Source organism: Synchiropus splendidus, chromosome 14 (assembly GCF_027744825.2).
Source record: "Synchiropus splendidus isolate RoL2022-P1 chromosome 14, RoL_Sspl_1.0, whole genome shotgun sequence".
In the NCBI taxonomy this organism is placed as follows: domain Eukaryota; kingdom Metazoa; phylum Chordata; class Actinopteri; order Syngnathiformes; family Callionymidae; genus Synchiropus; species Synchiropus splendidus.
The window spans coordinates 2,378,746-2,919,936 of NC_071347.1; the positions used below are offsets into that span (position 1 = coordinate 2,378,746).

The 541,191-nt window shown below is 41.7% G+C and overlaps 21 protein-coding genes, 1 long non-coding RNA gene, 1 other non-coding gene and 1 pseudogene across 35 annotated transcripts; 14 read left to right on the forward strand and 10 right to left on the reverse strand.

The window, feature by feature from the left end:
- Positions 1–121,149: 121,149 nt before the first annotated feature.
- LOC128771438 (U2 spliceosomal RNA) lies at positions 121,150–121,290 on the reverse strand (annotated as a pseudogene).
- A 1,720-nt stretch (positions 121,291–123,010) lies between these two features.
- cspg4 (chondroitin sulfate proteoglycan 4) lies at positions 123,011–189,364 on the forward strand. Its single transcript, XM_053886619.1, has 11 exons — positions 123,011–123,110; positions 160,189–160,352; positions 160,644–164,192; positions 166,011–166,199; positions 166,264–166,539; positions 170,423–170,599; positions 180,743–180,941; positions 181,574–181,705; positions 181,763–181,923; positions 183,496–183,679; positions 184,350–189,364. Exons 1-11 carry the CDS (start codon positions 123,038–123,040, stop codon positions 186,206–186,208), a joined length of 6,963 nt encoding a protein of 2,320 aa, XP_053742594.1. The 5' UTR covers positions 123,011–123,037; the 3' UTR covers positions 186,209–189,364.
- A 13,885-nt stretch (positions 189,365–203,249) lies between these two features.
- On the reverse strand, positions 203,250–219,024 carry snx33 (sorting nexin 33). The gene is made up of 2 exons (XM_053885959.1): positions 216,850–219,024; positions 203,250–206,019 (listed from the first exon to the last, which is right to left on the reverse strand). Exons 1-2 carry the CDS (start codon positions 218,279–218,281, stop codon positions 205,766–205,768), a joined length of 1,686 nt encoding a protein of 561 aa, XP_053741934.1. The 5' UTR covers positions 218,282–219,024; the 3' UTR covers positions 203,250–205,765.
- Positions 219,025–221,434: 2,410 nt separating this feature from the next.
- snupn (snurportin 1) lies at positions 221,435–230,066 on the forward strand. The gene is made up of 9 exons (XM_053885852.1): positions 221,435–221,540; positions 222,188–222,352; positions 223,099–223,270; positions 224,343–224,447; positions 224,743–224,839; positions 226,705–226,802; positions 226,889–226,966; positions 227,826–227,906; positions 229,558–230,066. Exons 2-9 carry the CDS (start codon positions 222,195–222,197, stop codon positions 229,879–229,881), a joined length of 1,113 nt encoding a protein of 370 aa, XP_053741827.1. The 5' UTR covers positions 221,435–221,540; positions 222,188–222,194; the 3' UTR covers positions 229,882–230,066.
- Positions 230,067–232,268: 2,202 nt separating this feature from the next.
- Positions 232,269–248,809, forward strand: ptpn9a (protein tyrosine phosphatase non-receptor type 9a). Of its 2 annotated transcripts, none has more exons than XM_053886154.1 (13): positions 232,269–232,755; positions 236,969–237,112; positions 239,128–239,217; positions 239,817–239,941; positions 241,191–241,296; positions 242,586–242,696; positions 242,763–243,079; positions 244,017–244,104; positions 244,522–244,591; positions 244,821–244,899; positions 244,972–245,122; positions 245,846–246,053; positions 246,445–248,809. In XM_053886154.1, exons 1-13 carry the CDS (start codon positions 232,723–232,725, stop codon positions 246,633–246,635), a joined length of 1,713 nt encoding a protein of 570 aa, XP_053742129.1. In that variant the 5' UTR covers positions 232,269–232,722; the 3' UTR covers positions 246,636–248,809. The 2 variants fall into 2 exon arrangements, with proteins under 2 accessions (XP_053742129.1, XP_053742130.1); XM_053886155.1 differs by lacking the exon at positions 232,269–232,755 and adding an exon at positions 232,809–234,905.
- A 1,376-nt stretch (positions 248,810–250,185) lies between these two features.
- Positions 250,186–272,744, forward strand: sin3aa (SIN3 transcription regulator family member Aa). Of its 3 annotated transcripts, none has more exons than XM_053886201.1 (21): positions 250,186–250,234; positions 254,303–254,511; positions 255,029–255,208; positions 256,176–256,282; positions 256,717–257,011; positions 257,078–257,317; positions 258,356–258,508; positions 259,382–259,537; positions 259,629–259,718; positions 260,197–260,315; positions 260,393–260,603; positions 261,848–261,964; positions 262,103–262,341; positions 262,664–262,847; positions 264,004–264,580; positions 265,456–265,625; positions 266,397–266,570; positions 267,026–267,118; positions 268,603–268,697; positions 269,642–269,834; positions 270,789–272,743. In XM_053886201.1, exons 2-21 carry the CDS (start codon positions 254,332–254,334, stop codon positions 271,017–271,019), a joined length of 3,804 nt encoding a protein of 1,267 aa, XP_053742176.1. In that variant the 5' UTR covers positions 250,186–250,234; positions 254,303–254,331; the 3' UTR covers positions 271,020–272,743. The 3 variants fall into 3 exon arrangements, with proteins under 3 accessions (XP_053742176.1, XP_053742175.1, XP_053742174.1); XM_053886200.1 differs by lacking the exon at positions 250,186–250,234 and adding an exon at positions 252,667–252,829 and having other exon boundaries at positions 259,632–259,718; positions 270,789–272,744; XM_053886199.1 differs by lacking the exon at positions 250,186–250,234 and adding an exon at positions 252,667–252,829.
- An 8,793-nt stretch (positions 272,745–281,537) lies between these two features.
- Positions 281,538–292,922, reverse strand: crabp1a (cellular retinoic acid binding protein 1a). The gene is made up of 4 exons (XM_053885753.1): positions 292,667–292,922; positions 287,610–287,788; positions 283,869–283,982; positions 281,538–281,805 (listed from the first exon to the last, which is right to left on the reverse strand). Exons 1-4 carry the CDS (start codon positions 292,734–292,736, stop codon positions 281,755–281,757), a joined length of 414 nt encoding a protein of 137 aa, XP_053741728.1. The 5' UTR covers positions 292,737–292,922; the 3' UTR covers positions 281,538–281,754.
- Positions 292,923–296,655: 3,733 nt separating this feature from the next.
- Positions 296,656–305,026, forward strand: skic8 (SKI8 subunit of superkiller complex). 2 transcript variants are annotated; one of them, XM_053885443.1, is made up of 11 exons: positions 296,656–296,718; positions 296,976–297,011; positions 297,182–297,209; positions 297,551–297,656; positions 298,351–298,523; positions 301,976–302,124; positions 302,201–302,294; positions 302,413–302,506; positions 302,585–302,677; positions 304,363–304,441; positions 304,510–305,026. In XM_053885443.1, exons 2-11 carry the CDS (start codon positions 297,000–297,002, stop codon positions 304,597–304,599), a joined length of 918 nt encoding a protein of 305 aa, XP_053741418.1. In that variant the 5' UTR covers positions 296,656–296,718; positions 296,976–296,999; the 3' UTR covers positions 304,600–305,026. The 2 variants fall into 2 exon arrangements, with proteins under 2 accessions (XP_053741418.1, XP_053741417.1); XM_053885442.1 differs by having other exon boundaries at positions 296,681–296,765; positions 304,510–305,019.
- On the reverse strand, positions 304,588–316,420 carry rerglb (RERG/RAS-like b). Its single transcript, XM_053885444.1, has 5 exons — positions 316,133–316,420; positions 309,990–310,046; positions 308,497–308,570; positions 307,192–307,340; positions 304,588–305,666 (listed from the first exon to the last, which is right to left on the reverse strand). The coding sequence occupies exons 1-5, from the start codon at positions 316,182–316,184 to the stop codon at positions 305,381–305,383; spliced, it is 618 nt and encodes a 205-aa protein (XP_053741419.1). The 5' UTR covers positions 316,185–316,420; the 3' UTR covers positions 304,588–305,380.
- Positions 316,421–330,153: 13,733 nt separating this feature from the next.
- On the forward strand, positions 330,154–333,055 carry LOC128770887 (60S ribosomal protein L27a-like). Of its 2 annotated transcripts, XM_053885851.1 has the most exons (4): positions 330,154–330,167; positions 330,658–330,733; positions 331,664–331,838; positions 332,895–333,055. In XM_053885851.1, exons 2-4 carry the CDS (start codon positions 330,702–330,704, stop codon positions 333,021–333,023), a joined length of 336 nt encoding a protein of 111 aa, XP_053741826.1. In that variant the 5' UTR covers positions 330,154–330,167; positions 330,658–330,701; the 3' UTR covers positions 333,024–333,055. The 2 variants fall into 2 exon arrangements, with proteins under 2 accessions (XP_053741826.1, XP_053741825.1); XM_053885850.1 differs by lacking the exon at positions 330,154–330,167 and having other exon boundaries at positions 330,514–330,733.
- Positions 331,414–331,543, forward strand: LOC128771463 (small nucleolar RNA SNORA3/SNORA45 family). Its single transcript, XR_008416643.1, has one exon. It is a non-coding gene; the product is annotated as a small nucleolar RNA SNORA3/SNORA45 family (small nucleolar RNA).
- Positions 333,056–334,607: 1,552 nt separating the features above from the next.
- On the forward strand, positions 334,608–336,988 carry akip1 (A kinase (PRKA) interacting protein 1). 4 transcript variants are annotated; one of them, XM_053886052.1, is made up of 5 exons: positions 334,608–334,683; positions 335,503–335,688; positions 335,762–335,836; positions 335,895–336,014; positions 336,669–336,988. In XM_053886052.1, the coding sequence occupies exons 2-5, from the start codon at positions 335,530–335,532 to the stop codon at positions 336,816–336,818; spliced, it is 504 nt and encodes a 167-aa protein (XP_053742027.1). In that variant the 5' UTR covers positions 334,608–334,683; positions 335,503–335,529; the 3' UTR covers positions 336,819–336,988. The 4 variants fall into 4 exon arrangements, with proteins under 4 accessions (XP_053742027.1, XP_053742028.1, XP_053742026.1 ...); XM_053886053.1 differs by having other exon boundaries at positions 334,620–334,666; XM_053886051.1 differs by lacking the exon at positions 334,608–334,683 and adding an exon at positions 334,695–334,994.
- Positions 336,989–339,086: 2,098 nt separating this feature from the next.
- On the reverse strand, positions 339,087–344,458 carry LOC128771008 (nuclear receptor-interacting protein 3-like). The gene is made up of 7 exons (XM_053886076.1): positions 342,704–344,458; positions 342,016–342,183; positions 341,702–341,784; positions 341,484–341,623; positions 341,362–341,414; positions 341,211–341,296; positions 339,087–340,979 (listed from the first exon to the last, which is right to left on the reverse strand). The coding sequence occupies exons 1-7, from the start codon at positions 342,869–342,871 to the stop codon at positions 340,970–340,972; spliced, it is 708 nt and encodes a 235-aa protein (XP_053742051.1). The 5' UTR covers positions 342,872–344,458; the 3' UTR covers positions 339,087–340,969.
- Positions 344,459–345,262: 804 nt separating this feature from the next.
- Positions 345,263–357,935, forward strand: znf143b (zinc finger protein 143b). 3 transcript variants are annotated; one of them, XM_053886074.1, is made up of 15 exons: positions 345,263–345,396; positions 347,384–347,499; positions 347,810–347,995; positions 351,159–351,239; positions 351,320–351,516; positions 351,735–351,803; positions 352,186–352,302; positions 352,368–352,443; positions 352,728–352,853; positions 353,349–353,528; positions 353,789–354,016; positions 354,410–354,555; positions 355,438–355,590; positions 356,299–356,430; positions 357,371–357,934. In XM_053886074.1, the coding sequence occupies exons 2-15, from the start codon at positions 347,394–347,396 to the stop codon at positions 357,452–357,454; spliced, it is 1,881 nt and encodes a 626-aa protein (XP_053742049.1). In that variant the 5' UTR covers positions 345,263–345,396; positions 347,384–347,393; the 3' UTR covers positions 357,455–357,934. The 3 variants fall into 3 exon arrangements, with proteins under 3 accessions (XP_053742049.1, XP_053742048.1, XP_053742050.1); XM_053886075.1 differs by lacking the exon at positions 345,263–345,396 and having other exon boundaries at positions 347,428–347,499; positions 347,810–347,835; positions 347,912–347,995; XM_053886073.1 differs by lacking the exon at positions 345,263–345,396 and having other exon boundaries at positions 357,371–357,935.
- A 384-nt stretch (positions 357,936–358,319) lies between these two features.
- Positions 358,320–363,192, forward strand: wee1 (WEE1 G2 checkpoint kinase). Its single transcript, XM_053885553.1, has 11 exons — positions 358,320–358,463; positions 358,626–359,181; positions 359,693–359,910; positions 360,659–360,719; positions 360,960–361,132; positions 361,221–361,489; positions 361,558–361,647; positions 361,797–361,882; positions 361,983–362,153; positions 362,322–362,467; positions 362,543–363,192. The coding sequence occupies exons 2-11, from the start codon at positions 358,699–358,701 to the stop codon at positions 362,697–362,699; spliced, it is 1,854 nt and encodes a 617-aa protein (XP_053741528.1). The 5' UTR covers positions 358,320–358,463; positions 358,626–358,698; the 3' UTR covers positions 362,700–363,192.
- Positions 363,193–365,990: 2,798 nt separating this feature from the next.
- On the forward strand, positions 365,991–381,912 carry swap70b (switching B cell complex subunit SWAP70b). Its single transcript, XM_053886591.1, has 12 exons — positions 365,991–366,193; positions 366,701–366,841; positions 372,032–372,205; positions 374,395–374,622; positions 375,556–375,702; positions 376,478–376,586; positions 376,680–376,861; positions 379,086–379,193; positions 379,555–379,721; positions 380,648–380,846; positions 381,108–381,204; positions 381,287–381,912. The coding sequence occupies exons 1-12, from the start codon at positions 366,098–366,100 to the stop codon at positions 381,403–381,405; spliced, it is 1,767 nt and encodes a 588-aa protein (XP_053742566.1). The 5' UTR covers positions 365,991–366,097; the 3' UTR covers positions 381,406–381,912.
- Positions 381,913–388,547: 6,635 nt separating this feature from the next.
- admb (adrenomedullin b) lies at positions 388,548–397,102 on the forward strand. The gene is made up of 6 exons (XM_053886244.1): positions 388,548–388,640; positions 388,741–388,864; positions 395,483–395,619; positions 395,728–395,839; positions 396,094–396,216; positions 396,425–397,102. Exons 4-6 carry the CDS (start codon positions 395,736–395,738, stop codon positions 396,648–396,650), a joined length of 453 nt encoding a protein of 150 aa, XP_053742219.1. The 5' UTR covers positions 388,548–388,640; positions 388,741–388,864; positions 395,483–395,619; positions 395,728–395,735; the 3' UTR covers positions 396,651–397,102.
- A 3,238-nt stretch (positions 397,103–400,340) lies between these two features.
- Positions 400,341–413,036, forward strand: ampd3b (adenosine monophosphate deaminase 3b). Of its 2 annotated transcripts, XM_053886524.1 has the most exons (16): positions 400,341–400,480; positions 403,652–403,715; positions 406,048–406,270; positions 406,334–406,508; positions 407,852–408,017; positions 408,207–408,426; positions 408,610–408,739; positions 409,439–409,633; positions 409,740–409,871; positions 410,020–410,183; positions 410,447–410,573; positions 411,408–411,571; positions 411,774–411,894; positions 412,222–412,395; positions 412,486–412,596; positions 412,661–413,036. In XM_053886524.1, the coding sequence occupies exons 2-16, from the start codon at positions 403,658–403,660 to the stop codon at positions 412,832–412,834; spliced, it is 2,334 nt and encodes a 777-aa protein (XP_053742499.1). In that variant the 5' UTR covers positions 400,341–400,480; positions 403,652–403,657; the 3' UTR covers positions 412,835–413,036. The 2 variants fall into 2 exon arrangements, with proteins under 2 accessions (XP_053742499.1, XP_053742500.1); XM_053886525.1 differs by lacking the exons at positions 400,341–400,480; positions 403,652–403,715 and adding an exon at positions 404,005–404,219.
- A 3,565-nt stretch (positions 413,037–416,601) lies between these two features.
- Positions 416,602–421,233, reverse strand: rnf141 (ring finger protein 141). The gene is made up of 6 exons (XM_053885539.1): positions 421,138–421,233; positions 420,519–420,696; positions 420,320–420,428; positions 419,232–419,413; positions 418,916–419,023; positions 416,602–418,067 (listed from the first exon to the last, which is right to left on the reverse strand). Exons 2-6 carry the CDS (start codon positions 420,650–420,652, stop codon positions 417,917–417,919), a joined length of 684 nt encoding a protein of 227 aa, XP_053741514.1. The 5' UTR covers positions 420,653–420,696; positions 421,138–421,233; the 3' UTR covers positions 416,602–417,916.
- Positions 421,234–425,552: 4,319 nt separating this feature from the next.
- On the reverse strand, positions 425,553–473,489 carry LOC128771185 (alpha-1,3-mannosyl-glycoprotein 4-beta-N-acetylglucosaminyltransferase C-like). Its single transcript, XM_053886417.1, has 5 exons — positions 473,322–473,489; positions 465,999–466,073; positions 429,169–429,311; positions 428,340–428,481; positions 425,553–427,157 (listed from the first exon to the last, which is right to left on the reverse strand). Exons 3-5 carry the CDS (start codon positions 429,301–429,303, stop codon positions 425,992–425,994), a joined length of 1,443 nt encoding a protein of 480 aa, XP_053742392.1. The 5' UTR covers positions 429,304–429,311; positions 465,999–466,073; positions 473,322–473,489; the 3' UTR covers positions 425,553–425,991.
- Positions 473,490–498,547: 25,058 nt separating this feature from the next.
- borcs5 (BLOC-1 related complex subunit 5) lies at positions 498,548–506,643 on the reverse strand. Its single transcript, XM_053885556.1, has 4 exons — positions 506,281–506,643; positions 505,638–505,781; positions 501,925–502,082; positions 498,548–499,992 (listed from the first exon to the last, which is right to left on the reverse strand). The coding sequence occupies exons 1-4, from the start codon at positions 506,336–506,338 to the stop codon at positions 499,762–499,764; spliced, it is 591 nt and encodes a 196-aa protein (XP_053741531.1). The 5' UTR covers positions 506,339–506,643; the 3' UTR covers positions 498,548–499,761.
- A 2,187-nt stretch (positions 506,644–508,830) lies between these two features.
- On the reverse strand, positions 508,831–522,794 carry smc1b (structural maintenance of chromosomes 1B). 2 transcript variants are annotated; one of them, XM_053886060.1, is made up of 25 exons: positions 522,559–522,794; positions 521,828–522,016; positions 520,889–520,998; positions 520,521–520,724; positions 520,037–520,275; positions 519,703–519,961; positions 519,140–519,280; positions 518,969–519,051; positions 518,664–518,871; positions 517,805–517,990; positions 517,537–517,725; positions 516,007–516,153; positions 515,786–515,923; positions 515,595–515,711; positions 515,380–515,486; positions 514,579–514,720; positions 514,347–514,492; positions 512,971–513,124; positions 512,732–512,830; positions 512,504–512,657; positions 512,245–512,399; positions 511,851–512,002; positions 510,929–510,998; positions 509,581–509,691; positions 508,831–509,496 (listed from the first exon to the last, which is right to left on the reverse strand). In XM_053886060.1, the coding sequence occupies exons 1-25, from the start codon at positions 522,665–522,667 to the stop codon at positions 509,362–509,364; spliced, it is 3,744 nt and encodes a 1,247-aa protein (XP_053742035.1). In that variant the 5' UTR covers positions 522,668–522,794; the 3' UTR covers positions 508,831–509,361. The 2 variants fall into 2 exon arrangements, with proteins under 2 accessions (XP_053742035.1, XP_053742034.1); XM_053886059.1 differs by having other exon boundaries at positions 520,889–521,001; positions 522,559–522,793.
- Positions 522,497–524,263, forward strand: LOC128770998 (uncharacterized). The gene is made up of 3 exons (XR_008416574.1): positions 522,497–522,658; positions 523,255–523,357; positions 523,871–524,263. It is a non-coding gene; the product is annotated as an uncharacterized LOC128770998 (long non-coding RNA).
- LOC128770997 (carboxypeptidase A2-like) lies at positions 523,155–527,560 on the reverse strand. The gene is made up of 11 exons (XM_053886062.1): positions 527,405–527,560; positions 527,145–527,226; positions 526,844–526,978; positions 526,671–526,769; positions 525,968–526,069; positions 525,757–525,858; positions 525,484–525,594; positions 524,727–524,817; positions 524,184–524,383; positions 523,911–523,995; positions 523,155–523,459 (listed from the first exon to the last, which is right to left on the reverse strand). Exons 1-11 carry the CDS (start codon positions 527,467–527,469, stop codon positions 523,272–523,274), a joined length of 1,260 nt encoding a protein of 419 aa, XP_053742037.1. The 5' UTR covers positions 527,470–527,560; the 3' UTR covers positions 523,155–523,271.
- Between the last annotated feature and the right edge of the window lie 13,631 nt (positions 527,561–541,191).

Genomic DNA, 541,191 nt, shown 5'->3' on the forward strand with positions numbered 1-541,191 from the left:
CTCAAGTGCTAATAATGACCACACAAGCTTCACATGCCATATTCTTAATTTGCACTACAGTTGTGGTGGTTCAATCATATTCAGTGCATTTGTGTTGATGCCAGACATGCCTTTGTAGTTTTTTGAAACCGGCACAGAAAACAGTAGAATAATGCTATGTTGTGCAGACCAGCAAGTCTTTTATTTTATTTTATTTTATTTTTCTTATCTCCTTTTAGGGGTTCCATTGTTGCTCCCTGCTCAAGTAGAGTTGTATCCAGGCCTGTGCTGAGCTTCTGACCCCATAACCTTCCAGCTGTGAGATCAGTATGTCGTGGTCGATTGTGTGGAATGCTCTTCCTCTTTTCAGGTCAATCACAAGCATTTTTTGGTTGTCTGCTGCCAATATGTCATCTAAAAGACTGATCACTGCCATGGCAAACTGTTAAGCATGCAGTAAATTACTCACGCATCAAGTATGCATGTAGTATTTTGAGAATCGTGGTAATAGGGATACTGGTCTGTAATTACTGAAGTTTTACTTGTCACTTTCTTTGTGTCACCTTCTTCTTTATCTGTCTGAGAGACTCAAATCTTAGATGAAGATGAGAAGCAGACATTAATTGAACCAGACCGAGGAGGATGTCTCGGATGTGGACAAGAACATTGATTCTGTTCGAGACTTCGAGGAGACTGACCAGGCAACGCAGGTGGAGAGGAGGGGGTCTGAAGTACAGGCACCTGAGGAAGACATACCAGTGAAGAGTTGAGGCTTGTCATTATCTCACCCAACATTGAGCGGTGAACACCATGAAGATGCCGCCAGAGCAAAGACAGTGTGCCACACCCCGTGAGGAACATTATAAAGCTGTATTTGAAAATGCAGCATCAGCATGATGGAGCACTTACTGTATCATGAAGAGGACTTTTGAAACATGAATGTCTCTAGTTGGATTTTGAGAAGAATTGCTGCTTATATCAACAATCCAGATTCAAAGGTTGATCAGGCATCTTAATTCATTTGACACTGCCCCCACAGTGTCTTGGTTGTCTTCGACGACCCGCCCTACTCTTCCTCTGAGAGGCTCTCACCTGAAGAAGGTAAAGGGATAGTGTGACCAAAGATAAAGCAAGTGACCTCTCTTCAATGCCATTGCCAAAACTCAATTCAAGTGCACAGAAGGGACACGATGTAGCCACAAGCACACAGACTATCAAAATCTGACTAAATTGAGAAGGTAGCGCGCAGAAAGTGACTGTGATTGGCAGCTACCATGTCGCGAGTATCTGGATAGTGGTCTTTTTGATATAGTATTTTTACCTGCTCTGTATTTGGCACTGAATAAATGCCACAGCCCTTGTCTGGCTCTACATATCCTGCAATCTTGAGAACAAACCCTCTCACTCAAGACGCCATATGTTTGAAGCCCTTCCCATCTGCTGTTTCCGACAGCTCTTGATCTTATGAACGCCAACCATTGACACCGACTCTTGGACAGTGTTAACTGCATCTTAATGTGCATGTTCTCTTTATGTCCCTTTATGTCACTTTTTCTTTTTTTGCATCAAGGTTGCATCAAATATAATGTGGTAGTTATTTTATTGGGGCAGAAAAACAAATAGTTTTGGGTTTAACACAGTACATCAAACAAAGTGTCGCTGCAGAATATTGTGCTCTGCACGCAGCATGAGTCAGCAATCAGTGCAGTGTTTACCTGGCTGGAAGGATTTTATCTTGCTTTCTTCGTCCACTGTCTTGCACAGCTGGAAATGTCAGCTGTCTTGTTTGGTCAGTGCTTTTTGCGCATGCAGTGGATATTTGTAGACAGGCTTTTCTTGATAACGCCAGGAAAGAGCGCGTTTGCAGTTAAATGACAGAAGGGTCACGTAGTCTCTAGTAGTAGTTTCTTTTCAAAGTGTGTACGTCAGATGTCATTATTTCCACAACTAAATCAATTTCCATTTAAGTTCCTCATGGAGGAGTTTGTTTGGTTCGTCATAGTTTGCCAAAATATTCATAATAGGGTTGCATTGCTCTGAAGTCTTTATGTATCAAAGGCACCAGATGGGACGCAAAAAGACAGAGCCACAGAGTGAAAAGGGTGTAATGAGACAAAAGCGTACACGTGTCACAACCGTTTTCAAGAACTGTGGTACTAGTGTCTGCTGGCAAGTGAGGAAAAGTAGATCTGAGAGTTGTCGTAACTGTACTTCAGAAGCTAAGGAAATCAACCACTGCCTCCGGACTACCATCTGACACAGACAGAAATAACACATATTAGCCTCACATAAGAAACCAACACATTATCGTTGTTATCGCCCTCAACGACAATGGAGAAAAAGGACAAATTCATGCAAATTGCATCAAAATTAGCACTAAAGATGGCGGAATTGTTAAGTCAAAAGAAGAAATAGATCAGCTGAAAAAGTCAGAGAAGAAACAAAGGGAGGAAACTGTCAAAATGAAGGCATAACCCAAATAAACATACCATGGAGAGATCGTCTTTGAATGATAAAACTGAAGATCTAAAAAGGGAGAGCGCAATATTAAATGAGCCTGTTGATGAAAAATAGCTCATCGAACACACTAATGCGAAAACACTGAAGCAAAAGTAAGACAGCACAACACCGTAGAGGGTCCGAGACCACGCCCCATTCTTGTGCAATTTCAGCAGGAAGTCGTGAAATTCAAGGTTCTTAAGGCAGACTGACTGGCCAGAAACGTCACTGTGAACGATCAGAGCAGGATAACATTCAACCACGATTATCCAGATGAGGTTTATAACACGAAGAAGCAAGTGGCAATAAGAAAGAGGTTCCTGGAATTGAAGACTGAGGGGCGCATTCTCTTCCCTGCGAAGCTGTGGGTTAAGTTTGGAGAGGGTCATGTGGTAATCAACAATACCCTAGGGGAGGCATTCCATGCCCACTGCCGCAAACTGTGGGCAAACTGTGGTATCTGACTCCACCTACTGCCATCGCTGTGCGTTCGCGGTGCAGCGTCACTGCAGCTGTCAGTTGCAGAGTAGTTTGAGCAGCGACAGACTGGAAAGTGTCTAAAAGTGTGGCTTTGTTTGCGTCTTTAGATGACCGAACCCCATCAGCATCATGGTATAATGATGAAAGAGTTCTGTGTTTTTGACTTTGTTAAATATGGCGATGCGCTCTGACCAATATGCCACAGCACTAGCACACTGTTGTAGCTGTAGAGTTTTCATAAGGTGATAAATAAAAGTTGGCCAAATATTTTGCTACACCAGACACATAAAAGTTGATTATATCTGAGACTCAACTGCATGCTGTGTCTGTGTTATACAGTGTGGTCGAATTTTCTGGCATGCCCAAATAATAATAGCAATAATTCCGCAATGGGTGCCCTTCTTTCAGGCTTGAGCACCAGCCCTGCTAAATGTCTCTGCACTTGCCTGGCGGTTACCTTTACATCCATCATGCATAATGAATGATGCTCAAATAGAGAATGAGTGAGCTGTTAAAGCATAATAGAGTTCAATGACATTGCTCATAAACATTCATAAAGTTTATTCCATTTTCATTCAACTGCTGAAAGCACCCTTTAATAATAAGTGTCTGAGAAGGTTACGCACCAATTCACATCCACAAATAATGACATAGGTGTTTTATGCCTATGCTTAACAGTTATTCTTCTGTGAGCATCAAGAGTTTATTCATAATGTCATGTGTGAAAATCAATTTTCTTTATTTATTTATGCTTTAATGTATTGAATCAACGGTGACTACCTTCTTGTTGAATTTTATTAAGTCAGTATGAGCGCCATGAATAACGTTTCAAAGCATTATGAACAGCCAGTTCTGTGATGCTGTTTATTTTTATGGTCAGTCATTGAAGAAAATGAAATTGAAAACGGACCAACTTTTATGAAGCACGAACTCAATATTATGCTCATACTGTACCAGCATTGCAAGCTCCTACCATTAAAACCATACTCAGCATGAATAATGGACCCGCTGAAATAATTGAACCACAGTGTGATGAAGTACAGATATGTTAGTATGAGGGCCTTGTCATGAAGAAATGTGATGCGTGTGGGAAGGAACACACAGGGGGGTGTTGAGTCGACCATCCAGCTGTTTTCACGGCAACATCTGTTCATTTCATTTTACTATAATGCACTAGCGATGGGAAACCATGGATAACCATTTGTGTTGCACATTTTACATTGTCCAAGCCTTCAGGGTTTATTGATACTAGCCATTCATTAATTCATAGACATCCACAAAGATAAGAATTTCCGTGAGAAGATGAATAAATAAAATGCAGAAAACATTTCTTCCACTTGGAAAGCAAAGTTAATTCAAGAAATAATAAAAAATATTTGACCTGATTCAAACCTTTGCTCTTTTTTCTCACCAGTCAATTATCACGTCAGCCTTCTGTCTTGCACGTTGACACATTTGACTTTCAATTGAAGCACATGTTTAGGTCAGGTTTAGGTGTAGCGTAGATGTATCCAGCCAAATGGGTTAGCAAATGGGTTAGCTCTGACAATAGCTGCTAGCGGCTAATGTAGCATCTGCTAGCATCTATCTGGTGTGAACAAGTGTAAGTGAACTGAAAACTGCTTGAGCTGAGTCCTCTGTTCTGAAGATCTGGACCAAGCTACTGAGAGATGCGACAACCATCAACATTTCAATATCCCTGGCAATCGTTCTAGAACGAAGAAGACTAGTTTCCAATACTGACATCTGTCTCCACAGTCAACTCGAAATAAAAGTTTAAACAGATGTTGTGTTGTGTTGCTCACGCTCTGATCTCTGTATGCTTCCTATTGAAACATGATGAGTCATGATGTAATAAAGCTAGACAGAAAAGAAAATAATAGTTACTGAACGTAACTTCAGGTCTATCTTTGTCATAATTATTCTATGCTCATGTTCTTTTGTTTGTGAAGCAACTTGTGAACAGTGTTCTCAAATGTAGTAGGAAAAAAATTGTGTGATATGGGTCAGACAGTATGTCAGCTGCTTCTGCCTCTCGATGGATTTTGGCTCTCCTCACTGGCTGAATAATGGAGTTTGATTGATGATGTTGAATGATAGATGCTTCTTCCCCTTGCAAGTGTATGCTTGACTCTGCTGTGTATATTGTATTATATTGCGATTCCATTTTTCCCCATGTCCTTCCTCAATCAAACAAAACAATGGACTGGAAAGTAGTGATGGCCCAGTGAGGCTTCATGAAACAGTGTCCTTCTTTTTAGGGCTCAGTAGGTGGCACTGTTTGTTTGAAAATGAGGGATGTTTCATTGAGATGGCTGTTCAAATCCAAAGACTTTGAGCAGATAGTGCCATCTAGTGGGCTCTGAAAATAAGGACACTGTTTCATGAAGCCTCAGCAGGCCATCACAATTGGAAAGCTTTACGACAGGTTGCAATTACGCTCTTTTACCAGCTGTACCACCAAAATCAAATATTCTTTGACTATCCATTTTGGTACAACTACAGCATGTCAAGAGAGTCACTCTTAGCCATCGTGCCATCAAGATCGTCTCCTGTCCGGTGGCTTATTTTTCACACATTCACATGATCAGAGCACAGATGAGACTATTCTAATGTCTGAAGTCATTGTGTTCTTCATTGTAGACATTATCAGCAACTGTTGAAATATTGAATGAAACAGGTCACCGCTATGTCCCTGACCCAGAGGGAAAGGCAGCTGTTCCAACTCAGTTTCATGTGTACCAACCCATACTACTCAGTAGGCAATATGTACCAAGTGTGGCATGTGTGACAACTAAGTTAGGACACAAAATAAACCCAGGCTAGAACTGGTGCCCGTTTCATGATGTGGATTAACCAAAACCATTGGGAAAATGATGTGCTTGTTGTTCAACTGTGAGCTGCGAAACTCATATGTTTTCGGTTTCAGAAGGGTTGTTAAGGGTTTGTTCAATCAAACTTGAGTCAAAGTTGATCTTTACTTTAGATCCTGCATGAAGGAAAAACATCATGAATTGAACTCAGAGTACTCAGAGTATGCTCTCTCACTCCCTCCAGCTTCATGGCAGCACAGCTGGTCCTCATACCACTGATCGCCTCTGTAGAGATTTCTACGCTGGAGAACCAGCATGTGCTGCCAGATGATCGTTTTGTGTTCTCATGGTACGTTCCCTCTCGATTGCTCCGTTCGCTTCTGACCCTGTTTATATCTCTGTTTTGTTCTGTGTTCATCTCCTCGTTCTGTCACCTTTATCTCTCTCTCTCATTCTTCCCTCTACTCCATTTTTGACTGTGTTTGAGTGTTTGTTTACTAGCTGTTTTAGTTCTACCATTGTGGTATTTATTTCCTCGGTTTTGTGTGTGTGTGTGTGTGTGTGTTAAACCACTACCGGGTATCCTTAGTTTTGTATTAGCCTCGTGAGAGTTATATCCGAGTTTTTCTTAGTTGTCCCCATTTTCAGGCTTGTATTTCTTACACCTGCTTTCTGTTTCAGGTTTATCCCCTCCTTATTGTTCGTGTATTATTTGTGTTATTTGTATTAAACTTGAGTTACTGTTAACCTCGCTTGTCCGAGTCATCTATGAGTTTGAAGTCATCTGCTCTTGGGTCAACTGAGTTCCAGCAAACATGACACCGATCACATCAAATCATATTAATGATAATCACAGTACATTCTGGTTAGCCCCACACAGCCCTCAAAACTTGCCCCTCAACGTTCAGTGTACTTATATAGATAGAATTTTATTTATACCTTTGGATAGTTTAGCAGCGTACAAGGTATCAAAAATGTGCACTGGAGATTGAGACTGTGGGTTAAGACAGGAATTGGAATTTACTCGCTGCATGAACAAGACAAACAGGTGCAAACCAAGTTTGTTTTCACTAGGGTTTTCCATGTTCGTTTACTTTCAGTTCAGTAATCATAACTATATTGTGTGACACATTCAGGATGTTAGTGATCCATGGTCGATGAGATAATGGAGACAATAGCTGCCCAATTATTGCCGCTGGATCCTTACAGTGCATGAGCAATGTGTTTTACTTGGGTTTATAAGGATAGTTAACAATCAAAGTTTTGATCGTGAACAAGAGTTGAGTAGGTTGAATAAATAAACAGTGAAATTTAGTGGATAAACAACATAGACTTTCCATGAGGCAGCACTTTCTAAGAAGTCCAGAGGACTCATGAGAAGAAATAGGACTAATCTGATTCTCTCGGATGAATATGTATCATCAAACAAGGTTTATTAAACACCTATTTTTAAATAATGTCACAGTGCGATTGCTCATGAAACATATGTACAGAGCTGCGCATTCAGGTAAACCCTTCAGTACTGAATATGTTTTTTATACATAGTCTCTTGGTATATTGATCTTGAGTTCCACTCAATCTCACAAAGAGTTTTTGTCTGATTGGGACACACACAAAAAAGACAATAATCATATGCCAAGACAGACATAAATTGGCATCACGCCAAATGGAAATGATGAAATCACCTATTGTAACACTATATTGTATTGTGTGACTGATGGACATCCGCTCCTGCTTCATGATAAAGCAGTACATCAGTAACTAAATGGAGCCGTTAACAAACAAAGCATTACATTAAGCCAGCAGTCAGTGGGAGCAGCTCTGTTGGGCTTGATACACTGACATATACTCGATCGTAGATTCAGTTTGGGTAATGAGGCCAGAGAAGAAAATGGCCTTCAACATTTTCAGTATTTTATTTATTTATTTGTATTGCTATTGGCACAGTCATGTTAACACGGCTCTCTGGGTGCAAATAAGTTTTGTAATTCATGCAGTTGAATGCTATTGAGGTTGTCTCCTTTCACGTAATTCTAATGAAGTGACTGCAGACACTTCAGTTCAGCAGCTCCTCATGGTAATTCTTGTATCCAACATAAGTACAGCAAATTAGGGATCTTTGCCACTCAAAAACAAATCTGTCTTAGAGTGTAAGCAGGAGAACATAGCTGAAGCCAAAGATATTTCACTGGGAGAACGGCTCCTGCTGAATCATGTAGCGTGACGGGTGGAGCCTCTAACCAGTGAAGTGTGCAGAATGATTGTATGAATGCCAAATAGTGCAGTAGAAGCATGTCAGTTCATAAATGAGGCATCTGCTTCCTGTGTTGATAAACAAACCTGGAATAAAGGTTGGACAGAGACAAAAAAGTTAAAAAAAAAACTTTTTTTAAGTATTTATTTTAAACTCATGCATTGTGGTTGACTCAGCTCTGCATTACTGGGGACATTGTGACAGCCAAACACGCATTGATGTATTGGTAATTTGTAATATAATTTCATGATGTAATGTGATGAGCTGATGGAGTTTTATGTCACTGTGCAATTCTTTTCTGAGCTCAGGCGGGTTTAAAAATTCAGAGGGGTTTCTTTGAACTTGATTAGATTATGTTAAAACAACAATACGTGACATTTAGACATAAATATATTATTTTCATACTTCCTGAGATGACAGGCTTCAGTTTGAACAATAAAAAATTCCGTCAGCCAGCTCTCTGTTAAGGCGATTTCACACTACGGGTTCTGTCTCTGATGTCTCCAATTCGCCACCTGTTGTGCAGCCTCGCACCTCTGTGGCTCAGGCAATGTCCCGTTTTTTCTCCTCAACTGGTCTCGCTTTGTGCAAAATAGCTGGTTTGTAACCCACGACAAAGCACGTCTCAAGGAATTCGTCATCAGCTGCGAGACAACTAATTTAGCACCATCGGCTTGACCTCCTTATTTCAATGTCAATTCGTAGCACTTAGCACTTAGAGTCGTCACCTCAGATATTAACTGAAGACGGAGCTCCAACATGGCTGTAAAAGGCGTTTCACAGCCAAAACTAAACATGAAAGAGTGTTGTCGTGTTTATTTTGGAAGGAAATGGCAGAAACAAACTGCGCAATACAGAGCGTCTTGATTGATCCACGCCACTCTCACAACACGTTTAACAAAGAGAGAGAGATTACTGATGATCAAAAAGATTTTAATCATTGAAGTACAGATCCAGCCGAGTCACCTGAGGCGAGAAGCTCACACTGCATGGAGAGTTTCAAGAGAGAGTCTGATTTATGAGCCAAATGCACTTTGTCTCAAGACAGAGTGCTCAGTGTGAAACTGCCCTTAAATGGTCCCTTGGACGATGTAACTTTCTCTGGCCAAGCCGCCCAGGCGTGTGTTCTGAGAGTGGCATCACAGCCCCAACTCCACCACTACTGCGACACTTTAAGTCAGAATGGCAGAGGAACAAAGTTCCTTTGTTTACATCATGGCCGATGAATGGAATGACAGAGCAAGATCCCGGACAAGAGTCAATTTAGGAGATGACTTTACAGCCTGGCAATAACTGAACTAAGAGATCCTGAAGGGCGATGTTTCTACTTGACTTGTAAGTCAATTTTGTGTTCTCTGCTGCCTCTGTTGTGTTGGCAAATCATTTTTAAAGAAACAAATGTGTATATGCTTGTTGTTTGTATGTAAGTGTTCTATATATATGTTTGCAGCAAAAGAGATGACAGTGCTAGATATATACTTTGTGTATGCCGAAAATAGTTTTTCAATGAATTGATTGCCACCAAAAATGACTTGTTCCCGTATGTTCGAACACAATTATAGATGTCAGCTGTTTGACGTATTGCACTGTCGACACGTACAGTGAACATACTGTATAGCTGGCCAAACCGATTAGCCACGTCTGTTTCTACAGTCAACTCGAAATAAAAGTGTGAACGGATGATGTTGACAGCTTGCGATTACACTTATTTATCCCCAGATTATAACACAGAAAGTGTCATCTATTGGCTTCTGAAAATTAGGACACTCTTTCATAAAGCCTCATCAGCTTATCAATAATATCATTGTATTCCTAGAAAAGAATCCATATCCCTAAGACGTCACATTGATTTCTGAATTTTGTCACTCACAGTATCCTATGATGGCACTTTTATTTGGAAACTAAATATGTGTGCCTCTTTCTCTGGTTCTTGACAGTTGGTTTAGCTGGCTCTCTGCAATCAAGATGCTACTGCCTGTGAGTTTTCCAAAAACTCAGAATGAAATGGACTTTTCTATGACAGAAGTGTTATCTTCACCCAGTGTTTGGCAGCCCCAGCAAAATATTCTGTTTATTGGAAGTAATCCGAGAGATGGTGAGGAAGCTGGGTTCATGCTGTTGACTGTGGGAGACTGATACGTAGTGAGAGGAAACATCACAAGTCCCTGAGCTGGTTTCTCTGTCAGCCAACTTTCCCTGCAGCACGCCCTTGGGCCTGTTGGCAAAGGAAGTTCCAAGAGCTTTCCACCTGCTATGGCACGTTGATTACTCAATGAGAAGGGCAGGAAATAGGTTACTGATCACGTTTGCTTCATCGTACTCTGTCTTTACTTTCCAACCTCTTTATTTTTAGCTCATTCTGATCATTTTGAGGCAAAAAAGAAAAAAAGAAGTACTCTCCATTCTAGTTCCCCACAAGGCTTAACACATCTGTCAGATGCTGCTAGGGTTTTCTGCAATAAAAGCAGCTGCTAAGAGCTCTGACACTCTGCTCCTGTACGTGTCCTGTGGGAAGGAAAATGACACCACCTCGCTTACCTTCATCCACATCTTTTTTCCTCTTGCCTTCGAGAAAATCCATGCCTTGGGAGGAAGATAATGGTTTGCTGGAGAGTATTTCAATGAATGAGCCTGATGAATGAGCCTGATAGGACGTTGGTGCTTAGAGTTCACAGGCCCATATATGTTGCGATTACTTGCTTGTACAGGAACCTACTTTGAAGAATCGTCGTATACTCTAGTCCTCCACTCTGGTACCAAGCCCGCTAATAGTTTAGGCCATGTTCCATGATATTGTATCAATGCCTATAGTAATAATACTATTGACTCGTAGGGGGTTCCGTAGTTCTGCAATGCGGTCGGCGCCCAGGCCAAGGTGGGCTTTAAGAGTTGTCAATAAAATCTTAAAATCGATTCTAAAGTGGACTGGGAGCTAGTGCGGAAAAGTTAACACTGGAGTGGTGTGCTGCTGTCTGTTAGAAGCTTTGCTGTTGAGTTTTGAACCAGCATGAGACAGGATACAGATTTCTTCTTGGAGAGAGTGACAGTAGACCAGGCAGGAGATTATGAATACATGAATTCTATTTTTTTCTAATTTGGCATGTGAGAGCATTGTATTTTTGATTTTTGATTTTTTTTATTTCAGGTAAGCTCGGAGAGTTTGGTGAGGGAAATGAATACTCCACCTGAGCCTGCACTTTGACCTCTTGGGCGTCACTGTTTTTTTCAATGAGATACTCAACTTTGATATCACCTTTTCAAAGAGCTGTTGATTGAAAACAGTTAGTAATAAAGTAGTTCATAAATCAGAGAGAAATCTTCAGTATGACCTAAAGTATAGAACAAGAGTACATTTTGTTATCTAACTTACATGGCATGATGCAATATAACTTTTAAAGATTTGAATCTGATCCATTGGGGATACTCTTTCTCATCTCTCTAGCAGCTAAGTGTTCATCTCTGACACTCTACTCTTTGTAGGTACTAACCCTCATTCATGAGTGTGTCATGTATTACAAATGCGTTTAAAACTGCGATCATGAATGAAAGTCCTCCAAACTGCTCCACAGTCCTACGTTTAAGGGATTCTCTCGTCATGACGGTTTAATACTCTTGGTGTGATTTGGTTTCTGTATTCATGCGTTCCTAGAGCTAGGAAGGTACATCCAGTGAGGAAGTGGCTGTTTCTTCACATGCAAATACTATTTTATTTGAGAATTGTTTTTTTTTTAACTTGATATTTTTTATTGTTGATACACATATGGAATAAAGTTACTGCATTATTCATTTCAATTGTGACTGTGGTATATTGACCGGTAAAACTTGAAAGAGGTATAGCATGCGTGGGAGAATATCCCATTGGATGAGTTGACCATCGTTCCATGTCTTTTCTTATTATATTGTTCATATGTGAATAATTCTTTTTATGTAGGTTAGCAGCATTTTTAGTTATATTTATTCCTAAGTAGTTCAGTGATTTCAGATCCCAATTTATTTTGTACTTTCTAAGTGCATCATTCAGAGTGGTGTTGTAAAGAAGTATTTGGGTTTTTCATGTATTTATTTTATACCCCGAGTATGAACCAAATAGTTCTAGGATTTGTATTAATTGTTCAAATGATTTGGTAGGTTTATTTAAGTATATCATTGCATCGTCAACAAACTTATTGATTGGTATTCCTTTTTCCTTTCCTTTATTCCTTTTACCATCCATATTCCGCATCCCTGCCTTGTGCCTCTTTGCAATGTGAAACAATAATTTGAATAGTCCTTTCATAAAACCCCAATTTTTTAAAAGCTTGATATAAAAATTCCCAGTTAACTCGATCAAATGCCTTTTCTGCATCTAAACTTAACAATGCCTTTGATATACTGTTTTGTTTAATGTGGTTAATAATATGTAATGTTCTCCTGATATTATCTTGTGTTTGGCGACCTGGTATGAATCCTGTTTCATCCTCATCTATGAGATCTGCAATAAAATGTTGGAATCGTCTTGAAATAATTGAAGTAAAAAGTTTATATAAGAATTGAGATTGGACGGTCATTTTGGCAATATTCCTTATCTTAGGCAGGTTTAGGCAGAACTGTAATGATAGGTTTATTCCAGGATGGAGGTAAAACAGCTTTTGAAAGTGTCCAATTAAAGGCGGATTGAATTATCGGGGATAACTCAGTTTCAAATTTCTTATACCATTCTGCTGGAAATCCATCACTTCCAAGTGATTAGTTTGTTTTTAACTTTTTGATTGATTTTGGAATTTCCTCCGTTGTTACCTTGTTTGTACTTTGTTCATTTTGTTTTTTGCCGATCGATGTAAGGTCCAACGGGTCAAGGAATTTTTCAATAAGGTTTTCGTTTGTTGGTGTGGACTGGGTGTATAGTTCATAGTAATTTCTGAAAACGGTTTCAATTTCTTTTGGCTCATATTTTAAAAGATTTGTTCTTGGATCTCGAATTTTATTTACTTGGGTCTCTATCCTTTGTTTCTGTAGTATTCTTGCCAATAATCTTACAGCTTTTGGTCCCACTTCATAGTAATTTTGCTTCACATATCTTGCTTTAATCTCTGCATCACTCTGTCATAAATTGTTAATTTCCTGTCCCATGGCTTGGCTTCTCTTTATGATTCTGTTCAAATGGTTTCAATTTTTCCATTAATTCCTTATAGTTCTTTTCTTTTTCTTTCTTAAGTTTACTAGAAATGCTCATAATTTCCCCTCTTGTAACTGCTTTTGATGCATCCCATAATATCGTTGGGTTAGATTCATGATTATCATTGTTTAACAAATTGTTTTGAATTTCTAATTTAATTTGTTCTGCTACTGTTTTATGATTAAGAATTCCAACATTTATTCTCCATAGTGTTTCTTTTTCCCGGGATTGTAATTTTTAAATATATTGCACTGTGGTCTGATACATCGGTCACCCCTATTTGACAGTCCTGTATGATACTCCGGTTCTCATTCTGCATTAGGAAGTAATGTATTTGGGAATATACTTTGTGTGATGCTGATAACTGAGTGTAATCCCCTTGATGAGTGTGAAGATCTCTCCAAACAATAAATAAAACCCAAATATTTTTAATAAGTTTTGCAAGAATGTTTTTGCCTTCTTTACTACTTGTTGTATCCAGGTTTCTATTCATTATCACATTGAAATCTCCTCTACATATAGAAATACCTTCATTTTCTTGTGTGATGAGATCGAATAACAATGTAAAAAAACTTTTATTGCTCTCAGGTGGTGCATAAACATTTACCAGGGTTATAGAAGACTGCTCAACTCTCTCTTTGACAAGGATAAATCGCCCCTCCTGATCTCTTATTTCTTTTTGACATTCAAATCTTATCGTGTTCGATATCAAAATTGCAACTCCTCTTTTTCTTGAGTTAGTATGAGAACTATAAAATGTATTTTTAAATCCAAATCTTTCAAGTTTTTCGTGTTCTGTCTGTGAGAGGTGTGTCCCTTGCAGAAAGTTGATTTGTGCTTTTTCTTTTTTTAAGTTTATTCATTCATTTTGGCTCTTTTAATAGGGTCGCAATCCATTTACATTAAGTGACTTGAGCTTTATGGTATCAGTATTTTTCATTGATGGTTTTAGGTTGTACAAGTTGGCAATATCTCCCCCCCAGGACATAAAAAAGAAAACAACCCAACATTAACAAACTGGAAATATATACATAAACAAGTCCCAAAAAGAGATGCCAACAATAACTCTGAACCTTTGTGGACACTCTTCACCCATTGTGGGGGTAGTCCCTTCAAAAGGGAGGGGCCCCCTCCCAGAAATGAGGTTTGCTCTCCTCATACAAGTCTGACTGTAGTAGATAACTGTACCTTTACACCAACATATTGATATTAATAACCTGTTTCTTGTATAACGTATCGGTTTATGAACAAAAACTTGCTGTACTACCACAAACTTAAATACAGAACTGCCACACTAAAATACAGAAAGTCGTCAGACTAAACTGGGGTGGGTGAACTGTTCCACAAAGGGCCGCAGTGGGTGCAGGTTTTTGTTCCTGCAACCTGAGTGACACTGTCGCAAAAGCCAAGAAAATGGCAAATAATAATAATTATTTTAATAACAATAATATTAATACATTTATTTAAAATAGAAAGAAAAAAAGGAAAATGGTTTTGAAGTATTCTCTGTGACTGAAGTCTTGACAATACCAATTGGATTCTTAAAGAAGAAGATGAAGATGCAATTTATTTAAGCATTATTTATAGACCCTTACATATATGATGAGTTTTCATTAAACTCTGTCATTATTTTCTGAGCTCAGTTGTTGACTCACTTTAAAACTGCCATGAAACCTTTTCATACCATCAGTTATCAAATAGTATCAGTGGACAGTTTGGTGTGTCACCTTCATGCTTTTATCCTTTTAGTGTGTCACATTTTGAAGCATCATGGTCGAAAATTATTGATCCTGGGCACCAGAAGTGAAAGGAAGTTTACTCAAAAATCCTTACAAAAACTAAAAGGCGACATTTGTCATTTTGGCTCTGAATAGTCTGGTCATTTCCTGTTTCCTCTTGAGCTTGGCACTGGATGTAAGAGCTTGTGGCTGGGACAAGGAGACTGATTGGCTGATTCCTCGCCCTGGTTCTGCAAAGGTCATTTTCCAGTAACATTCTTAGTGGCAGTAAAGTCTTTAAGTGTTAAACTTGTGTCTTTACTTTGCGTTCATTGTTTTGTTGTCCACTTTGAACGGAGGCACATCCTCCATTCTCTGGTAGCTGATGCTCTACTGCACAAGAAACAACCTGCACAAGAAACAATACTGCTGGAGGTGAAAATTAAACTATATTCGGCCACTAACTAGTTGGACCCACAAACTCAGAATCACAGCGGTTTTGCTTCTGTGATTGGGACAACTGGAGGTCAGTGATTCACCACTGTGGGTAATGAATTGTAGGTTGAGCACCATCGAGAATGCATAATTACCTGCACACCCATGAGTATCAATGGCTGTTGCGGAGTGGTGTGTAGTACCTGGTGGCAGGGGTTGCTGAACCCTCATTAAGTAGTCTGCAAAGACCCAAAGGTAAATATTCTCACCTTTGGACCTCAAACTCACATCATTTATAAACCAAGCATGCAATCCTGTCTCATGATACCTTATCTAGCCATTACTAGTCAGGCTCCACTATCGAAACAAATGGGTAATGACCGAAAGGATGAGATCGCGGATACAAGCGGCTGAGATGAGTTTCCTCCGCAGGGTGGCTGGGCGCACCCTTAGAGATAGGGTGAGAAGTTCGGTCATCCGGGAGGAGCTCGGGGTGGAGCCGCTGCTCCTCCACATCGAGAGGAACCAGTTGAGGTGGATCGGGCATCTGATCCGGATGCCCCCTGGACGCCTCCCTGGACACCAACCATGGAAGCACCGCCAATGAAAGGCTGGTCACCGATCTGAGTTAAATTAATGATTATTTTTAGGGCAATTTGCTTTGCTTTCTGCTGCGCTTCTCGGTTTCTTCTGTGGAACCAGCGGCCTCACTTTCATGCTCAGTTGTGTGCCCCGAAAACTCTCCAACAGTTTAGAAATGAATTATAATTAGTGATGGGTTGATGAGGCTTCATGAAACAGTGTCCTTATTTTCAAAGCTCACTTGATGGCACTCTCTGCTGGATTTGAACAACCATCTCAATGAAACTGTTTCATGAAGCCTCACTAGCCCATCACTAATAATAATGGAACCAGCGAAGCATCCATCTATTATCTTAAAGACCTCACTTGCATATTGACACCAATTGCAATTTTTTTTTTTTTAACACAAACTGAAACTAAATATTTTAAGTTGTATTAATGTAACAATGTGTAACATTTAGACATAAATACATTGTTTTCATATTTCAGGAGATGACAGGTTTCAGTTTGAAAAGTCAAAAATCAGAGCAATATAGGAGATGCCTTTTTCAGCATGGCCACAACTGAGAGGTTTTTCTTCAGATCCTGAAGGGGCAATGTTTCTTCTCGACTAAGTCATTCTTTGTGTTTACCGTGGGTCTTGGGTGTGTTAGCAAATAGATATAGCCATCAAAACAGATTAGCTCCGATGTTAGGTGGCCACCGCCACATCTTAATTGATAGCCACCAGGCCATCAGAAAAATTATTTCTTTTTAGAGATGTAGTCTCATGTGATCAAACATATTTAAAAGAAGTGGAAACATCGCAACAAACAGAGCATAACTCATCATACAGGTGGAGATGGACATGACGGTTTCTCACAGAAGAATCCCGTAAGAAACGTCACAATGACTGATGTCCGTTGCTCGCGGAACTCAAGCAGTGCATTCCGGCGGGACGTGGAGGAAACAGAACCAAGATGATGGCTGCATCTTCTCATAACTAAAAGATAGCAGTTTGTTGTCACCAACTCAGTAAATGTCAAAACTTTCCACTTTTGCTTCATGATGAAACGTGCAGTTGAAATAAAGTTTTGTGATCTGGATCGGTCTCGCAGCTGTGTCAGCCTCTCGCTGGATCCTGGATCTCCTCACTGGCTGAAGCACCAGTTTCTGTAGTTCCCTTTGCAAGTATCAGCTTGACAGTGTTATGTTGTATATTTGCTTGATTTGTTGTATATTGCCTTTTCTCATGGTCTTGGTCTTGGTCTTTTCTCATAAACAAATAAACGTGGGATGGGGGTGGGACCGGAGACCAATGCTTTACAACAGCTTGCAATTACACTCATTTACCAGCGACAGCGCCAAAAGCAACTACCGAATGCGGCTTTAACTGTCTGAAGCGCTGTTTAGTCTCATTCATTTAATACAAACATTTGACTCATTTATCACAATCAATTTTCCACTACATAAATCCAAAATCGCCCTCATAAAAAGAGCCCATCAGATGGCACTATCTGCTGTAAAATATTTGAACTTGAACACATCATTTCTCAACCAAGAGCACCATCTATTGGGCTGGAAAAATGATGACACTCTTTTGTCAACCCTCCAATACTGTTTCATGATGCCTCATCAACCCATCACTGTTAGATGGTCTTGTTAGGACTAGACTTCTCTGGTCACGTTTCTAGAGAAGAGTTGCTCTACCATGTTTCATAGAGGTAAAACAAGATAATCTAATCTACAGAGTTTATAAGGCATAGTTCAAACAGTTGTCTTACAAAGACGAGGAAAGTCTACGTGTCTTCCCTTCAGGGCCCTTGTATTTTATTGTCCCAATATTTTTGCATTCATGAAATGTCCTCAGAAAGTGGCCATTAATTGTGGGTAAAAAATGAACAAGCAATTAATAGCAGACCATCCAACAACGCTGTAGTTGTGACTAATGACCGGCTGCCAAAATGTGCCGCACTGGTCCGAGTGCATGGTGAGCACGAGTATGGTAATGACATTTCTGCCCGCAGATTCCATTATGTTGCCATGCGACTGAAACAAATGGTTGTTCAGGGACATCCTTGACCCGTCCGATTCAATCTCAGCCTTATCTGCATCAGTGCCGTGTATCTGGGTGAAGGACACAGAAAAAAGGCTGCAGACATCCATTGATCGGGTGCCTTTCACTTGAAAATGCAATCAGACGCTGGACAAGTCTTGGTCGGTGGCGATCACATGAGGCATCGCCATGAATTCAGATGTCTCAAATTGGCTACATGGCAACTCATTATTTCCTCATTAGGTGGGCCAGGATCCAGGGACTTCATTAGTTCATAGAATCCTACAAGGAGCTGTTTTCAAATCGCTTTTTTTTTTAGCTTCAGCATTCATTCATGTTCATTTTAGCCTTGAGTTATTGATTGTTTTTCTTTATTTTGCCATTTTTGCAATCGCAAGTTCCAGTCATTTCTACGATGTGATTTTCCACCAAGTGCTACTTAGAGTGTTTGTGTATCCTAAAAAGGTTCATTTTGAAAGCCATTCATTTTCAGCATCAACAGAAAATTATAGTTTTCAATCTGCCATTACACATAGAGTGAGTATAAATTCTCTTCTGAAGAGCACATCAGCAAATAAACGTCATTTAGAGTCATGATTTATGGGGATGAAGCAAGACCTTTTGCACTTGTTAGACTTTTTCAAATTGTTCAAATTGTGCCAGGAATAGATCTAATCAAATCACATGTCTGCCTCTCTGTGCATATATATACTGACTGTGTATGTCATCAGAAGGTGTCAGCCCTGACACATGTCCTTACTGCTTTTCCACTTGACCCTTTTCGGTCAAGGGAGTGGGCTCTCTCACAATCTTGCCGAACAAAGAATGGTACCAGAAAGTCCTCCAAGAGCAACTTCTCCCAACCATCCAGGGGCAATTTGGTGATGAAGAATGTCTTTTCCAGCATGATGGACCACTTTGCCATAAAACAAAGGTCATAACAAAATAGTTTAGGGAACAAAAGATTAAGATTTTGGGCCCTTGGCCAGGAAACTCTCCAGATCTTAATGCCATTGAGAACTTGTGGTCAATCCTCAAGAGGCGGGCGCACAATCAAAAACCCACAAATTCTGACAAAGTCCAAGCATTGATTTTGCAAGAATGGACGGCCATCAGTCAGGATTTGGTTCAGAAGTTGATCGACAGCATGCCAGGGAGAATTGCAGAGGTCTTGAAAAAGAAGGGTCAACACTGCAAATATTGACCTATTGCATGTAATAATGTCAATAAAAGCTTTTGATACTTGTGAGATGCTTCTAATTGTATGTCATTATACCATAGAAACATATGGCAAACACATAAAAACCCTGAAGGAACAGACTTTGTGAAAATGTAATATTTGCGTCATTCTCAAAACTTGACTGACTGTACAGAAGACCATTGTAATTTCATACTCATGACGATCCCACACTACCTCGTTCGTCTGGCACAGTCATCCCTACTCCTACTTCTTCAAATGATTTATTTATTTATTTTTACACTTGTTTTTATTATTGTTTTTCACTACGCAATAATATATGCTGTTTAACTATCAGTCTACACTTCACCTGACCTGCTAATGTCACTGACTGACAATGCATTGTGATTGCACCTAGCAAATACGCAATCTGTCTGCAGCTGTCATTACGGATGTCTGCTTGGTCCACACTTAAAATGTCTTCTACTCCTGGGGAAATTTGTGGTAGTATTAGGCTTCTTCTTTAGACTTCAAGATTTTATAAGGGATGCTTAGTAAGCTTGCTGGTATTTAGTGGTCTTTGCCAGGTTTTGGTATGGCAATGGCCTTTGCTGCAGGGGTTTTGGGGAATCTCTTGCTCAGTTGCAACATGCCTTTTGGGGTCTTTGTCTTGGGGTGCTCTGGCAATGGTCAGTTGATGGGATGTAACTTGGTTGAGTGTGACAGATGCTCAGCTTTTGCTAGGTCTCTTCTGTGTAGCTCCTGGGCAACCGATGAGGCCACAACATTTCCTGCCAGTGTTTGTGTCCAGTGACGTACCATCACCACCTCAACTAAAACTGGAACTTGGAACTCGTATTTTCTCTTAACAACCAAGCGCTCAGACAGGACAGCGCACGTCAGCTCACTTAAGACGGCTTCACATTGCGTGTTGTATCTAGGGTGGCCTGGGTTCGATTCGCCGCCCTGCTGTGCAGCTTGCGCCTGAGGCGATGTACTTTTTTTCTCCTAAGCTGGCGGGACTCCGCGCAAAATAGCTGGTATATGACCCACGAACCCTCTTTGCTGTCCTCATGCAGACAGCTGCGTAGCATCGACATCACAGCAGTGAAAACAGCTACTGTAGAGTGCAGCATTATTCATTTAAGCAAATACGTCCGTCAATAAAAATACATGTTTATCAGCCTAATAAAGGCAACACCCAAACACATCACGAGTCCTGGTCCCCTGTGTGTTCAGGGAGTTATTTTTGAACAGTGTTGTGCACCGAGACAGCGATCAGACCCTTTATAGCCCCGCATTTAGCATGGTTATGTGGAGTCGCGCTGAACACGTAGTTCCCTGCCATCCAGGGCCGATCATTTTTGCTCAAATAAGAAGTGATGTATTTTAATGAAAGAAATGCAATAACAAGTTACCAATGTCAGCCTGCACATTTAGGACCAAGGGCTTCACTGCAAAAATAATATCAGATGGATCCTGTGCGTCTAATTCAACTTATATTGAATACAACTTTATAAAACACATCTCATCCACTTTTGAATGATGTGAAAATGTGCTGTCTTTGCTCAGCATATTTCAAACGTGCATTTGCATGATGATTGATTTGATGGATTTGTATCTACATAACATATAAATAACACAATAAATTACCATCGCTTGTGGACTGAATGAGTATTTTTCCAATCTTACTTGACTGCAGCATCAGAGGAGATCATGAGCATTAACATCTTACCATCAGCTCGATAATTAGACGCTAATCTAGTTCTATTTGCACTGCTCCTTTCTAATTAAAGGACCCTATTGACTTCAGTCTATCTGCACAATCTGTCATCAATATTTGTTTCCAGTCATACATATCTGGATGTCTGATGTCGGATTTAAAATCAGGCCACATGAAAATGGAGAGGTTTAAAATACAGCGACGATGAAGTCATGTTTGGTTTTAATAAGCCGTTGGATTGTTCTGAGAGTGCGACTGAATGAATGTCCTGTAGTGTATGTAAAGTGCTTCACTAAAATAATGGGTTTATGTTTCGTGTCCAAAAAGCCTTGTCCTCGAAAAGATGAGCGTTTGTCCCCATAACCAACTCTCACATTTTTGCTGAGAGATCTCAGTGTAATGTATACATCGGCTACATCATGTAGCTTTGGCATTTGTTTTCAGGTCCCAACAGATGCTGCTGACCTTTCCATTTTGAGTGGAATAAAAACTCTAATTAAAGCTCAAGCCAACCAGACTAATTAAAAGCCAAACCATTATTTAACAGATAGCCATCTATTGGACTCTAGAAAGTGCATAATGGAGTTTCATTAACACAGTCAAAATGCAGACTGAAAGTCTGGCTGTGCCCTCACTGACAGAGGGAGAGTGAGTCTTTGCCAGGCCTAAGAGGAATTGTGATGTTCTCTTGCAATACAGGGATGGATTGGAAGGGGCTAGATACCACTGTAAGAAAAATATGAACTTTATATGAACGTTAGGCTGTGATGGTCGCTGTTTGTGAGGACGGTGAGTAGCCACAGCAGGAACTCCAGACAGTCTGCCAGGCAACGACAAGGCGGTTCCCACAGAAAACTCTTGTGTTGTTTCCTCTGTCACCGACACAACCACGGTGTTCGTGGGGGTTACAAAACTGCCTACAGGCGCATGTAAAGCCGGACCAAACTACTTTTTTATGTCGTTCAGTGACTCAGGAGTGCCTGCACAACCTGCACTCCTCCTAGTGGTATACATTAATATTGCAGCACATGCTGACCGTTACATATCAAGTCTGTTACAATGGTAAGTGTTAGACCAGTCAGAGGTGACTCTCAGGTGCCGTCTGGTTCTGAGGTTATAAGTTCTTGTAGCGCCAGAACTTGTACCCAGTGCTGGATCACTGTCAGGCGGTACTAGGTCAGAGTCCACTGGCATGGTGGAGACATTCCCAGCGTCATGCTGGGGTCCATCAGAAACAGGAACACTGCGCTTGGTTGTGATGAACTGTCCTAATGTGGGAAGGTTGTAAGTTCACCTCATAAAAAAAAACAACAAGGATCCGCGCTTGAGTCCAGTCGAGATGAAAAGACAAGTGTTATAAATATGAGGAGGTCAACTGTGCAACCGAACGATCTCAGGCAGCTTAAGCGAGCAAGTTTATGAAATAAAAAAAATAAAATCATGTGTCACCTTGGTGAGATGTTTGTCGCTGCATTTTCACAAGTTAGTGTAATGTCGAAACCATGTGACGCTACACAAACTCAGGACTGAGACGCTCCACTCTATTACTGTTTATGAGTGGATATGTTCTCTTCCTCCCGCAGTTTGCCCTCATTCATGTCGTGGACACCACACAGTTTTTATTCAACCAAGCGTGCTGTGAGTAGGAAGAGCAGTTCTTATATCTAACGCAGATATTGACTTTTTCAGTACCTTTTTACCTTTTGGACTTCAGTTGTTGGTCAATGTAAGTGTTAATATTTCTTATGAAACCAGGCTAGGGATCAACCTGCCCGGACTTTTTTTTAATTGATCTCTCCTCACATGTGTAGTTTGAACTCAGTCATCACATGTGTAGTTTGAACTCAGTCATCTAGTCATCTGTCAAGGCGGCAATAATAAAGTCAATGCACACAGCCCGCAACACAGTGGACCATGGCCACCTCCGTTTTCATGGAAATGCCTCTTTCTTGTCGATAAAGTCTCAGTGACTGGCTTAGATGGAGTTGTTGTTAACATCAATGGACGATGCAGAAATCACAAAGTGTCACAGCATGATGCATTTAATCGCACCTATGTAATTCAGATGGCAAGAGCAAACGCTACAACAAACTTTAACCTGACTATTACTGTTGGCAGGAAATGATACTATTACTCATATGGTATATGAGCCCAAATCCCTGGTTTCTTCTCTGATAGTGTTTTCTACAAGGAGATATTCAACCTGTTTTTTCAGGGGTGATGTGGATTAGATTGGTGTCTGTATGTTGTTTATGAAGTTGTGTTAGCTTTGCGATAATGGACTATATCTGTGCACGTTGCAAGCTTTTCATTAACTGACTCTTGTGGTGAAATGAGGGTGTTGGCGATAGCATTACTGTCGCGAACTTAAAGAGATTGAAACATGGCTTTTTATTTTATTTTTACAGCTTCTGAAGTGGTTAAATAAAAGACGCAGACTTGAGTTTTGCTTTGGAATTTCTGAACTATCGTCCAAACTGGATCTGCACACACAAAGAAGACTAAATAGGCTTCATAATTGCAGCTGATCTCATTTAAATGCTGTGATGCTACCCGTCGCAACTTTGGCGCCTAAAGGATTATTAATAAAGACAACTTCAAACGGCAGCATCATTGAGATGCGTAGATACATTTTGCATCATGTAGAGGAAGACTAACATTTGAAACACTTGCATAAGTCAGGATAGTTGGAAAAACACGTCTTCCCTATACAAAGACCATCTGCCTAATCCTGACTGTGAAGTCATCCAGAACACATGAACAAATAGCCAAAATAAGCTCATTTTACAATCTCTTGCACAGTCTGGTTACGCGGTTGCCTCTATGTGAGTCAGTCCAATAACACGGCATATTTTAGATGTGCAGGTTGCAGCAGAGGTATGGCAGCTGCTGCATGTACAGACGCCTGTCAGAACTGTTTCAACCTCTGATCTGTATTCATTTGAAAGCCCTAATGCTGCCAAAGACCGATCTCAAGAACTTGTTTGTGCTGCACACACTGTCTTATTCCAGAGCGTAAGGGACATTTATCATGGTTATGCGATCATCTTCTCTCATTTCCAACATTCCGCATGTTGGGGAGACAGAACGAGCTGCAAGCATGTGTAATGTGTTCACACCGCATCAACAACTGTAATAGAAATGTTCCTTGTTATTGTTGTTGCTGCACGTTATCAGTAGGCTAGTAACTTTAATTTAGCTTTTTTTTTTTTCTCCAAAAACTTAATAGACCTGTTGCCCTGATGTGCTGCAACAATTTGCACAACAAAGTTTTTTTTTCATTTCTCTTTGTCTTTGATCTTGCACAATTTAACTGATAAAAAAACTAGCAACAAAATTAATGCATATATTTTTTCATTTGCACAAACAAACCTTTATCATTTTTATCTATTGGTGGTTGGCATCAGGGGATTCATTGATCAACCTTCCAGTTTTTGACTTGGACATTAAACAGTTCACATGACGAGTGCAGCCATTAAGATGTGTCCGCTGGAGAGATTGCTGAGAGCAAAAGAAGAAACATTGAACTTTCCAAATTGTCTTGGAGCTTTAGATAAACTCATGTCATCAGCCAAGCATCACAGTTGTCTGGAATTGTCCTTAAACGAACAATGCGTAACATTTAAACATATATAGATTATTTTCACATTTCGTGAGATGACAGATTTCATTTTGAACAGTCCAAAATCCCGGAGTCAGACTCTCCAGCTCTCTGTTAAACGCTCCCTTGAACTGAGTAATTTTCTCTGGGCGAGCCGTCCGGAGGCGTGTTCTGTGAGTGGCGTCACAGCCCCATCTCCACCCCCACCACAACACTTTACAGCAGAAGAGCAGAGCAATATCGGCAGCGAGCAGAGTTCCTTGTTAACATCATGGCAGAAAAATGGAATGACAGAGCAAGATCCCGGACATGTGTCAATATAGGAGATGCATTTATAGCCTGGCAATAACTGAGAGCTACCGAAGGCCTTAAGTGGCAATGTTTCCACTGGACTTGTCAGTCAATTTTGTGTTCACTGCTGTCTCTGTTGTGTTGCCAAATCAACAAATGTTTATACGCCTGTTGTTTATAAATAAGTGTACGATGTATGTTTGCAGTGAAAAGATGAACGGCTGCGCTAAAACGGAATAGAAATATGTTGTGAGTGGTGAAAATAGTTTTTCAATGAATTGATTGCCAGCACTAGTCATGTTAGTCAATATATTGTGGTGAAAAACTGTGTTTGTACCAGACTTCTAAGGCATTCTTTGTGCTTACCACGAGTCTTGGGTGTGTTATCAAATGTGGGGAACTTCTTTTTGAGATTCTAACAAACGTCCACTAGCATTTATCAGACAGAAAAATAGTCAATTCACTGTCATTTTCAGTGTTTATGGTCCATCTGGTTTGGACATGTGTAACATGCCATATCTCATGCTGGCTGTTGACAGTGAGTCCTCTGATCTGCAGACCTGCTCGGAGCTGCTGAGAGACACATTTCATCGTCCCTGGCCATTGTTCTGGAACTTACTGACAAGGAATAGTTTCTAACTCAGACTGTGGCGCACCACCACTGCTTAAATCAGAGCCGATTAGATGAACATAAGAAACATCACAATGACTGGTGTCCGTTGCTCGCAGAATTCAAGCAGTGCATTCAATAGTGCATTCCAGCCAGATGTGAAGGAGACGAACACATGGTATCTGACACACAGCTGCTTTAACTACTATTGTGCTATTGGCATTTGCGAATGCTGAATTTTCCTTCAGCATTCATCAAATGGGCGACCATGGAAGGACAAACAATCGGATTGTCTGTATGTGTGTGTAATGGCGAAGAAAAAAAAAATCGCAGGAGGATGGCTTGACGCACGTGCGCCATGGCCTGTTGGTTTTGTTTCTTATAGTTCCACAAATATTGCTTTCTTTTGAAAATTTTCCAGATGCACTTGTACGTATGGCGACTGATTTTCTACAAGAACAATCTGCAGCTGCAACAAAAAAATAGATCCTAATCCTGTTTCAGGTAGTTGATGGGCATTTGAGGCTTTATGAAACATCGTATCTTCAGAGCTCTTTTGGTGGCGCTCTCTGTTTCATAATGAATTAAAATTAGGCTATATTGGACCAGGAATCAATTATCAATTAAAACACACTATACCTGTATCACCAAAGAACACATGGAGCACGTCAAACTCTTTTTCGGTGTGGGAAGAAACATAATAAGAGAGCTGGGTGACATCAGAAAGCTGAGCCACAAAATCCCCTTGATGTGCGTGTGGTGCATATTTCCCTGCGATCTCACCTGAGAATAGTGAGAAGAGAGCCACTAGGAATGACAGACCTTTTCAGCTAATTACAGCACCTTCACTGGCGCTGCTCGCACGATGTGTTCCCTCCAGTGCCCCTATTGACTGATGTGCTGAGAATTAGATTCTGTCACATGAAGACTCACCGGAGCGCTGCCCTGCAGAGTTTTTCCCGGGGCAGAACAGGGGGCTGCCCCAGCGGTATTTGGAGAAGCAAAATGAGGTCATTTTGAGCTTCTGCTAGCCCTGCGTGACTGCCGCTTCAGTGGATGCTGACAATCACTGAGAGGCTCTGTCTGGAAAAAACAGATGAACATTGTTTAAAAGAAAAGGAAAAAAGACCACTCCAGAATGTCTATATATATAGCCCAACCATAATCACCAATTCAATATTTAAAATGACTTTCATTCATGTTGTATGATACGCGGAGGCGTCTGGCCTGTGCTTTGTGCACAAGGGAAATGTCAAGAATCTACTTGGGATCATTGAAAATACATGGAGCATTAAAGGGCACATCGTGTGGTGGTTTTCTTTTCTCTTCCGAGATCAAATGTCACACACTAATAATGGCTAGTTTGTAATTTGGCAAAATGGCTGCCTCCCTCAAAACGCTCCGTTGAACTACAACGAACGACAAACAGGACTCAACATTTCATGCGTACTTCAATACATTGATGCATTTCAAAGTTGGTGTTTTTAATTTTACATGCTGCATTTTGTTTTCCACCTCCAGACTGTTTTCTGAGGTGGGAAAAGAAGAACAAAATGGTATCAACCCGAACAAAACATCTCATTAATTAAAAGTACTATACTAACCTCTGTTGTTGCTGGATTTCATTCAAACGTAAATATGAGACCACCACTTCAGCCAATCAACATTTACTGACATATTTCATCACTGAAAACTCTCAGAACTATAAGAGGAGAACTTTACAAACAAAGAGGAATGAGCAGCGAGAATTTTGACTTTTACATCTGATAATCTAGTCTTTCGTCCACAAGCAAACTGGTTGGAAAACATCGTATGTTTTTAAAATGTATCGGACTGACTTTTTCGACATCAATTTGACTTCTAGAACACTTTTCTTTCAGTCATTGAAATGAGCGTTTATGTCCATTTGTGTAACGTACAAAAGGTATTTACATAACTATATAACTAAATACAAAAAATTATGAATAACTCTCACATGAGAGAGTGAATTTGACATCTTTAAATAGACTTTCTAATAGAAATAATATAGAAATAACAATAGATTCAGCATCTTAAGTTTAAACATTATACTGCAACACCAGAACAATACTTTGAATTAATTTTTTCACACACATTTGTTTCTTAATATGTGTACAATTTATCAACACTGTCCTCCACCTTTGCACACAAAGATTTTATTAATTCGTTCAAAAGTGTATTTTAGTTTCTTAGGATGCTTTATGTCGAGTGTAAAATGAAGGCCCATTTGCAAGGCAATAGCAAGCGGGATGTCCTCCAGATCTGGCTCGATCAAAATTTCTTCTAGGACCACTGATGTTGCAATGAGGTCACTAAAACACCACCTTCTATCCCCTGCATGAATGTGTCTTGATCATCATTCAGGGGTGTGTGGTGAGGCACTGACTTCAGTCAGATTTACAGGGTTTGAAATCTCAAAATCTCATATAAATATTATTAGCTTGTACACACTGTGGCTCACAAAATGCAAAATAAAATTTTAAACAAGCTTGTAGCACACAGATGGTTAACTGTAGATTGTAGTTTAGCAGCCGCAGAGGTCTACATACATTTCTACAAAGTGCTGAGTGCTGTCATGGGGCGGGCACATCTCACCATCCAGCCAATCACCTCTTGTAGCTCAAGATGACTTCAGGGTCCATGTCATGCAATCTGAAAAACAGCCAGTGGAGCACTGCGATTCACATGCACACATCAGGCAGTTTGGTGGGTTGTTGGTCGTACATAGACGGCGTCATTTAAACAGGCTCAATTTGCCCAAAAGTACAACCACTTGCATAAAAAATGTTTTCATTTCAGTGATCAGTTTTGGTTCAAAAGTGGCTTCCAAAGATCTGGTTTGTGGTGTTTATGGTATTTTCTCAAAAGCCTGAAACTAAATGGGAAAACCAGCTTGGCACTCGGATGAAAACATGAGCTTCTGGCCATTGAGGGGGCACAAAGCAAAAAGAGATTGTTCCCACAGCTTCTCTATTCCTCTACAGCATTTGCCTTTGAGCAAACCCAGGACAGAGGGCGAAGCTCCCTTGAGCGTCAACACATTGCATAATAGGTACTTCAAAATGTTATCAACCCACAAAGAGGTCTCGCAATTTCAGGGATTTTACTTTGACTTCAATGCAAGCTGAAGAAAAACACATTTTATAGATTTGAATAGCAGAGTTGAGGCGAGTTTGTGTTCTTTTTTTTTCTTTCCACTGTTTGTCAATGATTTAAAACCTGTGTAAAACATGATTAACATACAACAACAACAACTATAATAATATTAATAGCAAAAATCATCAACATCATCTAGTTATAATGGGCCCAACAAAAGTAACATTTATAAAAAGTCAAGAATCCACAAATAACATGTTTGTAACGTGTCAGATTCTGTTCTCTCTGGGTGAATTTTGTGTTAATTTGTGGCTGTCTGAGATGGTGAGTGAGACTGACATTGCGTGCAGAAAGGCCCCGATTGTTTTGGGTAGCCACTCATAGGCCTTCACTTGCTGTAACTGATCAATTAATTGATTATTATTAGTCGTACTAGTGTTCTGTTGGTATCAGTAGACATTAGGAGGTACAGCGTGAACACAGCTGACCTTAGTTTGTTTGGTTCCATGAGCATGAAGATTGAAGGGCCAAGCTACGATTGTCATTCTGCACAAAACAGCTTGCCTCCTCTGGCCTCTTCAGGTCCAGGGTTCCAGCTTGCTGTGCTAGAAAGTCATTCCTCCTGCATTGGTAGTTGGCCACGCATGTTCTTGGGCTTGATCTCTCATTTGTTATATCATGGTGAGTTTTTAGAGAGCAAAAAATATGATGAATAAACACAAACTAAAGCAGCGCTTGTTCATGAGGTGGGAAACAAAGGCTCGGCAATTTTTCCGTTCCCTACTCATCATAAAAATGTCACAGATATTGAAGTTTGAAATTCTGAATCACAAATGATTTTGTTCTTGGCGTAAAACAAATATATGGCACCAGCATCTTCCATATATGAAATACATATAATATATGAATATATTCCCGTAGGAAAAAAGAGGTGGTTCTGTTGAAAAAAAGGAAGCTTCCAAGTGCACTATCTTAAACCAGCAGACACCGACCGTGTGCTCAGGCTTAGTGAAATCCACACGCAGAGCCTCTTGGTTGAAGTAATGAGAGTGATGATTGAATGTTTGAAAACCTAATTAAATTATCTTTTTACATGGGAGTTTGTGCACGTGCTCTAGTTCAAGTACTCTCATCTACTGAAGTGCATGTGGTTTTAAAAGAGAAAAATTGCGCTTTCTACCCTTGATGCAACTCCAGTTCGGTGAGTACATACCGTACACAGAACAGCTGGTGTGTCTCTTTAGGCATCCTGCACATGCACTCTTAGAACTTGAGTAACATCCAGGTCATGACGTTTTCTATTTCAGACTTCCACCCTCAACTGGTCTGTGAAAGTGAGGAAGTCCCACATACCGCTTATCATCAGATTTGTACCCTTATAAAAGAAAATGTCTGTGTACAACTCTAAATGATGAATTGTCGGTAAAAAAAAATGAACAAATGATAAATAAAGGCTGCCTTTGGCATCAGTAAATGACGCATAAGTCCACTTTCCCGAAGTCAATATAAAACGTAATGGGAGTGGGACGTTGTGTTGAGCCGACCGTGAGTCTCGGTTGTCTGAAGCTCTCACACCACACAAGCCAAGTGACTGTATATACTAAAAATGCACTCCGTGAAGCGGAGGCAGTGTGAAGTAACAAGTCTAGGCAGTCTTTTGGCTAGGGGGTGTCTTCAAAACATGAAAAAATGGACGTCCTGTTTTCTCAGTACGAAGCCCTACATGTCTGAATATTAGAGTCTATATGATGCCATTACTCGTAGTGTCACCACACTGGTTTCCATGAGGTGTTTGGAAATTTAACCAAATACGATCAAAATTCGTAGATGTTCGACCCTTTTGCAGCTGTCGCTTGGCATAGCGGTCGCCATGTTTGTTACCGGCGGTTATCCACATCTGGCAGGTCGCGACACTCACGGCATGGAAGCACTGCTGTTGTTTGTATGTCTGACTCTGATCAAAGGAGGAAAATCAGACAAGTTAAAACTTTAAACAATCATTTCCAAAAAAATCAGAGGACCATTTTGGCGTTTTGGTGTGCGAGTGGTGCAGTTCACTGCACGTCACACAGCGCTTGTCAAATGTGAGCAAAATAGCTTAACAGGGATCAAATGCCAAGTTTATTCAATCAAGTGGCAAGCTTTTATATATGTACTGTTTGAATGAATGAGTGTTTAAAGGTGTGAAAGTTTAGAAGGCCATCCCAGATACACAGCTGTATGCTTATGTTCAATAAATATATAAAAGAAGATGAACAAAACAGTACTGCATCTGAAAGTCTTACAGCAGCAACAGTTCAATTCTGTTAACATCTGTTATCTGTAATTATTTGACTCAGATGTATGTTTTTACAAAAAGGTATTTTTGGGGGGCGCTGGTGAGCACCTGATGGAGTAGGTCGTATTTTTTGTGGCTCCTCCACGCTGACTTATATAAACAGTTGAAAACTACTTCCATCATCACCTCGACGACCGAAAACGCTTTCAAGAGGCTGACAATATGAAAAAAAGCAAGACAAAGTCATAGAAGGTTGCAGCAACTCGCTCTGAAAGCGAAGACGAGGGTCAACCGACCGAGCTAACGCTAGTTAGCTCGCTAAGCTCATCGAGTCACGAGGGAACACCTGAGGCCTCAGGCCCTCCTTCGCTCGTACTGGAGGCTATCAAGCGCATGGAACACTCCATGAACGGAAGGTTCGATAACCTGGAGGCCTCTCTCAAAGGTATGAAAACTGCCTTAGCAGTGAACACATCTCGCATCGTAAGCCTGGAAGCGACACGAGAGGAGCATGACGGGAGCGTCACGTAGTTGGAGAAGTGCTGTGAACAGTTGACCAAACAGAACAGGATTCAAACTTTGTGCCAAAGTGCCAAACTTTGTGACTTGGAGGGACGTTCACGGCGGCAAAACATCAAGATAATTGGTCTCCCAGAGAAGATTGAGAAAGGCGCGCCTACTTCGTTTGTTGCGGATTTCCTACCGAAACTACTGGGAGCAGAGCACTTCCCCGAAGTGGATCATTCACACCGGGTAGGAGCAACGTCTAACAGACCACGAATGATGATCGCCAAAATCCACCACGACTCAGTAAAGGAGAGGATTATCCAGGTTGTCCGGACCAGAGGACCTCTTGACCACGAGGGGAAGAAGATTAACATTTTTCAAGATTTCGCCGCTGATGTGATGAAGGATCGGAAGGAGTTTGACAACGTCAGGCAGAAGCTGCGCCAGGCTGGTGTGCAAAACGGATGTTTATTCCCTGCTCGCCTCATCTTTACGCATGGCGGTGAGACGAAAGTATTCAACTTGCCTCGCGATGCAGAGGTGTATGTTGATCAACACATCCATACTGCTGGTGCTGCGACGGACTAAACTGAAATAATGTGGTAGCGTGTTTTTTCTACACCTTTTCTTTGCACAACTTTTGCACTTTTTTGTTTGTTGTTTACTACTAATTTGCAAGGTTACCGTTATTAGCAAACTTGGTGTTGTATCTGTATCGGTGTGTGTGAGGGTGCATGTGTGTATATATATATATATATGAATGTTGATAGTAACGACAAGAAGAAGTAAAATGTAGTTTTCATATTGTTTAAGGCATTAAGGTATTTAGCCTATGCTAGTACTCATTATAAGGTGATTTAATTTTTTTGTTTTTTTCTTCAGTTATTTTAAGTTTTGATGGAAATGTCAGTGTGGTGTTGGGGCTTTGTGTCATGTTCTGCTTTGTGTAGCTCTTTTTTGGATAGTTCACCAGAGCTATGTTAGGGTCCATAACCCAGCATGTCCATCCTGATGGGGGTTTCACCAGTCTCAGTTCTCTAGGGGGCAGGGGACCAGGGGATTTTGTGGACAGTTTAGTTTTTCTTGTGTTCTTTTTTTGTTGCACTCCATTGAATCCTTGTGCAGCGAGATCCAATAAGTTGAATAATTGACAACATGGGTGGTTCTAGTAATGTCATTGGTAAAAACATTAATATATGTTCTTGGAATGTGAAGGGTCTAAATAACCTTGTTAAAAGGGCCGGGGTGTTCTCTCATCTCCAAAGTTTGCACACTGATATAATATTTTTACAAGAGACACATATTAAGCATACAGAAGTTCTGAAATTGAGATGTGGCTGGGTAAGGCAAACGTATCAATCAACATTCTCTGCGAAAGCACGCGGTGTGGCAATATTAATCGGAAGGAATGTTCCATTCAATCATATATCTACCCAAACAGACCCAAATGGTCGCTTTGTAAAGTGACTGGCACCATTTTGACATGTCATGTGACATTATTGAATATATATGCTCCCAATTTCGATAACCCTGGGTTTTTTCGGAGCATTTTCAAACGTATTCCTGACGTATCAAAAACAACTTTGATTTCAGGGGGTGATTTCAATTGTGTCTTAGATACAACACTGGACAGGTCCTCCACGCATTCAAAAACCCCACTTGACTCCACAATCGTTTTAAATAATTTAAAGAAGTCCATTAATCTGATTGATATCTGGAGGATTCAACATCCCGCTCAGAGAGATTATTCTTTTTTTTCTTCTGTTCACAAAACCTACACACGGATCGATTATTTTTTGATTGACTCTAAATTAGCATCTGCTGTCTCCTCATCAAAATATTATAACATACTTATTTCAGATCATAGCCCAGTTATGATAAGTGTTGATTTTGGTTTAAAGAAAGCTCAATACAATTTGCGTTTGAACCCTAATTTACTCAAGAATGAAGAGTTTTTAGATATCTGTCCAAACCAGATCAATGATTATATTAAGATGAATGACAAGGGGGATGTTTCTGATTCAACATTGTGGAAAGCTTTTAAAGTGGTTATTCAAGGGACTGTGATATCTTATGAAGCTATGAAAAAAAAGCCAAGAAGAGCCAGGTTAGTTGAAATTGATCAAGAAATTACAAAAGCTGAGATACAATATAGAGTAAATCCATCTACACCAACACTCAAAACTATTGTAAAGCTAAGGCATGAATATAACACTATTCTTACTGATCAGGTTAACACGATGCTTTTAAAAATCAAACATAAACACTTTGAATTGGTGGACAAACCCACATCTTTATTTGCTCGGCAATTGAGAGGAACGCAAGCCAGTAGAGCTACACTTCAACTTTCATCACCTGAGGGCACGATCATCACTGACCATCAGGAGATAAATGATTGTTTTAAGAGATTCTACTCAGATCTGTACACCTCCCAAAACACTGAAACAGAAATAAATACATTTCTGAGTTCAATTCCTCTTCCACAATTACAAGATGAGGCATGGGAGAAACTCAATGCTGAAATATCATTACAGGAGGTCCTGAACGCAATAAAAGAATTTCCAAATGGCAAGTCAAGTGGGCCGGATGGGTATTGTGTCGAGTTTTATAAAGCATATGCGGAGGATGTGGCACCCTTGTTGCTCAGAATGTTTAAAGAATCAATAAAAAACAAAAGATTACCACATTCTTTATATGATGCCAATATATCCTTGTTGCTAAAAAAAGACAAAGTTGAAACTGATCCTTCATCATACCGACCAATTTCACTTTTAAATTGTGATCTCAAAATATTTACGAAGATTTTAGCTACTAGGTTAAATGAACACACATCTACTATAATACACCCTGACCAGACAGGTTTTATTCCCAGGAGATTTTCATTTTTTAATGGACGCAGACTATTAAATATTGTTAATCACAAATGGAGCAAAGATTCAAAGTCTGCCATCCTTGCACTTGATGCACACAATGCTTTCGATCAAGTTGAATGGAAGTATATGCTGTCAACCATTAAAGAATTTTGCTTCTTGGGTTGAGATGCTATATTTATCCCCAACTGCAGCAATTATAACCAACTCGGACCGATCTATGTCATTTAATCTTCAGCGTGGAGTTCGCCAGGGATGCCCATTGAGCCCTCTATTATTCGCTTTGTGCATTGAGCCATTGGCAATTAGTATTAGACACAAGCGGTATATTACCCCGATACATCTGGGAAAAATGGATCACCACATAGCTTTGTATGCTGATAACATTATATTGTTCCTAGCACAAATTGAAGAATCTATCCCAGCGCTGCTAGATCTCATTGAAAGAGTTGGAAATATGTCTGGATACACAGTGAACTGGCAGAAGTGTGAATTAATGCGTCTGGGAAATGGTGCAGATTCAAAGTTTCTGAGTGATCTACCAGTCAAGATAACTGACCAAATAAAATATCTGGGAATTACTGTCAGTAAACAGTCAGATTGTTTGTATGATTTAAACTATGTAAAAGTAGTCAACAAACTGCGAAATAATATAGAATACTGGCGAACACTCCCAATGTCAATGATCGACAGAGTTAATGCTATAAAAATGGTCACATTGCCTAGGTTCCTTTATGTATTTCAAAATGTGCCAATTTTCGTTCCCAAAACATTCTTCCAAACTTTGGATTCAATTATATTGGCTTTTGTTTGGGGTTACAAAACTCATCGAATAGGTAAGAAACATATTTGTAAATCTAAAAAATTAGGCGGCCTGGCTCTTCCTGTATTCCAACACTACTACTGGGCAGCAAACGCTCACGCTCTTATTTGTTGGAATAATGCATTTCCTGGTGATGTCAAGGACATAACTCCACCTTGGGTTGCTATTGAGCAAAATCTAATTGGTACTTCACTCCCAGCCCTGCTACATATGAAAGAAGGGAAGACCAAAGCCGAGAAAGAGCTTGGCTTTATTGTTAAAAACTCTTTAAAGGTATGGAAACAAATTAAAAACAACTTCAGGCTGCCTGAAACTTCTAGTTTGGCCCTAATTTGTCATAAGCATTTATTCCCTCCCTCAAAACTCGATGCTGTTTTTTTTGGAGTGGAAGAGAAAAGGACTAGTCACCATTAATGATCTGTATATCGATAATGTTTTTTCATCATTTGCCCAATTACAGCATACACACCAAGTATACACTTCATACATCAGATTTTTTTCAATACTTACAAATCAGGAGTTTTGTTAAAAATAATATTTCACATTTTGAAATGTACTCCCCGCTTGAAGAACTTATTATAATGTGAGTACTGAACACCACAGGGCCTTATGGGAAGGTGAAATAGGAACAGAATTAACAGCACAATGTTGGTCTAAACGCCTATGCAACATCCACTCTTGTTCAGTAAACTCAAGGCACCAGTTGATCCAATATAAGGTAGTACACAGGCTTCATTACTCTAGAGTGAAGCTTCACTCATTTTACCCATCCACATCTCCATTATGTATCAAATGCAAACAGTCTGAGGGAACTTTAGGTCATATGTTATTTTTCTGCCCTAAACTCACTAAGTACTGGGAAGAAATATTTCAGATTTACTCTGAGGTTTTGTGTAGAGATTTGTCTCCTAACCCTGGACCAGCCATTTTAGGTAGCTCACAACAAATGGAAGATTTAAATAATTATCAAAGGATGGCAGTTTCATATGGCGTGGATCTGGCAAAAAAAGACTATTCTGCAGTACTGGAATAAAGAAGTTCCACCTTGCTCTGATATATGGCTAATGGAATTTTCAAATACCCTTTACATGGAGAATATTTGCAATGCTTTAGCAGGTAAGACTGAAAAGTTTAAACAGATTTGGCAGCCATTTTTAATGCATATTACATCGCACGGATGACTCTAGACACCTCTGGACTGTAATGTTCTCTCTGTAATATAATGTACGAACGCTTGAGAGGATTTTATTTTTATTTTTTTTTTTTTATTTTATTTATTTTTTGTGTGGAGTGCACCCTTTTCTTTTTGTTTTTGTTTTTTTTGTGTTTTTGTTTTTTTTTTTTTAGGGGGGGATTTGGTGGGATATGTATGTTCTGTTTTGCATTATTGAAAACTGGAAAATAAAATACTACAAAAAAAAAAGTTTTACAGAGCAAAACGATAAAAAAAAAAGTTATTTTTGTACAACTAGATGTTTGCAGCTTCTTTTTTACAAAGCAAGTTGTTAAATCAGCCGATGACCTGACGTGACAGGAGGGGAGTGGGCTGAGGGCGACATGTTTCAAAAGCCTACGTCTCTGTCTGTGCAGCACGCAGTGCTTCCACTGGTCAGACGCCTACCTCTCCACCTCACCACCGTTCTTAGCACAGTTTCAGTCAATCCTGTAGCAATGAGCATCCGGATGAATCGCTGACCGACTTACATGATTAGTCAAGGTAGTTGCAGTAGAGCCAATCAAATATAACCATTCCTGCTCCAGTGTTGACACAGGACTGACCATTTACTTTCCTTCTGACTAACACAAAATGAATTAAATATAAAGAGATAAATATATAAATAAATAATATGAAAAATGTGTGTACATCTGGAAAATGAATAATGTAATGTTGTTTTTTATTCTTGATTCATTTTCAATGAATAATATTTTTATTTCTACATTTATTTATTTATTATTATGTTATGTTTGTCCCTCATAGTGTCCCACCTTGTCCCTGATTAGGTTCTCTGCAAAGAGCCTGAGATCATCCGCTTCCATGTCTTCTGGTACTGAATATATCATCATAGCTTTTGCTTTGGTTTCCAGTGGGAGACTCCTCCCTCCAATTCAGCCAATGAGTTGCTGAATTGCTCATCAATATTGCAAACACCAAAAGCATTCATTTTTGTGGTCTTCTGTTCCACTTCCTTAACTTCTCTACTCTTAGATATCTCTATTTTATTTTTCATTTATTTATTTTTTAGATTTTTTTTTTTTTTACATTTTCCTTCCTTTGTTTCTTCTCTGAATATTTCATTCATTTCCTCATGTTGGCTTTGTCCAAACAGTGCAGCCATCCTTACCGCCATTTTCTTTATTTATTTTTGCACTTCCTCATATATTTCTGGTTTGATCAGATGAATTGTGTGTGAAATGAGCTCGATTTGGATGATGGTGTTTCTCCACGCCATCTACTTTCTCCGTGACAAGACTCCCCCACCAAACACTTGATGGTCTCTTCTAACCGATTTACTTCCGGGTCTGCGTGGGATGCTGCTCGGAGGAAAGCTGTTGATTTTACTTCGCCTTTTCAGCATAATTATAATGACTCATGATTCTCTGTTCATCCATTTCTTTTCTCTTGAGTTTCAAGCAGTGTCTCCAGTTTTTGAAAACAGTCATCTCAGATCTCCGTTTCTGGCAATCTAACCATTTTCATTCAGGGCTTTGGCTCTTGCGACTGTCCCTCTGGTGCCATAGTTGCCTTTTTTGCCTCGTGAAACTCCATGTGAAACCCAGCTGCTGAAGCTGGAATTCTGAGTCACAGAAATCTGCCATCATGGGTAGAAACGTTTCACACTTGATCCGAATGTGTGTGGTATGCAAATTTCTGTCGGTGCTGATCTGTATCTGTTGACTTTACTCAATCAGATGTTATCTTTCAGCCACACAGATACAAATGCTCAAACCTGCTCTACAGTGAGAAAAAAAAAATTGTGTGTCATTTGGTTCTGAGCGTCTGAAGGGTTTGCTCTGGTCTGGAGAGGAAAGAAGTCGTCTGTGGGGTAAACTATGCCCTGTACCCTCTGAAATCTACCCTTTTAAAATAAAGAAAGATACGATAGCCGACTTGCGATACAGCATATAAGCTTCTTGCAAGAGACTCGATTTAGTGGAACATGATGGAGTCACAATTAAATTGGAGTCTTCTTGAGTGCACTGCCATGCATAGCCAGGTTGACTGCCCCCTGCTGGGTGGCAAGTGCAATGATTTCTCTCACTTGTTCCCCTCGGATATGTGGCTTCAGTCGTCCAATTAGTGCATGCATGTCACGGCTAGCAATACATTTTCTTCTTGTCTATTTTTTTTTGTTTGTTTATAAAACACAGGAAAACAGAGCAGTTATATTTATTTTTTTCTCAAAAGAAAAAGAGAAATACTTTCGTCTGTTGTCAATTGGGATTTTATTCACATGCCATCATTCCAGGCCCTTTAGATTATGACCAGACCACTGTAGCTGCAGGCAAAAGATAGTAGTGGCTCCTTTGGCTCGAGCTGGAAACTGACAGAAAAGCGAGATTGGTTTCACCCTATCAAACTAATGTCTGACTTTAGGGGCCCAAATGTGATGGACTTGGCTGAAGTGCTATGTTAGAGTGAAGTGGTAGTGCTAGCACCCATTTGGCAAACATTAACATAGACACACGGCAGATTGGGTGTTACAGTCAGCCCACTGACAACGTCTCCATCGTGGTTTGAAAGTGCTAAACTTACCACTGGGTGATACCATCTCACGAAGCAAGAGCAATGTGACGAGAGGGTCATCTCGTGAAAGTAAAATAAATAAATCTCAGCTGACAGAGTATGGGACATTAACCGTGAACTCCTGATCTTCTCACTGTTTGTCAATATTGAAGAATTATCTTTTGTGAGGTGGACTTTCTTACTGGAAAATGGCTACATAAATACTCCCTACACACGAATGATTCGATCAATTTATAGGAGAAATGAAAATAGATCTCAGAGTGAAACAACCAACTTTATTGGGGACTCCATGGTGCAATTAAGCGACGTATTTGTGGCTTTCATTTCACAGTTGATTTTTTTCGTCATGCAAAGAAGGCAAATGACTTGTTTGCATTTCTTTTTTTTTTTCATATTTTCACCACAAGGAGTTATTCCCTCTATACCACTTCACCAAGTTCATCTTCTAATCATCATATTCATCATCTAATACTGATGAATACAGAGGTGATTACCTTTTAAGAACACGAAAATGTGAAACACACTACGGTGATACTTTTACAGAATATTAAGAGGGTTGGAAATGAATTACGTATACACGATGATCAGCATATCCACTGCAGACGAATGAGGCGTCACTACCTTGAGTCAAGTATGGGGCAACATACGGTACCATTTATACCAAGTGACACCATCATGCTTCTGTTAGTAATTCAGTGTTCCATTAAGTTACTTTTCTCAGGTCTATTTTAAGTTTCTGTCGAGAGAGAGAGAGAAGGTGCATGGCTAAGCTACAAATGAATTGATGGAAACGATTGCGCCCGCATCTTTGCTCATTTGTGCTAAGTCAAGCAAATGCGCAGGGATCCATGTGTGTGCAGTTTCACCCAGATATTTCTGTGCATACACCATGGAGAGTATCCAGCTAGTTTCAGTGCACACAGCTCAGAGTGTTATTACAAAGGATTCTCCGGGACCCTTCACATAGACTATATCCCATATTTCAGTGGCTCCCATCAGGATATAGGCTGAGAGGATGAGGGCCATGTTTGTTCCCGAGCAGTGAAGCTGTTTAACAGTGGCCCCAGCCATTCTCATCGCTGACGTCCTTAGGTATATTAAATGCTCGTTGCACTTTATCTTAGCACCGGAGTGACACTATGACAGTTACAACTGTCTGCAGCATTGTAAGCGAGCTTGAACATTTTGCTCGGTGGTCCCATTGTTAAGAACTAAGACTATTGTCAAGAATTCTCTCAAACTTTTTCAATGGTCTGTGCTCAGATTGTTGAGTGGAAATTCAATTGAAACAGACAAATTTGCTTCAGTATGCTTAAATGCATGTCCCATAAGTGACTCATGGGCTCAGCACAGCGCCAGTGTTTGTTGTTCAGGCCATTTGGCAAAATATTACCTGTTAAAACTTTAAAATGACAAATATTTAACATTTAAGTAAGATATGAAGTGCTGAAGGCTGAAAAACCTTATCCTGGCACAGAATGGAGTGAAACCAGCTTGGTTTGATGAGTTGTTGGAAAAGCGTTGAGTTGGATCTTGTGGCATGGAGTACTGTGTCATTTGGTTCTGAGGGTCTGATGGGTTTGCTATGGTCTGGAGAGAAAGGAGGTCATCTGTGGGGTAACCAGTGGCCTGTACCCTCTGAAATCTAACCCTGTCAATAAAGAAACAGACGCCTTGCTGGGTGGCAATGAGATTCATTGTTCTCAATGACCAGGAGAGCGTTGCAGAGGATTATACATATAGGAGAAGATAGTTTCTGCCCGAATTGATTTGAGATCATTTGAATGGTGGAAGAATAATATAAATAAAATAAAATGAAACCGACAAAATCTGGTCTGGATCGACCGTTGCCTTCTGCCAGAGGAAAGAAGGACAAACACTCCATGACCAGGGTGAGAAGCTCCGGCTCTAATCCGACCTGCACGTCTCTGGGTCCTGGAGATATACAGGCCATGAAGAGGTGGTATTCTGCAACCGATCACCTTCTCAGCAGAATGCAGAGCTGGGAGAATCACGTTGAAAGCAGAGCTTTCACAAACAGGATCCTGGCATAGGTTCCTGGGGAGTCCAGATGCTCCAGAATGAAAAGAAGGGCCTGGTTTACTGTATCTTCTATAGATCTGTTGGCTCTGTAGGCAAACTGCATTTTCCAGTCCAGGAGGGGAGCAGTGATGGATTTCAGGTGGGATTGAATCAGACACTCAAAGGACTTCATGACCACAGACGTCAGCATCACCAGTCTTTAGTCATTGAGTCCTGTGATCCTTTTTTTTTGGAACAGGAATAATACTGGAGGATTTGAAACAGGCAGGAACATGACAGGACACCAAGGAAGCATTGAAGATGTCCATGAATACTGGAGCCAGTTCAGTAGCACAATGCTTCAGGATGGCTGGGGAAACTCCGGACCCGCAGCCGTCCGAAGATGCAGCTTCCTCAACTGAGGGAGCACGTCCTGCTCCAGGATGTCAAGAGAAGGAGGGGGGAGTAGTGTTGGTTTCCCTCTGAAACCAATACTTACGCTCTTTGTAACAGTTTCGGCCTCTTTCTCCCGTCTAATCTGGCTGAGTTTTGCTGTTAACCAAGGTTTGTCATTTGCATAACTCACCTTGGTGCGCGTAGGAACAATGCACTCTTCACTGTCTGTATATTCATCCAGATTATTGGTAGCAGCCCTGAACACCTCCCAGTCTGTGGTCTCCATACAAGCCTGCAGCTCCTCTTAAGCTTCAATTGTCCAGGTCTTCGTGCTCCTCACAACAGGCTTTGCCAGCTTCAGCTTCTGCTTTTATGTGGGAACAAGATGAACCATCAGTGAGTCCCACTGCAGCTCGAGGGAGGGTGGTATAAGCATTGTGCAGCGATGTGTAGCAGTGATCCAGCACGCTCTGCTCTCTGGTGGGGCATTTTACAACCTGCTTGTACCTGGGAACCTCCTCAGATTCGCCTAGTTAAAGTCACCAAGCACAATAATAGGGTCAGTCCAGGTAAGTTTGCTCCACATGGAGACCTGGCCCGCGAGCACACGCTGAGTGAGCTTCGTTGACCTCAGCGCTCAACAGAATATAAACAGCAGGCAGAATGAGTGAAGCAAACTCACGCGGTGAGTAAAATGGCTGACAGTTCACAATGAGACGATCGTTGATGTAGTAACACACTCCTCCACCTTTGGTTTTGCCGGTGAGCTCCGGAACCCGGTCCGCGCGGTGAAGCTGGCTTCGCTCCAGATGAAGCGCAGTGTCCAGGGTGAGATCGCTCAACCACGTCTCCGTGAAACACAAAACACATCTTATTGCTGAGTGAGCAGACGTTAGAGAGGATTATCCCGGGAAGTGGAGAGCGCGATCCTCTTCAGTGAAGGCGAACGAGCGCACCGGCAAGTTTCCCTGTCCTCCTCAGCCTCTTCCGCCCAACCAATAGGTGGATGAACTTTGAAACTGACACCAAAAATACAGGTAATAAGTCAGACGGAGTGATAGCCCTGATATTCATCAACTGATCTTGTGTGTGAGAACACGTGGATGCTCCATCTAAACATAAAAATAAACAAAATAACACGCGATAACACGATAATTCCAGGCCTTTGTCTGCGCCATCTTGAATACGAACCACAATTATCACAATGAAACTTCACCTTGACTGGTGGTGTCAGTGTTTTTAGAACCATGATCATATATTTCTGAGAATTGTCGTTCTGAAAATATGTCTGCATGAAACGTCACTCCTCAGCTTTGCTCAGGGGGCTTGGGATCGCAAAGTGTGATCATGCGACCCGGAAAGATTGGATTGATGACGCTCCGCTCTGAGTAAGCAGACTCGCGCGTTTGGAGAAACCTTTTAACCACTGCTAAATATTGCCTTGAAAAATGAAGGCGTGTGTTTTTATCTCAAGAGGAGGAACATGTATTTTTCCATTCCTAAACACCAAAGCTCTGTTAATAAGGCAGCAGGGTGCAATGGAGTCTCTCACCAAGCAGCTGGATCTGCAGACTTATGCTGGAAATCGAGCTGCGTTTGACAGGCACAGGGTTCGTGGATAAGCTCTTATGCACAATTGAGGAGCTTTTTCAAACACTTGTCCTGCATCTGAACTTTGATGTTAGAATCTATAAATCTCTTCAGTGGGGCTGTTGTTGCTGAAGTGAATGCTGTGATTTTACCACGTACTGAGACACCAGCTCAGAGGTTGTGTGGCGTCATATGGTTTCACCATTATTTGAAACTTGCGTGCTGAGTTTCATCCAACTCCACGGTATAATGTGCTCAGCAATGTGCATTTTTATATTTAACAACAAAATTCAATGGTTGTACTTTCTAGAACAGTCTCACCAACACACACACACAGGGATGTGCACCATCTATGTGAGGACCGCTCACTGACATAATGCATTCCCCAGCCTCTCATCCTAAACCTAACCATCCAGAACTAATGGCTAACCTTAACCAGGGCTTTGAAACAAACGTAAACCCAATTATTAAGACCAAGTTATTTTGCTATTATTATGGCAGCTTGCTGTTATTATTCCAGCCTTTTTTGAAATATGAATGTTCTCAGGTAAAAATATCCAAGTGATTAAAGCAGCTTTTTGTCGCTCCATTAGCAAATGCAGGCACTCATCCATAACACAGGCAAAAACAACCATGTAACCAGAGAAGATTGATGTCAAATATTCAGGGATACCCAGACGTCCACATATTAATGACCAAACTGTCACCTACACAGTGCTCCAACTTGAAATTCCAGTCAGGCTGGGGCATGACCACGCACACTGACATGCAGCTTTTTCTGTCAGCCATGCAACGTTAACTGGACAGGGCCTTCTCTGATCAAAATTTGCAGTTGTCATGAATGTGAAGCTGATGTTGCCGTTTTGTTGTCGGTCCATTTTTACTGTTCCAGCTTTGAGTTGGTTCTTTGCTGAGGTCACTTCCTCATGAAGTCCTTGTGTGCCTGTTGTGTACTCCTCTGTAAATTACCTTTATGTTCTGTACCTGTGACATGCTGTCTCTCCCCTTCAAAAAGCCAGGCTTTGTTTACCGATGCACCCCGTAAGCAACATTACTCATTGTGTATTCGATTCTGTACGTTTCACAGCATGAAGCATTGGTAATCATTTTCAGTGCAAATTAGACCGCAAATTTTGCTCTATAGCATATGATTTTAAACAACCATTTGACTTTTAACAATTAACATGCATGGTTTTTAAGCTGAGAGTGCCACCTATTATTCTCTGAAAATGAGGAGCTCTTCAGTTATTTTTCCAGTCCTCAGTAACTGTGATATGGGTTGCTGACTGCTCCGTTGTGGTGAGCTTTACCTGCTAGGATGTGATGGCAACATAAAGCATTCATTGAGGAATCTCAACCACCCTGTTTGCTATACAGTCAAGCTCTTTAGATAGACAGACCTGAACCTCCTAAAACGTCTTCATCATATCAACAGAAATTACTTGAAGTGATATTATTTGAGAATATTACAAAGTAAGATTAACCTTGTGAGCATATAATATTCATTCTCATTCAGCAGATTGCTTCAGTTTTACATCTCTCTGGATTACAGATGCACATTGAAAACTAATAATATATGATATATGTACAAGGTGTAAGTAAGCGGAAGATATTTTTTAACCTACATTCTTAATAACTAAATGTTTTATATTTGAGATAGCTCAAAATAGTAACCTCTTGCTGCTGGGTTCATCTGAGTCACCAGCCGCCAAAATAATTCTAACATCAATTTTAACTTGTTGGTCGCATGTCAGCACGTGGATGAGTTTTATTGTTCACAATTATGATCTCAGCTGCTCTTGCTGTGAAGATGAAATGGGAATCTCTTGTGGAAAGAAAGACAAACATCACGGCAGAAACAAAGGGAAAACAAGGCATTGCCCTCGAGTACACTAGCACTCTTGGTGGGAACAGGCATTGGCCACATTTGAACCATGAAACGCACAAGTTGTGAAAGAGTGGACTGAGTGGTTTTAGCTTGGCTTTCAAAGTTAAACAAGTCAGTAAGTCCTCACAAGCAAGAGTAACATCTCTGCACATCAACTTCCTCTGATCTCTCTCAAAAGCTTTCTGTGTACACTGTGGATAGAGTTCCCAGGCATTCAACTCTCCAGTGGGATCATTAACGCTTCCAATGTTGAAGAGGTCACATGTGGTTACAGTCTAGAGCAGATAGGATCAGATGGTTGGAGGTCAGTGTGGGTGTGAGATACCTGAGATAGACCTGTCTACAAATGTGCTGGAATTAAGTCATTCGTTTGTATTTAACGCTGCAAGGAATTTAAAGAAGTAAACTCCTACAAATACGTAGGGCCATACTTGTTCAATACACATCACTGGTGGCCACATATCATTCTTGCTCATATAATTCAAATCCAGTGATCATTTGTGAGAATGTGCCGAGAGAAAAGTGGACCTGCGTTTGGATTCAAAGACAAACTATTGTTCCAGTTTCCTCCCCACGTGTTCGCTGTTAACAGTGCCTCACCATTTGCCGTCACCTAGCATGTACTATATATGTTGGAAATGCACAGCCAGACTGAAGGAAGGAAGAAAAGACTGACTTTCTGCAAGATATCCATCCTCAATTGGAGCAAAGCATCTGCATGAGGGCAGATAAAAAGGCAAAGCTGCATGCATGTCTAAAACGCTCCGCAGAAGGATGAGCTCTTCCACCACGTCTTGACAGCAAATGGCTTGACACCAGTGATTTCCCCCTCTCTAATCCTCAGCAGCCCAGAGTTTAGAACAGCAAGTTGGTTCTGTTGACGGCTGTTTGACACTTTCCTCAGAAAATAATGCCACAACCACAGAGATTTCTATCTTACACTTGACAGAGATTGCGATCTACAACTTTGAAATTACATCTTTGCTGATTATTGGTGTTAGAAAACAGTAAATAAATGGATGCGCTATTTGCATTTGTTTGTTTTTTTTCCATCTACATGAGTCCAGATCATTTATCTTAAAAGGAAGTAAGCCAAACTGAACTTTCATTTTGCGTTGTTCCATGACAAGCTGGGACTCTTCCTCTTCTATTCTAACCTTTCCCACTAGACCAATTTGCTTCACTGTTGGTTTAATTTTACAGATTTCTGCTCATTTCCTCTTCCTCCCATCATCTTCTCCAGAAATCGATTGATTTGTCAGAGTACCTCTATTCTGAATCAATTCACGAATATCAAAATTCCTATTATTTAAACTAATTATAACGTAAAATAAACTTTCTAGTACTGCACACCTTGATCAACACACTAAAGAAACGCACATATGCAAACATGGCTGACCACGACATCCATGTTGCTTGGCACCATTTCTGACACAGCCTCCTGACACTCTGTTATAGGGTATATTCCCGGGTACAGTTTGAAATTTGGTCAATATAGTCAATATAGTGGAAGCATACTACCTACCTGGACCACCTGCGTGGGAATGGTGTGTGTGTCCAATGGACCGGTGACCTGTCCAGGGGGTATTCCTGCCTCTCACGCAATGACTGCTGGGATAGGTACCAGCACTCCCCAAAGCCCAGAGCAGGACTAAGTGGTGGTTAACTGACGGTGTGTGTAATAATAAATATAATAATAATAATAATAATAATAATATATAAATAAAAGACGTACAGACCTTACAGTTTCTTGTTGAAGTTGAAGAACATTGAATTTAATTATCTTACGTACTTCAGCATCGTCTTGACTTCTTACCTAACAAAGCGCGTGCCATGCGCATTTTTTCTATCAAATACATCACGACAGCTCATTTGCACTGTGGATCAGATCAGTCACTCTGCTTCACCTGACAAAGTCGGCAAATGAACCATCTGTCTGAGCCTCATAATGTTAGGAGCGCAACGTGAGGCCGATTCTGCCACACAGTACCTTCTAACGGATGTTAAATGAGCTTAGCTTAACTTTCACTTACACTGTTAAACATCTCCTAAAACATACAAACAAACATCCATCCATCCATCCATCCATCCATTCATACATCCATTCATCCTGAGTGAAACCTCACTTAGTCCTGTTCAAGGTTGAAGGGAGTGCTGGAGCCTATCCGAGCAGACAGGCAGTTGTCCTCAAGTAAACAAGCCAATATATAATAATATGCTTTAAAAATGCCATCACATGATGAATATGTATATGACAAACAGAAAAAAAGAGATATTTTTGCAATGCACAGCTCAATTTATGATGCACAAATGAAATTATCCAACGTGAAGATGCGTTTCGTCACACAACTCAGCCTGTGTATTTTGAGTCACAGCGTGGTTAGGAACAAACAACTGGGAGGCCCAGTATGTCGGCTTCTTGCTTCTTTCACACTGCGGACTTTGTCCCAGATGGCCTGAGTCCGACCCGCCCCCTGCCTCGCATCTCCGCGCCTCAGGCAATGTCCTTTTTCTCCTCTCAGCGGGGGGCGCACTGTGCAAAATAGCTGTTGTGACCCACCACGAGGCACATCTCAAGGAAGACGTCATCAACCGTTTTACACTTCTTCTGTCATGAGTCAATGTCAACTCAGATACTGATGACGGACCTCCGCCAAGAAGGCGGTCATAGAATGTAATGTTTCACAGCCAAAATTGAAACATCACATCCGACCACATCCGATGAATGAACTGTGTTGACTCTGCAAAACAGAATGCAAGTGCAGAAACCAGCCAAAACTTCCTTGTGAATGTTCCTGGTGTCGAAACGCTTTATAATGCCTCATTTATCCATCACAAAAGTGTCACTCAGGACACTGTTTAATGAAACAATAAAATAATTATTCTTCATGAAACATCAATCCATCACCAGGTATTAGAGTCATTGAGTCTTAAAGTACATTATGGCATGTCACACTGCAATATTCTGAGAGAGGGTGGCAGAATTCTTTGCTGTCAAGTTATAGTTAATGATTTCTTTCCTGCAATGGATCTGTTGCTCCAGGTAAGAGAAGTTAAGTGTTCTCCCTGAGCTTTAGGAGGGATTGCAGGAGAGGAGATGTGTGAAATTCCATTACGGGCCTGACTGCTATCCTGCTCGGCCATTCACCTTCTCCTGTCAGGCCGGGTGACAGGCGTATGGATGGAGGGAACCAATTACTAGGTCCACACCGTGCAATATTTATGAAACACTTAACCAACGGTGCAGGGGTTAATATTTCATTCCACAATGAGACAGAATCCTGCACACAGAGAGGAACTAGAGGAGGAAAATCCTTCCACTGTGGATCCAATTGCATGGGTTGTTAATGGGATTGATCATCTCTGAGCTTTGTATCAACATGTGCTAAAAAAGCAGGACCTGTGCAGTGCAGTCTATTACACATTGGCAATGTCGCTGAAGCTCATCTGGTGATTGATCTGGTCAGTCTGAAGCCCCGGAATAAACAAGAATGATGTGTCAGTATTTCCACCAAAGAGTTACGTTTTTACACATCATTAATGACACATAACTGATTGACATCTGTGGCTATTAATCGTAGAAGGGCAGAATGAGACAAGAAAATGTCTTTTTGAATCTCCATTTCAATATGTATTGGTCAGAATAAAGACGATCAAGATGTGAGGAACAGTGCAAAGCGGAAGCCAAATGTGCGCAGTTAGGTTGAGTAGAGACAGACACAGCATTAAGATTACTAAGTGTTATAAATATGAGGAAACGTGCAATATACAATGAGGAGAACGGTGGGCATCACCAAACCAGGAGTAGAACACGCAAACCGAGTCAAAGAGCAGAATCTGAAAACATGTACGAAATCAGCAGGAACAGACACTCACAGCTGTTAATGCATTTAAGAACAGAAATAAAAAAATCCACGTTATCATACACAGGTCCACAATATCAGAAGTGTTTCCAGGTGTATCCCACCACCTGCTACACTGGAAGAAAAAAACATGTTTTACTGAATTGATATGCCTATTCGTCAACATGCAACGGTGAAGGCTGCCTTTGCCGTCAGTATACAACACAAAAGTCCACTTCCGTCAATATATTTCAACATGTGTGAAGAAGCGTTGTTTTTGTGTGGACTCACTGGACTCAATATGGACAGTGATCTCTTCAGCCCAGTAGTTAGCATTCCATGCCTGACTGGTGTTCCCCCAGGACCAAGGAGGATAGACAGGGATTTGCACTGGGGATGGACACGTGACGTCTGTTGTTGTGGAGAATGTTGGTCTCTCCCTCCTGCAGCAACAATGGTCGGATGATGGCCAAACTAGCAGCGATGGTCCGGCATTAGAGAGTGTGTGGTGCTGTGCTGGTCATAAAGCCATGGCAAGCGCCGCTGACACCTGCTGTCACATTGGACAGGTTCTTATAACACTGGTCCTACCTTATTTTACTGACCTAATTTTTCCAAATTGTCAAGACTCATTTAGCAGCTGTGTAACAGGAAGGAATCTCAATATGTTACCAAAGGCAGAGATTCTCTTTGAAGTAACTCTTTGCTTTGAAAACATGCAGCCCTGACAGTTTGACTAAAATCAGAAGTGAATAGACACCTGATGTCTACCTTCATCTTCATGCTCAGTCATCCAAACCTGGATGAAAAAGGATTCAATTGTTGCATTGATCAGATTTCAAGCAATAGTAAAAATATCACTCTTTTAAAAAGCATTTGCATGACAGCTGGCATTATTACTGAAAGCCTTAGAGAGCAGAAGCATCTCAGTTTTTGATGGCTCATCAGATGTGAAAATACTCCTAAATTATTTGACTCAGACCCAGACGTCGTGTACCCCATCACACCTTTTTTCCTGGTCAAATCTGTTTTAGTTAACACAAGTATGGAATAATGACCACAATTCTTTATTTAACACCCATTTTAACTTTTGCCGGTCCTAACAAGTTAACTCTGAATTTGAGGATGAATACTTCAGAATGACAAGGTCTGTATAATTTGGCTCTTGAGTAATTTCTTTTGGATGGTTTGGTGTAGTGTGAGAGGCTAGCAAAAGCATTGTGGCAATGAGAAACCTCTAAAGGGATATACAGCTATATGTGTTCACATCTGTGTCTTGCACGTGTTTTATGTTGAGTAGTGTGAATGGGGATATTTTCCCATCTTTTCTTGGTGCAGTGAGATGCAAAACTAAAATTTTCCATGAGTGTCTTCAGTGACCTGAAAAGGACAGGAGGGTTAAGTTGGCATAGACTGCTCACGAGTACATATCTCCACTTAAAACTTTAGTCGGCTTTTTAAACAAACAGTGAGGATCAACAAACAGGCCAGTCTGGAGTCCTGACTGTCGGGAGCACTGCACTGGTACTGGAATGAACTGAGATGGTAAAATGAGTGCAAGAGTACGAGTTACCCGAAACTGCATACAGTACTGTATGTGTCCCCATAAACTACTAGCCACATTTGTGTAATTGAATAGTCATAAACAACACAAAATTAACACAGACATTTTTAACTGCATGGACACAATGATGGAGGAAAAAAAGAAAGAGTATACAGCAACTGTGGACCCCATCTCTGGGCTGCGGTGACTCGAGGTTGCATCGCGTGGACAGGGCTATACACATCATCAGTTCACTCAAGCGCACAAGAACTGCCTCACATCAAACTTGTTGACTCATTGGAAGGGACCAATGTACCACGAAAAGGTCGCACACACACATCTGTGACAATATCACAGGGCTTATCCTACTTAATGTATGGTTTTAATGTTGTTAATTTAGGTTTTTGTCATATTTGCCCAGGCGTTTTTACAGGCACTTTCCGTCCGAGCTCGTGTGACTGGTGTCACCGTCTGATTGTTTTTCATCATCAAACAGTCTCCATGCTGTGGCTTGCACTCAAAACTTGTGATGTAGTTTTGTATTTTTGCACATTCATAAGACGATATACAGAAATCACCCTCCTCTCTGAGTGGGTAAACACCATATATACAGTACCTGCGTACAATATACATGGCGCCACAGATCACCTGTATGAAGCCAGTATGAAGCCAGGTTGTCATCCATCTTATGGCTTGGTGCATCGGGTCTGCTGCTTTGTTGACGCCTCAAATGGAGCTTATGTTTGGAATTTTACTAGTTGCACTTTACTTTTATTGAATGACTTCTCTTACTCGACGAGCACTCCTGCAGAAAAACTCCATCCAGCAGGAGTGCAGTCCTGCAGCATACGGATGAAGGAAACGGATGGCATGGATGGCACGGCAAGATTTGGTGTGTGTTAGAGATCACGCCTACAGTTGCTATCATTCAATTGAAAGACCCACTCAAATGGTGCAATTCACAAATTTAACGTCTCTCGATTAAACAATTGACTAGAATAGAGTACATGCACAAATAGGTCAAGGTGGAGGAGGCTGGATTGCTGTGGCAGGAAAAGCATCATTACGTGTCGACTAGGTCCCAGTGCTCACCAAAGGCCAGGTGCCGAAAGAAACCACGTTTTAGCCTCAGGCAAGGGCAGCTAAAAGAAGAAGAAAAATGAAATGAAAAAAATGAAAAGTCTACTTAACAGGCAGGTGCAGCAAAAATTCAGTGAGAAACCTTCTTCCATCTGATGTTGGAACAGCTGCCACAAAGTCAAAGGTCCACTCTTAACGGGGACGATATGTTTTTCCGTTAACCACGAACTGATGGAACTAAGAGTCACCTTGCTTTATTCAGTTTACAACTGTGATTAAAGTGTTGGGGTTAATTGTTAAAATTAATCTGACAATAGGATAGCACAGGCACGTGCAAAGACATTTTCGGCGGCGGTGCCCAAGCCAGAAAAAAGGCCACCCATGACAAAAAAAAAAAAAAAAAAAATCAATTTTTCAATTGTGAAAAAAAACGTGCACACCTCAATACACCTCAGAGCAAGATTGAATGCAACTTGGCAGAGCAAAGGTGGTTGGAACACACCACTGTGAATTTCAGGATGTGGCTTTGTACCTAGTCTTTTATTTATTGCATTTTCTAAAGAGCTAATGAAACATAAAACTAATGGCGAGGTCACATAGTGTGCTTTTTTACAACCAAATCATTTTAAGAATTCAAAAACCAAACGTGCCATTGCTGAAAGGGATCACGCAAGCATCATGTTTACCTGTCTGATGCTGCAGGTCAGCAGGAGGGAAGCATGAGTGAGCTCTGCAGTGTTCACCAGTCCTGAACAAAATGAGTATTGATCACAACTTTGTCTAGATTAACATTCTAGAGACCAAGAGAGGTCAATCCTGACTTACGTGAAATTGAAAGTTAGATCATGGCCCACAGACATAGAAAGAAAGCTATCATATTTCGTTTGTTTGCTTCTTGGCAAATGAAGTTACAAGTAGGGATTTTAAATCTGTGTCATGTTAAGGTATTTATTACATGACTACACCAATATATATCAGTAAAAAGTTTCACAATAAGCAAGGTTGTGCTGTTGCTTATCATCAGCCTTGTCCTCGAGGCACAGTCCATCTTCACTTGATCACCTGATCGCTTCTGTCCCAAACTCCAAACCATGACATGGACAGGGGGAAGTGAACAGCACTGGAACAGTTCCCTGTTTGCCTACGCCAAAGTCCCTCAAGTATCTTGTGGCTCACTCATACCGAATGTTCAATCAGTTCTGGATCTGTCAGGAGCTTGTGGAATGAAAACTGTTATGTTGTTCATGGCAGAATGCACTGTAGTGAGACAACGCACTATTCTCCCTCCTTTTGAAAACTGACTTTTACATGTTTATATATATATGTATATTTTTTACATAGTTATTAAAGAAGGTTACTCAGAAAAACAAAGGATAAAGCAAAACCTGTCGAACTTCTTTTTCAACTAAGTGTCCTTTTAGTCTCAGTCTTAAATGTGCGCAATGCAGTCTTCACACTCACGCACACACACAACTTCAAGGGTGGGGGGGTGTTGAAGAATGTGTTAAAGTGAAAATAAACAGCTTAAAACTTAAACTTTAGTACTTGAGTAAAACCACTTCATAAGATCTTTTTTTTTAAAGACCTTCCAACAGAATTACAGTCAATATATGATCAAATTCAAGTGTGTATCTGTGATCACCCTGAATTAGTAGATAAAAACGCAATTACTTTTTGATGTTTTACTCGTCACATAGGGGACAAGATTGTGGGTAAAATAAACACTGAGATGAGAAAAGGAATCAGAATCCATTTTTACAACCCGCAACACTACAAACAGAATAGCTTACGTTTTGTTATAAAACCGTTGAGTCTCTGTTACACTCCACTCTTGCGTATTGTGATTCACCCATACATGCTTAGATTGTGCAGTGGGTGGATGGGATACTTGTTCACAGGCCATTAAACTTGTCATGATTCGCTTTTATATTGTTCCGTAACTTCCATTTTTTGTTTCTCCCTTTCCTCTTGGTTAATGGCACACGGCTAGAGTTAATCTTCTAATCATTGTCAAGAGCTCTGAAGCACCTGGATCCCAGCAACATGTGCCAGATCGACTCCTTTCGTTCCTTGGTAAATTGGCTCTCCTCGTTCGGCCTTGCTATTGCTTGCTTGTTTTGCTATTTTATTTACTTCTTGATTGTCCCTCGTGCCTGAGTTAATGTTTCGTTCCTTCCTCTGTTTCCGTGTGTTTCCTGGTTTGTTGTCATCCTGTATTTCCTCTCTCCCGTGAGTTCATTTTGATGACCGTGTTCGTGATTATGTTATTGCTGTTCATTGTGTTTAGGCAGATTTACGTTTGTTTGCTCGCCGTTTGGTGACACTTCATGTTTGGAATTTTAGAGTGTTTATTTTGTTGTGCAATATTAAATATCAAGTGCCATGATGTGCATTACTCATCATGGCACTTGGGTCCCGCTCCGCTCATCGTTCAAAACAAAACTGTTTTGTGTTTTTCATTGTTCAATAGCAAAATAGCTTGAATTTATTGCCAATGTGGCAGGTTGGGCCAATGACAGCAAATCCCCTGTCCCCAATGGGAGTCGCCAGAGGACGCTTTATTAAGGTGGGGAATCTCTCTGCATCCTCTTGATTTCCACTTGGCGTTGGCAGCCAGGTAGCAGCATCAGTTCCTGGTGTTTGCCACTACAGCGGTGCCTGGGTAGGTAGTGTTTGCTGTCGAACATTATTTTGTGGATATCAGCTTCATTTCTCGCTTTTTAGCGGTGGCGGGGATCGTTGTTCCACTCACAGGTATGAGTCAATCCTTCTGCTTGAGGTGGCTCCTCGCATCCTCTCCTCGCTTTCCTTATAGGAGGGCCAAGTGGCTGCATTGCGGTTGGATGGCCACTCCCTCAAACCATCGCATGCTGGTGTTTTGTCTCTGGGGTTTCAAGTGAGACACTGTCCGCTTCTTGGCGTGTCTCGCCGAGGCCAGCTCCGGATCCCACGCTACACTCAACAACAACGGCCCTCATCCGAGTGATGTGTAGTTGGGACAGCTCGCCCTATAAGGAGCTGAGTCTCAGCCCCTTCTGGTCGGTCCATGGGGCCTAAGACCAGAAAAAAATAATGGAAGTCTATGGGAAGATCAAATGTATTTTCTGGTCCACTTTGCCTGACACCACACATATGCTGTACCTCAGTTATAAATAACGTGGGCTCTGACGTTTGTCTTGTAATTCATTGTTCATATGGACACATAACAATGGGAAAGGCTTAACAAACATGAATCACACACCACACATCTCAACTGCTTCAATGAAGACGGGTCTCTCCACCACACCTCAGTCAGTGCACTTCTCTCTCACTCTGGTTTCTGAAGGGGGAGAACTTTATAAAGCACTAACTTCACAAAGGCTCTTTGTCATAATGAGAGACTGCATCATGGAGGGAAGGCCTTCAACATTTGAAACACGTGCATCCGTTTGAAAAGTCAGATCTGCTGGTGAGAGCCTCTTTACCTCTGTCACTGATCTGCAGCTGGTTACACACTCGGAATACTAATGACAATTCCAAGGCAACGACCCGAGGAGAATGGAAACTGATTAGCTGCTGAATTGATGTTTTTTTTATTCTTGTTGAAAAGGAATTATGCCTGCAGTGGTCAGTGGATGACCAGAATGATTCAACACACTTCTTCTGATATGATGATATGACTACTATGATATGACTACTTTCCAGCTAAGATCACCATAAAAACAAGTTTATAGCCACATGTGCAAAAGCTGCGTGACTCAACGGAAAATTGAGGAAACACCAGGTGCAATTTGATGTAAATATTCCACAAACAATCGTATCACAGAAAGCAAGAGTTACACGCGGGCAGATAAAAAACGACAGCAGAAACGGATTGGCGTTAATTGATTTGTCCTCCGTCATCTCAGCAGCACACTCCGAAGGGAGAGAGGGACACAACTGAGCTAGATTCCAGCCATGGACCCCAGCCAACAGGGTTAGTTTGCCTGGAACCGACATCACACATGCTAAAGGGATCTGTGTGAAATGATCCACAGACTAACTGCAAACGTAAAACTCTGCACGAAGCAATTTGTCTGTCATTGGGCATTTGCTTTATTTGTCTTATCATCTTTGCTATCTACTTGAGCTTAATAGAGTGCTTCGATCAGTTGTGCTATGTGCCAGTCAAGTGACAACAGGGTGTGAGTGGGTGTAGTGGATGCTGTCAGACATGGAGGGTGCATGGCTAGCCCGAGGCCTCTTTGGCAGTGGCTTGCACTGGTGGAGTGAATGGCGGGACAAAGAGGGATAACACACCGTGGACTTTAGTAATCCAATAGTGTAGCCACATAAAGGACTTTGCACACTTCAGAGAATGATAGTTACTTTAGGTTAACTTTATATTTTCACATCAATTCTTCCATTCTGCTGGAATATCCCATTACATTTTGTGTCCCCACACTACAAATAAATTCTTGTGCGCTTCTTGTGAAACTGCAAATCATCAGATTTTCACATTTTCCCTATAGTATTTATAATAATTTTACTGATGTTTTATTTTCATGCTATGCAAACAATGGATATACCCAATTACATTACAAATACATTTATTCCTTATCTTACTTTTCCTAATACTATAAATACGTTTGCATGATGAATTTTATGGAAAGCTGCAGTGACCACTATGACGCTGACCAGACTCTGGAAAACATGCTCAACACATTTTTGTCACAATAGACGAGTTGATTATATCACTGATAAACAGATGCAGCAAAAACAAGATTTTTATATTTTATTTTTTTGCAATGGGTGCCCTTACTTCTGGCTTGAGCACAATGCCCTCAAAATATCTGTGCATGCAGCTGTGGGAGGGACAATACAGTTCGCAGTCGTGATCAGGTCAGGGTGTGTTTTGAATCACACATTTGCACCGTGTTTTAATGTTTGTCATCAAATTCACCAGCGCTGTCATGACCAGTCATGGAAATACAAGTAAATAAGTGGCCAGTAGTAGCAAGGCAATTGATCACGATACGTCACCCCTTGGCACTAACAGCTTCAGAACACGTTGTGCTCTCCTGTCAAGTTCTTGTCAAAACAGCCAAGTTGTCCTGCATTGGAAGCAGTTCAACACAAATCCCTACAGTCAGTCCTAATCTTGCACAGGCCCAAAACAAGCTTTGATCCTAATCCAAAGTGACACTTCATAAGCAGGTTGTCAAAAGGCTTTACCTTGATTTTGTCTGTCATTTTATCCATCCATCTCCTCAAGACTGAGCCCAATAAATTAATTAGACCTTCTCAGGGAAGACTTCTAGATCCTTACCCGTGTGCAACTTCGTGCCATGACCAATGACTCAAGACAACTCAACAATTAATAGCAAATGTCAATTATAATGGATTACATTATTTATAGACCTTTTCATACACAAATCTACAAAAAAGTAAAGAGGGAAACAGTGCAAACATGTTGACAATAACCATCAAAACCACAGTAGCAATAAACTGTACAGTTTTAAAAGCCACAGTCAAATGTCCAACACAGAGACCCACGCAGAACACATGTGCCTAAACTAATGGCAAACCTTAGCCATGACCAAAACCAAACTTAAACCCAAACACAATGACCCAGTTATGTTTAAGTTTCAATCCTCAAAATAAGGCTTTATCCATGATGGTTCGTGCTTTTACTTACTTTACTTCCTGTGTTCCGGTTTCTTGTTTTCTTGTTTGCTGTCTCACCCACTCCAGCTTCATGGCAGCGCAGCTGGTTCTCATTCCACTGATTGCCGCTGCTTTATACACCTAGAGAACCAGCATGTGCTGCCAGATGATCTCTTTTGTTCTCATGGTACGTTCTCTCTCTCTCACTCGCTCGCTCCCTCCGTTCGCTTGTGACCCTTGTCTCTGTTTTGTTCTACGTTCATCTCCTCGTTCTGTCACCTATGTCTCTCTATCTAGCTCTCCTATCGCTTGCTCCCTGTCATTAGCTCCGTGTTAGCTTCCTCGAGTGTTTGTGTTACTCGCTACTTTAGTTCAGCCTATGTACTAGTTATTTCCTCGGTTTGAGTGTTTTTCACCTCTACTGAGCGTCTTTAATTTTGTATTAGCCTCGTCAGAGCTATATCCGAGTGCATAGTTTTCTGTTGTCCCTGTTTGCAGCGCTGTGTATCTCACGCCTGTTTTCTGTTTTAGGTTTTTCCCTCTCCCTTCGTGTGTTGTCCTCCGCGCTCCGCTTCTGGTGTCGTTGACTTTTGTTCTACTTATTGTTCGTGTATTATTTGTGTAATTTGTATTAAACTAACCGTTAACCTGGCTTGTCCGAGTCCTCTGCTCTTGGGTCATCTTAGCTTAGCAGACATTATCTTTTGCACAAATAGCAAAATGTCCCCACAGGGAGGTGTGTTTCCAAGAATTGCTCGTCTCAAGTATAGCTAAACAAGTTTGCACACACACGACATGAGCTTCAACGCCTGAGTTTGGGAGAAAATCAACTGAACTCTATAGGAGAGATGTACAATTTAGCAGTGCAACTAAAGTCTGCAGAGAAACTTCACTTGAACCTGAAGGTCTTCGTTTAGCCTTTGCGTGTTCAGTGTTTGGTTGTCCTGAAAAGGCAATGAAATATGACTGCAGAGACAGGCCATGACCTGTGACTCATGCTGGCTTCCTTTATTGCTCTGGCTAGATGTGCCCTCTCTCAGGTGAATTATTCAGCAACAACAAAAACAACAGATGGAGAAAGAGGCTGTCAGTTCCCTGAAACGACCACAGTGGACTGGGACTGTCTGCTAATTATAGATATTTAGGGAGAAACATTTATAAGAGTTTCCTTTTCCTGCTCATGAGAATTACTGTTCCACAGGAGGATCCGCAGAGCAGGCACTGGATTTACACCGTGACGAAGAATACTAATTAAGATAAGAAGAGTGAAGCTAATGCTTCAGCCTGTGTGAGACCAATTTTTTTCTGGACTTTGTGGGACATCTGTGTCACAAGGTTTCTCACATTCCAAGGCAGTTTTTGTCAATAAAAGTCTGCCATATGTACACAGCAATAAAGAAAAGGTGTCGCAAAGAAATAACCGGATGATACTGCAGACTCAAAAATATGTAAGTGTGAAAAGTGTTACATTTAGGCTCATCTTTTCCCCAACTCTGCGGGATCCATCTTGCCAGGAAATAAAGTTATAGAATGGAACTGAACGTGGGAAAGAATTAGTGGTTTCACAGCACAGCCTTCAGCAAACTACCTTTAATAGTCTGCGCAGTAATTATTGGTTGAGGTTGACAATTTTGCAGATAGACACACTATACATTGTGAACAGAAGTGGCAAGAGCACAGAGATCTTCCTACTTTCTCGAGAGTAAATTTATGGTCAGGCTTTTTTTTGCACACAGACAATGCCGTATTTGCATGTATGGTAGGTCAGGTATGCGAAAAGAAGAATTCTTGACAGTTCACCACTGTAAAGGGTTATAAACAGCAACTGACATCCAGTCTCATACAGTGAAGAGAGCTTCTGCATGTCTCCCCACGAGGCCCCCTACATTCACGCAGTCCCACACCTATATGGACAAAAACTTTACTCTCTCTCCCCCAACGCATAATACGGTGTTGCGAAATCCTGCCTGGAGTGCTGCAGAAGAAAACAGTTCTTTCAGTCCATTGAAACACCTGTGTGTAACATTGTACGCCAAAGGCTGCCTTTTTCATCAGTATAGTATGCAAAGGTCTACTTTCCCAACGTCAATATATTACGCCATGGGTTGTATGTAAACTGAGAACGGTATCTACTGTGCTTTGAAAGTAAGAACATGGGTGCACTGCATTATCCTCAGAGCTGTGCATGCCTATAAAAGAATTAACAACGTGATGAAGAGGGTCTGTTGTCTCACTGTTTTTCCATAGTCAGTCATGATGACTGTCATGAATAATGTTTTAGTTTCTGGGATTAAATCACAATGATCTTGGACGAAAAAGGTAATGAACTTTTACATCAGTTCAGCTGAAGATGCAAGTTACAGACGGAAACATGGACTGAAAGCCTGGGTCAACACAGCACAGAACACATGGATTTGATGGGAAAAAAATGCCTGTAGATGAGGTATCATGAAACAGTATTGCAGGGTTGGTGAAACGGTTTCCTAATTTTCGGAGGTCACCAGATGGTGCTCTTGGTTTAGAGATGATTTCATTGAATTAGTTGTTTAATTCCAAACATTTGACAGCAGACAGTGCCAGGAAAAGTTTATTGATCTCAGGCAGTTGCAACATATTCAAGACAAAAACAAAAGTCAGTCTTGTGTGTTGCATCATGACCTTCAGGTGTTTCCATATAATCGAAGGTCCACCTGAAAATATTCAATGCTTGCCACATTAGGAGAGAAAAGATGTTGCCTTATATCTCAAGCATGTTCATTTCATGTACAGATGGTGAGTGCTGCCCACATATCTTTCCCTTTGCTACGTACTAAATGTACAAGGTTTCATTAAACTGTGCCATTATTTTCAGCGCTCAGTTGCTGGTGCACTCTGTAAAAAATTATGTGAGGTCTTATTGAACAACTTAAACAGCTGGACCTAGAGCACAGCGTAACATAAAAGTGGTCTCTGAAAATTGGGACACATACTTTATGAAACCTTGTCATTCCACTTGTATTGAAATAATCCAAAATAAATGAACTAATATTTTAGCCCTCCTTTGGTATTTCTCAGTCCAGAAAGGTTTGGGAACCACTGGTTTAAGGAAGTGACGGGTAGATGAGGTATCATGAAACCATACCAGGGTTGATGAAACAGTGTTTTAATTTGCAAAGGTCACCAGATGGCGCTGTTGGTTTAGAAATGATGTGAGGATTCATTGAATGAGTTGTTTGAGTTCAGACATTCTACATCAGACAGTGCCATCTAGTGGTCTCTGAAAATCAGGACACCGCTATCTCACTCAAATGTAATCTTATGAATCGAGAAATAAGCAATTGATTTATCATGTGCATGTGTCTCCAGCGCAGTGGAGAATGGAAAGAAAACCGTATCCAACAGAAAGAAAGCTTCACACACGCGAAAAATTATTCTAGTCTCAAGGTAGTCGCAGGCATTAATTAGCCGTCTAATTGCTGAGCCGCTTCTTAAATGACCTTGTCTCTGGAGGTTCTGGCAACCTGAGGTGAAGCAACCACATCACGATCCAGATCCATTACAGGGCTTCCTCAAGATAGCACGGCCATTAATAGATGGAGATTCATTCATCAAGGTGCTTGTGCTCCTGAGGGAGACTCTGGTGGGCCCTTTATCGCAATTCTGCCTCAGACACTCACGGATCGCTCACTACAGCATACAATGGTCTGTAAAGACGATAACATTATTGTTATTATTATTTCCATTAAGCTTGCACAGAATCTTTTGTTGTTGAATGTGCGGAGACACTTCTAGACATGATGTTTGAGTCTGAAGTCAATTCATAATAAAGGACACAGACAGGGCTTTTCAACACATGAAACGCTTTGTTTTGCTGGTTTCTTTTTAGATGTGTTCATGAATTAAAAAAAGGAAGAAAGCAGTTAAGAGTTAAGTCAAACAAATGCATTAATAGAACATGACCAAGGCAGGAAGATGCATCAACTTGCTTAATATTGTCCCTTGTCATTTGAATCCCACATTTAATGTCAAAATCCTCTATCTTCTTTATACATCACGTTGTCAGTGTTGTGTCAGTTTTTGACTTTTACTTTACCCCTTAAATCATAGTGCCTTTCTTCACTCAGGTTTTTGAATTATTAAAGAAAAATTGATATGTATGGCATTTTACATTATAGGAGCTTGACAGTCAACTACATTTTGAGGCCATTAGACTGAACTCTCCGCTCTTGAACATTTGGCTTTTAACGCCAATTTAGCAGTACAGCATTTTTTAAACCAAGGACGCTATCTTCTGAGTTCAGAAAATTCCTACAGTGTTTCATAGAATGTCATCAGCTCATCATGGATGACCTTATTTAATATGTGAGATGTTAAATTAATTTAACGTCATTTCTAGTATTTTTTTTCTTCTGTTGTACTGTGTATGTTGCGTTTAAATGTTGGTCTGACTTAGGTTTTTGATTCATTTGCCCGTTTTTTTTTTTCAGAGTGGTGTTTAGTTTGTGTCATAGAAAATGTTTTTATTTTTGTTTTAACAAAAAACATGTCATTCTAGATTTAGCCTCTCTGCATTGGCATCCTGTGCAATATAGAATTGATTCGAAAACTTTATTAAGACCTTGTAAAGCTTGTCACGCTGTAGCGCCAAGCTACATATCAGACATGTTAACCATCTGCGAGCCAGCTCGCAGTCTTAGATCCTTCGGCAGAGCCCTTTTTGTTGTATCCAAGTCGAGGCTGAAATCAAAGGGGAATAAGTATTTTCTGACAGAACATCTCGACTTTGGAACCGTCTGCTTGAGAAAAAAAGACTGGCTGAGTCTGTGTCTACTTTTAAATCTTTAAAAAGATTTTTTACAGACTGGCTTTCGTGTGCTACTGTCCCATTGGATTTGCTGATGGAAATTTTCGTTTTTTTGTTATATTACTGTCACACTGCATTTTTTTCTCCTTTGTTCCGCAGTGTATCTGCCTTGTTATTCTGCATTCTGTGCTGTGTTTACTGTTATGTGTCATGCCACTCTTCAGCCACAAGTCACACCTGACAGTCGTTGCAACTTGTTCCACCCTGCCTACACTCTCTCTTTCTCACCTGACTACGTTCAGACTGCAATTCCGATGTTTTTTAAGGAGTCTGATTTGTTTGCAAGGTTGTTTACGTGTCCAATCCAGTGCGATTTGTATGTGTCTCCAGTGCAAACTATTGACATCCCAAAAATGTCCCACATGCACATTGGATTGCACAACGTCACATGCAACAAACATGCTCATTGTTTGTTAAAAAATGTGGCTTGCTGGAAAACATATACGATAATCTTAAAGTTGCTGTCCATCTGGAGCCAGCATATGCTCAACATATATGGAGAAGTGTAATAAACGGTTTACACTGATGATGTACACTTCAATTTTAGTCAGTTGTTTTAAACACACAGACTGTGCACTTGGAAATCTTAGATCAAATAGTGGGCATATGTGTGAGAGATGGGTCGGACAGTCCGAATAAACTTTAGTTGAACCGTTCTGAGACATAAAGAGCCTGCTATTAATCATATTAAGTCTCCTAAACTGTAGCGCTTTGTTGTTGCTGTTGCGCAGCAATAGTGGTGGAACACCTTCTTCAGTGACATCCAATAGTTCCTTCATAACTTTTATGTAAAATGTTAAATGTAAAAACATGAATCGCGCTGTTCACATTAACAAGAAAAAAGAATGTTACATGTCACATATGGGCAAAATATCGGAATTGACCTGCAGAATGAACATAGATCAATATGTCAGCCTCTTCTACTCTTAAAAAGAATGAGATGAGGTTTCATGAAGCAATGTAATTATCAGAGATCAATGAAGGGACAAATTTACATTTAAAAATAATTGAACTAGCTGTTCAAAGCAAAAAAGTACACTGCAGAAAGTGCCATCTAGAGGCATATGAGAATCAGGATAGTGTATCAAGAGGCATCATGAGCCTCACTTCCTTACAAGTAGTTTCCTACACAATTGTCAATGTCAGTTCTACAAAAAAAAATGTGCTTTTACTGACATGATGTGCTCCTTTTAAAACCATCACGGTTATCATACAATAAAGGTGACATTAAGAAATGTAATGCAAAAACCATGGTGGGATTATTGCCGGTTTTTCCTTCTGAATAAATAGAGTTTGCTATATTTCCCTGTATTCCAAGTCTGCTGTCATCCTTGCACCAACTATCTTTTAAGTTCTGCAAGTTTTCCAGCAGATGCATGCCGCAGGGACAGCTCAATGCAGGCTGGATGACCCACATATGTGCAGCACTGTGCCATCCTTATTCACTGCGGTCTCTTGCCTCTTTCTCTTGCCATTTACCAGAGCTTATCATTCCATTTACAGGCAACCATCCTACCCACACCCACCCACAAAACCATAGCATGCGATTGAACACAGAGCCACTATATGTGCATTGCAAAATGTTAAATTAATAATTTGGAGACCTATGAATGAAAAACAAGTCTTTTTCAGATCTATATTTAGGTTGAAATGGTCACCTTGACATGTACGTCATTTATTTATGCTTCCTAACTTGCTGGTCTATCAAATGCTGGGATGATATTTTTGTAATGGCAATATACATCTCAATATCTTCTAGCCATTGTATTGGAACATTTTGCACAAAGAAGAGCCATTCTTCCCATTGTTCGCACACTCTCTGTGATGGTATCAGCTTTCACGCATTGTGGGGGTGTGAGGATGGTTCCATAGAAAGTGACTACGGTTACACGCAGAGTAGCCTGACAAAGACAATAGCTCTATTAAGCTGCCCAGTCTCATGATGTCATGTTCTCCCCGTTTACATGCCGTGCATTTAAAATCAAGCTATGAGTAGTTCACCTCTGTGCCGAGGGGTGACACCGTGAGATCTTCAGTCCGGTTCCTATGACAATGGAACAGATAGCTGTTTCTGAACTCTGTGGACAGTGATCATGCTGACTGATGAACTAAGTTTTCACCATGACCAAGTCATCAGGTTTTGGACTTAAGCTCGCAAGTTTCTGAATACAATTAAACATGCCATGCATTGTGTTGTTTTTGTATCACAAGAAGGATAGAGTGAGAGTTAGAGAATGCCATGGCCCATCTTAAGAGTTTAAAGAAAGTGTCTTTGATCGCCGATGTGAGCCTCGACTCACTTAGCATAACATCTAAAAACAATAAATCATATTTTCTAATCTTGTGAGAACTAGCAAAGATGACTCTGAAGGATGTTGAAGACAAATCGTCACATCTGCATCATTGTTGTCACATGTTACAAAACATAGCTGATATCAGGTTTGTTGTCTGTTGACCACACATATCGGCATTGACCGTGGAACACATACTGCATGATTGTAAATAAGGTTGTTAAACGTCATTAGACCCAGTCCACTCATAGTTGAGCTACTCTGCTACATGCTAGCTTAGTCGAGATATAAGCTGCTTTATCCAGGTCGTGTAGTAATTCAAATTTCTCTCCAGTAGTCCGACTAAACTGTTGGCATGCATTTCAAATTTTTAAATATGGCTGCAATGAGGCTAACATGGTTGGCTCAGATGAACAGACCCAGGTGCTAAACAGCGACTGGCTCACAGATGACTCGATAAGACGAGGTTTGGTTTTTACTAAATGTAATCAACAATAAATCCAAAAAGTAACAGGGCACAGTCGAAGAACTGAGGACGTTGCTATCCAAACACACATAGAGAAAAAACACCCAAGGAACAAGAAAAAACCTGAAAACAGAAGACAGGCAAATTATTATAAAGCCAACTAACAGAGACAACAAAAACTGCATTCAGATATATCCACGAGGCCAAACAACAAAAAGCGCTCGGTAGTGGAATAATCAAACACACACACACACACGAGGAAGAAAAAGCCAGCAAGTGAAAACAAGATACGAGTTACAAAAGGTCTCACAGAGCGCACAACGCAGCTATCAAAAACAGGAAACTAACAAAAAGAACAAACAAGGAAGCGGCAAGAAACGGCACGCATAATAAACAGTTTTCACAGAGCTAAATTCAAGGACGACTTTACCTGAGAAGGAGAATCAACCGTCTGGCAGCGCAGACTGGGATGCAGGTGTAGAAATCAGCGCGGCTTGATCATCAGATGAGCTCCAGCTGCGCTGCCATTAAGCTGGGGGAAACAAAGGAAAAGGAAAACACAGACAGGAAATAACAAAATAAAAGCACAAGAAAACCATGGAACATAACAGTGGCAGTAATTCAGTTTTCTGGGCCGTCATGTAAGCACAGTCACTGTCAGATCCTGTTCTAGAGGTGGGACTAAAACACTCCTGGAAGTATTGGATTTGGCTCCTACAATGCCAAAGTGATTAAATTGAGCCATAAAACAAGCCTTGATTCGTAATGCCAAACGAAAAACTTTTCTGAAATTTGCTTTGCAAGTATAGGTCCGTTGTCCCTTGTGATGGCAGTTTTCACTGTTGGCCTTTGGCCAGTGTCGTTGTTGGCCATCCCTTTTTAATTTTTTTTAGGGTCGTGTCAAACTGTGGTTGTTGTTTGTCAAGTAGAAGTTTTTGCATTTTAGTCATTTGGTTAATGTGCGTCATTTGTTTTTATTTGGCGTTTTAGTTAACATACTGATATTTAATCTCAGATGCGATTCCATTCAGCGCTCATTATAATACGAAAGTACATGGTGGTGTAGGTGAAAACTGTCATTCATGAGCTCAGAGACGGGGAGGGATTTCCAAATGACGCCTTGCTGTTTCTGCTGGTTAGGTAAGTAGTTTTGATGCGTGAACCAAAATGTTACAAATTCCAAAGTACTATATGAAGAAAAAACAATGTGATAGTGGCAAACTGCAGATATAAATTTGGACTAAAATATTTTACTCCCAACTGTCATCAACGGAGAGATCATTCATACTGAATCATTGTGGTGTCATTGTGTCGTGACAGTAGGTTCTGATGATTGTTTTGCAAGATATTCAGAGAAAAACATGCAACAGCATACAGAATGGTGCAGGACGGTAGGGGAGAGACTTAAGCCTTAAACAGCAAATCACTGTTTTTTTTTTTTTTTTCTCTCGCTGTGATTGAATGTTGATGACAGGCAAATATTTCATTTTTGTATTTTATCTATAGCGGACTTATAATCTCTTGTATCTGTACCACACATTCTCTGAGTGTTGAATATTCTGGATGCTGAAATGGATGTATGTTAATCGAAAGGGTTCTTTTCCCACAGATCAAGAGCCCGTGAAATACAAGGCAACAGTCCCTTGCTATTTGTCACACCGCTAAAAATCTGGGAAAGAATCTTAGAGAATTGTTTTTTATTGGATTATGAATTATTTTGGTGATGTTATTTTTACATTTCCAGACCCTGTGGTAAAGTAGCACCATTTCTAACAACATCAACAGCACATCCTTGTTTTAGTCTGTAACAGTATGGCAGCAGCCTAAAACTTGGAGAAGAACCATCATTACCTATTAGTGAGATCACACAAGTTTACATACGATTCCTAACTGTGTAGATGAAGTGGCATGCTGTACACACATCACATTGAGAAGCAGCACACTGGACCACTGGATATGGGGGCAGGAGCCAACTGGACAAACGTGGATTAAGCAAGGTAATTCATTCATTGTCTCATTCACAACCACTGTGTAAATAACAGCTGGATGAACACTTACACTTAAATTCAATTCAACACAAAATGTTTACCACCTTGTTAGAATTATGTCATAAGCAATGCAAAATGCAGTCAATTACTACATTTGCTATTCAGACCTGAACGATACATTAATGTCCAAATTTCGATTATTGAACTATGTTACAACTGAAAATAACTCAATAGTGCAGAGATCCATCTCTCTTGGCTATTTTCTGACACTCTGCATTCTGACCCTGTGCAACATATCAGCAGCTGCTGTAGATCTGATTGCAGACGACGGGTCTCTTCTACACGGGTAGATAAGATTAAGATAGATTAGATTAATAGATGCCCTATATTTGCCCCACAGTGGAGAAATTCAACGCGTCACAGCAGCAACAGTCAATGATAACCAAGATTCAAAGATTACCCAGGACATCAAAGACGTCCACAAAGCATCGCCATACATAGCAACACAAAGCTACAAAAAATGATCATGAATTCACATACTATCAAACAACACAAGACAATAAACAAATGACCATAATATATCAACAAATATCATGGCAAAAATAAATAGGTGATGCGTTGGCCTTCAGGAGCAATATAACTTTGCATTGCACTTTGTTCTCGTAACGTCTGGATCATGAGACTACAAATGGGTGAGAAAAAAACAGGTAAAGAGTATGTATATATTATTTCACAGCAATTTTTATGGTTTACAAAGCATCACATATCACAAATGTAATCTTTGGTCAGGCAGGGTCTCTCAAATATAGAGCCATCACTTGGAGTGTCTTTCGATGGAGCTACAAAAGAACCCCATTTTTTTTTAATAGGGGAATGATAGTCAAACATGTATTTTTTATGTGATGCAGTATGAGTATTTTCCCCAGGCCCCATTGAGATTCCATATCATTGGGTTAAAAATCCTTGGTTGAGGCCCTGAGGGCTTTATATAGAGGACTTCAACATTTTTTAAACATATGCATGAGTCATAACAGTACTATCTGCAGGAGAGATGCCTTTTAAGATTCTGCTCTTAAAATATAATTTCATGTCTCTTGTAACTCCAGTACTGCAGCTAAACTCTAGGAGTTTCCAGGCGCAATCGGTTGCTGGCATCTTGTCAAAATACAACTCTGATTCGCTCCATTTCTCCCGAGAAGTCTAAAGTTGTCAATGTACAGACAATCCATTTGTCCTCAATACCCACTTTCTGTCCCAGCCCACCCCGGCATCGAGACGACTGAATCTTGTCATCACTGCATTCAGTCAAATTTGATTTACACTGTGGATGGATTCTGGGTTTAACTCTCAGTGTGATTTAAAGCAGGAAAATCAAATATCTGTTACTGTGTTACTGATGTGAGTACTCAAAAAAAGTGTCACCAGGCAAGGAGTGAGCTCTACGGGAGTCAGAGTGGGGCTTTCACCTCATGGAAATGTAATTGTTGTATTTTTTGGGAATCAGCCTTTTTTCTAAAACAATTGCATAATCATGCATAAATGAAAACATAATAAGTGAAAGGTGTCAAATGCTATTCCACTTGACAGGCAGCAGTTGCTCAACATTTCCTCTTCATCCTGTTATTCTGGGACCGTGCTTCTGTGAGCTTTGGGCACCAGTTATATTGAAGATGTGTGACTGATAGTGAAGACGGTGGTTGAAATCAAAAACAGTCCCAAGATTTTGACATTTAGACTTCCAAAGAAAACCAGAGCAGTCCAACAGTAGAATCCTAAAGTCGATTCAAAGTGGACAGGGAGCCAGTTCAGTGAAGCCAGAACATCCACAGAACATATGTTTTTCCAAGTCAGCAGGTAAAAGCATGTCATTTATTTTAGAAAAAAAAAAAACTCACAAAAGGAAAGAGGCCATTTTAATTTGAGGATTAAGTCATTAAAATATGCATTAAAATATTCAGAGCTGGTAGGATAACATCTGGAATATCTTTTAAAAGTGTGTGGAGAAGATTTTGAGGCCGCATATCCAGGTCCGCTTTTGGACTGAGGAAGGTTTAATGGATAACTTTAATAGCCTGTCCTGTCCTGGCACCAATTGCAATGCCCTCCTATTAGCCTGTCAGGACCCTCAGATCCTCATGTGGGTCTCTGCTAGACGGCAGTCAGGATTTAAATCTTGGGCTGACAGAGCCTTCTTGGTCGGGGCTCCTCCCCCTGAAAATCAGTACCCTATTTAAATCTACTCTTTATTAAGACGTGCACTTAACGTCCAATCTTGTTTTTATTTATTCTTGGAAAATAGTGATTTAAAATGAAAGTTATTAACAATGACTGTCAGCCAGCATCCCGGGAAATTTGCCCCATTCCTCCATGAGGAATTCTTTCCGCTGTGAGATGTCTGGGTTTTCTTGCTTGTAACATTTCAGGTCATCTGCTGTGGGATCCCAATGGGATTAAGATGTAGGCTCTGACTAGGCCTCTTAGTTTTAGCCAGTCCTGGGTGGATTTACTCGCTCGAAGTCTTGTTCCAGCGTTTAGCCCTGATTCGGCTATAATTTTATTTATTTGTTTTTTATCACTGACATTTTTGGACATTCCGCACACACAATCTGATACACAGTAGAGTCCATGGTGAATTCTTCTGGTGTATCATAGCATCCTCCAAAAATTACCTAGAGCTTGCACTTCTACAACTCAATTGACATATTTGGGCTGTTCATCTCAGCCTCATTTCAGTTCCCATTTTGTATGCGAGTCCGAAGAATTAACTGGAGTCAGTCTCCACCATTTCACTATTTTGAAATAAAGTTTATTATGGACATTTGTTTTTTGTAGTTTTTATGACTTATTTGTGTGTTTTCATCCTCGCAATATTGACCACACAAATCACACATTTCAGATCATGAAGCCCTAGTACAGTGTAAAAAATATACTAAACCCCAGAGGAGGCAAATTGTGCCCACAGCTGTATGAAAGAATGAGTGATAATGACTGAGAGATACAGCTTCAGAAACCTGCTGAAGTCCTCAAATAATAGACAAACAAGCAACTGATTATTCTCTTACTGTATATTTTTGCAGTGATCATCACTTGTGCTCCTCCTGCATGTAACACTTTTCACTGAAGTTTACGCGATTCTAAAAATAAAAATGTTTTTTGTTTGTTTTTTTCACTGTTTATTTTTCCAATTTTAAATTTTACAATGTACAGGCATTATATGATTGAAAATGATACATACGATGGTTTATAACATGTAAGAAAAGACACAGACGGCAATAAAATAAAAAAATAACTAAAATACAGACACACGACAAAACACAATGGGATTATTACAATAACTTAGAATTGCGACAAGGTTGGATTTCTTTGCTGAAAAATGATACATTTTGTCCATCTTTTTGTGTACAATCCAGTTTTCAGTCTCAACAGAGAGGTCAAGTGCTCCATCTGCCGTATTTCTTCAATAATGTCAGTCAACTTCGTACATCAGGTCCAGTTTTCAACCAGTTCCTTGTAATAGCTTTTTCAGTAGCAAGCATCAAGATTTTAAATAAATATTGATCACCTTGTTGCGAGGGCAAGAGTCCCAGCAAGCATATCTGTGGGTCTGTGGGTACATTCAAATGTCTCCTCAAGAATATTTATAACATTGTCCCAGAATGTTTGTATTTTAGAATTTGAGAATGTTGCGATGACTTGCTGGATTTGATTCATTGGACATTTTCTTGAAGATGTTGTACTGTGTATAAATCTGGATATCATCTTGTTCCATGAGGAGAACTGAGATTCTGAAATTATAATCGGAAGTGATAAAAAGAGGAACAATAGCGTTGGTAAAAGATTCATTTTAATTACTTCAATTCTTATACTAAAGTCCATCACCAATGTAGAGCGCATGGTTGAATGAGAGGATTTGTGATTTGGGAATATTGAGTTTACATCCAGATAAGACGCCAAATTGCTGTAGAACATCCATGAGTTTAGTGAAGGTTGAATTAGGGTTTAGGAGATATACCATAATAGCATCGGCAAACAATGCTATGGTGTGTTTTTCTGTGCCAAACTGAATTCCTTCTCGCTCTGGGCATTCCCTAATTGTTTGTGCCAATGGTTCTATGAAAAGTACAAAGAGAGAGGGACTGAGGCAGCAACCCTGCCTTGTACCCCTGGACAGCACAAACCTCTCAGACATATGCCCGTTTATTCCTAGTCTTACTGTAGGATAACTGGATCATGACTTAAGACAGTTAATAAATTGGTTGTTAAAACCAAATCTCTCCAACATACTGAATAGGAAGGTCCAGCTGACTCGATCAAACGCCTTTTCAGCGTGTAAGCTAATAAGTGATGCATTTAAATTGTTTTTATTATCAATGATATGGAGAGTCCTTCTAATATTATCTTGGGTTTGTCTTCCTTTAATAAAGCCAGTCTGATCTTCATTCACTAAATCTGGGAGAAACTGAACCATTCTATATGTAATAATGGATGTAAATATTTTATAGTCCACATTCACGATAGAGGACGGTAAGAATTGCATGATTCAAAGTCCTTGCCCTGTTTGGGGATGACTGTTGTAACAGCTTCTTTCCATTTCTCTAAGACATGGGACAGTGTTTTGTTGAAGACCTTGTATTGTATTGTATGCATTATTCTCAGGCGTTTTGCCAATTTTTTTGTTGTTTCATAGAATGTTTGCTTGGAGAACCTCATCTTTTTTTCCAGTTCCTCAATTAATAATCCATCTATTTGTTTTTTGATTCTTTTGATCTGATCAATCAGTTCTATATCCTCACTAGACTGTTTTTTTTCCTTTTTTTTCCTCCGTTTTTTGGAGTTCCTCATATTTTGTCCTTGTCTTCTTTTTTATATAAGTTGTTCTTGAAATCAATCTCCCTTGGCCTTGATGGTGTCCCATAGGACTGTTGGATGTGTTTGGTCATTTTTGTTACCTAGAATACATTCTTCAATTTCTTTAACTATTGTATTAGAATTCAATATACGTACATTCAACCTCCATAATGAGTGGTTGGGTACATCACCTACATTCAATGTCAGAAAGACTGAGTTATGGTCTGAGACATCTGTGGTTCCAATGGAACACTCCCTCACTCTACATCAATATTGTTCAGTAAAAAGAACTCCAATCTAGAATGAACCTTATAAGTAGCAGAGTAGTGAGTGAAGTCCTTTTCTGTAGAGTGTAATCCATACATCGTACAGTCCATGCTCTTTTATTAGCAAATTAAGATAGTTTGACCTTTGAGGCCTAGATTTCCGTTTGCTCGTGGTATCCAATGTGTAATTCAAAATAGTATTCCCACCCCCAGCACAAGCCAGAATTCCTTCACTCTCCGAGGCAAGTGTATCAAAGAGCGTGTTTAGTAATTCATTGTTACTTTCTGGAGGTAGATAAACATTAGCAAAGGTAACTATTATGTTATCAAGTCTTCCTTTTATTATTACATATCTGCCAGCTTTATCATTTGTTTCATGTATCAGATCAAAATTAACATTATTAGCAAAGAATATCTCAACTCCCCCTTTTCTCCCATTATTATAAGAACTGAAATAATTATAAGAACTGAAATATAAATTTTAATGACCATATCTTTTTTTCTTTTCAGTTTATCATGGTCCTGTTTCTGTAGGTGAGTCTTTTGTAGGAAAAAGAGTTCTATCTTTTTTCAGTTTAACAAAAACTTTCCTTCTTTTAACTGGGTTAGTCAGACCATTGACATTTAAGGAAATTATTCTTATATTACGTACCATTATTCTGTTTTAGTGACACAACTATATTTGCATATCACCAAAATAAAGCAAACAAGTAAACATGGACATGTGAAGAAACAAGAAGAACAAGAACAACAATAACAGTGGTGTAGACTTCCAAAAAAAGTGTGAGCCCATTGGTGGGTCGTGGGTAAATCCTCTTTGACAATGAAGGCCCGGTTCTAAGAGTGGCTGAGTCATGCAATACTGACTCCACCATCTTATAAGTCCAATGAAACCTGCCAGGCATAGATCAGCAAGGTTTAAGTTATACCTACTCCCATCACAGTAGTGAGTTTAAAAGAGGATGGTATGTTCAGAACTGTAGAATCAAATTCAAAAACCCGAAGTAAAGACTGGATCATCAAAATCGTAAATGGACATCTTACTGCTTTAGCGAGTATGTTGATATTCCAGAAGTTTGTCCTTGGCTCTCTGGGTCACAGGTTGCCAGCCAATAAGATCACGAAGTGGAGACTCATTGTTATCTTCCTCCCCTGGCGCTGGTTCTTCCACAGCGAAACCACGTCTCCTTAGTTCACACCGGGCATCGTCTGCACTGGTGTAGGTGCGAATTCCAGTGTCCTCATATTGGTGAATGGGGTTTGGAATCGAATCCCTCTGTCCTTCAGTGCCTTTTTAATTCTGTTGTATTCACGGCGTGCTTACCACTTCCACTGCATAATCGTGATCAAAATACACAATTGAGTTGAATTCCCCTCTTTTTCCATGCCTCTCGTAGTATCATCTCCTTGGTAGTGAATTCCTGAAAGCATACGATGATCTGTCGTGGTGCAGCTCCGAGTGGAGGTCTCGGCAGGAGAGCACGATGAGCTTGTTGTATTTTCAGGTCAAAATCTTGCAGTAACAGTAACTCGTGGCAAAGATTCCGGATGAAGTCCATCATCGAGTTCCCTTCTTTCCCCTCCTCTATTACAAATATGTGAATATTATTTCGCCTGGGACAAGATTCCAAATCAACTACTTTCTTCTGCAAAACTCTCTGTTGTTGCAGGCAGTTAGTGAGAACCCAACTCTCCACCTGTTCCACACGAGTCTCCACTTCGCCGACTCGGTTGGAGAGACTCTTCATCTCTGTCGCCATGTTGTCCAGTTTTCTGTTTATTTCTCGTCCCATCTGAATGATATCTTGTCGGAGGTTGTCATTATTCTCTTTCATGTCTGCATTGAGTTCTGTTATCGCTCCAATTACGTCCTCACTCGGGGCGAACTTATCGAGGTATGTTGGAGTCTGGCAGGTCGCACCGTCACTGGCGCTTTTGGCTTGGTTAGCAGCGGTGTTAGCTTTCGCCGTTGTAGCACCTTTATCTTGCGATTTTGGCATATTTTCTTTTCTTGTTATCCATTTTCAATTTCTTTTCCTCGCAGTTAAATGTTGGGTTTTCGAGTTTTGTTTAAGGGGGTTATAAATGAATTTGGGAGAGCTGACTCATCCTGCGTCTGTCTACTCCATTAGCAAGTCGGAAGTCCAAAAATAAATAAATGAATGAAAATGTATTTTATGAAGAAACAACTAAAGTTGACTTCTTCTTCCAGGGGGAAAGAAAGTACATCGCTCCTTTTCGATCCCTGAGATGTGAGCGTTGTTCCATGATCACATGGTAATCAAATTAAACCCAGAAACAGTAGGAGGTTTAGCTAACCCACACTGGAAGCTATTGGGTGTAGATAATTATCCAGCATGTGGATATAAGTATATATAAATGGTGTCTATTAATTAAACAGTGAAGGGGAGAAAGCCTTTTCCAGAAGTCATGCTTCCTCCCTGTCTTGAGAACCTGAGTGCACATCAGGACAGACCTAAAAACCATCTGTCCTTTGAAGCGAGGAATCAACAAGGTGCTGAAACTGTTTACCTGATGTTGGCTAAATAACGTTTTGTTGTTCGTAGCGTGCTCGGCAAGAACTGCTGAACATGCAACTCCCAGTAGGTCAAGCGTCAGCAAGAGAGCTGCTAACTGTTCCTGGCATTAACGTTGAAACTGCAGTCAATGACGCTGGATAAAAGCTCTGACATTTAGTTCGGCAGCAAAACAAAGTTTTGTCTCTGTGCTGTGCAAGGGGGAGTCTATTAAAACTTTCCGGCTGGACTAGAATGTGATTTTATGAAAATACCAGCAGAAATGTGGAGCATCAACAGGAACTGGATGTGTCACAAACTCAAATTGGCTTTTACGGTCAGTAGGACATTTAAAATCTATAATGGATTTGAACTTGTCTTTTTGGGGTCAGATCAGAGATTTTATTTGTTTATTTTTATCCTCAACTGTGTGACTGCCTGTGCCTCCATTATTGATCATATTGTAAAGATTGCTTCAGCATTTTTTTCAGTGATTTCTTTCATATAATATAACATTTATTGATTATGAATATGAACATTTCATTTATTTCTTGTATCACGTTGCCACTGCATTATATCTCTCACCAAACCAAGGCCAATATTTCAAACACCCATCATATTCTGTAACAGCCTTAGTGGAGGTCTGTCATATCTGAGCTGACTTCCGGTTGACAATGATGTTCCGGACTGACAGATAAATACAGGGAACAGTAAATGCTAGTGAATGTGCATAGCTTGTGACCCTGGTGTCGCCCAGCTGATGACGACATCATCATGACGCACTTCTTCCTGCTGTTTCACAGCCAAAAGTGAACATGAAAGAGTGTTCATGTTTAATTTGCAAGAAAATAGAGGAAACAATCTGTGTAACCATCTCAATTTATCCACGCTCCTCTCACTAGTGGAATAAAGCGAGAGAGATTACTGAAGATGGAGCGATTTTTTTGAAGAACAGATCCACGTCATAAATGCTCAATGAATAGTCTGTTCATATTCTAGCGTCTTTCCTCCTCGCTGTTACCTCATGAAGACAGCTGCGCAACTGCAGGATCACGGCAGTGAAAACAGTTATAGCCCAACATTATTCATTTGCTGTAAGTAAATCTGCCTGTCAATCAAATCAGAATCAGTCTAACAAAGGCAAAAACACCTGCGCACCATATCTCCCGTTCTGCAGCACCAGTCTGCCGCGCAGTGTTCTTGTTCAGTGTTGCCTGCTCAGTTGTATTTGAACGGTGCTGTGTGCCCAGACAGCGATCAGACTCTTTACTGCCCAGCATTGATCATGTTTGTGTGGGGTCGTGCTGTACACATAGTTTCCGGCATCGAGCACCGACTCACCTGATGCGAGAAGCTCATTCCCAGCTTCCCGGTGCAAGGTGCCGCAATATAGGCAGGATCAAGTCCCCAGTGAAAAACTAATTCACTTTTGTCCTCATGTCACACTTTTGAGCCGAACACACTGCCGAGTCTGCCGTGTGAAAAGTCTCTAAAATTGCTGAAATTGTTGTTCCAATGTTTCCTTATCAATGGATATGCACTCCATTAAGTTTGATACTGGCACTAGTGTTAGAATTAAGCTGAATCTTACCTTTCATCCATTTTATTGTAAATACAGACCTACAACTGCAAATTTTGAATTTCATGCTTGATTCTTGTTTGTGGTGAAAGATGATGCCATGTATAAATGTAGTACATTCAGTTTATTAGTAAATTATTGTTAGTAGTCTGTTGTTGATTCTCTGCTGTCAATTCTGTCTCATTTTATTTTGCATTTCATGTACTTTCATTTAAATGCTTTAAGTTGTTCAAAGTTTTGAACGTCTGTGTGATTTCTTTTTTTTTTTTTTTTGCCGGGGAGTGAACTCAACCTGGCCACCAGTCTCACATGATGTGATAAAAGCATCTAATAAACACACACACAGAGATTCATTTTAGTTTTCCTCTGCATTTATGGGTCCTGTAACGACGTGTATTACATGCATTAGACTTGTGTGTGTGTGTGTGGTTTCGGAAAGAAGAATGCAGTTTGTTAGATCCCAGTCCATTACAGTAAGTGGGCGTGTGTAGTAACATCTGTTTCATACGGTCCCAAACTCTGTGTAGTGCTGTTGACCTTGCGTCGCCAGAGTTAGTTACAGCTCCCATCTATGGATGTAATGTCACCCATGGCATAAACACAAGGAAATATTGCTTAAATGCAGCGCTATTGCTTCCAAAAAGTATCATGCAGCATTAATCCACTGAATCACACTTCATGCACATGTACTGTTGAAGACACAAACTGTTGTTCTTCTGCGTTCCATCATTTCCAGCTCTAGGCTCCTGAATGAACTGCAGCTGTCTGGCTTGCATAATTCCCACACAGTTCCTTCATCCACAGCTGCTCACCATGCCACATCCCACCCACCACTGGCTACATGACAATTATATTACAGATCCACTCGCAGACATTCATAAATGCAAATGCTCTAAAGCACACTGACACAAAGATCCCTGTGGGCTTCATTTGAGCAAACAATGATTTCACTGGAGCTGTGCAGTCAGCCAGCTCCCTCACTATCTGCTTGTTTTTGTGTCAGGCTCACTGTTGTTGCACTGTTGATCTAGCCAAATTATTGTTGTAGCTGATGAGACTCGTAGGTGAGTCTCATGAAGCAAATCTTGTTTTCCTGAGCCTTCTCTTGTGCTGATCTTTTGCACTGAGGAGTCCCACGTCACTTCTTCTTTGCTTTATCACCTTTCAATCCCAGACCTCTGGCAGTCTCAAAGCGAACCTACCAGTGTTTTTACTTCTCTGTTGCAACTGCATTGGAAAATGCGCTCGGTGGTTTGCAGCTAAAGAGCAGATGTAGTCAAGAATGTGCTACTTAGTCCAAAAACTTCCCTTCATATGATTGAGATATTTTTGAAGAAACAAAAAAGATCTGCAGGTTTTTCACACAATTTTAACTAAAAGAAGTGGTGAGGGAGGTTCAAGCTAGGCTTAAGTCCAAGTCATTCTCCCTTCAACACGCCTGCCATGGAGCGAAACCGAACAGCAGAGGCTTGTTTCTCTGTATGCTCTTTCAGCACTACACACTGTCCACTGACTCATGTGGTGCCACATGGAAAATTGAATAAATGCAAGTCAATCTGAGCACTCACAACAAGCTCTCTTTTCTTGCAGCAAGCTGTTGTTGTTGGACAGCCCACAGATAAGGCTTTCTCACCAGGTCTGCTGACTTCTCTGACTCAGTGAGAGTCAACAGATAGACGTTCATTTTCTTAGCTGCACAGAAAAAAAAAACATAAAACTGCAAACCAAAATTTCAGTTCTATTTTCGCTGTGCTTCCTAGGCCCTTGGCAGAAAATGGCTGCTGGTTCAGCAACTGCCTGACAGCTGTTCATGCAGCGCAACAGTCGCCCGTATGAGCGTGACAGTAGGCCACCACAAACATACTTAAATTCATCAGGCAAGGCGTTCTCAGTGGTAGAAGACTGTGGCTTCTGCCGACTGCTGTCTCAGAGTCCAGCTACACGCTTCCGGGACCTACAGTATGGTAAACTGAGGAAGCCCACCCAGAGCTCCATCAGAAGGTGCACTCCCATTTTGAATGAAATGTTTTTCAGTGACTTAGTAGTTGCTGCATTGTGCCTGCTAGGTTTTAAAACTAAACAAATTCCATACAATACACAGAGAAGCACTCATCCTATCTACATCTTATTACAAGTTACCGTTTTCATTGATCAGCATTGGGGATCGTCACTCACACTCATTGGTGTCATTGCTCTGCTGACTGGGGCCACCCCGCAGTCCTCTCCAGTCATTACCTTCAAGCAAGCATAACAAATAGTTATGCCCACTGATTCCCACTCTTCTCTTCCCTTCACTTACTACAGCTGCTCTCTGCTGGATTTGCTGAATAAAACCTTGATTTTCTTCTCAATCCAGGGCTGTTTTGTCACTATCAAGAGCATTTTCCTATTATCCTCAGCCCAGGCGTACAGGCTCTCTCACTGCCTTTTGACTTTTGTGTGGATAGTGAAAAATGGAAAAGCTGATTTCAATAATCCTGCCAATAAGATGATTCAGTTGATTTTCGCTCAGCTCTTGCCTTAGCGAAATTGCTTTGTTCCCAGAGTGTCAATCTATCCATCTCACAATGCATGGCATTAGACTGCCATTTGGCTGCCGAATGGTTTATTGCCCCATTTTTTCTTTTTCTTTTTTTGTTCTTCAGCGGAGGCAGATGGGTTTATATAAGAAACAAATCTATATACAGCACCAAGCAGCTGGTCATCGGACTATAGGGTATTTGCAGGAAAAAAGGATGAAATATATATAAATATCATTCCAAAGTAGGTAGAGTCCCAGTATAGTGACTTATTGATCACATGACAAAAAGGAAAAAGGGCATGAATCGACCAACAGGCCCTATTCCACCGGGCAGTGCAACTGTATGTAAGAATATACAATGAACATAGTTTTATTCAATGTGACAGTAGGATCCATCATGAAGATGGAGTGAGGACCTATTTTCAGGCCTCTTGGTCAGTGAGTCTGTGGTAGCATGTGCAGCACATAAAAACACAAGTATTTCAATAAACCTATTATTAGCTATTTTATTGTTTTATTTAAATATGTTTTTTTCCCAATATGTATTATTTACAATACAGACATTATACGATACATAAAAAGAATATGATGAACATAGATTACATTACTTAATTTAGGCGTCAGAACTCCAGGGACCATAGTGGTCGGACAATATTTCTGTCCCATTGTGTCAGACCATATACAAGCCAGTATGATGGCTTATGTATGTCATTTGCTCCAATGACATACAATGCCATACAAACTTTTACATGACATTCAGTGGGGAGGTTGCATGCGCCTGCACATACAGGCACGTGTGTGGAGGATTCGTTGACGCTGTTGAAGTTTGTTTCAGAGTCCAGGTTAAAGTTAGCCATTTGTTTTGGATGGTTAGGTTTAGGGTGAGAGGCTGCGGGAAGCATAAATGTCACAACCTCTTCCGCTGACGTCACCGCCCAACCCACCTCGTCACATTCACACCTGCCTCCAATCTTCTGACGGTATAAAGACCGGACCAACCTGCCAGTCCTCGCCTGTTCGTCAACCCTTCACGGTTGGTCTTCGAGCGGGATAGTTAGCGATTTATCTCTGCCTGCATATCGCATCGTCAGAGTCATTTCCGTTTGTTTCTTCTGCCTCAGAGCTTCTGCCTGCCTGCACCTCCTGTACCCCTACTCCACTGCCTGCACCTCCTGCACCATCACCGCACGGCCAGCCGGATTCCTGGATCCTCAACAACCACTAGTCCAGGATCTCCTCCACAGAATCAGAAGAACTTTCCAACTCAGCACGATTAAAATAACAATCTTCTGATCTCCAAACCTGCATTTGAGTCTCCTGCTTCAGTACTCGTTACAATAAAAGTGAATGAAAAACCTCCAAAAGTCCTAAGGATAGAACTACAACTCAGGCAGGGAAATTGAAAAAAATCACTGATAGGGAAAAATATTAATAAATGAATTGATTTTATTTTACCTTGTGAGAATGCGCTTCAACTGAGAACTGAGAAAATAATTTCAACCAGAAAACAATTGCAGGAATACCAATGTGAATTGGAATTGTCAACATCCTGCCTTACCACAATCTGGCACAAAAATGTGTCAAGACAGATTTTCACACATTTTCTTTCTTGTTTTTGTAGCTCCAGTTCCAACCCATCCTCACTCCCGTTGCATAATACATTTAGAAAAGCTGACTTTTGCATCCTATACTGACGAAATAGGTGGCCTTCAGCGTTGAATGTTGACACACACTTTCTATGGAGTAAAAAAACGTTTTCCTTCCAGAGGGTTCCAAGGCGGTGTGGAACGTGTGTTGTATGGGGTCACATGTAGCATGCGGGAGGGAGAGAAAAAACAGAAAAAAACTTTTACTTCCATATAGCTCTAGCTCGCGGGGGGTATTACGTGGACGGGGGTGTCGTGCTGAAGTTCACTGAACTAAAGTGGATGTCATTTGCTATTAATAACCCCATACATGGCTCTCCTCCTTAGTAACAGTACTGTGTCACTGTGACTAAAATGCCCAGCCATTTGATGGGCTTGATTTGAAAGGAGCACCATCCCATAGCTTACCCTAACCCCAACTAGTTGTTCTACCAATGCGTCAACATACAAGGCTGAAGGCTGTCTTTGTCGTCAATATAGGACGCATAAGACAACTTTCCCAACATCAATATATTATGCCACGGGAGAGAGGATGTGTTGCCTGTTCACATGCAAATGTGCTGCGTCAATGATCCCTTTTTCTCCCTGACTGCTACCGCAACTACTTCTAGCACCGGCTCATATTTTGATCCGTCATGTGGGACTTCAATATATACTACAACCAGAGTTGGCGCCTCTGAATTGGCGCAAAGAGCGAGGTATGTGTCAAATTTGTTGCTGATGACATGACTAACATGAGTTGTATTTGGACAGAGGACGGAGTGCTCTATATAAGAAGCGGGTACATGTCTACGAATAGTAAAGTACAAAAACGGGGTTGCTCAGTTACGTCTGTGAGGTGCTTCAGGGCTTGGGCATCCAGATGGTTTAAGGTAAACCATCATATGTGAACTATCAGGAAACAGATAAATTTGTACTCTCTGTCATATCAATAATGTACTCCATTAAAAATATAATGGCACTTATAAAAACAGACGTATTATATATACTGTATGGCAATTCAAAGGTGACCGAAACAAGAATGATGAAGTACCTGGGGCCGCTTCTTGTTTTCCACCTTGCTACTGTCTTCCCAGGCTTTCTGCTCTTTTCTCACACGTTCCTGCAGTAGCTACACCTCTACCCCCACCCTTCTCTACCATGTCCGACTGCATTTCTCATTCTCGCCTCCCTCGCACTCCCATTCTCTGCCTGTAACCATTTTCCTCTTTCTCTTCAGTGTGGGCGTAAAAGGATTAGTGGAAGTGAGAGGATCAGCAAACAGCTAAATGAAAATATCAAATTCTGGCAAAAAATACATTTGGGCCTCTCATGCCAATTGAGAAGTACTGTCTGTGCGATGGCATTTTGCTCTCATTTGACGTGATAACTGTCTGTAATGACTTGACATCAGAATGTCAGTACAATTTTCAGAAAGTCTGAGTTTGATTATCCTTTTCCTGTCTGTAAGTTATTGTTTGATCGAACACTATTTTTGCACCGCAAAGTGGGGCAGAAATGGTCAGAAACTATGCAATGAGACGTGACCTTGGAATGGAAAATTCGTGATGTTAGTTGTTGCTTCCCAGAAAAGGAATTTGGACCTTTGAATTGTCCTGTAGTCAAAGCCTTGATGCTTATGGGCAAAACAAATGTATAGAATTGTCTCATATAATTTTATTTATCTTCTCAACTTAATGCAAGTGAATATTATGATGTCACAGCCCAAGCGATTTTGGAGTTGATGTTCTACCGGAGCCAGCACATGAACTACATATATGTTTTAAGGGCAAGGTTAACACCCTGGGTTCCACTGATGTTGTCAGGGCACCGCTTTTATTTTCTCACTTGAGTCCTGTTTTTGTTTTCTCCCTCTGTTCTTCCTGTTCCTTTGGCACACGGCTGGAGCCAATTAACCCCTGATTACCTATTTCAAGAGCACCTGGACTCTAGCAACGTTTGCCAGATCGTGTCTTCTAGTTTCCCTGTATTTGCTCCTCTAGTTCCCTGTGATGTCTCCTAGTTCCTGTGATTTGGACTCTTGTTCCCTGCGGTAAATTGGTTCTCTGTCGTTCGGTCTCTCATTCTGTGAGCTCGCTGAATTATTCTGTGTTAAACCCTGGTGCCTGAGTTAGTGTTTTGTTTCTCCCAGTTTCCATGAGTTTCCTGTTCTCTTTTGTAGTTTATTCTCAGTTCATTGTACATTCATCTTTTGCTTAGTTTCTCCCGGTTCGGTCACGCTTTTCTGTTGTATTTTTGATGTTTGTTTAATTATTAAATATTATTTTTAACTCGCTCCTCACTTTCACCACTTGCACTTGGGTCCCGCTCCACGTCCTCAACACGTGACATTCGCTCCTCGTTCCCTTGACTCGTGACAGATGTCACAGTTAGCAGCTATAACGCTTCCATTTTAGACAGTTTTCATCGTGCAAATAGCAGAGCTTCTCTTTTCTCCGCGACAAACTAGAATGCATAGAATCGATCGATGTTAAACAGGCTGATCCCACAAAGCTGGTTGTTAATATCTTAAAAAAAAGTCCTCACAACTGCAGCGCCTCATTTTATTTCTGGCGTAATTGGAGATAAAACCCTCTGCTGCACAGCCATTGTGGCCTCGGTACCAGTTTCCAGGAAACTGAGTTCATTCATTACTTCATGGTAAGAAGAACTATAATGTTTTGTTTAACTGCACTTTCATTGGTCTCTCGCTTGCTGATGAGCAATAGGTTGAATGAATGTGACCTGGTTGTTCATATTGCAGTTGTTTCGGATGCATATCCGATTTAGGTCCCCATACAAAAGAGGCCTGACTGAACATAGCCTAAAAACAGTTGGGGCCAACAACCGTAAAGATTAAAGACTTTCAATGTTTCCAAACAAAAATCTTTATGTGTGTTGGGAGAGCTCAGCGACAGAGAAACAAGGAAATAAACAAGGGCGTTTTGACATTTATTGAAGTGATGGTAATAAAAATCGGTATTTTTAATCTTATGCAGAAAATGTCACTCCAATCTGCAGTTGGCCTCACACGGTTCGTCCGTACATATATCTGCGTGGCAAACATTAGTTTCACGTGAGGAGACGAGCCCCTCAATCGAAACCTTCTGTTAAAAAGGCACATAAAACCACCACCATCCAATACACTTTTAGTGGAGCGAGTTGTATTTTCTGCTCGTAGTGACATTTCTACTATGTTTTATCACGTGCTCTCACAAGATTTTGAGCTTGGAGGACACATGTTCCGACCTTAAGCAAAGAAAACCACTCACTGTTGTCTGTTGTTAGCTGTCCGAAAGCTGAATGTTTACTTTAGAAAGGGCACACACCTCTGCTCCTGAGGGAGCCAGGACCCAGGCACTCGGGGAGGAAGGGGGCTCACCGACCTGCTTCAGCTCATAGGGACAGTGATTCTTCGGTCCAGGGACCCTCGTAGGGTCCTATGGAGCCTTCTCCCAGCCCGCTTTTCTCTCACCGATCATTGGTGACTCAATTTTTCTGCATCATCTGCTCTTTTTTTTAACGCAAGAAAGCACAGTCTGCTAGGAGCAAGAGTACATACCTTTGTTTCCCTCATCGATTGGTGGTGTTGTTTATGTGGGGACGAACGACACGTCCCAGAGGCAGGTAGTAATATCAAAGATGGGATTTGATAAACTATTTGGCATTCGTTCGTTTCGTGCGATGGCTCAGCAGACTTTCAAGTCTACATTCAGGATTGAGTGGAGTGGAGCATTGATAACGCCAATCTATTCTGGAGTCTCTTTTTAAGCCAGGCGGTCTGCATCCAAATGGATTTGTGGCACCTTCGGAGACCCAAAGTAGCTGTGGGCGGCCAATACCTTCCAACTTTAATAACCAAATCAAAAAATGTCCTTCGAACACGTCCAACATCTTTCTCACATTCAGACTACTTATCACGTTCACTTCAACAAAATCTCAAAATCTCATAACATCAGAAAATCTATATTTCTTTAATATCACTCATGTTTACTTGAGGATTCAGAAAACTGAATTATTGGATATAATAAATGGAAAAAGCTTTGTACAACTACTGGTGAGAAATCCGAATTTTCGTACTATTACCCGCAGGTAGTAGCTCGGCTAGGCCTGCATGTAGCCGTGTAGCTTGACTATGATCGAACTCAGTGATGTGCAGCTGGACGAAATTACAGGAGTTAACAAACTGCTTGTCAGAAGTGAAAACGGTGATATAACATTGTATATGATCCAGAAGTGTAACTGTGTGTCTAACTTCCTTGGTCTTTGTCACTGCCTGCGGTGAACGCATAACAAACCTGACATAAAAAACAGAACTCAAAAACAGAAATGTTTGTCTGTCCTTCACCAAACTTTCTTAACCTCCCTGATAGCGACTGCTGACCTTACGGGCCAACCAGTTTCTTCAGATCCTTTGGTGGGTATCTGTTGTTGTGCCGAAGTCTACATCTATCTTCATATATATATAAATCTAGCGGCAACTAGCCTTTTCTGTCTAGGTGCCTTGAGTCTCTTTGCAATGACTGAGAAAACAGTTGACAAATGATACAATCACGGTTGTGTATTTCTGTTTTCTTTCACAGGTCTGTGTCCCAACAGTCCACACTACCCAGCTCAAAGATATCAGACTCATTTTGTTTTTTTGTATTTTGGAACTTTATCCTGAAATGGTATGTAAATAATGTATGTGTGAGTTATTTGCTGTATCTATATTTAATATCTCATGTGCTTTGTTGTGGAAAATGTGACGAGCTGCTTGCAAGTCTTCTTTAATTTATTCACTACACTTGGTATCTTTGACAGTTTGCAGTGTTCTTCTGGGCCTGACCAGGCTTAAAGCTATATATATATATATATATATATATATATATCAACATTTTAAGATCCTTGGAATGATGCAAGTCCTGACCTGGCCTTACGATAATTGAATTAGAGGATGAAATATCACATCATGGAGTCTAGCATTATACATGTATTTTTTTTCCATGTGATGAATCAAAAAAGGTCACAGACTCATTACCACCACTCCCTCTTGAAGATGGATATAAAATTATTTATAAGGCAGAGGGATGACTGTAGTTCACTTCAATTACCTCTTTTCCTGTCAGTTAGAAAGATACGCTTGCAGGATAGGATTTCATTTGAGAGCTGAATGTATCATGGAGTTTTAGGTGGGTGCAGTGATTTGGGGTCTTTATATGTTGAAACCAAGGTATTTATAGGGCAGCTGCGACTGCTCCAAAATGCAAAGTACAAAACTCCAGGTAACCTGACCTTATTATCTGATCCCCAATGTTGAGGTGAAACACACCCATTTCTGTGCCTTCAAGGCTGTGAGTTCAAGATGACTGTGTGAGGCATGAATTCAGGCAGATGCTTTGCAACAACAAGGGCTCTTTTGCAAGGCATTTGTAAAAATCATTGGTGAATGAAATTACTCAGTAATTACTCATGTTACTCTAAAGTGATCCTGATCCTGAAGTGATGGAACGTGCATTTAAATACAGACATAAAGGGCGCATAAAATTAATTGCACACCGAATTTGTGTGATCACATGAATTTACATACAGTTCAGAATGACCACTATTTTTATTCATTTTTATTTATAGCAAAAGGTATCATCCATGACGGCCACGAACACGGACACATCGAACATCAGTGGACCACTTTAGCAGGAGGTACAGTGCATTTAATGTATATGTATTTTGGTTTGCGTCTGTCTTTCCAAACAATGATAATTTTATATTGTATTCATGTTGTATCCATGATGTGCCCAATAGGCTGTAAGCATGTAAGCAGCTGTTTTGTCAACATTGAAGCTACAAGATCTCCCTGCATGATCTCGGCATGGATATTGGTGGAGATGAGTCATCAACAGCAGAATCTCTGTCGCCACAGCTTGAGATGGAGAGCTTTATGAACTCAAGTCTCAACACCATCTGCAGATTCTTTCCTGCAATTCATGGAACTGGACATGGTTATCTGGAAGACACTGCATGCTAACCTCCTGTTAGCGTCATCACATGCAAAGAGTCAGTGATGTTGAAGTGAAGCAAGTAGATCAAATGAAGTAGTGAGGCACAAAGTTGCAAAGTACAGTACACTTGAGCATGTGTGTATGTGTGCTATTTGTGATTAAAGGATTTTTTTTTCACAGAAATGATGGCATTGATATTGATGTGATTCACCAGATGTGTATGTCACGGGAACGAAGGGACGAGGGAGCTAAAGCCACGTAGGGGGACGTGGTGTAGGACCCAAGTGCAAGTGGTTATAGGCACAGGAGGCAGGAGGGAATTATAAATAATATTTAATAATTAAACAAACTAAAACAGAACAGAAAGCGTCACCGAACCGGGAGAAACAGAGCGAACACAGAATGTAAAAACAGAGTAACCAATACTAGCGGAAGTGCACAAACATAAGTAAAAAGTCAAAACAGAAAGCGTCACCGAACCGGGAGTTAAATGAACTCAAATCACAAATGAAACCGAGAATAAACTACAAAAGAAAACAAAGAAACACGGCAAACAGCAAGAAACCAAAAACACTAACTCAAGGCAGCAGGGTTAAACAGTGTAACAAAAGAACTAGCAAGCGCACAGAAACAAGAGAACGAAAACAAAGAGAGCCACGAGTTAAATTAACTTGTTAGCAAACAGAACTAAAAGCCGAACACAGGAAGAGACACGAGAACCAGGAGAGCTAACAAATGGAACGAAAGAAGCCGAACACAGGGAGAGACACGAGAACCAGGAGAGCTAACAAATGGAACGAAAGAAGCCGAACACAGGGAGAGACACGAGAATCAGGGGTTACCACGGGGGAACGAGAGGAGTCCAGCAGCACAGGAACCAGAGGAAACATCACAGGGGACGTGGAAAACACACAGGGCCTTGGAGAACTGGCAGGAAACAATGACAACGATCTGGCACACGTTGCTGGAGCCCAGGTGTTCTTGAAGACCGTAATCAGGGGGTAATCGGCTCCAGCCGTGTGCCAAAGGAAACAGAGGGAGAGAAGCAAAACCAGGACTAGGAGCCCGGAAGCGGAGCCATGACAGTGTATTTCCTTTGGCACCAATAAATAGTGCTATGTCACTTTTCTCTCCTTCTAGTGAGAAAGACAATCCATCCTTGGAGCATTTTGTTTCAATTGAAAAGGGGAGAGGAATAGTGGACGTAGACAGGCAGATAAATCTCAGAGAGGTTTCTGAGGCCGCACAGACAGACAAGAAAATAGGGTGAAAGTGTCATGCCTGCTCGTAACCAAGTATTCCTGCCACTGCAAGCCACTTGTCTCGCAGTGGTACAATGAATGGTGACTGTTAAGATGTCCTTCTGTTTTTGTCTCCTGCACTTTACTTAGTGTAGTGGTCAGTGGCGGCTCCAGAACAAGTTTAATAGGGGGGCAACCTCTTGGAACAATAGAATTTGCACAAGGATAAAAAAAATCTTTCTTATTTCTCTTAAGATGACGTTATCAAAGTTAGGTCACAATGGACGAAAGGGAACCAGTGGCAACACAAAAAAACATAAATTTTATTAAATTCAATCATTTTAATGTATTTATTATCATTACTTGAATATTACTCTTTTTTGTTTGTTATTTAACCATGAAAAATAAATGCCAGCATAAAATATATGAACTACATTTTCCAAATTATGGCCGGCTACCTGCACCCAGCATGTCGCGAGAGAGGTCAATGTTGCAGACTCCATACTGCGGACATTAAGATATTAATGATGGTTTTGAATAATTATTACAGTATCAGAACTTCAAAGGGAGTTCATCAATTATATCATCATAATGCATCCCACCCATGATGAAATGGCATCCTGGGTTAAGCTCTCCAACAGTAAACAGTGAGTGAGCAAGAGAATCATCCCCTCATCTGAAAATTACTTCATGAAGGTCTCAGCTCAGTACATATATATATATATATATATATATATATATATATATATATATATATATATATATATAATCAATAATATACTTGAGTACTTGAGTTTGGATGCAGGCCGGTGAGTTTGGATGCTGGTCATGTTTAGAGACAGAAAAGAACAACTTCCGAATCATTTACAAAAACGGAACAGAGAAGAAGAAGGAACTACTAGCCATTAGATTTGGCTCATCTTCTCACGCTTGCTTGCAGTATTTGACGTTTATTGTATTTTATTTTATTTTATTTTTATTGTTCAATTGTACTTTGAACTAATGTTTTTTTTTAGCTAAGTACCTGATATAGATGTGTACAGATAATATGTATAGTTGACTTCACAGATTCATATAATTTGAATTTGCTTCACTTCAGATTTACTTTTTATTGGTATATTGTATATGCAGCATGTCAGCACCGTAGTGATCAGAGTACAATGAGGGACAGCGAAAGGTTCACATAAGAAATGTAATGCATTTTACCAAATGATCTGAATAAATAATAAGACCATTTGAGTGAGCTTTTTTTAACAACCACTCACCAATTCACAAATGTTCTCATGGAACATAAATACTCTGGTTAAAGGGGTTCGCTCAAACAGTGTTACCTGTTTGATGCTGCAGGGGTCGTGGCACAGACTTGAGCGCTGCAGTGCAGTCGAGGCAAGGATTCTTATGCAGTACGAACTCAAATTAATGGCAGATAAGTACATTTGAGCGGAACTGACATGAGAGTAACTTTGTATTATTATTATCATTGTTATTATTATTGAAGAATTGAGAAAACAAACAGTCATGCAGGAAAAAGGAGGAAAAAATGGTTCTCGAACACCACTAGGGGTCTATGTGTGCGCATCCCATCGCGCCGGGGATATATTTGCAGAGACATTTCAAATTATTTTCCTGCATTCTTAGTCATGAAGCTGGTCTTTACCTGCACTGTGACTTATTGACTTTGCTGTTGTCATGTCAAAATATGACATGACTTTCAGACTGAGAGTATGCCTGACAATGCCTGCATTTTATTACAAGATAATACAAAAATCTTAAAAAAAAAAAAAAATCTGTTGGCGATTGCCCAAACGCCATGTTTTCCTGTCTGATGCTGCACTTCAGAACAGCAGTTGGACTGACGCGCCATGCTTCCTCAGGAGGAGTGGGATGGCCTGCAGCACAAGCTTGTGAGCTCCATCTTGCAGATTCAGGAATGAGTCCCGCCAGAATTCAAATACTCACACAAAAGAACTACCATGACACGGCAACACAATGACGCGACTTGCAGATGAAACCCACCAACAGTGGAATACACAACCACAAGAGTAATTATGGGGAGATGAGGTATCATGAAACAGTATCATAGGGTGGGTGAAACACCTTTTCAGAGCAGTCAGGTTTTTCAACATTTTTTTGGAGAAAAAGCCCCCAAACATTACTCGCTGTTTTGTCCACCAACATTTTTTGGACCACAACATATACAGGGGTTGGACAGAATAATGAAAACACCTTAAAGCTAAAAAAAAAGCTTGAAAGTGTTTCCATTATTTTGCCCAACCCCTGTACATGTGATGCGATATTTTTTTATTTTTATTATTTTCGCTATTAATGGAAATTAGCATAAGAAGAGGTGAATAGAGACCCATTTCTGTCAGTTAACAGCAGTCCAGCTGCACCAAGTAGGAGAACAAAACCAACAATTTACCGGCAGAGCGATTATTCTGCTTCTTGAAACTCCAGTGGACTTAATCGAACGACTACACAGCGTCAAAAACACAGCAGCATGTCTGCAACAGCCTGTTGGTGACACTCACATCACGCCAAGCAGCCGCCACGCCACCAGCCTGATCAGCAGAAAGAGAGGCAGGGGATGTAACCACACACCTGAATATAAAGGGAGCACAGAGATGCCGCTGTAATTAATATACCGCCCCTGACAACACTGTGCCATTCACACCAAACACGTCCAGTCACAGGCAGTAACCTATCAAGTGTCTGGGAAAATGTATTGTTGTTGTTGGTTGTTTATACAGGATGTCCATATATTTTCTGCTTTTCTCAAAACCAGTGAAAACATCTTCAAAACTGTCAAGCTGACTCAATGCAACAGAGTGAGCAAATCACTATCTGAGATGAGCTGTCGTCAAACCTTCCATCTGAACTGTTGCATCACCATTTCCTATTTCCAGCATATTGCAACATTCAGAAAGTCCAAACATACTAGTGTACATACACTTTCACTACATGAGGATGTTTTTATCTTCACATTAAAACATTAAATGATGAACGTCAGCATTGGATAACTGCAGTGATTCTTAACCATAGGGCAGAGGCCCATGGTTGGGCTGCGAGCGCCCCCTAGAGGGCCGTGAGAAGTTTCTGTTTTACACCTTGAGGACCGTGAGATGCTCAGTTTTAATACACTTGCCACATATGGTTTGCAGTAGTGTGTCATTGAATTGACTTGACAGCTGCAAATTTGCGACAGTTAACAACTATGAATAAGTACTTGAAAAGAAAGAAGTGATGGCGCCCTCAACAGTAAAAACTGTGCTCCTGTTGGATTACGGTATTCGGTGGATCCTCTGCCAACCAGACTATGAACAAGAATACACTTGGTCCTCTGTGATGGTGGAATTACCTGCAGGAACCCATGAAAAACAAGATTTGTTCAGAGTTAGCTTGACCTGTCTGAACTGTTCTGCATCACTGAGCTCTAACCAATGGAAAGCCCTCAGAGACAGAGCCGGGTCTCTCTGCTGTCCGTCTCACTGTTCAGGGTTGGTGCTATTGCACCTCTGATGGCTCCAAAATAACCTGTCCAGTCCATTCACTGGACATACGCAACCTTGAAATTGTTTTTCGAGGGGCTTATTTGGCACAGTATTTTCGCAGGAGAGAAACAAACATTGTAGGACTATGCTATGAACCAGTGATGGTAGATGAGTTTTAATGACACAGTGGCACTGTCTGCTCTTATATGCTTGTGTTTGAACAAGTAATTCAATGAAACCTCACAGCCAATGTAAAATAATACCACCATCTAGTGGCCTCTGACAGTTGTGATACAGTTTCATCAACCGTGCAATAATGTTTCAGAATACCCACTACCTGTCACTACTACTGTATGTATGCACATAGAACCATATACTCTTTCTTTATATTAAAGTAATTTAGATAACCTACACACCTTCCAAGATTTTGGCTGTAACTCGGGTGCAGGGTGCTTTCCTTGCCGCTGAAGGGCCATTGTTTGCTCAGTGGTGGGCAGCTTCTGTGTTGGCCTATATTGTCAGCACATCAAAAACTGCAACTATGAATAAATGCCTGACCATACCCTTGTGTAAATTCACTACTGACCTGTAGAGGACACTTCACCCGCCATTTGAACTCTGTTTCTGTTGTAAAAGTTACTCTAGTCTGCTGTTGTTTAATGCTTAGAATGTGATGAGTATTAGTTTAGTATATATCATTGAAGAAGTCCAACAGGCCATTACTGGCACAGTCAAATGGCACATGTCACAACTGACCCTGAAACCTCCCTGATTGATAGATGGGTGAAAGGATTAATGGCAGTCGGCGTTCCACCAGAGACAGGCTGGCAAGAAGACATCCCTGCTAAATTGTGTACGAGTAGCCATTCTGGCCAACACGCTCCGCGCCGTCATCCTGCATCTGGCTGGCAGAGCAAGTGATTGATGACAGCTGTCAGTCTGCTATCCGCTCCACCTCGTCACCCGTGCTGGGTGCCACTTCTGCAGCAGTTAGAGTTCACTCCCGTTCCCCGGGATATTTGACAAAGTGAAAACATTCCTGCATTTATTAAGATCATTGTTGTTCTCCGACCTGGAAGGCATTAACATTCCATGTTTGACTGCATAACATGATGATATGGCAATAGGTGGAGCCATTGGTGTGCGATTGAAGTTTTGTGAAATAATGTGTTTCCCTGGATTTATTCTAAAATCATGGAAAACCCCTTAAAGCTAAAATGGCTTTAAGGGGTTTCCATTATTTTGTCCAACCCCTGTGTATATGTATTATAACATTATAACTATTATAACAGTTTGCTCTGCAGACAACAGGGAACCTTTGTAAGTGCTGGAGTCCCTGGTCCACTGATCACATCAACAAACATGGAGGAATCCTTGAACAAAAGCAAACAGATTGTTTTTGATGTTTTTCGCTACACAATGGGCAGGGTTTCCACTACTCTGAATGTATAAAAACTTGAATATATCACCATCGTCATTTATTGTGCTATTGTCACACTGATGAAAAATAAATCTTTCGTTGTTTAAATGTATGTATATTATAATATACCAAACTCATTCAAATTTGTTTATTAAACAAACTAATGTTTATACACATTATTTACATTTAATAAAATAATAAACTGCGATACATTTTTTTATCGAATCCCACCCCTCATATATCCACTGGTTACAAGTGGTGATCCATTTTGTCTTATGTAATTATTGTATGTAGTCCACATAAATCTATTTTAAATATGCACGGTGTATTTAACCTGGCTGGAGTAGGACCATTCTATACAATTTGTTATTGTTAATGTTATTTGCTGTCCTTCTGTCACCTGTCGCTTTGTCACAATGTTTTATTACGTATTTACTAATTTATTAAGCTCAACAATTGTTAACCATTTATTGAACTAAATCTGTTCGCCAGTAGATTCAGCTATTTATATCAGCCAATAATAAAAGCAAAAACAAGAACCCAAACCAAACCATCCTCACTCCCATTGTATGACAACCAAGTAACATCCGACTTACGACGGGATCGGTTCCGACCAACCGGTCATAAGTCAGATTGGAAGTCGAATGGCATTCTAAATAGCTGACACGAGGGTTACAGGCACTAGTATAGTGGCAGGTTGCTGTGTGAGAGTGCAGTAACTGTCGTACACAGTGCCGGCTGGCAGCCATAATTGTCGTACGCGTTCCCATGCTGCTACGTGCTGTGGTGCCAGACATTGAATTTAAAAAAATAAGGATCTGCTGGCCGTGGTCTTAAGTTCGGGTGGATGTTAAGTTAAGCAGGATGTATGTCGGTTGTTACCGGTACTGATAATGGGAAAGTAGAGTTTTGCATCCTATACTGAAGCCATTAGCATTGAATGTTGATGCATACGCACTGCCTGTTCTGTAATATTAGGCTTAGAATAGCTATTTCATTGCATTGGATATCATCCATTTGCTGCTGTGGACTTGCATCTGGCATCACCATATCTTTATTTTGGAAATACCCTTTTTTTTTTACTTCATTTTCTTTTTGCGATCACTCAATGCAACATGATTTCACTCCAATTCTGAACCAAGCTTCTTTTTCTATGTCTTTGATGTCTTCAAAATATGCATGCTGCCAAAAAAAAAATAGAGGCAGTGATCTGATCTGATCTGATACAATGTGTACAAAAAGGCAACATAATGGTAAATGTACAGTCGTCTGCCCAAGTAGTAATAGGGCAAGGAAAATATGTTATGCTTAGAAGTCTTTTACCCTGAACTGATCTGGTGAAATTCAACTGTAGCGTTTATATGTGTTGAGGATCAGTTGTCTCTGTAAACTAACTGGGCTGTCAAGTGAACGTCTTTGAATACTCTGAGATAATTATGTTCAATGAGCTCAGAGACTTCCAGATTAGCATCAAAGGAACCAGCTTTAATTGTGTGTCGTTGGATTTTGGGGGCCTAGAAGTGGGAACTTGTTTTATTTAGAAAGAGAAGTTCGCTTACAACAGTGGGATTTCTTTCCAAGTTTGCTAAACATTTCCATCACCGGTTCCACAAGTTAACTAGTCATGCAGCACAACTTAGTGACTTCACTGACAGTCACAGCATTTCACTAGTTAACCACTCATGTCAGTTTTGCTCCACTGGTTCACCTATCAACAAAATCAGTTTATTACTACATAGCACGTTGCTCTTTTAAGACCTTACTAACTGACTATTTGCAAACATGCCACACTTGGCCTATGCATGTCCCAAACACTCTTGCTTGCTTGGAACATTACATGGGAAGTAATATGTCTTTACTCCATTGAAACCTGTGCATCAACATGCAAAGAAGAACGTTGACTCAAGTATTGACATAGGATGCAAGTCAACTGCCCAAACGTTAATATATTACGCCATGGGTATAAGAATGATTTGAGTTTACTTACAGGACTCTGGAATTAAGAAATATCTAAAGCTGACAATCTTGTCTGGGCACAGAAAATAAATTAAAAAGGGGCAGAAATTTAGTTTTCCTCAGTTCATCTTGAGATGAAAGAGTTGTTAAATGTTAGATGTGGGATTCTAATACACTTCTTCCTCTTCTTCTTCTTTTTCACAGTAACCTTTTGGTTCTTGGAGTAGTGATGGCCCAGTGAGGCTTCATGAAACAGTGTCCTTATTTTTAGGCTCAGTAGGTGGCGTTGTTGGTTTTAAAAATGAGGGAAGTTTCATTGAGAAAGCTGTTCAAATCCAAAGATTTTTTTTAGCATAGACTGCCATCTAGTGGTCTCTGAAAATAAGGACACTGTTTCATGAAGCCTCATCAGCCCATCACGACCTTTGAGACACTGCGATTAGTGCTATATAAAACTGGGCAAAGTGTCATCTGAGTATGTTTTGAAAAAAGGAAAAAGACACTGACGCTCAGCTGCCAATGGAACTGTATAAAACTGTGTATAACCATTTGTATATGGATGTGATGTTGAGATGTGATGCTGGTTTCCCAGTGCATGTACTGTGATGCGTAGCTGGAAGTGTAATGCCATGACTTTGAATAAATGGTATATATAGCTGTCAGCACTTCTAGAGTAAATAACTGCCATCCTCTGTCTGCACCTGGCTAATCTTAGTCGTCATTCTTCGTGTCACAGCAGGTAATGATAACACAGACACATACCAAACACATGAAAGATACACAACAAACATCTAACACATCCACAAAGCATCTGCATTTAAATAAGTCACAAGCTATCAAATAGCAGAAGACAAATGAATGAATACCCATAATATATAAACATATATCATGATAAAATATATGTTGTAACAAGTAAATAGATAATACAATGATAATAATCCATTGTATAAATAGACAATAACTAAACAAATGATCAACAATAAACAATGGACAGACAGTCCCATCAGGTTTTACTGTACAACCTGACAGCACTGGGCAGAAAGGAGCATCGCAATCATGTGGTGCATCGAGGGTGGATAAGCCTGCCACTCAAGGTGCTGCCCGCCCCACAGACAACTTCATAAATGGCTCATGCCACCACAGAGATATGGAAGGTCCTTAGGTGTGTTCCCTGCCCTCCAAAGGACCTCAGCAGTCTGAGTAGGAACAGGCAATGGAGAAATCAAAGAACATACTCCTCACAGTGCTCCCAGCATTCTCCAGGTGAGCGAGGGATGTGTGTAGGATTGTAGGTGGACTCCAGTGGGTCCATTGAGTAGCTATCCAGAGGGAGCAGGTGAGTGAGGATGAGTTTCTCCAGAGTTTTCAACAGATGAGATGTCACCGTCCTGCAGTGGTTTAGCTCCTTCAAGAGGGGGTTCTTTGGCACCGGAACCAGGCAGGATGTCTTCCACAACTGTGGGACGGTGCCCAGCCTCAAGCTCAGGTTGAACATCTGCTGGACAATTCCACAAAGCTGAAGCCTGGAATTGAACACCACAGCTGAAAGAGGAGCATTCGACCTTTCAGGTTAACATTTCTTGATATCGCATTAAAGATATTTATTGATGATCGTGATTGTTAAAAAATAAATAAATCCCTCTATCTATCTATCTATCTATCTGTCTATTTATCTATCTATTTATCTATATATATATATATATATATATATATATATATATATGTGTGTGTGTGTGTGTGTGTGATCATCCCCTCCATATCTTGTAGCGTGTACTGTGTTCTACGTTATTGCATTCTCTGTTTTGTCAACTTTCTTTTGTGGAATACAAAGAAATATTATGTGCCTCTATTTCTGTGTATTTCTATGTAAATTCAAGTGCAGAGGGATGACAACTGAAGGGCAGACAGCAGTTGATTTTGATGTGTCAGTGTATTGTCATTGGAGATTAAAAACAAAAATGTGGTATGTGCAATGAAGAGATAATATGTCAGCCAACACAAAATGTCTGTAAGAGCAGCTGCTAGTGTTACACTGACAATGACAATAATAGCTGTTCAGATGGAAATAATTTCCAGTTCTATTACTGTGTCTGATCTGCCCATACAACACTGTTGTCAGAAAATGAAATCATAAGCTCTATTATTGTGAAAGCCTCAACCTGAGATTGAAGACCTTCTAAATATTTTTCAAGAGTACTCTTTCACTAACAGCCAGCACAGCCAGCAGAGGATGAATGACACACCATCGCCATCAGCTGTTGTGACAAGATAATGCTGTTTATTTGCTTGTTTTACTTGCTGTACAATGTGTCTTATTTTCATAAACATATTTATTTATGTTACAAAAAACATTTATATTGGTGTTTCCTTGAGACGGTATCTTGCTGTCATAAGCCGGTGCCAGTAACACATTTTGTTCAACTCTTTCTGGAGCATTGAATGTGCCTGAGTGTGAGTAGTTTTTGCTGAAAACAAATATGGGAAAACGACACAGTAAGAAAAACAGTCTGTAATGTGAGCAACAAGTTTCAAGCTTGGACTCAAGTGTGTAGATGAGACAGAGAATTTCATTTGTGAAAATGAGACCAAATGTACTGTTCAATAAGGAACATTCAACAAAATGCCAAGTTTTCAGTGAAAGCCGAAGCATTGAAAGTTGTAAAATTGAAATGAGTCAACGTCTTGGGACTCAAAGTTTCGGGAAGACGTGCTCACAGAACCCACAGCACAGCCCATACGGATGCAATCCCATTGAGTGGGCACTGACTGGTTTTCAGAGTCCATACCACCCATTCGAATGGGCCAGTAGGCTCCTCCTGTCTTGACTGTTGCATCAAGCTACCTGTAAACTCAGTTGACTGTGTTGTTTTTACATGTGTTTACATGAAAGCAAAGTTCTCTGATATCCTATATTCTAATAAGATGTACTCACCACCCATCGGGAGCAGCGCTACTTCCCATAAAATGATGCACTAACAAGCCACTTGCACTTCAGTTTTCTGGAAGTCCAAAGAAACTACTTCTGAGAGGAATTAGGTACTTACTCCTCCTCTACTCCTCCATTCATTATTTACCTTATTTTAAAAGGAATAATGGACATGTTTTGGACAGTTTTTATGAAGTAAACGAAACCCATCCAGAGTGGGATGGTGAATCTGGTGGAGAGTTTGGCTTCAAAGAAAGAGTTGACTGCAATGAATGGACAAGGGGTTCTTCAAGGACAAGACAAGACAATGAGATGATGAAATACTACGTACCATGGGCTTTGAATCTGCCACAACAGCACCTCATATATTTTCCAGATGAGTTACATAACTGTCTAAAATATTTAGAGAGTCTATGAGTGTACTGCATTTCCATCTGGCATGTTTAGTACACTGGCCTGCTCGATATCAGGTTGCAGTGATTCCTGATTGCTTTGAGATTGGCACTGAGAAGCCATCAAATTTGAAAACCCTGGCGCAGACCTACTGCCACTGCCTGTATCTGATGGGGCATCACTCCACAAGGTCAGTCTCTTTCATTTCTAAAGGGTGGGGAGAGCATGTTATTAACACCGCACTGTTGCTAAGAGATTTGATTTTGGCTGACTGTGAGTGAAACATTGGTGATGAAGTTGGACTGTGACAATTATGATCGCCAACACCTCAATACACATACAAGCAAAATAAAAACAATAAACCAAAATATGTACATATATATATACAGTACAAAATAAAGGGCAGAGAAAAAATAAATCAAAAACAAAAAACAGAAAAAACTGAAGGTTGGGGGACACATTACCGACCAACAGAGGCACAAAGACATTGCTATGTTATATATACACTGTTGGTATTAATGACCTACAAAGTTCAGCACTTTCTGCACATTCTGCACTAGGGTGCAATAGTCTCTGACTGAAAGAACAGTCTTGTACTGGGGTGGGTGGTGTTGCCCACAATGGCTAGTAGTTTGGCAAGGTCATGATGGAGTCCAGGGAACAACCACAGACCGCGCCGGCTTTTGTAAATATCCGATTCAGCCTGTTTTTGTCCGTAAGACACCACACTACTGCAGACAGGACTACTAAAAAATCCTTAGCAGTGGCCTGTGCACACCCAAAAGAGTGACGGAGTCAGTGTTATCCATCCAGACCGCCATTCTCTTTGTGTTGTTGGCCTTGACATGGGGGTTCATCTTAAACCAGCGAACAATGTGTGCTGAAGTGAAAACCCTAGGCCTTGCAAAAGGACATGCTTGGATGGACATCAAGTCTGTGGGGGAGACATGGCAGATAGCTACCAGTGAGCTAACGTGTTCCCCTTCAGGGTGAGGAATTTTCCTTCATAGACAAGATTATGAGTGCACACAGTGCTAACGTGTGAATTAATATGTCTCCCAGTATTGTTGTGAAGCATCAGGACCTCTCTTACCACAGAGTGATGCTGATAGGATACGAACATGTTTTGAACATCATGTACTTTGTTATGTCACTGTATACTCTTCCTTAATCTGGTAGATGTCAGTTTAATTCAATGTTCTTGCGCTTGCTTCCTTGAAACATTTACCATCACCTTAAGTTGGTTAATAGTTCAGTAGCCATAAATGAAACAATGTTCAATTTTAAGGTGAGGTCAATGGTGAAACCATCACACAATAATGTGTGACTTGTTTCAACGTGTTCATTACAAAAGTCATCATGCTGCAGTGACCTCAGCTAAAGCAAAACAAAATATGTGATATGATAAAACATCAGAGCAAATGAGCAAATAAAATCGGCTTCATACTAACTGAAAATCTTACACATGTGCAGTCGATCCATACCCTAAGTTTTTGTCCACATGAGCACAATAGGTATCTGTTCTGGAAGTGCAACTATATAAAACAATTTCTGTGCCTTCTCCTTAAGTTGTGGCCAACTACAGTGAGATGTGTGCTGCCTTGTGGTCTACCAGTGTCAGTGTACCAAAGTCCCAAAACTCTGCACCTGTCTCACAAATACTGTCCTATCTGTGATGGCTTTTTGCGTAAGGGTACGTGGTTGCTGTTAACATTTTGGTAGAGAGTAGTGCTGGGTACACAGTCTCCTGATTTCTGCTCTAAAATAATTCAATGAAACCTCACATCATTTGTAAATCAGGAGCGCCATCCAGTGGTATGTGAAACATTGGGCACTGTTTCATCAACCCTGCAATATTATTTCATGATACCTCATCTAGCCATGACTAGTAGAGAGCAATTAGGTCAAACTGAGAGCATGTGTGAGCTTCTGCCACTTCAGTCAGAACTCAAAAGATGAAAATGGGTCAGTGCCAAATAGAGACTTTTTGGTCAAAGCTGATCTCAAAAGTGTATAAGCTATGCTAGCTACAGAAGATAGATAGGGTTAGATAGATAAGGATTATTCACTCTCTGAATTTAGCCAACTCCTTTCACCTTACCTGTGAAGAGTGATCTGTTGCCATGTTTTCACCTATGTAGCATTCATAAGCAGCACAGAAGTCCAGAAACACTGGCATCTTTTCCAGGTGCATCAGTTGTCAGCTGAAAGCATAGCATATTTGGGTCGCAAAACCAGCATTTAGAAACAAACAAGCATCTTATCAGATCGCTACGTGTGAGGTTTCTATTTCTTATTTCTTATTTATGGACATACATGGTCATACACTGTATGACCAAGAGTATTTGCTCAAGAGTATTTGCTCATCCATCCAAATGATCAGAATCAGGTGTCCTACTCACTTGGCCTGGCCACAGGTTTATAAAAACAAGCACTTCGGCCTGAAGACTGTTTTGACAAACATTTGAAGAATGGGCCACTCTCAGGAGCTCAGTGCAACTGTCAAGAAATCCAGTCGTGAAATTTCCTTGCTCCTAAATATTCCACAGTCACCTGTCAGCTTTATTATGAGAACATGGAAGAGTTATAGAGGAACAACAGTAACTCAGCCACCAAGTGGTCGGCCATGTAAACTGACGGAGAGGGGTCAGTGGATGCTGCAGCGCATACTGCAAAGACGTCACTGACTTTCTGCACAGTCAGTCGCTACAGAGCTCCAAACTTCATGTGGCCTTCAGATTAGTAAGTGCAGTTCATAGAGAGCTTCATGGTTGCATCCAAGCCATACATCACCAAGTTCAATGCAAAGCGCCGGATGCAGTGGTGTAAAGCTAACTGCTAATGGACTACGGAGAAGTCTGAGTTTGAAGGTTGCCAGGAGAACGGTACATTTTTTGGACTGCATTGTGCCAAGTGTGAAATCTGGTGGAGGAGGAATTATGGTAACATTTTGGACAATTCCATGCTCCCAACCTTTTGGAAACAGTTCGGAGCAGGGCCCTTCCTCTTCCTCCCCTCCTCAACATAACTGTGGACCAATGCACAAAGCAAGGTCCATAAAGACATGGATGAGTCCTGACCTGAACCCGATGGAACACCTTTGGGATGAATTAGAGCGGAGACCGAGAGCCGGGCCTCCTGGACCAACATCAGTGTGTGATCTCACCAATGCGCTTTTGGAAGAATGGTCAAACATTGCTATCAACATACTCCTCAACCTTGTGGACAGCCTTCCCAGCAGAGTTGAAGCTGTAATAGCAGCAAAAGGTGGACCAACATCATATAGAACTTTGTTGGTTAGGAATGGGATGGCACTTGGCAGGGGAGCAAATAGTTTTGGTAATATAGTGTATATTCCACCAAGTTTTTGTGCTTATTATATAATTTTTTAAGATGTCATATATATATATATATATATATATATATATATATATATATATATATATATATATTGTTTTTTGTTTTTTTTAGCTTCAAAACGGCTGCCAAGGATGATGCACTCTCAGCAGCTCCATGCAAGGATTGTGGTTTGTCTGCAAGAACTGCTGAGATACGGTTGTCAATATGCTGATGAGGGCATTCCTTTTATAGTGCACAGTTGTGAAACTTTTTAAAAGGCAGACAAAATAAAGCAGTTGAAAAACTGCATCAACACACAATCTCTCAAATAAAATCTTAACAACTGCCTTGTGTTTTCCATCCTTCTTCCTGGTGACATCCCATTGACAAACGGACCTTGACAAAATTGTCAATACATAATAAGCACAGTGAAGCCAAAGTATATGAAATAATATATTGTTAAAATAATTATCAGTTTTCAGAAACTGTAGCAGGAAAGACTATGTGAAACATCGGTAAAAGGAAATGGTTGGTCAGAGAACCGTAAGATACCAAAATGATACTGAAAAGTCCAAAAAAGTATCAGCCAGTCTCAGACCCGGAAGTAAAGCTGTGGAGTCGGTGATAATGACGGGGAAAATAGAGACTTTGAGAAACTGAATCTGTCAGAAAATAAACTGAAATGAAATTAACGAGAGAATATGGCAAAATGAAGCAAAAAGACAATGTGAGGAAACTGACAAGACAAAGGAGGAAATTATTAAAATGGAGGACATGATCTTACCACTGAAAGAAAAAGGCCTAAACTGGAACAAGACAACAAAATGAAGAAAGACATTACTAACTTGATGGCCACAAACAATGGGCATCAAGTTAATCATTGGGGAACTCCCTCATTGTCTTCCAATTTAGGCTATTGTGAATGTTGTCTTCCATTGTGGATGTGAGTCATAGCTTTGCTAGTAGGCGAAGCTGTGTGAGTGCCATTAGTTGACTCCTGGTGTCCACTGTATTTCAGTCATTGTTGCAGAGAAAGCATGCATGCCACCTCAAAAATCTGAAGTGCAGACATGAAGAAAGACAAAAATGACTCTTCCCAACACCACTGTCTCTGGACACTGGAACCTGGTTATTAAAAGGACACATAAACTCAATGTAAACAATGCTCACTGAATGTCATTATAAATATACTAAATGCCTACTTCGTTCAAAACCATCAGAAAATCAGGAAATTACTTGTACTCAAGGACAGTAAATATTCTGTACTTTCATGCTTTTTCTCGGGTAAAAATCTCATCAGTTACTTTTCTTTCTACTCATGTTATTAAAGGCACTTCACTTCACGTACCTCCTGCAGGAACCTAAACTGCACTGTCTGTTTCAACGCCATTGTTTATGTTTCTATGAACATATGCAGACCTCCATCTTTGGGGGATCGAAGAAGGGCAGATCACAATCACAGGAGCATCCCCATTTCCAGAATCTGTCTTCGGTGCTTTTGTGTATAATACTGGTTAAATGACAGACATGGCTCCATTTGTGGTCGCTCAACAGTTTCCGCCTGTGATGGTGGACAAATGACTTTACAAAGCAGTAACTTCAAAACAAAGGTGTAGGCTCGACCACATATGGATGAATGAATATTTATTCTAATCCCACATCAAATATGCATACAACACTCTTTCATCTCAACTTGATCTGGCAGATTGAAGAGGAGCAGAGAGAAGGAGAGTCCTCATAACTGCTGCCCATGTCGTGCATTTTCTGTTCCAAAACAGATTTCGGTGATTATGAAGTCCATTTTGCTTTCCATAGTCACATGAGTAAACATCAGTCTAGACTGTTAGCAACAGCAATAGCACAGATGCTGACCAGGAGGCTACGGTCGATCCAGAGCAGAACCTCCCGTCACAGGAACAGCTTCTTCCCCTCGGCCGTCAGACTGTTGAATTCGTGATCAGTCTTTGTTTTAATTTATTTTATTTATTTATTTATTTTTTGTCAGCACTTTATTCCAAAGCACTTTCCTAGTTGGTGGGATCCCTACTTACCATGGGAATACATTTGATTCTGATTCTGATTCTGATTCTGATTTCAAGAATATAATATCAATTTGTCGTTACACTTCTTTGTCTATTATTTGGTGATTTCTGAAGGTATCTGTCGCTGCCATTACTTCTCACTGCTTGCTTCCATCAGCAGTCGCTCTTATCACAGTGATAAGAGCGTCACTGAACGTCTTTTGAGTTCCGCCTGTATTTTAACATTTTCCTCCCTTCTTTTCTTCTCTGAATCTTTCAGCACGGCCATTTCCTTTTGTTGACTTTGAAGTTGATCTAACTGTGCTGCCATGATAGGCGCAGGCGCAGTTTTTACATTTCTTCCTTCGCTTTTGGTGATATTTCAGAGTTATCACTCAGGAGTTCTGCCTAGTGTCTTAAAAGCACATATCCTTTTTGATGGAGGTGACTATGTATAATACTAATTATGTACCATACTATAAAGATACCCTGGTGTACTGAGTGGATATTGAACTCCTTTGATTCATGAGGCCCCTGGTGTTTGCCCACCACAGGCAGTTGACAGGTAAAGTGGCATGGCCTTCTGCAGTGCTTTGTCAATGTCCTGTCGCCGCTGAGTCACGTCAGCTGGAATGTCACTGAACACTATTTATACGTTATCTTGTGTTTGCTCTTGAATTATTCTTGATTATAATCATGTTTTCTTCAGGGACACTACGATGCATTAAATTTAAAAGATTAGTGATCTGGCAACCTTTACTTTCCAGGCTAGACGCTGTGCACATGCTTTTACTTAGTTAAGGCACATCCTGGTTCCAGTACCATTCTACCATTGGTACTGGAACCAGGATACCATTTCCTGCATCCTGCATCTGGGTCAAGTCAGTTCTGTTAGCAACATGTTGCGTGAGGTTTTGTTTGATTACTCATATTTTTGATTTTATATTATTGTTGTTACTTATCTCAGGTTTGGGTCTTGGCTTATTTCTGCGCAAAGAGTCAATTGATTTTGTTTTCAGTAATTTTGTTTTCTTTTTCTTTATCAGCCAACTGTCAGCATCGACTTTAACTTCACAGTGGACTGAAATAGATTGAGATTATTTGCCTGGCATATCTTCGAGCATGGGGTTTGTTCAGGAGACCGTCTACAGAAGGAATAATTCTTGGATACATTTTTGGATACAGTCGACAGTTCATTGGTCACAATAATATGTTCATTAAATCATCACCACATTAGTGAGAAGGACATATTTTTCAATTGGGTATACTGTAGCAACTGATGTTGCTGACAACAGCCCTGATTCAAATAGGACCTTAGTAGTGATTTTTTTTTTGTATTTCAAATGTCAACTTTGATACTGCTATTTTGAGATCAAACAGTACTTGAAAACTGCTGTAACTCGGTGGCGGGCCGTGCATTTTACATTTTATTAACCTGCTATTGCCAAACGAGTGGTAAGTCGGCAGGGAGGGAGGAGCGGACGCATCACAAACACAAACAGAGTGCCGGCTGGCACATGTGATCGGATTTTGTGATCGGCAATGACAGGCAGAGATCAGCCTTTCATAATCGATGGTCGGTAGATTGGAGCATCCCTCGTAAAAGTCCATATATTATATATTATAAGCCGCAGGGTTCAGACCCTGAGAAAAAAGTTGCGGCTTAAAGTCCGGAACATATGTTAAATATCTCAAAAGTACTCCTGATTGGAAGCTCCGAAATGCGCATTTTGTGGAGTTGTCACAGTGAAGAGACACACGGTCACTATGCACAGAAGCTGACCACTACCGTCTTTTTCTGTCCCACTGTTCGGTCTCCATCAGATGGTGAATCTGTATCTGTATCTAATTCCGTCAAATTCACTCTCTTGGTCTGTGTTTTGCTCCTGCCACGTAACTAAAACTTCCGCAGTCTCAGCGACTGGGGTCAGTTTAAAATCTTTTTACCCCACTACTTTTGTAGATACACACCCTCAAATGTTGCTCAGATGAAAGCTAAAGGTGTCCGCCATCTGCTTTGACATCAGGCACCACGTTTGCAGATTGGCTTGTCTAAATGCCTCAGTGTTGCCTGTCTCAATTTTGTGTCTTTGATATTATAACTGTGTCATACTGTTAATAATATTGGCCATCTTCTTACAAGCTATAAATGTACATAAAAAAAATCAGCAGTTATCTGTCGTCAACTATGGTCTCTCCTTCACCAAGTGAAGAGTTTTAAAACTCTTGGAGTGCTTTCATGCCCTAGGCTACTGGATTACTTCTGCTTCAATACAGACTGTGTGAACTGCAGATGGGATCACCTGAAGTGTAGGAAACATTTCCAACGTTACATTATTTACGTCACGTGAGAGAGAATGTTTGACTATGATCGAGTGACTTATGTTTCAGGGGAATGCTTGTTGTGCAGATCTGGTAGAAAAATAAAAGGTACCTAGATAACAGTTGTTTTTCTTTTTTTTTTTTTAACTTCCCAGTTTATCTTGGATAACACATGTAGTGGTCAAACTACAGTTCCATGAGCCTATCAACACTCAAATCTTTCAGCACGTTAATAATGCAACAACACGCTCACAATGTTATTCATCCTTGACCTCTCTTTTTTAAAATAGCAAACACACCAAGTATCCTAGATTATGGGTTTCAGCTGGGTGTGTAAGATAAAGTACATCTGAGCTGACATGCACCAGGACCGCAGGCCCATGCTGTGTACAACAGGACAAGTTCTGACTTAACAACGGGCAACGGGCACCACTGTGTGTACTGAGGCAGCATGACATACAGAGTGTTGCATAGGAAATAAAGCTCATTGAAGTGTGAGGAAACCTCAAATAAACTCAATGTGTTCCCAATAAGCCAGGCAGCCTTCCTTTTTCAGTCAAGCAGCTGCAGGCTGTTTAGAAAAGAAAAACAACAGACCTTATCATAATAACCTGTATATTCAAGTATATTCAAAGCGTCATTTTTTTTTCTTTTTTTTCATTTTTGTACTGTGAATTCACTATGTAGCATCCAAGTCGAGATGTTTGCTTTTCTTAGACCTTCTGGATTCTTGGTGTGATTGTAAAAGCTAAATAAAAAGGACAGGAATGAATTATTGCCCTTTATATTTAAATTACTGTGAGGTTTTTAGGGGCGTATTTGATTTGAGCCTGTCATGGGCAGGGAGCTGATCCATGCGCAAGGCATTGTGGGAAGTTGGTGTGTCTAGAATCGCGCTGTTCAGCTCTGACATCATCGCCACCAAATCTCTAGAGAGCCCTGAGAACAGGGGGCGGGAGCCAGGCGCCCCACAGTTGCTACTGAACCTCTGTGCCAGCCTTCCACCTGGCTCCCAGGACATGCTGGGACGGAGTGGAGTGCCACCCGATTGACTCTAGAGTTCACCAACAATCCGATGTTTTACGGTCTTCAGTCGCAAAGTTATGATACATGAACAAATCACAAATACGATGCCAGATATGTAATAAGCAAAATGTTGACATCCACTTTCCCGTCTATACATCACACCATGAATGAAGGGACCAGGTGAGGATCAATGTTCCCTCTAATTTTTCATGTGTCTGAGCAAGCTCTCTGAGCGGTCGCCTGGACCTCTGAGCGACCAGTCGTTGTCGGCTGTGGTGACCGCTGTAATAGTTTATGAAAGCCTTTCAATTGCATTTAAACTGCATAGATTCTTTATATATTTGTTCAACCAAATCATAATGTAGTGGTACCACGGTTCTCGACCACAATCCATTCCAGACGTCCGTTCGAGAAGCGAATTGTTTGAAATCTGAATCGATTTTTCCCATTACAATTAATGGAAAAAGAAATAATGCGTTCCAAGCCTTAAAATAGGCTTTTGTAGGAGTGAATGTAGAGTGTCTTCTGCAGGTGCGCTGTTCCTCTATGTGTGTGGCCGCTGCATGTGGGAGGGGTTGCCGAGTGAGTGACGTCTCTCCAGAAGTGAAGAGGTGCCCGGTGCGTGTCCAGCTCTGAATGTGCGCTTCTGTGCAGTTTGGCTGTGACAAAGTCATTAACCTAGTAACGCTCTGTCCAAGACTCGCCTCATCCCTGTCCCAGCTCCAGCCCACAACAGAACATCAAACCCTGGAGTGCGCGCTCCAGCCTTGGAGGTGTGGAGAGCGAGCACCTCCCCTGTGACACTGACACAGGAAAGGTTTTACACCTCAATATGAAGAAAAAACAGTCAGTAAATGTAGCTAACGGGACACGTCTGCATCTGCAGAGGCTGCGTTATACACAATAACGAAGCACGTCGTGGGTCAGCTGATCGGTACACTCGCGTTATGTTTTTTCCGGCTTTTACGGGGTGCGTTCGAGTGGGCGCTTAATGTCATTGGTCTAATGTCACAAGGCTTTATTTGTTGACGACAAGAAGCCCGGTGGTCCAGAAATTGCTCTAATTTATGTTCAATTCAGTATTAATTTTTGTTGCGCAGCGTAGATATTTTTGTGTGCTGAGATCGTATCTATGCGCACAGCTTAGAGGGAACATTGGTGAGGATGAATGCACACTGTCATCTAATGATGCAAAGTAGCATTTTACTGTTCAATTCAGTTTTTTTCAAAGTCGATTTTCTATTATTAAGCATCCTCGGTTGGGACAGGAGCAATGTGTTTTGTGCAATTAGGCGAGCCTTAACCTGCAATCACTTTGAAATGACAAACATTTAGATTTTTATTTTGATGCGATTTGCTTGTGGAAAACAAATAATAGGGAAATTTGTTCATATCGTCACAGTATCTGAGTATATCAGAGATCATTTTGCTTAGGTGTAGTGGTGCGTGGTTGTGTGTATCCATGGATCAGATAAAAAAAGATGAAAAAAAATAATAATAAAAAGAACAGCTATTACAGTGGTGGCAAAGAGGCGAGGAATGGGGAATGGGCTCACCGAAAATCACCCACGATTATGAGAAGTTTGCAGGGTTCATTGGGGAATCCCTCCAAAATGATGTGGTGGACCAAATGCACCAGAACAAGCTTAAATATAATTTTATGATTACAGATTATTAATGATTATTATTTGGAAGAAGAAGATGTTTATTCCAATCCCTCATAGCGAATACAACACTCCTATTTCAATATAGTTTCAGGTCTCAAATTGGAGCAGCAAACCGAATACATTTTAAATATATGTACCTTTTAATGCATTTTCTTTTCTCAGACTCTTTTTTTTCTTAATGAATTCCACTTTGATTACCAGAAACCTGTAATTAAGCTTCAGTGAAGCTTGTTAAATATAGTAAGAGCACAAATCCTAATCACTTGTAAAACATCATTCAAGCATCATCGAACATGATTGGTGTTTTTGGCCGTGTCATTACCTTTCTCTCTCCATTATTTCATCATTTCTGACTGTTTCTAAATACAGAACTCTCAGTCATTGCCCCTCATTCTGTCGGTTATGTGCCGGTCGACATCTATGGCTTCATCTGGTGCACGGTACTATTTTGAAACTACAGTACCTTCATATCCAGGATTTACTTATATCACAGTGAACCGTTGCATGAGATGTTCTAACGGCACCTGTGAGCATGTAAGCCTGTTGTTCTAACCAAAAGATGAAGAGCGTCATGAGAAACAGGTGAAGCAGCTTGCCCTGAGAGTTTGCCTAAAACTGGTTTTGAAACCGACTGCAAATGCTCACTTTTTTTTACGTAAACAAATGTTAAGCTATGACATCGACCAATCAAAACAGCGCAGAGTAGCTAAGAAAACAGTGGTGAGGAGGCATCAACACTTGCTGGTAAAGGACCACGAAAGTCCCACTGTTTACTCAACTGCATGTTTTGTACTGCTGACCCTTGTTAAGAGGGACTTGCTTGTTCATGGGACAAATAAAGGACATCTTATCTAATCTAATCATTGTTGCCGTCCCTCTGTGATCGGTCAGGTTCAGACACTCCATCCTCTCACAGTAGACCGAGTGTGACGTGGTGTGAATTAAAATAAGTCATTGGTTTACATGACCCTGCCCTTTGTCCTCAAAAACGCTGAAAAATCCCCCATGTTTTGCTGATACATCCGATACTTCCACCACTTCAGTGCACAGCGCACCAGTGTCTAGTACCTCCAGTGATGTCACAAGATGGCAGCAGTGTTTTATGGTAGTATGTGGAAATGTTATTCTATTGAATATTGTTGTATACAGAGACTTTTTCTTCTTTCCAATTATGTATCGGTTAGTGTCGGCAACACTTTAATGGGTAATAGCAGTCGAATGTGGTCTGGGTCAGATTGTCAACGCTGCCCTGAGTACCTTAAATTTCATTACTTCTTCCAGGACTTTCACAAAGATTGCCCGAGGTCTTGCACCCACGGCGGGCATCTGGCCGATCCAATGTAGTTAGTGGATCATACATTCTTCTTCATATCACCCAGCTAAAGAAAAATAGACATCTAACATCAAACACATGCTCTAACATGCCAGTTAAAAAAATGAAGTATTTATATGTTCATATTCTCCCAGTCTCTCCCCACTGGCATTGACAAGAAATGTGTATCTCGCCTCCAGTGAAACTAATGTCGGTGATAAATATTTTCCCCTGCAACATACTTGATTAGATATAGATATAAAGAATACCAAATGTGTTAGAATTCCAGACAGGGATCTCTTATTAAGCTGTACCTGTCTTCACCAGGGCACGGTGATCATAACAAGGAATCATAACTGTCCTTGTTCTGGTGCAATGACTGTAAAATGGGATGTGGAAGTGTAAAGCCTGCAGCTCAGGAGGGTAACTACATACACGCAGCAAAGGAAAGGGGAGAATCAAAAGTCATTGTGTTGAGCCATCACCATCAGGTTAAGTGCTTAAAAACTCCTGACAGTCTGTTAGCAAATGTGAACTCCCATGAGTCACGACGTGACAAGCTGCGTCTCAGTTGACGGGAACTGCAAGTTATCTACTGATCACCCTGCCGACAGAGTTTGCCCAACAACCTCCTCCATAGGACTCGATATTGCTGTCACAGTGTGTGTAACAGAGTGGTCAATTGGAGCAACATATATTTTGCTCCAGAGGCTTTCTGGGGCTTTTGTTCCATGTTCTATGAATGGTGAATTTTTGTCTTGGTCGATCACATTTCATGTAAGTCAGGCGCACTGATAATAACTTTGATTTGGTGAAAATACAGGAGGGGCACCATTCAGTGAAAGTGACTTACTTATACTTATTTATGCTCTCATAATTTTCTTCAAGTCAATACAAAGAAGTTAACTAGGGCTTAGGTATTTTGAAGTATGTTACTAAGATGATTTGAACAATGGCAGAGATCATGGATGGCCTTGAAATTAAAACATAAACCAGGAAATAAAATCACTTGTTGCATCTGGAAGTCAGCTTATACATTTTCTGCTTACAGTGATTTCAGCACAGTTTCAGTAATATTTAGCTCTTGCATATGAGGGTAAGGAGTGAGATGATGAAAGAGGGTGGCTGGGTCGATCAGTGTGGCTCAGTGCCACATTCCAATCAGTTCTTCTCTTGGAGTAGTTCAACTATATCCAAAATAGAAAATTGTGTAAACAAGCACGAAATAATGAGTGCGGTTTCCTTTCCATAGCATTCACTTTACTTCAAAAGCACATTTTCTGCTCAGTGGATGTTCAGTTATTTTTTTAAGTCACATGTTAAAGCAGCATTATGTAGTTTTAGAATATAGGGTTTTGGCCGTGTCACCTGTAAATGAGTGTAATTGCAAGCCGTTGTAAAGCGGCGTAAAGACAAAGCAGGGAAAAATGTAATCACAGATGGCAATATACACAACAATGTCAAGCTTATACTTCCAAAGGGAAGTCTAGCAGTATTTATCAGTCAACATCAGGAATCGAACTCTGTGATTCAGCCAGCGGGGAGAGGCAGGATCCAGCGAGAGGCTGAAGCAGCTGCAAGACCGACGGACTGAGATAATAAAACTTTATTTCGACTGCACGTTTCAGAATGAAGAAAAGGGGAACGTATTGACATTTAATGAATTACTGACAACAAACCACAATCCTTTTGTTATGGGAAATAAATCTATAAGTTGCATCTGTCATCACGGGTCTGTCTCTTCACATGTCCGGCTGGAATGCAGTACTTGAGTTCCGCATTTCTTACGGGATTCTTCTGTGAAAAACATGCTCTCATTTAAGCTGTGGCGGTGCGGCACCATCGTTTACAACGCTGTAGAACAGGGTGTCCGAACCGGTCCTCAAGGGCCACAGTGGATGCAGGTTTTTGTTCCAACCTGACTGGCACACACAGCTTCCCCAGTCAGGTGTCTGAAGACAGTATTCAGTTCATTGTCAGTCAGGTGCTGCCTGTTTCAGCTAACACCTGATTGGTGAGACTGTGTGAGCTTGATGGGTTGGAACAAAAACCTGCACCCACTGCGGCCCTTTCTGGAATAGTTTGGCCACCCTTGCTGAAGAATAATAAAGATGAATGTGCAGCTTTATTAGATCATGACTCAATAAGGAGAATATAGCAGTCAGAGCATGAGCATCAAAACATGGCATCAGAGTAAGAAATGATTCTTCTTCAATAAGGTCCAGAACAATTGCTAGGGATGATGAAATCTGGCGATGGTCGCATCTCTCAGCAGCTCCAAGCAGGTCTGCACAACACAGGACTCAGCTGCAGCATCAACAGAACATGAGATATAGCAAGTTACAAACCAGATGGACCATAAACACTGATAATGACAGTGAATCAACAATTTGTTTCTGTCTGATAAATGGTAGCGGATGTTAGCGACAGCCGTTAGACTAAGGCATTATTAAGTAACGCGTTATAGGAACGACATTAACGAGTGCCATAACGCGTTCTTTTGCCAAAATCACCAACGCGTTTATCATTACTGTGATTTAAACATGCACGTTACTTGTTACTTCACATTCACAACTCTTTAAAAAGTTGAAAAACCAGTGTCCATAATACGCATTAAAAGCTTCCATGGTGGACGTGAAGCCTGCATTAGTCACGTGACGCAGCGCCATACATAAAAAATAATGGCAGCGATCGATGACTGGCCAGGTGTGAGATTCCCATTGCGGATATTTTCTCATTATTTTTCCATTTTTGCTGTAAAAGACCAGTGAAATATTGTAGTGGCATGCAAGCTATGTGGAGGCTCGAAAGCACCTCCAAAACGAACAATTCCAATCTGGCATAACATCTTCAGAAAGTGCAGGCGTCCATCGACCAAGCTTGTCATGGTTCGTGCTTTTACTTTGTCACTGCCTGTGTTCCGGTTCCTTGTTTTCTTGTTTGCTCTCTCACCCCCTCCAGCATCATGGCAGCGCAGCTGGTTCTCATTCCACTGCCTCTGCAGAGATTTCTACCCTGGAGAACCAGCATGTGCTATGTGCTGCCAGATGATCGTCTTTTGTTCTCATGGTAAGTTCTCTCTCGATTGCGCCATTCGCTTGTGACCCTGTTTATCTCTCTGTTTTGCTCTGCGTTCTTCTCATCGTTCTGTCACCTTTGTCTCTCTTCTAGCTGTATCTAGCTCTCCTATCGCATGCTCCCTGTCATTAGCTCCGTGTTAGCTTCCTCGAGTGTTTGTGTTACTCGCTACTTTAGTTCAGTCTGTGTGCTAGTTATTTCCTCGGTTAGTGTTTTTCACCTCTACCGAGTTATATCCGAGTGCATAGCTTTCTGTTGTCCCTGTTTGCAGCGCTGTGTATCTCACACCTGTTTTCTGTTTTAGGTTTTTCCTTCTCCTTTCGTGTGTCCTCCGCGCTCCACTTTCGTGTCGTCGCCCGCAGTTTAGATTTCTGTCTGTGTATTATTTTGTGTTTATTGTAATAAATCTTGTGATTAACTGTTAACCTCGCTTGTCCGAGTCCTCTGAGTTCCAAGTCATCTACTCTTGGGTCACCTGAGCTTAGCAGTCATCACAAAGCTGGTGGAAAAAGAGCTTGAACTTACTAGACTTACAATTCTGGTACAAACACTGTTTATTGAATCAGAATCAGAATCAGATTTATTGCCATGGTCAGTGGGGAGCCCACTGACTAGGAAAGTGTCTTGGAATAAAGTGCAACAAAAAACAAATAAAATAAAATAAATAGAATAACATAACAACAAGGCTGTTCACGAATTTAACAGTCTGATAGCCGAGGGGAAGAAGCTGTTCCTGTGACGGGAGGTTCTGGTCTGGATGGACCGTAGCCTCCTGCCAGAGGGAAGAGGAACAAACAGTCCAAGTCCAGGGTGAGAAGGGTCGGCTCTGATCCGACCTGCACGACTCTGGCTCCTAGAGGCATACAGGTCCTGAAGAGGTGGCAGGTTGCAACCGATCACCTTCTCAGCAGAACGTACGATGCGCTGCAGTCGGCTCTTGTCCCTGGAGGTGGCGCTGTTGTACCAGACGGTGATAGAGGAGGTGAGGATGGACTGGATGATGGCCGTGTAGAACTCCACCAGCAACTTCGTCGGCAGTCGTAGTTTCCGTAGCTGCCTCAGAAAGAACATTCTCTGCTGGGCCTTCCTGATGAGGGACCTGATGGTTGGCTTCCATTTGAGGTCCTCAGTGATGGTGGTTTCCAGGAAGCAGAAGGAGTCCACAATAGGAATGGATAAACCAGCCAACATGAGAGGGGACAGAGAAACTGTTACTCTCCTGAAGTCTATGACCATCTCCACTGTCTTCTGGGTGTTGAGCTCCAGGTTGTTGTGGCTGCACCAGGACACCGGCCGCTCCACCTCCCTCCTGTAAGCCGACTCATCTCCATCTGAGATGAGCCCGATGATGGTGGTGTCATCCGCAAACTTGATCAGCTTCACGGACTCGTGGCTGGAGGTGCAGCAGTTAGTGTACAGAGAGAAGAGCCATGGAGAGAGAACACAGCCCTGAGGAGACCTGATCCGTCGTCCCCAGCCGCACACGCTGACTTCGGCCGGTCAGGAAGTCTGTAATCCATCTACAGAGGGAGTCAGGCACGCCGAGCTGGCGAAGCTTGTCTTCAAGCAGAGCTGGAAGAATTGTGTTAAAGACAGAGCTGAAGTCTACAAACAGGATCCTGGCATAGGTTCCTGGGCAGTCCAGATGCTCCAGAACGAAATGAAGGGCCTGGTTCACTGCATCGTCCACAGATCTGTTGGCTCTGTAGGCAAACTGCAATGAGTCCAGGTGAGAAGCAGTAATAGATTTCAGGTGAGAGAGAACCAGGCACTCAGGACTTCATGACCACAGACGTCAGTGCCACCGGTCTGTAATCATTCAGTCCTGTGATCCTGGCCTTCTTGGGAACAGGGATGATAGTGGAGGACTTGGTATAATATATTGACTAACATTACTAGCGTGATTATTAACATCATCACTAATCGGTTTGGCCAGTAATATCTTCACTGTAAACTTCAACAGTGCAATATGACAAAAAGTATATAATATATATAATACACCAAATATAAATATAATACACCTATATACAAACAAGCATATACACATTTGTTTCACTTAAAAATGATTTGGCAGCACAACAGAGACAGCAGTGAACACAAAGTTGACTTACAAGTCGAGTAGAAACATCACCACTTCAGGATCAGTTGAAAAGTCTTTCGTAGATCTCAGTTATTGCCGGGCTGTAAATGCATCTGCTATATTGACACTTGTTGGGGATCTTGCTCTGTTGGTTTCACGGTTTCTCTTCTTGGACTCCTCACTATGAATTCTTGGTTCTGCGATGATGTAAACGATCTCTCTAAATACGCCCCCAGATCACTTGTCCAGAGAAAGTTATACATTCCAAGGGAGCATTTACAGGGCGCTGGAGAGTCTGATTCCGGGATTTTTGACTGTTCAAACTGAAACCTGTCATCTCAGGAAATATGAAACTAATGTATTAATGTCAAAATGTTACGCATTGTTGCTTTCACAGGCCTTGTGTTTCCCAAAGGGTCCCAATATGCCCAGTTGTTGGGAGAATAATATACAGAACAAAAGATCCCAGATTCTCAGTGAGCTGTTTTTGCTCCATCATTCTGTGATAAAGTTACTTAACTGCTGAAACTGCTGAAGAAGTCGAAGTCGGAGAGTCAACCTCAATAGATTTATACAGAGACAATCTTGCCTTTTGTCTGTTTTGTCTGCTGGTGGCTGAGCATATTCTCTTTGTGTGCCGTTGTGCAGATGACAATCATGCACATAAAGCATGAATAGAATAAAACTAAATGCCATTTTCGTCTTATTCAATGTATGTTGGCACACCTGGGCTACGACCTCCGCTCAAGTTAATGGTAATCATATGATCTATTACACAAACGAAACACTACTTTCTTAGTGTGCCAAAGTGATCATCTTATCTATGTTCAAGCTTCACTCCACATTCTGTATAAAGAGTACATAGTACCACATGTGCTCACACAGTGCTGAAAATTTGGCACCATTTGGTACTATAAATACCAAGTGACAGGAATTTATATTCGTAGTTAGAATGTGTTGGTTTCAGAAGCTAGACATGATGGCATGGTAAAGAAAGTAATTGGGATCCAGCTATCTAGTCGAGGTTACAAAGAAAAGTATTGTGGTCGTATTCGAGATGACTGAGTGTGATACAGATCTGCTCGGCACTGATCAGAGTGCGATGCATTGTGGTAAGGCGGCCCTTCCAGAATCATGCAGTTTGGCTCCAACGTCCTCACCCACGTGCCCATCCAGGTCTCGAGAGAGCTCAGAAAGCAGGGCCCGACGAACATCGTCCTGGATCCCAGGGGCATGCCAGGACAGACAGAGAGAGAGACACACCAGATTGGCTGGAGTGTTTTAACAGTATCTGACTCGAAGAGGTGCGATGTTTGCAGAGACAAACTTGAGAGATGCTGCACTCGCATGACCCACCCTGGTGTGCCAATGAAGCTCATGTTGACAGAGAGACAAAATCAAACCAAAATAAAAGCCAAACATTGAATCGTTATACTTATACTGCATGTGTGGGTGGTCATAATCAAATGTGATCCTGGTTTGGTCATCCAACCTGATGTTCCTCGCCAGCCAACCTGCTACTTTGGATTTCATCACATCATCACTACTGTTAGGTTGTGGTCTCTTAGCCTGAGCTGGTGACTTGCCCATTTCTCATGCGGAGTGTGCAACACACTCCGCTTTGTGGTCCACTTTGTCCTAGATCAAATTTTTGACAAAGGACAAAAGTGCAACATTATTATTCAGCCAGCAGCTGGCAGCAATGTTAAGGTGCTCCATCAGCACACACTGCCTTGGTAGATCCACATTGCAGCTTGAGCTATCAAACAAAGTTGTTGCCCACTCAAACCTTGTTTTGCCAGCAGATGGCAGTGCTAAATGCTCCTCTGACCTAAGCACGAATGTCTGGCTGTGAAGTGGCTGTCTTTCTTTCACTCATCGCTGATAGTACACACAATTAAAGAGGTTCTCAAAGAGGCCTGTCTGCAGGGACTGTCATTTTTTTCAAGTGTGTAGCATCCTAGACCCACATACCTCAATCACTGAGGGAAGAATAAAGGGACTCAATTCTATTATGAAAGTGATTTGGTCTCTTCTTTACATCTTCCTCCTTTACATAGAAACAGTGAAGTTTGAGTGATTGAGTTGTTGCTCATTAAATTACTGGAACAGCCATCCTATGCTGAGACTGAAAAACTATTTAAGGAACAGCTTGGCATCTGGGATGAGTTGGAACAGTCAAACAAAAAATCAGGTCCTCAATCTTAGTCGTATACCTTCTCCTGCACTTAATGTTTTTACCGCTTTTGAAGTGCTACGTTGTGATGTTCAACAACCAGAGCATTGCGTTATACATCCCCCAAATAATGTTCTGGAAATTAAAACGTCAATTCATAAGACCTGATTCGGAGGACTTGTCGACCAGCCAAAATCCACAGGAGTCGATTTGTATTTATGGGAAAGCGCACATACCTGTGCGTCCCTATGAACTAAGTGCAGAGAGGATCATCAGACTGCACAAAGCCGACATGAGTTTCTAAAACTATTCATTGGATTAATTTCCTCAAAAACTAGCTAAGCTCTGATACCGGCATTGGTACAGTACGCACAGATAGTGGAGTATTTTGATCTACATACTCTTCAAATACTCTGACAGCAACAAAAACATACTACAGTATTCAATGGCTGTATCGCATTACAGGGCTGTCGACTCTCACGTAAATGAGGGTGTCAAAGGCTCTCATGCCACACTGACCATTTCTCATGTAGTAAATATACTCCCCGATGCGCACCGTGGCAGACCGCCACTTTGAGTCAGCATCAGTTCTGTTTTTTTACGAGGCTTCGTGTGGCACTGAGGATCATTCAGACAGGAAATAGCCCATGAATCGGACGTTTTTCGCATTTTACTGTGAAGGTGCTACAGGAACATTGAGCATGTGTTTTCTCCGTGGGAGGCTTCCTTGGTTTTGGACTTGGGCCCTGTTCCATTTGTGTTGGTTCTGTTGTTTTTGCAATAAACCTTGTTTGCGTAATTTTTGTGTCTGCCTCTCACTACTGCTTGTGGGTTTCCCTCATCGTCTGAGCCCTCTCAATTGACTCTTTAATTCTTAGAAAACTTTTCTGACTTGTTATTAGTAGTAATAAAAGATTTATAATACCCCAGTAAAAGTCTAATTTGATTCTTCTCATAAGTGAGAACCACTTCCTGTTAGGTCATATATTGATTCTGATTCACCTAAGTACATTTAAAAGCACCTTTCTCTCTGGACCTCTGGTTTCAGTTATTAGTTTATTAATTGTTTCTGAGGAAACTGATTTAAAAAGTTGGGCGACACCTTCCGACCTTTTCAATGAATCCCTTCAGGAACAAATCAAGTGAAATGATGATGGGGAGAAAGGTAATTGGGGTTCTGGGAAAGCACTTTTTTTTTTTATCCTTTGTCTTGTCGACACAAACCGGTGACTCCAAGATGGCAGTCCACTATCGATGGCGGGAAAAGTATTGTATTATCCTTTTGAGCTTGTTTTCAGTGAACACCCAATTCAATTGCAGTTATTTGAAATAAGTGTGTAATTTTTGATTTTTCTTTTTGAGATTATGAAGAATTTTTGATTCCAAATCAAGTACTGTTCCTCTTTAGGGTTATGCTAATGGATTATCGTGACTGAGATATGAGCCGTGCACTCTTCTTTCTCTTATAAAATCCCATCAGACCAGTTGATCAGGATGAATATCGCCCCAGCTGGCCTATGCCAGGCAGACTACTGATACCTGATCACAGCATTTGAGATACAAACGTGGAAATGACGCCCTCCCAATGGATCAAATCATGCAGACAATAAGGCTATGAATTACAATGTCCCATCGTAATTAACAGTCTGTCCTTGTATCTTCTGCCAAAATGAATCAGGTTGGGACAAAGGACCACAAAGGCCTCATCCTGAATAAATGAAACACAGTCAGGGGTATAAATCACTGGATCTCTTGGTGGACCACCATTTTTCCCTGGACTGTCAAAGTGCTTCAATGTTCGGGGAGCATGAAACTTCATGGTCACACTGGGACACATGGTTTTGGTGGAACCAAGTCCAGCTCGCCTTGGCAACCCAGTGCAGGGCTGGCAACCGCAGTCCATCTTGTCTGCTCACATGGGCAGCTGTGATAGAAGACTATCAGGGAATACAGTAGAATACATTTGCAATCTCCTATGTATGCATTCCTTCTGCAGTAAACCAATGCTCACCCTGAGAATGTGGTTTTTGACCACGCCATGCACAACAATGCAGCAGTCGGGGTTAACAAAGACTGTGCTACTGGCTCCAGCATCATATCAATCATTCTGAGTAATGTGTTCCCACCAAAGTCTACATACAGTGTTGTGGTTTGAAGACATATCACTTTGCTATTAACTAGGTGACTTCCTGCTCATGGAGAAAATGAAAGTTTTGTGTAATTTTTGTGTTGCGCAGGGCCTGGCCTCTTGCTCCCATTGAGTAGAATTGAAGCTGATAAGCCACAGCATTGTGTCGTTTCCGTTTCATGGCATCCAACCTGTTCACTAATGTCTGTTAAGGGACTGTAGCGTCCTATGTTGACTGAAGTCACCCTTCATGCATTTTAACACATAGATCTTTCAATGGCGTACAAATCGTGCTCTACAGAGTGTCAGCTCCCTAAAATACAAAGGTGACATCACCAGCCCCATCTTCTGTTCATGCCAACCCAGACTCTGCGGCGAGGATGGTTCTCAGAACAAAATGGTTTCTGCAAATCATCAACGATTGTCATGTGTGGCCTAACTACTGTTGCAATTGTACTGCAATAAATGCTTGTGAGTGCAGTGATTGACAACTGTGATCCACTGAAACCATTCTACAGACTCCAAAGCGGAAATAGAAGTACAAACTCAGGATGAACAGCTCCCATCATCTTCAGCAAAAGTGTTGCCTCCAGCACACCTGGAGTCCCAGCACAATGACACTATACAACATAGAACTGTATGTAAGATGCACCTGCAACAAAACTATCTCAAGCAACCACAACCAGCTCTTTTTAGGGGTTCAGGAAAATGTGAAAGTTATTTATGAAGGACATAAAATCCATACATTTTGAGTTGGTTTCCCTAATGAAATATTTGACTTATATTTGACTTCAATTTGTTTTTATTCTTCAACTGATGTTTTGTCCATACTTACTGGAGACAGCTAAACCACCCAAGATTAATTGGCAGCTAAGGAAATGAGGACTTTGCCTTGGTGAGTGAAAATGCTATTGATGAATGTGTATCAAGAGAAGTTTAGACTGCTTTCTGTCACTGCTTAACATGTTTTTGGGATGATTAATTGAGGCCCATTGTGTGACTCATCAGTACTATATTCATTGAATGGGAATTAAAAACAATTTAAATTACTGTTCGTGCGCAGTCTTTATGTTTCAGTGTTGATGCATTTGGTCGTCAGCTTTTTCATTAAACTTCTGTCCATCTCCCATAACAAAAGGGCAAAGAGTTCCCTGAAACACTTTGCAACCAAGATCGCCACCTACTGCACTGTAAAAACAATTGCACTATTTCAATTCAATTACAGTGGTTTGGTGTGCAAGTATCGTCCCAGTATCAGCCCCTGTTGTCTCCGTCTAGTGAACATCCTGCAGTACCTGTGAAGGAGCCGGAAATTTGAAGTCGCATGGCTGTGAATGGAAGTCAGAATGTCAGGATTTAAAGAAAAAAAGTAGGTTACCGTAAAGGGCCATTCAAAATAACACATCAGCAAAAGTAATCCAGTCGAGTCCAGACTCGCAAAGCATCTTCTAAGGCCAAAATGAAACCACATTATTCAACATCAGGTTCACGCTAATAGTGTTGCCCAGTTCATCAACAACACACTGCTTTTCTAAAGTTCAGGTGTGTTTTAAAACCATGGCTATTGGTTTTGAAAAAGCATGTGTCTTCTGTTCATGTTCATTCCCATTGTAACCACTCATACACAGATCCACCCTGCTACATTTCATAGAATCATGCACCTATCCTAACCTATGGGAATTATTGCCTATTTATCAATTATTTATTATTTGTTCCTGTCTGTTGATTTTTATGTCATGCCGTCCTTGTCTGAGAGAACAGATGTTTCATCCATGCTATATGTCTTGTACTGTAGCATATTTGACAATAAAGCTACCTACCTACCTACCTACCTACCTTATTCTGTTATGTCACATAATACACCGTCCGACACTCACCAGGTGTTTGGGAAGGAACACTGCCCAATGTGGGGGAAGTGTGGCACGTGGGGGGAATAAATGTCTTCCTCTCATTCATTTGCCAGGTCCTTCCTCCAACATGCTTTTCTCGTACAAACCACCAGAGTCTGGCCTCCCTAACCTTCTCTCAGACCCTAGTTCATGAGCTGTCCCTCTGACATACTGGTTTCCAGTCTTGTCCTTCTGAGTCACCTGATCATCTTCAACTCATTTAAGGAAGATCACAACATTAAACAAAGGATTTCATGATTAATACATTAACTGGAGTGTCATCAACCAACTTCTGATTCGAATCCTGATCAGAAGAGCAAATATTTGTTTGTTTCTTGACCACTTGATGGCGCCCTATGGCAAATTAAGCACCGTCCCATGGAACAAAGTGGTTGGTGCTTTATCTTGATGTCATTGGTCCTCACCCAAGAGAGGAAGTCATTTGGTGAGAAGCTTTTTCTGCCTGTCAACAGTCGCAAATCGGTTCACAGTGCATCCAGGACACAGACTGAAATCCCTGGGTACAAACTGAAATACCTTCAAGCACATTTCATTGCCACAAAATGACTGAAGCATTGGAAGTAACTCTTGGAGCAAGAGGTGGGACTGGTTGTGTATCTGCCAAAAGTGACACAAAATACCTTACCTAAAGGTATTGAATGTCTGACACAGAGATGAGTATTGTATCATGCTGTTTAGCGGGGTCAGTCAGTCTAAGGAGAAATGTGCCACGCGCTGGCGGTTAGACGCTATTGAACTGTTTAATGTTGTGCAGTAAAATTATGGAAGATGAATGGACTACTTTGTTGAGAGCTTCCTGGTTTTTACTGATTGAAACTTTCAGATGGTTTCTCAGATGCTTCTACGTTAATGTGTATGCATCACACGTCACTGTGGTTTTATTCTTTGCCTTATATTTTATTATTTTCGGAAAGAAAAGTTTATTTACTAGAAATGCTGTGAGATTTCGCTGAATTACTATTTCAAGCCCAAACATTTTACGGCAGACAGTACCATCTGGTGGCATCTGAAAATCAGACACTGTTTCTTGAAACCTCATCAACCCTTCAATACCGATAAACACAATGGAAGGATCCAGCAAGTGTCTTTCATTGTGACAATTAACCTGCCACAGTGAGATATCAATTCTCCTCCACGACGGATAAAACAAGGCCACATTGGAAGAACAGATACTACACTTGATCTCAGCCAAAAGGCAGAGAAGCAAGTTGTCACCTGTCTGGTTCAGCAGTTTTCTGAGGCCAGCATGGAGCCCAGTGAAGAGCCAGAAAAATAAATATTTATGATGAATTTATTAATTTAAGACGGTGGTATTTTAATGAATGTAATGTATGTACAGCCTAAAGTCCTGTCAAACCTATGAAAGACGAATTAAAATTCTATTTTAATTATTCAAATTTAATTCTACAGTGTTTATTCAAACTTTTTCAACCTGCACAAACTTGTCTGAAATATACATTTTTTTTGCCTTCCTATTTCAGATGGTTTTTCAGATGCTTCTATGTTAATGTGTATGCATCACACGTCACTGTGGTTTTATTCTTTGCCTTATATTGTATTATTTGCAGAAAGAATAGTTTATTGTCATAAAAGACCACATTACAGTGCGTATAGAGGTGTGTGCAGTATAGAGGTTTATAGAGACGGAAGATATTTGGTAATTTAGAGAGAGAGCCGGCTGCATTCAGCATAAGGGAAAATATGAAGAAAATAACTTCTCATCTCTGCTGTCAGACATTATATTGCTGCAACACAGCATTTCAACTATGTCTGTAACAGAATAAAGTGTCAGTGATACCAGTAGTTTCCAATCTATGTTTTAACAGATCAAGACATCCAAATCTTCAGTAAAGCTTGCATTGATATATTCCAACTTTACATGTTAAAGCACCACGAAATGGTGAAAAAAGTATCAGTATCATTGACGCTACAACTTAAGAAACAAAAATTATAATTATATTTTGATTATTCAAATTTGTCGGGAGCTATCATCAAGAAATTCAATTATTCAGTGTTTTGTAACAAAATGACATTGGCCAAAAAGGATTGTATTTAGACAAGTGGCAAACGTTCCCCAGGACGTGAGTTTGGGACTCCTGTGGGAAGTAGACTTTGCCTCTTACTCAAAAGTAACTGAGCATTAACTCTCAGTTACTTGCTTAAATAAAGGATGAACTGAAGAAACCCTGAAACACGGAAGTCACAGTCACCTCAGAGGAGCCTGCCTCACTGCAATTGATATGAGACGTCAGCAAATGAGTCATTTATAAAACTTATGAAAACATAACTGACAATTGGGAAAGTATTTCTAGTTACATATTCATCATGGTTAATTAATTACACAGCAAAATTTTGAACCAGGTCATTGCCATGAACCAGTCTGATGAATACTCTCTTTGAACTGCAGAGCTTCACAAGACATGACTCAGACAAAGAGTCTAAGCTCCCGTTCATGCAGCAGAGACCTGGTCATGCAGCTAATTTTTCGGATCAGAAATTCAATGAGAGAATTGTCAATGCCCAATGCAGGTCTAAAAACACCTTTAAAGGCTCTGAAATGGGCAGTATACTGTCCCTTTAAGAAATACTCCATAGCTGAAAATCTGTAACTTCATATAGACCTCAATTTATTTATAGATTTGATGTCCATCTTGCCTCTGTCAGGAATGTCTGACACGTCACATGCAGACTTCATTTTGTGTAATTTCTTCCCAACGTGTGTCTGCATAGGCCTCACTCGTGTGAGTGGGGAAGTGTAGGGGAAAGACTGAGAAGTCAGGATATGATTTCTACATCTGGTAACACTTGTGTTACTGAAAGAGTGGAAGAGTGGAAGAGGGCGTCTCTCTCATGGTCCCTCCCTGACCCTGCCCCTTCACAGAGAGAAGTCGTTGGTCCCTAACTGGAAAACCATTCTAAAAGTGTGAGTGGAGGACTAAACTTTCAGCATAAACTATGACATGCCGGCTTTCTCTGGCGTTGGGAGCTGTTCTGACTTTGCTCCTCTGCCTCCAGCAGACCCATGGAGGTAAGTTCCACACACTTCCTCTCCTCCATCACCAAAACCAGATCTTTGAAAAGCACCATTCGTATATCAATGGAAGAAGGCAATTCTGATTGAAGTGTTGAGTCCTTTCTCAAGCTCGATGATCCTAGCTGAAGTGTCACTTTATCCTGGGGTTCAACCCCAACTGTGTTTGAAAACCATGCCCTGGTCCCTGGAGTAAGATTCTCTTCTGCTGGTCAATTTACCAGAAGAATGTTGCATGGGGGAGCTGCAGCCCTTTCTCTTAAGGAGGTGAGACGAGGTTCCTTAACTGGCTGCAATGAATCGCTCTTTCAGGACTTGCACAGTAGCAGGCGAGCTCGCCACACAGTGGGAAACGGTGAAAGTGTGCCTTAGAGATGGTGTGAGTTTGTTGAGGAGGGGCCAGTACGAGGCTGAGGGTCCAAACAATGGCTCTACAGTGCATATGCCACAGCAGCTACTTTCCTTACGAGATGTCATGACCAGTGCTCCCTCTTGAGGATTTGTGCTTCTGGAAAAAGGTTCTTTTTTACATCAGACTTGTTCCTTCTGCAGACCAGTTGTGGGCCTCGATCCAATCCTCACCTCAGCTACTCATGTCTCCAAGAAATGAATGAAATAATTACCATTTTCTAACGCAGAACAAAACAAAGCACTGCAGAAGATGAAGAATATTAATAGACAATAGGAGCTTTGGGAATAAAGGCAGTATCACACTTATTTTAGAGCAGAAACAGCAACCTTGTACTTCCTATCATTTTTAATCAATTAGAAATGTGTTTGAACCCACTGCAACCAATGGTTGTAATTGATATAACCGATCTACAGTAGAGTATTATTATTGTACAAAAGATTTAATCTAAGAATGTTAGAAGTGAAGGACTGATGGACTTACAATATGGTAATAGATAGAGGTGTAATTAAATGGCTTTTCAGCATGAAGATAGATTATTAAATGAATCTTACTGTTATGCTAGATGTACTGGTCATTCACTCTTGTTCTTATTCAGGACAAAGCAGGGTCACTAGACATTCCTCAGTCATTCCGGACATCAGCATGCACTGTTGGCGCTTCATGAGATAGTGTCCCCATTTTTAAAGACCTCTAGGTGGCACTCACTGCTCTAACATCTTTGGTTTTGAGCTGCCATTTTAACAGAACCTCACATTTCTTTTAAACCAAGAGTGCCACCTACTGATATGTGAAAATTGCTACAAACAACCATAGACAAGAACAGCTCATGAAGATCACCAAAAAACCTTCTGGGTGTTTGTAGACTGTGGGAGGTGGCCTGACCAGAGATGCACACGAAATTTTTGGCAAGTCCAAGACAAGTCTCAAATCATTTGACTGGAATGAGTAGGCTGTAATCTGCTGCCAATATCCAGCCTACCTTCCCCAGGTGTGGGAATCATTCCAGATCACATTGTACAGTACATCCGACTCACAGCAGAGCCAGACACATTTTGCTTAATGTAAACATACAAAGTAGAAATACGCATTTAGACTCAATATATGGGTTCTTCGTCAGCGGAAAGTCACTTTTAAGGTCTTGTTTCGTGCCATTAAAACACCACTTCAAGACCAATACTCACTTTCAAAATGCCAGTAACTTATGCGCAAATTCATTTTATGTATTGGGAACCAGGGGGTAAACAGTGAACTGAAAAATAAATTGGAGATGGAAAAATGGCATCTCCTTCTTATGTCTGAGGGGTTTGTGCCAAATTGTGTGTTTTGAAGATGCTTCTCTGAATCATTTTACGGTTTCAACTGCAAAGCTTAATGAGAGGATTTGCATCTAGTGACTGAGCCTGCTGTCTTCCCTGGAGTATCAAGTTGCCATGGTGACTGAGGATTGAAGCCATATATGGAACATGCATGTGCTTACATTGTGTGTGTGTGTGTGCATGCACATTGACAAGGGGACAGACTGAGAACGTCTCTACTAAAGAGTAATAAATCTAATATTTGTCAGATTGTTTCCCACTCTGTGACCCTCCCCCACTGCTACCACCTCCATGTAGACACAGCCATTTTAAGACAGAATGCAAACAAGAAAGCACAATGTTTATATAGTCGGAGAATGCACAGGCGCTCTAGTCCTCTGCTAGTCTAATCATGAAGCAAGGAGAAAAAACATGCTTGATGGCCATGGTCAGCCTATTTCTCACAATAGTAGCTGTACATTCAAAGCATATATATAAAGCATATACAAGTATGTATATGCTTTAAAATACTACCGTTTAGTCATTCATCGGTTCGTGTGGCGATAAATTAAATCACTCTTTGAACTGTTTCTCCCCACCTTAGGTTGTAAATGAAAAATATTTAAAAAATAACTTATTAAAAAAAATAAATTCATATTCAAAAAGAAAAAAAAATAAAACATGATATAGCATGTAAGTTGATTAATTCAGGAACTGTAATGTGACTACAAAATGCATAAGCATTGCATATATACTGTGGAATTCCAAGCCATAAGTGAATTTCCCTCATTGTTGAGGTGATGAATATCATTCATAAGATATCAGGTGAAGCATGCCGACTTTGTTCTTTCAGAAGTGTTTCTCTAAGTGGTCGCATGTCTGGTTCTGTGGTTGGGTGTTAGCAGTCCATGGCTAGCTGACCAAGAGAGAGCATTAAAAGCAGGGTTAACCTGCCAGGTGTGAGCTGAAACAAGCAGCACTTCAGACACCTGACTGATCAGAAGGTGTCCTTTTGACTGATCGGAACAAAAAGCTGCACCGACTGCGGACCTTTTGTGCATCAGTTTGAGACCCCTGGTTCAAACTGACCTGAAGACAGCATGTGACCCTGAAACATCGTAAACAAGAGAAGGCCCAACAAATGTGGGGGTTGAGGACCAGTCAACCAGGTGATCCCACAAAGCTGGATGTTAATAACTTTAAAAAAAAAAGTCCTCGCAACTGCAGCGCCTTGTTTAATTTCTGGCGTGATTGGAGCTCAAACTATGCGCTGTGCAATTATTGTGGTGTCTGTACCAGATTCCAGGAAACAATTTCTGTCGCTGCTTCACTAAATGGAGTCCATTCATAACTTCATGGCATGAATGACTTTTACAGACATGTGTGTTTGTGAGCGTCTGCCTTTTCATTATGCTCTTGCTTTCTGATGACACGTAGGTTTCATTCATACTGCCTGCGTATCTGATACATATCTGATTTAGATCCACATACAAAAGCTTGGGTTGGATTTGAAAAAAATCTGAATTGTACTGTTCTCACTGACACAGAAAAATGAGACACAAGTCAAATTGACTTACGGTGTGTACGTAGCCTAGGTCATCAAAATGACAGATTTTTTCCTGTGACTAATCCACTGATGTGTCACTTCTTCTCCTCAATGGTTGCCGTGAGATGAACAACCTCTCAGCCATCCTGAACTTCTCTGTACCCCTCAAATAGCAGAGGAGAGTTTGCTCTAGACACAGCAGGTATAGATGTCAGTGCCTGGTGTGGTAGTGGGGAAAAGGCCCTGAGGGAGATGACTCGGGGTCAAAAAATTAAGACAACCACCTTCAAGTGAAAAGCCAGGTTAGACGGTTGGATGACCGAGACCCCTCTGGAGGCAAGTGGATGAATGCTGGCAGGAAAACACTGGTCCGATCATGGCTGGTGGCAATGGCAGTGGCAGAAGACTTCCAGGTGATGAGGAGCTCCTGTTTAAGTGATGAGCCGCCTGGCCAAACCACAGCCTGCACACTGTCCTGACGGCAGGTTCCTCCTCTAGCTTGATACAAGATAGCTTGATACATGCCAGTGGTGTGTTTGGGAGACTGAAGTCTTTTGAGTGGTAAATGATGCCAAGTTACTGCAATCCTTTTACCTGAGGCACGTCGACCAGTCATGTTCATCACAGTTCTGCTACTTCTCTCATGATCACGTTGTCCTCACTGGCACTCTGCTGACGAATAGAGAGGCTTTATTGAACCCGCAAGTAGGACATTCACATGATGCAGCAGTTTAGAAAACAGAGCTGATAAAGATACTGTGATGCTTATCAGACGAATCCGCAGTCGTTCAACTCTAATGTTCTCTTTTATTTTCCTCAGCAATCAGAGAAAAGGGTCAGATGTGCAAATCAAATTATTTCGAGACCAAAGCTTCGCTCTTCCCCTTTGTATCCTGAATTTTTCTAACTAGTTGCTCTTCTCTGTTCTTTCTGTGCCTTTTTTTTCCACCACTAGTTGCCAACCCACGGTTGTCTCTTCTGTGTTCTTTCACTTCAAAGGCAACAGATTCTCTTTCTTTGTTCTCTTCATGGTGTAAGGAGAGCTGGAACATTTTGGCCAGTTTAGTTGGTTGGGTAGCTGCACCTAGACCTCTCTTCGTCTGCATGTTGGGGGAGGTAGACACTTCTGAATACTGCACTCTGCTGGTGACTTTAAGACTTGTTTTCCCGCCCTGTTTTGGTGAATTTTAACTCAGATGTGACAAACAGTGACAATGTAAAGAATTAAAAGAACCATTTGCAGTATTTATAAATATATATCTCATTATTGCTCTTATATTTCAGAGTTTGTGGAAGCGACAACTGTCCTGAGGTCCAAAGTGAACTGCCAAAAATAGTGATGGGCTCATGAGGTTTCTTGTGGCAGTGTCCTCCTTACTGACACTGCCATCAGAATGTCACTGTGACTGAGACGCAGGGGCTTTAAATAGCAATATTTCATGTAGAATGAAAGGGGTGCCCTTACCTAACACCAACCACCGTCTTTTTATTCTATGTAACATGCTGACCCCAGTGCCACAGAAGGCAGAGCAAAACCTGCGCATCAACGTGCAAGGCCAAAGGCTGCCTTCGGCACCAGCATGGGGCACAGAAGTCCACTTTCCCATCAGTATGTTACACCATGGAAGTGAGGATGTGTTGCAACCAAGTGATTTTGTTTTTTTGCCACCAAAAACAATGAACAAAATCATCTTGTTTTTTCTATTACTTTAATTTTATAAAATATTTTGCTTTGTTGGATTGAAATTTTTAGAATTAAAATGAACCCTGATGCCTCAGTGTCTTCACCCAAGTCCAAAGATTGCTCAAGTGGGATAACGGTGCAAGCCATGAAGAGAGAAATTTAAAAGTGGAGACCCAAAACGTTGAATGTCGCCTCTGTTATGTAAAGAAGACTATTTTCTCAGTATCATGTGGAATTAATTGTGCGTCTCACAGGAAGCTGTAAACAATCAGGACAGATGTTTTTTTGCCCCAATATTATTCTGGCCTTTTCAGATGCCCACAATAATTGGAATTTGGATGAAAAGCAAATAATAATTGTAGGTATTCAGAGATGTCTGCGAGCAGAAACCTGTTGTGAACCTTTCTGTGTTCCTTTATCTGGACTGATAGGACTGACCTGCAGCAGCTGGGTAAGAAGAATGTTGATAGTAGTGTTGCCCATGTGATGCAAATGTCTTGGTTTTATCTCGGCTACGGCAGCAACTGTCCTCAGTTTGTCCTTGAGTCAGACATTTTTCTACAACTGCCCCGCCAGAGAAAAGTATGATAAATATCTTCTCCATATCACTGACAGAAACACTGAGTCAGAGCATGAGACGAAACAAGACACAAAGCTCATTTTTTTAACTATTAAACTCGCAGTCTTGCAGTCGTGTTCACTTTTCCAACAACAACACATTCAATATGCAAAGTGATGAGGTTGCCTGTCAAACTGTGGCAGCCTTGTAATTATTTCTGGAACAAATACTTAATTCGGGAGGCTAAAACGTGTTACCTGCGAGCAGTTGACACAGTGTTGGACACAAGGTTACTGGGACGATGATGAGAATTCAATTAATTTCCAATAAGTCTGCAATATAACACACAAGCTAACGTGCTCCTGCCAGTGTTGACTGTAGTGTGCTTCAGGGAGGAAATTATTGCTTTAGCGCTCCTCTTGAGTCGGGTTCAAATGTTCATCCATCACTCAAACTCAAGAGGAGACCTAAATTAAGCACTGGCACTTGGTGCCAGAGTTGTTTGTTGTCGTGCAAAATCATATGGTGGAAAATGTTTTTTTTAACTGACGTAAGAGGAGGTAAATGAAAGTTTAAAAAAAATCAGGCAGTCAATTGACTTAACATGATTTTTTTTTTCTTAGCAGCAAGACTGAAAAAACGGCACAGAGATTGCGTTTCTCATTAAAATCAATATTTTATGTGACAAACTGAATAGTTGTGTTGAATTGTGAATCATTTCTATCAAGGACTCTCTCAAACTTTGGACACAGATTCACTGAGTTTACACCAGCGGTTAAAGAACCTGGTGACGTAAAGCTCATTTCCCGTGGTTATTTTAAGCCTTCTGAACCAGCAGCATGACATCATTTGACCACCAGTGAAGCATCTGTAGAAACCACACATGCATTCATGCATACACTCCGGCTCCCATCAGCCACGTACGAAGCAACACACTGGTGTTGATTTCACAAGCTCTCTATATTTATCTAGTGCAAACTCATCTCCAGCCAAGACCAGGAGACACCCTGGCTCACTCTGTCTGGAATGAGTCCACCTGGCATCAAGTTACTCACAACATTTGATGGTCCCTCTGTGGTGCTGATGAAGATTCCTAACAGGATGGAATCTGCTCTGGATTTACGTTCACATGTTTTCATAAATCTCAAAGCTCTGTTTAAGATGTGAAAAAACAACTAAAAAAGAGGGAGAATAGCACCACATACTGTTGGTGTCAGAGACTCCCAGAAGTTATGGGTTTTATTGGCTGAAAGGTTTGCGTAATCGCTACGGTGATGAGAGCAATGTTGAAGACAACCTAATATAACAAATTATAATATCATTTGATCTATGGTTTTCTCATTAAAAAAAAACACCAACTAATGCACAGTTTAAATTGTCACTGACTCGCATCTGGGACAACGCATGAATATGCAATATGAAATGATCATATATCAACTTCAAAGGCAGTTCTGTGGAATTACTATGCTAAATAAGTGCAACTCTACTGCTAAATGAATGAAATTCTGAGCAGTGGGGCGCAGAGAGAGAATGGAAACAAGCCTTTGTGACGTCACTGGAGGTAGATCCTGTCTGCGCAACTATAGTATGCAGGTAAAAAGGCTCTTCACCTTCAGCATCACAGAACCCCTCAAACAGGTTTTGAAACTGACTGCAAATGCCCACGGTTTTCAAATGGCAAATCATGATACCAACCCATCAAAACAGCACAGATAAGCCATCGGAGAGAAGGTGTCAAAACACCAGTGAGGTGGCGTCAATACTGGCTGGTTGAAGACAGAGTAAGCCCTACTGTTTACCGAACACATTACATGTTTTGGACTGTCAGCAGTGTATTCTGTAGTTTTAGATTACATTTACTGTACCGTTCATTGTTGCTGTCCATCTATGAGCTGTTACGCGATGATGTGGTTCGAATAAATACCGAAGTCCTTGCTTTATTTCCTCAAAAAACGGAAATGATCAAAATAATCCCACATTATTGACTGACATTGCAGCTGCTTCCACGCCTTCACTGCACTGTGCACCCAGTTTGGTACATCCACTGACGTCACAAGACGTTGGCGGCGTTTGACCAATGAATTAGAACCTGAATCACAAAATATTTTACTGTCGTATACGGAATAGAAATTCTATCAAATTTTATTGTATGCGCAGAATGATGTTTCATTTCAACGATTCATCTTGAAAAGCATAATTTAGGATTTGGGGGACCATCCGAATAAAGAGGACAACAACAGCATCATGAAATGTTTAGAAGCAGCGAAGGTATTAGTTTTAGAGCCTAATGATTAGTTGCTGCTGCCCGTGCTTATGAGTCATGCAGCCGAGGGACTGAAGGGAGTCCCGACGCTGGAAGTAGATTTTACTATAAATAAAATCGTGACTCACATTGAGCGACCGCAATCTCCATCCAAGTTCCAACCTCTCCCCCTTTCTCTGTGGGTTTCAGGTAGATAAACTAAGACAAGGAATAACATGAGACACATTTCACATGTGCTGTATCAAATATTTCAGACGAAAGAAATCCTCCATGTCATCTGACAAAAGTGGAAACTTTTAGCTTTTACTGCAAAAGGAACTACAAATTTCAGCAAACATAATGTGACATTCTCCGAGCAGTTTCTTTTTTTTTTTTTGTCTATTTTAGGTAAAAGAAGTAGGACAAAGTGATTATAGCCTCCGACTCTGGCTCCCTGCTAATTGCTCCAGATGTCGAAGAGGAAATCTCAGTCTTTAAGTTAAACATGGCTCCAATGAGTCACAGCAGCCCAGGAAATGTTTCCTTTGAGTCATGAAGTTTTTCCAGTCACTTTAGTGACTTTTTCCCGCCAGCGCAGACATGAGTTACATGAGATATGTTTTCATCAATCTTATCTTGGTCTCTAATCTGCAAGCTTCTTGCAGCTAGTCATGTGGTTGTGTCTCATCGTCATCCACTGCGCTGTTGTTACAACACAAAAAAAACGTTTTAGAAAAGGATCCAACACTTCTCTTTCCCTGCAGGAATCAGCTGTTAAAAGATAGAAACGTCATACAGGCAAATCAGAAAACCTGAGAAAAGCAAAGAAAGCTTTGTCTGCAAAATATCTTGAAAACAAATTCACAATTCTTATGTCAATGATGCACGTACAGAGCTGAAGTTTGATGAAATATATCATTACTAGACTTGCATTAATAATGATCAAATGATTTAAGACATTTTTTCTGATATGAAAAAGGCCAGCTGTGGCTACCAAACCTGCTAATGAAAACAGGCAGAAAAGAAAATGGGAGAAAAAAGGAAAACCTCAGTACATAGAAGCCGTTTGTATCAGAACATCTGTCCATGCATAATTCTGGAGATAATACTAATGGAGAATATGCCAGTTTTTTGTTTGGAGAACTAAACCTCCAGCTGCTCTTTTGGAACCGTGACGCTGCACTTACCGCAGTAATGGCCCGTGTGCAGATCTGTTTTTTTTCCACAGGCCAAAATCATGATTTGTCAGAGTCATTTTTTTTTGTCTGAAAGGTGACATGGTGTTTGTAAATTTTGAATATTCAGTGGATTATTTTTGACGGTATTTGTTCTTGTATGTTGAGTTGTATCTGTTCTTCTGTTCACTTGCTCACTATCTCCATGACTGAATGGAGTCCCTCCTCTCATCACAGTTGAACATTGCGAGTGTACTGGCCACTCGGCCTTGGACTTCCGATTGTTATGTCTCACAAATTCATGATCTTGTCTTGAAGTTCTAATGTCATAAAGTTCCACAGATTTGGGGGGAGAAGCATGTAAATGAAATCAGGGACAACTTAAAACCTAAGAATATGGGATTTCATCTGCTGAATAAAAGTTATTATTACTATAATGCAGGTCTAGGGAGCTTTAAATAGATCTGAAATCCTTTCCTCGGGAAATATTGTGTGCCCCCATGTAGTCTAGAATCTATGTATAGGAACATTACGCTCGAGGCTTGTCACCTGGAGTGGCTGGAGGTGTTCATCTCTGTGCCGGAAAAAAGACAGGACCTTGCTTCTTTCACTGTCTTGGTCTCTCAGACAGTCGCTGGAATAAATGACAGCCATTTCCTAACTCTACTCTAAGCCCACTTAGGTGCAGTAGCTGAAATTGAATCCTTGAAATTGTCTCTAATTTCATGGCAACAATATAATCTGCGATTTCAAAGCTCAAATTGCCACTTGAAGTCACAAGATCCAGACAGAAATCAAGCAGAACTCTGCAAAGCTAGCTGAACAGTCTTCTGCATCTGATTAACATGGATCAGGGTTAAAGCAACAAGCCGAAAAACACTCACATGACCTTTGACTCTGCGACTGAATCGTAATTAGAATGCATCCCAGCAGGACTTGTGTACTTTTTAGTCTCATATTTCATGCAGGATGAAATGGTGTTTGGATGGGTGTGTCACATGGCCTGTGTATGCAGCTCATTTTGGGTCAGTGTAGCCTTCATCAAATTGTCAACATAAAAATGAGGCTTGTGTTCGACCATGGTCCAGTTGAATAATGGTGTTTAAACCTGTCAAACATCACTCAGGAAGCCAGTCCCGTGTGCAGACAAGCTGTAGTTCGAACCTTGATCTGCTCGCATAGACATGACCTTTTTTGTTGTGGTTCTTATGACTGATATTCAACACTAACATTTTCTCATTCTTATCTCATTTTTGTCACTTTGGTTGTAAGACTTGTATCTTTAATCTGCCTTGTTAAAAAGGGAAGGAAATGTCTCACAACGTTGATAGTTTAGCATCATAGCTTTGCTTATTCAAAGGAAAGAGCTTATTTTGATGCAGCCATTCATAAACTTGACCTAACACTTCTATAAGGTTTTCATCTCCACCCACCCTTGGTGCTATTGCTCACACCATAAAGTGAGGCCATAAAGGCCTTGGAGTGTCTGTCTAGTACAGTAAGTCATTGATCTGCAAACTTTACTCTTATTTATGTGTGATAAGATATGATGGCATGAAAGAACGAAGTGGAGTGAGGTCTGTAACTGACAAAACTGAGAAAAGAATTCTTGGTGATACCAGAAAAAAACAACTGGTGCTCTTATGAAGGCCACGCTGTCTTGTCCCTGGATTTTCAAGAGCAGGAGCAGGATGTGGAAGTTAATCAAAAGGGGGGGGGGATGAGAAATTTGATGAAGCCTGACCCCCCCGCGTCCCGCCAAATGTGCATTTCTGATCTTGCTTATGGTGGCTGCAGCCATGCTAAGCCATCATTAATTTGCTGTGCAGGTGTGGTTGGCTGCACATCAGGGCCTCAAATGCCTATATTAGAATCAAGCCAACCCAAACTGAACTTCGCCTCCGAGGCTGCCTGACGCTCTTATGCTCCTTAATGAATGAGGAAAAACGATTCACCCTGTTTCAATCTGCTCATAAAGTCATCTTACCGATGTAAATTTATTTTCTATCGTTTATGGCGAGCCGGGTCGCAGAGTGTGCTGCTGTCAGAGGAGAGAGCGTGAAATAAAATAATCTGCAGCAGATGCTGCCGTTTATCTCGGAGACATGGAGACACCTGATCATTCAGTGTGCATTTCCTTGATACTGAAGATTTGGGATGGTACCAATAAACTGAGAAGAACAGGAATTGCATTTGTCATGTTGAACTTGGGACTGTGTTTGAGTTTCAGTGAGGCCAGTGGTTAGGTTGACTAGTTCTAGTTCTGCCCAGGCCTTTAACAGGCTTCGCTATGGATATGCCTTCCAAGGTACCGCATTGGTGCTGAGAAAGTTTCATGCAGCCACCGCCTCAGTAATACCCATAGCGAAGCCTGTTGCAGGACAGCCCACACATGAAGCAGAGCCAGGATTTCAACATGCCCATGATAATACATTACAGAGTTATTCCCGCTTCTTTTGAGTTTTTCAGGATTTGGATGCTACCTTCCTCCACTTCAAGATAAAGACAGTATAGTGTGACAACTCGCACTATAATATGGAGTGGGAATGCAACACGTTTTGGGCAATAGGGTAACAATGTATGTCTCTAGCAAAATATGTTTATGTGTTTAGTTACAAATACAAAATTTTAATTCAGGTTTTATGGTGAACTATTACCAGATTATCTTGAGAACACTGATGACCTTGCTATGTTGGTTGATAACATTGTGGGAACAAAACCCAAACCTCTTTTTTTCCGGAACTGTGCTTTTCTTTTAGAAATATGTACAACACTGACAATCCAAATAAATTCTGCCATGAGACGATAGCCTTATGGAGCCCACAGTCCTCCCAAATATATAAATATTTCCTCTCTCATGCTGATTATGTCTGGTCGTGGTTGAGCAGTCATCACAGCATTCTATATCCAGCTATGTCTGAAGACAAATATTTTCCTGGCACATAACAGTGGAATATTGTGGCTCCGCTGCTGCGCCGCTATGTGGATTTCTTTTATGGACATGACAGAGTGTTTTCCATGAGTAAATCTTTACTCCACCATGTCTCTTCTTAAATTCTCCTACAAATGTGTTAATATGGAAGTTGTGAACACACACATTTAAAGTAAAGAATTATTGATTGAGGTTTTTCCAGAGGGTCCCTTTTCACCAAGCGTTCTTACTTCAATTGATTTTACAGACATGTGCAGGTTATCAGTTTTAATTTTTTGAAAGATATCTTACAAGCAACGCTCACTTGCCTTACAGCACTGGTGAATGCCAAGGGGAGGCTGCACAGAGATGTGAGACATCCACAGTTGAACAAAACAGGATTTGTTGGTCACAGGATTCAGACCGGGAATGTACTGGGGTTGCAGGGTACCTGACATCTGTCTTTGTGTAAGCAGGTCAGCATTCCAGCCAGCTGCAGTGCTGAGTGGAGAAAGTTAGTTCAGCTGATGCAGGACATGTGGATGCTTAAAATGAAAGTTGATCGGAAAAAAAATCGATCTTATGTTGTTTTGGGAAATACATGTAAGTAGAGTAGTGGGTGAGTGTCTTCTACACTTCAAAATAACTGAGTTTCAGTTTGGTTGGTCAGTTTGGTAACGTTTTGCCATTGGATTTGGTTGGTTAGGTTTAGGTTGAGATGCGAAAACATGTCAATGAGCGGACGCTACAAAATACAAACGTGTGCGTGCGTCTTCATTACAGTTGTTTTATGACCTCAAGCTCCTACTATCTGTCTCCAACAATCACTTAAACCATAACATTTAGCTGGACATGGATAAATATGCCTCCACTAAGCTGTTCACATCCAGATTTGATGCCGAACACTGATAAAAATGCAGCCCGAACACAATCCACACAGTGTTCCAGATGACACTATTTCCATTGGCACTTTTTGTTCGAGGGAAGCGAATGCATCTGTAGAACATCTGAGTGCCAGCTGGATGGTATCACATGCCTTTGGCAGGAGCATCGAGAACGACTGCCTGGGAATATACAGGCTGATTTGGCCCATGGAATTTGTTTTCTCAACCTTATTGAAATTCAAATTAGCAAATATATCATAACAAATATATTCGTAACTAAAGGCCATGATTCATTGTACTCATATGCATCGAAGCGTGGCTACACTGTCCATGTGATGAATGACACCCGAACACTGAATAAAAATCCGCTTTTTGTTGCTGCTCCCAACATTTTTTTACGAGCAGAACCCAATGATCTGACTCTCCGTTACTTACATGGCCTCCTGTCTTCTGTCCAGCAAATTTACACTTTGGTTTTATTGAACATGGCAGTCGCTCTTTACCGCCCACATCAGAGAGCCAAAGCTGTTAAAAATAAAACACATTATTAAGTTCTTACAGACTTTCAGAAAGAGTGACGCTACTGGAAACATGACCTACGCCCTGACCATATGGCAAGCCTGCCAAAAGGGGAAGTTCTCTCCTTGAAATACATCTATTATAACTGGATTCTCCCTCCCCCTCTTCTTCAGTACGTCCCGTCCTCTCTCCTTTAACATTTTCCCTTTTCTACTTGGAGTTGATTCTGCTGTACACAAAGACTCCTTTTGCAGTAGCCATCTGAAATGTACTTCTGTGGCATTTGCTCACTTTGGTTTTGGGCTGCAGCCTCCTTCCAAGCTCTTACTATTTGCAAACAGAAGCTTAGAAATGTTTTCAATAAACATCTCTTATTTCCAAAAGCACTTCAGAGGTTTGATTCCATTTAATAGGAAAGCAATGGCCGAAGGTTAAAACACGTGAAGAGGAGACTGTCAGGTCAGATCTGTGACTGATGAGTGGCATCTAAAGTGAACAGGAACCTCTACAGAACATGTTCACTGCCAACTGTGTCTTGTGGTACTTTAAACTGCCAAAGTAGTTACTCTCAGGTTGGGTTTAGTGACCTGTCAGAAGAATCAGAGTATATGAGCTTCACAAATGTTCTTTATTTAATTTGGTACACACAGGAATGCTGACATTATGTCCATGTGGCAGCAAGATGAGCACTTAAGAGATCCTGCTTCCTACTTTGCTGAAGACCACCGTTACCACATCTGCCTCTGATAAGCAACTTAGGGCACATTTTTCAAGATATTTTCCTCTACACATCTTGGAGATATGATATGATTCTTAGAACCAACGTAAACTCAAATTAGTCTTATCAAATATCAAATCATGAATGACAAAGATTATGTTATTATCTGCACCTCAGTCAACGGTGAACTGCCTCAATTATAGTCTACATTGCAACATATGTTGTAAGGAAAGTGAAAAAAAGGAGCAACATGTTCTCATTCTTATTGTGGAGCGACATGTCTGTCAGTGCCATGTTGACACATCAGGCTTTGAACTGAGGCACCCCACAGCATATCCACACACCGACGGTTAGTGTTAAGTCATTTGGCGCTTTTTTTGCGCACACGTGGCTGAAGAGCATGATCACATATGATCCTTAAATCAGCAAGTCACATCTTGTGGCAGGTTACAATGACAGTTACTGTGCGTCACCCCTATGTCCTAACCCCTATACACAGCTGAGGTCCTGGTTTCTCCCCACCCCACCAGCATCAGCTCATTTAATCGACCGCTACAATCACCTTCCCTTCCATTTCACATTTTTCTGTTGCAGACGAATTTCTCTCCCCGCCATACGTCACCCTACAATCTGGGCTGTGACTCATTGAGGCATTTCAGCTTGTCACCGAAGATCAGATTTTTTTTAGCATTTGAGTCTACGAATTTTCTTTGATACTTGTCACTGGAAATGAAGACTGTGCATTGACTGCAGTTACATTGCGTTAGTCTGGCAAAGTTGGGACTTTTTAAAATGTTCACAGCTTTAGTCGGACTGCTGGAGAGAAATTGGAATTTCTTTCAGTTTAAACAGACCCCTAGAGTCATTACAGTCTACTGATGTCTAATAACCTTCAATCGAGAAGTTGTGTGTGATTTGTCTTACACTTTTCATTCATTCATTTAGACCTTTAGGTCTCCTAAGAAAATAGGAAGCCGTGATTTGATGTTTTAAGAAGACGACATTACAGCTATGTTAGTAACCATTAGCATGGTTGCTAAGTTTGTCTGGGCTCATGGTGGTGATGATGAAAGATGTGACTATAATTATTTCATGCTTTAGTCTCATGGAGTTAAGTAGCAATTCATGATACACTGGATCTTCAAATGATATGGCGTTTGAACATGAAATGACCGTTGATTTTTATTTTACTTCAACATTACATTAGGACAGACTTGGAAACTGTTGTGTACATTTGACATTGTGGAGTCAAAGCAGTTTATTATGATCTCGTTGCTTGAAGGAGCTGCTCTTGTTAGTGCATTTTTCTTTGTCTTTCGGCATCAGGGTTTGCCACATCAAGTCAGCCACCTCTACCTGATCCTGTCCAGTCACACTCATCCTCTTCATGTCCTGCCTTTCCACACCACTTAGTCTGTTTTGGTTGGCGTCGTAACACCCAAAATCCATTTAGAAAAAAGACATCCCTGATAGCAATGCACACTCTGCCTCAAAACAGAGGCCCATGCATGTACGGCCATATTTGTTGATTCCAGCATGTCTTTGCCTCATTTGGCAGATTGTGTGAAAACAGGAAAGAGATCCTTGTGTTGTGCGTGAGAGTGTGTGTGTTCCCAATTATGTGGCCATGTGAAGCATGAAGACAGATGGATGAGTCATACAATTTTTAAGACCTTCAGTCCTGTCTTTGCCAATACAGTTGCCTTGTTTCATGAGCCTCCACTCTCACGGATCTCGCTGCTCCAAGAAAGAAAATGACTGTTTGGTACATGAGTTGTATTCCAACTTTAATGGTGAATGAATTATACACTTGGAAAAGCATGCGTTTGAAAAAAACATTTAACTACAGCAAGAAATACTTCTCAGACATCAACAGAGCAACATCTCAGGATTGTGATGTTGTTTAGAGTTGAAGATGCACTTTATAGAATAAACTTCACATCAAGTCTGACTTAGAGATGGGGCCCAAACTCTATCAGCTTGGAAATTAACTTCACAGTGTCTCATATTTGGTCAATATAGTGTCTTAAGCGCCATCATGCGCCGCTGTGTCAGACCCAAACAAACGGAACGGAACAGCAAGAGTAAAACGACAATATTTATTGAACACCTGACACAAATAGAACACAAACAGTAACCAGAACTGAAGACTGAAAATTGGATTGAGGAGATAAACGTGCAGGGCATGGGGGAAACCTGAAACAGAAAGCAGATGATAAAATACAATGCCTAAAACAGGGAGAACCAAAACACACTTGGTACAACAGACAAGGCCCAAACACAAGACCACTATTTTTTTTCCTTTTGTATGTGCTTTTCTTAAAACAATAAATTAATATACAACCAACGTGTTGTGTAAAGAAACGTATGGCAGAGAAGAACACAAAACGTGGTGGACACAAAACAGAATAAAACTATATAGATCACCAGGAGAAAATATGGAAACATGACATCAAGCTGCATTGCATAAAAAATAAAATATTAATTAGGCACTCTCTAAACTTGAACAAAAGTGTCGGTTCTAGACACAGAAGGAGAGCCTCGGATCAGATTTGACCTCTCCACCCACCATCAGTCTTTGGAAAGTCTCTGTTTCCCAAAACAGAGCTATATCAGTCCAAAATATGATGAATGTCCCAAAGTGTGTCGGGTTTTGTGTTCAAAGTGCAGGGTTAGTGTGAATTGGACCAGTTCTCAGAATATTTCACTTTTGACGCACTACAATGCCATCAGAGGCCATAAAGGCGTACTGCACTGTATAGTCAACAACGTTGATACAATAATGCTACAATATTAATCTTACAATATTAAGGGGAATTATGATGTGCAGATAAATGCAGAACAGATATTTGTCGGTTTACTTGCTCCTCCAGAATTACAAAGTACAGTACAATTTCTCCCAAGCTCTTGATTAATTGAATCCTGAGGCCACAACACATAATTTCCATGCATAGTTGAGAGTAGATTTTCAGCTGGTGCATTCCAATTTTATCAGCATCCAGAGAGGTGCAACTTGCCCTTTGGCATGACATTGTGACTAAAGTGACAGAACGTTTCTGAGATTATCACGACCTTCTAGCAAACATTAAATGACTTAAAAAAGGACAAGGAGAACACAAGAACAACACCATCTAACTGATCACTGAGAACAAATGAAATGGAATTTTAAGAAATTAAGAAGAAAAACTTGCAGTAGCACCATTGTAAAGGATAAAACAGATCACCTCTTTTCACCCTCATCGTTCTGCCACAGTCACAGTCCTGATAAACTCCGGTGAAACAAGGTCTGGACCTCTGTAAAACGGAGTATAAAGCAGCCCTTAAACAGTTTGAAAGACATCGACAGAATCTGAATTGTCACATGTTTACAGGTCAGTGGATGAAGCTTTAGTAGGTGGCAAGTTTGACACATTAGTTTGATCATTTTATCTAGTTCTTTACCCTCCGGTGTATTCAACAAATCCCCGCAGGTGCATTTCATCTAAAATCGATGCTCATCTGCTTGACAGTGATATAATCTGAAGACCTGGCATCTGGACATATTTCAAAATGATCTGATGAAAGACATTTGGAAGCTCCATCAACAGACTGTGGCCAGACCCAGAGGAATTTCCACTGGACATTTGGGGTCATGTATTAATATAGTGACCTCTAGTTATTGCATGAGGAGAAAAAGAACAACTTGAGGCATGTTGTTTCTAGCACCACACCCGTGGCATGACTCAAAGCATGGAAACAACACTTGCATCACATAAAGCCGAGGAAAGGGTCTCCACTCACAGTGACTGAGAGCCACACACATCTACTGTTGCCAGTGGGGGAGCTCATTATTCAGCCAAGCATAAGGTTTAGTGTGGTGATGTTACCACCTGAGGACCTGCTAGTTCCAACAGGACAAACTGGCCTGTGGATGCATCGGTGAGAACATGAACTGCCTGGTTGGAGATGCTCAGAAAGCTTTACATCACTAGCATTGTAGCTGACAAGCGTGCATTGAACTGAGACAGATTGGGGACATAAAACAAAACAGAATAGCTAAGAAAAATTGGTTTTAATACACACTAAAAACAGCCTTCATGCTAACACTATGGATGTTGTACACGCATACACCCCAAAATATTCTGCCTGTCTCACGCCTGTTTCACAAAAATTAATATTCAGAGTAGCACTGCGACAAGGAAACTGTGGTGATGCTGTCAGAAATGAAGATACACATTTAACATATAAATATTTATCTTTTGTTGATGAAGAATTGAATTACGTCCACGCTTATCTTTTCCACAGTTTCTTCACCTGACCAGTGTGTAGTCTCAGTACCTGTGGCGCAACAGTCCATCACCCTCTTGTTTCTGTCTCCTTTTCACACACAAAGCTCACATCTCTAGCTCCCTTTCACGGTGTAGATACAGATTTTGATCAACGAAGAATCACTTTTTCAGAACTAAAGATGGTGATGATGAAAGACACTTGCTCTAATGTGTGATGCTGTATGTTTCTCTGCATACGGTATGTAGCAGTCACAAGGGGGACATTTTTAACCAGTTCACACCTCATCTGATGTGTGAAACGGTTCAGTTGTGTGTCACACGCTGAAGGCAAGACTCGCAGCCCTGCCTCAATTTGACTTTGCATTGTTCTGTGTACGTGTGTATGTGCATGCACACACGTATCAACAAGAACTCAAACAACTACCGACCACATTGACAACCACGAGACACAATGCTTTTCTGTACTATTTATCCGACGTTTGCTAGCACAAACAAAGCGAATAGCTAGTGGTTAACGACTTTATTATTACGATTAATTACAACAACAAAAAAATTAATCGAATTTAATTTAATTTAATTTAATTTAGCAGTTTGCTCGCTTCCACAGAACCTTTGTAAGTGCAGGAGTTCCTGGTCCACTGATCACACTGATGCACCAGACACGTCGCAGCTAGGATGATAACAACAACAACAAACATGGAGGAATCCCTGAACAAAAGCAAACAAAAGCTTGAACAAAAAGTTTGCTTTTGCGTTCAGGGGTGTTTTTCACTACACAATGACCAGGGTGTCCACTACTCTGAATGTACTTGGAATTCATATAAAACTGAAATTCGTACAAATACAAAGACAAATATTTTCAAGACATTAAAAGAGCTTTAGTTTAAAAAAGGTGATATAAAAACTTGAATATAGCCACCATCGTGATTTATTGTGCTATTGTTAAATAAATGCAAAAATAAATAATATTTTTGCATGTATGGGTCCATCATTTGATTCAGTAATATACCAAATTCATTCAAATTGAAAAATGTGGCTTCTTGTGGCAAATATTCTGATACGATTAAACTGCGATTAATTGAGATTAACACTGGGGGTATTTGCACTGGGGTAAAGAGCATACTTTCAGCATGTTTGTTCCACAGGGGGTGGAACAAACATATTAACTGGCAGGTGTCCATCAGCAACAGCATGCAAGCAGTGTTTCATCATGACAACGAATTATTGTCAGTAAAAATGAATCACAATTTACAGCACTTTCAAGCACTTAATTAGAAATTGCAAAACACAACAACAAAATCCCACCACTTTCAAGGATTTGAACCACCCATGACCTGTAAACCCTGTAAACAATCTTCAGTCCCATCTCGGTCAGTGGTGCTGAAGCCTTGGCACACTTCCATCAACAAATGAAAGCCGCTAGAAGGGTCGCGTCAATGGCTTGGCTTTGTAAACACGAAATTGTTTTTTTGTTTTTTTTTTTTAAATAGTATTTTTTAAATGAATATAGACATTTAAAAAAATGGAATAATCCGTAAAACCTCCTGCATTCAGAACCCCAACAAAATGTAGCCACCTGTTTCTTGCCAATATTGTATTTATTTATTAATATTTAAATATGTTAAAAACTTTTCTCGTTTTTTTAGACTGGCAGGCAGGGAGTAATTCAATTATTCATATAATTTTATGCAAGCATCATACCAAAAAGTTCACATTATGCTCCCTTGCTGATATCAAAACCATAACCAAGAAAATATGAAGATGAAAACATTTCATGATCATAATCTATTTGTTCTGATAGAAAAAGAAATTAGATGACTAAAATAGCTAGAACCTTCTTGTTTACATACGTGCGGTCATGCCACAAGGATCATTTTCAATAGTGAGTGAAGCTGAGGTGAATCTCACCAGGTATGTTTGGGAGATGCTTCAAAGTTTAGTCAATTGCTGTTTCTCGCTTAATCTTTCTATCAAGAGTGCAAGAGACAAATCTCTGAAGATTATTTTTAGGACTCGAACCAAGATCACTGAACAAAAATCACCTGAAGCAAACATGGAAAATGATACCATCCACGCAGGGATCGCTAATGACTTTTTATGAATGACCAATCTTAATAAAAGAGTAATTGCAAAGGGAGCTGTAAACCCATGTGCAACCATTGCCCATTAGCCAAAGGAATACACTCACTGGTTCCTCCAATTAGTCCACGAAGATCCCAAAAGAGCAGTTAACAAGCACATTTGAGAACGTATTTGGAGGCAGAGAATTTTAATTACACTCTCAAAGTGCTCTCACTTGGGCCCACTTGAGTTGTTATGGAAGATTACTGGTTCTGAAAGCCGTTAAATTCCTCCACACATAGGTGTAACGGAGAGACACCAAGATCACAGGTGCTACACACGTCCTGAGAGCAAAATGTGACAAAGGTCATTTGATCATATATAGAGTGAAAAAACTTGAAGGTGTGTTGGACTGACATGTTTCCCTCTACTTTGCTTTCTCCATATTTCTTGCATTTCTACAAATGTAATTCCTTGGTGTGTGATATAAGAAAGGCACTGGACAACTGTGGCTGTGAGATCAGTTTAAAGGATGAGAATGAGACGTTTCTTGACTCCACATCAGGGGACAAATATAGTTCTCATCACAATAAATTCTAAGATAAAACGACTTAAAATGACCTTTGACTTATTCGATCAGATAATCCAAAGTAATCCTTATTTGTCCCGGCTCTATAAATGCTAGGGGCAGACATTCATTTATATTGAACATGTTATATTTAACATATAAATATTTTAGTCATAATACTTATGACTACGTATCTTTACGTGTGCCGAACTGTGACATCAATCAAGAAGCGAGAGAGAAACAAGGACACAATTGAGGATGTTTTGACTTTCATTGAATTGACACTAATAAAAATGCTCATTTTTCATCATGAGAAGTACATCTCACTTCAATCTGCAACTGTCCTCACTTAATCCGGCTCTTGTCCATGCAACAAAGGTTTCGTTCTGCAAGCAGAGACGACGCCCTCTCATTTATTTACTATTTCATTTGGAATCTTCCTTGAAAAAAAAGACATAAAACCACCACCAACTTTAAATGCAAGTACTCTATTGAAAGTGAGTAGTATTTTCCACTTGTACTCGTACTTTGTTTCATCACGCATGCTCTCGCAAGATTTTGGGCTTCTGGATCTACGGTGAGGAATAATCTGTGTACCGATGAGATTATCCGAGAGTTTTGGTCTTCATGTGTGGGGTCACTGACAGACAACAAATAGCTAAAGATCCATATACCTTGTCCCCCCCTGAAGGCACCGCCTCCACATTGAGACCTTGAATGCTCTTGTGGTCAAAAAGCTCTCAGCCAGCATTTATCATAGAGCTGGCTGTTGCATTGAAGGGCAACCTCCAGGAGGAGAATGCCAGAAAAAAAGCCAGTGTACTAGCTTTATGAAAGAGGTGGAAAAATCCTTACCCTGCGGAAGGTTGTGTAAATCTCCTACCAAACACTTTCTTAGCAACACAGGCCAGAACACCACAGTTACAAAGAAAGCTGTGAGAGTCCTCTTGCAAGGGGCGGAAAAAGGGAGGTTCTGACTGTGACTGTGAGGAACAACCTGATCTAGCAGGTGCAGGAAGCAACAGGGAATCATGCCTGACTGGTGATCTACCCCACCATTCTGATATGAGAGAGGTGTGTCATGAGTGCTCCCCCGAGAACAGAGGTAGCCAAGTGTTCCAGAAAGAGCCACAAAAGGTGCAGGTTTTTGTTCCAACCAACCAAGTGCAAACAGTTAAACCAACCAGGTGTCAGGTGAAACAAGCACCAGCAAACCTAAAACCAATGGATCACATTCGTCAGATTGGTGAAGTTGCATAGAACCAACTGGAACCTGGGTATTTCGCTAGCGGCTCAGGCACAGGCTCCTTATCATTTTTCCAAGATTTTTCCTGGCTAATGTTGCACACAAACAGGACTGACAGAAAGATGTGAGAGCATTGCACTTCAAAAAAAACCTCATATCTCAAATACAGGAGGTGGTGGAAGTAATTTCAATGATAAACAAGATCAAACAAATACTTAGATACCATGTAAATACAAGGTTTTCTTCTTTGTTTTTTTTCATTGTCTCACCTTGACCTCATACAGTAAATAAAACCAAACAAATTGTGCGATAACTGTGAATTGAACTCATAATTTGGTAATATATCAAGTAAATGTTTTAAAATTTGAGGGACCACTTGCGAGTCTTAAGTGTTGCTGGTGAAATTCAGTAGCATATATTTTGACTTTGTCTTGAGCTCTAGTTCAGTGAACCACTTTCACATTTAAATTACAGATGTTGCCATTTGACGGTAGAAGAAATATAAAGTTGAAACTATCTGCACCAGATTTAACTTCACTCATCATTTCTTTCATATCAAATGATCCCAGTGCTGTTGATTAAGATGAATGACTGTGCAACCCGCTGATTTTTGAAATATTAAAGATGTATTTGAAGTTAAAAGATGTTTCTGCTGGCAACCGGCAGCTCACTCTAGCTCATCTCTAATTATCAAATGTTATATCAAAGTCAAGACGAATGAAAAAAGTTTCTCTCACGAATAACAGCAGCGTTGCAGACAAGATGTTCTAACGTCGTATTGGTAACTCTGTTTACCAAATATGTTGGAGCAGTAGACAAATAAATAAATGAAACTTTGCTTGACCAGAAATCCTAAGATGAAATGTCACCCAATTTGTAACTGAATATCTTAATTGAATATATATTTTTATTGCACAGGATGTGCTGACAGTTGTTCATATTTGTATATCTTTGTGTGTATGACACATTTGCATGCATATATTCTGTTGTATGCATCCATATATTAATCCAGGTTTCCAACAAAAGCAGAGGTCTGAATTCAAGTCCATGACTGAGTTTTAGAGAATAGTCGGACTGCGGCATTAGCTAGGTAAAGCCGCCAAATCTGAGTTTGTCCTGGTTAACATGCAATGGTGTCATCCCGCCATCACGAGGGGTGGCACCGTCCTCCAAGTTTAACCGTCAGTCGTTGAGTGGACACTGAAGAAGACGCTCTGAGTCAGCTACAGTGGGCTCAGCGATCGTGCCAAATAATACCTGGTTTAGCTCAAGAGGAATTGTTGCATCTGAGCAGTGGTCGAACAGCATCATGCTCCAGGAGTTCAACTGACATAAATTGCAAGTTTTAAAATAAATAACAATTTCTGTCTTTTTTCTTCGCATTATTTGAGTGATAGAATGACTATAAAAAGCATGACGTCAGCCATGACTCTAATTTTCTCAGCTTCAGATAGAAAGTGCATGATCCTTTGACCGACTATAAGATACTGAACAGAGTTCCGGAAACAGTACCCTCAAACCTTTACTGACAGTTTTTTTTTTTTTAGTTTTGTTGCATCATTGCTTAGAGATAACCACCATGCCTGGATTACATAGATTATAATTGACATCCCTGACGCTTCTTTTTACAATGATTATTTACAATTGGGAATTAAAGTTGCTGGCCCCTAGTTCCAAAATGAAACCAGGTGAGTCATTTGACAAAACCAAAAATGACAAATTATTTTCAATAGTCCGACTTTTTTTTTTTAACCTTATCTCCTTCAGGATCTTGGCCTTGTCTGTGGCTCCTTTGAAGTCAGGCATTGATCGAATCATGTGCTTGGATCGACCAAATGACTCATCAGAGAGGAACTTCTGCCGACAACTCTGAACATCAATACAAAGACTTGTTGTTATTAAAAGATAATAAAATGAGGACTGTGTCAGGCAACTATTTGGATTGTGACGAGGTGAGAGGTATCGGTGAAGCCAGGCAGTGTCTTCCTATTCAGCTGGCAGAAAGAAATTGTAGTATATATAAAAGATTACTCAGTTTCCAGACAAGGTCATGGGACAGTCTGCCACCTCACAACACACTTCACCATTATGTCACAGCTTTTGTCCTCCAAACCAGGGACGTAGACAGATAGACCCTTTCTGGTGATCAAGCACTTGCCCATTTTTCCTGCCCCATCTGTAGCCATTTTTCCTCCGTACCTAAAAAAGTGATTCTCTTTTTTGATATTGTATTTTGAAATTTATTTGACTTCTTAGTGAATTGTTCCCCAATCTGCACCACAAGCCTGCGCTGCCGCTCCTCCTCTTCCCCATCTGGCTCCTCTAACCTGCAGCATTAGACAGATAAACACTGGGTTTGAGTAATCCTCTACGTTTTATCAAGATTTTTTTTTTATGTTGATTAGTTGCTATTTAAAAATAGCTAACTGTAATTCAATTTAGCAAACCTACACCAGGCACAAACAACAACCTACGGATGTGTTCTGACCACTATGCCACTGCGAAGTCAAGGAGCTTTGTCATGCACAACATATTAACACATTAAAGTTGATAGTTTGAGTTGTGAACCAACCCAAAAACAACACTTATATTTTTTCTGTCTTGAGCACCAGTCCTTCAAAGTGACTGCACGTGCCTTCCCCTCAGAATCAGATGCGGTGGTTGCCATTCACCCTTGGTTAGCCAGCCGACTTCTGCCTGCCCTTCTGCATCTTGTACCTTCATTTCTGACCTTTGGCCCTGTCTTCTGCCTTGCCCTTTTCTGGGTCATGATCCAGTTTCAACTACTATCTGGCATTCTTGACCCTTCTGCCTTTGATCGATCTGGGGTTGACCCTGAACTGTTTTTCTTATCATTATTATTATTTTAAACCAACATAAATTGTTTGTTGTGTTTTGCTGTTCAAATCGTGCTCTTGGGTTCACTTGATCTGTTGGTCAGATTGTGACTGGTTAACCCTTCTGCATCCTTCAGCTTCTGAGGAATTTAATTTTTAGTGCTTCAAACTGATGCCCATATGGCACTGTAGTGTTGTGCTTGAATTCATGGTGTGTTTTTCAGTGAAACATCTGCCTTCTCCGGCTTGCAGTGGGCCATCCACGGGCAAGAATTTAGTGAGACATGGTGGTGACAGCTGGATTTTGCACAGCCACAGGGACTGAGCCACCCATCTCAGCTACCCGGATGAATATGGGACTGACAGGGGTAAAAAAAATAAAAACAATATTCAGCACTTGTGACTGTCACTACAACAGCAAGTCAGGTCTTTTGCTTTCAGAACACGTCTTGATTGTTGGGACATCTCAGCCGGGTAAAATACTGTGCTCTTCAGGTTCCGTTGATTTGTTGGCTGCTGCTGAGTCTGTTTTCATTTTCCTCTGTGAGTCTGATATTTAATTTACGTCACCATCTCTGTAGAATGGGACGATTTTTGTGAAGGGGAACTGTGTTCATCACCTTGGTCCATCTGCTTTGAGGTGGACACAAGCTCCTTGGTGGCCTGGACAAGTCATATTGGAGGGGTGGTTTGGAAGTCGACTGCTTCCACTGTCAGGGGTCCAAAGAATGAGGCTGTGACAGACTGTGCAAGACATTCGCACTCTGTCATTCGCCATACCGCTAGGTTCCAGGAAATCAGGTAATGTGGGGCCTATTTCTGATCTGAAGGCTGTGAAGCAGTGTAAAGGTCAGCCATTACATGACTGACTGTTGAGCTTCTGATGTATGTCCAGCCCACTGACCTGCCAACAGGTTTGGTTCCTGTACTGAAGGGGGTGGCAGTAAATGTGAATGTAGGTCTCATCTTCGTTTTTGCCACAGCAAAATTATTATTCAACCATCATTTGTAACCACCAACATTAGACACAATGACACCATAAGCACTGTAGAACAGGCTTGTCAAAATCAGGGCTGGGGGCTTCTTATTTGGGGCCTACGGAAAAATCAAGAGACCAGGAAAAGTAGAATTAAAGCTCAAAAAATTCCAACTTCCCATCAGCCTTTTTCAACATGATCGCAAGAAACAAATGCTAAAACGTTTAAACTGCAGAAAAAAACATCTTGGTGTTATGTTATCGACACACATTAGAGGCCAAACACCCCATTCACCTCATTACATTGGTCCTGCTTTGAAAAAAGTGTGGATGCTGTTTACAGAAGTCAGTAATTTATAAGAGACATCATGGCTGTTCCACAAACACCAAAACAAGTTTGCACAATATTTAAGGCTGTCTACAGCTAAGATCTGAGCCCAAATTTAAACCTAAATACAAACACATCAATAAATCAGTAAATAAAAATGGTTTGGTTACATTCGAGCTGCGGCGTCAATTGCGTGATCACTCCACGAAGGTCATGGGTTGGGGATAACTAATAATGAGCATTATTTTTTTTCCCATGCCCAGATGTAAAATTTGGCCTAAATAAGGTGAGTTTGCAAGTCATCTCAATTAGTGGAAACTTTGATGGACCATTGCTGCTTCTGTTGCCATCTAAATTTAAATGTGGCGTAACACCGCCTCCTCAGCCACGGAAGGCTCTTTGATGTCACTCGCACTCTTTCTTTGCCTTCAATTTGTATTTCCCGTCAAACTCCCAGACGTTTGCTTTGCAGCTTCTCCACATCCTTTTCATCATCCCTTTTTCTCTCTGAACATTTCTGTTTTAAGCCTCAGAGGCTTCCCTGAGGCGCAGGCCTTCAAATTGCACAAACTCATGACTTCGAGTGCTTAAGTCTTACTCGTGATCCCTGTCACATGTCTCCATCAAATAAAACATCAGAAATGAAGAAGAATCTGTTTTATTAATCATATGACTGCAGTGGTTTATCGCCTCATTCTTCAGTCATTTTCTCACACAATCTGTCTTTCGTGCCAACCTTAAACCAAAGCACTTGGAATTTAACGGAAAAAGTCAGCGTGTAGATTGGGAGCTGTAAATGTAGGGGCAGTGAACCACCAGCCTGAGTCTGAATGATCTTCAATAAGAAGAGTTAAGAAGCTCTCCTCCATGGTTTAGATGAGTCTCTCAGCACCTCAGTCTGTGTGTAGTGAAGTCATTCCCAGACACTGGTCAGGCTGCCAGTGGAATCACAGATAATGTCAACAACTATAGAGCAACACAAAGGATCCTTGTCCAACACCACATTTTCCGCTGTAGAAAACATGATCTCTCATCACCACAAGAACACTGAGGCAGCGGGTGGAAAACTGCATTGCAGAGAATTTCAACTGTGAAATTATAAAAACACTTTTTCCTCATTTCACTCATTTAGTTCTGGCCTGTAAATCACAGGTAATGGAACATGAAGTACAGAGAGGGTAGATTTCAGGGTGGGGGTTGAGCACAGAAGGAACTTGAGGTTTCTCAAACGACCGAAGATGTGCTGGGTGGAACTGGGTGGGTCGCCTGGTTGTAGACTGCTGCTAAAGGCTTGAGTAAATGACTGGAGACGAGGGGCTGAGTCAGCCTTCAAGTGATTCAAGGTCTACTAATGGTGTGTGTGCGTGTGCGTGAGTGCGGCTGTTTACATCTGCCCTGGGTGAGCGCACTAGACGGTTTAGAATAACACCAGTAGCAGACGTGAGCCAGCATCTGGAGAAAGGATTCATCTGAACTGAATGTAGGTTAAGCAGGTTCGAAGTGCCTCCAGGGTTTCTGGAGGAAAAGGTGGTGAAGAACCATCACTGTGAGGTCAGTCTGGTGGTGTGTACGTTCAGCTGGATCACATTATGAGGTAAATGTGAGGCACTGATCACAGCCCCTTAGAGCAAATATAGCTTTGAGAGGCCAGTTCATGGGAGCGTTTGGCTCACTGCTTCCTTCGCTGATAAGCTTCTGAGGCCCACCAACTGAAACACTTCTGTCTATTAGTTCATGAAAAGCTGTCCCACAGACCGACTTGCGTTGATTTCACACTGCAACATGGTGTACACTCCAATCAGGAAAACAGGCACGTATGAATCCGAGCACATTCCTCTATACATTGCAATCAACATGGAACTGAGAGTACCAGGCTCCTCCTTTTTTTCCATATGCAAATCACATTTAAATTAGCCATGCGCCTCAGATTTCCCACTGTTTCACTGCCCCATATAGAATGAGTAAACTGGACGTTCTCACTGAATTGAGTTCATTCCAAGCACCCTTTATATGTGTCTCTCACTATTGTCGCAGCTTATTGCTGAAGTGCCACGAAGGTAAGCTGAGCCTGATGAAAACACTTGATCGTACAGGTTCATAAGCATGAGCACAGATAATCAGTGGCTTGTCTGAGAGCTGTAGAAAACAAGTCATGAGGGCAATTCAGGAAAGTCATTAACTTTAACCAGTGCGTCCAATGCGTCTTGCGGGATTGATATTTGGGCACTTAACAGAAAACAAAAGCACTTTCCAAGAAGACACTCGTTGCATGCATCGCTTGTAACATGTTCAAACCATGATGTTACTTAGAATGAATGGTGTGTTGACTGTACAGTAACTTGAGCTGCAGAAATGAGTGCATGCCAGCTGAGGAGTTGAAGTGAGTCTCCACACATTCAAACATTCTTTGTACATCCTGAGTACAGTGCACAAGATATCGATCAACTGAGACAAAGAAAGAACTTATTTAAACTGTGAACACCTTATGATAATTTTTCAGATCACCAACTAATATAGAAAGCAGAAACATCAAATATATTCCAAAAACATGTTTGTCCATTAGAGGGGCGGTTCTACATGGGGGGCAGCAGGGGACAGCGATTTGATGGATTTGATGGCACTGCAACCCAATAGCTTCAGTCTTCATCTCGGCTCCTGTCACTGACACACTGACACACATGCCGCCTCAAGTAGGTGGCAATGCTGAATGTAATTCCTCTGTTGTACAGCCTCTCAGGGAAAACACTTTTTCAGCCAATCTGCAAACAAAGTGGGTCTAGCAAAAAAAAAAACATATTCCCCAGGTTCACATGCGCTGCCCCTGAGATTGCATTGCGCCCTCCCACTATTTGAGAAAGGTTGGTATAAACAATCATTTGTCTGTATTTCTCCCTCACTTCATAAGCATCATAAAAAACGTGTGTGGAAACTTTAAATGGGTCCTACAGAGGCCTACAGTTCCTACCAGCCAGCGCAGGTCAGTCGTCTGATGTCATGGTGGGATTATTTTAACAAGACCCACCCTCTATGACCTAAATGGCAGTGGCTTCCGAAGCAACACTTGGCTGACAGAGTGCCGCTTTGTAGACGCTGGTCATAAAATAAGCAGAGCAATAAGTCAAGACAATGCCTCTGTTCATAGTTGTGTTTGTGTACTCCATGATGTGAATTTTTTTCTTTTTTTTTTTGAGCGGCAACATTGGGCAAGACTGAAAACTTGGGGAATTGTACACCGCTTTCAAACAGTAGTTCTTTGTCCTTGATATTTTGCAAGATTTAACGGTGGATGGAAATGTTTTCTCTTTAAGAATTCATGACTGCCGAGACTCTCTTTAATCATTTCTGCCCACTGTTCAGTGGAAAGCAAGAACAGTGTTTTTAGTCTTAACATTTGGACCTCGTTCTAGATGTAAATTTGGAGCTGTTGTTTACAATCCAGTTTGTGGGGAAATAGGGAAAGTGGGAGTAAGGGGCAGAAATTAAAAGAACTGTTCTTCACTCTGCTCCTTTTCAGTCTCTGTGAAATGTGAAGAGATACTGACTGAATAGTATGCAATGTAACAATAAAGGAACCACGTTATAGAAATGGGCATAGAAATGTCATGTTTTATTATTTGCAATGTGTTAGAGAAGATGGAAATAAACATTCCTTCTCCAAGACCACTTTTGTGAACCCTGTCTGGTCCAAAGACAACATTTTATTGCCCTCACAACTCGCAGCGGGGCAGAGGTTATTCAGTTAGTTCAATACGTTCATTTGTTAACTGAATCACTTGTAAACTAGTCATTTTTTCGGTGAAATTTCCAGGATATTGTTTGGGAATGGCCTAACTGAGAAAGTTCAGTTTTGGTGACAATCTGTAGTTTCATCTGGATTCATGAATGTTTTTAAGGTTTTGTGACTTGCACCACTTTAGTGTTCCTTGGAAACACACCCACTTGTGAGGCCATTTTGTCCTGTTCTCTAGACCAATAAGGTTTACTTGTAGTATTCATAGTTGAAGTTGTTGGCATTCTTTATTTTGTTTTCACCAAATTTCCAGAACACAGTGACACACATCACAACATGGACAAGAGGACAGTATGAGATGGAGGGAATGTTATTGGACCTTCAGTGCTCATAATAATCCATTCAGTTGCAGTGTAAATTCTTCAGCTCAAGTCATTGTAATGAATGCACAGGAACCAATCAGTTACGTGTCTGTATATCACATATATAGATGATCATTTTAAGAATCTGAAAATAGCCCTTTTCATGTACAGAGATCACAGCTGAAGACAGCTGCCCACTCGTTTTTGTGCTGTATTTACACCACACTGTTAATCTTCTTTTACACGGAAGGTCATAATTTTTCTGTGCTATCACCGTCCCTTGTCTGTGGTAAAACCGCTACTTTAATAAACAAAAAGCTGAGGATCTTAATCATTGCCCGGGAGGAGGAAACCTGCTGTGGCCTGTTTTTTCATCCATTCTATCCTTTCTCTCAGCCCAGCATCAGCAGCCCTCACGTGGGATCACGAGGATCTGAAAAGGGGTTAAAATGATGTTGGGTTTGCTCTCACGCTGACACCGTCTGGCTTCAGGAATGGCTCCATGTAGCCAGTAAAAATGTGTCCCCGGTGATTTCTGAAAAGTTGTGAAAAGAAGAGGGTCTCTTTAAAGTAGCACAGTCAAGAGAGTTATTGCTCTTGCTGCTGTTTAACTGTGCTGGCGTGAGGGCTATTATTCTCTATAGACCTCCGTTGAACAAGCAGCAGTGTCTGTAAACATGATCTTTATTTCAAGGACAGCATGTTTCAGGAAAGCAGTGGCTATAAAAAAGGGGGGAAAATGTTTCTCACACTCACAATGTACCAATTAAGCAACTGTATCAAAAATCATTGTGACAAAGGTTCTTAATACCCTTTACGTCACAACGCTTATTTATTGATTTGAACATACAGCAGTACCTCGGTTCTCGACCGCAATCTGTTCCAGACGTCCGTTCGAGAAGCGATTTGTTCGAATTTGAATCGATTTTTCCCATTATAATTAATGGAAAAAGAAAGAATGCGTTCCAAGCCTTAAAATAGGCTTTTGTAGGAGTGAATGTAGAGTGTCTGCTGCAGGTGCGCTGTTCCTCTATGTGTGTGGCCACTGCATGTGGGAGGGGTTGCTGAGTGAGTGACGTCTCTCCAGAAGTGAAGAGGTGCCTGGTGCGTGTCCAGCTCTGAATGTGCGCTTCTGTGCAGTTTGGCTGTGACAAAGTCATAAAATAAAATTAATTAAATTAAATTAAATATAGCTTTCCATATGTATTCATCATATTTGGCACATCTGGTCACATCACTTTAATAGTCTTAGTGGCAAACTAAAATGTAATTCCACTAATATATCTAACATGTTTGTTAATTTCAACCACATGGGGCACAAACGTTGTCAGGCAAATAATATGTCAGGCTTTTAAGGATTAACTTGCTTTGGATCTCCTGTCAATGCATGTTTGACTAATGAAAATTCTCATTCAATGAGGAAAAAAGTTTTAGCATTAATAAACTGAGACAGATTTGTAGCAACTGGGTGGTACATTTGGCTGACTAGACTTGACCGGCCACTTCTTACCTACCATGTCATGTTGCAGTTTCCAGACTGACCAATACTCCACAAAGCAATATAGTAAGACACGTTTTGACAGAGTGAGAGACATGACTTGCATTACACAGTGTTATAGAATTAAAGCAAATGAGATGCTGTTAAGCTGTTAAGCTCCAGAATCCGTATTTATTTTATCACATGATAAACGTCTGGGGGCGAAGCACGATGTAAACCAAGCTGCGATCAAGAATCTCATTCATTTTGGCAGTACATACAAAGCGTGTGTTCAGCAACCATGAAGTTATTTTACTGCACCAATAATTCAATAATGATGATGAGAAGTTTCAGACTGTATAAAACGTGTTTACAGATTGCTACAGAGGAATTAATTTCAATCAAACAACACACTCACCAAAGATGCTGGCTATCTGTGGCATACAACCTTTTCTCAGGGTGATGCAAGTTAGTTGGCTTCAGGCCGAGCTGGCAGGAGCCATGCCAGATGTATGCAGGCTTCTTCAAGCACTGTAGTGAAAACGTCCTACTGACATCTATGGAACTTGGCTCTCGACAATGAGATTTTTCCAAAAGGTAATCAGGTAACACATTTGAACCGGGTGCTCAAAAAAACAGCATTGACCAACGCTGTAACCATGAATATTTCAAGAAGCATGCAGCTGCTGCTGTAGCACTAGTGAAGATTTGTGCCCTCTTATAAGTTCCACTGGTGTCTTGTCTTTATCTTTATATTTATCTCTGTGCTTTAATGCTTACAACAAAAGGAACAAATGATCAATATCCATCCACATAATCTTACCATTTGAACGCTGTTTGAATGATCCAGTTGCTGTTGCTATGAGTTGCTTCTGTGTGTACTGAATAACACCACGTCCTTTGTGTATTTATAGGCAGAAGTCATGATGCTTCCTCGTACTGCCAAAGGAAAAAAATGACCAACACAAGTCGTAATTTTAGTCAAGGAGAACTGTGGTTAAACCAAGAAGGTCTGTTGTTTGTATTTAGAGGTGTATTGTCATGGTGACTATTGGCAACGTGGCAAGTGTCCCACTAGAGGTTAAGGGAACGTACTGCAATGTGTGATTGTAATGTCACTGTAGTTAAATGATAGAGCAATTAAATTAAATTAAATTAAATTTAATTTAATTTAATTTAATTTAATTAAATTAAATTAAATTAAATTAAATTAAATTAAATTAAATGATTGCCACTGTTTCGTGTTTGTCCTGCAACATAGACTGTGGATTACGCTTTGACCCATTGAGTGACCCCCCTGGATTTGTAGATGATGCAGAATGAATACTTTATAGAAAAGTAACGTGAACGCAATACTTCACAATGAAAGCATGAGAAAGCTTACATGAAATGAATGAGTCCACATGTTGTCACCATTATCCCATGGACCAGAATTAATTCTACGCTGTGTTTTATCAACTTAAACTGTCCACATACAAAGGGGAATCATAACACGGCCTGTGAATGAAAACGAATATCACCGAACTCAAACAAACAAATGAGCAAACACCTGTAGAACCAAGCCATCCTCCAATGGCGTAAAATAACGACGTTAGGAAAGTGGACTATTGCGTACTCTAACAAAAGGCAGCCTTCTGCGATAAATCGCCTCCTTAGTGGCTAAAACGCACAACCGTTTGTTGGGCTTTAAATAGCAATCTGGCATTTTTTTACACATACAATGAATGAAGCACCATCCCATGGCTAACCCTAATGCCTAACTATGTCTTTTTTCCATGTGTCATGCTGCCAATGCATCAACATGCAACGCTGAAGGCTGCCTTTTCTGTCAGCATAGGACGCAAAAGCCAACTTTCCCAATGTCAATATATGACGCCCTGAGAGTGAGGATGTGTTGGAACCTGGTAGAACCGATCATTTCACATTGTCGGCGCATATATTAGAAGGGTTGTTGTGTACAAAGTTGATGGGGCACCACATTCCAAAGACTCAATAGGATCCAACATCTTTTGCCACTCGAGACAGCATTTACAAAAAGGCATTTTCCACACACTGCAAATGTGCTTTTCCTATATGAGACTCATTCTACTCAGAGCTTGACTGAGCTCAGCAGGAGAACTAATGAATTCCAGGTCCGGGTAGGACATCACAGAAGGAGAGTCTTTGTGTGTGCATCATTAGAAAATGTGCTCACTTTCCTCCAGCAATGCAACAAGCTGAATTAGAACCAGAAAATCCCCAGGCAGAATTGTCTTGGCATGGTTCTCTTCCTGGGCTTCTTGTACCCCGTGCTCAGTGAACACTCCAACAGCTCTGATTTAAGAGGCGCAGAGCTTACTAAGATTTTCTTTGTTAATGCAATTGTCTGACAGAACATAAAGCCACCCTTCCTTGTTACAGACCAAAGCCTGCTGTGCAATTGAATAGCTTCTTCATTTGGTTGATGTCAGAGATTCATCTTACAAGCTCAGTTTGTCAACAGATCCAGTCCATCAGGTGATGGTTCTCCAACCTTTGAAAGTCATTTTTTGGGGGAATATACATTCTGTTTTAGGATTTTATACATTTACACCTATACACTCGGCTTAAAATAAAAATTGATAAAGTAATCTCTCATGTCCCTCACCCTTCAGCTTGTCTCAGCTTCATTTGCACATGAAACTTTAAAGGTTTTCATAAAGTCCCAACGTTTAGATGTCCACAACAAAAACACAGACAAAAATATTTCCACCAATGGAATGCAACAGTGACACGGAAACCCAATGTACTCCTCAAAATCGGTCCATCTTGTTTGTTCATCATGAAACTTACAGGAAATTTCTAGCATTCAGACGAGTTGGTTTGGACTTTTGATTATTATGGTTAAACAATCCTCCCCTTTAGAAGAACTGTCTAGTTCCCTGCAGAGATGTGTTGCTCCCTAAGATACCAGCATGGTCACACAGCCTGTGAAGCATGTGAAAATACAGCAGGGCCTCGAAGAAAGCATGCGTCAGAGTTGCACAAGAAACTGTTTTTTCTTATATTTTTCTCTGAGCTCTGATTTGCTATAGGCCTAAAAATTACCTTGGGTTTCATTTAAGTGGTTGTTCAAAGATTTTAGAGCAGAGGGCACCATGTACTGGTCTATAAAAACAAGAACACTGTTTTATGAAGTGTCATCTGCCCATCAGTAGCAGCGGCATTAAGATTGCAGACTCTTTCCCCTGGGGTTGGTGTGATCCATGAAGTCTTTCATCCCTGCTGTTTTCCACCTGTCTGGTTTTCCACCTGAATCCTGTGAGCTTTTGCTGGTGAAGAGCTTCCTCAATATTTGTAGTACGAATCTGACCGTTTCCAGGGCTTGTTTGTGTTTTCTCTCACAGCTCAGAAACTGATCACATCTAACAGAAGAAGAAATGTCTTGATTTGGGATGCCTGAAAAAAATGACGACATGTCCAATATTGAAAAACAAATTGCTGATAATATAAAACAGTCTGGTTGGATAACAAAATTAAATTTTTTTAACCACGGTTTCTGTGTTTACGGACAGTCTATCGGAGGAGCTTTTCAGCAACCTGAATGCAGTTTGCTTCTGACTGGTGACTGTCAGTTGGACCACCATGGTGATGTGTGCTAAGCCCGTGCTAAACAGTATGCATACAGACACGGGCAGTTTTAGGAATGGTTTAACCAGGCAGATGCTCGGTGATTACCCATGCGTCGGTGATCTAAACCGCGACTCAGTGCTTTAGATATTCTACATCCATCATTCTTGTAATATCAACAAAACAAAGTCTCCTGAATATTTAATTATATTCAGAAATTTGCATGTTCAATCCATAATTCTACCGAAAAAAGTGTGTTGATGATGATGACAGTTCCATGTCGGGGATGAAGCATCTCACTTGCACATTGCTCATTTCGGGGTTTGTGTTGATACTTCCAACTATGTTTTTGTTTGTTTTGTTTGTTTGTTTTGTTTCTGTTTAGCTTTATAATATTAACATTTATTTCAACTTGTTCTTGAGTTGTTGTAGCAAATAGAATTTGGTGACTCCAGACTCCAGAGGGAGGAAACCATCTCTTACTGTAGTAAAGGTTGCTGACCACTGATATAGATTATATACCGTCATATTTCGTATGTGTCAGTTTTTAGTAGCACAGCTCAAGGAAAGTCCCAAAACCGAGGCAGATTCAAGGTAGTTGTCCTCAGTTTTACTATGTCTAATGACCCTGGCGCAGATTGGAGTAAAGCATTAATCTAATATCAGGCAGCACTGAGCACTGACTCCAGTCCTTGTTTATGACTGTTCAGTGCAAAATGTAAACTGATGGAGCTCATTGATTTTCCAGACTCAGGCACCATTTACTGATCCATTCTCTCCTAATCTATTCTTATTGTTGTAAATGTTTATTATTCTTGTAATGATTATAGTTGTTCTTGTTATTCAATATGTTGAATTCAGAATACAGCTGCAGCTGTGGTTCAGTCTGGCACATGAAATTCTAGAAAGTGAAAGCTACTTAGTAAAATAATAAAACAGTAAATCTCCATTTAGAGCACATTGTGACTGAACTCAAGAACTTGGATTTTAGAGGGACCAATGAGAGGAGCCACAATTAAAAAAAAAAAAAAAAAAATAGTTAAACTGAAACCAGTCACCAGAGGCCAGTCTTCTCTGTTGTCAGGACACACATGGAGAGATCTGCCTCCAATGCAGCATGGCCTCAACAAGTCACATCTTTGGAGGCAGAGCAGTTTAATTTCAGAGCATGTGCATTGGAAAGTAGTTGACTTCCTCCATGGCCTACATTTCGCTGATAGCCTGTGAGAGCGGGGTCCAAGGCAAGTGGCTGCATTTGCATATCATTGGAAATGAAACACCTCGAGCCTAGAAAATCCTCAGACTCCCTGTATGCCAAGGACCCCTCAGAGGGGTGATGACTGGTGTATTTCAGAGAAAATCCTCTTGAGGCCAAAGGAGCTTGTCTTAAGGTGGAAGCAGTTCAGAGACAGTTGATAATTCTGCAACATGAGACCTAACTTGTGATTTTACATAACATCACAGAGCAGTTGCAACACAAGCTCTCAGCATCATGTTTAATGGAATACTGCCATGTATGCATCATTCAGTCAAGGATAAATCTTCTCAGTACTATTTAACAGTACTATGATGTACTATCTCAGTACTACCTTCAGAGCATCATAGTACTCTTAAAAAGTGTTGGTTTCTTCATCTACATGAGTCTCTTCCGTCCTGGTATATGCCGTAAGATCCTATCTGTCTTCACAGAATCGTACTTCGGGGACAGTTACTGCAGTTTACAAGCCTTCCAAGATGTCTCCACGTTCCATGTGTCGATGCAAATCAAGACAAGTCGGAGAAGCGGTCTTCTGCTCCTGGCCGCGGGAATGGAAGACTATCTTTTTGTTGAGGTTGTAAATGGAAAGATACAGGTGAGCAAATTACCATTTTTTTTATTCATGACTTACATGATCAGTTTTTCTATTTGTGAGCGTGCATCAGCACCCACTTTTGTTAATTATACAGTAAGTGTCCCTTACGTTATCTCACGATGGTTTACTTATTTTCAAAACCAGTTTCTTGCTGTATTGATCTACTAAAAATAGGACTTGTTAATGTTAATGTTTTTGTTGAATGTGAATCAAGCGATGATTAACTGAGGGTGCTTTGGCTGTCAGACACACAAATTAATTGAAAAGCAAATGCTTTCGACCTTTCCCCAGGTCCGGATGAACTCGGGGGCCGGTGAAGTGACTCTGTCTTCATCTCAAGGAGTACAGCTGAACAACCTCTTGGAACACAAAGTCACACTTACACTGGACAAAGACAAGCTAACCATGACAATTGACGACCTCTTCTCCACATACATCCCGATCGACAACAGTGGGGAGGAGCTCAACATTGACCTCGGTATTTGGCTTGGAGGAACTGGAGAACTGGATGTCCCCTACCTGAGCAATGCCATTCCACCGTTTCGCGGCTGCATGACTGACGTCAAATTTGAATCCCATGGGTTTGATATTTTAGGCACTGTTTTCAAACAGTGCACGGACACCAAGGAGATGTGCAGCAGTGAGTTTGAGGTGGGAGACGGTGAAGCAACCAGTTTCAGCACGCCTGATTCTTTCGTCTCTTTTCCCACGTGGAGTGGAGCCAGTGGGGCACCGCAGGTTTTGGAATTTCTAATGAAGACCACAATTGAGGATGCGCTACTTGTTTTTCACCCAGGTCGAGAATCCGACTTCGTTGCCATTGGCATTGTGAAAGGCTTCCTCAAAGGTGTGCTGGATTATGGAACAGGCATGGAGGTGCTGGACAACACTCAAGTGCAGCTGGATGATGATCAGTGGCATCGGGTTAAAGTTATGATCAGTCGAGAATCTTTCGAACTCAATGTAGACAGTCAGTCAAGCTCGCTTCCTCTAGACGCCTCTGAAAGACTTGACTTGGTTGGCAGCCTCTATTTGGGAGGCGTTCAAGGGAAGATGAAGGATGTCTTTCGGGAGAGTGGTTCTTTGAATCGAGTGGAGGATGAAATTACATCAGAGTCATTCATTGGATGTTTGGGGGAAATTAAGGTCAACCAGAAGGACAGAAGCCTGCAAGATGCACTGGTAACCAAAGACGTTCATGTTAAATGCGAAGGAGAGGATTATGACTATTCAAGCTACTACGACATTGACACAACTACACCTTCTCCAACTGTTAGCATTCCATATGTTGATCCGGCAATCAATATGCAGCATTGCAGCCCAACAGATGACATGCCAGAGGTTTTTAGAAATGTAACAAAACTTCTTGATATCAGCCCGTTGCTTGTGACTGAAGGAGGGGAGACCCTTTTCGACATAAAAAATCTTAGGCCAACATTTGATCTGGGTGGAGTCGGCATGCGCCAGTCTCAGATTATCTTTTCCCTTAAGAATGATCCCTGGTATGGAGTGGTTGATATGAACATAAACACAAGGCGCACACAAAAGTTTACCCTTCTAGATGTAGTCAGCCATAAAATTAAGTATATGCACGATGGCAATGAAAGACATGCAGATCAAATTCATTTAGAGGTTGTTGCCCAGAGTGATAGCTACCTCCCGGAATGTTTAAAAACCCCTCATGATTACATTCTACCAGTTGAAATCGTCCCCGTCAATGATATACCGCAACTTAGCGGAGAAGAAATCACCATCACAGAAAAAGGCCGCACCCGACTGAGCCCAACTCTTATCAGGATTGTTGATTCAGACACGCGCTGTGACGACCTGGTGGTGGCTGTAACATCAGCACTGCCCCAGGCAGCTGGCTTTTTAGAAAACAGTGATCAACCAGATCAAAGCATTTCTCAGTTTTCTTGCCGGGACCTTAAAGATGGAAAGATCTACTTTGTGCACCGGGGTGGGAGTGTTCCTGGAATGACCCTAGAAGTATCTGACGGACAATCCGTCAGCCACTCGGCTACTTTTAGATTGACTGTTGCACAACCCCATATGACACTGGTTACCAACGCTGGCCTTACCTTGGCCCAGGGTAGCAATGCTTCCATCGGTGTGTCCAATTTGGCTGTTCTAGCTCACCCACGCAATGGAGACATAATGTTTACCGTGACTCATCCTATTCAGTATGGAGAACTACAAGTGTATTCCAGTGACGGCACCTACAAAACGGTTACAACTTTCCATCAATCTGACGTGGATCGAAACATTCTCCGATACTTAAGTACAGACTCTACTGATCAGGAGGACATTGTTGTTGAAAGAATTCAATTCAGTGCACATCTGGGTCAGTTTTCACTGCAGAACAACACCTTCCTGGTCAAGATTATCCCAGCTGCAGTAAAAGTTGCTGTCGGGGAGCCAATAGCTCTAGAAGCTGGAGAAGTGTTGACTCTGAGTGGTAAAGAGTTACAAGCAGAAGTCAAAGGAAGGACCCCAGAACCTGAATCGTTGATTTATGTGGTTGTAAAGCCACCATCACTAGGAAGTCTCCAGATCATGGACAGAGAGTTGGGTGAGGGTGACGTTTTTACTCAGAAGGATATTGAAGATAACTCTGTCAGCTACAGGGTCAGAGTACAACAGGCTTTTGATACTGAAGATAAGTTTCAGTTCAGAGTCTCTCAAGGGGATCAGTACTCACCCTTGTACACCTATTCAATGAACATCCTCGCTGAGGCTCCTATTCTGACCAACGAAAAGCTTCTTGTTCTTCAGGGCGGTGAGCAGACATTGAACAAACACTATCTCTGGATGCAGTCTCCAAGCTCAGCAGATTTTGTGTACAGGATCACACAAGGACCCCGGTACGGTCGACTTATAAGGGACTCCCCACCCGGCCAGCCCAGATTCGAAGGAGCAATAAGGGTTTTTAGCAACGAAGATCTGAACCTTAACCGACTGATATACAAGCATGATGGGTCCAAGACGATGAGTGATGAATTCTATTTTTCGGTGTTTGACCAAAGCACAGCGGATTTGGACAACCAGGAAGCTGCAAGAGAGGTTTTCAGAATACAAATCCAGTCCAAAAATGAGCACGCACCCATACGAGTGGTGGACAGAGTCCTCAATGTGGTCCGTCGTGGTCAACGTCTCCTGACAACCGATGTCATTCAGTTCAGGGATGATGACTCTGGTTTTAACGACTCCCAGATTGTCTATGCTCATGAAGGAATCCTCTCAGGTAACATAGTGTCAGCAGTGAATCCCTCACACACCCTTTACCGTTTCACACAAGCCGACCTTCGATACAAAAAGGTCCTCTTTGTTCACCATGGAGCTGACTGGGAACGGTTTTCACTGCAAGTGTCTGATGGCTTCCACAAAACCACCGCTCTCCTGGAAATCCAAGCAAATGAGCCATACCTGAAAGTGGTGAACAACACAAACATTGTGATCGACCATGGTAGCACCAGGACATTCAACACCTCAATGTTGAGCGCAGACTCGAACATGGACATTAGGGATGAAAGTGAAATTAAGTTTGAGCTGACATCACCACCAACTGCTGGACAGATTATTGTGAGTGGCATTGAGGCCTCCTCCTTCACCCAGGAAGACCTGAGGAAAGGTGTTGTCTCATACGAGCACAACGATGGCAGTCTAAAGGCCAATGACGCCTTCAGCTTCACAGTACATGCAAGAGGACACTCCGAGGATGGTACATTCACAATTAAAATATTTAGAAAAGACTATCTGTCCATGCCAGAGGTAGTCACCAACGAGGTCATCATCTCATACGAGGGCGAACACACTGTCATCAAGCCGGATCATCTCAAGGTAAATCTTGCAACAAAACATTGAAGAAAATCGTGGTTGACAGTATTATGTATGCAATGCAACAAAATCTGACATCAGAGTTAAAACTCAGTTCGACACAACACAATCACCAACAGTGGTCCGCAACCCGCATGAAATCTTCAATCTCCATCTAGCATAAAGTCGTGACAGGTGGGACCCGACTGAAACAGCTTTAGGAGCCCTTTAAAATGGACAACAGCCAGTGGGCGCCTGATATTTAGGTTAAAATAATTTTAACTGTGCTGTCAAGCACTCATATCATTTGACTGAACCTAAGAGGAAAGCCCCCATTTAAATTACATTTTATTTGATGTGGAAAAAAAAAAAAAAAAAACATCTATCTGGATACAAATGGGGAAGGACCACAGGGTTTTAAACAGTGAAGTTGGATGTATCGTTTATTAATCTGGAAAATGAATGATGAATTACTTACAAATATAAAAAAAACATGCATTGGGCCACAATGGATTTATACCCCATGTCACCAACAGCAGCTAAGTGAGCGACATTCTTTATAATTGGTACATACTGGAAGTTATCTGGACTTAAAGTGTTACCAGCATTGAAATCAATGCATACAGTAATTACTGTGTAATTGCATGTAATTACACTTGGCATTTCTCCTCTGATACAGAAGTTGAAGATCTTATTTACATGCACTCTATAGGTGCACTGACAGGAACTACTTCCACTGATGTTACAAAGGCTTGTTACCGGTGGACCACAAAGTCATGGCTCTGAATTCGATTAACTTAAAATAGATTTTCACTTATGTCACATTCTAATTCAACAGAACCAACTTTGTAGATACGTGATCATTTCATACTGCATATTTAGGCGTGGTTCCAAAGGTGAGTTGGTGACACAACAATAAGATCAGAAATCATGTTCTTCCAAGTGTAAGGTCACCTTCAGTACATATAAAAGCATGCCTCATTTCTGCTGCAACCACACTCTAAACCTCTAAAGTCTCTCATCTACAGTGAAGCCACATCAAAGCAGTGTTAAATTATCTTCAGTCTCTCCTTCTAATCCAGTTGATGAAGTAAATAAAAGTCCATTAAGCACAGAAATCTGCTGTATGCTGGGTATCTCCCAGGCTTCCTGAGGCTGTTAGTTACTTGCACAGCGCCGTCAAATGATCAAATGAGGTTGAATCTCAGGATTTGACTATTTTATTTCAGCTCTTCACATTTTGGCCTGTTAATTGGTTCGTACGAGTGACTGAGATGAATTGTCTACATCCGACCAAAGAAGATCTATTACCTGAAGCGATGAACTGCAAGGCAGCATGACATTTTGAAATACTGAGGACTGACTACAAAACAAGAACAAGGCTCCAGAGAGCTTATTAAAACAACCTCAAAGCCGGAAGTCCAGGAATCTGCCGGTGTCAATCAATGACATGACTTTATTGCACCGCACCTTACAGTGCTGCACACGATGGAGGACCATTTGTGTCCCAATTAAGCGATCTGCGTAATTCAACCCCAGTGGGGAGTGATGGTATAGAAACAGCTTTTTGACGTTAGAATTCGGGTATTTAGAGTAGCTCTCTGCATAGAGATGATAGAGTGGTAGAGTGATAGAGTGATTGTGAAGATTTAAATGTGTCACTCAGCTGGAATGTATATGCAAAGCGCTAGCATTTATGCTCTGTGAAATACTGTAAAAATCTAATTTACAAAAATAGTGACTTGGAAAAGAATTCTGAAACATTTTATTCACATTAAAATGCACATGTCAACGATGTCAAGAGATTTTTGTCAGGAAGTAAAGATAATCTTTGGGTTCCAGGTGGTGCAGGCCGACATTCTTCCCACAGAAATGGTCTTCACCATTAAAGATCTGCCTCGCCTTGGTCATGTGGTCATGCTGACCAACAGATCGGACAATTTGGCCTCCCCGTCCCTTGACTACATACAGACCTTTACTCAGGAGGATATTGACCAGGAGCGCATTCTCTACATCTCCATGTCCATCCAGGTTCTCTGTCAACTGTCAGGTTTTTACTTTTGCACATCCATAACTCGCAATGTGTTTCCTCCAGGGGAGTGATGCTTTCACTCTGGAGGTCAGCAACGGCTTCACCACCATTAAGGACCTGCAAATGTCTGTGGACATTGTTCCCAGACTCATCCCAGTCCATGTCACAAACTTCACTGTGAAGGAAGGCCTCAGCCGGGTGATTAACGCAGACATTGTCAACATCTCACATCCATTCTACAGCGCAGAAAACATAGACTTCACCGTGGAAGTACCGCCACAGCACGGTGACCTCCGCTACCTGGATGGAGAGGAGCCCACATACATCACATGGGAAGAGGTATGCACTGACAAATGTAATATGTAAAGTGCAACTAAAAAACAATTGTAGCTTTAGCAACTTTTCTTAGTCCTTACAGTCATTGAAAAACTGTTGTGTACAGATAGGTCGTGTTTGTGGATAGATCTATATCCAACAATGATGCAGATGGTCAAATACGATCATGGATTGACTTGTGCTTTTGTGTTCATGTTGTTGTCCATGACATGCTTGTTCCATATGAGCACTGTCTGCAGTGCAGCCGGTGCATGCCAGAGATGCCTTGTGTGCTCCTCAGGCCACGGCAGACTACTGGAGGTGTGCAGAGGATCACACTTATTGCACAATGCTGGAGCATGTCTACCAATAGGGAAGCTCAGTCAACTTGAGTTAAGGCACATTTATCACGCTGTGAGACGCAATGAGCCTTTATACTTGTACACGAAAAATATGTTTTGTCTCAGTTTGAGGTTTGTAAGTTGAGTTGTACAACCAGACCCAAAAAGTGGCTGAAGTGAGTTGATGTTGGGCAAAATACAATTGTAATTTACAAAGAAGGTTAAGACTATGACTGATGATGATACATGTTGTAGCTATACATGAAAATCTGACTACTTGCATGAGGACATGCATTTTACTGGCCAGACATCATTATGGTTCACACAATATCTGCGTGAACCACATCCAGAGACATTTTTCATAGATTTAAATTCATTACTTTTAAAAAGTCAGAATAGTCGATTAATTTGCCGCTCATTCATACCATGATAACACTTCAGAGGAAATGTTAACGCTCACCATCATGTGGCAATGAAACCGTAATTCCTAAGTGAACAAAATGAATGATATAACTATAAAAAAAGATTTGTTCATTTTGGTGAGTCAGATTGACTGAGTCACCATAATAATTCTGTTTCTCTTAAGTGCTCACAGTAGATCATGTATTCGTGTACACATACATCATCAAGACATCCCAAAATCAGCTTACCGAAAATGTGGACTGGAATGACTATTTACAACGTCTGAGTGTATCAAGCACTCCAGTGAACTGCAGAAACCAAATCTGAATCCTCCATCTTCACTTTGTTTGTGGACTTATTTGCCATTGTGCCCCTTTAATATCCAAACTTCAACTAAAATCTCCCACCCACATAACTCCTGCGTTGTAAATAACCCTTTAATGCACTTCAGGCAAAAACCAAAAAAAACGACTCAACGGCTTAAACAACTGAGAACGATTTCAATTCTATCAGAAATTGATCATCTGAAATTGATGGGCCAAATCAGGCATTTGAAAATAGAGGAGGACATTTATAAAAAGCAGGATCATCATTTTTATATTTACAAAAATGGTCACCGTGCCCTATTGAGATACGACTTTTAATCTGTCATACTAGGCAGCAACTTTTCAAGGTCAACTGTCCACAAAGCTGGAGACACCCATTAATCATTAATGAGCTAGTTCCATTCCGCCTCCAGTCGTGTTTGTGCCCCTGAGCAAGACGCTTGGCTCCTAAATGCTTCTGTCGGTTTTAGGAGTACTGTCAGTGTGGGAGTGTGTGACTTACTGTAAGGCTCTTAGGGTGCTGAATAAGCACAGAGAGCACTATAGGTAAGAGCCATTTCCCATTTTTCCAAAATAGTCTTTGGATGGTGTTTGACTTTGAAAGAGGCATTTCATACAGTACATCACAGTGTTTTGATTTCACCTCAGTAGCTGAGTCACAACAGGATCATTCAGTAAACAAAGACTGGAGATGGATGGAGATGGAACTTTTATCAATCAATGTATGCTCAGACTTCCTCAGTTAACCAGTAATCGGAGAAAAGGTCTGTAATTTCATAAGGGAAATGGAAAACACTGTTGAGAATCTTTCTGAAAGGAGAAAAGGTTTATATCCTAGTGAGGGGAAAGGATTACAAAGGATAGTGAGTTGCACTCACGTCACCATTTCAGTCTTGTGAGAACTGCATAAGAAAATTGACCAAACAGTGATGAATAACTCCACAGCACCTTGTTAATCCCTTTATCATGAACAAGTTAGTGGGGCTTAAATACTTCTCACTTGATGACACTTCTATTTATTTTGAAAAACCACAAACGTTCTCAAGCTCTCCTGATAAATCACCATGTACCAGACATTGGGGGAAATGCTACACCACAGTGTAGCAGGCACAGGCCTCTTGAAATCTTTGGATCCAGAGTAGGGTGTCAAGTCATCCTCAGTGATAGGTGGCCTGCTTGTATCCGTTCAGCCATGTGTGTTTTATTAGAGGAAACAATAAGAGCTGTGTAAGCATTTCCTTTCTTTTACAGATTTACAAAATGACGTTGGTTTCCTAAATGAGTTCCACATTGTAGAACGAAAGTCAAGCGCAGGCATAATTGTTGCATCATGGAAGTCTGTCCGTGCTCCAAAACGCTGGTTCATTCATAAGTCTGCAGCTGGAAGTGTCACACACCGTCCAATGTTATTTGAAAGTCTTTGTAGCATACTTTAGTGGCCAGGGAAAAAGAAAAGAGAGGGACTTGAGTGGAATAGCAACAAGAATGTTGTTAAAGTTTACAACTCATATGGTCAACACATGTGTACAGAGGACAAGTGTGAGACTGTTAAGCTCATATTCCCTGCATGTAAAAGCCGCTGCTTTCACTGATCTGCTTGCGTTCTCAACAACATCATGATAACTCTTGACTATCTAACCAGCGTTTCAACGCAATGCTGTAAAGAGGGCACTGTGCCTCCCTCAACATTTCCTGTGGAAGATCAAATTAATTTATTGTAAACATTGTGCAACAATATAACGTCCTGGCTGAAGTTCAACTTCCCTGTAGAACAGATCTCTAACTTGTTCTATTAAAATCAACCCGTAAACCAGTCCCTCCAGCAAAGACGTTGCAAGGGATTTGTTGTTCCCAAACAAAATAGAATAGCAAGCGTAGCAGAGAGCCTATGCCACCTCTAACAAAACCAAAGTTAACAATGTTCGGCTTTCGCAACATCATGCAAAAAGTTCATCTAGAGTTTTTATATTGGACCCACAGAGCTTGCTTCATTATTGTGTTTGAAGTCCGCATTCTGTTATATCACTTTGTCGTCATGAAGAGAATTCAAATATATTAGTGACCTAATATTTTCTGCGTCACAGAATTTAAATGGTTGCACCTCATTTGTTGCATTCAATTCACAACAAATCATTGTTTGGGGGCCGCCGGCCAACTGGGGACCATTGGGGCCGTTGCATGGTTTGACTGCCTTGTTGCAACAGCTCTGGAAATCCAGAAAATGGCAATGTTGCGATCACTATTAACACAATTTCAACCAATCCCTGCGAGTTCTGCAAGGCGTGGCAATTTTGTCCAGTCCCCGCAACATCCCTGCAAATTCCACCAGTCACTTTAGTATCCGCTCACCCACCCCTCTACACGGCATGTGTGTCGCCATAATTACTACGTCCTTGTTGGGATCATGTCATGTGTGATGCTCACATTTGCCCACAAATCTATCTCCACACATTACATCCCGACCCTGTGGAAGGTCCTTATTTCCCGTCATATTGTTCCAGAACCATACATGATCGCAAAATTGGGAATTTTTGGCAGCAACAAACAAAAAAAAAGTCTGTTGTGACTGGTAGACCTTGTTTACCTTCTTCTTCACTGACAGCAAAACAACCCACAGATACATATGCACAGTACAAGGTATTCAAAAGAGTCCAAATACTGCTACAGTGGATCAAATTTAAAACTGGATTAATTCAACTGTGATGTAGCTGTCTCCAATTGAAAGTGAGGTAAATGATCATCAGGTGACTCACAAGCCCAGCAAGCCCTCTGGTCTCCCTCAAGTGGACACCAACTCAAGGTTCAATGACATTGAGATTGTGTTTTTGTCTCCCTCAGATAAAACTCGGGCACATCTACTACATGCATGACAGCACAGAGAGCGCCCAGGACACGTTCACTCTCTCTGCCACGGCTTATGAGATCCAGCGCAGCAGCTTTCCTGTCACTATCACAGTGACTGTCATCCCAGTCAATGACGAGCCTCCAAAACTGACGCGCAACACAGGACTGGAGGTATGTCTTTCGGAGGGAGTGGGAGGGAGTGGGGAATGTTGAAGGAGAGATGTTGAGAGACAGAACTTGAAAACCTCAATCATAGAATCTTTTAACGTCTGACCTGTCACATGACAAGAAAAGCTCAAATTCAAGGATGCTCATTAACAGCCTCTCAAGCAGAGCAAACTGCTTATAGCTGCTGTTTGCTCTGATGGTGAACAGAGAATGTACACAGAATCTTATGCTGTGCAACATGATGGGATTGTGAGTCAAGAGGAGACATATTAGTCAGACAGTTGTTGGTAAATAAACACTCATTTTAATGAATCATGTGAGACGTCAGGAGACTCTTACGTGGGTGATCGTATCCATGGGCCTCCGAGAAAAAGAACAGAAGTACTCTGGCACATCCCATACCCGCCCCCCAACTCCCCACATACTTGCCTGTCTTCCAGAAGGCTATGATGTGTACTTGAAATTTTCCACACTGCTTTTTGACAGCAAGTCATAGGGTGTAATGAGTGCCACAAGCATAGGATGGTTCTGACCTAGTTCTCAGAGTTCCTCAGTAACAAATGTATCATTTGGTGAATTCCAGTTCCTCCATTAATCCTCAATTCTTAAACCCCAAGATCAATCCTCAATCTAAATCCTTAACCTTAGCACTCAGATCAGGCAATGTGGGACTTAGAATTGGGACACCCCTTAAATGCCACCCCGCGTCCTCAGGCTGTGGGGGGCAGCATGGGGTCACCATGATGTAATATGGTGTTTGGACTTGTGTTGAACCGCTATCATTCACCAGCCGACCAGGCAGTGAGCCTGGCTTCAAATACATTTTTGTACTTGAAAAACCCATTTGCTTTGTCGATTGCACAGTGTTTCATTGAGTGACTGTGTTATACGCCACCACTATTCAGCTTTGGTGGCTCTTCACATTTGAAGTGATGTTGCTTTTTTGCTATTTGGCCGAATATATTCAGTCATCGAAGAAAGTTTGAGGTTTAGGACTGAGGTTGGGTATTAAGGAAGGAAATGGAATTTACCCGTTGTCTGACAGTGGGTGTAAATAGTTGTCATGAAAAGGTGTATTATTGTTTCAGCTGAATGAATGAATCAACCTTCTATTTACGTTGGCATGTCACATCAGTGGTCACCAGAGCAAGTCAGTCTCCACAACCTGAACCTGTTGTTGTCATCCTCATTGGTCACACCTCTTCAAGTCCTTCTTTGTCACACCCATAAACCTCAGTTGTTGTCCTCCTCTTCTTTTCTGTACTTCCATTTTTTATCTTCTTTTCCTATAACATTCAAGACTAAGTATTAACTTTGAGAAATTGGGGTAAGTGAAATCAATGTACGGTCTGTTTCACTCAGAAGCTTTTTTAGCGTTTAATTTTTATCTCCACTTCAATTTCAGATTGAAAACATATGTAATCATCATTGCCTGATCACAAATAGCCATGTAATGCAGTGGGATATGTATTACTCTGACATGTCAGATTTATAATTTATTTATTTATTATATATTTATATTTATTTTATTTATAAATTGATGTTGGGAAAGTGGCCTTTTGCATCCTATACTGACTAAAAAGGCCGCCTTCAGTGTTGCATGTTGATGCATCGGCAGCATGAAAAAAAAAAGATATAGGTTGATCCACCTCGCACACACCCTTGCGCAGCCTGGAACACTACAGAAAGAAAAGGTTCTTTTAGCCCATTGAAACACCTTTGCATCCAACGCTGAAGGCTGCCTTTTTTGTCAGTATTGGACGCAAAAGTCAACGTCAATATATTACCCTATGGGTGTGAGGATGAGTTGAAACAAAGAGATAATATATGAACAACAAATATTGCCCACAAACTTTAACATTTTAAAAATGGAACGCTGCATTTGACAAAGGCAAAATGATGCTCATCCCTTTCACACCTTTGTGCAGAACATATTTAAATCAGTATTCTGATTCCCAAAACACTGCATCAGACAATTTCTAAACAATCTTATAAAGGTGAACATGGCAGAGGTCTGAGTCCTAGTCAAAGCAGACCTGAAAGCCCTCATCCGTGTACAACCCCTGGCAAAAACAATGGCACCAGGGATATTCACTCGTTTGTTTAATAGTGTAGAAAAATAGTAGATCATAGACATGATACAAAACTAAAGTCAATTGAAATGGAAACTTTCTGTCTTTAAGACAAAAACACTTTGCTAGTCAGTAATAGTTACTTTTTTTAGACCAATCTGAGGGAAGAAATTATTGAATCATGAAATACTGGACAAAGAAAGAACTCTTCAACACACATGTACTTTGTAAACGACTTAATGAGTGACAAACAGTGCTCTTCACCAGTCTGGCTCCATCTTTCTCTGACTGCTGATCAGCTTTGCAGGTTAGAGCCTTGTCATGGATCACTTTCTTCAAGTGCCCCCACAGATTCACTTCAATTGCATTGTCTCAGTTTTTGCTCCATGAGAATGCATTATCATCTTTTCATCCCCATCCTTTCAATTGATGGAATAAGTGTCCTAAAATATGTCAACGGAATGACAGCGTCCTCCCCACTGCCTTTCCTGGTCATGCTGCCCATGTCATCAATGACTGTGAAACCTTGCATGTTTTCCTCAGGACTAGTCATTCCATAACTCTTGTATTGTGTATGCGAGCAGTGACTTCTGTACTTCTGTGACTTCTGACTTCTGGCTCATAACATTTACCGTATTTTCCGGACTACAGAGCGCACCGGAATATTAGCCGCACCCACCAAATCTAAGAAGGAAAATGGATTTTTTTCATACATAAGCCGCACCAGTCTATAAGCCGCGGGTGCACCGTTGCTGTCTGCGCCACAGAAAATGCATGAGAATCACTTCTAGCGATCCTCTAGTACTAGTTTTGAAAACGGGGTCCAGTGTCGAGACTGACTCATAAAACAATCTTGCCAATGTTCTGAAGTCCAGTCATGAACTCCTCACATCTTATTTACATTTAAAGTGTTCAGAAAGCGCTGTTTTCACCCTCCAGTAGATTGTCTCTGTTAGCAGAGCTGCGGACACGCGGGCGAAAACAGCGCAAATTGAGCGCTTTAAAGGTAAATAAAACGCCCATGATGTCATCGGTTTGATGTGACGAAGCTCAATATTTTTGCCAGCAAAGAGCGTGCTCATTAGACTGTAAAAACTCGGGATGCTCCGAGAGACAGGGAGGGCATTCAGCTGAAGCAGCTGTCTTCAACCTCTTTTATGAAAGTTCTCACTCTGGATGGAGATTCAGGTGGTGGACCGCGAACACTGCAACTGACACACACAAGACTGCAGCGGATTCGGCCGTGGTTGATTCGTCTTAAAACGACACCTGAGAAAGGCTGCTCATCTGGTGCGGTTAAATTAATGATTATTTCTTGGGCAATATGCTTCGCGTTCTGAACGTCACGCTCAGACCGGCAAGTGACGCAAGTGACCGCTGGTTCCTGCAGTTTCACTTTCATGAGCACCAGAAAACTCTCTGTGCTCCGTCAAGTGCTGGTGTTTTAAATATCGTATTGAATTCGTGGCGTTGACGCCTTTTAACGTGCATGTGCTGCAGGATGCAAACTTGACATGACAGACTGAAAAAAGCTTCCGCATTAGACACGCCGTTGCCAAGTGAGTGGCGAGTCGCAGGGAGGAGCGGACGCATCACAAACCGCGGCCGGTGCCTCATCAGAACAGCTGCAGGCACATGTGATCGGATTTTGTGACCGGCAATAACAGGCAGTGGTCGGCATTCACAGATCACAACGAGTTCAGCCTTTCATAATCGGTGGCCGATTGATTGGAATATCCCGGTAAAAATCCATATATTAGCCGCATTGTTTAATAAGCCGCGGGGTTCAGACCGCGAGAAAAAAGTAGCGGCTTATAGTCCGGAAAATACGGTAGCTATTTCTCAATGAAAGAAAACATTGCTGACATATCCAATCATGAAGCATGATCAGCAATAAGATACTTTCTCATGAATAATGATCAGCCTTCAGAAATGTTACTCATGACAGACCAAAACCAGATTCAGATGATGTATTTCCGCCAGCCATTTTCTTAAGACCCGAGCTATTTTACTCTGTTTTCAGTCACATAAGTGGATTCTAATTCTAAGTCGTGGGGGGAACTCCGGAAGCAGCCCCCAGTAATTCACTCACTGAAACCGAATTTGTGATTCAGCTCTCCCAGTGGAGCCACGTCTCCCTGGCAACTTGTATTTTTGGAAGATGGCAGCGCACTTGTGGGATCAAGCCACAACCCAGCCACTGTAGCTTGTGTGGCGGCAGCAAAAAGTATATTTATGAAGAGTAGACCTCAGCGAACATTGAGCCAGTGCTGGTGGTGGGACTTGAATTAATTTAGTGCAGGAAGTGTGAGAGCAGTGACCTCTGCAACACATGATGGGACATAATGACCAACTTAGCCGTGATCACACTCTGTTCAAGCTCAGCATTGATTCTGCTTGGCTTTGGCGAGGACACATCTGGTCTGCATTAACAGAAACCCTGTCGGCCACCGCTCCACATGGATTTCTTTACTTTCCCCCCTCTTTGAAAGGATTATTAAATCTCGTCTCAGAAAGACGCAGTGCTTCTGTGGTCTTTGGAAGACCATTTGACTGTGATATATTTTGGACTGTAATGTGGTACCAGGAGGCTGAGGCCAGTGAGTGTAGATTGAGGCTTGTGACTAGGAAGAAAAGGACAGTGAAGGCAGAGTCCAAGGTTAAATGATGGACGTCGAGGCCGGAAGAATGTTGTTTCAAGTTCAGGGAGAAGTTAACGTCAGCTGTGGATGGTCAGGAAGAACTACCAATGGAGTGGGAAAGTACAATAAAGGTGGTGAGGAAACTGCAAAAGACAGGAACCATAATCTTCCAAATAAAATACCAAGAGGAGCAGTTGGTACACCAATGCTCTCATCCCTAGGTGTCTCCAACCTTAACATTTAAAGGAATGCTGCAATACAAACTGGTGGTGGTGAGCCATCAGGGCTTTGACCTTCTCTGATCCACTTTTCCCAACGTCGATATATCACACCAAGGGAGTGAGGATGTGTTGCTCACTGAGTAATCTTGCATTCCATTGAATCATTTTTCTCATTTTTTTAAGTTTCTGATCGTTAAAATCTTGAGCTCTGTCAGATGCCATCAGGGCCTTGACCTTCTCTGCTGGCCAAATATAACCAGAAATCAGAATCATAATTATGATGAAAGTTCCCCTTAAATATATAAAAGTATCCTTCATGTTCTCTTCATGTGATATTAACCTTTGTCCAGTGTTGTTTTTAGGTGAGAGTTTTTAGCCAATCAGAATCCAGCCAGCTTGTGTTGCCGGCCTGTATGAAACCTGCCCAGGCCAGCAGTGCTGCAACAGCTTCAAATCCAGGATACCATAATATCCAGAGAATAATACCAATCTTTTCACCCCTGAGACTTGAAAATCTATGGATTTTTGCAGGCAAACAAGCTACAGACCAATGAAATCCCTGATGTTTATTGACATCAAGGCGCTCATCGCATTGTTTTGGCACCGACAGTCACTCTGCTCTGGTTCCACCACGTCCAATAACATGCCTGGCTTAGCCCTCATGAATGCAAACATTTTGTTTTTGATTTTTTTATACATATATAATATGCTAACGATGGAAGACACAGCAGATTGCACTCTAACAGTCATGTTTTGTTGTAGCTGTCGACACAATTGGCCGTCTTGTTGCAGGCTTCCTGACATGAAATTGCGATTTTGCAGTTACACAATCTTGTTCAAGATTGTTCATTCTTTGTGGACTTATTAACACTTCCCTACGTAAAGATGTTTTCATTGTTGATGCGGGTTTTTGGATTTTGAAATGTGCCTCAACTGAGGCGATGCAATGCCCAGTAGAGCGTAAGCGTAGACTATTTCTCTGAAGTTTGAAACTCTATTTGTATTTGTAAATCCAAGAGGAAGCTTGAAGGTGAGTCCAGTCTGCCTCTAGTTTCTGAGACTTCAACCATCATGAACGTGAGAGTGTGCTCATACTCTTCGCTTCATTCCCTCTCTGCTCAGTGTGCAATGCAGCCTGGAGCCACTGCTACTCTCACATTTGAAGAAACGTCATTGCAGCCGCCAGCACAACCCCTAGTCCTCAGTTCGCGCCCTTTCATTCCTGCTGTTGAATGAAATATCAGCAACTGTGTCTGATCAAGTCAGACTGCAAGTTTGTCCTCGAGTTGCTAAACAAACTGACTGTTACATAAACACTCACTTGGCCCAGATAGACGGAGTGACGTCTGGTTCTGCAGTAGGGTAATGTGGCCATCTAGTGTTCAGAAGTTGAACTGCGATCGCCCCTTTGTGGCGACCTAATATTCAAAACGTGTCCTCAGTCGGTTGGCTGGCTGGCCGGACGCAACACTTGATGAAACTTGATGTTATCTTGCACCAAGACAGACAATTTCCCCGTGTGCTGCCATATTTCACCATTTGATCCACTTTTCCTAACGTCGATATATCACACCATGGGAGTGAGGATGCGTTGCTCAGTGAGTAATCTTGCATTCCATTAAATAATTTTCCTCATTTTTTTTTAAGTTTCTGATCGTTATAATCTAGAGCTCTGTCAGATGTCAGATGTTCCCTACATTATTGTTTTATTACTTCATATATCTATTTATGAAAAGATGACATTCAGTGTCAGGAGCAGCACATTATCATCTCAGCCATCCTGAGCAAGAAAACAAACACCATCTGTGGTCCGTCTTAATACTGCATGCAGAGGATCCATTTTTCCCAGGCTGATACTTCCCCTCAGTCGAGAGTTTGGTTCTGCTTTAAAAAACCATATCAAGTTCTTCTATGAAAAGCATTTGTTTTCATTTGTGGTGGAAATACATGCCAAAATACTCTATAAGTTATTCATGAAGTGTCGCTATTGACATCAAAATGCTCAGTACACTGCACCATTATAACGTCTGTCTATAGAATCACTCATTTAATTGAGAGTGAAGTGCCACCAGACATGCCAACAGTGTCATGATGAATGGTGCGAGCAGATCCTGGAAGACTTATGTACACACACTAAAAAAGGGCCAGCAACATTTGCATTTGGCTAAATATGGCTACAGTAAACATGTGTATTGGTGAAGCCGATTTTGATAATGAAGTAAGAAAAAATAGAGTCCTGAGTCATAGAACTGACCAGAAAGATTTCCCCAAAAGCTCAAGTTAAAAGTGCTGAAATGCCACTTCTCTCACTGTTATTGATGGGTTGATGAGGTATTATGACACAGTATTGCAGGGTTGGTGAAAATTTTCTGATGCCACTAGATGGCACTCTTGGTTTAGAATGATGTGGAGGAATGAGGCGTTCAAGTCCACACATTTTGCAGCAGACAGTGCCGTCTGTTGACCTCTGAAAATCAGGACTCTGTTTCTTGAAACCTTATCTACCAAACACCAGCAGTTATCTTACTACTTCATCATTTTTGTTGTTGTATGTTGTTGTAAGATCAGTGTTAAATGAATCAGCAAATGGTGCGTATGGCCTCAAGTACGATGAGTAAAATAGGATGGAAGGAATGGACTCCAGAAATAAAGGCTACTCTTCTAATGTTGGCAAAAAGGACTAGTAATTGATCACCGACATTGCACATGCCTGGTGATCACCACTGAGTTGAGGGATTGTGAAATAGAGAGTAAAAGAGAGGCAGATGGGGCATACATTCTTCTCTTGAGTGGCATAACCACATGACTTCCTTTCCTTCAGGATGACATTGACAGTGCCCTGAAGTCAAATTCAAGTTATAATATACTTACTTGCCACTTGGGGGAGCTGGTTAATTTCTGCTGTGTTGCGCCACCTCCCTGTGCTTGGCAGCATTGACCACACCAGTAATACTGGAGGAGCTCATCCAAGGCAATTTTTCACTTGGGCTTTATGATGTGCTGGCTGCTTTAACCCCACTGACACTACATCACACCACCTGTGCTGTATGGGTCCATATCGAGAACAGGAGCTAACTAGAAAAGCAGAAATGTTAAAAATGGTAAAATTACTCAACTGTGGCACCATACAGTAAAAGGGAGGAAATAAGAGCAGCTATGAGCTCAGTGTGGAAACAGGCCCACGTGGCAGAAAACACTGGGAGACCAAAGCGAGACTGAACAGAAAGCATGTGGCAGAACAGAACTGACTCACACATCATTAAAGATTGAAGATCAGGGAGAAAACACAAAGCAAGACCAAGCCGAGAATAAAGAAGAAAGGAGCCAGTTTCCCTGCATCAATAATCTGCCACACAGCACTGGACCCAGCAAGGTTGCATGCAGGTGTCTGGCATGACTCTTCCAGGCTCATGGAGACAAGTCAGCAAGGGCTCAGCTAGAACATGACAGCATCATGCCAAGGACCTTGCAACACCTTTGCTGTGGCCAAAGCCTTTTTAAACAGACACACAACACCACCCAGCATGAAGTTCTTGTTCTTGTCTAGAGAACAACTACTGAAAATGATGTAACAAATTACAAGTACTAAAGTTACTGTCATGAAGTGCATTTTTGGGATTAAATGTCAATGATTCATCCTTGAGCCTGAAAGCCTGAGTGATGCTAAATGATGATTTCCTGTGCGTCTACTGTGACCCACGTTACCAGAAGCCCAACTGGCTTATTACAAATATACCTGTTTTCCTTGTTGTTTCTGTGCATGCATGTTGTGTGGACGTTTCTTTAAAGACGCGAAAGTATGCCTGTTCTCAGAGTTAATAAAAACATATAAAGAAATGGTCCTCGAGGTGTGAATGCTTGTAGAGTGTGGTGTCTCAGGAGACTGCTACTGCCCAATGGCACATGGACATTTGTCAAATTGAAACCGTACATAATTTTGTTGAACCAATGCACTAATGTAGAAAAGAAATGTTGGCAAAATGGACAACTGGAAAGCAGAGAAAAAAAGGAGAACAGATATTCTTCAATCCAAGACTTTAACAAGCTATATTTAGAGTTGAACTGTCCACAGGAGGACAACAACAATACCTTTAGGGTTGTATGTGGTCCTTGGGCTGCACTTTACTCAGGTCTTGTTCTCATAATTTCATGGTCATTCTCTCAGATGTGCCCAGTGCATGTATGTGAAAGTTTTTTTTTTCTTTTTTATTTGTTTGATTGTTATGTTTTTTTAGACAATCACATTCAGCTTTGAGGTGTTGCTGTGTCAGTCCTTTCCATCTTAGCTTTCAGAAGGAGGACAGCTGGCATGTGTCTTCGACCACTTGGAGTTGAGATTGAGCTCATGTACATACATTATTTGTTGTTCTATGTACATGTCAAGCACATCTGGTAGATCATGTGGCCTCCAGTATGCTTTCCATCACTCTGTAGGCAGCAGGTAACGTCTATGACTGCTATCACAAGTGTGGTCACTGTGATGAGGAGCAGCTGTACTTGGCAGCGACTCGAACCACTTGACTTTGAAAGTGCTGGGATAATCCCAGATTTACTTTTCTGCTCTCAGCACATCCAGGTTGGGAACTGAGCCACTGACTTTTGCCCTTGAAGCAGTAATACAAAGTAATAGTCTTGTTGAGTACACACAGAGTACTCTTAAAAAAATTTGTCATTTGAAATGTACAAAAAAATCTGTATACAAATGATTACAATCAGGTATAACAATTTACTTAACTTTGGTTTTGAAGTTATTTGTCAAAAGCACATGAAGGAAAGTATACATTTTACAATGTAGTAGTGTAATTACCTATGCATAAGTCATGTGTTGCGCTACAGATTTTGTATATCAAAGGAGTGATGAGTCGGTGAGGCTTCACGAAACAGTGTCCAGGGCACTGCTGGGCCACTGTGGAGCTCAGTAGGTGGCGCTGTTGGTTTAAAAATGATGTGTCATTGAAATGATTGTTTAAATCAAAGGATTTTACAGCAGTGGGCTCTGAAAATATGTATGCTGTTTCATGAAGTCTCATCAGCCCATCACTACATTAGTGGCAAAACTCAAGACAAGATGTTTCCTGCTCCTAGGGATCACGGCATGGAGTGGGAATAGAAATGATATTCTAAATTAGCTTCGTGATTACATTTGTGCCAGTGTCACTTGATCATTTCAGTTGCATGGAGTTCGTTCACATTTGCACGCTTTTGTTCCAGGTTTTGGCCGGCGAAGAGGCAGATATCACCTCCAGCATGTTGAACACTGATGACGCCGATACTGCGGCAGAGGAACTTGTTTACCATGTGGAGATGATGACGAACGGAGCGGTTGCACTGAAGGAGTTTCCAGATGACAAGATCCTTAACTTCACACAAGCCCACATCAACAAAGGGGAGGTCATCTTCATCCACCAGGGTAAGACGGTCACAGACTCTCTCTCATAGACGCAATAAAATTGTAGGCAAACCACCAAGATAGTGATTTGATGGATGACGACACCTGGGCTCTTGGTCTGTGTCGATTGCAATCTAAATGGCATTTGTACTGTCACTTTGAAAACGTGTGACAGGCGAGAAGAGGGACTATCAAAAGAGCTTTGGGCATTTACCAAAAAGCTCAGTTGAGCGAGACCTGCTGAGCTGGTGATTTTGTTTAGTTTAGTCACTTGCCCATAGTTTAATCATTTGAAGCATGGTGCCCATAGTGCAGATAAATCAAGTAACATCCAACTTACGACCTGCTCGACTTACGTCCACCCGCAATCTGCCAGCAGATTCTTTTTTTTTTTTTTTCTTATTCAATGTCTGGCCTCGAAGCAGTAGCAGCAGTTATAGCAGCACAGCATCCCAGCATCTCACTCTCACATAGCGATCTACCACTACAGTAGCACCTATAACCCTCGCGTTGGCTATTTTGAATGGCATTCGCCTTACGTCCGATCTTACGTCCGGTTGGTCGGAACCGGTCCCAGTCGTAAGTCAGATGTTACTTGTATAGTGACAAATATTCATGAGAGCAGGTCAGTGACTGGTGTCTGCTCTCAGCAGGTGAGGAGTCTGGCAGCTTCAGCTTCACAGTGACTGATGGAGAACACACATCACCCTTGTACAAGTTTGTGGTCACCACCAGACCTCTCACCATCACTATGGTTACACAGGAGGAGCTCATGGTATTTCCAGGTAAGAAAAGGATGCATCCAGCGATAGATAGGTTGTTTACCGCTCGTATGTGTGCAGGGACAAGACAGCTGATCACCAGTGCCAATCTGGGAGCGGTGACAAGCGAAGACGGAAATGAGATCACCTACTCTCTGGTTCAGCCCCCTCGTTTGGGTCGACTCATTCAGGCGAAGGAGCGAAACCAGTTTGTGGAAATCAGCCACTTCACCCAACATGAGGTACTGAACATGCTTTCCATGAAAAATGTGACCTTTAAAGTCACTCAACATTCCTCAATTCCCACTCAGAAGTTTCCCTTGAGTTAAGCTGAAGGCTCAGGTTAGAACCCATTTCAAGTCGTGGATCAAATGTTACAAATTATCATTGCTTTAAAAATCAATTAATAATAAGCTTTGCATGTTCTCCTTGTGTCTGCATGGGTTTTCTCGGGGTACTCCTGTTTCCTCCAATAGTCCATCCACTCCATCGCCCTCCCTTAGAGCCTCCTCCTCCTCAATTCTCCTCTCGGTCCTGTTTGCCCACTTCAGCATTATGGGGAGCATGGCCTTCTGTCACCATGCTGTGGCCTTATGTTGACTTTACTGTTGTCATTTAATGTTGTACAGCAGGGGATGTTAACCTTTTTGATCTCGGGGACCACCTTTCCCAGAACAAATGCGCCCACAGCCCATTCAAGTAATAGTACTGATTCATTGCTCTTGATTTAATTTGTGATCAAGAACCATATTTAGTCTAATGACGCGTAAACAAACCAAACTTTTGTGAAATGACATGAAACCATATGACCATTGAAGAGTCCAATCAGCAGCAGAACCTGGTGCAAGTCATATTCATCAAATTTACTAAAGAAAAAAAAATACTCTTGAAGCAAACTGTTGAGAAAATTGGAAGAAAAAAAACACAAGCCTTGAATAAAATTCTGAATAAAATAAATATGATAAAACAATATCTAACTATCATAAAATAAAGATAATGTCATTGTTGTTGTTGTTTTCAAACTAAACACCAAAAAGATATAAGTAAAGTGTAAATGGAGGTATTACCATAAAATGCTCGAACTAATTTTAAAAACTGCTCCAACAGATGCTTTCGCGAACAGTTTTTACTGTTAGGGGCGCTATCACTTTCTTTATGATTTTTTGTCTTTTCAAGAACTTCTCCATAATGGGTAACTATCAAAAATCTGCAGCTGTCAAGTCCATTCAATAACTCACTACTGCCACCATATGTGGCTATTAAAACTGAGTGTCTCACACAGCCCACAGGTGTAAAACATAAAACTTTTGGCGACCCTCGAGGAGGCACTCACGGCCCAACCATGGGCCTCGGTCCTGAATGTTGTGGAAGGTGTTATTATTATTATTATCATTATTAGTAGCAGTAGTACTACACATTAGTCGATCAAAGCACAGATTTTACAGAGAGGTATTAAGAGAGGGAAAATGTACCAACAAGAATAAGCAGCATAATGAGAGAGAAGCTGAAAGCAGTGGTTGTACACATTGAAAGGCCCACCAAGTTGATTGCACCTCTACTGGATCTCTGGATACAAAGATAGATGCATCCAATTTATTGTGGCTTTCACAATAATATCTATCCACATTGAATAAAGGGCTGCAGATTGGCCTCTCCAATTCACGCAGATTAACCATTTTTTTAAATGTAACTTCCCAAACCCGAATTTGTTTGTTTTGGTTTTTTACGTGAGGTCATTAAACTGTGAACTGTAGATTCAACTCCGGTGCATTTGAAAAGAACTGGACTCAAACTATTTTTCTCTCTGCTGACAGTTGGAATCCGGAGCTATTTTCTATGAGCACCAGATGCCTGGAGAGCCGTTCTGGGTTGTGAGGGACTCTGTGGAACTGATTCTGTCGTCACACCCAGCCTCTGACATCCACCACATCCTGCCCATCACAGTCTCCTACTATGCCACTCACAGCAACATCTCATCCCAGCTGTGGAAGAACAGAGGTGAGAGGCGGGCCTTTCCTCAGAGACTCAGGTTTCAAGTAAATTGGATGTTTCCATACCTTGTTTTACAAAACCCAGCGTCTTTAAGGAAACATCTCAATAAACTACTATGACTTTGAAAGGAACTATGTTTCACAATAAATAGCATTTAAATTTGCATTAACAAATGCACTCACAAGGATTCACGTTTGTGGATTTTATTTATTTATTTTCCTTTTTAGAGGGCATTGTCTGGTAGAAGTCATAATATCATTATATGATGATATTATAAGTTATTTTTACTTTTTTTAATCACATATTATTTTGGGTTCAAGCTCACATTTCTGTGCATTTTGGTGCCAGTAAGTTAGCTGGGTCAGCAAAATCCATATGTTGTGTTCAAGTTAAGCATAATGCATGGACACAACAAAGATCTAGACAATTTGTCAAGATGTTGTCATATTTTAAAATGCTTTGCATCAGCAACTTAGATAACATATGAAACCATGGCGGTAAGTGGCCGCCACCCCTGACCCTGTAAATCACTAAAACTATAGCTAAAATGCCAGTAGTCTGAGTTGTTTCACTGAGTGCAACAATTTGCATCTGAAGACCACTGAAACAGATAAAACAGTTAAAAAGCGGCTTAACTACACAGATTTTTTTTTCTTTTCTTTTCTTTTCCTCTCAGGCCTGGAGGTGGTGCAGGGCCAGGGAAAGATCATTGATGACTCCAGCCTGGATGCCTCCAACCTCTTGGCCAGTCTTCCAGAGTCTGAGAGAACTGATGTGGATGTGGGCTTTGAGGTTAAACAGTTCCCTGATCATGGACGCCTCACTCTCAGGGGCCAACATTTGGCCCCAGATGCCCCCTACTTCACACAGGCAGAGGTCTTCCGGGGAGAGCTGGAGTACCTACAGGATGATTCAGGGGCCTCATCTGATCGCTTCTCATTCAGAGCTCGGCTAAAGTTTCAGAGACGGAGAGTGACGTCTCCTGCTGAGGCCGTAGTCCTGGAGGAGGTTTTCAACATTAGGATTAAACGCCGGGGTTCTGACCCTCCTGAGCTTGTAACCACAGACATGTTATTAGAAGTTTTACAAGGCTCTTCAACCCCTTTGACTCAGAAGCAACTTAACACACATGATGAGGACAGTCCCCCTGACGAGGTCATGTTCAAGGTGACCAAAGCCCCTTTAAATGGGCAATTGGTGAACTTGTTTACAATGGACCCTATTTTTGAGTTCTCACAGGAGATGATCAACCAAGGTCAAGTGGGTTTCCAGAGTGACGGCAGCCTCGCAGGCAGCTTTCTGGAGTTCATAGTGTCTGATGGGGAACATGATTCAGAGCCACACACACTTCACATCGGCATCCTGGCTCACACGCTGGTTCTGGAGAAAGCTTCTGAAATCAGAGTGAAACAGGGAGACGATGAGACCTTGGTGACAGAAAAGTTGCTGAAAGCAACAACTGGTGGACCAGTCGAGGAGGATGTTCTGTACAAGATCACAGGTGTTCCCAAGTATGCAGCCATAATGGTGGACCGCCAGCCCACCTCGGCCTTCACTCAGAAACAGATCAAAGAAGGAAGAGTGAGTGTCCGTTTTGTGAAATCCACCTCTCCCAGAGATAGTGTGGCTTTTGTGGCCCGTAGTCGAGCTGCTAATGTGTCATCAGTCCTCAACATCACTGTCCAGCCGCTAGCCAATATTGCTCAGGATCCTCTCTTACCTGAAGATTCTCTTGTTCTTCTGGACAGCCAACTTCTGGATGCAACCCCTCTAGCTAATAAGACCCGATCATCCCCCAGTTTTGCTGTTGTCCAGCAGCCAAAAGGTGCTCGATTTGTGAGGGCAGCAGGTCCTGGTGCTGGTCAACCTCTAAGCTCCTTCAGTCAGCAGGACCTCGATGATGGACGGGTAGCCATGGAAATTTTCAATAGCTCCTCAGGGTCCAGTGATGATTTTACCAAGGATGAGGCCCGGTTTCTTCTCAAAGCTCATGGTGTCCCTCCAGCTGAGTGTGTACTTTCCTTTAAGACTGGCCCATATAATTCCTCCGTCGCATACCCTGCTACTCTTTTAAGGGTTCCATTAGAAACCCCATCAAACGACCAAAATGGCATTGGTGATGTGGCGGAAGCTCCCCAGTCTACACCAGCAAACCCACACTGGAGGGGCAAATGGCCAGATGGAGAAAGCCCCACTACCCACCCTTCTAACTCTCAGAACAACCCATTGGTGACCCGGCGCAACGACATCTGGTCTATTCTCATCCCCATCCTGGTGATACTGGTACTGTTGCTGCTGGCTGCCATCTTGGCATACTATCTGATTCGTAAAAACAAGACGGGCAAGCACAACGTCCAGGCAGCAGTTTCAAAGCCCAAAAATGGAGAGGTGGCGAGCACTGAAACCTTCCGAAAAACTGATCCTGCGAACAACATTCCCATGTCCACCATGGACTCCAAAGATGCAGACCCAGAGCTGCTGCAGCATTGTCGGACATCCAATCCGGCTTTGAAAAACAACCAGTACTGGGTCTGAAACTTGCTGATGGAGTCCTGAGAAAGGTGGATCCCTATGTTCCCAAAGTGTAACCTCTAGCCCCTTCTCTCAGTATGAAAGACCTCTCGCCATAGAAGAAGCTTTGAAACTAGTCTTCACTTCCCTTCAGTATTTAATGCATCTGTGGAGATTCTTTCGTGTCCACCAAGAACACTCATCAGCAAAGGAAGAGGCAGTGTTCCTTCATTTTATTTAGCTTTAACATTCCTCTTTAGCCAATGGCACTAGACATGAACACGTATTGTTGTTTGCAAAGGAAAGTTCTTTCTCTCACATGAGTGTGGTGAATATTTTCGGCTAATATTTCAGGCGGCAAGCAAGAGCTCAGCATGTAGTCCCAGCAGAAGCATGGAGGAGGAATTAAACAATGAAGTGCAGTAAAAGACTTGGCAGGAAATCATTAGATTAGCTGCAACAAGCAATACAGACCAGTGTTTACATTGAACACATTTTTTTAGCAGCTCCATTACATTTCTATATTTTACCTTGGTTTCCAATGAAATCATGTAAATTGGTGGAGTTTAAACTTTACATTGAAATGTTTTTGATGAAAAAACATTGGAGTTGGATGACGGGACTCAAAACTGGATGAATTCTGCTCACACAACCCGACCACATCCAATCCGTTTAAGAGGGAACTGCAGACTTCCCTTTCTCCAACCAGGTCACTATAGCTCTGAGAAGTGTGGGGGGCAACCCAAACCTAACCTACCTTTATTATCCGGCCAATGATGTGTGTAAAATCAGAGCATTAACAACTCTACGAAAGTCTCTGATGACGGATCCCCTCACCCTCCATTGACTAATCCCAGTTGCCCAATTAAATCAATGTTATTCACGTATAGTCCATGAAATGCGAATGTCCATATATTGTTCGTTCATCAACATTCTGTTTGCGTTGCACATGTCTATGTATTATAATTCAATCAGAGAACCCAACTCAAATGTGATCTTATTTATACCTTTAAAAGAAGTAACTCAATTTGACACTGGCGTCAGGTACCACAGAAAAGGACGTGTGTGTTACGTGCATGCTGGTTATTGCAAAACACTTTTGCTCATTCAATATTTATACTAATTTAAAAAACATAATGCAAACCTTTGATTAAAGAAAGAAGAAAAATGTCAACTCTTGAAACCAATCTACTGGAAAATGAGATTCACCTCATGTGGAAGCTCAGATCTGCCAGTAGGGGAAAGCTGTCGCAAAATAATGTTACACTGATCCAAAGATGATCTCACTACCATGGCGCAATATATTGAAGTTGGGAAAGTGGACTTTTGCTTCCCATGTTGATGCCAAAGGCAGCCACAGATGTTTCAATGGAGTTATAGCACTTTCCTCCCCATGTAGGTAGCGGGGAAGGAAAATGCCCTGCAATGCCTGGGCATTTGAGGGGCTTATCCTCCCCTAGCGTAGGAAATTGTATCCGTCCGTTTTAAACAATGACCATCACTGATCACATGCTTGCTCTCTTTGTGTTGGTATTGCTGTTCACCAATATATTCACCAGGGGGAGCAGCCCATGCTTATGCCAATAACACACTCCAAAACAGACATGGCAACTGCAGAAGAAGCATTGATAATGTACCTCTTGCAGTAAATGAAATGGAGGCAGCATTGATGCAGGCGGTGGTCGGTGAGGCCGTTGAATATATCGCGACTCAGGAACAGAGAATATCCACCATTTTTATTTTCTTTGTGTTTCATTAGAGGCATGGAAGTCAGGATGGGTTGCAACCACCCTGCTGACAGATCTTAGCTTCCATAAACTAACACCAAAATTGAGCAACCAACTATATTAAATCAAGTCAATGATACATACAGTAAAGCAAATATGTTTTTTCTGGGTAATAAAGGGGTTTCATTGACGTAAACAAATTAGAACAAACAAATACACAGAGGTCCTAACCACGAAGCTCTGCATGTTCTGCTGGTAGAAGCAATTTAATACAAAAAAATAAAATCTGGATTCACACTGTGGACTGTCCTTGTTGAGATTAGCATGTCATGAAAGAATATTGAGGCGGTGATGAGCTTCAATGACCAAACACTGTTTACTTCAATGTCAGATGGACTACTCAGGGCCAAATTGCATTCCATTGTAGTGTTCAGTTGTCTTTGCTGTCAGCAGATGACTAAATGAACTACAGACAATAGTTTAACACTTTCATGCCTAAAAGTCAAAACTAACAGATAAGCTCTACCAGCAATGGAAGCACTTCCACCAAAAATAGCTGGGCAAAGTCTTAAAATGCTGGACAGACATTCTTCATTGTTGTCTTAATTGTTCAGATGTATTTTTTGTTTGTTTGTTTGTATTGTATAGACTATTTAAAGGAGAGGGCAGCTCATCATAGTACGTTATTAAGGTAGCTCTCGTGCCAAGAGAGTGTGAACACCCATGGTATGGTTTTTCAATTCATTGAGTCCAACAGGTACGTTGCAGCAGAGTGTTGGTCCTTTTAAATGTTATGCTTTTAATAGAAATAGTTTGAATCTTTACTTAGTAACAATTAGAATTATTTTTCCATGTTTAAATGTCTGTAAATCCGATTTGTATTTTAAGCATTATTGGTGTAGTCAAGCAATGAAAACAGAAATTACAAAATATTCTTCTGGGAACCGGCTTGTTGTACATTTTCCTTTTTTTTCTTGTATTTTTCCCGATTACGTCTGGGCCTTTGTTGCAACGTTGTATGTACACATACATCGATGCAGTTCCTTCTCTATGATGTGCTCAAAATCTGCTTTTTACAAGCAAACAGCTCAGGAAGTGTTTTTTGTTTGTTTGTGCCAATGAAATGTCACCTTGAGAAACATGAATTTAGAAGATTCACTAGTGATGTCATGACATGAATTTCCTTTTAAAGGTCTGTTTTTGTTCGTTTGTTTTGTTTTGTTTTTTTAATTGCAGAGTTTATTCACCTCCATCTCATACACATCCTTTTAACTCATTATTTATTTCACTGTCTCTGCCCTCAACAGTATGGAGGCCAACCTATTTGGATATTCTAATCTGTTACAGTCTTTTTGGCAGTCATTTGAAGTCATGTTTTCTTTTCAGAAGTTTGTGGCGGTTCTACACTTCTTGTCTCTTAGCTTTTACACCCAACAGTTTGAATAGAAATAAAAAAAATATTGAAAGATAAAGAGCGTTTATTTCACTATTTCCTCAGGTTTTTCAACAAACCCAAAATCTATGACATAATTGAGAATTGTTTGAATTAAAACTTCTGTACACTATTTTTATCACGACTGGCTCAGTGATTGAGACTGTTGCAAGGGTAAGTGTCGAGACTGCAAAAATGTGTTACCTGTACAATATAAGGAGACTAGCGTGCTCCTAGCTGGACCTTGGACCTTGCAGTGCTGCCAGGAGGAATATGAGGGTTGCCTACATTCGTAGGTGGTACAGTGACTTCCAGCACAGCTCGGAACTCATTCCCTACACATCTTCCTTCTCAAGGGTGGCGGATCTCCATTGAGTAGCTCCCAGACTGCCTCCGACCCTCTGTACTTGTTATCGTATATATACTGCGTTATGAAAAATGAAAAACATTCACAATATTAACATCATAAAAAAACGCTTTTTTGACAACGACCTAGGGAGGAGCGCAGCAAGTGAGACAGACACTCACACATACATGAACATGTACTTACATGAGTATGAACACGAAGTGCGGAGTGTACTCTTGGGGCAGCGTGTGCACATTCAACTCATTTACTTTTGAATGAAAAAACGAGGAGCAAAGCAGAGCGAGGTGTTGTGCTGGTTGCGGTTCGCGAAGAAGCATCAGCCTCATTCAAAGTCTCATTCAGTTCTTGACAAAACACTATCCCTGTGAGGACCGTATGCCATTGGCTGGTGCCCATGAGGTTAAGCCAAAATTTGAGGATGAAGACTTCAAAATAAGTGGGTCATTATAATTAGGTGGAAGTCTGGTTCAGAGTCTTGGTTAAGGTGAGCCATTTGTTTTGCATGGTTAAGTTCAGGGTGAGAGGCTGCTAAAAGGGTTATGGCACTGAGAAACCTCCCCACCAGGATAGAAAAACAAACGTATGTGACACACACACAATGAATTGGAAAAGATACGGTTTGTACAATAAATAGACGATTAAAAAATTGTGGGTATAAATAAACAATCACGGTGAGCGTGGATCGCCTTAGAATAATTCGTCAGTCAAGGATAAGGTTTAAAAAAAACATTGAATAGCGAGGTTTAAACCAGCAGATGGCAGCACTGTTCAACTATGACGGTGTGGGGGGGCAAGTTGCAATCTCCCTCTGTCGTCAAGTGTCTTCGCCTCTGAAAAGCTTTGCAGCCCGATTGATTCATCGCGCTGTTTAGCGCCTCCTGCTGGTCTCCTCTGCTGACCGCCGCACAGCTGCTTTCACATGTGTTGGCTGACGTCATGAAACTGAGGTTGTGCAACCACGACTAGTCACATGGAGGCGCTTGCAAAATAACATTGGTGGGTTACAGAAATCGAGTCCCCTCCCTTGTTAAATTCAACCAAAGTGGGGGCGTAACGGCAATGAGCAGCCTGGTTTTCAGTTCTGACAGCCCCAAAGTATCAGGGCAGACGCCTCTCCTCCAGCCCACAGCCTCTTCTCCTCTCTGCCCACTAGTCGGCAGCACCGAGCGCCGAGAGCTCGCTCCAACTGCCTCTAGGCTTCGTTGACAATTACTGTCCAGTCTAAACTCAATCGATCAGCCTCATCAATAAACAAGCCTTTCGTCAGATGAAGAGTAACTGGTGACTAGAGATCCAAACTCTTTGAATAACTGTGTGCTTAGAACAGCAGTTCTGGTTCAGCTGAGGCGGAGCAGGCGCTGACGCTTCTGACCGGGTATCATCGTTTCCTCCTGTCATTATTCTGACTCTGACCAGTAAATGCACAGCTTTGGAAGTGTGGAATTATGCTCGTGTGTCATAACTGTGACATCTCCATGGATACAGAGGCGAGGATTTGGGGCGCAGATTTTGCTTTAAATCGTCTCATCATCTCCGTCACTTGCCTGTGAAATGCGCATGCGCATTCACGCTCGTTCTCAACAGATAACCCACTGTTGGCAAAACACTGTTGTCAGTAATTGAAGTGATGTCAACCTCAAGGTTAAACCGTTTGTCTTAATGAAACTCACTGGCTGACATTTTATTGGAGCATTTGTGAAGCGGAGTGAACAGTCTCTCTGGCAACAGATGAAGAAGTGTCCTGCAGCTGTCAGACGTCGGCAGGCGGCTGAGGGCGAGCGGTGCCATATGTCGAGGTTAGGAGAGCGGTGTTAAGTGAACCAGAGGACCAGAGTGAACATTTGTCCTGTGGAGCCACACTTGTACATTGATCTCTGGATTCTACAGTGCAGTTGATGGTTGCTGTACAGTACACTTACTTATCAAACCTCTAACAATCCTCTTTCTAAAATCCGAGTTCACAGCTGGCGTGAATATGGATTTTATATTCTAAGTTCAATTGTAACAACAAATGTTTTGAGATTAAAAAACCAACAAGAAAAACAAATTGTATTCACAGTAGAATAAATCTTCTTTTTCCTTATTCTTCTGATTTACCTTGTATACATTCTTTGACTCTATCCCTCCAAAAATTGTTACTTCTTTTTACCCCCAGCATTTTAACACCAACATTCTACAGTCTGAAATCTGAACCTCTGCTGCAGTCAAAAGTTTAGGAAAACTCAACTTAACTAAATGCAGCTGAAATGCCAGATAGAAAACAAAAAAACATTTTTTTTTTTTTTTGTGACAGTTACGGGCACACTTGTGCTTTCATCTCACCATCATTAGTCAGAGTCTGGTACTGCTGAGGAGATTGTTCCACTATTACTGTTCCAGTAGCATGTGTGGCTGGGTCCACAGTGTGAACTGACTGAGGTGAATATTCCAACCCCACACAAGCATCTGGTGTCTGACAGAAGTCAGTTATCCTCCTATGATGCAATGGGGGTTCCCCTCCATGAAGTGCTTACTTACGTAGAGATTCCAAATTAGGCAGAGTACTCTTGAGCTGTGGTTTGACCTCACTAGTCATAGCTCGAAAAGCTCCGAAAAGGTTTCGATAAGATTTTCTGGACATGTCACAAATCAGAAAACGAATGTCTGATGAAATGTGGGGCTGATCCTCAGGTTTAACTTGGACTTACAAATTTTCAGAACATTCCCCTATTCACTTGTATTATGTTGCTCACCCGGATAGTCACCAAGGCGTTGTAGTATGTAAATGAATGCCTCTGCTACAATGCGGAACAAAGACAGACAAAGTCAAGTTGTTGTCCACAGTTGGTGCAGCCACTTCGCTCACATTTATTTGTCTGGCAAAAACAACAAAACATCGTGATATTTTCTCAGAGAAATATCACAAATATACAGGTCCAACAACAAATTGTCAAGCAATACAGTAATGCTCCTGGAGTCCTCCACTGCATGTGATGATCTAGCGTAGTCATTAGCATGCTACCGCTACTTCTAAAACTTTCATATTCAAATGGTTTAAACTGCCAAATTCCCGCTTCACGAACCCCTCCACCAATCACTCACAAACTGACTGCTTACCGACAACACGCAATACAAGCACTGACAAAGTGAAGTTGTCATCTATTAAATTGTCTGGCAAGCGATTGGCTCAGTGAAACCCTCACTGTCACCTTCCCCCTGCGGCGGACCTGACTGCCTTGTCCCTGCTTGTCCCCCTTGCTACTCCTTGGAACTAAGTATGTGAACATAAGCCACAAATAAAAACCACCACTGTCTTTTATGACGTGTAATGATAAAACATTTCTCATGGCTTGTAGAAATTATCTTCTAGAGACAACTGCCAGGTGGAATTAAATTAAAAAAATTCAAATCTTGTTGACTCTGGTACATTTCCATAGTTCAAGGGTGGCAACACTGATAAAAGAACTCATTCAATAACTGTTTACGTGTCGAAGCGCATTCATTGGATTCAGCATTCTATGAGTGTAAATAGACTTTATGTTGGCCATTAGCTCTGTTAGCATTGCGGCGCAGACAGTCTTAGGAAAGGCTCTCCAAACCAGTCCTCAGACCTCAGAGGGCCGAGGTGGTGCAGGTTTTTGTTCCGATCCATGAAGCACACATCGCTTCACCAGTCAGAGGTCAGCTGAAACAATCACATTGTTCAGCGAGCAGATTGGTGAAGCTGTGTGTGCTGGTTGGATTGGAACGGAAACCTGCACCAAACCGGCCCTTCGAGTACCAGTAATTGACGACAGAAAAGGAGGCAGCTCGGTGGTCACATACTGATATATTTAATCGCTATTTTTTACAAAAAAGTCTCTGATCGTTATTGGTGAAGTCAACATACCTGGGAACAGCAAAATGTTCTTCACGCATGAGACATCCACCTCACCCTGAAGGACAGAGCATGGGTGAGGGTTCATTTCTAAGCCAATGTAAGACAAGACAGGTACCTTTGGTAGCCACTAGTCATTGTCATTGCCATACCTCAAGAGTGATTTTCATTGGAGTGACTCATGAGTGCGTCACACAGGGAGGTTACTGATCAGCAACAAAGAATAAAGGCCTCTAATCCAACACCAAGCAGGTGACTGAGTTCTGACAACTCTAGTAGTAGAGTAACACTGGTGTAGGCAAAATAGCAAAGAATCGCTCACAATCTAGCTACTTGTCTAACTGCGGCATGGTTCAGTCTGTTCTGAGCGCTGCACTCTCCTCTTCACCTCATTTAGGGGATCTTCACACTGCAGACAAAGTGTGTTCGGCCCAAAAGTCCAACGTGAACAAAAGTGAGCCAGGTTTTGTCCACGGACTTGATCCCTCCTGGAGACCGGATTAATCAAGACGGTCATAGATTATTTCCACTATTTTATTTATTTATTTTTTAGTTTTTTTGTCTGTTTGTCGTATACTTTTGGCTGTGAAACACACACAGGCATTCTGTTACAGCCATGGCGTCATCAGTTAATGTTAGGTGTTGTGAAGTGTGAAGATCCAAGGCACAACCACGATTGCTCCTACACAATAGCCCTCACCCACCACTCAATACTTGGAACTTCACCATCAACACATGGCACTCCTTACCTGAAACCAGAGTCTGTACTTAAGTGCCCAATTTCTTAAACCACCACAAGACTGACTGTATCCGTCTGTCACTGACAAGATGCTGCATCATGTTGGGTCTGGTGGATTGCGTAGATTAACATAGATGACAGCTTTTCAAGCATCCTATTGGCTTCCACAACCTCTGACATCCCAGGAAGAGCTGCAATATTCAACTACAGGTCCTGTAAAACTGCAGGAGCCGACCCTCACTGATGATCTGACTTGTCTTATCAAGAATGCACATACTAGCCTGATGTTCAAAAGTTGCATTAAGACGTCCACAACCACCTCCTTGGTCTGTGTGGCCATTGAAGTAAAATTTTTGTTCATGTTTAAAACCTTCTTCTTCAGTATTCTACTTCCTTCAGCAGGCGATTATGAATTGTCAGCTATTTGCAGAAATTGGAGACTAAAACAACAATGCCAGAGACAACTGAGATAAGTGCAAAGAGGCTGACATAATAGGCTCCTGTGGTTTCTGTTCTCAATCTTGGAATGTTGTTTACAGTCATTGAACAGTGCCTCAGGAATGTGGGTTGTGTTCTGAGGAAGAGGTTGGACTTTTTTCTTTCAGCCTAGGAAAAGACAAGGACAAAAAAACTACCAAACCATTTTACACTTAAGCTTTTGAACTAATAACATCACCTTCCAAGCACAACTGCCCAGGGGTTCGAGTTAGAGGGAGTAGATTTAGGAAACTGTGGCCTCAGCAGCAGTTGACTATTTGATGAAAACATTATGCTTCTCTAATGTTATTTCCTGTAAATGCGTCGACAGAATTGCTGCATCAGAAGAAAAAGGAAAACAACAGGAAAACTGGCTGATTGCAAAGTTGACCTTTTGTTAACTCACATCCCGGTACTGTGAAATTAATCTAGATAGAGATCATTGTGGCTGTACTTAGAATTAATACAGTCAGCTTCACACTGAATAATTTGTTTTGTGAATTAAATTTGTGAAAAACAAATGCTTTTTATGTGCTGAAATGAGCGGCTGCCAAACAGTGAGCCGACACTTTATTGATTTATTTACTTATTTGTTATGTATTTACCTCAATATTTCAATCTCTAGACACATAACCCAAGTAAAAACATTTATCTATTTATTTGTGATGTACAAGACATTAGGTCGAAAGATTTTCAGTGAGAAGAAAAGACAGATAGATAGATAGATAGGTACATATATACATACATACATAGATTGGGGAAGGCGGGCATACAGTAAATACACAGCAGTAGTGAAGAGTTCTTTAGTATGAATGTCAGTAGTATCAGTCATACAGAGTAATAACAGTAAAAGAGTTGACGAGGAGAATGCTGGTATGGTGGAACCGGTGGAGACGACTGTGAGTTGTGGTCTGTGACAAACGGTAGTCGAGTTGAAAACGTATGGTCAATATTTTTCACCATTAAAAAGCGGAGGAGGCTATGCTTCTACTGTGATGGGACACACGCAGATAGGTCCCCAGTGGCGCTCGAGCGCCAGCCTTTTCCGCTCTTTTTCCTGGCATGCTAAAACATCAGCCACCCCAAATGTCAAGTGTGCGAAACCTGTGGGAGTGGAAAAGTTGACACTTTTAGGAGTAACTCTGGTTTTCTGTATTATATGGTTGTGATCGTGAGTTGTGAGGTGTGTTATTATTGGGGTGTGTTCAGTGTTAGTGAGCTTTGTGTGCTGCATTAATAATTGTCGCTACTTTTTGCCGGCTTGGAGCAACAAAAGACAACCAGTCATCTTTTTTGATTGAAGGAGTGGTGCATTATATTTCCAACATTTATTGCAAACAGGGGTATGAATGTTATTTTTTTGTTCAGGGGGAATGTGTCCACATCCCTCCTCAACATGAGCATGACATGACAGAGCAGTGGCTGAGAAAACGGAAAGGGAAGCTCTCGAGGACAAGGTTTACAGCAGTTCGGACACAAAGACAAGAAACAGAGATAGAAGTGGCTGAGTTGAAGATGCTCAGGATTTCATTGAGACTCATCAGGAGGAGAGACAGGGAACATGTGGGACAAATACAACTGCTTAGGTTCATGGTTACAGTTTAAGTAAAAACTTGTAAGTATTCAGGAAAGTCCCAAAAGTGTTTTTCTCTGAGGAGTGTTTCCAACAGGAAATCAGACAAGTGAGTCATGTCTGAAAGAGTATCATCCATGGCACAGGAGCTTGGATGAACTCTGGGAACATGTTTGTGTTATTTATACGTATTTGTGTTGTGGGAGACACATCTGTCTGACGCTACTCAGCATCAGATATGAACAGCCCAAATATTAATGTAGATTTTTTGTTATATATTTATAAATAAATAATTCATGAAGTTGGAAGCCACAACTTGTTCCTCACAAGCTTGGATCGACGCAAATCACAAATAGGTTACTCAACAGAACAGAGCAAAAGCTCATAACTCATCTAACTGGTTTCTTCTTCAGTGAGCAGATGAAACACAAAATGTAGGAATGTTGCGTGAGGAGAAAACTACGTTGAGTGAAAGACTGGTTGAGACAGAAGAGAGAGGATTGTGAGCTCAAGCTAGATGTTGATCATTTTATTGTTATTGTTATTAATAGTCTATCGAGTTTTCATCCAAAGTGGATTTTTTTGCCATTTTGTTTTATTTATTTGTGTGTGTGTTTCTGCGTGTGTGCGTGCATTAGTGCATGCGTGTCATGTTTAATCGTACTTTGATGCACTTTGATGTTTCTTTGTCCCTCAAGGCAGAATGTCAGCCAGCAGATTAAAATGAGTTCAAGGGTACAACTACAGGTGATCGAGGGCATGACCATGCAAAGAGCAATAGGATAGATGTTTAGGCAGGTGCGGAGGTTCAGGGCAGGTACAGGCAAGAACAGAAATGCAGTAGGTTTTACAAAGGGGATGGAGACAGCAGGAGGAATGTTTTTTTCCAGAAGAGTCAGGCACACAAGGTGTATATCCAGTATAGAGTGCATTATACAGTGTACTGATACAGTGTAATTCTGCTGGTGACACTTGTTGGGTGACTTGATGGAGGTAGACCGTCGAACAAATATTATTGCTGGAGATGTGCAGTGGAAAAACTTTCATTGTGCTAAGACAGTTTCAAACCTAAATGTAATTTCTTTTGTAAACTATCAAATGTAATCTTTTCAGGAGCTGCTCGCAAACAAAACAGCAGTTGTAGTCCCCTGCCAGACAGTGCATCATAAATGTACCACTGAAACTGTTTCATTTGCATGTGCGTACTTGGAGACTGTCTTCGGTCGCTGTCAACTCTCAACTCTGTCTTCGCACATTCATATCATCAGTGCAAAGGAGACTTTTCTAATGTTTAACGATCATTTCGTCTTGAAACTAGAAGTGTCTTTGTTGTCAACATCTGAAATTTTCTTATTTACATGCCTGCAAGTGTAGCAAACAAGTTTCTCCCGCAACTCAGAGATGAGCAGTCTCACCAGGACCGATGGCTTTGTTAACACTAGTTCAGCTGATGCTAATGGCACTGTGTGGACACTGGAGACAAGCTTTCTTTCAACACATAGGAGACACTGGGAGCAGAGCCAGCACCAATGTTGGGGATACGAGATCTTCCACCAATTATGGACCGCAGTGTGGTATCACAGATGGCATTGCGGAAGTGTGGCAACACTTAGCACCATGGTTTGTGGGTCCTGTAGACAGTGTAGGTAAACAACCGTGTCTGTGCTTTGACTTCCTCTGTACGGGAATGCAGCCTTGTTATGTGCTGATGGATTTCATTGGCAATTTCTGTCTACATTCCCTCATCTGCTAATCCAACACTGGGCACACATTGGTCCCAGTGACCATCCTGCTGGGAATTTGAGCTGCACAGCTGGTCTTAATCTTCTTTGATCACCAGCTGACTTCTTTAAGAGGCGCCTGGTCTAGGATTCAAACGCGCCTAAAGTTATATGGTCAACTCTAGTTATGGATGTGTATGTCCTTGTGGACCGTGTAGGTTGTTTAGTTCAGTTTAACCCCAGTGGATTATTCACAGTATTTTTAGGGAGTAAGTATTTTGTGATGAAACATTTCATCTTGCACTAGTTCAGGGCCCTGGGGTTTCATGTTCAGCCTGCTCATGACAACCCGCTTCTCAGCAAAGACATACTAATATGACACTGAGATCCCTGTACCAAATAATTATTTTCTGTGGCTCTTGATTGTATGTCAATTTTAGACTTGCCATACCTTTATTCATATCTGTCAGTACCACAACCAATGTCCATACTCACCGCTGGCAATCCAAATGCAACATATTTCCGCGGTTAGCCTGAATATGGCAACCAGACCAAGGAATAGTCAAAGAAAATCCACCATCTATCCAAAATCATTTTCAACTTATTAAAACACCACACTGTATATTCAACTATTAAATCAAAGATAATTCCATCAGCACATATGTGTGTTGTAGTTCTTTTCAAATCATGTCAGGAGACATACGGTCGTAAGCGTAACTGAGGGGGGCTGTTCTACTTTTACATGCAAATCTTTCCCCTCCCATGTCATGTTCCAGAAGGAGGGGCTGGAGTTAGAACACAAAACGGGTGTGAGGATCTCGAGCTCTTATCCCAAATGGCAAATTAACTTGATATATATTATATTTGTGGTCAAGACCACCGTAAAGAGGGAGGACCTTTGTCTGTCTTCATTTTAAAATGAGAGATTAAAGCTGTTGGAGGGTTTACTAATGCAGCCAAAGTTTCTTTCACAACAGTGTCATACTATTATCCCCCATCCGCCCACGCTGTGTCTGAGTAATACTGTTGATCAACATCTTGTTAGGAGAACAGAACGCCTCTATGTGGTAAACAAGTACATGAAGAAGGCAGAAGGTTGTGCAAGATGATTAAGGTGGAGGAGGCCAACTTGCTGTGACAAACCTTGTCAGGAAGTAAAAAAATAAAAATATATATAAAGCAAGACTACAAAAAGAAGACAATAAATGAATAACAATGTGTTAATATCAAACCTTTCTGACTTTGGTATGTTTAGGACATTGAACTCTTGATATGATCTTTATGTCCCACATCATGAGGTTTGTGTGTTTTTAACTTTTATTCAACTCAGAAATACTATATTTTGAATGCTTCATCACTGCATATTCGAGAACATCTGACATCCATAGTCTGCAATCGAAGAAACAAGTGCTGATGAGACAACACGGCTTCTTTAAGGATGTTGCACGGTTGTTCTTGTTCCAAGGAGAAAAAAAAATAATAGAAGCTGGAAATTCCAGCTCATCAAGTGGGAGGTACAGAGAGGATAGTGAGTTTACATTCCAGCAGAGTTGCTGACCTTTCCAAAGATCAGAGGTTGTTTTCATTCTGTTTGGCTCTGTTTTGTGCCTAATTCTGTTTCCATTAGGATTACAGCAATGTTTTACTGCTGTATCATCAAAAACATAAAACAAAATAAATGTTCCTCACGTTGTTCTTCCATGTGCTACCTGTGCTAAGTGGAGACTGTTCATTTGACTTTAGCACATACAATAATGAAAGGTTGTTACACCAATTTTTCCATTTTTTTCAATAAACCATAAATGAGCAAAGGAACAAACAGATCCCTTAAAGACAACTTCTGCACCCTGTTATTGGTGACCCATATTAACCCATCAACATGCTCCAACCAGCCAGTGTATAACTCCATCACTGGGAAAGACTGAATGATTCTAGTACTTCTTTGACTTGATACAGTGGTATGCAACTTTTATGTCAAGAGCAAATGACAGATAGACAGGTTTCATCACATGCATTGTGTAAACATCAATGCGTTCTCTTTCAGTGAGGCAACTATCATCACTGCTGATGGAGCTCTTGCGCCTCCTCCCCGAGTCACACCTATCCTGTCCTCACCTTTTATAACACCACAAATTTAGACTTGTAGTTGTGTTTTAACATGAGATAAAAGTTCCATATTACGGTGGGAACAGCAGCTTGGTGGATAGGATAGACTTGGTGTACCAGAGACTAGATGCTGACTACACAAAAATGTGCAGTGCCCTGCCGCTGAGAAAGCTGAATTAACTTGCCACACCACCAGTACCCTATAAAAGGGGTGCACACCAGTAGCTCTCCCTTGATTTTCTCTCAGCCACAGGACAAGACAGCCATCCATCAAGTGATCATAGAAAGTATTTCCATTGAGTTGCCAAGCAAGTGTGCCACATGAGCCGCTACAGTCTCTCCTTACTTGGTCCTTCTCAGGTTTCAGACACAATGAGGGCCACGCTGGCACCAGGGGACTGCAGCCTTCTAGACTGTTCAGGGAGCTGGCTGTACTAAAGTTTCTCAGTTTGACAAGGTTTCACTGGCAGCATGAAGCCGGCTGCTCTGGCAGACAACATGGCTCTCCTCAGTTTCAGGAACGTTCAGCTGTCAGCTGCCGCTAAGTCGCGTCACCGGCATCTTACAATGTTTGCGGATGTGACAGAATGGGCCAGCAGTCAACTTGGCATCACCGGTGTATGAGGCTGCTCAATGCTAATGCCAATCCTTCTTATGCTGACTCCTCTTGTTTCACAGAGACCTGTCCAGGTCCAGACAGTTCCACACTAGTCGCCTATAGGTTGAGTTCTATGACTCTCCACTGACTGGAGGAGGTTCTGGTCCTGTGCAAACAAACACCTGCTATCCCTGAAGGTTTGCCCAGGCTGTCCAGAGCAACTGTCCGGGATGAGCGGGGTCTGTCATAAGCCACAAAGGATGCCCTGGTGGCAGACCTGTTTGTCTTGTTTGCGAGTGAGTGAACAGGTCCAAAGTGCTCTGCTTGTAGCGCCAAAGATCCCCAAGAGCCCCTTGGTTCCCACATGTCACACAGTTGGAATTGGGGGCTTCCTGGGATCTTAGCTGGCGTCCAGCTATGTTTTGTCTTGCAGGGTGCATTCTCTGCTGCATCATGTCCTCACACCAGGCTTGTGCAGCCAGATGACATATTTTCTTGCACTGGTGTGCATCACGCTAATCGCCTGGTGTCTGGGAGTCTTCACATCGGCTTCTCCCTCAATCATGCCAGATACAGGAAGTTCTCTGTCAAAAGTCACTCACTGGTTACGCAGTTCTTGCAAGGAGCGCACAGGCTGTGGCCCCACGGCCCGTTGTGGGAGCTGGTGCGGGACTGTCTCACAGGCCCTCCTTTCAAAAGTGTCACTCCTCCTGGCTCAAAAAGATGAAGAGAACCATGTGTGCTCTCCATCAACTCTTTTGGTGACGAGAACTTGTTCATCTGAATCCAGCTTCTGCACAAGTGATTTCAGCCTAGAACAAAGTGAGAGGCCAGGCTGAAGATGGCAAAGCAGCCAGCTGGTCGGCTGCTTGTGGTGAGGGTCGGCTATTGCTCCAGCTCAAAGTGACGTAGTTATGACACTCAATTATTTAGCACACTGGATTCAGTGTGTTAAAGCCTGAGCTGAGCCAAGATTAAAGAAACACCTGCAAGTGTTGATGTGATTTTCATTTGTTTTTGTTTCCTTCTGATGCTGGGATTGGGAGGGCGAGGAAAAAAAGAGGTGGCCCTTTTAATTCTCTGCAATGTGGAGGTTAGGTCAGTTTAGTTCAGTGGTGAGAAAGAACACTGTCTACGAAGTAAAGTCATTCTTGGCAGAGGTAGATGTGCACTTTGTAACAGACATTCACAGAATGAATACTAACCTAGAACTTAAAATGACTGCATGGATGATAGTTGTAACAGATGTTCTCATATCAGGGCAAGCAAAGGCGTCTGGGTACATGCTGTCCTCTGAGGTGAGGCTGGAGGTGCAGATCTCCTCCCCAAAATATGCGCTCAGCACTTTAACAGACATGTGGTTTAACACTTAGTAAGTACCCTAAAGCCAGCAGCAATGCATTCCACCAACACAAGTATGGAGAACTTCGACTACTGTCTTTCAACGTCAGGTCGTGGTGTCTGGAAAAGTGAGTTGAACGTTGTCTCAGACGAAAACTTCCCACACTTATGAAGAAAAGTGCTGTATATGAATTCTTCTGGCGCTCTGTCAAGAATTTCCAAGGTTTTCCGATAGGTGTTTCTTTACAGCCGTTACAGGCCTTTCCGTCTAAAGCTGTGGGGCAGACAAATATAATTGGTGTGAAATCACTGTTATTAACACTGACTGGTTTATTTTGGATCGTGTACGACTTACATCTATACGTGATGAAATCAGTTCCTGGCACCAGGTGGGTGAGACTCAAGTCACATTCCAAATGAGGAGATAAACCTCAAACCCACACATAAATTTCTAGCTGAAACATCTGGATTTGTTTAAGACATCAAGTATGCCCAGAGCACTTTCAGTTTTCAACCCAATTCTGAGGAAACATCCAATAGTTAAGGCACTGGTTTCCAAGGTAACTGAGGAATCGAAATACAGATTAAGATGTGTGCCAACACCTCATTGAATTTAACAACAGAGCTGTGGGTTTGAGCCCTCTAAATGAAATGTTTGCTTCCGAAACATCTGGAACATATTGGGCACCAGGGTGCTACACGGTATTCACCAGATTATTTACCACCAAGAGTAACTTTCATGACGGGATCCTCAAAATGTGAAGCATCACGTACAGTGGTAACCTTTTTATATGTGTGTGTAGTGAGTTTAGCTATACTTGTGAGGACAAATTCTTGGAAAACACCTACTTGGGGGGTCATTTTTGCCGGTACCCGCAAAGTTAAGCCGAAATTTGAGGATTACAACGTCAAATTAACTAGGTCATTATATTTATGTTTAAGTTTGTTTCAGAATCCTGGTTAAGGTTAACATGTGCTTTGGATGGTTATTGAAGGAATTTAACCAGAAGAATTGGGCAACAACACCAACACCACCAAAGAAAACTAATTGTTTCGATTGACAAATTAGATGAATTAACATAGTAAATTCACAATTTCAAATACGACTGAAGTCATTACTTTCTCCTGTGATGCTTTCTTTTATTGATCAAATGAATGACAATACACACCAAGAAACAACTTCATTTTCAAATTTAAAAAGGTTGAGAATGGACAGTGGCACAGATGCAGCACCAATACACACAGACACAGAGGCAGTTCAAGTACTTTATTCTGCACACCGAATACAGGCAGTCGAAGCTCATTCATGTGTACTGGCAACTACACGCTGGTGTGTGTCTCGAGTCGCCACATACAGTCAGCTTGCATGCCAGGAAAGTGCACACACCACTGATGTTGTACATATTAATTCCAAAAATACTCATGTGACGATGAAATATCCTGTGTCTGTCGTCTTTTATTGTATCCATCTCAATGCTACAATTTCTACAAAAGCAGCTAGGTGTATGCATTTGATACACAACATTTTAGTAGTTAATAGTTTTGGCACATGTTTTAGGACAAGCAAACCTTTCATAAATCAGCCCTTTATCACTTCTTGGTCTCCTCACTCACATCACCTGTATTAATGTGTGCACTGAGTCACAAAAACTTTCATACATTTTGTATTCAGCAATTGCCCTCCACTCACCCTTCTCTCTCTACTAAAAAAATGACGCAGCAAAAACATAAAAAGTGTAAATGATGAACATGCTAGCCCTGCTATTATTGCTCTCAACAGGTAAATCAGAATCTACATTTTTGGCACTGTTCTACATCTTCTTTTACGTAGTACAACACTACAATGCTAAAATAAACCCAGCACAGCAACAGCCCTAAAAAATGCCATAAAAAAACAAGAAAACTAATTCGAATCAGGTGATGATTTGGTGTCAGGATCTCATGCAATTAGGGCAACTGAGAGTCTTAATATAAATATGTTTCTGTCTAGAGATGCACCTACACCGATACTGGTATCATGTATCTGTCCGATGCCGGGCTTGAGTACTCTAGCCACCAATACCAGGAAACCGATAGCACTTTATGGCAGTGCACAGTTTTTTAATGTCAGTTCATGACCATTTTGTAAAATCTGTGTTTGTACAGCAGTGAAAATTGTGACCGTCATCCATGTACAAGAAAAGTAATTAGGAATGTTTTTAAATTACTTATGGAAAATATGGGGCAAAAAAACTAAAAAGTACTCGGTTCTCAATTGCAAGTACTTTGGAAAAAAACTGGTATCGGTGTGTCCCTATGTATGTCAGTTAACATTCACACAAACAGAAATTTACATTGATGGAGTAAACAAATGCATTATTCATGCAGAAGACAGTTAACAAAAGCATACAAACCTACAGAAAAAGAAAATCTACCACACATATAACTCCCTCTGTCATATCAGTATACATTTAAAGGTCATACAAACTGTTGTTTAGTAGATTTGGGTTTGTGTAAATAATTCTTGGATCACCAACATAAGCACTAATAGTATATATGGGTTGTTGATGGCATCCCTGACCACTAGCCAATGAAAGATCAATGGCTTAAATAATATAAAGATTTTAACTTTTGACAAAAACGAACATTTTTGGTACTTATGGGGATTTTCCACAAACAGTGACTCACACAGAACATCACAGACTCAGAGGCTCTCCAGTAGATAAAAACATGTGCAAACGTGTGTGAACACACCTCATTCCAATTGTCCGCCGGAAGAAATGAGCCATGCCACAAGCGAATATTTCATTTCAACATCACACCACAACCTTATACGACACAATTCAGTTCATCAGCGATCCTGAGAATTTCAATTTTAACAAATATTTTCGTTTAAAATTAAAATAAGTAAGTCGTTTAAATCTACGCTGGGTGCCAAAGTGCATGAGGAAAGGGCAGTTCCTGTTCCATGGCTTCTGTTAATTCCTCTAAATCCTACCTGCAACATGTTGTGCATCTGATTCATCTACCAAACCAGCCACCACCCAGAAGCCCCAAAATTGATGGAAGACAACACAGTGCTCAAAAGCAGTCACATGAAAAGCAACAAATTGTTTGTATTTTCCAATAAACAAAGAAACAGAGCATACTGGAAACAAAATGCATACAGTGCTATCACACTGCTGGACAACATTCAAAACAAAAACGGCTTAGTAGACTGGGAGAGTGTTTTTTTTTTTTTTCAGTAATCCATAAATATTCTGTCCAGATCAATATACCCACTATACACATACCAACAATGCTGTTGCCACTTCATTGCGCCTTCTGAAGTTAAGACTTTTTCCTATGCACGGGTCAAGTTAAAATGGAGGTTGGATTTATGAAAACGGTATTGGGTCGCATTGTCAATGAGAAACAATGATCAGAAATGGAATGTACACAGACAGGTGCAGACGAAACTGGAGATATTGCTGCTAAACAATTCAAGAACTTTTTTTTTTTTTCAATCTAGAACCACAATTACAAACACGTTAAATATCTGGAAATAGATAATAACTCTGACAAGTAATAGATGTTTATTTTCAGGACAAACAGTACAGTAGGTCTGTGACATCTTTGAAATCATCAAAGTGAAGCTCTGTGAGTCTGCAGGGGTACAACTGGAGTCACAGTGTCTCGTACATGCGCAGTGTGCGCTCCAATTGCTGCACCACCCGCTGGTAAAATGCGATCTGTTCAGTGAGGTAGGCCTGCATCATGTCCTTAAAGTCCACCTCCCGCTGTTGATGGAAGTGGCTCATCTCGGCCTGCAAGGCAAAGCCCACTGTCCGGCAGCGTTTCCTGATGCCGTCCGTCTCATGCTGGTCCATCTTACCCTCGTCCGTCATGCGCTGGCTTTCTTTGACCTTGGCAAAGGCACCTGGTGGGAGGAGGAGATAACAAGATAGAAAATATTTCAGACACTGATTTACTGAGATAACATCAACAAGATGAGGCAGGAGTAAATTAAATGTTTGACTCAGGTGTAACTCAAGCTGGAGCCTTTTTGCCTCTGGCATCCCTGCATCCTGAGAAATAAACACTTATAGGTTTCCGCCTTAATCAGTTTCCTCTGCCACCTTCATACTTGGGGTGCACTGATCAATCAGACGACCTTAACCAGACCATACCAGAGTCATCCGCTACACACTCCTGCAAACATATGTGACACAGGAACCAGGCTTGAAAGTTGAAATGAGTCTGCTGACATACGAGCATAACTGAACATCATCACACTCTGTCATAACACAGTCTGTTGACTTGTTCAGTAAACTGTTACACAAATATTGACAGACACGATGTTGATAGTCACAATCTCGTGGACTAAATTCATACCTTCTAGACTCTATGCCAGGGGGACTCAGACATAAACCTGATATGGCCACTAACCAATCTGTCAACAAGCCTCATGGCCATTCATTGACTAAAATAGGAATGCCACTGAAATTAAAAATCTTCACAGTAAATATACACTTTTCAGTCCATTTGCGGAGAAAACATTTTTTGCTGATCACGGCATTTGTTTGTGTTAACACATTCAACGTGTGTCAGTTATTCACACATCATTATTTTTAACTGTACAATAAAAGTTTGAATAAAAAAAATACAAGAAACACAATCAGAATTTTCAATGTCATAATATGCTGTTGTCAAGTTGTTAAATAATAAGAACTAACAAACAGAGATGATGTAAATCTGAACTTTGAACTATGTTCACAATAACAGACTGTCACTCCTGGACTTTAATTATTCTGCTTTTCTGCCACTCGATTCGAGAACTGTCCAGGAGTTTGTAGCTATTCAGTAGAATGGAGCTGCCTGGTGGTTGTCTCAATGTTAATGACAGTCACAGCATGGTTTTCAGTTACACACAAGCTAAAGAATGTGAAACAACTGCTAAACCAGCCTTCTGACCTAAATAAAAGTGTTTTCCAGTTCCACCAGGAGATCACGATGCTGCGATGTTAATATAGCATGCAAGTAGAATTCATTTTCAAATTAGTCTTAGTCTTGTACCAAAGTTCATTCTTAGTCTTAGTCACAATTAGTGTTCGTGTTAAAGTCGCAACCATTTATTTAGTCTACTTTAGGTCAAACAAAAAGTCAATGTATTTTGGTCAAAATATTGTAGTCATTCTTTTTGTCCCAGAGAGACTTTTGGTTTATTTAATCCAGTTGATTTATGTTCCATGACTAATAAAATGTCACATTCTATAACATTGCAATGTCAATTTGAATTGAAAAAAAAAAAACAAAAAACAATAACCTGCAGTATTTATTTAATTTTAATAGAAGTAATGTGTAAGAACATCCATGACAAAAAAAGTGATGTATAATTTTTTTGAAAGATGACAGCAGAAAAAGGCCTGATAGTAAAACCTAACAGCTTGCTCTCTCCTGGACAAAGAGAATGTTTAATGCTGATGAGAGAAGGCAACTATTTCACATGTGACAGTTTAATGAGCCTGTGTTTGGAGAAGGGGCTACATGTGACAGCAGATAACAGAGGAAGTACAGATGTACTAGTGTTTGTTAGTGTTGTTTGAAGTAGCTGCACAACTCATTCAGAAGCACCATACTGTAAACCACCACTCAATCTCTGACTCTGGAAAAAGCACATCAGACTCTGGACCCTTCCTGCGCAGACATCGAGAGAATGTCACGACTACCTGTCTCCAACATGACCTCTTAAGTATAAGAGGCTGTGCTCACCATTTCCAACTGCCACGAGTGTTTAAATGTGCTCAGTGAATGACAATAAAAGAAGCACCGACAGGGCCACGCTTGCATAATAAACATTTGGTCATGATTGTAAAAACTCATATAAATATAATCAGTTTTCTTAGTCCCCTGAAACACAATTTCAGCAGGAGTGTTGCAGCAGTATTTAGTGCCTGTGCTTCCAGAACAGAAGAGAAGTGGGGAAAGGAATATAGGTCATGGATGAAGCCGAATGATCAGAGAAGCTATGGAATGCTGGCAGGGCTGTGCTCAGGTCCTCACAACAGCAGGAACTGTTTGACAAGGAACCTCCGTCTGTTGACACTGAGGTCTGTCTAGGTTTGTTGCTCAAAGCTTGTTGGTATATTTTTGCTTCTCACTTTATACACAATGAAAATTAAGATATCACAGTGGCTGTACACGGCATGTATTTGTTCTGTGATTCTGAGCCTGAATGTTAGTTTCAATGGCTTTGACACTTAACAACTAACCACACGAGCCCACTGGACACAAAGACATTTCTCACCCGAAGACAAATAAAGCCTGTTACTGACTGTCAGAGAACATTGTGTATATGTATGTGTGTAATGGCCATTGTCCAAAGCAACAGGGTGAAGTGATGAAACTTGTTTGAGCTGCAAAAAGGGAGCAAAAACAAGGGAAGACTTTGATCTTTTGTATATGTTACTGATGCACCAGATGTAGATGGTACATATAAATGACTAGGCATGATAAAGTCACAAAGTTGTTGACATTTGAAACCTCGCAATCCGTACCATGTGACCAGCCCATGTAAAAATGTAAGCAGAAACAAAAAGCGATGTAGGGCCCCAGTTTTAACCGCTCTCACAGTGTAGGAATCTGTTTACAGCTATTTTGGAACCATCCTCCCCTTGGAGCATGAGTTCACACGGTCAGAGGAGCACCGTTGCTGATCCAACTTTTATGGTCTCAAAACCAATACCTGGGCTTTAGGTATCATCTGATGCCGAGTCCACTGTCAAAGTATTAACCATCTTTCCATGCTGTGGATAACACAGGTGTTTCTTCGAGTAAAAAGCACTTCATATGAAAATCATATTTATTTATCAAAGTGTGAAAACAAATGTTGCCAGTATTCCCCACATGTCGTTGCAGTTGACAGAAAATCTAACTGTGAAAACTGATATGACTGTGGGAAAAGTTCATAATAAAACACAATGTGTTGACATCATTTGCATTTCGTCTGCTCAGTTGATTTATGACCCGCTTGATTTTTTTAACCGTTAGTATTGGTTGAATATATTCAGCCCAATACTGCAAAAAAGCAACAGTTGCTCAATGAAGGCCAAAAGCGGTGTGTGATCGTGCAATGAAACAACATGCAGAGCAGCTTGAACAATGACGGGACAATGTCAGAGAATGGGACAAGAGAATCGTTTTGTTTTTTTTTAATACAAAAAACATAGGAGCGCAGTAAGACCAGTGACAAAATTCTAGCATCAGTACACCATTGGGGGAAAGTCTAGCAAGTCTAGAAGACTTCTACAATCCTCCGCTTCAGCAGTGACAGCACCCACTCCCGGGCTCACAGGCCATGTCGGCTAGTGACCTCACAGGAGCGCTTCAACACAAACTGAAATGATTTCACTTTCAGATCCATATATCATATGTTTCTTCTTTATTGGATCAGTGCTTTGTTGCCCATGGTGTCAAATATAAAGCATGGCCAATTCCCGACTAGTGTCATGGAGAGGCGTCTGTATATGGTATTGAACTTTTCAGATATTTTAAAGTGATGGAAAATAAGAATAGAATTGCAGTTTGCAATGTGCGTTCAACCAAACTATCTAGAGCCCTTTGTTTACACTATCAGCCTATTCCCTCGGGCTAAGCAGACTTTTATTACCTTTTTATTTAAAAACCTAAAAAAAATGAAATCATCAAATAATTCACTTTCATTAAAAAATGTTTAAAAACGTAGTCGACAGTTTTCATGCAGTATTTAAAAACTGAAAATCTTCACAACAATGGATATTCCGAATTCTGAGTTATAATCAGCTTTGGCATCGGCCACAGATTTTCATTTTGGTGCATCCCTACTTAATACTGATCCTTGTGTATCAATATTTTCTTACACTCCCAGACTGAGTAGAATAGAATGCCTCATGTTTTTCTTCAGATGGCCACTGACTGCTGACGATGCACTGTTTTCTTTTGTGCTGGTGAGGAATGTTGAACCATGAGAAGCTTGTCAGACTATGTGCACATTGTGACAATCATAGGAATGGTACAAAGCTGGTGAGCATTGCAAGTACAAAAGTTCAACATCAACAGCAGAGCAGATAAATTATAGATTTTGCAGTGGAATGGATGCTATATTCAGCTGATACTACTGGCATACACTCGATAAAAGTCTAGAGAACTCACGGGGGGGATCCCAAAGGGAGCATCTTTAACCTGGTACACAATAATCTAGAGATGCAGTGAACGATTGGCAGTGATATTTTTAATTTTGCAGGATTGATGACCAGCCAACAACTTCTTTTGTGAAAAGAATGATCCTATCTACTGAGCTCATCTACCACAGCACTCCACTGCACATATTAGCAATGCAGGAAAGTGATTTTAAAGCTGGAACAAGTCCCTTCTTAAAGCGCAGACAGACATGCAGCTAACCAAAACACACATGCAGCACAACCAAACCTACCATCATCATAACACTGTGTTTGCGCACCATAGGAAGCATACGTGTCAATGTGGAGTTAAAACCCAGTTGCAGATCGCAAAATGTAAGTCATGCAAAGGCGAAATAAGGCTTGGCAGGACTCTTTGAACACAATAAATCTCGCACTTAGCAATTCGAACTTGACACTTGTGCACATGTTGTTTGTCCCACAGTGGGTGGATTTGACATGTCACAGCAGCAACAGTAAATATATGAACATGGAGTGTTGTTTCGTTAATTAGTTCTCTAAATTGTTATTTTATTTACACCCTCAACTTCATTATTAAGACAAAATGCTGTTGCATTTGTGGATATTGTTTTTCAATAAAAACAAAAGGTTGGAACATTTAAGGTGTATTCTCTTAGTTATAAAAATAAATGGGTATCAGCGGGTGACGCTTATCAAAAATCAGCTGAAGCTCTGTTTAAACACCACTGAAAAGAGATGATTATTTGGAAGTGGATAAGAAAACTGCTCACGCTCAACCTTTGAATGAGGTGGATAAACCAAGCGCTCCTTGAGTCATTCAACATAACTCACCAAACTCTGGGGAACTGCAGGAGTGCTGAAGTAGACACATTTTATTATCACAGGAGTGACTTCTCTCAAGGATGCCTCGAAAATGACTCGGAAAATGCTTGAAATGTGAAATAGCAGAACCTACATCAGAACTCGCTGATGATCCACTTGTGCTCGCAGAGTGCAGACATGGAGTTTTTATTTGAACATCAACAGATGTGTCAGATGAACTGTGAAACTTCCAGGAAGACTAGATAACAAAGACTAACTAGTCTTAAGAGTTTTGATTGATGATTTGCCTTTAAATAAGTTTAAAACTATTGATGTTATGATACCACAAATAAAAAATTGTGACTGGCAAAGCACTTGTCTATCTCATGCAAACATTGTTATTTTTAAACGTTTTATTATTTTTAACACAATATTAGTGTTTGGTGAATTTATGTTATTTTATAGGTATATTTTATTTTTTTAAATAAATTTAGATATTTGTTTCATTAGTTGTGTTTGTTTCACAGTGTGTTCAGTAAAAGAAAGGGAGAACATAATATTTTCAAGTGAAGACATTTGCCCTGCAGTTCATATTACCAAATTGTTTAAGAGCCACTTCATCATGTAAAGGGTTTTTTTTTTGTTTTTTTTTAAATAAAAACAACACATTTGAAATAAGATTTTGCTTCAGTAGTTTTACCCCAAAATAGAGATTAAATCAGAAATCGGCTTTTCAAGTATACAAAAAATCAGCATCAGTATCAGAGTTTTCTTAAAATTCCTTAAAACTTGGGCATTCAAATGGCTAATAACCCTTCCTTTAAATTGTATATATTGAGAGCAATCGTAAAAGTCAACATTCTGCGTTGGTGGCAAAGAGACTATGAGGCCAAATTGGAGCACGTGACATGATCAAACACCATGCAGCGTAGCCTCAACGAAGAACTACAATACAATGTATTTTTTAAGAGAAAGAGAAATGACTTCTGCAAGAGTGTCAAAATTCTGGCAACCCACTCCTCTATTTTCAAAGCACCGAGAAAGATCTGGCAAACAATCCTATACTTTGAGCAGTAACAGCACTCACTCACTCCCCGGTCGGATGGTGACCGAACAGGAGCGTTTCAACACAATTCGAAATTATTTTGACTTTCCGACCCATGTCTTACACCTGCATTGCTTGTTATGATGTTTCATCCCGTGAGATTTTATCTTTGGAAAACAAGCTCATTATTCTGAACGCATGGCAGTCTGTATTTAAGATGTGGTGCTGCACCATGATTCTCTCACATGAAGCGGAAAGCCTGTGTATTGTATTAGTGTTTTCAGTGTTTGCTGCAACTGCTCTTCTTGTGTTTTTGCCGCAATCGTGGCAAGGCCACTCTTGGAAGGTTAAGCTAAGGATATTGTCGATTGATTACTTGTCCCTTTCTTAAATCTCACATGGATATCCAAGTCAAGGTTTATCTTAAATTTAAGTAAACGGGGAATTCTATTCCTTCCTTAATCCTCAATCTAAGTCCTCAATCTTTAGCTCTAGGCCTCATTCCTAAAAACCAAGGGTTAAAAGGAAAGATCGGGTTCTTTAAAGCAGGTATGTCCACAGCCTGTCGGGGGTAGCGTTACACCAAAGCGGCATTCCGTCAATTCAGAAGAAGAAAAAAGAGAGAGGAGCAAGAAGCATTTACAAGATCCGCGACAACACCATCTGCAGCTATGTTTATATGTCCAGACTTTTACAACTCCAACAAAGAAAATACTTTGATTTGTAGCTCTCTTTGAGGAAGCTACATACCTCGATCTTGTTTCTCGATTTAACTTCCCAAAAATTGGCACAGTCCTTGATCCTCGCGAGAACACTCATTTTTTCAGGATGTAGGTTGAGGTTGAGGCTTAAGGAAGGAATTGCAGTGCACCCCAAATCAAGGAAAATCAAGGGAATACATTGGAATTATCTACATGGTTTGAAAGACCACTGCCTTATGTCAAAACACATAGCAAAAATAAAGAATGATGTTTTTTTGTTAACTTAACAGTTGTTGGGGATACAGTTTGATCACTGGCACCTTCACACCGCTTTAATATTTCGAACGCAAGGAAGACATAAGAACATCAGAGTGTTGCAACAGCTGTTTGTGATCATGCGAACAAAGTCGCATCCAGATGTGTTGTGAGGAAAATGTTTCTGCTTGCATAAAACACACCCTGCAGTAACAGTCACGTGTTTTACAAAGAATGACCTCTCAACATCCAAGAAAACAAATCAACAATCTACGAGCCAGAAAAAGCCACCAATGAAAACACAGAGAACTAAATAATAGAGATTCGCCGAGAAATACTGGATGTGGTGAAAACATGCAGGTGGAGGTATTTCAATACATCTGAGAAAGGCCAAAGAATAGCAATTTGTAAGATGTGTAAAGCTGAAATTACTCGTGGGTACATGCTGGCAATCCTCTGCTGTGTGGAACGTCTAGTGGTCAGTGATGTAACGTTTGCATCCAAGTTGGGGGTGAAATGGAAAATTTATTAAATGCAATAGTAGCCTTTTAACTGTCTATGAACGGTATAGAGCTCTTAACTATATGTGAGAGATTAACTAAATAATGCATTGTATTCAAAATATATGTTCACATACATGTAAACTGACAGTGTTCCAGCTTGATACTGAAGTCTAAACAAAGAACTTGAAGTAACCTTTATCCTGGGCCTTTCCAGGGCTCAGCCTCTGCCTCTCCTTTCAGCCAAACTGTCGAAATCATTCAGGATGTTTAAACAGTGCACTGCCTGTGAGGTGCCATCACTGTCAAAAGTGAACTCAGGTGAGGTGAAGTTTGCATGATGCTCAGGACAGTCAACCAATTGCAGTGACTCAGAACCTCCGTGTTTTCTATTGAACCAACCCACGTTCATATCAGTAGTGTAAATGAGGACAGAAAAAAGTTGGTATGTCTCAATACCGACACCAGTACAGTGGGTTTTTCTGGAGCTGTCTACTCTCTCGCAAATAAGGCTAGTTCCCTGCTTCCCTGCCACACTTGCCCTTTCTCATACGATAAATATACTCCCTGACGCGCATCATGGTGGTGGACCTCGCTCCACCTGTAATCAGCAACGTGCATCTTTCTGACAGGAAATCAGCCCGTGGAAGGTGACAAGAATATGATGTTATTCGCATTTTACTGTAATAGGCTGCAGGTCAATTCTGATTCTCTTGCCCATATGTGACACGGATCAGATTTTTTAATGTCAATATGAAAAGTACAATTATGTGTTGTTGTTTTTTAACCAAAAAGCACAATCCAAAATTGATGTTGTGGTATTAAGTATTCAGTTGGCACACGGTATCGGCAAACACTCAAGTGTCAGTACCCATACTCAGTCGGCAAAAAAGTGGTATCGGTACATCCCTACTAAATAGCGCCACTCAGGCGGAAGTAAACCACACACACATTACTATTCTCATAAATATGCAGCTCTGCGTTTTAAAGGCGAGTTCAGAAGTGATGTGACTTATCCTCAAGCATTTTCTACAAAGAAGTCACTGACGTGGACTGCACAGCCACAAATTTGCATTTCTAAGTAGCTTGCATGCTGAAATACTTGAAATCGTAGGGGCTCAACCTCTGCTGACAAATGCTGGGGAGAACCCTGCTATATATAACTTATCAGCATAAATTCATCAGTTCACGAAGTCAACATGAAAACTTAAGACATACTCTCAAACAATACGCAGTTTTTAATCCACACAAGAGCAGGCCACATTGTTGTGTGGCAACATTCCTGACACATCTACCAAACTTAACATGAAACAGCAATGGGAGGAAAAACAAACAGTGTTTCTGTGTAGTAGAAGTTTCAATTCAGTAGAGAGGAAAAGGGCAACCAGCTGTACAATGTAGTTGTTTTTTTTTATATTGGAGCCAGTTTTGATGCACACTATTTAATGCGGCCTACCACAATGTCACCCAAATGGATCGCCAGATATGAGGAAACAAACCTACATACAATGTTCAAGTAAACCTTTCATCTGTCATATGGTAGATGTTTTGTTAAACTGCACTGACCGAGCCCCTTTTTACACACATATGGCTATTTTTTAGAAAACAGTCGTTGATACACAGTAGAGAATTCACCTTTGCAAACCATGTTTACTAGAGACGCACTGATACCGATATGACGTATCGATTCAATATTATGAAACCAATACCACTTTACAAGCAGCATGCAGTCATTGAATATCAGTTTATTGCACCTTTGTGACACTTGTGACCATCACCCATGTACAGGAAAAACATAGTGAGGAATTTTGTTCAAATAACGATGTATATATATATATATATATATATAAAAAAGTAACTAAAGTAACTTAATGTGTAACTTTATGTGTAATGGAGTAAGTATTCTGTATTGTGAGTACTCAAATGTAAGCACTCGTACACTACTTGTTTTGTAAAAACCTGTTATTGATGCATGCCTTACAAAAACACACACCAGACTGGAGAGCCAAAACAAAAAAAAAAACTCCGGATGCACGTTCACATATAAACAAAACAAAATGGATCAGCTGGCACTAGACGTCTCAGAAAGCAACAAAGCATGCACTCGTGACATTAGACCGACCACCACGGATTCCGTCAGAGGAGCAGCGAAAATTATGCAAACCCTTGTTGCACGCTTGCAAATACAGATGCTCCATTATATAGAGAGGCAAAGATGTGTTGCTGTTGCTATTTTCGAGATTCCGATTGGCTAACATGCTGCAACTTCTTGTTACACTGCCACCTACAGTTTAGGAATGTCCTGGCAGGAGACATACACAAGTTGATGTGAACACAATTTTGTTGTAAATGGATATGTGTGAATAGCAAGGTTTCCGCCAGGATTTTGAACCACCATGTCTTGTTCCTGTTTTAGAGTTCAGCAATACTATCAGCATCAAGTGGCCATTGAATGAAATGACATGAAATCTAAACTGTCTACAGTTTTTGACTATTGCCGACTACCTGTGTACCGCACCTTGCTTGGGAATGATGAACTTGTTGAACATGACTTCTGCTGTGAGTCATGCACTTGAGTCCGGGTTCTGTGCTTTCTGATTGAAAATGATTTGCCACTGGAGATGTGACCAGTTACATTAACCCACCTTTATTTTGTGTGAACATAAGAATGTTGTTTCAGAATCAATCTTTTTAAAAAAAAGTAGTATCGATTAGCACAGCATGGTTGTTTCAAAAATGAATGGCAAGTCAGGAAAGTCTGGACAACACTGATCAAAAGAATTTAAAGTCAATAAACATGTATTTCAGCATAACGGACTTAAGAAACAATGTGAATGGACTAAGAGAAGTTCACCATTCAAATATGCCTGGATTTCTCATTTCTTCCAGGGTGGAGTGAATGCATGAACTAAAGACCTTCGCAATAATGAGCACCAGCTGTTTGCAGCATATAAAAACATGTTTGCTGCTCTGGCCAGTCCTGGACCAGCCCCCCCCCCCTCGACATAATGTTGACACATGACGGAACAGCACACAGTGAGAAACTAATGTGGTGATATAGACTGATGTTATGTGGCTAAGATGAGACTTTCACAAACATGAGTTGTTTCACACCTGACTTCTATTAACTTAATTTTCAGGCGCTAACCTGAACCTATCTTCACAGAGTTTCAGACTGTCCGTCCCATCGGTAGATATGAAGTAACTACATATATGAGGTATGTTTTTTCAAGGAAATCACTTAAAATCAAACAATAATGGCTTCATTACCTTTTTGTAGATGAATAATGTCTGGGAAGTTGGCGAGAAGGCCTTGGTACAGTGACAGCTTGTCCAGCATCAGGAAGAGGTCATACTTAGGTTGCTCCGCGAACATCTCACCAATATTCTCGTAGGTTCGTCCAGTATGAGAGATGGCGCTGTTGAGGGCCTCGGAACTGTGTGGGGGGTCAAGCATGAATGACTGACTGATGGACTGGAAGGCATTTCCGAGGCGTTGGAACTCTTTCCTGAATCCACCAAGATGCTTTCGCACTAGCTCTGAGGCCACGTGCGTGAGCTGCATGACACTGTCATCCATTTTCCTTGCGAAGGTCTTGAAAGTATCTACCCTCTCCTCAACATCCTGAAGGTCCTGATGCTCATTGGGAATTTGCAAAGTCAACATAAAGTGGGCCCCAACCATCTCATCCTTCTCTGCTCTCCTTTTACCCAGCTTCCATTGTTTGTCATCCGCACACATAAGGAAGTGTTCGAAGCCTTCATACTGTGACAGGACTGGGTGACTGGTCATGTGGTTCATCCACAAAATCAGGCGTCTCTTGCGCTTCTCAATAAAGTCTTCCTCGAAGCGGCCTGTGGCCTGCTTCTCTGGCAGGTGAGGCACTGAGATCACAGTGAATTTGTGCAGCAGGCGGTTGTACAGCCAGTCAAAGTGTTTGTAGCGTCTGTAAACAGGTCGACCCGTGTGACTCGGCGTGACCCGGTAGGAAATGTAAGTCTTTATGCCTTTAAACTTGGTCTGCTTTGTGGGATCTTCAATAGAGCAGGAGAAGGGCTGTGGGCTTTCCTTCCACTTTGGTCCCTTTGGGCCCATCTCGATAGTGTAGGACTCAGCTATCTTTGCCATCATGGGGACATCGCCCAGCACAAATGCCTCCACCCCAGAGCGCACAAAGCTGGAGAATCTGTTCAAGTTCCTGCCCACCATGCTGCCCTTCCTGGAGCTTGAGATGCTATCCTGCCTCTCGATGTGTGGCTTTACCCGATAGTGCACGTTTGGATTATTGGAACTCGGGCTCTGATGAGCGTGACCGTTAGCACCAGGGCTCTTGATGCTGTGGTCGCCATCGTCCACCACTGTCGATCTGTCGTCCCAGTCGTCCCAGTCGTCATCTTCGTCGTCATAATAACTCTGCTGCGTGTAAAAACTGCTGTTTGGAGTGGAGCTGAAGTAGGAGTCATTTCCTAGCGAGCCAGCAGGACTGATGGAACAGTCAGTCACATTAGAGTTGGAGCGGGTGCGGATTATTTCCACATAGGATGCTGGGAAGAGCCCCCTCTCCCCTCGGCTGTTTTCCCCCTGGTACCAGCCATCCACAGATTTCTCATCAAAGATCACCACTTCCTCGTTTTCCTGAATGCTGATCTCCTCTTGGTTTTCGCTCTGAAATGTGTAGATGGCTTTGGCTATCACTGACATCTTGACTCACTAGACGGTGCTTTAAACAAATAGTCTACACGCTGCTGTTTGGATACATGCTCCGTAGGAAACATCCGATGCTGGCTCAATGCAATATTTAAACTCATCTCAAATAACCGAGGAGCTCAGGTTGGCAGATTGTCCGTTTAAATGTGATGAAGCGCTCATAATAGCGGCGCCTCTACACGCCCAATAGACGATTGTTCAACAACACGGCACGTAAACTTGTGCGATCTTTGGCCCATAAACGAGTACAGTTTCAATTAAAATTCAAATGACGGGGGAATAAGTGTTAGCGGAACAGAAACCCTCTACGCGCATCCCGAGGAGTCAAACCAGACACTAGGTCGACAAAAAAAAAACAAAAAAACGACGGTTTAATCCCTGAAAATGTCGACGCGTTTTTCTTGCACAATCCTCGAAATTAGTCCCGGTTAAAAGTATTCCAGAGAATAGAGGTCCAGCAGGAAGAAAACTCCAGGCGTCTTTGCTTTGTGGAGCCGCATTCCCTCATCGAAACTTTCTGGTTTTGCCATGTAAACAGGTTCCTGTGCATCTTCGCTCGACGTTTGAATCAGATAAACTGGACCGATCGGAGCCGAAATGTTCACTGTTGTCCAAAGTAAATGAAAATAACAGACCGTGGCTGTTTCTCCAGCGTGCTGTTCCTCACAGGGAAGAATAAAGTAACTCTTTCCATGACGTTGGGCTCGAACAATTGATGCAAGTTGGTCTCCAGTCTTCTTTTCGCTCTTCAAGCAGTTGGTGGACCGATTGTGCCCCCAATGGACGAACAGTGGTATTACCACTGGCCATCACGAGCTCATGCTTGGGATTAGAAATCAGATAACTTTATCGCCAGCAGGAAGAGGCTCTGGAGACATACAGGTCATGAAGAGGTGTCAGGCTGCAACACGCACATTAGTTCGTGATGGCAATTCAAGAGTCGTGTTGAAACATTTTTTTCTATGCTTGAAGAATTAGACGTCACTGGAGCACTGATTAGCGCCTTGAAAAGTGTGAAAAAAATATTTTAATAAAAAATAAAATGAAATGCTAAAAGTCAAACACATAAATGGTATTATAAAGCACTGAGTAACATTTGTGCTCACATCATCTTTCTTAGTAATAATACCTGTCCTGACAATAAATTGTATTGGCAGTCTATTTATTTTCTTTTGATGTGGGATCAGAAAGAGAGTTTATGTGTGAAATATTCTCTGGAAATGGTAGATCACAGCTTATTGGTCATCCGTCTATTTTCACCTGCTTTTCATAAAATCGGATTGCAGAGCTAGCAGCCAGAGCAAAGAAGCCCACTCATCCTTTAGACATGAATAGAATAGAATAGAATAGCCTTTATTGTCCTTGTACAGTGTACAACGAAATTTGAGCGCTACTCCCTTGGTGCAAACAATGTACAAAAGAATATATCAAAAAAAACAATCAAGCATGCACTAAAAAATAAATAAATAGTATATACACAAGTAGCAGCAGTAAAAGAGCGTAATGACAGAAGTAGCACTTATCCAGATGTAAACTTCAGTAGTTTGTTATTGCACATAGTTTTTTCTTTATTGCACTATGAACGATGTGGTCAGTAATAATGAAAGTTGTAGGCTGTTTTATCTGGTGAAACATGTTTACACATGTATTTACACTTGAAATATTAAATGATTAATTATTGAATTATTAAAATCCACTTGTCATAAATACATTGACATTTTGTATATTCACAGATATATATACAGATATATAGATATATATAATATCTGTATATTCATAGGAATGAGCCCTTGGCATAAATGGAGGTGGGCTTCTCAGGCTGAAGTGATCACTCACTTCGTCAGAATGCACTTTGTGTTTTCCAGACACTAATTCATCAATCATGGAAATTTAAGCGCAAATGAATCTGACTCGGTGGAACAGAAAATTCTGACTGACTGTTCAGAGTTTTCTCTCTAAACAGATGAGGTCATTCCCCAAATCCTGTATACATGTCTCAGTCCTTTCCCAAATCTTACAAATTACTGGTCCAATATGTTTGACATTTTAGGCAGAGCTTACGGGTTTTGCCTCCAAACCTTCTTTCAGCCATTTTTGGCATACCAACATCGAAGGGCCTCCCATCCAAAGTGTGTCACGGCATTTGCAACTGCAAGTTTGTTTGTTTTTTTCTCATGATCACAGGATCAACGGAGTCATGTATATGGAGAAGCTGAGGTTCCCACAGAAAGGTTCATATGGAATCTGTGAGACTACATGGAAACTAGTCTAATCTTGCAGCTTGACACCATTGACCTGATTGACATTGACAGTCAAAACCTCAATTTATCACAATGATTATTTTCCCTATTATTACTATTATTATTCTACTATTATAATATGCCTTTAACCTATATTTATACATGTATAAGCCTTATTATCTGAAGTTCCTCTTCTGCTTAACATGTTCCTTCTCTGGTAATATTCCACTTTGCAGAAATTATGTGCAAAGTCAGCATCATCTTGTGTCAGCGAAGATTGTGCAATATTAATCGCAGGATGTACTTGTCTTTGTAGTAAAAGCGCAGTGACCAGAGAGATTGTTTTCATGACAAGGCCTTTGCTGTGATATGATAGACGACTTAAACCCATGGTAATTGTCTCAGACCCAAAATGATTATAGCATGATGAACGTCTTGTCTTCTGCTCCATGACTAAATAGTGTATAAAACACTTGTTGCTCAGAGACAGTCTTCAGGACATGATTGCTACCTACCAAGTTGTATGCCATGTTCGCTACTTGCTGCAAGACAATTTTCTATTTTAATAGTTCTCTCCTGAATTATTGCTGCGCCTCATCTTTACAGAGAGTTATGTTCACAAAAACCAACATGTACTCTAAGCCTGAGTCGCTACATAATCATTATTGACAGTTTATTGTATTTAAATGGTACACATCTTTATGCTCGAGCTTCTGTAAATATAACTGACTATATGGAGGCGCGGATACAATATTTAAGGTGTATTCAGAGACATACAGTCATTTGAAATTGCTTGAAGTTTGAACTTGAACTACAAATTGCCTATACACGCGAGCGCTCGACGTCAGCCGGCGGGCAAATTAAACATCACTTCCGCTTTAAGAAAGGCGCAAACAGGAAGCGACTACCTTCACCATCTCGGCTCCGCCCAGTGCCGCGGCCGCCTGGTCTAGCAAGCTTTCGCCTGTCGTCCGGGCGGTCGTTTTGTCCCGCGTCCTGCCTACATGTCCGAGGTACTTACTTACGTCTTCTTATGTGTGTGGCGTGCCGTCGCGTATCCAGTTTGTCACAGGGAGGTGATGCTGGTTTTAAGCATAGATGGAAGCCTCATGTCAAGTGGTCCGGGGTTCGCCATGGCGTTTGTGATGCCCTTTAAACGTGGAATCGCGAGTATAACTAACTCTACTTTCGGGTCTTTTCGCTGGCAACCAAACTAATATTTGAGGCTAGAAGGCTAGTTTATTTCTTGTCGCTCAGCATTGCTAATGTATAGCAATTAGGTTAGCTACATAGACGACTTTGTGACTCAAATTCACGAAACTTGTCATACATACATACTACATACTTGTGATACATATCAGGTTATTTTCTGTTGTCACCGTCACTACTTCCCCGCCCAACTGTCATGATGTTTTGATTTAAACTAAAAATGTATAGTCTCATTTGCGTTTGCTCTTGTTAATTGTTTAAACAGTTAAAGTATTTTATCAAGTAATCGCATATTGATTTTAAAAATATCCTCAGTTTCTTTTCCCCTTTCCTGTCTATTTGTTTCACCCCTTGCTGGAGTATTATTCATTTTTATTTTGTGTGGCAAGATACATTGTTTTGACAGTAGAGAAGCAATGATTGTTCATATGAGTCATATTCCCAACTGTAGAGTCCCCATGGATGACCTGACCCAAGCCCTGTCAGCCAGCTTTGCTGTATCCCAGGAACCCAACAGTACTGCGGCTCCACATCCTCGATTAGCACAGTACAAGAGCAAATGCAGTGCACTGGAGCAGAGTGAGCGACGGCGGCGCTTCCTGGCCCTGCAGAAGAGGTATGAGTATGTTGTTATTGTAGGTGTTATAATCTTTCCAGATATTCTGTTTTGTACCATAAGGACCGTGCTTTTAGAGAAATTTGTTTTCTCGCACAACAAAAGGCCTTATTTAGATTGTTAGTATTATTGTTCCTAATTAGTTACAGGCCATTTTCTATGCTGTTGTTAATAAACTTTAATGATAAACATTAAACCAATAAGAAAATTCCACATCAAGGTTTGACTAGTCCGTGCCTTCGGCATGTATTTTTGGTGAGGATTTGGTGAAGTCATCGCCATAATGACGACGACATTGCATCACATCATCGACAGAGTCGCCCACTGACACTCATCACGTTGAGTGGCTGAAAAAGAACGCAGTCTTTTTGTTGCAAAGTGGCTAAACTTGGTAGACAACAGTAATGGCGGCCCTTAGTGAAGCCCACATTCATTTTTGGATGTTTGATATCTCTGGGCACACCTGGTTCTAGCTGCATTAATGTCTAGACGTGTGTTTGTCTAAAAAAAAAAAAAAGCATTTTGATTGTACTTCTCTTCCTTTCAAGTCCTACTTCTACATCACTCTCTGAGCAGCATGTTGAAGCAGCCACTGACCCTCTAGATGGAAGAATAATAATCAAGTACAATCTAGCTATCAGAATCTCAAAATTTCTTAGCCAAGTATGACTGTTATTCATTTCCATGTGTGCTTGCATCTGTCAGTCCCACTACAAACATTAAACAATATTTGTTTGTCATTACAGCAAAAGGTTAAACTATGTCAACCATGCTCGGTGCCTGGCTGATGGGGATTGGACTGGGGCAGATAGTGATGGGGAGCAGGACATGGAAGAGCAAGGGAAAGAACATGGGGCCACAGAGGGGATGGAGATGGAAGTGGAGAGGAGGAAGCTGCCCAAACTTTATGCTGACCAGGTAGGTCCAGAAACGGCTTGCATGATACTGCCGCCATCGAATCATATCAGGCATGTCTTCTTGTTTTTAACACAGTAGATGAAATCAAGCGTGATGTGGTGATGTCACAGGCATGTTCTGTCATTGTAATATCTGCACAACTGTAAGCCCTAAGGAGGTTTTGCTGCTGATCTTATGTTCAGCCAGTGAATGGCAATATAACAAACCTGCTTGTCACCCAGAGAGACTTTTTTCAACAACATGTTAAGAAGTGAGGAAACCAATTAGATGGCTGCCTGATTTCAGGCATTCAATGGAGTCGCTTCATATGAGACGACTAGCTAGTACTGTAACTTAAAGGCTACTCCTCAGCCAGGTAAAGGTGTCATATCTCTTTTCCTGCATTAAAAACTGTGTGTTAGATGCATGTGTCTGGACCGATGTTTTGTGGTTGATCACTTCATTTCTCTATTAATGTAAAGTCCTCATCTGTCTCCAGAAAGTAATCTAAAGTCTGTTGGTTTCCAGAGAATCAGTTACTTAACTAAAGTCCATTCACAAATAGATCAACCAAATAAAAGCTAAAACGATTATCTTGTCATGCACCCATACGGCGAAGCAAGTCCCAGACTACTCTGCTGCTGGATGTCAGTCACTCCCTGCGAAATACTCACTGGTGCTTCTGTAAACCTCTGTACGCCGTCTTTTGTGTGTATCCTGTTGTTTTTGTATGATGGTGACTGCCCTGCCATCAATCAAACTACTCACTGCTACATTGATATTCTGTGTTGAGTCGTGTTACCTCGGGCAAAAATATATTATCTGTTGAGTCTTTATTTTTGTGGAAGAATTCCTCCATAAACTATTGTGTAAGGGTTACAAAAAGTTTGGACCATAGGGCAAATGTAAGAAAAGAAGTGCTTGTTTCGTTGAATGTATTCTGCGGTTATTTTCTGAGATCTACTGAGATGGATGGATTTACTTTTTTGATCCCAAATTGTTATCTCGCCCTCATGTTTGCTTGTTCTTTACAGGCAAATACTGTCAGCTATGGTTGTGCACTAATTGCGATGTATCATTCTATTTTCTGCAGCTGATGCTTTCCGAATGGCTGGTGGACGTCCCCCCAGAGCTGGACACTGATTGGTTGATGGTGGTTTGTCCAATCGGAAAAAGGTCCCTCATTGTTGCCTCCAAGGTAGTGCTCCTGTGACTTGTATTTGTGTCAATATCCCATGATTTGTCCCCCAAACATAACTAACTAAAGTTAGTTATACTTTAATAGTTATATATATATAGTTATATATATACATAGATCTCTGTTTTTCAATATCCTAAAGTACATCTGGAAAGGAACAGTGGTCATTGTAATTTTATTTGGATCTTCATTCAATGTCTAGTTTTTAATTGTTGACACAACGAAGTGCGCGAACAATCTAGTTCCAGAAAAGACTTGCTCTCAAAGGTATTTCTGTTTGTTTTGTGATTCCAAGGGTTCAACTGCAGCATATACAAAAAGTGGCTACTGTGTGAACCGCTTCCCCTCACTGCTACCTGGCGGGAACAGACACAACTCAACAAAGGGAAAAGGTGAGGTTTGTTAACATGGTCCTGTCCTGCCTTTTTACCTTATATATATATATATATATATATATATATATATATATATATATATATATATATATATATATATATATATATATATATATATATATATATATATATATATATATATATATATATATATATATATTTAAAGCTTTGAAATCTGTTTCATGTGCTGTGTATGTTATCTCATCACGTTAGTAGTTTTTTAGGATAGGGACCCTTAAGGGGTTCTAGTGACGCTCTGAACTTTTTGTTCATAATCATCATCATAAAATGTTTAAATGTTGTTGGGGATGTGTATGTTCGGGGGAAAATGGTACCACCACTATTTCTTTATGTGGCATGATTCGTCTCGTCGTCATGGTGGTTGGTCACCCTGGGTGCGAATCCTCTACACTCAGCTCCAAGACTTAGAAGTCTGTCAGAAAATTTGCCAGTTATGTTCAAATCAGATAAAGGTAAACAATTGACTTTAATTCTACCTTTTGATCAACAGATTTGAGCAAGTTCTTTTGTCTTAAAAAATATTTAAAACTAGCCCACTGACTTGAATTTAGACCCCTTGAAAGTTCTGTGTCCACACAGATCAGGTGTTTTCATTCACTCTATCCTATGCTTTTTGAAAGCGGGGTCCAAGGGTGAATAAATCAGGCAACCAGGATGGTACTGCAGATACTGCTGGAGAGCAGTCAGTGCCTGACCGATAAGTCCTGCTGTATAGATCAAAGCATTTTCTGCCAGACAGCCAAAGTGGGAAGGTAGCTGTGGTCACATATCATGGCTGAGATGTTGTCATGCTCTCCAGCAGACCGAGACACTTTGCCATCAGGCCCTGCTATGTTGTCTTGCCCACTTGGTGAGAGCCCGCACCTGACAGTCAACCACCTTAAGATGCGCTGGTACTGGCTATCAGACAAGTTGTTGTTCCAGCTGCGTTAAAAGAAAAGACATCAGGCTTTTAGCTGGAGGGCATCTTGGGCGCCCTTGTTTCTTCAGCAGGACAGCCTAAATGTATTATTAGTGCCTGTATAATGCACAACTCGTCGTGTCATCTCACTGTTATACATTATATTGAGTTTCCGCCCGGTAATTTCGCAGACTATGAACCAAATTTGCTTGAGTAGCTCAAGCGACAAGCCTTTATATATGTATTGTTTGAAAGAATGACTGTTGTGGTTGTGAATGTTTAGAAAACCATCACCCCTGATACGACTGCATGCTTGTTGTATCAGTTGCATAAATATATGAGAAAAAAAATGTTGACACAAGGCTGTACACACAATGGCTTGTAGTAAAGGAAAGAATCATTGTAAAAATGTTTTTATTATTATTATTTTAATTAGTCAGGGTCAGCCAAGTAAAACAATTGCCCAGGGGACCCCTGCATCTCAAAATGTTACTGTGGCAACAGTTACTGAGTTCATGTCTCTTAATGTTTATTTGACTCAGATGCTTGTTTATTTGTTGTTTATCAAGTTATTTTGGTACAAATAGATGTTTACAGCTTTGTTTTTTACAAAGCAAGTTGTTAGTTGTCAGTCGTTGACATGTCATGAGGGGGCGGGGTTATGGGTTGGGGTGCTTTTCGACGAAAAATCTTAGCTAAAAGCCTGAAAGACATGTACGCACAATTGAAAAAAAAATCCTATCTGATTTTAAACACTATAAAATGTGGCCCTACCGGACACCCTCATTGTGTTTGAGAGAAGAGTCAAGTGAACAAATCTGCAGGTGTCGCTGGGATTTGTTTTTCTCAAGAACGCTGTTGAAGTTGTCACAGATTGTAAACCATGTGGAAAAGCAGTTGGTGAGAAAGTATTCTGAGGTTATATCTGTGGATCTGACAGACTACACCATCCTGGACTGCATTTACAGTGAAGTGGACAGAACCTACTACATCCTCGATGTCATGTGCTGGAGCGGCCACCCAGTCTATGACTGCTCGGTAAGACTGCTGCCAAGACCAGTGCTCTTTCCACACTTCGCCATGTAAGACGTTAATGTAATTTGTTTGTCTCCTTTTGTCACCAGACTGAGTTCCGTTTCTTTTGGCTGCAATCTAAAGTGCAAGAGGCAGAGGACTTGTCGAAGATCTCAAAACGAAACCCTGTGAGTCCCATTCTTTGACGGATTGTCTACACAGCACCGGCGTTGTCAGGGTCAGAAGTTCACTGATAAAAGCTTGTGGCACTTGTTTAGAAAACGATGAACTGTCACTTGCACTCCGTCTGCTACCAAGTGCTCTGTGTGTCATTCAGTGCTTCAGCATTTGTTGACAAGGACGTCACAGGCAGAAAACAGCTAGAAATGTTTTTTTTCCTAATTAGAAAGGCTTTGAACCAACGAGAGGCTGAAGAAGTAAAAAGAAGACCGACTGACCCGGATTATACAACTTTATTCTTAATCATATAATTTAACTCGGAACACTCGAGCATTTTGCTTTTTTAAAATTAGGAGCACACAGTGTGATCAAAGAGTGACCAGCATAACTTTATTTCCAGTTGACAATGGTGACAGATTTCAGAGCAGCAAACCAATCTTCAAAAAGATTTTGATATGTGATGTGTTGACGCTGGTTTAAAGACCCTGGCTGGGTCGTGGAGGAACTGCAGAGAGGCAGTTGTGAGCCAAGATGTTATTTGCTGTCATTACAAAAATACATTTGAAAACAAATACTCGTGGGGATGCGTCCCCTCTGCCGTAATTATGTCAACATCTTACGTAGTGCTCCCTTAATGATCTCAGTAAATTGCCAAAAATAGTTGAGTTTAAACTGTTGGTTGTTGAGAAAGTTGTGTTTGTATTGTCACCTCACTAAATGTAAGTAGAAGTCGCCGTCGAGGCTGGGAGCTGTTGGTAAGGCGACCAGTCTGACTAGTGCAAGCAACATGTGTGCAGGACCAATGTAACTTCTGCTTTCATGAGGAGTGTCACATTTTGTTTATATGTTACTTGTTTGTCCCAACAGTTCCGCTTTGTGAGCCTTCAGAGTAAGGACTGCTCCAGTGAATCCATTCAGAAAGCACTGTCCGTGGACTACACCTTCAACGTAAGCATCAGTCACACCTTTTTTTAATCAACTGGAAATCCTTAAATTCTTGAATGTTTCTTTTCCATCTTGGATTAGATTAAAGTCACCAGGAACCTTCAGCCCAAACACTATTTGAATTAACTAGAAGTCTAACGTCAACATGGAAGATGTCTAGTTTTCTCAGACTGTGATGTGAGCTTTGCTACTTGAATTTGCTCCTGAATGATGAAATAACGTTTTAGAGTTTCTGAAAAATGGTGTACAAACTGAACTAATGTAATCTATACATTGTGATTCAGATTAATGTGTTAGTATTGTTTTTATATTTTATACATTCTTTTGTCCAGTTATTATTCTTGTGTGTCACATTAATTCATTGTGGGCTGCAATCCCCATTAATAATAATCATAATAATGCTATTATCTAAGTAATTTCATGGTGAAATGCCAAAAGTCACTATATTAAATGCCCAGGGTTTCACCAGGATTTGTTTCCTACACTGGGTCATTTGTAGGACAAATACAGTCGCCAAAAATACAAAGTTAAATGGGTGTATCTGGGTGTAAGTTTGTCAGCATAATTATCTGTGAGAGCAGTACACACTTTCCTTACAAGAAAAGCAACTCTTTATGAGGGGAAGGGGAGGAGGAAACTGAGGATCCTGCTGTGTTGGTTTGACAAAAAAAGGAAATTATGTGAACCCCTTACAGTTTGACAAAGTTGAACTTGACAACTGAATTCTGAACTCCAGCAAATGTACCACCTGCAAAAGCATGGATTACTGGGAGCAAAAAAGGGCAGTTGATTCGATTCACATATGTACACTGTATAGACCAAAGTTTGGTGTCAAAAATGAACATAGTCCGCCAAAACATGACGATTTAATTCACCGTTCATAGATAGAAAATCTGTGGCATGTATGACTTATGTCCTGACCACATCATGGACTAGGTGATCCCACAGTTAATGAGTGACAAATCTGGTGACAATGCAGGCCCACAGAGTCCTTTTACAGCATGTCAACACATGCAGTGTGTGTTGGAGAATGAAATGTTGTTAGAGGGGAAGATTCTTCCTAAGTACCCTATCTTTTCGCAGTATAATAATTCACTCCACCTGGGTATTGATTCGGGATTAGATGAGATTTATGATTTGGTTTCAGTTTGCTTGTGGATATTTCTCTCAATTAATGCCAATTTTGCTGGAATGTGGAAGAGATTTTGAGTGACCAGACACCAGACCCTTAGATGTCTGTCTCGCTGGTGAAAATGTGACTCGTCTGAGAGAAAAGCACCATTCCAAGGTCAGAGCAACCACTCACAATGCTACTCAGCCCATTGCTGTGGTTCATGGCGTTGATGAGTCAGTATGGCATGAGCACAGCTGTGATAGTGGGGTAGTATATTATCAGAATGCAATTTGTGTTACTTCTGTCATGTGCTTTCATTTTGTTGTGTTCCAGCAATGATTTCCACAGTGTCTTCATAGAATCTGTTCTTTCCTATACAGCATTATCTTCTGTCTTTTGTGTTGGTAGAATTTATATTAATAACACCATGACTGAATTTCAGGTTAACAGGTGAATTTCTATATATAGCTTTTGTGACATTAGATGGTTGATCATTTGGAGTTGGATACATGAAAAGCTCATCTATCGTTTTATTAACAGGTGGACGGACTTCTTTTCTACCACCGGGAGACCCACTATACCCCAGGCAGCACCCCACTTGTGGGCTGGCTCCGCCCATACATGGTCACTGACATCCTGGGTGTTGAAGTCCCAGTTGGACCACTGACTGCCAAGCCTGAGTATGCCCAGCAACAGATCCAGCAGATCTTGGAGCACAAGAAACCTTCCAGTGGAGTCAGGCCAGCCTACAGAAGCGGAAGTTATGAGTTAGAGTCTCTGTCCACGCCGTGTGCCAACGATGGCAACGACTCGCTGAACTGCTTAAACCAAAAGTCAATCAAGGAATCAAGCATGGAAAGTTGACGCAGTCACTTTTTCCATACTCTACCAAGGGGACAGTGTTGGTTGTGAGCATCCCGGTCTTTCATCATGACACCACCACCTGCAGTCTCCACCCCTCATACCAAGATGTACTCATAAGATCAGGTCATCAGTGTCATCTTCTATTGTTTTTAAGTTTCTTAATAAATGGTTTTTCTATGCTTTCAGTCACTGACCTCATTTGTGAAGTTTGTCAAAACGTCAATTGATTTCATTTACTTTACTGTGTGTTAGCGTGTGTGTGCATGTAAATATCTTGTGAGGTGTTGATGATAATCAGAAGGATTTTCTCAAAGCAGTGCTTCTAAGAGGGTCTGAAGTAGGGACTAGAGTGAGGATAAAGAGGTGAGGTCAGCTGTGGATAGCCAACAAATTTGAATATTATCCACTTTCACTTCTAACCCAGAAAGCACACTTCCAGCCAAATTTTCAAATGACAGGACACTGTATTAAAAAAGGGGCATGGCAACATATATTTAAGTCAAATTCTCTCTCTTAGTTTTTTGGTTGGCAGTTTAAAAGATGAGCGTGCCATGAGGAATTCTATATAGCTGATATGTGATAGAACTTCAGATCTATCAATACATGTTTTTCTATTGAATTAGCAACTCGGTTGCATAAATTGGCTTTTCATTCAATTGGCTCTACCCCCACAAAACCATCCATTTCACTAGTGCACTTTAAGAAACTCAGCAGGAGGTGATAGGGCCTGCTTGGCCGACAGTTAGGGGGCTTCAACTGTATATTGTTATTATATTGTATTCTTTAAACTGAGGTGACATTCAGGTAGTTACTCTGTCTGCCATTCACTTTATAACAGGCTTTTCTACTGGTTTGGCATAAAGTGGTCATGTTTCCTGACGATTTGGCCCTCTCAACAGACCAAACAACGCAGGAGAAATCCCAAACTTCTGGCATCCATCCAGCACAGCCGGAGTGTCTCTAGAAATGTTCACAACCATTGCATGACCCACGGAACCACCAGAAAATTCACGCTAATGATGAGGACACAGAGAGAGAGCTCACAAACCTCAGCTCCAACAGCTCTGTAAACCTGAATGATACACTTGCAGTGGACACTCCAGAAGCGACAGGGATGCCTGCGCGTTCAGGTTTAGGACTACAGAGGGTAGAACTCCCTCAAGCTCATATCCCTAGACCTGGAGGATGTAGGCAGCTTGGTGCTGAAGAGAGCAGGCAGAAGCTAAAACAAGCTGCTTCCCTCTGTTTGACTCACTCCATTCAGACACTTGCGACACCCTGAGAAGTGCAATCTTGTCGAGGAGACTTCAAGCTATCTCCCCAGGCCATAGTGGGTCCTGGACCCCAACAGCAGACTGCAGTCTAAGCGCTAATAATAACAATATTTCAACCAGAAAACACACCGTGATACTGTTCATTTAGCTCCCGACCTTGGGGCGTGATGGCCCCTGTCTTCTTCTCTGTGCTGGGGCCTGGCCAAGATGATCTCCACAGACCCGGTGATGGTGGGACCAAGAGGGGTAGGAGTCTGTGAATTACATTTCTAGGCTGAGTTATAATGACAACACATATGTCACAGGGTCATTACAGGGATGGAACACTTGGATAGATATCATGAAACATCTTAAAAGAGCTTTTGTTTGCCAATTTTTAATCCAGCAACCCCTGAAAAATGCTTCACATTACTTCCACTATTGTCTTGTTTTACTTCTTTAATTATTCTTTCACTTGTTTTTTGTTTTTTACTTTTTTTATACCAAGGTTAATATCATTATCTCATATACTTTCATGTTGTCTTTTTTTAGACACTAAAAGGACCTAGAATGGAAGCAACTAATGTGGGATGATAATTTGTTTGATTATATTGTCCTCTTGGATTATTAAAAGAGAATTAACAATTAGAAGAAAGAAATGGAACAAACCAATCAACCAATGAGATTCATAAATGCAGGAAAGGCGACATGAAGAGGACAGATGTGACCAAGGTGGCGCCGAATGACCTGCTGTTGCACTCCGTGATGGGTGAAGATGAAGAATTGAATCTGGGAAAAACAACTGATCTTGAACTTTAACTTAAACTTGATCTTAAACCAATGTAAAACAACGCAATTAAAGTGTTTTAAAAGAAAGGTCGAAGCCATTTTTATATTTTGAAAGTCAACTTTAGTATGTTCTGTTGTTGTATTTATGCGTAATATTCATTGTTAAATTACAGACGTCACTGTGGATAGATGGTTCCAGAGGCGCAAAAGTAAGACATTTAACAGCTAAAATACATTAGCCAATATTATATGTCGTTGCAAACTAGGGCTTAAATGACTGAACGCCAATTCTAGAATCGATAATCATTCAGTGGGATGACCTTCTGCAGAGCTGCATTTGACCAGCCAGAGCGGATCATCCTGTGTTCCTCATATGAAGGCTTGGTGATTTACAGGTACTGACCACCAGGGAGCAGAGCGACACACGCAGGAAGTCTCCAAACGTGAGCACTGGGGGCGAAGATCTGCGCTGGAAACTTGTGATTCATGGCTCGGCCAAATGTGCAGCTCTGTGAGCCGTGACGGGTCAGCCTGAAGAAGAAGCTGGAGCCACCAGCTTGACTCCGATTCCCCTGCTGCCCACCGCTTTTTCTCGCCCGAATCCAGCGCTATCTTCTGTCTTTTCCTCGACAGACTGCATGGGCTGCTAGAGCTAAGTACCGAGCTCCCATCTTCGTAGGAGGACTGCGAGGAAATATCTGAACCCGATGATTGAACCGTAAGAGAGACGATCCCAGCAGCTTTTTCACTCGCCATCTTGATGAGAACGACGTGTGTGAACAGGAGGTGAACGGGAATCATGGCAGCTACTCTGTCTGCTGAGGAAGAACAGGTAGGCCTTTTAAAACTCTTCAACACTCTTGAATGCATTTGTACTTCCACACACGGGATCACACACGGCCCAGTGCCTCGGGGCTGTCACGGGTCAAACCAGGTCCGCAGCGGAAACCAAGCATCGATTTTTCCCCTCTTTCTTCTGGCGCGGTGTAGCTCTGTTTGCATCACTGCCACTTGGTCTCCTTCCGCAGTTGCGAAACAGACCTAGATCCCTCTCCTACGTGGGTGAAAGGTTGGTCATACTCATAACGCGATGACCACCCACCTAATACTGACAAGCCTTGTGTTGCGGTCTGCTGTGGTGAGCGCTCCTGCCAGGCGGCGAGTAGGGAGAGAAGAGACCGGGGCTGCCTCCTGTCATGCAGGAAATCAGAGCCCGTCCTTCAGTTCGCCCCTGTTTAGTGCGCCCCATGACGTTCCCTGTTGCAGAAAAGGTACGGTTTCTGCCATGGGTCATTGGGCTTTTTCTTCTTTCCATCTGTCAAATCGGTATGAAAGGTTTAAGCTAAAATGTTGAATAAAATATTTTTTATTACAGTGCTTCTAAGCATGCCTGTTGCTGTCAGTCAGGATTTATGTGATATTTAATGGAAAGAGAGAAACATTCTGAATGAAAAATCCCCTTCAAAACTCAAGGTTAATAATGAAGAAAATAACAAAAGAGCCGTAAAATTCAGACACCAGTGTAGGTAAATTGTTCTGTATAGGATGTATCAAAGATACTTTTTCCTTTTAATTTATCAACACTTTCCTAACACTTCGGTCTGCAATTTTATAAAAGCCAAAATAACCCCAGAATTCCCTTTTTGAAAGGGAAAGAATCTCCACAGCACTTTCACCATTCTTCCACATGTAAACATTGCCAGCCGCACCTGCATGTCTTCATCAGGGGCCGCTGCTCTGCTGAGGAGTGGACATGATCACGGTTTATAAGCATATTCTTAGTAAATTAAAGGCTCAATAATTATATTCGCAACGACAGGGACTGAGGCGTGTTTGATTTATTCAATGCAGATGAGTGTTTTCAGTTGCGGTGTGCATCAGAGCCATGATCAACACGATTTAAAGTTGGTTTGTTCAGCGTTTCACATTGTTGTACCTTAGCTAACTAAACTAGTGTCATGTATTTCACTTTAATTCTCCGGCACAACATGAGACACTCCACACCACAACATCACCTTAACTAACACACACAGCTGCTGACACACACTCGTATATCTCCAGTCTCAGATAGGACTGATCGGTCACGCATGTGCACTTGAGTGGTCTCTGCCTTTATTTAAGCAATATTGAACACATAAATTGCACTTGATTGATTTGAGGCAAATGATGGAGAGAACATAAACTGTTCGTTCGATAAGGCAATAGGAGTTGTCATTGTGAGTTAATGGCAAAGTCTCATGCTAATGCATCGTGATCCTCTTTTTTGCAATATATGACACACAGTATGTATCATTTTGTGTTCATGTCATTCTTCAAGCTCAATTGCTGAGGTTATCACACCCATCATTCAGAACACTACCAGGCATGAGCAGATGGCCTGAGTGGAGGTGTGAAGAATCTTGACAGTGGTGTCACTCGCAGAGAAGAACTACACATTGCTGACACAAGTAAATATGGTTGCCACAGCGACCCATGAAGGACAATCCAAGCTTTGATGAGTATTTCTGAAGAGTAGCTACGGGGAAGATATCTTGGAACTGACAACCTTCCAGTCACTGGGTGATAACTCCAATAGCATCTAAGCTATTCCGCCGCTGTCTCTGTCTTGACGGAGAAAGTGCCAGATAAATCACTTGATGTTTTCGGCATGTGTTAGTTGCCTTTAAGCCAGTGTCTGGGACTGCCTTCACACTCTCTTCCCCTCATTGGAAAACTGACTTTTTCTACTGCAAGGTCATTGTGGATGGTTTTCCGATTTCAGTCGCATTTTATTGAGGAACTTTCTGTAAACCTATTGAGGTAGCAAATAAAGAGTTTTGCCGTTAGGATCCTGCACATTCTTCTGGGCACTCTGTGTCGTCTGTTCTGCTTCTCTTCAGTCTTCACATCATCTGGCAGCAAGTCTTATCTGACTACTCCATTTCCTGTGGCAGGCCGGGCCTCTGTGAGGCCATGGGACGCCCTTATTACATCCACAGCCGTGTGAGTGTTGCTAGACTTGGTTTGTGTGTGTAAGGCTGTGTGTGAGTGTAGCAACTGCTAAAAGCATTTCCATTGGGCTCTGGGGGAGACCATGTGTTTCAGAGGGCATGTGTGTCCGTCATATGCTTGTGTTACGTGTGCACACAGGAAGCAGTGGCCTGAAATAGAGCAAGAATGCTGTCATAAACCTCCTGTTTGGCTATCAAATAGTGAAGTGAAGCCATCTCTATAGTAATGAACTATCAAAGTCACCATAAAGCATATCTTGTTTTTCCCCAATTCCATTTTATTTTTTGAGGTTTTATTTTATGTAAAACTAATGTACAAATTAGAAAACAACTTAAATGTATTGATATGAGAATATACACAACACAGTTTTTTGTGATGCTCTGTCACAATTTTCTTCACTGATCTTTGAAAAGTCTAACCTGTGATACAAAATATATTTATTTATTTTTGTAACTGACAGAACACACTTTTAATATTTAAAACGTGCTTTATTGATAAACAATATCTGTGAATACAGCAGTATTTTGTTTTAAAAATAAAGTGAGGCAGTAAATAAAACGATAACAAATACGTAACATTCCAGTGTGAGGAATGGAGCACTTGGTTTATCCACCACTGTCACAGGCTGAGCATGAGCAATTGATCTTGTGCACTTATACAGAATAATAACTCAAGGTTTTTCAATGAAATCTTTCAGGGCGTTGGGTTGTATTCAGTAGTTACTTCTGGGTTCATGAATGCTCCCAATATTACCGTGCTATCAATTTCGATTCTTCACATGAAAGGCTTCAGTGAGCCCATTTTCATCTCTTGTGTGTGCGTGCATGTGTTGTACTACCACATGACAGCATGTGGTAGTACAACACATGCACTCAGTGATATTATGCAGTCAAAATTAGGTAGATAAAGCTCAGTGTGGGGAAGCATTTAAAGTTCTAGCTATGTCTCGTCATTAGAAACATTAGGAACAATTTTGTTCCAAATGATTATCATTAAAATCCAATGTTCCAAAGAAATTGGGCAATAATGTCTACACGTTTCTGTCATTGTGTGCATTGTTTTACAGTGCTGCAGTTTTGTCTCTGGGTGTTTTAAAGTCCTCTCATCCTAGGAAAAATATTTGATGTTTACCCTCTCAAGAGATTAAAAAGACTTATGGAGATAGGCTGACACACGTTATTTGGACTTTTACCAGTGGTACACAAAGTAAGAACACGCATATACACAGTGATGTGTATTAATATTGTTTCAGTCCCTGATGACAGAGATGAACTGTTTAGTGTGTCCATGCCTTCCAGAATGGCATGGACTCATCTGTGGGAACCATCAGCAGGTGCAGCTGCCGCTCACCTCCTGCATGTTAAAATCTCAGCGCTTTTTTTTTTATGTGTGTGGCTCCCCAGCACTCAAACAGGAGCATTCTGTCTTCAGTCCCATTGCCCTCATCACTACCAGTTTTGTTTCCATTTAGAGTTGAGGAATCCTACAAGTTGACTTCCTGCCTCAGATCTGACACTACTCCCTCCCTCTGAGGCCAGCAGTCTTTTGGACCTTTCACTGCCTCCTCTGTCACCTTCTGCGTGCTAATCTGTGATGCCTTGAGGGGGGGATGGAATGTAAAGGGGGTGAGACAGGAAGACTGAAAGGATGTAACACTGTGCCCATCAGGATAGTCCCCTCACCAGTGCGCTATATAGCGCGGTATAAACCTCACTCCTCTGTCACTTTCAAACTGCTGATTCGTATTCCCCCTGGCGAAACACAGCTCACACTTTCATCAATCCATCTATTGGGCAACTTCTCCTCACTCCTGTGGCGTTTTATATTGACATTAGGAAAGTACACTTTTGTGTCCCATGCTGATGCTGAAGGCAGCCTCCAGGGCTGCATGTTGATACATTAGGTTTTCAATTGAAGCACGTTTTGCCTTCCGCGGCATATATCCATGCCAAGTATGAAGTTACATGAGGCACCTGTCAGCTCTAGTTCCACCTCCTCCATAGCAGACTTTGGGTTCAAATTATGTTTTTCTGACCACAAGTGTGTACTTGCAGGCTACCAAGCAGTTTCTGGAGGAAATCAACAAGTGGACCAGTCAGCATGGCGTGTCCCCCCTGTCCCGAGATCTGGCCGTCAAGTTCCTCATGGCTCGGAAATTTGATGTCCTCAGAGCAATCGAGCTCTTTCACAGCTATAGGGTGAGAAAAACCATAGTGGACTAACTGTTAAACTGCTGATGTAAAACACACCTGGGTTAAAAGTGCAGATGATGAATGAAATTCGGAACAGCAAAATGACATTGGACCCCTGTTGAACACAGAGCAAGTTTTTTGTCATAAGTTGGTGAAGTTATTGTCTGCATTTTGAGTTTCTGGGCTCATTTTGTAGGGACACACTTCAATAGGATTCCATTTCTTAAGACAGACTACAATTTTGGTTGACTAAAACTAAACGAAAATAACTAGGGGTGAGGAAACAATTAGATTTTGATTTTTTTCCTGATAGTATTAAATATTAATATTTCTCCTCAGACTTTTTCTCCACGTTATGAGACGTGGATCTCTCTCCTGCCGCAACTGACCAAAATGATCAAATGTCTTCATTAATGAATCAGAATTGCAATGTTAATTGAATCTACACCAAAGTATCAGGAAAAAAAATTAAATCTGGACAAAAGCATATCCTGCCAGCCCAAAACATAATCTTGAATGACCTAAAAAATAACAATAATAATAATGTATTTTTTTATTTTACTGCTGTCAGTATATTTAATATATGTGAATACCCATTCTATAATTTTTTTCAATATATTACATAATTATTCACTGAAACTTAGATTTGACAAGTGACTGACATTGAATTTTCTCCCCTCAATGTAGTGTACTAGTTGCTGAATTCAGTATTTCAAACTTTTACAAGCAGTCTTTATATGACCGCCAAGGTCTTGCACACTGTTACAGCGATCCATCATCCAACCAACGCACCTGGCCATCAAATCTCCCACTGTAAGCTGAGAAGAAAGCGTGATAGCCTAGAACTTTAACTATGCCTGGCTGTGAAGCAGCTGTTGTGTTTTTAGGGAATTAATGGAAGAACAGCCAACAAAGTGGGCGCTCTGCATATGTCCATATCAAAATAATGATGTAGAATGCACACTGACAGGACAATGCGCATCAGCGTGATTGGGCTTATGGTAAAGTGAGACTTGCTGCAAGCTATTTTTACTGATAAGTGTGTTATTGTAAGGACATTGGGCTTTCATGCAGACTTGCTTTGGCTTTCTGTGTTGGTCTATTCGTGTTTATTAAAAATCCAAAGCATGGCTCCTGCCATGAGCCTTGCCCCACTCAAAAAGCATTTGAGGGCGTCCATTTCTTTCACTGAAGTGGCACGGGACCACGCCACCTCCAGGTGGTAAGTGTCGCACATGTGCATCAATGCCGTACTGACCCCATGTACGCAAACCTTCTGACAGAAAACGGTGGCGGATTTGATGGTTTCTGTCTCCGTGTTCATGGCACAGGAGTCGTACAGTTGAATCACATGAACCTAGAGCTCTTGTTCTGTTGCACCATTTAATCATAAGAGCTCATGTGAGTATGGTAGGGTTCTGACCCAGACTAACAGTTGTAAATAATGAATGCTTCATTGTCTTCCAGTGGGTGTCAAAGCTTGTCCTGAGTTGGTCATGAGTGTGTTTCAGTTGACATGTTCTTATTCGTGTTTAATCAATGGTTTGATGACCTGAGCCCTGAATGGGAAATATAAAGAAATTGTTTGAAAGAAATATTGAATTGCATAAAGTAATACAATATACATTGAGAAACATTGATCAATGAAAATGTAATCTTTGTCATAAAAATGTGTGGACCAGGACAGTTTTCTTTCCGTTTGCAGGCGTCTCGTGAGAATCATCAGATTGTCTGTTTTCTGCGCTCATGTCTTCATTCCAGTTCTCTGTGAAACAGTGTTGCACACTGTGGTCAGTGGTGTTGGACTGAAATATTTGTTATCTATGCCGATCAGCTGATAGAGGAAGCGGTAATAGGGTTCACACTTCTGGTTCTTGCACAGCCCTCTTCTACATGTTCTTCTACACATATTTCCTCATTGTTTAGCAAAAGAGTAACTTCTAATCGGATAATAAGGAGCTGTAGAAGTCAGGCCTCCTCATAAGCCTCTGTTTCTGAGGTTCTGTCTTGTGTCAATGCAGGAAACTCGCCTGAAAGAAGGAATCGTGCGACTGCAGCCACAGGAGGAACCTCTGCGCTCTGAGCTGCTGAGTGGGAAGTTCACGGTTCTGGTAGGAGAATCGCTCATCAATCTAGTCGGACTGCTGCTCTGTTGAACACAAACAAAACCCTTAGGCTCGAGATGTGTAGTGTGTCAACAACATACACACAAACTACAGAAACAACCTCAAAAACACACACAGGTCATAGACACGTGTATACACAGGACATGAGCCATACACATACACAGGGGTGATTGGTGTCTCTCCCTCTCGCTGCGTGTTGCTGGTTGTGTGTTTTGTGCCGCCACAGTGTCCCTGTCTCCCACATCCTGTCTGGACTATTTTAAGTCTGTGAGGACGGACACACGTTTGCTGACAAAGAGACTCAAACCGTGCTTTCAGGTGGTCCCTGAAGACTGCCAAGTTCTGATGGAACATTCTAGGAAATAGTGGCCCCTCCTATAGTTAGGCTGTGTGAGCTGCAGCGCCACCCAGTGTTTGTTAATCATCCTGCATAGTTTCTGTAATGAGTCCACTCACAGCCATCTGTGGAACACACTCAAGTCAATGAATCCAACACATGAAGTGCCGCAGGCTTGGAGAGGGCTTCCCACAGGGTGTGGGTGCAAAACCCTGTGTTTGTGGTCTCATGTTTCTGTGTTTCTCAGAATGCTCGGGATCCAACAGGAGCCTCCATCGCCCTGTACACAGCCAAGCTTCATCATCCCAATAAGACTGGGAACCACGTGGTGCTGCAGGCGCTCTTCTACCTCCTGGACCGGGCCGTGGAGAGGTACTGATCTGTTCATGTTCAAATGCAAGAAGAGTAATAAGCTCATTTTCTGATGTCACATGCAATACTTACTGCACAATTTCACAATTAAATCATGAATCCAAAGTTAATATCTGTGATATAAGAATGGCTTGTTTTGACTGATTCTGAATGCTGCCTAAAGTTGAACCAATCAAGAATAAAATAATTTTGAAAACTGTAAACGCATATTAGTTTCTTCCAACTGTTTGAAGCAGTCAAATAATAAACAAATATGGGGATAATACAAAAAAACATTTGCTATTGGAATATTTGTTATACAATGGTGGAGAAATCATTTTAACTGTTCCCTCATAGAAAAGTTTGAAATCTCATACAGTATAACACAATGAAGTGTGTGAAGGCTTCATGACATTCAGTGTGACAATTTGGAGAAACTACATGAAGTTTATGGTGATAATGCATAGCCTCTTTTTTTGTCATTCCTACTGATGTGTGGATTTCTGATGTATCTATCCCAAGTCTAGAATACACTGCATTTATTACAGGACATTATGGGAGTCAGTGTGAGCATGAATGTTGTGGCCCTTGTTTGCTTGGCTACATCTACCAAGTGAAGGCACCACTGAAAACGACTGGATGCGAGGAACTTATTGCTCTTCGCCTCAGTATAAATGGGTGATGTCAGTGTAATAACTGCCTAGTCCTTGAGTGGCAGTGTATTTTCAGAGAAGTCAGGGGAAAAAGACCCGCACACTCCTGTGCCTCCAGATCATAATAAGCTGTGATGTTGGACGTATGTTGGAGTGATACCTATCAGCTCGTTTCGACTGAAGAAGTGGAGCTTTTGCTGCAAGTGATTTTAAGTTTGTAATTATGGGGACATTAACCTTGCAATGAGAAAACACTTCAGTGGACACCAGAGATTCCATTCAATAGATCACTGCTGTACCGTGCAGCCAGGTACCAGCACCCTGAGTATTCATACTGACATGACTTTGGCTTGCTGATGGTTTATATGTGCTTTTATGGAAAAAAAGTTAAAGCTTCATTCTCTCGTTATTCAACTGAAAGTCACGTTATTATATAAAATTGTTTTATACTACGATAAATTAAAAGGATCCCTTACAAGCTGAAAATAAGAGATTAATCTGAATCTGAATCTAAACAATTCGGTTATTTATTTGCATCTTATTGTGAGTCACAGTTAGCATTTCTGATAGAAGTTTGATTGTTGAATAATGGCTAACTCTTTATTTCTGACTGGCAGCTTTGAGACTCAGAGAAATGGTCTGGTGTTCATCTACGACATGGCCGGATCCAACTACACAAACTTTGAGCTGGACCTCAGCAAGAAGATCCTGAACCTGCTCAAGGTACTTGTTAGTGATAGGAGTTTGTTAACGCTCAAAACTGGCCAAATAGGATTGGATTTGTTGTGGGTTTCCAACATGTGGGATCCTTTTTTTGCTCCATAAATCCCTCACTGAGAAATCATTCATGGTGTCTGTTGCCAGAGTGCGTAGTATTTTCAGCTGTTGTTGATGTTTATTTACAGGGTTTTCGTTCATGAATATTCATCTCAAGCTAAATGTGACCTAAATGATTAGGTTTTTCAGCCAAAAATGACTAAAAAGAGGCTATTAAACCCAAAACAGCATGTCAGACACCAGACGTGGTGGAGCAAGCAAAAAGCCATCTGGCTAGAGGCAACAGTTCTATGGCATGGAGGGATTTCAATACATCTGACCAAGACCAACGAGTCATTTGTTAAGATGCTACTAGAACAGGTTGCACTGTACTTATAACACGCTACAATAAGCAAGTCTTTGCTGCAAGCAGCGCTGATAGCTAGTTCCTTGCAACAGTCATGTGGGATCTGTGGGTCTTAATAGGGAATGTTATCTCTCTTCTTGCCCCCTTTGAGCAACTAACTACAGTGAACAGCTCCTCTGATGGTCCTCTGATCTATAGCTGATGCTACTCCTTTAAATGCAGCGGAGCGAAGACAACGACAAGTACAATCTTAGTATAATGTAATTGGAAATAAGATAAGTCTTCCTCCTTGTCATACATGTTTATGAACATTCATGACATCTTCTTTGAAGCCTTATAGGTGCACTATGATGTCTTATGAATGTAGTAATAATGCATTATACATGAGACCTTTACGTTAAGTGTAACCAAATATTTTCATAATTTTGTAATTGATTTCCTATTTGAAGCTTGAATCTTAACTATTAATTTTTGTGAGTTAAGCACACAGTCTTCCAGTCAGACATAGGCAGTATTACTAATAATTGGCATATTTGTTTCGGCTCAGAATTTTCATTTTGTCGCATCCCTAGTATTCATTTTATTATTACCTTCACTGTAAGGTCAGGTAAATAAGTTTTCATGCTCCCCATTGTGTCTCAGTATAATTTGTTTCTGCTAAACCTGTCATTGAGCGCTCTGTTCTGAAGAAGATGGATTGATGACAGTTGAACCATTTTTACTTCCTGTATAAATGAAAGTGTTAGTGTGTGTTGGCACTTTATAATTACGTAATAGCCGCTGTGAGAGTTTGTGTCTAAACGAACAAATGAATAAAGTACAAAGTTTTATTCGATCTCAGAATAGTAATGGTTTCATGAAGATGACGTCCCGAATCCTTGTCCATCAGGGTGCTTTCCCTGCCAGGCTGAAGAAGGTGTTGATTGTTGGCGCTCCTGTCTGGTTCCGTGTTCCCTACAACCTCCTGAGCCTGCTGCTGAAGGAGAAACTGCGAGAGAGGGTGAGTTACTCCTTTGTCTTCAGTCTGAGGAATACAAGAGCTTTCTAATGATATCTCTGACTTCAGGTTCAAATGGTGAAAACAGCAGAACTCCGCCAGCACCTTCCCAGAGACTGTCTCCCCCAGCACCTCGGTGGCCTGCTCTCACTGGATGCCTTCAGTTGGAACCAGCAGCTTCTTGCGGGTCAGAATGGCCGAGTGGACCCAGTGGATGAGCTGGTGGGGATTCCTCTGGAGGACTCGTCTGTTCACGTCCCAGGGCCAGAGTCCATGAGGCTGCAGGAGCTGATGATGCACCTAGGCAGACTGCAGCGCTCTGGTGTCCATCAGGAGTATGAGGAGTTGCGTAGGGAACTTCCACCTGGAACATTCCACTGTGCACAGTGAGTCACTATGAGAGAAGGTTTCACACACTTTCCCTACGTCCTAGATATAATGGTGCAACAGAGGACTGGCCTTTAGGTATCACATATACTTTACTCACTAGCTCCACCCTGAGTTAGAGCTCATCTGCCCGCCCTTTCTTTGTTGTCAGTTGAAACACTGGTTGTGTTTTTTTATTCCCTGTATGATAGTGACAGTGACAGCTAATTTGAAAGAGTAAACTAGTGTTCATAACATGAGGCGGGAACTGTGCTAAGCTTTCTTATAATATAGTCTACAGTAACTACTGAGAAACCTTCTCAACTAAGCTTCAGTGAAAGATGTGTCGGCCTGGATCAAGTGACATGTTATATGAAATATCAATGTGAGAAAAGTGCAATTTAAGTCAAGCTCTACCTGCAGTGTTTTACAACAGTCGTCAATTTCATCTACAAATTTAAGCATGCAGCTCAGTGGAGTATCTTCTTAGCACTACAATCTCAAAGCTAGAAGGTCCTCAGTCAGGGGTCAACCACCTTTTTGCAACAGCATGTGACTGGTTTATCTGGTGTGATGCCAGTTTCATGGACTGCGAAGGTCAGACTACTGGGGAAAGATACTGCACAACAGAACCATGGGTGCTGACTTTTCTGTATGTCAGTGGGTGCTCAAATGGGGAGCAGGGGAGGAGGGAAGGGAGGGAGGGACGGATGGACGGACGGACGCATGCACGCACGCACGCCCCAATTACATGAATACAGTAGCCATTGTTGATCTACAGATGGCTAGATCAATGGCTTCATAGATGTTATGTGAAGGCAAATACCAGTCCTATGCTGCTGTGTTTCACATGTGAAAAATCAGAGTCCTTCAAAGTCTGACTTAAAATGGCACATTCATTTTTACCCCCAAGTTTGTCGTGACTCTGCTTTCTTATGCATCTCTCATCGTCCACAGAGCTGTCTACAATCAGGAGAGGAATCGCTATGGTGATGTGCTGTGCCTTGACCACACAAGAGTCCGCTTGAAACCGAGAAGGAACGAGGTCAGGGTCCTCTCACTATATTTCAGTATATCCATGGTCAGCTCTAATCAGACAGACAACTCCTTGACAGCGCGCCTCTAAAGCGGAGTAGACACAATAATTTATCAGTTATTGTCCAGATTTTACCCCTTTCTGACCAAGGATGGCGAACGCCAGATTATCTTATCTCTGATAAGATTATCCTGTTGGATAATGCTGTGGTTTAAGGTGTGCTGAGTGTGAATTTGTCTCGATAATGGACTCCAAAAATGGTCCACTGCTTAGTTGAAATTATCAGGTACGGCACATACCCAATGCCAGATGTTTTTATCTTGACTTGTGGGATGCGATGAGTTACGTGACATATGCTCACCATTGAAAATGAGTGCGTAAATGCCTTTATGTAGGTTAAGTTGCTTTGTTTCTTTCTTGCTCCAGAGGTCAGACTACATCAATGCCAGCTTCATGGACGGCTATAAACAGAAAAACGCCTACATCGGCACCCAAGGTAAGTCCACAAATGTGACGACAAAGGCTTTGCGCTGGACTGTCATTACTGTAGAAATAGGACACAGTAGAACTTCACCAGCACATGTGAAAAACGTAGTTTCTCTGTGTTTCAACTCTTGCTGTTATAGTGTCTTACGTTCCGATTAGATGCATTACGTTCGAATAAACGCATTTCTTTTGAGTTTCTTTTTCTGATTTCAACTAATACATTATAATTTTCCCTCTAGGGCCTCTAGAAAAAACCTTTGGAGACTTCTGGAGAATGGTTTGGGAACAAAACGTGCTGGTCATTGTTATGACTACCAGGTAAGGCAGTCATAGTGGTCATAGCTGATATTTTGATGTCAAAGTGTCTGACTTCATGAGGCAAATGTGCAGGACGGACGAAGGCAGTCGGAGAAAGTGCGGTCAGTACTGGCCTCTGGAACAAGGAGGACAGGAAGTATACGGACACATGGCAGTGGTGAACCAGAAGGTGGACAACCACACCCACTACAACCACACAACTCTGGAGCTGCACAACACTGAGGTATGACAACATGACAGTAGTTCCGGCAAGGCTGGTGAATAGTGTTGTAGTCAAGACCACCTAATCCGAGACCAATCTAAGACTAGCGCATACCAAGACAAGACTTAAGACAGGCTTAAAGGGCTGAGATCAAACGGAATGCAGATTACAATCGCAAATCTTACAGAAGTAAATCCAAACAAACCTTCAGAACACTATCAACATTAGATCCCTTCCCATGTTGAAACTGGCCTGGAAAGAATTATTTAGTAAATTCGTCTTGTGTTCACATGAACCTGCTCTTCTTCCTTAGCTGTTGACAGACTGCTATTCACTGATATTACAGTACATTTGTGTTTGTTTACATTTTTATATTTGGTACCACCAGTGACATCACAAGATAGAGGCCCCGAATTTACCTACTCCTGAGTAATTTGTCAGAATCACAATGTAATTTATGATCATATATGGAAACAAAATTTCATTGAATTGTTTAGTATACAGAGAAAGAAGACAACATTTCTGTAGCGTTGTATGTAGCGTAAGTATGTATTGGTTGAATTATGTTTATCTGTCATCAAGCCCCAAAACGTCTACCTGGGCTAAAATTTCAGTGCAGCTCTAGCGTCAGAGGAGATGATCTTAAGTGCTGAAGTCACCCTGAATGTTTCTGCAGTGATTCGCTGACTCAGGTTGCTAAAGCTGTGGCTTTTGAGAATGTTTGAAGTGTTTCTTCTGTTCCAGACTTGTGACCAGAGACAGATCAGTCACTTTCAGTACCTCAGTTGGCCTGACTATGGCGTCCCCTCCTCAGCTGTGATGCTCATAGACTTCCTGGGAGCTGTTAAGAGACAGCAGAAGAAAATGGTTCATGCTTTGGGAGCCCAGTGGACTGGCCACCCACAGGGCCCCCCCATGGTGGTCCACTGTAGTGCAGGTATCGGTAGAACAGGTGAGTTCCTAAGTATGACTATACATCTGTGAAATAATTTATGAGTGACAATGAGCTAAATTTGGCAGTGGCAGTGGACAATTTTGTTTTTGATAGGTGAGGTTATGGTAATTTCAGAGGTCACAGGTGCTTTCTGCTTATCCTGGACATACACTTAGTACTTTAGTGAAGGCCAGATTTGGTTGGAAAGTTAGTTTTAATGGACAGCGAGGAACAAACTGAAGTTTTGAAGAGAGTGATTCGTTTAATTTAGTGTATGTATTAAGCACAGAAGACGGAATATTAAACCTCACAGTATGACAGCAGCTTGATTCTACTGTGATGTCCAAGCTACTAACAGATAACATGAACTGATTTGTGTGGCTCATCATTTGGGTCTTGCATGTTACAGGAACATTCTGTGCTCTGGACATCTGCCTATCCCAGCTGCAGGACGTCGGCTCTCTGAATGTGTGCCAGACGGTGCGGCGCATGAGGTCTCAGCGAGCCTTCAGCATCCAGACCCCAGACCAATATTACTTCTGCTACAACGCCATCTTGGAGCACGCCCAGAGGCAGGGCCTTCTCCCGGCCAATCAGTGAGGTTATGTCTGCTGGGACGCCCGTAGGCTGAAGCGACATTAGTATTATAAGCGTTGTAAACTTCCTACCAGAAGCCATTTGTCGTAGCTGAAGCCACTTATATATGTCATGATGGGATGGTGAAAGCCTGGACTTTGGACCCTGCCAAAAACCTTGCATAAACTTGTAACTATGTTGTGGGTTGTTTTGGAGGATGTGGCCTTAAAGACTATTTATTTGAATCTTAACAGGAAAGGTTTTGGGACCATAGATAAGTAGCCCATGTCTGACTCTCTTGACGTCCACTGTGCTCCATCACCATCACAGCTGTCTCCTAACATTACAGACTTCAAGCTTTTTTTTTTTTTTTTAACATTGAACAATAATACTGGCATTCATGGCAGGTTCTCTCTGTCTGTCTCAATGTCTGTAAAAGTCCAGCTGGTTTCTCATCACTGAACACAAGTAGAATAGGGCCTGCTGCATTTTCTACCTTAACAGATTCCAAACTTCACACATCATTGCCAGTGTAAGTTGTTGGCTGTGGAGAAACAGTTTTGAGGCCATGTAAGTGTGCTGTAATCACCATTTTGTCGGTTGATGTGTGTTAAATACCCTTCTTTAATGGTTCAGAACACTGGTTTTTAATGGCACCTGGTAAGATCAGTCTGAAGACACAGAGTTGCAAGTCTTAAGCAGTTACACCGGATCGCTCTTGATGTAGCAGCATGATCTCACATCAAGACAGGCGAGTATCTGATTTACCAATGAGTTCACCCTGAAAACCAAGGTAACATGACTATTCCACATGGCTTTAGCCAATAAATGATGTCTTGGCAACGATAATGATGTGATCCAGTCACTGTCAAAGCTGTGAAATTGGAGGAAGAAATAAGGCATCTGGCTTCAAGATAGAGCAAGTCATTCTTCCAGTTACATTTGTCTCGTGTGGTAGACTGGTGATCTGTGGAAGTGACCGCTGTGTGTGCAAAGTGAAGAGCATTTATCATCCTTATATCTTCAAAATTGTAATGAAATGTATTGTTAATAACGTGGGAGAAACCTGGGGATGCAAAATGCATGAGAGTGGCATCATGACTGAGGTCAGGTTGACTTGACTAGTTGCAATTAAGCTTATGGCTGTCTTAGAGAGGGTTAGTCGACCCGTTTGAATTGAAACAACTTCTCTTGGACTACCAGACCTTCCTCTCTCTGCACGCTTGACTAGGATCTTTCCTGTCTGATGTGTCAACTAGCTGCTCAAATGACTTTACAAGGTGGCCAAGTGACTACATAATGGGTCGCCAAGTCTCTTAAAATTACAAAAGAAGCTGAGCCTTTGTTGCTTCACACTGGATTCATGGGTCCAGTCATCTGCCAGAGAAAACCCATTGTGGTTGCATGTATAATCCTAAACTGCCACAGAGGGTCATTCTCTCTTTTAGCCGAGTCTGCCACTCACCCCAGGTCAACTGAGTTTGGGACCAGCATGACACTCTTATCAGGTACAGACAGAATCATTGGTCAGTCAATGAAATCCGTGGAACTCTGAGATAGGTGACAATTCATTGTCTGGACATTTCAGTGTCTTTCTTCCCTGAGATGTTCTGACCAAAACTGGCTGTCCAGACACACTTTATAATCTGTCATTAGACCTCACGACCAGTGCAATATACTTCTTTTGAATCATGAGTTTCATGCCTTAGCACTTTTAAACAATCAGGCTGACATGACAGCAGCAGGATGGGGCCCCACACCAAGATCAGATATGATCATCTTAGTAAACACACATGGCTGAAAAACAAGGATATTACAGGGACAGTGGAATAACACTCAACCAGCTATCACAAAATGCACAAATACTTGCTCCAGCGTGCGGAAGCCACTGTATGGACGCCGGATCATGGATCTGTGTGAAACTACTCCTGCTCAGTCTCGTTGGTTGGTGCCAGGTTAAATGACGATAACTACAGAATTCATATTGAATTTGCTTCTAGTGAAACATTGTAGAGTTTGCTGTCCTTGACTTATTTTGGCTGCAATGTGCTCTTTTTCCTTTTCGTTTGCACTTGACTGTTGAAGAACTGTCTTGTTTGCAGTCAGCATTATGAATTTTATATTTCTTTTAAGAATAATTTACTTTGGTCTTTTGTTTGGGTAAATGTGTAATAAACTCAAAACAATGTCAATACACACATTTTGTTGTTTTCCTTGATGTTGTCAAATACTGACTTGCATTTTAGCTATGCAGCCCCAGATTACGTTCTAATAATCCCTCTCTAGAAGGTCTGCTGCCTCTGCCGGAGCTCTATTGCTAGCGTGGAGGAGATAGCTCTGACTCAGATAGTGCTAGAGCACATCGCTTCCCCCGCGTTTGCTGTGGATGGGTCACAGAGCGTCGTCTCAGCATCTACCAAATGCAGGCACACCCTTGCACATGGGCTCATGTCCGCTGCCCACTCAGTCATGAACTTCACATGCAATGGCTCAGTCATTCTGGTTCTCGACAAGGGTTACAGTGTGGCTCTGTCTATTCATCTCATAAGTTGTCCACCAACTTCTAGGCATTGCTCCAGAATTACTACAGCTTGGGTCACCGCACTGTTCAGTATAACGGGTGTGTTCTGGAACCACTTAGCACAAACATGCTGACAAGAAATGTTTTGGCGACCCCAACAGTGGTGCCTCTTTGCTCACCGGGTGTCATTCGTTATTCCACAGTATGGCTGGCTGTCCAACCAATGCTGGCGACGTGGACTGTCAAGGTGGCATCTAGTTGCCAGCCCTAGGCAGAATTTCCTCACCAGTCTGTGCTTGGACTGGTTGAAACCTCGGGCCAGCCACTATCTGATCCACGAACACAGAGGGACAATATTTGAGTATTAACTGCAAGCAAAGCCCTGCCTTCTGCCAGTGAGGTAGTAGATGACATTTACAAACTACAAGTTGCTGGGTTTCCACCTCATCTCAAACAGAACGAGGATCCCCCATGTTGGGCTGGTGAGGTCCAGTGGGATGAGACTCCACAACTGCAGTATTGTAAAGCACACAGTAATATGGGATTATATTTAAAATGCACGATGATTTGGCCGTACCATAAATATCCTTTATTTGTTCACACTTAAATGATTGTTGGTTAACAAATAAAAAACAGGATTTGAACCAACATATTTTTCATAACAATCTTTAGTTTACATTACTTTTTTAAGGTTATGGTTGGTTAACAAACATTCAAATTTCCTTCTGAGGATTTAAATAAATGTTTCAAGTCGGTGTAGCCTGATGGTCAAGTATCAACAACTGGAATAATAGAATAATACAGAGATCGATAACATAAATGAAAGAAATAGACCATCATCAAAAAGTACGTCAAAACCTCTCTTGACCTTTAGGATCAGAATTCCATGTCCTCTTGACTCGCGCCGAAACTTTTGTCAATGCGCAGATACGTCAGTCCGTACGAATGCGTGGTCTGCGCCTGAAGGGGTAGTTTATAGTTTTTAGCGGGTAATATTTAAACTAAAATGACGTCGTCGACCGTGTGCGCCAATGCTTTCTGAGGGGGGCGTGAACCACTATTTTGTTACAAACACGAATCGGTCTGAGGAGTCTTTTCCCGGGTATGTATGCATTGCTGTTTTATTATACCATAATAAACTCAGCGCTTGGTCCAGAAAGGACTGACAAAGCTGCTTTCTCACACCACTGAACGAAGTTCGAGATGCTCGGAAGAGGGACGTTATGTTGTCGAGTCATAAACAGTGTGTCCTGTGCAGCTTTCTGCGCCTGCATGGTTGTTGTTGTGGGGACTCTGCCTAGACCTTAGTTCCTGACCTGGTCACAAAACAGAATGCTGGTTTTCGCTGCCCAGTCTGTCCTCAGCGAGCGTGGCTGATATTACAGTGTTGTTATAACTGTGCGGGGAATGGTCGTCGTTTCCGATGCTGTCGTTCCCGTTTGCTTCAACTTAGGCATTGTTTAGCGAGGGCAATTGTCTGGTCACATTAAAGCTGGTCGCATTCGCGTCGAGTTTTGTTATGACATGGGGTGCACGCAGCCCAACAACAAACGAGCGCTGACCAGCCATGATGCGTTCACGGTCCTTTGTTTGGGTGCGGAGTGGATAGACCAACAAGGAGGCGGACTGCGGGAATTGTCGCTCGTCCTCGACGTGTCTGTGGTATCACCTCGATCAGCGGTATACTTATATGCATTCAGATTTAAAAATGCAAAAAAAGCTTGGTTAATGGTGGCCTTTACACACGACGCTACGATGGTGCTTTAGCGTTTCGAGGCGACGAAGGTCGTCTCTTCAACAAAACCAACACTCGTGTGAAGGCACTCGGTCCAGTCTCGGGGAAGTCCGGGACTGTCGTTCGCAGTAGCTCCGCCTGTCGTGGGCGATGGTTTATTTTGGTCATTCCACCTATTTGGAGGGTTGGAGCTGCACTGGTGTTCTTTGATTGGGCGAGGATTCAGCGCCAGAGAGCTCCCGCCCCCCGAATCAGATTTCGCCAAACCGGAAGACATGTCTCTCTCTCTCTCTGTCTGAAGGCGTCAAACGATGGGCAAATAATCGAAATGACACTGTCGATGCCCGCGTCAGATTCCTCTGCATGGAGTTTGCATGTTCTCAACGTGTGCGCGTGGGTTCTCCGGTTTCCTCCCACAGCCCAAAGACGTGCTCACTAGGTCAACTGGACACTCTGAAATTGCCCCTACGTGTGTGTGCCCTGCGATGCCCTGGCGACCCGCCCAGGGTGCATTCCTGCCTCTGGGATAGGCTCATATTCCTATAGTGATATTTGTTGAGATAGTTATTTATGGAGTGGGATGGGATTAAAAACAGCCCTGACAACGTTGCCTTTGGTCACCCACTGTATTGTGTATCTACCAGGCATGCGCAAATTTAACCAAAAACTAAATTATTAAGCACAATTTGAATGATTCTCAGTTGAATCGTAGTCTAAGTCTGAGACAGTGTTGTGTAACTTCAGTCAGTTCCACCAGTGTATACTTCTCAGAGTATTAAATTGAATACTAAAAAGGCTAAATCTGTGGAGATATTAAACAATTCATCAGATTGTATCAAGTTAAATGGATAAAGTAAAACATTCTTAAATGCAATGAATAAGAAAGAAAGAAATCCAACATATTACAAGTAAAATTCAACTGACATTTAATACTAAAAAGTTGACATTAAAAAAAGTTCAGAAATTGATATTGAACAATGTCAAATTAACTGTTACTGATCAATCATCAGTGCCTACAGTTCAAAAGCAGGATAAGAATAAGTCCAACTAAATTATCAGGTTACAAAATAGCCTTATCAGCAACACTATTCCATTCATATCTAAGTAGCCTGTGAACTTGCTGCTTAGTTTTGCTCTCCTTTCCTCGGACCCCTTTGGATCGCTTCTGACAGACTAGAAAATCCACACAGAAGCATCAGTACTGACAATTAATGGGTGCTTGTGGGATACAAATCATCAGCGAGGTGGTCACAATGTCATAGTAGATGCGTTTATTATGGCCATGTCATGAAATGAGTGGCACCTCAAGTGAACAACAACAACAACAACAACAACAATAATAATAATAATAATAATAATAATGATATTACCAGCTCTTACACGAGTAATAGTCCCTAAATTAAAATCCGGAAGGAGTAAAAGTATATTTTTGAATTCAAATCCATTGTGTTGCAGGCGCTCATTATAGGCTGTATATAAAAATTCTTTGGCAGTTGTGCTCAGAAATAGTGTAAAAATCTTGTTAAACTATGACGTGTCTCTTGACCAGAGAATCGCCCCTGAACAGTGCAGCCGGTTCATGATCGTGTGCCGCACCATAACAGTGGGATATCCTCATGCACAGTTGTGGCGCCCTCAGTCAAAATGGGCGTTCTGGCAACAGCGAGCTAAAACTGTGAGTGACAGCTGAAGCCTCCAATAGACTGCTTGCACCCCGCCTTGCAACGGATGCTCTGAGACAGTGCACCAATAGCCTTGCAGGTGGGCGTGGTTCTTAGTTAAGCAAGCCCCTCCCATGGCTAACCCTGCGGAGATTGTTTTCCTCTCACGGGAAGGGTTTTCACTTTGCAGCGAGCGACTGTTTATTTAACGACACGCGTTAAACTTCGCACTCGCGCGTCTCTGGCGTCTTGCCCTCCAGAACGGACTATTCGGGGCTCAACTGACAACTTGCAGAGAGTGGTGAGTTTGGCTGGGTTTCATTGAGCAAGCTAACAGAGTTAGCAATACATCACCTTTTACTGCCGATTTTACTGAGTCAAACTTAATTCACGTTGAATGACATGCCGATCGCTTATGACTTTACCCCACGTCTGTGTCCTGATTAATCGATGAATCACGATCGCTGCAGTTGTCCATCGGGATTCAATGTGTCGCTGCATGTGCTTCTCCAGGCTCTCGGTTGTCAGGCTTCTCGTGTTGTTTACATTAGCCAGCGGCTAAGAACTCCGAGTCCTCCAGCCATTCGACAGTTTCCCGAGTTTCCAACAGTCGATACATGTGCTTGCATGTACCTTCTCTGGAAGCGTGTTATTTCGTTGGGTACTGCGCTTACCTGATTTACATGGTGGGGGTGGTCGGTGCACCATGCTTTAAATGGCGGGCGTTAGAAGAGCGATGTGTTGTAACTTGATGACGGTGCTTCTGTTAGGCCGTAGGTTTTCTGCAGAAGGACAGTTGCGCGTTATCGAAAACGATTGTTAAATAGCATTCTAACTGTTCCGATGTCCTTTAAAACCACCACGTGCTGTGTTTACTGTTGATCCAACGCAGTCGAAGTGATGGGAGTGGGAACATGTTTGCCTGTCACTATGGTGCTTCCTCTCCAGAAACAGTCAACCAGCTTTTGTAAATACAAAACATTATCTATAGTTACCGATCGGAAGAGCAACCCCTAATATCCTAAACACCATGCTGCCTTTCTTTTCCATCCTTGGGAAGTTGAGTGAGTGAGTGAGGACACACTTCCCACCACAACACCTGTTAGTTTCATCGTGACGTAGTAGTGAGCGTGGAGCGATCATACAGGTGTTGCGTTTGCTGCGCGTTCGAGATGGCTTCAAGGATGCCCAACTGTACTGCATTTGCGGACAGAAAGTAAATATGGTATTTGAAAAGTCATATTGTCATTGAATGGTTATACTTGGCCTTAATTTATGATTAATGAATTCATCAATACTGTATCTTTTTGGCTTCAGCTACAATTCCCATAGGTCAGTCACCGTATTTCTTAATGTTCATTGATGATTCATGGACTGTCCATGCAGGCATGAATTAGCCTTAAATACTTCCCCACACAGGTATTTGAAATCATGCGATACAACACACAGATCATGACTGTGGAATTAACAAGATCCAATAAAGCCAAAACTTAAGAATGTCCATTAAAACAGTCAAGTAAAACAGATGATCAAAATAGGGTTCTTTTAATCATAGTTGCATAATTATTTGTGCAGCTATAGAAACATTAAAAAATATTAGGACAAGAAAGTCTGTTAAATCTACCTAATTTGAAGGATTTTCTTGTGATTTTACAAGCTTAACACTCCATTTTTGAAATACTTGCTGTTCCATGTAATTATGAATACACATTTTTTTCTTTAAACAGCTAATTGTTATTAAAATGTATTTAGTGTTCATATGTGTTTCTTCCAGGTGTGTCAGCCTCTGAGTATGAGTTCATAATGAAACGGCGACTGGAGGAACAGGAAACAGTTTTTGCGTCCCAGCAGCGGCGCCTCCCGAGCGGCTCGGAGACGTTTCAGCATCGTGTACTGGCGCCGGCACCAACCGTGTATGAGTCCGTGTCAGATAACATGCAGCCCTCTACTGGTGTCCAGTACTCTGTCCCCCAGGGATACCAGGTACAATCTAAACTTCTATCAATTTGTCATTATGTATGGACTGTCGTTCTCTCCTCAGCTGTGTATTGAATGGAGCTGTCACTTGCTCTGTGAAATAAACGGGCTGAACGAATCTTGTTTGGTGATGTGTGAAACATCGAATGTTCCTCATCCTGCTTTCTTTTCTGAGACTGACAGTCTGAATGTTGGGCTGCAAAAATGAAAGCTAACTTAGGCCCAGTGGCTTACTCATGGCAGCATGGTTGCCAATGTGCTCCGAACAGCCCCTCCGACCACCGGCATGCACATTCACACGAATCAAGGTTGGTTCGCTGTCTGGCCCAAGGACAGCATGACAGCTACAGTCGGAGCGTGATACAAGCCTCCTACCCCCTCATTATTGGACCACCCACTCAACCACCTGAGCTAATGTTTGTAGTCGGGATTGAATCCTGAGAGAGAACTTGTTTTTGTGATGGCTGTTGACCCAACTGCCCTCTGCCTGCTGAAACCAAACCAGACCATTTTTGCTTCTCAGGTTCCAACCGTTGCTCCATCCAGTGGGGGGCATGGGCACGCACCGAGCCCAGCTGTCCACGTTGGGTCACACCACCTGGGTCCAGTGGTCCCGTCGCATGGTTCTGCAGTGATGTCCACACACGGCCACACAGCCACACCACAGGCAACGCCGGGACAGCAGCAGTACCCAAGGCTTAAGGTGATAATGGAAGCTTTTCTTCTGGAAAGTTTCTGAATGACAGGGGGCACCAAGGTGCCCACTTGCACAAGGTTTTCTGCACTGACCAAGAGAGCAGTCCATAGGCCAGTGTTTCATTTAATGACCATTTTATTATGTTTAAATTTGTTTTGTTGTGTTCCCTTTCATGTTACCCCATTTGCAGTTATTGGGGATAATAAATAATGTGATTAATGTACTAGAGGAATGTCATTAATTATCCATAATAATATACATACATAAGTTATTTCAGAAATGTGCACCTAACTGATAGGAGCCCTTTAGGGCAAAGAGTGCCCTCGGAGTACCTTGCAGTTGCTAAAGGTTTGCTGAGTCCTGCTCTGTAGACTGATTTAAATTTCTGTAGGCTATTGTAGTTTCCAGTGAGGATTGGCAACCATCTACACAAATGCAAACAATCAACTCTGCCACTGTTTTGTGTCGGAAGCCAGTTTATTTTAGTCATCTAAATTTTTGGTATCACATGGACTAGTGTTTTTTTTGGGGTGACCTCAGTGACTCAAACCCTGCTTTTTTTCTGATGACGTGTATCTGTTGTCACTGTCAGTGTGAAACCTCTCAATTTCACTGGTTCGACTGAAGCTGCCAGGATGAGGATCAACTCATGGATCATGCAGTGTGAGATTGGCTGATGAAGGATGAAGGAGCTGCACCTACAGACATTGAAGCTACAGGCCCAAAAGCTCTGAGTGGTGACCTTTTAACAAGCTTATGACCATGGGACTAAATTGTAAATTGTTGAAGTGACATTGTAGGAGGGAGACTGAGGACAGACCCAGGGACTAGAGGAGGGATGTTGACCTGGCAGACATTTGAATGGCTCAATATTCCCCAAAGGAGTTTTCTGGGGTGGACTGATGGATGGATGGATGAATGCAATGCAATAAGTGCTGTCAATGTTTTTGAACAAACTTGTATTCTGTCACAGGTGGAAGACGCCCTGTCTTACCTAGACCTGGTCAAGCTACAGTTTGGCAACCAGCCTCAGGTCTACAATGATTTCCTGGACATAATGAAGGAGTTCAAGTCTCAAAGGTACAGCGCTGATCAACTCTTACAAAAGTAACTGGTATTTTTGAGTGCTTAGTTTTGGATTATTTTTGTTAGGACAGATAATAAACAATTATAATATAATAATAATCATAATCATTTAATGACTTCAATGATTCAATTGACAACAAATTAAACTTTTTTGATGTGAAAATACAATTTCTAGCTGTTTATCGTCCAATAGTATTATAGTAACAATAGTAGAAAGATTACACTAGCCTTTATCGACAAGCAACAGATGACATGTTTTTAACTAGATAGCAGTCTAGGTTTGGACCTAGATCTGTGTGGAGTTTGTACCTTGTCTCAGTGGTGTCACATAAAAGCATTGTCGGAATTTTATGTTGTTCAGTGATTACTGTTTGGACTAAGCAAGTGTTGTGGAATGAATCTAAAGTATGCACCCTGTCTTCCTGCAGCATTGACACTCCTGGGGTCATTAGCAGAGTCTCACAGCTATTCAAAGGCCACCCCGACCTGATCATGGGTTTCAACACCTTCCTGCCTCCAGGCTACAAGATCGAGGTTCAGCCCAATGATCTGGTCAATGTGACCACGCCAGGTCAGATCCACCACATTACCCCGCATGGGATCTCAGTGCAGAACATTCCCATCACGGGTGCCAGCACCCTGCACCCAGCCCCACTCCCTGCAATTGTCACAACAAGTGCCCCGCCAGTCCTGACTCAGCCGGCCCCCTCCAAGATCAGCAAGGTAGGAAGCCTAATCTACCTGCCTTGTCCCCTTTGAGACGTCTCTGATTCTCTGCATTGTCTTCAGCCTCAAGCACTGACACCCAGCAGTCAGAGCAATCCGTCCATCCCTGCCTACACCTCTCCTCACTCCCCGCCCGTGCAGCTCCACACGCCGCTGAGTGTGACCCCTACTGGAACATCCATTCAAAGCAACCAGCCAGTGGAGTTCAATCATGCCATTAACTATGTCAACAAGATCAAGAACCGGTTCCAAGGCCAGCCTGACATTTACAAAGCCTTCCTGGAGATCCTACACACGTACCAGGTCAGCTTTATTGATAGATCGAGACGAGGGCTGCTACGATTAGTCAACATGGCCATCATACTGGACTATTAAATTAACCGACGAGGGCTTCTTATCTCAACATGGCTGCATGTTGGATGGCAGAAGCGGATTCCAGTGCTGCTTCACAACATTTCTAGTAGATAACAGTGGCATGGACACTGAATACTGAATCCACTACCGTAATGTGTCGAATGCAGTGTCTGTTTATATAGTGACGGTGCCATCTCCACCTGAATCCAACAACTTTTGAAAACAGGGTCCAGAGTGGGAACTTTGTGAAAAGTCCCACTTACTCGTCAGTCCAAACCAGCTGGTTGGTTCCGTCCTTTCTGTGTGCTTCTAACATCGATGGGTAGCGCGGGCTTTCATGGCACATGTGCTGCTTTTTTTTACTTGCATCCTTAAAAATATGCTTCCACTCAGTGACTGGGCATATTTCTTTCAACAGCATCACACATTTCTGCCTAAAGTGATGGGCGGTACCCAATGAAACCACTTGTGTGAAGTTTCTCACCTCCAGTGGTTTTCACTGACACTGTCACCGTGTTAACACAGAGATTATAAACCTTGCTTAGCTTGAGATTATTTTTGTTAGGACAGATAATAAACAGCCTTCCTCTGAGGTTGTAGACCAGGGTCACCAAACAGTTCCAGAAAGTGCTGCAACCAATCAGGTGTCAGATGAAACCAGCAGCAGCTGACTGTCAACCTCTTATCACAGATTACCTGGTTGGTGAAGCTGTGTGTGCTTGATTGGTTGGGACAACAACCACCAACTGCATCTTTCTCATGTTCATGAACCTGTACACGTCATATGCTGACTAGTCTGCTCATTGATGAGTTAGTTGGCGACTTGCAAAATAGTCATGAGTGGCAGCATGTTTGTTCACTGAGTCTGATGTCTTGAGAGAATTCTTTAAGAAGATGTTTGAACAGTTTCTTTCCAGCATATTCCTGCTGAAATGTGTTGTGGTTTATATTGTAACATTTTCTCATTCTGATTGTCACCTTTTACAGAAAGAGCAGCGGAATGCCAAAGAGGCTGGAGGGAACTATACCCCAGCGCTGACCGAGCAGGAAGTGTATGCACAGGTGGCCCAGCTCTTCAAGAACCAGGAGGACCTTCTTTCTGAGTTTGGACAGTTTTTGCCAGATGCCAACAGTTCAGTGGTGAGCCCCCGTATGATTAGAAAGTCAACAAAAGCAGCATAATATCGAGGTGTATAAGAAATGTGGGTTTACAGATTAAAGAAATTTTTAAAGAATTGTGTGAAGCATATCCTCAACTGCTTTCTTGTCTTGGGCTCATAACATTAACACGATTGTATTGCGCCTATTTGAAGTGTGCACACACTTCAGTCACAGACTAAAATGTAAACAAAGGGTCTTAGTCTTTTCGTGCAGGCCTGTTGCTTCTCTGCACTGTTTTGATACGTTGCTATCATCTTGAGCTGTTTGTTTTCGACACATATGGCAGTCGATTGGTTGACAAACTTTCAGGTCAGGATTCACTATCAGCAGTTCAATGGTCACTGCATAGCACCAAAGACAACATTGTTTGCCACTGAATGTGCTTGACTTGTTTTTTATGAAGATCAGCTGTCAGGATATTCCTCTTGTGACGTCATCTAGGTGCAGCTCAGGATAGTGCTTAGTGCAACTCAGCAATGAAGTTGCATTCACTTAAAACATTACTTTAAACTTATTTAGTATTTGAATTCAACAGAACTAATATGGCGTACAGGAAGCAAACTGGACAAAGACTACGATCATAAACTATACTACTACTGCTAACTACAGCTCTGGTCTGTACCACAAAGTAAAAAAAAATGTTAAAAAAGGGGAACTAAATCCCTCCTCGAGAGCCTTAGATGTTCATAGTTGGGATAGTTTGATGTGTCTCTATTGTGTGGAATGATGAAAGAGACTGTGAGTTCATCTAGTGTGGTGATTGTTAATAAATCATTTAAATAATTAAATAATAAATAATTAAATTAATTAAATATGTGTAGAATTAATATACACCTCATCAAATCCTTTCAGCTCTTAAACAAGACAAATGCTGAGAAGGCAGATTCTGTGAGGAATGATCATGGTGCAACTGCCAAGAAACTACAGCTGAACAACAAACAGAGACTCAATCAGAATGGCTGCCAGATACGCCGGCACCCGCCACCGGGATCCACTCCGCCGGTCAAGGTAAGCCTGCACTCCAGGCACCATCACTGCCACTTAACCTCACCATTTACTCTCTGTTTCTATGATCCTGCCTCTTCATGTTTTTGTGTAGAAGAAGCCCAAGTTGCTGGGTCTGAAGGACTCTTCAGCGGCAGAGGCCGGCAGGCATGGGGCAGCCACGGAGTCGCTCTTCTTTGAGAAGGTCAGTGTTTATTCTGATTACAGTTATTCACCTGGGACTGGACACGGTCATCGGCCTCCCTGTGTCACAGACGAACCCTGTCAGCTTGCATGTGTGAATTTGCGACCATCAAGTTCCAAACACAGAACCATGTGAACCAGAGTATGTCCATGACCTCTAGTTAACCTTACTCCCTATTTGCATTTTCCCATTTGTTGCTCACTTTAGAGGCGTATACATGTGGTGTACTTGGACCAAATAGCCCATCAATGACTTGGGAATCTACATGTGTATTACTGCTGTACAGGTGTCAGTCAAAGCAGTCTGCTGCATTTGCAACGTTATATTCTAAATGCAATCTATTTCTACATCTTCTTGACATCTCTGCATTATTGAATCAGATGTTGCGACAAGAAAAAGTTGTGAGTGTAATGTTTATAGGATCCCAAAACCTGTACAGATCAATTTGCAGTCTTTCTATTTCTGCCTTTCTTCACAGGTAAGAAAAGCCTTGCGAAGTGCAGAAGCCTATGACAACTTCCTGCGATGTTTGGTGATCTTCAACCAGGAGGTGATCTCTCGGACTGAGCTGGTGCAGCTGGTACTGCCCATTCTAGGGTGAGTTGTCTTAACTATTCCCCAGCACAGCCTTGTGTGTGTGTTTGTCCTGTCCTCATGTTCTTTTCCTCCTGAAGAAAATTTCCAGAGCTGTTCAGCTGGTTCAAGAACTTCTTGGGGTATCGGGAAATGTCCCAAATGGAAACTTACCCCAAGGAGCGAGCGACTGAGGGCATTGCAATGGAGATTGATTATGCCTCTTGTAAGAGGTTGGGTTCCAGTTACAGAGCTCTGCCAAAAAGTTACCAGCAACCCAAGTGCACTGGCAGAACTCCACTTTGCAAAGAGGTGAGGCACTGGTGGTGATGCATCTTTACGCATGAAGGTGTCAGAAGTATATTCAAATACGACGAAGGATTTCAATAAATCCAAAAAACACGAAACAAAACAAAAAGTTCATCGAGCAAAGCTGGATGACTCACTGAAAGCAAACCAAACTGCACTCCAAACTTTCAGAAACTTCAGAACAAAATGTGTATGGAAACTGTTTATGACAAAAATGTGAGCACAAATGATTGTTCTCATTTCATGGACCGTTTGTTTGTGCCCATTTTAGCTGGATCTATGCCATCTTAAATTAAAATCATATAAATTGGTTTACAAGTTTCGCATGTAAGTCGCAATGCTTTCAGTATCTTTCAAATTGTGCTACTTCTTGGGTTTATAAATATGCGCTGTGGGCTAATATAATCTGAATGTTGTTCCAGTCAGGAATGGTTTGAGATTTAAAACCAGTCTTCTTTTAAGAAATAATGGGAAGTGAATGAATTGCTGGAGTCATGAGATACAATGACAAAAACAATGTCAAGTAAGCAGGAAAGTCATCACCAATGATGCTGTCTCCTGGAACAGCATGGACATTTTAATGTGTCTTTTCTAGACCCCACTTTAGTGTAATTTCCCACCAAGTCAAAATCTCCAGTCTTCGCTTAACCTGCGGTGAGTGGCACCGTTAATGTGTGGAAGGAGTGAGCTGAGTTTCCTGGTTGAAAAATCTTACAGGTGTCCTGTCAAAAGTGTGTGAGAAACTATTCCATGGTGGTGGAAACGTAGCTCGCGGGGCAGGAAAATCTGGACATTGATACCTCTTGTGTGCCAGACTAAGGCACTGATCTTTCTCACTCTGCTGAACATTGTTCCACTTTCACACACATCATTTATTATTTTATTATTTTATTATTCTATTATTTTTATTTTTTAGTCTTAAATTTATCCGTTAGTCTTTAAATTTATCCTTAAAAAATCAGTTTATGTGATATAGATATCAATGTTTGTCCAGACAAATTGAACATTTATTTTACTTCAAATCTATTCATGTTGGATTATATGGAGATGCTGTTGTCTCGCTGTAACCTCTGGGCCTGAGGTGCTTATTGTAAGGACTCTTGAAATAGTCAGTAGAAGACTGTTTCATGCCATCATCTTAACTGAAGAGCTACAGTATATTTTAGAATCTGTGTAGACTGAAGCCAATCCATTATCGTCAAAGAATTCAGATACCTGCTTGACTAACTTTGCTTTTGTGTGGTCAGGTGTTGAATGACACCTGGGTCTCTTTTCCCTCATGGTCGGAGGACTCAACGTTTGTCAGTTCCAAGAAGACTCAGTATGAGGAGCACATCTACAGATGTGAAGATGAGCGTTTTGAGGTAAAGTGAAACTGTGTAGAAGGTCTCTCCCCAGTGTTGGGAACATACAAGTCCTCTCCGACTTGTGGACTTAGTTACCATTGTATCAAGTTACCATTGTAATGTGCAAGCTTGGCATTTTGTATGCTCCCTCCACAGCTGGACGTGGTGCTGGAAACTAACCTGGCTACAATCCGAGTGCTTGAATCTGTTCAGAGGAAGCTGTCGCGCATGTCTGCGGAGGAGCAGGCCAAGTTCCGTCTGGACAATGCACTGGGCGGCTCGTCTGATGTCGTGCACCGGAAGGCCATCCAGAGGATATATGGAGACAAAGCTCCTGACATTATTGATGGTCTGAAAAAAAATCCAGCTGTTTCTGTGCCTATCGTGCTGAAGAGGTGAGTCATCTGTGCGTCCTCTGGTGTGTGTGGAGTGAATCAGCCAGCTCTGTGAAAACAGTTATCACGGAAACTAGATAGATGAAGTCAACTGACAGTACAGCCACCAGTAGCTGCCCCATATACACATGTAAACACATTATTACACACATTAAAATGCATTGTCCTGAATAACAAAACTGAAATCTTAAAGTTACAATTTATCAGTTTCTTGCTTGTACATTAAGCCTTCATTTCACTAATTCACCATAAATGTAAACTACTTTGAGATTGTGAATGACGTGTCTTTTTTTCCTTGACTGACCTGGACCTTGCTGCTCAGGCTAAGGACAAAGGAGGAGGAATGGCGGGAAGCCCAGCGAGGCTTCAATAAGATCTGGCGGGAGCAGAATGAGAAATATTACCTCAAGTCGCTCGACCACCAAGGCATTAATTTCAAGCAGAACGACACCAAAGTGCTCCGCTCCAAGTCTCTTCTCAACGAAATCGAAAGTATCTATGATGAAGTAAGAACTCACCATTTTCTTTTTAACACCACAAATACTCTTTAAGCCCTTAAAACTACCATTGTCCGCTGGTCATCTGGGTGGCAGTGGCTCTCTTAAAGAATGTGCTTTAAGTGATTGCTTTTATCAATTATACTCACACACATCACAATACATGTATAAATCGCCTCGCACCTTGACCTGGAGAATGTAGCGTTCCCAGCACTCAGTTCTGGTTTCATTTGGTCAACTGTTATAAAGCAGACTTGTGTCATACTGTATGTTGCTGCATTTCAAGGCCTGACATCAAAACCAGTGGCATCACATTATTGATACGCTGATTTGAGCAGTGTTGCTTCCGTTTGTGTCGAGATGTTTGCTTTTATAATAATTATAATAATAAGCTTCAAACTGGGATTTAGAGAATAACATGCTCTGAAGAGAGTGTCTACATTTGCATATATATAAACACATCCAGAAACTTATTTTACATAAATACAAGCCTATAAAAATGAGTTTTTTGAGGAGCCCTGACAGGCTCTGTGGCCTCTAGACTAGCAGACAACAAGCAGAGACCCACCTGAGCGTCTGAGGGTCCTGGCTAGCTGGTAGGGGGTCAGCAGCAAGATGCTTTCAGCAATTGCACTTTTTCTGAGTGCACTTAGTTGTGGTAATCCTGTAAAAATGCATGTCACCTAAAGGCACCTTGTGTTTTTATCAGAACATGTCTAATTTTACAAACTTTGCCCAACCAGTTGGAGAAATGACTTTTCCAACGGGTAGAAGGCGCCTCCCTTAGAGATGGGTTGTTCTGTCACGCTGGAGGTGTTTCCACCATGGCCAACTGGGAGGAGACAGAGGGCTTGACCCAGGACCAGGTGGAGATATTATATCTTTTCACTGGCCTGGGAGCGTCTCGGGATCCCTCAGTTGGAGATGGTGGATGTTGCCCAGGATGGATGGACAGACTTTGTCGAGATGTCACTGCTACATAACTAGTATCAGAATGTTGTTATTGATTTATTACTTGATGCATGAATACTGGTTTATATGACTACAATCATTGCATTTTGTGGTGGGGTTGGTCTAAAATTCCCAGACCTGGTTAAAAACGTTGATGAGATGACTGCAAAGTTGCTGGAGGTTCCACGTTAATATGGATGTCCCTCATCCCCAGAGACAAGAGCAAGCATCAGAAGACAACATAACTCCCCCCTCTGGCCCCCACCTGACTCTTTCGTACGAAGACCGTCAGATCCTGGTGGATGCAGCAGCTCTCATCATCCACCATGTGAAACGCCAGACTAGCATTCAGAAGGAGGACAAATATAAGATCAAGCAGATCATCTTTCACTTTGTCCCTGACATGCTGTTCGCTCAGCGTGGCGAGCTCTCCGACGTGGAAGAGGAGGAGGAGGAAGAGGACGTAGATCTGGAGGAGGGCTCCTCAAAGAATCAAAACGGGATGCCTGGCAGTGGGAGCCCCTCCAAGTCCAAGTTGCTCTTTAGCAATACAGTTGCCCAAAAGCTACATGGCTGCGACAATGCCTACAACCTCTTCTACGTCAACAACAACTGGTACATCTTCCTGCGTCTGCACCACCTGCTCTGCTCACGACTGTTGCGCCTCTACGGACAGGCAGAGGGGCAGATCGAGGAGGAGTTGCGGGAAAGAGACTGGGAGAGGGACGTGCTTGGACTCAAGAAGGATAAGAATGACAACCCAGCCATCCAGCTGAGACTGAAGGAGCCCAGTGAGTAGCTGTATTCATGTTTCTTTCCAAACCAAACAAATGACATATTTATACTACAGTGAAAACAATTCCATATCACTTCAGAAAAACAACAAATATCAGTCAATTCGATAACAATAGATAACAATAGATAAATAACTAAGGAATGAAGCCTGCAAATAACTATATAATATTTTTATATTATATATTTATATTATATTATATTTTATATATTTTATATTATATTATATTTTATATTTATATTTATATTTTTTTGACAGCACTTTATTCCAAAGCGCTTTCCTAGTTGGTGAGATCCCCACTGACTTAGGCAATAAATTTGATTCTGCTTCTGATTCTGAGAAGAAACACTGAGATCAGCAAGATTATAATTCATTGCACACACAAACAGGAATTCACAGTATTGAATATCGAAACAAGCGGGAAGAAAACAGGTGGGTAGCGTACAAAGTAACCAAGTGCCGTTAGAGTGCTCACTTTATATGCACCTAAACTGAGTTGACAAATGCTTCTATAAAAATCCTTACTGCTAAAATGAGGCCAAGAGACTCTTGTTAAATTTAAATTAATTGGTATTAGGCTGTAGTGTAATCTGGAGTGGAAGTTGGATGATACTTTTTTTTCTTCTAGTAGAATCCTCTTTTAAAAAGATGATAATGATATGTGAGCAAAAAGATTGTGTAAAAAAAAAAAAGACAAAGATTTGACGAACTTAAGGAAGTATTCATTGCAAATTTAAGACTAAATTAGAAGCCATAAAATAAAAACGTTACATGAAGTATCAACCCAAGTCTTTTTACACTGTTGTTGGTGGAAATTTTCAGTATATGCTTTTTAACCAAACCAGTCCTTATTTAATCTGAATGTGTTCCTAGTGGACATCGAGGTTGAAGATTACTACTCGGCCTTCTTGGAGATGGTTCGAAACCTGCTGGATGGAAACATGGAACCTTCGCAGTATGAGGACTCTTTGAGGGAAATGTTCACCATTCACGCCTACACAGCTTTCACCATGGATAAGCTCATCCAGAGCATTGTCCGGCAGGTAAGCATCATTATTGTAGTGTAATGACTGGGGATCCCTCAATCTGCAGCCTTTCTGGGTGTTCACTACAGGTGGTTTGATTCAGTAGCACAGTTGAGAGACAGGAATATGTATCAATAGACCTCAGTACACCTGTGAAGCTGGCAGAATTACTATTCCATACCGGACAGAACAATTCAAGAAAATGATTGTTGAGGTGACGTGAATGCAGAGGTTTAAGAACTGTAGTTTGGTGTCGAAGAAAGTGGAGTAGATCTCTGCTGTTAGCCATTTCCCTTTGATGCAGTAAGTCAACCTCCGCCACATTATCCTGTGCATCCTCCATAGTCACACATGTCTTCTTCATGTTGCCATTTACTGCCTTTTTGATATAATTGTTGAATATAGTTTTTAGATTTTTTTTTATCACAGCAAAGTGAAACTACAAACGTGGAACCATACCGATTATGGAAATGGTTGTAATGCAATGTTTTAATGTGTTAGCTGAAAATGTTGCTCCGTTACTTTGATGAATGGATTGACCCGCTTATTTATTTCACTTGGACATTTATTTGTGCGAAAATAATTAATCTCTATGTTTAAAATCTTTTCTATGAAAAGTAAATACAATTTGCTGCTAATGATATAAAAAAAAAATTAAAAGATGTGCCTCACACCTCTCACACCAGATACTCACCGCTGATGTTGGGTATATAACTGTGGAATTTCCAACTCTCATGCAACAAAGGATTTGAATGCTGTCTTGAAATTTTCATTTGCTTTTGTTTTCAGCTTCAGCACATTGTCAGTGATGAGATCTGCGTCCAAGTGACAAACCTCTTCCTGTCAGAAAGTTCAAATGGTGCCGTTGGCGGAAGCGTGTCTGACCAGTCATCAAGGAGTTCTGCTGAGGCTGTCTACCAAAGGAAGGCGGAGCAGCTCATGTCTGAGGAGAACTGCTTCAAGGTAACAACCTCCAAAACCTGCCAGTGATCAAATTACTACCATAATTGCTATGGGGCCACTGATATCTAGGGCACACTGGCACTGATGACGTCATCATTCAGTAAATTAAATATAAATAAAAATATTATGGCAGATATAGAAGAATTCAACTAAGCTCTTGTCCAGTTCCAAGGACAAGTGGAACACACCGTAAATGTAGCTGTTAGATGTTAGACAATAGTTGCAATACTGTTTATTTGTACATCTTCGTGACTAGTATTTATATTTATTTTTTTTTGGACATATAGCTTTGGTTTTGGAAACCGGAGGCCTCAGACGGAAATTTTGTTGCCATAATATAGTGATATGTTTTTGTGCAATGACAATAAAGAAAGTCTAAAAAGTAGGCTTGACGGCCTCTCTGCAGTACAATGGCTTGGTATTCTCCAGATTCACTGTTTGTTTTTTGGCATCAGGTTATGTTTCTGAAGAACAAAGGACCGGTGAGGCTGACTGTGGAGCTGCTGGACACGGAGGACGAGGCTTCTGATGAGCCCCTGGAAGCAGAGGTACAAACAGACCATCATCCTCATGTTTCTTTTAAATAGACGTCGCAAGTACAGGTAGACTGTCCAGCAGACTGAGCAGGTATTTGTTATGGTGTAATGTGCTTATTTTTAACTCTAGTCCATCGCTGGCTTTTTAAAAATATATCCTAAAACCACAAAAACATGGAGCAAGTTGGAAAAGAGAAAATAAGCAGATCTCTTTACTATGACATATTATGATTAAAGGTCATTATGTACATAGCTGAACAATGTTGTTTCGCTTTTAACCATTCTTTAAGTCTTTTGTGAAAAGCATTTATGTCAGTCTCAGTTGAGTGGGTTGCATACTCCCTGTATTGACCCAAAGGCTGTCCCAATGGTGATGTGCATTTGGGAACACTGGAAAGGTCTTGTGAGCAGTGCTCAGAGCAGGGTGATATACAGACTTTTAAATACCAGTTTAATATTAATATATAATATAATATTATTTTTTTTCCAAATGTCATCCAACCATGTGTCCCCTGACTATTTAGGGTCATCAATGAAGATGTTAGAACAAAAATTCAGATATCAACACACGTGTAAAATATTCTTAATATAGTCTGAGCCGCCCAGAAATACACCAAAAATACTCATAATTGAAGTTTTTATTTTTAGGGAAATGATTTGACATCTAAACTAATTACAATAACAAGCTTCTGCTGTAGCCTATAGTCAAAATGAATAACATAAATGTGTGTGTCTGGGACGGTAATATGGAGTGTGTCATGGGGCGGGGTCACTTTTATTTTGCCCACCCAAGCATGAGTGGCTAGAAACATGTCACAGGCAAAGCATTGCCTTATGCAACCATAAACTCACACAATGTTTGGTCATTTGTTTTTTTGTGACTTGCAAAACATTTCTTCATACTGATTCAGTACTGATATTGTATACCAATAATCCTGATACTTCAGTATTATTGGCAAAATTAAGAAGGCTCCATAAATATAGTGAATTTGATCTTCCCTTATCTGCAAGCACCTTCTCAACAGCAGTTATAAGTATAACATATAAGTTATGAAATTGAAGTCTACGGGATGGAGGGACATGATGTGAGAGTTGCATCATCTGGACTCAAGCCTGTCTCCTCATGAATATAATTTTAGAGTATCTGATGCCGCTCTATACTTGTAATCATTTCTTGCATTTCTGGATGTGAATAAAAGGTCTGCTGTCATATAGACTTGGTAAGCAGCTCCACACAAGTGGACATGCCTGAAATGGCTGCAAGAAAAGAACAAACAAAATTTGGAAACTAGAAAAAAACCACGTCCTGGACAGACCGAGTCACTGATTCAGGTATTGAGGTGTGAATGTACTCATGTGCAGAAACCGGTAGTTGTAAATGGATAGATCGTGATCAGATTTTCTTTAGTGGAAATAGATGAGCTCCAGTAGGGCTGGTGAAGCTGGCAATGAGACTGTTGTTGTTAAAGCACTGACATCTGAATATGTCCTCACAGCGGTGGTCAGATTATGTCGGGCGCTACCTGAACCCTGATTCTACGACCCCTGAGCTGAGGGAGCATCTCGCCCAGAAGCCAGTCTTCCTGCCTCGGTGAGTCATGTCTTAGCTTGGTGTGAGTGATGAGTTTAATACCCTGAATTTGTCATTTATTAGTTCTCTATGGGGAAAAAAATTCAAATGTTTTTGTATCGTGCCTCCTAGTGTACTAGGACCTAGCCGTGTCTGTAGTATGGTCCCTACTCTTCTGAGGCAGTATCACAGCGAAAGACTCAACAGCCATTGCAGGTGGTTTGTGCCAGTGAAACGTGGTCCTAGAAATTATTTTCAGAGGCTAAGATGATTCATGTGACGTCCACATGTATGGTCACAGAATTGTCATGATGGCAAGATGTTTGGTAAAGAAGCCAGTTGGACTGTCACCACTAGCATGAGCGTCAGCCTGCGTTACAGCTAGCCGGAGTCTGTCCTCCTTTCAGTGCCGAGCTGAGAAGCTTAACCAGAGTTTCTCTCTCATGTTGTTGGTGTTTGTATGATCGCCAAAGGCCTGACTGTCATGAATCATGGAAATATTCCAGTTATAGCTCCGTTGTGCAGCGTTTGGGGTTTGCAAAAGCATTGGTCATGTATTGGTATTCCAGATTTGCTTGTTTTTATGAACGAATGAATGCTTATTTCTATCTCCTCAATTACGTTGTAATTACATGTGACATTCTTATGGCCACTGTGTGATACTGGTGCATTATTGTTACATAAAGTTTAGTCAACATTATTTCTTACATTGTCCAGCGATTGAAAATAAGCAGGGTGAAGAACTGCTGCATGACAGTACTTCCTGTTCCTGTGTTATGTATGCAGGAGAGGTCTTAACTGGTGAGCAACTCAAACAATTGTCTGATCGTGTTTATGCTAAGTAGATGTATTATTTGGGCTGTTAGTGAGAGTGTACTGATTGTTTTTTATGAACCCATCAGGTTGGGTCAATGGTTTCATGCTCTTTCTCTTTGACTCATCGCCTCTCTTGATGGTGTGGGTAGGAACCTCAGAAGGATCAGGAAGCACCAGAAAGGCCGGGAGCAACTGGAGAAGGAGGTGTGGGACGGAGGAAAGAAATCCATGGAGAAGGAGAAGATGGAGTGCATGTTCAAGCTCAATTCCTATAAAATGGTCTACGTTTTCAAGTCTGAGGACTACATGTACAGACGGACGGCTCTAATGAGAGCCAACCAGGTATGCCCGACATGTTTGTTGACTGGCTGATACTGATCAAGTACTTTGTTAGTGGAGTGTTAGTTTATAGTAGTTTTACAATAATACTGAATTTCAGATTTTCTAGCTTAAGTTAACAAGATGGCCACGTAGCTTGAAGCGCTCTGTCCTGAAAGATGGGCATGTACTACAAAAATGGCCGACGTGCCGCACTCGTGATTCTGTTTTGGCTTCAGGTTAGCCAAATATATCAATCTCCATGGTATTTGGAGCCGCTTAGTCCAACCTGGTTGTCAATAACTACAAGGTTGACTCCAGGACGTATGTTCGTGAAACTTCGAAACCAAGTGATATCACACTCCCGACTATGCTGATTCGAGATGTTCTTTTCCTCCCTCAGTTCATATATGTGTCAGCGTTCTTCTTGTGTTTCTATCCACTGATCTCCTTGATTGAGCATAAGTGGTGTTCCACTAAACTTGATTTAGCGGCTTGCGTCTGTGAAACTGTCCTCTGCGGAGACTCCTGCAGCTGCCTCCATGACTAGCAAACTTAACCCACAGGGCCTCCATGCTGGCTCTTTAGAAAGGCAAACACATGTTCTCCCTCACAGCCAAAAAAAACATCTTCATCTTTCAAGTCAGTCGTTAGCCACAGTTAAAAAGTCGCTCCATGAGGCGTCATATGTCCCCTGTGGACCCGTGCGTCATCAGCCTCATGACCTTTGCCGGCGACTTGAGCGTGTATTCTTCACATAAGGACTAATGGCCTGATGAGATGAGGAGGGCAACAGCGCTTTTAGTGTCGGAAGCATCTTGTTATTTTAAGCAGATTTCTCTGATCTTGGATGAACTTCGTCCTCTCTTCAGCATACTACATGTATGTGATGTTCCATCTTGCTAACAATGTATCTATCTTTAAGGATAATGTGGCCCCTGTCATTGGTGATGGTGCTAACTCTCTGTCTCCTCACAGTCTCACGAGCGAGTGAGCACACGCCTGCACAAACGCTTCCAAGCCTGGGTGGATACATGGTCAAAGGAGCATATCACCAGGGACATGGCTTCTGAGACCAACAAATGGCTGATGGGCGAAGGCAGAGATGGCCTCTTGTCCTGCAGCACCACGCGCCACGCCGAGGTGCTCCACTTCATGAATATCAACAAGTACCGTGTTAAATATGGACCGTCCGTGAAGACGCCGTAGCCGTCCACACCAACCGAAAGAATGAAGAGACTGTTTTAGAACTTGGGTTAGAGGGCTTTCATCAGAGCACATCCTGCTCCTGTGATGGCAGCATGATTGATTTTACCAGCGTTTTTAGCTGGGCCCACTTCCTTCACAGGGCCTTTTGTGCCAAAATCAAGGACAACCTGTTCACTTCCCAGCTGCAGTCCTGAACTGGTACCAGCACTCTGATCCACAGATGGGGCCGAACAACATGAGGGGTGCTTTTTTTTGTGCTGCGATCACCGAGACGCTTAAGTGAAGCTCTTAACTGCCCGTCGTGTCTGAAACCGTCGGTACAATCTTACAGGGTCTTATCCAGTCGTGTTGTACTACCATAACAAACAATATGGTGGACAAGTGCACTTATTCAAGACTGTGTTTTCCTGGATCAGGCTAGTTCATGGGGAGCTGGGAAACACTGACCGTATGTGGGTTGGACATTCCTTCTTTAAGGCCAAATTGTAATCCCATGTCTCTTGACTAGATGGAACCAGGCTTTTTTTTTTTTTTTTTTTGACTATGTTCACATGGACAGCTGTCCTGAACAAGGTGGTTTTAATGCAGGAAGCACAGTTTGTTGTCTTCAATTGTATTATTCATCACAGTATAATTCAACCTCAGGTCCCACTAACTATTTTATAAATTCTTCTGAGAGCTACTGAGCATCAAAACAAAAGTCTTGCATCACGTTGGAAGCCCTCGTCAGTCTTATTTGTGATACCCCGATGAGCTCCACACATGAAACAAAAGTTTAGGCAAAACGTTCATCTTTTACTTCTTTTTTGAACCACAAAACGTGCTTGTTGGTGGAGCACATGCCACCATCGTATGAATAGTTTCACCTGGTCTTTCATTCGTGTTAACTCCACTGCATCTTCCGCAGATTGTCTTTGTCCCATTTACACAACGAAGAAGCTCCACTCACATTTCGTGTAGACCTTCCATCCCCTGTGGGATAAACCTCGCGGATTGCTTTCCATGTGAACGTAGTCGGTGTTAGAAACTGTGACTGTGTGTCAAACAGTATTGTTGGATTACAGTTAATTAGCAATTTATTTAAACAGTAAATAATGATACAAATTTTGGCCACACAGTTTGGCCTTGGCCGGTGCAGCTCAGCAACGCCAGCTCTGGCAGTGTAGGTTTTGTGTATGTTTACACAAGAGTTTACCTGCTGTTGCTAATGTACCAGCTCAAACACGCAGCACTCGACTCATCCTGGGACGACTGTATACAAACTCATTTGTAAATACCCTGTACATAGTCTCAGACTTTTTATGATGGCTCTGTAATGTGCTAGTAACACTTTCCAAGCTTACTGTGGACTTGAGTAAGTAAAGTAAATGTGTACATGAACAAAACGAATGCAGGACCATTTATTACCGAATTTACCAAAGGGAGTTGATAGAGCAAAATAGTTTCCCTGCCTTTTCTGTTCTTTTTATGTCTTTTCTTTTCCATTTCTGTAGTAAAGCACATGCAAATGTAAAACTATATCCAGTTTTATTCTGTTCATTTTGCAAACACTCTGAAAGTCCCACTTTGTTTCTGAATATCTGCGCGAGACTGTCCCTGGTTCACTGTCCAACGACGCACACCGTTGCTGCACAAACCACGTTTTTAGTGGAAGCAGATTGACGTGCCTTCAGTCCCGACTTTAAGATATATTATTTATACATGTATAATAAAAACATAGATGGTGCAGCTGTGTGCTGTCATTCCATGACCTTCTTCTCTTTCGTGACTTCTCTTTCACATTGTGGCCTGATAAACATGGAATGAGCCAACCTCCTACTGGAGCTGGAAGTCGTTCACAGCTAACATAATCTGTACAATGATAATAATTTAATTCACAAATGTTTTGTCAAAAGTGATGTCTTTTCCACTAACCGTTTCCTTGTCATTCTGATTGTTGTCTCGGACTATTATTTAGCATTAGCGAGTGTAAGGACTCAGATTCACGGGTGTCCCCCTTTTTGATAAATGTGGTACACGTTTTTAAGTCCAACAATGACTTTGGGAGCACTTTCAAAATGCAATATATTGAGAGTGACGAGTTTTCTTCACAATACCTCAATTCCACTCATCTCCAGCAGAGGGGGCCTTTTTACTGTTACTGTACTGGAAATACAGAGGAAATCGTGAGGAGACTCTGGTGAGTGTGGATGACCATTTGTGCCATCAGATACTGAACTGGCGAATTTGAATGAACTGGATAGGCACTCACTGACCAGCATGCTTTCCCCAGCCTCTCACTTGACCACCCCCCACCCCCCACCCCCCAAAAGAAACCTTACTGTCTCGGATCCAAACTCAAACCTAATATACTGACATAGCTATTTAGTCTCTGGAGAAAGGTCCTGACAAGGAGGCGTGTTTTCCCAGGAGTATAGCTATACATGGTTACACACCTGCGTTTGGCGATGTCTGTTCCCCACCTCCCTGAATGGATATTGACATGAGTTGGGTCAGATGTGCAGGTGACAGTATATTGGTAATGATCACTACATCAGTGGCCACCCTGGAAGTCTCCACACTAACTAACTGGTCAGAGGACTTGCATGTACTCTTAGAACTACAGTCTATCTGACCTTCGCACGCAAGTTGGACCAACTGCGTAGTTTGCAGCGATCACAGCACAGCAAGTGCGAGTTTAATTCAAAGCTGCCTTTAATGCTTCTGAAATTCATATTTTGCTCAACTAAAGCAGGAGTTGCAAAGGATTGTGAGGGTTTTTTTTTCTCATTCTAGTGCATTTTTTTATTTTTTGACCTCAGTAAATAAAAATTGATAATGGTAAGAACAAACACTCATGATATTGTTTTGATGTGGAGCGACTGGAAAGCTGAGTGAGATTTTATTAGAGCAGGAAAATAAACAACCCTTTAAGAGACCAGGGAGTATGTTGACATCAGAGGGATGATGTACTAAAAAACCTATTTGAAAAAGAGAATTTTTCTTTGACTGAATCTTGCCAGATATGTTCAGACCCCCAACAAAGCACTGTCAGCCACAAGGTACCTTCCTGAGTGTGTGCGACTTCTGACCTGGTTGTATTGTCCCGTCGATGACTGGTATCATGCCAACATAAAACCAAGTCCTGGTCGTTCACTCGGCTGCTGCCCTATTCAGGCACACAGGTATCCTGTACAATGTTGTGACACACAGGCTCTCAGATAAATGGACCAAAATGTCTGCACACCTCTCATCTCAAAAGGTCGACTGCCAAGATAGAAGGCTAGACTGTTGTTCAGCTTTTGTGAAGTTGGAAGGAATAGGAAGTCTGAATCATGGTGGCTATTGATAACAGCCAAATATGTCTCAAGCAAACAGTCCAGTCAGTTCAACTACATGACGGAGGAATCCAGGCTTTAAAAAGCCTCCTGACCAACATCACTATGCTCCCTTTGACAACATAATAAAAAGAGGAGAAGCAATGAGTCTGAGAAGTCTACACACCCAACACTACAAAATCCAACACACTTGGTTTTGTACACCAGATTCGGTGAGATCTAAACAGAATTTAATTTCAAAAGGTTGAATATGTGTGTACACTGCCATCCACAGGTTCAAACGTGATTTGTAGTTTGTCTGATTTCACTTTTTTCGTTTTTTTATGATGTCATCAGGTTTTACGTGACACATCGCAGTGCATTTAGGCATCAAAAAAGCATTTTCATGGACCATGATGTTTGCTGGCAGTATAGTGATTTGTTGTGAGAGTAAAAGCAGTACAACCTGGAGTGAAAAGAAATGAAACTCAGTAGAACCCAGACAGAATACATGTATCTAAATGAGAGAGAGAGAGACAGGAGGATCAATAAAGATGCAGCAGAGTAGATTTACAGGTGAAGAGGAAAGTGCTGGCCGGGGGAGACGACTATAGTTGTGATCAGTGACAAGAGTGGCATCTTGAGTGAAAGGAGGACAGAAGTGAGAACTGCCATGGTGTGTGGGTTAGAGACAGAAGCTCAGACAGGACAGGAAGCAGAGTTAGAAGAGTCTGAGTTGAAGATGCTCAGGTGTTTATTTGGAGAGAGTGCTCATGTAGAAAGTTCTGGAGACTAAGTTAGGAATGTTAAAGATGGAAGTGCTGGCCAAAAGTAGGAGGAGACATGATAAAGGAGGATATGATGATGGAAGCTGCGACCGGTGAGGATGCTAAAGATAAGTTCAGGTGAAGGAAACTGACTTGACCTGGCAACTCCTGACAGGAAAATGTTGAAAGACAAAAACTACTGCTAATAAGAGGAACTGTGTAATCATTATTTTTCATGAGAGAAGCCTTAGATGTGGTTCTTCTGCCTGACTGCATTTGTGTGTCACTTAGTACTTGACACGTTTGTCACGAAATATATCAGTGTGTACCAGTCACAACACATTTACACGCAAGACTGCCCATGACCTTTGGCATCTTTCCTGATGTGTTTACCCTCCATCCAAACAGAAGTGAAATGCCTTGACCCTGTAGTGGTCACAAAGACCTTACAAATGCAACTTGTTTTGAGTTCAAAACAATGATGCACTTACTGAGTCTTTGGACAAAAAAGAGATGTTGGATTTTTTCAACTTGATGCTCCGTTATCTTTCTGCATTTGCCATTGGGGGATGCCTCATTGAGTCTGCCTCTATTACCTTAGCCAATCTTGTACATCATCCTAATACTGTGAAGAAATCTGGTAGCTGGGTGTCCACTAACTTACCACTGTAATTACAGTGCAATAATTATTATTGTTTTTGCTTTAACAGTTAAGAGACATCAGGTATGTTAATTGAACACAAAAAAGTGCAGCAGAAAATGATCCTTCGTTTGAATAGGTTTTGCCTTTAAGCCCGGTTCTCAATTAAATTAAAGCATTTCAACTTTATTTTAGCTGTAAAAATAAGCAGGTGGTACCAGAACTTCACCGTAGTTAACATGGTAGCACTTGCTTTAATGGCAAAGGTCTGCTGAGTTTACTGTCAAAGACTAAGATTTATTCATAAACATCCTGTTTCTACCAGAAAAAAATGTTTTGCTGGTAACAAAAATGCCCTTTTTTAACTGGTAAAAACACTGTTTCTCTGTGTAACAACATAAGACTGCAGCTGCATTTTTACAGTGAAAAAAAAACTGATATGGACTAAAACATGACCACAGTATCAGTGCTTTTTTTTTTTTTTGCTTCAATGGGCAGTGCTGTAAATTAACTGTATTAATTTCAATTAGAAAAGAACATTCTTCAAAAAGAAAAACTACCTCTAATTACAAATACAAAACAAACACTGGACGGCCATTTTCTGCTGTAACACAAGGACTATCAGTGCTGTATATCAGAAAGGTCCATAACAGCCTAATGGTCATGTTATAATCCACTTTGATCAGAGGTTTGCCTGACGGTTATGATGCTCTCTAAACAAGGACTGTGTCCACAGTTTACACAATAGTTCACTTCGATTTGAGGCACTTTCTTTGGTCACAAAGCTTCTGAAGTGTCTGCCATGTGTCCTTTCTGTGGCATTTAATGCTTGGGAGCAGCATGAGACAGCATGTGGACCTCCAGGCATCTCCAGGACATCAATCTTGGTTTGAATTGGAAACTGGGACATCTGAGAGAGAGCAGTGAAAATGGACCATATGATCAGTGCACTAAAACTGTTTTTTTTTTCCTCTTTTTTTTATTGTTATGATAAGTGCATCTAGTGATGGCACACCAGAGACCATGAGTTTGTGATTTCAGAGGTGACACTTTAATTCATGTTCAAAACTTAAAAGTAGCTGAGAAAAGTACTGTACGTGAGACTGTTACCTGAGTGTTTTCCTTTTCTTCACCTGCAAATCCGTTAAGGTGTGGTAGATAAAGTACTTATACTGGAGTACAGAACTGCATTTATCTTAAAAGCTCTGCCTTCTGCTGTGTGCTTCACTGTCTTTGAAGTCAGGTTCACATCGTCACAGACACTTCAATACTGTAATGCATGCAACACTTCAGATCGCAACTTACCTTGAGATAGTCACATAGTCACATTTCTGAGATGAAACAGGAGCAGAGGTAGAAATGGAAGACACATTTAACAAACATGGCGTCCATCAGTTTGTTTGTTTGTTAACCCAAAGTTTCACAGTTTGAGCCCATCAGGGCATGAACAGAACATTAAAAACTCCACACTGACAATACAGTTTAATGAATGATTTGAGTTTTATTTTGAGAGAATATATAATGCTTAACTTATATAATGCTTAACTAAACACAGTAGTCACTATATTTTACAGAGATTCCATGTGATTTTAGTAAAGTCAAGTAATATCTTTTAATGTCTTTTATATATTTGATGCAAAACATAGAGCTCTTGCTGTTTCATTTACTGTTATGTTTTGTTGACAGTGTTGATGTTTTTAATGGTGAATTTCAGTCTTTCTTGCAGTGAAAGAAATTATTATATTGCTATTGCTGCTAAAAAACGATTCACTGTTTAAAAAACTCTTCTTGACTTTTTTTTTTCCAGAATCTACCATCTACAACCACTGAGGTTAAACAGCATTTAAAGACACCCTCAAATCCATTGGCATTTTCCCGGTGTACTCTTGCCCATCCTCTCGATGTCCATCCATGAATCTCAATAATTGTCTTCCTCACCTTCTTTTTCTTTGTTGACTATACTGTTATTATACTACAGCAAAATGACCAGGGCAAGCTATATTCATGTAGTATGATCAAGTTGTCATGGTATGTGGGGCCACATCAAACAACCCTATAGTATCCATGGATGCTTGTTGGCATTGACAATGACACACAATGACAGTTTGGATAGTCCACATGCTCCCATATCCACCCTTTTTCAGTTGATAGCAACACCTATCTGCGTTGACTTTACATGTCAATCGTTGACTTGCTGCTCAGCCTGACGCTCACCCTTGTAAAGAGGCAACTTTTGGTCTGGGATGTTACAAAATATAGACACATGGAACTGTTTAACTCACTCAACTCAGTACGATGAAACATCACGTACGTGTTGTACCAGGATAATGACGGGATGATGACCTTTTGCACAATAATTAATTGTCGTTGGCCAAACAACATTTTCCTTTTGATCTCTGGGGCGAAACTTTGAAGTCCACGTTGTTTCGGACTGAGAATACTCTTAGAATCCAGAGTAATTAGTCACAGGCCAGGGCCCATTCAGCCGATGACAATCTAATCTGGGACAGCCAAATCCAGACAAGGAGGAAACCTTTGTTTTTTAATCTTTACAAAGCGGCTCTGTACCCCACTGTAGTGACAGAGGCTCGACTGTTTGCTGTCCAACAGGGAGATGGGAAGAGCGGACCCCGTCCCCACAAAATGGAGCAAAAACAAGTTCTTCATTCAGCATCATGGTCTTGCCGTCGGAACAATCCCGTCATAAGTTCACAGCAGGCGCATGCCCTGGCTTTTGTGTTCTGGAGCATTGGGGTGCACTGAGGGGAAATTCATTCTTTCAGGGGGATACCGGGTCAAAAAGTAGAGTTGGTATAGATTCGACCCAATAGATTTGGCACTGAGGAATGGGAGCCTTGGTGGAGCTACTGTGTTAGTACTCAAAAGGCCGTGTGTTCAAAGGACAACCTTTAATCCCTGGCAGCAACGAAGAGCAGAGACGGATTTCCTCTTGCTTTTTGGTTCTGTGCCAATTTCTGGCCCGTTTCACCAGGGAAAGTCTTTGGCCTGCCTGAGCAGGGACACACACTTATGTGCCAGCATCAGCTATGGAGAATTGTCTTGGATGCTGTTCCAACTTGAGCATTTGTATGGAAGGTGTGCGCTGCCTGCCTTCAAAGCTAGATGCTGATATGTGCAAACGTTTCCGTCCACATCCCTGTTTGGGAGGGCTTGGGCTGGAGGCTATTCCAGCTCGCTTGCAGCAAGAGAGAGGGACAACCAGATCAGTCACAGGGTGCGTATATCAATCCAAAGTGTATGAGCAGGTGGAGATGAAGTCTCCATTCAGTGGGGAAGCATTCGTCTCCTAGCCAGTACAGACGCAAAAGCTGGTGATCCTTTTTCTTTGTCGAGAGACTTCTGCAATGGCATCACACCAAATAACCCTGTCAGAGGATGTGGATTCAGTCCCGTATCACATGTCCGAGTCTATTTTAGAACACTTCAGGCCAGTGGAGTATGTGAAGGGCACACAGCAAATGTATATAATTTGCAGGAGATTGTTGAAATCAGTCACATGGTGTGGAAACACCATCAAACATTTATGCCAGTCAGACCTTTGTGTAACGACTCCAATGCAACATCATGAATAATCCCACTGCTTGTACGTATTGAAGATTTATGGACTCTGTGCAATACCTCTGACCATATCTCCTCATCGATCTCTTCAATCATGCTTTTATACAGGCAGCTGTTCTAAAGCAGTTTTCCCGCAATGCATGGTCAAAGTTGTCCATTGACCCCCTCAGTGCGTGTCATGCCGCACACTGCGACACATTGGTGCAAAATGTCAAGGGCAGAAGCAAGATGGCCGACGGGGAGATGGCGTGCAGCACTGGGGAAGGAATATCTTCCTTCTATTGCATGCGATCCCTGCTGGGAAAAAAATAAAGGCACTTCAAGGAATACCTGAAGAGAGTTTTAACTTCAGTACTGAGTTCCGTTATCATAATTTGTGCTAGAATGAGTCATGACCACCAGGGGTTGCTATAGTTTTCAGCTGTTTTTTTCCTAAAAATGTAGAGAAATATAAGTCAAATGTCAATATTCCTTGTACAATTCCACTCTGCTTTGGTGTTCCCCATCACCAAAATCCAACACACGCTACCTCCACCTCCCAGACCTGGGACACCCCCTTTACTGGGAAAAATCCAGGGGAGAACCCGATCCATCCTGCCAAGTTTGATGGGGCAACATGCTACTTTGCACTTTTGAAAAATGCAAATCATTGCGTGGATTCTAGATAAACAGCTTAGAACATTAACAAGCACCATCTCCCTTTGGGTACTAGTAAAGTTTGACTATGTTTGAGTGTCTGGACAACAGTAAATCACCAGTTTGCCAGCTTCCACATACACACTGACTAATTCACAGTGATGGACATCAAAACAATATCTCAAATGTTAAGTTTAAGGAAGAGCTTTCCAACATGGTAATATTAAGATACTTAGAAATGCTGATAGACAAACTTTGTTTGTTCTTTCACTAGTGTGACTGGAATTACATGTCAGAGCCACTTAGTCTGTTGTTGCACTGTAACTTTCCATCTAAAATGTTGTTCTTCCTCACCACATTCAAAACTGCCTCTCTATCTGACGGGGACTGGAGGAGCTTCATACATTTTTAAAATTGTTGATAGTAACTGGCTACAGAGGAGGAGATAAAAATCCGGCTTGAAAGGTTAGTGAAGCAAAAGAGGTCAGATAAATAAAATGGCTCTGTTGGGTCGGATTATGTTACCTACACATGACAGTCAGCCCCAGTGGGAGGTCGCACCAGACCACCACTCCACCTTTTCCTCTGGATCCCAAAGCATGTTCTGTTCGTGAGAGAAAAAGTGTGCCTTGACATGTTGACACCACTCTTCTTCTGGCAGCAGCACAGGAGCATCAGGGAAAAATGTGGTGTGACAGTGCAGAGTACATCACTATTGCTGGTCCACCACACTGTTCAGTTAACTTTCTTAAAGTAAATAATAAGTATAAATTAGCTTTCCAGGATGAGAGATCTGTCAGTTAAGATAGTAATTTATCAAATCAATTACGTTGAGAAACAGATGCACAAATCAAAATTACCATGGACCAATGAACACACATGGCATCAGGAGGAAGCTGAGCAAGACGGAAATCAGAAAAGAGGCGTCACTTGGAGACAATGAAAACAACCTAGATTTTGCCTGTCCTCCTTCAATATGACCACCTGGCTTGAAGACACCACCGGTGGATGCTGTAGCAAAGTTGTTCATTGCAGATGAAGCTCGTCTCCCGTCGCATCTCAGCACTTTTTTTTGCAGTTTGCAAAAATTTTACGACGACGAGTTTGGGGTGCTGGTGTGTGAGGTCCCAGAACTCCTGCTGACCATTAGAAACCCAACCAATGTCTGTAGTGTCTGTGGTGAAGGGCTGCTGTCTTTATTTATTTTTGTCATCATGAGCAGAGCTGATGGCAGCAGCCCTGATGTGTGATGGCCTGGACTGTCTCTCACCAGCTGCAGCAGCATTGGAGCATTGAACCCTGCCTCAAGTGTCTTATCTACACTGCACAGTTACATGCAACATGACCATTGCCATCACGCAATAATCATGCAGCTGCAGTTGATAATGGCTGCAATAAAACATGCCTCATTTACTACAATTACTACACAATCCACGACACTACATTGTACTGCTTATGACTGCTATGATATTGTACTGGAAAACAGTCACATTTACAGATTAAATGAATTTGTGAAGTACATTTGAAGTACAACAAGATTTAATACAATGTTTGATGCAGAAGTGTCACTTGGTAACCTTGAAAACGCTTCTCCAATTTTCATAAATAATATGAACCTTCTGTTTCGCTCATTTTTATTGATTCTTGTCATTTCACAGAAGCAATATTTTGTTGCAAGTAGACTCAATTCTCACTGAACCTTTGGATCTGAATGGCAGGGGAGGTCCTTGCTCTTCTCTAGATTTAATTAATATTCACTGTTGCTAGGAGAAAAAAAAAATCTTTTCTGGTTTTTGCTTCTGGTGTGTTGAAGTGCTTCATTCCCGGATGTAGATCCTTGTACATACTACATCATCAGCCCCGAACACCTGTGGATAGTAGAAAAGATCAGTTGAAGTATAAGACATTGACGCACAGATGTTTCATAAATATTGAGTTTTTGTGGCTCATTTTGCAAGAGAGAAAATGCTCATCAAGATAATTATGATAACATGTCGCATCATTTGCTTCTTTGCCAGAAGCCACATTAAACTGATTCTGACTAGAACAGCGGTGCATGGATCAGGGCTCCGATCACGCCGTCCAGGCTTGGATCCCTGCTGTGGACAGCTTCTTCAACTTGAGTGCTTGCCTCAAGACAAAACAGCATTTTATAAACAAATCATAGCCAATCCATAGTTCCGAGATTCATAGCACACAAGTTGCTCGCTTTCAATTGTAAGAGGATTCAGAGATCGAATGAACGGCAGGGCACTCAGAGACAACAAGCATGACCAAAGTGTGAAGAGCAGAAAAAGCCCAACCCACACGTGACTCTCAACAAGAGCAAATACTTGTTGGAGCGGAATGTGTTCTGACACATTCAGCTTTTATTCCCCAGACACTCAAGAAAAGTTCATAAAGGCTGTGGCCTGGCATCATCAAATCATTTTCCTACTCCAGACACCTCACATTCAAGTAAAAGCCAACACTATGAAGATTATACAGTATGTACTGTATGTACTAGTGATGAGTAGATGAAGTTTCATGAAACAGTGTCCTGATGTTCAGAGTCCACCAGATGGCACTATCTCTTGTAAAATCTTTAGACGTGAACAACGAATTCAATGAAGCCTCACATCATTTCTGAACCAACAGCGCCATCTAGTGGCCCCTGAAAATGTAGACACTGCTTCATCAACCCTGCAAAACCGTTTCACGATACCCCATCTACCCATCACTAATATGTGCTGTACGTAATGTGGTGCAACTTTGTCTCCCCACTTCTTATTTACACTACAACTTGACGGCTCATGCTTCTGGGAACGCACCTGCAGCCACTTCTCTTAATCGCCCTGCCTTCTGCTTTGTGTGCCAGGGCATCCAGTACTGTATTCCTGCTTGCTAAAGGGTTGTCTTTGTTACTCATCAGCCATTACTGTTACCTTTCGACTTTTTATCTGACCATTTTCCATGTGTCGGCTCTTTGTCATCCTGTTGTGTGGGTTTGTTGACCTCCCTGTGTCTCCTCACTTGGGCCTTGGGTTTGTCGTCCGAATTGGTGTTTGGGCTACGACTCTTTCTTTCTCATATAATATTGAACTTTTGTCAGTTTTCAGTTTTTCATCCGCCGTTAATTATTCATCCTCAGAACTAAGGTTCCCTTCAGTCTCAGACTGGATAAGAGACAGAAGTGCCGCAGGACCATGGATTTTCTTCTCACCAAGCAAGTAGTCCAAGTCACCTTATTCAGATATTACCAAAAACATTATGTTTAGTGTTATTATGTATGTATGTCTTTCAGCATTTCCTGGCACGGGCTGCTGCAGCAAGTCAGTCTCCTCCACTTCATCCTGTCTTTGTAATCTACACAGCACGCCTGTTCTTTCTTTGAAGCCTGCAGTTGTTGCTTTAACTGTGGATGTTGCTTCTGCATGCATATCAGGTAAATGCAACTGACTGTGGGAGAGAGTAAAGCTCCCCTGAGTGTGCTCTCTCTCTGTGTGCACACCGTTGGTCCTTCTCTGTTCTCCTCCACGAGGCTTTAGACTCACTGACTCCTGCAATCAATCCCAGTTAATACCGGAGGTATTAGTGAGATGTCAGCCGAGCGGCTTCCCTTGTTCTCTTCTCACATCCCACAACAGGGTGGGTGGAGGTTCCTCTCCCTGGGCCTACAGATGATTCTCCAGGGTCACTTCAAACACTGAACTGCCAGTGTTAATTTGTGGAACTTAAGGGGACCATGAATTGTATCCAATGGTCTCAGAGTTATCTACAGTGTTAGCAAGATGAAGCGCCACCTGAACTAACCGTGTCGGTGTAAACATCTCATAAATCCATTCTTGTGAGCAAAATGATTAGGTGCCTGAAGAGTCCCACCCAGAGTGCTAAACAGGCAGAGACAGATCTTCTCACAAGACAAATATCAGGTGTGTGAATTGAAACTTACCAGTGTGAGCTCGTCGCCATTGAGCTCTCGGGTCCAGTAAGTTTTGGGTCCATCCCCGTCCACCAGTGTTTGCTGACAGTGGATCCTGTTCTCTGACTCCCAGATGGCAAGACTCTGCAGGAGAGAGCACAGATCCAGTGATGTTATTAAAAACGTTCTCTGGATTTACTGGGCTACAGCCTTACTGGTCGAGCATGTGCAGCCGTGTTTCTACCTTCACAGACACCACGGTCCTTGAGGCTAACTTAATTCAGAAACATCCCATCTGACAGAATGTTGCTCTGAGAAAGTGAAGATAATTCGTTGTGTCCTTGTTGCACTAATGGTGACTAATGGCAAGGAATGATCCTGCACATTTCAGGGCTAATAAAATCCATCACGGTTACATCGCGCTTACTCTAAGCAACATCCCTTTCTTCATCTGTGGGGTTTAATACACTGCTGACTCCTCATGACAGCTTCAACTCATGAGCCAAGGGTTTGGAGCTTTAGGAGTGGGTTGATGGGAAATGCGTGGCATTTTCCAGAAGCATATTTGAGAGGATACACAGGTCACACTGTGGACACGAGAGCCTGATTCAGCCCATTGGTCATCATCATCATCCCATGTGCTGGCTAAGGATTTCCACCCCACACACAGTCACCCATCTCTTTACACAACCTATCCTCAGGATATAGAAGATGGTGCCATGAGACCAGAACCATATGCATCTTTGTATCATGTGCCATTAAATGTTTACACATATACCCATTATATTTATCCAGAGAGTAGGCAAAACACCTAATATTCATGCATTTGTGGAGTTCATTTTACTGAGCATATAGAATCTTTACTAGTGTAACATATAGAAACGTGCCCTGAGGCTACGCAGAGCTTCACAGAGAAACTTCTCGGTTCAGGCTCAAACAAATCCAGCAGCAACGTGACAAAGATACCAAGAGATGATACTGCAAGGTCGTATTAAATTTTCATTGAGTCCATCACTGCAATAGCGTCGTAAAAGCTTTCTGTACCCCAAAATATACACTCCTTTGCCAGCATTTATGTGGAACATTGATAACAACCAAACAATCCAGTGCACATCAAAGAAAGAGGGGCTACATCTAATATGTTCCACAGGAAGACATCTCAACGTGTATTATATTCCTTATTTTCACTTTTGTCTGTTCAGTTTCATGTACACAGTATTTCATTCATCAAGAAATACAACCAGAAATGTTCAATATTAAGATCAGATCTAATTTATATCCTAAAATATAAATTAGTTCAGAACCCCCCAAAAAACAGACTTAGGTTCAATACTATATTGTAATATAATATAAGCTTTTAATACATGAACCGCTATGTTTTTTTCCAGTGGTCACCTCTGACATACTCCCAGAGTAATGTCATATCAAAACTACGGAATTTTAAATGCGTTGTTTTTACGAAGTGACGCTTATTTAAAAGGGCTGCCTTGACCTTTGCGCTGCTTCATGTAGAAAGAGCAACAGGAAGATCCTTGATGGCACGTGAGCGGTTTTCTACATCGCCTGCAACAAGGGTCATGTCCCTGAAACTATCTGCGGTAAAATTTCTACATAGAGGGAGACGGTTAACACTTGGATTGCTGCTTGAAATGCAAAATTCACATTCAGTACCGTCATAGCTCAGCCCTGAGGAAAGGCAAATAGATGGCTCTCTCCCTCACAGCCAAAAACTGTCACTTGAGAAGTCCTTCCATCACCTATTTGAGTGCAGTGGTGATACAGCGCCATGCTCCAGATGATGATGATCCACTACGATCCAGATGATACTCCCATGATCTTTTGAGGATCACAGAAATGCTTGTTTCCTGGTGTCATGAAAATATGGAAGTGACTGGGTAGATGTATTTTTAAACTAAATTACTCCTAAATGGGTGGACATGGTTCTTCAAATGCCAATTTCCAGTACACAACAGTAAAGTTACTTAATAGTTGTATTGATACTTGACTTCTCATTGACTGAGGAGTCAAGTATTAACACAGATATGTCCTGTCATGGTTCCCCCTTCTCCAACTTTTATTTTGGAACTGCTTCCTGCTTTGTTTCAGCCTGTAATGATCACACCTGACCGCAACTCTACTGATCCACTGACACGTGGCGTTCAATGCCAGAGCCTCATCTCCTGTAGCTCATGATGTCTTCAGTCTCTGCAAGTATTTTCCCACTGGATTACTTGTGTGTACTTGTTTGTGTCATGTGTTCATTAATTTACCGTTTCGCTAATTCCTGCCTCTGCGCGTTGGTCTCCTCCCCCACTCGCTCCCAGCGCCACAGTATGCTCTGGACCACATAGACCCACATAGACTGGCACAAAGGCGTTGGGCACCAGGATCTCAGCTTCAGAGATTTTATTTTGCAGTTTTCTCTCATTATTTGCCCTCTTCTCTTCTCTGAGACTTTTAGTTGTCGTTTCATTTTCTCCCCGTGCTCATTCTGTTTGGTTTTAATTGTTCATGTTGTGTGCTTCCTCTTTGGTTGGTCTACATTAAAACCAGCAATCCCAACTCTTCTGCCTCTTTGCATGTGATAAAGGTCATCTCTTGTAAGTCACAATGAGTCAGCACCACACCATGAAGGTGATCTGTTTTTAGGTTCTTGTTGGTTCAGTTTTTAATTGTTTGAACTCTTGTGAATGGTTAGGTGTCAACTCTGCACTCAGACTTCCCAATGGCATGTGACATCAGAACTATACGACATGCTGTGTTGACGCACGGCAACCCGTCCAGTACGCTGATCGGTGGTAGCCCCCTTCACACACACTGGCAGCGAAATTGGAGAGAAGAAAATAAAGAACTGGGGTTCAAATATATTTTAAAAATGTGTCTAATATAAGAAACTCTCAAAGATACAGTAGCTACTGTGACTCTAATTCAGTCTTTGTGCTGGTAACTTATGCTGGTGAACTGATTTGTCTTCTCTTTGCATTCTGTCCTGTAACTCAGGGCATTATCAGGTGCTTGAGCTTTTATAGTATTTATCCGTTGCTCTAACTGCTGTGCCCTTCCCGACATGAGACTCACACAAGTGGGAGCTTTTCACATGCTCTCGTACCACAATTGCCATGTGTCACACATTTGTGATAGCATGTGATAAATGTTCTTCCCTTCCCTTCTTCTGCCGCTTATCCGGGGTTGGGTCGCAGAGGCAGCATTCGGAGCAAGGAAGCCCAAACTCCCCGATCCGCACAGACCTCCCCCAGCTCATCCCTAGGGATCTTGAGGCGTTCCCAGGCCAGACTGGAGACATAATCTATCCAGTGAGTCCTGGGTCTTCCCTGGGGGTCTCCTCCCGGTAGGACATGCCCGAAACACCTCCCCAGGGAGGCGTCCTCAGCTGGTTCCTCTCGATGTGGAGGAGCAGCAGCTCCACCCCGAGCTCCTCCCGGATGACCGAACTCCTCACCCTATCTCTAAGGGTGCGCCCAGCCACCCTGCGGAGGAAACTCATCTCAGCCGCTTGTATCCGCGAGATCGATCTACGTTCCCACCCTCACCTATGGTCACGAGGTTTGGGTAATAACCGAAAGGATGATAAATGTTCTGTAAAAGGTTATTTGAGGAGTCATTTGTGTTAGTTGTGCTCTACACAGATGTGGACACAAGCGCCAGCCTATGTTTCTGACCAGGGGACATCAAGACCACAGCAGACAGCTGGATTTGTCACCACTGAAATGAGAAGTCTGATCATGGTTTAATTCACTGTGCAGTACTTACTTTACATTTCCGTCCATCCACTGTCTCCTCATCAAACTCTTCCCCGATGTGGAAGTTGATCTCAGTGGTGCGCACGCTGGTGGACGTTTTGATGTAAAACTGCTCATCGTCCTGACGAATCTCCACGTGTGGATTAGAGGCTGCTGCCACCGCCACCTTCCTCAACATGGCATTCACACCTGAGCAAGACAAACACAATTCGTTTTCTCTCGCAGGAGTATAAAGGGGTGTGTGTGTCTGTGTGTGTGTGTGAGTGTGTATGTCCTGTCCATCCAATGATCTGTCAGATGGACTTTTTACATCGGCAGCCGGGTCCAGGAGCACAGAAAAAAAGTCTTTTGTTTGGTGACAGGCCGTTTTTTTTTTTTGACTGAATCACACTTCATGTGTCTCCAGGCCTGAATGTCATCTTGAATCTGGACTGAATCCAACAAGGCTGTAGTTTCTTATTAACTTCAATGGTGCATGTAATCATCATTGTTTCCACCTCAGACTCACACTTGGTGCTAGTTCTTGTTCTGCAGAAGTGGATGCTGCTGCTGTGGCCCCGGGTCTAAATCCTTTAAAGCAGCAGTGTCAAACTGATCCACTAAGAACCTCACCTTCTCACCAGTCAGGTATATGGAGACTGTCATGACTTGACTGTCAGTCTTGTGCTGCTTGTTTCAGCTGACTCCCGATTGGTTAATCAGTGTGTGCTTGTTTGGTTGGAACAAAAACCCGCAACCGCCGGGCCCCTTTATGGATCAGTTTGAGGCCCCTGATTTAAAGTCTTTTACGGCCGTTGGAGCGTGAAACTGAAATGATAAAGTTACGTTGAAGTTACGTTCAATTCACGTTGAATTGAATTTGAAAACTGCTGTTGATAGACATATAGATATATAGATAAACAGATAGATATATATATGCTCATCATCGTCGATAAGGTGGGGATTCTTTTGTTCAGTTATTTTTCTTAAGGCTTTAGTTTCCCCTACAAAACCTCCTGAATAATACAGAAGATCATGGGACAAAACAAATCTGTTTCTCTCTTTTTTTACATGACTAAATGCAGCAGACCTAAAACAAAGGAGTGTGTCTACGTGACATCACTCAAAATGCTGATGTATTGAAGGGCTATTTATTCAGTCAGGCGTGTGATGTGTGATGCCTGAGAGTGGACTGATAACAGACAGTCAGACATGGAGGACAGGCCTATGTCTGTAGCCTGCTCCAAGTCTGTACCTGAGAGAGCAAACACAACAGTGAAGGATTGTATGGATTCATGACCATCAGGTCTAACATGAGCGACCACACTGCAAATTGTCTGGCAGTCACTGTCAGATGTTACGAGATAATGGACTTATTTCAAGTGCAGTATCAGATGCACTACTATTTACCTTACCAAGGCAATACAAGGTTGAGAACATCTGATGCAGATACACTCCAAAGTGGTAGTTTTCTAAGTCAGTTCAAATGGGAGGGCGTGATCTGCTTTCACCTTGGAGGTGTGGGGAAGATGGAATAGATTTCTACCCCTTAATAAACAAGTCAAACTTGTCTGCCCTCTGGGATCTCTGACCCTGTTACTGTCGCTCAAACCCTCTGACCTCTTTTGGTCCGAGAATCAGCAGAAGATTGGCTTGAGCAGAATGTTAATGTTCTCTGCGATCACATACACCCGCGCACACACAGTCAAACACACACAGTCCCTCAATTAGTAGTGTGAGTCTGACGTTTGGGAACAGCTCTGTCCACTGAGAGGAACAAAAGCGAAGAGTCAACAGCTATGAGGATGCTGATGGGAAGTGGCGGCTCTGGAATCTGACTTTACTGTAATCCAGGCCCGTCTCAAAGGACCGACTCTTGACGTCAGAGGGAAGAAGTGACAAGATGCAGCAGATGTGACGTTCATGACTTCATAAGGTGTTAACAGACGAGAGAGGAGCTGTGGACTCATGATGTTTGCTTCTGCGCTTTCAAGTAAAAGCTCTGTGTAACGGATTGTCTGGGAAGTAAAAGCAAAGCTGAACACAAGTCAAGTCAACACTTGGTAGAACTTTTTGCCACGTAGTTCCCTTACGGTGTGTCTGCAGTGATCAGTAATGCCTGATCAACTAGCTATGTCTTGCCATGGGAATCATTAATGCTCATGTAAATTAAAACAAATAAGTGACTGTTTAGTTTTCCAGCATGGCCTCGAGTCATGCGATACTAGTTAACATCTGCTGTAGTTTGTCTTTCTTCTTTTGTCTGCTGAAGCAAAACCCAGCTTGGCACCCATGTTGGCATCCATAAACTGACTACTCCAGCATGAGAAAATAAAAATCCTGGCATACATGTGTGAATGAATGAAGCTCTTCTAAAACATTCTAAGCCAAATTCGACATTTCACAGAGATTAAAAAGGAGCTGAGTGAAGAACACTTCTGATTGTTTCTGCCCCTTATACCCTCTGTGTGTGTGCCTGGTTTAGCAACGCATGTGAGGACCAGTTCTTGGAAACCCACCTACTGATGAGGACATTTTGCTTTGTAGGGACATTTTTGGTTGGTCACGGTTAAACCTCAATTTGAGGATGAAAACTTCAAAATAACTATAAGCCGCTACTTTTTTCTTGTGGTCTGAGCCCTGTGGCTTGTACAACAACACAGCTAACATATGGATTTTTACAAGCTGAAATCAGGTGAAATCAGAGGCGATGAAATCTATGAAATCAGAGGCTTTTTTATTTCCCCTTGAAGCACTCAAAATGCGCTGTTTTCACCCGAGTGTCCACAGCTCCGTCAACAAAGTGGATGTCCTGGAGGTCTGGAATTGAGAAGCAGCCGCTGAGACCAGCAGTGGAGCCGGAACTTTGGGCACGAAACAGCGCACTTTGACTGCTGTAATGTGACTAAAAGATGTGACACGCTGTCTTGAGACAAAAGTGTGTACGGCTCAAAAGTGATGAAAAGACGTGAACTCAAGAGAGTCGGGTTTTGGCCGGTGACTTGATGGCTGGAGAGCTACACCTTGTCTGTTGCGAGAGCAACATTGATAAGACGCTCCTTATTATGCAGCTTGTTTCCGCTATTTCCTCACTCTCGATGCTGGACCCCGTTTTCAAAACTAGTTTTGAAAAGCGTTTTTAAGCCGGTGCACCACTGACCAGTCCACAGCGGAGACCGCACCACTGAACCTACGGCTTGTAGACCGGTGCGGCTTATGTATGAACAAGATCTATTTTCCTTCTTAGATTTAGAGGGCGTGGCTCATATTCTGGTGCGCTCTATAGTCCGGCATTTACAGTAGGTAATTATAAATATGTGTTTAAGTCTGTTTTACAGTCCTCGTTAACGTTAGCCACTTGCTTAGTGTGGTTATGTTTAAGGTGAGAAGTAGGGGAAAGCATGTCCATGCGAACGTGTGTGTGCGTATTGATCCTTGCTGTGTGACGCTCTCAGTGACTGTGGTTACAGGCAGAGTAGCTCTATTAAACCGCTAAATCTGACAGCGTCATGTTTACATGCAGTGGAGAGACAATCCAGCTATGGGAAGTTCGCCTATGTGATGAGCACTCAGTCCTTCTGGTTCCTATGACCGTAGAGGAAGAGCACTCGAAGCTGAAGCCATTTCAGACTGTTATACTGAACTCTGCAGTCAGCGATGGTGTTGACTGTACTGAACTAGTTTAACTTCAGGGGTCCAGAATCACGACGGATCAACCCCGTCACCGCCATGGTCTCTGCAGGCTAATGGCCATTGGCACCATGTTGGTGACCCCTGTTGTAGACAGAGTCCATTTCTGGCTCTAAACATGACCCACAGGGTTTGTCTCTCTACTAGCCCAGGGTACCTCAGTACTCTTGCTTTAACAAACGATTGATCTACCTTGTACATTATTCTAATAGCCTTCTTCTGTAGCAGAAGCAGTGGTCGTTTTTTTTTTTTACTTTGGTAGGTGTTACCCCACACCACAACATGTTCATGTATCCATTTATCAAACTTCATTTCACAGAATTTAATGGTAATAACTGTTGGTAGGTTTTCATTCTTTTTAGCGCCAGGCGCTAACAATAGACTCCTTTTTTCAGTGTACCAACGCCCAGTTCACTGCAATGGGCCTCCTACAGTACATATAGCTCCTGTCGTCACATTCAACATCGAATGGAAACACGACGCTTCGTCATAAAGACATCACCTAGTCTTCCTCTTCATTTTGGGTTTATCTTAATTTATCACAATTTTGTCTGTACGATCAGTTATCAATGGGAATATTAATGGCACATACTGTCTTTAGTTTATCATTCTCGAGACAGGCTGGCTGAATCTGCCATTTTTTACTGAGACCACGTTTTGTTTCAGAGCAGGTCAGTATGGCGCTGTGTTGGTAGCTGTAGCCGGATGCCAGCCACCGCCCAAGGAAAGCACATTCAGGCTGCTAGAGGAACTTCAAGTCAGTCAAGTTCATCGAGAGCTTTGGAAATAAGCAATGTGTAAAGACCCTACGACAATGCAGTTGGCACCCATTTATATTTCTGCAGCAGGGTGACGCTCCCTCTTCCTAGACGGTTCTTGTTCAGCTCTCCAGGGGGACTTAACTGCATTTTTTTTCAATAGGTCTCCCGCCAGCTTTTCCACTTCGCCCTGTCTATCTCAGAGGTCGCTGTGACAGAGTGCTAGCACACAATTGAATGACCCAGATAAACCTGCCCAAACCTCAAGCATCATCAGTTAACCACCAAGAATAGTGGAAATGACTGGACACAAGAGAATTGAAGTGGGTTCCACAGAGACCTCGCCTGGCATAGCTAATGCATGCCCTAGTTAAATGCTTTACATGAATAATGTTACCCCCCTTCTCGCCATACAACAATAGCACTTCTGTTTAGGCTACAATTCACTGTTTCATATGTCCTGTTGAAGAGTTCACTCCAGCAGCATCTACCGCAATTTATTAGGAAACAATGTCATCTTGTTGGAACTGAGAGCGGGAATGCCATTCTCAAGCAACAAGAAAAGCCTATGTCCATGGTCATGATGGATGGTTTGACTCATGCGGAGAAGTCCGGGCAAAAAGAAGAAAGAGGGGCTTACCCAGAGCTTTGAGAAGTTCATCAAAATTCTCACTGCTCTTCATCTTCCAGGTGCCAGCAAAGTTTGGCATGGTTGCCTATGAGGACCAGTTCCACACGGAGAAGTCTTCAATATTTTCTCCAGCCTCTTCTGTCACTGCGCTCCTCTGCTCCTTCCACTCTTCCACTCTTCCACTCAAGTGTGTTATTCTTTCCCAACACGTTCTCACACACACCGGCAAGGCGCTCCCACTCTCTGCCGTCTGAGTGAGCTGGCAGAGATCAGCTTGGCTCACTTTTATATATGCTGTCTTTAATAGGAGTCAGCGGAGGTCCCTCCCACTCCCACGTCTGTCCTAGTAACAGCCCAGCGGGGAGACTGCTCCTGCCCAATACAAACAACTTTTCAGACATTTCTGCTTTTCACAAAAGTTATTCATGAAGCGGTAAAACTGGTCTTTGGGAGTTCATTTGTTTCACAGCCAAAAAAATGAGTAACAAGAAAGTACATTTTTGAAATTTTAAAATTTTGTTAACGTTTGGTCTATTGTTTTGGTCGGACCTCATCAGACCTTGATGCGTGGTTGCTCACATTATACCTGAGGCAGACAGTCAGAATACTGCATGTCTGCATGGTGTAAGCACGTACAGATAATCAAGGTGGATTTGAGAATCTGTTGGTGAGAACCTGTCCCCGGCAGCAACAGTCTTGATCTCAGAGATGATTTATGGCTCTGGTGAAGACTCCTCTTTAATCACTGAAAGACAGTGAATGGGCTTAATGAGTGTGCCTAGCCCTAGCAAAGCAAAAACCTAAAAATCGTCCGCTGGGGGTCAGGACCCAAGACGTACCAACCTCGACAAAATAAGTCATTCTGAAGTGTCAGAGTGTGTCATGTATTTCTTCCTCCTAACTCCTTTGCTGAAGCCAAGGCACAGCCGATGGCTCCGTTCCACAGAAAAGAGCTGAGGTCGATCCATTTGTATTAGACGTGTTGGTGATCCCCTAGTGGTGGGTTGACAAAACAACGCTTGCATTCTCTCCCCAGTTTGGCTGCCTGTATGGATGCCTCAAGTGATGAGCCATTCTAGGGAATCAAGCTCATCTCTGATCCCGAATCACATCTGCTAAACCCTGGGTAAAAGCAAGTGGGAGCCTCAACTTCCCTCAGAGGCCATGGTTCAAAACTCATAGGGGAACTGAGCCCTTGAGAAACTGAGAAACTAAGAAAATGACATTCAATTCTTTGAATGTCCAAATGAGTGTGACCATGTCATGCGTGGCAGCAGGTTAGTGACGTAGGCTAACAAAGCCTGATCATGAGAAAGGCTGTATATTGCAACTTAATATAAGACTGTATACTGCTTGTTCACTGCAAACCAGCCATGCTTGAAGGATTTGTCAAGTCAGGTTCAATTCTGCCAAACCATCTGATGTGGCAACAGTCATACACAGTAGCGCAGAATTACACCTGCCAACAGCTCCTTAACATACAGAGTCACATCATTTGACATGTAAATTAAGGCCCGTTTGTGACATGATTTATTCTAGATTTAGAGGTGTCCTTGAACGCACCACAGTGCTAGTCGCCTCTCATTAAGTGAAGACTTGTGTCGCTACCTGGCTAATGTAACTGTTGGGTAGAAGCAGAGTGGGACGGGACGGGAGCCTGGGTAATGCAGTTCTGACGCCAACCCTCCAAGAACGTGGGTGTGCATTTCGGCAAAGACAAGTAGCCCGGCTATGGCAGTAGTTGTCATAGAGTGTCCTATTTTCAAGTTGTGGCTTGTTTATGAAGTTTTTCTGTGTTTGATCTCACAATATGTTTATGATGTTATTGCACAACTGTCTCTTTTGTCTTGTCATGATATTGTTTACTTTCGGTTGCTAGGTTATACTTTGTCTCCATTTGTTTTTTTTTTACTTTTAGAACATTTATTTTTGCACGTCTATTTACTATTTATTTTCTCCAGGCTTACTGTCTTGTGTTTCCGCTGCAACAGGGGCCATTGATTATCGTAATTTCCATCCTCTGAATGTCCCACATATTGCACATTGACATTAATGCTACCTTGACCTTGACCTTGAAAATGTCTGATGTAGAAATGACAGCATTATAGACAGCAACAGCATGCCTTGTTTTCTCAAGAGTAGTGTATATTTGTGTAAATTTTGGGAAGGTTTGTGTGGAATAAATACTTCTTGAAACAAGTGAAATACGCTTATTCCAATTTTTGTTTCATGTTAAATGGTTTTGCAATTTCATTTCATTCATATCAAATCAATGGTGTGGTCTAAAATGACAAACATCCTTAAAAAATATGATGAGAATGAAGGAATTTTATCAAATTATTGTAATCTGCATGAAGAGCAGATCCAGAAGCTTTTGATGAGTCAGAATGGAAAAGTGCCTGCTTAAAAGCTCAAAGACAGTTGATGGCAAAACTGCTATAATATAAATGGCTCATGAGAACATACAGGGGTTGGACAAAATAATGGAAACACCTTAAAGCTTTTTTAGCTTTAATCTACCCCAGATAATTTTGAATTGTACAAAAGAGAAACCATATATTGGACTTCGGACTCCTTCAGGCCTTCTTTGCGGGAAAGTATAGACGCCACGACGTTGGACATGTGGAAAAAGCAGATATTGAATTGCAGTGGCCTATAAAAGATGACGTATACAAAAAAGGGAGACAGAAAGACTTTGCCCAAATTTTGGAACCATACATGGATATAATGATGGACAGAACGTAAGCCTATCTGTTACCATGACAAAGAAGGGAAGAAAAAAACATTTCTTTTTATTTTACTTTATATTGGAAACATACAAAACAATAGTTGGGTGCGCACGTGAGTGTATGTGTGTGGATGAGTCGTTGGGGTCCTGTATATTGTCTTTGTTTTGTGTGATTGTTTTGTGAATATAGTATATAAAACTAGAAAATGAAACAATCTTTCAGATTCAGATTCAACAAGTCAGAGAGCTAATTTTGAATACTCTTTTCATTTTACATTTTCACAGTACCAATTAGAGATATGTTTTAAAACCTGATGGTTTATTGATTTTTAAACAACACGTTTTGTACACAATTGATAGGATGGGCAGTAATGTGTAACTGTATTTCTGCGTACCATTTCTCCAGCTTTGGTGACATGGCATTAGGAGAGGTATTTATTAAAGGGGGCTAAGTAGTACACCATACCAAGGCCTTCCTTTCTTTCTTTTTTTCCAATACAAGCAGAAAATGTACTGCTATTCCTAAAAAATAGAAATTTTCAAATGAGACTGAGATACAAACCTTGTGGATACTATCCTCAGTCCTCGCTCATCCAGCAACATTTGATACCTTCCTCCAATACAGTATCTCAAAAGTGTTTGGGAGCAAGAGCTAAACTTTTCTTCCTTGAAGAGACGCAGAATTCAATCCTCAGATTGAGCAGCAAAAATGATTCACTTTGTTCACCAAAGTTGTGTCCCATGTCTCACTCTTTCACAAACTCTCGACCACCCCTAGACATATTCAATGCTTACCTGTAACTAGCGATGAACCGAGACCCTTGTTGGCTCTGTTTGCCACATCAGGGGAAGAGAATTAAGTCTGAGCTCATCTACAACACATACTGTACTCTTACCTGACTTGTAGCGTACCATAATAAGGTTTGGATGTTTCTTCAAAGTCCTCCTACTAACCTAGATCAGCTATTTCATTGCAGCACAGCGATCTGTCATTTACACTAAGTAATAATCATAAAAAAGAGAGCGTCGTTACATGGATGGTTAGTTAGTGTGGCATTTAAGATAAAGTATTTATTATTTATTAGTAGAAATGTTTTTCTTCGTGACGAGCCTGCAAAGCGTTGTGCCATTTTTGATCTGGTCTTCGCGAGGATATTTATTCTGTGAATTTAATAAAAATGATTGCGCCACAACCTTTTGTTACTTGCATTTCTCGGGCGGATCACTGGGTGTGATAGTGAGCCGAGTCCTTAGTTAATTCAAAACCGCCAGCACACAACCCGCGAAGAAGAAGCAGAGCGGAAGTTGCCATTGTTGATATGGTTTCTCACATGTAAGTCAAACCAGTCAATTCATTTGCAGTTTATTGGAAAATATAAGGTAAGCATTCCTATTGTGCAAAGAGATTTAGATACAACACATGCCGAAAGTTTTGATTTGTTTGTTCAAGTGTCCAAATAGTCACTCGAACGCATCGACAACTTAAAAATGATGCAGGATTTCGTTAAAGCTCTAAAATGTCTTCTTCCTTGTTTGTTTGTTTTTTTCTATTTTAATTTGTTGGCACCCTGGCTGTGATTTTCCACATAGGTGAACGACGCTGCGACTAAAACGATGACAGCTCAAGTAAGTCACCAAACATGAAACAATACATTATCTGGAGCCCATCAGTGGTGCATTTTTGGACCTCTGGGATCTTTTGAACTACCTACTTAGAAGCTATTTTATTATAAACAATAACGTGTTTGTGAATATTTACGTACTAACGTTATAATTTCTGTTTTTTCCCCTTTCAGTACAGCATTATATTTAAGCAAGAACGTGGTGAGTTTTGCCAGTTTGCCAGCACTATTTTAAGCATTGCCCCTCAGGCACCTCTCTTCCAAACAGACTTGCTGTGTTGCAATATCCCTGGCTGGTACTTTTCTGTACCACCTTTGACACAACTGGTGATGGTTTCCCCCCCTCTATTACTGATGCATTGGTTCGCTACCGGTACAGTTTTGGGTCGGGTTTGGTTGAGTCCCATAGCTGAGACCCGCAGTTAGTCTTACAATTTAATTATAGTTTTTATTCACGATTTAGCAGAATGACACGACTCAATGACTGTATTTATAACTGGATAAACTTTTGGAAATGTAACCTACCGCTTTTCTCTTGTTCAGCACATGATGATGCCATCTGGACAGCAGCCTGGGGAAAAAGTGAGGCAGACGGGTCAGAAACCATTGTTACTGGTTCTCTCGACGACACGGTGAAAGTCTGGAAGTGGTGGGTGTTTGTCTTGTTCTCCTTTACATTAGATCAAGCAATGAATAGATTGCATAAGTATTCAAACCCTTGCTCTCTCAAACCTTGCTGTCTGCTTGTCAGTAGACAACAGTCATGAAGTCCAAAGAAGGACCTCAGTAAGAAAGCTGTTGAGGAGCATAGAGATGGGCAGAGCTATGTAGCCATTGCAAGTTCACTCAATATCCCAAATAGTGCTGTTGCATCGCTAGCCAGAAGTGGAAGCACGTTGGCACCATTATGCACCTCCAAACAATGGGACGTCCCTCCAAGATCATGGCAAAAGGCGAGATGAAACTCCTCAGAGAAGCCAGAGCAAATACCTCAGTCACTCATTAAGACCTAATGAAGTCTCCCCTGGGTGATGGAACTAACAAGTCCACAATATCCCACACTTTACACAAGAAATGTCTCTGGGTGTGTCATAAAGATGAAGCCATCTCTGTAGAAACATCTCATGGCTTGTTTGCAATATCCTACTCCTGTGATAGATGTGGATGTGAATCCTTTTGCAACCCACTGTACAATTATTCATTGGCTAACGTTGGTTACAGACTGAGAGTGGTTGAGTATTTGCACTACCAGTACTTAACTTTGTTGTCATATGGTGACAGTATAGGAAATCATTGCAATGAAATGTTATTTTGCCCAACATGCTGCTCCTCTTCTGCTGCAGGACAGACGAAAAGCTGGAGTTGCAATGGACTTTGGAGGGTCACCAGCTTGGTGTCGTGTCAGTGGACATTAGTCAGAATGGAGCCATTGCAGCATCTAGCTCTCTCAACGCTCACATCCGCCTTTGGGACCTGGAGTCAGGGAAGCAGATCAAGTCCATGGATGCTGGCCCCGGTAAGATCTAAGAGGCTTCTTCTAAACATCATGTCACTATTGTGGCAGTGTCGAATAAGAGAGTGGCAGAATGTGTCGTGAGTCCTTAAGGTAGTCTACATCGCGCTAGGAGTCACACTTAATGACAAAACATAATGACAAAAACTGCAGAAAACTGGGTTCCACAGAGTAGGGGCTCCCTATGGTGCTGAAGGGCAGAATGTATCCCCTTTCATGACGGACAGATGATCAAAATTAATTCGTTAGAGCTGATATTTAGTTTTTTTTTGTCTGTGGTCCTTTTGTCCACTCACCTACCGAGTTGATATGGTGCTGCTAACTCTGACGTACTTGGAAACAATGTAGTGTTGTCTTGTATTGACAGAAGAAAAATCGAATTACATAAATAAGCTTTTCTCTGACGAACAGTGTTGTGATTTATATCAAATTGATGTCAGCAGCCAGATATTTATAGTGGTGTCTTCATAGTGTTCTCAGACGCCATCTGAAGTCAATATTTATCGGGTGAACTGTATAAAACCATCGACATCTTGACTGGTTTGACAGCTTTTCGTCTTCTTGAGATCTACACCATATATTTGATAGCCAGGTGACTGACTTTGATTTATTTAAGTAATTGATTCAGCGGTTGTTAATGAGAAAAAAGATAGTTGCAGGGTGGCCCTACACTGTTATTCCTCAGAAATTAAGGACATTTAATTCACGCTCTGAAGTCCTGTGGAGTGTTGTGCTACATGGAGGGGATGTGCACACATCTGACCGTTCCAGGGTGTGAGTTGACATGAAATAACTACTTAAACTACCTCATGGTGGATGACGTTTGACATTCAAAACAGATTAAGAATTTCTCAAAGCTATAGAAGGCCTTTGGATCACAACATTTTAAGTGGATTGTCATGTTTTGGACGGACTGGTTTTGAAACTAAATTACTTATATAGAAAACTAAACACTAAATGTCTATATACATGCAGGTATATATATATATATTAGATTCACTACTAAAACTTTGGTCTACACTGCTTTTCAGAAGTGGTGCTTAATCGTCTGGTTGCTGGTTTCCGAACCAGTCCATTGTGCACCATCCCTATTGCCAGAACTCACTGCCAGAAATCAAATTGAAAATGACAGTGTGCTGTATAAAGCTCTATGGAGAGAAATGACCCACAGAGCTGTGCACCTCCTCCTTAAATGCACTATGAAGTCCAGCTTTCTGAATTCTTCAACAGCACAATAACTCTTAAATAACAATAAGTCTGAAGGCGGCTTCCTGTGGTAGAAATGTAAATGCTTGACACATGGTGACAGCCCCTTGTCTCTCACATCATCCTCTTTTGCCATGTGGACAATGCTGACCTGACAGTTACAGCCTTTGTTTCCTTTGCTGAGTGCATCCCATATTACGTCTCTAAAAATGAAACATCTCAGAGGACTTCTCTTCTCCTGGTATTTTAGCCTGTTGCACTCTTTGTTACTTTGTTACTACACATTTTGATCTCAGGCGTTTAAAAATGTATATTCCTATCAATCACATCCTTTGTCCTGTCGGCTTATCCAGCAGGAGCAAAGAAACAAGCCTGGGTGTCACGACATCCTTTTGTCTCTAGTAGATGGATGGAGATCCCCATTCCAACAGTGACTGTCTACTGAATTTATTTTTAATGACTAAAGGATTAATTTTGAAGGCAAATTCAGTCAGGACATTTTCATGCGGGAGGCTGCCATCATTAACGATTCATTATTGTGAGGAAATCCAAATAAGAGGTAAAATGCTGTGGAAAACATAAAGTCTGGTATTGTCTTTAGTTGATTCGCCTGTAGTTGACTCTTATGTGGCTCTCCTGCTCACATCCCTTTTCCAGTCTACATTTAATGTTTCAGTTCAGCATCTTGTGAGAGAATACTTCATTGAATGTTTATTTCAATCTCCTGTGTATTATTGTGTCTTGTGTGTGTGTCTGTCAGTCAGTTGCATCTGATCTTTGAAGTCCCTTCTCCAGAGTAATCTAACAGTTTCTGTGTGTTTCTGCGAAACATTTTCTTGAAAACTATCATGTTGTTGAGAAGCAAATGAATTTATTTCAATTCCTTTGTCAGTGAGTTCCACATTTTCCCTCCCGCTATTGCAGTGTATATATTTTCATTCTGCTGATCTTGATGTGCTGTTTCGATGTGAGCTGCTTGTATATACTGAAACCCAGAAATTTCACCTCTAATACTCCATTCATTAATTCCATTAATTGTCCAGTACAAGTTACCATCCACAATTAGTTTTGTAAAGACTGTCAATTAACTCATCATTTTTATATCAATCCAGTTTTAATTTTCTCCTTTTCCATGTTCTCTGTTTTGAAATGCTCTCTGCTATTGATAAGAATGGTGTCGTCTGCAAACAGCTCATGGTTACTCCTAAGTTGACTCCAAGCGAGCCAGGGTTGATGTCGGGCAAGTTGTAGTTGAAATGTTTCTATACTAGCTCCGTTTGTGGCGGATTCACAACGTCCTCAGTGTCAGCCCACCATGTTCAGAGCACCTGCTCTGGTCTGGCATCAACACAAGTCTGTTTGGAGGGTTTGTCTTTCTTTCTTCCGCTTCTTTCTGCTCTGTAAAAACCATGCTGGGAGTGTTTTCAACCTGCTGAACCTGATGTGAATGTCATGTCAGGTTCTATTAGTGACGCCCAGATCCACTCAGCAGTCAGCCGCAGCCACTGGACCAGAGATCCAAATCCTCCCTGACATTTTTTTTGTGTCTTGTGTTTGTGCAGTATGATGTAGAGGATTTATTTTCTGTACTTTTTATTGGAAAGTCTCCTTATTCCTTTTGTTAAAGTGTGGTGGGACAAAATAGCCCCAATTCCCTGCCGTGAGAACACATTAGGATCAGGAAGTATTTAATATACTGTACATGTCGACATTTGCAGAGCTGTGAGGTTAGTTTCTTTAGTTCGTGTGGACATATGATCAGTTTTACTTACAGCTCTGCTGGACGGTCAGTTCCTCTGCACTTCAGATTGTGTCAGTCTGACATTAAGCAAAATTATTTTTGTGAGACATAGTGTTGCATCAATACATCATTTTCTTGCTGTTATGACCAGCTTCACAATTAAGATGCTAATTTGTTCACAAAGAGAAAAAAAAAAACATCTCTGCCACATCTTCCCTTAGTCTCCACATAGCTAAGGCACTTGCCGTCTCAAACAGCTACAATTTAACCCCGAAATAAAACTGGCAGAACACAATGTGACGTTGCGAACACAACAGGGTTCTACAGGTGATGTGAAACAGTGAATTGTCCATCTCAGTCTAACAATTTGAAGCCCAAACTACAAGTCTCAGTGTTATAGGACCTTGAGATCGAATGAATGAACCAGTCCTTATCGTTGTGTGTATGCTGTGTTATCCTTAAACCATCATTCCGTCTGTTCACCATGTTGGTTTGCTGTGCTTGTCAGTGGACGCTTGGACGGTGGCCTTCTCTCCCGACTCTAAACACATCGCAACTGGAAGCCACCTGGGCAAAGTCAACATCTTTGGCGTGGAGAGTGGCAAGAAGGAATATTCTCTAGACACGCGAGGAAAGTTCATCCTCAGCATTGCTTACGTAAGGAGCCGGTGAAGTAACAGTCAGCTCCATGTCAGGGTCTGTATTTTGGATTTACACTTTGTGTGCATCTCAGAGTCCTGATGGGAAGTACCTCGCCAGTGGGGCCATTGACGGCATCATTAACATCTTCGACATCGCCACAGGGAAACTTTTGCACACACTGGAAGGTTGTTTTCTATTGTTGACTGTTCATTTACCAGTCAAATTCGGTTAAATATCATTTGTTGTCTTTGTGCAGTGAGTCCAGTGGTCCTCTGTAGTTAAAACTGACCTGTTCTTCCTCAGGTCACGCCATGCCCATCAGGTCTCTCACCTTTTCCCGGGACTCTCAGCTGCTGGTCACAGCCTCAGACGATGGGTACATCAAGATTTATGATGTGTGAGTCACTTTTCTTCAAGCGTCCTGATGGTTGCAGAGGAGCCATGTTCTCATGTATGTTCTCTGGTTGTTCTGTAGACAACATGCCAGCCTGGCAGGAACCCTGAGTGGTCACGGATCCTGGGTTCTGAGTGTGGCCTTCTCTCCTGACAACACTCACTTCGTCTCCAGGTACTTTTGTGACAGTAGTCAGGGATTGTACATTCATAACAAACCTGGAGAACAAGTCTGTGTATTAGGGGATTCTAACACAACAAGAACAACAAGGTTCCATGAGACTTCTGATCCTCATGGCAGTAACAACGCAAGATACCAATGACAAGACTTTTTCAATCAGACAGTATACACTGGAAAATGAGTTTTCTCAGACAAATAACGCAGTTGAACTCAAAATGCAGGACCTCTAAATGAAGGTCTTTGTACATCAAGGGGAGAAAAACCTGATCCCATATGGCCTGAAACACGAGTCACTTTCACACCGTAGGAACCGTTTTTGTTTTAGGAAGAATTTCCAAGTCGAATGGCTCTAAGAACCTTTTCAGCTCTAGTGGGGTATTTAAACTGCAGACTCAGTGGGCCAGAGTCCGATTCATCCCCTGCTGTGCTGCCTCACATTTTACTTATTTGTTTATCGTGTCAAACAAAAGATGAAAAAACCTGAATGACATGAGCGAGGCCCCGACTGATTTTGATTCAGCAGCACCGCGAGTCACTTAATAAGACGTTCCAGTCTGCAACCGGTGCTGTGTGAGACAGTTGCGGTAATTTATATTCAATTCAGGATTTATTTTTGTTGCGCAGCTTAGATATTCTTGTGTGCTAAGATCGTATCAGCTCTGCGCAATTGCGTGCGCGCAGCTTAGAGGGAACATTGTTTGTAACCTTTTTCAAACAGATTGCAAGTTTTCAAATTGCTCATTTTCTCTCTTTGAATCTCATTATGATGTTTAGTGGTGATGGGTAGATGATATTTCATGACACAATATTGAAGGGTTAATGAGGTTTCATGATACAGTATTCTGATGCTCAGAGGCCACTAGATGGCACTGTCTGCTGTAAAATGTTTGGACTTGAACAACTGAGGAATCGGGCCTGTTTGTGTTTTGAGAAATTCAATTCGAGTGTGATAAACCAGTGTTGAGTTATGGTTTAGCTTGCAGGAACAGTAAAACTTGTATGTTGATAGATTACATGAGTGAAATATTTCAATAATATTCCTGATATTTCTTACATTTTGAATGATTATGCCTTACAGATGAAAACGCCAAATCCAATATTTCAGAAAAGATGAGCCTTCAATAGAAGAGTGCAGAATGCTCCTTTCTGTGCACTCAGGCGTTGGTTAGGCCTCCTCTTGCATGAATTCAGAGTGGCTCGGTGGAGATCAGCTTGTGACTGCCCAGATGTAATGGAAGTCCCAGCTGCTTTGATCGCGGCGAGTGGAAACTTCACATTTGGACTTGAACGTGCCTGAATGGAGAGAAACAGCATCTGAGATGTTTGAAGTCCAGCGGTGGAGTTTGCACGCTCTGTGATGATTTGGGTAGCCATTCGCAAGTTGCTGTAGCTCCACAGTGCTCTCTGAAGTCCACAGTGAACCCAGTCATCTGCCTGAGAATTTTAGAGCACGTCATATTCAATTCTATTGATCTTTAAAAATGCATATCATTCGTTTTGCTGAATAAATCTAATTACTATTTTTTTTCTGTATAAAGAGATTTAGCACCACCTACCGTCTTGAAAGAAACATTACTCTTGGAGCAGCTTGTGTCTGCACTTTTTTTGTTGTTGCTGACACAAATGACACAAATGCTCAAGATTGAGTCAAATGTTGACTTCCTTTCTCTTCTCACCAGCTCATCTGACAAAAGTGTGAAGGTTTGGGACTCCAGCTCCAGGGCCTGCATCAACACCTTCTTTGACCATCAGGACCAGGTGAATTAGGCTTTTAGAACCTGCCTCAGTGCGAGACAGAGTAACTCAGCCACTTCTCCTCACTGCAGGTCTGGAGTGTCAAGTACAACAGTAATGGCTCCAAGATCATCTCGGCTGGAAACGACCAGGCCATCCACGTCTACGACTGCTCCATGTGACCCCTGAGCTGTGTTTTCCTCTGATCTCAACAGTCAAATAAAAGATTTTTCTTTTTATATTTCAGTGCTTCCTGTTCACTGTTCAGACCAATCAAATGTCTTAACCTGACAGGATATGCTTTTAACAGCACTTAATCTGTGTGTTTGAATTAACGTATGGCTGATGATCACATCCATGAAAATGCTGATGTATGGCTCCCTCTGAGAGTCTTGGCCTAAACACAGGCAACCTACCACCAGTTCTCACTGCACTGTCGCATGTATGTTGCAAGGTCGATGTTAGCTGCAGCATTCTATCATGCTGACAAGGGTCAGGCAGTCTGTCTTTAGTTGTAGTGTACTTTTATTTATGTATTTGCATCATGTAATACAGATATAAATGTCAGATACAAACAATGAAATCTTTTCATGTTGTGTGTTTCACAGAAAGGTCCAGAGAGATAAAAACAGTGCTCACCTTATTGAACTGTTCTGCTCCCTAATAACATCTCTGTTCTCCTGTATAATGTGTTGTAACACTGCCCATCATTTTTCTCACCAATGCTGCATTTAGGTCTCTGGAAATGTTGTGTCCTGAATGTGCAATGTGTGTTTGTTGCAGTTGGGAGTGAACTACACCAAAAACATCAGCAGCAGTGAGGAGGAACATGTTTGCGCTCCAGCATGGGCAGATGATGGTTCATTGCAAACGGCTACAGCTGCTACAAAAATAAATCATTTCCATCAGCGCTGAAACAGTCTGTGCTGAGGGTCAAAGCAGGAGAGTCAGAACATCAAAGCCTCACACGGACTTCCTCCTCTTGCCAAACACGTTGTTGATGAGCTTGGCCATGGACTTGGAGCCGCTGTAGCGGCGTCTGTCAGCCCGGTACTTCAGGTGCTCCATGACCTGCCGGATGAGCTGCGTGAAGAGGGCGGCGATGTCCTGGAAGCTCTCGGCCGCAGACACCTCCTGGAAGTTGCAGTGATTCTCTTGAGCAAGGCAGCGGCCCTCATCCTCATCAACCTGTCGGATGTGGCAAAGGTCCTGCTTGTTCCCCACCAGACAGACAGGAACACCCAGCTCACTGGAACAAAGAAGGTTTCTTCAATCTGGTTTTTATGAATCACTTCCTCAAAGTAAAAGTACATGAGCATCAGCCATGATGTGCTGAAAACGAAGACTCAGAATTGATGCGTGTCATGCTGTCGCTCTCTAGTCGAGAAGAATCCTCGTGTCTTGGCAGAAACCCTAAAAAGTTATGTTTAAGGTTTAAGTCATCGCTAACACCGTGCAGCTATATTGCATTTATATTTCTGTGAAATTTTCCATTTTGTTTGAAAGTGCTACATAGGTCCTTTTATGGTATTTTGCATACATTACATTACTTACGTCCGAGATGAGCTAGATCATCTACACGGCTTCACGCACAAGTACATAACCTTACAATGATTGTAGAACCAGATATAAGCCAAAGTGTGAGCCAAGAGTGATAAAAAGAGTAGTTGAAATAAAGCACAGAATTTAACACTCTGTTTTCCCTTCCATGCACTATGATCACTTAAATGGACCTATGTTGGGTTATACATGCTGTTTTATCTTGACTATTCAAAAGTTTCCTCTTCTCATAAAGATAAATCATGAGTGATGTGAGTCTAAATGAATTGACTTGGCTGGAAACTATTGGTCACACCGACACATGACCAGCAGCTGGATGGATGTGGCCCATCTCTGCAAGCGTCAGCTGAACCTCTGAAGGCAGCAAATCCCACACTTGTCATCACCACTCATTAATCAGTCAGGAATCCCAGCATTCCTCAAACCTATCACGGCATGTTCACCCCATTTGTGGTCCACAGAAAGTAGGGCAACTTGGACGCGTCCAACATTAAATAGTGTGAGTTTATTTGGCCGCCACTTTATTGCTCAGCTCCAGACAAGACTTGAGGTGAAACACTGGTCAGACAGAGCGAGTCTCATCGCTGTGGTGTACAAACAACGCATCAAGAAACTTGAAGGAAGCTGGTGCCATCTGCACATTTTTGGAGAAATTTACATTTTTCTTTGAAACCACAAATCAAGAAGACAGCTTCTTTTGTACACTACCAATTCAAATATCACTTTTTGTTTTCTCTTTATGGCAACAACAGCTGTGATGTACACAACACTACTGGGGTCAACAGGAATCACATATTGTGTGAATTCACAAACTACATTCATGACACTCAACAATCCACAATGTTCATGACGAAATGAGTGTATAAAAAAAAACAACTCTTGCATGCATGTTGAAAACACAGGAACATAGCTAAGTTAAAACAAGTGAATAAAGAGACATTCAATGTGAAGTGAGATTCCTGCAATTCCATACTGAGGTATATGACTCTAGTGCTGCACGTTACTTCAGAGAGCATCAGTTACTCCCCATGCCACCACACCATGATGCCACCCTGCTTCAGTCATGGTAAAAGTTTTGTCTTCCCATTTCTACATGAAAAAAACACTGGTTTTCAGTGAGTGTCTTAGTGCAAATGTATGGAACAAAGAGGAAAGTGATCACACAGCATGGATCATTTCTGAAAGAACCAGAATCAAGATTTCGTTCTGCTCACCCTTTGCAATTTTCTGCCCGAGCCTCACGAATCTGGTGCAAGATGTTCTTGGCAGTAGTGAAGGAGGTGCGGTCGCTGATATTGTAGACCACCACAAAGCCGTCTGCCCAGTCCACTGGCTCCTCCAGAATGCAGCGAGCTTCAGAGTTCTGCCAAAGAATCATATTTCAGTTTTCGGGCTAGAAAAATAAGCTGAACATGAAGGTGTGTGTTTGAGTGATAGTCCCGCGTGATCCTGTCCACACATCGTAAGGGCAGGTTATGTGGAACTGCTTTGAAGAGCATCGCTTTGGGTAAATGAATGAGATGTCAGTAGGAAAGTGATCTGTGCAGGAAGACAAGTCATCAATGAGAGCAGAGCAGTAGGAAACGTGTCCTGGTGATAGAGTGAATGAAATGACAGGCATTTAACTAACTAATTGTTGATACAAAAATGAAGTTAAATTGAAATTACAAAAAAAAAAAACTATGTTGTAATCCGGGACAGAATGCTGACTGCAGGAGAAGGTCATCGTGACATGTCTTCCCTCGACTTCCAGAAAACCTTGCAGTTCTCCTACAAAGCTGGAGGTCCATAAAGAACCGCAGCTGTCTGACCATGCGCAGTTTTTACTGTGACACACGTTGGCAACCTTGAGCACAAGCACATAATGGAAGAAGGTCAAGAGGCCTGAGGATATGGAGAGGCCTCTGACCAATAAAATCCCACCCATCCCTCTCAAATTATTGACTCCTGCTACTTTGTGTGGCACAGATGAGGGGAGCTGGACTGCTGACCAACAAAGAGGAGGGACTTTAAGATGTTAAGACAATGTACTGCCCTTTTTCTTCTGAGTCTCTGGGCTTTCCAATAAACCCCTGAGCAAGAGAGCAATAACTATCCTCACAAATTCTTGGTCTGTGTGAGGAAGAAGTTTCTGTTTTCTTCAGAGAACTGAGCTGAACCAACATTAGCTATACATGCACATATCCCGCCACTGAAACAAACATGCACCAACAATAGATACACACTACAACAAGCAAACAAAAACCTACGTGACTGAACTGGAGCCAAAGCCATCATGCAACCAAAGATGAATGAATAAAGATTTATTACAATCCTCTGATTGACATTGTAAATGTGTTACTGTATTTGTTTTGTTTTTCAGCTGACTCTCCCAAAGAAAATAAATACATATCTAGCCTAAACACACAGTCACAGAATGCCACATAAATCATTGAAGATACACATGACTAAAAGTGGCAGAAAATAACAACTGATCATGCACTCGTACTCTATCACAGAGTGTTGGTGAGCTGTGGTACCTCTGAGCAAGGGTCAAAGACCTCCAGGTTCAGTTGTCTTCCATCAATTGACAGCCTCTTATGATACAGGGAGTCTGTGAGAAACAAATACAGTGTTTGTTTGACAACTGTACCGTAAGTGAGAATGAACTTGTGGGTGTAGAAACAACCCATCCTGACTCCCATGACATAATATATTGACATTAGGTCAGTTTTTTTCTTCATATGCTGACACCAAGGGCAGACTGGAATTGTAGCCATTTCAATGGAGTAAAAAATGTGTGATGTTACAGGCAAGGGTCACAACCCAACCACAGAAAATACATTATTATGAGGGTCAATGAAGCTTTTTTGTCACTTTTATGCATCAGTATTATGTTTATTTGGTTTCGTTTTTTTCCGGATTATGTTTTGTAAAGTTTCATTACGTAAACATGCTTTAGGGCTGCAGGTTCACATCAGGGCAACAGCTCATCGAATAGTGAGTGCATATAAGTCTAACTGTCTTTGATAGTGAGTGTTATGAAGTTTGTTTGCTGATGACTAATGCATTTGGATTTGAGGTGAAGAAGCACTCACAGAAGAGGAAGTTGACACTTCAAAAGGCTTATCAAACCACTGGCCTAACAGAAAACCTCTTTGACCAAACTTGTTAAAATTCTTGAGAATAACCATGGAGGCACTATTGGAGTACTGTCGGATTCTCTACACTGCAAACCGAGATTCAGAGATGCTCATTGAATTGTCCATCTGCTTACTGAACTGGGATTTACTTTACGTATTTACTCTGTACACTGACTTAATCATTGCGATTAAATTTGGCATTTATTGTCAGGTATATTCTCTAAATATATATATATATATGTTGGAGTCAATTAGAGAGGTCAATTATTATAGCGAGTCTCTAAATTTTCGATTCTGTGGTGCTTTTGTGTGTCACTCAAGACTCATGTTTCTCCCACAGAATGCGGCCTTGTCCACACGAAAAACGCACCTTTTCCTTTTTTCAGGGTCGATTTCGACAAAGTGCTCTGTAAACATGGAGCCGTTCCCGGGGTCCTTACGAAACTGTTGATTCGGCTCACCCACAAAGTTGAGCTGTTGTTCTGAGTCACACTTGCCAACAAACCACCAGGGACATTAAAGAGTGGCCAGGCACACGGTGTAACGTTTTTCTCCGTCGAGTGAAAATGAGGAAAACACATCAGACTGGTGTCTGATGCTGCTATTTACTGTAGAACATTTTCCCCTACGAGACTGAAGAAATGTTACTTGGGTTGATATAAAAATATGGTGAATTGTTGCAACTGCCTGGGAAGTTATGTTACATTCTGTTTTGATGACTAAGAACTACCGGGGATCTGTGCATGTGCCTGACTGGAACTGGCTTCAGTAGTGTGTCGGGATATCATGGTTATTAAAATGACATCGGAAATAAACCAGACCACTACAAAATTTGTGCGACCCATTCAGTCTGCCTGTTTTTGAACAACCTAACACAAGTCTCTACTCACTGGCATTGGACGCATACTCGCCGATGAACCGTCTGGTCAGGAAGCGCACCAGGACCGCTGGGGGAAGCAGACCAGAAGAGCAGCAGAAGTGAGTCATGGCATCATTATACTCATTCTTCACAGGTGCCAGCAGCTGGAGTCGAACCCTGTGCCAGCAAAGCCAGAGCCTGGCTGAAAACTAAAGCCTTGTTAAAACACAGTTCTTGGCTGAGCTAAGTGATTTTGTTTCCACTTGGCCTTAGGATTAAAGCAGTATTTTCAAGAGTCGGTTTTGGCCCAATCAGTCTCAGTTACTCACTGATGTCATGTTGGACTCTCCGGTGATGCTTATGACGGTCCTGTGGATCAGATTCTCAGAAGAAACCAATACATATATTGAAAAAGGATAATAATCCACATCTGTGTTGCACACATGATGGAGGGGACATGGATATGCTGTGAGGCAACGAACAAACCACGCATTTGAGAAGCATGACATCTGTTGTCAAAGCAGCTTTTTTATTTCCCACGTATGTATATGTATACAGAAAACATTTTCAACTACTTTGTAAGTTGCCTTTTTCTTCCAAGTTACTAAAATAACAACAAACATGCTGCTGACCATTGTGTATTTTAACAGAAACCGCACCAAGCTAATTCTTGGCAGTATTATTTTTAAGTTTTTTGTTTTTTTGTTTTTTTGTTTTTTTTTTATGTGCTAGAAGAGTCTGCTGTTAAAACACCTGGGCAGCCAGTTTGAGGGCCATGCACATATTTGTAGAACTGCGGTTACATTAGGTAACCCAGATTTTCCATCCTAACATGGCCTAAAAGAAAAAGACAATAACTCAGGAACCAAGCATCCGTCGTCCTACCATTCAGTCGAAGAAGCAACCCCAGAAAGGACAGTGTGGGTCAATGAGGAGTCCACCATGTCCTTCAAGTAAACACAAGCAAAGGTCGATGCCGACAACCAAGATGCCACCTGTCAGATGATAAGACCTCAAGATGATCACCTGCAACCAGTATGCCGACGTGATCACCGTTGGCCTGAAAGCAAGGTTGGGGTGAAGGGTCACCGAGCCCCGTTCACCTCCAAAGACATATATCTGGAGCCGACTGACAAAGCCATCAGCTCACTCACCCACTTCGCCATCGACAGGGCCAGAAGCAACACCATTTCAAGAGTAGAAGCCTCCAGTGAAGACTCCACCAAGGGTTCAAACAGGGAATTACAGAGTCCCTCCAGAACCACCAGTAGACTCAACCTCGGAACCAGACTCCTAGCTGTAGGCCTGAGTCGCCTGGCACCAAGCAGGAATCTCTTGATGATCAGATGATCCCTTGCTGAGAAGCGACCCAGACCCTGGTGTCCCTCTGTGGCAGCTGCAATCATATTCAGTGTAGAAGCTGCCCGTCCTTTATCGGACAACTAACCATCGTGAGGCCTTTAGACTCACACCACTTCACAAAGACGCGCCACCTAGTGGCATAGGTCCTATTAGTGGAGCCTGAGTGTTCTGTACCTCTGAATCCGACAAACCCATGTCAAGCAATTTCAATGTCTCAACATTCAAACCTTGACAGGACGTCCAAGCACTAGACGGGCTCGGCACACACACTCCTTCACAGTTGATCCTGTCAGCCACAGTGCAAAGTGAAGCAGAACCTTTTCTATGCCATCAACTCCAACAGATTGAAATGAGACGTGGGACCGGACCATAGTCCTCCCACGCTGTCCTTGTCTAGGGCTTCATGGATGCATCCCTCTGCATCCATGACGTGTAAGTATCACTGAACGCAGCCCATAGGCACTCCTACCAAAAGCCGTGCTCTGGATTCCCAGAACTCCATGTCCAGGCAAGCTTGAGTCGACAGACTCAACCACCTGTTCCTGTCCCGGACCGGGTGAAGCTGTTGACGCGCAAACCAGCGCTGACGCTGCCACATGTGTAACAGGCCCAGTTTCACAATTGGATGTGCCGCTGACATCAGACCTAGCAGTGTCATCACCTCGCTGGCTCTCACCTGATGTGCAATCCTCATCTTCCTCATCTCATCTTAGCTGACATCCGCTCGTCCGAGAGCCGCGCTGTCATTAGGCAAGATTCAAAGAGGATCCCTAGGCACTGTACGGAAGTCATGAGATGCAGCGAACTCTTTTGGAGGTTGACAGCGAAACGCAGATGTCTGATGTGATTCAGCACCCTTGCCATATGCTTGAGTGCTCTCTGGATGTCGCCAGAATGAGCCAGCCGTCCAGGTAAGTCAGGATCCTCAGAGCCACATTTCTGAGAGGCTCCAAAGCTGTGTCCACCACTTTGGAGAAGGTCCTCTGAGCCAGGCAGCTTGCCTGACCGTCAGCATTCTAAACCATCGAGAGGCAATATGAGTGTTCAACCTCCAAAGATCGAGGATGGGTCTCAACTTTCCTGACTTCTTCGAGACAAGGAAATTCACTGAGTAAAACCCTGCCTTGCACTCCTCCGGCAGGAGTCCTGAAATTGCCTGCTTTACGAGAAGAGAGTTTACCTCTTGTTCTAAGCGCCACTGTTCCTGATGAGAGCGTGCTACTGTGCTGTGCACCCCATCGAGCCTGGGAAAAACTCAACTCTTTTAGCCGTTAGCTCGCCCAGGCATCGAGACTTATCCTGAGACTTAGGTCGGGACTTTAAGCTGAGTGTTTAAGCACCAGACTGCTAGATGTGCGTACAGTTCTTTTATCCAAAGTACAGGCGTCTACGAAAATGACAGGTTTCATGTAAGCACCTGGTCTTAGTAAAAACATGCAGTGAAGGATGGAACTGCCAGAGAAACGCCAGACACAAAGATGGAGTCGGATATGGCGCAGATGACATGGACAGCTGGGGACTCGCAAAATGCACTTTCCGTTTGCAGAATCTCTCTTATGGCCTGGCGCAGGATTGAGAAGCCATCGACCGAGTCCGCTTCTTCTGCTGGAAGTGCTGGTGCGGTTGCGCTGATGTTTTCTTCACCTCCATTGTCTGTAACAGCTCCGGGACGTTGGCGTCAAGCAAGGTGTCGTTCGTGATGGGCATCCCAATGAGGGTCCTCCTGTGCGGCACCTTCAGACCCGTCCTGGGCAGCCGGATGTTGAGTTCCAGCATTTGAGTGAGCACGCAAATCCTGGCTCCGTCCATGGAGGCAGCTATCACCATCTTTTGCCCGAACGTTCCAACACCGTCTTGTCCATCACCGTCGACAATAGGGCCATATTGTTAGCCAAGCTCTGGACATGGAGCATGCAGGATTAGGCCCGGTCAAGACACTGCATGGTCAGCAGACCAGAGGGTAGCTGAGGGAACCAAACAAAATCCTGTCTAGACAAGGTCAGTATCACCCAACGGTCGAAGACCATTGGAGTTCCCACCACTGTAGTGTACTTAGTGAACACTCTCGGGGGCGAACAGATACTCAGTGGTGCCTCCAGCTCCTTTGAAGAGTTGGCCCAGAGACACGCCATGTTGGGGAACGTGAAAACCGGCCTCGGCGCCTTCTTTTGTGCCTTCGTCACCATGGAGGTTGAAAAACACGAGTCGGAGAGCGAGCGTCAAGCACCAACTCACAAAACTTGGAGGAACGAGACATGGCATGATCTCCTACCCGACGTTGATAGCAAGTCAAAGGGTGAGTGGAAGAAAAAAGAAGGACTTTGATGAGGATCGGACGTATGTCAGTAGAGGGTGCCAGACCAGTGAATTTCTAGGATCTCAAGGTGGTATTGCTGGCCAGAATCACCATAAAAAAAATTTCCCAAAAAATTTCACGGCAGGAAGAAACAAGTTCCTGGAATTGAAGCCTGAGCGAGGCATTCTCTTCCCTGCGAAGCTGTGGGTTAAGTTCGCAAAAGAACCATCTCCACCAAGCTTCTTCTGATTGCGTATTTATCTGTTTAGCTGCTACTTGTTTATTTTATTATTTAAGTGACAATATTTGATTTAAAAATAAAAGGATAAGTGTGAGGTGAACTAAATCCTCCGTTTTGATTTCTTTTCACAAAATGCACAAATGCACTCAGTATTACTGGCTGTGCTGGTGGAAATAGATAGATACAGTATGTGGCTCTGGATGAGTGTCGGTTGCAGTAGCATTGAAAGCACTCTCGCAACAGTGCTGCTGCTGTCTGTCTTGAAATGTTGTGGTCTGGTAGTTACTGCTGCTGCTTCACACCCCTGACAGAAAAGAGAACTGTTATTTCTCCAGTTTGGATCCTCTCCCTTGTTTCTGTGTATTTCCCAGGAACTCATGTTACCTTTCACAGTCTTGGGCGGCAAAATGTATATTTAGGTTGATGTGACTTAACAATGATGGCTGAGGTCCAGAGGTAAATTAATTACTGGCTATAAGGTCCTTCAAACCACACACGCATTGACTCACCCAACTTTTTCAATATAGTATGAAAATGTGTGGACCAGCGAAGAATCAACTTCAACAACAAGCAGGCCCAACTGACATAGTCAACACCAGACCTTTTGCCTTGCAGCGTACATCTGACCCAGAATTGAGCGTGGTCCTACATGCTGCGGATGGATAGGGAACAGAATGTGCCTGAACCCGAATGTGCACATCTGCAGATGGACGCCTTCAGGATTCATAACACGACAACATGGACCAAGACCAGAGGACCAGTGCAGCATTTAGTGACACACGTGAGACTCCTCGATTGTATATGATTGTATAGCACCTTCACTTCTGTTTACTTCCCTGATGAAGCTGAAGCTCGTGCACGGATCGTAGTTGGCCTAAACTGTTACATGCAGGCTTAATCCAGCGATTAACTGCATTATCCGGGTAGTGTGGTCCGACTTCGAGAAGTTCCGATTTCTCTCCCATAGCCAGACTGGGCTGTTTGTATGCTTTTTAAAAACCCAATCTCAGTCGGAGTCAGGCAATAGTGTGGTTTTCTGGGCCGTCATGTAACTGTAGTCATGTAGAACGATTTCAAACAATGCAGTCTCCTAATCTCAATAAAGATCAGAACTAAGGCACTCAGCAGCCTTTCCTGGCTGTTTGCAAATGACTCACATTCTAAAGAAAAAAGAACACAACTGAAGAGAAAAAGCTTAACTGCCTTGTGTTGTCTTCAGTATTCAGTTTTTTCAAGTTGGTATTTTGGACATAAAAATGAAATCAAGGATTGTGGAGAAGCCCTGGATAAGACATAATCTTCGGTATCTGAACTCTTTTTTTCAGCCTGTTTATTCACAGTGCGTGTCAGTCACATTTCCACGCAGCTTTATTTTTAAATGGGGAAACGTTCAGTCAAGCGTTCGAAAGGCCACATTCATTCTATGATGTTCAGCAGCACGAAAGGTTTTTGGCCGATTTCACTTAGTTGAGACTCGTGGTCTTTTCATAATGAGCCAAGTAACACATTGTTAGCGCTGTGGGGTCGCAGTGGTGCCGCAGTGTAGACACCGCTGAGGCAACAGGATCTGATGCATTCAGTTCTTTGTAGTTAGAAATATCTGATTAGCAAATGTCCTATGGAAGAATGAGGGGAAAATGATTTGACAATAAAAACTCTTCCTCATTCTCCAATAGCTATTTCCGTACAACTTGAATTATGATCATCAAGTTACTGGAAACAAATCCCTCCATGGAGCCATTGTAATCACGGTCTACCCACTGAGTTCAGTGAGAACAAATGTTTCCTTACTGATGAACTGAACCTCAGAATAGCCCAGTGGAATGATAATAATCGATCTCTCTTTTTCAGGTAGACGTCGCCTTGTTTTTTGCACAACTGAACTGTTGGTTATAGGCGTAATGAACACAGACACGAACACAGACATGAGTACACTGTAGTTCTTGAGACTAGCTGGTCAAGGGTCTGACATTCTCACTGTGGCCATCAATGACCAAAAAATTCTAAAACAAATTTAATAAATGTCAGAATTAATCACAAAGTAATCCAATTAATTTACAGAAATTTACAGATGCTACAGTTCAACTAACTAAAATAATAATTATTAGTAGTAGCAATATTCATCAGAAGGAAATGAAATCCTACTTTAAAGACAATACAGTACTGTTTACATTGTTTACATGGGCGGTTTATGTGGTTCATGAACTTCATGAACAGCTCATGAACTTGTTGACATTGCTTTGAGGAAACAGTAAAAACACCTCTGGTGTCTCACCTGACTTCCCAGCGCCCGGACTGCCGAGCAAGGCCAGCTTGATGTCGTTCATGGTTGATGGCTCGAGTCCTCAGCTGACTGCTGCTCTCTCTTTCTCCCTGGGTGCTGATCCCTCAGTCCACTTTGGACATAATACAGTACCGACCCCGTCTCTTTGTCTTCAAAGCAATGTCACTTTTTAAAGCTAGAGGCAGAGAAGAGAGGAGGGGAGTGGGGAAGTGTGCACCCACCCCTCTCTTTCTCTCTCTGCTGTCTATGTGCCAAGCTCTGTCTCTTGCCGTCTCCAGCACCTCTCCTTTCTCTGTCCTTGTTTTCCCTCCCTCTCCTGTACACAGTGTTGCTTTCAGTCCCCTCCTTCCCCCTCCATCCATCTGTTTTTCCTCTTTTTGTCCTCGCTGTGGCTATATATCTCATTCCTGTCTCCTTCCCTCCACAGTGGAGTTACTAAAAGGTCAGCGACTGAGTAAACTCATTGTTCTGTAACTGTATTTTTTGCCTGTCTTCCTAGCGTCATGAAAACAAACAAACAAACCGACCAGCAGAACGGCAGCATCATTACATGTGGCGCACTTTTCTGTTAAACACTAAGATATGCTCTCCTTGACTTGAAATACAGTGCTGTTTATGGGATAACCACCGAATCTCAAAAGCCACCTGACTGGCTTAAAGGCTGATAGCCGTCCTCCAAATGTCAAGCTACTGACTGCAACTCTGACAAGTCATTTGACTCCTTCCCCAGTTACTGGCTTAATAGCTCTGCAACATTCTCACCTTTTGCAGCCAAATTAATGAATATATTTATAAATATTATATAATATTTCCGCATCAGTTTGCTCAATAACTAGTTTAGTGACATTTTATGAGAGTAAAATCACCACAAAGCTTCCACATTGCTGCCAATAAAACGGGCCAGGCTTCTGTTGCTGATGTCATTTCTGACACTGTACACCTAAAAACAATATCTTATTTTTAACATGAACACTGAACTAAGAGAATATGCTTCATCTGGCAGATTATCTCTGATATACCCATCTAAACTTGTTCTTCCTAGTTATACTCAATGAAAACTTGTCTAAACCATACATCATTGCAGGCCTCACTGCTGTCCTATAGAGCCGCTCTTTCACTTAAGCTGACGCTCTGCTGTCACACACCACCCCTGACAGGCATCACCACCTGTTTCACCCTGTCTGCACTCTCCTCTTCAACTCCCTTGACCTGGCTCCATCACTGTGGGACTGATTCCAAATACTTGAACTCATCTGTTTCCACTAACTGCCTTCATCTTCACTGATCCTCCTGACTCTGTGTCTCATTTACGCACATGCATTCTGTCTTGGTTCTATTGAGTTTCTCTTCGGCTCGTACCTCTTTCTCTACTCAAACTCATCTTCACTCTCACTACAGATCACGCTATTGGCCGCAAACATCAAGGTCCATGGAGGAAATGCCTCAATAATCTTGTCTGTTGGTCCATAACAATAGCAAATAGGAAACAGCAGAGTCCTCATTCCTGTACTGCACCACCCTCATGTACTTGTCTGATGCTTCTGACTTCCACTTAGAGGTAGGTTGTGCGTGAGAGCCTGGCCAGAGACAGCTGTCAAATTACGAATAGGAGTGTTCCATTTCTCTACATTGCCACTATCTAGCACTCTAATGACTTCAGTCATCACTTGAGTCCTGCAAACATCACCTAAACTGAAACGTTTTTGCTATTTAATCCAAGCATTGTGAACATAAATAAAGTCACATATGGTTTGGGTGCCTCCAGACCCACATTCATTTCACGTCTGAAAATTGTTTGATGGAGAATTAGAAGATTGTTTTGAATATTGTGATATTACCCACTATGCAGTCTTTGCACACAAAGAGGTCAGAGTTCAAACAAAACCAGTCTGCAACTGGGCAGTGTGACGCTGGAAGAGAGCGAACCAGGGCTAGAAATGTGTTTTTCGTCTTTTATATTGTTTCTCATTTTGTTGGTGTGTGTGAAGTCAAAGCTGCTGGCAGGCGATTTATAAGGTGTGTGTGTGTCGAGTGTGGTGGCAGCAGTCTGGGAGATGGATTGTAAGTCAGAGTTGATTCAATTCTCTGTCCAGGTTATGACTGATGCTCTTTTATTACACCAGGCCCCAGTTTTGAGAGAGGCACCAGAGGCGGACCAGAAGTAGTATTTGTTGTGGGCACATGTAACATCACAATCTGCCACCACAGCTGCAGCACTTGATCCAGCGTATGTTCACGTCTACGTCATGTGCCCACCAAACACACAGCAAGAATATGTTGCTCTCACCCACCATCTGCGTGAAAGAGCTCGGCATCCCGTTGCTTACATCGCTGCATAATGTCTGCGCAGCAGGAATCCGCAGGCTTTGTGTAGCAGATTATCTGACGTGTCACACGGGAGAGGTTGTTACATAGTGGGGATGGCTGACTATACAAGACCTGCTGTCTTTGTGACATACAGTGTGTAAAAGTCATGCAGTCATCCTGATACTATGGATACATTTCACTCTCCGGCAAGCAAAAAACTCTTTTGTACTCAATAAAGTGTTCACGTGTGCCTGTGCCAGAGCGCTTAACCAGGTCTCCTTGTTCATGCTCAGGTTTTCTTTCTCAGGTTTTGGCTACTTTAGTGCCAAAAAGGTGAAAAAGCACAATGTTACTTGTAGCATGCAGGGAAAGCTGTTGCACTGAGGTGTGTCAGAATGCTCGATTTCTCTCTTTCCCAAGCAATTTTTTCATAGAGCTTGAATGTTTCGAGAGAGAAAAGTCTGACGTTACATAAAATGGTGTTAGCAACATACTTAATTAGCTACCCACAAATTAGTGACTGCCTATACTTTGTAGAAAAGGCGCATGAAGCCTGAAGAAAGAATATGTTAAGGAGACGTAAGACAACTTGCTCTGGTATCAATCTCTCTTTTCTTCTCCCAATTTAAGATTTTAAAACTCAAGAATCTCCCTAAAACTGTTCTCTTTGCAGAGCACTATTTCACCGCACCTCTACGAGTCAATATTAGTATGTTAAATTGGAGATGAATTGACCAGTCCTTGCCCATGAGTGATGTTTTTTAAATCGATTGACCCCACTTCAAACAGAAGAAGACCCTCTAAAGGGTCCACCTCATGTCTCATGTGGAAATGTGCCAGCCAACTAGCACACCTGTTTTGAATGCTCACATTATTTAACTGTGAATATTTGGAGCTCTTTTTCTTCAGAAACCATTTTTTTTGTTTTGTTTTGGGGCATTTGTTTGAGTTCTTGTGAGAATCGTTTAATGCCAGAGTGGTGCTCAGAGGCCCCCGCCATGGTCCCTCCCAGCCCTTCTCCTGCCATTGTTTGGTGCTAAAGTAGCGCCCCTAACCGTTACTACTGGACCTATCTTAGTAATAGCAGCAGTTCCCACACATCTTGCCCTCAAGGCAATAAATAGTGACTATCTTCACGTGGCTTTTGTGTCCAATACTGACCCGATGGCAGCCTTCATAATTGGATGTTGAAATGAAGCACATGCTCCACCTTCCACGGCGTATCCTGACACAGTGGGTAAAGACAGCGGCTGCGAATAAGGTCTGCCATGACATTGGCAAAGTGGACTTTTGCTTGCTATAGTGATGACAAAGGCTGCCTTCTGCATTGCTGCGTAGACGTTTTAAATGAGTAAAAACATTATCCTTCCCATGTAGCGCTCCAAGCAGGGGGTGTGGCTCGCACTGTACACGGTCTTTCGACCCACTGGCATTTGAGGCGCTTTAAATCAGCAATTTAAACATTGTTATTCACAGAACGAAAGAAGTGCCATCCCATGTCTTACCTAATCCCACCCTCCATGCTAGGATTAGGTAAGGACAGACATGGGCAAAGTGTAGGGGCCATATGTGGCCCGATGCCTGTATTTTCCTAACTATAACTAATGTGGCCTAATTTTTTTGCCTTTTGTTGTTCATTCGCTTTTGGTCACCACCACCACAGCCACTCCAGCAGTAAATGTAGCATGTTCTTTTTTTAAGACTAACATTTTCTTCTTTTCATTGGCCATTTTTTGTTTTTTTTCGTGTTCCTCAAAATACGTTGAAGTAATTCTGAAAATGTATTTTGAAATAAATTGCCTTTTTATCTTGGACGTCTAGTCTATAGTTCATTTATATTCAATTTCAGTGCATATAAAATTAACTATTTCAATAGGTTTCATGGCATATCTACTCTTCTTAATATCCTTAATAACATTTAATCTTCTTACATTCATTTTGTCCTTGTTACTTAAGTATATATTTTGGATATTTTTCCATCAGGTTTTCTAGTCATCACTGTCTTTCTTTGGATGATGGCCCCTCACAACCGTTACAGTTTCTAATGTGGCCCTTGAGGAAATGTAATTGCCCATATCTGGTCTAGGATATGCAACGGAAGGCAAAACTTGTGCTTCGTTTGAAAACCTAATGTGTCAACATGCAATGCTGAATGCTGCCTTCAGTGTCATTCAGGACTGAAAACTCCATTGGAGTGAGGAAATAAATCCTGCATTTCAGTCACACTTCCACTGCACCATCAGTGAGGAAAAGAGTCAGCTTCTCTTCTTTTGGCACTGCCAGTTACATGGCTGTTAGAAATAGAAATGAGTGGAAAAGAATTCACAATGTTTGTGTATCCAAATGGACCGATACAACAATAAGATTAGTAAGAACAATAACAGAAGAGACTTTTTTTTGTGTTACCTAAATTCTAGCTTGAGCACCCACATCCCCAAAATACCGGGTCGCAGCAGGTGCTCTTGGAAGTTTTCTTTATATCTTCTATTTTGGTGGCCTCCTAACTCTCCTCTCACAGCCACCTGCAGCCTAATACTGCAAAAATAAAATGGAGTACAGTAATTTGTATCTACACCTAAAGTAATAGTAGTAACATTTAGTATACAGTCACTCAAAAAAGCAGCTACTTGATCATGTTTCTGTGAGTGATGAACTGGTGTCCTATTTCATTTCATCTTTTCCAATCTCTCCATGACTTCTTCCTCTCTTCCTCTGCTCAGCTGGACTCCCAAATTTGGGCATCGCAGCAGATATCTTGACATGTTATCATACCAGAGGCGATCAATGCGATGTGGAATAAGTCAAGATGAGTTATGAAGGCTTTTAAAGGTTCAGAGTCTCCTTTTTCATTAGATATTGAAACATCTGTTGATATATTATTTATCGAATGACGGCGTAGGGATTATCTGCTCAACTTCCCAGCGCTTTGAACAGCACCAAATGATTTCCAGACACTCTAAAAATAATCTCTGTTTTCTGAGGGAAGCATTGCAGATTCCTTAAAGTAGACACAATAATTATTTAAAAAAAAAAAAAAAAACAGACTGTGGCCTGCACAGCTGTAAAATGAGGCTGGATGGCTATAAATTACCAAAATTTAAAGACCAAGTGGGTTGCAGTGTTTGGAAAAGGTCCACGCTCAAATCTCCTGAAGTGATGAAATTCCTTTCATCTGAAACATGAACATATCAACCTCAGCTGATGCAAACATTTGATCCAACCCCACAGAAGGAAAATGCCTCCTTGACGTTGACCTTAAGTTTTTTTTTTTTAATCATAGACAAAGCTAAATGACTTTGATGGATGAGAAACCAAACCCCAAGTCCAATGTAGAAATTCAGACAATGTGGAAAAAGCATTGAATTAACCTTTTACTATTTACTATTTAAAAATATTTCAGCTTTTACCACAATCGTAATAATTGCGGTCATAGATAAAGAGTTCTATAGTTGTGTTGAGTGTATGATTTACAACCCTTTAAGATAGACTGTTAAATTACTCAGATTGTTAGTATGAGCAGAAATCTTTTCATTGAGGAGCTGTACAAATGCAATGGTTTTCACACAGTGCATAAACTGGAAAATCTTATGAACTGAAAGAAATACATGTAGATTATTAACATCTATGATCTGGACGTCTCAGTGTTTGCTCGGAAAATGAATTTTAACAATAAGTGGGGATAAACTTATTATAAATGAAAGTTGTTTCCGTCCTCATTTGTGCTTCTCCTTGTCTCTGAAAGTGCAAATATCCAGAAACGACATGTTGCCTACAGACCATTGCAGAGGTCATCACATGGCTAGTAAATAAGCTCTCTGATAAGCAGCGCATGAGAGTGTCTGCCATTACTGCCATCATCTTGGCTCTGCTCTAGCAAGCACTTCAGGCAGTGCTGGAACACAACCCAATGACGTATATAGCAGGTTCAATGAGCTTCAACTCACACTCTGTCATCAGAAATAGAGAGATCCAGCTGAAGCAAGGCCCACAGTATATGCACACTCAGGATATCTCAGATGAAGCCCTTGTGTCTCCCCAGTCTGGAGCATATGATTTTGAAAAATGATGGTGGTCAGAAAAGGTAGTTTCAATGGTAGTTCGTTTATATCTTGGGGAATATGATTCAGTTGGCTCAAAGACAACCACTAAATTGTTGAGATATTGCTGAGTCATATGTTTAATACATATACGTATTTTTGCTAACGCACAGCTGAACACAAAACACATTCCAATTTTCATGCCATAAATTTGGGCAGATCCGTAGCTTTTTAAATTCTTCAGACCCTAAAATCCCAGCAGCTCATGTATCAACTTTGCGTACACAAAAGAAGACGCACAATCACCCATAAGGACTGTGTGGGACTTGTTCATGGAAAATGTATGCATCTCACGCCAGGTCTGCCCCTGCAGATGTAGGACATGCTTTTCATGCTTTCATTCCGTCCTTCTCTTCCATCCTTCCTGCGCCTGTATTCAAAACAGGTGCACATGTGGAGTGGGGATGCTACAGTCCTGTTTGGGGCGGCCATGTTGATGAACTCTTGGATATTGAGTTGTGTGGATAAAGGTCATCTTGGGGAGTGAAGTGGAACTGCATAATGTCCACTACATGTCCACTCCTTGCGATTGCATAAATGAAAACGATCACCTTTAACCTTTCCTGTGCCCAGAGATGCCTCGTGTCCCTTGCAATACTGAAGCATCCTATTCGACCCGTTCATGGAAACCACCACACTCTATATCTCTGTGATATTAGTAATTATTTTGTCAACTGCTCCAAGGAAAAATGAGGATTCTTAAGGAATAATTAGTCCTTGAGTAAAGGAAAGGAAATAAAACACTTTCAAAACACCTTCTTCACTTTTAAATAAGTGTGATAAGGTTTTTTTTTTCTACAGTAAGAAGATACGTACATGATGATCTCTTTTATTTTACAAATACTTTTTTTTTGTAAATATCTTATTATAACTCAATGGAACAACCGTATAGTGTAATTAATGTCACATTATTTTGTTGTAGACTTTTTGTTGCATGTCAGCGGAGAAGTGCCGAATTGTTGCACAACAGCTGAATGTGCGTGTGGAAGCCTGTTTTTGAAACCAATAGATGAATATAACAGTATAAAGAATGATGAACAAGTGGAAACCATTGGTGTTATGCTGCTTTGCAACATTATTTTGCCTGACAGTTTGCTTCAAACAGGTTTTGAAACAGACTGCAAATGGCAAGTGATGATACCAACTGACCAACATAGTGAAGTGAAGTTGTCAGACCTCATGCAGAGGCGTCAATACTAACTGGTGAAAGACCAAGTAAGTCCCACTGTTTACACAAATTAGCATTATTCATTTTGTGCTGCTGACCCTTCTTTAGAGAGTTTTACATTACATTTACATTACAGTCCAGTTGTGATGGGTAGATGAAGTTTCATGAATCGATGTCCTGATTTTCAGAGGCCACCAGATGGCACTGTCTGCAGCAAATGCTTCGACTTGAATAACTAATTCTATGAAATCTCTCATTATTGCGAAACTAACAGTGCCATCTAGTGGCATCTGAGAACTAGGATACCGTTTCATACTGTTTCATGACACCTCATCTGCCATAAGCACCGTTCAGTGTGACCATACGTCTCTGAGCTGTTCCGACACTGTTCCGCTCACAACAAACCATGGTTCAAACAAAACTAAGTCCTTGTTTCACACAAACCTGCCTCCTGCCTCAAAAATTGCTGACAAATGCCTCATTATTTGATCTTCCTGGAACTTCCTTCACTTCAGTTCACAGCACGCCGGTGTTCATCACAAGATGACAGTGGTGTTTGTACCACAAGTGAGAACCTTATTAGAATCACATGTATTTATGGTAGTATATGGAAACATAATTTCATTTCTTCATAATTCTATTATAATTTTGTTGTTTATTCAAGGCTACACATTTCCATCCAGAAGACACTTTTTTTCATTTACAGCCAGGGTCGGCAGAGGGCCTCATGTGGCCCCCTGGCCATGCATCGCTCATGTCTGCTTCACTGTGTTGCAATGGCTCTATCCCTTGGTCATGTTTCTCTTTCCTCCTCTGTCACACCATTCATGTTTGATTATGCCTGTTGATGCGGAACACCAAATGACATCTTGTCTATATAAATGATCACTTCCTATCCTTCATTCACAGCAGCAAGAAACAGAAACATAGCCTTGTTGTTGTTACAAGCTCAGTTCACACATTAAAAACTTTCAATCTTTAATTAAAACCATAAAACATCCTTGAACAGCTGACAGATACGAAAAGTTGGCTGTTTCTAATAATAACTATAAAAGGAAGGGGGAACTGATCCAAGATAAAAGCAGTTCCAAGGCATGACTGTGGTTAGTGGACTTAAGAGGGTTTAAAAAACAAAGATCAACTAAAGCCTCTCTGATGGTCAATTTCCTCAAAACTATCAGAGCGTTATCCTCTGTCTGCCTGCGTCTCTGTCCACAGGGCAGAAAAACACTCTTTATAGACGCCATCATCCAGCTGCTCTACTCAAGAGTTTTTATGAGCACTCTGAGAGCAGCGCCTGTAGCTGATGATACATCACCCTGAATTAATGAAGTGTATTAAAGTAGAAGGTATGTGGTCAGGAATTGCGCAACGTTGCTGGAAAATAATACTTGAATGGATAAACGTCCACTTTAGACGAAGATGATTCCAAAGGAAACACAGGAGACCAGCAGTCCTGCCAATGAATGCAGTCAAATAATTCAAGCTTGGTGACAACATCCAATAAATGAAGAATATTTCAACATGTCTGGAGGTGGGAGGGGGATACATTATCCTGCTGGCTTCTAGGGAAAATCCACAGCTATTTGTGTCCTGATGAAAACATAACCAGTGGGAAAAAATGGAACCACACAGCGTAGAATAGATATAAATACATAAATGGACCACATCAAACTATGAGGGAGAAGGAATTGAGATATATATTTTTTTCTAATTCTGACATTAAACCTATTAAAAATGAAAAAAAAAAAAAAAAATTGAATTAATTGAAATCCCTGTGGTCTGCGAGAGCTTGCTATGCAAAAGATCAGCTCCAACACGTCAGTCACCAACCAGTTGTTTGCCCTCCAACGGGCTGTTTTCTTGTGAGCAGGCATCTCAAACATTAAAATCAGTCTGGAAACATCTGACGACTGAAAAACAGTTACATGTAGAAGGGACTAATATGGAAAAGGGAAGACAGATTCTGTTTCTTGAGCAATGAGAGAGAGTCAGTGGTGATGGAATAGACTTTAGTTATTTTGACATAAATATCAAGTGAAAACAGACACATCACATTTAGTTTGTTATGAAAGTGACTGTTTGATCAGTGGCAATCTTTTTTTTTTTTACCAATCCGATCCACTGATCGCCTTCACCTCTGCGAACGGGTGAAAATCAGTCACTGTCCCTTCTGCTCTGCTGCAAGAGGAGGCTGACTGACAGACCTGCCTACCAGTTGGCGTCAGCATATGCACATGACCATAGTCACATGCTGCATATATATATATATATATATATATATATATATAGAGAGAGAGAGAGAGAGAGAGAGAGAGAGAGAGAGAGAGAGAGAGAGAGAGAGAGAGAGAGGGAGAGAGAGAGAGAGAGAGAGAGAGAGAGATGGAATTCACTGACCAGCCTTTGTGGTCGTTGAGGACCAGGAAAGTCAGCGCATTCCTGATGTGACATCTCTGTTTCATCATATATATATGAATCAGGGTTTCTGTTTGTTAAGTCAGAATTTTTCAGTTAAAAACATTCATTTGAAAACACAACCATTGTTTCAATGATTGCACTTCTTTTATCATGTGTGATCAGGTTTAGATTCTTTTCAGAATTATTGATATGCCACACTAACGTTCACACAGGATGACTAACCATCAGCTTTCGCCATCCAGTTTTGATGTGGAATATCAACGTCACAGCACATTAAATGCGTAATTTATACTCACCCACATACAGACTGCATTTGGCTCGACACTCATGCATGTTTTGTTTTTATTGTTGAAGATCCAGAAGGGTTTTTGAATTTGTATTGTTTTTTTTTTATGTCCAGCCGGACAGCTGAGCATTCAAGCACTACTATTACAGAATACAATTGTTTTTATTTTTTTTACTCGTATATGGCAGGTCTTATTGGAAGGTTGCTGAGTCACTATGCATGTGAACTATGAATAAAATAGTAATAAATAAATTAGGCCAGTCAGGTTTCCACTTCTCTGTTAAGTCACAGAGATCTGGTTGGGTAGTAGCTACCATCAATCTGTCATATTGATACCTACCAAAATAAATAAATGAGCAAAAAAAGTCATAATCACATCAACAATTTTTTAGAAACATCCATCTTAATGTCTTGACTCAGAGCTTAATCTGACGTTTCCCCTGAACTGTGTCAGGCTCTGGTTCAAACATACATACAGTTGTATTAAAGCAGCCATGTTTGCAATTTTGAAACAAATGTTCTGGGTCAAACTTCAGCAGCTCATCGTGAGCCATGAATCTTGAGTGAACAAAACAAAATAAGCCATGCTGGCATCATGGTGGGGCACCTCCATGTTTGCCAAGCTAAGCAGGACCCAAGAAGAGAGCCTTCCGACAGAACTAACCATGTCAATACCTGACCGCTGAAAACAAAGATGTTGCTCCATCTAAACTGGAGCTCTACTTAATCCCAAGAGTTCGGCTGGGGCCCAAAGCTGAAGACAGCCAACTAGGCCTCACCACAGCCGCCAGGGGGAGCTGGAGATCGGCTGTTGTAGAAGAGAGGTCGCAATGGAAAACAGGTCTTCACTGCTGGACTCAGGTGTGATGTCCAAGATAAGGAGTAAAATACCATCTGTAGTGCAGTGCAGTGACATTGTATTATAAAGTACACATGGAGCTCACTCCTGCTTCTGTGTGGGAGGTCAAGCTAAAGTCCAGATGTAACGATGGCCGTTATGGCTAAGCAGCTCAAGTTTAGTTCCATCTGATCACAGGACGTATCTCCAACCATTATGGTCTTTCTCTATCTGTAAAATATTACGCATTGCATGGTTTTTCTGCTGTTAATAAAACCTTTTCCAGGCAGACTTGCTGCTCCAGGACAGTCTCTGACTCACTCAGTGGACATTCCTGGTTGGGGAGCCTCTAAATCCTCAGCATCATCGTCATCTGGGCATCACAAATCGTTCAAGATGGTTATTTTGGTTTCTGTTAGATATTTGATTCTGAATACTGCAAGTTAAGTATGAAATAAATCTCTCATGACTCATGACAGATTCAATATATTTTATCTTAAACCAGTAAATTACAGAGAGCAAACTGGTATAACTGTGATATTCCCTAGTGAAATTGTGTTGTATTATATGTATATAATTTACCTGGACGCTACTGTGATGCAGAAGGATTTATCAACTTTCTATCACATGTCAATATACACGCAGATGAATGAAGTGATTTCAAAACAGAGGGGTTGATCCAATGCGTGTGCTTGTTCTCACTGTGGCAGGCTGGCAAGTGAGGGCACGTGGCAGGGCAAGAGGAACACTTTTGGACGGTCGCAGCAGAGCAGATCTCCCCCACCCAGTCCAAGGTTCTCAGTCTCCAAGCTCACCTGTCCATAGTTGCTATTAATCTCAAATTACGGCTCAACAATTTGTGGATCGTCTTCAACCACCATTTCCCCATCCAAGTCTGGGTTAAGATAAAACGTATCAGAGTCATTTGAGTTCCCTTCGTCTGATCCAGAATCATACAGGATGCATGACTGGTCTGGGTTGGATTCACAGTGAAAACCCGACTCCAGCTCTGGTGGTCCAGGCTGGAAGCTGTCTGAGTCAAAGTGTGGCATCCAGCTGGATATAGCTGACTCCTCTTCAATAACACATGCTGGATAAGGCATCGGCTCCTCCTCTTAAGTTCCAAAAACATCAGGCTCATTTTCTTTTACTCCAGTCTGCAAGGAGGGGATGTTATTAATCATTAAGCCAGCTGCACTGAGACCAATAAAACGCCTTCCTCAGTACCTGCTGTGGTTCCAGACCAGAAGCTTCACCGCAGCACGTGGTGAGTGCTTGACCTGGCAGGATTGCCGGGGACATGACAGTGTCGACAAGATGCAGGCTGCAGGTCGAGACGCTCAAGACTCACCACTGCAATTCTGGAAACATGCAAAACTCTCCGGGCTTCTAGATGAATCTTGTACAAGCCAGATCTCTACAGGAATATATATATGGTTATTTCCATTCTGAGATATCTAGTTTGAGGTGATCGAATGCAAAGACTCCTAGACACAGTAGTGATGTCCTAATGTTGTCTTTTCTTTACTCTCAACGGGACAGCAGTCTTGCCGCAGGTTTAATCAATATGATTGGATACCTTTTGTAGCATTTGAATATCACTGACTAAGCTCAAGGGGACAGCAGGTGGCAGTAGAGTTTAAGAAGTCGTTTGTGCACAGCAGTGGCAGGAAGAAAGAGCCTCTAACTGAAGCTTTCTTTTTACAGTGAAAAATCTTCAGATAGATAGCGTACAAAAGCTACTTGGTGGCGTTATAATGTTCTTTAAAATAGTCTTTACATGTGTGGTGAGTTTGTTTACACATAACTTTTATAAATTCAAAATAAATTCTTGGGTTTGTTTTACCTTATTCTCCTCAATAGATCAGCTACACTTCGGTCTGGACACCTTACAGCTGACTGAGTGGGCTTTCTGTGCTTCCTTCTCTTCCAACTCTCCATATTTGTTATGACCTTAAAAAAATAAACAGAGTCCCCATTGATCAATCTACTGTATCTTCCTCAATGACGCCACTCTCGTCTCTGTTTTACTTGGTTGGTTGGGAGGCCTTCTTCAGTGAGTGGCAAACATGGACACGTCTCTGGTGTCGCAGTCTCTTGGGTCAGGTGCACTGTTACTGTTAGATACGCAAGGCAACAGGGTACTTTGCCTTTGGGGAAAGTTTCCATGGTGTTTGTAGGCTGCCACATCCATTATCTATTGGATTTATTAACAGAGTCAGAACAAGAAAACAGCAAAGCAATGGAAATCACAAGCATTTATATTATATTATATTATATTATATTATATTATATTATATTATATTATATTATATTATATTATATTATATTATATTATATTGTCAAAATGAACAAAAATTATTGATAAAGGAGTAAATTGGAAGTAACACTAAATTTTAGCAACATTAAAGTGATACATAGCACAATATTCTCTCCAGATATACAAACAACATTTCTAGAAGACAAATAGGTATAATCCTAGCAATTTTAAAATGTATTTCTGAAGATCTTCGTTGTACAAGCAGATGAAGGAGTCAGCCCTTAGACAAAACTGAGCAGGAGTCCCTACTGAGGGCCAGTATAGAGAGAGCAACGGGGGATGCCTTTGGTTGAGCGTTGACACAACCCCACAGTCCCCTGATATGCCAGCGTTGCATCACCAGATTATTAAGGCAATAATTGCTGCTCTCAACACATTGGAAACGAATTACAGACATAAAATGTGCTCAATATTAATAAAATAATGAGGAAATATTAATAATGAGTTATTTTATATTTTAGAGAATGGTTGCAGTTACAATTATTTGTCGCTAGGTACCGCTGTTGCACGATGTGTCCTTCACGCGATTGCACAAATCTCACACTCCACCGCGAGATCTGCTATTCCCGTGCCTCTTTCAACATCTGAGATGGTATTGCTATAATGCATCCACGTGTCTGGGAAACGATCTCTGTATCCATCCTTGTTGCTGTGGTTAATGGCCACCACATATCTGTTTATATCAATTAATCTGTGTGATTTACAAGCGGTGTCCAGGTTGTCAGAGAAAGATGACTGATTTGAATCATCTGTAAAGCTGCTCATGTGTGCTCATGCAAAGCTGCAAGTGACGCCATACATGTATAAACATACATTCAAGAAAGAATATCTATCATAAATGACCCTTTTTTATTATCAAATAAGTGAAAAGCAGAAGTGGGTGGGCTTCAAGTGTTCTGGCCGTATTTTGTTGACCATGACACAATGTGTGTCTGTTTATTACGTCATGTTAGATCAAGCAATATCAATATATTGCTTTTTGTTTGCTTTAGCCTGTCTGATGTATTTATACTTGTTGGACGAGTAGTGCAGGGTATGTACTGTAGCTTTAGGGGTCTGATTTGAAATTTCTAATCTTCCAGGCAAACACAGAAAGCACCCTTGAGGTCGTAGTAATGCTGGTGGTATGCATCACCACAGAATCAACTTTGACAAATAGTAAGTGATGCATGTTTTTCCCAATTATAATTTTATACCAATAAGTTCGAACCAACAACTTTGTAGGCCATCTACCCGCTGGATCCATGCGCTTTCTTTCGCAACTCATCTTTTTCATTCATGTTCGTCTGTTAAACTTCCTGGAGAGACACGGAATAAACTGATCTGCTCTGCATTTCTGTGCATGTTGGTTTCTGCCTTATTTTTGGCTTACTTGTAAATGTTTCCCAGTTATTTTGGCTCTAGTGCAGCCATGACTGTCTGTAGCCACTACAGTCTCCAGCATTGTGACTCCCAAGCAACTCTGGTTGGTTTCATGCAGAGCCACAGCGAAGATAACAGCCAGGGATCAGAAGTTAAAAGAGACTATGTTGTGTGTGCATAGCACTTTTGAGGTTAATATAAGGCTGCACACTCTCACAAATAAATAAAATAGAAATAGAATCGTCCTCTAATGGAGATTTCACAACTTCACCTTGATCTTAAAGTAGAGATACGAGAAGGATAAACATTTCAGTTTTGTTGAAACTTTAAAAGGTTTATTGACTGTAGAGGTTTTGTGTTGGAATGTCTGTTAAGATTGTTACGCAAAATTCTCACTTTTGCTACAAATTAGACTCTCAGCCTCTTTGGCAACAACTTGTTGTATCTGTCCAGAAAAACCAACTCTGTTAACTGCAGTAGAGACTAGAGTCTCACCTTGACACTCGTCCTTGTCTTGGTGTGCTTGAGTCCTCTTAGATTGAATACTGGTCCTATTCACCAACTGAATCTTTTGTACTTCAGTCATCCACATGGACAGTTACATTCCCGATTCTCCTCTCCTTGTTTATGGTTTAACCTGCTTCTTGCTGTCTTTGATAGACATTCTTTGATCTGCAGAGAAAGTCGTGACAGGTAGTGATGCTATGTCCTCTTGTGTGTCTGCAGCCATCCAGGATACTTTGGAAAGGTCGGTATGAGACATGACCACCTGAAGAGGAACACAACTTTCTGTCCCACCATCAACCTGGAGAGGCTGTGGACGCTGGTGAGTGAGCAGACCAGGCTCCACCATGCTGGGAAGCCTCATGGCCCTGCTCCCATCATCGACGTTGTGTGCTCTGTGAGTATTGTGTCCAGCTTTAAACTTCAGCAGCCTGTCAACATTACATCTCAGAAGCAACATCAGCAATAGTGACCAAGGTTACATGACGGTCCAGAAAAGCAAAAGTCGGTTAATATGCATGTAGCTGTTTAGCACCCCCCATTTGTAAAACAGATTGATCTGTCAGCAACTATGTGCTGAGAACAATGTAGCTGTCTAAAATGTCTCTTCGTGACATGTCTGCTTCGTGTTGCACCCCTTGTCACGGATGTGACATCACTCAATTGGTTATTTCTCTGCTACATGTAAACTGGGGTTACCCACTGCATTCTGACTCTGCAGCTTCTTCAAGCTAGTGCCTCATGCTTCTTGCACACCAGACATATTTTCTCTACAAATAGTTTCCACGCTATTTCTTTTTTTTTTTTCAAACCTGCTGTCCTTCAATGCAAACTTGCAACGTTATTTCACTGAACGAAATTGTGGTTTTTGTTTTTTCAGGCAGAGGTCTGTTTTTCCAGAGTTTTGATGGGAGGAGCGCACGTCCGACCATTCGAAACAATCGTTTTTGACATGTCACATAGCAAAACAATCAACATGGCTGGACTGGTTGATTGTGTTCATATCCTAGCACTGTGCCCTTTACAACAAAAAGCCTGAAAGCTACAAAGAAAATAATTGTCTGGAATGTTGCAGTATAAAGTCGGTCTTCTATGACCAGGGAGGACGTGGTTTCAGACCACTCAGTTGTCAACTGGACGCACTGGACTTGTGATCAGTTGTGGCCAATTAATGTAGTGGTTGAATGTATTGCTGTCCTTTTCAATTACTATCGTTACATTGTGTCAATATTTTCATGTTAATCCATATCAGTTGTACTAGCTTAAGTTTTGCAACGTTTTAAAAAACTGATCAAAGTGGTGGTGGATTCAAGATGAGTCAGAGGCATCTAACAGACCTTGCTCAGCCAGTGTATATTTCTTCATGTGTTTATAAAGTGTAATCTCTTTCACCTATGTATTTAGAAAACTCATTAAAAGAATCATGAAATAACTTTATCACACCTCTCTTCAGGGCTGCTACAAAGTTCTGGGCAAAGGCAAACTGCCGAAGCAGCCAGTGATTGTGAAGGCCAAATTCTTCAGCCGACGGGTCGAGGAGAAGATCAAGGCTGTGGGAGGAGCTTGTGTGCTGATGGCATAATGCTTCTGTCATGTTTTTGTAAAAATAAAGGGTTTAAACTGTCATCGAAAGGACGCTAGGCAATTAATTGTTCAGAATTCAGAATGGTCATTGTCGATCATCACTGTCACCCTGTTTGTTATCGTGTGGACACGCCCCCCACGATTGGTCAGGCGAGGTGGCTGTGTTGTGAATCTGACAGTGAAGCAATGTGTGACATTCCAAAATGTTGCGAGTGCATTCTGTTATCGCAGGAGTGAGAGCTCAGAGAGCAATGATACTAAGTGTAAACATTGAAACAAGTGGAAAACACAACACTATGGTGGTTTTCTGCATTTTTAGTGGAAAAATACAGAAAGACCAATCATAACTAAAGGACTGGGACACATCACAACTCACTCAGTCCGTGCTTTCTGGCCCGACATATGAAGAGACGGACCTCGGTGAGGACAGCTGCTGGTTGGAGAGATTCACTTCTCATGATTAAAAGCAAGCATTTTATTGTCATCAATTCAATATCAAGATGTCCCCCTTGTTTTCTTGTTTCTCTGTCGGCTTGCTTTTAGATAGGCTACATTCCATTCCTGTTGAAGGGCACGGGTTGCCGGGGGGCTGTACTACTCTTTAAATAATCCTGGTGGAGACACTGATCAGACTAGCCGGTTGGTTTGGCAACTTTTTGTGAGGTTCATGCAGATCACGCAAGCAACACATCATGACATTGGTTGCAGTCTTCAGACACATGATTGGTTCAAGTATGTGTGCTTGACTGGATGGATCGAAACCTGCACCACCCCAGCCTTATGAGGACCCTTGGTTCACATGAAAGAAAATTCCCTTTGAGCAGCATGATCGAAAACTGGGAAAGGGGTATCTCATGACAAAAATAATTAACAAAACAAAATGAATTTGGATTGAACATGATACAAACAAAACAAACATAACAAGGTTGGCATGATAGTCAAACCTTAAATGAGAATATTCTTATGAACATTTAGATAATACAGAATATACAGTAGGTCGGTACAAATGCGAAATTAACTTAATAAGACAATAATATTGAAGAGAAAGGAAACAGAGAGAAAATAATAATAATAATAATAATAATAATTTATAAATAAATAACTAAAAAAAGGAGAAACGGACATGATATATCACAATTCTCGGAATAATTTTTGAATTATATTTACAGTATGCACACATTTCTTGTTATCAATAACTTTTATACACGCAAGGTAATTCACAAATTCAGTTTCAAACACAGGAAAGAAGGGAGGACTTTTGGAAAATTTTGCTCTGTGGATATGGAATTTCCCCTTTAAAATTAACAAAACACATATCCGCGGTACCGGGCGGATGTGACGAAAGCGCGTCCCATTTCCGGCTCCAAAGGCGGAAATGATGTTACATTTAAGCGCCTGGCTGAAGGTGTAGTTCTGAAGTTTTTGCGCGAGCAACCCGAAAATCCCCAAAGTGAAGCTGAGGACACAAACTGGACTTCAACAACTGTAACTGTATTATAATAAAGACATTTTATACACCATCAGGCTTTTTGTCGCGATGTGTCATTTAGCAACACTTGTTGTACTGGTCTGGATGGGCGTGGTTTGTTGTGCAGGATTTCCCGCACCAGAAACGCTGCTGTCCGACTCCACTGGATATGGGTGAGGAAAGCAAGAAGGTAGATGTTTCCGTCTTTACTTGTACTCGCACCTGCGACGTGCATTTAGGTTGGCTACGTTTGTCCTCAGAATTCGAATGGATGGAATGGATATGGAAAAAATCCGACTGAAAATACACGTTGCAAAGTTTTCTTGTAGGTTGCCATGAAGAGAAGATCAACAGAAGCGATGTGTTCAGTCTGGTGACCCGCCCTTGATCAATTAACTGTTTGCCAGCAGTCGAGTATTGATATTTAAAGTTGATAACGAGACCAAAGCCTTAAACTATGGCTTGATGCCGTTTTTGTGCTTGACCTGGCCGTTTTACAAGGTAAACCACCGCCAAGTACCTGTCTTTGAGCTACGTTATGTTTTCGTCCAGTCGTTTCATACGCCCTATTTCAGTTGTGACTTTCATTGTTATATATTTCCCTCAGTCCGGAAGAATGTGTGGCCTGTACCATTTAGGTCAAAAGTGAGTACTTTGAGTTCTTTGAGAGGGGCAGTTTCATCAAATGGAAACCATGCAAAGGATGGGTAGGGATCTGGGATTTTGTCAAAGAAGAGGTGAAGCTGAAGACAGGTCTCGTCTGCCCTACTATGTATCAAGGCATGAGGGCGGTTCAGGCATGTTTGGGGCCACATTTTAATGGCTCTCTATTAATTCTTGGACCACGTGCCGATTATAATAATGTTGACATCATCGCTGGTCAATAATAATCTTCACTGAAATCATTATTTATGATGAAACTTTTGGTAGAAAATCTATTCCGGTACAACACACTGTGCATTCTTGACAGTTGTGCTGTCTCCTACTGACCGTGATCTCTCTACTGCAGGTCACCTGAGTTGACTCCACCCTGTTTATGGCCGCAGAATCCCGGCTGGAGTCTTCCCTGCGCCGCTCTGCCAGTCTGGGTCTGCAAGTGCTTCAGCGTGCCTCCCGGCGAAATGTAGACTGGAACAACATTCGTGCATCGCACTCCGCCACATTTACAGATGTGCAGACAGGCTATGAGAGAGCTGTATGTGTTTTGTGGATTCAGTTTTTGAGACATCTATGTCCTTTGGCTGTGATATGTTTTTTGCCTCTTTCAGAAAATGCACACGCAGCTGAATGAAGCTTTTGCAAGCATGGCTGACTTCATGGCCCACACAACACATCAATGCATGGTCTGTTTACATCTGCTGCCAGGAGGCTTTCTCAGACTCAACTCTGTCTGTGTTCCAGAGGTTCTACCAGTCAGACTGTTGCACTGACAGAAGCCACATGGAAAAGGAGCATGTGCAGCGGTTCCATTCTGGTCCTGCTCCTGGCCCCAGTACAGCTGCAGCGACAACCAAGAGACGTGTATGTACTGAAGGAAAACGTTTTGGCTTTTAAATATGACTTAAAGCATATTGGTTGATATTTAACAATCTTTTTTTAACCTTCACAGTTGTTCCTTGTAAAATGATTCACGTCCACTGGTGCTTTTGAGACTAAATGCAAATGTAAACAGTCCACATTCGCACAACAAAATCTTTACTTAAAATATCCATACAGAAGCCTACTTTTTAAACATTGTACAGGGGTTGGACAACATAATGGAAACACCTTAAAGCTTTTTTAGCTTTAAGGTGTTTCCATTATTTTGTCCAACCCCTGTATATGGAAAGTATTCCGTACAGAATGGATGGAATGTTTTATAAAATGTATTTTCCAGGTTGGTTCCAGGTATAGTTGTCATATTTTAATTGTTACAAGAAATTAAGCAGAAAACAAGATTATAAATTATGGGAATGGAAAACTAAAAAATATTTTCTTTTTGTAATTGCAATTTGTCACTCGTCGTAGAAAATATTGACTGACTACAACAGGGCACTTTTGGCCCAGTAATTGCAAGTTTTTTTTTGTTGATACCATTCTTGATTCAGACTGAACAGTCATAACCGCATTGTTAGTCATAAGCGTGGCTCTGACTACAGCAAGTGTTATCTGACTTACATAATCCATTGGTTTCAGGAGCGAGTCTCAGCAGCTGGTGAAGATTTCAGCATAGAGGTTGCAGCAGGAACGTACTCTGTCACCGCCAGTGTGGACGAGTCTCAGCAGCAGACACAGGTGGTCACCCTCACACCTGGGGAAAGTGTCCACCTCACCTTCAGCCTCTGACTCCTGTTCCAACAGAATTTCTCCTCATAATGGTCTCACCTAAATTTGTACTCGTAAATGTGCATTCTTTGCTGATATGTTTTATATTTTTGCTTTAAAGTTTGTATTGCTATTTATGAATAACATATTTTATCTCTCTGGATGTGCTTTACATGCCACCAGTATCATAATAAAGACACTATTTTTGTACTCTTGAAGCGTACTATCTTGTTGCCATGTGTCTAATGCCATGTATTTTTATGGATTTATTTACACTTAAGGGAAAATATCATTGATAATTCATTCAGAGGACAAAAATAATGACTTGAGTTGGGTTCTTGAAATGGACACACCAACCTCAATGAAGTAAGGTGCAGTCGTGGCAGTTACAGGCGCACAGATTGTCCTAGACACAAATGCCAAGTGTGCTTATAAGTGAAGGCCTGTTTCCCTCTGGTCATAGATAAGTAGAAGGTAAAACTTGTCTTAACTATTCCATGTTTCTCTCTTGTAACACGTTTTTATCTCTTATTCAAACATCACCTCAGACATTCATCTCTGTTCTTCTCTAGTACCGTTAATTAGTAGACGGTGTACTCATTTTCATCTTGTGATCATCTCTGAAAGTCAGGACACTGTTGCAAGAAACTTTATCAACCTCTCAATACTGAGTCATGAGACCTCTTCTATTCATCACTACAGTTTATTATGTTGCTTGAATCAATTCCTGTTCTATCATTTCTTTCTTCTGTCCTTAATTCAACCATGTTCCCCTTTACATTATTTGTCTTCTCATTTGCCTCTGTTTTATAAACGTTTCTTGTCCAATTCTAAATATTATTTATTATCCCCCTTTGTTTACTCATTATTTTCTTGAATCCTTATTCTCTCTGTTAAAGTAAGTATTGAAAGATCAAAAGCAATTTCATTGGGCAAAACTAGCAGGTTGAATATCGATAGATAGACCAAACACGCAAAAAGCAGTGCAAGATATTCATCTTGCTGACAACGACAACGGGGGCATACAACGTAGCCATTTATCAATGGCACTGCCACTCGGTGACACTCTCCATCACAACCCCATTGTCCTCTCTTCCACACATTCTGCACTGGCATGTTAGACACGATTTTCTGTCTCTCCTTGCCAGAACCAGACACCGGTTGAAGTCTGGTTTGTGTGGATGTAAACACAAATGATTGTTGTCTTTGGTACCTTTCTACTGACAGTCACGCTTTTGAACCTGCGGCATAGTACTTCTGAAGAAAATATCTGTCGCTTGTATGAAAATCTTATGTATAATATATGTATTTCGCATTAACAACCAGCTAAAATGTAATTTATTGAAATGATCTAAACCCAATCACAGCAATATGTACTTATTTAAAATATGTGGCTTCTTCGAACACCCAACAGGTTTAAATATTTTACAGTAGAAATAGAATGCAAGGAATAAATCGTGCACTTATTTTGGATAGCAAACAGGACTTCACAGTTGAATGTAAAGAAAAAACAATCGATGGTACTCAAATTTGGCCTGTGGGCCATTTACGGCCAGTGATCCCTTCTGTGCTGCCTCTGTTGCAAAACGTATTACGATCAGACAGGGTTTGTACACTTCCTGTTTTACATGGATTTACATTTTACACTGCGACTCACCCCTACACCCCTGAAGGTGCTTGCACAAGACCCATTTTTCAATGAATCAGAAAAGTGTCCATACATAGTCCCTTTTACCCCGTTCTTTAACTCTTGAGAAAAAACTCTATTTTCATCAAGTCACCCTAAATGTATTTTGGTATCTAACGGGACATCTATTTGAGTTCTTACAAGAATCGTCAGTCAGCGCAGCAGCCACTACAGCTCCTCCGACCCACATCATCAGACAGGTAAACATGATGCTTCAGATTCAGCCTTTTGTAAGGATCTTTGTGGATTGTCCAATATATTATTTGGTCAATCAAAAGCACACTGAGTTGCCTTGTTACAGTATTTAGTTACAGTATTTAGTCACAGTAAAATGCATTAAATTAAATTGACGCAAATCTGCCACCTTGGGTTCTGCAGGGCGAAACTGCATGCAAACTAGTTCTAAAGTTTTGAGTTTTTGATGAAGTGATAACGTCCAATTTATGAACGTTAATCCAAATGAACCAATCCATCATCAACAACAACCATGATAACAATAATTTATATTTTTCTTAGACATATTTAAATTGTTATAAACTTGAAGATGAAGTCAAATAAGAGTCAATCAGAAACTCAAGATAAATCAGTGAAATGTGAGAGATTTTTATTCAGTTCCAGTTTTTCACATTATATGATATAGCGGCACTGCGTAGACTGGGAACAATTGCTCCAGATTTATTGACGTTTGTTTTTTTTTTCCAAGTGGACTTCAGAATGAGAACATGAAGCAAAGCCTCTACTGGAAGTAAACCTCTGTGCTGGTCACCAGTGTTTCAGAAACTAAGATAAAACAAACAAGCAAATACACATCCAACTCCAAAGGAAAGCCCTCTTCATTAGCTGCAGACAACGAAGTCACCTCTCTTGACTTTGGTTTCCCTGGACACCACGATTCTTCCAGGCTAATGGAAGAGAAGTTCACTGACCACTGTACATAATGTGTCTCATGCTTGTTGCTAGGCTCCTAGGCAACTGATCATAATCAGTGATGTGGAAAATGTCCTCTTGTCAATATACAGTCCTTTCTACGATGTCACCAGCATTTGAGGAGATTTAAAGTGGCCTACTTTCAATAGGGGAGCTATAAATAGTGAGTTGGTTTTTAATGATTCAAAAATTTCCCTTGTGACTAACTATGAAGGAAGCAGGTTATTTTGGGACATTCAAGGCATTATTTCAGAGCTGCACTGTTTTACACAATATGATGCTGTTGAAATACATACAGTAGTTCCATGGAGACGTTTTAGTTAAGTAATGTACCTAGCAGAATGACTAACATTAAAACTTGAGTGTGAGTGGACATTTAACCAGCATGTATTTCTTAAAACACAGTCATGTCTAATGGAAATAGAGAAACAAAAACTGAAATGCTGGAAGAAGAAGATGGGAATAAATAATGAAAGGGAGGCAGTTAAAGTCCTGCCATGATGTATGCTCAGGTTGGAAGTGACTAGGAAGGGCGGGACTAGAAAGGAGGCCAGAGGTCAGCTGAGTGAAGTTTGAAGGCAAAGTCAGGGAGGACAGACTCAAATGGTTCAGATGTGTACAGAGGAGAAAGAGGGAACATGTTGTATGAATCTTGTAAGGAATGGAATCTCTGGTCAAAAGGAGAGGAAGACAACCACTGAGACTACATGAAGACGATAGGCAGAGTAGGGAGCATGATCAAGGCAGGGTCAGGTGGATGAGAATGATTTGCTGCGGCAAAAAAGAAATGTGGAAATATAAATGAAAATGTTCAAATAAATCTATCCACTTATGTTTCTGTTTATTTATCCACTGTTGTATCCACTTCTATTTCCTAATAATTTCATCCCATCAGTCCATCTAAGACTAACACTGAGAAATGTAGCCTCACTATTTTACTGGACATGAAGCCATGACTGAACAGGACTTCAGCCACTGGTACCTAACCATGACATCTTCACTAACAGCTAAAGACAATACGCACAATTGTCATACTTGCCTCCTAGCCTTCGATACATCATTAGCAACTATACCTCTTTCACATTTTGTAAATATGACACTACAATTTTTATAATCCAATATTCTTTGTGACCCTTTTATGTCAATTAAAGCCTTTTCTCACTACAATCACAAGGCAACAACAGCAGTCTGTCTAAAATGAAACGAGTGTTCATACCACAATAATTAAATAGTAGTAAAGTGCATAAATATAAAGCCTACCCTATATAGATAGTTGCCAAGTGTATTTTCAATAAAACAATACAAAACAATTCTAGACAAATATTGGACTTAAATCTCCTACTCTTGAACAAATGTGCTAATAAACATCTGTACCTAAGGGACCGGTGACCACATACGCCTAGCGCAGCGCTGTTTTAAAGTGCTAAAATGCATTACTCTACCATTGATGTCCACACATCTTAATAAGAGAAAGGAATGAGGCATTTGGTTGTGAGGGTGAGTTGAGTGACTGTATTGCTTTTCATCATGGTGGATGCTGACAGCACGGAATCCGGCATTAAAAGTTTCTGTGAAGTGCAAGAACATTACGATTAGATTAGACGGCCTTTATTCGTCCCACGGTGAATGAATCAATGAATTAATAATGATACACAAAATCATCAATACTTTTTTCAAGTTTGTGCTGAGTAAACATGAAAGTTACAGCAGTGAACCAGACTCAAGCTAACAAACAAAAAAGACAGCTTCTTTCTTGTCACATGAATTGACTGGTCTGTTCCAACAAAAATCCATCTCACCTCTCGATGGTGCGGCTGGAAAAGTGAACTTGCTCCCTGGTGGTTCTTCCAAAAACCAAAAACTGTTTCTCAGTGTCAATCACAGACTGAAACATAATTATGATCAAATGAATATTGAAAGACACGAGATGCACAACGCAGGATGATTTACCTTGAGAGTCTTCAACATTTTGCAGCCCAACGAGATTAATTCCTCGTCCGTTTCTGCAGAAGTTAACAATTATTCTGTATCTCAAGTGATTTCTGAATACTGCGTCGTCTTAATCTCCTCACCCACGACAGTGAAGGAGCACATTATCCTGAGGCGTCCAACAGTGAGGCTGAGTGACTCGATGTGACCCACAATGTTGAGTTTCCAGTGGTAAGAAACTCCACCCGTCTCCAGCCTGGTTTCCTCTATAAAATCCTTCAAGCTGTCACATAAGAAATGAGTGATATAGGGATCAGTAAAGTCACATCAATGCGCCAGCCACAACTGTCAATCGTCTCACCCCAATCGGTCCACCGTCTTTATAGACATCAGGTTGTGTTTGCATCCTGTGTCAATCCGCAGACTCAGCTCCTGCCCCATGCACTGAAGACACACAGCAAAGATTGAGTTGTATGAATTGTATCAAATTCCAAAATGTTCTTTTAATATTACACATTCATTAATAAATCATATTAACATTAGACTAAAATGCAACTTGAAATCAACAACACAATCTCCCAGGTGTGGGAGATCGATGTTGAACAAATCTGTTTCATCTGTTTCAGACACATCGAGGAGTGTGAAGGAGCTGCTCCGCAGCTGCTCTGAACTCACCTGGCAAGGGACATATATGTAATCTTCATCTTCCTCCTCTTCATTTCCATGTGAATTCAGATGTGTAAAATTATATGAGTGGTTATTCGGTGGCACCCCACTGATGTTGAGCCTTCCCTGACATAGCTTGGCCTCAAAGAAGCGCTTCTGCAGGATGTTATGGGGCTGCTATAATCACAAGGAGGACAAATTCAAACATCATCAGAAGGATGTAAATCAAGGTCAATATCACCGACTGAATTCAATTTTTTTTAGACCAGACATTGAAGACAGACAGGCCTCCACCTGGGTACCTAAAGAACAGTCTCCATTGGCCCAATGAAGAAATAGGTAAATGTCATTTCTACTTTGGGGGCTGTTAAGACCCGGTTGCTCCATGACAAAATTCCAGATAGATAGAGAGATAGATAGATTTCGAATATTCTTATATTATTATAAGTACAATTGAGGTATTAGTGTAAGTATTGCTGACGAATTTCACATCCTATAACGTGTTTCTCTGCAGATATTTTAATGGAATCCAGCACCTTCCGTTTATACTATCATGAAGCTTTTAGAGTCTTTTTAGCATGCAATTCAACCATAAGTAAGCAACCGTCGTTCGCAACTCTGTCGTTCAGAGTTGCTTGGTTTTACTCGATCTTTCATACATGTGAAGCACTGAGTGACATCAACTTCACGAACGTACCCCTTGGTTGGATGTCCCGAGCTTCTTCAGTCCATCCAAGGGCAACAGATCGGCTGAGTCTCTGTGAAGGAAACGAACCGCCTGTTTCAGCCTCCTCTGCTGCCTAATAACCGCAGCATCTGGAGGCCCCAAGTCCGTGCGCATCTCTGCCCGCGTCCCAGCCAACATGTCCCGAGCGTCGGACGTGGAATAAGGGATTGGCAGTTTGGAGGTTCACCAGAGAGGTTAAGGGGAGAGACACTCGTGTGACGAGTGATGGTGAGGAAAATACGCCCCCCAATGCACGTAGTCGAAAAGGTGTGTGATGTCGTAGGCAGGTTCCGCTTGTACCTTTCAAAATACAGTATCGCTGGTACAGCTGGTAGAAACCTCTAATTGTTTGAAAACAGCTAAAGTTGCATTGTAACTGTCTATTCATGAGCTTCATACGCAAATATAACAGGTACCCCTCGCGATGGGCAGCGCACATTTGATGACCGACCACGCGATGGTAGTCAGCTGCACCACAACTTTAACGCTACAAACCCGGAAGTTGTGACAAGTTATATTTATCTAGGAAACGTCAGCATGATAAAAATGACGTGCTTTTGGGGGCATACAACGTAGCCAGATAATAATAAATAGAATATATATATAAATAAAAAATAGCCTTAACTTATTGTCTTATTGTACAACATTGACCTAAACCCTTACACTTACAAAACACAGCAACTTCGTCAATTTTGTTTTCATGTCAGTTCATGTCAGTTCCAGTGTCAGTTCAAAGATTCTTTAATGCTTAAATTTCAGCTCTGGCACGTGGGATTGTCAAGCAATTTATTATTATTATTGTTGTTGTTGTTGTTGTTGTTGTTGTTGTCTCCAAATCAGTTTTTTCTGTTTTGTCTGGGGCAAATCCTGTGTTATTTCACTGGCAAGTACAGTGTTTTTATGCACACAAATGTATATGCAAATTAAATACAAATCAAATCAAATTTATTGAGGCGAGATTATAAACAATGCTTTTTTCTCAACACCATACATTAACAACAGTCCAACATTTTTACTCAAAAGTAACTTAAAACAAGTTATTTGTAAGATTTACGACTAGTTAGTCTTTGATCTACTGTTGGAGTTTCACAGTTCACTTGAGACAGACTCATACTGTAGAAATCAAGGAAATTAAGTGCTTAGTGAAGAAAAGCTGAAAGAGTTTCACATCACTGGTGAGGTGAACAAAGAAATATAAGTATAATTAAACATTTCATTGTACAATACATTCAAAATCTACAAGTGACTATCTACAATATGATTGAAATAAGTCACATTCCGTCATGATAGGGTCACATAACATTACTTGTCATGACTGGAAATAATCTCCTACAGACACCTATAGGGGTTGACTGACAACCTCACACACAGGTTTGATCACACGTGACCTTGACCTCCTGTCAAAGTCCCATAAGATAACAGAAAACTTTTTCACATGATGTTGATGTGCTCAGCCGAATGACCCATAATGGGTTATAGTCCTACATACATCGTCAAGGGTTTCGGGGAGTGTAGTGCACTATGAAAATGGCCATTAAACATTGACAGATAACATTCATATCGATCTGTTTTGCCCGTTTTCTGTCAGCAAAACTACGGCATAACTTATCTTGAGCTTGTGCCTCTGGCAAGAAAGTCAACCACCTGGTTCACAGGGAAGATGAGTGTTGGAATCAGTGGCATGCAAGTAATTACAATAGCTTGTCTAGTGTGAAAGCGCCCTTATTCTTCGCAGTGACCTCATGACATGTGCTTATTGCCACGACTGCTGGACGAGTCATCATGGCGTATACATTTCTAATGTTATGATGATTGTCTTTATTCTTCCCACAATGGGGAATTCATGACAACAATGAAGTAAAGTCAATGATCAGAGAAGTTGATGAAGAAATAATTGAAAGATATCTGTCATGGACTTGTCGTCAGTTTATCACCAGTTTCAATGCGCGTCTCGTGCAAATGTTTGGATGTCAATGCAACAGCGAGCGTCGGTTTCCTTGAGTGATGATGGGGAACAGAGGATAAAACTCAAAATTGGCTCGACAAAATCCTGTTACAATTTCCAAAATATTTGCTCTTTGGAAAACTGCAAATACTTGGGAGATTACCAAGTCTTTCCAGGACTGATAATCATGTAATCCCTTAGTGTAGGCAGTCTGAAATTTGGATGCGCTGAGGAGTCCTGTCTTCACTGCATGTCCCACATTCCCCTCGACCTTGTTGTCAACATGGATGCCCAAAACCATGCCCACACTTCTGCGTTCTTGGGGCAAGAGAATCGAATATAGCTCAATACAGCCGACCTGCGCTGCAACTCGATGTTTTGATCGACCATCACCTTTCACTTAATAGCAAGTTTTAAACTCCCCGAGTGGATAGTTAACGGTCAAATCCCCAGGACAATGCGCAAATCGACGCGGAATGGCGTCTACCAGGGGCCACGGAAGCTGAATAACAACATAACGCTTGGCTTTGGGTATGACCGATTCAACCAATGGGTGCCGTCTTTAAAACCTTTTGTCCAATCAGCAGGGTGGAATCCACTGGGAGGCGGGATTGAGAGAGCCGGACATCGTTGCTGCCATACATGTTCCCGACGCGAAGCGTTTCCTGCACTGGTGCATGGTGGTCGAACAAGAGGGATTGTTGGAAATTTTTCGGAGGTTAGTATATAAATTCAGTCAGTGTTGTTCCCGCTGCTGTGAGCGGGAGTTAAAGGCTGCGTCCGAACGCGGACCCAAGCGCTAACGCGTTGGCTTTTCTTTATCGTTACATCAACAGTTAGTGGGTCATATGTTCACATTGTCAGGCATTAGCTTATGTTGTAGCCCGGCTGCTTTATATGTGGAGAGCTTAGTGGAGACGGTTAGCTCACCTCGTGAGTGGACTGCGATTCTAGTTCCAGATCGCTGCTTACATTCGATTATTAAAGTCGTGGTAGGTTCGTGCAAAGAAGGGTAGTTGTGACAGCCCTGACGCATCGCTTAAAACCACCCTTCACATAGTAGTGATCCTGTGATCTTTGGTTTAGTCTTTTCACTACTTTGGAATGGAGGCTGGTCAGAAGGTTATTAAAAGCCGACTGAACAGAGGAGAGCACTAACTACTGTAGTTTGCTGTTTTGATGGGCGTATGAGGGACAACCGCGGTGGATAGGAACCGCGCCACTAACGTCGGTTTATATAAACAGGAACTTATTTGCATAGTCACCTTTATTGCCATGCATTGCTTTAATTATAGTACAGCAAAAGCGGCCGAGTCGTGATCAGTGCTTGGAAGCTTGGCCCATTGGCCCTTGGCTTCTTCATGTCGTGACACTGAAGCGCCGCAAACACGCACATGGTGACCGGGCACTGACTGCTAAAGCGCTCACGGCGTGATGGTTAGGAAAATGTGAAATCTCCTTTTATTTGGATCATAATAGGGTTCGTTTAATTTTTCATTTTCCCAACAGAAATGCTTAAGTTTAAAAATGTCGACATAGTGGAATGACTTAAATGTGTAATTTATATATTCAAATAAAACATTTTTAACTGTGACATCAAGATTGTAAAAACGAGGTGTGTTTTGTTTTTAATAAACATGCTTAGCCACTATTATTGTCAAACAATTTCTTGATGGTGACATCAAGTTTATTCTTCAGGTGAAGGATAGAGTGATTTATCCAAATGGTGTGGTTCGTCTGAACATAACTTAATCTCATACTAGAATCGTTTCCTGTGTAAGTCCTGTCCAGCATAACCATTTAGTTAATGTGTTGCGTTGTTGCCAACCTCAACACGCTTATTTTCCTTAGGTTATGCCCCTTCATTGACCTTATTCCTCATTGTAATGTACCAGTCATTTGTCATGTTGTTAAGGATTTAATGACATGAAGATTCCATCTAGCAATTACTTTTCCAGTCAACCAGTCATCGACTACAGAAAGGATTAGTTGATTTGTCTCCAGATTACCTTTTCTTGCTGAACATGCCACATGTTTGACAGTAGTGTTATAACTATAATAAAAATAAACATAATTGTAAGTGTAGAAATTGTTTTGTTTTGAAACTTTTAGTTGCTCTGAATGTGGTGTGAAATATATGAGTCCATTGTGAATTGGTTCCATAGTTTAAATTTGATTTGGATGGGTGTGTTCTCATAGCCTCAGCCATAGCTCCTCATAGTGTGCATTGTGCCAAGAGAGTGATGACATCATGACGAGGCGACTCATGAACCTGTCTGCAACTCATTTGTTCGTCAGTAATAGTTGACTTCAATGCAGCAATAATTTCCGTCAGTGCTTTGATGCTGCTTTCAGATGGATTGGTTGGCGCCAAGAACGAGGGTTAAAATGTATAAATGCCCTGCTTCTGAGAAGGATAAACAAATCATGCTTTGGGCATTTAATGAATTAGTCAACGCTACTCTGGAAATATGTATGTTTAATATGGTTCTAATAAAGACCAAACTTGTCTTCAAGTCCGTGAAAACATTTACATGCAGCAAATTTATTTTATGAGTCTGTGTCATTTTAAATCAGTGTCATTTAAAACTGTGTGTTCAGACAGCTCTGGTGATTTCATATTTGGGTCCCATACTTCATAAATCCACGTGTAGTTCTGTGGCATTCAAGTAAAAAAAAAAACATTTTTACTATTGTCTGTGCAGTAGCTGAAGCATGCTCCTGGCCCAGATTAACAGAGACTCCCAGGGAATGGCAGAGTTTCATGACACTGATGGGCAGCCTGTCACTCTCTGTCTCACAGAGGCAGTGACTGTTGGTGGTGAGTATGAGTGACTTTTTGGGCATTAAAATAGTCTATGATCAATGAATCTGTAAAAGGCAATTGTGTGATTCTATTTAAGTTGTAATCCACCGTTCCAGACAAAAGGCTTTTCTGCATATTATTGATGGGAGATCTGTAAAAGAATGAGGGGTTGAGTCAATAAGATTGAAGTTGGATAATGTTTTACTGTATACATCATATGACTGTTTTGGCAGTCAGATGTTTTATTAATCTGAATTGTAAAATAAATACGAGTTTTACTCCATATCCAATTAGGTTTAACTATTTACTGTGTTGCTGCTAATAGATGAGCACATGGAGAGCATCGATGCTGTGAGTCTGCAGGCTGTTACTCTGGCTGATGGATCTACTGCCTACATCCAACATGACTCCAAATCCGCCTTCTCAGACGGGCATATCATGGATGGTCAGGTGATCCAGCTGGAGGATGGATCTGCTGCATATGTCCAGCATGTGTCCATGCCGAAACAAGGTATCTATTGTTTCATTTTCATTTTTTGCCTTCGTGATCATTTGGTTTTCATGTGGAAGAACCAGATCTGTTATTTCCCTCCACATGCATTTCCTTGAGTAAACATTTGATGTAAAACATTTTAAAAGGCCCCAAAAAGTTGCACCATGGGGATTTGACCTCTCCATTGTTGGCAGTGATAACACATTGTTTTATTGTATAAAACACAACGTGCAATCAAACTGCAAAAAAACTTTGATTTGACTGGGGGTGACCAAATGTGATGAAGGTTTGGTTCTGTGCTGCCCTGTGTGTTATACTAGCACTTAATGGATACTGCCACCTGCTGCCAGTTTTAACTAATTGCACTCAGAATGTTCGCGCTAAAAAGCAGCTCCGTCCCCTTCCTGGTAATAATATTACCGTATTTTCCGGACTACAGAGCGCACCGGAATATTAGCCGCACCCAGCAAATCTAAGAAGGAAAATGGATTTTGTTCATACATAAGCCGCACCGCTCTATAAGCCGCGGGTGCACCGTTGCTGTCTGCGCCACAGAAAATGCATGAGGATCACTTCTAGCGATCCTCTAGTACTAGTTTTGAAAACGGGGTCCAGTGTCGAGACTGACTCATGAAACAATCTTGCCAATGTTCTGAACTCCTCACATCTTATTTACATTTAAAGTGTTCAGAAAGCGCTGTTTTCAGCCTCCAGTAGATCGTCTCTGTCAGCAGAGCTGTGGACACGCGGGCGAAAACAGCGCAATTTGAGCGCTTTAAAGGTAAATAAAACGCCCGTGATGTCATCGGTTTGATGTGACGAAGCTCAATATTTTTGCCAGCAAAGAGCATGCTCATTAGACTCTAAAAACTCGGGATGCTCCGAGAGACAGGGAGAGCACTCAGCTGAAGCAGCTGTCCTCTTTCATGAAAGTTCTCACTCTGGACGGTTGCAAACGTTTCAGATTGACCGCGAACGCTGCATCTGACACACACAAGACTGCAGCGGATTCGGTCCCGGTTGATTCCGTCTTAAAACGACACCTTAGAAAGGCTGCTCATCTGGCGCGGTGAAATTAATGATTATTTCTCGGGCAATATGCTTCGCGTTCTGAACGTCACGCTCAGACCGGCGAGTGTCGCGAGCGACCGCTGGTTCCTGCAGTTTCACTTTCATGAGCACCAGAAAACTCTCTGTGCTCCGTCAAGTGCTGGTGTTTTAAATATCGTATTGAATTCGTGGCGTTGACGCCCTTTAACGTGCATGTGCTGCAGGATGCAAACTTTACATGACAGACTGAAAAAAGCTTCCGCATTAGACACGCCGTTGCCAAGCGAGTGGCGAGTCGGGAGGGAGGAGCGGACGCATCACAAACCGCGGGCGGTGCCTCATCAGAACGGCTGCTGTCACATGTGATCGGATTTTGTGACCGGCAATGACAGGCAGTGGTCGGCATTCACAGATCACAACGAGTTCAGCCTTTCATAATCGGTGGCCGATTGATTGGAATATCCCTGTAAAAATCAATATATTAGCCGCATCGTTTTATAAGCCGCAGGGTTCAGACCGCGAGAAAAAAGTAGCGGCTTATAGTCCGGAAATTACGGTAATAATAATAATATAATAATTATTATTATTATTGAGGTTGTTTTGTGAGGTCAGTGCAGACATAAAAATATAAAAATATATAATTAAAAATGTATATTTTTTTTTTAGAAAAATGTTTTGTTTTCTTCATAAATCACGTTTGTATGTTGTTAGACATACAACAAAGTGTTAACCAAATATTGCCTGCGCTGCTGCAGCACTTCAGATTCTCGTGGATTCTATTTCTTGCAGAACTACGTGCTGCACTGCTTCTAGTTTGGAGTGGAATTTACAGACAGGAAATCTATCGGAGAAAAGTCAGATGATCTTTTGACGTAATTCACATTATACTATGAGGGCAAAAGGGAAATCACAGCATGGACTGCGGTTCCGCGCTGTATGAAACCGAAAACAAAGCGTGGCACCTGGCCATTCGTGTGTAGATGACTATAGTTCATGATTGTGGTTTTAATTGTACTTTTGACACAAGAAACTCTCAGCAGTTGAGATTTTATGATAATGTGTGGATAGTCTAGTGGGACTCATGAATCATTTACACGGTACCGGCCTGATGGGATGCTGCCTCGGCTGTTGCTAAGGCTCAACTGCAGGTGTGACAGAAGTTTGTCGAATCATAATAATAATATCCAAGCTGTTTACTGTCAGGATGGAACACTGTTGACTTCAACTGAGTATGCAAATGGCCGTTGGAAAGAGCACTTTGAGGAACTCCTTGACACAGACCTTCCACCCTCTGAAAGGGAGACAGAGCTGGAGGATAATGGGCAGTCTTTGTTGATTTCTCATGCTGAAGTCTCTGTGGTGGTCAAGGTGGCAAGGCTCTGGGAGTTGGTGAGATTAGTCCAGAAATGCCGAAGACGTTGCTGAAGGGCCGTTTTGGCTGACACGCCTCTTCAACATTGACTGAATGTCTGGGTCAGTACTGGAAGAGTGGCCGACTGGGGTGGTGGTTCTCCTATTTAAAAAGGGGGATCTGGGCGTCTGTTCCAACTTCATCCACTTACTCTGGACGTCTTCTTCTAGTGGTGTTTCATGCATGGCCAGCTGGGAGGAGACAGGGGGGTCGACATCCCCCTGTAGTAGCTGGTCCGCGACAAATAGTGAACTACGATTGCATGGTGAGCCCAAATGTATGTGGGCTAACTCTGATCTCTGACGCTAACTGCGATCTCATTCTTGATCACTGGTCTCTTTAAATGCATCAAGTAACTTGTGATCCAGCCATCACTTGCATGACTTAGTGGAGAACTGCCGCTACACTCTGCTTCTGGTGGAAATTGATAACTCTGCTGCAGTACGCTGCAGCAATGCTGTATCTTTATTAGCTGCTACCATGTTATCATGATGACAGGCGCCGCGTGTGACTTCAACGTGAGCACTAAACATAGTTTAAATGCCAGAATTGGGTCCCGGATCGGCAGTATTTCACTGAAGACCGATCCCACTTTAAAAGGCTGGATCGATATTCGGTGGAATGTTAATAATAAAATATACATACAATGATCAGAGAGTTGATTATTCTCCGTCAACAGTTGAGTTACTATATTTGTGTAATTTACTTTAATTTCTCCAGGAGGGGACAGTTTACAACTTGAAGATGGACAGGCGGTCCAGCTCGAAGATGGGACAACAGCCTATATCCACACACCCAAAGGTTCAGTGCACAAAAAAAATGCCCACAGATGGAATCCAACATGTGCAACTGGCTTCATCTTCCGCAATGCTTGCTTGTAGACACATACGATCAGAGCGGTCTGCAAGAGGTGCAGCTGGAGGACGGCAGCACAGCCTATATTCAGCACACGGTGCACATGCCTCAACAGAATGCAATCTTGGCCATCCAGGCCGACGGCACCATCGCTGACCTGCAGAGTGACACCACGAGCATTGACCCAGAGACCATCAGTGTGTTGGAGCAGTATACAGCCAAGGTATAACCACATACCCCCATTCTTATTGTTGTTTTTTTTTATTATTAGTTGGAAATGCATACTGTCTGTGGCTGCTTGGTTGTCTTGCTAGTTGAAAGCTTGACATCTTATTTGCCAATATTCTCTTTATTACTTATCTTGTTTAACGCTTTTGGAGATTCATTTACTCACCCTGTGTTTTCTTTCCGATTAACTGGGTACTATTTTTATCTGTTCAGGTGGAAAATATTGAAAATTCCTTGGCAACCTATGGTCGAGTGGAAGCAGACAATGGTGTGCACATGCAGGTACACATTTTCCTCATCGATCTTTCTCCACATTTGCTTAACCCTTTAGATGCCAGTTTTTCAATGAAATATTGAGTTATGATGTTACAGCTTCAAAGCATTGTTACAAGCATGCTGTAAGTGAGAGTTTAGGATGAGAGTAAATTTGCTCATCGTATTTTTGTCGTCACCAGGCGACAGACATAGTAAGTTACATAACTTTTACAGACCTTTAGTCATTTTTCTTGAATTAATTCCCCACTCAGTTATATTACCAACAACCAAATGAATAATTTTGGTTCAACTCTGCTTAAGATTGATTTGAGTGATCCTCATCTTTGACATTCATCAGAAAAACATTTTTTTTGTTGTTGTATCTCTTCATTCATATGTCCTGCTGCAGATTGTTCTACATGGTCAGGAGAACCGACAAGCGCGGGTCACTAACGTGGGTGAGAAGTCTTTCCGCTGTGAATATGAAGGCTGCGGAAAACTCTACACCACCGCCCATCACCTGAAGGTAGCTGAGTCTATGCCCCTGCAGTTGAACAGTGTTTACAGCATCTATTACTTGTGTCTCTGCAGGTTCACGAGCGATCCCACACAGGAGACAAACCGTACATTTGCGACTTTTCTGGGTGTGGGAAGAAATTTGCAACGGGTAAGTAATGTTTCTCTGTTAAAGTGAATGTGAAAAGACAAAAGGGGAAAGAATACTTTGATTTTTCTAGGACAAATTATTGTGGAATCATTGAGTTATTTCATGGTAAAAATTCAGGAAGGTACTTAATAATAAGACAAAAGTATGAATGTGCAGTTTTTGGTGGGCTACCAATGTCTCTCCGTTTGGTGGTCCACAGGATGGATTCAGAATCAAAGATCTGGGGCTTAGCCTCAATAAGTCATGCATTTTCTTATAGTATTGTGATTTTGTTATGTTTTCAGGATACGGACTTAAGAGTCACTCTCGCACACACACTGGGGAGAAGCCGTATAGATGTCTGGAGCTTAACTGCTCCAAGTCCTTCAAAACCTCTGGTGATCTGCAGAAACACACACGTACTCATACAGGTAATCACAAACACGCTTTAGGTGTTTTAGAATGAGTTGAAACCTTTCTGTGATTGTGGGCTGAGATCCTTTGAGTATACAAACATGGCACTGTTCTTTTGATTTTTTTTTTCTTTTTGCAACATCTATTTTTACCACTGTGGAGCTTGTTGTGTTCAGTTTGCAGAAATTGCTGCAGGTGTCCTCAAGCACATGGTCATCATTGCAGTTCTTACCAATCTTAGAAGGGCTAAAGAATATGTTTACATGAATTGACATATTAAAAACATTCCATTTATGGAGCCTCTACCAGATCCATCCCCAAAACTTCTACAATGAAGAAGAAAATATGTGGAAAGTTCCCAAAAATGTTCAAATTCTTATTGAAATTCTGATATTTCTGTTCATTTTCTGTCTTAATCGCAACGTCATTGTAAGACAGCATGGGTTCTGTCAGTGTTCTCTATAGCTTTTTTTGGCAAACCCCTAATACTTGACTGGTCTGTCCCTTTGAAGGAGAGAAACCTTTTAAATGTCCCATCGAAGGCTGCGGCAGGTCATTTACCACCTCCAACATCCGTAAAGTTCATATCCGGACACATACGGGAGAACGACCGTACTATTGTTCTGAGCCCAGCTGTGGACGCGCCTTTGCCAGTGCCACCAACTACAAGAACCACATGAGGATTCACACGGGTGAGTAGCTGGTTTTACAATGCAATGCACAATTGATATAAATCCACTGAGTTTATCACAATTATATAAATTTTATAAAATCCATTCTGACTATGAATACCTCTCAACCGCTCTACTTCACTCATACCTGAATTAATCAATCATCAGCGTCTTGGATGTTAACTTTTATAGCTTCAGCAGTTGTGTCTTCTACTTTAGGAATTAGAATGAATGGCAGGTTGAAATTCAGTGACTGATGTTCTTTTTGTCTTTCATTTAAGGAGAGAAACCTTATGTGTGCACCGTGCCTGGCTGCGAGAAGCGCTTCACAGAATACTCCAGCCTCTACAAACACCATGTGGTCCACACACCGTGTAAACCTTACATCTGCAACCACTGTGGGAAGACGTACAAACAGATCTCCACGCTTGCCATGCACAAACGCACTGCACACAACGACACAGAGCCCATTGAGGAAGAGCAGGAAGCGTATTTTGAACCACCAACAGGTCAGTGCTGCAGCCTGAGGCAACTCATGGGTTGGAGTGAACCTCCGTACTTGCTGTATAGAGATTTCTCCTGGCACTCTGGTTTCCTCCCACTCTGCAAAAATGTCAATGTTCATAGTGTCCCACCTCTAGCAGTACTAGCAGCACTAGCAGCAGTAGTACATGAAAGGAAATTCAAAGCCCTTTAAAATCCCCTGCATTGTTTTCATTTCTACTCCCACTCATAATGTTTCCTGCTGAAGAGGGTTCTTGATGCTCAGTGCAACTTGATAGAACATGTCTGCACCCCAGTACAGATGAGTTAATCAACAGATGTTTCAACTGACTTACATCAACGCAGATGATGGGACAAAGGTATTTTATGACATAAATCATGATGTTTTATCTTTACAGATGCCATTGATGATCCCAGTGTGAATTACCAAGCACCGGTTGATGGTGAGGATTCAGGCTCTGAACAGATCCCTGCAGAAAACACAGACATTGGAGTTCAGCAGCATGTTGCCTTGGTAACGCAAGAGGATGGAACGCAGCAACAGGTATGCCAGTACAGTGATGTTTTTTTTATTCAGCGTATGTGTGTTAGGGGTGTGCAAAAACATTGATTCACATGTGTTGGGATTTTTTTCTGTGACCATATTAAATATCAATATTTCTCCCCAGTATCAAGATTATCATTTTTACACACACACACACACACACACACACACACACACACACACACACACACACACACACACACACACACACACACACACATATATATATATATATATGTGTGTATATATATGTATATGTATATATATATGTATATATATATATGTATGTGTATATGTATATGTATATGTATATATATATATATATATATATATATATATATATATATATATATATATAGCTTGGACTGTTTGGGCTGGATGGTTTTGAAAGCACTGGCGTATTCATAGAACAAAACCTCACAATTCTCCCAGCCTTCTCCAGGTGAGAGAGGGATGTGTGGAGAAGGTAGATGATGGTGTTCTCCACACCTATGCCAGTTAGATGACGAAGTTATGAGAGGATAAGTCCCTCCAGAGTCTTAATCAAATGTGATGTCAGAGCCACCGGCCTGCAGTAGTTGTCCTTAGGTTGGGGGGGTCTTTGGCACCGGAACCTGGCAGAATGTCCGCACAGGATTTTTCTACGCAAACAGCATCCCTCAACTGTAATAAAAATATGAAGTGGGGTCTCATTAGGGGTTTATTGGTGTTATTAGGAGGTGGTTGTTCTGTAATAATTTTGGTTGTTAAAGCCACAGTATGCTAATTAAAGTCACTGGCACAAAAATTATTATTTTGGAAAATGCTGCAGGGGTCTGCATTTGACAATAGTGTTCTGTTGCAAATGTCTTATTTGAATATTGTTTTCCTGTCTGTCTTCAGGTCAGTATATCAGAAGCAGACCTACAAGCTATGGGTGGCACAATAACCATGGTAACCCAAGAAGGAACCACCATAACCATCCCAGCCCATGAACTGACTACACAGAGTGGGCATTCAGTTACCATGGTAACAACTGAAGGCTCAGATGAACAGGTACTCAAGTGATCATTATACTAGATTTATGGTCCAGTCTGTTGCTATCTGTCTTTGTTCAGTTTTCAATGTTGCTTAATGGCTAACGTGGCATTGAGATGGAAGCTATCAAATCTGCCGTTTACACGGCGACGGCACCGCCTTAATCCAAAATCGGCTCTTCCAAAAAACGGGGTCCAGAGTGGGAGCTTTCGGCTGTGGTGCCGGCTGGCTTCTTTACCATATAAACACTCTACTGTACATAGTGCGTAAACCGTAGACTTTGTGAATTTAGGCATTTATCCTATTTTAAATGAACATATTGCAGAGTTTTGCTTTGGCGGCTGTTCTTTAGTGGCCCTGCTAAAAATACACTACCACTCAGCAATCAGGCACTGTTGCTACATCCGATACTTCAGTTCCTCAACTCATAATATAGTGGGGAAGATTATCTATCAGATCTATCAAAATAATTTCAAGGTAAAAAGCGAGTTGTCCAGAGTATGGAAAGAGCTACAAGGTTTGAAGATGCTCTACCAAAGACATTTTCTGTGGTTGAGAACACAGCCATCACATTGTGGTTGTGCTTGAAAAACACTACAGCTCGTATGTGTACTACAAAAACAGCCTTTTAATATATTGTGCAGTGTTAGCAGTCCACCTTAGTGTCTGTGCAACTGCATTGCAAATCCTATTGATTGCATGACTAAGTACTGTTGTCCCCCTCAGGTGGCCATCATGACACCGGACATGGCCTCGTTTCAAACCGTGGAGGAAGCTGCAGCTTATGGTCAAGAACAGGGTGACGTGCATCCTGTCACGTTGCTGGCCACCTCCAATGGAACTCACATTGCTGTACAGGTATATAGTGAATTGTATTTTAGAAACTCACTGGATCCGAATATGCCCTCTGATCTCTGGTCTTCACCAATAAAATGTTTGGTTCCTTGTTGTATAAAATTCATGATACTGATGGTTTCAGTTCAAATGGTGGTAATCCCTCCCAAAAATCACACCTATTGTGTATTGTCCTCAAAAGGATTTAAATATGTGTAAAGGTCAGAGTGAGGCTGGGGGTGTGGTGTGTCACTGCCCCCCCTGCTGGTGCATATGATTAGGGGCCAAACTGAACTGAAACCACCTGCAGTGTCAACTCACATGTATGCCACTGCTGTAGCTATCAGACCTCTTTCTATAGTGACCAGTTTGGAATTGGTTACTTGACTAGTTGACACACACGATGAAGCTTAGTAGATAAGCGTTCACCATATATATATATATATATATATATATATATATATATATATATATATACACGCACAAAGTTGTGAAACAATTGAGGTAGTACTGGAAAAACAGTTTCCACTACCCCTCCTGGTCTTTTTGTCATGTAAATAAAGGCAAACTGTTCCACATTCACCTCTGTGTGACTCTCCATGAAATTCAGCCCTGTCAGAGGTGCCATTGTCTTTTAAATGAAGGGGCAGGCAGCAATTGGTGTATATGTCAGCAGTAATAAGCCCCTTTCACATTACACGACAGTTGCGGGATGACTCAAGCAGTATGAAATAGTCGATGGTTTGGAAGTAAGTCGACCGGCCCTGGAAGTACCCAGCTGATCTACCTGATGATGTTATTGTCTGTGTCTGTCATGCTCAGATTTAGTAACCAGTGTTATTATTCCATTGAGTTTGCTTTTGCTCAGTTGACAGACACATTTTCAAACTTGGATCATATTGCATCAATGCTCAATGTTACTCAATGTTTTGCATTGTTCATTTTTTTTTCCCTCTTTCTGCAGCTCAGTGATCAGCCGTCGCTAGAGGAAGCCATCAGGATAGCATCAAGAATACAACAGGGGGAGTCCCCGGGTCTAGACGATTGACAGATGCATCATTCTCATTAATATCTTGACTGGATTCTTGCCAACAAGGAGAGAAATCACGAGTCTTCCTCCAATGCTTTTTGACCGAAGAACTAAGCTTTTATGTGTAAATAAGATTTTGATAACTGGATTTCTCTGCTTGGCTACTTTGTCCTTCAACCAGGGTGGAGGAGGGTTTATGCTTTCTAATGTTTATGGTTACTGTGCAGTGTACAGCTAATCTTATTTCTAATAAAAAAAATTTGAAATACTTTGTGTGCTTTGGTTGTACATTACGACCGCAAAGTTGTGAACTCGAGGACCACTGTGAATGTAATCATTGATAAATTAGAGGCAACATAATGGCAGGTGCTCATGTTTGTCATTGGGACGTGGAACAGTTCACCAGAATTTAAAATACCGGTGCGAATTTGGAATGCAGATAAATAATTTTTAGTTTCAGTATATTGCAATCAGTAAAATGGTCGAAAACAATATGGTGGAATGTGAATTATCAGCATGTCCGTATTCCTGCATTTGGATTCTCTTCTATTTAGCAGAACCAAAAGTTGTACTTTTACTTGTAAAACCAGAAATTCTTTGGATCAATAAAGTATATCAAATGAATCTAATCTACATCATGAACACATTTTCAAATCAAAGACCCTGGGATTCGATTTGACTAGATGTTCGTCACCTTGTGACGATTTTAACTTTGCTCCAAAGGAGTGAGGAATTTCACTTTGATTCGAAGCAGTGTTGCCGCGAGATGAAAGCACCGCTGTCGATGACGTGACGTGACGTGTCGCAGAACCACAGCAAAGCGCCCCCCTTTCAAATGTTTGACTCGGGCTCTAATTGGCTTTCGAAAGTCATGTGACTAACGGTCGCGGGAAGTCGTTTGCCACGAGCGTGAGGCAGACGGTGCTGGTTGACTCATGCGGACGCTCATGTAAACACTGCGATGCTTTTATTGCTCTAAGACTTGTTTTCCTGCCGTCTTTTTGCGACCAGAACTCCTCCAAACCCGGTAGGTATTCGTCTCCAAGTTTTACAGCATTGGTTTGTACTATTTGACCAGTTCTGAAGCCGAACTTTGAAGCTAACCCAAGAGCCGTTTTCACAACGTTGGATGGGCGTGATGGAATTAGCCGAAGCTAACGGCGCTGTAATCGTTTTTGCTGTGTTTCAGGTTTTGGACGAACAAACTGACTTGAAAGCTAGTTGAGAGTACGTGAGAGTAAGTGGAGGATCGAACGTTGAAAATGTCGAGCCTCCGGCGCCAGCGACATGGATTTATATCACCGAGGACTCGCCCTATTCGACAGAAGTTGCAATTCACGTCGAGTGATGGTGAGGAGGAACCTATCGAGGACATCAACAACAGCACTGGAGGAGAGTCTGGGTTTACAGAAATGGATTCCCCGATTCCCGAGCGGCGACTTGGCGGCGAAAAACGGCTGAACTGCGACAGCAACCTCCTGAATGAGTCTGCCGTTGACGAGGACGTGGAGCTCTGGGACGATGAGTCTTTCTGCACCCCGACTCGTTTTCGATCCCCGAGTACTGCCCTGTTCTCGAACTGCTCACCCAAGAAGTCTCCACGGTTTTACTGCGGATCGACAGAGCCCTCGTTCACACAGGTGGACGGGGAGGAACCCAGCTCCCCAATCCCTGAGTGCCCAGACACACCACCGCATAAAACCTTCAGAAAACTCAGACTCTTCGACACACCACACACTCCAAAGGTGCGTATTCAACGTTAACGCCATGGGTTGCGCCCAGCCTCTATGTTGTAATTTTTCAAGTATAACATCAAACATACATTATTTCTTTTTTGTGATTTAAATGACAACCCTATTGAATTAATAAGTTCTTACTTCTTGGACTAAACAGAGCTCAGATCCTGCTTGCCAATTGAGTTATTTTGTTTGGTTCCATATTGGGAGAGAGAACACCGGTTTTCATTCAACTGGTGCACCGTTGTCAAGTGTCTATTTTGATTTCTGGGCTGAACTTCTGCCAGTTAATGACCCAGTGACCCAGTTAAAGAACTACTGTACTATTACATAACGACTTCAGTAGTCTGCATTGGTTTTATGGCTCAAATCAAAATATGCTGCTAATCAGTCTTCATAACTTTCAAAGTGTTATTTGTTTAATGTGGGTAGGGGATTTATGTTTTTTTAAATTATCCACAGCAATTGTGGTTGCTCGTTCTTTCTTGAAACAAGTAACCACTAAATCTCTTTTTTGCAGAGTTTGCTGTCCAGAGCAAGGGCTTCTGCCTCCTCAAATAGAAGAATTGGCCTGTTCAAGAATTCAGAGACTCGAGCCAGTTCAATCACAGACAGCAACAGCAGCGGCAGGAGACAGCAGACACCGCTGGTCAACTTTAACCCCTTCACACCAGACTCCATCCTGATTCAGTCAGCCACACAGCAGACCAACACCAGGAAAAGAGCACTTTGGAACGAGTATGTTATTGAATATAACTTGCTATTTTACACTTCAACACTGTTGTTACTAAGGTCATGTCATAGATCAATTTGTTGGATAACTGCTCTCCAGCTAGTTGACTAAACACGCAGATTTGACTGATAATCTTTTATTACTTTCAAGACCACAGCAGTTTACTGCACCCCACGCCTGCTCCCTGTAAGCGTACACAGCACTTTGTAAAATTCTGTTTGGGTTAACGTCATTGACAGAAAATGTTAATGTTTGAAAACCAAATGATTTGAACCACTTCTGCATTCTGGGAAAGACTTTAGTTTCTGGAATCTATTAAGTTCCTACTCTAGTTGAAGGGTCTGACTCTGATGTACTATATGTACTCTATGGAGTGCTCCTGTCCATTTGTAGGGAAAGGCGGGGGAGAACAGTAATCACTCCATTTCGACGTTTATGAAACTGATGTTTGGACACATTCGTCTTTAATGTTTAAGACAGATACCTGTTTGCTGTAGCCTGAATGCTGCCGCCTTGTTCGTTGTATGCCTTAGATCCAAGGCACCACCAGCCTCCACTCCTGCTAGTGCAAATGCAAAATGTTCCTGTAGAGGACAGTTCTAATAACCAAAATGGATCCTGAAAAGATTACTTGGATTTGTGGTTCTATGAAGCTGTGATTATTCATTTGTTTTGCCATGTGTTGCGTTGATGTGCCAATATTGCCACCTACTGGACAGAAAGCTGATTTTTTTTGTGTGTGCCTGTGTTCAGCTCTTGCGGAGAAGATATGGAGGGCAGTGACGGGGATGATGACATCTTGCCCCCATCAAAGGTAATTTTTTTTTCCAACACAGATGTATAACTGTCACAATTGAATTTTTTTTTTTGGAAACAAGTGTTGAAATAGAATTTTCTAAAAATTTGCGTTTGCAAGCAGCTCCAGTACATCGTACCCATCTTTGAAAACACAATTGCATTTTGCTGATACTACAAAATGCAATACTAGATTAGATCTCTGAAATTTGGTTTGAATATTGTCTACATACATTTCCTATGTCTTTACTGTGTTCAGAGAATCACCATGATGGAAAACAACATGATGTCCCGGTACACATCAGAGTTCCTTGAGCTGGAGAAGATCGGCAGCGGAGAATTTGGTGCCGTGTTCAAGTGTGTAAAGAGGCTTGATGGCTGCATCTACGCCATCAAGAGGTCAAAGAAACCTCTGGCCGGATCAATTGATGAGTGAGTGCAGAGTTTCCATGCATTACATATGAGAGGTTTTGTTTTTTCTTTTTTAGCTAACACAGCTGTCTGGCCTTCATTTCCACAGACAAAACGCCCTGCGTGAGGTTTATGCCCATGCTGTGTTGGGCCAGCACCCACATGTGGTGCGGTATTACTCTGCCTGGGCAGAGGATGACCACATGCTTATCCAAAATGAGTACTGTAATGGTGGCACTTTGTCGGACGTGATCGCAGAAAATTACCGCCGCCTGTGCTACCTGTCCGAGCTGGAATTGAAGGACTTGCTGCTTCAGGTCGCACGGGGCCTCAAGTACATCCACTCAACCTCTCTGGTACACATGGACATCAAGCCAAGTGAGTAGGAAAAGTGAAAGCTGTGAGGTTAACATCAGCTATTGAACTGTTTACTTTTTTTTTGCTAGGCAACATCTTCATTTCCCAAAAATCTGCTGCCAGCAGTGACAATTGTGACTATGAGGACGATGTGATCACCAGCGTTGTGTACAAGATAGGTGAGATTGTCCACTCTTTTTGTCTTTAAAATGTAAAAAGATGAATGTTGTCATTCTGTCTGGTTCCTCTCAGTGTTCACATGGAGATGAAAGAGTTGTGTGTTTATGTGAGATGGAAATAAACTTCTTAACATATGTTCTTCATCCAGGGGATCTTGGTCATGTAACTGGAGTAAACAACTCACAGGTGGAAGAGGGTGACAGCAGGTTTTTGGCCAATGAAATCTTACAAGAGGTTTGTTGTCCCTACTAGTGTTTTTTAAACATTCCTCCAACAAGGTGTCTTGTCCTGGAACCTCCTGCAATCATGTCCCCACTTGTCTTTCTATCTGCAGGACTACAGCAACCTAATGAAGGCCGACATCTTTGCTTTGGGTCTCACTGTTGTCAGTGCCTCGGGCATAGAGCCCCTTCCTGCAAATGGCGAAAAGTGGCATGAAATCAGAAGGGGGAAGCTTCCAACCATCCCACAGCTGCTCTCACTAGAGTTCCGTAGTCTTCTCAAGGTAAAAGTGGACACTTGGTGTCAACCTGTAATGCTCATATTAGATGAAATGACTGTTTTATTGCTTAAAACTCTCATTCACAAAATGGGATATCATTTTGGATATGAACAAGTGGTTCTCATGCATGTGTTTTGCATCAAAAAGATTTGACAACTGTTTATTTTTCAGCTTATGATCCATCCAGACTCAACCCGGCGACCTTCGACGTTTGACCTGGTCAAGCATCCGGTCCTTTTAACAGCAGCCAGGATGAGTGCCGACCAGCTCAGAGTTGAGCTGAATGCTGAGAAGTTTAAGAATGCTCTGCTGCAGAAGTGAGTCTTTTTTTAGTCCTTGTTATTCTTCTGTTGTCTTGCAGCATTTCTCACCCACCTTGTGATTCTCATCAGGGAGCTGAAAAAGGCCCAAATGGCCAGAGCTGCAGCAGAAGAAAAGGTTTTGACCACCGACAGAATCTTGACTCGCTCCACTGTCCAGTCCGTCCCCAGAACCTCCAGAGTGGTAGGCAAGAAGATGAATCGCTCCGTTAGCCTCACCATCTTCTGAGACTGTGAACGCCTTAACGGGACATCTAGCTCATAAGCTCATGGACCTTCGAATCAGCCTTAAAACGTTCTCATATTGGAGAGATTAATCAATCTATCGGCACTTCAAGAAACTCTTTTCATCTCTACAGACTGACTGTTGTTGTAGCAAAACTATTGAACAAAGACTTTAATGCAAATATTGCATGAACTACAAGGTATAGCGGATACCTTCTACACTGTCTTTTTTTTTTTCTTTTTTTTTTTTTTTTTTTGTTCTTCCTCCGTCGTTCAGCTTCAGATGTTTCTCCAAGCCTGTTCTTGCACTTCAAACCAGCCAGAGTCTGGTTGGTGAATAAAGAGTGAACCTCTCATTGATGTGGAGTTAATTTGCATGTAAAATACTGTATGTCAGACAAGTGTTCTTGAGAACATTAACATGCTACCACCAAATTTAGTTTTTTAAATGGTTGTTTGGACTAAGGTTGGGGCTTCTTTCACAACATCAAGGCAGGTGTAAAAGATAAGACAATGGAGGAATGTTGATTTTGACTTGCAAATTGATGCTGGCTGAATCAGACATACTCAAACAGTCGCAGCAGATTGCTTTTTAGAAGTGCAGAAATTCTCAGAACCTCTGCTACTGAGCTTCAGCTCTTTGACCGGGTGCAATACTATAACGAGTATATCCCTTAATTATGTTGGCTTTTATTGAACTGTCACATTTTGGGATCTGTTATGTCCATCCATCCACCCATTCTCTTCGGCCCGTGAGTTTCTGGGATGCTGAGCCCTCACGATCGAAAGTGGGAGAGTGGGAGAGCGCCCACCCTCTCGTGGTTAACTTGGTTGAGCATGAACATGTTTGGACTTGTACTGAGAGAATAGTATTCATGGAGAAACAAATAAAAACTGATTAAATACTGAATTCTCTCAGAAGACAAAATGAAACAAAAAAACTAGACGACATAGCTCCCGCCCCTCCGTCCATCAGCTGAGACCCCCACACATCCTCTGTCGCTAGAGATCGAAGAGAAGCTAGGGATCGATAAGTAAATAAACCAAGCTGTGTTTCACACCATTATACTAATTGCAAGGACTCAGACAAATAGACGTGATGTGAAACATTTAATGGTAAGATGCATATTGAAGTTTCAAGGAGGAATTTAAAAGTGACCAAAGCCCTCCAGATCTTTTGGAATTGTTTTGGGGTATTGTTCAGGAAGTAGCAGATCTTTTCAAGGCGTGGACCTGTCGTCATGACCTGCAGCCACTCAGCATGGGCGGGCCAGCAACCCTCCACCACAGTAGTGTTGCACACCTCTCCTCTGCACCTGTCACATCAAGAATCAACATCCAAACAAAACCTGGTAAGTTTAGATTTTGGCACTTGGGCATGATGTACAGCCTTCAACTGAGTTAAGCTTTTAGGCACAGAGTGACGCCGTATTATCAAGTCAATGGAGAGCTTCCCACGTGTCTGTGTCTGTAGTTTTTTCTTTCGTTCATCCATGTTGCGATTTAAGTGATGTGTTTCTCTTCCACTATGCATGATTGAATAAATGCACATTAATATTTTATTGACTACAAATTTGGATGTGCAGATTTTTGTATCATAAATTCTAGTTGCCCTTTGCCTGCCACTCGGGCTCACTTTCATCTGACAGCTTTTGGCATTGTCTGCCTGATTGGTGATACTTTCTTCAGCTGCTGCCAGTACCAATGTTATCTCGGACTGGTTGGAGCCAAAAACACAGCTATAGCCCGCTAATTTACCTGGTAGTTGTTATGCATTTTATTGCTTTGTTTACCTGCTGAGTATCTCTTCATCTTGATGATGATAATGATGATTATTATTATTAATATTGTGCAAACTGTTGGACTTAGACTTTCTTTATTGTCATTGTACAAAAACATATCACAATATTATGGCAACAAAATGTTGGTCTGAGGCCTCCGGTTTCCAAAAACAAAAACTATATGTCCAAAAATAAATAAATATGAGATAAATACTTTCAATACTATCAGAAATATGTACAACCAAAAAAATGGGATGATAAGCAGCGACCATCAGCCATATCCTGGATGGCAGGGAGCGGGGTCCCGATGATTTTCTCCGCTGTCCTCACTATTAACTATATATGAACTATCAGTTATGTATTAACTATATAACCTCTATTCGTGAGGCTGCTTTGTGGCAGGGCAAGTGAAGTGCTGGCAGAGAGAGATCCTTGACAATACTCAGCCCCATCGCCACACCAGCGGACGCCTACTTCATTATTCAAATGTGACCAAATTGGAATTCCTCACAATCATTAATAGGAGTGAAAATCTGGTGGTTTTCCAATGCTTGGATTTTGGATCAAAGACAGACTTGGGGACAAAGGTTGGGATAGTAGTAGAGACAGTAGAGACACAAACATTTCAGAAGAACGCTCATTTTAATTGAGTTCATTCAACCAATCACAGGTGAGTGGAAGATTTGAGGGTGACCAGTGAGTGAAGCTCTGTTTCTCCTTATTAAGCAACTTAAATACTTTACTTTTATGTCTTCCTGCTGCTGTAATAGCAAAGTGAACAAAGGAAATTTGAATTATTTAGTGCCCCATCTCCATATTTGTGAACTGAAAGTTTCCTTAATTGAATCATGGCATTAAGGGCTTCATAGAGCAATTGAGATTAGACATGTTGGTAGGTCATCATAAAGTGGAAGCAGCACACGATAACTGTCTCTATCGTCATTCAGAACTAACATACACCGCTCATGACAGCATAGGTCTCACAGTCTACGTCGGACTGCGCATGCGCATTCAGGGAACGCTTATCTAACATGAAGCGTAAAATAGAATTACGTCCTCGAAGAGCGTCACGATATGTATACGTCAACAAGAACCTTGTCGTATAAACTTATGGGGGAACTATTTTTAGGCGCCACATTTTCACTGGTAACAGGGGATGATGAAAATAGTAAATGAAATTAAAGATTATTTCTGTTTTCTCACACATCGTAGCGTACATTTACGATTGTATCTTGAGATAAAAAAAGTATCTCAAAATACGAATTATCACGAGATAACGATATAATTTTTTATCTCGAGATAACTGTTATCTCGGCATGAAAAAAATAAAGTCACATCCAAAAAACGAACACATGCATGTCACTTCCAGGGCTCCGTACTATGCCGTCTGAAAGTTCAGCAGAAAGATTCACTGTCCTTATTCGGTTCACCTTTATCATAGAAATCATACAAAAATACAAAATAAATAAATAAAAAGACTGTTATCGGGAAGGAGACACGTCATGCCAAGCCGGTCACGTGACTGCGGCTCATGAACCAGACAGAGAGCAGCTGAACTTTCCGGAGATGAACTGGCAGTGAGCTTCGGGCATCAGCCAGCGACTTTGACTCTCGGACCATCATGTCTCTACGTGATGAACTCCTCAAGCCCATTTGGTTCGCCTTCACGGCCTTGGACGTGGACAAGAGCGGGAAGGTGTCGAAATCTCAGCTCAAGGTAAAACGCCAAGTTTAGTAGTTTCCGGCGCAGACGTCAAGTCGCTTGTTTGCGGCACCTGTTATTTACAAGCTCCTCAGTTTGAAGGCTTTAGGTCTGTCAATTGTTGTCTTTAAACGATGGCAATTCTGAGCTAACTAGTTGAGCAGCATTCATTAAGTCAGTCTCGTCATTAGCGTTCCAAAATAACATCGTCGTAACAGCTCGAATTGTTCCAGACTTTCTGCCATATCTTGTATCGGTTTGCTGCGTTGCTGCTCCAAGATTTCTGGACTGTCACGTTAACAGCTTAGTATTGAATGTTTCAGCATATTAAGACAACAAATAGTCTTTGCGATTTACTGCTGACCTCTTCAGTCAGTCCTCTGCGTCAGCGACTCATCAGCACTGACAACCGAGCCCTGACCAGATGTATGTTTGGGAAGGAGCAGCGCGGTTTGGGGGCAACTTCTTGTCCAACGTACTGATGTAAAGTGCCAAATCATCAATAAGGTGTGCTTCTTCCAGGTGCTGTCACACAACCTGTGCACAGTGATGAAAATCCCTCATGACCCAGTGGCTCTAGAAGAGCATTTCAAGGATGACGATGAGGGCCCAGTGTCCAATCAGGGGTACATGCCCTACCTTAACAAGTTCATCCTTGACAAGGTTGGTTAAACCGTCTTTTAAACGTTTTCTAGGTCCAATCCCAAGCTGCGTACAGTATGGTAGTACCTTTTACCTGCTCTTATGTTTCCACCTGTCATGCTGCTGGAAATGGGAATTTCTCTTCGGAGATCAATAAAGTATCTATCTGTCTATCTATCTATCTATCTATCTTTAACTTTGTTTTTTGCCCGAGCTCTTATGGGGCGGTTAGTTAATTAACTGAATGCTCTATTAACAGCAAGATGCTACACCTTCTGCGATCAACAATAAAAGGATGATGATGATGGTGATGAATGGAGAGGTTATGGCTCTGTAGCAAATCAGTTTGTCGCAATGAGTCCAAGTTGTCTGTCAAGGTCAAAGTCACTTTTCTGGTGTGAGACATGAGGACTGTTTGTTTTGGCCTTGAATTTCTATTAAACAAACAAATTACTTTTTCATTTAAACTTTTATTGCTTGTTGATTATCTTGTACATCAGATGGTTGCTGAATGGTGTTTGTGTGGAGGCACATGGACTTAAATATTTGAGCCAATGGTATTTTAACAAGCCCGTTTTATCTTGAGTCACTTGGATGGTGTCGGAGACTCATTTGCATGAGCATTCTTTCCCCTCGATGGTGCACTTTCAGAGTCAGCTCTCTTATACATATTCACCTGGGAATGAACAGGCATATCGTTTTCTTTCTTTTCTTTCTTTTTTACCCCCGAAAAGTTTTAAAACAGAAGATAAATGAGAATCGGAAGCTGCCAAACCTTCACACTTGATTTCTTAGAATACAAATTGCCTTGATTAGTTAGCCATTCCTCTGTGACCACTATATTTACAACTGTAGCTGAATAATTTCATGGTTAACTTCCTTCATTCAACACTTCCTGTTTTTATCAACCATCCACTATGTCCTTCTTTGTGAGTTGGCAGCTATTAATGAAACATTCAAATTCCGTGTTATTGTTGTCTCAGATAACAGTTGGACATTTTGTTTGCAGTGTGCCGCTATCTGCGCATCAGTAGGTCATGCCTTTGATTCTTTCGAGTCCGGCAAGGTTATCGTGTTTGTGCTCATATTCAGAATTTGAAAAAAATAGAGGACGACACAAATTACGAGGAAAGAATTACCACTTTGACACAGTTGATATTGTCAGATTGGATGTGGTCTAAACACATGTGAAACTATTCCCTGTGTTATTATCTATAGTACTACTGAGTGAGTTCGCGCTTATTAACTTTTGAAGCGGTGTCCCAGTGTGTCCATCTGGTCGGTTCTGGTGTTGTTTGTGTATATGATAACTGTCAACTGTTATGAGTTTTTTGTACTTTCTCTCTTCATCAATGGCCCCTAACCCAAAGTGTGATTTGGTAAGTGGGAAACAAAATCTTGTTTTAATGTAAGAAAAGTATTCTAAATAGTTGTCTCAAATCTTGACATCAGATTCAACCACTCGTCTTCTTGCTCAGTGGTGTTGAGATTGATCAGGGAAAGGTTTTAACAAGCTGAATGAACCCATGGAGCCACACATGCATGGTCCTTGGTGTCTGCTGGTGGTTATTGTTGTCTCTGTGTCAGTGTCTGGCATGAACGAAAATGTTGTGCGAAGACTGCTGCCTGATGCCACTATTGTTTTCTAGCAGTCTTTTTGCTGCTTCACTCTTGCACCAACATTACTGCAGCCCTTTTTATGTTATCTGAAATGTAACTGAAAGGTTGTGGCTTGGAATCCTTGTTGTGTTTACAAGCTGCAATTGTCAGCTGCTTGGAAAACGAGCGTCATGATTTAAGTTTGTCCTGTTTGTCTTATACGTGGAGGTTCCCGGAAGTGCTTTCTGTCTGCTGGTGTCCACTTCCACAGTGTAAGCTTGAGGTCTGTAGACAGGGATGTGGTGAAGTGTGTTTTTATAGATGTGTCACCACATTTACTTATGAATTGTTGCAAATGACACTGCCGATCAACCATCCTCTAATTTTTATGTTTATTTTACTTCCTAAAGCTTTTCTGGTACTTTTCCAAATTCAGGCGAAGGAGTCGGAGGGCGTCGCTCTATTCACTACTATTGATCAGTGCGAGGGAAACTCCACCTGTTCACTAGTGGAAAGTAGCCATGTTATATGTTTGTAGAACATGAATGGACTGACGATGAGGAAGTGAATTAGTAGCTTGTAAACCATTTGTAGCAGGGTCATGTCTTAATACAGGGTGTGGTGTGCTGTATTAACTCTATTTCAGTACTCAAGACTGTGCTTCTAGTTATTGTCGTCATCACATTGTCGTCACTTGCCTCACATGCACATTTCCGCGCAACCTACCAATGTTGGAAATGTGAACTTCAGTGGGGAAGTTGATTTTGTCTTCATCTGTGCTTGTTGTGCTGTAATACTCCCCAACTCCAGAAACATTATTAGAGCAGGACAATGATGAAACAAAAGTGCACTTACTTATCGTAAACGTATGTTGTTAACAGGTTGACAGTGTGTTGACGTACTCGGTGGAAACTTTTGAGTCAAGCTCTGGAATTGGCACTTAGGTGTTCAATAGAGTGTGTTGTTCCACAGAAACAAGTAGACCCTTTAGTAACTATGAAATTCTTAGTCTGTGTTTGTGTGTCGTTCACTACCTTTGAATTGTGAAGTTGTTTAACATTTGAGAACAGCAAAGAAGCTGTTTCCAGTTTAGCATTTCATTAGAATCTATTTTAAAGAATAGTGGCTGAAGGACAAGACCTTATTGCCACATCAAGTCAGGTTCCTCCATCTTGAATGCCATTGGTTGTCTTCCATTTCTAACATCCGTCGTCCACCGTCTTCCCTGTCTCTCGGCTCAACGTGCCCTAACCACCACAGTCTGGCCTACCTATCTTTTCTCCAAACTTCTACTGTACCTCTGATTTAGTCGTTTCTAATCCTGACCTTCTGAGTCATTCCCAATGAAAACCTGACTGTCTTCATCTCTCCAACTTCTAACTGCCTCTTGCCTTCAAACCTCTCTAGTGTGTGTTATTGTGGATACTTTTTTTGTATCTGTTGCTTCTACAGAAAGTACTGCATCATTTGGTACATGCTTGTCCGATTCACTTTTTCTTGATCTGCTCAACTACTGCTGTTTGTCAAAACCCAGAACTATTGTGGGATTTCTACTTACTGTTGACTTTGTGTTCATTGAAGTGATTCTGAAGAACCGCAAGGCACCTGTGCAACATAATTTTAGCTACTCCTTTCCTACTTCTCTTTTCAGACTTTCAGATCTTTTTATTTTCTGCAGGCCCATTTCAGAGTTGGGTCTTGACAATGTTATTTAAATAGAGAATGTTTGAGTTGCTGAAATTGGGTATGACTGAGAACCCTATATACTTTTCTGAATGTGACCCGGAAGTATAAAAGTAAAACTGTGTCCCATTATTTACATTGAGCAGCACTGATAGTGCAGTAGAATTTAGCAGCTAAAAGTTGTCACGGCCCCTGAGCCGAATGCTTCTGCATGCCTTGTGTAACTGTACAACTGAATAAAGGGGCTGATGTGGTGTCCTGATTCTGATTTTTGCCTGCTAAAATGCTGTGGCTTTAAGAAAAAAACTGCATATTTTCTTCCTCATACATAAACAAGTCACAGTGAAACTTACAATGGATCTGTCCATGTGTTTTGAACTAGTTATCTGGAGTGTTGTTAGTATTTTTTATTCTGATAGAAAAATGCAGTAAGTTACTGAAAGAGTAAGAACTCCTACTTGCATGAGGTGCATTAGTTGGTCCTTATCAACCCGCAAAAGTTTCAACATTGGAGCGTTACATCACATCCTCCTGTGCGCATGGAAGACTTGAAATTCAAGTGCAGCTTTCTGCTAAAGTGCTGCTTTATTCATTTTACAGTCTACAATTTAGTTTTACATTCCTACCCGTTTTCTCAGTTGCCTCATCTATTCACACAAAAGGCTTTTTGGCAATAAAAATGTTGTAAATATGGGCATTTTGAGGTTTCTTGAGATGCATATCAGCTGAGATGATGCCCTTTGCTCTAAAGAGTAGGAGGAGAAGAAGAGCTAAGGCAGAAAGTAGTTGTTGTCTAGGCGGCAACCTTTACAATATTCTTCCTTGAGAAACCATGCTTTCGTAATGAACGCACAGAAGACACATTCCTTTGTGGCTTTAACTGACAAGTATTCTAGAAATAATTGTAGACTTCTGCTTGAGTTAAAACAAAAAATGGTGGTCTGATTTCTGATTTGGTTTTGTGCGATGGTTGCACTAAAGTGATGAACATTTCTGGTTACAGTCCATTAGTGTTTTCTCAGTCTACAATTTTACTGACAAGACCAAAATGTTCTATGGGCCTGATTTCACTGCCACACCGGCACAATATATTCTCTCGCTCAAGTGAGGCAGCGATGTGGAACGTGGAGTACACTGCTCCGTTGAGCAGTGGGCAGATGCTGCTTGCAGGTGGCTATACATTTGATTTGGTGCAGCTGTGATGATGAGATTGACGGGTTACCGTCTTTTTTTTCCTAAAATGTCCTATCAACTCAAGCTGCATGGGATCGATAACTTATTATCACAACACTCCGTTTGCTTGGTATGAAACCTGCATGCATTATGTGGTTGCTGAAGGTCTCTAATTTAACATTTGCACGTGTTGGTTTTCATGGTTTTTGGTCTTTCTGTGGAGTGACTGCCAGGAGGAGGAGGTGTTTTATCCACACCAGGACACAGTCATTGGTGACACAGGAACATCTCTGTCTTGATTGACATCAGAAACCGTGTAGTGGACACAATATTTTTCCTGAAAGAGATGGAAACACGACACCCATGTGCATATAAATTTGTGTTCCTGTTTTGTTTTTCACTTGATTGTTTTGTGGTTGTCAACATTTGAGCTGTGGGTGTGAAGCTCCCAGCCAATGAGCACCAACCCAACTGTTACCAGAAGTGCTTGAGACCCGTGGGAAGCGAGTCGGCCAAATCCCTGACTGTGACCTGGCAATCAGTGTGCACATTCAGTTGACCGCGGGGTTTAAAAGTAACAACAACTTTGTGCGGAGTGTGGAAGTTCTGTTCTCTCCTCTGCTCTTGCTCCTGTGTGCACTGAGATGATCAGCATTTCTGTTGCCCCACCACATATTCTCCTAAGATAATCTTTGTCCAAGCTTGTACTACCTGTGTTGTACCTGTGATGAAGACTGTGATTCTTCTCCTCGACAGGCAACTAGTGATTTCAGTCGTCAGGACTTCAACACAATGTGTTGGACGTTGTGCTACAGGAAGAACCTGGATCAGTGCCAGTTGCTCATCTCCAATGAAGACGCCTTCAAGATATGGTGCATTTTCATCTTCCTGTCTGAGGACAAGTACCCCCTCATCATCGTGTCAGAGGAGGTGAGGTCAAACATTTGGTTTCCATATACATGTGGGGGGCTGTAACTTTAGATCAAGTGCGTCCCTCTGCCTGTATTCGTACGTCCCTCATGAAATTAGAGCAAAAGTAAAATTAAAAATTTAATTCTAAGTAACACACATGATGTATATCGGTCCCATAAAATAATTAAATAAGAAATATTGAAGAAAATACCTTGTAATGTAGTGCCTTTTTGAATATTTTTTACATGTTCCACCCAGGGTTCTGTTGCCAAGATATTTAGAGATATAGACTTTGAAATTTAATTTCCCACCCCTCCTTTTGATCAAATCAAGCTTTAAAATTGACTCAAGAATTCTTCATAAGTCACTCTGCACACTTTACTGTACTTGGTAAAAAGTTGGATTCTAAGTTATAAGCCTGAAGGAATGATCTGTGTGGCAAATTTGACTGTATTTTTAATTCTTGTGCGCAGATGTTCATCAAGAGGTCAAAATGTAAAAGCTGGCCAACCAGACTTTCCTTTGGACATTCCAGAACTGATAATGTCTCTACAGAAACAATGCATCTACCTTTTAGTTGCTGTGCTGTTCTGTTTTTTTTTCTTTCCGGGTAAATGTATCATTCTTATCTCATTGTTTGTCAAAATCTCAAAAGAAATCATCTTTATTCACGGCCTTCGCTACACAAACAGTATTTGTTAAATGTGGGAAATGGGTCTGGAACAGTGTTTCTATAATTGCGCTGCACTCGACTTGTAGTACCTAAGTACACTTCTTCATGGCTCAGTCTCACATGGTCCCACATAATGGTCCAATGCCTGCAATATTCTAGCGGGCCGCTAGATTACTTTCTTCATTGAGTCAGTCAGGGAATAGTTTAGTGTACATTTTCTTTTCTTTGCTGAGGCAGAAACTCAGTCATCTATTTTAAAGGTAGATTTGTGGGTGACAAAATCAACATAGATTGTGGGGCGATTTTGTTTTTTTGCAATGAAAAGTTTTGGTCGTGTGGCGCTGGTTTGATGATGTTGAAGTGGGAGTTTAAACGGGATGCAGAACAAGGAAGGCCATCATGCCAATGTGACCACAAACCAAAGCACACCTCTGCACTGTGCGGCCTGTGTAAAGGGAAGAAACAGTGTGCCAGCTTTGTGTCCTAGCCACAGTGAACTGTTGTGGTTGCAGCCTGATTGGGCCACAGGAAGTGTCGATGATTTGTAGGAGGTGCTTCACAAAGCATGGTTTGAAATGTGTACAGTATCTCAACAAATGAACTGCTTGTCTCACAGGGGTCTGCGTTTGACAGGCAATGTTTGAAGTGTAGAATCATTGTTGCAAATAGTCATTGAACTTTGTGTACATTTTTCAACATTTTGGATCTCATTTTCCTGGAAAGCATGAAGTCTTCAGGGTGACAACAGCAGCAGCACATGCACTTAACAATCATCCCCACCCAGCTGAAGCACCCACAGGCCACATTCAATGGTGTGGGCCCTTTCCTTGTCTCGTCTGTTTTGTATTGGCGTTGTAGTGTGAATCCAAATGTGGGGTTTGAAAAGTGTTGTCTCGCTCATGTGGGTTCGTAACTGTGGTCACTGCTTTAATTTGTTGTGTGTCAGGATTTCAGAAGAAACCTTAGAGTCAAAGCTGCCGATGCGTGACCTTCTAATAATCACATTTTATTTTACAGCATGTTTCACTGCTTGTCTACCTCAGAACTTAGAAAAGCCTTCTGGCCACACACAAATGGGAAGTTGGGGTCTAAAATAACAGCAACACAGCAGTCTTGTGTCCAGGATCTATGCTACCGTTTAGTTGAGAAACACCCACAGCTCAGAGGCAAAAAAGGAAGTTTCCTGCTTCCTGTTCTTACAAATGCTGGAAGATTGATGGTCATCAATACTGAATCACAGGAAGTCGACTTGACATGCACTATATGCTGCAGTATGGAAAAGTACTGGTACAGTTTTCTTAGGATGATTTGTAAATAAGAAGTGAAGATGTGGAGTCAGTTGAAGGGTCGTTATTCAACATTCTCAGCACAGCCTGCTGTCAAACTCACCCCAGCAAAGTTGGCGGTGCAAAGAAGTAATGTGTTTTACCCTTTGTAGCGCTGGGTTGAAGCTTCTTAATGTCTCATGACGTTTTTTTTTTAGACTGAGCACTTGTGTTCTTCGGTTATCTTTATGCTCTTGTTTTATTTACAGATTGAGTACTTCCTGCGAAAACTGACCGAGGCAATGGGAGGTATCTGGGTGGAGGAGCGTTATGAAAACTACAAGCTGCATCTGGACGCTAAACAACAGTGTCTGAGTGCCTGGGAGCTCATCCGGCTTGTGTCCTCTGGACAGTTCAGCAAAGGCATGGACCTCCAGACGCTGTCTATGGGCATCAACGAGGTCTACCAGGAGCTCATAATGGACGTACTCAAGCAGGTCAGCGGGCAGTCGGAGGTCACAGCTAGCTAGCTCTTTTTTTAAATCACGATGGTGGTGTCAAGAGGGGCATTCATTGTTTTTGGAAGCCAACATCATTGTGAATCAGCTCAAAAACGTCTAAGTGAAAGTACCAGAAACAGAAGTTTAGCAGTTTAGCAAAGTGAAAAATTGAGATCTGTATCGCAAGTCACTCCTATATCAATAGTAATCCTGGTAATAATCAATAATTAATAATATAATTATTAGGTAGGGGAGACCCTGCACACAAGTGCATCTCAGCGCAGATGTTCATTCACATCAACATTCACTTTCTCTGTTAGCCCACAGGCTTGGGACTGTGTTTGTGTTCAGGAGTTTTGCTCCAGGTGAGTTCACCTGTAGTAAAATTTACTCTGACTTACTTCACCGGCAGGACAACTGTCCCAATTTAGTTACCGTGGTCAAGTGATGGCGCCATCCCACGCATCCTCTGCCTTGGTCTTAGGGTTTTATGGTTAACAGGTTTGAGGTCTAGATGCTTATGTTGATGTGGGTGGGGCGCTTCAACGGCCCCGTCCCAGTTGAGTCGTGAGACACATACAACAAAGTGAAATGTAATAAAGTGTTGGAAGAAGAAAAACAAACAGAACATTTATTGAACAATTTTCTGACATGATAGTGTCATTTGTCACATCTCTGACACATCTGTGTCATGTGTGAGCTTGATTGTTAAAACGTAATGTCAAGACAAGCGACTGGATGTGAAACCAATGATCTGTAACAACTAAAAAGAATTCATTTAAATTACAGTGGAAGTTGTTTCCTAAAGGATGGTGCTACAATGAGTTTTGGAAAACCTTTGAGCCCAATCAAACTCATTAATCGACATATTCTTGTCCAGCAGTTATAACGCTGTGTTCCATCTTTAATGTGCTTAACCTTTGACTGCAGGGCTACATGATGAAGAAAGGCCACAAGAGAAAGAACTGGACGGAGCGTTGGTTTGTGCTGAAACCCAACTTGATCTACTACTACATCAGCGAGGACCTGACTGAAAAGAAAGGTGACATCGTGCTGGACGGAAACTACACAGTCGAGGCAAGACACTGACCCTTGCCACATCATATTAACTTCTATCAGCCTGCCTATACTGCACTGAAGAAATATTCATTTCATTGTGGCATCTGAACGAACCAGGCTGCGTATTTGAAGCCTGATGTAGTTCCTACTTTACACAAGCAGATGGTGAAGTTTGTAGGCGTGTTTCATTCTAAGTTAGGAGTGAATAGAGACCATAAACTACCCCCTGTCGAGGAGACAGCAGGTTGTAGTTTCGTAGTAGGAGCAAAACGGAGACCTGGAAAGTGAATTTCACTCAGATTCCGAAGTGGAATAGTCACGCTCCGATGATGACCGTAAGGTGAGACAGAAAATATTGTGTTTGCCTCAGCACATGGTGGTGCTTCACTGTGTCCAGTGGAGGCACGGGCAAAACGGTGCTGTAGTAGAATTAACAGCAGACACATTAGGAGCCGCGAGAGAAAAAAAGGCTGCAGCTGTGTTCCCAGTCCTGCCGTAAACAACAACAATGATGACGCCCAGTCATCATTGTTGCTTGAGTATAAATAAACATCTGTGAAACTTGTGTAATTTACTATGGCCGCTGTCAGGTGACATCATACGATACTAATATACTAAATGACTCCCTCTGAAGACTCCCACTGAAGATTCTTCTCTTACAGTATGCCGTTATCGCTAACATTTTTCGAGCTGCAGCCTTTTCAAAGTGTGACATCTATGTTGAATTTTTCAAGGTTTAGTGTTCGCTGTTGTGGCACATCTCATTTTGTCTGTTGTTTTTTCACCTCTGAAGTCTTTGGCGGATAAAGAAGGGAAAAAGTGTCTGTTTATGATCAAGTCGCCACAGAAAAGCTTTGAAATCAGCGCATCTGACAAGAAAAAGAAGCACGAGTGGATGCAGGGTGAGTAGTGCAGCGGTGTCATCACCATCGATGAGGCTCCCAGGTGCCGTCTGACCTGGGTTTTCCTACCTCTGTGTGTGTGTGTGTGTGAAGCCATCCAAACATGCGTGACGCTGCTGCGTCAGGGCCGACAGGCGCCTCACCGGGAGGCCCGACACAAGCGCCGAGAGATGCGTCTCAAGCAGCAGGCTGACCAGGAAGAGCTAGCACTGAGGATGAGGGAGCTGCAGATGGCCAATGAAGCCAAACAGCAGGAACTGGAGAACATGAGGAAGGTGAGGATTAACTGAAATTGTGAGTCAATAACAGTCATCTGTTGATGTTTTTAGCAATCAGGAAGTAAATGTCTCGATTTATCGACTGAGGAAACAAAGTTTTTTCTTCCGTATGTGGTTATATTTAGATCAGCACCTCCAAAAAGAAGATTTCCTGTAAGTTTTCAGCATGTGTATTCTAGTATAGATCATTCTTGGACAAACTCTTCCACACTCTGTGTTTCATGTACTTCATGAACTAAAACATGGTCACAAATAGCTTAATGAAAAATGTCACGTCAAAAGTCTGTCCAGATTTGTTTACCGGTTCAGCACTTCGTGACATTCAGCCCTGAGTAGGAATGCTGGGAACAGTCAGTGCTGTTGGGCCTGGTTGCACTGACCTGGACCTCCCACCCCCCGCCCCTCCCACTCTCTGCTCTGTTTGATCATCAAGGTTTTGTGGTGACTGATGATTGTGTGAAGTTGTCAGACTCAATCCTGATCAACAGAGGTGGTTGAAATTGTGATAAAGATATGAGGTTACAAATGAGTTGCTGTTTAGCCTGCTGCTGCGATGGGGCACCTCTGAGATTCATATTCAAACATTGCTGGTGGTTTTCATCACAACAACACCAGTCTGACAACAAAAGTAGGTCATCGACTAACCAAGTCTCTCTTTCTGTGTTGGCTCATGAATACCAATGACGGGCAGCTCCGCCCTCAGCCCACTTGCAGAGAATTGGTGATTGTACCAGGAAGCTTTGGTCGCTCTTCATTTAACATGCTTTTCCTGCTGATCTGCCCAAACCTGCCCTATGACTTGCCATGCAAACAATTTGTCACTTAGTAGACTGATAACCTGAAATGCAACAGCTGTCTTGACAATAACTTCCTCTTAAATATAGCGTTGCTTTCATTTGTTCATTTAAGAATCCATTCTGTGTGTAGTTTGCTGGTTCTCCCTGTGCCTGTGTGGGTGTTTGCCAGGTACTCTGGTTTCCTCCCACAGCCCAAAGACATACTCAGTAGGTTGTGAATGGTGTGTGTGCCCTGCGATGGACTGGCGACCTGCCCAGGGTGTCTTCCCGCCTCTGGCCCCGTGACTGCTGGGATAGGCTCCAGCACTGCCCGCTACTCTGAACAGGACTAAGTGGTGGTTAACTGACCATGCATGTAAATGTGTATTTCTGAAGATGACCGTGGAAGTTTTGACGTACTGTTACAAATAAGCTGTGAGTGTGTGTGTGTACACACTCATACTATCTTTGTGGGTTATTTCTCATTGCCATAATGTTTTACCCAGCCTCTCTTCCTTAACTGAACCATCCAAAACAAATGGCTAACCCGAACCAGGACTCTGAACCAAACTTGCCCCCAATTATAATATTCATGGGGACCGGCAAAAGGTCCCCACAAAGAGGTGTGTTTCCAAGAATTGGTCCCCACAAGTATAGCTATACAAGTTCCTACACACACCTTATCACTTTTTTAAAGTCAGATCCTGCTACTCCTCCAGAATTCATTTTCTCAATTGTAACAAGAGCCCAGATGTTGAAGAGACATTTGACTGAACTTAAATGTCAGTGTCATCTGACGCTTATCTGTAGTGAACACTTCGTGCTGTAGCTGTTTGAGAGTCAGACGAGCTGGTGCAGTTGTGCAACTTTGTGTGAGTGTTAAACAGGGACACAGTTGCTCTTTGTCCTGAACATTCCGTCTCTGAATGCACAAAAATCTAGCATTGAGGTGCAAGTCTCTCACATTGTTGTTTGCATGAATGCACAATTAGTGAGTGCGCACACACGCGCACCATTCACTCCAGTCTCACACACTCTTGTCAGGGGATGACTGTCTCTCTTTGCAGGAAGATCACAGCTGTGACAAAATGCAGAGTCACAAACCTTCACACAGTAACCAGTGTTACTCTCTCACACAATCAATGAAATGAGGATTTCTAGCTTTGATCAGTGTTTGTTCTCCCTCATGACAGGAGCACTGGCATGTTTAAAGGACCCACATTGTGAACATTATCTGGTATTTGGTTGGAATTGTAGCCCTTTGTTGCTAGCATGTATGGATGGGCCTTTACACCAGCGAAGCAAAGTGGTTTCAAAAATAAATGCTTTGAAACACTTCTCGTAGCCGAGCAAATAAATGCTTGCTGTTGTTGTTCAATGTGCATTAGTTTCAGACTTGAAATGTTTCAGTCATGTGACCCTCCTTTGTTACCTGTATGGCTCAGGCCCTGGAGGAAGCCGCAGCAAATGCAGCAGAGGAAGAAAGAAGGCGACTCCAGACTCAAACTGAGCTTCAGGACCGTTACCAAATGGACCTGGAGAAAGAGAAGATGGTATGTTGGAAGCACCTTTTTCACTCTGAACTTAATCAGACTTCAAGAACATGTGCTCGTCAGCATTGAAGCTCGGCAGTGGTGGCTCTTGTACAATTCTTCACATAGAAAGAGCAGCATCAGATGTTTGTACACCCTTGCGGAAGTATATGGTGGACCCCACAATAAACCTTCTTGCTAATAAGCTGCCTTCTTTATGAGTGGTCCTGGTTATCAGCTCCATTACTGCATTCCATTTTTATTGATAGAAGAGCAGCTGTCTGAGGAAGTGGATGTTCATATGTCAGCTTTTCTGCCGACTCATGCCTCAGAATTTGTCTGTTCAAGTGGAGGATCATATTCATCTCTGGTGGTCCGGCAGGTTCGGCAGCAGATGGAGGAACAGATGGCGCAGAAGTCCACGGAACTAGAACAATACCTGCAGCGAGTCCACGAGCTGGAGAACATGTATAAACAGCTGGAGGATGCTCTGGAGGATGAGAGAAGAGCCAGACAAGATGAAGAGATGGTCCGTAAGCTGCAGGCACGGTGCGTTCCTCACTCTGGCCTGTAGTACAACATCAGACGTCACATCGAAGGTCCTGTATTATGTTCACGTGAGGGGCTTTATCCTGATGTTTGTTTCCTGGGGATTTTCTTCTCCTAAAACTACTGAAATCACGAGCAGCAGAAATGCTTTGTTTCTCTCTGCCCTCACTTTAGGCTGACTGTGCAAGTCAGGGTGAGGAGGATGCACCTCCTTACCGTTTTGTGCCGAGGCAGGAAGTTTATAGTGGATGTGTGGAGACAATATCACAGTGCAACCCAGAGCCAGAGAGTGAATACCTCTGGGAACTTTGGAACCCTGACTCATTTAAACAGCATGATTTCACCCAAAAAAGACTTCACTGTATGCAGACCTTTATGTAGAGTGGTGTCAAACCGAAAAACATGAGAAATTGGATGCCCTGTTTTTCCACAGGATTCCCTTAGATGAAAAGGGTGTGTCTCGCAGTAATTTCGCTGAATTACATTGAGATTTGCAGATTCTCGTGCCTTGTGTTCGGGCCAAGTCCCGCCTGTAATTCTCGTTAGTTGTGAGACTATTGGTGGGATGTCTGACAGTGGCGCATGTCCTGTTAACCCGCTAAAGTGCTTGTGCCTTTGGCGCTTGATCAGAATCTGAGCTGTTCTGACCTCTGTGTCACATGGATGTTCTCTGATTGATGGGCTCTTTCTTCCTCTGCGCTGATGTTTGCATTCCACAACTCTTGAAGGCTGGGTGTCACATGACACCTGCCCTTTGAACTATGGCTGTGAGGAATGTGACGCCCGTAGTATTTTTACACAGCAACAGCGCCCTCTGCTGAACGTCATTATAAATGCGTGTTTTTAATGTGCAGTTCTTTTTTTCCTGGAGCAAGTAGATGCATTGAAGAGGACCTAGTGTGTTAATGGTGTGTGTGCTTGTGTAGGTTGCTGGAGGAGGAAGCTGCCAAGAGAGCAGAGCTCGAGCAGATCCACCTGCAACAGCAGCAAGCCATCTCAGAAACGGAGGCTGAGAAGCAGGAGCTGCAGAGGGAGCGACAGGCCAAGGAGCACGCCCTGCAGGTTGCCATGAATCAGCTGACAGAGTTGGAGCAGGAGAGGCAGGGGGCGCTGCAGCAGTACCAGGTACTCCCAGGATGGCTGTGGTAATGGTGCCAACTCTGACTTTTCTTTAATTTGCTGACAAATCAAAATACCAGATTCTGAAATCCTGCACTATTGTTTTTCCAGAGGTGCTCTTGAATGATGACTTGGTTACAGTCAAACATGCTGAAACTACTGAGCAATGCACTGATGTTTGATGTTGAACATGACTTTGTTGTACTCTCAGTGACCACAGGGGGCCACTACATACGCTCAAACGTCTCTTCTGCTTTCTCTGACTAGACTGTAATGAAGAAGTTGGAAGTCGCAGCCAACAACACAAAATCCTGGAAGCACAAAGTGGCGGAACATGAGGGATTGTTGAGGCTCATTCAACCAGGTGAAAAACGCTTTTCACCACAATAACGTGAAAGAAGCATCAACATCACACATCTGTAATGGAAACTCTTTTGTCTCTGCAGGCTCCAAGGGGCCGCAGCTGTTCACCAACTGGGGTCCGTCTGCCTTCACTGACAATGAGCTGAGTCAGCGAGAGAAGCAGTGGCAGGACATGAAGAACCAGGTGACGCCTGCACAGTAGAAGCACAGATGAACCTGAGAGTAGAAACCACCGACAGAAGCGCTCCCCTCAGAAACGTAACCAAACACAACCTGAAAAAGACGTGATGTGGACGCCTGCTGCAGCCAGCGTCTACAAGCTTTTACATCTCCGTGACCCTCTTGGACTGATATGACTTCCACTACCTACCCCCCACCCCTGGTCCTACTGTGTTGAATCATCTATCGTCAATCCCACTGAAGATGGAAGAGTAACTGACTGTGTATTACATCTTAATTCAGGATAACCTGTCGCTTGTTTGTATCACTAACTTCTGACCCTCTGCATGTTAATATTTTTAAAATGTTAAATGAAAATAAGGGATGTTGTAAATAACAGTCACTTGCTAACAGAAATAGCTTTGTGAAGTAGACTTGTCTTAATATTGTCTTTTGGTGTTTTTTAAACTGCTTTGAAGATAAGCTGATTTGTGAAATAAACAACTATGAAAAAGGGGATAACCCCGCTACTGTGTACCACCAGCTGGTCAATATCTTTATTATTAACACCTTGCCAATTCTACAGAACGATCTGCTGGTCTGCGTTGAACGTTGAGCCCAGGATCAGTGCATGAAGTGGGTTGGTCCTGAGCGGAGAAAGCAGAGGGGATGAAGCCTCCTGCTTGGTGAGATTGCTATAATGTGCTCAACACAACTTGTTCATATAGAAGTTAGTCAGCGATCACGTCCATTTGTTCCAATACTTGAAAGGTCAGTTACGTGAGTATATGATCTCATCTCATTTGTTTTATTCCGCTACTCTTGGAACTACAGAAACGAGAGGTTCCGTGGGTTTTGCCAGGAAGATTTGCCTTGAAAAAGAAAGAAACATTTACTTCTGAAGACGTGTCCACGCCGTTTTCGTAAATTATAGATGGCGCTACTGCGCTCCTTTTGAAACCTCAATGGCCATTGAGAATTTGATTTTCCACAGAGCAAGTGACATCATTTCCCCCCAACCCACTCCCAGCACCACAGACGTTTGTTCTTCATTAATTTAACCAACTGCACCCATTTCCCATCAATAACAATATAAATCCAGAATCACCTGGATAGAAGACACATGCAGCACATTTTAAAAATAATGAATGAATGGAAATATACAAAGGCCTGTAATGTTTATGACACACGCCCAACATAATCTTACTGTAGAAAGTGAAACCAAAACAGCCTGTAAATAAAATGATTTTGATGCCTAAGTTGCTGAAGTAGTATAGTGTGTATAGTATAGTGTCGCACTCTATAGTATAGTTCATCTGCATATGAAGTTTTGAGGCTCCACCTGTGATGTGTCATTGAACTGCCACTTTTGTGAACGTTGCCTTCATGAGCTCCAACGCTCTATGACCGCTGAGTGTCTTCTGAGCTCCGTGATTCATCCCTGACATTCTACCTGGCTGTGACATCATGAGTCCACCATGACTGGAATGTAGTCTGGAGACGACACCTAATAGCGGAACAGAAAAAGCTGGACAGATCCCTGGCTAATTGGGTCCATCTTCCTTGCTATCGTGCGGCGGCGCTTCATGTGTGAGAGGTGGGACAGGCCAAACAAACCCAAATCTGCTGCCCAGATGCGACACCACAGCTTTATGCAACTTGATGAGCGGTCATTAACGCCAAGTGCCACGCCGGATGTGTGCTGTCAGCCCCCCTCCCGCATCCACCCTAATAACCCCCAGCAGCGTCTGCATCCCATCAGGCCGCTCTCTTTTAAACATCCTCGCACTCATCAGCTTGAAGTTATGAGGCCTGTGGCACGCGTGCAGCATTCCTTGGAGGTGATGTGAGGCAGAAATGCATTTGATTCTTTATCTGGAATCCATCGCAGGGGGTGTGTATGGGTGGAAATCCAGGATGAGGTGGGGTTAAAGGGTCTTATTGCCCCCTTGAGGGCAACAACATTGTACATTCAAAGTGCATGCAGCGACGTTGGAATTCAAAATACATAAGGCTGGAGAATTTTAAGCATGTACAGTGAATGCAGAGCCCAGGGGGCCTTCCGAGCTCTACGCAGCAAGAGGGTCCTCCAGGGTCAGTCAAATAAAACGCCTGGAGAACATTCACCTTCCTCCACGGGATCACATCTGACAATTCATGGACCTCAAGGGTGTGATCGCCCCGTATTAGCTAGTTTGGTCGAGCATCTGGTGAGAGGGAGACAAAAATAGCCGATTCAGTAACTCCACCTATTGGACACCTTGGTGGAGTCATCCTGAGGGTCAACAACACAAACAGTGTCTCTGGACACCACAAAAAGGTCCAGAGAGTGGAGCTGTTTCAAGTGCCGCTTCACTTAGTGGCAGCCGTGACACCTGCGTGGTAGCATGTCCAGCAGCACATCTCACACCTGGGCCAGCCAATATTTCGCAACATCACCACTGACTCACGGTTTTACTTTGGAGCTTTCGTGAGGCGCTGTGAGACAGAATTTGGGACACAGAATCTGGCTCTAATCAACAGATCCGACTAGGGTTGACTCAGCACCAAAAGGACGGCGGAGCCAGAGGCCATCGTGGGGAAAGCAGGCCCGTTCTTCACCATCGCACCACAGACCTGACAGTGATGTGAAGGAGGACAGATGGTCGAGATTGGAAGTGAGCATGAACAGGTTTTATCATGACTGAGAGTAGTGCCCATCCATCTATGGGTGAGGAGCGCCACCGGCCCTCAAGGCCTTGGTTCAACATGTGTTGAGTACAGTGGCTTTATTGTCCTTCAGTGAGGGAAGCACGGTTGGGATGGATCAGGGGTTAGGAGATTTCACTTGCACTGATGAAAAAATGAATACTTATTGAATAACCTGGAAATGCCATTCCTTGAAAAAAGATGCGCCTGACACAATTATTATTTCAGTTATTATAGGCTCATTTTAGCATCTTTAAGCACAGTTTCATGCGAGAAACACACACATTTATGTACTGTCCCATTTTCCCTAGTTCTGATTATTTTTTAGGATTTTTTATTATTAAATTATTTCCACATGCTGGTTGGTTTTCAACACAGCCTTAGTAGGTCATGACATGAACGTGGTGTGTTGGTGAACAGTTTACGCTGCTCTTAAACATGCTAAAGTTGATGGAATGTATTTTGACCTCTTGAAAGTTTGACACGTGATTTTAGTCAGTTCTCCACTGTCTGACTTAAGGATACGTTCCGAGTGTCCGAATGGACATACCTTGATATCGCTCAACAATTAAATGTGTTAGTCCTTCAAGTTTACGACATGAAGATGTGAATTTCCGCAGCAAGCACAAACGCTGATGATGAGCAGGTTTTCTGCAAACAGGGTTGTACGTGGCGGAGATGAAGAAAAGTCAGCGGCTTCATCCTCCCCCATGGACACGAAAGAATGTGTGGCAGTGCACAAATATAAAACACAAGTGTTTCTGAGCAAGAGGGAAAAAAGAAGTGCACCCCCCATGGCCCACTACACTCCAGCCAACACATGATTGTGTTTCACTTTATATCTTATGACTCAGGGCCAAGTTTGGAGTCTGGCCTCCAGCCAGAGCATTGTTTACCACTCTCCAAATACAACCACTAGTTCGGCCCATCTGAGGAGAAAATGGTATTTTTCACAACTTTCATTTACACTATCTCGCGTCCCTCGCACGTTAGCAGGTCGGGACCCAGTTCAAATGAACACATGGCAAATGATTTTCTGCAAATTAAAAATTTCTATTTCATTTCTCGGCCAAATTGTCACTGAAGAACGGATGACATCTCTTGTCCAGATGTTAGCAATGTCTTAGCAATGAATTGTAGCTATAATAAACTGGCCACGGCAAGGTCCTAATTCAGAGGATTAATTCCTGGAAGCAAATCCACGATGATGCTGCTCGTGTGAGAGTCACGACGGTTAGTTCTGAGGCCGACTCCTTAATTCTGATGAAGTGTTACACAATCATCCAGGCCACAGTTGTGCAAGAGTCTCATTTCAAAGGGCCTGAATCACTCGTACAGCGAAGAGTACCGGCCCCTGATGCTCTCCAGAGCTCAGATAAGATGCAGTCTCTTCATTGGAAAGGTGAGGTTTATGTTACATATACACACACGCACACATGCAGGAAAAGTGTTCTGTCTCCAAAGACATCATTTCTACTGAGATCAAATTTTCATCACAATGCACTTGTGCAGACATGGCATCTTCACTGACTAGTGACCAGCGCGACTCGAGGCAGATGGAAGCCAAGTTGAAGCATGGCAAACATTGATCCCTGAAGAGAAAACTTTTTGGATACAAATTAGTCACTTGTGCCATTTAGTTGGTGGAGTCTGCTCAAAGTTTTGTGCTATATAATTATCCACGTTCAACACAGTAGACTTCGCTATATCAAACACAGGCCTTTATGGGGTGATCTGCTAATCCGAGTTTTATATTCAGTGAAGTATATTGCCAAGGCTTGCCTTCATGCATTCACCCTTTATTGTCCAAAACAATGATCAAAAATAATTCTCAAGTAAGTCACCTTAAGGAATAAACGCTGCAACTGCTCCGTCAGGGTTCCTGAGTTCTTGTAAGAGAAGAAAAACAAAGGGAAAAAGCAATAAACTAAAAGACACAAAAGCTGTTATGTTAATAATAATAATAACAGCATAGCATATGGTCTTTTTTGTCCGTACAAATAATTCATCTCACGCTAGAGTCACTTTAATTTAGCATGTAATGGACCAAACTTGGCAAAACGAATCAGCATCATGTAAATAAAAGCACAGCATTTGCAAATATGTCATGTGAGAAAGTTGTTCTGCAGATAAACATGCAAGCACGTGGTATTATTATAGCCAGTGGGAGCTGACCTCCAAGATAACAAGCACGGACGTTTTGGCCAGAATATTCATATCAATTTTCCATAGGAAATTCTATAATAATTTAATATCCCAGCAGATGGATAATTAACATCATAATTAATGCGAAAAATAAGTAAATGAATTATTACTGAATGAACTGTATGCAATGTCTCAATTCTAAAGCCATGCAAAATAATACTAGAATACAAGTGTCATATTGGCTTCAAGTGCTATAACAGCTGTGACACACAAACATATATCTGGTAATACTGCACAGCATTAACAACATTAATCCAAGCAGTTTCTCGCCATCGTAAATACCAGTTGAAGGAACGTGAGAAACACATTTTGTTTTGCTTCGATTTTTGGACCTTTTTTAAGTTCATCTTTGCTTCATGAAAGCAGCAATGAGGTGCTGCTGATAGAACAGAGAGGGAAACTGGACATGCCAGTCAAAATAAAATTTTACGAAAAGCTTTGGGTGTTGAGCTAATAAGATACAGAGTGAAGCGTCAATCCACATTTTTCTCTGACTCGGTGGATCGACTTTGAATTTCATGACCATCTCGAGTAGATGTTTCTTTGTTTATCTGAGCAGATTAAAAAAGGAATCCGTCCACTGCAGCTCACTCAGAGAGCAGTGAATGGTCTGCTGAGATTCTGTGGCTGTTGACAAAACAACAAGACTATCAATTATCCATCTGCTGGGATATTAAATTATGATAAATTCTAGCAGAAATAGCGTTGCCGCTCTCCAAATGTAAATTCCAGAGCAACAAACCCGAGAGTTTCAGCTGGACTGCAGGTAGTATAATCCAAGCATGGTGTCCATCAGGAAGACACGGGACAAAACTGTCTGTAAATGATCAGACATCGATGCTGTAAAGCCAACAAATTGCCTAATCACACACAGTTGCATGTCATTGTTTATCAACGTGAGGTATTCTGAAACCAAGTAAAAGCAGATTGTATAAATATTTATGTGACTATTAGTCCAAGATGAGCCGCATCCACTATCTGTGGCATGTTGATCAATATCAGAGGTTCCTCTGCCAGGTGTTGGGATTTTTGGCTTTAAAATTTAATATTCCGTGTCACACCCCGCCCACAGGAATGTGAGAGTCACTCCAAAATTGATCCGGAGCTATTTTGAAATGGTAATCCATTAATGAAAGACAGCACAAGTGAGTAGTTTATATCTGAAACCTGTGTCACGCTAAGGCAAAAATAAATGTTGAGGATTCATTTCATTTTTCACTCAGCCCTTTAGTACTCATCTTGTAATTCCAAACAGTGCTGCCTCAGAAGACATGCTCAGAGCAAATGTTACTATGCTATTGTGTGTTTCATGAGTTATTGTGATATAATGAAGCAGCAGGTGCTTTAGATTGAAAAAAAGCAAACAAAAAATATTGGATTCCAATGCCTTAGGTTGGGTCATGGGGGCAGCAGCCAAAGCAAAGTGGGCCAGAAATATACGGCGGTGTTTCCCAGGTCTGCCTCCTCCTAGCCGGACATGTCAGGAATACCTCACCACAGGGGTCTAATCTCGAGTCTTCCAAAATCCAACTGAAATGTTGAATAGGTGTAACAGACTTGCTGTTTATGTTGTGAATTTAAATTGCACAAACATGACACATATTGCAGATGACGTTTCCTTGAGCGAGCAATACGAATCGTGACATGAGTGCGACTGAGTTCATTCCTCAAACAAGCCACATGTTAATCTCTGGTCTAGTTAAGAGGCTTCATGAAACAACGTCCTCCTATTGTGAGCCCACTAGATGGCACTCTCAGATATACCCGGATATAATATTTCGCTTTGAACAAATACTTTGGAGAAACGTCATTGTTCTTTTAACTGCATGTACCACATGGTGAGCTCTTAAAATGAAGATGTTGTTTCCCGAAGCTTCAGGAAGTCACTCTGCTCTGTTCACTGATGTTAGGTAAAACAAGTTCTGGGAAGTGGCTGCGAGATAGATCCTTCACCAGCGCACAGACTCATTTTTAATGAAAAGAGCTCAGAACTATAAAAGAACGATGGTTGTGAAGGCTGGTCCGCTGTATCAGTAGCACTTGCTGGCATTAGCATACCTAGCTGGAAACGGCTAACGTGGTTTCTTAGATTAGTTGCATATATATCCACACAGCGTTTGTCTTGTCAACTTCCAACTACATGCTAAAATCCAAAATAAGCCCAGATGCCCTCTTTCATCACAGTGAGTGCCATTTTCCTTGTTTTTCTGAGGCTATTTGTTTCTTCTGGGTCGCCGTCAGCCGCCGTAAAGCTGTGGCTTATGTCATGTCATGTGTAGGAGCCTCCGTTCTCCTGTGAGTTCCTCCGTCATGGGTGAACCTTTCTCCAAAGGATAACAAGTGATCTTGTTGTTTGGTCACTCTTCAGAGCATCTTGCCATATTTGTGAGTCATCTTGCCTTTTGGATCAGCTCTTTCTTCACCACAACAGACCAAGATTATGCCTGAAAGACTGATGCAGCATCCGTTTATCTGTCAATTTCAGGTTCCATCTTATCCTTGCTCTGTTCTTGGAATCCCACCATCAGACAAGACCTCGACCATTAAGACCAGGTGGTGGCTCCCACAAGAGGACAGAGTCATGGCTGAGAGATTCATGTGTTTCATGGGTGGGTGAATGCTGTTGCACTGTGATGCAGACATGAACGATTCTGCATAGATGCAATGGTGGGACATGATTGATTATTATTATTAATGAGTTTAGGTTACACTCAGCAGGTTTCAACTTTCCATTCCACGGGCACCGGCGAACAGCAAATATGTTCACGACATACGACGATTACGGCGGCTGACGGCGACCCAGAAGAAACAAATAGCCACAGAAAAACAAGGAAAATGGCACTCACTGTGATGAAAGAGGGCATCTGGGCTTATTTTGGATTTTAGCATGTAGTTGGAAGTTGACAAGACAAACGCTGTGTGGATATATATGCAGCTAATCTAAGAAACCACGTTAGCCGTTTCCAGCTAGGTATGCTAATGCCAGCAAGTGCTACTGATACAGCGGACCAGCCTTCACAACCATCGTTCTTTTATAGTTCTGAGCTCTTTTCATTAAAAATGACTGAGTCTGTGCGCTGGTGAAGGATCTATCTCGCAGCCACTTCCCAGAACTTGTTTTACCTAACATCAGTGAACAGAGCAGAGTGACTTCCTGAAGCTTCGGGAAACAACATCTTCATTTTAAGAGCTCACCATGTGGTACATGCAGTTAAAAGAACAATGAGGTTTCTCCAAAGTATTTGTTCAAAGTGAAATATTATATCTGGGTATATCTGAGAGTGCCACAATAGGAGGACGTTGTTTCATGAAGCCTCTTAAACTAGACCAGAGATTAACATGTGGCTTGTTTGAGGAATGAACTCAGTCGCACTCATGTCATGATTCGTATTGCTCGCTTAAGAAAACTTCACCTACAGTATGTGTAATGTGCAATTTAAATTCACAGTACAAACAGCAAGTCTGTTAGAATTTTATTTGAAGAATCTGCTCCTTGGTCGATGGATACAAGCCATATTCGGCATGAGGTTTTCGCTCAGACTCAAGAAGCTGTTTTTCCATTCGAAACATGCAGTGATTTTCTGCCGTTTGAAAAGTAATGTTTGCTACTCCGATTTGGTCATAAGTGGCATCACTTGAGTGTTCTGTTGGGAACCTCTCCCTTTGAGAAGTGTGGGTACATCACATACCAGAACAACTGAGCTAATGGAATCCTTGCAAAACTGACATTTCTGACTGTGGTGATAAAACCCCATGAAATATGCAGCTATAAATAGACAGAATGTCTATTAATATCTTGTGATGGGCGGAGGCCAATGCTGACCTCAGCGTGTGTAATCTGTCAGTGAAAATCAACCTCAGACTCGCCCGGACTCTGGCACCATATTGTCCTCATTTCTTGGATAATAAAACAAATATCCGGAGAAGCTCAGCTATTTTGGCCTGCTAGCATGAGCTAATAAAACTGTTTATCAAATCAAGTTGTTCGGATCTCAGTGATAAACCGCGTTTGATAACTAGCAACTTGTTCAGATGTTCGCTTCTCATAAGGTCGCTATTGGAATCTACCTAGTTATTCTTACAAGCTGCGCAGTTTGAAACGCAATCATAATGGAAGTATTTATTTATATCTGAGTAATGTGACCAATTACTTTTTGATTACTTTCCATTACTTTTTTGGGAATGTTGTGAGGTGCCATCAAGCCAGAAGACTTAACTTCAGTTTTGTTACTTTAATAATGTAAAATGAGGAGGAAAAATATAAAAATATGTGTTGTTGTTATTTGACATTGTGTACTAATTATGTAGAGATTGTCAATAAAAATCCAAACTTTTGGAGGTGTGAATATCTTACCTAACATAACTACAGAAAAAGTGTAAATTTTAGATGTACAGGCACTATTTTAGTACCGTTGTATTGTTGTTTGCATAAATACAGGTGAAAGGGCCACACTGTAATAGATAGATTGAATAACTTTAAAAATGGCTGTTGAGTACCTTGAGAGTTTCCCACCTCATTATCACAAGCACCTGTCAATTTATAGGCAATACATTGAGAACAACCACTGTAACTGTGATGAGCTGTGGTGGACGAACCTTCTAACAGAGTCCCCCCCGACTGAATGCTTCCAAAGGTCCACTGTTCTGAGGATAGGAGTATGAGACCGTCATGGAACAAGCTCTTGGAACATATTGTGGCCCCCAGAAATTAAAAAAACAAAAAAACAAGGAATGTGCAGGACAATTGACGTATTTTCAGAAGCAGACCTTCACTTCTTGCTGAATTTGTAACTCAGAGCATAGACTCTTCAAACAATAGAAATGTTGCCCAACTCACGAACATGTCTCAAATGTGGCTGAGTATTCCAGCTGCTGTTGCGTGCTTTCAAGCTCTGCAACAACGGAATTTCCTTGCAAGCGGATCAACCAAATATCATCTTGTCAAGGATCTGAACATTATTTAGTGAACTTCAATCAATAGTTACCTGTTTCTTGGAAGCAGAAGACGTTTAAACAAATGCATTTCACAATGAATGTCAAACAGTGTTTCAAAGGAGAAATGATATGGTGACATATGACAGTAGAGAAATTTGACCCCACAAAGCTGCTTTTTAGTCACCGGAACAAGAAAACCTTTGAGCGCCAGCAGTTATTTGTGGCATTCCCAAACGCATGTTCAATGAATTGTTACATATGGAAAACGTAACATTCTCAAGTTGTTTGAGCGGAATGTGCTGCCTCCTGATTTCACCGTCGTCTGGACATGCAACAGTCCGTGAATTGTCCTCGTTCGTGCAGTTGCTATGACAACCATGCTAATTTAGATTCAGCGGTGATTACAAGCAAGTGACTTACTTAAAGGCTTAAATCAAACCAAATGAAAACAAGGACAAGGATAAACAAACTGTGACAGACCTTTAATGGTTCACAGCCTGCGCTGGTGAGTCTGAATCATGCCAATGATGAAAGGTTAACCCTCGTATCTCTAAAGGTCAACAGCAGAGCCCTGGAGACGACATCATTTGGCGTCTAATCCACATTGTTAAGCCATCAACAGCTTTGGAAAAGACCTTTCTGGTTGAGAAAAACTCAAGATACCACGCTAGAGAAGGAAGTACAGACCCCAGACTAGTTTTGCCCAGACAACTAGCTGTGAAAACAAACACATTTATTTAGATCATCTGAGTAAAAGTCAAGGCCCAGGAACCAGTTCTAGTCTGACAAGGCATTTTTTGTGCCAGTCATTGGCTCGAGATTAGAAAGTCATTTAGAATGCTATGTCTAAAGATCCAAAAGGCTGCAGAAACTTCAGAAAAATAAAAAAGTCATGATTGTGATGACAGCGGCAGACTGGATGTATGTTTGATTGAAGCCAGTGGTGCAGGCGACAATGTGCTTTGACTCCAAGATAAGTAGGTTTGTCTGGACTCTAATTTCCTGCCCTAGGAAATTATCACTTGCAGACTATTAGAACAGATACACATTTCATTCAGCCCGACACGTCCTGTTCCGATGATTAAGTCTGACTTCGTCCATGTGGAATTTCCCCTCTGTGGAACTAATAAAGGTTATAATAATAATTAGATAAAAAATAATTTAATCTAAATACTAGCGATGCTCCGATCAGGATATTTGCTGCCCATCACGGATACCGATCACATGGATTGACAATGAATTTGTCATCAAAATGATGAGACCTCCTGCGTACATGATGTGAAAACATGATCCGTTAAATCATTTGAAACTCTCTGTGCATCGTCAAGTGCTGGTGTTGAACGCGTTTCCCCGCACAGCATTTTCTTGAGCACGTGCTGCAGGATGCAGACTTTACATGACAGGTTGAAAGAACCTCCACAGCAAACATGCTGCTGGTTAGTGAGCCACAAATAGTGAGGAGCAGATGCATCACAGCCAGGATCGGTTGTTGTGATCGGCAATGACAGGTAGTGATCGACATTCACCGATCACGCTGAAATCGGTCGATCACGATCAACGATTGGAGCATCCCTACTAAATACATTAGAAAAAAATGCCACCTGCTGAACAAAGCGTGTTCAGAATCACAGCTATGTTGGTGTGTGCGACGGCATTGAATCATCACTCCAAAGTGCTGATTCAATTAAACTAGGTGATCAGTCAGCACGACCACTGCGAATATCACAGTGTGGGTTCAATCGCTACCTGTCAACTCCATGAGTTCATACTCATCTGACAGTTGACTAGTGAGCTCACAGTGCCACCTGGGTAGATGCGGTATCATGAAACGATACTGCAGGGTTGATCAAACAGTGTCCTAATTTTCAGATGCTACTAGATGGCGCTCTTGGTTTAGGCATGATGTGAGGTTCAGAATTTTACTGAACAGTCAACAGTTGAACAGTGTCAGTTGGTGGCCTCTAAAAATTAGGACACTGTGACATGAAACCTCATCTACCCTTCACTAGATGAAGTTAGTGATCTCACAGCTCCATCCCTTCGTTGTGGAAGTGACATTACTCAGCAATTTGTTTTTCTCTTTTCTCACACCATATTAACCAGGAGAACCTGATGCAATTGGAACCAGCTATTGCTTTCGTCGCACCACTCTCTGCATGCAACTGATTGAATGCGTTGTTGTTGTTGTGTTGTGCCTGGAGGCCCTGCAACTTCTCAAACCTGTTTTGCACCCAACATCTCAGACAAGAAGGAACAAACACATCAGGGTTTCAGCAGTGGATTGGACACTTGGAAAAAATAAACTTGAGAACTTGTCGCTGTCAATTTTAATTTTTTAGAAAAAAAAATAAAATCAACCATGTGAAACATTCGTCAAGTTCATTCTCCAAATCTAAAATACAAGGACTTTGAGAGTGAGAGGATTCCAGAGGATTGGAGGAGAAGTGTGCTGGTGTTCATGGAGAAGTACAGAGAAGGTCAGAAGGAGCTCCATTGTGTCTTTGTGGACCTGGAGAAAGCGTACGACAGTGTGTCAAGAGAAGAGTTGTGGTATTGTATGAGGAAGTCTGGAGTGGCAGAGAAGTATATTGGTGTGGTGCAGGACACATATGCCAGGTGTAAGACAGTGGTGAGGTGTGCTGCAGGTGTAACAGAGGAGTTCAAGGTGGTGGTGGGACTGCACCAAGGCTCAGCTCTGAGCCCCGTCTTGTTTTCCATGGTGATGGACAGATTGACAGATGAGGTTAGACAAGAAACCCCTTGGACGATGATGTTTGTAGATGACATTGTGATCTGTGGTGAGAGCAGGGAGCAAGTGGAAGATAAGCTAGAGAGGTGGAGGTATGTCTTAGAAAGGAGAGGAATGAAGGTTAGCCACAGTAAGACGGAATACGTCTTACTGTGTGAATGAGAGGGAGCCAAGTGGACAGGTGAAGTTACAGGATGCAGAGATAAAGAAGGTGGAGGATTTTATGTACTTAGGATCAACTGTCCAGGTCATTGGAGAGTGTGATAAAGAGGTGAAGAAGTGTGTGCAGGCAGGATGGAATAATTGGGGAAATGTGTCAGGAGTGATGTGCAGTGTTGGGACTAACGCGTTATTAAGTAATGCGCTATAGGAACTGTGTTTGAGCTATAATATACAGTTCTTAAGAAGTTACTTTTGCTAGTGACTAGTTACTTTGAAAGTAATGAGTAACTTGAAGTAACAAAGTTACTTTTGAACGAGGTAACTAGTAACTGTAACTACGTTACTAATTTAAATTAACTTGCTCAACACTGGTGATGTATGACCAAAGGGTATCGGCAAGGATGGAAGGGAAAGTGTACAAAACGGTGGTCAGGCCAGCAATGTTGTATGGTTTAGAAACAGTGGCACTGAGGAAAAGGCAGGAGGCAGCAGAGATGAAGATGCTGAGGTTCGCTCTGGGAGTGAGCAGGATAGATAGGACCAGGAGCCAGTATATCAGAGGGACAGCACATGTCAGGTAGTTAGGAGACAAAGTCAGAGAGGCTAGACTGAGACATGGTTTGGTCATGTACAGAGGAGAGATAGCCAGTACATTGGTAGGAAGATGTTGAGGTTGGAACTGCCAGGCAGAAAGTGGAGAGGAAGGCCAAAGAGGAGACTTATGGATGTGGTGAAGGAGGACATGAGGTTTGTAGGTTTGAGAGAAGAGGAAGCAGAGGACAGAGACGGAGGAGGATGATCCACTGTGGCCACCCCTGAAGGGAGAAGCCGCAGAAGAAGAAAAATCATTTTGCTCCAAAGCTTCAGAAATGGTTCAATAACTTTCCTGACATTTCCCAGCATTTTTGAGGAGCAATTGGTCAACTTCACTTTCAAGAAATACCTCGACTGTTTGAGGCCTGGGTATGATAATGATTAATTTAGATTAGTTTGATGGTCTGAAACACTCACTAAATGAGTGACCAGGAACCACCCATGAACATGGAACGATAGTTTAATGACACGTTGTTTCTTTCGGACATGTGGCACTGGACTATTCTTTGGAAAACAGTTGCAGATAAACATGTGTAAGAATGACGACGATTCTATCATAATAATACTCCACAATCATTTCATTCAGCTAAGATGACACATGTAATAAACTTTGTGAGCGTGCTCCCATGAATTGGACATTCAGCCATGATCTTCTGAATATTTCTCTCAGTTTTCTCACTGTATGGGGTGGCTGTGGGTTGACATGAACTTGTCCCACAGACCCTCCCACTGGGCCTGGCATTCAGGTGCAGTTCCCTCCCTCACACTATAAAGCCTCCTATGTTAGCAGGGTCATCTTCAGACTTCAGCTCATGGTAAACACTTAAGTGTTGGGCCCGACATCGACAGTGCCGCCACGCTGCCACGATATCACTGGATGTTCACCTGAACACCTTTTATAACACCAGCTTTCAGGAACCCAAGGTAAGCAGCTTTTTCCACGTTTCAAAGCCTCTGTTTTTGATGGCTGGTTGAAGCACTATTCTCCAAATACTGCCACCCCTCATGTTCACCATGTTAATTCCTTTGTAGTTGCCAGGATGAGACTGACTCTGCACACACTTATCTGCTGTTGTGTGCTCTCTGTGGCCCTGCCAGTGGAGCGAGGTGCCACAGAAGACGTGAACTCCAGTCAGAGAAAAAGGTAACAACCAAATGTGTTGATATTAGGTTGCACAGATTTAAGAAGCAACTGAGAAAAAATAAATATAAATTACAGATCACTGTTCTTTTTGTGCGAGAATAACATTTATGAAGGTAAAATTTTTCTGACCTGAAATAATGACTGAAAACTGACGTAAAAATCCTTAAGTACAGTCAAAAGATTCCTAAGAAAATATAAGGTGGAGGCCATTTTCATGGGGTCGATAATAATGTGTTTTATGTACCTCACTGAAGACTGCGAGTCTGGATGCAGAGTCACATCAGGAGATCGAGCAGTGGTGACATCCAAGATGGACCTCAGACAGATGGGACCGCACCAGCACCAACACCAACACCAACACCAGCACTTAATTCAAGGTATTATTATTATTATTATTATTATTATTATTATTATTATTATTATTATTATATGCTGAGTACTTCATTTTTGGTTTTATGAAACATAACCATCAATATTTTTACCGAAAAAAAACCGTTTTGTTTTACTTTGTTAGCCATTAAAAACAAACAAAAACGTCACTTATTTAATTCAATTGAATGAATGAATGAATATTTATTTCTGCAGCAGCGCTGAACAACACAGCGTACAGAAGAGATCAGCAGTGAAGGTGTCCGCCTGTGTCCTGTTCGCATGTTCGTACCACGAGCTACTCCATCGCCTGTACCAGATCACCAACAAGCAGAGAGACGCCAACGCTCCAGAGAAGAAGATGGGCTCTGGAGGTTACGGACGGCGCCGCCGCTCTCTGTCAGAGGTCACAAGACCATCCCGCCGAAAGCCAACATTCTAAGACAATAGACTTCTGATCGTTTGGTTCGCATGTCGAGGCTGCGAGGGGGACAAGCAAAAAAAAAAAAGGTTAGGTTTTGAGGCTGAAGTGCAGGTGCAGCGATGTGGATGAGGCTCGAGGGACTGAACTGGAACTGGCAGATAGAAATGACTGAAGCTAACCCTGCTAGGTGGACTGCTATAACTGCTTGAACATTGTCTCAAAAGTGCAATTCATGTAATGTGTACTCAATGTATTTAATTCTAATATGCTTTATTATCACTGCCTTTCTATAAACACTGTACGTGCCTGTTTATGAAAGTAACTTCAGTGAAGTATTATGTACAACATGTATCTATGATTAATCATGTATCACTGTATTTACACTCGGTAACTCAATTTGGGAGCCAAATCCTGTTTTCAAAAAAACTCTAGCCGGTGTTTTGCTGCCATCTAGCTTTACGTTGGGCTCAAAAAAAAAAAAAAAAAAAAGACGGAAGTATATATTTTTTTATGCCTATAAATCTATTTTTGAATGCAATAAATAATCTGAAAGCAATTTGAATTGTTTATTCACACACAATCATACATTCTTCAGGACTGTGCGCATGACTCATTTCACGCGCTCAGCCAGCGCCGGGTAACAGGTTGTAGAACCAGGTCCCAGCTCGCAGGGAAGACGTCATGACGGTCCTCAAAATGTTCCGCGAAATCATGCTCAAAATGCTCTTGTTTTCCCGTGAATTCTGCCGTGTTTCAAAACGTTCCTTGATGATCGATCATACATTGTACAGTTGTTATTCACACACACACACACACACACACACACAACTGTCCTTCATATTTGAACGCTATGTTCAAAGACATGTCTTTAGCTGTACATTCCTTTCTAAAAATAAGTCCTCAATCCTCTGCTCTGCCTCAAAACACATGTGACCCTACAGTGGACTTGGTCAGCGTGTTCCTGGCTTTCCCTTCCGGAACCTATTACGACATGATTTCTGCCAGTTGCTGGACTCTCAACCAACCAACCAACCAACAACACTGTAGTGGGTGGTGGTGCGCACACTGCCCTGGGATTTCTCCTTGTTAGACAGTTCACACTTTTAGCAGTTGTCAAATTCTTAACTTCAGTGACTGAAAACAAAATTTATGGCACAGTCGTTTTAAGACGCAGTTGCTCATGCCGCTCTGTGCCACCATTCTTCATCATTCAAAACGTGCCCCGCGATTGAAAACCGTGACAACTACGGAAGAAACCAGAAGCCAAGAAAGCTCACCTTCAAAAACTGCCTTCGTGGTACATTTGTAATGGAAAAGAGACTTAATGGGAGCCATACATACGTTCAAAAACGTATTGATATAATCCTTCAGTACAGTTAAACACACGTTTTTGAAGTAGATTGTCTACCTTTGTGTCTATCCATCTATATATCGCCAGCAGATAGAAAAAAAACCCAGAATAAAACTTTGACAGCCGTCAAGAGTTCAAGAAAAAAATGGTGCGAATTATGGAAAAATAAACGGTTAGAAATATAAAATATAGCTTGCAACGAACGGGAGACCGTTTAGCTGCAATGACGCTTTTTACAACTAAAATATAATAAAACATATCACGACTGACTGAGAAATGACACCAACGGCGAAGCTTGATTTGTTTGCCAGATGGGGGCGACACAAGACCAACACGGATCAAGCCCTTCAAGGGCGATGACGTCTGCAGGAGGATGCTGCGCGAGGTGCAGCGGTACTGAAGATGTTAAGGGTTGGCAAACGAGCATTTTTTAAATAGAGTCAGTGGTGATGTTGCTGAAGGAAGAGGGATTCAAATGCACAGTGACGACATGTTGGAGTGCCAGAAGATCTAGTGCAAAGGGAGACGTGATTCAAAGGTGGAGCTGCAGGCAGACTTGTTGAATTTGGCCGAGGAACATGAAAACAGCCTGGTGTCATGTACCGCCAGATATATGTAACAATGGTTCTCACCAATTCAGTAATCACATCTCACAATAGAAAGGAGGTTACAATAAAATAAAAACTCAAATGTTGCTCATTTGCAATGTTTGCGTTTACACTGAAATAGCAACATGGGCCACAAATGGGCGACGAGTTTAGATTCGTGACTGCCACTTGATCTCTCAAAACCTAGCCAAAGATATGAAGGCAAGTGTCACACTAAGATGATCAATACTTGAAACGCAAAAATGAAGATCTGTCGACAGAAGACCAGCACAACACTGCTACCACCTTTGTGATAAAGGGCAGACAGAAGTCCGATCCAATCCTACAGATGTATCACTTGGAGAGCTGAGAGCTTCATCTGGCTACATTTTTTCTTGCCAGTCTTGATGTTTTATCATGTTAACACTCTGTTATGTTCCTGTATGCGGCATCAGCAGACAACAGCACTCCTTCAACACATAGTTTTTCTTTTCTGAATTTCGAGTTCCAATGGACTCATAGGCAACAAACAAATCAAAGCCGGGCCCGGGGGTGGCACATGTGACCATGACTCTGCCTGACTGGACAATACATGTTAATTGCCCTCTACATCAGATCTGGGCAAATACAACTAAAACCTCTGTCGTCCATGACTACGGAATTGAGGGGAGCTAAGTGGAGGGTCACATCATCTTGAGACTTGAAAGACAACAAGGTCCGGAAAGTGTGATTAAAAACCAGATCAGGAAAGAAGTGGGGGGCCTCTGTAGCACTGGCTCAAGCAGAAGGGATTCTTAGGCTCAGAGACATGGTTGGAGCGGGATGCACAGGCAGGCAAGGTCTGGGAAGACCAACTTTCAACAACAGGGAGCAGTCAGTCCAAAGGAGAGGAGCTATAGTCCAGGACGAAACAAGGAGGATGATGTGGTGGTAGTGATTGGGACATGGCAATGAAACCGAACACAGGCAGAGAAAAAGACGATTCACCCAAGCGAGTCTCTTCCAGCACTCCACAATACTATTTCGCCCTCTAGTGGCTCCTCAAAATACCCACACCCTGTCAATCCAGGCGACAAAATAATATTGGGGTAATAATACACACTTAACAAACGTTTCCCACAATACGACAGAATGTTATGTTCAATGTACCTGACCAATCAGCCGTGCCTGTCATGCAATGTGAGGCACGGAGTTGTCAATAAAGATCTTCTTGGTGAGGGCTGGATACGATACCCTACCAACCCTTGTAAACCTGTACAGATGGGGTGTGAGCTGCCAGCTGGACCCAATAAAACCACAGCATCTTGCAGTCAGCCCCAACGTGGGAGCTTAGAGTAGACCTGAAGAGGAGGCTGTGGTTTGAGGTTTGCACCCTGCGAGTGCTTTTACAGTTCACACATATATTTGCTTTAGAGTCACCCTCAAGTCATGTCTCATTGCTGTGTGATCTGTCACATTATGAGGGCGGACATTTCCCAATGTCCTTCCAGCTTATCTTGCTGCGTCCCTTGTGGGACCAACACTGTGTGCTGCAGGAAACAGATAGCGATGTGTTCTTATTGGTTAATCCATCGTCCTTAGATTCACAGTATTAAAGATGACTTCCAAAAATACCTGTCTTTTACAAAGGTGCAAGTAATTTGTGATGCTAGGTCAATTTGTATCTCAGAGTCACCTCTTGAGCCATCAAACCAACTTCCTGCAGTTTGTCGACTGCGGAACTGCAGAACTTCCTGAAACCATTTGAGGGCAGAGTCACAGCAGCACTCTGATCAAGTAGGGGTGTGGAGGCACAGTCAGTACACTGGAGGAAGACGCTGCTCTGAAGAGACGTGTCTGCTGGCCACTGTTGCCAAATAAGGGTAGGCGAGCACCCAGAGGTGATAACACTGAGTGGCTCCACGCAAACAGTAAGTGTGTCTTTTTCTTTCGAAAGTAACCAAAAACTAGAAAGGTGTCTGAAACTCTCTCTTAGTTTAGTTTCTCTTCTGTTGCAAATGTGTGCCAGTAGCGCTAGAAACAATGATGATCAATTTACTGTCTGAACCCAGGGAATTGTGTGTTCATGTAATGTAGCTGGTCTGATCAGGATGCAAGATTTAAAGAGATCATACACTTTGTTGTCACATAAACTTGGTGTGTTGTAATGATTCCAAGATGAATATGTGAAAGTGAGTGTTTAAATTCGAGATGGTAAAGAACAGTAGATATTGATGTTAAAGGTTCAAATACCTGACTGGAATTATTGCAGTTGGGAGCAAAACTGAGTGCTGATAGCAGAGAAAGGCTCTGGCACCCCAGCAGGGAATCAGCAAAGAAAAATGAGATGAAACAGTTCAGAATATGGACGACTGTCGCGTTCAACTTTATTTGTATGTTCCACAACAACATATTGCTGAGCCTCTCAGATACTCAGATGTGTTTCTGTAAGTTAAGCCACAACTCAAAGTCCATCTCAGGCCGACGAAGAATTCTATCACACAATTGACCTGCGCTATCCATCCTGAAGCCTAGTTACCGTTGACGAGTCCCAACATGCGTGTCCTAGTGCTTTTGCAACACATTCTTTCTTAGTCAGTCATAGAATAATGAGGGCAGATGAGATTGTCCAATTTTGGGTTTCAATGAGGACAATTCTGAATTCAGAATTTTGAATTCAGTGTTACTTGAGAAAGCCAACTGAGAGTGCAGCCCTCTGACAAGCAGCTCATTTCCAGCCACTGCCCTGTACTTTGACCTCACTCATGATGGACTGCTAACCCTCTGCGTCAGGGGTGTCAAACCGGTCCTCCCAGGGCCGCAGTGTATACCGGCTTGTGTTCCCACCAATCAAGGGGACACTTCCTCACCAGGCTGTTATCAGCTGATTGTCAGTCTGGTGCAGTCTCTTTCAGCGGACACCTCGTTGCTTCAGCTATGTGCGCCTGCAGAGTTGTAGCAAAAGTGGATCAGTTTGACCCCCCTGCTCAATGTGTTGCAGCATGCTGGAAACACACAACTGAGGTCCCAAGGAACATCCAAGTCGACTTGCTAACTTTGGATGCAAATCGGAAACAAAGTCAAACCAGAAAAGCACTCAGAGAGACCAGACCTCAGCCAAGCCACACAACTATAGCCACGCATCCAAGAGCAAAACAAAACAAATAAACAAACAAAAAAAAAGATCATTATCTTGCACATACTTTATGAATATATTTTAAATTGTAAATTGTGGGAAGTATTCCACGTAATGAGGTCAAACAGACAGCAGATGGCGGTAGGGCTTCGCCGTCAGAGACCCATGACGTGAAGAAGAGGCTCTGGGCAGGACAGAACTTTCAAAATGTTAGAAAATCCAGATTTTGTCACTGCTGGCACATGGAAGAACAATTATTAAGGGGATTTGTTGTCTCTCATGAAATCAAAACGTCCATTTTACAAGCCGGTCACGTCACTGGATTCCTGACCTATTGAAAGTCAATCAGGAATCTTTTGAGTGCTCATAAATCCAAACAAACTAATTAATTATTTCCAAGTTATCTCATCTTCAGACAACAAAAAATGGATTTGAAATATGTCCGTCCTTTTGGATTTATTCTGTTTACAAAAACTCAAGTTCAACTCAACTGAAGAGTCCTGAACAGTATCAGCAAATAATTAAGGTTCATGCTTTCCCTATCCTCAAAGTCAATGAAGTGTCGCTACAAAACATAAAAACATAACACAATACACCAGAGGTGGGCAGTTAAATTTCCTAAAGGGCCACATTATAAACTGTGACAGTAGTGAGGGACCATCATGCCAAAAGGAAGGCGGCGATGACTAAGAAACATGACGGGACAAAAAAAATCTTACGTAACAAAGAACGAACCATTCAATGGAAGCAAAGATATTAAGTGCAAATATGGCATGAAACCTATAAAAATATTGCATTTATTAGGCAATTATGCAATTTAAGTTGAATATAAATAATGAAACTAGAGCAAAAATATCTATGAAATATTAAAAGGAAATTAGAATATATATTTTCAATTTTCTTTTCATGTATTTTGAGGAACAAAAAATACTCACTAAAATGGCAGATGAAAAGAAATTTAAGTCCTGAACATGTTATAATCATTCTTGAAACAGTAATGCTAAGAAAGAAACAAGACAAAATGACTACTTATCAGTTGTATAGTTTTAGTCCGACCTCATGAGGGCCGCAAAAACACAAGAAAAGGGCCGCATATGGCCCCCGGGCCGCACTTTGCCCAGGTCTGCAATACACAATAATAAAATTTGATTCATAATTTCACGTGTGGACTCCCTTCATTTTCCCACTGCCTAACCTGGTCTGTGACAATCAGACACACAGGATGTTTTGACTGGAGTTGAACTCCTTTTATAAACTTGGGAACATATTCTGATAAAATCTGAAAACAACATTTATGAACAAACAGAACAAGCCTTATGTAAGATGGAAGCTTGTCTTAACTGGCTTGCAGCTGTGTCTTCACAGGCTTATTGGTTACGTAATACTTCCTTTTGACTGTGAAAAGGTGTTGCCATATCACCTGTTATTTGACACTTTGGGTTTGGAAATGTAATGTTTTTACCATTACAGTCATCCAAAGATGCAGATTTTGGAGCTGTTGATCTCTCTGGTTTTACGACAATTTTCTTGTTGGTCATGTGACTCTTTTCTAGTAAAAACCAGCAAAGACTAGACATGTAACTTTACAATCAAATAAATCAAGGTTCATTGTGACACAATCTGTTGTTAATGGTCACATCAACAGAAAACTTTGGTGTCAGCACAACACTTTGGACCCTGTGCTCCAAATAAGCTCTTTTCATAAAGACATGATGGAAGTATTCACTGTCCCGGTGCCTTTGGAGTTGATTTGCATCTTGTACATGTTGAATTAAAAAATAAAAGTTTAGTGTTTAAGTGAGTGTACATATACACTTTGTCACAGTATATATATATAAAATTGTGTTTCATATGTAAATGTTTCTTCATATATATAGCTTATGTTGCACAGTGTTGATCTCACTCAACATTCATGACTATTAACGCTAATGTTGCTCTACACTTTTGTCACCTTGTGTCAATACAGTTGAGAATGAGACGCCGTGAGACTCCCCTTCACAAACAGCAGTCCACACCCTGCTTTGGGAAAGGTGAGGACAGGAAACACCTACACAAATATGCAGGTTTCAATTTGCCAAGAATCACATTGTGTTATAAAATCTTAAACATTTCAAACACATCCTGGATTTGCATTGCGGTGCACAGCGCTGTTTCGTTCTACTCATGCAGAAAAGTTTCTCACGTTTGTTGCCAGCTGTGACATACCAGCTTGGTTTAGCCACCCTGTTTCCATGGTGCCCTCACCATCTTAAAATAGAGAAAGAGAGGGACAGTCCGGACAGCAACAACATGCTGGCAAGTGAGCACATAAACAGCCAAGCGAAGCCGAGCTGAGACAGTTGTGTTTGGACACCCAGTGACACGTCATACAAATATACACTGCACTGCACTTCAGGAGACTTGCAGTACAAGTGGGAGGCTAAAATAGTGGGAGAAAAGATAAAGAGGTCCAGAGGAGACAGGCACATGTGAGCTGAAGTCTGGGACTCAACAGCCAGTGAGACGACGAACCATGGCCCATCTCAATGCAGAAGGTAAGAGACTCAACTGAGCCAAACAGGAGGAAAAAGAGAAGTGACTACCATAAGAGGAAACACAATATATGAAGTTTGTACATCAAGTTTACTACATAACCTCATCATTTACTGTCATTAATTTAAGAAAGCAGTTGAAATGATATATCTAAAATTAATAAATCTCTTCAGTTTCCAACACTGAAAGAATGTTGAATAGTTGTTGAATAATATATAATAAACTTGTATTATTTATTAAACAACCAAGCCTTTCTTTCACCAGGCGGTTCAGAACAAGTTGTTGTTATGATAACCAGCAGACTGAAAGGCAACAAGGAGACACATAATCATAAATGCAAATGAGATAGCCAAACAATGTAAAGAATATCTACAACACTTAGAGACACGTGTTCAGTGAAGCAGAAGAGGCTTGTGCACTTGCAATGCACGGCTGAAGTGAGGCTTTTAAAGAGGAAGGGAACTAATGACCTCTAGCGTGCAATTTCAGCCAGCATTTATTCAAAACAAACCATGGTTACTGTTAGAGTTCACGTCTTATATTCATCCTTCTCCGATCTCCAGGCTTCATAAAAAACAGGTAGCTTCCTTCGTGGTGTTTGAAAAAGATCATGACAGAAACTACCAGTTGCTAGAGTCAAAGTAACCTTAACCAAATCCACCGAGAAGTTTGTTAAATAGAGTAAGTCAGCACCCAAAAAGACACACACATGCTTTTGTAGATCATGTTTCATGCAGTGGGGGATGCAGGTCAAGGTCATTGAAGACTCTTCAGCTGTTTTCGAGACAGCAACACGTGCAAACAGGCCCTCAGATATTGACAGCTTCAAAAATGTACTTGTGGTGGTCGTGCTAGGGGACCATGTCAACCCGGGGACACATGTTGGCGGCGGCGTTTGCAGTGGCAGAAGAGACATATCCAGTGACATGTAATTGATTGCCAAGTTGCCTCCCAGACAGAAAGGCAGTCAGCTATTTGTTAGAAGGGAGCTGTGAATTCTGAGCCGTGGCTGTTGATTTAGTACTTGCTGTAACATTAACACTGTTTACAGCTCCGATGACACCGTGGACGGTGTAGTGTGATGTTGGAAAGCAACCACAGATTAACAGTGGAGTGATGACAGGAGGGCAGAGCTATAAAAAGAAGAGGAGTCACTAGAGAACTTTGCTAGAATTTCTTCATCTCCACAGAACGTTAGAATGGGTTTAAACACGGTGTAAGTTGTTTAAAGCAGGGCTAAGAACTTCCTGACAGGAATGGCTGAGGTAATACAGAGGTCATCGATTCCAGGCTCAATTAAGACGGATGTTGACCTGCTGACACGCATTCACTCACTCTAAACTGCATGACCTTTCTTCGAAAATCTTTCTCAGGGCAGAGCCAGCAAGTTGTTGAGCACTCTCACTTCGAGGTCAGGAGGTTCTGCTGTCACTTGAGGGCAATGATCACTGTTGTTTACAGACGCAAAAGTGTGGGAAGAACGCAGAGCACTGAAACACAAGTAAGCTGTGAGGACTTGTTGACGTGAGAACGCGCTGTGTGTGTCCACCTCCTGCCCCTCGGCTGGGGTCAGACCATTGGTCTTTATCCAACACTCAGGATCACATTTAGTTTGGCTCATTAAGAGGTGAAACAACACGAAGGTGAAGCTCAATCCAAAGTTAAGTTCCCATGATGTGCTGTGACCCACCATCATGGGGTGAAAGATCTGAGAAAATGATGGCATGTTTAAAATTCCACGTCTTCTTTCTCACGACTGGTCTGTGAAAACATTTTCCTCCAGCTTGATGGGATCCTCAGACTCACGCATCCTGACGGTTTGTGTTTCAGAGAGTCCCCGTCTCTTTCCCAAAATGTCGATGACCGAAGCGGATGAGAAGGTCCGTTTGCTGGCTGAGAAGGTCTATGCCTCTGCCATCCAGCAGGAAGACAACAAGGATGCCCTGGCGCTCTTCACTGTCCCGGAAGATTGTCCCATCGGTCTTCATGAGGACAGGGAGCGAGCGCTGAAAAAAGAGATGGCGGAACAAATGTCTCAGGAGTCGGCCAAGAAGTATAAGTTTACAATTCTTTGAAGGTGTAAATCCGACAGCCAATGAATTTATCTTTTCATCAGGAAGAAGAGCTTCATGCTGAAGCGGTCGCAGTCAGTGTCCCTGCAAATTCCCTGCAGTGTGGACTGGGGCGCATCCGTCTCTCCATTGCTCACCCCCACGGCTGCTGAATCTGTTTTTCCAGAGAGTTTTCCAGACTTCCAGAGAGTGACCATCAGCGGAGACTACTGTGCTGGGGTAAACACGACAGCCTCTAATGGATGTTTTCGCTGAATCAACTTCAGCAACTTTCATATTTTATTGAAGCGGTACTGTGTCTGAAAAGCTTTTACCACACAATCACTGACTGTCAGATTGGATGCGGTAAACACGAGGGGTGGGGGGAAGGAAATTCATATTTATTGAATATCCCTGGAACCCCTTCAACAGGAAATAAGAGTCTAAACAGGATGCAATGGAAGTCTTCATGAAACAGTGTCACTCTCACAGCCCTCTAGAAGGGACTCTCTTTGACCAACTAATTCAATGGAACGTTTTTGAAAGAGGGAGTGCCACCTACTGACCCCTGAAAATAATGACACTGTTTCACGAAACCTTGTCAGCCCATCAACAGTGTCTCCCCTAGAAAACACAAGAGACAGGATTTCTATTAAGAGCACAAACATACATCTGCTTTTCATCTTTCATCAAGCTCTCTCTCACCGACATCACATCCTGTCGGACTCTTTGCTGGTCACAATATTAATATGCAATGTCGGTGAGCTTGCTTTAAATGTAATTTGATTTTAAGCCTACCACAATCATAAAAAGCTCTTACTGGGCTGATGAGGTTTCATGAAACAGTGTCATTATTTTCAGGGATCAGTAGGTGGCGCTCTCGGTTTAAATGTGAGATTTCATTGAAATAGAAAATCAGAGTCAAAATCAGAAAATCTTTTTTCTTATTAATCCCAAAGGAAATTATGTTCCTAACATACTCTGTACCCAACATATCACAATAAAATAGAAATAATATTATAAAGTGCAAAAAGCTGTACAAAAGAGCTTAGAAACAATGTGCAAAAAAAAAAGCAGATTCAAGGACAGAGTGACCAGAAAAACATGCCAAAGAATCCTCCATTGTCATTTTTCCAGGGATGAATTGTATAGTTTTATTGCCACGTGAAGAAAGGACCTCCTGTGGCGCTCAGTCTTTGAGATGGCTAGTCTCAGTCATCGGTCCATGTGCTACTGTATTGGACCAGATGGAGGGGGTGGGTGATGTTGTCCAGGATGAAAAAATGAAAATGAGTACAGTTAGGTCAGTTTAAGACAGCACCAACATTGGACTATTGAATATGAAATCGGATTTCAATATGAAGACGTTACAGTGCGATAATATCCTCAGTGCACCATCCATTAGCGAAGCAGTCAAGCTACCTCCAGTGCAAGTCAAGCTAAGCAGTGCATGCACCAAATGAAACTGAACAATAATGTACAACAATATTGCTTTTTTTTTTTTTTGAGCCGCAAAATCACTTCCATGGCAAACATGATTGAGCCTTGAGAATTCAGGATTTGACTGTGATTCATGTTTTCAGATTACAGTTGAGGATTATGAACAGGCAGCCAAGAGCCTCCTCAAAGCGTTGTTTATCAGGGAGAAGTATTCCAAGCTGGCATACCATCGCTTCCCCAGGACCATTGCTCGGTTCTTACGTACAGCAGAGAACACCAAGTGGTGCGAGGAGGACGAGATCTTGCCAGGTTGGATGGCCACTCTGGAAATGCCTCGCTTTTTGATAGTTATGATGATGATTACAGTAATGGACACTTACAAAAAGTGGAGTTCAGAGTAATGTTTACATTTTACAACAATGGGGTGATATAAAGTAATTTTAGGAAAAGCTATGTCCACCATTGTTTTCATCCAATATACTGATCTCTTGACTGTAGACATCTGGCCTTGCCCGAATGAAGGAGAGGACCCCTACTCCATGGAGGGAATCCCTGAGAACCTCAACTACGAACTGCAGATGAAAGAGGGCATCATCCACGTGTACGACAGCGCTGAGGCCCTGGCACAAGAGATGCCACACAGTCTGCCTTATCCGGACTTCGAGACCTTCGCCATCGACCTAAGCCACGTCCTGGCGATGATTGCTGACGGCCCCACGTGAGGACACTAACACAAATGAAACACAGCTAACAGAGTAACTAGTAACAAGACACCTGGAGGTGAAAAAATTCTGCAGCAGGAAAGACGTTATTGCTGACCATATGTTTCAAGCACTTACACCATGACCATAAGCTCTCGGTCGCAACTGTCGTGATCATTTCTTGTGATGTTCTCTTGCAGGAAAACCTACTGTCACAGGCGTTTGAACTTCTTGGCGTCTAAGTTCTACCTCCATGAAATGTTGAATGAAATGGCAGAGTTGAAGGAGCTGAAAAGTGTTCCACATCGAGACTTCTACAATGTTAGGAAGGTCAGTGACTGTTGGTGGGCACTTCTCCTTTGCTGAGACGGTAACTTTGAAATTACGTTCAAAGTCAGTGGATCATAAAAAAGAAACATTTTGATGTGAAGCCTCTCTATTAGAGATGAGATTACCTCTGCAGTGTCCGTTCTGCGCAACTGAAGCACGATGCTCTGCCGCGGAGCTGCAAACGTCAACAGCAAAGGCTTCCAAACAAAACCACACACTGCAGCGGGCGAGTGTTAAATTCAAAATAATGCAAAACGCATTGAACAAAATACAAATAGGAATACTGTAAATGGAATACTGTAATATTCATTGCTAGATTGTGTTGCTTGGTAACAGATGGCAGTTCATTTACAAGTGGATAGAGGAAGTGGCGCGGTGGGAGAGTCTCTTCAGTGCTTCCTTCTATTTACACTCCACTTCATGGCACTGCGTACGTCAAAGTAGTTGGGTCTGGTTTACCGGTAAATGCTCGCTGCATGACCACTCACGTCTGATTTGGATGGCATCATTTCGCATTGTTAAATAGGGAAGATTTATTCTCCATTTAGAATGCAATCTTTCAGAAAAAGTGCCCACGTAACCACAGCTAATGGGATTTAAGGAGGACAGAACATGATGGCAACAGCCGAGTGTGATATAGCGACGATCATGTTCAGACCAAATGGGTTCTGTCTGATGGCATCTCTGTATCAAACACAGGTGGACACCCACATACATGCTGCTGCCTGTATGAACCAGAAGCACTTGCTAAAGTTTATCAAGACCACATACCAGACAGAGGCTGACCGTCCGGTCCTCGAGAAGAGTGGCCAGACGTATACACTGAAGCAGGTCTTCAGTGACCTTCGGATGGACCCCTACGACCTCACAGTCGACTCCTTGGATGTTCACGCGGTAAGGCAAAGAGGCATCAGTTGGCTCTCATGGACTGCCATGGAGGGGGGGGGAGAGACTGTGGCAGTGAAGAGTTGACTACATCCTCCGTCTATGCTCTTTTAAGGGGAGACAAACGTTTCATCGGTTTGACAAGTTCAACTCCAAATACAACCCTGTCGGAGCTAGTGAGCTACGAGAGATTTACCTGAAAACCGACAACTTCATTAAAGGAGAGTATTTTGCCCGTCTCGTCAAGGTAACGAAAACCTGTCAGCTACTTCACACATCTCAGAGAGGAGTGCTGCCAAGAGCTCAGCCACTTGTTTACAGGATGCTTGAGGAAGTCTTAATAGCATCCTGATTTTCATCAACAATGCTAAGTGGCGGTTTGGCATGTGCTGCAGGAAGTGGCCAAGGAGCTGGAGGAAAGTAAATATCAACATGCGGAACCTCGGCTGTCCATTTATGGCCGCTCTGCCAGCGAGTGGGACAGTCTGGCTACATGGTTCATCCAACACAAGGTCCACTCACCCAATATGAGGTGGATGATTCAAGTTCCCAGGATCTAGTGAGTATTAAACAAAAATCCACCCACCTTTTATGTGCTCAGAAACCAAGGTGATGGAGTTGCACCATGGCTTCATTCAAATGAGCCCCCATGGGAATCAATGTTACTTACAAGTCCTGCTCCACCAGCCCAGCTGCTCAAATCCTGAATCCCTCTGGAATATCGACATAAAGGAACAGAAAGAGATTAACCTTCTGTTGTGTTACTCTGGTATGAAATGTGCGGATTAGGCGAGAGTTTGAAATCTTTATTTTCTCTTGCAGTGACATTTTCAGGTCTAAGAAACTAATTCCACACTTTGCCAAGATGCTGCAGAACATTTTCCTTCCTCTCTTTGAAGCAACTGTTAATCCAAAGAAACATCCAACTCTTCACGTGTTCCTAAAATACGTAAGTAAAAAGAAGACTCCAGAAAAAGGAGATTGACTAAACTAGGGTCTAACAGCAACAGTGAGATTCCTTCTGCTATCATGACAGATACAGCAATTTTTTTTACTGCGCTCATATCCAGCCTATGAGGATTGGATGGTAGTGCCGACTCACTTGTGTCTTCACTTGTTTCACTTGGGAGCCATGCATAGGTGAAATGCATTTTGAAACAGATTCCAAGTGCACTAAAACCTGGGTCACCAACAAGGCATGCTGATATCGTAACCTACAAGATTTGCCCTTCGACAGGGCAGCAAATGTCAAGATATAATATGAAAAATTAGAAGTTGTCGCAGGAGAAAATGAATTTGATGAAAGAAGAAAACTAGTCTGTCTCCTGTGTTGTCAGTCTGAAGTGGACAGTTTCACAGCTAGACAAAGAATGCCATTGACAGACTGCTCAACTGTTTTGTCCAGTCCAGTTTGAAGTTGAAGTAGGACACAGTTCTTAAAAAAAGATCAAACAATGAAACTTCTCTGTACTAAAGATAAAAGGGCTTCAACAACTTGTAAGAATAAAAATCCTGACTCACAACCTTTGTCTTATGTCATGAACAATCAGAGTTGAACACAAGCGCTGCTGTTAACTCCGATATAGTTGACCTCTTTCACTATTGTGTGCAATGTTTCATGCATTCAGTTTCACAGTTTTTGGGTTGTTTCCTTTAAAGAGACTGAAATCTGAATCGACTTTTACAAATGGGATGTCGCGTATTGATATTGACAGAGCACTTCATTGAATTACACGCGAATGGCGTGCGTGGAATCTTCTAGCTGTAAGGACTTGTCTTCCAGGTGACTGGGTTCGACAGCGTCGATGACGAGTCCAAACACAGCGACCACTTGTTCTCTTACAAAAGCCCCCGGCCCGAATCATGGGTGAATGATGAGAACCCTCCCTACACCTACTACCTCTTCTACATGTATGCCAACATCATGGTGCTCAACAACCTGCGCAAGTAAGTGTCTCATGTTCCATCATAACACATCAATAACTAAGACTCCACTTAGATGCTTCATCTTATGAGAACACATTCAACTTTACTATTCTACTAACTATTTTAAAGGAGTCCCACCCCTAAATTTGACCCAATAGCGAACACTGTTGATGTTTTGTCGTCGCTGATGTACACTTCCTTTCCTCCTGTCACGCTGTGCCAGAGAGAGAGGGCTGAACACCTTCCAGTTCCGACCCCACTGCGGTGAAGCTGGCTCCATCACTCATCTGGTCGCAGCATTCCTTACAGCAGATAACATCTCCCACGGCCTCAACCTGAAGAAGGTGCTGATACTGACGTCAAAAACAGGACACATCATCACAGTGTATACTTAAAGCCCGAAAGTGAAAGCTCAGTAATATAACCAGATTAATTCTTAAATCACAACAGAATGATTCAACTTACAGTTGAAAGTGAGCGCTGGTGAAATGGAACTTTCTAAAGAGTCTTGGTAGCCAGGACCATGCACACGACCTTCAGCTCTACTGCAGCAGTTCAGCATCTGACGTTCACTACTCATTACTAACGCCCTAAGGTTCAGGAGTGGGAGTACTGGGGTCTCATCTTCTCCGCTTTATTCAGAAGCACTAGTTCCATGTTGTCCTCCACAGAGTCCAGTGCTGCAGTATCTTTACTACCTGGCTCAGGTGCCGATCGCCATGTCGCCCCTCAGCAACAACAGCCTGTTCCTGGAGTACTCCAAGAACCCTCTCAGAGAGTTTCTCCAGAAGGGCCTGTGTGTGTCGCTCTCCACTGACGACCCCATGCAGTTCCACTACACAAAGGTAGGCCTGAGTCAGAATGAATGCTGAGTGCGTTGAGCAAACATAAGGTCCACGTCACTGAGTGAAATACGTTCCTTTCAACACCTTCAGGAGGCACTGATGGAGGAGTATGCCATCGCAGCTCAGCTGTGGAAGCTGAGCACCTGTGACTTGTGTGAAATAGCAAGGAACAGTGTGCTGCAGAGCGGCCTGTCTCACCAGGTCAGTCAGCTTGAGCAGGACGAGCCGCTTGTGTTCAATGCCTGACCCTCATCTTGTCCTGCAGGAGAAGAAGCACTTCATCGGTTCAAACTACCTCCAGGATGGGCCTGAGGGCAATGACATTCATCGCTCGAACGTGGCTCAGATCAGAATGTCGTACCGACATGAAACACTGTGCAATGAGCTCAGCTTTCTGGTGGATGCAGTTAAAACAGAAGCCAATGCCACGACTGAGTGACAGCCAGAACACTGCAGTTACAGCAAGCAGAAGGTGCTTCTTGTTGTTATTGTTGTTTACTTTCACGCTTTACTAATCTGTTACCATGTAGTCCAGAGTTTCCCTCGAGTGACTTTTTTTAAATTCTTTGTTGTATTTATCTGTTTTTTGCATCTGTTTTGATCTAATAAAGGGGAGTCAGACGTCGAAGGAGCTCAGTGTGTTGGTGATGGTCAAATGACTCTGCTCGACTGGTAGGCTTGTGTTTTGGGACCCTGTAACTAGTGATGGGTAGATGAGTTATCATGAAACCGAACGCTAATTTTCAGAGGCCACTAGATTTAGAAATGATGTGAGGTCTGCTTGATATATTTATTTTTATACCGTCAGTGACATACATTGACATAACCCCTTCCCCAGCCTCTCACCCTAAACCTAACCATCTAAAACAAATACGAAACTTAATGTTTACTCTCAACCAAACTGAAACCCAATTATAACAACCCAGCTATGTTGTAGTTTTTAACCCTCAAAATGATGCTTGACTAAGTGAGGACCAGCCAAAATCACTCACTCTGTTCATTAAAATCTCATTGAGGTTCTCAGAAAGACAGAAGTACTAGAACACACACACAGGTTTGTCTCTCACCATAAACCTTTGCAAACTGTTTTGCAAGAAACTAATTCCATGTAAATTACAAACCTTTTTTAATTGTGTAATTTAAACTTAGGTACCAGTTGTCCAAACACTAGAACAAATGACCTATTTTGAGAAGTGTTTCAGAAGCAAATTTCCAAATTGGTAGTGACATGCCGCCCACTTCGCTCATTACCATATTTGGTCACGTGACGCGCCGCCCCCTTTTGCTCATTGGTCGCGTGACGCACCGCCCATTTTTTCTTATTGGTCGAGTGACACGCCACCCACTTTGCTCGTTAGCATATTTGGTTGCGTGACGCGCCACCCACTTTGCTCATTACCATATTTGGCCATGTGAAGCGCCGCCCCCTTTTGCTAATTGTTCACGTGATGCGCCGCCCCCTTTTGCTCATTGGCCGTGTGACGCCCCGTCCCCTTTTGCTCATGACCATATTTGGCCGTGTGACGCCCCGCCCACTTTGCTCATGACCATTTTGGCCGTTCACATGACGCACCGCCCATTTTTTCTTATTGGTCGCGTGACGCGCCGCCCACTTTGTTCATTACCATATTTGGTCACGTGAGGCGCAGCCCACTTTGCTCATTACCAAATTTGTCACGTGACGCGCCGCCCACTTTGCTCATTACCATAATTGGTTGCGTGAAGCACCGCACCCTTTTGCTCATTGTTCACATGACGCATCGCCCATTTTTTCTTATTGTTCATGTGACGCGCCGCCCACTTTGTGTATTACCATATTTGGTAGCGTGACGCGCCACCCACTTTGCTCATTACCATATTTGGTCACGTGAGGCGCCGCCCACTTTGCTCATTACCATATTTGGTTGCGTGACGCGCTGCCCACTTTTGTCCATTACCATATTTGAGTGTGTGAAGTGCCGCACCCTTTTGCTCATTGTTCACGTGACGTGCCGCCCACTTTGCTCATTACCATATTTGGTCATGTGACGCACCACCCACTTTGCTCGTTACCATATTTGGTTGCGTGACGCGCCACCCACTTTGCTCATTACCATATTTGGTCATGTGAAGCGCCGCCCCCTTTTGCTCATTGTTCACATGACGCACCGCCCATTTTTTCTTATTGGTCGCGTGACGCGCCACCCACTTTGCTCATTACCATATTTGGTCACGTGACGCGCCGCCCACTTTGTTCATTACCATATTTGGTCACGTGAGGCGCCGCCCACTTTGCTCATTACCAAATTTGTCACATGACGCGCCGCCCACTTTGCTCATTACCAAATTTGTCACATGACGCGCTGCCCACTTTGCTCATTACCATATTTGGTTGCGTGAAGCGCCGCACCCTTTTGCTCATTGTTCACGTGACGCCCCGCCCCCTTTTGCTCATTGGTCGCGTGACGCCCCGCCCACTTTGCTTATGACCAAATTTGGCCCTGTGAAGCGCCGCCCCCTTTTTCTCATTGTTCACATGACGCACCGCCCATTTTTTCTTATTGGTCGCGTGAGGCGCCACCCACTTTGTTCATTACCATATTTGGTCACGTGAGGCGCCGCCCACTTTGCTCATTACCAAATTTGTCACGTGACGCGCCGCCCACTTTGCTCATTACCATATTTGGTTGCGTGAAGCGCCGCACCCTTTTGCTCATTGTTCACATGACGCATCGCCCATTTTTTCTTATTGTTCATGTGATGCGCCACCCACTTTGCTCATTACCATATTTGGTCGCGTGACGCGCCGCCCACTTTGTTCATTACCATATTTGGTCACGTGAGGCGCCGCCTACTTTGCTCATTACCAAATTTGTCACGTGACACGCTGCCCACTTTGCTCATTACCATATTTGGTTGCGTGAAGCGCCGCCCCCTTTGGCTCATTGTTCACGTGACGCGCCGCCCCCTTTTGCTCATTGGTCGCGTGACGACCCGCCCACTTTGCTTATGACCAAATTTGGCCGTGTGAAGCGCCGCACCCTTTTGCTCATTGCTCACATGACGCACCGCCCATTTTTTCTTATTGGTCGCGTGACGCGCCACCCACTTTGTTCATTACCAAATTTGTCACGTGACGCGCCGCCCACTTTGCTCATTACCATATTGTTCACGTGACGCGCCGCCCACTTTGCTCATTACCATATTTGGTAGCGTGACGCGCGGCCCACTTTGCTCATTACCATATTTGGTTGCGTGAAGCGCCGCACCCTTTTGCTCATTGTTCACATGACGCATCGCCCATTTTTTCTTATTGTTCATGTGATGCGCCACCCACTTTGCTCATTACCATATTTGGTCGCGTGACGCGCCGCCCACTTTGTTCATTACCATATTTGGTCACGTGAGGCGCCGCTCCCTTTTGCTCATTGGTCGCGTGACGCCCCGCCCACTTTGCTTATGACCAAATTTGGCCGTGTGAAGCGCCGCACCCTTTTGCTCATTGTTCACATGACGCACCGCCCATTTTTTCTTATTGGTCGCGTGACGCGCCACCCACTTTGTTCATTACCATATTTGGTTACATGAGGCGCCGCCCACTTTGCTCATTACCAAATTTGTCACGTGACGCGCCGCCCACTTTGCTCATTACCATATTGTTCACGTGACGCGCCGCCCACTTTGCTCATTACCATATTTGGTTGCGTGAAGCGCCGCACCCTTTTGCTCATTGTTCACATGACGCATCGCCCATTTTTTCTTATTGTTCATGTGACACGCCGCCCACTTTGTGCATTACCATATTTGGCAGCGTGACGCGCCACCCACTTTGCTCATTACCATATTTGGTCGCGTGACGCGCCGCCCACTTTGTTCATTACCATATTTGGTCACGTGAGGCGCCGCCCACTTTGCTCATTACCATATTTGGTTGCGTGAAGCGCCGCCCCCTTTTGCTCATTGGTCGCGTGACGCCCCGCCCACTTTGCTTCTGACCAAATTTGGCCGTGTGAAGCGCCGCACCCTTTTGCTCATTGTTCACATGACGCACCGCCCATTTTTTCTTATTGGTCGCGTGACGCGCCACCCACTTTGTTCATTACCATATTTGGTCACGTGAGGCGCCGCCCACTTTGCTCATTACCAAATTTGTCACGTGACGCGCGGCCCACTTTGCTCATTACCATATTTGGTTGCGTGAAGCGCCGCACCCTTTTGCTCATTGTTCACATGACGCATCGCCCATTTTTTCTTATTGTTCATGTGACGCGCCGCCCACTTTGTGCATTACCATATTTGGTAGCGTGACGCGCTGCCCACTTTGCTCATTACTATATTTGGTCACGTGAGGTGCCCCCCACTTTGCTCATTACCATATTTGGCTGTGTGAAGCAACGCCCCCTTTTGTCCATTACCATATTTGATTGTGTGAAGCGCCGCACCCCTTTGCTCATTGTTCACGTGACGCGCCGCCTACTTTTGCTCATTGCCATATTTGGTCACGTGACACACTCCCCCACTCCCCACTTTGCTCATTACCATATTTGGTCACGTGACCCGCCGCCCACTTTTGCTCAGTACCATATTTGGTGAGTGAAGTGAGTGAATGAAATGTTTTCAAATGTAACAGCCATAGACATTGCTATTCACATTTTCACTCAATTCTTTAATGTGTTAAAGAATATGTAGAAAGGAAATCTTAACTTCAGTTGATGAATCACTACACGTGTGATGTTGTCACAGCACACAGTGTTAGAGATTAAGGTGTCTTATACACAAACAAAGGCTTGGTACATTTGTAATAAGAATTCTAAAGCAAGTTTTTATACTTGGAAGATGCTTCCTCATTCACCGTGAGAGCAAACCGCCAGAGAGAAGGGAAAAAGTGCGAGTCAAACCAAAAAACCTCTGTGTGTGATGCAAGCCCCTCATGACTTCACAGCACAGTATCATAAGACGAATCTGGCGTCGCATTGAAAAATCTATTTTCCTAAATCAGAACAGCAAAACATGAAGTCACAGTTACAAGATAAGAATACACAACAAAGTAAAATGTTTTTGTCATCAAATAAAACGAGAAATTTCAGCGTACTTTCTCATACAGTACACGAGAAGAAGAGAATTATTAAAACCAGCATCATCAAAGATCCTTGCACATCAGACTGTACAGGATGGTTCACACTGCTGAATTAAGAGAACAGGAACACCGTCAAGAATAGGTTTCAAACTTCCACTCTCAGGTGATTCATAGATCAAATCTATGAATTCCTATTTGCATGTCCATACAATGCCCCTGTGTCATTTATCTTCCGTAGAATCCTGATCCCATGACCCCATCATGTAGGTCACTGCAGCCACCAACCTTCAGCACTCATCATCTGCTATTGAAACAGAATAACACGCTGACGTAAAAAAAACAAAAAACCAAAAACAGCTAACCAGTGTGTGTTAAAGTGCATCCTGGATTTGGAAGTTCCTTCTTTAAAAACAGATCAATAAAGTGGCCTGTGTGTCAGTACTAAAGGTTTCAGGGTGCGTTGTGTCAAGGCCTGTGTGCGTATCCTGCTTCATCCGCCAGGTTCAGGATGTAGCCAGCGATGTCGTCCTCTGTAGGCATGTCAGGCATTACCCACGATTCACTGGCAGCCGACACCTGCAGGCGACACATGGGACAGTTTCGGCTTTGACCGCTCCTGCAGGAGGAACGACACAACACCAAGTTACAAACCGCTAAAAACAGAGCTGAATGTAGTTGTTAGTCATCATAGTAACACATCAGATTACCACATTCTCTGGACTATACATTTAAGTTGCAGTTTTCTTTTATCATAGTAACACACCAGATTACCACATTCTCTGGACCTTTTAAGCAATTTATACTCAGTTAGGTATAAATTAAGATATAGAATTTCATGTTCTTTAATGCAAGTTCACACTGACTGACGTGACCAAGTCCCATCACAGATCGAGAAGGTTGTCCATGCCAGAAATCACACACAACATGCAGCAGAGAAATGGACAAAATATGGTGCTTTTTGGTGAGTTTAAAAAGAAAAAAATCCCCAGAGAACATCATAAGAACACTAACAAAATGATAGGAAGACTACTGATGCTCATAGAACAAAAGTTTCTGTGCTGCCTGGACCCCTGAAGTGACTAACCAGTTGAGCGCGGCTGCTGTGAGTGATATTTATTAATGCCACATGATTCAAAAGTATTATAAGTAGTACTAGGATTTCTACTGTCAGCAGCACAAATCCCCCCCTTTGCTTCCTGGTGTCTCTGTGAGCTCACTTCTCGGCAACGTCCTATTCCATGTCGCGGTCTGGAGCAGTGACTACAAATGAGGTGGACCTCTGTGGTAATACTGCTTCATGTGACAGATTTTGGCAAATACATTTGCCCCCAAAATGCAGCTTAAGGTCTGCTGTGACCTATACAGTACATGTTCTTTTCTTCTTCATGATGAATTTTTGGGATGGTGCAACTAACAGTCTGAAAAATCCATAAGCAACGTGGAAGAGAAAAAAATTCAACTCACCATTTATCAATGCACTTCTGGCAAAAACTGTGGGAGCAGGGCAGAATGAGATCGGCTTTCCCATCCATGCATATGCAGCATTCCTCATCATCAGTCAGCTGCTTCACTCTGAACAGCAGAAACACAAACAGAACGTATTTACTATGTACATCACGTGGTCAAAAGGAAGGCATCGAGAGAATATGTGGGATGAAGAATGTTGAAAATGAAATGAGGGACACAGCCAGTGAGGCTGATGGGTGACATGAAGGGGAGCCAGCCCCTGATGCGGAAAGACACACAAAAAAAAACCTATCTCCATGGCACTCTAACGGACCTGCCCATCCACATGCTGGCCTGACAGGAATCAGTGGTGGGCAGCTGGGTGGACGTGCCCTCAGTAGCACCCTCTGCTGACAAGACCTCAGCAGCCTGACTGGTGATGTCCCGATAGAGCTGGATGAACTGGTACAGGTTCATGATGCGGGACGCCTCCAAGATGCCGCTTTCCTTGTTGATCTGGGGTGAAGCAAGTAGTTACTACTTGATGTGCTATGATCAACTTATGACATTAAATAAATATTCATCAGGCATTTAGCAATGAAAGTCCACAAACTTTAAAGTGTGTTTGCCTGTGTTTTCTGTACAACAATCAATGTTGGAAGAAAATTCATGCTCGACCAGAAACCTCTATATAACGTTTTAAATGCTAATATTTAGTTGAAGCGCTGCGCACCACAAGGACCCCCGCGAATGTGGTACATTGGACACTAACCAATCAGTCCAACAGATACAGCAGCTTGTTGATGATATTAAGGAGTATTTCTAACAGTGACTATCATGTTAATCCCACACATATCAACACCACCATTACAAAGTGCCAAACCTCTTCATATTGTGAATGCATGAATTAAAAACAAAACAAAGTTCCGAATAAAATTAATCAATGGTAAATAACAAATATTAGCATTTTACAACAGCTTTTGTAGGTGTCAGATTAATGACATCATCAATTAACAAATTAACTGAAATCTGAAGGTTAAAAAAAAAAAAAACAAACGTAGAAAGAAAAGAATGTTGAAGAACAACAGCGGTCATAAAGGGAGCAGTGTTTAATCGGAATCAGATGCAGAGTCATTCAAATACAAACAATGCCCAACCTTAGCGAGACATGTTGCAGACATCTGAAGTGTCCTCAGACACACTCCATGCACTTAGTGATATCTGATACACATCCAATTGCAAACTGACAGACTGTGATGCAGAGGTGACCAGATGTAAAAAGGCGATACATCCATTCCACCAGCAACAGACAAAGTGGAACTATTTTTCAGTGACTTCACTGCTCCGCAAACATGACCTAATATCCCTGTCAACCACCACCTGCTTGCCAGTGCTTTTTTTTGTTGTCCATTGTGGGCCTACCTTTGTACAGACCACTCTCACTGCCACCTTCCAAAACGCTGTGGCATCAGATCCGGGCTTCACCTCAAACAGCAGGTGCTTCTGCTGTCCTGCTGAAAGCTTGGCCGTCCTAGAAGAAAGGTGAAAGACGGAATGTTGAGCTTTGACTCAAACGTACCGTGATTATATTACATAATGTCGTCATTTAAATGTGACTTACACGTCATTTAATTCGGCAACTCTGGCCAGGAACTCCTCATAGGTGAGGTAACTGCTGTCACGAACAAGACCCACATGTTTGGCCAGCTTGTCGGGGAGACGGGACACAGCATGACCTGAGATCTGCTGACCCATCCTGGGTGCAGAGGTTATCCCAAAACAGCCCACAGCATAAAACTCTGTAACAGAGGCACTGACTTCCATCAGTATTCAATTTCGCAGGCTGCAAGATGACAAGACTTATTACTTTACTGAAAGCGATTACAGTGGCCGTGGTTCCTTTCAAAAACACATATTCAAGATCCTTCATTTCCTTTTAAAATACTAGTTCATTTCACCGCCTCCTGACATAAGCAATTGGATAAACGTGGGATATGTGCATTGCATATATCATTGTCATAACCTCTACAACAGGATTAATGTTGAACACAAAAGTGTTTGTTGAATAGCTTTTGCCCATTTAGCAGCGTTGTTACATCTTTGAGCACCGAAACGTTTGGCAGCAGTATGCTAATGTTGCTGCTGTGCTAAACGCCAAACAGACCGACACGGTTAAACTAGGCAATCCTTGCTATTTTAGGAGGATTTCAGTCTTACACCATACTAGGTCAGTACCTTACCAAATTGTCACGATAAAGAGGAAGCAGGTAAAGTCCACACGCAGACGCAACATAGTTCCTACTTTCTGTTTATGTTGACAAGGTCGCCGATCAATGACGTCATCAGTCATCTAGGCGGGGTTGTTCTTCATGTTCTTCAAGCCAATTCGCCACTCATCCCTTCAATCAGTCAATGTTAACCAATAGCGACGAATGTGTGCTCCGTTCTTTTTCTGGTGGAGATAGAAGCGCAGCTGACAGAAGGCGTGCTGCAGAAAAAGTTCAAGCGTTTTCCCTCATACGCACAGCTCGAGGTATGCGTAAGCTTGGCAGAGACGATCATCGATAATATCCGCGAATCAGAATCCTCTTTATTTGCTGCTTGTTTCATTCATTCCATTCTCAAAATAAACATGATGAATAAGAGCAAGCGCGTGAGTCAATTCCTGCCCAAACGAATGCGGACAGTAACAGAAATATTACTTTACCATGTTGTGGCTGGAACAAGTTGTACTTACCTTGTTTGTCCACTAGATGCAGACGCTGAACCACAAGAAGGTTTGAATACGGCAAGTTCAGTGTAGTATCTGGATGCTTTCACGTTAGAAAGGCCAAGTGAGGTGAACAACGAGCCTCACCTGAGATGGGCTACACACGCAAATATTGGGAAATGAAGACTGCCGCCCGCATCACCATCCATCATTGAACTGTGTCTATAGCTGTCAGTGTCAGCATTCATCACCATGTTTTTTATTCGTGAGAGCTCCTGGTTTCTTACTGCCTCTAAGGGACAGTAGAGACCAACTATAACGAAGCTCCTCAGCGCACCAACGATTGTTTCAGTTTGAAGTGTAGCACATGGTTTTCAGATGACTGACCAAATGATAGGAAAATGAGACAAAGAATTGAAAAAAAAAAGGTAATCAGTCAATTAGAATGAATCAGTTCAATATTTGTTCCATGAAAATGAAAAATTCCATGAATTTATTGCGACATTTCATCCTCGTATTTATTTGCATTTCTTGGCTTCACTGCTTCTAGCATGTGTATGTCTGTGTTGGAAGTTTTGTCCAATCAGATTTCATCCTCTGTGAGTTGCTATGCCTGTCCCATCTGTCCAGGACCTCAGACCCAGGAGTGCCTCTGTACCACCCATGTTTCCATCCTCTGTTTCTAAGGTCAACTTTCAGAGTTTAAATTGTAGCAACAGTTCTGTAATGATCTGATCTCAACAAAAAGTGTGGGTTGAGATCCGATTAGTTAGTTAGAACATAGTTAGCACATCCTTGGAAAGAGCTCCCAGCTTTTACCCTCCATGTCAGTGGTGAAGGACCGTGGAAAGAAGGAAAAAAACAGAGGTCATCTCCACAATGAATTTTAATTTAACTAATATCAATTCATAAAAAAATATAAATAATCAGGAATTCCAAAACCTGACTAATGCTTTAATGACCATAACCTTCAACAGTATTCACGAGTAACTCCGTAAGTGTAGTTTTGTTTCACACGACAGGTTGCTATTCCATGTTTCTATAGAGGGTTTTCACAACGCGTCATCAAACCCGGAAGCCGCCATGTGGGAGATATTCACTGCTCTCAGCACAGAGTAGCACTGAAGGTGATTCTCCGAGCGTTTCCTTGAAAAAATGGCGAATTACGGTCCTCCAAAAGTTATTCCAAATCAAGGAGAAAAATGCCAGAAGTTATCGGAAGAAAGGAGGCGCTTGTGGTTAGCGAAGCTGAACCAGGACCTTCGTGGCAAAACTGTGCATAACTTCCGAATATTCTGCAAAAAATATATCGTAAATGGATATTAATTTGCACAGAACTTTTATCAGAACATATTTATTGATGCCGACACACGCAGTTTTCAGAACTTTCCCTTAAAAAGCTATCTCACACACACACAAAAGTACTAGAGCGCAAACTAAAATAGCACACAAACTCAAAATGAAAGGTGAAAATATTTAAATACGTCACATTCTCATATACGGTGCAAATGTCGTCGATGACTTGGTATAACCGTTCAAGCTCAACTCTTCCAAGTGTCGCGTATTTTCGTGTTCGTTAAGTCCCTCTCTGTATGTCCTGTCACTCCCAATTCGTTTTGACCAGCCTTTCTGTTTTGTTTTGCATTTTCCCATTGCACTCCATTCACAGTGTATGGGGGTGTTTACAAAGAGTATCTCAAACATGGCGGCCTACGGGTTGGATGACACGGTGATGATGCAGTGAAAACCCTCTATATCATCACCATTAGCTTTGCGCAATAATGTTGCTTTCCACCAGGATAAAGGAAGAGAAGAACCATATAGAAGCGCTGAATCTTTCTGTGACCAAAGCACAGGTTTAGTGTCTTACCTCAGGACCATAAAATCATGCTGCAGGTAAACTTATTTGGACGAGAGTTTTAATTCCTTTCACCTTCAAAGCTATTGGTTCCTGTTTAGCAACACAAATCCAATCCGTTCTTTTAATGCTCATATTACAATGGAGTGCACCATGGTTGAAGGAACACAATCTTAAACTCAAAAACAGGACTAAATCAAAATTGACGGGACAGCATCTGTTTCTATTTCCAGTTCTAAAATCACTGACTGTCTGGTTCAGGTGCGTGCTGAACAGCCCTCCCCTGTCTGGTCTCACCTGGCCTGCAGATTACACTCCCACCTGTTTCCAATCACACCCCACTCCCTCATGTTTTTAACTCTCTTACCAGCTCATTATTCTGCAGTAATTCCACGTCTTCTCTCCACATCTCTGATCCTCACCTGTCTCGACACCTCCTCTAGTCTGACAGATCCTGTATTCTTCTGCCTGTCTCTGATCTCCCGTGTCTTGACCTTGGACTGAATAAATAGACTTTGTGAACTGAATTTGAGATGACAGAGCCTGAAAGTAAAATAACAGCAATATTTCACTGACAGGTTATCTTTGAGCGCAAGGAGGTAAGTAACACTGGCAATGAATTCCTTTTCCTGTTAAAAGAGAGTTGGACAACCGGACATGAGGGTGTTCATGGTTAGTTTGATCAACCCAAAGTCAAAGTTGATCTGCAAACAGCCCTTAACACTGGAACACAGATCACACAAGTCATCATGGCAGTATGTGAAACAGTGTCACTTTTCCTAACATTAATGACTGTTTATGCAGAATGTTTATGAATGTTGTAGCACACCTGATCGATGCAAAACAGACTTCAACGTAACAAAAAAAATGAAATATAAAAATATAGTTTCAGGTGTTTAGAAGTTGGACACTGAAAGTTTAAAGAGTGAAGGTGATCATCCAATGTACTGCTTGTGAGCTGGTTAGGTTCACACTGTATGTCGCCCTGGTAACTGACACTAAGGTACACTGATCCTGTGTCATGAAGCTGAAAAAATACAGAGTTTCTGCTCACTTCCAGGAAACCAACTCAAGCTTTTCACTTAACCTTTTCTGACTTGACCCCAGGTCTAGTTCTATTGTAGGGAAATGGCCACTCTACCGCTTCAATTTCCCTACATATTTTATTTCTCAAGTGTTGTACTTATTTAGTAGGGATGCCAATCACCGCGGACCACCGATACCGATCACATGGATTGACAATGAATTTGTAATCAAAATGATGAGACGCTCTGTGTGCATGATGTGAAAACATGAACCATTAAATCATTTTAACTTGTTTGACATGTTTTAATATACCACTTCAAGAAGGCAAAAAATAGGGAAAAAAAACCTTGCAGAATGTTGCAACTATTCTGTGAAGAGGACAACTGAAAAACATTTAATTTGATGTGAGACGTCGCAGTCTGGTGAGTCTCTTGAGACTTTGCTATGTCTGTGAAATATTTACGTACTGTAGCAGGACTGAATGTTTCCACCTCAGCTCAGACGTTTTCAAAAGCTCCCGACTCTGACGCATACGGTCATTTCTGTCTGTCGTTTCTCTGCATAAACGACACCTGAGAAAGGCTGCTCATCTCGCTCAGTGAAATTAATGATTATTTCTTGGGCAATTAGCTTAGCGTTCTGAATGTCACGCTCGAACCGGCGGGTGTTGCTAACCGTTAGGTGCGCTAACAGCCTGCTGCTAAGGAACCAGCGGTCTAACTTTCATGAGGGCAGAAAACTCTGTGCTCCGTCAAATGCTGCAGCTTTAAATTGCATGTTTAATTTGAACGCGAATCTCTGCATTTTCAACATTTTCCCGTGATGCAAACTTTTAATGACAGATTGAAAATATCTTCACGGCAGACTTCAGCTTCACGTCTGCTGCCGAGTGAGCAGCGGGTTGGGAGGAGCGGACACACCACAACCAGCGGGGTTTCATCAGAGAGCTGGCTGTCACATGTGATCGGTTGTTGTGATCGGCAATCCGGTCACGATGAAATCCGCCGATCACGATCAGTGACTCCTATTATTTACAAAAAAAAACATCTTAATAACTCACTTACCAAACACTCGCCTCCCTCGTAAACACTGTGCTAAATGCTCCAGCTGCATACCACTGCTGCTGTCAAGCATCATTCACTATGCTGCTACAAAGCCAAATATTTCAATGTTTTATAATTTCAGATCGATATATCATCGCTTAACAGGTAAACAATGTATACAATTATATTCATAATTATGATAAAAACTAAATCATAATACTTTTATGTGCATTTGTCAGAGGCCCATTCATACATACAACATAATAAAACATACATACATCCAAGGGTTTTATAGATTGTACATTCTTTTATTATAACATATCTGAAAAATCACGTGGCCCACTGAGCCCAAGAAAATATGGATCTTATTTACTTCCATAAAGTCTCCCACAGCACTTACACAGCAAATGCATTCATCAATAAAGAAGATATGTGACTTGAAAAATATCTCCTGCAACTATGTGAGCTGACTGACGGGCTGTGTGGTCCATAAACTGATAGTTCTGATGATCAGCCACTCTGACTGACTGGCCGTGATCACAATGCGCACACACTCAATGTCAAAACCAATCTTGTGGTCCACATTGTTCACCTCAATTTTCCCACCCTTGAATTCTCCCAGTGTGATGTACGAGCCGCACTGTCGTCCCTGTTTGGTCTCCACAGATTTCTGTCCCACTTCCAGGGCTCCATGATGGAGGATGTCGCTCTGACGGTCCTCTGTACCTGTGACGATTGTAATCCTACGGATTTTGGTAGATTTATTGAAAATAATGACAAAGAAGTCTCCAGTACTTGGAGGTTTGCCCCAGAAGTACTCGTCGATGATGCTGCTGTAGGCCTTGGTGGCCTCATAGCTCTCAAAGACCTTGATGTTGGTGTATAGTCTGGCAGGAGGGTTGTCAGGAAGGTCCACAGAGTCCTCCTCAAAGTCATCGTCCTTCAGCTTGTTCTCAGCTCCTTTGTAAGATGAATAGTAGCCCATGTGCTGGAACAACGAGGGCTTGAAGCGGATCACGTCCTTCTGGGCCAGCAGACCCCTGAAATGGATGAGCAGCCAGTCGCAGGGCATTTCCTGGTAGAACATGAGCAGGAAGTGGGCCAGACGAGGCAGGTCCTTGGAGTGGTAGAGCTTCCCGATGTAGCCCAGCTTAGAGAACTCCAGCATGACCCAGTAAGAACCTTCCCGTGAGGTGATCACCTTCTTCAGCGCGGTCAGAAAGTTCCTGGAGCAGCGCACGTCATCTTCCAACATCATGTAGTAGTGAGACAGGTTGGTGCAGAAGTTGAGGAGGAAAGCGTAGTCCACGTTCTGTTTGGAGCGGAAGCGAACTCTGTCGTCTGGGTCGTTGTAGTTCCTCTTCAGTCCTTCCAGAGAAGGATAGAACTCCTCTGGAGCCTGGATCACCAGGAGACGCCCCGCAATGATGTGGTGACCAAACTTCCGGGTGATTTCCTGGACCAGGTTCTCACACCAGACCAGGTCAAAGTCCGCCAGGTGGACCACAACCACAATCTCATTCAGCTCCTCATAATTGGACTGATCAAAGATGGACTTGATGGTCTCCAGAAGGTAGTTCCCTCGTCGCCTCTTCACAGACGACAGTCCGATGGTGAGGAACTCTGTCGGCACAGAACAGTGCAGTAAGTGTATTGGACCCAATACAGAAGGATTCCTTTTGGAGATCGTATAGATTCGGTGGACACCGTATAATTAAAACCATCACTGCGATCTGTAATACAGTGTTACGGATAAACAAAAATCATAGGTAATGGATTGGATTTTGGGATGAATTGGATTTTTTTTCCTAGTTACACTCTCTAATGCCTGACATTACAGTGGTCATCATGCAAGTTGTCACTAATGTCCGCCTGGTCGATTTGAGCAACAGCAGGGGATGACGACATGCAGTGTTGCATCCTACTGGGCCAGGTTCATATCACAACGTGTGTTGAACGTTCACACCAAACACAACTTAGTGACACTTGCTACACTACGCCCACCAGAGTAGATGGAAGTTTCCAGCCACTCAAGCAACTTCTCCCGGATCAAGTTGTGTTCAAAAAAGTAGGTCAACCTGCTGAGAGGTGGGGCTAAGTAGGTGGGGAGTCACAAGAGGCAGAAATGTAAACGCTTCACAAAGACTATAGACTTATTATTAGAAACAAAACAAAACCAAAAAAAAAGACTTGGACCTCTGTGCATGTATCATGAAATCTCTGCTGTGATTGGTTAATGTGCCACAACTTATCGTTGAAATTCAGATTTTTAAACTTCACTGCTTGATGTAATGCTGGCAAATCCTTTCTGAAATGCGTTTCCTGAAGCACACTGTAGCTATGACCCGGTCGCCCTAAATGGGTCCCATCATACTCACCCTTCAACAGTGGCTTTACATGTAAATCAGCCACTTTGGCCAGTTCACCTTTGAGTTCATTGACTGAATGTACAGTGGCCGTGCTCCTGCTTTTTGAGCAGCTTACTTATATAAATGCTTCACAAGTATATTGAGAAAAACAAATTACAAAACAGAGGTCAAATATAAAACAATAATAAAAAACACACATTTTGTATTACAAATAATTGAAATTAGGAAAATGTGTTTTAAAAAGTGTTACTTCTAGGTCATCTTTAAATTTCAAAATTCCTTGAGGTGCACCAGAATGGACGCACCAATGGGGTCTGACTGACTCATGAGGGTATATTAGTTTTGATGCTCTGTAGAGCAGTCATCTTATAGTAAAGTTGTTGACCACAGAAGGCAACAGAAGAAGAAGAGGAAGACGAAAGTTAAACATACTCACTTTTTCGAGGCAGAGGAATCCCTGCGAGGTATCTGTAAGTCACGTTGATGGTCCCAGAGAAATTGGAAAGATCTCTGAAGGTGTGGATGTATCTGTTCCCGGGATGCATCAGTGAGTCCCCCAGTTGTCGTTTCTCTGCCTCCTGAGCCATTCGGAGAACAGACTTTGAATGCAAAGCTTCAACTGGAAATCAACATTGTTTGCTCAGGTTCCGTCAAGGATCCGCCTCAACATCCCAGCGGCACACCTGCTGCCTCCATCTGCTACCTCAGTCCAGCCTGCTCATCACTCATCATACAGTTTGTCCTGGAAGTCTCGGCACTCTGTCCTAAATCTCAACAACTCCACCAGCCTCATCCCCTGACCTCCAGTCTCCAGATTGTCTGTCAGATTGTTCTGACAGTATGATGGCGGCCATATTCCAATCATAAGTGCTATTACTAGAATGCAGAGCTAATTCAGAAAACAGTGATCAAAGCTTGCATATGACTCATCATGCATCACATGATATGCTTTAATGCAGCGCCAATGTAGCATTTTATGTGTGAATGTCAGTTTCAGGCAGCTGGTGACCTTCAATTCCTATCAGTAATAAACATGTAAATCTTCTGCGCCTGGTGGCTTCAGTGTTATGAAATGTAGTTTCGCGAGATACAAAATTTGGAAATGCTCCATAAATCACAGTAAGATTTATTTTACAGTGATGGACACCATTTACTGAATTGCACCACATTTTTTTTAAATCCAGAGTTGTAAATCAAGTGTACAATATTTCCAACTGGAGAAATATAAATCATTATCGCGTCATATCTTAGTGGCTAAAACTGACCAGCATGTATCCACCATCCATGTAAAGATTGAAGAAGAGCAGGAAGGTGATAAGGACGCCAAGCAGGGGGAACATGGATCGCTTCCTGAAGCACCTCATCTTGTCCATGAACTTCCACTGGGGCCTGGTGGTCATGTTGCTCACTGCAAGACATCACAGATGTGTCACTGCTGCTGCAATCAATTGACTGGTCACTGAGCTGCTGCGGCCGCCATGGTGTAGGTCGCGCAACAATTCTCACACGGACCTAAAAAAATGTCCTGTCAGATGGGAACAGGCAAAAAAACAGAAGAGGTGGCTTTAAGAACACAGCATGCAACTGAATAAATCAACTGGTAGATGACTTTTGTGACAAAATGTGTTCTGGGAATGGAACAATAGTTAAGACAGGGATCTCAAACCGGCCCTCAAAGGGCCCAAGTGGGTGCAGGTTTTAGTATCATCCGATTGTAACAGGTCTGTCAATCAAGACAACGCCTTCAACCGGTCAATTATCAACCGATAGACCCGCACCCACTGTAGCTGTTTGAAGAGCGGTTTGACACCCCTGACTGAAGTCAAGGGTTAGGATCCATTCCCAGTCTGGTTACCTCTTTTTTTGCCGACTTAAGTCATTGTTCATCTGATTGTATGCTGTGTTATATACATTGTAAGTGAGCTGAGACATGCTTTCTATGAGGTGTAACGTGTTCTTCATACGGCAGGGAAGGTATGAATGATTTTATTTTTATGCCAATCACTAAAAATGGTGATGATAGATTTTCCTATAGAACTGAAGATACTTTTCAAGGTACTGCTTTGTGAATTTTCCTTCCTCTCGTTCTATTAAGTATCAAGAATGAAGTTTAAAAAGGTTTTGAACAGAAAGAGATAACCTTTGGGACAAACTCCCTTCACCGCTGATCCTCAGGTAGCGGGTTCTCATAAAGGCACGGCTGTGAGAAGCAGCTGTCGCCATGGTGTCAGGAACAGGCCGCTCTACACGATTGTCCAATAACTCAATAAACAACTTAATATTCATTGTTTTTGTTCTACTGTCGAATGGAAAAAACATCTGCCCGTGAAGCAAATCTCTTGCTGTTATTGTCTGCAAAATGAAGAACCTGAGCCTTCGAAGGTGAGTGGAGACACAGCAACAGCTGTGATAAATGTTATTAAATTCCTTTCCACGGGCACACAGGTGCTGTTCTTTTTAAGGAAGCTAAATTTGATACTGAGACAATGAACAAAGGAACAACAGCCGTGCGGCTTTCCTGAATGAGAAAGTAAGAAATTGGATTTTTATTTGCCTTCCTCTCTGAATGTAAAAAAAACAAACAAATATTTATATGGAAATGGATTTGGTCTGAATAAACAAGCGGCCTTCGTTGACGCCGTTTGCTTGAATTGAAAATGCAGAAGGAACTTATCAGGCTGTTTGCTCTCGGAGCTCGTTCCCGACTGAAGTCATTTCAGATTAGAGGCAGTAAAATAGCAGCAGGTAGAAGTGAATGTCAATGAGTTTCAATTTGGTACATTAAAGATGCACTCCGGTTTAAAGGGTTCTTCTTGAGGAGGACTATAAGAGCAAAAGTGAAATGATGCCAGATTCTGCGGCCGATCTTGGTTTTTGGAGCAGGTAAATTAAAGAGACCCTGTGGGACCAGACATAAAGTAGATGTGGACCCTCTTTTAGCACTAAGATCTAAACTTCTGGTGAAGTTCGGCTTTTATTAAAGAAATAAATCATGTTTTTCCTCTGAACTTGGTCACACTTTGAATCCGCAATCTTTCTACCATTGCTTGATTATGGCGACGCCCTCTACATGAATGTGTTGACAATACGTCTCCAGGCCTTCAACATGGTTCGATATTGTGCTCGGAGTTTGGTCCCTCACGCTGCATGCCTTACGCACCACAGTGAACGGAACAGCAAAGCGATTCACGTCCGAGAGATACAGTCTGGATGACGGTGATTTACTGGGCTTTCCTTGGCCTGCGTCCATCTTATCGAAGGGCTGTCCATCAAAGAGCTAATGCCCTTCCTTCTTGGGACTTGGTTCCTGTCCTCGGGTTCAGACTGAGCTGGATAAAAGAGCATCCAGTTTTACAGCTCCGTCTGCATGAAACTGACCAGACTGACGTGAAACTTAAGCTCAGTATCGGACCACAACAATAATTAGGGTTGAAAAATGTATGTCACTCCCACAAAAGCCTATTTTAAGGCTTGGAACGCATTATTTCTTTTTCCATTAATTGTAATGGGAAAAATTCAGATTTCGAACAAAAAACAAAAAATCAAAAATGTTTTATGAACACAACATAATTAATTTTAAACATTTACATTAATGTTTAAGGTTTAGAGTTAAGTAGATTTCAAGTTTTCAAGGCAAGGGAGAAGAAGTAATTTTCCTACCATCATTTTACAGAGCAAAAGTGATTCTAGAATACAGTTTTCTATTAAAGTCATAATTTGCCGTCATTGTTTTGGAAACATATATTATTAATCACACATCAGGCAGTGAAACAACTCTTTTGTAAACAGCAGACCTGATTGTGCCAGAGGTCAAACTGAATCTGCTGGTATAGTTATTAAAGTTTATAACTTAAATTCCATAACAGTGACCTTCAGCAAGTCATTTAATCCACATTAAGTGGCTTCTCACCACTGGGTGGAAGAACTGGGAGCCTGTCTGTGAGAGAAGTGCTGGCTCAGCAAATCCATCTCAGAGCACATTAAAACCACTAAAATGGATGGGAGACTTGTTGTTATGGTGGTCCATTGAAATGGAAATCATTTCACCTCAAAGCTTTGACTTGATATTTGATGTGAAACTGCAGACCTCAGACTGAAATGTCTTCTACTCCTGCATGCAATTCTCACCCGCAGGTCACCTTCACCTCTGCACCATTAATACTTTTTCAAAAATGTATCTCGACAACTGTCGGTTTGAAATCCTAAACTTTTCTAAAAAATCCAGAAGAACTCCGGGCTAGCCAGGCCTGGACTGTCTGACATTGTTGAACGTCCCAGAACTTCACGGTGAGTTAGCCACTGCATATAAGCTAAAGTTAGAATTAACTGTGACAGCTAGTGCTGTATCTAGAGCTGTTCAACATAAGATGTTATTGCAAGTCTCTCAGTCCAGCCATTATCTGCGTACGTTTTGAGAGCAGACTTGTTTTTATTCTTTCACTGTGTCACCTTGCCAAAATAAAAGGAGACTGAGTCAGTGATGAAAGCGCTCTTTGACACCAATAATGTTAATGGCCCTACAGTCAAACAGTTCCTTGCTTAGTTTTAGCGCAAATGATGGCGGAACCGACATGTGCCAGAGAATCCCTGTTAAGTGCTGCTAATGGCTTTTTCAAGTCGTCGCTTCTGGTTTATGAACTTCACACAGGCTGAAGGGATTTAATTGAAAATACACAGCAGACACGACTCAGACGGCACTGTTATTCTCCATCGCGTCCCCACGGAGGAATGTGGGTCAAAGCGCAGACTGCTTGAAAGCTAATCATTCATCACACTGACTTCCTCCAGGACCACAAAGGACTTTCCAGAGGTAGATATTTGCTGGCCTTGTACTGAGGTACTGAGTGTCATCTTAAATTTCCTGTCTCAGACAGATTCAAGGAGCCGTATGTGTTCACTGGTTGGTAGGTTTATAGCCTTTAAGAGATAAGATGTGTCAGGTAGGAAGCCAAAATTACCTACATTTAGGTTTAAAAAACAATGTCATTGCGATGTGCGCATCTTCCTTCTTGAGACGTTACAGCTTTTATTTAGCTTCATTTACGTAGCACTGACAAATCTCTGTCCCTGTGAGCTGCGGAACCGTCAGCTCTCAGGGGTCCCCTTCCCACGCTGCTCATGCCGGTGAGGGAAGAACAGTTGAGTCTGCGAGAGGCGAGTTAAAAAAAAAACTCACAGAAAATCAGAAATATGGAACTATTTTAGATTTCAAACAGATCCTATTGATCAAAAGATGCAATGGTGCTGACTGTGCCTCGCTGTTACACCCTGTGGTAAACATGACAAATCTTTTTGGTCCCCTGACTCACTGTCACTGAGTGTGACATGACAATGCAAATACAATTTGAGGAACAAATGATGACTCAAGGTGCCTTGGCAGTCGTAACAAAAAATGGTGCACCAATATCACTGTTTCATGGGAGAGAAAAAAAAAAAAAGCTGCGCTTGTCATGCAGCGTGAGGAGCACCACATTTGGGGTGTGGGATGCGTGAGGCCAGGGCTCACTGGGAGACAGAACCACATGATGAAGCTCTCTTCACTGGATGTCCTCGTCGTGAGACAGGTTAGTTTTACCCTACTGATGATGTGTTGTCGCAATGCCACGTACTGACATTCAGTCTGAACTGGATGTCCTCCTTAGTGACCGTGACTAAAACGCACAGCCGTTTGATGGGCTTTAAATAGTAAATGACACATTGTATTGCATTGGACGTGCGGCCAAAGTGTTAGTATGCGAGGCTAAAGGTTACCTTTTTCGTCAGTATAGGATGCAAAAAGCAATTTTCCCAACGTCAATATATGATGCCATGGGGGTGAGGATCTGTTGACTGTTGTGAATGTAAAGGATCTGGCTAAGGGCCGGAACTCCCAGAATTGTTCTTCATTCAGCTCCTCTTCAATCATAATGCTTCATACATTCAAATATTACGCATGGAAAATGAGTGAAGTTATTTCGAGGTGTCAGCAAATTGAAAGTGTAATGCAAGCTCGAGCAGTGGGGAGTTATACGGCGGCTGTTTGGACTCAAGCCCAAACCCCCTAATAGTACTCATCAGTGTTGTGTCCAAAGGCAAAAGACGTTTTAAAGGCATAAATGTATCTTCTATAGTATATAATTGTCTACTAAGAAGGGAATTCTCAATTTGGGGCCAATAAAGTCAGTTACCTGGACATGCCAGCCAAACATCAAGTGTACATCAGACCAGGAAGTGGGATAGACACATGCTTGGCAAACCAACTGCTTTCTAAGAAACATCCGCGTGTGGTAGAAAGTACCATCGAATCGGTCATTTGAGCTTTCATTTACTCATTAAAAAGCTCCAAAAGATCTGATCACAACTGCACGGCACATTCCACAAGCGGGCACATTTGGTACCTAAACCGGAAAAATTATGGAGGGAATGGGATGGTAGGAAAATGACTTTAGCCATGGTTCTTGACATGATTCAGGTTTGTGAATCCTCTATGAAAAGTGCTTGACGCTACTCTGCTGGTTTGCTAAGCAAAGCTATGACACAAAGACAGTGAATGATCACAAGATCATTTTGTATGTGGCTACATGGGAAGAATCCATTCAAGCTTGGATAATATGACTAAAAATAAAGTTGATCCCAGAGACTTTGGATGACTGACAAGTGATAAGGTAATGTTACAGCAAGTAAACAGTTAAAAGGTACAAATCCATCACTGATCAGGGCAAAGTCCTGGATCTTCTTCAATCTTCATCCGCCCCAGACACTGGCTACTTGTATCAGAGTGCGCCCCATGATGTCCCAACATAGTTACAAGAGCACGCAGGGCGCATTCCCTAATTCAAGAGAGTGAAACCAGGAAAGTAAAAAGGCAAAACAGCCCAACAGGATGATTTGATCTAAGGTAGGTTGGTTTCTGTTGTAGATTTGTGGGCAGAACATTATGCAGGCATAATTGTTTGCATAATTATTCGATGTACGAGTCGTTATGTATGAATAATTAAAAGAGCAAATGTTCAGCATAAATGAGTTGCACACAAATGTGTACTTGGTGCGTGCAACAGTCTTGCCAGGCTTTAATTAACTTAACCCTTCCTGTATACAGTGCGTACAGTAGGCCTGCCCTGGTCGCAGCCGCGCCACATGTAACCTGGCGTCATCATGGAAGGAAATGATTGTAGAAGACCATTCCTCTCATTTAAAGTAGCTTTTTAGCACTCATAATGATAATGGTAATGAGTCATAACGGTAATGAGCCTTGTCTCCAACTACAAAGCTGTTTGCTAAACAGTATTGCTCATTTCCCCAGCTCAATATCAACCCTAGAGAACCCAAGTGTGAGTGGAGCGTGGCAAGAAAAGTGCTTTCCAGCACCACTGATAGTGTTTGAGAATTATTTTGACTTGAGCATGATCAATACTGCCACTGCAGAATGATGAATATTTAACCATCACTGCTTACTTCAAATTAGATTTACACAGAAGCCATTGTTCATATTTTAACTACAGAAAACAGGAAGTCTGATTTATGCACTTATGCATTTATGATGAAGGAGACGCAGATTAGAATCTTTGGAGGGTCTAAGCACGGTGCGTCAAACGTACCTGGGAAATTAAATAAACTACATCTTCATTGTTTTTCTTGAAGCCTAAAATGGTGGAGAGGCTTTGCCCGGGGCTGTGCTGTTCAGTTTCAGGGGTTTCATGCCTTGTACAGTTTTTAAATACACTCACAAACTTGGACATATTTAACTTAGCTCAAATGAGTTTTCTCCCTTCAGTGGTTAGTGTCATTAAGGGTGGGAGTTGTATTCAGTGAATAGGTAATTGAACAAGTGAATACGTTTTATTGAGGTTTATTAAAAGTGTCATGAGTGGCGGGAAACTGGGCGACATGGCAGGTCAGTTGGGCTCCTGGGGAAGAGATGGCAATGACATGTTTGGGCGAGTCTTGGAAATGACAGAAAGCCTAGCAAAAGCAGGAGTATAAAGAGGTAACACCAGGCAGGCAAGACTGATACTGAAGACTGATGTGAGTCTGTTTCTGAATGGAAAGATAGGCAGGTGCAGTTAGTGAACAGTTGGTGAATGGTGTGAAGACAGACAGCTTGGAAAGAGAAGGTGGGACCTTGGTGTGACCAAAGGTGAGTCCAATAGTCAAAGTATTTGTATTCCAATAGTGAGTATTTTCAAGGGTACTTCTGCGTTCTCGAGTTGAGGACAAACTGCCGCATTGCATGTTGCAGACAGGTGAGTCAAAAGTTTCCTCTCCCGTGCATTTGCATTTGTGCATTTGAGTGACGTTTCATCTCTTCCTTGATGTCACTACATACAGCATCTTATGTGGCTCTTCCCCTTATTGGTGGTACCATAGAGGTCACTTGACTTGAAGTGCACGGTTGTTTGAGGAGCTCTAGTGACACAGTGAGGGGTATAGAACGATAGGAGCGTCATCCTCTATCTTTCACTTATGTGTTGCGCAACCCACAGCGTCAGGAAATGCTGTGAAAGGTAGAATACCCAAAGGCTCTTGCAAGGCAGTGGTGATGCGAATAAACAGCATGACTATGCACGTCAGCGAATAATAGGGCCCTGTGATTTTTGCAATCACAAAATCATGGATGGAATCGTGGAATTGGAATTGGCTGATTATGGAATTAACATGGAACATGACAAAATGTGACTGATAAAGTGTCTCTGTGCGGAAGAGGAACCTGTGTACAGGGAAAGTTGTGAGGAAGGAAGCTACACTGGGAGGCACAGCTGGCCCACAGATGAGGCTCCGTGGAGCTCTGCCTGTCAGCGAGAGAGCTGCTCCCTCCGTTTACATGGAGTGGGTGGACGTGTTACCGGCCTCAGACCTAGGGATATCTGGGAGGCAACAATAGATGTGGGCCGTATACAATGCTGAAAATCTGTTAAACAGACGAGGACGACACGAGTCAGTTTTGCTTTGCTCAGTTGTTTTTTTTTTTCCACGAGGAAAATATAATCCAACATTTTCAAAATAAATTTGCAGCAACAAAAATAAGCAGCAATAACAGTTATATTTGCACATCAAAACAATTTACATGTCATTCACACACACTGCCCACTTGGTATTGACCTGTTCTATATAAGATTCAGGAAACTGGCGACCGGTGAAACTCTCATTACCTTAACCAAACGTACTATCACTGACAAACAATGTATTTTACTTTCATGGGATTAGGAACACCTATACCACCTGTGAATCAGATGAGCACAAGTCAGTGTTGCTTGATTCAGTCATTTACTGAGCTGCGCAGGCGTCACTCAAGTGCCTCACAGCCCAGGTGCACCAACACCAACAAAACGGAAAATGATAAATAATTTCCGGTGTTGCTTTTATAAAAAAAAATAGGGGGGTGTATGATTTTATTTTTAAAACTAATCAGGGCATTTTCTAACCCACAACAGACACTTATATTTATCCACCTTTCAGTGCTTACCCAGTCCTCTGTCCAGTACCGGCCACTAACATGAGCTAGATTATACACACTGCAGCTATTCTCCCCAAAATGTTGTCTTTCTAATTGTTTTCTTTGTAGATTTTATCTGTTTAGCTGTAAAGAACTGAGTGCTGGGATATGATCATAATCCAGCGTTCCGCCACGCTGAATGTTTTGGTATATGACGTGTCAACGAGTGTTTGGATTGGTCGGATCAGTGCTTTTCCCAAGCAAAACTTCGGAAAAACAAAAGCTGCAATTTCACTTAGCGAAATACCAGTCCTGATGTGCAAGCTTGCATTGAAAAACAGCAGGTTCGAGAAAAATAAATGATGGACCTTGTCAACGTGCGATGCAGATTCATCTTCTTGTGAAAACAGTCAGTTTTTGTTGCCATGGAAGTGTTGTAGGGATGTAAATAAAGTCTGCAGGAGCTGTGTATGTAGGAGCAGGTGCAGTGGTATGTGTTGTATGTGCATGCATAGTGCTTTTAGTATTTTATGGTGCGCATCAAGACAACTTCCAACACACACATCACTTCCTGGCATTAATCACTTGTGTAAAACCCACAAACTAGCAGCTACAGTGCAGATTACAGTTGGTCAGCGATCCTGTTGCCATTAATAAAAGATGCTGCACCTTTGATTGAGGTGCTCAAAGCAATATCCTGAGCAGAATTACTGCTGACACGTCAATGCAAGTTTAGAGGGAAATACCGATGCAGTTCGGGGGGAAGGGGGAATGTCATCAGCAAGTAAACAGCATTTTTAAGAAGAAAGCAAATCTTCTTGCTTCCAGCGGGGAGTTTTACTGACTGAATCTCTGCCGTCTCCAATGTGTTTACTTATTCATCAAGGTGGAGGGGGGCAGCCAATTTCACACACTCCGGCAGCAGTGTTTCTGCTGCTCAACAAGAAGGCCAGGCTACATTAAATATGCATCGCAACAGGCACAACTTGTGCCAAAAACATTCCTGTGCCCATGATACTACTGTCTCTGTAGAAGAGGCGTCAGATCAACCTTTATTGAATTTAACTCAGGCTGACACTGAAGTGCCCAGATAAAAAACAGGTTTGCTCTGAGGGAGGTTCAACATGGATCGACAAAGATAGTGTTTTACTGATGGTATGGTACAAACGTCTCAGGTCATTCTCTATTGAATCAAAAAACTCCTGTGTGATGATCTTGTGTGATGAAAGCATTGTTATTTCATATTTCCACAGTGCTTTTGCATATTATTACAGACTTTTAATGACTGGAAAAATGCTGAGCAGAAGATAATAACATCACAAATGATTCAATTAAAAGTTTCATTTTTTCTCGTCAAGTGTTACGACTGAGGAAACAAATGAAACCTGTAATTCACCTGCTACAGGTTTACGCAGTAGTTTAAGAGACAGCGTTATGTTTTATTGTAAGAGCAGTGACCTCCGCCGTGCAGCTCAGTTTTCAATATAGGCAGGCTGCATTATCCATTTCAGGAAGTTTGCAATGTTGCTGAACAAACAGGTGCACATAACAGATGTGTTTTCGAAATAGAATTCTTGGAATTATCTATTAGCATCCAATATTCTACTTTCAAAATTAAAAACAAAAATAATACAAAAAAAAAACCCTCATTTTAAATAATACATTTAAAAATTAAGTTAATAATAAGTACTGTTTTTTTTCAACTCATGTATCCTGCTCTATACCATGATATGTGGTATTTCCCAAATGACTGAAATGAATGATTTGTTTTATTGAGCTAATTAAATATAAAATTTAAAGGAAGTAGATGAGAACTTTGGATTAATATTCCAGCCAAAAAAAGTTCATGTATTGAGAGAAAATAATATGTTTTATTAGGACACTTATAGACTGAAAACTGGTTGTTAAAAAAAACTGTAATAAAACACTGTAATAAATGGTCCTGCTATTTTGTCTGATATTACTATAACTGGTTCACAGTAGAATGCATTCATTTTAATAAATTAATGCACATACGCTTGACACGAAGTGGCAACAGAGATCATGTGCTCTAGCCACTACACTAGTTACAGGACCTGGAGTTCATGTACGTATCGGTAGCGCTGCTAGCCATACCTCAGCTTTGAATTGATGTCTGTGGTCCATTATAAGTGGGATCACGCATGAAATATATAGGGCGCATGCTTCAGAACAGCTAATATGAATTCAGGACAAGATAGAAAATAACGCAACACTGGGAGAATTTTCCATCACAGCAGAAACCAACGTGCGGTTTTCCCATTTGGTGACGGTAGAACACCCACAGCATCTACTTATAATAACTTGGCACATCTTCTGCAATATCGGCATTAAACCTTAGGTGTAGCAGCTCATCACTGTGACAGACAGTTATGGAAAAAAATATGATATTTATGCAATATTTATAGCACAGTATCGGGCCACTGCGTTTTCTCAGAGAGTAACTGTGTGTGCCGCTAGGTTTAAAAAAGACCCTGAAGTTGATTTAACCTGCAGCAAGATTCTCCACTTACTTCCCTGAACTACATTTTTTTCCAGCTAGGTCTTGAGACTTCAGCAACATTTAGCGTCACTTCTTCCATCTCTGCCTCTTATTTGTAAGTCATTTAAAAGTCAAATTTTCCATGTAGCCCAATCTCAGCATGTTTGATGGTTTTGTTTCATCTTCTGCCACGGTAACTAAAACTAATGCTGTATCATCCACAAAGTTGAAAGGATCGGACCTGGTACTGCAGTCAAGGCTGGGCGCTAGTGAGTATTAGGACAAACTATTGCTCCACCGTCCCCTGACTTGAAGGTAAGAGCTTTGTGTGATTCATTCAGTCCAAACGTTTCACTGGAGAGCAGGCTCTGATTCACAGTTGGAGTGTGTCCTGCTCAACTGGCATATTTGTCAGCAACAACACAACAGAATACTTCTCTTCTCTTGATTCATTGCCGTAATGTTAATTCCCACGATGCACATTAAGCGCTACATCTGGTCTTTGCAGCTTCATTTCTACTCATGGGAATGCTCAGAGATGAGTGCCTCTGGATTCATTCATGCATATGCCATTTCCTAGATTTAAGCCTGTGCCATGTTTCTGTATGAAATCTCAGTCTTTGGTGTGAGTTCTGGAGTTAACTCTTCATGTGACCGTACACACCTGTACCACATGAAGCTTCAGCAGATCATCACCAGATGGCCAATGGTGCACTTCAGTGTTACACCTAACACCTCTCCGGATGCTTGGCTTCCCCAAAACACCAAAAATATTGCACAGATTCCACCATGCCCATCTTGTCGCTTCCAGCTCACATGCCAGTTGAACCACAACTCTTTGCTTCTGCACTCCCACTATTTGATTCAGTCCATACAATGTCTCAAACAGTTCCTCTTATAACCATCCCTGGCACTAGAAACTTGAAAGTTGGAGTTATGAGACGTGTAACCCTGTGATGGTACTCAGTAAACATGGTAACATTTTTGGTGTAATGGGCGGGAAACAACACTGGCTTTCAAGAATTTTTATTTACCCCGTATTGGCTGATTTGGGCATAAAGCACCAATAATGCACTGCATATATATTCTATTCCTTTGACATCTGATGAGTTAAATAGCCAAAAAGATGCCTTCAGGGACCTTCACACTGTATGCTCTCATGCAGTTCAGAGGCATCCAAGAAAACTGACAGAAAAGACAAGCTGTAGCAAAAAAATATATATATTCATATGCAGGCATATCTGTAAAAATGGTTTGATGAGAAGGCAGCTCTGTTATTATGTCAGTCAATTGAACTTTTGAGGAAGATACTAGGTCCCTGTTTAGTAGCCGCACAAGTGCCACGACAGTTCAAAAACAATTCCAGAATGTAATCCTTCACAGTTTATATTCAAAATCTATGCTCATTCAAAATGAATGAGGTGCTTTGAAGTAGATCTGAATGCTTCAACTGAGGACAAGCCTTGCAGAAAGATCCTGCAGTGTAAAGATTTCGTCATGACAGACAACAACTGCAAAAAAGCAAATCATCAGTTTGTAAACTGTCTCATCCAAAACTTTGATACGTGATGAGATTCACTTAGCTGTCAGAGGCTTTCAGACTCAGCGGCCTTGATCAAACAACCAGAGAGATTACATGTGCTTTCAAATGCCTCCAAAACTGGTATTCACTCAAGGCGAGAGCAGTTGTCTTTCATTAGCTGGGAAGCACTTCCACACGTGTGTGTTCAGGCGCATCAGATGAACCAGCTCCATCCCTGCTAGGGAGACTGGCCAGTGTTGCACGTTGTGCCTGTGGTGGACTTTTTAATCAGCTTTCCTCGACTGGCATGTGAGAGTAGAATTCCTGAAGGTGAGACTGAGAATGAAGTGGCAAAATTGAGCATCATGAGGCAGATTTATGGTCTGAGTTTACTAACTCAGCCATACTTCTATTGTGCGATGTCCACATTTCACTGTCAAGTAGTTACTTTGCATCCAACATTTGTTTGTATTCACCCACAATATTACAATTTCACTGCGGCAAAGTACTGATCTGGGGCCTCCGTGCTACAGTTTGTTGCACTTTGGAGAGACAGAAACTTTTGCATGGTCAATTATAAATCAGTAATGTAGCAGATGCAATGAGTTGGCAAATGTGCATCTAAACTTATGCTCCTTATCATATTGCTCAAATACACAGAATATATTTGAATTGAGGGGAAAATCTGAAGTTGGTTGGTTTTCATGTTGTAAAAATATGTGAAATGAATCTGTTTATATTAACATTATATAACATTAAAAATATCTGTAAGAAACATGGGGAGTGGGTGGATTTCAACAAATAAATGTGCCCACGGCGAATACCAAACAGTTTTTTATATTCTGTAACCCTCAAGATCTGAAAACCAGCAGGCGTATCATAAGGTCAGGTTGTGTGGACGCCAGCAACCCCCTGCTGGTTGACAATAATATATTTGGAAAAACAGAAGAATCTTCTTTCAGCATTTACTTTCAGGGGTTTCATCAGAAAGTCGGCTTCCTCCACTCCCACTGTGTTGTGCTTCCTCTTTAGTTCGCCATACCCTTCATGTCCTCATCCGCATCTGTGGACAATAGTGGTCTTCCTCTTCTCCGTTTTCCTGGTATTTCTATCTCCAGTATTCTTCATGCACGTTCCTCTCCTCTTCAAATGTGAAAACCATCTGTGTCTGGCCTCTCCACTTATTTTTAATCGTGTCCTTCCCAGTCACTCTCAATGACAACCGTCTATTCTGACTCTTCCAATGCTGCAGCTTACCTTTGTGTCAGAGCGACTGTCTCTCAGCCCACCCTCAAGTTGATTTAACTTGACGGCAGGTGGCAGGTCTGACTGCTGTCATGCAAAGTTAACCGGCTCTTCAGTCACAGAGCACCTCTAACAGCAGCCTACACATCCCTCATGATCTGCCTGTCCTGCCTAACACTAAGAATTGCTTTGTCTGGCCCAAATGGGTTCAGGAAACAGTGCCCTTGTTTTCAGAGAACAGCAGGTGACATTATTGGTATAAAAACAGTATACATTTCCACTAAAATGGTCATTGAAATACAAAGACATTTAGAACAGACAGCGCCATCTAGTGGGCTCTGTACTTAAGGACACTATGGAGCCCATCACCACCGGCCACTAAAAATAGGACTTGTTTGCAGTTTGTTTCGTGAGTGCTGATATCCTGTTTTTTGAAAACCACGCACACTCTGATGTCAGGAGTAAACGCTAGTTTCTAGCTGCAAAGCATTTCTTTCGACAGTTTCCTTTTGGAACAACTTCCTCTTGAAAACAGAACAAAAACATGGACAGAGGAGTGATGCTCATGAGGTCCCTGCAGTGGTGCTTATGTTCTCTGCGTTACTGGAATCTACCTTTCAAATCAACAGACAAGGTTTTTTGTATACAGCTGGTTGAATGAATAACACATTGCTCCGTTTTGAGTGAGGGTATCTTGACCGTCTGCCTGTGTCGTAATGACACTGAGGAGTAAATCAGATTTTTTTTCATCTACATGTAGCGACCAACATGTACACACGGTAATTATGATCATAACAATGTAAAACAGTGAATGAACTCACTAAAACCAAGCGTTCGGTGATCAGATCCAATGCAGGCGACAGATCTCAAAATGCACAACTCAGTCTGATAAGGTAAGTGGGCGGGGTCGTAGCCGTGGTGGAGGCAGTCTCAATCTCAATGTGACGGTTCAAATAAAGCAATAATTTTAAAATAAAGGGATGGATCATCCTGAACACAACAATATGCTGATACATTCATTTGCATTGCTCTCCCCAGGTATGTCAAAACCATCACCCCAGCTACATTTGTGAGTCATGTTCAGGGAATAGAAGGTGGGTACTGATCATCCTCAACTCTTTTGGACCACCACATACACATGCATGTTACAATATCATGAGCGATGCTGTGACATGAGGCATACAAAATAAATGGCAGAAAATGAGGAGGAATTACAGTTACCAGCCCAAACTGCCTGATAATTAGCTTCATCATGCCCTCCGCAGTTTGACACAGGAACGAATCAAATAGATCATTTGAACATTGTGTGTTTTCACGCTAAGTACAGGGACACAAATGACTAACCATCACTCCCCCCCACTCGTCTGGGCTGACGTCAGTGCGGGCTGCATTGTGGAAGCAGACCAATTTGTGTGAACTGTAGTGGCGTGGGAGCTATAGTGGACTGTGATTTTCAAAAACACGGTTCACGGAAAAAGCTGGAGAAAAATATTCCTGCCTGGCTGAGAACTGACATCAGCACTGTTCACAGGAGAAGACAGACAAACAAGTGTGAAATTAAAGATAAACATGGCTGGGGAGTCACATTCCAGACCGTACTAATGAACCCTCCATCAGAATAGAGACAACACAAACAAAGGCTCTCCTGTAGCAACAATCCGATGTCTCCAAGTCGTTCATAATGACACTGAAAAGAACTTGTTTAGATTGGACTTTACTCTATATGGAAATAGAATGTAAGTGACGCCTGTCTTGACTGTCGGACGGACTGTAGCAGGACACCCACTAGTGCCTGAATTTACGATTTGGCTTTAGCTGCAAAACATTTTACACTTTTTAAATTATTTTTTTTCCTTTTCACTTTACCTTTTGTAGGGCGACTGCTGCATTCATTTTGGCAGCGTGACCAAAACCTGACTAAAGACAAGCTGAGTGAAAAGAGAGTTGATTTCCTTTGTCCGTTGATTAATAATTGCGAGGCTAGAAAGGCAGCAGGTTCCACCGCTACGTCCGGGACGTGCAGAGAAGAAAAATGTCATTTTTGCAAGACCTTGCAATAATATTGCCAAAGCTCACAGAAGTACTCACGTCTCAACCTAATGACAAGACAAAAAGCATGAAATAATTAGATTTTACTAAATGTAAAATGAGTTGCGAGGACTTGGAATGGCAGATTAAGGACTGAAGAATCCTAAGCTACAATGCAGGTCTTCTTCAGTTCTAAATCCGTCACTGCACATTACATTTACGACCCCATGTCTTACTCTGACCACTTCGTTTCACATGGAGGGCGGACCAGTGAAGCGCTGCCTACAGTGTCAGGGAAACATTTAATTCCTTTGAAAGCCCAGTGCATTGACGTACAGAAGTCTGCTAGACCATTGCCAACGTGGACGCCTTAGGAGTAAGAATGTGTTGCAACCAAGGAAGACTTCGGCAACTTGTTTGCTGGCTAATTTACGCAGCTCCTGCCCCTCTGTTGGACTCTGGTACTGCACGTTATATTGCTTTGGGACTTCTCAGGAAAAATCTTGCGCTCAAGCAGTCACCCCGCAACTCCGCCTCTGTCAGTCTATACTGGGGTGTCCAAACTGCTCCACTAAGGGCCGCAGTGGTTGCAAGTATTAGAGGATTTGTTTGGACACCCCTGATTTATGCGGACCTTAACAAACTATTGCATCAAATGGTTTCCTCTTGAAACATGACTTTCACTTTCCATGGTTACAATAGTGCTTATGTGTATATTTTAAAATGATGGAGAACTGTATCAGATTTGATGCAGTAGACAGAATAGCAGCATATAATGTGTCTAGAGACAAAAGAGGGCAAGTTGCCTGTTCTCTTCGGCAGGCAAACACTGCTGACATACCTGGGTATTTGTTTATGTGACCAGTTATAGAAGCACTCTGACTCATTAATCATTCATCAGGGAGCGACGCATCTGCAACGGCCTCGCTCCTGGCACTTTCATGGGCGGTAGACTACAGTAAACATATTTCCTGAGTGCTGCTTCATATAATCGGTAGTGCCGTTATTAGGTTTGGGGCGCTGAGGGGCACCAGCGCAAGCGGATATGATTTCGCCCAGGACTTGCCAATAATAAAATTCTATCAGTGACAGAGAACCAGGGGGAGACAAGGAAGTGTCAACCTTGTCTGAGCCACATTTCCAATAACAAACAGTACTCTGGTGAGATGTAAACAATGCCCCTAAGTAGGAAACGAGCAGCTATTTGCCACTCGGGTCCTGGGACAATGACAAATGGCATCGATGCATGAGCGTGTCCTATACTTCCTTCTGCATTTCAAACGGCCTGAAGAGAAGGCGGTAGCAGAAATCATTAAGTATTCTCAAAGTCTGTCACTTTCTCCTGGCTTGCTCAGGTGCAGTGAGTGCTGCAACAACAGAGAAAAGGGGGAGATATCTTTGCCTCATTGGGGATACAGGGGGGTTGAGAAAACAGGAACTACAGCAAAGATGCTGGTCTCTATAGCGACAGACGTAATGGGAGCATCTCTGAGCTCCGAGAAGCAGAGAGATTTCCAGAATCGTCTCTCTTTGAAGAAGCAATCCTCAGCTCAGCACCACATAGAAAGTAGAAAGTGAGCCAAGGCAAAGGGGCTGGCCGCTCCCAACACTCAGCATCTGTGACTCTCCTGTCAGGTTCGCTGGGTAATGCAGCTTACACCAGGTACCTTTAGTCTTGCTTTATTGTTCTGTCCTCCTCTCTCTCTCAGCTGATATGCGGACAATCCCACTGAAGTGAACAGCAGGAGCTGGGGCCTGATGAGGAGTCCTACACGATTGCGATACTATACTGTTGCTCAAAATAGGCACCAACAGCGAGTGGAAGAGGGTAGGACACTGTGGTTCTTCGAGATGACCCATGCGGACACAGATGTGTTTGGCCTGTGGTAAGGTGCACAGCTCAACTCAACAGAGAGAGTGCCAGGGGCAAGGCAGCGGACTGAGAGGCCTGCAGTTCTCTCTCACACACTGTGCACCTGCTGGGATAGAGATTTTACAAGCTACATCAACCTCAGGACCCAGGAAGACTGCCAACTCCATCCAGTGGCAGCTTCAGCAGCGTGGCACATGCATTTTTTTTTGTCATCCGAATAACGCTGCACTTTTCAGTGAACTGTTTTTTGTTGTTGATGTTATTTATACGATGGGCTGCGTGCTCAGAAATCCGTATAGTTGCTCTACCTCGCAGTCATTTTCGCCTATGAAATGTCTCTTTTGCATTGATGTGAAGTTAGACTTGCATTATTCTATCCGCAACACTTTCTCACATTTCACTTGGTTTGTTGCATTCACATTCACCTTCAAATATTTTGAAACTTTCTTCTGTTTACAATGTTATTGCTGCCGTGAATTAGTCTGTCATAATGCAGCTAAAACACAAGAGGCGGCAATATTTTTCTTGAATTTAATTTGAACTTTTATACAGGAGCCGTAAAGGGTGGTTATAAATAGCAGCCTTAAACCCCATAAGACTGTAAGTAGACTGTTCACTGTTCTTTATTCCAACTCTAAAGAGCCTGTTTTGAATGCAGATAGCTCTGAGGAAGTTGGCTATACAAGTTAGCTTTGCACTTGAAGCGTGAGAGTCCATTGTTGTGCAATAAAAGCTTCTACACCATATTGTGGAATGCCTCTAAATACTAGTGAGGTCTGACTTAGCCGCTTGAATAGTCAATAATGAGAAGAGATATTTGCCCACTCACTCTTGGCTGATGCTCCTACATTTATTTTCACTTTGGCTCACTGAAATACCTTTTTAGCTTTATACTTTTCAAAAATTCCACATCTACAGTCACAGCGACTGGCGCCAAATCAACTAAGCCCAGTTATTTTTTTTTGAACAAGGATTTATTTTTACAATTGGACTGAGAGTTAAGCTGAGATCTATTTCTAAGCCAGTAAATGTCTTGGGTGAGATTTGACACAGACAAGATGGAAAGATTATATCCCTTTGTTTGCATTGAAAACTGTGGACACCTTGGGGCAGATTTACTAAATCCCCTGTTTATACTTCCTAAACAAAAAGCACTGTTTAGAATTTCATGCATAGAGCCACAAATGGCTGACGATTAAACAAGATCAAGAAGTGTGAAGTATTGAGGGCAGATGCTGGAGAACACACTTTAAGTCTAAGATCACATATACCTGCAGAGTAGCACCGTGTCAAAGTTTTAACTGTTTGTATTAGTTATAGTTACTTAAAGTTCACACAAAACAAAGTAACTAATGAGTCGACTTGAAAGATGTTTCTTGCTATCGTTCAACGTTTCCACTCCCACACCACTTCCTGACTTTTGGTTGGGCTTTCGATGAGGAAGGAGGAGACAAGCTCTCTCAAGTTACTTGGTATATATACTGTAGTGCCTTATATGACCATGAGCTTGACTCCCAGTGCAGTCAGCCACACTAACATCAGTTATCTGTTCACTGTTTGTCCAATACTGAGAGTCTCAAACAGACCAATGTACACATCCAGCCACTACAAAGGCCGTTAGACGTTGTGTTTTCAAAGAGGATTATGATTCCCAATCCGTGGTCACACAAAGAGTGCCATCACAGAAAGAAGTCAAGTCATGCAGTACGAAATTTCCATAACAATACATTTTTCTGGATAGTGTTCCGTTTCCCAGCCGTTGGAAAGGCTTAGCTGCTGATGGTGCTCATCTCAGTGCTGTGGAATAAACAGTTTCCCATTGGTTTGTTGAATTTTCTGTTCTGGCGGAGGCAGAAGCTGCTACTCCCCGGCTGTTTAACTTTACACACAGGCTGTTTTGATGAAAAGAGAATGTGACACTGCAGGAGGAACTGCACACCAGGCTCTGCTTCATCAGCAAGGCCTTACTGAAGCCAACAGACTCAAGAGAAATCAGAGAGGTTGCTCTACTGGAGGTCGACTTCCTACAACAATATACTCTCAATCCATCACTTAGTCCACATCTTCATCGTCTCTTTCTGAGTATGTCAGAACGTGAGGAGGACGACCTGATGACAATCTTTCTGCTCCCTCAGAAGAGTTTTAACAACTGCTGGGTGCAATGCATAGTGGAGAAAATGTGTAAAGGGCAAAGCCTACAAAGAAAAACACTTTGGCGTCAAGGTGGGTGTGTGGTTGAACACAGATGTTCCTCTGCCTCACTGATTATGTGGCCAGCACTCCCACATAGACTCCATCACGGTTGCGCTTCTACTGCTACTGCTCCTCACACTACTTTGAAACCTAAAACTGAAGCGTCGTCCCTGATGGAATCACAGTGAGCACAGTTGGGGTAAATGACTTGTAAGTCAGCATGTTAAAATCCTTATGACTGTAAAACGGGCTACAGAACTCAGTTCTTATTTGAAGAAAATGTGTATAAGAACACACTTATGTTAGAAGTAGTCGAATACGTTGAAACAAACAACAACAAACAAAAACTTCTTGAAGAGAATTCTGTCCGACTGCTCGACCTTTATTTAAGCATGTCAGTAGTCTGCACTACTACTACTGTGAGCACATACTTGGGTCACAAAATCCTGGATAATATGGATAGTATGGATTTCACCACTCTTCGTGCCACCTTTAACTAGGCTGTGGGAGGAGAACAAAAAATAGCTGTTAATAGCTGAATCTTACTGCAGCAGGTCACATGATCTGCTTCCACCAATCACTACAGCATGTTCAAGGTATGAGGTCAAGTAGACCTGTTCATCCTCCCGTGACTTCCGCTGTGGTCTGGACACAGGGAGGCTGGTTGCAGCTTCTGTCTCGGCAGTCGTGTGTTCCATCCAGCGCATACGATGTGGTCCACTGTCTCAGGGAGTCGTCTCAGTATTGATCCGGTAGGTTCGATACGTTGTATTTTTGTTTTGTTCAACTTTTCATTCATTAGAATTTGTTAAGTTAAATTTCCTTTTCAGTTGTACTAATTTGTCATGAATTGTGACTTTTGTTAAGTTTTTGGTTCACTGACATGGTTTTGTTTAATTACTGCATATGGTTTTGTGTCAGTTATTTTGTATTTTTGTAAATTTCTTTTAACTACTTTACTGTAGGTCATTTATATTGTTTCAATTTTTTATTTTCCAACAAACAGTGCCGAGTACTCGGTGGTGGCGTCCTTTTCCTTTGTTCGCTGCGTCTTCACTAGGGTGACATAGTTAGCGTTTGGTTGTGTCACTCTCAGTTAAGAATTCCCCCAACATCGATCCAACTCATGTCACTGAGGCTCAGCCCTGGTTGGTCCCTCCTGCACCCTTTTATTGGAGACTGTTTTAACCATAGATAACAGCTAATAAAGTCTATTTTTCCCAATAAGCCACTTGCAACAAACCCAGGTGTCTCATAGCTCTGTTGTTCCTGGGTGATTCAGGGTGGCGTCCTTGAACCACGTTCATCTGATGTAAAATACTGTTGTAAAAGCTGTAAAAGCTCTAAGTCAGCCACGCCTGTCACATGTTGCCTTACTTAAGCTGTATGAATACATGGTGAGCCAGTACTACTACTTCAAAAGAAGAGTAAAATAAAATACTGCAATAACGTGGCTACTTTTTTTTGCTCACTGGCAACAATGACAAGTACTTCTACTATCACTATCGAACTGGAGAGGCTGGAATTTCCTAGAGTAGCATCTCGTGTTAGATTTATCAGCCTTAGAAGTGCTGCACATTTAAGCAGTTAGACTCTTTTGATTCGCAGTACCAGCAGCAGATATCAAGCAGTAGTATTAACAGTAGATAGCTGACGAAGCAAAGAATGTAGTGCAGATGAGAAGGAAGACAGTTTGCCAAATATTTGCATTGCTGTAGCACTGATCTCTTGCCAGATTGTGTGTTCTCAACTTCAGCATTTCCCAATCAAACTCAATGACCTCGTACAGCAAAAACAAAAAAAATCATTACAGTAGAAGTATGACGTCTGAGAGATGGGAGAAGATGCTTTCACTCCAGTGCCTGACATAGGGATGAATCATAGGCTGATAACAATACTATTTTTTTAATTTTTACTCAACGGTGTGGCTTCTTGTGTTGCTCAGTCTACAGAGACATGCGTACAAGCATCAACCAGGGGGCCTTGGATCCGAGCTGAGCTGTGTGTGACCAATGCAAGGGTCAGCAAAAGGAGGGAAGTTAAACTCTGTCTGTCTGTAATGTGATGTTTATCATCGTCTGCAGAGAGTAATTATGGAAAATGGTCCTCCATGATAGGTCAAGTGTTCTTGTGCTGGCAGGTTAAGTGAGACCTCTCTGATGGCAGCTGCTCCCCATCATGTCTGCTGCTACCGCCATGAAGACGCTTTCTAGCTCAGATTCACTTTGACAGATGATTCATTGTACTATCAGTGTTTGCTGACACTAAGCCAATAAAGCAGATTCAACATAAACTGGCAGCAATTGTGCAGTTAATTACACATCAGCGCACCACAGTCTCCTACAGTAGTAGAGTGAGGCAAAGTGAAACTCGCAAGACGTTTTCCCAGAGGTTGCCTCACGCTCTGAAAGTCTTAATAATAAACCGTATCTGTCTACTCCAAAAGACACGCACAAATCCGCTCCTTTGATGGGCGTCTTTTACTGTCCGCTGGCAGAAGCCTTTTAGATTACAGTGGATGGTGGCAACATGAAATGAGGAGCTTTGAGAGCCGAACTCCCTGGCTCACCTCACAGAAGAGGGAACTTTGAAGGTGATTATGAGGGAAATAATCCTGTAAAATTAATCATCCTTTCCCAATTCTCTTGGGCGAGAGCCAGCTGTATGTACGTCTGGAAAGGCGTTAAACAAGATTGATGCCAGCAGCAACACTCACATGTGAGCGTAGCATGAGAAATATAGGGTTACCTTAATGCAAATGCTGATTATTTAATATGCTTTGGACATCATATCAGTCACTTATTACAATGGCAATGCAATACACAATAACCCAGCATATCTTTTTTACCACTGACAGGTGAAGTGAGCAACATTGATCATCTGGTTTCCATGGCAGCCGTCTCTGGGGAACAGAGGTAGCAAGTGAGCAATTGGTCCTCAGTGTTAATATGTTGGAGGCAGGGAAAATGTGCTAGTGTCTCCACTGAAGACTTGTGACAGCCAGGTCACAAACATGGCCTTGGAGAGGAGATGAGAAACTAGTGGATGACAACTATTCATGACTATTGAAGCCTGCGTGTTCTGACCCCTCTAGGCTGCCCAACGCACCACTAATGTGGTCCTCAGATCAGGATCGTGGATTGAAGACTTTGAAAATATGGTGATGACCATCAAATATTGTCATCAGGTGAGGAGATTGAGACATAAAGGACATGCTATACAAAGCTGATTACTATGACTAAAAATAGAATCCAATGTTGAGGACAAATAAAAACAGGACTAAGTTTTGTTTCGTAAGTAAAATGTCTCAACTTTTGTTCGCCCAAACAAGATGATGTTAATTTCATGAGTTGCATCAGACTTGCTGTGCTGCAGAAACACACTGCTGCTCTCCACTCGCACCATTATTTCGAAAATGTGCCAGCGGTGCTTTCCTTAACTTTGGAGACAAAGTTTAGCAGTGTGACACAAAGAGACTGTGGCCGTCCGTGCTATTTTTGTGGAATATGTCTAAAACAATGGTTGAGGACTCAAAACGCTTGGGAACCATCAAGATTTCTCATGAGCCAAAATGACGTGAGATACATCTAAATTTGCTTTTAGCATCGTAGCTAGATGCTGATATTTTATTCTCCCAAACAGATCTGTAACTACGTGTTTCTCAACTCCACTAGGTGCTTGTACCATTTTAACAGGGTTAAATACTAGTCCATCATCAACTAAGAAACTGTTTTTATTTATGAAAACTAGATGAAAATATCTATGCGCTAAATAAGACTAAAATGCTGACTTTAAGTTGATAAAAACTGGGCCAGACAAAAAAAAAAAAAGAGTATGGACATAACAGAAATGACAGCTTGACGAATAGACTAGATCTGAAACAGACGTCAATGAGCAACATATTGAGCAGTTAGAAGAAGAAAGAAGCACATTCTGCGAACCTATCACAGACAACTGATAGTTACCTTAGTGACTTTCCAGATGGTGGAAGAAAAAACTTGAACGAGCTCTCCTGCTCATGCACGTTAAGAGGCCATCCAGTAAATAATACCCATCAGGTGAGGAGATACATTTCTCAGCAACGTAGAAGCAGTTTTGTTGCCTTCAATTGACACTTTTATTTCCTCCCATTTTGCTTTAATACAGAGGAAGCCATTTGTTAACCCCGCCTCAGACCCCAGGGAGGAAGCATGGCTCAATCAATACAGCATAACAGCGTAGACTGCAAAAACAAAATGGAGAATTGACCTCAGCTAACATTGGTGCAATTTTGCGGAAGTACAGCATTAATCTGGTGGTTGAGTACAAGGCAAATTAGAATTTTTGAATTTCACATCCATTTTCACCCTCCCACCATCCAGCTGCGTTGCCATTTGTCACAGGTTGAGCCCTGCTCTGAGTCGAGAAACGCACTGGAACCTCGAACAGCAGTTCATTCCCCACTGTTCTTAATGTAATCGCAGATAAACTTTGGTTGCAAAGTGTACATCAGCGGTTTCCCCTCATGTCATGGAATTCACTCGCACATTTTCAAAGCATTCCAATAATGTGAAATGTGGTTCTCCATCACACTTTCCTCCTCTCTGATCTGTACACACACAGACACTGCTATAGGGTTGCCACTACTGTGAGTCAGTCGAAACACCTATATCAAGGTAGACTAACTAGTCAAAGACTGTAACAGATCTCCTCCCTTACTGGATGAGACTGCTACACAGGTATATTTAAGGAACGGCCGAATGACAAATGTGAAGGTAGTTCGGCAGGCACTGGCTGTTTTGAATAGTGGAGAAACTTTGGCGAAATAAAGACATTTGCCTTGAATAACTGACAAAGCAATTAAAAAAAGTAAAATTTCACACACTGACTGAGCTGAGGCCAGTCACACTAGAACACACTAGAACCCAAGTCTGTATCAAAACCTGATCACGAAAAGGAGGGAGGAGAAGATTAAAAAAAACAAACGTTAATGGGTTTTGGAGCAACATATACAGCCAATGAAAAGTTGCTATACAGTAGTACGTGTACTTCTTGAAGCTGTCTCATATTCACTATTCCTCACACCCAACTGTTGACACAGGATTTTGGAATGGTTTACAAATAAAAATGGCAGTCACTTTAAAGCGACTAACTATCTATAATCCATATAACCAGTGGGTGAGGCGAAGGTGAGGAGTGAGGTTTTGCGAAGCTTTGGGGTCTTTGAGCTCAGGTCGAAAGACTTAATAATGGTCAACTCTACTGTTGATAGGGATGAGGGATAGTTGTTGAGGATGAATGAAGTTGACATGTTGGTGTGGCTCTGCTTCATGTGTCAAGAGTTATGCCTCAGTACAATTGAACGGTCAGTGCAATTAAATACATATATACACTGTATATACTGTACACACACACACACACACACATATATATATATATATATATATATATATATATATATATATATATATATATATATATATATATATATATATATATATATACACCCTGAGAAAGAGTCATGATAACAGCACAACAGGCTTTCTTCAAGGTGTTTCCAGAGGAAATGAGGAGGGCAGGGATTTATTAGGGGGGCTATTAGTGTTAAGTCTGATAAATGTAAATGTGATGAGGAGTTTATGCAAACTAAACAGATGACCAAAAGGCATCACAGCCAAGAACTGCAGAATCTCTGACATTGTTCTTAGAACTGATGTGGAAAACAAAGGGGTTGTCACTGGCTGGCGTTGCAGCAGGACTGAGACGATTCCTGCAGAAAAAAAAAAGGTGGGAAAAAAGGAATATCAAATCAGCCAGGATGCGCTGATGAAATCCTCAGTGGGATTTGCAAAACAAGCACTAAGAGTGATGCTCTGAATGTCAAAGACCTATCTGATCCCATCCCTGTGCAGTTAGTATCGGAGCAGAGGAGCGCGTCCCTGATAATTAGAGATATAATCCGCTAGTGGAGTCAGCGTGTTGTGGATCTGGCTGCTGTGCTCTTCATGGTTCAGCAGGTTGCTCATATAGAAGGAGGATTGATAAAGTTCCGCCTGAATGTTCTGCTGCCTGGAAATTGATGGCACACTTAGTGTTCACTGGACTGCTACCATTGTTTATTGTTCATTATGTGGCGAGCGACTCTATCTTCATATTTTCCTCATCGTGTTTAGCAATCAAACTGCTGCATGTTAACTGAACTAATTTACTACATCGGATCAAGACTGAAGGATACCTCCACTCCAGTAATAGTGTTTTCACTCTGACGCACAAACTTACACCATGAATACCGGAAACATTTATCCAGTAAAAGAACACAGCATGGATTCCAACTGGTAGAGCTCCCACACAAACTATTGTTCTAAAGCCAGTATCACTCAGTCAATTGAATCATTATTTGGGCTTCAGTCAGGATAGCAATGATGGTGACATCTGAGTCTCGGGCCATGGATCTGGAAAATACAGTGGTACCTCGGTTCTAGACCACAATCCGTTCCAGACGACCGTTTGAGAAGCGAATTGTTCGAAATCTGAATCGATTTTTCCCATTACAATTAATGGAAAAAGAAATGATGCGTTCCAAGCTTTTAAATAGGCTTTTGTAGGAGTGAATGTAGAGTGTCTGCTGCAGGTGCGCTGTTCGTCTATGTGTGTGGCCACTGCATGTGGGAGGGGTTGCCGAGTGAGTGACGACAACAGGGCATCAAACCCTGGAGTGCGCACTCCACCCTCAGAGGTGTTGAGAGTGAGCACCTCCCCTGTGACACTCTACCACGGTCCAGTGCGGAGACAGGAAAGGTTTTACACCTCAGTATGAAGAAAAAACAGGCAGTAAATGTAGCCAACGGGTCACGTCTGCATACAGAGGCTGCGTTATACACAATAACAAAGCGCGTTGTGGGTCAGCTGATCAGTCCGCGCACATGATGTTTTTTCCGGCTTTTTCCGGGGTGTTCGAGTTCTGAATTTTCGTTTGAAATCTGAAGCAAAAAAAATCTGGAAATGTTTGTTCGAATTCCGAGACGTTCGAAAACCGAGGCACCACTGTACTATTTTACTATTTTAATCGAGGAGGATTGTTTTCATGACACTTGTTTTTGTCAGGGACCAAAGGGATGTTGTTGGAAAAGCTTGTAAAAAATCTCAAATAAACAGTGATCGCATAGAGGTGGATGGGGCCATCTTTGCTTGGGATACTATCAGTTTTTAAATCGCTACTTTGACCAATACTGATTGAAAGCCTGACCGTGTCATCATCTCAAATGAAGTCGATTAAAAAAAAAATTGGTCTGATAGGTCAACACAGTTGTGTTAGTTCTCTTTCCTTGCCCCAGCTCTTGGTGGGGTATTAGAGGTGCACATTCACATGCACATCACAGGTATTAAAGTTGGACCTTACTGAAACACCACTGCAGATCTTTTTCAGAATCAGGAAATTATTTAATTATTTTCTGATTAAATAACTATAATCCTAATTACCCTACTATAATCCTAACTATAAATTCAATTCGGCTATTCAGAAATTAATATTGAGTTCCTTAATAGAACAAATGACACCAAGAGATATGGACTTTATTATTATTGTCTACTTGTTCATGCTATCTACATTCTAACACCTGTGTTTGTCTGCAGATTAAAATGACGACCAGAAATCTGCAGTAAACAATAATGTTTTCAGGTTTGACTAACACATGGAATGTTTAAGAAGATGCCAGAAGAGCAGAAGATCAGGCTGCTGCTCAGATTTGTCTGTTCAGCAAACACTCTGGGACACATTTGAGTTGTTCATTCTGCTGCGCTTGTGTCAAGAGGTCTAGCAGCCTCTCCACTGATTCATATTCTTATTAGACCTACAAGGACTGCTACAACACCCTAATGTGCTGCACCTGTACAAACAATCTTCTCTGTTGTTTGGGCAGTTTGAGTCAAGACTTGGGCGGCTTTTGAGATCAGCCCTGGATCATTCATTCTAGGCAGAATTAAGAGAGCATTAGGAGTGATCAATGGAGTCAAGCTGAGTTCTGGTCTGGTAGCTAGGTTCATATACTGAGTAGTATTATAAACTAAAACTATTAATAAACTAAAAAGTCACACTAAAGACAGAAATTGATTCCCTTTCGATGTTTACTGCCAGTCCTGTGTGGATGTAACATTTAGAGGCGTACTAAAGTGAAACTGCAGGACCAAGAGGGCATGCAGTCCAACAAGGCGGGATAAATGGGACTTGCATTTTGCTCCTTCTACATCAGCATGATGTGTGAAGAACAGTGGTGTTCTAACAACAGGACAGGTGGCTCGCACTGAATAAATGTACTCTGAGCATTGCTGTACTTGACATGACACTCAACATTTTACCGGTTACAGTGGTTCTGCGCCACACTTCGATTAACAGAAATTTGACTTGACAAATTGTGCTTTTATTGAACTTCATAAGTCAGTGCCCTGTGGTGGAGTACACTAGTAGGTTTTTCAGTACCTGGGAGTACCATGAGTCGAGCATCTATCTATCCCTACCAGGCAGCTAAAATATAAAAATACATGATTAAAGGGGACGATAAATGGCAGCCTATGGTTTAAGAATTATCACCAAAGTTAGCGAGATGAAACGTCAATGTGATCCATTGAAACTGGAAGGGACTTAGGAGCACAGTTCACCTCCCCATGTGTGTAATTCTTTGAATTCATTGAGTCATTCAAAGTACACAAACTTTGACTGTGGCTGCCATTTTGCAAACTTTTACGTTTAGAACTTAAAAATTACAAACATATAAATCTTTATTTTGATGTGAAGCGACTCTATTGGTACGGAGCCCCTAAGAGGACATGCCCCCCCCAAAAAAAGAGAGAAGTTTTGTGAGATCTTGCAATACTTCTCTTTTATTTTCACTAGTTTGAAGTGGCTACTTACTGATCAAACCACCATACCAATCGGTGGGAAAGTTTCATTGGATGTTATTTCAAAATTGGACTAAAATATGAGGACATACAGTCTGTGCTTCGTCGCAAGCATGGTTTTGGTCATCCTCCATGACTCCTCTACTTCTCGCAGCAGTATCAATACAATTGAACGGCGTGAGATCCTGCAAAAGTAGCGTCTGCTGGTCGTAGACAAAAACAGCTGTTCCGTAGTTTAGTTTCTTCTTTTATTTCACTCAAACACTGTGTAGTGGTCTCCAGAAAACAGAAACAATTGCAGCTCCTCGCTCTCCTCAACAACTCCGAAAAAACAGAACTCTGTCTCACCCTCAGCGCAGCATCTCACTCCACCCTCACTCACCTGTCACCATTGAACTCGTAAAGAAACAGTAGCATAAACCCAGAACGTCACAGTATTGCGAGTTCTCGCAAAAATGTATTGTGAGATCTCGCAAAACTTTTTTTTTTTTTGGTCATGTCCCCTTAGGGGAGGGGGACCTTTATATAGATGGAATAAAGACTCAGTGTTCAGGTACAGTATGGTACATCAAGAAGAACAGCAGTGATGAAGACTCAGTGGATCACAGCCATACTTTGCTTCTGTTATTGTTCTACTGACAGCATCAGTTTTGTCTAATTCAGGTAGACATGGAAGCTCAAATAAAAAATGTTATATATTTTTTTCAATCTCATGGAGGTTGGTCAGGTGACATGCAGAACTGCAGCACTCAACAAAAAGAGAAAACTTTGGCTGTTACAAATTTTCAATTCATCACAGCTTTAGTCTGCTGTGTTACAGCCCTTTCCAGAATATTGTATTTTTTTTTCTGCCACTTCCTGATTGTCTTGTTGGCAGTCATCAGCAGCTGCCCTTTGTCTCCCTGACTGGACCTCACTCTAGCTGGAGGTTGATGCAGCGCCAGACCGTTCCAAGCTTGTCAGATGCTGATCGTCTCTCGTATTAACTGTCGGATTATTTTTGCTGCCATGTTTTTACTTCCTGGTTTGTACTGTTTCTGCCAAAGTGCCTGTGACTCTTTGTAAAATTGTTCTAATATAGTTTGTTGTGTGTTTTCTGGACTCTTTGGACTGTTTCCTGGACATTGACTGCTGCATCAGCATTGCTGGAGATTCCTTTTTGTTATCATTTTTGGACTTGCGTCCCATTTGTATTTGTCAATGAACCTTCTTTGTACTTATATTTCGTGTCCGTCTCTTTGCTTCATCCCCCAAAGTCGTGTGCCTGTTGAAGGGAGAATAACTGTAATTTTTAGCCCATTCTTTCCATTTAATATGTATCAGTTATACACTATAACTATGACATTTCTTTGTTAAACACTCAACTGCGTCGTCTGTAAACACCAATGCCTCTTATCGATTGATTTGCTTATGCTCCAATGCAAATAGTTAGCACTTCATTTGTGCTGTTTTCTTATATGTTGTTAGAGCATTATAGCGGCTCTATAGTCCTGGCACATGCACTACATGGTTTTGAATCGTTTCTGGTGAATCCACGTGGATGGCAGAAAGAGCTTTGTTGAAATGAAACCAGCAAGGAAAGTGAGCGGCTCTGTGTGAATATAATATCTTGGCATATTAGACTCAGAACAGGAGATTAAGATTGGCAAACAAAACATCTGCTTGATGAAACAGGAATGACCACGTAGTGATTTACATTTATTCTGGAAAAGAAAATGTCTTCTTAAATGTCACATCTATCAGAAAACTTTGGTAGCTGGTGCCAGACAGGTTAAGGAGCAGCTGGATGACCTCTGGTAATGGCCTCTGTGGTCACATGGATGGCTTGTTTCTCTGACACTGGTCGTCCATCTCATCCAGAGCTCATGACTTTGGTCATAATTAGTGTGGCCACAGAGGTGAGGCCGGATGCTTGAGTCATTACACTCACCTCATCATGCCTCTTTACACAATGTCACCTCATGATGGGCCGCAGAGCGGAAATGACTTTGCCAGATATTCAAACGTAATCTGCATTTTTTTGACAAATTTATCAGCAAGATTATTCGATTATTATTATTATTATTCAGAACAAGATTAGTGCCGTCCAAGCTGCTGCCAAATCGTCGTCCAAATCAGCTTTCGCTGCTACTTTTGTTGTAAGAAGATTACATAGTGACATCTATTAGAAAGAAGATGAATTTATTTTTTTCATTCGTAAATCCAGATAAAAATGTTTTGCCTGCTTGACAGATTAAGTGGACTCAGACCTCATCCTAAAAAAATCTCTGCAATCTCTTCGACGCTCTTCAATATTGCATTTTGGGATTCAAAACGACGACATGGCACAAATTGGTGGCAGGGAGCAGAAGTCGTCGGAGTCCAGGGGCAAGACTTTGGAGCAAATTCAAAGAACAGCAGTAATTGAAATAGCTTTGAAAGAGACAGTTGTCAGACCAAGGAATGTGTCAATGGTGGCGCCGGGCACCACAGGAGCAGATAAAACGGGGAGCATGGATCGATGGTAGAACGTGGCCCTATCTGATGAGGCTCAGAAAGAGAATCGGATTAGCATTGACGTCGCCGGGGTTTCAAAAAGTGATTTCAAATGGTACATGCTGTGGTGAGACGCTGCACATTAGTCAACAACCAGAGCAGTGGGGTTGGAACAGGGTCAACCGAGAACTAAATTGAACATTTATAAAGTGCTGACTCAGAATAAATAAGAACAAAGAGCACAGTACTGGTTTAAGCCTAACTCATAGTAAGAAGCTGTGGATAAGTGCGCGTGTAAAATAGTGCCAACCAATGAAAAAGGATGTTGCAATTAGGAATAAATAAATATGTTTCAAATATTACTAAATGCACATGATATGCAAAAGGTTGAGGCTCCGTGTGTGTTGCAGCCAGGTCTGTCACCAGTGCATTGGGACAGTCGGGGAAAACTCGATCGCAACGGATCAACGTACTCCAGAAATTTTGGTGTGTGGATACTATAAAAAGGTGCTACTCTGCAGCCCAGACCTAGGGTGTATTCCAGTAGCTCCTGAAATCCTCAATCCTTTATCCCCCATCTTAACCCTCAACATTAGCTCTCACAACCAAGTGTTAAGAGCTATGTGTGACTTAGAAAATGGACACTCCTTAACTACAGATATTAGCATTAGCATTACGCAAAAGTCTGTCAATTCAGAAGAAGAAGGACAAAAGACCATAGATAATAAAAGTAAATGTCATGCAGTAATGAGGTCAATAACACATAAGACAGTTTAGGAGAGTACAATGGTTTTTGTAATATTCACATCTCTATTTAATAAAATACTTGCACTTGTAGCTTGCTTCCTTCATGGCTTTGTGCGCTCTTTTTTATTGGCTGAAACTATGCAACACATTCTGGATAGTCTGACTGTTCCTCAATCCTAAAGTAGGTGCCGGCAAATCTAAAAATTGAGGAAGATACTGTCCTCAATCTCGCTACTCAACTTAAATTTTGAGGGTGAGCATTAAGGATGCTCCATTTAACGCCAAGTACGGCTAATGCAGACCCAATCGTCTACAAATGGTGCAGCTCTGCTCACAAAACCAACATCCTTCGGGGTTTATGATGACATGACTGTTGGTGAACAGCAAATAAGAGGATGAACGTATTAAACAGCCTCTATAATTGGCCTCATCCACAGCAAGTCTTCTTTGTGTCTGGTTCATATTTATAGCCGCTCCGTCGTGCTTATTCAGCCGATCAGTTTAAATTCCTTCCTCTGCTGTGTATTCATGTTCAGTCTTCACACACTTTCCTTCCAACCTCGGGATAATGTGCAGGTTTTATTTTACCTGGAGGAGCTCTTTTGGATTTCACCAGTGAAACCTCTTGAGGAAACACAATCGCAACAGCACAGAACAAACGCCACCGCTGAAGCTTTAAACAAGTCATGTGATACTACTGCATTATGCAACACCCTCATAGAATGGAATACTCTGTCCCTGTATACGTAATAAACAACGAGTGTATCGCCTACATTAATTCATAGTCTGGCTCATTCAGGGTCACCGGGGACCGTTCCAGCTGTGTTGCCACTCTGACAAAAGCAAACACTTGTTTCAGTTGACAGTACCAGCCAAGTCATTTCACTTCCCATCTGACATCTGGGTGAGATGAAATGATGCACATAATCATGCTGTTGATCTTGCATCACTACTCTGGCGTCGACAAGCACCGTGTGTTTGTTTGAAAATGGTTTTCAGTTGGATCAAATTGGGAGAGTCAGCATTCGTGTTCTGGATAACAAGCTACCCACAAGCTGGAGCGGCAACAGGCGAGAGGTTCACCACGCATTTGATCTCAATTCATTGTATCGATCACATCGCTGGCTGCCTTTTACGTTGTACAGTGTGTGTTGAGCATGAATGAAATGGCTCAAAGATGAAACATACAGAACACAAGCAAGAGCTAATCAGAAGCATTTCCCAGCTAAGCACGACAGTTCAAGCTTTGGTGAGAACATCACAGATTCAAGGTTTTCCTTCCCATGGTGCAACATCTACATGGCTAAAGACAAGCGGTGCCTCATTGTCTCCGGCTAATGGCACCAAATCCTGAAGCTTCTTCTCCAGCATTCATCTGTCACTCTAAGCAAAGCACCTGCGGCTAATGAGGCATGAAGATGGTTAAACGGGATCTGTGGCTCACCATTTTTCTTCTCTGCACATGACATTCATTTGTTCACTGCCGAGAAATTGAGACAAATGCACATTCTTTTATATATATATATAGACATAATAGAGTAAATGATGCTCATTATGCCCCTCTCAAAACCGCTACTACACAGCAGTACTGTGCAGTAGTCTTGGTACTTCATTTGAAAACACCATGTCTCCTTTCATGTTGTGTCTTGTCTGCAGAAGGTTGTTGATTCTTTGGTGCACTTCCATTTTTATCTACTGTAGTCAATAGGGGTCAACCAATCATCTTTTTAAAATATCTTTTGGCTGATACTGGTTGCCAATTTTTTTTTCACCCCAACAGGCCGATACCAATTTTTGCTGTTTTTTCCTAAGCGAGTAGTCAGTCTCAGTAATGTATCAGCGCTGATAAATTGGCCAGCCGATCAGTCGGTGCTAATATTCATCCGTTTCATGTTTTCACTTTTGGGAGGAAATATTTTCCCAAAACTTGCCTTAAAAGTTATTTATTCTGGCTGAGATAGCAAATATTGGTAAAAAAAAAAAAAAGCAGTCCAGCCACTGGCCATGCAACGTTCATCCCAGAGCCATTAACAAAATTCAACGCATTTTTTTTTTCAAAAAACACCATGTAAGTCTTTGCTTACAATATCTACGCCTCAGTGCACTCTCCTCACCCAGACCACACCTCCTTCACTGTGACTGGCCAAAGCCCGAAAGTGAAGCTAACCCTGGGAGGAGACACAAAGCGAGTGCAATAACTGTAGCTACAGTAAGTCAATTGGAAGCATTCAAAGAGAATGCTTTTGCTGAAGAAAAAATAAGTTGATCAGATGATCACAAAACATATCCATGCACCAGAAACAAGGCTGGATGGGGTAGTTGGGAGGCACTCTTCAAATATTTAGGGTCAGCACGATTGCACCGTAAGAAACAGGGAAAGATCTGCCACTTCTACCACTTGACAGCAGAATGCCTTCAGACAGATGCCTTTATTTTTATACCAAGGCCGCAGAAGACCCGAAACAACAGCCTAGATATCTAGAAACATATCAAGTTCCCTTGAAGGCTTCCAATGACAGCCATGTCTTCATACTGTCTTCCACACACTTGGGTTCTGACTCACAGTCTCTGACACTATTTCACAAATAATAAAACAAATCTTTTTAATTCTGTACCAAATTCACTGCTATTTGTCGAGCTAGATTGCAGCCCAGGTGTCTGTGTGTAAAATTAAAAAAAATTAAAAATTGTGTTTACAGTGCTGACAGTAATCCCAGCGGTCAGTCGTGTCTCGTTCTGCCCATTTTTGGCAACGATGGGAGTTACTGAGAGGCTTATGTGCTCCGCCTGCCAACACTCTCCTCTGATCACACGCCAGCTAATATCAGACGATTTCTATTAATCCAAACATCTCTTACCGGGGTGTTGTCAGTGGGAGAATAATTAAGCCTAGTGGGAGTGCGACAGGACATTTACTGTTGAAGAATCAAACACATGAGGCATCTGGTTTTGAAAAACAAAACCACCAAAACAATTTTTTTTGGATGCTGCAGAGTTTCTCGCCATGAAATCAATCCTCAGTGATAGTGGATGGTTTTAGGACGCTACAGTATTTTGCAGGGATGGATGGATGTGTGTCCCTTTGAGATGGGCGCTTCAGACTGTGAACATGTCCAAGTCCAAGTGTCATGGGTCTTGGTCTTGAGAGTGGGTAAGGTGGTGCAGCGCATGGGCAGATGGATTGGTGCGGCATCTGCAGTGACACACGCTCTGTATCGTTGTCAAGAGGGCGACAGAAAGAAAGACAAAGGTCTTGATTTATTAGCCGATCGACGTTGCTCCACTGATAGCAGGTCACCAGCCGTGGGTGGGTACGCAGGGAGTGGCTGTTAAAAGGAAAGGGAAATTAAGCCGACTAAATTAAATTAGTGGTTGGTCCGTCCTGCACTCATTCATCAATTGTCTTCCACTTAGCAAGATCAAGATGCTGGGGCAGCAAAGAGGCCTTGTCTTCCCCTCCCCCAGAAATCACCACCCGTGACAACTAAGAATTATTATCTCCCACCGAGCAAACTTCTGGAGATGCCACCGACTCTAGATGCTGGAACCAGCTGAAGGAACTCTGTGCCTCTTCCAGGTGACTTAACGTCTCGCTCTTTTGGAAGAAATTTGTTCTATCTTGGAAGTATTAAAAAAGTCCCCTAAGTAATAAACATTTAATAAAGTCCTGTTTTGACATAAAAAAAAGATTTACCCACACATTTCAAATGTTATATACAGCCCGTAACACCTAAAAATGCAGGAGTAAAAGGCTGCAGTGGACCAAGGATGGATTCAGGATCGATAAATATCCGTCACTCAATGTGTAACTAGCTGTTACTGCTTATTACACGTCGCACAGTTGAATAAATTAGTGGTAACACTGCTTTTTCACTTGTTACCCAGCCAGAGAGCGCCGACTTCTGTTTTATTAACTTTACTACACATTAACTTTACTACACCAATCCATCTCTCTGAGATAGGTGAGTGTTGGGGGTGTCAGTACCACAAAAACACCCTCACTGTTTTTAAAGGAAAAAGCAAGAAACAAAAAAGCTAATTTCAGCGTTTTCGCAGAGGGACCGCTGTCCTGAGTGAATGTTTTTATGAGGTACTTCCTGTCTGTGCAAACAAAACATGTCCTTGAGTTGCCATGGAGATGAGACATATCAAATAGTGTTGTGTTCCTTGAAATCTATTTTGGTTGTTTTTATCAAATAGGTATGAGTTTTAGCAAACAAGCATCTCTCATCCAATCACTTGTGGAGTGCTGGATAAAGGTCATAAATATCTAGGTGATATAAGCAGAGGTTGCTGGATCTGTCAGAAGCCACATTAGGATGAGAAGCAGCTGCGGTGACTTACTTTCAACCAGGCTGCAGTATTTTTTCAGGTCCCATACTGGGAAACTGTGCAACATCCATGAGTGGAAATGCAGCAGTGGCAGTTGCTGCAGTATACATAGACAAATCCACCTAGCAGGAACTCTAACATATGACAGCTCATCTGCAATCCCAGAGGTTTGTGTCAGTTTCTTTACTTCAGCAGCAGCTGTTAAGAAAGTCCTCATCAACTCACATGGCATGTAGCAGATGTGAACTACATTTCAAGAGGGGTTTGTTAGTAAAGGAGGGGTTGGGATCTGAAAGATAAAGATGGTGACGCCTGCAGGAGACGCCATCAAAAATGATACACCTGCAAACGTCTGTTCGTCCTGAGGGTTTGGTGAAGCGCTTGAGACAAGATGTTCTGGTTGAAGTTCATGGAGCCACTCACAAAAACACAACCACAAAAATCCTTAGGAACAAAGGAGCAAAAAATGGATTTTGCATTCTGTTATTTAATAAATGATCCAGTGTCTGCATTACTGGAGGAATTTCTGAAGTGAGGTTTTTCACTACTGTTTAATGTGTTAACAGTATGCAATGTGTCCATAAGTTGACTTTACATTTTTGAGGTTTGTTTGAAACTTCTGCCTGAGCTTCTAATGAAGACATTAGGGGACGTGATCCTGTAGTTCCTGGTGGATGCAACGGAGGCAAAATGAAGCCGTGATCACCTCATGCAATTAAAGTCTTTCAAAATTTGGGTTGAGAATGAAGTCATTAATATATAAGCCAGTTCACAGCTTGTTTTTCAGACACCTAATTCAGCCGCTCTGCAGTCATTTAGCACAACATGTGAAAAAGAAATTGAAGGACAGATGCATGAACAAAACACAACAAAAGGAGACATTTGAGCTTTTACCTTCCCGATGTAGCCGTCTGTCATTCCTTTGCTGACTGACATGGATCCGCTACCACATGGAACAATGATAAGGACCTGAGAGAGGAAGCAGAAGAGACAGCTCAGGGACTCAACTTGTCTTACATGGATGGACAGCAAGCATGTTTCACCACCACAGCCGCTAATGAACTGTCTGGACTGTCCAGACACGGCTGCGTGTTCAGCCAGACAATAATGATCCCACTCTTCTAAACAAGACAGCTTCGCATCAGTAAGTTGACCGCTGTGCAAGGTAAGCAGGTTTGAGTGATATGATAATAACCTTCGACTCCAGCGCTGTCAGCTCTCAAAAGGTGCACCACAAGCTGACGCATTTAAAACGGCTGATTCAGAATGAGAACAAAAATCTAATGGAAAATTGATCATCACAGAGAACTGGAATTTGTCAACCGTCATCATCTGTCAACCGTCTTATCCCCAACTCACTTGAAATCCAGTTTGTGCTTCATTGAGGTGTCATTTTTGCTGTACCACATAGAATTAATACAAGTCCATCTATCATCCTGATCAATGCATTGCTAATGTGGGATTGAGATGGTGCTGCACCGGTGAAATAGGATACAACAGTATCGTTCATGCAGAAAACCAGTTGAATTTTAAAAATAAAGCACTATTTTCAGACTTTGAATCACATACTACTCTTGAAGTGCCAACATGGCAGCAGAACCAGCAGCACAGGGACCAAGCTTCAGATGAAAGACACTCGGTGGTGTTGTCTCCATGATACGGAGGTACCCCCCCTATATCCACATTAAAAGTCAGGGGTTCCCGTACACTGTCTTAAAAAATGCATGGGGATACATCACAACATCATTTTGGAACAAAACCTGGAGCATAGAAACTGATCAATCATGACAAACAATCCCAGCAATGGTCTGGCAGCTCCTTGCCTCGACACCAGTGACAGATGCGGTATGGATCATGGAGGAACACATGAGCAGGGCAGAATGTAAAGGAAGTAAATGTTGGTGAAAACTTTGCATTGAGCTGTTAATGTAATAACCTCAGCATGTTAATACAAAGCGTATACTGTAATATTATGCCAGAAATCAAACTGAACAACAATAAAAACCGTAGAATAAGAACAAAATCTGATACAAGGTCATAACAGACGTGAATCGGACAAGTATTTTTTCCTGGACACTGATCTCCTAAAATGTGTTGATGAACTTGTAGTTGTACCATTGACTGATGATGTGTGCAGCCTCACTACGCCCCAGGTCACCTGGTTTTTGAGCAGAGACACACCGCAACCAGATTTGGGGTTACGAGCATGAAGGAAAATACATATTGAGTGCCACCAAGGACGGTTGTGTTTGCATCTCTCCATGTGATGAAGCGTGCCCTGTGGGGAGCTGAATCATATTGGGTGTCACTCGCTATTTATAACCCCTTACACGGCTCTCCTCAGTGACAGTAGCGGAAGTCTAAACTCATGGCCGTTTGACGGCCTTTAAGTAGCAGTTGATACTCACGCAATGAATGCAACACCATACCACGCCTTACCTAACTCAATCTCCATTTATTTATTTATTTCTTTATGTGACACGTTGCTACGGAAAGTGCATGTGCTTCGATTGAAATGTGTTAACACGCAACGCTGAAAGGTGCCTTCGGCGTCAGTTTGGATGCAAAAGTCAATATATTATGCCATGGCAGTGAGGATGGGTTGTCGGTTCACTCAATCACATGAGAATTGCAACACTGATGGTTGACACACTTGAGGAGCCCAGTGTCCCGTGAAAAGGTTACTTCAAGAGTCTGATGCATTTCTCTGTCTAGCTTGTTTTGTGTCTGACAGCTTCTCCCTGTCGGATTGTCAATGTTCCACGGATTAAAGATGTTTCATTATTTTGACAAAAATGTTTTCTGTCTTGTTTATTGTTTTCACTTTCATTCATTTTCATATTTTCATTATTATTAGATTAAATAAGATTCGATTTCAATCCCTAACCCTTCTGATCAGTCCTCAACAATTGACCTTCGTTCTCAGAACCAAGTGTTAAATGGGCAGAGCACTTGATCAAATAAAGAGGAAATGCGAGACATGGGTCTGAAAGTCAAAATCATTTGAACCTTGTGGTGTTGAGCTGCTACTGTTCAGTCAGAGTCGGTGCTGTCACCACTGAAGTGCTGAGCTTATTTTACCACCGCGGCCCAGTCTTTCCTAACAATACGTTGTCGAAGCAAAAATCATCGTTTTTTGGGTAGTCTGGGTATTCCTCGGTTCTAAGGTAGGTGCAGGCGAATCTCAAAATTGAAACTAGTTTCCTCAATCTCGCTCCTCAACTTTACTTCCTGAAAATGGGGACAGGCCTTGCTCGTCATGGAAGCACATATTTCTGAGGTTGAGGGTCAAGGAATGAATCGGACTTCACCCTTGTTCTGCCAACAATGGAGAAATTTTGGTGGCACGGTGGCAGAGCAACATTAAACTCACACACAAAGCAACAACACAATCAACGCTGTAAAAACAAAGACACCGGGAAAATAAATAAATAAATAAAATAAAATGACAAAAATGAAACAATAATGTTACGTGTATGTAGTAAATATGTATTAAATCCAGTTTAAACTGTACAATGTGATAAATCAGAAGGAGGATTGATGACAGCAAAGCTGAGATCATCTGAGGGTGCAGCATGTTTGAGCCATGTCCCTCGACTTTTTCGAGTTGAACACAAGCGTCTGACTCTGATTACAACCTCCCTTTTTAGACCACAGCATGTTTTCTACCACATGCTGGTTGTTTGTCTCACAGTCCCTGAATTTTTTGGAGTCTGCCTGTCTGATTAAATGAATGGTCCTGCGAAAGCAGATGGTGATGTTGACTTTGCTTTAAAACTTCCACTCTCTGCAGACAGCAGGAAAAATGTGTTGCTGGATGTGAAAACTTTGTTTTTCATTTTAAAAGGGTTGTCTGAGCCTCAGGTGTGAATAGCATGTCTGGTTGATGACAAAATGGATGCACCTTGTGAAAAACACATTGACGAACGCAGACTTTAAGCAGAGCCGCTCAGCATTCATGCATACTTCCATTGTCCTTGTTTAACCTGAGTTCCTGAGAAGACTTAAACAAGTGAATCCTTTCAAACACTGTTTCTTCAGAGAGTGTAGTGTTATGAAGTGGTTGTGATGCACTGTGTTTCTTTCTGTCTGTAACCAATAGCCTTCAAGCATTTTCTTGAACTTTTCGTGTGTAAGGAATTAACTTGCTATGAGTGTTTTGTTCTTATCGCAATGATACTCTTCTTTTGACATGCTCACTAAAATGAAGTAGCTGTAACAAATACGGTCATGATGTGTAGCACTGAGTTTAGTGTAAAGACAGTGTAGAGTACAACTTTTCTCCATTGGTTGTCTCCCAACATCACCTGTCTACCCTACTCAGAAGAAAATCTTTAGAAGCGCTCCAGAGTTGATTTGCTTCCCTGTCACATTCCTCTGCCTCTTTATCGATCTTCGCAGCCAACTGCCGCCCTGACACTTTAAGATGCTGTCTTGAATTTCAAAGAAGATGAGAGTAACTTCAAGGAACTTTGAGTTTAGATGGCTTGCTTCAAATCCCCTCAAACAAAAGCTGCATTCCTCACGAGCTGGTGAATCAGACAGCTTCATACTTCATAACTTTTCATTTGATTTGAAGTGAGAACAATGCTTCTGGAAGTCGATAAAGTGAAAATTCAAATCTATGTTTTCCACACGTTATAATCATTTGAAATGAGGAGAAACTGGCTGACTAACCATCGTCAGCAGATGACTGCTTATTTGCACCCAATTGCTCATGTAGTATCAAGATGAGCATTTTTTCTTCCATTCATGACTATTGTGGGCTTCACAAAGACAAAAACATTTCAACGAAGCTGATAGAAACCATGTTGTAGCTGCACTTGGAAGGAACCTTTTGCTGTATTTAATGAACAATTCTAGCATGATCTTGAGTCATTGTCCACTGAGTGCTTTTAACAATAAATGTCTGTCCAGCTCAACACAAGGATGGCCATCAAGAACCTCTTGTTATTCACAAGCAGTGAGAAATGGTCAGATTCTCTGCAAACATTAACATTTGTTAAGTTCTCTTCCTCTTATTGGTTCCTAACTGAGGTCCGACTCCAACTCAGTGCCGTCGCTGTGCGCCCCCGGCTCGCCGTCACCACCTCTGGCTGACCGCAGCAATCACAGTCACGTTCGAGCGGCGACATGTTGTGGTGTTCAAAACTCTGACTTTGTTTTGTTTGCAAAGATAACGCATCGTGCGGATGAAATGGTGTTCCGCGTTCCATGTGATGCCTGACACACTCCAGCAGTCTAGCAGCTGAGGTTGTCGGTTAGCATGAAGCTAACTGTTGTTGTTGTGATGATGTCACACATCCTCGCTACTCCAGTGATGTTTTACAGTGGTGTAGAAAAGTGTCCCAAGTCCGTCTCCTCGGGAAGCATCTGTAGTGTCCTGCACCGATAATGATAACCAGAACTGAACTAGGGAGCCACACTGAGCACATTGTTTTAGATTGTTATTCAAATAAGACCTTTTGAGCATGTTGATCAGATATATTCTATGATCTATAAGACCTCCGTTTTAAAGAAATGGAGCTCTCTGTCAACCAAGGTTCATGCTCCACAGGGTTAATACATGTTCCTGGGTTATCATTCATGATTTTCATATACTTGTTTAAAAATATATATGTGAGATGATTGAAGCAACTTTAGGTTAAAAGAAATTCAAAATAGGTGTAAACAAAGGTAATTAGTTGAGTAATAATTTTTAAAAAATACATAGATTAGTCGACAGTGACAAATAATTAGTTAGTTAGTTGCAGCCCTGAGATTAAATCCAATTCCAAACTAATTAAAAGTGCATCACAAACTAGGCCAGCAGCAAAACCAGTCGGTATTGTGGCCTACGAAGAGTGGTGTTGAAGCTTTACTCTTGGAAAGGCTTATTATTATCGATGCACAAGGCTTGTATTTGGATCTCCTATGCTGAGTGTTAAACAGCACAAGGGGTCATAATATCAGCTCAACCTCATGCTGGGCCCATGCTAACATCTCTGTTGCCACATCGTAGCACTACAGCCCAAGCACATGTCCTGTGTGCCATCGGTCCACCTCCACAAGGCATAGGCCTGGTATGTGTACTCCATTATTTTACGTGGATCCAGGAAGACCCACTATGCTGAAAAAGAATCCTGGTGAGAACACTGGCTGCCGCAAGTGGAGAACACACCTGAACTGACTGGCAACCGGTCAAGTGGACATTATTGTGTAGTGGACATTTAAAAAGGAATGATTTTAAAGTTATCCTGAAAATTCAGCAGGGAATAGGTTTTAAGCCGGCGTGTACATAAACCACCCCAACCTTCGCCACCAGATGTCTTGTTATGCTTGTTATGTTTTTGCGACTGAGAATCTGAATGAATGAGACTGCCAAACATTCCCTCATCTATATAATGTTGAGCTGGGGTTCTTCACCTCTTTGACCTTGGGCCCACCTTTGGATAACCTATGTCTGCACCAACTGCCTTATTGGCTTCCCCCCCATATCTCTCACAGGATCTCACTCTCATCACCATTATCGGCCACAGCTGGGCGTCTTCATTAAGACCACTAATGTTTTGGTTGGAAAAGTAGGATGAAAGATTCACTCGATTTTCCCCTCAGGAAGATAGACATCATCTGTTGTCTTCCCTCTCCTCCCTACCTGAGGTAACACACTTGTCCACATCTGGATAGTGCTGCCATGTCGCTCATTTTTAAAATACCTGTCGGCAAAAACCATTTGAATCACACTCACGGTTGGTATCACATTTTCCTCTGCGCAATTGCTGATCAAAGAGGAGGGGTGCTTTTGGTTCGCTCCGATCTGAGCGGACACCATGGAGAAGACTCAAAGTTTCCTGAAGCGTTTGATCAAGCAGTTCTCCTCATGATGTCATGACTCATCTTAGCCCCCTATACAGCCAGAGATGGTGCTCTTTTAAATGTTCACCTACAATGTACATCTGCATCAAAACCATCCTACTTTGGTTCAATAACACATCCTCCTTTTCAGGTGGGCACTGATGTTGAATTATTTCTGTCCCATTAAGTGCTATTTACAAACTGTTCAAGAATTCTGGCAGCTTGTGTGTGTGAGTTTCACATCCCTAAGCTACGGATGATCTGCCTCACAATCTTAGATCATCTGTTGTAATGTTAAAGAAATAGTCGAGTGCAAGATAACATCAGTATCCACTGAATAGTCTGAATGTTAATAGAGATAATAAAGAAGTGTTATTGCTAAAGTATCTGCTACATGTTTATGTTGAGCTCAGCAAAATATTTAAACGTCTTCAAGGAGAAAAGGAAGCCGGGGTCTCAATGAACATTCAATGATGTGAGACAGATTTTCTCTTTCAACCAAGCGCTCTGAGGTCAATTTAGGAAGCAGCTATTTTCCTGTATTGATTTGGCTCCAGTAAATCTATACCAATCTCAAAACAACTGCAGGAATGCAGGTAAAAAGACAAATCAATGAAAAGGAAAGTGCAAGGGGAAAGAGATGAGAGGATGGGAAGGAGAAATCGATGTGGATTTGCTCGGGTACTAGATTGCTGCAGGTGAATACTGCCTTCAGTTAATATCATAACCAGTTTTATTAGTTCCTGGCAGGCAGCACTGCCACATGTGGAGGGTGAAAGTTCCCACACAGTCATGGAAATACATCTGTGTGAGGCAGACATATGAATCTGGTAAATTATAGGTCAACTCCAACACAGTTGCAGTGGTGAAGAGCAACAGTAAATCACTTTAATCCATCCGTGAGATGCAGGCATGTTATTCCCACACGCCTGATGGGACAGGGATTTGTGTCACAAGCTGAGCTGCAGTTTACCAGTTTGAGTCACGATGAAAGCTGTGATAGAGCTCAGCTGTCACTCAGCGAGGACTCAGCCACAAATCTCTGAGGCATATACCTTCCTCACATGGTGATGTAGGCACCACTCCTTCAGAAGTCGGGCAGCAACGGAAGTCGAAAGCACACTCCGGTGCGGCAAGATTACGGGAAGGAACTGTTCAACAAGCAGCTGCTGCTGATTTGCGTGGACTACCTTGCACATCAGCATCGCCGGAGAGATGCAGCATCCACTTTTATCAGAGGACAGCGGAGGAGAACACGAGAAATGCAGCAGCGTGTGCGCGAGGGTGAGGCGCGTGGGAGGACGCAGACGAAGTGACCGAAAACTCTGGAGAAGTTTGCGTCTATTCAAAGGCGATAGAAAAGCATGGGAAATGAGAGCCTACCTGCCCGCGGCGCACACACCAACTGAGCCGTGTGGTTCTGCTGGGGCTGCGCGCATCTATATCCCCGCCATGACTCACGCCGAAGGAAAGCCAAGACACTGGGCTCCGACTCTCACTGCAGCGCTGCCATCTCTCATCCGCGCTTCTCCTGCTTCGCTTTGATCTGGCTCTCCTCTCTCTCTCCCCATTTATCCCTCCCTTCCACCCTTTCTCTCTCTCCCCCCACCACCACAAGGTGTCACAAACAGAATGTGTCTGCACCAACTGCCTTATTGGCTTCTCTCGCAGCTTCTCTCTCTCATCACTTGAAGTTCAACACGCATCACCATCATCATCGGCAGCAGCAGCAGCAGCCACAGCTGGGCGTCCTCACTCACGTTTTGGTTGAAAAAGTAGCATCAAATCTTCACTGGATTTTCTCCTCAGGAAGACTGACATCATCTGTTGTCTTCCCTCTCGTCCCTACCTGAGGTGACAAACACACCTGTCGACATCTGGATAGTGCTGCCACTTTTCAAAACACCTGCCAGCAAAAACTCTAGCATAGATATTCCAGTCACACTCACAGTTGGTAACACCTTTTCCACTGCGGAAACTCAGATCAAAGAGACAAAAAAAACCCCATACTATTCTGCCAAATTCTGCAATTTAAAGTCACGAAATGGCGTCATTTTACGCCTTGTGCTAGTGTTTTCAGTTCTTCACTCCCATCTGTGTGGACAACATAGAGAAGCCTTTATTCAAATGATTTTTTCCTGAAGCTTTTGATCAGCTAGGGCCACATATTGACTATGACAACATCGGCAAAAAGTGTCTTGTCGCGGTGAACATGAAAGGGGTTCTTTGTTGGCAATTATCAGAAGAAGAAGCTGAGCTCTTGCTGAATTCGTGAGGCATTTCAGTCTCAAAAGTGCCACAGATTCTAGATCAGGGGTATTCAACGTGCTCCTCAAAGGGCCGAGGTGGTGCAGATGCACAAAGGTTGAGGAATCAGGTGTCAATCAATTGGTGATAGTCTTCAGACGCCTGATAGGTTCAAGTATAGCACTGGTGTAGGACTGGTTGGTTGAGTTGAAGGCTCTGATGATGATAACTTGATGAAATACTGATGTCATGGCACCAGTTCTTGTCTGTGATTGGCAGAGCTATGTGCTAAAAGGGCATGTTTTCCAGCACCCTACATGTAGTCACACAGTAAATACAGTGATATGTCTCCATGATGATGAAATTGTAGTGAACAATTTACTGCTACTGAGAACAGTCATCATTATTGATTGTAAATGTAAAAAATGTTAAGCAAAACGCTCCATTGCAAAATAAATCAATGTGCTACATGGCTTGATGCAGGTACTGTGAGGTATGGGGCAGTGCCTCAGCGCCCCCTATTGACGAGAAGTCGCCCGTTCCTATCCTTTTCTTTACGTATGCAATTGCTGCACATTTGACGTGTAAATGAAGTGTTCCTTATTTAACTATTATGGGAGTTTCTTTTTTTTTTTCATATTTGCATGGTGAATTAATAGACTGTAAAATGGAAAAAAAAGTGAGATCACTAAATGACTAAACGTAGCTTAATGCTGAAGTGCAGTGAAAATAAATGTGGAAAAATGACATAATGATAAATAAAAACACATTTATATAAATATGAAATAAAATGCTGAGAAAGTAACTGAAATAGGAAATTGGAGATGAGTGCAAACATTGAAGAAAGCTGACGATATTAAATAAAAATATTCAGCGGAGGAATAAAATGTAATAGGTAAAAAAAAAAATAAAAAAATGGCCATGTATGTTTTATACCAGGTGCTTGATTGGTGTTTGATATTTATATTTATATCAAATTGAAAATTCTATATCGGCTATTGTATAACAATTTAGTTGGAGCTTGTCATGTTGACAGTCAAGGTTTCTGACCTCTCAGAGAAGAAATTTGAAGGAGTTCAAGATCTATTTAGCATCCTTTCTTTTTTGAGCGAGTGTGGGTGTGACTGAGTTCCTAAGACGCATATTGATAGTCTTGATGTCCATAAAGGTTCCGACCTGCCCGGATGCTGATGAGCAGCTGAACTATTCAGATAAACACGTCCACACTCCACCTATGGATCTCATCACATGCACTCCAACTTGTGTGGGCAAAGATAAACAGCAGAACATGTCAACATTCAATACATTTATTCTCCCGCAGAAGCAGTACATCATCGGGTCTGCAAAGATCACTTCAAATTGGGTCTTGCTGATGTGAGAATGAGAGAGGCCAGGAGTGGAGAAGCCACTTTGTAATTCTAATTTCCTTCCCACTCTTTAAAATGTAGATTGCACCAATTCTGTGCGCTGCCATGTTCTCTCGTGATGCTCACTTTAATTCAGCATGACAAACAGATTTATGGCTGAGTCAAAGCCATGCGTGCACTTAAGGGAGAACACACTTCAGATGGAGAAGAACGTGAGCGTGCTAAATCAGTGAGGTACAAGCACTCCAGCAATGCTGCCTCAGTTGGAGTGAGTCCATATCTCGAGCACCTTTGTTACGATTCCACCCAACCTCACTCATGTTGTTTTTCTATGTTGAGGATGTTGAGCACGAGAATCAAGGATTTGTTTCAGCATTTTTTTTAATTCATCAGTTATAGATTTTGCCAGTGCAAGAGCAGCATTTTTCAGTGTGCTGAAGAGAGGAAAACAGACGATAATTTCCTCGCATCAGCCTGTGAGTGACGTGACCATGCAGGTTACTGGCACCCAGGTGGGTCCGTGTTGCTGCTCGTAATAATGATTGGCTTTGAGTATGGTGGAAGAGTGAATTCCCACTGTTCCCATCGTCTCAGTAACCAGTTAACACTTCAATATAAATCTGAGTCACACACATCTTTAAACATCTAAGCTTGATCATTGCAGCCTCGACACATGAGAACTGTGTGACAGTGTGACATTCGGGGTCCGATGAGGACCATCATAAAAGAAGGCAGCAGAACAACAGACTTGAACCATCAGCTAGTACACTCTGGAACAAACTGCCGAAGCTTTAATAAGCCATGTTGTGTTGACGTTAAATTGCAATTTAGCCAAACCACGGAGGAGCTCCTTCATTAACTGCGCAAAGCCTCGCGTCAGCATTTCTTTCCGGGCACCATTAAGCGCACAGTGATGACTGACAGTCAGCTGACTTCTGCCAGGGAGGGCGTTATACATTCAATGCACTTCAGATATTCATGTGGGCGACAATCTAGGCTAATTTAAGAATAGATGAATAAATCAATTAAAATTTGATGAGGTGATGCCGAGTCTCTCTCAAAGACGTCTTCGGGTGACTGGTCCCTTGGCGCTCGTGGAATGACCTTCTTTTCAGACGTATGAATATGGATTTCCTGTCTGAGAGCACTCGTGGATCACTCTGCGTCTTCATTAACAGCTTTATGAACAGGTGACACGGTGAGCGGATGCAGCGTCTGACTTTTGATGGAATGCGAAAGCAAAGTTGCCTCTAGACTTAGAGCTAAATGGATTCACTTTTCAAAGAATAATGTTCTCCAAGCTTCTCGAGCGTTGCAGGACTCCATCAGGCTTTCTCAAGCCATGATGCTTGTGGTCTGCCTGTCATCACCTTTCCATGCATAGCGAGTCACACAGCAAACCCAATATGTGTCGCCGTACGGGTCAGTCTTCACAGCAGGTTCTCACTCCAAAAGCATCCCTTATGGCGGGTTGTCTTACATCATTGGGTGACGCAGACGTCAGCCTTCCAAGTCGCAGGTTGCACTAGTCTGAAGTTGAATCAAACGTTGCCCCTCCTCTAGTATTTCCTGAAGCCCGACACATTCCCAAGACAAATAGTGACTTTTCTGTCTTAGGTGGAATTTTGCTTTGCATGTTGATGAATTAGGCTTTCATTGGAAAGACGGACGGGTTGGTGTTAAGTTGTTATGTAGTGTGATAGCTCCTCAAATGATTCGACTACAGCACAGTGCAAAGCAAGGTGCGATGTATGCCAAGTAACATCTGCGTTGATGAAGCACTGAGAGCTCATTATCCTCGTACTGTCTCTCTCTCTCTCTCAATTCAATGCTCAATTTGAGGACCGGCAGCAAGTGTCAACATCTTCTTCAGATTAAGGCACTGAAGACTGAAGACAGTTTTAAGGTTGAAGTTATGAAACTACAAATAAAACATATGAAATCACATTAAATAAGCTGTACACAGAGCTAAGATAGCATAAACATAGTTTTCTCACCTGGAGGTATGTCTCAAAAGATAGCAGAAACTCACTAAATATATTTATATCAAAAACATTTTCTCCAAATAAACAGATACATACATACAATGCCTTGAAAAATGCATGTTTAAGGTGGATGCAGTTGGATGGTGAACCCAATGAGTTTCTTTTTCCATATGCTCTCTATGTAAATGCACTACTCCCTGTCATATGACAGACAGAAACCTTGATCAAATCTGCCACTATCGGGGTCAACCCAGTAAACTACAACAGTAACAGGACAATCGTCACTCCAGGATTCAGAATTTAGCCCTTCACTGGACTGTCCAACCCACCAGGGTCAAAACTAGGGTTGACGCTTTGGATCTCATCCGGTATGTTTATAGAGCACATGACGATGCCATGAGTCAAGCTCATGGTCACACTTGGTACTACATAAACCAAGTGACATCACAAGGCAGTTAACAAACAAGACCAACCATTTTCAGAAAGTTGGAAGTCACCGTCAATATGGTATGAATTGGCAGTGAGGATCTGTTGCACCTCTCATGCTTGAATCCATTAAAAATGCATTTATAGAGACTAACTTGAAAGTTGGGCTACGCACCTCTGTTTGTCTATTTCAAGTTATCGAAAGGCATCTGAAATATTAGACAGGTAAGCAGTCCTGTAAAAGACACTCCTGATATAGAGGTTTGCCCTTTCACAGATATGTTCAGGTGGAGCTGCCTTATGAGCGTCCTTTGAATCCAGAACGTGGGGGTCAAAGAAATAAATATTGCTTTAATCTGAGATGGACATTATTACTGACTGAAGGACGTTTGATTTCCCCTCGGCCTCTTTACATTTGGCTGTGACAACCAGTGGTTTTAAGTTGGGATTCCTCTGAATGATCACTACAAACTGATCTAAGCACTGTAAAAACCAATTCTTAGAGTTTGTTGTTCCTGACTCTACTTTTTGATTCCATGGTTAGCTGACAAGTTGTGTCAAACTACACAGAGCAGTGATGCACAGCTGCATAAAAAAGGCAGAGAGAACAAGACTGTGGCACGACAGCTGTTTAAAAGTGAATTTCCCTCAGTTTCTGGCTTGCAAGTGTGAAATTGAGAAAGTCCTGGGCCGTTTCAAACATCATATTTACTATTCTTTCATACATCAAGTATTGACAATGTAATTTAAAAAGTATTTAAAAAGGTAACGATTGGAAGAGATTTACTATAATTCTAATTTGTGGCCTTCGCCCATGGAGGATCTTTGAAGGTTTTAAAGTCTCTGAAACTGTTCTTCAAGGTACACCATGGTAGTTGCTCTACGAGTATGGGTTAGCAAATCCAGGTTGGAGAGGGTCTTCCCTTTGTTGGCATCAGACTCTCTGATGACAAGGTGCCATTGGCTCCCACACACCGAAGCCTTCAGTCTCTCTGGGATTTCCAGCCAGATGAGAAGCAGCTGAGATGGCTCAGCTCCTCTAAATCTGAGACCATAGTTCTCAGTCGAGAGAATGCCCTGTCTGGTTGGAGGAGGTCAGGTCTATTGAGGGTCTTGTTCACAGCTGAAGGAAAGACGGCATGTCAGATTAAACCCACTGCCATGACAGATTTTGTTTGACAGCTATGGTGAAAAAAAAAGAGCTGAGCTGAAAATACGTTCTAACTCTTACCTACAATCTTTGGGTAGTCACTGTGAGAACAAGATTGAGGATACAAACAGCCAAAAGAAGTTTTCTCCACAGGGGTGGCTGGACACGGTTTGGGAGATATGGAGATTAGCTCAGTCATTCGAAAAAGAGACTCAAAGTACCCGCTGATTCTCCACATTAGAGTTGCTTTGGCATTTTTTTAGGATTCAAGACAGCTTCCTGGAGAGGTACTCTGGGCACTTTACAGTAGGAGTTGAACACTGAGCAACCCACCCTCACTCCCATGGCGTCACGGTGACCTGTCAGTACTGTCACTATGGAGGAGAGCCACGCAAGTGGTAATAAATAGCAACTGACATCCAGTACAATTCAGTTAAGAGAGCTTCAACACAACCTTGCGTGTGCTGCCCCGTGATGTGCGATTTAGCCCTACACCATTCCCATCCACCTTCCCAACGTCAATATATGACACCATGGATATGAAGACGGGTTGTCCTTATTCCCACAGTAGAACCATAGGGTGGATGCATGGATGGACAGTTAAATGGATGAGCTTGGATCTCTCTGACCCGTTTGTGGGTTGTTTTTTTTTTCTTTTTCTAAACAGTTCTTCAACATCTGTTTGTTTCTATCTTTTTTTTTTTTTTTTCATTTCCTACCAGGAGTCTCCACAGCAGGTCAGCCTCCTCCACCTTAACCCATCTTGATCATCATCCCTAGTCACACATGTCCTCTTCATGTCTTCAGATCCCAGCAACCATAAGCAGGGTAATACAGTATATATATGAATACATTCTGCACACTGTATTCTCCTGAGATTTGAACTTTTAATATGCCAATGATTAAATGTGCTATTCATTTTAAGTTTTTTTTTCTTCATTTTTTTGAATGACAGAAAGTTTTAACAACTCAGACTACTTCTTAATAAACATGCACACACACACACACACACACACACACACACACACACACACACAAAACTGAGGTGGTTCAAGAGAATAGCTAGGTATAGGAGTCCAATACTTTCCCTAATCTCCTCCATACATCATGAGACTTCCAATCACAGTGGGAGCGTCGTGGATCATTGTGCCATCGGTGAAGTTTTTCCTTCATCCTCTCCTTCAGCAGCACTGCGCCTCACACCGCCAGACCAACAGCCAAACTGCTGCCCCATCCATTAGCCTGTCTAGAACTTTGGATTGGAATTGATTCCACACCCTGCAATTATTCATCTGCCTTTGTTATTTATTGTTGTGATGATCATGGTGCAGCGTTTGGGTTGATTTTCTTCGAGAGGGAGGCATCATTGGAATTCTGAGACCATTTCCACAAACAGCAGACAACGTTGGGTCTGGATTGCTCCCCAGAGGTCACAGAAATCCAATGCATTTACCGCCGTGATTTGTTATGTCTGGCTCGCGTTCCTCCCAAACGGATTCACCATTTACTCAGGTGTGATTCGGTTTTTGAGCATTCGTCATTGTTGCAGCTGTCGAAATCAGACGGCAGCGGTTGAAAAATACAACAACTGATATTGCAAAGTGACATGTTTCTGATTCACTTTTCCTGGAGGAGATGTGAGTGACTGACGGGAAACTCACTGAATGCAAACTAGAACAACCGTCCAGGCCAGAAACAGACTTTCGAAACGATGATGGATTATAGCGCTCTGGTCGACTAGCAATCCTCAACAGGAATAATTGGCTTCAAGAATCTCCATCTGAATGAGATGCAATGGCACGTCGTGGTGGGAAGTGTTGCCAGTCTATAAGACACCACATGAGCCATAATACAGCCATGCAACTTAATCTGTTCAAGACCCATTATATTGTTATTCATTGATCAAAAGATGCTTTACCATTCATCACAAATTTGTATTTTTTAATTTGGAAGATAGATGGAATATGAAATATGCTTGCCAAAATGAGAATTATTATTATTATTGTTGTTGTTGTTATTATTATTATTGTAATAAGGAGAAGCTCCAATGAATCGATGCATGCAACATCTAAAGTCTCTTCTAAGAAGTGTGAGGGAAGGATATTGAGGATGCATGTGGTTAGCGTGATTTGAATTGAAAGAACTTTGAAATCGTATTTTTGAGCAGATATTTGGTGTGTACATGGTTGTCAGTTGAAGCGGAGTGCCATGCCACTGTCGGCACGGAGCTCAAGCATAGACCCAGTAACCCCGTTCATTGAGGAGACGGAACCCCCCGCCAAAGTAAGTCGTTCCCCTCTGATGTTAGACTGCCCAAAATAGTTTTCTGGGTCTATGCTCAACAAGACGTCCAAAGGAGCGACGTCTCAGTGTCCCTTTGGCTTTGGCTTCAGAGCGGACAGCAGGTCACAAGAGCTGATGCTGACATTTAATTCATTATTTGATTTGACTATCGCATGTGTCAAAACCCAAGAGAGTTTTCACATTATTTTTTCAATTCATCAACTGTTTAAGATTCTTTTTTGCTGGTCAAATGGTTCCGTGGCGCCACCCTTTTATACTTTATAACAGAATGCATTAGGCTGCAGTTGGATTGGACGATTAGAAACAAGAGGAAATCCAGGAATGTTACATTCAAAGTGTCATTAAACTAATTACAGTAAAATACAGGCGCTGTCATCACAACAACAGAGCAACAGGGAACAGTTTAGTGTTGGTAGAAACACTGTCCACGACGGACCGTTCTTGCTTTGCTTATTCAACCACCCGCCAGTCAGACTGGTGCTCAGAAAAGACACTGCCTGAACAACCAACCAGTTATTTACCAGGCAGTGGACTGGGTCTTTACTATTTACTGTGGTGGCTGTGGAGTCGAGTGCAAACAAGATGAGGTTGAACTCACTGCTGAAGGTCTGTAGATGTAAAAGAGGAATCCCTCAGAATAGCGTCAGCAGCTACTGTCAGCATAGAATCTATATATAATGGAATGAGTCTACAGCAGATGCCCTGTGAACTAAACCAAAAATAATCAGCAGTTTGTTTAATGTCGATCTTCTTTCTTTTCCGACCAAAACCAAAGCTAAAGCCTCCTATGTGCTGTATGTCTTTCTTCATTTATTTCTTGTGCATTACAGAGCCATCTATAGGCCTGGCATATGTGCTTAATTAATGCGTTATTAAAATATTTTAATCACATTTTAATTTAATTTAATTTAATTTAACAGTTTGCTCTCCAGACAACACAGAACCTTTGTAAGTGCAGCAGTTCCTGGTCCACTGAACACACTGATGCACAAGACACATGGCAGCGAGGATGATAACAACAACAACAAACATGGAGGAATCCCTGAACAAAGCAAACAAAAGCTTCTGTTTGCTTTGGTTCAGGGGTGTTTTTCGCTACACAATGGCCAGGGTGTCCACTACTCTGAATGTATTTAAAATTCTTATTTGATTCAAATTCTTATACAAATATTTTCTTGACATTAAAAGAGCTTTAGTTTAAACAAGGTGATATAAAAACTTGAATACAGCCACCATTGTGATTTATTGTGCCATTGTCAAACTGATGCAAAATAAACATTACTTTGATGTTTAAATGTATGTATGGGTCCATCATTTGATCAGTAATATACCAAATTCATTCCAATTGAAAAATATGGCTTCTTGTGGCAAATATTCTTATACCATTAAACTGCGATTAATTGAGATTAATTTATCACAAATTCTCTAATTAACTAGATTTTTTTATTGAATTCCTAATTGTTTTATATTTTTATTTATTATTTTATGTTATTATAATTATGATATTGTACATAGTCTATTATTACATTATCTTTATGAACAATGTGATTAATATTTTTTTTTTAAATAGGGTCCATTACTGAGCTATAGATTACACTATTTCTTGTAATAGTAATGACTTACACTTATAAAGCAACGTTGCCAAGACTGGCCATGCAGCAAAGGTTTTGTGTGATCATCTGATTCCACACATAATTCCAGATAAAATCATGTGCTAGGACTCCACACCAGCAGATCTGATCTGACTCTCCTGTTTTTTGCCTTCAGTTCATTTTATGTTCAACAGCTAAGAGACAGATTGGACCAAGCGAGCGGTGTTGGTTTTTCTGCACCGAACGCAGGGGCGACCTTTACAGCATGAATGAATCATTTAAGCAGGAAGATTCATATAAATGCAGATTCTTTCTGAAACAGCAGTGTATTTCTGCCGACGCGGTGCAGTCCGACAGTTGTAGTGTTTTCCATCTGCCAGCAGCATAATTGCATGCCTGACAGCCATGAAGGATATCTAATAATGTCAATCAGAGGAGAATGGAGGATATCAATGTGAGCCCGGAGAATGTGTGGCAGCCAGTCAGCCGTCAAAGCTCCTGCTGTTTGGTTTCTCTGTCGAGGCGAGAGCTGAATATTTCATCGCCGCTAATTTGAAGTGTTACATGAGCTTCCCGTGTGACTAAACATTCCATGAATCACCAGTCACAGCCGCAGCAGACAGAGGAGGATGAAAGGCTCCTCCTCACCTGCAGGCTGGGCCAGAACTCCCTTCCTCTTCCTTCTCAGGGTCACACGTTCAGAAAGCGCATAAATAATTTAGCGATGAATTCAAATTAAAACTACAAGCCGAGCGATAATCACTGCCAACTGTTCTGTTGCTGGAGATGTGTGATGGGAGGTTAGTGATGCAGGAACCTGACACATCAAAGCACCAAGTCTCCTGTTTGGTTACTGTTCTTGTGAAACCTCAGAATGTTTGGTGGCGAGGGCGTGTTAAAGCATCCAGTCCTGCCATGACATGGTCATCAACTTTGGGTGGTCAACTACAGGTAGAGGCGCCGCTCATAAATCGTTTCTGTCTCCAGCAAGAGGTGAACATAGTGTGGCTTCCTAAATTCCTCATCTCAGTAAACTGGCAGGAATTACGGCACTTCCAATAACAACCGAACCCAGTGAAAGAAATACACAGTTTGAATGTGCGACGATTTGTCTGGAGTGTGAAGGTGAAGAATGTGAGACAACCTTGTGAGGAGTGGAGGAATGGTGACTCTATCTTTTTCTTTTCATGTTTTGGGCAAAAATCTAGCATCCAGTGAGACCTAGATTCCAGTTGTTGCGTACTGTACTGTAACGTAGGGGGCCATTGTCATATCCTTCCAGAGGGCGGACCAGATGTGCCATTGCTTTTCATTGTGTGTCTTTTTTTCTTCAGCTCACATATGAAGTAGGTTTTGTTAGGAACTGAGATGAGCAGAACCCAAGCGTGTGTAATGTCTGGTGCGCAAGGAGAGTCGGACTCTGAAGATTTGAGTTTATTAATACAATAAATGTATGAACAAAGACAGACAGAAGGGAGCACTGAGAGTGTACCAGGAGAGAAATATGGAAGCAACAGAGCAGAGGCAGGGAATAAATCATAAAACAAAGCAAATTAGAGTCAGAATACTCAGAATAGAAACACGTAAACACACAGGTGTCAAGCACAGGCTTGTGGAAAATACTCAAGTAATCAAACACACCATTGTGTATCAATATACAACAGAAAAAGACATGGAGGTTAGAACAGTCGCACAGTGAAACACAAATGGAGCAAACATCTGAGCAGAGGAAACAAAACAAACATAGCAGTTGAACTAGTTCACAGATAAATTCTACAAAAAAGCTCAAGCACTGGAAAACAGATGGTAAAAGGACAGAACACAAAGAGGAGACAAATGAGTGGCCAAGTTCATTTTCATTTCAAAAGGTGTTTCATGAGGTATTCATTGTTTTAGTCCAGTGAATCTCCTTTTCTAGCCGTCTGCTAGCCGTGCCACATGTCTATCCACGCCACGAGTCCAAGCCATCTGATGATTGAATGATGACCTCAGTGAGGAGACTCTCAGTTGTTATGATGAACTTAGTGAGCTCAGGCTTTAAGGCTACAACACTTAAAAACACATCAGTACACGTAGCCCTGAGGAAACCGCCTTCTCCACAAGGACACAGCACAAGCGGTGTTTGCTGCTGTGGGTGGAGTGATGTGCTGTTGTTGGGCGGGACACATTATTCTGGTGCAGTTGTTACTCATTACTTGCATTTTGTGAGGACAGTTTGGTTTCAGATTGAATATGATAAACTCTTATTTCACATATTTACAATATTGAGTTCATGGTTCTCAGTAGAAGCGTCTCACAACAGTTAACTCTGGAAACTATGGAGTCTGGTTTGTGAGTTCTCTTAGGCAGCTGAACCGTGATCTTTTTTTCCCATCTACAACCATGACGAAGACAATGCTGGTATGGGTTCTAATATTCCCGTTTAGAAGCTGTTATAGTTTGGTTCATTTCTAAATGATGACCCACCATGATGCAAGAGAGTTTGGCATCACTGCTTCCTTTTGAAGCCCTCAGCCCTCCTCTGCTCCCCTTTTGACAGAAAAGTCAAACTACAGAATAATTTAAAACATAATATTAATCTTATTCTGTGAATGTTTCAGCCCATGGCCTGGATCTCCCACTGTTTGGTCACGCCAATGGTGGAGCAACCAACCGCAGTTCAGGTACAGCTTTAGCGTTGAAGATCCAACCAGGAATAAAACAGCTACAGGCTTTAATGGTTGCACTTCCATCACTGCAGCTGCCGCATGATGATTTTCCATTAAAGGCAGACAGCTGTCAGTCTGCAACACCGTCTGAATTCATCACACTGTTTTCCATGGAAAACTTGAACAGAATGAAAAATAAGACACTCGCATTTAAAAAAAAAAAAAAACGTAGTATGAAGCATGAGGCAACCTCGGTAAAATATGAACATTAAATAAAGAGAGCAAAGATCATCTTATTGTAAAACAGCAGAAACAGCCATTTTCTGGTTTTAATTTGGAACTGTAAATACGAATGTGAAGCTAAATGATGTTAACAACGGTGTAATCAACCTTCACTGTCCCGTCCAACACACCATCACACAACAAGTGCAGCACATGACCTTCATAACACAATCTTTCACAAACCTTCAGGTTCACTGTCGTAAGACGGCATCATTCATCTGTAAATGGTAGTGAGGAAAACATGGGTAGCAGATTAGAATTGTGTGACTGCATGTTCATTACTCGTGTGGGAAGCTCTCACGTAAAAGTATTATTATTTTGAGAGCTCATTAGATGGCGCTACAGGTGAAAAAATATATTAGGTTTCATTAAAACACTGTACAACCATTCAAAGATCATTGGCAGTGTGCCGTCTAGTGGCCACTGAAAATAAGGACAATGTCTCATGAAACCTCATCAGCCCATTATGTCTTATTACACATCTGACTCCCAACATAACCATCCTTGTAAATTGTTATTGTTTTCGCGCTTTGAAGGGCCCTATCCTGCATAATTTTCAATGTTTTTCAGCAGTGTGAAAGAATACAAACAATAAAGAATATTCTAATTATCTATTGTGACTTAATAAGTAGCTCAACAAAGTAACTCACAAGCTGAAATATATATATATATATATATATATATATATTTTTTTTTTTTATTATTTTTATTTTTTTTTTTTTTTAATTAAATCTTAAATTAAATATATATATGTATTTATTTATTTATTTTTTTAATGTGTCTGGCTTCTGGAACTTGCCGAAAGACAGTCGTGCACAAGATAAGTACATTTAGGCATAGCTCTGTTTCCTCATAAATCATCCATACACTGATGATATAAGGTGTGTGATGGGATAAATATATGACACAATAATGATCCAAGGCCAAGAAAGAGTCTGAGTATTACTGCTAATATTGCTCCCACGTTGTTGAGCAGAAGAGGACCCTGACAGAAACAATGGCTCTCTAAGAGTTATTATTGCGATGAGACAATGGCTCAGAATTTCTATACGATGCTCCGTGTTTTCCCACTCTTGACAAACTTGATTTCTCTCTTGAAAACCCCAAGTGTAAGAGGACAGTGTTCTTGTGAAGCACGACGACTCATTTGCATGTGAATAACTGTTAATGATGAATTCCTCCCACTTGCTATTGTTCCAAGTGACAGAGCTCATGAGCGCTCGCCTGAATTCTATCCTAACAAGCAGAAGGCTGCTCAGTGTACTATGATACTTTTGTTTTTATGGCAAACATTGCGGAGCAAAAAAAGAGAGCGAGTGTGCAAAGAAATTCTGATTGACTAAATGAGCATCAGTGTCCTACTATATATCTCATTCCAAACTGAATATCAAAGTTTGTTAGTAAAGTTAGCTTGCTTTTGAATGACCCATGTAACATCAATCACATGTTATAGGCAGTGCTCTCAGGAGGCTGGATTTATATTTCATTGGAGACTTCAGGAGGTGACATGGACAACCAGAAGCCTCTGGTAGCGCTGAAGGCTAAATGACAACCGTCCAGTCATATGAACCGACCCGTTTGAAATCAAAGGTCGCGATTCGCACGTCAGACTCAACCATCATCCCAGCCAGTAGCTTTTTGTCCTGTACCACCTTTAACACCCATTCTGATGTAGTTGTGTTGTGCAGTAGTTTTATGTGTGGACATGTCAAATACTGTATCACCACATTAGTGGGTCCAGAATTACAATACTCCTGGATAATGTCTACATTTTGCATTTGAATCAGTTTTTTAAAAATCCATATTTGTCCAGTCCACCAGCCTCCTGATCACAGCAGGATCTGCCCCTGTCTGTTTGTGTTAATGTTGCGGTCAAAACTGTGATGTGATCTCTCTTCCCTCTGGCAGGGGAAGCTGCGGTCAATCCAGACCAGAATCTCCCGTCACAGGAACAGCTTCTTTCCCTCTGCTGTCAGACTGTTGAAATTGTGGTCAGCCTTTGTTGTTTGTGGGCTATTTATTTATTTATTACTTCTATTATTATTGTTTGTTTTTTTGTTCATTCATTCAATAATAATAATTATTATTGTTATGATTATTATTGTTGTTTTTGTTCATTACTGTTCGTTATTCCAAAGCACTTTCCTGACTGACCTTGGCAATAAAGCTGATTCTGATGTAGACATAAAAACAATTGAAGTGAACAACAGCCTCATTTATGAAAGTGAGAGCATAAGACATGAACCTTCTCCAGGTAACAGCACTGAGCCCTCAAACCAAAATCAAAACACTCTGTCCTCAAGAGGATTCCATTTAAACTAGTAATGATGAGGCTTGTCCTGGTTTCCCTCTGAACGTTATGAGACGTAACCCTTCGCTACAACAGAACAAGCTCATATTATAATGATGTTTTCACACCGATGACAGACGTTTTCCTTTAAGAGGCTTGTAAGAAGGACGAAAGGACACGCTGTAAACAAGAAAAAAACATTTGTAACCAACATTTGCAGAGTGAAAAACAAAACAGCAGAGCTCTGGGGCCTGAATTAAGATGCCCTACATAAAAAAACACGCAGCAGAGAAAGAAGGAGTGAGAGAGAGCAGCGTTCCCAGCGGCTGCTTTGACTGACTCATCTGAGCGTGTCAAACACAACAGAGCACTGACGGACACGGCTACCATCTCGAAGGGTTTCCTCCGCTATCCGATGAATTATGGATGAAAAGTTTCGTTGTGACAGAAACTTCTGCTCGAAACAGTCAAGGAGATCCAGTGACTTTTTAAAAGTGCGGACGGATTGGAAAATCCGATTTTTTTTATGATGAAACAATATTATCGGAAGTTAGTTATACGTTTTATGATCACTGAACTCATGTTCAAAGAAACCTTTGATATCACAATAACACAAATACCCGTCAGAGGTCATTTACAGGACCTGATAGCAGAATGTGTTTGGCCCAGATGTGGGCCGGTTGTACTGTCGGACTTGAACCACATGCCATTTGAACGAAGGGGCCACATCCGATACAGATCTGTATGCCGGATCCAAAATGGATGGGGCCCAGATCTGGCTCAGAGTAGCAAAATCAAGCTAATATATGGCCCAGATCCACCTCAGATCTTGGTGAAATGTGACTCTCACATTTCAGACAGCAGCCGACTCCTCGCTGGATATCTGTCCGGTGTGGAGGCAGTTAGAAATCCGGCTGATATCTGCGCTATGTTTGCCACACAGTTCCATATTTTCAGATCTGATCGTATAGCACACCGTCCAGCTGTCTGCCGAGCAATAAAAGTGTTAATGAGTCTAAAACTCATTTCACCGATGTGCTACTGAGAAACGTTGTCCAACATCTAACAAAGTCATAGCATAGAAGTTTTGCATGTCGAGAAAGAGCAATTCTTTTCCCTCTCATTTGTTTTGCTATAGGTCATGAATGTGAGAATAATATGCTGCTAAAATGGGCTGTGAGTAGGAGGCAAGTCAACTATAGAGTTGTTATATCTTCTGTGGCTCGTGAAAGTCCTTTTTTCTAAGCCCAGTGGAGAGGAAGTGTGCAGCTGCAGATACAGCTGAGTATAAGGGGCAGCAGGACAGCAGCTAAGAGTTCATGTGTCGACAGAATTGTGGTTGATGGAATCAACTATAACACAGTCACCAAAACAGGATTTGTGTTACATTCTCACTAAATCTTGCTAGATCAGTGTTACCAAATTAGAGAACCTGCAACTATTATATATTAATCGTATTATATATAATAATATTGTATTTCTTTGTGTGTTTCTGTGGAAGACCGTCACCCAGTCTACACAGTATAAAACCTTGGTGATAAAAGTTGGTATATATATATATATATATATATATATATATTGGTGATAAAAACCGAACACAAATCTGCAAATTTTGTTCATCCAAGTCCACATTTTAATGATATTTCTCTCACAAGATTTAGGCTTGAGAACTGAGTTTACAGCGGAACAGTGTCAACCACAGGCTTCCCAATCAGTCTCCTTGACAACACTGAGAGTCTCTGCATCCACAGTTCATGGAGAACTTCTCTGATCTCAGCCAAACACAAAAACACCCAAATCGGCGCACAGCAACCTCAGGACGCCGTCACACCAGACCAATTATTCAGAAAATATCTGATGTTCTTGTGAAAGCCTGCAGCAGGAAGAGCTCAGGGAGCTGTGGCTGCTCTCTCTCTCAGGACATCAATAAACATGACTTTTGCTTGCTTGCTGTCAACTACAGAAAGGACAGGCGCGCAAACACTCAATGTCCGCGATAACAAGCGCTGAAGAAGACACACCAGGGCCACCCAGACAGATAAACAACGTCTCTTTTTCTCGAGCAAATAAAGTCTGAGTAAAGACACCGCAATGGCTCAAATCTAAACCAGTTCTCTGGTATGTGAACCTTCCCAACCCGACTACGACATTTAGGGCATCGGTTAGTACCTTCAGAAAAGGGTCTGCACTGCACATCTACGTTGACACCAAATACGAAACTTGTTCGTGCTACTCACAACGCTGGTTTCCAGATACCAAAGTGACTTCCCGAATCTGCTGAGCGTGGGTGGAAAATCAGTGCAAAGCCAACATGGCGGATTGAAGAGGCAGAATTGCGGCCCTTTATTTATTCAAGGGTAAATAAAAAAAAAACAGATTTGGACGCCATTGACTCCTGAGTCCGCTAGTTCCCTGAATGGAGTTGTGACTTCCTGCAACTGCATCTCTTCCATGTGTCTTCAACATCCCTCAATTCATACGTCACGTCTACTACATAATATAGCAGAAATGTTTGTTCTATATCGCTTAACACCAGTGACAGCAGCGGCGTTTCACCTTCTTCTCATCAGATGGCACCTCTGAAATTCTCTGAACGCAATTTCGTTGTTGCCATAACCCTGTTATTATGGCAATGACAATAAAGCACCTTCAATCACAATGTATTTCATGCTACAATAGGAACATAAATTCTATTGAATTTGTCTGTGTACATGAAATGGAAACCCAGTATTTAATCTTCCTAATGATAGATTTGTTGGTGTCAAGATTGGTGGCACTTTAATAAGTGGCTAGTATGTTGCTAATAGACACTTGATTATGAATGGTTATTCACAGGTTACATGAAAAAGAATAGTAGAGAAGTCATTCTCCCCTCAAGGATGGGATCCTTTTCAATCGCAGCATTCCGGGAAAGGTATCTGGTATCCTTGAGAGTGTTTAGTTCACCCAGCAAAAGTTGCCAGAAGGGCTTCATAGTCCCTGAAAAGCACGCCCACAAGTGAATCCTAACTCCCAGCCTGTTATTGGGACTTCTGCCACCCAATGCATGTAGCGATGAACCTTCACTTTCTCCCTGACCAAGGATTCACGTCTCTCTGTGAAATTACTGCACTCAAAGTCCAGTGGAGATCGGTCGGCGAATCTGCGCAACATGCGCGGTATTGCAGTCGCTCTACTGCACTGTTGTGTGTAAGAGAGAGCTGAGCCAAAAGGCCAAGCTCTCTGTTTACCCATCAATCTGCATCCCGACCCTCACTTATGGTCTTGTGATGTGTGTCATGACTGAAAGAATGAAAAAGTGGCTGAAAATTCTGAAGCTGAAAAAATTTCAGAAACTTCGACCCATCACTACTACACACACGACAGAAGAAAAACTTTTTTCCCCTTCAATTTTCAAATCAATTGCATTAAATGATATGAAGAAATGTTTACAAAATGCCACTGCAGACCCTTAGTGCCAAGGCTGCAAGGCTGTAACCTTGACTGGACTAGTTCACTGTTTTCACCTGTAAGAATACAAAGGCTTCAAGGTGAAGATGGGAAATCTGTTTTACACTGCGTTTTTGGAATGAAGCCAACACTGCACACATTTCTCTAACACACTCCTCACATCATCTTCTTCCACTTTTCCTGTGCTCTCTCTGACAACTGAATTTGGCGTCCATCGGTCTTATCTCAGATCTATCTCTCTTGTTGTAAGACATTCACTGAGCTTTCAGCATCCATGTCAGCGTTTGCACAGAGTTCCAAAGCCTGCGCAGCAGCAGCAATGACCACGTGAAACAAAGTGTGCAACAAATCACTGTGACGGAGAATTTGTTGCAAACGTGGTGAGTCCTCCAGGAGAGAGGGATGTCAAGAGCCCCTCCTCTGACGTGTCCACCTCCTCCACTGACACTCTCTTAAGTGATTCAATCTGGAGCTGCAGTTTGAGTGGCTACAGGCTGTTTTCAGATGAGACATGAAGCTGTCACTCTGGTTTCATGAGAGCAGCCTTGAGGGCACGCCATCACCATCTGACTCTCTCCTCCCTGCTCCCTCCCAACACACATTTCTACCAAGCGTTTCCTCACGGGGCATTTCAAACCCAAACACAGGTGCAAAATTGAACTGTTGTTTCTTCCTTTTTAGCTTGTTGTTCAGCTGATTTCTCCCGAAAACGTTGCTCACATCAATAAAAAACGGAGGGGAAACCTGTCGCGCTTGATCAATACGTCCATCGCCAACATGCTCTGTGATCCATCCTCTTCTACTGCAGTCTGACTGTGATTGCCAGGGGCCACCAGATCCTCTCTTTTTGACTTTAACCACTGAGGATGTCGAAAGCTGAGTGCTCATTTTAGGATTTCATATGATGAAACTGGGGAACGCAAGAAAGAAGCTCTGCAGAGACACACACATCCGCAACCTTCAAACTAAGGATATGAAGCCGGTAAATTTGGAATCAGCTGCAATAACATTGATTCATGAGGCAGATGTGTATCGTTGAAAATGTTTTAAAGTCTCTTAATAAGGAGGACACAATTGAGATGTGAGAGGAAATTTGAAAATTGGTAGTGAACTATATTTCCATGTGGATTCAGTGAAATTTTGATCACATGCTAAGGTCATTTCAGAGCTATCATAAAAACCTGTGCCATCAAGGCAACAAGATAACAGTAAAAGTATTTTTTATTTTTTTACTCTAAATAAATCAATTAATGCACTAGAATTGTGATACATTGCTTTTATCCAGTCATGTTTCAGCTAGTTTGTGTTGCTGGCACTAAGAAATTCAACCTTCAGACGTGGTTCCCTTGCAGGGTACGGGGACAGACACGGACGAATCAGATCGGGAGTCTGTGATCCTGAGGCTAGCTAGAAGGCTTCATGCTGACTGTATGTGTACTGTGGACAAGCACTTGCGAGAACCTGAAAGAAGGAGATTTGTTAGTGAGAGAAATTGATCCATCAGATTCAAAGATGAAGAGCGACTTTCGCAAATAAACTTGGATTAAACTCTGAAAATGACATTTCTGACAGCGTCCCTCAGCTTGGTGTCCAGTTCATAATTGTGAGTGCGGGTTTATGAAAGTTAAAATGGTCCCTAAGTTAAGTGTTGCTGGACGAGCGTGTATGGAGGTGATGTTGTGTGTAAGTGTGAATCTGCGAGTATAATGTCAGGCTCAAAAGATCATTTATGTGCTTCACAATGGAACCGCTTGCATGGCCAAACATAACTGAATAATGGGATTGATTTATCAAGTGAGACGATTTCATACAGCGGGGAAACTGAGATGAATGTCAGGAGGTAAAAGACACGAGAGCTTTTATTGAAATCAGCAAACAGGCTTGAACCTCAAATCATTTGTCTGCGAGCAAAAATTGGAGGGCATTCGCATGCAAGTCAGTGAGGCAGGCTGGTGTTTTGAAATGTTGCTCTCCTAAAAGCACTGTGGCTTCACTGGAAGGACACGTCATTCCAGGTCAGTCGCAGTGTCTGCGTGTCCTTGGGAAGCCAACAATGCGCAATGAAGTAATAAAGTACTTTATTAGATGTCCAACGAAGCCGTGATCCGAGGAAGAAATCATGACTGCGGTCTGACTGATAATATTTGGCTGAAACTCAAAAATGAGGATCACAGTGTATCCATCACTGGTGGTCACTGGGCGTCTCATAAAAGAGACAATAACAACAACTCATCCCCTGGACTTCAGGTTGCCTCTGCAGTATCTTGATGTGGGTCAAATGGTTGGGAGCTGATTCAGGGTCAGATTTACAAAATGCTTGCCAACACTGGATGGGTCTTATAGAGCTGTAAAATAGGATGTATGCCCCAGTTAGTAGGGTTGTGGTGGTGAATTGACTGGGGAAATGTTTCAACAAAACAGCTAAGAAAAGTCATGAATTGAAAAAGGTTTTCACTGTCAGCGTCCGAAAACATTTCCTCATGGTCTGTTAAAGTTTCACTCTGACAGGCCACACATGGCCTCCAGGGGCGCACCAGGGCTGTTACAGCCGCCACAAATACATGTTTTAACTCACATCCTTTAAGTTGTCTGATGTAAACAGATCATGCTTTAAAGCTACAAGCGCAAGAACTTAATTATTTAACATCCAAAACTAACTCATTTCCCCACTCATCGATAAAAAGTCTGGAGGGTGAGAGCAGTTTTGACACATGTCACACTTTATTTATGTGTGCAATGATTTTGTGCTGCAGCCAGGCTCTGAGCAGCCGGTGAGGAGGCACATAAATCATCCTTTTTTTCTCTTTTTGACTGGAGCAGCGCATTGATCTGAGCGTTCAATTGAACGTTTGTAGCCTTGCTCCGAGCAAAACACTGCTGCAGAAGAATTACTGGGAAACCATGTTGAAAATCAGGAGCAACGTTTGTGTTCAGAATGCATTTGTTCAGACTTTGGCTTCTCTGGGAGAAGAGAGGGTCAAGAATCAGGTTGATCCGGTGGTTTGTTGAAATGTTTTGCTCTTTAAAGGGACCTTTTCAGCAGAAATCTGATGTGGAACTCAGTATTCAGTTCTCTTCTCGGATAGTTGCATTGCCCTACGCTACAGTGGACGTCACTTCAATATGAATTCAATTTGAGCTGCAGCCAAATAAGACTGTGACCTGTTTACAGCATCAACAAGTCGCCGATTCTTCCACCGACCTTTTTGAAATCAATAAACTTGTTATGAATCAGGACTGATTCAAAGCAGAGCCAGTCAGATGTGCCAGTGAGAAAGAAGCTGCTTTCAAATACAGAAAATTCCAATTCAGAAGATCTAATCACAGAAGCCACAGCTGAAATTCGGTGCAGTGATTAAACTCATTTAAAGTGAAGAAATGCCGCCCTCCACCAAACAGCTCCATTCCAGGCCATTCTGATTTTCAATGTTGTTGTTCTGTGCTTAAAGCTCGTCCTTTGCCTTTGGTTTTGTTTTCTTGCACGTGGTCCTGAACGCTGCACTGCCCTGTGACCCTCCTCAGTGAATACTTCCACAGATTTCTGGATCAGATGGCACCAGAACACCACCAGACTTTCATCATCAGTTCCCCGTCTCATGATCAATCTGCTCGTAACTTGCTGAGCTCACCTCCAACAAAAGAGTTCTTGACTGAGGACATAATTCCTCAGTGTTCTGCATATGCAGCAGAGATGACCCGCATGCCATTCTGTTATAAGTAGCACATTTGAACCAGCAGGAAGCAGCAAACCTACATCACTGAAAGGTTTGAAAGGATGTGATGGGGGGATTTTTTAGCGGCAATCTTCGAGGCAGCACTGAAATGTGTGATGGATGGTGCTTCCCTGCTTAAACATTTTTTGGTTCATTTGTGCACTGAAACTGGAGGCTGGTGCCATTCGCTTGCGTGTGAGACATGCGAAACAGGATGGTATTGACTGAGAGGTGGATCGTCTGGGTTGCCATGTACACGTGGGAATACTGGTCTGCAGCCTTCCTGGATCGTCCTTAAATTAGTTTATCTTTCTGCGTCCTGTGACATCGTCTCTGACTTTGTAGTTCATTTTACCGGCTGGTGTACATGCCGGATGTTGTTTCTAAGACCCTGGTATTCTGGAGTCCGGACACTTTGACTTGCCAGTTGGCTGCTTGGACCCACCTGGCCATCTTTCATTTCTACGTTCACACCCAAACCTCTGTTGCTCTTCTCCAAGCCTCCGTCGGGGACAAGCTGATGCAGGATTTGCTGTATAGTAAACACCAGTCAAACCTTTTACATCCAGGTCCACATGGACGAGTGAACCGAACTGATGCAACTCCCTCAACCACAGGGGGCAGCTGTTGCTTTTCCCTCTGGCATGGTGACCCAGTTTGAAACTCACTCTCCACAGGAAGACGTGGGGAAGGGTGATGCATGACCCCAGGTGGATCGGGGTTTCCTCCCACCAAACAGGCCCACTCTAGGAGTCCATCTCGGACTGCCTTTGAACACCTCGCACACTGACAGTCTTAGGAATGAGAGTATGTTGCGTTGTTGGTCCAAGCTAACATTTCTGCACGACGCTCAAGCTTCTTCTTCCTGTGTGCGCCATGCCGTCCTCTTTGTTTGTTGTTAGGACACTACGATGCCGCTCACAAGACTGGCATGTGTACTACGTCGTCTTACACCAACCTGTAGCAACTTCTATTCACCATGACCCTTTGTGAACTGTGGCTTTTAAAGTAAAACTGAAACAAAGGTAAAAACAAAAGGTTGGCTTCATTTCACTAAAGTGCTTCTGGGGGTTATAAATCTCCGATGCTGACACTGATAACAGCAATAACAGTTTCATAGGCAGCTGTGTTCAACTACGACACATCATTCCTTTCCAGTTCCCCACTGTTTTATCCAAAGTGACCTGAACCAGCTCCTCAAACCACATGTAAGGCTCATTTCCAGAGTCCTCTAATGAGATGCACAAGATCAAGACAACACTTTGTCGATAACAAAAGTCTGAATATGTGGTGAAAAAGGGGATTCAATTCTTATGTGTTGCTGTTCATTGACAGGTTGTGACCTGGAGTAAGAGGAGCTGGGTCACTATCCACTCTCCTGTGTTTCTGCATATTCTCTCTCATCTTTTGGATAGTATCCTGATGAATTGTCGAGCTGTGGAACAGTGAAGTTGGATCACTCTATTCTTAATAGTTGTATGCATCTCGATCATTTGTGAGCGACTAAAAATAATTTGCATGGCCAGATGTGGCCACCAGGCCTGAAGTTTGACACATGTGGGGAGTGACAGCTGGAGTGCTCACACATTCATGGGAAGAAAAAAAATAAACTAAGACATATAAGCCTCACAAATATATTGGATATTCACTATATATTGAATACATGTAATATGAATTGAGTAATATTCAGTGAAATAAGGACCATAAGCTATTTGTTTATTTGACCACCAGGAAAACTATCAAGAATTTTAGCTACTCTCCAAAGCTCTGGCACCAGTTGTAACAGAGAGTTGACTTCATGTGAAGAGAATCCCCACCTGCCCACATTGATGCTAGCAAGAGGTCACATAGGTGAAGGACACTCGGCAGTCATTCAATATTTACACAGCCATGACAGTGGTTTACTCAGATATTTATTGACCAAAATTAAAGATTTCAATTTACCAACATTCACCATTATATTATTAAAAATATAAACAACAAAGTCAATTGTCCATGTTATTTCATTATGGTAAGTAAAATAAAGTTGCATTTATTAGCCTTGTTTTGGATTGCTTTCCTCACCACCAGCCTGGAGACAAACATCTGACTTACCTGTGGATGTAGAAAATCAGCTTGAGCCGACAGGATGAAGACAGCGAGCTTCTCATTCTGGGACCTCTCAACCTTACTCCCTGGGAAACTCCAGATTTCTCTGGCTCAAACAGCAGCCCAGAGGGCGCCAACGACATTTGTGTGCCCATTTTAATTTCAACATAAAAGGCAATAACATATCTATGAAGCGCTTCTTTCAACTCTAAAGGAAGAGAGACCTAATCCACCGGCGAGTTACGACGGCGAGGCGGGCTCATTTCGGGAGCTCAAAGGGAACAGACCCGAGGAGGATCCCTCTGTAATTGAGTTGTCGGTGCTATGCTCACAATCAAACGACATCCATGTGAGAAAGCCTCATCCACTTTCCATTAGCAGGAAGCCTTTTCCTGCAAAATCTTTTAATGCCTCACACAGATAGGAGCTTTGAGGTTGAGGCGAGCCGAGTGGATGGAAGCTGCTCTCTGGCTTTGTAAACAACTTCACACAGAACTGGACACAGAGAATTATTACGATCGCATTTTACTGAGGCTGCACGAGACATTCCCCGGCTTTGATCACTTGAGATGCGGGCCATTGCACCAACTTTATCCACTGCCATTTCAGTGGCAGTTTTAAAACAGAGCTCAATACTCAATGTTCCAACAGCTTAGAATTTTGTCTCCGTTGCGCACAAAAGCATCAAATTAAAGGCCATGAGATGAAAAAAAAATCAATGAGTCATGTTTTTCATTGGCGCCTTCAACACTACATGACTCACCCTCAATTTCTTTTCTTGCACAAATACAATTCCGCGTCTTTGGCTGATATTACAATGTACTATTACAACGGGACTAGCAGTTTCACTGTTCAATGGATGAGGCACGATATCGTCAGAGGCCGAAAACGTATAATATATATCGTATTGTCTGAGATACATAGCAACACATAAACTGTACAAGAACATAAACACAGACAACAATTTTTAGTTAATGAAAACTTTCATTTAAACCAAGAAATGTTGTTGGAGACAACAAAAATCATTTTAAAAAGATGGAGGACGCAATGATAATGGAATGCAATAGTTTAACCAAAACAAATGTGTGGATTTTATTCTTTTCTAACCTTAAACACAAACACTTCTGACCAAATATTCACCTGGCCAGAAGGACAGAGGCAAGTCATTCCCTGTCTTAGTAAACAGTGTGTCAGGGAGATGGAGTTGTGCTATTTCAGGTACTTCATCTGAAGAAGTTGGAGAATTTCAGCTTTCCACTCCGGAGCTCTTTCACTTCGCGGACTGATTCTCCAGAGTTTTACAGACAGAAATGAGTCATTCATTTAAACCTCTGTGGTAACACCACTTCAAACGTGCTACTAAACAATCACCTGGACTTCCAGTTGGTAGGAGACATGAAGATGGATGAAAACCAACTATTAATGGAGTTTTCAACAAAACAAAAACAAAGGAAACCATGACAGGGAAGGTAAAGAACCCCACCGACAAAATGCAGAAAAACATTACTCTCTTTTCATGTGACTCTTTCGGTGTCATGTAACCAGTGAAACAACAACGTCTCAGCACGACTGGTTAAAATAAGTCAATTCATTTTAAATCTAATGGGTTGGTGAGCTACAGTGATGTTTAAGGTGGTGCTGCTCTATTCTTCGTGGTGGCAATGAGTGCGCAGGAGTTCCATCATAAATACTTCTAAAACTTGCTCACTGAGGTCCCAGTTCCGTGCTTTCTTGATTTGTTCACTTCTGGCATGATAAATCAACAATTTGTCCAAAGAGTAAAGCTTCGCCAGAAGACACGAGTGTGGAGTCAAAGATGCTGGGTTTTTGGATCAAACTATTCCAGATATCTAACAGCTGTTGGAGTAAAGGATCTGCCGCCACATGCAAAAAAACATTGACAGGAGGATATTTTCATGCTGCTTCACGCTTGTTCTACTTTGACACGTTTTGGAGCGAACACCTCATATCTGTTCCAAAGCCTCTTCAGATGAACCGAGATGTGCCTGGAAGATTTCCCATTTTGTTCTCCACAGGGATGGGATTAGCAATAATCCGCTCGGGCTGCTGCAGCAGATGATCTGCACTTAAACACGACACTTGAAGAAGAGCATCTGTTCAACAAGAGTTGGTCAGAGCCAGAAGCAGAGAGTTGTGATGAGAGGAAGTCATCCACCAGATTCCAAGAATCTCTTCAAGGCAAAAACATCTTCCTCCATCCGAAAGCGGAGCAGCACGACACCATGATTTGACCAAATCAGTTCAGGATTTCCACATCAGGCTACTTGCTGGGCTCCGAGTCCGGCCTCATGCTGAAGGGCTCCAGGCGCTCGCTCTCTGGCAGCATGTTGTTGAGGCGCTCCATCAGCGGCCCCGTCTGGTCTATGCCCATCTGGATGCGCCTCAGGATCATCGACATCTCGTTGACCTTCTGGATCTGCTCAGCGTACTTGGCGTAGCGTTTCTGGCGCTCCTGCATGATGCTGAACAACGTCTCCACAGACAAGTCCATCTGGAAGCAACCAGGCAGCGAGACAGAGCTTAGAGTGCATGATTTACACAGGGGTTCGGTGTGACATAGTTGTGTCTGTGTCCAGTCCAGAATGTGATTCATTTCAGAAACACAAAGGTGTAATGTAAAAGTGTCATTCAAACGCGATCAAAACCAGAGCATACGTTCAAGATGATCAACGCTTTAGACTGGACATAATGCAACACAACAACACAGTCAATGTAGAAAAGTGTTTCAGCAGAAAAACCACACTGAACTAGAGGTTTCTAACTGATCTCAGTACAGTCCATCAGGACCAGGTTCACTTCATTCTGTAGAAAGACAACAGGTATACGTGACCTCTGAGAGACACAGATTTTAAAACATCAAACTTAATTATGGGATTGAATGTGCTGTGTTTGATGAAGAAGGAGCCAGCTGGGTGAACTAGACCTGATGGGCTCATGGTTAGTGATGGGCCTCACAAAGCACTGTCCTCATGTTCAAGGCTCAGTCACGGTAGGCTCAGTAGGTGGCGCTCTGGGTTACAAAATGACGAGCGATTTCTTGAAACCGTGGTTCAAAGCTCAAAGATTACAGGGCAGCGAGTGCCATCTAGTGGCCGAAAAAGCTTTCACGTCAGAAGCGCTTGATGTCAACAAAGCCTATCAAGAAATACACAATCAACTCACACTTCACGCTTAAATAAATAAATAAATACATCAGGGATTCTTGTGCCAGGAACCTTGGGATTCCACGAGCCACTGATGGGCAGCGCTTTATTTTTATTTATCATCATTATTATTTTGTTTATATAAAGGAAACTCACACAACTACAACTTGGAAGCTCTAGGCCAAGAAAAGAGACAATCAATACAGTCAAGTCAATAACTGGGGTCTATCAATAAGGACAGTACTACTAAGAATATTTTACAGAACACTAGGAAGGCACTGGAACAGCACGTCTCTGCCAAGTTGCTCACTTTGAAAGGGATTTATATATGACTGACTGACATGTATTTCACATAAAGAATGAGTTCAACATAATCCGAGTGCAATGACTTCAATCGGACAGCAGGTGACAGTAGTGTTGCTGAGCTCACTCAGCAGCAGCACAGCAGCTGTAACGTAACTAGTCAAAATGAATGGAGAAAACCCTCAAAACACTCATAAATCCTAATTCTAATCCCTGGAAAAGTCACAAGTTTTTAAATGCTCACTTCGTCAAACATTTTTAGAAAGGTTTGACCCTCATCTCCAACTAATGTCACTCCACCATGGGAGCGAAAATAATCTAATCCTGTACCAAAATGACTCTATAGCAAAGTTTGGAGTAGAACATGACAAATGACATGCAGCAGCTGGAGTGAGAAGGCAAAGAGAAGCTTCTGGAACGACAGTAATCTCCGGACTACAGAGCGCACCTGAATATAAGCAACATCCAGAAGAAAATGGAACCTGTGCACACACAAGCCGCACCGTCTTATAAGCCACAAGTGCAGCAGTACAGTCTACGTGGTAGAACGGTCAGTGGTTCCGTGTATCATCTTAAAAATGCATGAGGATATGTAACATCTCTTCTGCTTCGAGCCTGATTAATGATGAAAACAAACTCAATGTTCTGAACGCGCATCATGCAGCCACAGCAATGAGACTCATCTCATCAGACCAATGAAATTACAGGCTTCTATTGGCATTAAAGCGCCGTTTCCGCCACTGCTGCAGAAGCGCTCCGTACAGCAGCTGAGACCGGCTGAGGCAGCATGAAGCTTGTTCGCCCGTGAAAATCCATTTATCAGCCACATTGTTGCTTATATTTTTTGGAAACACTCTTGGTCTCAGGACTCAACAAAGGTCAAGTTCTTCAAAGATCAAGTAAAGAGTAAACTTGACGATGTATTTAGGATTTTCTTTACTTAGGTCAGGAGGAAATGCTCTGGTGAATTGTCTTACCTCTTTGATTCTTTTAACAAGGGCATTCTGGTCGAAGGCAACAGCCTCTGCGCATTGATGCAGGTGATCTTGGTACCGGACACAGAGCTGCAGAACCTGGGCGGAGTCCAAACGCTCCAGACACACGCTGCTTGGCGACGTCTGTCCACTCAGAACTCCTTTGGAGAGAACATATCAGACATGACACATCCAGCAGGAACTCCTGACAAGCTCATCACCGCTGCCTTTTGAGCAGCAGAGGATGTTGGTACAAATGAGCTCACCATCAGTGAAGTGTGTGGTGGGATATAATGGACCCCACATCTTGACCACATGAACATCTGTCAAGATTTTCAGTCTCCATTGAGTGTCTTGTGTTTCACAAGAACAAAAAAGTCAAGTGGCATAAACTCAAGCTAACAAGTGATTGCAGGCAGTGAAGCGCCCTGTGAAACTCCATCTTAAAATTGAGCACTGCAACAAGACGCAAAGACTCTGAGTCATGCAGGAGCAGGTAGGTCCAGATCTCACAGATATGTGATGGCAGACCTGTTTGTCATGCAGCACTTCCTTGCAGAGCCACAGCAGTTGCATAAAATCTAAAATAAAATTAAAATACCCTGACGGTTCGAAAAAACTGTTTCATATGTTTCATCTAATGCAGATATTTATAAATCTTGAATGAAAATAAGGGGGGGGGTCTATTTCCAGACACAAAAGACCATCAAAACGATTTTTTTCCAACACTAAAAACATCCCCAGTTGTTGAGTTACTAGTGTCCTGTTTTGATTGTTTTAATTTACAGCTAATATTTTACAGTCGCTCAGATCGATCGGTGAATGTCGATCACTACCTGTCATTGGCGATCACAGCAACTGATCATGTGTGACAGCCAGCACTCTGATGAAGCCGATCCTCCCTACTGGCTGCTCACTGGGCAGCGGCACGTCTGCTGTGGAGGTTCTTTTAATCTGTCATGTTAAGTTTGCATCCTCCACACATACACGGGAAACACCAGCGCTTGACGAAGCACAGAGTTTTCCGGGCTTGTGAAAGTGAGAGCGCTGGTTCTTCAGCGGCAGGCTGTTAGCGCCGCTGACAATTAGCAAAACCTGCTGGTCCAAGCGTGACATTCAGAACGCTAAACTTATTGCAGAAGAAATAATCAGTAATTTCACAGAGCGAGATGAGCAGCCTTTCTCAGGTGTCGTTTCCGTCTCCACGTAAATGACAGAATCTGTCGCCGTTTAGTGTTCGTTATCCACCTGAATCTGAAACTTGAAACTGATAATGTCCAGTAACTGTCATAAATCCAGTGCTTTCTCTCTCAGAGTCCCGGTACAAGCGGCCAGTATGTACATTTTTCACGAACCAACCAAAGTCTCAAGAGATTCACCAAAATCTTTTTCAGTTGTCCTTTTGACGGAATAATCGCTGCAAGATTTTTCTATTGTTTGCCTCCTTGGAGAGGCATATTAAAAGGATTTAATGGTTCATTTACACAGAAGGTCTCATCATGTTGATTACAAATTCATAGTCAATTCATGTGATCGGTATCGGTGATCGGCAGCAAAATTCCTGGTCGGGGAATACCTAATTCACTGTTAACAAAAAACAAGATTCAGTATCTCAGAATATATTCATATGTATTTGTCGCTTTGTTTGTGAGAGCGCTCAGTTATCCAGGTCATCACGTAGCAAAGGTTTGACTCAGGTCAACCGAAGTAGTAATAGTCAAAGAAAAACGTCTCGCCTCCCGTGCAGGAGGCTTCCTCAGTTCTCATGAGCCTGAACTCCAAACCAGCTCATGAGAACTGAAGAAGCCTTCTGGATAGGACTATTACTAGTCCGGTTGACCTGATTCAAACCTTTGCTGTGTTATTTGTCACTTCAAATTTTTTATCTTATTTTATTTTTATGTTTATGTTCATGCCGGCACGTTAATCCAAAGCACTTTCCTAGCGCTTTTGCCACTGACCATGGCAATAAAGCTGACTCTGATGTTGATGATGAAATGTTGGTTGCCTAAAGCTTCCTAAAATGCCACTGACAAGTGAAAGAGACTGAAGCAACTCTCCCTCCAGACCCCTTGATTTCTGAAAGAAATGCAACATTTATTTTCATATGTTGACAGACTTTACACTTTTAAGTCTATCATTTATTAGCGCTAAGCAACTGTGTTTCATGAGTTCCAACGGCATCTACGAGAAACTTTTAGAGCTTTTCATGATTCCTTCAGCTGCCCATCTTTAGGGCGCTTTCACACTGTGCGCTCTGTCTGGAGACAAAGCGCATTTGGCACAGAGGTCCGAGATGTGAACACAAGCGAGTCGGCTTTTGGTGGACCTGATCCCGGCTGGAGAGCTGCACCTCGGGAAACTCTCAGCGGGTTGCTCAGCATGTGGTAAGCAACTATGTGTGATTCCACACAAACATGATATATGCCGGGCATTAAAGGGTCTGATCGCTGTCTGGGCGCACAACATCGTTCAAAAGCAACATCTCAAACTCCCTGAACACTGAGGTGCGCAGCCTCAGCTGCAAGAAAATGGTGCTGGGGGAACAGGAGCGCAGCGTTCCAGGACTCACGATGTGTGCGGATTTGCCTTTTTTAGGCTGATAAACATCTGATTTTATTGACACAGATTTGCTTAAATGGATAATGCTGCGCTCTACAGTAAGTGTTTTCACTGTCTGTATGAGGACAGCAAAGAGAAAAGATGCTACTGATGTTACTGAAGCTCACCAGACTAATCATTGATCATTTCTGACGTCTGGATCTGTACTTCACTGATTAAAACCTTCTCCATCATCAGTAATGTCTCTCACTGTGCTCAACGTGTTGTGAGCAGCGTGGATCAATCAAGACGCTCCGTATTACGCAGCTTGTTTCTGCTTCCTTGTAAAATAAACATGACTCTTTCATGTTTAGTTTTGCCTGCGAAACCCCACATTCTGTTACAGCCGTGGCTGCGATCCGTCATTAGTTCATATCTGAGGTGAGGACGACTTGTACTGCTAAGAAGTGACTGAGAAATAAGGAGGTCAACTCAATGGTGGTAAATAGGCTGTCGCGTGGCTAATGACAACTTCCTTCAGATGTGCTTTGTCGTGGGTCACAAACCAGCAATTTTGTGCAGAGCGCCGCCAGTTGAGGAGGTAGAAACGGACATCGCCTGAGGCGCAGACGTGCGAGGCTGCACAGCAGGGGGCGAGTCGGACTCAGACCCACCCAAGACTGAACCCACAGCATGAAACCGCCCTTAAACAGCTGACTGGTTCAAGCAAGATTTGGAGACTGCTCATGGATAATTTATTGAGTTGCACCTGCATGCTTTAAAAGATTTTGTTATCGACTACCGGTAATGATGTAACAAATGCATCATCGTTTGCATAATATTTGATCAGACAAGAGTAGTTTCTACCAAAGCTACATATATAATTGCGTCATAGACTTATCTTAGAAAAGTGAATTGTTTTTTTTGTTTAACAGAAAAATGATCATATGCAGTTTACAGGCTTAAATTTGGGAAAGAATATAACCAGGTCAAATGTTCATACAGCTGTGCCAAATTGTTATGTGGAGAGATATGTGAAAAATGAAGCACAATACTGGAGTCTGGTCTCATCATTTACGACATTTTTACAAGAGGAGTGGAATCTATAGAAGCTTCAGGTGTGTAAATTGACACTGCACAGACAAAACTATAACATTTTTAAAGTGGCAAAGTACCTTTTAAAAGTGGCTGAAAAGTGGGAATCTCCTGAAGCTTTATGACATCAGGGTCATTGTGGATATTCCGCATTGACTGAGTCCCCTGGGCCACAACGACAATGTCATCCATCTTGGCTTTCTGCTTGGCAGGGGAGGGAACAACTGCAGCAGACAAATGAAACATGCATCACTTTTGCATGCATTTTGAAATGCATCAAATGTCATTTGGGACATAACTCATCAGACGCAGTCAAAAGCTAAAAGCTGAAAGCTGGGCATGTAATAATAGATAAATGGCAACATACATCTGTTATTACCTGTGACATCCATTTTAATAGAAACACAGTATTTAATCTCTGCTATACATGGTAGAGTAGAATGAATACTTGTTGTATACCAATGGTGTGGGAACCATTGAGTCGTGCGACTCACTCTTACCTTCTTCTGGTTGTTAATATAGTTATTGTGAATCTGATGTAGCAGACAGTAACAGAGGAGTCATCTCACTTGAGAATATGGTTCATTTATCTTAGATCCACTTGAGTCACCGTATGAGTAATATAAAAGAATTCGGCACTTGGTACTCGAATTATATCCATGGTAGAGACGTTAAGTGTCTTCCAGTTCTGGAGTGGGATAATGTCAGAAATCACTGACTTACCAGACGAGCTGTAATCGGAAGCTTTGTGCTCCGCATCCCCGCTTTGCTCTGCACCCATGTTGCTAACGCTGGGCTGCAGTCAATCCTGCCAAATAAGCACTAAACGCGACTAATTCAGCTAAACGAAACAGAAACCACAGCATACGCGTTAAACCAGGTTAGAGCATCCTGGCGTCAAAGTGTGGAAAGTCGAAGATGCTAACTGTTAGCTAGCAATAAGACGCCAGAAATGTCAATAAACCCCGCTGCGACGCCACTATTGAGGTTACTAGACAATGTAGACTGGACCTGACGCGCCCTGTCACTAGTGACAGTGCCACTTTGGTACACAAGCGCAAAGAAAGCTGAAGCGGAAGACCTAAAAAAAAACCGAACCGCTTCCGTAAATACGGATCACGTGACGATAGAAAACGCCCGTTGCATTACTGCCACCAGCTGGTGTGGAGTCTGGATCCACGCCAGTTTACTTTTAATGCGCTCTCCGTACGATACTGCTTATTCCTCGATGCGTCTTTTGCACACATTTGAGTTGTTTCATTTCCATAAAGTTGCCATGATTTGAATTCCGAATGTCGCCCCCTGTTTTGCCTGTCAATGTTCTTGCCTGTAGTCTTTCTGTATCCGTATAGTAGCTCATGAAAGAGCAGTCAGTGTATGTACTGTTTTCCAGGGTCACAACTTTGTAACCCACTACTAATGACGAATCTGGATACAACAATAATTCCTGTTATTCTTTTCTAGATCTGTCCAGTCGTGAGTAAATGGTCACAGCATAACACGTCATCCTAAGACCACAAATGTAAGCGTTTTCACGCTTTTAATGATACGATTTCATTTCTATGTCACTGTTTTAGTGTGCAGAGGATTTAAGCTGGCCACAAATACAATTTATCATAACAGACAAAGGGTTTACTATACTGCCTTGTGGTGTGCCATTTTCTACTCATTTCATTCAGACTCTTACCAGGCCATAGCTGAAAATAAGGCCCTTGATCCACGTATTCACTGGCACTCTCATTACAAGTCATCCCAAAGTTTGCCAACTGAAATGCAACAATCCTTCTTCCCACATCATACTGCACGCTTGATACCACTTTTTCATACCAGATACCGATACTGCTGCCTTGAGGATCGACAATGCCGATATGATCGCTTCTACTTGCCATTTATTAAGCTGTTAATAAAGTTTATGGCTGTGAACTGCATAATAATGAGACCTAAAAACACCACACTACTGAGGTTGCGCACAGCTGCTTTGGTTTTATGACAACATGAAGCATTTAACGCCACAAATAAAAGTGCAACATGGCAAAAATGTTGACATTATTCACAACTTCAACACTTAGCCGAACACTTTGACACACCATCATAAAATCAAAAAGACACTGTCATGCAAAGTGAAATTGAGAATACTGGGGTTTATGGATCACATCTGAGGGATTCTTGAAAAAAATCCAGGTGACAACTATCCATAAGCATCTCTACCAATTAATGCTTACCTTATTTCATGTTCCTGACATCAAGCTGGGCCCTAATATTTCTTCCTCAGTATATAGTAGTCAACAATCGGATGATGATCCTTGTTCTGGGAGCTTGAGTGGCTCACCCACTTCAACTCGCCCTCTGATGCCGAAGAGAGAAGGCTGACTGATGGTGTCGGCTACCATTGTGTCTTCTCCCTACTTGATCCAGTAGTTTATAGGTTTTGGATTTTCACTGGTTCTTCATTTACCTCCTCATTGTGCTATGGATACTCCATGTGAGCATTAAACGTGCCACAAAAAACGGCATAAGCTGTGCAAATGTTGTATCTTAACAACACCATCTTTTGTACGCACCTGAAATACATTTGTGTCATAGTCTTTCCCTCCATTTAGCAAGGTAATCCTTGCTTGACAAACATTATACCCCTCCCTCAATTCAGTTCTTACAATTACACTTCTTGCTTTCCACTGACAAATAACCATCAGTTCCAAAGATCTAAAAAGAATGTTCACCTCTGTTTTATATATATATATATATATATATATATATATCTGTTATCGTTTGTGAGAGTGCTCAGTTATCCGGGTCATCACGCAGCGAAGGCTGGAATCAAGTCAACCGGACTAATATAATGCCTGTTATTTGTCACGCACCACTCGTCCTTCACCTACCTAACCTTTCTTTTATTTTCCTGTTCTTAAGACCCTCTTCAGCAAGGCCTTATCTCAAAGAACCTTGTAATTTCCTCCTCTTTGTTTCTCAGCTCCCTGGCTCATCCTCCTTCCTAAATTTGATCATCTGATCTATTTCCTCCAACATTTCCCTGGATGATACAGCAATTTGCTCTGAACATCCCGCACTCAGTCTGCCTCCCTCAGTTAGTGTCCTGGGATGTTGTTCAGACCCGCCCTCTGGGAATCTGAACTTTAAACATATGTAACCTGGAAACAATGAATTCTGACTCAAATGGTTTGCACCTTTCTGCACTGGAATCAGTTAGTTGGAATCTGTTACTTTTTCATTCCTAAAATGAAGACAGTAAAGTTTACACAAATAGATACTGAATTTATTGGTCAAACACACCCAAAATAAGAACAACTGAGAAATAAAAAAATGAATTAATGAGTGAACATTGTAGATCAGGTATTCAAGGATCCGAGTCAAATACATCCAATGCATGCAGCTGGAAAGAACAACCCAACATTTATCAACACTAAGTCTGAAATGCAACATGAGGAGAACACTGCTAAATGTGAAAGATGATCAAGATTTTCTTTTACAGAACTGTATGAAACAATGTGTGAAACAAATAATGCTATTGAAATTCATTCCAACATTTCATTAGGTGAACACTGAGTTGGTGAAAGGGTTGAAGAAGTCAAATACACCCAATGCATGCAGCTGGAAAGAACAACCCAACATTTATCAACACTAAGTCTGAAATGCAACATGAGGAGAACACTGCTAAATGTGAAAGATGATCAAGATTTTCTTTGACAGAACTGTATGAAACAAATAATGCTATTGAAATTCATACCAACATTTCATTAGGTGAACACTGAGTCGATGAAAGGGTTGAAGAACTGCACCCTCAAATTAAAATATGTTGAGGCTAACTATGTTATCTACCACCTTCTCCACAGCTGCAGTCTCTCTTTCCTCATCATCATCATCCAGTGGAAAGGGGGTAAGGTCCATGGTCAAGAAATGGCTTATAGTGGCATCATCCCTCTACAAATGAATGAAAAAGATAAATGGACTTTTATCTGCTGAAATTTGCAACAGGTTGCCACACTATTCAGACCAAGTTCTTACATGACAGTAAACTCCCAGCAGTCCGTCAGCCTTGGAGTAGAAGTCTTCATTGAGGGAGATGACAATGATCTGCAGGTTTGCTCTGGATTCTTCACGAATGAAATTGGTCACCTGACACCAAACAATAAACTTTTTTTCTGCCCATTTCCACCCGATACAGACAAAATCCCTACATTTACGTTTAAGGAGTTTTTTGGAGTACAGTACTCATCCATTCAAATGAGCCAGTAGGCAGCCATCTGACAGGGATGATGTGCATCAAAAACCTTTTGGCCACCCTGAATCATATGGCTAAATGAGGTAGCATATACAACTGCTGACCTCAAATTCATAACAAGTGAGATGAACTTGGTGCAGTTAGCATCTTCGACTTTCCACACTTTGACGCCAGGATGCTCTAACCTGGTTTAATGCGTATGCTGTGGTTTCTGTTTTGTTTAGCTGAATTAGTCGCATTTAGTGCTTATTTGGCAGCATCCAAAACAGCCATGGAGCATTGACACCATCTTTCTGATCCTGTCCCCAAATATAGACTCATGAAATGGGTTACAGCATTTTAAATCCATCCCTCATAGAATAGCCGTCAACAGCCTTTTGTACCAACCACTACGCACAGGAGGAACCTACCAGTCCATATGAATGGGCGATACTGCATGTACTCTGAAAACCACCCATTTAATGGATTGACAGCTTTCGTATAGGGTGCCATTTCAAAAATTGCTTTACCATATAGATGAAAGCAGTTGACGTCATGAAATATTGTTCATGAAATCATCATTTTTGCTTTCATGCCTTGCCAAGACGATGCAATGTTCTTTCTGCCCTGTCCACTTGTCCACTCTAACACAAGTTGAGAACCAGCATGAAGTATCTTTCATACTATTTTACAAATACTATATTACTATTTTTCATACAAAAAAAAGCAAGGTTCCAGTTGCCTAAAAGCCCTGCTGATCCAGTGTTGTGCTGCAGAACATCTACTCAGGTGCTTGAGCTTCTCTATGTTACATCAATTGAGAGTTTTTTTATCTGCTTCAGTACTTCTGTTCTCACACTACAGCATCGCTTAATAACTACTTGTGTCTCTCTTTCTCCCTCTTTGTCGACCACCGTGCATATTTACTCTCTGTTTCCATTGATTCTGTTGAGTGTGCTGGTGTCCCAGTTTGATGCCACACTCACACATCCGGTCTGCGTGCTAATTTCAGACTATTTGGCAAATGAATAAACCTTTCATTTTACTCTTGTTGTGTTGAGTCTGTCTACTTACGGTCTTCCCAGGTACTGGGGTTCTGCTCGTCTCAGATCCAACACATTGAACTCATACTGTAGTTGTTAAGAAGCTCACCTTGGCAATGTTAGATTTGTCCAAGGCAGCATCCACTTCGTCCAAAAAAAGGAAAGGACCCGGACGGAAACTATAACAATAGGAAACAGTAAAAACCATGAGTGATGATGCACCACAGTCTTAGCCTTGCGACTACTATAGCATCCTTTGTTCGACTCTCTTTGAAAGGAACAACTCCACTGAATATATTAAGTGTCACTGATGATGAGACAAATTCAAAAATCACTGAGTGTGAGTGGTGGTCTCTCTCTATATACCCTATCCATCCTCGACTGGTGCACGCACTGTCTCTTGTCAGGACTTTGGCCAGTACAATGATGAATGCAGTCTCCGGTAGTATGTCCTAACTGCTGTGTCTACATATTTGACTGCAGGCGAGACACAGCAGCAGGTAGAAGGACCACATCTAAATGTAGTCTGCAACCACGATACAGGCTTGTTATTTTTGTTATTTTGTTGAGTCTGTGTCATGCTGGTGTTGCAACACACGTAGTGTATTTGGCAAACATCTAACACTCTGTAAACATAAAAGTTTCAGTGACAGTAATAAGTAATTTATCGATTGTGTTTAATAATCCTCCAAAACTTTTAACTTTAACATGCATTGGTGACTTTGACTGTGTTCAGTCGCTCCAGTTCTGAACACCTGTCTTTTTAGAGACACCACAGTACAGATAGATTTTCTGGCTAACAAGACGACCCATTTTGCCCATGCAGTTTTCATTGTCTGACAAGACATTCAGCATCATCCACCAAGCTAATTCACACTGGAGCTCACCAGATTCTAGTACCTGTCTGTTCCAATTCAGAAGTGATTTGGGCTCTGTCTTTCTTGTTTTTTAAGCAACTGTAAAATGAGATATCTGCACAAACTTTCACACACTTTTTGACTTTGTTTTTATAATTCAGATGGCTGCGGTACCTGTGCAGAGCAAAAACCAAAGCCAGAGCAGCAATAGCCTTCTCCCCTCCAGACAGATTATCCATGGACATGAAGCGTTTTCCAGGAGCAATGCAACTGAAGTTGATGCCACCTAGGTATGGCTCATCTGCATCCTCTGCAGACAAAGTGGCCTGAAGCACAAGAACAATCTTATTTAGCTTATTTTCTCAGGCATCTCACCTCACAAAAACACCTCCATAATTAGATTTTCATAATTAGATTTTCACTCAGCTCATGAGCACTGATATGTGGCACGTGATAAGTAATTGTACGAAGAAAAAACATTCAATTACTACAGTGTTACACTCCCTTGGTTTTCTGCTGTGAAACATGAGAGGACAGTTCATACTTGAGCGTGTTGTTGGTGATTCACCTGAGCACTGTTGTTCCTGCATATTCTTTTATAGATCTGGTCAAGCACCGCAGACACATGATCAAAACACTGGCAGAAAAGGGATAATCGCTGTGCTTTGACATGCTCAAACTCCTGGCTGCAGTTCCTGGTTTTCCTGGTGCTGGACTCAAAGTCTGATTTAAGGACAGAACACATAACTTAATCCTTGCTCGGGTTACCAACCACAAACTGGCTTTCAGATACAGGGGTGCAGATGAGAAATTGAACATCAAAGTACCTTCATTTAAGGCCTGTAACTTGTCGTTCACCTCACTCATCCTTTGAAAGGCCTTGAGATTGGGAGCAGAGGTCTGACCCAACATTTCCACCAAAGAGGCATTTGACTCCTTCAGGCTTTCGAGGATGGCCGGCACCTCTTCTATGTTTGCAGTCTGGGTACACACATTTTCCAACATGCACTCACCCTAAGATTGCCAATTACTCACAAACTGATTTGGTGTTTTACCTTCAATTCTGCATCCAGGCTAGAGTAGTCTATAATAATTTGGGCCTCCCTCTCGTAGATGCTCAAGGAGGCTGAAGAGCCATCAAGACCAGCAGGCAGCTTTAAAAAGAAAGCCACACTGAGAGAAATGTACATTTAATATAACAAATGTGTATCACAGGACATAAGACAACACAAAATAACCTGAATGTGATGTAGAAAGACACAAAGCCAGAATCTGTCGTACAGCAGTCCCTCACCTGCGTCTCACTGATTTCATCAAGACTCCCTGCCACTATGGAGATTGGCAGGCCCTGGACCTTGCAGGTGATAAGTAAGTTGTGCCTGGCCAAATGTTTCTGCTCAAGGGCACTCTCAGAAGTCATCACCTCCTGCTGGAGCTTCACCACCTCTCTGAAACATTTGAAAACAGGGTCTGGCATCGAGAGTGACAATGTGGCAATCTTCTGAACTTGAATCATGAACTGTCTGAGGTACCGAGACCACAGCCGGTCCCAGCGGCTGCTTCTTGTTGCTGTTCCTCTGGGAGGTCGGCTACAGAGCTACAGACACGCGGGCGAAAACAGTGCATTTTGAGCGCTTTAAGGTAAATGGCACGTCTGTGAACACTGGTTTGATGAGATCAGGCTCAATATTTGGGCATGACGCTGTTTAGCCTGACATGAATTGTCGTAAAGACCCTTGTTCAGGGGTCTATTGCTCGCGACACAGATGTTGTTCTTTTGATGAAGTAGTCTGATTCTTTGAATGGATTTCTGACATCAGCGCTCGGAGAGGAAAATGCCATCAAACAAAACAAATTTTCTCTGACAAGTGCCATGTGAAATGCCATCATCGTCAATAGCTATCTCAGTAATGGTGATTTCCCATGATGCTCTGCAGCCTAGTCAACCAATCACAGTCACGTTATATTACATTATATTATATTATATTATATTATATTATATTATATTATAAATTCTGCACCGTCATTGCCTTATATGTCTGCAGTGCACATACAGGGGTTGGACAGAATAATGGAAACACCTTAAAGCTAAAACAGCTTTAAGGTTAATTTTATCAACAGAGAAAACATTCTTTCATCCTACAGCATTTGCACTTGCTCAAAATGCACATTGTTGTAGCAATCCTACAAATCATAGAGAATGCATGTGACTTAAATGCAGGAATTTAGGAGAAAATATTTTACATTTACCAGTTTTCCAGCAGTCATTCCAGTTTCCACAAAATGTTTCGTTTTGAATTTAATTTCTCCTAATTTTGTTTTTTGATTTATTGTTTGAAGTATGGATGCTGCTTTATGCTATTGCAAGCATTCACTTTAGCTGGTTAAGCACACACTCATAGTCATAATGCAGGTACTAATAAATGGCATAAAAGTTTTTTGGGTGTTTCCATTTTCGGGCTAGGTTACCTCATTTTCGATTTTCATTACTGTGCATCCCTTGTATGTAAAAAAAACATATTGTAGAGAAATAATTTATCATGTGTTGTAAAGTTTAACGAAGACAATTGTTATAAGAAAAGCACACCAAGTTCATTAGTGTGCATCCAAATCAGCTTTTGCATACCAAAAAAACCTTCCAAATATGTGCCATATTCAGAGGACAGTTACTTGTTGAGCTCTTCAAGATTCCTGGTTTTTGAGGAGAGATCAGATTTAAGAAGACTCAGGTCATCCTTCTTGTTCAGCAACCCATTCTTCATCTCCAGTAATTCCGCTTCATTCTTCTCAACAGCCTCCAGAAGCTTCGCTTCCTCCTGGAAGATGATTATACGTCAATAATTTGTAGTTATAATAATTGAACTGAAAAGCATATAAAGTATGATGTGACTGAAATAAGCACCTTTCTGTGCATCTCAACAGCTTCTTCTTCCTTTTCAACCATTTCTTGCAGTCTCAAGAGATTCCCTTGCTGTTTCTCAAGTTGTTCTTGTTCATAGACCCACTGTACATCAAGGCGAGTGCACTGATTCTCAAATTCCAACCTGTAGGAGTGGGATTGCAGGATTACCAGAGATATGACAGACCTCATTAATAAAATGATTTATACTCTCAACTTGTCCCAAAAACCACAAGCCTTCTTTCGAAGGTCACCATATCTACCAGCCAATAGCGAGGATAATCTCAGCACAATTGATGTCATCTATTTACATTGTGTTTCTCAACAAAGGCCATTAGTCACAAAATATGTGTGTGTAAAATACAGAATCTTACGTTTTTTTTGGATATATCTGCCATTGAGAGTGGTATTTCTATTTCACCACAACTACATTTTGAATATTTTTTTCGACTATTACCACAATCATTACCACCATAAAAAGCAATACTAATATAAAGCTACTCTGCATGCATCATCAGCATGCCAAGGGAACATGTCTGGCGAAGCAGATTTGAAATGGAACTACGAGGCAAAGGAAGAAAATGAACACAACCACTAAGATTCATTCATGTGATTAAAAGGATAGGTGTGACCTGGATTGGACAATTGATAGGTAAAGGTGGAGGAGCCTGATTTGCTGACAGGAAATGGAGAATCTAAAAGCTATTTAAAGGCAAGTTATATTGATATATTAAGTCAATAATTAATTTGAAAGAAAATATTCTATTTAGCCTTTTAACCATCATAATTCACGCATATTTTTACCGCTTTGTGTCAAACTCAGTTTGACGTTTCAGATGCTCCTTCTCGTATTCCCCAATACTTCTGACGCCGATATCATGACAGAAGTCTGAGAACACAGAGTCTTCAATCTGGAATCACATCACAAATCGTTATCCAACGCAGACTGAACGCATTTGAAGAGAGAATATACATAAACTATGGAAATTATTTCATCCTAGCTGAGTTGGCTACAATACCTGACTAATCTCCTCTTTCATTTTCGTCACTTCTGCATTCTTCTCCTCTATATGTTTCTGATGAATCAGGATCTCTGCATCCAAGTTGGACAAGTCAGTTTTCATGCGAGAAATATCCTGTAAAATAAAGATGCTTTAATTAGAGGCACTAATTTTTCATTTTTCATTTCCTTGAACATTTTCTATCGTACCGATTGTAACTGAGGGATTATTTTCCTTTGAACATTTTCCAACTCGTTCTGGGCGTATTTCAGGCGCTTCTGAGCCCCACCGGCCTGCACCCTGATGTGATTCAGGTCTGTCTCCTTTCTCTTAAGTCTGATCAGTTCCTGCCATGGGACCAAAGACAGACCACATACCCGGTACATGACACGTACATTTCTTTAGATGCTGATCAAGAACACAAACTTACATGCAGTTCAAGGACCATTTCATCCTTTCGTTCTTTTAGCTGTGCCATGTCTTTGTCATCCCAGCAGCGGGCTTTTGTCCGCAGGTAACTGGAACCTCCGGAGATCATACCAGACTTGGTAAAAAGTGTTCCATCCAGTGAAACAGTCTATAGAATGACCAAAAACATTCATGGTGAACATTACATTATCTATTTACACTAAGTCCACAAGATAAGGTCATTACTTTCCTGATGAAGAAGAGAACCCCCGGACTCACACCAAACGTGCATCATACAAAGCAGCGACTCACACGAAAAGCAACGCAGCGATATTGATGACGCACTTAATGAGACCAAAATAATTGAAGCGACACAAGTGAAGCGAGTCATTTTGTGATTAATACAGGTTAAATTACGACTGAGTTACATGACGTGACATACGCAGATTCATCACTACGGAGAAAACATTTCATTTACATCCATTCTGATTTACCAGAATTAATATCCACTCACAAACGTTCACAGATTCTTCAGTGGTCAAAACACATGACACAACTTAAGTTTATGTCACGACAACGTGAAAGACTGAGCGAACTAATTTTAAATCTTGTTGTTCATGGATCTGATGAGTATCCAAGTCTGAAGACCGCAGCTCTCATGGGCATTGAATAAGGGGGCAGGAAGGCTTGGCACACGCCGGTGCATATTGTTTCAAAGTTAAATGCGATTTAAAATGTTCGAACAACATTTTGAAATTTTGCCAGAAGTTCTTTTACTGTCTCTATTTTCATTTTTTTTTTTAGGTATGAATGCAACTGCAACTTGACCTAAACTGTGGCTGCTAGCTTATTTCCAGCAGCTCAGTGTGGCAGCACGGTTTGAGTTCTGCATTTTGCATTCATTCTATTTCATAGCGGCGCTGAGTGGTGCCAGCATTTGCTGTTAGAATATTGTGATTTGCTAAAAAAAAACAACTAGATCCCTGAAGACAAAAACAAAAAATAAAGTTGAGGGATTTGAACAGTTTATATTAATTGTTTAAAAAAAAAGTTGAGACTCCAGAATAGAATGGGGTTATAACTCAGACCGACTACAATACTTTGGTCCACGGTACAAATCACATTCACAATCACAAAAAAAAAATCACAAAAAAACAGCATCATAATTGATGTGTTGTGATTGTTACCCAGAAAACCAGAAATTCATGAACACACACACAGAATTTCACATTGAGCTCAACAGAATGTTTTTCCACTATACTATGGAAATGCAAAACAATATATCAGCCTTCCATCAGCGTCATCTGCTTCAGCCTGATGCTTCAGTGATGAATATTGGAAAGCTACAACACACCACCATATTGGACCTTACATTATTTTATTCCTGGAGACTACAACTACTACTAATACTACTACTAATAATAATCATAATAACAATAGACACACAATATTCGCATGCATACCCTCTATAAAATTGCCGTCTACATTTTATTCAGGATACATCGCTGCAGTAATAAAGTCTCTGGAATTTACACTGGTCAGAAATGCATACCTTTAGACGTTGTCTTCCGTCAAATGCAACCCTTCTAGCTTCTTTGATGGTCTCACACACGAGGGCATTGCCACAGACATAGAGCACCACTCGCATCAGTTCGGTGGCACTTGCAATGTTAATCTGGACGACATCCATCACCAATTTGGCTCCAGGAATCTCTCTCAAGCGCTCATTGATGGGGTTTACCTCGATAATAACACCAATTTGGGATTAATCCAACGAAACAGGTGGAGTTGACAGAAAGGTTAAAGAATGCTTAACTTACAACAAGATTGTCAATTGGCAGAAATGTCTCTGGTTCGCCTCGTTCCTCTTTTATGAACGATATGCAGTCGCGAGCCACTTTCTCAGTTGTCACAACAATGGCCATCAAGTTGTGGCCAAATACCTTGGTAACAGCTAGCTGGTACTTCTTATGGATTGGACTGCACACATCATAAAGACGTCCATACTGGTACAACAACACAAACATAAAAAGGTCAAAGAACACTTTCACATATTGCATTCATAATTAGAAATGTATTGGGAATCTGCTGTTAAAGTTATTAAGATATTGAGAGCTGAACTGGAAAATGCATGAGCATGCAGTGTTTTAGCTGCATCTTGTGATTTTCAGGATATTCCTATCAAGATAAACTTTCAAGTCTGCACAGTAATCTAGACATACTTAAACACTCAGAAGTAGATGTTGATATCACTGTACATTATCATTATTCATTAGTTACTACCTATCACAAAACCATTATGTTTAGCATTATTGAAGATTTGTTTATCACACCCACTTAATGACTTTAAATAACAAAAACGACTCTAGCATTACTGCATACAATTAGAATGTCACTCTCTCACTTCACGAAATATGTCTGTACAATAGAAATCCTAAATCCTAAGCACTTCAGAAAATTACAGTGCAGCCCTTTTTTATTTTCCTAACTGCCATTGATCCCAACCCATCAGAGGACTAAGTACATCTTATATCTACCTTGATTTTCAAAAATTAAATGATATCAAATACAATGATAATAATAATAAAAAAATATGTGTACAAATGATCAAAAGGCCGATATCATGAGAAAATATAAAAAAAGAAAATCTCAAGGCATATTTAAAAGATTTTCTTTTACCACACATTCAGGGTAGAGTCTCTGCAACTTCTCTAGTAGTGTTTTGCGTCTCTGCTGCCGTTTACTCTCCTGCTTCTCCAGACGGGCATTTCCCAGCTCTTCCTGTACCTGACCCAGCTCCTGGTTCAATTGAATGGAACGCTGGCGGCCCTGCTCCAACTCTGCACTCAACATTTGCTCTTGCTCTAGATACTGCTCAATGGCAGCCCTAAAACATGATAGCAACAGTATCACGTGGAAAGCAATACAATTGAATTGTAGTACTACATAACTATCCCATAATGATCCTTGAACTTTTAACATACTGGCTGGTGACGGTGTAGTCTTCCAACTTTTCTGCTCTTGCTGTCAACTCATCCAGTTGCGCCAGTTTAGTCCTGATTGCAGACTATAGTGCATAGGTGATGCAAAAATATGAGTTATAACGTGTAAACTGAAAGAGACACAGATCCGTGGTCTGTGTCTTACTATTATACCTTCACTTCCTTCTTTTTATGTTGGTCAAAAGCCACCTTCTCAGTGCTAGTTTTTAAATCCCATTGGAGCTTATCCGCTTGTTGGGTGTGAATGGCACTTTCTTTTCTCGCAAACTCCTTAAGCACTTTGTATTGCTGCAGCTGCAATGAATATGCATGAAGACATTAGTTCCACAAACAAGACTGGGAATAGCAACAAGTCCTATCTATGTCTTGATGGTGTATAAGAAAAAGAAGTATAAAGAAAAAAATATGCGCAAACAGGTTTGCACATATATTAATTGGTGCAAACTGTTCTGCTGTGAATGACTACTGTTTGTTTGAAACAGGTCATACATCTCAAATTAAAGGGATTTAGTAGAGAGAGAGTAAATCTCAAACAAATTTTATAAGTTGTTAACATGATGATAAATACACTATCTTGATTAACTGAAAAAGCGTATTAATATATTTTTTCAATTCCTTTTACAACCTTTGTCAGAGAGAACACTGAGATCCTTACATAACCACCCAATTTGGTGTTCAAAAACATTGAAGCATGTTTGTTTGGACTGTATTGTCACCTGATCCTCATTCAGGTGGATGTCCCGTCCCTGGAAGTCTCCCTGATTCTGGATCTGGTTTTCGTAGTACTGCCAAGCACTCTCCACTTCAACTTTTTCCTGCTTATATTCTGCAAGCTCTTGCCTTTTGAATGCCAAGAGTTTCTCACACTTTTTCATAGTATCACGGGCATCTTCCACCTTCGTCATGTGATGGGACGTCTTTGTTTTCATTTTGATACATTGGGCTCGAGATTGGAAAAGCAGATGCTCCTGAGCACTGGTAAACAGGGTCACCACAATTTTTCAAATTATGATGAAACAATCAATTGAAACGTTCAGCACTTCTACATACCAATATTCCTTCTCCCTGAGCTGCACCTCTCTACTGAGTCGTCCAATTTCCTTCTTCTTGTCTTTCACAATCTGCTCACATTTCGTCATGATGTCCATCTTTGTCGACGTTTCCTGCTGTTTCTCATCCAATGTGCTGCAGGTACTTTTGATGTCCCTCTCGTTATAATAGAGCTCAGCAAGGGTCAGTTCAAATTGTTTTTGCTGGAGATCGTCAGTCATTTCCTGGTACTTCTCTGCCTGAAGGAGACAAATAGTTAATCGCAGATACGAAAAAACACAATTCTGAAAAATGCAGCAAATGAGCTTACTTGCCTTCTTTTGAAGTGTGTATAAACATTTCAAAAGTAATAATAATTAAATCACATCAACTTTTGCCAAATAACCATGGTCTAATGTCAATTCATTAAATGTCATAATTTGAACATCAATCACATAGCATTAAGTCCAGAAGGATCACTGTCCTTTTTTTTTTTTTTAAATACCTCCACTTTCTCCTTGGACACCTGCATTTTCTCTATAACAGCAGCTTTCTTTTTCTTGAAGTGGAAATTGGTTTCTTCTTTAGCATTCAACAAGGCCTGTTTCTTTTGGTCATACAGAGCAGCACACTCTCTGGACTGACTGATCATCTCAAACATCCTGGTGCGGTCTCGTGGATCCTTCAGTGCGATGGACTCCACCACCCCCTAGTGAGAAACATGGCATACTGTATAACTATGCATGACAGAGCCTTTCTAGTTTATCCAATGAAAATTGGAACAGGATATGGAAACACCACAGGAAAAGAGACCAGGTACTCAGAAGTGTGAAAACCAAATTAAAAAATAATAATAACAAAAAAAACATTTACCTGGAACACAAGACAGTTTCTGGCTTTGGTAAAAATCCCAATCTCCTCTAGTTGCCCTATGTAGTTGATGAAAGACACTTGTACACTGTCGATATAATACTCAGAGGAGCCTTCTGTAAAGATACAACAGCTGTTTAGAATGACAATAGAGTTTAGTTTGCAAACAGACTAGAAATACGCTGACTTAGCATTCAACAGTATATTGTTATTACTGCATAATTGTCACACTATATCTTTATACTTTAGTTATATAGGTGTGTTTTTTAATGATTATTATTCAACACACCTCAATGTTATTTCCTTGAAATACTATTTTTGCAAGCAATATACAAATAAGTGAAATTAGTTCATTCATTTATTTTTAATCAAAGAATAACAATTCACTAGCAATCATAATTGTGTTTTTTCCTTTAAGTTTTTCTATAAATTTTTGGGGGGGTGAATTTGAGCCCTTCACCAACTACGGCTCAGTATCAGTACTAGCATGTTAAAATGGTATAAACTAATAGAAGAGTTTTGTTTAGGATGTAGTGTGATGACAGGACGCATTACATTTTTGTACCACACTTTTCAAAACTGAACTTCCTTATCACATAAATGATCTGAGGTCAGTACATGTCCCATGTAGTACATGTAATAGGTACTGAATAAAGTGACTTCAGGACCAGGTGTATTTAAGGGTTAAAAACAGGATGGATCAAGGAAAGCCAAATGTATAATCTACAGCTCTTTATTGTCATTGTCAATATATGATCATGAAATAATTTCTTATTCATGAAAAATCGTTTCAAAACGTTGCTTTCTTCCATGATATGAAGAGTCGCTAATTTTATTATTATTGGCTCGAGTAGTCGGTTAAATTCAGTTCAGCTCGAATTTAAGTCGCAGGGTGACACAAGAAATTATCATCAATATGAAAAGCTTGAAAGAAAAACTGACCGGAATGGCTGCGAGAAAAGACAGTCTCGTGGTCTTGATTGTCCCGGTAATGCATGCAGACCCTGGTGCTGCTGGCCACCGGGCGACCGACATGAGCTCCATGTATCAAGTCCCGAAGATGCTTAACTCGCAGGGTAGCAGCTCGCTCACCGATGACGAAGCTTATGGCGTCCATCACATTGGACTTACCTAATGAACAGTCATTTCAGGGGAAAGAATCATTCTCAAATCAACTTTGTCTCGTGAGAAAAAAACAACAACAACGAAATAAATAATAAAATACGTACGCTTATTTATTTAGGACAAACTTCATGACTTGGTAGAGTACCAGGTTGGAAAGTCGTAGTAACAGTGAAGTTACGTAACTTACAGTACAAGTTTGTTGTATGTGGTCAGAAAAAATGTAGTTGTCAATGAATATGTTGAATTTTCAAGAGCACAGAAAGTATCGATACGTAACTTACAGTACAGGTTTGTTGTATGTGGTCAGAAAAAATGTAGTTGTCAACGAATATGTTGAATTTTCAAGAGCACAGAAAGTATCGATACGTAACTTACAGTACAAGTTTGTTGTATGTGGTCAGAAAAAATGTAGTTGTCAACGAATATCAATTACACTTATATAACAGAGCCCCCCTTAACGAATCGGGTTATTGGACGTATCGTTAGCTCAACTGCGCTTAGCATTAGCACGCCATGCGTGGCCGTAAAGACTCACGGTAAATACTCACCACTTCCATTGGTACCAATCACACAGTGGAACTGCTCAAAAGGACCAAGAACTCGCTTTCCTCGCCAAGACTTGAAATTTTCAACGACAATCTGCCTAAGGTAACCCATCTTCTCCCGTTAGCTTCGGCTGTGTCGCCCGCCTCCAAGTTCAAAGCCGAACTGGGAGAAGAGGGAAAAACGAGGGAATACTTTCACCTTCGCGCGCTCCATGATGTCAGTCTACAGTGTGTGTATGAGGAGTTAGCTTTGAGCTAAACTCCAACATAAAACGGAGCCACGTTGAATGGTAATTGCAGCGTCACAGAATTGACGATGAAAGGGCTCGACAATTATGAGGCTAATATTAAAATAGTCTACCATCCGTATTCATGAATTGTATTCGTGAACGGTCCCGTCAGGTTAGCAATTTATCTTTGCACTCAATTTTTTATTTTTTTTTCACACAAGTGGCCCTGAGCTCGCCAGGTATAAAAGCGAATATAATGTGACTCAATGCCATGTTTTCCTTCTCAATAATGAGAAAACCATTACATCTATCGTGTCTACAAGCCTCATAATCAATACAGGGATCTAAAAACTCAGCCAGAATTCCCATCAGATTATTCCGTTGTGACCCAAAGGTCTCATGCAAACCCCACACATCTGTCCATACACAAAGATGCTAGTGCGTTAAAGTGTTTATTTCTTGGTCTCAGACAATCATGGAAGAGTGTCAGTAAGGATGATCGCGGACATATTCCATGATGTGCTTCAAAGCGAGCCAGGTCTCAGAGGCAGTGGGGATGATCTGTGTGGCCGGTAAGATGAAGCCGTATCTCCCAGTGTCTCTCAGCTCAAAAGCATAGGAGTACTTGATGCCCATATTGTACGACCAGTCGATGCTTCCGCCACTGGCTTGGTCTGTAGACAGAGGCAATATGGCATTATGACCTGTCAATGAAGAGTAATGAAGCCCCACCTAACCACTTCATTGCTTTATTCATTGTGAAAATCCATCTACATTGAATGAAAATGAAGCATATTAACCTGTATGGATGGTGATACGTCCCAGGAAATTATAATCAAAGCAATAGCCATAAACAATTAGAAGCATACGAATAATATAATCCAATCGAACCTAATCTTAAAAGTGCTTCAATGATCTCCCCTAAACAAAACCTCACATTCTGAAGATTTTAAAGTAGGAAAATATGACAAAAAAAGACTGAAACATCAATGTTTTGTTTAGATCTTTTTTTTTTTCGTTTTAGAAGGTAACAAAGATAAAAAAAGCTCTAGTGTTTATGTAGAAATACTTCTGTTCTGCTGTAGTGACTGGAGTCAGCATGCAGACTGTGAAAGGTGGACTTACAGATGATTCGACAGATGCTTCCGACCTTGTAGCGGGTGCCATAGAGGGATGTGAGTTTCTGCACCGCAGCTCTGCCAACAGCATCCTAAAGGGGACACGAGGCTGTATGTAAAATAATAGTTCTGCAGCATTCAGGCACAAACTATTTGGTGCTAATAGTGGTGTTTTTTTTAGAAACATGCTTGCAATAGTCAGCACAATAATGTAATGTATTTACACAAGTACACTGAGGCTACAAGTCTCTTTGACAACCATGGCGAGACAGTTTCATACCAGCTCCGCCATATCAGGCACGTGGTTGCAGCTGTAGCCGTATGGATACATGAGCAGCTGAGAATAGGCATGGACAGAGATGAAGGACTTGAAGTTGCCATGCTTCTTGATCAGGTCCACCACGTTCTTCACCTCCACCTCAGAGTGAGCGGAGGGACCATGGTAAGAGTCAGAGCAGGGGTTTCTGCTTGCCCCGGGACCTGTGACAAAAGACAGACTGTCACGTGCGTTGAACACAAGACTAATATGACATCACATCAATGCCTAATTTTTTATGATGTTGTCAATGACATGTTTACATATTCAGTTTGGCTACAAGGGGCCTGCTGTGTTGCTTAATTTTGCCTTAATTTCATTGACTACAAACGATGGCCAGGCTGCTGAAACGGTCCTTATTTTCAGACGCCACTTGATGGCACTCTCAGCTGTATAATCTCTGGCTCAACCGCACATCATTTTAAACAACAGCGCCCCCGCTGAGCTCAGAACACGAGGTTAGTACTCTTGCATGAAACATCGTCAGCCTGTCACTAGAACACTTACCACCAAACCCTGCATCCCAGTTCCTGTTGGGATCAACACCCTGGCAGACAGAGCCTGTGTTCCTGGAGCGAGTCTTGCGCCACATCCGATCCTGTACAGGGGGGAGCAGTGTGGCAGTTAAAGAAAATGTCCTGGAGAATAAAAACACAAATAAAATGTGACAAAAAAATGAATAAATAAAAGTTTAAAGTTGATATTAATTGATGGTCGCTATCCTATTTTAGTAGTGAATTTGAATATTTATGGTCACATTTTTTTTCATTTTGTTTTGTTTTGTATATTCATTACATCTTGAACCAGCCAACATTATCCATCTCCAGCTCCATCATTTTTTCATACAAGAAACGGATGATTACAAGTTGGTTGAGTTCAGAATGAACACCTTGAACCAAAGGTCCAACACAAGTCCATGTTTCTGGCTCTACAGTATGTACTGTGCAAGTGGGGCTCTGAAATTCTACTGTCACATGCTGTCCCATTGTACACATCACTAGTAGGCTTTAAAGGCTGCTATAGTTCAAAGGGTGAAAATATATAGAATTAGATAAAAAAGTAGGATAATAATAAAGGTCCACAAAAATATTCAAAATAAGTGGATAAATTAATTGTTGTCTATTGTGTCTGTAAACCTACAGCAGAGTTTGTTCAGGAACGCAGATGTTCTTCTCATTCGTTTTCATACTGTTTAGTGAAATATGTGGAAGTTCAAAAGACTCATCACCTGATCATGTAAAATAAAAAGACAGTGATGGCTTACATTGGTGTGAGAGTAGACGTATCCATCAGGGTTGGCAAGAATCAACAAATAAATGTCCATTTGGTTCAGCAGGGTGGTCAGTGAAGTGTCATGTCCATAGTCAGTGGCAATCTGAACAAGGCAGGGCATGTGTTTATTATTGCACATATTTGTGAAAGCCAGCGTATGTAAATGACAAGACAAAACACATTCTTCATTCATTTAATTAACACTTGATGATCATATGCAACATGTAACTTCATTCATGCATTTGTTAATTGTTTTCCTTCTTACCTTGTTAGCTGTCCAAACTCCAGTAGCCTGGGAGACCCACTCTCTAGAGTGGATTCCAGTGTCAATCCAGATAGCAGGTCTTTTGTCTCCTCCAGTGCTGAACTGAACACAGGGACCACACAGACCATGTTGGTGAGTGAAGCAACTTTGTGACCTCACATGTAATTTAGAGTGCTGTGTGTGCACCATCATTGATGAAGAGTCTTCATACCTTCAGAACGTACATGGGCCTGTTCTCGTAGGACTCGCCGATCAGCTCCTTTGTGACCAGGTTTGGGTACTGAGCAACCAGGGTGTCCATCCAGGAGTAGATCTGTGAGGAAGTGGTAAAATGAGCAAAAATGAACCCCTAAGTTAACATGTAACAAACATGAGTCCTTCGTCTGCATCCTTCTCTGCGACTGAGGCATAATGCGCGGCTGAATTGTTACTCAAATTAACAGCAAAAGCGCCTCAAACAAAACCACTCGCAGAGCAGGTGAACTTTGGTTTCAGAATAATGTGGAGGAAAAAAAAGTTTTTAAAATATCATCCATACATATATACATTGACAGTTAACCAGTGCTTAGCCCTATTCAGGGTTGTGTCGAGTGCTGGAGCCTATCTCAGCAGTCAGTGGGCGGGAGACAGGAAAACACCCTGGACAGGTCGGCAGTCCATCGCAGGGCACACACGCCATTCACACACAAATGCACATCTTGGGGCAAGTGAGAATGTTTGGACTGAAGGAGGAAACCGGAGAACCCACGTGCACACGGGGAGAACGTACAAATACATGGAATAATATAATATTCTTTGCAGAAGATATTGTTAGATAATGGACCATGCTTTGTTTACAAATGAGCTCAAGCATAAACCCTTAGAGATGTCTGTCAGAATCTGAATGAAATGAACATGAATAAGTTGTGGCCCACCGTGTCAAGAGTGTGATAGGCTCCGAAGTTGAAGCTCCTGGTGCTTCTCTCCTTCACCCGATTCCACTCCATCTCGGCCTTTTCCTCATCAAGAAGCTCCTGGAAATTAAAAAGTCCACCGTACAACATATGCTGTCAGGCCGTTAAACCATCTCAATGAACTTTGAGGAGACCTGAAGGTTGTCAATCATGACTTCGAATCTGATGTTGTGGTCATGGAGGAACTCTGTTACAGCATCCAGATTGGCGCGAGGCACTCGGACTTCAACTGGCAAATCCGCAGACACTGGATGGAGCCAGTAGTCAAGCTGGAATTGGAAATAACATTAACACTGGTTTACCAATAAACAAGAAACTTAAAGTGTTGTAGTTGCAATTGTGTTAGAATGAATGTAGTTAGTGTAAAGTGGTTAATGTGTCGGAAAACTGACCGGCATATGTGCGGCATATGACTGAGCATGCATATGAATGTACCTCCCACTCATGTCTGGCCTCCAGGCTCTGCAGAACTTGGATCTGCTCCTGAGACTCAGCAACAATCCGGAGGACTTGATCACTGCAAGAGATCATTAAGGCCATGATGAAGTTTCAACCTTAACGCCCACCACATTGAACGTTCATTTCTCTAACTGATAACACACTGATAACAAACAGCCTGTGAGAAGAGAATTGTAAAATATGTTTTGTTGCTTTCCAGTTAAAGCTGTCAAATGTGGTGTTGATGTTTGACTCACCCAAAAAAAACTTTCTCCGCTTTGGCCGCAGCCACAAGCACCAGCAAGATCCAGAGCCCCTTCATCCCACCGGTCTGTCTTAGCCCTACTGCCTGTGTCAGTCCTGCCTGTGATCCTTACGCTCTCTTAAATGTCCCAGGTGCCAGGTGGAGCGTTCTCACTGTGTTGCATCAGCTCACAGAGAGTTATTCTAAGAAACAAACATGTTGATGAAGCAGTTCCTAATCTCTACACCTGCAAACGGCAGACTTTTACACACATTAGTTTGTGCGCAAAATTCCCTGAGAGTATGATTCAAAGCACTGTATGACAACAATGTCACAAACTCGAAAATGGCAACAGGAAAGAAAACAAATGTAATTATCAAAGACAAAAGTCCTTCAGTTTTCTTCGAACAGTATCGACTGCTTCACACGAGTCCACTGACCACGAGGTGGCAGCGTTACACCAATAATAATAATAATAATAATATAATCATAATAATAATAATAACATTTAAGTGCCCATATTTCAGAATAAAACGTAATTAGGCAGATTTGTGTTGTCTTCTTTCTGAATGACTCCTGTTTTATTATCATAAAAAGATAGGATTTTCATGTTCACATCCAAAAAGTAAAACCTCCAGCTCGCTTCATCCATGGTGAAACTGTAATAAAAATCGAATCTATGTTTCTACAGTCTACAAAACAGTATTCTCTGTTTTTGAGAGGAAGATTTGAGCTTTGAGATCAATAAAGGATTTTCTTTCCGCTTGAAACTGTCATCATTGTTCACTCTCAGACAACCTCAATGGAGGTAGCAGCGGGCCACACAGATGCGGAGGGCTGCAGGGGACGCAGGAGTCGAGGCAGGGCTTTCTTAATGTGGAAATTATTTATTGTGACCTGTCTAAAACTTTAATATCCTTGTGAAAAGTGGCTTTACATGCAAATGCTGACGGACTGAACATTTTTTCTCTTCTGCAGTCATTTGGCTCTAAAAGCTATACGAGCAAGGCTCCCGGGTCGAGTGTGTGGCACATGGCTTCCTCACTATAAATAGATCCATTTACATTGAATTTCATGGCTGAGTTCCGCCTCAATATTTCAGAGGCTTGACAGTAAATTGACCATTAATCATTTATTATGCGGTTGTTCATTTTGGTCAAACAGTGAACGTGACAGATCTCTATGAGTGCTTTCTTCATCAGTGTTTAGATCCTCTGTGTCACCACACAGCAGGACAAGAGACAAACAAGATGAGCGCAAGTCTGCGGGCATTTTCTGTCAATCGCTGATTCAATCTATTCAGTACACATATAAAGCCATTAAGCTCCACCAGAGATTAGCAAAATATGAACTCGGGTCCTTTAAAACCACCTTTAAAAGATTTTACAGGAATAACCATGGCAGTTTCATTTTGTGAGTCAATATAATGTTAAATTGCCTGGCAAATCAGAGTGAATGCATGTGATTTATCTCAAGAACACAGTCATAATGGAGAAAGTTTTCCTGTCCACTCATCCAGGGACTGCAACTTAATGTGAGGGGTGAAGCAAACAGCTCTGCACATAGCCAAGAGGTCGTCATGCAAGGTCAGATACACTTCTTCACCTAAGATGATCCTTAAGTTGATCTCCCCAATCCACTTTTCTGTAATCGCAATATGCTTTTGGAATCTGCTTTTGGAAACAAGGTGTTTCAAGGGAACATTTCCACTGCATGTTTAACAGCATCCCAACAGTGCTCTACTGGATTAAGACCCAGTGACTGTGAGGGCCACTCATTGTCTCATTCAAGAAACTGTTCACAGCTGATATGTGACTGGTTGGTGAATTATCCTCCTGGACGTAGACAGCTGAAGATGTAATCATAAAGGGTTTGACATGTAAGCCAGTGTTTTTTTTTTGTTTGTTTGTTTGTTTTTTTTACCTTTTTTGAGATACAGCACACTTCACAACACAAAAATCTCAACGCACACCATCAAAGGAACCTCAGCTAAAGTGCAACATGAAAGTCTTTAGCTACTCACACTCTGCTATTTTGACATGCTATTTGCTGAAACAAATGTATTTGTTTAAAAATGTCTTCAGAAAGGGGTGGACAATATGCCAACATATACCATGATTTATTCATTTATTTAAAATAACTATTCAAATTTGATCAAAATCTCATATGTATTTTTGAGACAAACAAACACAAAGTTTCTGGTCAGTGTTGGTCTTAAAGAAAAAAAACCTGACAATTTAGACCAAAGAACTTTAATCTAGTTTGGGTAATTTCCAGATCTTTTACATTCTTTGCTTGTTTCATAGCTACAGTTATTCTTTCTCTCTTCACATTTTGGAGCATGATTTGTTTGGTTTTGGATTCAGCCTTTATCCAATCTTAAAACAACAAAACAAACTTTGGATGTCAATAAAGTTTTGAAGTGAGTTAGCCATTAGCTCTGTCAGTCTTTGGAGTCATGGGTCGGACAGGGAACATTGTGTCGCAAAGGTGTGTGGTCAAGTTAGAGGTACATCAGGTTTATAAACAACTCACACTAGTGTTCCACGGCACACTGGCTGAAAAACTCTGAGCTAGACCATGACATTTAAGTGATGTTCTGTTGGTGCCAAGGGTCCCAAAGTGTGACAAGCTGATGTCCCCCGCTGCACTACACCACCACCAGAGGCATCACGATAAGGCCAGCTGGACACACATACTTTTGTTGTTTCACAACAGATATCGAGACTCAAAACATTGTTTCAGTCTTCTACTGACCGATTATCGTAAGATTGTGTGAACTACAGCAAGTGTCAGGGGCACATGGTCTCCTGCTGGTGCAGCCCATCTGCTTTTTAGGTTCAACGTGTTCTGCATCATGGTTCTTAAACCTTTTGATCACGGGAACACCCTTTTCGGAACAGAGGCCCATCACCCATTCAAATATTTGGACTAACTTGGTGAAGTCGCTCTTGACTTAATTTGTACTAAATAATACGTGCAGTTAACAAGCCTAGTTCTTGAAACCATGGTAGATAGATATTTGCATAGATATTTGTCATTCAAACTTAAACCAGCACCAATTGAGTAGTTTGTCCTCCAAGCCAGAAATTTGACCTGACCTGATCACACGTGATAAACCAAAGTGGAAACATCATGAGAGGCAGAAAACACAACATCTACATGGAGGTGCATCAGAAGATGGAAGTTTAAAGTTGCTTTTTTTGATGGAAAAATCCCAGAAGAAACATAATATAAATGACAGGAACACTTAAGCTGCTCACTGAACTAAGGTTCATGCCGGCTGCCCAGACACCAGAAGGAACTAACTAGCGGTTTATTGTCATCAATTCAATATGTGATGAAACTTCCCCCTTGCCTTCCTCTTTTCTCTGTTGATCATCCATGCTCCTATGCTGGTAAAGTTGTCCACACTTGTTCTGCCTGTGTTCTCTGGTGTTATCTCTAGCACTTGCACTTCTGTTAGCTTTCCGACCGTGAGTGTGTTTTTTTAACCTCCAAGTGCCTTTTTTTGTCTTATGTCTAAGTGTTGAGTTTATCCACTAGGTGCATTTTCTCATCTTTCTCTATTATGCGTGAGTCGTGACCACCACATTATCCTCTATTTACTGCTGTTATCTCTATGAGCGCTCAGCTTGCTGTTCTCTGCGAATATGATTTATCATCTCGTGAGGGCAAATTCTAATAGATCAGCACTGATTCGGTTCGCAGACCAGCATGTTTGGCACCAACAACCACATTCAAAGCCACTTGATTCCCTTTTCCACATGCACTCTCTCACCACCTCTATATTCCTAAATACATGCATTCCTTCATTGGATGTGGCAGACGACCAAGTTGTGATACCGAGCCATTGAACAGGTGAGGTCTCATAGATGAACATCATCGATGATGATTCACTGTTGGTTATTGAAGCTTCTTGCAGACTCTCAGTTCTCAACCCCAGTAACCCAGACAACAATGAAATTTTAAAAAGGAAGTTAAAATATTGATGCCTAAGTAAACAAAGCATGCTCTAAGACAAGAATTACTTATTATAGAAGAAAGCGAAAGTTGTTTTTCTTTTGGTCTGTCATTGAATACATTCTGAAAATGAACCAAACTTTTGGCTTGACGGAAAATGACAAACTGTCAGAAATTCAAATCCAGGCCAAGACTCATGAGCCACTCATCTGACTACCTCTTCACTTCCACAACATTGTTGTCACGCTCTTCCTTCAACATGAAGCCACTTCTCTTCCTGTTTACGCCATGCTGAATGATCTTCAATATATCTCCTATGAACCTAGCATTACCTCCTTTACACTGGGTTTCCTGACACCAACTCCCGACCTTTTTCCTGGTCCTCCAATGACCTACTCTGCAACACTCCTCAAACATTCTTCCTTTTCAGCCTCCAAATTCATCTACCCCCTCATCCCTCACTAGGGAGAATAATTCTACCAGAATCTCCACACACGCAATTAAAACAAAATAGATTCACCTCAATAATTCTAACACATGAACAGATGAGCATTTGTAACTGAATATGACCTTCCACCAGTCAGTGTTTCACCAACTGGTTTTAGATCATGACACATACAAATGAGCTGTGCTGATTCTGAAAGCATGTAACGTGTGACAGCTGTGACCTCCTTACTCTTAAATAGGATACAGTGGATGCTAAATATTACAAACCGATATTAAAATGATCATGTTTGGTTTGAGTCCATACTGTTTGATGTTTATTACTTTGCATCGACCTTTAAATGTCTCATGGTGTGTCACCATGGCAACAAGTACAAAAAGGGCCATCAGCATCCATGGAGAGAAATAGAAATTATTCACTATTATGTCAAAGGTGATGATAACCTGCACCTGTCTGTGGACAGAATTGAATACGCTATAAAAGCGTAATTTAAGTGTTTAGTGTCCAACTAAATCAGGAGTCTCAAACTCACAGCCAGGATGTTCAACCACAGAGTTTCCAAATTTAGCAAAGGTGCTGGCACAATGAGTGTGAGGCACATTGGTGATGATGACATTTGTCATCACTGGATATTAGAATCCAAGTGTGCCATCTCCATGATGTCGATCATCATGTGGAGCTGTTGGGCTTTTTTTTTTTTTAAAGGAGTTTGTTCTGTTCGTCCTCAAGTGGCTCATTAAAGTCGATTTACCAACTGAATACTTAATGCAAACACACAGCGGCAATAATGTTTGTTATTCATACTTCTTCATTATGTGCAGAAGATTAATCTTTGAATCTAAAAAAAGAGATCCAATTATTTTTACACTCTGGTTCAGTCATGGACTATACACACTGCTGTAAAGAAACTTTCTTCTGTAGAGGCCATGTAGTGCACTAGCAACGCTCCATCCACACTACAAGGAGTATGATCATGTTTTATCGAGAAAATAAACATTTGCTCGCAATATTAAACTTGTGTTTGTGACAGGCTTCTCTGAAGAGTGCGTGCTGCTCATGTCCGAAGCATGTTTGTTTCAACAAAATTATTATTTTGACAGAGTAGAGGATTTTGCGTGAATATTGACAGTAACCAAAACAGCTGTTGCTGAATACACATACCATGAAGCTGATACCACTTGAAGTGGCATTGGTTTCATGGTATGTGTGGCCATTCTATAAGTACAAGTACAAGTACTCAAGACCAATATCGGTTCTTTTCTACTGATTAGAATGAAACACAAATGTACATAATCTTTCACTCATGCATCACAAATAAAGGAAACACAAGATATACAACTCATGATTTCTGCACTAAAGCAAAGAAGATCTGTATAAGTGCAGGTCTGAACAACTTGCTGCACCAGTGGCATTTAAACTGGTTTTCAGTGGCCCAATCCAAGTGACACGTGTCACAGACCACCTCCTCGTGGATCAATGTCTTCATGGGAAAGTGTATTAGGTGACAAGACACTTACTGTACTAGTTTTTATGATGCTGTCCATGGTTGGAGTGGTAACTCACTAAAATAATTTACATCTTATTTCTTCAAAGCATGTGAACAAACCCACAGATATATTTTAAAGAGAGTAGAAAGCTAATCATTACAGTTTCTCTCTCTGCTGCTTCTCTGACTGCTCTCTGTTTGTTACAGATATGCATCCAGACGTTTGTAGATGAGATTATATAAGCTCTGAAATGGAGCCACGACTGTAGAAAATCCTTCTCGGCACTGTCACATTTACATTCCCCCATTTTGGTTGGTCGAGTCTCGAAAGAGCCGTACGTTACTGCGACATCGCAGATGCACAGAAAAGACAGTGCTGAATGTTAACAATCCTCAAGGCCGGCACATGCCCCAACCCCCAGTTCCTTTCCTCTTGAAAGCACAAACAAGCCTCACTATTAGTTCTTTTAATTTTGTCATGAACCTAACCTTTCGGAGCTGGTATTCCCACAAGGAGCCCATTCGCCTCATCCCCCCCTGAACATCTATGATGGTCGTGAGCAAAGTTCATTCCAAAACGTCTGGGCAATATTGCATCACGCCTTAAGTTAGTTTGTTATGTAATGGTCCAGGAAAAGACGACCAGGAAGGCCCCTGGATGGTGTAAAAATAGCCCATCAAGCACAAAACGATCCGGCTATTTTTAGTGAGACCGCCCTTCCCTCCCCACACACTTCTAAAAATAGCAGCAGGAGCATAAGATGTTCACGTTAACGATGACTTTTACTTGCAGGATATTTATGTCCCGGCACTTGCTGAGCTGAGTGGACAGACACGGGCTTCTGCAGGGGGTTTGCTGTGTGACTTTCAGCAAGCCGCAAGGTTTTTGGAGGTGAACGTCATCAAAATGTTACACACTTCTCTGAATTTCCATTACTCATCACCACCTCTCTCTGCATGTAACCAGTTGAAGACTTGATAAATTGGGATGCTCTGGGGAAATAAGACGTGAATGACAGCGCAGGGGCCCAAATTTTGAGCTCCAGCATTCATCAGGACTCATGCTGAGCTTGTTGGAGTCTGCATTATTACCCCCTGACATTCTGGCCTCCAGCTGGTGCTGAAAGTGGGACAATTCCCTCAGAGGCTGTTTTGAAACAAAAGAGAATGACTTGAATAAAAAGTACATGAACATGTATAAACCAGGGGATTTTGCAACTGCTGTATGGAGGGCTTCTTGACAGAGGAGGCTAATTACCCTAACAGAGCTCTGGGTCTACAACTATGCCTGACTTAGCCTTAGCTCAGGTGGCGTTCGGTGACAAAGACTATCTCTGGCCCGAACCCTTTTAATACACATTTCAGTTCATCTTGGGGTGTAGTCTCCACTGATTGGTCCTGGTCTCTTGGGGTGCCACATTCCTGATCCTATGTTGACACCCCTTGGTTTGGAACAATGTTGACAAATCCTCTTGTTGTTGCCCATTTTCTGGCCTTTTTTTGAGTGAAAAAATGTGAGCAGATGATCCTGTCCACTTCTCTCATTGGCTTGCTTCTGCTGGTGGACTGGCTCGTCCCATCTCTGCCTGGCTCCATAATTCATCCTCCTCACCCATTGCTGTGCCAGTGGTTCCTCACCTTCCACATTCCTTCACTTGGGGGAAGGTAGACATTTTTCCCCACCAACTCAGACTCAACTCAGGCTGTATGGACCAGTTCTGGGTTGGATGTCTCCCGGGTTCCTCCTTGGTCCTCATACCAGGTGGTTGCTGCCTTTCATAACTCACTCTTCCAATCACGCATCTTTCAGACACACTATCCTTATCACACACACCTCTCATACTGGATCAAATTGAGGTGACCTTACCCATTATCACTGCGTCTGTTGGATTCAATCTTTCATTAGACAAAGCATTATAAAACAGTTTATTCAATGGCAGATACTTGATGAATATGCTCATAAGTAAAATATCACGATTCCCACAACCCCTGGTGTGCACAACTTTGGTGCCTTCCCAGACACATCTTCCATGGCTGTGGCACGTAGAGATGGGAATTGACCAGATTTCTACAATTCAGGTTCAGTTTCCGATATTGCTTAATGATTCGGTTCCTTAGCAATTCTCTTATCGATTCTAAATTGGGAAAAAGGAGAGAAATGGCTCAATTAGTATCAATAGATTTGTGTATCGTTATAGATTAGACAAATTCCATTGATGATGCTACTCACTGAAACTGTTTCGTTATGATTGTCAGTTTCTAAAGAGTCACACCAGGATCAAAGAGGATGTTATTAAACTTCTTGATCGGTTTACTGTGTTGCACAAATTTCAAGGAAACTTGAGAAACTGTCATTTATAGTTCAAAAAGCTTTGCAGATTTAGCATCTGTACTATGTAGCAGTTGACAGAAAGCTGCAGTTCGGTTAAAGGTCTTTATTGGTGAACAATTTAAAACATCAATATACATGTTGTTACAGTATATCTGCTACTATCCAGTCGTGGTGACGTCGATGGCATCGAGTAGAGTGGGACTTCACGGCCCAGAATCGATAAGAGGAACCAAAATGAACATTTTTTAAGAATTCCACAGAATCTGACACTTTTGAACTGGTTCTGAATTGGATCCGGTTTTGGATGCCCATCCCTTGTGGTAAGGCTCTATTCCATATCTCTGCATTGTTGTTTGTTTGTTTCTTTGCTCATCTGGTGCTTTCTGGTGCCACGTGGCTTGTGTTTCCTTGAGTCACTCAGTCTCCATCACACTTGGTAAGATGAATCCCAGTGAGCTTGTCATTTTTGCTAAGTGCATTGCTTGCGATGCCAATGCGGTTCTACTATGACTCACAACCCAATGAGATTAGTTGGAAGTGATCTGGTTTTGAGCACTTAATGTTGGAGCAAATTTTTATTTCCGCAACCAAGACGTGCCATCACACGCTACATGAAATGACTTGGTAGGTCAGACTTAGCCCCTGGTCCTTGAGTTTGACAAGGCCATACCAAGGCCAACAGAAGTGGTGCCCGCCATTACAGATCATTGGGTTCATGGGTGAACAACAACTGGCTCAGGCAGTGGAAGCGGTCAACCAGTAATCTACAGGGCGGTGGATTGCCATGGTGGGGTCCTTGGGCAAGACACCTAACTTGCCTCGTAGGAATGTGTATGAGTGACTGTTGATGGAGTGATGCATTGGCCTAGCATTGGTCAGTCTGTCGCAGGAATGCATTGTTTAAATGAAAACAGAATGAAAAAATGAAAAAAGATAAAATTGTAACATGCAATACGGTAATGTCATAAACCTGACCATGCAGAATGAATTCCGTGAGCTTTGTCAAGCTGAGCAAGAAACATGCCACATGGTCTCATGGAAGCTGGGCCCTGTTTGTCTTTATTCATTCTACATTCTCCTAATGATGCAGGCTTGGTGCAAAGCATCTTTCGGACACACTCGCTTTGCTGGACACAGCCTCGGGGCTTCTGCTTCAGCAGTGACATCACTACTCACATGTATTTGTAGTCTCTTAGCATCTTGGGTTTCCCCTCAATCTTGGCATGGCCCTTCTTCTGTTTGCGAATGATGGAACCCGTCATACCATTTGTGCCCTGTGAGCTGATATTTTTTACTTATCCCAAAAGAAATCAATTAGTCCCTAGAATCAATCCTATTTCAAAAATGTTAAACTGGAACACTTTCAGACATGCATACTTTAACCCCAGTTTTAAAGGAGCCAAAACTCCTTTAACTCACCACAGATAAACATCAACACACAAAGTCTACTAAAAAAAAAACAAGCAAACCACAAGTGTCATCAAGCTGTTCTGATGCCAAACAACAATTCAAACAGTCTGACACAAACTGGTGCTCAGGCAAGTGCACGCGGACCCCATTACATGCTGATGGTTTGGAATCCTTTTCCATTGCAGATGCTTCTACACCACATTGCAAAATTGGTGGTGGAAGTGAGCGAGGGACGCTTGAACAGAAAAGTGTTCTGTCCTCATCTGAGGTGGTAGAAACTCTGAGGCTCATTTTGTGATTTTGATGAAGCAATGAATCCTGAACCAGTCTTGATATTACCCTGAGTGGAACTGTGGTAGTACGCCAATTAAAGCATCTAATTATAGCGGATACTTGGAGGATAATCACAATGTAATAACTGAACATGAAGTTAGAAGCCAGCAGCTGATGCAGCAGAGATGGCCATGGGCCCCCATTAAAGCAAGGAGAGGAATGGTACCGTGGCAGGAGCAGGAGAAATGAACCTCTCCTGGATGTAATAATAAGCACAGTGTCACTCAGCAAGCAGCCTGGTGTGAGACCGTTCCACGGTGGTTCAGAAGCCAGATGTCTTGCTACTCTGGACCACACATTCCTGCTGTCCTGTGTCAACTGAGGTGCAGTGAACATTATTATGAGGCAGACTTCAGAAGGGGGTATTAACCGGCACACTGTTTCACCTCATCAATTTCCCAAATTAACCCGCAACTCCATCCCATTCATTTTTTTTTCGTGCAATAAAAGTTGCCGCCACTGAAGGTCGACTTTTATCTCAGCAGTGGAAAATCCTTGTACTCGTCTCAGTGGACACTCAGAAAGCTACTAAATAATAAAGTAAAGGTTCCATAAAATGTGATGCTACAAAGCATGTCACTGTCATATTATGTAAAATATAAAAGCTCTCTGACTAACCCGTCAACCGTGAACCTGTCTTCCCTCTGTGGGGAGAAAAAGCGTGTTTTTCTCTCTCTCTCTCTCTCTACCAACATCTGGCCGTTGTCTTGTCAGTGCTTCAGCACTACACACTTCGGAATAAATCCACAGACAGACAGACAGACTGATAAGCCTTCACATCAGGAAACAACACCAAAAGGCTTTATTATTCATATTTATTTTGGAGTTCAGTCATTACAGAAATAATCATTTATATCATCAATGATTCAGATTAGAACAGTAAAACCTGTGCTGTCAAGTTATATGAAAAACCATTGAAATTTTTACTGCACTATTCAACAGACACCGGATGGGCCTGTTACACAACACCAGCATCATGCAGGAGCCACCGAACACCCGTCTGTTGTTTAACAGAGTTGGAATTGATTATGAATTTCAGCTGACTCCTATTTTGAAGCAAATCTGAGAGGTTGAGGTTACTCTACTATTTCATTTGGCGAATCTAGCTTTTCTCCATCATTTACCAGGATTGGGATGTCTGTTCATGGCACCGCTTCAGAAATGATTAAAAGGATCATCATTCTCTGTTTCACAGCGTTAATACGTTTGTTGCTTCTCTTAGACCAAATCTTTCATTTAACAACATCATTGGCAAATTCAGAAACCAAATACATTTTCAAGTCGATGCAACTTTTTTTTATAATGAAATGAGAAGAAAAAAAAACCCATCACGTCTGTTTTGCACATCTATAAATCATTGACATATGATTTGAAAGGGGTTCAATAAAATGTTTATAATGATGAAATTCATTTTATTATTCAAATGACATGGAAATTAAACCAAGGCTCTTCTACTTCCTTTGTTAGTTCTTTCACGATTCATTTCAGGCCATGTTTGATACTCAACAGATGTTAATTCATTCCTAGATTTGCTTCAGGAGTCTTTGAGGGGGCGTGGCCGTGCATGAAAAACAAAACAAAACTCAAACACCTCAAGGCATTGCACAATTCCAAGATTGATCAGTGAGATTTTTAAGGCAAAAAAGTCATTAGTACAATTGTATGTTTAAACTCACAGGTTCATCTCGGCAACGTAACAGAACAGCACATGCAAACTCACTGCATGCTATTAAAAACCAAATATTCATCACGAGCATTCCATTCAATGACTTTGCTTATATTGTAGAAACGGTAAACAAGTGTGATGTTGCATGAGTGTTGGTTGGGCCTGGCATGCTGACATGGGCCTGCCTTGGCAGAGTCAAATGACTGCAGTGATGAGCAGTGGGAGGCAGCGAGGTGTAAGCCGACTTCTCAAACTCTGCGTGTCCACGGACAGATCCAACCTTTCCTTTTTACACAGATGCTGACACAATAAAAGGATCAGGACTGTTCCTTCTACACTGACATCGCCTCAATGTAGCAAAGATTTCACACATTGAGGCGCCACGTGACCAGAGCTGCTGTTGAACGCCGTCATGTTTCTGTGCGAATGCCATCAGTTGTCGTCCCCCGAGGGCGTTAGCATACATGCCAGAAAACAGATCTATCAATAACATGCACCACAGTCTTGTGATGCAGCTGTGATCACAAGCTCGTGTGGGTTGGCAAATCCAAAATTATTTAAATCCGCTTTCCAATCAGAAAAGCCTCTCCTGGGTAAACCTGAAAATGTGCAGTAGTAGTGGCCTAAAAACACGTCTTTTGTGCTGTTTGATTCAGAAGTGACAGAAAGGAGATCAGCCTTTCGAAGAAAACTACTAAGAAATCCTGACAGATGAATGAAGAACACAAGGCAACTTAATGACTGTTCTCTTGATATTGAAAGTCGTAATACTAATAGAAAAATATATTGTTAAAATACAGCATTAATGCATAAAAATTCTCGCAGTAATTTAATCATATTTAAAATACACTAAGTGCATTATGTGTCTGGTTACAGAACAGCTTCAGTACCTTTAAAGAGTATGGGCTAGTAGGTCCACAGCTTTGACTACATTGGAATGTTTTCATGTACATTAGTGATGGGCTGATGACGCTTCATGAAACAGTGTCCTTATTTTCAGAGCCCACTAGATGGCACTCTCTGTTAAAAATCTTTCAATTTGAACAGCCATCTCAATGAAACTTCCCTCATTTTTAAACCAACAGTGCCACCCACTGAGCTCTAAAAATAAGGACACTGTTTCATGAAGCCTCACTGGCCCATCACATATGTAAATCTAGCCTCATGGTTCTTCAATGAGTTCTTGTTTACGGGTGACGTAAAGTATGATCATGACAGACTGAGTCATTGGGACACTATATATGTCAGTCGTGGAAAAAAGGGAGCTGAGGCAAAAAAAAAACAAAGCTGCTATCACCCCTTCACAAGCTTCGCAAGCACAGGTTTCTGTTACAAGCAGCACAAATCAGATCAGCTTCCTATCTTGATATGCAGTTTGGGAGAGGATCTGAGGCTAATAATTAGCTTTGGAGGTGCACATACGCCATGATACTCCATCAAAATGCAAATATTGAAATGAATATTGTAACATATATAATATTGTTTTAATATCTGAATTAAAGCCAGATGTGTTCTCACTCCGAAGGCATCGCACATTGACGGTTGTGAAAAGGCCTTTTCTGGCCAGAGGTTTGCCTTCCTGGTCACATTTGCTAACACTGTAGATAGCACCTCATCGGACTGAGCAACTGTGTTAAAAAGAATGGTTGGCGTAAGGGTCACACCACGTTTCTAATGTTACAACCTAGTTTGATATCAGTACGTATATATATTATACAGTGCCGAAAATGTCACAGGGCGTCAAGCTCATGGTCACATACAGTAAAATAACCATATATACCAAGAAACATTACAAGCAACGTAGCACCAAGAGAGAAACCCGCCACTGATTTTCCATATCGAAATATGTTCTTCTCTGATCTTAGACAAGTTAATGCTAAATTAATTCTCTCCTATTGGTGCATGCACTAAATCGCTCTGGGGCACAGCGCTATCTTGTTAGCATGTAGCATGGCGAGTCGTTTCATCAGGATCCCAAACATACCTAAGGCGAGCAAGCTCTTTTCCCAAGTTAAAAAAAAGGCTACCTGAGTAGTTACAGTGTGACCCAAGTATGGTTGGACAAAATATAACCTGCCGATTTTCTAAGCGGACAAAAAGGAAAACTATATGCAACTGTGATGTCATCACTCACCCCCTCTCCCTGTCACTGCCGTCAACAGACC

Excerpts from the sequence above, each read along its gene's own strand:
- cspg4 (XM_053886619.1), top strand. The coding sequence starts at position 123,038 with ATGACATGCCGGCTTTCTCTGGCGTTGGGAGCTGTTCTGACTTTGCTC. Across the intron at positions 170,600-180,742 it reads CGCGCAACACAGGACTGGAG|GTTTTGGCCGGCGAAGAGGC; the intron begins GTATGTCTTTCG and ends CTTTTGTTCCAG. Across the intron at positions 181,706-181,762 it reads GGAGCTCATGGTATTTCCAG|GGACAAGACAGCTGATCACC; the intron begins GTAAGAAAAGGA and ends GTATGTGTGCAG.
- snx33 (XM_053885959.1), bottom strand. The coding sequence starts at position 218,281 with ATGTCAGTGATAGCCAAAGCCATCTACACATTTCAGAGCGAAAACCAA. Across the intron at positions 206,020-216,849 it reads CATTATTCATCTACAAAAAG|GTGCCTTTGCCAAGGTCAAA; the intron begins GTAATGAAGCCA and ends TCCTCCCACCAG.
- snupn (XM_053885852.1), top strand. The coding sequence starts at position 222,195 with ATGGATGACCTGACCCAAGCCCTGTCAGCCAGCTTTGCTGTATCCCAG. Across the intron at positions 223,271-224,342 it reads CCAAACTTTATGCTGACCAG|CTGATGCTTTCCGAATGGCT; the intron begins GTAGGTCCAGAA and ends TATTTTCTGCAG. Across the intron at positions 227,907-229,557 it reads CCGTGGACTACACCTTCAAC|GTGGACGGACTTCTTTTCTA; the intron begins GTAAGCATCAGT and ends TTTTATTAACAG.
- ptpn9a (XM_053886154.1), top strand. The coding sequence starts at position 232,723 with ATGGCAGCTACTCTGTCTGCTGAGGAAGAACAG. Across the intron at positions 232,756-236,968 it reads TGTCTGCTGAGGAAGAACAG|GCTACCAAGCAGTTTCTGGA; the intron begins GTAGGCCTTTTA and ends GTGTACTTGCAG. Across the intron at positions 241,297-242,585 it reads AGATCCTGAACCTGCTCAAG|GGTGCTTTCCCTGCCAGGCT; the intron begins GTACTTGTTAGT and ends CTTGTCCATCAG.
- sin3aa (XM_053886201.1), top strand. The coding sequence starts at position 254,332 with ATGAAACGGCGACTGGAGGAACAGGAAACAGTTTTTGCGTCCCAGCAG. Across the intron at positions 265,626-266,396 it reads TCCAGAGCATTGTCCGGCAG|CTTCAGCACATTGTCAGTGA; the intron begins GTAAGCATCATT and ends TTTTGTTTTCAG. Across the intron at positions 269,835-270,788 it reads CTCTAATGAGAGCCAACCAG|TCTCACGAGCGAGTGAGCAC; the intron begins GTATGCCCGACA and ends GTCTCCTCACAG.
- crabp1a (XM_053885753.1), bottom strand. The coding sequence starts at position 292,736 with ATGCCAAACTTTGCTGGCACCTGGAAGATGAAGAGCAGTGAGAATTTT. Across the intron at positions 287,789-292,666 it reads TGAACTTCTCAAAGCTCTGG|GTGTGAATGCCATGTTGAGG; the intron begins GTAAGCCCCTCT and ends TGTCTTGCTCAG. Across the intron at positions 281,806-283,868 it reads ATGGCGACGAGCTCACACTG|GTGTTCGGGGCTGATGATGT; the intron begins GTAAGTTTCAAT and ends TACTATCCACAG.
- skic8 (XM_053885443.1), top strand. Across the intron at positions 302,125-302,200 it reads TCATCCTCAGCATTGCTTAC|AGTCCTGATGGGAAGTACCT; the intron begins GTAAGGAGCCGG and ends TGTGCATCTCAG. Across the intron at positions 302,507-302,584 it reads TACATCAAGATTTATGATGT|ACAACATGCCAGCCTGGCAG; the intron begins GTGAGTCACTTT and ends GTTGTTCTGTAG.
- rerglb (XM_053885444.1), bottom strand. The coding sequence starts at position 316,184 with ATGAACGACATCAAGCTGGCCTTGCTCGGCAGTCCGGGCGCTGGGAAG. Across the intron at positions 308,571-309,989 it reads CGAGTATGCGTCCAATGCCA|ACTCCCTGTATCATAAGAGG; the intron begins GTGAGTAGAGAC and ends TGTTTCTCACAG. Across the intron at positions 305,667-307,191 it reads CGGGCAGAAAATTGCAAAGG|TGAGCTGGGTGTTCCTGTCT; the intron begins GTGAGCAGAACG and ends TCTTTGTTCCAG.
- LOC128770887 (XM_053885851.1), top strand. The coding sequence starts at position 330,702 with ATGCATCACCACAGAATCAACTTTGACAAATA. Across the intron at positions 330,734-331,663 it reads AGAATCAACTTTGACAAATA|CCATCCAGGATACTTTGGAA; the intron begins GTAAGTGATGCA and ends GTGTGTCTGCAG. Across the intron at positions 331,839-332,894 it reads TCATCGACGTTGTGTGCTCT|GGCTGCTACAAAGTTCTGGG; the intron begins GTGAGTATTGTG and ends ACCTCTCTTCAG.
- akip1 (XM_053886052.1), top strand. The coding sequence starts at position 335,530 with ATGGCCGCAGAATCCCGGCTGGAGTCTTCCCTGCGCCGCTCTGCCAGT. Across the intron at positions 335,837-335,894 it reads ACACAACACATCAATGCATG|AGGTTCTACCAGTCAGACTG; the intron begins GTCTGTTTACAT and ends TCTGTGTTCCAG. Across the intron at positions 336,015-336,668 it reads CAGCGACAACCAAGAGACGT|GAGCGAGTCTCAGCAGCTGG; the intron begins GTATGTACTGAA and ends CATTGGTTTCAG.
- LOC128771008 (XM_053886076.1), bottom strand. The coding sequence starts at position 342,871 with ATGTTGGCTGGGACGCGGGCAGAGATGCGCACGGACTTGGGGCCTCCA. Across the intron at positions 341,785-342,015 it reads ACATATATGTCCCTTGCCAG|TGCATGGGGCAGGAGCTGAG; the intron begins GTGAGTTCAGAG and ends GTGTGTCTTCAG. Across the intron at positions 341,624-341,701 it reads AAGACGGTGGACCGATTGGG|CTTGAAGGATTTTATAGAGG; the intron begins GTGAGACGATTG and ends CTTATGTGACAG.
- znf143b (XM_053886074.1), top strand. The coding sequence starts at position 347,394 with ATGCTCCTGGCCCAGATTAACAGAGACTCCCAGGGAATGGCAGAGTTT. Across the intron at positions 352,854-353,348 it reads ACACACACGTACTCATACAG|GAGAGAAACCTTTTAAATGT; the intron begins GTAATCACAAAC and ends GTCCCTTTGAAG. Across the intron at positions 355,591-356,298 it reads CTGAAGGCTCAGATGAACAG|GTGGCCATCATGACACCGGA; the intron begins GTACTCAAGTGA and ends TGTCCCCCTCAG.
- wee1 (XM_053885553.1), top strand. The coding sequence starts at position 358,699 with ATGTCGAGCCTCCGGCGCCAGCGACATGGATTTATATCACCGAGGACT. Across the intron at positions 361,883-361,982 it reads CCAATGAAATCTTACAAGAG|GACTACAGCAACCTAATGAA; the intron begins GTTTGTTGTCCC and ends TTCTATCTGCAG. Across the intron at positions 362,154-362,321 it reads AGTTCCGTAGTCTTCTCAAG|CTTATGATCCATCCAGACTC; the intron begins GTAAAAGTGGAC and ends TTTATTTTTCAG.
- swap70b (XM_053886591.1), top strand. The coding sequence starts at position 366,098 with ATGTCTCTACGTGATGAACTCCTCAAGCCCATTTGGTTCGCCTTCACG. Across the intron at positions 372,206-374,394 it reads TCATCATCGTGTCAGAGGAG|ATTGAGTACTTCCTGCGAAA; the intron begins GTGAGGTCAAAC and ends TTTTATTTACAG. Across the intron at positions 374,623-375,555 it reads TAATGGACGTACTCAAGCAG|GGCTACATGATGAAGAAAGG; the intron begins GTCAGCGGGCAG and ends CTTTGACTGCAG.
- admb (XM_053886244.1), top strand. The coding sequence starts at position 395,736 with ATGAGACTGACTCTGCACACACTTATCTGCTGTTGTGTGCTCTCTGTG. Across the intron at positions 395,840-396,093 it reads AACTCCAGTCAGAGAAAAAG|ACTGCGAGTCTGGATGCAGA; the intron begins GTAACAACCAAA and ends ACCTCACTGAAG. Across the intron at positions 396,217-396,424 it reads ACACCAGCACTTAATTCAAG|CAGCGCTGAACAACACAGCG; the intron begins GTATTATTATTA and ends TTATTTCTGCAG.
- ampd3b (XM_053886524.1), top strand. The coding sequence starts at position 403,658 with ATGAGACGCCGTGAGACTCCCCTTCACAAACAGCAGTCCACACCCTGC. Across the intron at positions 409,634-409,739 it reads ACTCCTTGGATGTTCACGCG|GGGAGACAAACGTTTCATCG; the intron begins GTAAGGCAAAGA and ends TGCTCTTTTAAG. Across the intron at positions 410,574-411,407 it reads TTCACGTGTTCCTAAAATAC|GTGACTGGGTTCGACAGCGT; the intron begins GTAAGTAAAAAG and ends CTTGTCTTCCAG.
- rnf141 (XM_053885539.1), bottom strand. The coding sequence starts at position 420,652 with ATGGGTCAGCAGATCTCAGGTCATGCTGTGTCCCGTCTCCCCGACAAG. Across the intron at positions 419,024-419,231 it reads GCCAGCATGTGGATGGGCAG|AGTGAAGCAGCTGACTGATG; the intron begins GTCCGTTAGAGT and ends TCTGCTGTTCAG. Across the intron at positions 418,068-418,915 it reads CAGAAGTGCATTGATAAATG|GAGCGGTCAAAGCCGAAACT; the intron begins GTGAGTTGAATT and ends TTCCTCCTGCAG.
- LOC128771185 (XM_053886417.1), bottom strand. The coding sequence starts at position 429,303 with ATGACCACCAGGCCCCAGTGGAAGTTCATGGACAAGATGAGGTGCTTC. Across the intron at positions 428,482-429,168 it reads TGGATGGTGGATACATGCTG|GAGGCAGAGAAACGACAACT; the intron begins GTCAGTTTTAGC and ends CGAATGGCTCAG. Across the intron at positions 427,158-428,339 it reads GATTCCTCTGCCTCGAAAAA|AGTTCCTCACCATCGGACTG; the intron begins GTGAGTATGTTT and ends CTGTGCCGACAG.
- borcs5 (XM_053885556.1), bottom strand. The coding sequence starts at position 506,338 with ATGGGTGCAGAGCAAAGCGGGGATGCGGAGCACAAAGCTTCCGATTAC. Across the intron at positions 505,782-506,280 it reads TTCCGATTACAGCTCGTCTG|TTGTTCCCTCCCCTGCCAAG; the intron begins GTAAGTCAGTGA and ends TGTCTGCTGCAG. Across the intron at positions 499,993-501,924 it reads TTGTTAAAAGAATCAAAGAG|ATGGACTTGTCTGTGGAGAC; the intron begins GTAAGACAATTC and ends GGTTGCTTCCAG.
- smc1b (XM_053886059.1), bottom strand. The coding sequence starts at position 522,667 with ATGGGTTACCTTAGGCAGATTGTCGTTGAAAATTTCAAGTCTTGGCGA. Across the intron at positions 517,726-517,804 it reads TGCCAATTGACAATCTTGTT|GTAAACCCCATCAATGAGCG; the intron begins GTAAGTTAAGCA and ends GTTATTATCGAG. Across the intron at positions 509,692-510,928 it reads ACAAATCTAACATTGCCAAG|GTGACCAATTTCATTCGTGA; the intron begins GTGAGCTTCTTA and ends GTTTGGTGTCAG.
- LOC128770997 (XM_053886062.1), bottom strand. The coding sequence starts at position 527,469 with ATGAAGGGGCTCTGGATCTTGCTGGTGCTTGTGGCTGCGGCCAAAGCG. Across the intron at positions 526,770-526,843 it reads TCATGATTGACAACCTTCAG|GAGCTTCTTGATGAGGAAAA; the intron begins GTCTCCTCAAAG and ends TTTAATTTCCAG. Across the intron at positions 526,070-526,670 it reads CCTATCACACTCTTGACACG|ATCTACTCCTGGATGGACAC; the intron begins GTGGGCCACAAC and ends ACTTCCTCACAG.